At 47.5% G+C, this 517,738-nt stretch overlaps 1 protein-coding gene and 2 pseudogenes across 3 annotated transcripts; 2 read left to right on the plus strand and 1 right to left on the minus strand.

Annotated features, from left to right (window-relative positions):
* The first annotated feature begins 172,299 nt into the window (after positions 1–172,299).
* ZDHHC5 (zinc finger DHHC-type palmitoyltransferase 5) lies at positions 172,300–467,607 on the plus strand. 3 transcript variants are annotated; one of them, XM_063958464.1, is made up of 13 exons: positions 172,300–172,645; positions 248,541–249,055; positions 265,046–265,167; positions 265,266–265,423; positions 302,285–302,457; positions 302,603–302,705; positions 302,905–302,996; positions 369,907–370,039; positions 370,384–370,507; positions 390,421–390,521; positions 453,474–453,904; positions 466,022–466,107; positions 466,753–466,841. In XM_063958464.1, exons 2-12 carry the CDS (start codon positions 248,952–248,954, stop codon positions 466,080–466,082), a joined length of 1,602 nt encoding a protein of 533 aa, XP_063814534.1. In that variant the 5' UTR covers positions 172,300–172,645; positions 248,541–248,951; the 3' UTR covers positions 466,083–466,107; positions 466,753–466,841. The 3 variants fall into 3 exon arrangements, with proteins under 3 accessions (XP_063814534.1, XP_063814532.1, XP_063814533.1); XM_063958462.1 differs by lacking the exon at positions 466,022–466,107 and having other exon boundaries at positions 172,305–172,645; positions 466,753–467,607; XM_063958463.1 differs by lacking the exons at positions 172,300–172,645; positions 466,022–466,107 and adding an exon at positions 172,699–172,720 and having other exon boundaries at positions 466,753–467,607.
* LOC134896801 (5S ribosomal RNA) lies at positions 416,392–416,512 on the minus strand (annotated as a pseudogene).
* On the plus strand, positions 418,525–418,645 carry LOC134896802 (5S ribosomal RNA; annotated as a pseudogene).
* Positions 467,608–517,738: the final 50,131 nt, after the last annotated feature.

Below are 517,738 nucleotides of genomic sequence, written 5' to 3' on the forward strand. Positions count from 1 at the left end.
CCTCAGCCAGGGTATCAATTTTGTAGAATTTTACAAACGTATTTGCTCCTGACCAAGTAGCTGCTCGGCAAAGTTGTAAAGCCGAGACCCCTCGGGCAGCCGCCCAAGATGAGCCCACCTTCCTTGTGGAGTGGGCATTTACAGATTTTTGGCTGTGGCAGCCTGCCACAGAATGTGCAAGCTGAATTGTACTACAAATCCAACGAGCAATAGTCTGCTTAGAAGCAGGAGCACCCAGCTTGTTGGGTGCATACAGGATAAACAGCGAGTCAGATTTTCTGACTCCAGCCGTCCTGGAAACATATATTTTCAGGGCCCTGACAACGTCTAGCAACTTGGAGTCCTCCAAGTCCCTAGTAGCCGCAGGCACCACAATAGGTTGGTTCAGGTGAAACGCTGAAACCACCTTAGGGAGAAACTGAGGACGAGTCCTCAATTCCGCCCTGTCCGAATGGAAAATCAGATAAGGGCTTTTACAGGATAAAGCCGCCAATTCTGACACGCGCCTGGCCCAGGCTAGGGCCAAAAGCATGACCACTTTCCATGTGAGATATTTTAACTCCACAGATTTAAGTGGTTCAAACCAATGTGACTTTTGGAACCCAAAAAACTACATTGAGATCCCAAAGTGCCACTGGAGGCACAAAAGGAGGCTGTATATGCAGTACCCCTTTTACAAACGTCTGAACTTCAGGGACTGAAGCTAGTTCTTTTTGGAAGAAAATTGACAGGGCCGAAATTTGAACCTTAATGGACCCCAATTTCAGGCCCATAGACACTCCTGTTTGCAGGAAATGTAGGAATCGACCCAGTTGAATTTCCTCCATCGGGCCTTACTGGCCTCGCACCACGCAACATATTTTCGCCAAATGCGGTGATAATGTTTTGCGGTTACATCCTTCCTGGCTTTGATCAGGATAGGGATGACTTCATCCGGAATGCCTTTTTTCCTTCAGGATCCGGCGTTCAACCGCCATGCCGTCAAACGCAGCCGCGGTAAGTCTTGGAACAGACAGGGTCCTTGTTGGAGCAGGTCCCTTCTTAGAGGTAGAGGCCACGGATCCTCCGTGAGCATCTCTTGAAGTTCCGGTTACCAAGTCCTTCTTGGCCAATCCGGAGCCACGAATATAGTGCTTACTCCTCTCCATCTTATCAATCTCAGTACCTTGGGTATGAGAGGCAGAGGAGGGAACACATACACTGACTGGTACACCCACGGTGTTACCAGAGCGTCTACAGCTATTGCCTGAGGGTCCCTTGACCTGGCGCAATACCTGTCGAGTTTTTCCCAACGGTTTATAATCATGTGGAAGACTTCTGGGTGAAGTCCCCACTCTCCCGGGTGGAGGTCGTGCTGAGGAAGTCTGCTTCCCAGTTGTCCACTCCCGGAATGAATACTGCTGACAGTGCTATCACATGATTTTCTGCCCAGCGAAGAATCCTTGCAGCTTCTGCCATTGCCCTCCTGCTTCTTGTGCCACCCTGTCTGTTTACGTGGGTGACTGCCGTGATGTTGTCCGACTGGATCAACACCGGCTGACCTTGAAGCAGAGGTCTTGCTAAGCTTAGAGCATTGTAAATGGCCCTTAGCTTCAGGATATTTATGTGAAGTGATGTCTCCAGGCTTGACCATAAGCCCTGGATATTCCTTCCCTGTGTGACTGCTCCCCAGCCTCGCAGGCTGGCATCCGTGGTCACCAGGACCCAGTCCTGAATGCCGAATCTGCGGCCCTCTAGAAGATGAGCACTCTGCAACCACCACAGGAGGGACACCCTTGTCCTTGGTGACAGGGTTATCCGCTGATGCATCTGAAGATGCGACCCGGACCATTTGTCCAGCAGGTCCCACTGGAAAGTTCTTGCGTGGAATCTGCCGAATGGGATTGCTTCGTAGGAAGCCACCATTTTACCCAGAACCCTTGTGCATTGATGCACTGAGACTTGGCTCGGTTTTAGGAGGTTCCTGACTAGCTCGGATAACTCCCTGGCTTTCCCCTCCGGGAGAAACACCTTTTTCTGGACTGTGTCCAGGATCATCCCTAGGAACAGAAGACAAGTCGTCGGAACCAGCTGCGATTTTGGAATATTGAGAATCCAATCGTGCTGCCGCAACACTACCTGAGATAGTGCTACACCGACCTCCAACTGTTCCCTGGATCTTACCCTTATCAGGGAATCGTCCAAGTAAGGGATAACTAAAATTCCCTTCCTTCGAAGGAATATCATCATTTCGGCCATTACCTTGGTAAAGACCCGGGGTGCCGTGGACCATCCATACGGCAGCGTCTGAACTGATAGTGACAGTTCTGTACCATAAACCTGAGGTACCCTTGGTGAGAAGGGTAAATTTTGACATGAAGGTAAGCATCCTTGATGTCCCGAGACATCATGTAGTCCCCTTCTTCCAGGTTCGCAATCACTGCTCTGAGTGACTCAATCTTGAATTTGAACCTCTGTATGTAAGTGTTTAAAGATTTTAGATTTAGAATCGGTCTCACCGAGCCGTCCGGCTTCGGTACCACAACAGTGTGGAATAATACCCCGTTCCCTGTTGCAGGAGGGGTACCTTGATTATCACCTGCTGGGAATACAGCTTGTGAATGGCTTCCAAAACTGTCTCCCTGTCAGAAGGAGACATCGGTAAAGCCGACTTTAGGAAAACGGCGAGGGGGAGACGTCTCGAATTCTAATTTGTACCCCTGAGATATCACCTGAAGGATCCAGGGGTCTACTTGCGAGTGAGCCCACTGCGCGCTGAAATTCATTGAGACGGGCCCCCCACCGTGCCTGATTCTGCTTGTAAAGCCCCAGCGTCATACTGAGGGCTTGGCAGAGGCGGGAGAGGATTTCTGTTCCTGGGAACTGGCTGATTTCTGCAGCCTTTTTCCTCTCCCTCTGTCACGGGGCAGAAATGAGGAACATTTTGCCCGCTTGTCCACGAAAAGACTGCGCCTGATAATACGGCGTCTTCTCATGTTGAGAGGCGACCTGGGGTACAAACGTGGATTTCCCAGCTGTTGCCGTGGCCACCAGGTCTGAAAGACCGACCCCAAATAACTCCTCCCCTTATTAAGGCAATACTTCCAAATGCCGTTTGGAATACGCATCACCTGACCACTGACGTGTCCATAACCCTCTACTGGTAGAAATGGACAACGCACTTAGACTTGATGCCAGTCGGCAAATATTCCGCTGTGCATCACGCATATATAGAAATGCATCTTTTAAATGCTCTATAGGCAAAAATATACTGTCCCTATCTAGGGTATCAATATTTTCAGTCAGGGAATCCGACCACGCCAACCCAGCACTGCACATCCAGGCTGAGGCGATTGCTGGTCGCAGTATAACACCAGTATGTGTGTAAATACATTTTAGGATACCCTCCTGCTTTCTATCAGCAGGATCCTTAAGGGCGGCCATCTCAGGAGAGGGTAGAGCCCTTACAAGCGTGTGAGCGCTTTATCCACCCTAGGGGGTGTTTCCCAACGCACCCTAACCTCTGGCGGGAAAGGATATAATGCCAATAACATTTTAGAAATTATCAGTTGTTATCGGGGGAAAACCACGCATCATCACACACCTCATTTAATTTCTCAGATTCAGGAAAACTACAGGTAGTTTTTCCTCACCGAACATAATACCCCTTTTTGGTGGTACTCGTATTATCAGAAATGTGTAAAACATTTTTCATTGCCTCAATCATGTAACGTGTGGCCCTACTGGAAGTCACATTTGTCTCTTCACCATCGACACTGGAGTCAGTATCCGTGTCGGCGTCTATATCTGCCATCTGAGGTAACGGGCGCTTTAGAGCCCCTGACGGCCTATGAGACGTCTGGACAGGCACAAGCTGAGTAGCCGGCTGTCTCATGTCAACCACTGTCTTTTATACAGAGCTGACACTGTCACGTAATTCCTTCCAACAGTTCATCCACTCAGGTGTCGACCCCCTAGGGGGTGACATCACTATTACAGGCAATCTGCTCCGTCTCCACATCATTTTTCTCCTCATACATGTCGACACAAACGTACCGACATACAGCACACACACAGGGAATGCTCTGATAGAGGACAGGATCCCACTAGCCCTTTGGGGAGACAGAGGGAGAGTTTGCCAGCACACACCAAAGCGCTATATATATACAGGGATAACCTTATATAAGTGTTTTTCCCCTTATAGCTGCTGTATTGTTAATACTGCGCCTAATTAGTGCCCCCCTCTCTTTTTTAACCCTTTCTGTAGTGTAGTGACTGCAGGGGAGAGCCAGGGAAGCTTCCCTCCAACGGAGCTGTGAGGGAAAATGGCGCCAGTGTGCGGAGGAGATAGGCTCCGCCCATTTTTTGCTGACTTTTCTCCTGCTTTTTTATGGATTCTGGCAGGGGTTAAAATTCATCCATATAGCCCTGGGGGCTATATGTGATGTATTTTCGCCAGCCAAGGTGTTTTTATTGCTGCTCAGGGCGCCCCCCCCCCTAGCGCCCTGCACCCTCAGTGACCGAAGTGTGAAGTGTGCTGAGGAGCAATGGCGCACAGCTGCAGTGCTGTGCGCTACCTTGGTGAAGACAGGATGTCTTCTGCCGCCGATTTTCCGGACCTCTTCTGTCTTCTGGCTCTGTAAGGGGGCCGGCGGCGCGGCTCTGGGACCCATCCATGGCTGGGCCTGTGATCGTCCCTCTGGAGCTAATGTCCAGTAGCCTAAGAAGCCCAATCCACTCTGCACGCAGGTGAGTTCGCTTCTTCTCCCCTTAGTCCCTCGATGCAGTGAGCCTGTTGCCAGCAGGTCTCACTGAAAATAAAAAACCTAAACTAAAACTTTCACTAAGAAGCTCAGGAGAGCCCCTAGTGTGCACCCTTCTCGTTCGGGCACAAAGATCTAACTGAGGCTTGGAGGAGGGTCATAGGGGGAGGAGCCAGTGCACACCAGATAGTCCTAAAGCTTTCTTTGGATGTGCCCAGTCTCCTGCGGAGCCGCTATTCCCCATGGTCCTTACGGAGTCCCCAGCATCCACTTAGGACGTTAGAGAAATGAGAAATCATATTTTTGATGGAGGATAACCATTCCGTCTCCCTTGCTGGAATCTGTGCTAAATCATTGCAATCCTGATTACATGGAATGGGATCATCTTGAGAGGACAAATCCTCTGCAGCATATGACAGAGTCCCTGGACATTGCTATTGGTGAGCACAAACACTCCACACACACACAGGGGATACAGACAGAGTTTCTCCCCAAGAATGGCAAGAGAGACACCGAGATTGGAGCCAACCCACACACAGAGCTTTTATACATATAAGGTAGACCACTTATGAGCACTGACTGTGTACCTTGATAGGTTACAAAGCTGTTTTGCAGACCCCCCCCCCCCCTCCTCCCCCGCTTTCTACAACTTCCTGGTACCGTGAGATAGCTGTTGATTGCTGTGGAGGGACTTGATCCTTTCCTGGACAGCGTTGTGCAGGCAGGAAAATGGCGCTGAACGTTGCTGGGTCCGCTCTGAGGAGTAGCTCCGCCCCCAAAATGGCGCTGTCTTCCCGCTCTTCGTAGGATTATACTAGCCTGAGGATTGATGCTGGCTGAGATCCGCAGGCGCTGGCTCAGGGCGCCCCTCACAGCACCGCACAGTGTACCGCTGAGCCTCCCGGAGCGCAGTTAATAGTGAACTCCTATCCTGATGCCGCTATCTTCACACCGGCCCCCCGCTTGCTAGAAGGGTCGGTGTCTCACTCGTCACAATCTTCAGCTCTGCAAGGTGGTGTGGCGGCATGCTGCTGGGTTGAGCAATCACCTGTGGTGGGGAACGATCTATCCCCTCTGGAGCTCAGTGTCCAGTCAGCTGAGACAGTGGCTCAGACCCCACAGGGCAGACACTGCTCCCCCCTAAGTCCCTCGCTGCAGGGAGGCTGTTGCCAGCAGCCTCCCTGTAAAACAATAAACTGTAAAAAATAACTTTTACTAAGGAAACTCTGGAGAGCTCCCCCTAGCTGTGACCGGCTCCTTCGGGCACATTTTTAAAACGGAGTCTGGTAGGAGGGGCATAGAGGGAGGATCCAGCCCAAACTCTTAAAGTGCCAGTGGCTTCTGGCGGACCTGTCTATACCCTATGGTACTAATGTGGACCCTAGCATCCTCTAGGACGTAAGAGAAATTTACTTGTGTTTTGGGTCATTGATAAATTTTGTTTCGTATGGGCACATTTGAAAAACAAATTGGACACTTATGCTTATTACATGAGTTTAAAAATGCAATGCGAAGACCAGATGAACTTTAAAGCAGCATTTTGGTGGCATTACATTATATTACAATGTCCATCCTGAAAGCAAAAACCATAACACAGTAATACTGCTGTCACAATACTGGGTTTGCTATTGAGCCTCTGAGCTAAACAATATCGGCTTTCCTCTGCATAAGGATTATCATGTAGGCAAATAACATCAAACATTAACAAAAGCTAGCCAGTCCGTCAGGTTCCCAGTCTGTCCTTAATTTGACTCATTGTTTTATTTCTGCGACCGGTTTACATTTGGACGGTTTTATTACATTGGTTAATGTACACTTAGAAATGCGCATTTCCACTAAAGTGCAACATTTGTCCCATTGACCCAGTCTCTGGAACCTCAATTAAATCCTTTTTCATGAGGCGAAAAGGGCTGGAAAGCATGAAACGCCCTTGTGCATTTACTTTCTCCTTCACTCTTACCAATATAGGCATGCAAAAAAACATCCATAATGCATATAATCCACCATTCTCCCTTGAGACTGTACTCCACCCAGCAGATCTAATACACCTTTTTCCACTGACATCCAAATCCTAAAGAACACTCTTCAACCCAGGATTTTGATCAGTGGCAAATGGTCCACCTGGGTCCAGTGAGCCAGGTATCCAACCCTGGTAGCTAGCAGGGGTTTACCTGGCAAGGAGCTGGGTGAGCAGCAGTGTAAACTGGTAACCCAGGGCAGGTTACAGCATGGTGAGAGCTGCTTTCCTGGTGCAATGAGATGATGTCCTCTCCAAGCACGTGCAGTGTGAACAGCATCGATCTGGGAATAACTTGGATTGGTGCTGCGGTGCAAAGGGGTCTGTCCCGGTTTGGAACTATGTTCAAATACCGGTTCAGATTCGGGACATAGGTGGAAAAGGGGTATAAGGGGCCTATTTATCAAGGCAGTTTTTCATATAATTATGCAGACACTACAGTTTCTGCAGAATTTTAAGTATCGGCACTATGGGGGTTATTCAGAGTTGTTAGCCAACCAACTAAGTTAGCAATTGGGCGAAACCATGTTGCACTGCAGGTGGAGTAGATGTAACGTGCAGAGAGATTTAGATTTGGGTGGGTTATATTGTTTCCGTGCAGTGTAAAATACTTGCCGGTTTATTTTTACATTGCAATTTAGATTTCAGTTTGAACACACCCCACCTAAATCTAACTCTCTCTGCACATGTTCCACCTGCAGTGCTACATGGTTTTGCCCAATTGCTAACTTCTTTGGTTTGCTAACAACTCTGAATAACCCCTCTGTGTACGAACAGCGTAATGCAGGAAATTTCACAGAAATCTGGAAAAGTAAGTAGTGCTGCAGATTGCAGTCCCTATTGGAGACTATGATTTGACCCCTAGGTACCAAACTTTGGCTCCTTTGGTTTATGCCATCACCTGACATAAACCGCTTTATATCTCTGAAGACATTAGCATGAGAAGGATCTTAGTATCCTTATCCTGCCAACTCCTGAATTTGATACTTTTCATACTGTATGTGCAATGTCTGATTTTCTGGAAGAGTCTCACAAATGTGAAATACTACTGCATTGTATCGGAGATGAAACTCTCAGGGGGTGTAGTATGATATGCCGGCGGCTGGGCTTCCAGCGCTAGAATCCCGACCGCCGGCATATCGACAGCTGGGCAAGCGCAAATGAGCCCCTTGCGGGCTCACCACGCTGCGGGCACGGTGGCGTGCCACACTATTTATTCTCCCTCCAGGGGGGTCGCGGACCCCCAAGAGGAAGAATAGGTGTCGGTATGCCGGCGCCGGTATACTGAGCGCCAGGATCCCAACAGCCGGCATGCTGAATACCACCCCTCTCAGGGACAGTGGTTGTTGCTACCACTATCCCTGCAAATTCTCTTTAGTATATTAGTCATTCAAAATTACTAATAATTAATACTGAATGAATTAGTCCCTATTAAACTATAGAAAAATTTGTCATTAAAAACTTTAAAGTAGACTTTCTTCGGATAATCCACACTGGGATTAGTTAGTCATACGCTGAAATACACCCCATTTTTGTGAGTGGAAATTGCACAACTATTACTGCACAATATATTATTTTTAGTATTTATTTTACAATCAATCAAGGAATTCTTTCATTCACTGCATGTAAAAAAACATATAGTTTAAATGAGTCCGAATTAAATGAGTTTACCATATTTGTTACATCGGTAATCCCACCTGTACAGTGTGATCTATCTCTACTCTGTCACAGAGAAATAAACTTTTTACATGCCTAGATTGCTGAGTGCATTACATGTAACCACAATTTGGTTTCACTTGTTTATTAACTACAACATATACTATTGTTTCTCATTTGGGTCCTTCTCTGCCAGAATATTTACAATATTGATTTAATTTGGAGGTTTGCTTTGGCTGTGCATCCAGCCTGGCAGTAACTTCTAGCATTCATACACTTCTCACGGTTTCTTGGAGACTTGTCACTTTCATCATAAATTGGCAATTGTCTTATTTATTTTTATCTAGCTTTTCTTTTTCTGTACCTCCCCTTAGGTTCTTCATCCAACTGAGTTTCATTTGGGATATTTATCCTACTTTCTCTGACGTCCTAGTGGATGCTGGGAACTCCGTAAGGACCATGGGGAATAGCGGCTCCGCAGGAGACTGGGCACAAAAGTAAAGCTTTAGGACTACCTGGTGTGCACTGGCTCCTCCCCCTATGACCCTCCTCCAAGCCTCAGTTAGATTTTTGTGCCCGGTCGAGAAGGGTGCATTCTAGGGGCTCTCCTGAGCTTCTTAGTGAAAGTTTAGTTTTAGTTTTTTTATTTTCAGTGAGACCTGCTGGCAACAGGCTCACTGCATCGAGGGACTAAGGGGAGAAGAAGCGAACCTGCCTGCTTGCAGCCAGCTTGGGCTTCTTAGGCTACTGGACACCATTAGCTCCAGAGGGACCGAACACAGGCCCAGCCTCGGAGTCCGGTCCCAGAGCCGCGCCGCCGGCCCCCTTACAGAGCCAGAAAGAGGTCCGGAAAAATCGGCGGCAGAAGACATCAGTCTTCAACAAGGTAGCGCACAGCACTGCAGCTGTGCGCCATTGCTTCTCAGGCACACTTCACACTCCGGTCACTGAGGGTGCAGGGCGCTAGGGGGGGGCGCCCTGAGCAGCAATGTAAAACACCTTGGCTGGCGAAAATACACCACATATAACCCCCAGGGCTATATGGATGTATTTTAACCCCTGCCAGAATTCACCAAAAAGCGGGAGAAAAGGCTGCCGAGAAGGGGGCGGAGCCTATCTCCTCAGCACACAGGCGCCATTTTCCATCACAGCTCCGCTGGAAGGACGTCTCCCTGACTCTCCCCTGCAGTCCTGCACTACAGAAAAGGGTAAAAAAGAGAGGGGGGGCACTAATTTGGCGCAGTTTTGATAATAACAGCAGCTATAAAGGGAAAAGCACGTTATATAGTGGTATTCCTGTCTATATATAGCGCTCTTTTGTGTGCTGGCATACTCTCCCTCTGTCTCCCCAAAGGGCTAGTGGGGTCCTGTCCTCTAAGCATTCCCTGTGTGTGTGCGGTGTGTCGGTACGATTGTGTCGACATGTTTGAGGAGGAAAATGAGATGGAGGTGGAGCAATTGCCTATAATAGAGTTGTCACCCCCTAGGGAGCCGACACCTGAGTGGATGAGCTTATGGAAAGAATTGCGTGACAATGTCAGCTCTTTACGAAAGACAGTTGACGATATGAGACAGCCGGCTACTCAGCTTGTGCCTGTCCAGGGATCTCAAACGCCATCAGGCGCTCTAAAACGCCCGTTACCTCAGATGGCAGACACGGATACTGACTCCAGTGTCGACGATGATGAGACAAATGTAACTTCCAGTAGGGCCACATGTTACATGATTGAGGCAATGAAAAATGTTTTGCATATTTCTGATAATACAAGTACCACTAAAAAGGGTATTATGTTTGGTGAGAAAAAACTGCCTGTAGTTTTCCTGTATCCGAGGAATTAAATGAAGTGTGTGATGAGGTGTGGGTTTCCCCCGATAAAAAACTATTAATTCCTAAAAGGTTATTGGCATCATACCCTTTCCCGCCAGAGGATAGGGCATGTTGGGAAACACCCCCTAGGGTGGATAAAGCGCTCACACGCTTGTCTAAACAGGTGGCACTACCCTCTCCTGATACGGCCGCCCTAAAGGAACCTGCCGACAGAAAGCAGGAGAATATCCTAAAATGTATATACACTCACACGGGTGTTATACTGCGACCGGCAATCGCCTCAGCCTGGATGTGCAGTGCTGGGGTGGCGTGGTCGGATTCCCTGACTGAAAATATTGATACCCTAGATAGGGACAGTATATTACTGATTATAGAGCATTTAAAAGATGCATTTTTATATATGCGTGATGCGCAGAGGGATATTTGCCGACTGGCATCAAGAGTTAGCGCGCTGTCCATTTCTGCAAGAAGAGGGTTATGGACGCAGCAGTGGTCAGGTGATGCGGATTCCAAAAGGCACATGGAAGTATTGCCTTATAAGGGGGAGGAGTTATTTGGGGTAGGTCTATCAGACCTGGTAGCCACGGCAACTGCTGGAAAATCCACAATTTTACCCCAGGTAGCCTCTCAACATAAGAAGACGCCGTATTATCAGGCGCAGTCCTTTCGGCCCCATAAGGGCAAGCGGGCAAAAGGCTCCTCATTTCTGCCCCGTGGCAGAGGGAGAGGAAAAAGGCTGCAGCACACAGCCAGTTCCCAGGAACAGAAGCCCTCTCCCGCCTCCGCAAAGTCCTCAGCATGACGCTGGGGCTTTACAAGCGGACTCAGGCACGGTGGGGGCCCGTCTCAAGAAGTTCAGCGCGCAGTGGGCCCACTCGCAAGTGGACCCCTGGATCCTTCAGGTGGTATCTTAGGGGTACAAATTGGAATTCGAGACGTCTCCCCCTTGCCGTTTCCTAAAGTCTGCTTTACCGACGTCTCCCTCAGACAGGGAGGCAGTATTGCAAGCCATTCACAAGCTGTATTCCCAGCAGGTGATAATCAAGGTACCCCTCCTGCAACAGGGAAAGGGGTATTATTTCACACTGTTTGTGGTACCGAAGCCGGACGGCTCGGTGAGACCAATTTTAAATCAAAAATCCTTGAACACTTACATACAGAGGTTCAAATTCAAGATGGAGTCACTCAGAGCAGTGATTGCAAACCTGGAAGAAGGGGATTATATGGTGTCTCTGGACATCAAAGATGCTTACCTACATGTCCCAATTTACCCTTCTCACCAAGGGTACCTCAGGTTTGTGGTACAGAATTGTCACTATCAGTTTCAGACGCTGCCGTTTGGCTTGTCCATGGCACCCAGGGTCTTTACCAAGGTAATGGCCGAAATGATGATACTCCTTCGAAGGAAGGGAATTTTAGTTATCCCTTACTTGGACGATCTCCTGATAAGGGCAAGATCCAGGGAACAGTTGGAAGTCGGGGTAGCACTATCTCAGATAGTGTTGCGGCAGCACGGTTGGATTCTCAATATTCCAAAATCGCAGCTGATCCCGACGACACGCCTTCTATTCCTAGGGATGATCCTGGACACAGTCCAGAAAAAGGTTTTCTCCCGGAGGAGAAAGCCAGGGAGTTATCCGAGCTAGTCAGAAATCTCCTAAAACCAGGCCAAGTCTCAGTGCATCAATGCACAAGGGTCCTGGGAAAAATGGTGGCTTCCTACGAAGCAATCCCATTCGGCAGATTCCACGCAAGAACCTTCCAGTGGGATCTGCTAGACAAATGGTCCGGGTCGCATCTTCAGATGCATCAGCGGATAATCTTGTCACCAAAGACAAGGGTGTCTCTCCTGTGGTGGTTGCAGAGTGCTCATCTTCTAGAGGGCCGCAGATTCGGCATTCAGGACTGGGTCCTGGTGACCACGGATGCCAGCCTGAGAGGCTGGGGAGCAGTCACACAGGGAAGAAATTTCCAGGGCTTGTGGTCAAGCCTGGAGACATCACTTCACATAAATATCCTGGAGCTAAGGGCCATCTACAATGCTCTAAGCCTAGCAAGACCTCTGCTTCAAGGTCAGCCGGTGCTGATCCAGTCAGACAACATCACGGCAGTCGCCCACGTAAACAGACAGGGCGGCACAAGAAGCAGGAGGGCAATGGCAGAAGCTGCAAGGATTCTTCGCTGGGCGGAAAATCATGTGATAGCACTGTCAGCAGTGTTCATTCCGGGAGTGGACAACTGGGAAGCAGACTTCCTCAGCAGACACGACCTCCACCCGGGAGAGTGGGGACTTCACCCAGATGTCTTCCACATGATTGTGAACCGTTGGGAAAAACCAAAGGTGGACATGATGGCGTCCCGCCTCAACAAAAAACTGGACAGGTATTGCGCCAGGTCAAGGGACCCTCAAGCAATAGCTGTGGACGCTCTGGTAACACCGTGGGTGTACCAGTCGGTGTATGTGTTCCCTCCTCTGCCTCTCATACCCAAGGTACTGAGAATTATAAGACGGAGAGGAGTAAGAACTATACTCGTGGCTCCGGATTGGCCAAGAAGGACTTGGTACCCGGAACTTCAAGAGATGCTCAACCGCAAAGCATTATCATCGCATTTGGCGTAAATATGTTGCGTGGTGCGAGGCCAGGAAGGCCCCTACAGAGGAATTTCAACTGGGTCGATTCCTGCATTTCCTGCAAACAGGAGTGTCTATGGGCCTAAAATTAGGGTCCATTAAGGTTCAAATTTCGGCCCTGTCGATTTTCTTCCAGAAAGAACTGGCTTCAGTTCCTGAAGTTCAGACGTTTGTCAAGGGGGTACTGCATATACAGCCTCCTTTTGTGCCTCCAGTGGCACCTTGGGATCTCAATGTAGTTTTGGGGTTCCTAAAATCACATTGGTTTGAACCACTCACCACTGTGGACTTAAAATATCTCACATGGAAAATGGTAATGCTGTTGGCCCTGGCTTCGGCCAGGCGTGTGTCAGAATTGGCGGCTTTATCCTATAAAAGCCCTTACCTAATTTTTCATACGGACAGGGCAGAATTGAGGACTCGTCCTCAATTTCTCCCTAAGGTTGTTTCAGCGTTGCACCTGAACCAGCCTATTGTGGTACCTGCGGCTACTAGGGACTTGGAGGACTCCAAGTTGCTGGATGTAGTCAGGGCCCTGAAAATATATGTTTCCAGGACGGCTGGAGTCAGAAAATCTGACTCGCTGTTTATCCTGTATGCACCCAACAACCTGGGTGCTCCTGCTTCTAAGCAGACTATTGCTCGTTGGATTTGTAGTACAATTCAGCTTGCACATTCTGTGGCAGGCCTGCCACAGCCTAAATCTGTAAAAGCCCATTCCACAAGGAAGGTGGGCTCATCTTGGGCGGCTGCCCGAGGGGTCTCGGCTTTACAACTTTGCCGAGCAGCTACTTGGTCAGGGGCAAACACGTTTGCTAAATTCTACAAATTTGATACCCTGGCTGAGGAGGACCTGGAGTTCTCTCATTCGGTGCTGCAGAGTCATCCGCACTCTCCCGCCCGTTTGGGAGCTTTGGTATAATCCCCATGGTCCTTACGGAGTTCCCAGCATCCACTAGGACGTCAGAGAAAATAAGAATTTACTTACCGATAATTCTATTTCTCGTAGTCCGTAGTGGATGCTGGGCGCCCATCCCAAGTGCGGATTGTCTGCAATACTTGTACATAGTTGCTGTTACAAAAATCAGGTTTTTGTTGTTGTGAGCCATCTTTTCAGAGGCTCCGCTGTTATCATGCTGTTAACTGGGTTCAGATCACAGGTTGTACGGTGTGATTGGTGTGGCTGGTATGAGTCTTACCCGGGATTCAAAATCCTTCCTTATTGTGTACGCTCGTCCGGGCACAGTATCCTAACTGAGGCTTGGAGGAGGGTCATAGGGGGAGGAGCCAGTGCACACCAGGTAGTCCTAAAGCTTTACTTTTGTGCCCAGTCTCCTGCGGAGCCGCTATTCCCCATGGTCCTTACGGAGTTCCCAGCATCCACTACGGACTACGAGAAATAGAATTATCGGTAAGTAAATTCTTATTTTCTCTTATGTCCTAGAGGATGCTGGGGTCCACATTAGTACCATGGGATATAGACTGGTCTCTTGGGAGCCATGGGCACTTTAAGAGTTTTTAATAGTGTAGGCTGGCTCCTCCCTCTATGCCCCTCCTACCAGACTCAGTTTAGAAAATGTGCCTGGTGGAGCCGGTCACAGCTAGGGGAGCTCCTAGGAGTTTTTTTTGTTTTTTAAGAGTGTTAGGTACAGGCAGGCTGCTGGCAACAGCCTCCCTTCTTCGTGGGACTTAGGGGGTGGGGGAAATAGGAACCAACTCTTGAAGTTAATGGTTCTCTATCTACGCTGACAGGGCAATGAGCGCCTGAAGGTGCTGTTTGCAAGCCCACGAGGCGACGCTCACTCCCGCAGCACGGCCACCACTCCCTAACAGAGCCAGAAGATAGAAGAGTAGCAAGTATGACACCGGCGACAAGGGTGGGAGCGCAGCTCTGACAGGCTGTGCTCCGGAAGGCTCAGCGGTAGTTGATGTGCGACGCTGTGAGGGGTGCCCTGGGCCAGCGCAAATACCCTACACTGGTCACATGCTAACGGGCTAATCCCACTGTTAGCAGCTAAATCACATCAGGCCAGTATAATCAGTTAAAGCTGGAAGACGCTCCATTATAGGGGGTGGGGCTTCTCAGGACGATCCAGGACTCACCAGCGCCATTTTCTCCCTGCTGATCACAGAAGAGACGCTGACAGGGAGCGCTGCCCTTCACATAACTCCAGCATACCTCTGCGGTGCCAGGGTGTTATAGACGTGGGGCGGGGGGGGGGGGGGGATAGGGTAATTATCTCAGTTTAATCTATTAAGGTTATTCAGTCAGCGACGGCAGTTTAGTGTAATAACTGCCTACTGGAGCGCTGTGTGGCTGGCTCCATATACTCTGTGTCTCTCTGAAGGTACTATGGGGGAAACTGCATTTTCCTGTGTGTGTGTTTGTATAGCTCACATAAACATCTCCAGGAACTCTGTCTTGTGCTGCAGAGTGTGTATCTTCTCCTGAAGAGTCTATTCCATGTATTCAAGACTGTCATATACTGTCTCAGCCTTCCAAATCCGAACCCCCATAAGTGGATTCTATTAGGGGAATGATATCCCAGATTTCCTCTCGTATAGCTCAAAATGAGACTAAAACACAGGTTTAAAAAAAAAAAAAAAAAAGTCTGAGGTTTTGTCGTGTTCAGCTCCCACTACCTCATCTAAGACCCCACTGGTATACCCTAAAAAGCGTGCTTTTGCCCAGAAAATGCAAGTTGACACGAATACCGACTCTGATACAGGGTACGGTGATGGGGATATGTGGGGGAGGGGGGATGCATCCCTTGCTAAAGGGGTGCAACTCATGATTGAGGCTATTAGGGATATTTATCTTATGTCCTAGAGGATGCTGGGGTCCACATTAGTACCATGGGGGTATAGACGGGTCCACCAGGAGCCATTGGCACTTTAAGCATTTGAGAGTGTGGGCTGGCTCCTCACTCTATGCCCTCCTACCAGACTCCGTTTAGAAAATGTGCCCGGAGGAGCTGGTCACAGCTAGGGGAGCTCTCCAGAGTTTCCCTAGAAAAGTTTTATTTAGAGTTTATTATTTTACAGGGAGGCTGTTGGCAACAGCCTCCCTGCATCGTGTCCGCCCTGGGGGGTCTGAGCCACTTACCCCGCTGACAGGACAGTGAGCTCCTGAGGGGTCATCGCTCCCCAACGCAGGGGATCGCTCACCCCAGCAGCATGCCGCCGCCCCCTTACAGAGCTAAAGAATCGATGGAGAGTGAGACACCGACCCCTCTAGCAAGCGGGGGGCCAGTGTGAAGATGGCGGCAGCAGGGTTGAAGCACAGTATTAACTGCGCTCTGGGAGGCTCAGCGGTACATGGTGCGATGCTGTGAGGGGCGCCCTGAGCCATCGCTACACCCTACACTGGAGCTTCTGCTCAGAGCAGACCCAGCATTCTGCGAAAATGGCGTTCTGCGCCATTTTCCTGCCTGCACAGCGCTGATCGGGAGAAACCGGTCCCTCCACAGCAACTCCAACGGTACCAGGGGGTTGTAGAAGGGGGGGAGGCTGTAATAAGACTGTGTCCTATTAAGATGCACAGTCAGCGCTGACAAGGGGTCTCCCTTTGGTTAGAAGCGCTGTGTGTGGGTTGGCTCCAATCTCTGTCTCTTGCCATTCTTGGAGAAACTGTGTCTGCCCTCACCTGTGTGTGTGGTGTTTGGTGGTATCCTTTAGATATGTCCAGGGACACCGTGTCATATGCTGCGGAGGATATGTCCTCCCAGGATGATCCCATTCCATGTAATTAGGATAGCACTGGTTTAGCACAGATTCCAGCAAGGGAACCCGAGTGGTTTTCCTCTATCAAATCTTGGATTTCTCAGATTTCAGACAGGGTTGCAAGTAATGAATCTGCAACCCAGGTATTACAGAACTCTATGGCAGTATGGCCGGTTTCTGGTACCTCAGGACGCTCCGCTATATACCCCCACAAATGTACGCTTGTTCATGTCATGCAAGATGACACTAATACCGATTCTGACACCACAGACTGTAATGGGGATGTGTTGTGGGGGTCGGCCTCTCTTGCAAAGGGGGTGTAATTGATGATAGACTATCAGGGATGTGTTGAATATTAATGATGCCACACCTGAGCAGGTTGAGGAGGCTTTTTTCACTGAAAATAAGAAAGCCTCGCTAATCTTCCCTGCGTCAAAGGAATTAAATGCTATATTTGAGAAAGCATGGGAAAACCCTGAGAAAAAAATTCCAGATCCCTAAAAGGGTCCAGGTGGCGTTTCCTTTCCCTGAGGATAGAAAAAAATGGGAAAACCCGCCAATTGTTGACGCATCTGTGTCCAAACTCTCAAAAAACGTGGTTTTACCTGTTCCGGGATCTACCGCCTTAAAGGAGCCGGCTGATCATAAAATTGATAATACACTTAAATCAATGTACACTGCTTCGGGGGCCATATTACGTCCCACTATCGCTAGTGCATGGATTGCAAAAGCTATAGTAAAGTGTTCAGGCACCTTACTTGAGGATTTGGATACGATGGATAAGGGTGATGTTGAATTGTTTTTGCGTAACATTCACGATTCAGCAGGTTTTATGGTAGAATCCACGAAAGACCTGGGTTCCATGGCTGTGGGAATCTCTTCCATGTCTGTTTCAGCTCGTCGGGGACTGTGGCTGTGCCAGTGGTCAGCCGACGCGGAATCCAGGAAAAGTGTGGAGTCCCTACCCTACACAGGTCAGGCTCTCTTTGGGGAAGCTTTGGATGCGTGGATATCCACGGCTACAGGGGGTAAGTCTCCGTTTCTTTCCTCAGCTGCACCTGCTCCGAAGAAATCCTTCTCTTCATCAGCATCACAGTCCTTTCGGCCTAACAAGCCTAGAAAGGCCAAACTGTCCAATACCTTCTTTAGGGAAGGTCGAGTTAAATCCAAGAAACCTGCTGCTGTAGGTTCCCAGGAACAAAAGCCTGTTTCTGGTACGCCAAAGTCCTCCGCATAACTGTGGACTGCGCGGCCTGGAGGTGGGGCCAGTGGGAGCGAGACTCAGACAGTTCAGTCACGTCTAGGTATCGTCCGGCCTGGATCCCTGGGTGATAGATATTGTATCCCAGGGATACAGGCTGGAATTTAAGAATCTCCCTCCTCACTGATTTTTCAAATCAGGATTTCCAGTTCTACTGGCAGACAGAACTGTCCTACAAGAGGCTGTCCAGACGTTGGTGGAGGCACAGGTCATTGTGCCAGTTCCTCCTCATTTGCAAACCACAGGTTACTATTCGAACCTTTTCGTGGCACCGAAACCGGATAGTTCGGTCAGGCCCATTCTGAACCTAAAATCACTGAACCCCTATCTAAAGGAGTTCCAGATCAAAATGGAGTCTCTCCGGGTGGTGATATTCGGTTTGGAAGAAGGGGAATTCCTGGTATCCCAGGATGCGTACCTCCACATTCCGATTTGACTGCAGCATCAGGCTTATCTCCGTTTCGCATTACTGGACTGTCATTTCCAGTTCCAGGCCCTGCCTTTCGGCCTCTCAACAGCACCGAGGGTGTTCACCAAGGTGATGGCAGAGATGATGATGATTCTCCTCCGCAAACAAGGGGTGAACATCATTCCATATCTGGACGATCTGCTGATAAAGGCATTATCCAAGGAGAAGCTGTTGCAATCCATTGTTCTCACAACCCACCTACTCAGACTCCACGGTTGAATTCTGAACCTTCCAACATCACATTTGGAACCAACCCAGAGGTTGTCTTTTCTGGGGATGATCCTCGACACAGAAGTGCAGAGGGTGTTTCTTACACAGGAAAAGGCGTTGGTCATACTAACAATGGTCCGGGATGTCCTGAAGCCAGCTCGGGTGTCGGTTTATCAATGCATTTGCCTTCTGGGAAAGATGGTGGCCTCTTATGAGGCTCTCCAGTATGGGAGGTTCCATGCTTGGGCCTTCCAACTGGATCTCCAATTGCCTCACCTTCTGGAGGGCCGCAGGTTCGGGATACAGGACTGGGTACTTCTAACCACGGATGCAAGCCTTCAGGACTGGGGTGCAGTCACTCAAGGGGAAACCTTCCAAGGAAGGTGGTCAAGTCTGGAAGTCGGCCTGCCGATCAACATTCTGAAACTAAGAGCCGTCTACAACGGTTGTCTTCAGGCGGCCCATCTTCTAAGAGATCGGGCCATTCAAGTACAGTCGGACAATGTAACGACGGTGGCTTACATAAACCGACTGGGCGGAACGAAGATCAGATCGGCAATGTCAGAGGTGACCAGAATCATCCTCTGGGCAGAAAGACACGCGTTGTCGCTCTCAGCAATCTTCATTCCGGGAGTGGACAACTGGGAAGCAGACTTCCTCAGCAGACATGATCTCCATCCAGGGGAGTAGGGTCTCCATCAGGAGGTGTTCAAGGAAATAACAGACCTTTGGGGGTTACCCCAAATAGATATGATGGCCTCTCATCTCAACAAGAAGCTTCAACACTATTGTTCCAGGTCGAGGGACCCACAAGCAGTGTCAGTGGACGCCCTGTTGTCTCCGTGGGTGTTCCAGACGGTATACGTGTTTCGACCACTTCCACTCATTCCAAGAGTTATAAAGCTCATAAGGAGAACAAGAGTTCAAGCGATCCTCATTGCTCCAGACTGGCCAATGCGGGCTTGGTATGCAGACCTTCTGAATCTCTTGCAGGAAGAACCGAGGCCTCTTCCTCTTCGGGAGGATCTGCTGCAGCAGAGGCCGTTCACCTATCCAGACTTACCGCAGCTACTTTTGACGACATGGAAGTAGAGCGCATGATACTTGCTCGGAAGGGCATTCCGAAGAAGGTCATTCCTACCCTGATACAGGCTAGGAAAGGGGTAACGTCTAAGCATTACCATCGTATTTGGAAGAAATATGTCTCTTGGTGTGATTTGAAAAAGAGTTTCAACTGGGACGTTTTCTCTTCCTGCAAGCAGATGTGGATATGGGCTTGAGGTTGGGCTATGTGAAGGTTCAGATTTCGGCTCTGTCCATTTTCTTCCAGAAACAATTGGCTGCCCTCCCTGAGGTTCAGACCTTTTTGAAGGAAGTTCTGCACATTCAACCTCCCTTTGTACCGTCTACGGCACCTTGGGCCCTTAACGTGGTGTTGCAGTTCCTCTAGTCAGACTGGTTTGAGCCTCTACAGGAGGTTGAGGTCAAATTTCTTACATGGAAGGCTGTCACGTTGTTGGCCTTAGCTTCTGCTAGACGTGTGTCAGAATTGGGGGCTTTGTCTTGTAAAAGCCCTTACTTGATCTTCCACAAAGATAGAGCTGAGCTTCGGACACGTCAGCAGTTTCTTCCAAAGGTTGTGTCGGCATTTCATATCAACCAACCTATTGTGGTGCCAGTGGCTACTGACTCCTCAATTTCGTCAAAGTCTTTGGATGTTGTGAGGGCTTTGAGAGTCTATGTGAAGAGGACTGCTCGTCACAGGAAATTGGACTCTATTTGTTCTGTATGATCCCAAGAAAATTGGATGTCCTGCTTCAAAGCAGACTATCTCTCGCTGGATTAGATTCACTATCCAGCATGCTTATACTACGGCAGGACTGCAGTGTCCAAAATCTGTTAAGGCCCACTCTACTCATAAGGTGGGTTTTTCCTGGGCGGCTGCCCGGGGTGTCTCAGCATTACAACTTTGCAGAGCGGCAACTTGCTCTGGGTCGAACACGTTTGCAAAATTCTACAAGTTCGATACTTTGGCCTCTGATCTGAAGTTCAGTCATTCAGTTCTGCAGGATCCTCTGCGCTCTCCCTTCCGTTCTGGGAGCTTTGGTACATCCCCATGGTACTAATGTGGACCCAGCATCCTCTAGGACGTGAGAGAAAATAGAATTTTAATTACCTACCAGTAAATTCTTTTCTCGTAGTCCGTAGAGGATGCTGGGTGCCCGCCCAGCGCTTCGTTTTCCTGCAACCGTTATTTGGTTCAGTACAACTTGTTTAGTTATGTACTGCATTTTTACTTAGTAAGTAATATTTCAGCAGTTGCTGAGTTTTTTAAGCTAGTTAGCTTGATGTGCCTTGTATGTGTGAGCTAGTATGAATCTCGCCACTATCTGTGTTAATTCCTCTCGAAGATGTCAGTCTCCTCGGGCACAGTGTCTAGACTGAGTCTGGTAGGAGGGGCATAGAGGAAGGAGCCAGCACACACTCTCAAACTCGTAAAGTGCCAATGGCTCCTGGTGGACTCGTCTATACCACCATCGTACTAATGTGGACCCCAGCATCCTCTACGGACTACGAGAAAAGGATTTACCGGTATCAGTATTTTTACACATTACTGATAAGGTACCTGAGCAAGTAGAGGAGGCTTACTTTACTGACAATAAGAAATCCTCCCTTACATTCCCTGTGTCAAAGGAATTAAACGCATTTTTTGAAAAATCCTGGGAAAACCCAGAAAAAAAAATCCAGATCCAAAGAGGGTTCTTATTGCTTTTCCTTTCCCTGAGGAGGACAGGAAAAAGTGTGAAATCCCGCCTGTAGTGGATGCTTCTGTATCTATGTTGTCTAAAAAAAGGTAGTTTTACCTGACCGTAAGATTGAAACTATGCTCAAATCACTATACACAGCTACTGGCGTAGCTTTAAGACCCACTATTGCTTGTGCGTGGATTTCTAAAGCCATAGTAAAGTGGTCAGGCACATTACTAGAGAAATTAGATTCTATGGATAGAAGTGACATTGAACTGTTTTTACAACAGATACAGGATACTGCAGGTTTCATGGTGGAGGCTATGAAGGTCCTTGGCCATCTTAATGCGAGGGCTTCTTCCATGGCTGTCTAGGCACGCAGAGGACTCTGGCTGTGCCAATGGTCAGCGGATGCAGAATCCAAGAAGAGTGTGGAGAACTTACCCTTCACAGGTCAGGCTCTCTTTGGGGAAGTGTTAGATGCACGGATCTCCACGGCAACTGCGGGTAAGTCAACAATTCTTCCCTCAGCAACACCGCCAACTAGGAAATCTTATCCTACGTCTACAATGCAGTCCTTTCGGACCGCGAAAGTTAAGTCCTAACCCCCTTCCACTTTCTTTAGAGGAGGTCGGGGGGAAATCCAGAAAAAGGTTCAAAGGTACAGAAACCTGGTTCTGCTTACTCAAAATCCTCGGCATGAAGGTGGACCTCCCAACCAGTAGATCAGGCAGGTGGGAGCAAGACTAAGAAATTTCAGTCATGTCTGGGCGTCATCAGGTCTGGACCCCTGGGCACAAGATATTGTTACTCAGGGGTACAGACTGGAGTTTCAAGAACTCCCACCTCACAGATTCTTCAAATCAGGCTTACCAGCTTTGCTGACAAAGTGCTATCCTACAGGAAGCCATTAAAAAATTGCTAAAGTCAAATGTCATTGTTCCAGTTCCACCTCACCTAGCAAACATGGGTTATTACTCAAACCTGTTTGTGGTACCGAAATCAGATGGTTCGATCAGGCCAGTATTGACCTAAAGTCATTGAATCCTTAATGGAGGGAATTCAAATTCAAGATGGAGTCTCTAAAAGCGGTGATCTCAGGTCTGGAGGGGGGTGAATTTTCCCTAGATATAAAGGATGCGTACCTTCACATTCTGATCTGGCCGCCTCCCCAGGCTTAGCTAAGATTTGCGCTGCGCTGTCACTATCATTTCCAAGCACTGCCGTTTGGCCTCTCCACGGCACCGAGGGTGTTCACCAAGGTCATGGTGAAGATGATGCTACTCCTCCGCAAGCAGGGTGTGAACAGAATTCCTTATCTGGACGATCTGCTGACAACAGCGTCTTCCAGGGAGAAGCTGTTACAGAGCTTTGCTCTCTCAACTCAACTACTCCAGGATCATGGATGGATGCTGAATCTTCCAAAGTCGCATTTGGAGCTGACAAGGAGACTGTCCTTTTCGGGGATGATCCTCGACACGGAAGTACAGAGGGTGTTTCTGCCAGAGGAGAGAGTGTTTATGATACAAACAATGGTCCGGGATGTCCTGAAGCCAGTCCGGGTATCTGTTCATCAGTGCTTTCGCCTTCTGGGAAAGATGGGTGCTTCCTATGAGGCTCTGCAGTACGTAAGATTTCATGCACGGTCTTACCAACTGGATCTCCTGGACAAATGATCGGGATCTCATCTTCACATGCACCAGAGGACACGTCTGTCACCAAAAGCCAGAATCTCACTCCTCTGGTGGCTGCAAACTTCTCCCCTACTAGAGGGCCGCAGGTGCGGGATTCAGAATTGGATCCTCCTAACCACGGATGCAAGTCTCAGAGGTTGGGTTGCACTCACCCAAGGGGAAAACTTCTAAGGAAGGTGGTCGAGTCTGGAATCCATCCTTCCGATAAATATTCTGGAACTAAGGGCCGTGTACAACAGTCTTCTACAAGCGGCCCATCTTCTGAAAGATCAGGCCATTCAGGTTTAGTCGGATAATGTAATGACAGTGGCCTACATAAACCGACAAGGCGGAACGAAGAGCAGAGCTGCAATGTCAAAGGTAACCAGAATCATCCTCTGGGCGGAAAAGCATGCAGTGATACTGTCGGCAATCTTCATTCTGGGAGTGGACAACTGGGAAGCAGACTTCCTTAACAGACACGATCTCCAGCCAGGAGAATGGGGCCTCCACCCGGAGGTGTTCAGAGGTGAGACGTCTTTGGGGCGTACCTCAAATAGACATGATGGCCTCCCACCTCAACAAGAAGCTTCGGAGGTACTGTTCCAGGTCGAGAGACCCACAGGCAGTGGCGGTGGACGCCCTGGTAACTCCGTGGGTGTTCAAGTCAGTGTATGTGTTCCCTCTACTTCCACTCATCCCAAGGATTCTCAAACTAATAAAAAGAACAAGAGTTTAGGCGATCCTCATTGCTCTGGACTGGCCAAGAAGGGCTTGGTACGCGGATCTTCTGGAGTTACTGCTGGAAGATCCGAGGCCTCTTCCTCTTCGCGAAGACCTTCTGCAACAGGGGCTGATCGCTTATCAATACTTACCACGGCTACATTAGACGGCATGGAGGTTGAACGCCAGATCTTAGCTCGGAAGGGCATTCCGAACAAGGTTATTCCTACCCTGATACAGGCTAGGAAAGGATTAACGTCAAAGCATTACCATCGAATTTGGAGAATGTGTCCTGGTGTGAATCCAAGAAGTTTCCAACGGTGGAGTTTCAACTAGGGCGGATTCTTCTCTTTCTGCAAGCAGGTGTGGATGTGGGCCTGCAGTTGGGCTCCATAAAAGTCCAGATTTCGTCCTTGTCCATTTTCTTCCAGAAACAATTGGCTGTCCTCCCTGAGGTTCAGACTTTCTTGAAAAGGGTTCTGCACATCCAACCTTCCTTTGTGCCTCCTACGGCACCTTGGGATCCTAATGTGGTGCTGCAGTCGGATTGGTTCGAACCTTTACAGGAGGTCGATGTCAAGTTCCTTACTTGGAAGGCGGTCACACTATTGGCATCTGCTAGACATGTGTCGGAATTGGGGGCATTGTTCTGCAAGAACCCCTATTTAATTTCCATGAAGATAGAGCTGAGCTCAGAACTCGTTAGCAATTTCTTCCAAAGGTTGTGTTGGCTTTTCATGTCAACCAACCTATTGTGGTGCCAGTGGCTACTGACTCCTCAGTTACTTCAAAATCCTTGGATGTTGTAAGGGCTTTGAAGATTTATGTGAAGTGAACTTCTCGTCACAGAAAGTCCTTTATGATCCCAACAAGGTTGGGTGTCCTGTTTCTAAGCAGACTATTTGTCGCTGGATCAGATGTACTATCCAGCATATTCTACGGCTGGCTTGCCATGTCCAAGATCTGCTAAGGTCAACTCTACTCGTTAAGTGGGTTTTTCCTGGGCCGCTGCCCGGGCTGTCTCGGCTTTACAACTTTGCCAACCAGCTACAGGATCGAACTCGTTTGCTAAGTTCTACAAGTTCGATACTTTGGCCTCCAAATACCTAAAGTTTGGTCAATCGGTTCTGCAGGAGCCTCCGTGCTCTCCCTCCCATACTGGGAGCTTTGGTACATCTCCATAGTACTAATGTGGACTGCAGTATCCTCTAGGACGTGAGAGAAAATAGGATTTTAATTACCTACCGGTAAATCCTTTTCTCGTAGTCCGTAGAGGATGCTGGGCACCCGCCCAGTGCTTCGTTTTCCTGCATTTGTTACTTAACCAAGTAACAATGCAGTACTGTTGTTCAGCTGTTGCTGAATTGTTTTAAGCTGGTTAGCTTGGCTTTCTGTTATGTGTGAGCTGGTGTGAATCTCACCACTATCTGTGTATTTCCTTCTCACGAAGTATGTCCGTCTCCTCGGGCAGTGTTTCTAGACTGAGTCTGGTAGGAGGGGCAAAGAGGGAAGAGTCAGCCCACACTATTAAGCTCTTAAAGTGCCCATGGCTCCCAAAGGACCCATCTATACCCCATGGTACCAATGTGTACTTCACCATTCTCTACGGACTACGAGAACAGGATTTACCGGTAGGTAATTAAAATCCTATTTTCCATCCTGGTCTTGTCACTGGTTAGGTGATCAGGTGTGTGTGGGTACTACTATGGTTGATTATTATTATTATTATTATTTTGGTTTATTGTATCATTATGTTACATTGTATTGTGCTGGATGTTAGACAATTCATTTATTTTAAATCTCCCAATTTCGTCTTTGTGCTAGTTTTGATACTTCCCCATAAGCTTTCCCTCTACTTTATACTGCTGCATTCACTCTTCTATCTCTGTTTCGCCATCTAGTGTGCGGTCAGCCATCTCTCAGTTGGTACACCTCAATTGCCATGTTGTTCTGATTGTCATTTATTTTTTTATATTTTTATAAACTGCTGCGGCCTCTAAGTATGTATCAACTTCAAGGGAGGGACTGTTGGAGCATAAATTCAGCATTTAGTAAGGAGTATTTGACATTAGACTATACTAGGGAGGTAGTTCTGCGCTTTTATGTTGTGACAGTGTAGTCTGTCTTTGTGATAGTGTAGTTTCTTTGGAAACTTCTTTAATACTTTAAATATGCTGGTTACAATATCAGCACATAATATAAACAAGTTGTGCCACAATCTTGACTGCTTGAACAAAGGTGCAGGTTCTGCAACAGGCCATGAGCTAAGACAGAGCACAAAAGCAGAATAAAATTGGCAGAGTACAGGTGTAGAAGTAGAACTCTGCATTGTTTTTCATGAGCATAAAGCAAAGCAAATGTCTTGCAGCTCAGTAACCTGATTAATGACCATTATCCGTTCTTATAAGTGAAAGATCAAATGCTGCTCTCCCGAGATTATTTTTGGTAGGTTTTTACTCTGTTTAGACCAGTGCTTCTCAAATCCAGTACTCGGGACCAGGGCCGGTGCTAGAGTGTTTGGCGCCCCCCTGCAAATAATACATTTGCACCCTCCCATCCGTTAAAAAGGGATAGCACGCACTGCAAAAAGGGGTATGGTCTCACAAGGAAGGGGTGTGACCACAACGGTATCCACAATTCAAATTACACCACACAGTATTACAATTTTATGCACATTAATACCCCTTTCACATTGCACAAATAAACCGGTATCGACACGGCATATTGCCGTGTTGACACAGGTCAGTGTGCGATGTGAAAGCACTTTGGCCGAATTAGCGGGTCGCCTGACCCTGTAATTCAACCCGGTATAAAAGAAGGATTATACCCATGTTGAATATGGGGTCAGGTGCAGTGTGAATGGGAGCCGTGTCGATGCGACACGGTTCCCATTCACAGCACAGGGAGAGGCGGCGCACCCCCACCCCTGCTGCTATGGCAACCGACCCGGTATATTGCCGGGTCGGAAAGACAACAAAGCAGAGCAAATGCCGGATCCCACCCGGTAAGGACACGTTTCTCTTACCGGGTGGGATCCGGCATTTGCGATCTGAAAGCTGTATCACCCAAACGTAGTGCCCCTGATTCATATTATGCCACATAATTGTGCCCCTTATTCACATTTAAAATCGATGACAGGTCCAGTTCTAGATCTTAAAGAGCTCAGGGCAACAGTTTCCTCTGGCCATACTCAGAACAGGGACAGTGCGCGCCGTAGGCACGCGCCAAAAATATAGGACCTTGAATAGTACCAGTTCACACAACCCCGCACAGTAGCATCCGTTAGTCACATTACACTGCACAGTAGTGTCCTTTAGTCACATTACACTGCACAGTAGCGTCCTTTAGTCACATTACACTGCACAGTAGCGTCCGTTAGTCACATTACACTGCACAGTAGCGTCCGTTAGTCACATTACACTGCACAGTAGCGTCCTTTAGTCACATTACACTGCACAGTAGCATCCGTTAGTCACATTACACTGCACAGTAGCGTCCGTTAGTCACCTTACACTGCGCAGTAGCGTCCGTTAGTCACCTTACACCGCACAGTAGCGTCCGTTAGTCACATTACACCACACATTAGTGTCCGTTAGTCACATTACACCTTACGCCACACGAGAGCCGCTATTACATGTTACGCCAGAGTAGAGCCCATTATACACATTGTGAAGGTCATTGAGACCCCACTGCAATAGCGGCCCTCAGCGCAGTTTGCCAGTGGCAGCAAACTGTGTATGTGCAGTGTGCGTGAAGCAACACACATTGCGGTCGCTTCCCCAATGGATGTGACCATAATGTGATTGATAGGCGACAGCGTAGTGGAGTTAAGGTGTTACAGGGGTGACGTCGGAAAAATGGGGGCAGGCTGGGACGTCACACACAGCCGCTCCCAAAAAATAATGGCTGCTGACCAGGCTGCGCTGCCAGGGGTCAACCTTAGATCAGATGCGTCCTCAATCGAATGGTGGATGCATCGGGAGGCGGCGCCACACATGCTGGGCAGCCTTGCCTTGTGCTGGGCGGCCCTCAGCATGTGCAGAGATGAACGCAGATCTGGCTGCATATGCAGCCATCTGCGTTCATCTCTGAATGACCCCCTATGCTAGGTACAGCCCTCATTCACACGACAGTGGGGCCCCAGTACCTGCAGGAGGTCCCGGCTCGGGCGCTGCTCTTTCTCTCCCTTCTCCGCCTCCGGTTTCTCGCAGGCTCCGTTACTCCAGCAGCAGCTGTAGGATGTCGGCAGTGATGCAGAGGGGTGTGTGGGGGGGAAGCGGGTACTAATTATCCGGGCCTGGGACTTATGAAGTTGCCTAGCTCGGACCCTGGTCTGCCGCATTCCCACGACCATCCCTCTTTACTGGGCAGCAGCATAAGGCTCTCATCCTGGAAGCACAGCACTTTTCGGGTACCCTGTTCAGCCGTAGCTCCTCCCAGGGCCGTAACTACGTGTGTGCCAAGTGGGCTTGGCACACAGCGCAGTTGCCCTGAGGGCGCACGGCCAGCGGCATGTAATGAGTCAAATTGACTCATTACATGCCGCCTCTGAAGTCTGCGCCATGCGCCGCGCTGTGGAGGGAGAAGTCAGCAGCGCCGGGCAGCGGAGAAGGAGGAGGAGGGAGGGGGAGCAGGGAGCCGCAGCAGCGCTTTTTCATTGGTAGTAAGCGCCGCTGCAGCATCCCCCTCTCCTTCCGTATTGGCTGCCCGGCGCTGCTGTGGATGCTGGGATGCGGTTCCTCCTTCCCAGCATCCACAGCAGCGCCGGGCAGCCAATACGGATGGAGAGGGGGATGCTGCAGCGGTGCTTATTACCAATGAAATAGCGCTGCTGCGGCTCCAGTCCCCCTCCCTCCTTCTCGCCTGCCTGCACCGAGGGAGCTGCACGAGGAGCCTGTCAGCGGGGAGATGGTAAGTATGTCTCTCTCTCTCTCTCTCTCTCAGGGACACAGTCTGCCATAATGTGTAAAAAGGGGTCCTGGCTGCCGCAATGTGTAAAAAGGGGGCCTGACTGCCGCAATGTGTAAAAAGGGGGACTGGCTGCCGCAATGTGTAAAAAAGGGGACTGGCTGCCGCAATGTGTAAAAATGGGGACTGGCTGCCGCAATGTGTAAAAATGGGGACTGGCTGCCGCAATGTGTAAAAATGGGGACTGGCTGCTGCAATGTGTAAAAAGGGGGACTGGCTGCTGCAATGTGTATAAAGAGGGACTGGCTGCCGCAATGTGTATAAAGGGGGACACCGTCTGCCGTAATATGTAAAAACGGGGACGCTGTCTGCTGTAATGTGTAAAAAGGGGACGCTGTCTGTCGTAATGTTAAAAAAGGGGACGCTGTCTGCTGTAATGTGTAAAAAAGGGGACGCTGTCTGCCGCAATGTGTAAAAAGGGGGACTGGCTGCCGCAATGTGTTAAAAGGGAGACTGTCTGCTGTAATGTGTAAAAAGGGGGACGCTGTCTGCTGTAATGTATAAAAAGGGCTCTACCTGGTGTAGTGGCGCTACTGTGCAGCGTCATTTGAATAATGTAGACTACTGTGCACCGTAGTATGAATTGCTATTATTTTGTGGCCACGACCCTTCCCCGTGAAGCTATGCCCTTATAAATTTTTCACGCGCCTACGGCGTGCACTGCCCCTGACTTACATGGGGGGGGGGCGCGCCACTGTCGTTTCTTGCACACATCGCTAAAATGCCTAGTTATGGCACTGGCTCCTCCCCCTGGTGATGTGTCTCCTCCCCTAGGTATGTCAGAAGGTCCCTTTTCCCACTCCGATATAGAACCAACCATGCTATGCCTCTGCCTGTTCCTGTACAGGTGTGGGGGGGAAGGGGGAGTCATTACACTGATCAGCTCCCATACTGAATTGACCCTGGCTGAAGGCCGGGGGCACAGGGATCATCAGGCAGTATAAAGATTATTTTTCCCCACTTTTTCCATAACGCGGCGTGGCCACGCCCCCACTACAATTCGGAGTGCGGGATGTTGGCGGCAGCGGAGCTGTGTGAGGGGTGAGTCTGCACAGTGCACACTGCCTGCAGTCTCACTGGGGAGGAGGAGGGGGGGCGCGCTACCCGCTGCCAGCGCCGCTACCTGTCATCCAGTCTGACAGGCACAGCGACAGCAGCAGGGTATCAGAGCAGGGAGAGCGCCTCTTCACCTCAGCGCCTCCCTGCATTGCATACCCTTGCTGAGCAGGTAGCGCCGGCTCTGCTCGGGACACAGTAACAGTCAAGGGCATAGCTATCATAGGTGGAGGGAGTTTCTATGGGACCCAGAGCGGAGAGGGGCCCATTTCACCATTAGATGGTACAGAGGGGCATTTACAATCTTTTTCCCTACAATACATCCAGTTATGCGCCTGTACCTGCTCATTGTGATGTGGTATAAAATGAACTGTAGGGCACTGTACTGTTACATAATATGAACTGGGGCCACTGTTTTCATAATGTTAATTAGGGGTTCTATGTTGCATGATGTGTGCAAACGAACTGGGGGCACTACGATGGGACATAACATTAACAACTGGTACGGAGAGGTGTCCCTAGAAGCATTGGGACAGGGGCCCTGCAAAACATAGGTATGGTGCCCACATAAAGGAGGTCGCTCCCACCCCGATGGGCGTAGCTGTGTTCAGGGGTGGGTGGTTGCTGCACAGGGTGCACTGCCATCAATACGGTGCTAGTGGGGTGCATGAAAAATCCAGATTATGCACCATTTTGTGCTGAAGAAAATAAAAAATAAGGTAAAAGACTTTGATGGAGCATATGAGCAGAATGCTGGAGTCAGTGCAACTCTGGTCAATTGGTAAGAATATAGGGGCTGATTGGGTCGCATGCATAGTGGCTGTAGTTGCTGAAGCCTGATTTACTACCTAATGCCAGTATCCATTCAACTAACGTGAGTGTTTATGTAATTGGAAACACACTGCTCATAGATTTTACACCAGCTATCGTATACGTTCTCTGTAACTACACTTACACCAGTCCCGTGCTAGGTGCAAGAGACCCTTCCCTGTACACATGACTCAATCTCATGGAGCCTTAAGGGCCCTACACACTTGGCGATAACTTTGAAAGACATGAAAGATGTCGTTAAAAATTAACAATATATCGTTCAGGTGTGTATGCAACAACAAGGAGCGATACGCATCCCCGTAACCGTTCATCGTTGATCGATCATCACTTAAACATGCAAGCTAATTTGGACAATATCGATGTATGTAATGTCATATCGTCCATAGACCTCGTTCAGTGTGTATGCATAAAAAAAAGTTCATATTGCACAAATCTATCAGTGTGTAGGGCCCATTAAACTGCGTACACTATACAATTATCTGTCAGATAATCTACCAGATCTGGCTGGTTGGAATGAAAATCTGGTAATGGATGAGATCCAATGACAATCGACCATTTGCTACCAAACACTGGAAAATGGACAAAACCTGTCCATGATTTAACTAATTTGACAGTTTGTATCTGTTTTCCAGTATTTTTTTTTTGGGGGGGAGGGGGGTGTAGGGAGTGGGGGGGGGGGGGGGTTGTTAGGGTCAGAGTCGAGCTTCTGGAGGGGATTTCACTCACTGGGATATTTATAACATCCCTACACATATTATGTGTGGAGTTTGTATATTCTCCCCATCCTTACTTGGGTTTCCTCCAGGTACTAAGATTAAGCATAGTGTGTAATGTGTGCAGGGCCAGCTCGAGGCATGTTTTGGGCTCCACACCATACGTGCTGCGCAGCAGTTCAACTGCCACCACTGGGACCACCGATGGCACTGGGCAGGTACGGAGACAGCGCAAGGAGACCCACAAAATTGCGGCATATTGTCATGAGGGGATGGGGCTCAGATCATCAGAATGCCCTATTTGCATACACCACTGGTAATACTGGGCAGTGATTGGGTACGGGGTATATACAGTTGTGCTCATAAGTTTACATCACCTAGCAGAATTTGTGATTTTCTGACCATTTGTCAGAGAATATGAATGATAACTCACAAACTTTTCTTTCACTCATGGTTATTGGTTGGGTGATGCCATTTATTGTCAAACAACTGTTTTTACTCTTTTTAAATCATAATGACACCAGAAACAACCCAAATGACCCTGATCAAAAGTTTACATACCCTGGAGATTTTGGCCTGATAACATGCACACAAGTTGACACAAACGGGTTTGAATGGCTACTAAAGGTAACCATCCTCACCTGTGATCTGTTTGCTTGTAATCAGTGTGTGTGTGTGTATAAAAGATCAGTGAGTTTCTGGACTCCTCAAAGACCCTTGCATCTTTCATCCATTGCTGCACTGACGTGTCTGAATTCTGAGTCACGGGGAAAGCAAAATAATTGTCAAAGGATCTGCGGGAAAAGGTAATTGAACTGTATAAAACCGGAAAGGGATCTAAAAAGATATCCAAGCAACTGAGAATGCCAATCAGCAGTGTTCAAACTCTAATTAAGAAGTGAAAAGTGAGGGATTCTGTGGAAACCAAATCACGGTCAGGTAGACCAACAAAAATTTCAGCCACAACTGCCAGGAAAATTGTTCAGGATGCAAAGAAAAATCCACAAATAACTTCAGCTGAAATACAGGACTCTCTGGAAAAAAGTGGTGTGGTTGTTTCAAGATGCACAATAAGGAGGCATTTGAAGAAAAATGGGCTGCATGGTCGAGTCGCCAGAAGAAAGCCATTACTACGCAAATGCCACAAAGCATCCCGCTTACAATACTCCAAACAGCACAGAGACAAGCCTCAAAACTTCTGGAACAAAGTCATTTGCAGTGATGAGACCCAAATTTTACTTTTTGGCCACAACCATAAACGTTACATTTGGAGAGGAGTCAACAAGGCTTATGATGAAAGATAGACCATTCCTACTGTGAAACACGGAGGTGGATCGCTGATGTTTTGGGGATGTATGAGCTACAAAGGCACTGGAAACCTGGTCAAAATTGATGGCAAGATAAATGCAGCATGTTATCAGAAAATACTGGAGGAAAATTTACACTCATCAGCCGGTAGCTGCGCATGGGATGTACTTGGACGTTTCAACATGACAGTGATCCAAAACACAAGGCCAAGTGGACCTGTCATTGGCTACAGCAGAATAAAGTGAAGGTTCTGGAGTGGCCATCTCAGTCTCCTGACCTCTATATCATTGAGCCACTCTGGGGAGATCTCAAATGTGCAGTTAATGCAAGACAGCCCAAGAATTTACAGGAACTGGAGGCTTTTTGCCAAGAAGAATGGGCAGCTTTACCATCTGAGAAAATAAAGAGCCCCATCCACAACTACCACAAAAGACTTCAAGCTGTCATTGATGTTAAAGGGGGCAATACACGGTATTAAGAACTGGGGTATGTAAACTTTTGATCAGGGTCATTTGGGTTGTTTCTGTTGTCATTATGATTCAAAAAGAGTAAACACAGTTGTTTGACAATAAATGGCATCACCCAACCACTAACCATGAGTGAAAGAAAAGTTTGTGAGTTATCATCCATATACTCTGACAAATGGCCAGAAAATCACAAATTCTGCTAGGGTATGTAAACTTATGAGCACAACTATAGTTGGGCATGTAAGTATGAGTGTTTAATGTAAAGCATTGACTGTGTATGGGGGTTATGTGTGCTGGACATGGGGGATGTATAAGGTGTGCCCATGTCTGCATGTATAAGAGTGTAATACTGGTCATTAACTATGAGTATATGTGCTGGACATAAGGCTGTATAAAGTGTGCCCTGGTATGTATATAAGGGTGTAATGCTGGGCATTGGGTATGGGTGTTGCTGTATATTAGAATGTATAAGTTTTATGATGATAATAATGTGTCAAAACAAACTAGTTTATGGGTGAAAAAAACGATACATTATTATTTATTAATGGATAGTTAAAAGCCTGTCAAAAGGAAACCAGGGATGGATTATGGGGGGGGGGGGGGGTTTCTGGAAGTTCTGCTGCTGGGAGGTGGGGCTCTGTCATTGTGTGTGTGTGTGTGTGTGTGTGTGTGTGTGTGTGTGTGTATATATATATTTATATTATAATTTTACGTGATGGATATGCATAAAACAGTCTAAGTTGGTAAAGTGGAGTGAGACAAATTTTTATACATAAAAATTTTAAAATTGGCATGTGCATTTGTATTCACCACCTTTGCTATGAAGCCCCTCAGAAGTTCTGGTGCAACCAATTACCTTTAGAAGTCACATAATTAGTGAAAAAAAAGTCCACCTGTGTGCAATCTAAGTGTCACATGATCTGTCAGTATAAACACACCTTTTCTGAAAGGACCCAGAGGCTGCAACACCACTAAGCAAGAGGCATCACACCATGAAGACCAAGGAGCTCTCCAAACAAGTCAGGGACAAAGTTGTTGAGATGTACAAGTCAGGGTTGGGTTATAAAAAAATATACAAATCTTTGATGATCCCCCGGAGCACCATCAAACCCATCATCTTCAAATGGAAAGAACATGGAACCGCAACAAACCTGCCAAGAGAGGACCGGACACCATTAATTAATGCCCTCCTTGCCCGGGGAAGGAGGGCATTAATCAGAGAAGCAGGACAGAGACCAAAGGTAACCCTGAAGTAGCTACAGAGTTCCACAGCAGAGACTGGTGTATCTTCACATGTGACCACGATAAGTCATAGAGCTGGGCTTTATGGAAGAGTGGCCAGAAAAAAGCCATTACTTAGTGTTAAAAATAAGAAGGCATGTTTTGAGTTTGCCAAAAGGCATGTGGATTACTCTCCAAATGTATGGAGGAAGGTGCTCTGGTCAGATGAGACTAAAATTGAACTTTTCGGCCACCAAGGAAAATGCTATGTCTGGCACAAACCCAACACATCCCATCACCCCAAGAACACCATCCCCACAGTGAAACATGGTGGCAGCATCATGTGGGGATGGTTTTTCAGCAGCAGGGGCTGATAAACTGTTTAGAGACGAGGGAAAGATGGATGGTGCTAAATACAAGGATATTCTTGAGCAAAATCTGTTTGTCTGCTTGTGATTTGAGACTGGGATGGAGGTACACCTTCCAACAGAACAATGACCTGAAGCATACTGCTAAAGCAACAGTCAAGTGGTTTAAGGGGAAACATTTAAAGGTGGTGGAATGGCCTAGTCAAAGCCCAGATCGCAATCCAATTGAGAATCTGTGGTCAGACTTGAAGATTGCTGTTCACCAGCGGAAACCATCCAACATGAAAGAGCTGGAGCAGTTTTGCCTTGAATGGGCAAAAATCGCAGTGGCAAGCTCATAGAGACTAACCCAAAGTGACATGCAGCTGTAATTGTCGCAAAAGGTGGCTCTACAAAGTACTGACTTTAGGGGAGTGAATAGTTATGCATGCTGAAGTTTTCTGTTATTTTGTCCTATTTGTTGTTTGCTTCACAAAAAAAAAATCTTCAAAGTTGTAGGCATGTTCTGTAAATGAAAAGATGAAAACCTTCAAACAATCCATTTTAAATCCAGGTTGTGTGGCAACAAAACATGAAAAATGCTAAGGGGGGTGAATACTTTAGCAAGGCACTGTGTGTGTGTGTGTGTGTGTGTGTGTGTGTATATATACACTGCTCAAAAAAATAAAGGGAACACTAAAATAACTCATCCTGGAGCTGAATAAATTAAATGTTCTTCTTAAATACTTTGTTCTTTACATAGTTGAATGTGCTGACAACAAAATCACACAAAAATTATCAATGGAAATAAAATGTATTAACCCATGGAGGTCTGGATTTGGAGTCACCCTCAAAATTAAAGTGGAAAAACACACTACAGGCTGATCCAACTTTGATGTTATGTCCTTAAAACAAGTCAAAATGAGGCTCAGTAGTGTCTGTGGCCTCCTCGTGCCTGTATGACCTCCCTACAATGCCTGGGCATGCTCCTGATGAGGTGGCGGATGGTCTCCTGAGGGATCTCCTCCCAGACCTGGACTAAAGCATCTGCCAACTCCTGGACAGTCTGTGGTGCAACGTGGCATTAGTGGATGGAGCGAGACATGATGTCCCAGATGTGCTCAATTGGATTCAGGTCTGGGGAACGGGCGGGCCAGTCCATAGCATCAATGCCTTCATCTTGCAGGAACTGCTGACACATTCCAGCCACATGAGGTCTAGCATTGTCTTGCATTAGGAGGAACCCAGGTCCAACCGCACCAGCATATGGTCTCACAAGGGGTCTGAGGATCTCATCTCGGTACCTAATGGCAGTCAGGCTACCTCTGGCGAGCACATGGAGGGCTGTGCGGTCCCCCAAAGAAATGCCACCCCACACCATTACTGACCCACTGCCAAACCGGTCATGTTGGAGGATGTTGCAGGCAGCAGAACGTTCTCCTTGGCATCTCCAGACTCTGTCAGGTCTGTCACATGTGCTCAGTGAGAACCTGCTTTCATCTGTGAAGAGCACAGGGCGCCAGTAGCGAATTTGCCAATCTTGGTGTTCTCTGGCAAATGCCAAACGTCCTGCACGGTGTTGGGCTGTAAGCACAACCCCCACCTGTGGGCGTCGGGCCCTCATACCACCCTCATGGAGTCTGTTTCTGATCGTTTGAGTAGACACATGCACATTTGTGGCTTGCTGGAGGTCATTATGCAGGGCTCTGGCAGTGCTCCTCCTGTTCCTCCTTGCACAAAGGCGGAGGTAGCGGTCCTGCTGCTGGGTTGTTGCCCTCCTACGGCCTCCTCCACGTCTCCTGATGTACTGGCCTGTCTCCTGGTAGCGCCTCCATGCTCTGGACACTACGCTGACAGACACAGCAAACCTTGCCACAGCTCGCATTGATGTGCCATCCTGGATGAGCTGCACTACCTGAGCCACTTGTGTGGGTTGTAGGGAGGTCATACAGGCACGTGGAGGCCACACACACTACTGAGCCTCATTTTGACTTGTTTTAAGGACATTACATCAAAGTTGGATCAGCCTGTAGTGTGTTTTTCCACTTTAATTTTGAGGGTGACTCCAAATCCAGACCTCCATGGGTTAATAAATTTATTTCCATTGATAATTTTTGTGTGATTTTGCTGTCAGCACATTCAACTATGTAAAGAACAAAGTATTTCATAAGAATATTTCATTCATTCAGATCTAGGATGTGTTATTTTAGTGTTCCCTTTATTTTTTTGAGCAGTGTATATATGTGTGTGTGTGTGTGTGTGTGTGTATATGTATATATATATATATGTATATATATATATATATATATATATATATATATATATAATCGTCCTGGAACTCTCCTGGCAGAGAGAGTAATACGCGGCACTGGAGGATTTTTAAATAGCAGGAATTTATTTCAACGTTTCGGGACCCAAAGTCCCGTCGTCAGGAAAAAATCATACATACAATCAAATGCAGAGATCTTACCTTATATCCCTAATGTGTCCTAGACTCCCCCTCGTCACTTCTCAAACCGCGCCGAAGCCGGGGCACCGCCAGCGGGACGGAAGGGGCGTGTCGCATGTTAACGACGTCAGACCCACAGATCCCTGCGGTTGCTAGGCAACGCTCTATTGCGTCTTGCGGTTGCTAAGCACCACTCTGGTGCGTCTCCCTGTACACGGCGCGATCTGAAAAAGACACAGGTTAGAAGTAGTAGCACATCATATGTCCACCCAGTGTAAAAGAAACAAAAATAAACCATGTTAAAAGAAGAGAATACCATAAAGCAAAACAAACATGTGAAACCAAAAAGTATTTGACAAGGGAGGATTAGACAAGGAAAAAAATAGCTCTCATATATGAAAGGCACAATTATTCCAATCATAGGAACACTCCCAAGCACCTGCAAGAACTATGGATGACTGGCCGTAATACTACAGAGCTAAACATGCTATTTCAGTATAACATCTCCCCCTATACCAGAGAGTTCCACATAATCCGTTCGTTCAGGCCATTCGGTGCCACAGTGTTCAAACGGAATATCCAAGTGGCTTCCCTCCGTAATAGAGCCTTAGTGCGGTCCACTCCCCTATTGGATGGAGGTATTTGGTCAATAATCATATATGTCAGACTTGAAATAAGGTGATGGTGATCTCTGAAATGCGTTGCAACCGGCTGATCATTAGGCTTGCCATTCACAGCAGCTTTGATGGCAGAGCGGTGCAGAGCCATTCGCTCTTTAAACTTACGTGTAGTCATTCCTACATAGTATAGTTTACATGGACAGATGAGCAAATACACTACGAACCGAGAGTCACAAGACAAGTAGTGCCTAATTTTGTATTCAGAAGTATTGTGCGGATGTTTGAAACTAGAGCCAGTGAGAAGAAATTTACATGTTTCACACTTAGGACACCTATAGCAGCCGTTTTTCCCATAAATGGAACGTTTAGGGGGAGTGGTTATATCAGTATGGACCAAATGGTCCCGCAGATTACGGCCCCTTCGGTAACAAGCCATCGGTCGCACCTCCTTAAGTCCCTTAAGTGTGTGATCTGTAGATATAATTGGCCAAAGAGCTTTGCAAGCCTTTGGGAAAAGAGCACTGGCTGTGTCAAATGTAGTTATCCACGGGAAAATATCTGTTCTTGGTCCCTTCGTAGTAGTCTGTAGTAAATCGGATCTGTTAAGGGCCATTACACGGTTCTTGGTCTGTTGAAGTCTCTTCAGATTATACCCTCTATCATGAAACTTGTGAAGAACTCGGTCTAATTGATGTGAAAGGTCTTGAGTATCGCTACATATCCGTGCAACTCGCAACATCTGTGAGTAGGGAAGCCCGTTTTTTAACGGAGGCGGATGGTGGCTGCTGGCCAGAAGCAGGGTATTACGGTCAGTGTCTTTACTGTAAACTGTGGTGGATATACACTTGTTGTCGATCTTAATTTCTACATCCAGAAAAGAGATGGTTTGTTTACTCCATTTAAATGTAAACTTAATTGGATTGTCCATCCTGTTAATCTCCTGCATCATGGAAGTGAACAACTCAGGACCCCCATCCCACAGCATAAATAGGTCGTCTATGTATCGGCAGAACAACCGAATGTTATTCTTATATTTCCCAGAAAAAAACATCAAATTTTCTTGCTTGAACATATAAATGTTAGCATAGGCCGGAGCGACGGCAGATCCCATGGCGCAGCCTGATTGTTGTAAATAGATATGTCCATCGAACATGAAGTAGTTCCGATTCAAGATGAGTTCCAATAATCTCAGAAGCAGATCATCGTCAATCTCTAGCCCTGTGGTATGATGTACAAGAAAGTCTCTCATTGCCAACAGGCCATCGCCATGGGGAATCGAGGTATACAGGCTCTCCACGTCCATCACACACATAATGGTGTCATCCGAGATGTCATTGATGTCCAGAAGAAGATTCAGAAAGTTCGTAGTGTCTTTCAAATATGTCGGACGCTTGACAATGTGTGGTTGGAGTAGCATGTCCAAGTATTGCGAAATTGGTTGGTATAGACTCCCTCGTGCTGATATAATTGGACGCCCAGGCGGATCCACCAGTCGTTTATGGATCTTCGGAAGTGTATATAGTATTGGAATAATGGGGTCCACTTGTGTCAGGGCTGTCTGTAGAGGTTGATCAATTAATTTCAAATTGACTGCTTCCTGCAAAACAAGGCTAAGCTCCTTTTGGTATTGGACAGTAGGATCAAACGTCAATCTTTTGTATGTAATTTGATCAGTAAGTTGTCGCTGTATTTCTCTACGGTAATCATCTATATTTTGCACGACGATACCCCCTCCCTTATCAGCAGGTCTAATAGTGATGTTTCTGTCTGCTTTCAATGTATTTAAAGCATTCCACTGTGCTTTGCTCAAATTCGAGTGTCTCTGAGATGGAGTGGCAGTATAACGGGTCATAGAGTCATCTAGGAGTCTCGTAAAAGTCTTTATGCTTGAATTCGTGGACACTGGATCAAAGTTGGAACTAGAGCGAGATTGAATGAATTTTGCCGCCGGATAAATTACAGGTGCGGATGCCTTGTCCTGAAAAAATTCTCTCAATCTTAATTTTCTGTTCAGACGATGTATATCCATCTGCCAGTTAAACTCATTGTGGGGAACCGTTGGTACAAAAGAAAGCCCGTGATTTAGTAAGGCCTCCTCATTGTTAGTTAGTGGGCGGTCAGAGAGATTAAAGACAAGATTCACTTTTTTGCTTTTGGCTTTGTAGTTCCTTTCGTTTTGGCCGCCACGGCGGGTTCTGGATCTTTTGGTGTTCCAGCCCGCCGTGTGGCAACCCCTAAAGGGGGCCTGCGATGACTGCCTGGACCGTCGGAATCAAGTCCTGCGAAATCGCTGTCGCTCTGGGATGATTGAGGACCAGATGAATTGCGCTGTTTCCGTGACCGCCAATGCGGTTTGGGATATTGATTATATTGTCTAGACGGTTCAGTCCCTGTTAACCAGCGATATACACTGTTCGTGTCGTAATCCTGTTGAACCACTTGTAATTTATTCTTCTTAAATTTCTGTAGATCCCTTTTGTAGGAATCCAGTACCATCATTTACTGTGGAGGAAGTTGTTGCCACGGGTGATTGCTTGCTCATGGTAATCAAGTAGATAAAAAATACACAGGTGCAAACACCGCACCAAAAAATGTGAAAAAATTAAAAAGATATACACAAAAAGACAGATGCGACAGTTCCTTCAGGATACACAGATACTATCCACTTGTAAAGATGCAGAGGTGCCTTATCCCTAGGATGTCCTTAGCACGGACAGTCCAATTTGTAGGTATGCAGCTGAATCGGCACTCTTCACAATAATAAATGCAGTACCTGCGTGCCTTCGTGATAATCAATAATCATCCTGGAACTCTCCTGGCAGAGAGAGTAATACGCGGCACTGCAGGATTTTTAAATAGCAGGAATTTATTTCAACGTTTCGGGACCCAAAGTCCCGTCGTCAGGAAAAAATCATACATACAATCAAATGCAGAGATCTTACCTTATATCCCTAATGTGTCCTAGACTCCCCCTCGTCACTTCTCAAACCGCGGCCAAAACAAAAGGAACTACAAAGCCAAAAGCAAAAAAGTGAATCTTGTCTTTAATCTCTCTGACCGCCCACTAACTAACAATGAGGAGGCCTTACTAAATCACGGGCTTTCTTTTGTACCAACGGTTCCCCACAATGAGTTTAACTGGCAGATGGATATACATCGTCTGAACAGAAAATTAAGATTGAGAGAATTTTTTCATGACAAGGCATCCGCACCTGTAATTTATCCGGCGGCAAAATTCATTCAATCTCGCTCTAGTTCCAACTTTCATCCAGTGTCCACGAATTCAAGCATAAAGACTTTTACGAGACTCCTAGATGACTCTATGACCCGTTATACTGCCACTCCATCTCAGAGACACTCGAATTTAAGCAAAGCACAGTGGAATGCTTTAAATACATTGAAAGCAGACAGAAACATCACTATTAGACCTGCTGATAAGGGAGGGGGTATCGTCGTGCAAAATATAGATGATTACCGTAGAGAAATACAGCGACAACTTACTGATCAAACTACATACAAAAGATTGACGTTTGATCCTACTGTCCAATACCAAAAGGAGCTTAGCCTTGTTTTGCAGGAAGCAGTCAATTTGAAATTAATTGATCAACCTCTACAGACAGCCCTGACACAAGTGGACCCCATTATTCCAATACTATATACACTTCCGAAGATCCATAAACGACTGGTGGATCCGCCTGGGCGTCCAATTATATCAGCACGAGGGAGTCTATACCAACCAATTTCGCAATACTTGGACATGCTACTCCAACCACACATTGTCAAGCGTCCGACATATTTGAAAGACACTACGAACTTTCTGAATCTTCTTCTGGACATCAATGACATCTCGGATGACACCATTATGTGTGTGATGGACGTGGAGAGCCTGTATACCTCGATTCCCCATGGCGATGGCCTGTTGGCAATGAGAGACTTTCTTGTACATCATACCACAGGGCTAGAGATTGACGTTGATCTGCTTCTGAGATTATTGGAACTCATCTTGAATCGGAACTACTTCATGTTCGATGGACATATCTATTTACAACAATCAGGCTGCGCCATGGGATCTGCCGTCGCTCCGGCCTATGCTAACATTTATATGTTCAAGCAAGAAAATTTGATGTTTTTTTTCTGGGAAATATAAGAATAACATTCGGTTGTTCTGCCGATACATAGACGACCTATTTATGCTGTGGGATGAGGGTCCTGAGTTGTTCACTTCCATGATGCAGGAGATTAACAGGATGGACAATCCAATTAAGTTTACATTTAAATGGAGTAAACAAACCATCTCTTTTCTGGATGTAGAAATTAAGATCGACAACAAGTGTATATCCACCACAGTTTACAGTAAAGACACTGACCGTAATACCCTGCTTCTGGCCAGCAGCCACCATCCGCCTCCGTTAAAAAAAGGGCTTCCCTACTCACAGATGTTGCGAGTTGCACGGATATGTAGCGATACTCAAGACCTTTCACATCAATTAGACCGAGTTCTTCACAAGTTTCATGATAGAGGGTATAATCTGAAGAGACTTCAACAGACCAAGAACCGTGTAATGGCCCTTAACAGATCCGATTTACTACAGACTACTACGAAGGGACCAAGAACAGATATTTTCCCGTGGATAACTACATTTGACACAGCCAGTGCTCTTGTCCCAAAGGCTTGCAAAGCTCTTTGGCCAATTATATCTACAGATCACACACTTAAGGGACTTAAGGAGGTGCGACCGATGGCTTGTTACCGAAGGGGCCGTAATCTGCGGGACCATTTGGTCCATACTGATATAACCACTCCCCCTAAACGTTCCATTTATGGGAAAAACGGCTGCTATAGGTGTCCTAAGTGTGAAACATGTAAATTTCTTCTCACTGGCTCTAGTTTCAAACATCCGCACAATACTTCTGAATACAAAATTAGGCACTACTTGTCTTGTGACTCTCGGTTCGTAGTGTATTTGCTCATCTGTCCATGTAAACTATACTATGTAGGAATGACTACACGTAAGTTTAAAGAGCGAATGGCTCTGCACCGCTCTGCCATCAAAGCTGCTGTGAATGGCAAGCCTAATGATCAGCCGGTTGCAACTCATTTCAGAGATCACCATCACCCTATTTCAAGTCTGACATATATGATTATTGACCAAATACCTCCATCCAATAGGGGAGGGGACCGCACTAAGGCTCTATTACGGAGGGAAGCCACTTGGATATTCCGTTTGAACACTGTGGCACCGAATGGCCTGAACGAACGGATTATGTGGAACTCTCTGGTATAGGGGGAGATGTTATACTGAAATAGCATGTTTAGCTCTGTAGTATTACGGCCAGTCATCCATAGTTCTTGCAGGTGCTTGGGAGTGTTCTTATGATTGGAATAATTGTGCCTTTCATATATGAGAGCTATTTTTTTCCTTGTCTAATCCTCCCTTGTCAAATACTTTTTGGTTTTGGTTTCACATGTTTGTTTTGCTTTATGGTATTCTCTTCTTTTAACATGGTTTATTTTTGTTTCTTTTACACTGGGTGGACATATGATGTGCTACTACTTCTAACCTGTGTCTTTTTCAGATCGCGCCGTGTACAGGGAGACGCACCAGAGTGGTGCTTAGCAACCGCAAGACGCACTAGAGCGTTGCCTAGCAACCGCAGGGATCTGTGGGTCTGACGTCGTTAACATGCGACACGCCCCTTCCGTCCCGCTGGCGGTGCCCCGGCTTCGGCGCGGTTTGAGAAGTGACGAGGGGGAGTCTAGGACACATTAGGGATATAAGGTAAGATCTCTGCATTTGATTGTATGTATGATTTTTTCCTGACGACGGGACTTTGGGTCCCGAAACGTTGAAATAAATTCCTGCTATTTAAAAATCCTCCAGTGCCGCGTATTACTCTCTCTGCCAGGAGAGTTCCAGGACGATTATTGATTATCACGAAGGCATGCGGGTACTGCATTTATTATTGTGAAGAGTGCCGATTCAGCTGCATACATATATATATTCATCCCACACAGGGTCTCACCCCTTCATGCAGGACTGATTTACCCACCCCCTTCCCTGGTAAGTGGCCGACCGTAAGAACTGCTGACGGTAAGGTTTAGAGACTGGAAGGGGGTGGAGGTTAGGGTCAGAATATGGTTAAGTTTAGGCACATCCGAGTTTAGCATCAGGCATTAAGAGGGAGGTTAGAGTTAGGCTGCAAGAACAGATGGTTAGGGGTAGGGGACGGGAATAGCCTCTACTCACACCTGCTAGGATTTCATATATCCGGGATCTCATTGTTCATAATACCGACGCCGGGATCCCACATTACTACAACAATCCATCAGTGGCAGCAGCCTACCCGAGGAATATATAATGTTAACTGGGTAGAGTAGCTAGCCATGGGTGGTAGTAATGTGACCGCCGGTCGCTGACCGACAGTCACATGACCTCCTCCGTGAGCCCGACGGCTCACTATCCCGATGGTCGGCATGCCGACCAACAGGGACTATTTCCACTCGTGGGTGTCCACGACACCCATAGAGTGGGAATAGAACCCGTGGCGACCGCTGGTCGCCACCGAGCCCACAGCGTGGTGAGCGCAGCGAGCCCGCAAGGGGCTTGCTGCACTCGCCCCTCCCCGCCGGGATCCCGGCGTCGGTAAGGTGACCGCCGGTCACCCGTACTACACCCGCTAGCCATACCTTTTAGAAAAAATCCCACTAAGAGCTTTTTGGAGCTATGGTAACTGGAAGTGAGCAACCTGACATATAGGTGTGTAAAATATAGTGAAAACCATTGATTTTCATTATAAAACCAGAGGTGTGCCTGAACAGTTCTTGGTTCACTATACATGAGAGCAGGGCTGCAAGTAGGTGTGTGTGCCAGTGGTGCATATGCACTGTGGGGGGCACCACGGCTGCTATCACTGTAGTTACTCACTGCCTCCTGCTGCAGCAAGGTTGTGCTGCCACCAGCTTCATCTTCTGCGACTGCTAGTGCCAGGATCAGATGGTCCGCCCCCCCCCCCCCCTGCAGTGTCTCTACATCTCTTCCAGCTGACTCATACACTGCCCTGTGTTGTGAGGAGTTGCTTTACTTGGGGGAGGATGAGGAGGCATGCCATCTGACATATTACACTGCAGCAGCAGCCCAGCGCAGGCACAGTGTGTGGTGCTAAAAGGTGCTCAGGTGACAGGCACCACTCCAGTCTAGTAGTCAGACCTCTAGTGACCTTTCCCTCACTTAAGGGTGGTGAGTGGTACGTAAAAAAAAAAAAAGTGTTATGGTAGACTTACTATGGTTAACACACTTTGCGAGGTACAATGGGTTCCACAGGGAAACATTGCGGGTGTAGAGTGGATCTTGATCCAGAGGCACCAACAAGCTAAAGCTTTAGGCCAGGCATGTCCAAACTGTGGCCCTCCAGCTATTGTGAAACGACATAACCCAGCATGCCCTGACACAGTTTTACTGTCAGAGAATGCTAAAGCTCTGTCAGGGCATGCTGGGATATGTAGTTTCTCAACAGCCAGTCAAATGCAGGATCAGGCAAAAGAGAAGGCAGATGTTAGTCACATAGAACCACATTCTCACAACAGGAGAAGGGACCAGTGACTAATGCCATACAGACCCATAGAAGCTAGGTGCATCAGGGTGGGCACCCTGTGGAACCCAATGTACCTAGCAGGGACGTGCAGTCAGGGGAGGCAGTGCCTCCCCTGTGATTAATTATTAAAATCATACAAAGAAGATACTTATGACACATAGTCTGTGTCATAAGTATCTTCTTTATTTAATTCTAATAATTTGATGCATTTTAATGACTTTGGGAGGCACTGATATCAGTGCCTCCCGTGGGTAATGGGAACGGGCCAGAGTGGGGGGCGGGGCCAAGCACTGGGCTGTATAAGCCCATTGAAATAAAGCTGGAAAGCGGCACTGAAACAAGTGCCTCGCTGACAGGGACACCACCCCCATGTCAGCGAGGCACCTGTGATTGGGCAGCGGATCCAGTGCTGGATCCGCTGTCCAATCACCAACACAACGCTGGAGGGGGAAGAGGCGGCGGGACCCGGCGGCTGTGACTGGCGTTGGAGCGACGAGCCTGAAGCAGGAGTGAGGGGTGAGTTCTATGTTTGTGTTGTCTTGTCCCCGTAGAGTGCTCACCTCTCCTCCTGGCCCTCCGCCTCCAGTCGCTGCAGCCTCCTTCCTGCCTGCGGCACTGTGACTTGTGTTGCCAGGCAACGGGCCGGGGAGCTGTCTGTGAGTTGTGAGTGAGGCCGGGACTTCTCTCTCTCTCTCTCTCTCATTTCTATTCTTGTTCCAGGTGCCTGGTTCCTATTGGATTCTACTGGACAAGTGGACGTGACCGGCGTGGGATGTAGGTAAGTAATCTCTCTCTTATTTTTACAGGAACCACCTATTGGATTCTACTGGACAAGTGGACGTGACCGGCATGGGATGTAGGTAAGTATGTGTGAGTGTGTAAGTGTGTTTTTAATAAACTTTTACTGTCACGGTGTGCGAGTTGTGTTTTTATTTGGGTATTTTTTTTGTTGTAGAACTACAGGTACCAGTGGGCCCGTTATTTCCCCGCATGCTGGTACTTGAGGTTCTCCAAGTACCAGCAAGCGGGGGAGGCTTGCTGGGCCTTGTAGTTCCACAACAAAAAACAATACTCTTTTTTTTTTACACACTTATGGCTATCAGCCTGGCACCCACCGCCTAGGGGTGCTGGGGACAGCCTCGGGCTTCGCCCCTGGCCCTTGGGTGCCTGGAGGGGGGGGACCACTTCATTTAAGGGGTCCCCACACCTCCAGGGAACCCCGGCCAGGGGTGACTAGTTGGGGGGATAATGCCACGGCCGCAGGGACCAACGTAAATGTGTCCCCCGGCTGTGGCATTATGTCCCTGGCTAGTGGAGCCCGGTGCTGGTTTCAAAAATATGGGGGACCCCTACGTCTTTTGTCCCCCGTATTTTTTGGAACCAGGACCGGACTAAGAGCCCGGTGCTGGTTGTCTAAATACGGGGGATCCCCTGTCCAATTTTTCCCCAGTATTTAAACAACCAGGACCGGCTCAAAGAGCCCAAGGCTGGTTACACTTAGGAGGGGGGACCTCACGCACTTTTTTTTTTTTAACCCATTCAGACCCTTTTCCATTAAGTTAATGGAAGCCCTGGACAACAAAATTGCATTCATGTCCTCCTCCCACTCCCTTCCCAGTCCCAAACACTATTCTTTTTTCTATAAAAATGTACAATATATCACAAGTATGATCAGCAGGCAGGCAGCGGGCATTGGCGGCATCGGACTGAGATGCAAATTAGTGGCTTAGGGCTGGGTCAGTTGATGGTGGGTGAGTTTGTAAGCCATTGGCGGTGGCACAGGGCATTGACTCAGGGTCAGTAGCGGGCATTTACTCGGCGGCGGTAGGGGTCATCGGCAGATTCGGTGGACATTATGGCTGTAGTGTCTCACCAGCCACTGACCTCACCGCACGCCACTGGTACCTAGCAGAGTGTTAATTATAGTAAGTTTACCATAACAATCCTTTTCTGCAGCAGGGTACATTGGTTTCCACAGGAAAACATCGGGTATGTCCTAAAGCATTTCCTCAAGGGAAGGGATGCGCCTTAGCGGATCTTAGAATCCGGCGTCCAAAGGAAGCGTCCTGGGAGGCGGAAGTATTAAAGGCACAGAACCTAAGAAACGTGTTCACTGAGGATCACCTAGCCACCTTGCACAATTGTTCTGCGGACGCGCCCTGACAGGCCGCCCAAGAAGGTCCAACAGACCAAGTAGAATGGGCTTTAATAGCAGCAGGAGCTGGGAGTCCAGCATGTGCATAAGCTTGTACAATCGCCATTCTAATCTATCTGGCCAAGGTTTGCTTATTCGCAGGCCAGCAACGTTTGTGGAAACCAAACAGGCCAAAAAGGGCATCTGACCTCCTGATAGAAGCAGTCCTCTCCACATAGATACGGAGAGCCCTAACTACATGCAAACACCGTTCTTTGGTAGACAAGTCTGAAGAGATAAAGGCCGGAACCACAATCTCTTGGTTAAAGGTGAAAAGATGACACCACCTTAGGCAAATAAGCTGGTCGAGTTCATAGATCTGGTGAAAAATCAAAAAGGGTGGACGACAGGACAATGCGCCCAAGTCCGACACCCATCTTGCAGAGCCAATAGCCAGCAAGAACAGGACTTTGGCCATGAGCTATTTAAGTTCCACCGACTCAAGAGGTTCAAATGGAGACTCTTTCAGGGCATTCAGGACAACAGAGAGATCCCATAAAGCCACAGGCGGGACATAGGGAGGCTGAATCCGTAAGACACCCTGAGTGAAGGTATGAACATCCGGTATAGACGTAATCTTTCTTTGAAACCATACCGACAAGGCAGATATGTAAACCTTGCGGGAGGCCAGACGAAGACCTAAGTCAAGGCCTTGTTGCAGAAAAGCCAGAATTCTGGAAGTTCTGAACCTAGAGACATCGGGGGTAATTCCAAGTTGATCGCAGCAAGATTTTTGTCAGCAATTGGGCAAAACCATGTGCACTGCAGGGGAGGCAGATATAACATGTGCAGAGAGAGTTAGATTTGGGTGGGGTGTGTTCAATCTGCAATCTAATTTGCAGTGTAAAAATAAAGCAGCCAGTATTTACCCTGCACAGAAATAAAATAACCCACCCAAATCTAACTCTCTCTGCAAATGTTATATCTGCCTCCCCTGCAGTGCACATGGTTTTGCCCAATTGCTATCAAAAATCCTGCTGCGATCAACTTGGAATTACCCCCATCATTCTTATCAGCACACCAGGTGAAGTAAGATTTCCAAACCCTGTAATAGATCTGGGCCGAGGCCGGTTTGTAGGCTTTCAACACAGTCTGCATGACTGCCTCATAAAAACCTTTTGGCCCTCCATACTGAAGCTTCAAGAGCCACGCCATCAAAGCCAGTCTAGATAGAGACACGGGCCCCATACGAGGTCTGGTTGCTGTGGAAGTAGAAGAGGACACTCTGGCGAGAGACCCTGCAGGTGTGAGAACCAATGCCGTCTAGAGTGACTACAAGAAGCATTCCTTCTTCTTGCTTGAACTACCGTAAGACCCTGGGCAGAAGAGACACTGGAAGAAACATACAGGACAGCCGAAAGTTCCAAGGAATTGCTAGTACATCAACGAACGCTGCTTGAGGAGCCCTGGTTTTTAATCTGAAGGCCAGAACCTTATAATTGTGTCGAGACGCCATCAAGTCTACATCTGGTAGGCACCACCTGTCTACTAGGAGTTGAAAGACTTCTTCTGGATGAAGACTCCACTCTCCGGCGTGCTCCGACTGCGGAAGTCCGCTTCCCAGTTTAGGACGCCCAGAAGGAACACTGACGATATTGCTGGCAGATGGCGTTCCGCCCATTGAAGGATTTTTGACACTTCCATCATTGCCATGCGGCTTCGAGTGCTGCCTTGATGATTTATGTATGCCACCGTTGTGGCGTTGTCTGACCGTACTTGAACAAGCCTGTTCTGTACCAGAGGCAGGGCGAGAGAGTGCATTGAACACTGCCCTCAGCTCCAGAATGTTTATTAGGAGGAGTGATTCCTTCTTGGTCCACCGACCCTGAAGAGTGTTGCTCCAACACCGCACCCCATCCCCCTCAGTCTAGCGTTTTGTTGTCAGTAGGACCCAGTCGGGGATCCAGAAGAGATTGTCCCTGCGTAATTGCTGGTCCTGTAGCCACCAGGTCAGCGACAGACGAACCTCCAGAGTCAAAGTGATCATGAAAATCTGATCCACTGAGGTAGGCCGTTCCACTTGGAAAGCATTAACCTTTGTTGCAGTAAAAAATATTACATACACATCACACGCAAACACCAAACAGAGTGGCCTCTGTGCGTGCGCATAGTCGCCGTGCGTGCACATACAAGCAAGCTACATACACTGGTTCACGAGTCTTGCGTATTGGTGCGTGGTATGAGTATATACGGTAGCATACGCATTCGTACAGAAAAGCCACAAAGACATATTCAATATTCTATTTATATAGTGCATAATGTGCACATAGTCTCCATACACATTGCCAGCAACTTACATGCACCTAAAAGGTAGAACAATACGGTTATTCAGCTTCACAGGATGTGAGGGGACAGCAAGGTTAGGACCTAGTGCTCGGTATCCAGATGTGCAGTATTTTGTGATCTACATTTCGGTTTCTATTTGCAGTTGATCGCATGTTTCTGCGTGTAGATATATGCAGAAATACCGAGATTACATTACCGTTGTTAAATCTCTTTCTGCGAGGTACACTGGGCTCCACAAGGATTAACATTGCGTGTAGAGTAGGATCTTTATCCAAGGCACCAACAGGCTCAAAGCTTTGACTGTTACCAAGATGCACAGCACTGCCTCCTCTATAACCCCGTCTCCGTGCACAGGAGCTCCGTTTCGTTAACCAGCCCAATGCAGTAGCAGGTACTAGAGACGACAAGCGCTCGTAGCCAATTACACCACACACTCACCGCAGGAGAGGGTGTCAGCGGCTATGTCACACCAACCCAAAGAAACTAAGTGCATCAGGGTGGGTGCCTTGTGGAGTCCAGTGTACCTCACAGAAAGAAATTTAACAACGGTAAGTTCTTACCATAAATCTTTTTTTCTGCTGCGAGGTACACTGGCTCCACAGGGATTAACATCGGGGATGTCCTAATGCAGTTCCTTATGGGAGGGGATGCACAGTAGCGGGCACAAGAACCCGGCATCCAAAGGAAGCATCCTGGGAGGCGGAAGTATCAAAGGCATAGAACCTTATAAGCGTGTTCCCTGAGGACCACGTAGCCGCCTTGCACAATTGTTCAAAGGTCACACCACGATGGGCCGCCCAAGAAAGTCCAACCGACCGAGTAGAATGGGCTTTGATGGTAGTAGGAGCTGGATGACCAGCCTGTACATAAGCATGTGCAATCAACATTCTAATCCATCTGGCCAGAGTTTGCTTGGAAGCATGCCAGCCACATTTGTGAAAACCAAGCAGTACAAACAAAGAATCAGATTTCCTAATGGAGGATGTTCTCTTCAAATAGATACAGAGAGCCCGTACCACATCCAAAGACCGCTCTTTGGAAGACAACTCAGGAGAATTAAAGGCCGGAACCACAATCTCCTGGTTAAGTTGCAATGAAGACACCACCTTGGGTAAATAACCCGGTTGTGTTCTAAGAATCGCCCAGTCATGATGAAAAATCAAATGGGGGAACTTACAGGATAAGGCACCCAAGTCTGAGACCCTTCTAGCTGAAGCAATAGACAGCAAAAACAGCACCTTAAGGGAAAGCCACTTAAGGTCAGCAGAGGGAAAAAGTTCAAATGGAGACCCTTGCAAGGCCTCCAGTACCACCAACAGATCCCAAGGGGCCACAGGAGGTACATAAGGAGGCTGTATCCGCTACACACCCTGAGTGAATGTAAGAATATCAGGAAGGACAGCAATCTTTCTCTGAAACCAAACCGACAAGGCAGAAATGTGAACCTTGAGGGAGGCCAGACGCAGGCCTAAGTCCAGGCCCTGTTGTAGGAAGGCCAACAGTTTGGCCGTGCTAAACTTGAAAACGTCATGATTGTGAGACGCACACCAAGTAAAGTAAGCATTCCAGACCCTATGGTAAATCCGAGCAGAAGCCGGCTTACGGGCCTTCAACATAGTTTGAATGACCGCCTCAGAAAACCCCTTGGCCCTCAGGACGGAAGCTTCAAGAGCCATGCCGTCAAAGCCAGATGGGCCAAGTCCTGGTAAACACAAGGGCCCTGAATGAGGAGGTCTAGTCGTTGTGGAAGTAGAAGGGGACGATCTAGGAAGAGGCCCTGTAGATTGGAGAACCAGTGCCACCTGGGCCACGCTGGAGCGATCAGAAGTAGGTTTCCTCCTTCTTGCTTGAACTTCCGTATTACTCTGGGCAGGAGTGACACCAGAGGGTACACATACAGCAGCCGAAAGTTCCATGGGATTGACAGAGCATCCACGAACGCTGCTTGAGGATCCCTTGTCCTTGCTCCGAAGACCGGAACCTTGTGATTGTGTCGAGACGCCATCAGGTCCACATCTGGAAGGCCCCACTTGTCCACGAGAAGTTGAAACACCTCTGGATGTAAGCTCCATTCTCCGGCATGTACGTCCTGACGACTGAGAAAGTCCGCTTCCCAGTTTAGGACCCCCGGAATGAATACTGCGGATATGGCCGGCAGATGGCGTTCTGCCCACTGAAGAATCCGTGAAATTTCCCTCATTGCCATGCAGCTTCGAGTGCCACCTTGATGATTGATGTACGCCATTGTGGTGGCGTTGTCTGATTGTACTTGAACAGGTCTGTTCTGTATGAGATGCTGGGCCATTGTCAATGCATTGAACACTGCCCGCAGTTCCAGAATATTTATCGGGAGTAGAGATTCCTCCTTGGTCCACCGACCCTGAAGAGAGTGTTGTTCCAGGCCACCCCACTTGGTGAGAATTAACTTCTGCAGAGAGCGAGAATGGAATTGCGCATACTCCACCATGTTGAAAACCGACACCATGAGACCTAGCACTTGCATTGCCAAATGTATCGACACTTGCGGATGAGATAGGAAGCCTCGAATCCTGTCCTGAAGCTTCAGGAATTTCTACTTAGACAAGAACAACCATTGGATGTGAGTGTCCAATAACGCTCCCAGGTGTACCATGCTCCAAGCAGGAACCAGGGAGGATTTCTTCCAGTTGATCAGCCACCCGTGGGCTTTCATGAACTGGACCGTCAGATCTAGATGACACAGGAGAAGTTCTGGGGATTTTGCCAGGATCAACAAATCGTCCAGTACGGTAGAATCCTGACCCCTTGATGGCGGAGTGTAACCATCATGACCACCATAACTTTGGTGAAAACTCATCCGAAACTTGGAGACCCGCACATATTTGTTCAAGGACTTCAGATTGAGAATGGGCCACGAGGAACCGTTCAGTTTCGGGACTAGAAACAGCGGTGAATAGTACCCCTTGCTTCTCTGAGCCAGAGGCACCTGTTCTACTACTCCTGTGGACTGGAGGGAATGTACCACTGAATGCAGAGTGTTTTTGCCTTTGTCTGTTCCAGAGGAACATCTGTCAGGCAAAATCGATGATGGGGACGACTCTTGAAGGGTACGGCGTAACCCCGAGTGACGACTTCCCTTACCCAGGCATCGGAAGTGGTCTTCAACCATTCCTGGGCTAAACCTAGAAGTCAGCACCCCACCCTGGGATCCCCTAGAGGGAGGCCCGCCCCGTCATGTGGCAGGCTTGTAAGTTTTGGAAGCAGGCTGACGGGTAGCCCAGGCCCGCTTTGGTCTAGGCTTGGCAGGTCTGGAAGCACGAGCTTGCTTTGAGTACGCCTGACCTTTTGCTTTACCTGGAGGATGAAAGGGCAGAGGGAAAGTACTTTTAGCCTTTTGCGTGGAAGGAGCCGTACTAGGTAGGCAAGCTGTTTTAGCAGTAGCCAGATCAGCCACAATCTTATTAAGCTCTTCTCCAAAGAGAACGTCTCCCTTGAAAGGAAGCACCTCCATGGTTTTCTTGGAATCCTTATCCACCGACCAGGAACTCAACCAAAGGATACGTCTGGCCAAGACGGACGTAGTAGCAGCCTTGGCCGCAAGCACCCCGGCATCGGAGGCCGCCTCCTTAAGGTACAGAGAAGCCGTGGCAATATATACGAGAGACATTGTCGAGCATGCTCAGATGCATTAGAAGGCAGCTCCGCCTCTAGCTCCTGAGCCCACGCCTCAACAGCCTAAGTTGCTGCAGTGGTTGGCCTATGCACAGCCCCCGTTAGGGTGTAAATCGCTTTCAGACAACCCTCCACACATCTATCAGTCGGTTCCTTCAGAGAGGTGATGGTAGTTACTGGCATAGCAGAGGAAACTACCATGTGTGCCACATGAGAATCTACAGGCGTAGGAGTTTCCTAATTATTACATAACTCCGCAGAGAGGATAGCGAGCTTAACAGTCTCTTATTCGGTGTGAATTTCTTCCCCGGATTTTACCAGGACTCCTGACGTATGTCAGCCATATGTTGAGAATGAGGTAAAACATGTTTAACCACCTTCTTACATTTAAATCTGTCAGGCTTTTTAGAGACAACCTCAATCAAATCAGCGACATCCACCATTGACTTCCCTTCCCCATCAGAAGCATCTGAGTCAGTTTCTGTGGGGTTAGTATATGCACCATCCTCCTCAGAGGATGTGTCCGGGATAGCAGTGGATTGTGATGAGGTAATGGCCCGTTTAGAAGACGTCTTAGTCTTAGGTGGGCGAGAGAGTGAGATTTAGATTTAGTCAGTGACCGGTTCAATTGCTGTAGCTGAGTGGAGATTTGATCTGCCCATGGTGGATTAATTGTAGGGACCATAAACTGCTGCATTGGCACAGGTGGTCCCATAGGGGGCACCAGTTTAGTTACAAGCGTGTTTAACAGCATGGAAAAGGTAGCCCAAGGTGGATCATTTGTTGGCCCCGGTGCTACGGACCCACTGGGGGGTAAGGAACCCTCTGAACCTGAACTCTCTGTTACCAGATTTTCATCCAAAATGTCTGCGGCATCACCACCACGCAATGTGGGAGAAGCCCCAGCTCCGTTGCCTCGTGTAGTTGACATACCAGTAAGCACAATATTGATCAACCCGGTACAATTCTTAACAGCGATATCCCTAGCAAGAACTCCCAGTGTAGTGTGACTTTCCTGTCAGCACATACCGGGAATCCAAGAGATATAAGGTGACTATAAATCACAAAGAAAAATACACAGCAAGTATATCTTGTGAAATACCTATATTATTTAGAAAACCTGACACGCTTCGCCCCCTCAGGTTACAGAATATAGGAGTAGCTCGCTGAGTGAAATACCCAATATGGCAGCCCGCAGCAACTACATGCGCACACACACACACACACACACATATATAGTCACAAACGTATCATGCAGAAATTATACACCATAAAACTGTACTGGACTAGCAATACAAAGGAATACTCAGTATAGCTATATATGTTAACAATAGATATAACAAAGCACAGTAGATACTGGATGTATATCACAGTGTTTGTACCACACAGCCCTGAATGTATGCACTCTTTCTTAACCAACACTGTCCCTTGACAGGTAGAATACTTAAGTGTCCTGTATAATGCACAGCGCTGGCGAGCAGGCGGCTTTACAGAGGAGGACTTGCTCCAGCAGTCCCAGGAACAGCGCAGCTCCGTGTGATGGCGACTGATAGGGAGTGAGGGAGAGATATGCACCTCCAGGACGGGATCATTCACCGAAATGGTGCCCTGGGGCTGGGGAAGGGGCTACAGGTTAGGCCTTATCCCCCTGCTGGCTTCCCCATCGGGCGCTGTGGGCTTTGATTAAAAATGGGTTTTTATGAGAGAAATCCCCCCCCACCTGTGCCCTGTGTCCCGGTGACTAGTAGAGCGGCTGCCCCACTACAGTGTCCACGCCAGCGCGCGTGGCCCGCCTCCCACGGCGGATTACAGTTAACAGCGGACCAAAGAGACCCCTTACCTCCCCTTGTACCTGTGGCCACGCGATCCTGGAGGACAGCGGCGGGTGTGTGTGACTAACAGAAGGACACCGGAGCCTCCGCTGTAGTTTCCCGGCAACCAGGGCATGGGAGTATACAGCGCCTGGGGGAGTGATGGAGCTGCTGCAAAGGATGTCTTATGTGACATGCATAAAAGCTGCAGCCCTTGAAGTCTTCAAAAGTTCTTTCTTCTGATAAAGCTATAATATGGGCTGCAATGGCAACCCCCTGTTGATTGCCTGCTTACTGCATTGCACCAACTTGCAAACTGAGCTCTGGTGCATGGAGGCAGGGTTATAGAGGAGGCAGCGCTGTGCATCTTGGGAGCAGTCAAAGCTTGTGCCTGTTGGTGCCTCGGATCAAGATCCTACTCTACACCCGTTGTTAATCCTTGTGGAGCCCAGTGTACCCCACAGCAGAAATAATATTAGCAAACTGTTATGATACTTTACTCTGGATATTCGGCGGGAACCCAGTGGCGAATACCTGCAAGCACACCTGGACCAAGCATCGCCCATTCATTCAAACCAACCTATGACCCCTCATACTGTAAATGACCTGCCCCATGATCTATGGAAGAAGAGCTTACATTTCCCATTGTATTGTATTTGGACTCATTGTATAAAAGAGAGGTCTCCTGATCCAGGCTTCAGTCCCTATTCTCTGAAGGTCATCTTGCTAAGACTGACTTAGTCCTGGATCCGGGAGCGCTCGCGAACAAACGTATGTACTATTGGTTATAGCTCTTCTCTGTAATATTGTTGTATCTTTTATTTGTATCTTTTGAGTAAATACTGTTGATGCTTTGGACCACAACATTACATTTAACTACTGGTGTCACATTCCATTCTTGTTTGGGATAAGGGGTATTCAGCCACACGTGTCGCTACATTGTGCGTATAATGTTTCGGCATGTATACACTACTTATACATACTTTAGCGGGTGTACGCATATGTTTAGAGGCCGCAGCGGCTATAACCCTAGAGTAATAAGGTACTGTTTTTCCCTATAAGTTAATAGAACTTGACACCTCTGTAGAGAGTGGGAATGAAATTGAGCGTACCATGTTGAATGCTGACACTATCAGGCCAAGTACATGCATCGCCAAGTGTATCTACACTCTGGGGTGACAAAGGAAGCATATTATCCTTTGCTGAAGCTTCTGGACTTTTTCTTGAGACAGGAACAGTCTTTGGCTGTGTGTGTCCAAGAGTGCCCCTAGGTGCACCATGCTGTGAGCTGGGACCAGCGAGGACTTCTAATTTATAAGCCACCCGTGGGCTTGCAGGAAGGTCGTTGTCCATTGCAGATGACTGGGAAGGACATCGTGGAAATTTGCCAGAATCAGTAAGTCATCCAAATGCGGCAGGATTCTGAATCCCTGGCGACAGAGATGGGCTGTCATAACGGCAATGACCTTTGGTGAAAATCCAAGGAGCCGTAGCCAGTCCAAATGGCAGAGCGTGGAATTGATAGTGAAGGTTTCCAATAGCCAACCGTAGAAACTGCTGATGCAACATGGCAATAGGTATACACAGGTATGCATCCTGTATATCCAGGGATACCATAAAGTCTCTGGTTTCCATAGCCACTACAATTGAGCGCAGTGTTTCCATACAGAGCTTAGACACTCTAACCAACTTGATCAGAGGTTTGAGGTTGAGTATAGGTCGGAAATATACGTTATGGTAAGAACTTACCGTTGATAACTGTATTTCTCCTAAGTCCATAGGATAACAATGGGATATGATGGAGCGACAGTGGATTTGCACCAGTCGGTCAAAGCTTTACAGCCTGCCAGCATCTAATGGTCTTGTTCATATATCCCCGCCCCCTGGCTCAGGCAAATCACTTGTATTTCAAAGCTCAAGGCAGGAGCATCATGTAGAACCCTAATCAGGTGAGAAGAACACACATGCACACCCTTCCGTATAAGACGGAAGAGGTTAGTGAGTAAAAGGATCCTCAAATCAGGTGCGTCAGGGTGGAATCCCTGTGGATCCTGTGGACTTAGGAGAAATACCGTTATCAACAGTAAGTTCTTACCACAACGCATATTTCTCCAGCAGTGTCCACAGGTTATCCACAGGATAACAATGGGATTTCCCAAAGCAGTTTAGTGGTGGGGACGCTCCTGATGCACAGGAGAAGTCTTCGCCCGAATTCAGCATCATGAGAGGCAAAGGTATCCAAGGCATAATGTCTTAATGAATGTGTAAACAGAAGACCATATGGCTGCCTTACATACCTGTTCTGTTTAAGCACCACATTGTGCTGCCCATGAAGGACCTACCTTACGAGTAGAGTGAACAGAGGCATTAGCCGGAACGGGGAGATCAGCTTGAGAATATGCTTCGTCATCTGAAGTCATCTTGCCAGTGTCTGCTTACCAGCAAGCCATCCTCTCTTGTGAAAGCCACAGAGAATGAAGAGAGAATATGCTTTTCTGATGACACTGGTACAATCCACGTAGATCCTTAATGCACGGATCACGTCCAGCGATGCATCTCCCGCTAAAGAGTCGAGACAACATTTTCTTTAAGATGGAACTTAGTCATCACCTTAGGAAGATACCCAGGTCTAGTTCAGAGAACTACTTTATCTAGAGAAACAATCAGAAATGGGGAACAACATGACAATGCCCCTAAGTCTGATATTCTTCTAGCTGACGCCCTAGTCAGTAGAAAAAACACTTTAGCTGTCAACCATTTATGATCCATATTTTTAAGTGGTTGAAATGGGGCACCTTGAAGGGCTTTCAGGACTAAACAAGTCCCACGGCACTGTAGGAGGAACAACCAGAGGTTGAATGTGCAGCATGCACTGTAAAAAAGTACGCACATCCTGTAAGTTGGTCCTTTACTTTTGGAACCCTACAGTCAAAGCTGACCCTTGCTCTCTCAAGGAAGCCATCCATTCCTGCCTGAAGGAATGCGAAGACCCTGAAAACTCTGAAACATTTTAGGGTCCAATTTTCTTTCACTGCAACAATGAATATAGGCTTGCCATATTTGGTGATAAATGCGAGCTAAGGAAGGTTTCCTTGCTCTGAATACTGTTTGAAAATATCTTCTTGACCTTAGGGTAGAGGTTACAAAGGCCATGCTGTCAAAGACAGTCGATCCAGATGTCTGTGATAACCAGGACCCTCCATTAGTAGGTCTGGATGTTGAGGAAGCAGAAGTAGAGCATCCACTGCCATTCTCTGCTGGTCTTCCTGTTTTTTTTTTTTGTATAAACTGTTTTTATTGAACTCGGTTCCCAAAGATTCATACATGTACAATAAAGCGATCAAAATTCTGTATAATAACCGAATTCACGTGTAATTTTTTAAATAATGCAGAACAAAACCAAGAGTGAAGAGAGAAGAATAGGAAAAGGAAAAACTAGAGGAAAATCCACAATACGAATAGAGAAAACAGATAGGGATAGTAAAGAAACAGAGGGGACAGAGAAAGTAGGGGGACCTGGAAACCAGTGAAACACGATCAATAAAGGTAGAATGAATAAGTAGCTCCTGCATCTGGAAAGTGTGGCCCAAGTTGAATGGCTCAGTCTATCAATCTATGGAGGTGGAGGACGAGCATTGTCTAAGTAGTTTCTATATAATTGGGTACCCTTAAATTCCAACCAAGGTGACCATGTTGTAGAGAAACCAGAAATATCATCTGTGGAGAATGATATAATGTCCTCCATCTCCATATAGTAGTCGATCCTCCTAAACCAGTCTCTCACAGATGGAGCCTTTGTCGATTTCCAGAGGGTGGGTATGACTGCCTTAGCAGCATTGTTGAGGTGTCTAAGTATCGAGTGTTTGTATGTTGTAGTGATAGCAGTGGTGACGTTTAGCAACCAGAACCCAGGGTCCCTAGGTACTGCACCCTTTAATATAGATTCAGCACATTTAAATAGATCTGCCCAGAAGGCAGAGAGAGCGGGGCATTCCCACCAAATGTGGAGGAAGCTGCCTAAGTTAGTTCCGCATCTCCAACATTTGGATATAGCAGCGTACATTTTGTGTAATATTACCGGAATCCTATACCAACGGGAAATGACCTTATAAAGGGTCTCAAGCGTTGCCAAACATAGAGAGCTTGCATGAGTATTGCGAAATATTGCCGTCCAATCTAGGTCAGAGACCAATCCCTGTAGTTCTTTTTCCCATGTCCCTACAAATGAGGGTGGGTTCGTAAAAATTTTTTCAATAAGAGTAACATAAAGTTGTGAAATTGTATGTGTAGGGGGTTGGGGATCGACACATAATCAATCAAAGGTTGTAAGATTTCTTGATAGTTTTGTGTTTTTGCCAATTGAAAAGAGGAAATGTCGTACTTGCAAAAATTTCCAAAATTCAGAATGCTGTAAAGGCCATAGTGTTTGAATGTCAAAGAATGATCACAGCCCTCCCGAACCTGTCAATTGACCTACCCTAAAAATCCCTGCCTCAGCCCATAATTTGAAAGAGATAGTGTGAAGACCCGGGGGAAAATCAGGGTTATACAGGAAGGAAGTCAAAGGTGATAGTTTAGAAGAAATGTGTGGAAGTAAGAGTAACTTCTTCCACATGTTAAGTGTGGGAGTAATAGTAGGGTGGTCTATTTTTGGTAGGCAAGGTAGCCACAGGGCAATCTCAATATGGTGAGCAAAGCTTTTTCCTCTAGTGAGACCCAAAGCTTAGTGTCTTTTGCACGGGTCCAGTCTAGGACTCTGTTTAAGAGTATGACTTGATAGTAGCCAGCGATGTGAGGAAGCTGCATGCCACCCATGTGTTTCCGTCTGAAGAGGATATCATGTTTGAATCTGGTGTGAGATCGCCCCCAAACAAATTTGCATATAAGACTGAATTGCATAGAGCCATGTAGTGGGAATATGGATAGGAAGTGTTTGTAGGAAATATAAGATTTTTGGGAGGGAATACACTAAACCCCAGTCAATCACAAAGTTTTTGCTGACTACAGATATTAATCCACTTAAACCATTTACCAAATATATCTTTTAGCAAGAAAGAAAAAGTGGTCAGCACTCTGCTGTAATTACCAAATATATCTTTTAGCAAGAAAGAAAAAGTGGTCCGCACTCTGCTGTAATTACCTGTTGGCGAAAAGGAGAGACAGGAGTCAATTCCAAATATCGGCTGAAGATGCAACCAATGAAACACAGGTATAACACTGCTATTGATATTAGCTGCCACTTAATAACTAGCCACTTCATATACTAGTCACTGCAGCGTCCTAATAGGCCTGGCGTCCTATGCTATACTGACTAAATAAGTCTACAAACACATGTTCTTTGTGATTACAACCCCCTCCCCCACACAGCAACCCTCCACCAAAAGGTGTTAATCAACTACCAAATGTGAGGACACTAAACCCCAGTCAATCACAAAGTTTTTGCTGACTACAGATATTAATCCACTTAAACCATTTACCAAATATATCTTTTAGCAAGAAAGAAAAAGTGGTCAGCACTCTGCTGTAATTACCTGTTGGCGAAAAGGAGAGACAGGAGTCAATTCCAAATATCGGCTGAAGATGCAACCAATGAAACACAGGTATAACACTGCTATTGATATTAGCTGTCACTTAATAACTAGCCACTTCATATACTAGTCACTGCAGCGTCCTAATAGGCCTGGCGTCCTATGCTATACTGAATAAATAAGTCTACAAACACATGTTCTTTGTGATTACAACCCCCTCCCCCACACAGCAACCCTCCACCAAAAGGTGTTAATCAACTACCAAATGTGAGGACACTAAACCCCAGTCAATCACAAAGTTTTTGCTGACTACAGATATTAATCCACTTAAACCATTTACCAAATATATCTTTTAGCAAGAAAGAAAAAGTGGTCAGCACTCTGCTGTAATTACCAAATATATCTTTTAGCAAGAAAGAAAAAGTGGTAGCACTCTGCTGTAATTACCTGTTGGCGAAAAGGAGAGACAGGAGTCAATTCCAAATATCAGCTGAAGATGCAACCAATGAAACACAGGTATAACACTGCTATTGATATTAGCTGCCACTTAATAACTAGGCACTTCATATACTAGTCACTGCAGCGTCCTAATAGGCCTGGCGTCCTATGCTATACTGATACTCCTAACGTTAGGTCATATCAAAGACGCTGCTGCATACGTACTAGAAACCATGAAATATATTGGTCTCTTGGGATCAAGAACCGCTGCCATGGCAGTATCGGCTCGGAGGGCGTTGTGGATTCGCCAGTGGAATGCTGATGCAGATTCCAAAAGAAATATGGAGGCTCTCCCGTATAAAGCAACGGCAATTCAAAAATTATGTCAGGATCACGTCATTGTCCTGGTACCCATGTCACAGCAAGGAGAAGGTTTTTAGTCAAGCCTCTTCGTAACAGCTGGATGGCTCGGTCAGACTGATAAATCTGAATCTCTACCTGAAAAGGTTCAAGTTCAAGATGGAATTCCTGAGGGTACTGATTTCCAGTCTGGAGGAGGGGGACTTCATGGTGTCAGTAGACATAACAGATGCTTACTTGCATGTTCCCATTTATCCTCCTCACCAAGCTTATCTGAGATTCCCAGTACAGGATTGCCATTACCAGTTCCAGACATTGCAGTTCGGACTCTCCACGGCACCAAGGGTATTCACCAAGGTGATGGTGGAGATGATGGTCCTCCTTCGTCAAAAAGGAGTCAATATAATTCCTTATCTGGACAATCTCCTGATAAAAGCGAGATCCAGGGAACAGTTTGTGCAGAACATTGTACTCTCCCTGTCAATACTCCAACAACACAGTTGGATCATGAATTTTCCAAAGTCGCAGTTGGAACCGACGACAAGTTTGTCCTTTTTAGGGATGATTCTGGACACAGAAGTACGGAGAGTATTTCTTCCAGTGGAAAAGGCTCTGGAAATCCAGAAAATGGTCAAACAAATATTGAAACCAACAAGTGTGTCGATCCATCAATGCATTCGGTTGTTGGGGAAAATGGTAGTGGCCTACGAGGCCATACTGTTTGGCCGATTTCATGCCAGAGTATTCCAGTGGGACCTGTTGGACAAGTGGTACAGATCCCACCTACACATGCACTGGAAAATAATCCTGTCCCCCAAAGCCAGGATTTCGCTCCTGTGGTGGCTACACAGTTCTCACCTACTAGAGGGACCCAGGTTTGGGATTCACGACTGGGTCCTACTAACCACAGATGCAAGTCTCCGAGGCTGGGGAGCTGTCAGACCGGGGGAAAGCTTCCAAGGAAGATGGTCAAGTCAGGAAGCCTGCCTTCACATAAACGTTCTGGAATTGAGAGCCATTTACAACGGCCTTCTACAAGCGGTACATCTTCTTCAAGATCATCCCGTGCAGATCCAGTCGGACAATGTAACAGCAGTCACGTACATAAACAGGCAAGGCGGAATGAAAAGCAGAGTGGCAATGGCAGAGGTGACAAGGATTCTCCTCTGGGCAGAAAGACATGCAAGAGCTCTGTCAGCAATTTTCATTTCGGGAGTGGACAACTGGGAAGCAGACTTCTTCAGCAGACATGATCTCCATTCAGGAGAGTGGGGACTCCACCAAGAAGTCTTCGCAGAGGTGACAAGTCTTTGGGGAGTTCCTCAAGTAGACATGATGGCATCTCATCTAAACAAGAAGCTTCAGAGATATTGTTCCAGGTCGAGAGACCCTCAAGCAATAGCAGTGGATGCACTGGTGACCCAGTGGGTGTTCCGGTCGGTATGTTTTCCCTCCACTTCCACCGATTCCAAAAGTTCTCAAAATAATAAGAACAAGAGTTTGAGCAATCATCATTGCCCCGGACTGGCCAAGGAGGGCTTGGTATCCAGATCTTCAGGAGTTGCTCATAGAAGATCCTCTGCCTCTTCCTCCTCGAGAGGATCTAATACAGCAGGGGCCATTTGACGGTATGGCTGTTGAGCGTCGGATCCTAGCCCGAAAGGGTATTCCCAAGGAAATCATCCCCACTCTTATTCAGGCCAGAAAAGGAGTAACGTCTAAACATTACCACCGTATTTGGAGAAAATATGTGTCTTGGTGTGAATCCATGAAGACTCCTACGGAAGAGTTTGAGTTGGGACGTTTTCTACATTTTCTGCAGGCTGGTGTGGATGCGGGCCTTAGATTGGGGTCAATCAAGGTCCAGATTTCGGCCTTATCAGTTTTCTTTCAAAAACAATTGGCCTCCTTTCCAGAAGTTCAGACATTCGTGAAAGGGGTTCTGCACATCCAGCCTCCATTTGTGCCTCCAGTGGCACCATGGGACCTTAAGGTGGTGTTGCAGTTCCTTCAATCAGATTGGTTTGAACCTCTGCAGGAGATAGAATTGAAGTTTCTCACTTGGAAAGGGGTGATGCTTTTGGCCTTGGCATCCGCAAGGCGGGTGTCTGAGTTGGGGGCTTTGTATCACAAAAGCCCTTACCTGGTCTTCCATGAAGATAGGGCAGAGTTAAGAACTCATCAACAATTTCTTCAATTTCTTCCAAAGGTGGTTTCATCCTTCCACATAAACCAACCTATTGTGGTGCCAGTAGCTACTGACACTTTCACTGAGTCACAGTCTCTAGATGTGGTTAGAGCTTTGAAGATTTATGTCGCAAGGACAGCTCGGTTATGGAAAACAGAGGCTCTGTTTGTCCTGTATGCTCCCAGCAAGATAGGGTGTCCTGCTTCTAAGCAGACTATTGCGTGCTGGATCAGAGGGACAATTCAGCACGCTCATTCTATGGAAGGCTTGCTGGTACCAAAGTCTACTAGGAAAGTGGGCTCATCCTGGGCGGCTGCCCGGGGCGTCTCGGCTTTACAACTTTGCCGAGCAGATACTTGGTCAGGGTCAAACACATTTGCTGAATTTTAGAAGTTTGACAATTTGGCCGATGAGAACCTCAAGTTTGGTCAATCGGTGCTGCAGGGTCATCCGCACTCTCCCGCCCGTACTGGAGCTTTGGTATAACCCCATGGTACTGAAGTGGTCCCCAGCATCCTCTAGGATGTATGAGAAAATAGGATTTTAATACCTACCGGTAAATCCTTTTCTCCTAGTCCGTAGAGGATGCTGGGCACCCTACCCAGTGCGTACTTTACCTGCAGTTTGTTCTTTATAGTTACACAAATGGTGTTTCATTTGTTTTCAGCATGTTGCTGTAAATGGTTCATTCCTGTTGGCGTGTGTCATGTTAAATGCCATGTTGTGCGGCATGGTTGAGGTGAGCTGGTATGAATCTCCCCATTAGTATAAAAGTAAATCCTTTCCTCGAAATGTCCGTCTCCCTGGGCACAGTTCCTATAACTGAGGTCTGGAGAAGGGGCATAGAGGGAGGAGCTAGTTCACACCCTTGAAAAGTCTTAAGGTGCCCATGGCTCCTGCGGAACCATCTATACCCCATGGTACTGAAGTGGACCCCAGCATCCTCTACGGACTAGGAGTGAAGGATTTACCGGTAGGTATTAAAATCCTATTTTTTCTCTGTGTATTTTCAGTCACCCTATACCGCTTAAATCCTCTGTATGTGCTCTGTGTTTGCAGTCCCCTTACACAGGGTTTTTTTTTTTTACGGTACTGTGTTTGTCTGGCTATATTGTACTACTACGCCCTAAGGCTGCATTTCCAAATAAAGTCTGCTACACAAAGCGGGAATGCCATGGACACTCCTGAATCATGCAGTGTTGACGCCACGTTTTTACCTGAGGAAAATATTTCAGCTGAGGGTCCAGGTACTGGGTGGTACCTGGACCCTCAGCTGAAATATTTTCTGCACCTCCTAGTCAGCCTGCAGCACCGGTGGCACACCAAGACGCACCTTGGGCTGCTTTCTCTAATATGCTGACTACACTGGTAACAAGACTTATGCCCCCTGTGGGACCTCCTGTGCCATTACAGCCACACATTGTCCCTGTAGTTAATCCGCCAAGGGTGGATACACTGTCAACTCAGTTACAGCAATTAAATCAGTCTTAGGTTAAACAAACACCTAACCAACACCCTCCTAGGACCAAAGGGTCATCAAAGTGGGCCATTTCTTCCTCACAATCCACTCAAGTTTCGGATACTTCATCCGATGAAGATGGGGAATATACTGATCCATCAGACACTGATACAGCTGCTTCTAATGAGGAATTTATAACACAGGTTGATGTACCTGACCTAGTGGAGGCTATCAAACTGATTCTTTAGATTGATGACCCTCCAGATACATCTAAGAAACCTGATGAGTTCAAACATCAGAAGGTTACTAAATTAGTTTTATCACATTCTGACCATTTAAATGACATACGTCAGGAATCCTGGGAGCCTCCAAGAAAGAAATTCTCTCTGTCTAAAAAGATGCTACCTCATTATCCCCTCACTCACCTCTGATGGACTCACATGTCGCATGTCTTGTGGTGTCTTCTACTCTGCCTGTCACTACCGCACCTCTCTGAAAGAACAGACGGATAAGCGTGTGGAGGGTTGTTTGAAGTCTATTTTCACTCTTGCAGGTGCTGTACGTAGACCTACTGTAGCAGCTTCTTGGGCTGCAAAAGCTATTGAAGCCTGGGTTCAAGAAGTTGAGGCGGAGCTACCTCTGAATTTTTCTGATAATGCCAGACAGTGTCTTTCATATATAACCACAGCCTCTCATTACATTCAGGAGGCGGCCTCTGATGCCGGTGTTCTGGCGGCCAAAGCATCTACTACGTCCATTCTGGCTCACCGGATTCCTGTGGTGGCGGTCCTGGTCGGTGGACATGGACTCTAAAAATACTTTGAAGGTGATCCCTTTCAAGGGAAACCTCCTTCTTGTGGAAGATCTGAACAAGGTTGTTGGTGACTTAGCGTCTGCTAAGACTGCATGTCTGCCGAGTACTAATCTTTCGGCTCCGAAGGCTAAGAGTACCACCTTTCGTTCCTTTTGACCTCCAGGTAAAGCAAAGGGTCAGGCGTACCCGAAACCGGCTCGCTCGAAACGTCACCCTCACCAGTTTTGCTCGACAAACTTCCCTTCGGATCCGTTGAAAGCAAGAACTCTACATTTGATGGTACAATCCCTCCTGGATACAGGAGTGATAGTGCCGGTGCCTCTGTTTTAGAGAGGCAGGGGGTACTATTCAATGCTGTTCCTACAGTAGTTCCGAAACCAAATGGATCCTCCCGGCTCATTCTCAAGCTCAAGTCTTTGAACAAATTTGTGAATTCCGTATGGAAACTCTTCGCTCTATTGTTCTGGCATTGGATCCCAAGGATTATATGGTATCCCTGGACATACAGGATGCTTACCTACATATACCTATTGCCATGTCGCATCAGCAATATCTGTGGTTTGCTATTGGAAACCTCCATTATTAATTCCAAGCCTTGCCTTTTGGACTGACCACGGCTCTGAATCTTTACCAAGGTCAATACGGTTATGACAGCTCTTCTCAGCAGTCAGGATATCAGGATCCTGCCATATCTGGACGACTTGTTACATAGTAACATACATAGTATCTAAGGTTGAAAAAAGACAATTGTCCATCGGGTTCAACCTATTTGTGGTCTCCTATGCACGATTATTTTGTATAAAATTTTGACTGAAGTTGCTGACTGCCGTTCCGATTAACCCCTCTTTTTTTATAATAACCATAGTGCGTGACTATGCCCCGTAACCCTGGATATCCTTATCCATTAGGAATTTATCTAACCCATTATTAAAGGTGTTGACTGAGTTGGCCATTACAACTCCCTCAGGCAGGGAATTCCAAACACGTATCGTCCTTACCGTAAAAAAGCCTTTACGCTGTATTGTGTGGAATCTCCTCTCCTCTAACCTGAGCGAATGTCCACGAGTTGTCTGTGATGATCTAACCAAAAACAGGTCCTGCGCAAGATCTGTATATTGTCCTCTTATATATTTGTAAATGTTGATCATGTCCCCTCTTAATCTCCTCTATTCCAGTGTAAACATGCCTAGTCTTGCAAGCCTTTCCTCGTATTCCAGCGTCTCCATACCCTTAATTAGTTTGGTCGCCCGCCTTTGAACCTTTTCTAGCTCCAGGATATCCTTTTTTGTAGTAAGGTGCCCAGAATTGTACACAGTATTCAAGGTGTGGCCTCACAAGTGATTTATATAACGGGAGTATAATACTCTCGTCCCTAGCATCAATTCCTCGTTTTATGCATGCTAATATCTTGTTAGCCTTCTTTGCTGCAGTCCTACTTTGGGTACTACTGCTTAGTTTGCTATCTATGAGGACACCTAAGTCCTTTTTCAGTACAAAATCCCCTAATTTTACCCCACTTAGTAGGTAGGTGTTATTTTTGTTCTTGTTACCACAGTGCATTACCTTACACTTGTCTGTGTTGAAGCGCATTCTCCATTTGGCTGCCCATGCTTCTAATTTAACTAAGTCATTCTGAAGCGACTCAGCATCCCCCTCCGCATTTATAACTTTACACAATTTGGTATCATCTGCAAAAATTGACATCATGCTCTCTAGACCTTCTGTTAGGTCGTTGATGAAAATATTGAACAATAGCAGTCCTAATACTGAACCTTGCGGCACACCACTTAGCACTTCAGTCCAAGTTGAAAAAGATCCATTAACCACAACGCGCTGCTCCCTATTATGTAACCAGTTTTTGACCCAAGTGCATATTGTTGATCCCAGCAAACTCAACAGAGGTTCTCCTCTGTCATCTGGAACCAATTCCTGCAAGCCCACGGGTGGCTCATCAACTGGAAGAAATCCTCGCTGGTCCCTGCTCAGAGCATGGTGCACCTGTGGGTGTTATTAGACACACACAACGAAAGGTTGTTCTTGTCTCCAGAGAAGGTCCTAAAACTTCAGGACAAGATAAGATGCTTCCTCTCTCGCCCACGTGTGTCAATACACTCGGAGATGCAAGTACTGGGCCTCATGGTGTCTGCTTTCGACATGGTAGAGTACGCTCAATTTCATTCTCACCAGCGGTTAATCCTTTCCAAGTGGGACGGCCTGCCGATCCGGATCAGGTCTCACATGATTTCCTTGACTCCGGAAGTTCGTCTGTCTTTGACCTAGTGGCTACAGGACGATTGAGCAGGGGTCGTCCCTTCCGGATCACCAACTAGGTCCTCCTAACGATGGATGCCAGTCTGCGGGATTGGGGCACTGTGTTGGAGCAAAACTCTCTTCAGGGTCGGTGGACCAGGGAGGGCTTTGATGGTAGCAGAAGCTGGAAGACCAGCCTGTACATAAGCATGTGCAATCACCATTCTAATCAATCTGGCCAAGGTCTGCTTATTAGCAGGCCAGCCACGGTTGTGAAAACCAAAAAGGACAAAAGAGGGAATCAGGTCTCCTGAGAGATGTTGTTCTCTTCACATAAATACGGAGAGCCCGTACCACGTCCAAAGACCGCTCTTTGGAGGATAAAGCTGGAGAGGTAAATGCCGGAACCAAAAATTCCTGGTTAAGGTGGAAAGACACCACCACGAGTTCTAAAAACCGCCCGGTCATGGTGAAAAATAAGAAAGGGTGACCGACAGGACAAGGCACCCAAGTCTGAAACCCGTCTAGCAGAGGCAATAGCCAGCAAGAACAAGACCTTAAGAGTAAGCCACTTAAGGTCCACAGACTCAAGAGGTTCAAATGGAGACTCTTGTAAGGCGTCCAGGACAAGCAACAAATCCCAAGGAGCCACAGGCGGGACATAGGGAGGTTGAACATCAGGGAGAGTCGCAATTTTTCTCTGAAACCATATTGACAAGGCAGAAATATGAACCTTGAGGGAGGCCAGACGAAGGCCTAAGTCCAGGCCCTGTTGCAGGAAAGCCAAAAGCAGTACTGAACTTATTTGAAAAACGAGTTTTATGGTAAGAACTTAACTTTGTTAAAATTCTTTCTGCGAGTTACACTGGGCTCCACAAGGAATGGACAATGGGATGTAGAGTAGGATCTTGATCCGAGGCACCAACAGGCACAACGTTTTGACTGTTCCCAGAATGCATAGCGCCGCCTCCTCTATATCCCCGCCTCCCTGCACAGGATCTCTGTTTTTAGTTAACCAGTCCAATGCAGTAGCAAGTAAAAGAGACGACAACTGTCAGTTGCCACAAACACCACACTCTTCTGACAGGAGAAGTGTCAGCGGCTAATGTCATACCAACCCAAAGAAGCTAAGTGCGTCAGGGTGGGCACCTTGTGGAGCCCAGTGTACCTCACAGAAAGAGTTTTAACAAAGGTAAATTCTTACCATAAAACTCATTTTCTGCTGCGGGGTACACTGGGCTCCACAAGGATAGACATTGGGGATGTCCTAAAGCAGTTCCTTATGGGAGGGGACGCACTGAAGCGGGCACAAGAAGCCAGCGTCCAAAGGAAGCATCCTGGGAGCGGCGGTATCGAAGGCATAGAACCTAATGAACGTGTTCACTGAGGACCACGTAGCCGCCTTGCACAATTGGTCAAGGGTCGCAGCCCGTTGGGCTGCCCAAGAAGGTCCAACAGACTGAGTAGAATGGGCCTTAATGTGATCAGGAGCAGAAAGACCAGCCTTCACAGAAGCATGTGCAATCACCATTCTAATCCATGTGGCCAGTTTGCTTGTGAACAAGCCAGCCACGTTTGTGAAACCCAAACACAACAAAAAGAGAATCATATTTCCTAATAGGAGCCGTTCTCTTCACATAGATATGGAGAGACTGTACCACATCCAAACACTGCTCTTTGGGAGACAGATCTGGAGAAACAAGTGCCGGAACTACAATCTCCTGATTAAGGTGGAACGAAGAAACCACCTTAGGTAGATAGCCGGGACGAGTCCTAAGAACCGCCCAGTCACGGTGAAATATCAGATATGGGGAACTACAGGACAAGGCACCCAAATCTGACACTCTTCTAGCTGAAGCAATAGCCAGCAGAAACACCACCTTAAGAGAAACCCACTTAAGGTCAGTTGAACCAAGAGGTTCAAACGAAGACTTTTGTAACGCCTCCAAAACCACTGACAAGTCTCAAGGAGCCACAGGTGGGACATAGGGAGGTTGGATACGCAACACGCCCTGAGTAAAGGTATGCACATCAGGTAAGGTCGCAATTTTTCTCTGAAACCACACCGACAAGGCAGATATTTGAACCTTGAGGGAGGCCAGACGCAGGCCTAAGTCCAGGCCCTGCTGAAGAAAAGCCAACAACTTGGCTATACTAAACTTGGAAGCGTAATTGTCGTTAGATGCGCACCAAACAAAGTAAGAATGCCAGACCCTATAGTAAATCTGAGCAGAAGCCGGTTTCCGGGCCCGCAACATAGTTTGAATGACCGCCTCAGAAAACCCTTTAGCCCTTAAGACGGAAGCTTCAAGAGCCACGCCGTCAAAGACAGCCGGGCTAGGTCCCGGTAGACACAGGGGCCCTGAACGAGGAGGTCTGGGTGTTGTGGAAGTAGAATTGGACGCTCTGACGACAGGCCTTGCAGGTCTGAGAACCAGTGCCGTCTGGGTCACGCTGGAGCTATGAGAAGCAGGATTCCTTTTTCTTGCTTGAACTTCCGAATTACCCTGGGCAGGAGTGACACCGGAGGGAACACGTACGGCAGCCGAAACCTCCACGGCACTGCCAGCGCATCCATGAATGCTGCTTGAGGATCCCTTGTCCTTTTTCCGAAGACCGGAACCTTGTGATTGTGTTGAGACGCCATCAGATCCACATCTGGAAGGCCCCACCTTTCCACTAGGAGTTGAAACACTTCTGGATGGAGGCCCCACTCGCCGGCATGCACGTCCTGACGACTGAGAAAGTCTGCTTCCCAATTCAGGACTCCCGGAATGAATATTGCCGATATGGCCGGTAGATGGCGTTCTGCCCACTGTAGAATCCGTGAGACTTCCTTCATTGCTAGGCGGCTTCGAGTGTCGCCTTGATGATTTATGATTATGTGGTGACCTTGTCCGACTGTACTTGAACAGGACGGTTCTGAATTAAATGCTGGGCTAGGTTCAACGCATTGAAGACCACCCGCAACTCCAGAATATTGATCGAGAGGAGGGACTCCTCCTTGGTCCACCGCCCCTGAAGGGAGTGTTGCTCCAGCACCGTGCCCCAACCTCTTAGACTGGCATCTGTCGTCAACAGGACCCAGTCGGATATCCAGAAGGGACGGCCCCTGCACAGTTGTTGGTCCCGGAGCCACCAGAGCAGCGACAGAAGGACCTCCGGAGTCAATGAGATCATTTGAGACCTGATCCGGTGAGGCAGGCCGTCCCATTTGGCTAGAATTAGCCTCTGGAGAGGGCGAGAGTGAAATTGAGCGTACTTCACCATGTCGAATGCTGATACCATGAGGCCCAGCACCTGCATCGCCGACTGTATCAACACTTGCGGACGAGATAGGAAGCAACGAATCCTGTCCTGAAGTTTCAGGACCTTTCTTCTAAGACAAGAGCAACCGCTGGTTGTGAGTGTCCAATAGTGCTCCCAGATGCACAATGCTTTGAGCAGGACTCAGGGATGAATTCTTCCAGTTGATGAACCACCCGTGGGCTTGCAGAAACCGGACCGTCACATCTAGATGACGCAGGAGAAGTTCTGGGGAATTTGCCAGGATTAACAAGTCGTCCAAATACGGCAGTATCCTGACCCCTTGACGGCGGAGTACCACCGTCATTACCGCCATGACTTTTGTAAAGACTCGCAGAGCCATTGTTAAACCAATAGGTAACGCCCAAAACTGGTAATGGCAGTTGCCAATCGCAAATCTCAGGTATTGATGATGAGACACTGCTATAGGAATATGCAGGTAAGCATCATGTATATCCAGGGAGACTATGAAGTCCCCAGGTTCCAAGGCCAGAACTACAGAGCGAAGCGTTTTCATCTGGAACTTGGAAGTCTTCACAAAACCGTTCAATGCCTTGAGGTTGAGAATGGGCCCGGGAGGACCCATTCGGTTTCGGGACTAGAAACAGCGGAAAATAGTACCCCTTGCCCCTCTGTGCAAGAGGCACCTGTAATACGACTCCTGTATCCAGGAGGGTCTGTACCACCGAATGTAGATTGTTTGTTTGCCTTTGTCTCGTCCAACGGAACATCTGTCTGGCAAAGTCGATGAGGGGTTCGGTTTTTGAAGGCTATGGCATAACCTCGAGTGACGACTTCCTGTACCCAGGCATCTGAAGTGGTCTTCAACCATTCCTGGGTATACCCTAGAAGCCGGCCCCCCACCCTGGGATTCCCCAGGGGGAGGCTCGCCTCATCATGCGGCAGGCTTATCTGTCTTGGAAGCTGGTTGACGGGCCGCCCAGGCTCTTTTGGGCTTCGGCTTACCAGGTTTGGAAGTGCGGGCCTGCTTGTTGTACGCCTAACCTTTTGCTTTACCTGAAGGACGAAAGGGGTGAAAGGAAGTACCTTTAGCCTTCGACACAGAAGGAGCAGTACTTGGCAGACAGGCAGTTTTGGCAGTAGCCAAGTCAGCCACAATCTTACTTAAATTCTCCCCAGACAATCTCCCTTAAAAGGGAGTACCTCCAGGGTTTTTCTAGAGTCCAGATCCACAGACCAGGATCTCAGCCACAATATCTGGCGAGCCAGGACTGACGTAGTAGAGGCCTTGGCTGCCAGGATACCGGCATCAGAAGCCGCCTCTTTAATATAACGAGAAGCTTTGACAATATATGACAAGCATTATCTAGCATGGTCAGAGGGGATTTCAGCATCTAACTCCAAGGCCCATGCTTCAATGGCCTCTGCAGCCCAAGTAGCTGCAATAATGGGCCGTTGTGCAGCACCCGTGAGGGTGTAAATCGCTTTCAGACAACCCTCCACACGTTTATATGTAGGATCTTTTAGAGACGTGACGGTGCTGACCGATAGAGCTGAGGAAACCACCATCCTAGCCATGCCTGAGTCCACTGGAGGAGGCGTTTCCCAATTCTTAGCTCCGGCGTGAGGGGATAGCGAGCCAGCATCTTCTTTTGAGGCACAAACTTCGTACCCGGGTTTTCCCAGGGTTCCTGACATATATCAATTAGCTGGTCAGAGTGAGGTAAAACTTGTTTAATCACCTTCTGACGCTTGAACCTATCTGGTTTCTTAGGAGGAACGGATGGCTCGGGATCATCCGTAATCTGTAAAATTAACTGAATAGCCTCCAAAAGATCAGGAACATCCACATGTGAACCACCATCCCTATCAGCCGTATCTGAGTCAGAACCAGTGGGGTCAGTGTAAGTGCCGTCTTCATCCGACGAGGTGTCAGTGACAGCAGTGGATTGTGAGGAGACAAGCGCTCGCTTAGAGGACACCTTAGACGTAGGCGAGTGACAGTCAGACTTCTTAGTAGTCAGGGACTGGTTCAACTTCTTTATTTGAGCAGTTAAATCGTCCACCCACGGCGGGTTGGCTGCAGGGACCACAAACGGTTGTACCGCATTGGGGGTCCCATAGGGGGTGTTAGTTTATGAACTAGCGTATGCAGAAGCATGGAAAAAGCGGCCCATGGCGGGTCATTATTTGCCCCCGTTGCTACCGTCCCACTGGGGGGCAAGGAGCCCCCAGAACCAGAGCCCAAAGCTGCTATATTCTCCTCATAGATATCTGCGGCTTCAGCAACACCGGCAGTGTGTTCAGCCCCAGAACCGTTACGTTCAGAAGCAGACATGATATAACTTGCAGTATCCGGTAACACAGTACAATTTGTCAGCAGCACAATACCTCTAGCCCAAACCCCTGCACAGTGTTGTCAGCACCAGCAGAGATAAAGGAGAGTGTGACCGGACGCCTTTCGTTCATGTTCCGTCCCCAGTGCACAGAATGGAAGGTTAGGTCACACGCGACCTGACCACATAGGGGATTCCCGCTTACCGTCAGTAACCGCCTGTTACTGGCTCCACCCACTGCGCTGTAGGTGGGTTTGTGCTGCCACCACCAAACTCCTAACCTGCCGTGGCGTTTGGAACCACGGTTCTGCTCTGTATGTGCCGACACACTGCCTTAACACACCTGTGTGGTGTTGACGACTCCCCACTAGCCACTTGCTAGGCCTCTACCGGTAGCTGGTGGAAGGCGGAAGTTGGAGACGTTAGGTGCTTCCCTGGACAGCCGGAGGACGGGGCTATGTTTGGCATAACCCTGTAGGTCACAAGATGAAGCAATCTTCTTGAGGCAGATGATGTTTATTTGCTCAATAATAGTCTTAAAAAAGACTCTTCCCTATTGCTAGGGGCAGCAGCATACAGCAAGATGTTCCAGCAGAATGAAGATGGTACAATAACCTCTGGAGGCATGCAGGCCTCCTTTTTATGTCAATTTTCTAAACAGTACCACAGGGGGTCATGTCCCCCCTGAGTAATTTCCATCCAATCAGGAAAACTATTTCATCTTTCTTGGCACAGACAAAGTTTTGTATAATTTAAACTCCAATTCCTACCACCTGGGAGTTTACACTTCACCATTGATACATTTAACGCATAACTTCAAATATGGTTTGTATTTGATTTACCAAACAAATGTTCTTCCTATGCATCTGCCATTCAGGATTCGTATATCAATGGAATCAGCTACATGAAACATGGTTCCAAGCCCATACTACTTTACATATGGGATAAGGAGATCCCCTGTGATTAGCATCTTTCTCTAAGGAACTTACACATCAAAAGGTATTGTCATTCACACCTCTCTGCTAGGACAGGGCCATTAGCATGCCACTTCCTTCTGACAGGAGATGATTATTCAGACAGCTATAGTAACTGCATTTTTCCTTTAAATACATTTCATTTAAACACGTGTTTCCCTTTAAATATACACTGAGCCTGTGCCCTGCACAGGCTCTACATAAACAGGCACTGTAGTGCCTCATAGCACAATATATATATATATATATATATATATATTACATTTGTAAACATTTTAAACACCTGGCGCCTAGCGCCCTATACATTTAAAATTGGCGCCAAGCGCCCATTGTCCCCATTATGGCGCTGGGCACTAGGGGTTAACCCCTTCAGTGCCATGGCCGCCATTACACATGTGGCCACTAGTGCGGTCCGGCCACAGAGAGATATGGTGACTAAATCACAGAGAAAAATACGTAATACAGGATATCTTTGTGAAAATCCTATATTAGATAAAACCTGACGCACCAAGCCCCCTCAGGTTATAGAATATAGGAATAGCAGGTTGAGTGAAAGACACGAAATGGACACCACTCGGCTATCAAATGCACACACAAATAGTCACAGTTTGTACAATGCAGAGGTTATTACTAACAATAATACTGCACTGGACTAGCTTACACAGCTATATAACAATAGATATAACAGTACACAGTAAGAACTGGATGTATATCACAGGGTAATTGTACTAGGAAACCCTGACTAAGTGCACTCTTTCTTAACTATCACTGACTAAAAAAAGGCAGGTAGAATACTTAAGTGTCTTGTAAAGTCACAGCACTGACAACTAGGCGGCTTTACATAGGAGGATTTGCCCAAGCATTCCCAGGAACAGTGAGCTGAGGGATAATGGCGCCGCAGACACTGCCAGGGAGTGAGGGAGAGACAGATATGCAGCTCCAGGGCGGGAACATTTGCAGAAAATGGCACGCTGGGGGAGGGGCTGCAGGTCCAAGCTCTATCCCCCTGCTGGCAAAACCACCGGGTACTGCGGGCTCTAATAAAATGGTTTATGGAGAAAACCTGACCTGTCCCATGCCCTGGTGATCTAGTGGGACCCACCTCCCACTGACCGCGCCGGATCGCGATAAAGACTGTGTCCCGCAAGCGGGACCCACTTACCACCTCCCGAAGCGCGGCCACGCGATCCCGGAGAGCCCCCATTGTGTGTGCCTGACAAGAAGAAAACCGGAGCTTCCTGCTGTAGTTACCAGGCAACCAGGGCTCGGGAGTGTACAGCGCCGCTGGGGAAAGCCGGAGCGACAGCCGTGAATGTCCACTGACATGTAACACTGCTGCTGCCCTTGAAGTCTTCACTTTTTTTCCTCAGAAAAAAAGCTCTTCTTAGGGCTGCCTGGAGCAGCCCCTCTGTTAAGTGCCTGCTATTGCAGCACCAACTACAAAACTGAGATCCTGTGCAGGGAGGCGGGGTGATATAGGAGGCAGCGCTATGCATTCTGGGAACAGTCAAAGCTTTGAGCCTGTTGGTGCCTCGGATCAAGATCTTACTCTACACACCATTGTCCATTCCTTGTGGAGCCCAGTGTACCCCGCAGCAGAAATAAATATTTGCTGCGCTACAAATATAAGCAGCTCTAATTAAAGAAGGATTAGTGTACATAAAAAATGAGCGCTATTTGTTTAAGTGGCACCTGTAAAAAAATTGGTTAGTAAAATTTGGAGCTCTATTTAGGTAACAGATTAAGTCCAGGAGTGGAACCTAACTTTCCCTACCTTCCTCAGATCCACGGGATTCCTCAGCCTGATGGAGAACTGGCTGTCCGAGGCTTGTTGTTATGTCCACGTCTCACCACCGCTGCGTCCAGCGGGGGAGACGTGATGCAGGGAGGTTTGAGCGGGTGACGTCACTCGGCTCTCGGCAATCATCGGGTCCACTATTCTGTAGTTTGTAAAGTCCTCTATGTTACCACTTGTCCACCAACGCGTTTCATGCTTTTTCTAGCACTTTTTCAAGGTTGGAATTGTTTTCTGCAGCTTCTTCTTAAACTACAAGACCCTCCTCCTCCTCAGAGTCTTCCTACCGACGATTGCCGAAGGATTTTTAACACTTCCATCATTGCCATGCGGCTTTGAGTGCCGCCTTGATGATTTATGTACACCACTGTGGTGGCGTTGTCTGACTGTACTTGAACAGGCCTGTTCTGTACTAGAGGCAACGCATTGAACACTGCCCGCAATTCCAGAATGTTTATCAGAAGGAGAGATTCCTCCCAGGTCCACCGACCCTGGAGAGGGTGTTGCTCCAACACCACGCCCAAGCCCCGCAGACTTGCATCCATCATCAGAAGGACCTAGTTGGAGATCCAGAAGGGATGACCCCTGCTCAGTTGCTGGTCCTGTAGACACCAGCTCAGTGACAAGTGGCCCTCCGGAGTCAAGGAGATCATGTGATTCCTGATACGATGAGGCAGGCCGTCCTACTTGGAGAGTATCAACAGCTGCAGAGGGTGGGAATGAAATTGAGCGTACTCTACCATGTCGAAAGCCGACACCATAAGGCCTAATACTTGCATCGCCGAGTGTACTGACACACGTGGGCGAGAGAGGAAGCATATTGTCTTGTCCTGAAGTTTCAGGACCTTCTCTGGAAACAAAAACAACCGCTGGTTGTGGGTGTCCAATAGCGCTCCCAAGTGCACCATGCTCTGAGCAGGGACCAGGGAAGATTTCTTCTAGTTGATGAGCCACCCATGGGCTTGTAGGAATTGGACCGTCAGTTCCAGATGACAGAGGAGAACCTCTGGAGAGTTTGCTAGGATCAACAAGTCATCCAGATATGGCAGGATCCTGATACCCTGACGGCAGAGTAGAGATGTCATGACCGCCATGACTTTGGTGAAAATTCTTGGAGCCGTGGTCAGACCGAACTGTAAGGCCTGGAATTGAAAATGTAGGTTGCGAATAACAAACCGCAGGTATTGCTGATGTGACACTGCAATATGTTAGTGCAGGTAAGCATCCTGTATGTCCAGGGATACCATATAGTCCTTGGGCTCCAAAGCCAGAATAATAGAGAGAAGCGTTTCCATATGGAATTTGGAAACTTTCACAAAATTGTTCAAAGGCTTTAGGTTGAGAATGGGCCGAGAGGACCCATTCGATTTCAGGACAAGGAACAGCGTGGCATAGTACCCCCCTGCTTCTCTGAGCCAGAGGCACCAGCACAATCACTCTTGTATCCAGGAGAGATTGTACCACCAAATGGAGTTTTAGCTTTTACCTGATCCGAAGGGATGTTTGTTGAGCAAAACTGGCAAGGGGGACGTTTCTTCAGAGAGATGGCATATCCGTGAGTGACTACTTCCCTTTCCCAGGCGATCAAAGTGGTCTGTAACCACGCCTGCCCACCCCATCATGCAGTAGGCTTGTCTGTTTTGGAAGCAAGCTGACGGGCATCCCAGGCACGTTTCGGTTTGGGTTTAGAGGTTTTGGAAGTGCGAGCCTGTTTCGGGTACGCCTGACCCTTTGCTTTACCTGGAGGCTGAAAGGAACAAAAGGAAGTACTCTTAGCCTTCGGAGCCGAAGAATAAGTACTAGGCAGACATGCAGTCTCTGTTGAGATCTTCCCCAAATAGAATGTTTCCCTTAAAAGGGATCACCTACAAGGTCTTTTCAGAGTCCAGATCTACAGACCAGGACCACAACCAGAGAATCTGGCGAGCCAGAATGGACGTAGTAGACACCTTGGCTGCCAGGACACCTGCATCAGATGCCGCCTCCTAATATAATGCGAGGCTGTAATAATGTATGAAAGACATTTTCTAGCATTATCAGGAAAATCCAACGGTAGTTTCGCTTCAACTTCCTGAACCCAGGCTTCAATAGCTTTTGACGCCCAAGAAGCCACAATAGTGGGCCTATGCACAGTTCCTGCAAGAGTGTAAGTGAACTTCAAGCAACCCTCAACACGCTTATCCGTCGGTTCCTTCAGCGAGCTAATGGTAGTGACAGGCAGAGCAGAGCACACCACCAGACGCGCGACTTGTGAATCCACCGGCGGAGGTGTTTCCCAATTTTTACTTAACTCTGCAGCGAGGGGATAACGAGCTAGCATCTTTTTAGACAGGGAAAATTTATTTCCTGGATTTTCCCAGGATTCCTGACGAATGTCAACTAAGTGGTCAGAATGAGGTAAAAAAAAGGATTTTGATACCTACCGGTAAATCATTTTCTCCTAGTCCGTAGAGGATGCTGGCGTCCACTTCATGACCATGGGGTATAGACGGACAGCTCCAGTACGGACGGAAGAGTGCGGATGACCCTGCAGCACCGATTGAGCAAACTTGAGGGCTTCATCAGCCAAGGTAGCTCGGCAAAGTTGCAATGCCGAGACCCGCCGGGCAGCCGCCCAGGATGATCCCACCTTTCTCGTGGAATGGGCCTTCACCGACGTCGGTAACAGCAATCCAGCCATAGTATGAGCGTATATATATACAACTCATGTCAGTCTGGCACTCCCTTCAACGGAGAAATATCACCTGCACCGGTGCCTTCATAGAAGTGGAGATACAATCTTGGAGATGCGGCACTCTGGTTCACTTAAGAAACGACAGCCGGGTGTGGAGTCCCAAATATGTGTCTACGTTTCAATATTTATTTATATTGATGACAATATAAATAAATATTGAAACGTTGACACATATTTGGGACTCCACACCCGCCTGTCGTTTCTTAAGTGAACCAGAGTGCCGCATCTCCAAGATTATATATATATATATATATATATATATATATATATATAAATCGTACTTCCGATCCAACGCGCAATAATCTGCTTGGAAGCATGACACCCAATCTTGTTGGGAGCATACAGGGCAAACAAAGACTCTGTTTTCCGTATTCGAGCTGTTTTAGCGACAGAAATCTTCAAAGCACTAACCACATCTAGAGACTTTGACTCAGTGAACGTGTCAGTAACTACTGGCACCACAATAGATTGGTTTATGTGAAAAGATTAAACCACCTTCGGAAGAAAATGTTGACGAGTCCTCAACTCTGCCCTATCTTCATCGAAGATCAGGTAAGGACTCTTTTGAGACAAGGCCCCCAATTCAGACACCCGCCGCGCGGATGCCAATGCCAAAAGCATCACCACTTTCCAAGTGAGAAACTTCAACTCTATCTCTTATAGAGGCTCAAACCAATCTGATTGAAGGAACTGCAACACCACCTTAAGGTCCCATGGTGCCACTGGAGGCACAAATGGAGGCTGGATGTGCAGAACCCCTTTCACAAAGGTCTGAACCTCTGGCAGAGAGGCCAATTGTTTTTGGAAGAACACTGACGAGGCCGAAATCTGGACCTAGATTGAACCCAATCGTAGGCCCGCCTCCACACCAGCCTGCAGAAAATGGAGAAAACGTCCCAACTCAAACTCTTCCATAGGAGCCTTCTTGGATTTACACCAAGACACATATTTTCTCCAAATACGGTGGTAATGTTTCAACGTTACTCCTTTCCTAGCCTGAATAAGGGTGGGGATGACTTCCTTGGGAACACCCATTCGGGCTAGGATCCAGCGCTCAACAGCCATGCCGTCAAACGTAGCTATGGTAAGTCTTGATACACGCACGGCCCCTGCTGCAGCAGATCCTCGCGAAGAGGATCTTCTATGAGCAACTCCTGGAGATCTGGGTACCAAGCCCTCCTTGGCCAGTCTGGGGCAATGAAGATTGCTGGAACTCTTGTTCTTCTTATGATCCTGAGCATTTTTGGGATCAGCGGAAGTGGAGGGAAGACATACACCGACCGGAACACCCACTGGTCCACCAGCGCATCCACTGCTATTGCTTGAGGGTCTCTCGACCTGGAACAATATTTCTGAAGCTTCTTGTTGAGACGAGATGTCATCATGTCTACTTGAGGAACTCCCCAAAGACTTGTCACCTCTGTGAAGACTTCTTGGTGTAGGCCCCACTCTCCTGGATGGAGATCGTGTCTGCTGAGGAAGTCTGCTTCCCAGTTGTCTACTCCCGGAATGAAAATTGGCAACAGAGCCTTTACATGTCTTTCTGCCCAGAGGAGGATCTTCATCACCTCTGCCACTTCCGCTCTGCTTTTCGTTCCGCCCTGCCTGTTTATGTACGTGACTGCTGTTACATTGTCCGACTGGATCTGCATGGGATGATCTTGAAGAAGATGTACCGCTTGTTGAAGGCCTTTGTAAATGGCTCTCAATTCCAGCACATTTATGTGAAGGCAGGCTTCCTGACTTGACCATTTTCCCTGGAAGCTTTCTCCCTGAGTGACAGCTCCCCAGCCTCGGAGACTTGCATCCGTGGTTACCAGGAGCCAGTCCTGAATCCCAAACCTGCATCCCTCTAGTAGGTGAGAACTGTGTAGCCACCACAGGAGAGAAATCCTAGCTTTTGATGACAGGATTATCTTCCGGTGCATGTGTAGGTGGGATCCTGACCACTTGTCCAACAGGTCCCACTGGAATACCCTGGCATGAAACCTGCCAAACTATATGACCTTGTAGGCCGCCACCATCTTCCCCAACAACCGAATGCACTGATGGATCGACACACTCTATGGTTTCAATATCTGTTTTACCATTTTCTGGATTTCCAGAGTCTTTTCCACTGGAAAAAATACTCTCTAAACTTCTGTGTCCAGAATCATCCCGAGAAAAGACAATCTGGTCGTCTGTTCCAACTGTGACTTTGGATAATTTATGATCCAACCGTGTTGTTGGAGTATTGACAGGGAGAGTGTGATGTTTTGTAACAACTGCTCCCTGGATCTCGGCTTTATCAGGAGATCGTCTAGATAAGGAATTATATTGACTACTTTTTGACGCAGGAGAACCATCATCTCCGCCATCACCTTGGTGAATACCCGTGGAGAGACCGAAAGGTAACGTCTGGAATTGGTAATGGCAATACTGAACCGCGAATCTCAGATAAGCCTGGTGAGGAGGATAAATGGGAACATGCAGGTAAGCATTTTTTTATGTCTACAGACACCATGTAGTCCCCCTCCTCCAGACTGGAAATCACTGCCTTCAGTGATTCCATTTTGAACTTGAATTGTTTCAAGTAGAAATTCAGATTTCTCAGGTTTAGGATCGGTCTGACCGAGCCGTCTGGCTTCCGAACTACAAAAAGGCTTGAATAAAACCCCTCCCTTTCTTGTGACAAAGGTATCAGGACTACGACCTGATCCTGACATAATTTTTGGATTGCCGCTGTTACTGCTTCCCTTTCTGGAAGAGAAGCTGGCAAGGTCAATTTGAAAAATCGGCATGGGGGAACGTCTTGAAACTCCAGCTTGTATCCCTGGGACACTATTTGCAACACACCAGGGATCCAGGCCAGACAGAATCCAACCTTGGCTGAACAGTTTGAGGAGCCCCAGCGTCATGCTGAAGATTTGGAAGAAGTAGGGGTAGACATCTGCTCCTGGGAACCTGAAGCTGCTGTGGACTTCTTTCCCTTTCCCGTAAAGAAGGGGCACCTCTCGCTTTTTTGTATTTATTGGGCCGAAAGGACTGCATGTGCGGGTGATGTTTTTTTTGTCAGTGCAGGCGCAGAGGGCAAAAATTTAGACTTACCTGCATTAGCCGCCGAGACTAACGCAACCAGTCCATCGCCAAATAAGGCCTCACCTTTATATGGGAGAGTCTCCATATTTCTTTTGGAATCTGCATCCGCGTTCCACTGGCAAATCCACCATGCCCACCGAGCCGATACTGCCATGGTAGCGGATTGTGAACTCAAGAGTCCAATATCTTTCGCTTCTAGCATGTATGCGGCAGCGTCTTTGATATTCCCTAACTTAAGGAGTATCTCATCTTTATCAATCGTGTCAATTTCTGATGACACGCTTTCTGGCCATTTTTCAATAGCACGACTCACTCGCAATTGTGGGCCTGAGCAGCGTACCGTTGGCAACATAAATGGATTTCAATGTAGTTTCCATCTTTCGGTCTGCCGGCTCTTTTAGTGAAGCCGTGCCAGGTGCAGGGAGAATTACCTTCTTTGTCAACCTGGACAGTGCACTGTCTAACACAGGGGGTGACTCCCATTTTTTCCTGTCCTCCACCGGGAAAGGATAAGCTATCTTAATTCTCTTGGGAATACAAAATTTATTTTCAGGATTTACCCACATCCCTTCAAATCTCGTGGGAAGGAGGGAAAGTGACCTTAGATATCTTTTCTTTATAGAAATAAGCCTTTTCCTGAGGTACAGGAGTGGCTTCCGTGACTTCCAGAACTTCCCTTATAGCCACAATCATATATTGTATATTTTTTGCCAATTATGCTCTATTTCTCTGGAGTCACTATCGTCGACACAAGAATCAGTGTCCGTGTCGGTATCAGTATTCACAATATTCGCAAATGGTCTCTTCTGTGTCCCACAGGGGTCGCCTGCGGATGGAAGAACAGAGCCCTGAAAAATCACATCCTCCACAGATTTTCTCCAGCACTCAGCATGAGATTCAGACTTATCTAATCTCCTATTGATATGATGCATACTATCACGTATTTCTATCACCCATGCAGGCTCTTGGTGTGCCGACAGCGCCACCACATTACACTTGTGTCCCTAAAATGGTTTCCTCCGGGGAGGAACTCCCTGCCTCTGACATCTTACACATGTGTGCAACACACACACAGACAAACTGGGACTTATAAGGCACAGACCCACAGTAAAATCTGTCAGAGGTACACAGTTTAGGAGCAGCCAGTTCACAACCCCAGCACCAGTATCCAATGCCTGTGAACACAGAATGCCCACTGACATGCAGCACTTTTTACACAGTAAAACACACTTGTAAAGCACCAAATTCGCTTGTGCCCCTCCTGTTTTGCACCCTAATACTTGTAGTCAGAAGTGAAGGAGGACCAGCGATGTCTCTGCAGCCTGAGGAGAGAGAAAATGGCACTGAGCAGTGTGCTGGCTGCCTGAGGAAGAAGCTCCGCCCCTTTTTACCACAGAAACTTTTCATAATATTTATACTGGCGGGGGTAGGGCTGTGCCTGGGCATCTTATGCCCCCTTTTTGCCAGTTTATAGAGGTGGTTTTGCTGCCCAGCCCCCCCCCCCCCCCCCCGTGCACTGTGCCTGTACTTTTTCCTGTGTCAGCTCTAAGCTGAAAACAATTTGAAACAGCTTGTCAGATGTCAAATAAAATGTAGTCTCATGAACAAATATGGCTTCCATCTTTATTAACTTCCCCTCTTTGTTTTTAATTTTTACCTTTAATTTACCCTTTCTTTACCTGGTCATTGATTCTATAGGGACACCTACTTTCACGACTGGTGTACCATAAGGGCACTCCAGGCATGGGCTAGTCCATTCAACATCCCTATGCTCGGGCAGAACCAATGTTCCCTATCCTCTTATTCCTAACCACAAGAGAAAGTTCACAAAGTAGAAGCGTTTTGTCAAGATGAAATTATTATAAGGTTCATTGTCCTTGAACATATTTATAACTTTATATTGTGACAGCAATGTTCCTTTAGATCACGTCATCATAGCAATAGGGACAGCTGGAAGCTTCTGTGTATCTGGTGTGGCAGGTATCATAGTAGAATGAAGTGGAGTTGTATATGGTGGTGTCTCCCAGAAGTTCCAGATAAATCGGTTGCGATTTTCCAGTTTCAGAAACACCTCGGACAGAAAAAGATCTTTGTGTAAGTATCTTTTGTATTATCTACATAATAATCTTTACAACAATATATATTACTAATAGCAAAGCAAGCATCTTGGCAATAATGGACAATATTCCTGCTATCCATCCTCCTATGCCCTGGAACCAATTGTTTGGATTTAACCATGAAAGCCAAGAAAAGTATGAGTCTGGAATTACACTGGTGTAGTTATGGTCAATAGCGAACTGATTTTTCAACTGTATTACTTCATTCATCTTTTCATTAATAATATATTCTGGGTTAGTATCATTAGTTATATAAGTAAAACACTTAACTCCATATACAGTTTGTAACGTGACACAATAGCCTGCAGAAACTGCTGTAAGGTAATCCAAAATCATGCAGTGCTGAATAAGCTCTGTTCGGACCGCTTGGAGCTCATGTCCAATATACCTAAAGGTACTATCATATATCTCAGTGATATTGTCAATTATATCTCCCAAGGCCTGGATCATTTTCTGATTTGCAGTGGATCCCCACGTACCAAATGTAATTATGTTTCCAAAACCCAATCCCAGTTTTTAGCCTGTACTTAAGGTAAAGAGATGCTTATATTTCTTGCTTATTGTCTTGACTTCATGTTTGGTCAATTTCTGGCCTGGGGGTGTTACCTTGGATGTAAATTGTTCTTTCATATTCTCATGATCTAATGTAACTACATCAGGAATGAGTGTACCTATAAAACATATTTCAAAAGCATTGTATGATAACCATTTATAAGCCAGTCTACCACAAATGTAATAGATTCCACTAGGTAAAGTGTATGGCTCATCCCACAATGCATATATTATTGCTTCGTCCAAGAGTTCACAAGGATATTCCTCTCCTGGTTTCCTGTCACGCAATCGTTCCCATGTTTCAGAGACATTTACCCCTACCATTTTTGCTATTATGGCCCAAAAGTGTTTTGGATTATCTATATCTAATATATGTGTACAGCCTGTGGTGGCCCCCAAAAATTTTATTTCAGTAAGATCAGTCCCTTCATCAGGTTCCCATCCTGCCCATCGTTTGGCTGTTTCTTCTCCTACAGATTTATATATACACACTACCTGTTGTTCTTAAGTAACATGATAACTTTTTACTATTAAAGCTGGAGCTTTGGTCATATCATAAGGGGGTGCAGTGTGTTTTCCACAACCATGATTTTTGACCATGTCATATGTGACGGGCACTTGGACAAATCCTACATTTCCTTGTCCTCTTGGGACGTGACTGCAAATCCAACAGTCTGAAAGGTTTGCACCTTTACCCATTAATGTATGGTAGGTATCGAGAGGGTGTGTATGTACCGTGTGCGAGGGGTCACCCTTGCACCACTCTTAGCATGTTGCCTCTGAATTAGACCCACAATACCTACAAATACACTCTTCTACTGCTGTCTTTTGCTTACAGTTTTTCCTTATTGTACCCACTGATCTGCGTCTTCTAGGTTTATACGCATTTACTAGAGTATTTGGTGAAGTCATAACGGTAGACATTTCTGATAAAATAGGGAGGATTACTGATTCATTTATATTTCCCTTTGTGTCATTACAGTTGGTATGGTTACCACTTATGGCCCTGTTACGTGACTCCTCATAATAGTATGGATCGAGTATTAATGACCATATAAGGATAACCATGCCAACAATAAGAACTGAACACATTATACATGCCCACAGATCCATGTCTGGTCTGGGGCTTATGAGATGATATCTGTACATTCTGATTGTGTATCGTGATTGGATAATACTTCCTTTGTCATTTTCTTGCAATGTGATGCATGTACCCATGAATCCCTTCCACACAATTTGACCGACGTGGCTGTCGTCAACAGGACTTGGAATGGACCTTCAAATCTGGGTTCTAGAGACTTTCTTACGTGTTTCTTAGTGACCACCCAATCACCTGGCTTCAGTTCATGCGTTTCCTGTGACTTGTTAGGATTTGGAATAGAACCAAAAACTTTGTCGTGCATTTTGGATAGTTGCTGTTGTATATGTATTACATACTGAGCTAAGTCACCATGCTCAAGTTGCAATTGTTGAGGAAAATAACAGCCTGTCCTAGCTGCAGTACCAAAAAGGATTTTATACGGTGTTAACCCATGCTTTCCACTGGGAGTATTTCTGACTGAGAAAAGAGCTATGGGCAAGCATTCTAACCATGTTTTACTTGTTTTTGCCACTAATTTCAGTATCTTCAATTTTAGGGTATAGTTCGTCCGTTCCACGTGACCACTGCTTTGTGGGTGATAAGCCGTGTGGAAGGCCTGGGTAACCCCTAAATCAGATAAAATTTTGCCCAGTATCTCTCGTGTAAAATGAGTACCTCTGTCACTTTCAATAACTTCAGGTACTCCAAACCTGCATATTACTTCTTGCATTAGCTTCTTTGCAACTGTCTTAGCATTTGCTGCTCTGCAAGGCCAAGCTTCGACCCAATTTGAGAATAGGTCTTTGCACACAAGTACATTATCATACCCAGAACATTTAGGTAACTGGATAAAGTCTATTTGTAATCTCTGAAAGGGGTAGCAAGTTTGTGGAGTACTTTTTGCTGGTACCTTTAAAACCTTTCCTGGGTTATGTAAAACACAAGTTACACACCCTGCAACATAAGCCTGTGCTGCTTGTGTTAAACCTGGTGCTACCCAATGCTGGTTTAAAATCCTCACTATTGCATCTCTGGATTGGTGCGTTTTTCCATGCAATATTTGTGCTAAGACTGGGTAAAGTGAGCGTGGTAAACAGAGACGGTTTTCCACCATCCATCTGTCACCGTGTATTCGCCCACCTAATTTTTCCCAATCCTTTTTCTCCTTGCCTAAGGCTTGTGCTTGTAATTTGCACAATAACTGTAAGTCTAATGACTCTGGTGTGACAGTTACCATCACCTGAATGTCTGGCAGAGGCTGGACTGCTGCAGCTTTTGCAGCCTGATCAGCTAGAGGGTTTCCTCTGACCTCTGCAGTATCCTCTTTAGTGTGCGCTTTGACCTTTATGACTGCTAATTTCTTTGGCAATTGAAAGGCAGCAAATAATGCCCTAATACAGTCTGCATGTTTTATTGGTTTTCCTGAAGAACCTATAAAATCTCTGCTCTTCCAGATAACTGCATAGTCATGGGCAATACCAAAGCAGTACCTTGAGTCTGTATAAACATTAACTGTTTGACCTTCAGCATAAATACAGGCTGCTATCAGTGCCCTAAGTTCTGCCTCCTGAGCTGAACTACCTGATGGCAAGGGTTCCTGTATTAAGATGTCTGTTTCTGTGGTAACTGCAAAACCTGTATGCGGTTCCCCATCCACATAGTACCTGGAGCCATCCACAAATAAATGTAAATCTGCATTTAGTAGAGGATGTTTCTGTATGTCTGGTGTACTTGCGGTTTCAAGATTCATTAATTCTATACAATCATGTTCTTGATCGTGTGTAGAAACTGAAAAATTTAATTGGTTTTCTGTGCCTGTCATTTCATCATCGCTCGCACCATTCCCCTCTTTTGAAACCAGCGGCAATAATGTAGCTGGGTTCAGAGAAGTACAACGTTTGATAGTGACATTGGATGGTGTAAGCAATGCTACTTCATATTTGGTTAGTCTAGCAGCAGATAAATGTTTAGTCTGCGCTTGGTTAAGAATTTTAGTTACTGAGTGAGGCACCTGTACAGTTAAGGGATGACCCAGAACAATATCAGCAGCCTTGTCTAACAGTTACGCTGCTGCTGCTACTGACTTAACACATGTTGGTGCTGCCCGTATGACTGGGTCTAACTGTACTGAGTAATACGCTAGGGGTCGCTGTTTGTTACCATGTACCTGCGTTAATATTTCTTGCGCATGGCCTGAAATTTCACAACAAAACAAATTGAAAGGCATTGCATAATCAGGAAGTCCTAATGCTGGTGCTGATATTATGTCTGTTTTTAACTGACAAAAAGCATCTAGCTGTTCTTGTGTCATGAGTAATGCACCTTGTGCATTTTGTCCCTTTAGGGCATCATATAACACTTGTAGTTTATGTGTCTGAGGAGGTTTAACTGATGAAATTACATTTCTCCTCTCTGTAGTAATGTGTTTAGCATTAGCAGAAATACAATGACCCAAAAATTGTATTTTGTCTTGTGCGTACTGTAACTTGTCTTTGGATACCTTGCAATTCTTTTTGTGTAATAATAATAACAAGGAATATGTATCTTGTTTACATTTTTGTCTGTCATCTGCACACAAAAGTAGGTCATCTACATATTGTATCAGTACTGTGGACGCATTCTCTGGTGCCCATTCCTGAAGGACCAATGCCATAGCCTTGCTAAATCCACTGGGACTTACTGCTCCTCCCTGAGGCAATCTTGTCCAGCAGTACTGTTGTCCCTTAAAGGTACAGGCTAGCAGTAACGGACTATCCTCGGTAATGGGCACACTGAAAAATGCGTTGGCGAGATCGATGACAGTGAATAATGTAGCACTAGTTGGAATTTGGTTGAGAAGAGTGTGCGGGTTGGGAACAATAGGACTATCTATGATCATCCTTTTGTTGACCTCCCGTAGGTTATGTATAAGCCTGTAAGAGGGCTTATTATCTATTTGGGAACGTTTTTTAATGGGAAACAGAGGCTTATTCCAAGGGGACTTGCAGGTCTCAAGGACCCCTGCCTTAACATAATCCCCAATTTGTTTCCCTATCACTTCCACCTGTTTACTATTTAGGGTATACTGTTTCATTTTAACTGGTTATACATTGGGCTTCAATTTGATAGCCACTGGTGTTACTGGGAGTAAACCCACATCTACTTTACTGCTGGGCCACAGGTCCTGTGGTAATGTTTGAAGCAAGTCAGGAAGTGAAGTACTTGAGGAGTTACAGTCCTGAGATGAGACAAACCTGTAAGTATTAAAAGCAATTTTTTGGTTGTCACAAGCATGAGTTGAAATCGACACAGTTCCATCTTTAAATATTATACAGGCTTCTAGGGCAGATAAAAGATCCGCTCCTATTAAGTTTACTGGGCAGTCCTCAGATATGAGAAACTGTGTGACAACTGATTTACCCTTTGGGCCAGAAACTTTTACTGGTTTGGATTGTTGTAGGAACTGTTTGACCATGTAACTCTGTAGCAGGTACTTGATCAACTGAAATTAGATTTTTGGGCACTAAGTATTTCCTTATTACAGATCTATTACAGATTATTACAGATCTGGCTGCCCCGGTGTCCACCAAGCACTTGATGGTTGGACCTCCATCAAGAGTTAGAGGTAAATTACATTGGGGTCCTGCCTTAGATACTCTGCAGGGAAAGGTGGGCACTCGGGGGCCGTGTTCCTAATTTGATTTGTTTGTCTTGGGAATTGTGGCTGCTCTGAAATGGTTTCTGCAAATTGGCTTGCTGATTTTTTTTTATTTCTGACAGTCCCGTTTAAGATTACCCTTTTTATTGCAGGCAAAACACAGACCCAGTCTCATTGCTGTTTCAGTAGTGGATCTGAATCTGTTACCAGAGTTCTGTTTTTGGATATTTTGTTGGAATTTACCCGGTGCTTGTTGTACCAGATAAATAGTCTGTGAAGCTGACTTCTTTTTGTCAGCTTTTTTCTGATTATTATGTTCAATGGCATGCAAGATAGTGAGCATCACATCTGGAGCCAATGTCCCTGCTTCTGGCCTGTTGCGGTACAATTCTTCCTTTAGGGCGGGGGATAGACCATTAAGGAAGGCAGTCTTGAATACTCTAATGTCTCTAGGTGCTGTCATATTAAAGCCTTGATCAGTATGGCGTCTATGCATGATATCATAGTACTGCTGTACTGATTCTGTTTTATTTTTGTCTTTGTTCTTGTGCTGCTGGTGCATTCTCTACCAGGCGATTGCAGAATAGTTCAAATTTTTCTATCCACGTCTGGCCAGAAGCACAAGCTTTGCGCTAGTTTTTAGCAGGTATGGCAAGTGCTTCACCTGGAGGGTCAGGCTGCGTTTGCCCTATTTGACTTGCAATCAGATCTCCTGCAGAGGCTTTTGTTACTTCATCTAGATCTAGCCATGTAGCATTATAAATCGTTCTTAATTTTTTAACCTGCCTAAGAAACCCCGTGGGTTGAAGTTTAATATCTGGTATGTCCTTGACTATTGTTAACAGTTTTGTATTTGTCCATGGCTTGTACCATGTTGTGGTTCTGCGCCGCTCTGCCTGCGCTGCATTACCATCCACAGCTGCTACAGCAGGTGTGATTGAATCTTGTGTACATACCGGATACAATCCATAGGGGACTGATCCCTCGGGTACAGTATATGCTGGAGGTGCAGATGCCAGACTAGAGACCACACATCCAGTTTGTTTAGGATGCACTCCGGGTCTTTTGACATTACATGCTGTGCACTCTTTAGTTTGCCAATGTATAAGTTTAGGGCATCCGCATCTCCAAGTATATTTTGTAGGTTTGTTATTTTTAAGTAATGGCAACCATTCACTGATAGATTTCTTAAACCTAACGGATTTCCTAACATTTGGTCCTTTACAGGGTTTACATTTGTAAGACTGGGGTGTCTGACAAACTGGACATATTGTGTCAGCTGGTGGGTTACAATGTCCACAATTTGGACATGCCCAGTAAGGATACCCTTTGGTTTTCTTGACCTTTACGTTTCATTGTTTCCTGTCTTGATGTGTCTGCATCATCCCAGTCATCCAAATTTATTAGGGACAGTTGTTCCTGAATTTGGTCTACCTCTTCTAACTCTCTCATACTGAAGTAATTCACCGGTGTCAATCCACAACTGAAGCCTACGCTCCAGTTTATTATACTTCACATATCTCCCATAGGTTACTCTAATCTGTTTCAACCTATCCGAGTCCAGAGTGCCATCAATAGACAATCCTGCCCGTTGAAACAACCGCCTCATACCCTTCAAGCATTGCTCACCATGTGCATTCTTCATAATGTCCATGGCACTCCGAGGTGCTTCATCCGAAGGATAAGTATTTGTATTTTCCATACTTATTGGCCAGTAAGTATTCAGAATCCGGGAAATATCAGTAACCTGGATCTAATGGATCCTCTGAGATATAATTGTGAGAAAAATTGCCTGGAACAGAGGTGGTTTGTAACCAATTTTTACCTATGTCACTATCCTTTGGAATGAAATGACATCCCATCAATCTGAACACATCATCTGGGTTTTTTCTATTTTCCCAAAACCCTTCTTCTGCAGAGTACACTACTGCTTTTAAAACAAATGGATGTCCCTCCCCTAACTTATGCATGATAGCTATGCAGACACAATCCTGACAGGACATTTAACTTGCATCCATTGGTCGCACTAGTCTGTGTTTACAGATCACGGAAGAGAGAGAAAAAAAGTTTTAAACGACTTCCGTTCCTGATTATTATTATTTTTTTTAACTCTGTACGCTATAATTTTTAAAGCGACAGGACGTTCTTTACGGTACTAACAAGGTATGCAAGTCAGATGCAATGATATTTTACTGTGATTACAACTTAGACTCTTATATTGTGTACAATATACTGCTCTGAATCTTTTAATTCAGAAAGTATATCTGACCACTTCCTTCCAATGTCTCTTACTGTAGGAATAAAATGGCAACAAATTGGTGCAAAAATGTCAAATCCTTCTTCCCAAGGTTCAGAAAATAGGAGAGATTCTCCTGGACTACAAATATAATGTAAATAAAATGTCTGATCGTGGTGTGCCTTTACTAAGAGTACTACACACTTACTAAGGGGACATGTTTGTTTCATAACTCTGAGTTCTTTTTAAAGTCTTCCTACATTATCTTACACATTTATACTGCAGTAACACTGACTTAACCTACATTCTAATTCTCTTTATAAGACAAACAAGACGGTGTTCCAGCCCTCAAATGCCACATGGGTCACTTGAGTATGCGTATAGGATCGCTACCGCACCGGATCACCTGACCAGACTCATTGGACGTTTTAACTACGCCACTTTAGTCGCCTGTTTATTTGAGGTATACAGACCAAGTACACAGGTCCCAGGAGCCGCTACCACCAGTGAAGGCAGCTGCAGCAACGTCCAGTTTAACAACCCGTCAGTTGATTATGTATACACACTCTAAATACTCAGGATAAATTTACGCTCACATTTATTGATATATACGCCTTTGTAACATATATAAGCACATATAAGCAAGAGAACAGAAGGAAAATGAGAAAATCAACCTGTTTACTGAGTGAACTTTGTGCGCACGATCCCGATCCCTGTCTGGCAGCAGAACAGATTGGACAGTTAACGGGAATGAGAGTCTACAGAGAAATATCTCTACGTACTATGCATGGGTTTTGAGTCTCAGTCCAGGAACCGTCCGCCCAGTCGTCCGCTGTTCAACAGGTGATGTGGGATCTCGGTGGGACCTCCAGATTGATAAAGGTAACCCCTGGAAAGGGCACCCCTTGCTTAACCAAGTTCAAGCACGCATTCAGTCAGTCAGCATTAGGTTCATACACGGCTGCAGCCAGTGACCAGTCAACAAATTAACATTTGTAATAACTAGCCACGTGTGTTCAGTGAGGAATAATAGAGCAGAGCTGCTTTATTTCCTGAAAGCATTACATTATAAAGAGATACATATTTGCATACAGTGGCATAGTTTTCTTACATAAAGCATAATCCTATTGGTTAATGATCTCTTTAATTCTATTGGTTAACATACTTTTTTTATCCTATTGGTTAATAAACTCCTATCTTCTTAGTAAAGGCTATTTCTATTTGCGGTTTTATGTGGGGCAACGGGGTACTTTTGCTAAGCTCGTAACCTACATATGTCTGGTTCTGTTTTCACACCTGCTATACCGCAAACTGACAAATACCTTTTGAAGCCTTCAAATTTAGCTGCTGACATTATATTTCTGCAAGGAAAGTATATCTTAGATAAAGGTCATAACTTCACAATATGGGTTCAAACAAAGTACAGTGCCTGTACTTTTTCCTGTGTCAGCTCTAAGCTGAAAACAATTTGAAACAGCTTGTCAGATGTCAAATAAAATGGAGTCTTATGAACAAATATGGCTTCCATCTTTATTAACCCCTTCTCTTACGCGGGCGAGAATCAGGATTTTGCTTAGCCAGAGACTGATTTAATTGCTGTAACTGAGAGGACAGTGTATCTGCCCATGGCAGATTAACTGCAGGGACAATAATGTGGCTGTAATGGCACAGGGGGTCCCATAGGGGGCGCAAGTCTAGTTACTAGCGTAGTCAGTAAATTAGAGAAAGCAGCCCAAGTTGGGTCTTGATTTGCCCCCGTTGATGTAGACTGACCATGGGGTATAGAACCCCCAGTACCTGAACACTCAGCTGCTATGCTTTCCTCCGAACAATCCGTGGCGTCAGCACTGTGTGGTGCAAAATCAGCCATGGATCTACCACCCTGTTTAGCAGACATTATATGTAAGCGTAACTTTAAGGTGAAATAGTACTAAATAAGCATGCAAATTACCTGACCAAACAAAAAAGATTTTAAACCTACCGGTAAATCTTTTTATCCTAGTCCGTAGAGGATGCTGGGGATTCCGTAAGGACCATGGGGTATAGACGGGCTCCGCAGGAGACATGGGCACTCTAAAGACTTTAGAATGGGTGTGCACGGGCTCCTCCCTCTATGCCCCTCCTCCAGACCTCAGAGACACTGTGTCCAGAGGAGACGGACAGTACGAGGAAAGGATTTTTGTTAATCCAAGGGCAAGATTCATACCAGCCCACACCATCCACACCGTATAACATGGAATATACGAACCAGTTAACAGTATGAAACAAAACAGCATCAGCTCGAGACTGATCAAAACTGCAACATAACCCTTATGTAAGCAAAAACTATATACAAGTCTTGCAGAATTTAGTCCGCACAGGGACGGGCGCACAGCATCCTCTATGGACTAGGAGAAAAAGATTTACCAGTAGGTTTAAAATCTTATTTTCTCTTACGTCCTAGAGGATGCTGGGGATTCCGTAAGGACCATGGGGATTATACCAAAGCTCCAGACCGGGCGGGAGAGTGCGGATGACTCTGCAGCACCGATTGAGCAAACATGAGGTCCTCCTTAATCAAGGTATCAAACTTGTAGAATTTAGCAAAAGTGTTTGAACCCGACCAAGTAGCCGCTCGGCAAAGTTGCAATGGCGAGACACCTCGGGCAGCCGCCCAAGAAGAGCCCACCTTTCTAGTGGAATGGGCCTTTACCGAATTTGGTACCGGCAATCCAGCCGTAGAATGAGTCTGCTGAATCGTGTTACAGATCCAGCGGGCAATAGTCTGCTTAGAAGCAGAGGCGCCAACCTTGTTGGCTGCATACAGGACAAACAGTGCCTCTGTTTTCCTAATCCGAGCCGTCCTGGCGACATAAACTTTAAGGCCCTGACTACATCAAGAGCCTTGGAATCCTCCAAGTCCCCCGTAGCCAAAGGCACCACAATAGGTTGGTTCATATGAAACGATGAAACCACCTTAGGCAGAAATTGAGGACGAGTCATCAACTCTGCTCTATCCACATGGAAAATCAGACAGGGGCTTTTGTGAGACAAAGCCACCAATTCGGACACCTGCCTCGCAGATGCCAAGGCTAACAACATGACCACTTTCCAAGTCAGATATTTCAACTCCACTGTTTGAAGAGGTTCAAACCAGTGTGATTTAAGGAACTGTAACACCACATTAAGGTCCCATGGTGCCACTGGGGGCACAAAAGAAGGCTGGGTGTGCAGCACTCCCTTTACAAAAGTCTGTACTTCTGGGAGAGAAGCCAATTCCTTCTGAAAGAATATAGATAGGGCCGAAATCTGTACCTTAATGGAGCCTAACTTCAGGCCCATATCCACTCCTGTCTGTAAAAAGTGGAGAAAACGGCCCAGGTGGAAATCTTCCGTAGGAGCATTCTTGGCTTCACACCGAGAAACATACTTCCTCCAGATACGGTGAAAATGTTCCGCTGTCACCTCCTTCCTAGCCCTTATCAGAGTAGGGATGCCTTCTTCCGGAATACCTTTTCCAGCTAGAATTCGGTGTTCAACCGCCATGCCGTCAAAGTCTTGGACACGCAGGGCCACTGCTGCAACAGGTCCTCCCTGAGAGGAAGAGGCCATGGATCTTCTGTGAGCATCTCCTGAAGATCTGAATACCAGGCCCTTCGAGGCCAATCTGGAACAATGAGTATTGTCTGCCCTCTTTTTCTTCTTATGATTCTCAAAATTTTGGAGATGAGAGGAAGAGGAGGGAATACATAGACCGACTGAAACACCCATGGTGTCACCAGGGCGTCTACCGCACTGCCTGAGGGTCCCTTGACCTGGCACAATACCTCCGAAGCTTCTTTTTGAGGCGTGATGCCATCATGTCTATTTGAGGAAGTCCCCAACGACTTGTTATCTCTGCAAAAACTTCTTGATGAAGTCCCCACTCTCCTGGATGGAGATCGTGTCTGCTGAGGAAGTCTGCTTCCCAGTTGTCCACTCCCGGAATGAAGACTGCAGACAGAGCGCTTACGTGATTTTCCGCCCAGCGCAGAATCCGTGTGGCTTCCGCCATTGCCACTCTGCTCTTTGCCCCGCATTGGCGGTTTACATGAGCCACGGCTGTGACGTTGTCTGATTGAATCAGAACCGGTAGTTCGCGAAGAAGATTCTCCGCTTGTCGTAGGCCGTTGTATATGGCCCTTAATTCCAGTATGTTGATGTGCAGACGAGCCTCCTGGCTTGACCATGTTCCCTGAAAATTTCTTCCTTGTGTGACTGCTCCCCATCCTCGGAGGCTCGTGTCCGTGGTCACCAGAACCCAGTCTTGAATGCCGAACCTGCGACCCTTTTGAAGATGAGCACTCTGCAGCCACCACAGGAGAGACACCCTGGCCCTGGGGGACAGGCTTATTTTCTGATGAATTTGAAGATGGGACCCGGATCACTTGTCCAGAGGGTCCCACTGAAATGTCCTCGCATGAAACCTGCCGAAGGCGATGACCTCGTAGGTTGCCACCATTTTTCCCAGTACTCGAGTGCATTGATGGACTGACACTCTTTTAGGATTTAACAGTTCTCTGACCATGTTCTGGAGTTCCTGGGCTTTTTCCATTGGGACAAAAACCCTCTTTTGTTCCGTGTCCAGAATCATGCCTAAGAAAGATAGCCGAGTCGTTGGAACTAACTGCGACTTTGGTAGATTTAGAATCCAGCCATGGTGCTGCAGCACTCTCAGGGAGAGCGACACGCTTTTCAGCAACTGATCTCTCGATCTCGCTTTTATCAGGAGACCGTCCAAGTACGGGATAATTGTGAATCCCTGCCTGCTCAGGAGCACCATCATTTCCGCCATTACCTTGGTGAAAATCCTCGGGGCAGTGGAAAGCCCAAACGGCAACGTCTGAAACTGGTAATGACAGTCCTGTACAGCGAATCTCAGGTATGCCTGATGAGGGTAATGCATGAAGGTATGCATCCTTTATGTCTAGTGACATCATAAAATCCCCCCCTTCTAGGCTGGAGATAACTGCCCGGAGCGATTCCATATTGAATTTGAACTTTTTCAAGTACAGGTTTAGGGATTTTAAATTTAAAATGGGTTTGACCGAGCCATCCAGTTTCGGGACCACAAATCGGGTTGAATAGTACCCCTTCCCCTATTGAACTAGGGGAACCTCGACAACCACTTGTTGTTGACAGTTTTTGGATTGCAGCTAAAACTATCTCCCTTTCTTGGGAAGAAGCTGGTAAAGCCGATTTGAAAAACCGGCGAGGAGGCACGTCTTCGAATTCCAGCTTGTAGCCTTGAGATACAATTTCCATTGCCCAAGGATCCACATCTGACAGAACCCAGACGTGGCTGAAGAGTCGAAGACGTGCCCCCACCGGCGCGGACTCCCTCAGAGGAGCCCCAGCGTCATGCGGTGGATTTAGTAGAAGCCGGGGAGGACTTCTGCTCCTGGGAACTAGCCGTAGCAGGCATTCTTTTCCTTCTACCCTTACCTCTGGCGAGGAAGGAAGAGCCCCGACCTCTTCTAGACTTATGCGACCAAAAGGACCGCATCTGATATTGTGGTGTTTTCTTTTGCTGTGGGGGAACATAAGGTAAAAAAGTCGATTTACCCGCGGTAGCTGTGGAAACCAGGTCCGCGAGACCTTCCCCAAATAAAACCTCACCCTTGTAAGGCAAAACTTCCATATGCCTCTTTGAATCGGCATCACACGTCCATTGGCGGGTCCACAGGCCTCGCCTAGCAGAAATCGCCATGGCGTTGGCTCTCGAACCCAGCAGCCCAACGTCTCTCTGAGCGTCTCTCATATATAAGACTGCGTCTCTAATGTGAGCTAAGGTCAATAAAATGGTATCCCTATCTAGGGTATCAATGTCAGCTGACAAGGTATCCACCCAAGCTGCTACAGCGCTACAAACCCAAGCCCACGCTATTGCCTGTCTGAGCAAGGCACCCGTATGTGTATAAATTGATTTTAAGGTAGTCTCCTGCCTGCAATCAGCAGGATCCTTGAGGGCTGCCGTGTCTGGGGATGGTAGCGCCACCTTTTTGGACAAGCGCGTTAAAGCCTTGTCCACCTTGGGTGAGGATTCCCACCGTAACCTGTCCTGTGCCGGGAAAGGATACGCCATAAGAATTCTCTTGGGAATCTGCAGTTTCTTGTCTGGAGTTTCCCAAGCTTTTTCAAATCACTCATTCAGCTCATGAGATGGGGGGAAAAGTTACCTCAGGTTTCTTTTCCTTAAACATGCATACCCTCGTGTCAGGGACAGAGGGGTCCTCTGTGATATGCAAAACATCTTTTATTGCAATAATCATATAATGAATACTTTTGGCCACCCTTGGGTGTAACCTCGCATCATCGTAGTCGACACTGGAGTCAGAATCCGTGTCGGTATCAGGTGTCTGCTACTTGGGACAGTGGACGTTTCTGAGACCCAGAAAGGGCCCTGTGACACAGTCAAAGCCATGGATTGACTCCGTTTTATCCCTGGACTCTGCTTTGTCCAATCTCTTATGTAATAAAGACACATTTGCATTTAAAACATTCCACATATCCAACCAATCAGGTGTCGGCGTTGCCGACAGAGACATCACAATCATCTGCTCCACCTCCTCCCTAGATGAGCCTTCCGCTTCAGACATGCCGACACACGCGTACCGACACTCCCACACACTCAGGGATATATCTATATGGAGACAGTCCCCCAATAAGGCCCTTTGGAGAGACAGAGAGAGAGTATGCCAGCACACACCCAGCGCCACCGGGCACTGGATTAAATCCCAGCTAGTACAGCGCTTTTATAGAAATATATATACAATTACACTCACTGCGCCAATTAATGCCCCCCCCCCCCCCCCCTCTGTTTTGCCCTCTGTAACCATGTTCAGCAGGAGAGAGTCCGGGGAGCCAGCTTCTCTGCCGTGTGCTGTGGAGAAAATGGCGCTGGTGCTGGAGGATCAAGCCCCGCCCCCTCAGTGGCGGTCTTCAGTCTACGTGGGATTTACACAGATAAAAGAAAAAACAGCGCTAACGATAATCTAAAAACAGGTGTTTTCATAAAATAAATCACATTTATTTAATAATACTCAGCATGTAAAAGTAATATAATTTGGCACATATAAAACCATAAAAAGTAGAGCCTCTATAGCCAGTCTCTGACCACCGACAATTGATATATATAGGCACACCTATTAATGATGGTAATGTCCCTGTGACTGGTCACAATTTCAACAGGATCCTTATTAGCAATTTGTAGACGTATCCAATCTTGTGGTATAATTACCAGAATTTCAGTGGATTAGACGGGTATCCCACCTAGCGAAGGTCCAGAGGCTGTCTCCGATCTGACACAGATGTTTGGTGGTTCTCCCTGTATTAATTTTCCACGTCCATAGATAGGAAATGTCCAAAATGACAATGACTGTCCAGGTATCCTGATGGTGGCTTCCAAGAATCAGGGTCAAGGCTGGTCCTCTAACGCGTTTCGCTGGCATTTTGGCAGCTTTATCAAAGGTGCTTATACTGGGCTCATATGGCTCTTATATAGGGATAACAATTATCCATACCTAAAACACCTGTTCACATTTTATTGTATTCATAATCACAAAATGACTTTATATATACATTTATAGCAGCAGTAAGACAAACATCTTTTTTTGTTGTTGTTTTGATGCTGAATAGACATTTTTATTAACAAATATTCACCAAAACTGAGTGTTACTAAGAATACATAAACCTACTCCATTTATTTATAGGGTAATTTTTTCTGAACTGTAATAATACTATTTCAAATATTTATTCATGTATATAAACATTTTTGTATATAGAAGGAAAAGGTGAGGGGTAGAAGATTGTAACGATCGTAGCTTCAATGTCATTCTTGTATTTTAATTATGGTTTAGCAACATTTTGAAGCATATTTCTCATTTCCATGAAATTTGACACTATACGGAAAATTTTCTGAAGTGCATTATAGCTTTTTGCATTTTATTTTTAGCATTTTATATTTATTTTACAATTTGGAAAACAGTGTTTATATTTTCTATTTTGTTGCAAAAGAAATCTGTAATTTATTTAAACTGAAGGGTTGTTTTCTTTTTTGTCCTTTAAATATATTTGTTTTTCTAACTGCAAACATAATTATTATTTTTTATTTAATTTTAATATATTTCAACAATGAAAATTATGGTTAACGATTCTGTAGCCTTCTTTATGTACCTATTTATTCTTTTTTTTATATATATGTTTATTGAGAAGGAACATGCAATAAAATACAAGTCGTATGTCACAATGCTTGTGAGAAAACAGTCAACCACTGCAAGGTACAGAAATTGCCAATAAAAGAGTTGAACAAACACTTTAAATAGTATAAGCAAGGTTATGAGGACAGTCAACCATATAGTTCAAGCAGGAGAATGTAACATCAGTCTATCAAATTTTTAAAAGGGTGGTGAGCCTTTAATGAGGGATTCCGTATTATACCATGTTGTTAATCGAACTACTTTGCCCACATATTCCCTGGTGGCAGTTGGTAGCGTGAGTAGGTAGGGTAACCAGATGGCAAAAATTTTTGGCGAGCGCGACTCTGCGTCTAGGGAACAATCAACCCAATCCATTTGATATACTGTAGGTATGTTAAACGTGGTAACATGAGGGAAAGGGGTATCGGCTCCGAATGTATCCATTGGGATAGAATGGTTTTCTTTGCTGCAGCAGCCACACGAGCCAACAGTAATTTTGTCCCTTTAGAATATGGGGGATCCTGAGTATTTATGAAGTTCCAGAAGGCCCAGACAGTGGCGTAACTACTGCCCCCGCAGCCCTCGCGGTGGCTTGGGGGCGAGGGGCTGTGGGGGCGCCACTGATTTACAGCAGACTGACATGCGGACGAGCGTCCGCATGTCAGTCTGCGGTCTCCTTCCCTCCGCCGCTTGTTGGAGGGACACGGAGGGCACAGCGCGCCTCCCTGTGTCCCTCCTGCATCATCTCCGGCGGCCGTGGGTCTAATAGGGGGAAGTGCCGTTTGTGAGCTCTAATTGGCTCACGAACCAGCACTTCCCCCTATTAGACCTGCGGCCGCCGGAGATGATGCAGGAGGGACACAGGAGAGGCGAGCTGTGCCCTCCGTGTCCCTCCAACAAGCGGCGGGGGGGGGGGGGGGAAAGAAATATCTGGCACTGGGGGCATATATGGCACTGGGGGGGGGATATCTGGCACTGGGGGCATATATGGCACGGGGGGGATATCTGGCACTGGGGGCATATATGGCACTGAGGGGAATATCTGGCACTGGGGGGGGAATATCTGGCACTGGGGAATATCTGGCACTGGGGGGAATATCTGGCACTGGGGGGGAATATCTGGCACTGGGGGCATATATGGCACTGGGGGGGCATATATGGCACTGGGGGCATATATGGCACTGGGGGGAAGAAATATCTGGCACTGGGGGCATATATGGCACTGGGGGGGAATATCTGGCACTGGGGGCATATATGGCACGGGGGGGATATCTGGCACTGGGGGCATATATGGCACTGGGGGGAATATCTGGCACTGGGGGGGCATATATGGCACTGGGGCATATATGGCACTGGGGGGAATATCTGGCACTGGGGGGAATATCTGGCACTGGGGCATATATGGCACTGGGGGGGAATATCTGGCACTGGGGGGGCATATATGGCACTGGGGGCATATATGGCACTGGGGGCATATTTGGCACTGGGGGGGAATATCTGGCACTGGGGGCATATCTGGCACTGGGGGAGAATATCTGGCACTGGGGGCATATGTGGCACTGGGGGCATATATGTGTACCTGGCACATGGGGGGGGGCTATATTTGGCACTGGGGCATGTGAGTACCTGGCACCGTGGGGGAATATCTGGCACTGGGGACATATGTGGCACTGGGAGCACAGCCCTAGCAACAAGGACTACCTCCTAGCAACGAGCATGACACCCAGTGCATGAAACACCTGGCAACGAGCATGACACCCAGTGCATGAAACACCTGGCAACGAGCATGACACCCAGTGCATGAAACCCCTGGCAACGAGCATGACACCCTGAGCATGAAAACCCCTGGCACCGTGCATGGAACCAAGAGCATGAAACCCCTGGCAACGAGCATGACACCCAGTGCATGAAACCCCTGACAACGAGCAGGTAATTGAAAAGTAATTAGAAGCCTTACTGTAGGACTTAATGTGTAATGGGCATTACGGTGTGTGGCATAATGTATCACGGACATTGCGGTGTGTGTCATAATGTGTCACAGGCATTACGGTGTATGGTATACTATATCGCGGGCATTGTGATATGTGGTATAATGTCTCAGGGTCATTGCAGTGTGCGGCATAATGTATCACGGACATTGCGGTGTGTGTCATAATGTGTCAGGCATAACGGTGTGTGGTATACTATATCACGGGCATTGTGATATGTGGTATAATGTCTCAGGGTCATTGCAGTGTGTGGCATAATGTATCACGGACATTGCGGTGTGTGTCATAATGTGTCAGGCATTACGGTGTGTGGTATACTATATCACGGGCATTGTGGTATGTGGTATAATGTCTCAGGGTCATTGCAGTGTGGCATAATACATAACGGGCATTGCGGTGTGTGGCATAGGGTATAACGGGCAGGGCATTGCGGTATGTGTCACAGGCATTACGGTGTATGGTATACTATATCACGGGCATTGTGGTATAATGTCTCAAGGTCATTGCAGTGTGTGGCATAATGTGTCACAGGCATTGTATGTGCTATAATGTATCGGGCATTGCAGTGTGTAGCATAATGTATAACGGGCCTTGCGATTCCTGTCATAATGTGTCACAGGCATTACGGTGTGTGGCATAATGTGTCACAGGCATTACGGTGTGTGGCATAATGTGTCGGGGGCATTACAGTGTGTGCATATTGTGTCATGTGCATTATTGTGTGCAGCATAATGTCTAAGGGCCATTGCAGTATGTGGCATAATGTATACTGGGCATTACTATAAGGAGGCAAAATGACAAATAATGTAAGGGGCATGAATCAGGATTATTTTTCTTTCCTGTGGTGGCCATTGTATGGGCGTGAAGGTTGCAAAACTGGGGTATAAGGTAGTCTTTTCCTGCAATGTCACGCCCTTTTATGTGAAACCACGCCCATTCCAACGAAACCACGCCCATTTTTTGCTCCCAATTATGGAGCATGAACGGGGGGGGGGGGGGGGGGCGCCCAAGAATTTTTTGGCTTGGGGGAGTAGAATATCTAGTTACGCCACTGGGCCCAGACCATAGTAATATTAAAAGAAATGCGAAGTCCTACATTAATATACGTTTGGACTGCCGTCCAGAATGTTTGTACTACTACTGGGCATGCCCAGAGACAATGAATAATATCGGCTTCGGGAGAATTACATTTAAAACATAAAGAGTTGTCAGATACTCCAGTGAGGAACCTAAGTCTGGGGGTGTAGTAGGCTCTGTGTAGTATTTTAAAGTGCATCTCTGCATAAGAAGATGAAACTAGTTGTTTATTTAGCATACCACACCACCGAATCACTGTCAGGAGATCAGTGTCAGGGAGGGTGTCTGTCCATTTGGCCATTCCTGTTGTGAGCTTAGATAGATCCAACCTTCGCCTAGTATGAGAATAGATTAAAGAAGTGTTATATGGGGCTCCTGGAGACTGTCGTACCAGGCCATCAAGGGGAAAGGTGCAGTCAGAGGAGTGCAATCGTGACAATTTGCTAGTAACAAAGCTACGAATTTGGAAATAGGCAAAAAGAGGAAAATGAAGAGTGGGGTATTTTACTTTTAGTTATGCTAAAGTTAATATCGCAGAGCATTCTACATTCAGAAATTGATGTAAGAAGGATAGGCCCTGGAGATGCCAGCCACGAACAATCCCATTATCCTCTCCACCCTGGAATTGTGGATTACACCATAAAGGCTGAAATAAAGAATCCGTTAGGGAGAGGTCTAAACGTTTCCTAAGTTTACGCCAAGCTGTACATGGGGCATGTAATAATGAATTATGGAGTCTGTCATGTTGAGGAGTAATATCAGCAAAATGCAATAAATGTACCAATGTGTGTTGAGGTGAGAAAGCCTGTTCCAAAGCTCTATTAACAAAATTGTCACTATCCCCTATCCAATCCAGAGCGTATCTATAGTTGGCGGCAAGGGAGTAGTCTTCAGGACAGGGGAGATTAATACCACCAAGTGACGGGGGTTGTTTTAATTTAAAAAGTGCAATGCGGGGAAGTTTGTTTGCCAGGATAAATTTAGTAAGGGCTTTATTAATAGAATGGACATCACGTTTGGACAATATAAATGGGAGCATCTGGATTGGATAAAGTAGTCGAGGGAAGGAAACCATCTTATATAAGTGGCACCTACCCAGATAAGAGATCGGGAGATGTTGCCATTTCAAAAAGTCATTCGTCATTTGAGTAATGTGGTAAGAAAAGGTTCACTGTATATAGGTCAGTGAGGAGTGGCGGGATGCGGAGGCCTAGATATTTTAAATATCGGTGGGCCCATCTGAAGGGAAATGAGTCGCCCCAATCCTGTGCCGCCTCTCCTCCCAATGCCAGCGCCTCTGTCTTATCAAAATTAATAAGAAATCCGGAAATTAAATTAAAACCATGCAGTGTGGTTAGTAACGATGGAAATACCTGTTTGGGGACGGTAAAATATAGTAACAGGTCGTCAGCAAAAGCAGACACCTTGACTTTGTTGTTGCCTACCATAACACCTTGCCAAGTGGGATCTAGTATAAAATGACGTATCAAAGGGTCTAGGGCCAGATTGAATAGCAGGGGGGAAAGAGGGCATCCCTGACGGGTCCCTCTACCTAACATGAAAGCAGACGAGTTGAAACCATTTATAGTCAGATGAGCCTGAGGTAGTGTAACATAGTAACATAGTATCTGAGGTTGAAAAAAGACAATTGTCCATCGAGTTCAACCTATTTGTGGTGTCCTATGCATGATGATTTTACTAAAATTTCTGACTGATGCTGCTGTCAGCCATTGCATTTTATCCCTATTTATAGTAACTATAATGCATGACTATGCACCATACCCCTGGATATCCTTATCCAATAGGAATTTATCTAACCCATTTTTAAAGGTGTTGACAGATTCCGCCATTACAACTCCCTCGGGCAGGGAATTCCAAACACGTATTGTCCTTACCGTGAAAAAGCCTTTACGCCGTATTGTGCGGAATCTCCTCTCCTCTAACCTGAGCGAGTGTCCACGAGTCCTCTGTGTATATAACATTCTGAATAGATGAATGAATTCCTCACCAAATTGCTGGACATGAAAAATACGAAGCAAATGAGACCAGGAGACGCGGTCAAACGCCTTATCGGCGTCACAGCTTAGAATAAGAGCGTTTGGGCAGGCAGATTGTTGTGCACTATACATTGCTGCAATCAGCGTACGGATATTATGAACTGAGGTTCTACCTTTGACAAACCCTGTTTGAGCAGGATGCAGGACCCTATTCAGAATTGGTTGAAGTCTTGTTGCAATTAGTTTTGTAAAAAGCTTCATGTCCTGATTCAATAATGAAATAGGTCTATAAGATTGAGTATATCTGGGATCTTTTCCCGGTTTCGTAAACAGCACAATTCTGGCTTCACTAAATCCCATGGGGGGAGGTTTACCCTCCAACAGTGCATTGAAAAGAGATAATAAATGGGGGCCCAGAATTCGGTAATACTCCGCCCCAAATCCGTCCGGGCCAGGAGACTTGCCATTGTGCAGTGATTTAATCAAAGAAAGTAATTCCGGTTCTGTGACCGGTTCTGTTAAGGACTTTCTTTCCTCTTCCGTTAAAACAGGTAATTTTGCCCTTTCAAGGAATTGCATTCCAAGAGTAGGATAATCCAAGGGGGCTTCATAGAGAGTGTTATAATATTGTAAGAAGGCCTCAGAGATTGAGGGAGTATCAAAGATGGCTGCAGACGAATCTGTGAGTAGTTGGGGGAATAAGAGAAGGAGCGGAGTACGACCGAACCAGATTCGCCAACAATCTCCCGGATTTATTTCCCCCTTGGAACAATCTATTCCGTTGTAAATCGTATGAAAATCGCGCCCGCTCAGTATGTAATGAGTCATACAGTTGCTTAGCAGCAAGATAGGCCTGTCGGTTGTCAGGTGAGTCCCTCAACAAGAGTGCGTCATAAGTTTTGGTCAGGTTACAAGCAAGGTCCTGTAATTGGGTAGCGAGCAGCTTGCGTCTCCTAGAAACATACTCCATAATATGTCCTCGAATCACTGGCTTCGAAGCTGACCAAAACAAATTGATGTCCTCCATATGTTTACTATTGTCTGCTACATAATTACGAAACGATTGTTCTAGGTGTGTGCAAAAATCAGAGGATTTTATAAGATAGGCTGGAAATCTCCAATTATATGACTGAGAGATAGGAGAGTGTAAATTAAGGGTAAACCAAACTGGGGCATGGTCGGACAATGATATGGGTTCTATTTTAGTTTCAGCCACACGCTGTAATAGGGTGTCAGTGATTAGCCAATAGTCAAGGCGAGAAGAGGAATGATGTGGATGAGAGTAAAATGTGTACTCTCGGGAGTCAGGGTGTTGGCATCTCCAGAGGTCGCAGAGCCGCAGTGAGTCAGTTAATAAGGACAGGGATTGGGGTGGTGTAGATATATGGGATCTAGCAGAGGTGGATCTATCCAAACCCGGAGACTGGACAGTATTGAAGTCTCCACCTAAAATAATCTCCCCCTCCGCCCATTCTTGTAACTTATTGTAAATATTAGAAAAAAAGAGTAAGTTGGGGCTAGTAGATAGTAGCTATGGTGTAGAGAACACAGAAAATAGTGATTTTTATAAATAAATAGCGGCCTTCAGGGTCACTGAGACTATCATTTATTTGATACGTGAGGCGTCTATTAAAAAGAATCAGTACACCCCTTAGTTTGGCTGAATAAGAGGCCGGTTTGAATTCCCCTATCCAGGAATCTCTCACAACTTTAGGGTCCGCATTTTTCCAATGAGTCTCTTGTAAGAGAACTATGTCAGGCTTTAAACGTTTAAGATAGGAGAGAATTTTTCTCCTTTTGACTGGGGTGTTTAAACCCTCAACATTCCAGGTTACGAATTTAATATGGGACTGTACTCTAGTAGAGGTGGCAGCATTCGAGGACATTTAACCTATACCTACTCTAGGCCAAAATTCCCATTTAACTAGTAATGATAGACCCAACCAGCCCGTCCCAGCAAGCGGGCTAGCGAGCAAAATACCTGTACCAAAGCAGTATAAGGATAAAAGGAACAATGGTGACAATGACATACAATAAAATTGAACAACATCTATATCAAAATCCCAACTCAAAATTATTTTACGTATTATACGAACCAAAGTGTAGAGGTCAATGGAGCGGCCCACCGAGACGACTAATTGATTCCAACCTAAAACATGCGTATAGTGGAGAACTGTGCCAAGAGACCGTACAATAATCAAACATAACAATTACAGATAAGGAAAGGAAAAAAGGGGGGTGGGGTTTAGTCGGAGAAGGGGAGGAAGAAAAAGAGTCAAAGAAAGTAGAGAGTATTTCAAGAAGAATTGAGAACAATAGGATAAGCGGTCACAGAGAGAGACAATACTTTGGGAAATGTAATAGGGTATAGGTGACAATATACCCACATATATAGAGATAAACAAAATATATATCAACCAGTGGTAGAACCCACTCTTAGTAGTTACTAAGACCCTGAATGTGTACTGTTCAAGCAGATGCGAATATACAAGGCCAATGGGTATCAGTCCTCATCGTCCATCCCGGCAGAGGAGTGTGAGGATAGTGAATCTACAAAGTTCTTGGCCGTCTTTGGAGTCTCGAAGAAGTAGGCCTTTCCCTCATGGGTGACTCTCAATTTAGCCGGATAGAGAAGCGCAAAGCGGTGACCCAGTTCAAAAAGTCTCTTGCAGACAGGCGAGAATTCTCTCCGTTTGGAAGCAACCATATAGGAAAAGTCCTGGAAAAGCAGCAATTTAGCATCTTGGTATTTCAAGTCAGCACATTTTCTATAGGCGTCTAATATCATGACCTTGTCAGCGTAGTTGAGGACTCTCAGGATGACGGGCCGGGGTCTATCTCTTGTGGATTGCCGTTCAGGGCCAATACGGTGTACACGTTCCACTACTATGGATACAGAACCCGAAACACAGCCCAGCTCCCTAGGCATCTATTGAGAGACGAGCGTCATGAGGTTTCACCGACTCCGGTAGGCCGATGAGGCACACATTGTTTCTCCTGTTACGGTTTTCAAGGTCCTCAAGCTTATCCTGAATAGATGCAACAATTTTTTCTTGGTCAGAGAAAGCCGTCTTAGCCGTAGTGAGATCATCCTCTAGGTCGGATATTCTCTGTTCTGCCTCGGTGAGTCGCTGAGCATGTTGGTTCAGTTGAGTGAGAGCGGAGTCAAGCGAGTCTTTTAGAGGAGCCAATTTTTGGTCTAATAACTTAGACAGGATATCCGTTATCTCATTCGTCGTGCAGGATTTTGCAGAATCCATTGCGGATACGGACACAGGTTGGCTTCAGGGGCTAGAATGTGAACCCAATGAGGGTGACGGAGGACTGTCGACCGAGGAGTTATCATGGCCACGGCCTCTACCCGACTGATTGCTACGAGTACCCCGCGATGGTTTGGCCGCAAATTTGTCCATCATCAGAATAATGAGATAATAACAGTAGTGAGTGCGGCCGTAGACAGCTTGAGATATATAATATGAGCTGTAATATAATGTTCCTCCAGCAGAGGGAGTTCAATAAGTGCAATGAGATAATAGATGTAATATAGATGAATGATATATCTTCCAGAAATAGAGTGTAAAAGTTGGAGGTATAATAAGAAGAGGGTATGAGATCCCAGGTCCAATTTAGCAGGTTCCAACCTGGCCAGAGAGGACAGCCAGCAAGGATCACGGACCTGCCAGTGACCACAGCTGACTGCCTGTAGCAGGAAGCTTCAGCCTACCAGCTCGCCCCCTCCAAGATGGCCGCCAGGTGCAGGGGGGAGATGTGATGCAGCCTGAGGAGAAGCCTCTTCCCGGCTGCCCAGTGCCTTGGTGCCGCCAGATAGGGATCCAAGAGGTCAGTGGCCGCCCTCCGGGGGGGGGGGTGTATGGTGAGCGGGTGTCTCAGCCGCGGGCGAAGCAGAATCTTCCGCTCCGCCGCCCCGGAAGTCCGCGGTGGGTCGCGGCTGAAATCGAGGTCCCGGCCTGTGGAGGTGGTGCAGGCTGCGGGGCTCCGGAGCTCTGCAAGCGGCCCCCAGCTCCCGGAAAAGCGTCCCCCAATAGCGGGCAGGGAGTATTTGAGTGCACTATGTGTGGGCCAGAGGCAGGGGGAGGCTAATAAATAGCGGACGTCGAGCTGAGAGCTCCAGGGCACGTCGTCCTCCCCTGCTGGCCACCAGGATCCCAGGCAAACATCTTTTAATGGTACCAATCTACCTTAAAAACGAGTTGTATAAAAGTGCTAAAAAGCAATTTTTACTAAGTATCAGGAAAAATCAGATCACATGACCTATGTCACATGGTATAGGTTTTTTCACCTATCGAGTATCCCATTGGTTAGTGATGTAAACTTCTCGGTTACTATGGTAATCACCCCTTTCCCCCTCCCCATCACATGACTTTACAGCCCAATGGCTTAGTTACTCCACTAATATCCCTCTCAATATGACTGGCGCTTGTTACCTAATAAGGGCTTCCGTTTCCGCCATGTCACATTAACATGTGACCTGACGCGGACTTCCGGTTTCGCCATGTCATGTGATCATGACGAGTCCTCACTCCTCCCTTTATAGTAAGGATCTCTGTTTCTGCCACGTCACATTAACATGTGACCTGGCGCGTACTTCCGGTCTCACCGCGTCATCCTGTCATGTAATCATGACGAGTCCTCGCTCCTCCCGCTGTAGTGACGTGCCCCCCTGGCTCGGTTACATGACCCAATAATCTAATGCTCAAGCAATTCATTCTATTTCGGCCCTGTGAGCACGTCACTAGTTCGAGGTCACATGGTTTTGTTTACTTTCTCTTAAACGCACAACACTTTAGGATTAAATAATGAAACCTTTTTCCCTCCCTCCCCTCCAACTATTCCCTTTCATTATCAATCCGTCTACATTCCAAATCTCTAGAAAAAGGTGGATATTTTTATAAGTTAGATTCTAGTTTCTAACATAAAGAGGATTATAATATATAATTGGGAGAAAGGAAAAAAATATTTTTAGGGATGGGGAGTTTATCTGGGGGGCAGAAAAAGATGTTATGAGGGTGAAAAGAGGGGGGGTGGGGGACGAAAAAAAACTCCCATCAACTTATGGATGCATATATGCATATATAGATATACACTCATATGTTTGCTCGTAAGTGTACATATTAACAGACCAAAGAGATGATGCATAAAAAAAGAACATTACGAGGCCAAAGTTCCTTAAATATTCCTAAGACAGTGGAACAACGGGGGGAAAAAGAGAGATGGAAAAGAGGTAAAATGGAGCAGTGGACTTTCAGAAATCATAATATTAAGTTTAGCTCCATAGCCTTGTTAAGACCCTGAGGATGGAGTGAATTTAATCTAAAGGTCCAGAACACCTCTTGTTTACATAGTTTGCTATACCTATCCCCACCTCTCTCAGTTTGCGTAATGTGTTCAAGACCAATTAATTTCAGCGTACTAGGGTCTCCCTGATGATGGTCGAGGAAGTATCTAGGTACGCTATGGTCCATCCTCTTATTTACAATATTACGACGATGTTCCATGAATCTAATCTTCAAGTTACGTGTTGTTCTTCCTATATATCTTAAGTTACATCCACACTGTAATAGATAGATAACCCAACTTGTATCCCAATTAATGAAGCTTTTTATGTTATAGGTATTCCCATCTGTATCTACATCTATATTCAAGATCACCTGCCACTGCACGACGACCGACTGGACAGAGGTTTCACTCTGACCGCCTGTCGCGTCCAGAGGCAGGTGCTAGGGGCAGTCCGAATCGGCTGGAAAGATTCTCCAAACATGCAGTTGAAGCTCAGTTAGGAGCACGACCTAAAATCTCTAACAAATATGAGGATAGAAGAGGAGAGAACAGGGAGGTTTTTTTAGACCAAAGACTAGCCAGACAGAGAGAACGGATCCCCAGCAGAGAAAGGATACCAATTACACCAAAAAGAGGACGCAATTTAAGTGCAGAGGAAAGAGAGGGGGGAAAAAGGAGAAACGTAAGAGATTAAAAACCCTAGCTAAAAGATCAACTAACAATGTAATTTTTAACCTCTCATCAAGATCATTGTCACAAAGCAAACTGTCTCTTCTGAATAAGGGTCTAAAATTTTCTCCTACTACGGATCCAAATATTTTCGATCTGTTTGTGGAGCTTAATAGATACATCAGGTCCCTATGCAGAAAGCGATACTTTGCTAAAAAAACACTAGATAGGAACAATGATCCTGCAACACCTATTCTTCTAGATTCCACAGATGAACCAGCTATACTAATGCTAACAGAGTTGCAGAATGAGAGTACTAATTCCCTGAACATGACAACTAAGAAGGTTTTTGATGTGAACAAATCCCTATTTAAAGGTAGGTCTGAATTCTTTCCAATAAATCACAAAAGTAGTTGCATTGAAAGTTTCTACAAATCTACTTTGGAGGACTTCAAAACAATTTGTGGTAAAAAAGAGAGTAAGATTAAGAGAAATCAAAATCTTAATAAATGGGAGAAAAAAGCCCTAAACAACTTATTGAAAGACACCTCCCTTGTAATAAAACAAGCCGATAAAGGTGGAAGCTTAGTTATACAGAATAGAGACGACTATATAAAAGAAGCCTTACGCCAATTAGAAGACAAGAGTTGTCTAAAGATCCTACGATAGGTTACAAATTAGAGTTACAATCATTATTAGAAAAGGCACAAATAGAGGGTATTATCTCTAAGGAGGAATTTTTGTTTTTATTCCCCCACTATCCGATCACACCCGTGTATTATCATCTTCCAAAAATTCACAAATCCCTCACAGCACCCCCAGGTCGTCCCATCATTTCCCTCACATTCAATTTATCTTTTTATGTTGACAGTCACTTACAACCACGTGTACCTCTGTTGAGGTCCCACATCCGGGACACAACCCATTTTCTGAAACTTATTCAGTCCGTGGTTTGGAAACCGACATATGCTTTCCTCACTCTGGACGTCCAGAGCCTGTACACCAATATTCCACACACATTAGGAACAGAGGCAATTTACCAACAATTAATCAGATATGGGGACCTAACAGAGGCCCACAGGAACTTCATACTAGATTCCATCACTTTCATCCTTAGGCACAATTATTTTTTGTTTTTGGATTGTTATTTACAGGTGATGGGAACGGCCATGGGGACCAGTTTTGCGCCGAGTTATGCCAACCCCTATATGGGCCAGGTCGAGGACCAGCTCATCTGGGGGGGATCTCGGTGCACACCTGGTCCTCTATGGCCGTTATATTGATGATTTGTTTATCATTTGGGATGGGGATTCCCTCACAGCTTCACAATTTGTCACTTCATTGAACACGAACACTTTTAATTTATTTTTCACCCACACTTTTGATAGATATAAAAATAACTATTTGGACCTTACATTGGAGATTGTTGACTAGATTCAAACCACCAATTATATAAAAGAAACTAGTAGTAATGCATATCTACATTTCAGTAGTGCACATCATGTTCCTTGGAAGGAGAATATCCCCAAGGGACAGCTGTTGCGTATTAAACGCAACTGCTCTAAAAAAGAACTATTCTCTGATCAAGCACAGTCCATGATTGAATCATTTCACTCCCGAGGATATCCTAAGAAACTCCTTTTAAGAGCGTATGATGAAGTTACAAAAGAGAGTCCTTAATTAATGAGGAAAGAAAGAAACCCAATATGTTCTCTAGTGATTTGGCATTTATTGCTAAATTTTATAATAAATCAAGAGAAATTAAACTGGCATTCAATCGTAACTATACCATTTTAAAACAAGACCCTCTGTTAAAAAATGAACTCCCTCCTCATCCAAAAGTTATTTTTAAGAACAGATCTCTCAAAACAATATTAGCACCTAGCATGTTGCAAAGCCAATTAAAAACAGATGAGAGAAGATCAGAAGGGGGCTGGTTGTCTACAAAACCTAATGGTTTTTATAAATGTGGGAAAACTCAATGCACAACATGTACACGTGATGAATCGAACAAAAACTATAGATGTAGATACAGATGGGAATACCTATAACATAAAAAGCGTCATTAATTGCAATACAAGTTGGGTTATCTATCTATTACAGTGTGGATGTAAATTAAGATATATAGGGAGAACAACACGTAACTTGAAGATTAGATTCATGGAACATCATCGTAATATTGTAACTAATAGGATGGACCATAGCGTACCTAGACACTTCCTCGACCATCATCAGGGAGACCCTAGTACGCTGAAATTAATTGGTCTTGAACACATTACGCAAACTGAGAGAGGTGGGTATAGGTATAGCAAACTATGTAAACAAGAGGTGTTCTGGACCTTTAGATTAAATTCACTCCATCCTCAGGGTCTTAACGAGGCTATGGAGCTAAACTCAATATTATGATTTATGAAAGTCCACTGATCCATTTTACCTCTTTTCCATCTCTCTCCCCCCCCCCCCCCCCCCCCCGTTGTTCCACTGTTTTAGGAATATTTAAGGAACTTTGGCCTCGTAATGTTCTTTTTCTTTGCATCATCTCTTTGGTCTGTTAATATGTACACTTACAAGCAAATATGTGAGTGTATATCTATATATGCATCCAGAAATTGTTGGGGTTTTGTTTTCACCCCCCATCCCCCACCCCCCCTCTTTTCACCCTTATAACATCTTTATCTGCCCCCCAGATAAACTCCCCATCCCTAAAAATATTTTTTTCCTTTCTCCCAATTATATTTTATAATCCTTTTTTATGTTAGAAACTAGAATCTAACTTATAAAAATATCCACCTTTTTCTAGATATTTGGAATGTAGACGGATTGATAATGAAAGGGAATAGTTGGAGGGGAGGGAGGGAAAAAGGTTTCATTATTTAATCCTAAAGTGTTGTCTCTGTGCGTTTAAGAGAAAGTAAACAAAACCATGTGACCCTGAACTAGTGACGTGCTCACAGGGCCCGAAATAGAATTGCTTGAGCATTAGATTATTGGGCCATTGCGGTCATGTGACCGGGCAGGGGGGACACGTCACTGCAGCGGGAGGAGCGAGGACTCGTCATGATTACATGACAGGATGACGCGGTGAGACCGGAAGTCCGCGCCAGGTCACATGTTAATGTGACGTGGCAGAAACAGAGACCCTTACTATAAAGGGAGGAGTGAGGACTCGTCATGATCACATGACATGATGACGTGGCGAAACCGGAAGTCCGCGCCAGGTCACATGTTAATATGACATGGCGGAAACGGAAGCCCTTATTAGGTAACAAGCGCCAGTCATATTGAGAGGGATATTAGTGGAGTAACTAAGCCATTGGGCTGTAAAGTCATGTGATGGGGAGGGGGGAAAGGGGTGATTACCATAGTAACCAAGAGGTTTATATCACTAACCAATGGGATACTCGATAGGTGAAAAAACCTATACCATGTGACATAGGTCATGTGATCGGATTTTTCCTGATACTTAATAAAAATTGCTTTTTAGCACTTTTATACATCTCGTTTTTAAGGTAGATTGGTACCATTAAAAATGTTTGCCTTACTGCTGCTATAAATGTATATATAAAGTCATTTTGTGATTATGAATACAATAAAATGTGAACAGGTGTTTTAGTGTTATGCACACCAGTGCCTGCAGGAAAGTACTGGTGTCAGGACTGTTATGCACTCCAGTGCCTGCAGGAATGTACTGGTGTTTGAACTGTTATGCAAAACAAATGGACTCACAGACAGACTAGGGAATATGACATAACGTACACAGAAGGTGGTAGGGTAACAAAATACACACAACGTGAACAGAGAAGCCCAGAGGCTAAGGAACTGGGTATCTCCCTTGTATTAGAACTGCTCAGATGTGAAAAGCAAGATGTTGTGTTTTAATACATAGAAAACCCGAAATGCTGTTGCTAAGGGCAACAGCAAAACCCTAAAGGGTTACCAACGGGTGTGGCAGTAAACTCCTTGGTCAGAGATGGAATGATAGACACAAGGAGATTCTCCACAATCCTAATTCTCACTTGCAGTGCACAGGTTCGGTTTACTGCCACTAAACTGACCCCTGACACCTAGCACAGTGAGACAGGATTAGACAGGCAAGTCTTAGAATACAGCCGCAAACTTGCTAAGTTCACAGAGTAGTAACAGAACCCCAGCAAGCTAAACGACTGACTCCAGTCTTACTGCTAGGTCTGGATTGGCAGAGTGTAATACCAAATCCCCAGGCCTATTTGCAGTAGGCAACAAACAAATACAAAGCTACACAGTACTGGCTAACTTTCAGAAACTGACTAACCAACAAAGATTCAGCAGCATCTGCTTACCCTGAAAAGAGGCCTTATAAAGCAGGTGCTGTCCACGCCCCACTCAGACCTCACAGACTGTGAGCACAAAAACCAGCACCGGATCCCCTGCCATGCACAGAGCCTATAACCACTGCACAGCAAAAGACCCGAACCGGAGTATCAGCTGCGCTCAGGTTACTCCGCTAGCACTTGTCTCCCGGTTGCCATGACGACGTGGCAGCACAGGGCAGGAGACCCTAACATTTAGGTATGGATAATTGTTATCCCTATATAAGAGCCATATGAGCCCAGTATAAGCACCTTTGATAAAGCTGCCAAAACGCCAGCGAAACGCGTTAGAGGACCAGCCTTGACCCTGACTCTTGGAAGCCACCATCAGGATACCTGGACAGTCATTGTCATTTTGGACATTTCCTATCTATGGACGTGGAAAATTAATACAGGGAGAACCACCAAACATCTGTGTCGGATCGGAGACAGCCTCTGGACCTTCGCTAGGTGGGATACCCGGCTAATCCACTGAAATTCTGGTAATTATACCACAAGATTGGATACGTCTACAAATTGCTAATAAGGATCCTGTTGATATTGTGACCGGTCACAGGGACATTACCATCATTAATAGGTGTGCCTATATATATCCATTGTCGGTGGTCAGATACTGGCTATAGAGGCTCTACTTTTTATGGTTTTATATGTGCAAAATGATATAATTTTTTTTTTTTTACTTGTGTAATTTTGTTATTGAAGTTTTTCAGAGAAAAACAAAAAAAAACATTAAATACAGAGCAAAACCAGAACATCAAACAAAACAAAGAAAAGGGTACAGGAAGAATACAGTAAATAATACAAAAATTATATTACTTTTACATGCTGAGTATTATTAAATAAATGTGATTTATTTTATGAAAACACCTGTTTTTAGATTATTGTTAGCGCTGTTTTTTCTTTTATCTGTGTAATTCCCAGTTATATGAGAGATTGACTGTCTCTCACCCTGATAGCAGCTTAGAGAACCAGCACAGTCATAGCGCCAGAACCTGTATTAAGCAATTAATACAAATACATTACCTTTTTTAATATACCGCCTCCACAGTATATAATCCAAACGCCAGTGTCCCTTGAGGTTTATATTGCTGCCCAGGGCGCCCCCCCCTGCGCCCTGCACCCTTACAGTGCCCGCTGTGTGTGTATGTGTGGGAGCAATGGCACGCAGCGTTACCTCAGTGAAGATCTGATGTCTTCTGCCGCCTTTGAAGTCTTCTTTTCTTCTAAATACTCACCCGGCTTCTATCTTCTGGCTCTGTGAGGAGGACGGTGGCGCGGCTCCGGGACGAACGGCGAGGGTGAGACCTGCATTCCGACCATCTGGAGCTAATGGTGTCCAGTAGCCTAAGAAGCAGAGCCTATCATTTAAGTAGGTCTGCTTCTCTCCCCTCAATCCCACGATGCAGGGAGCCTGTTGCCAGCAGCGCTCCCTGAAAATAAAAAAAGTAACAAAAAGTATTTTTCAGAGAAACTCAGTAGAGCTCCCCTGCAGTGCACCCAGTCTCCTCTGGGCACAGGATCTGAGGCCTGGAGGAGGGGCATAGAGGGAGGAGCCAGTGCACACCCATTCTAAAGTCTTTAGAGTGCCCATGTCTCCTGCCCGTCTATACACCATGGTACTTACGGAATCCCCAGCATCCTCTAGGACGTAAGAAAAAACCCTGTATAGTGTGACTGCAAAGCAGAGCACAAACAGAGGATTTAAGAGGTATGTGGTGACTGTAAAACAGAGAAAAATACCAAAGTAGTATATCCTGTGAAACACTATATTATATGATAACCGTGACGCACTTAGCCCCCCTCAGGGTACAGCATATAGGGATAGCAATATGTGCGAGATACAGGAAATAGAAATCACACAGCAGCTATTGGCACACACAGTCACATATACAATGCAGAAATTATTACAAACAATAAAACTGCACTGGACTAGCAATACTAAGTACAAACTGTACCACTAAGTAAAGGTATATAGATATAACAATGCACAGTAAAGACTGGATGTATATCACAGGGTACTTGTACTAAATATCCCTGAATGTATGCACTTGTTCTTAACTAACACTGTCCAAATGACATGTAGAATACTTAAGTGTCCTGTAAATGCACAGCGCTGATTATGCAGGTGGCTTTACAGAGGAGACATTGCCCAGCAGTCCCATAATCAGCTCAGCATGTGTGTAATGGTGCCCAAACACTGACAGGGAGTGAGGGAGACAGAGAGAATGCAGCTCCAGGGTGGGAACATTTGCAGTAAATGACGCCTGGGGGAAGGGCTATAGGTCAGAGTCTAATACCCTTGCTAAACTTCACCACCGGGTACTGTGGGGCCTATTAAAGTGGATTATGAGGTAATCTGACTTGTGCCCCTTGCCCTGGTGGTCTAGTGGGGTCCCTGTACGGCCACAGTGTCCACCCCAGGACGCGTGCCCCGTCTCCTAGAGACCGCAGCGGATTGCGGTTTTCAGCGGGTCCCGCCTGGGGGACCCTCTTACCTCCTCCCTGTAATGCGGCCACTCGATTCTGGAGAGCAGCGGGAAGTGTGTGTGCCTGAAGAGAAACCGGAGCCCTCCGCTGTAAGTACCCGGCAACCAGGGCGCGGCCACTAAAATATTCTGTCTTCTAAAAAAGCTCTTTTCAGTGCTGCCTAGAGCAGCCCTCCCTGTTAGCTGCCTGCACTGCAGGCACCAACTTACAAACTGAGCTGTGCACCGAGGCGGGGTTATAGAGGAGGTCTATCTTGGGAACAGTCAAAGCTTTTAGCCTGCTGGTGCCTCGAATCAAGATCCAACTCTACACCCTGATGTTATCCCTGTGGAACCCCAGTGTACCCCTCTGCAGAAAAGCTTTTTCTGACAGAAAATTTCTTCAAAACTGGGCTGTCAGCGCTGTATGTCATTTTGACACGTCAGCGCTGCATCTCCATCACCTCCCAAGCGGCGTCGCATACTCCAGCAGCTCAGTTCCCAGGTACTTGCAACGGAGACACTACGGCTTTAGGTACACTGTCGCAGGCGCTCTCCTGGTTCGCATGGCTGCTACGGGGAGGAGGTAAGAGGGTCCCCCAGGTGGGAACCGGCACTAAATCGTGTTCCTGATCGCAGTCTAGGGAGACTAACTGCGACGCTGGCGTGGACAATTTCACCGAGCAGGGACCCCACTATATCAGCCAGGGCATAGGAGTACAGGTCTGGTGTACTAACGCACCTATTGATAAGGCTCCATAGTACCGGTGGTGATGTCCAGCATAGGGGATCCGGCGCTTGACCTGTAGCCTCTCCCTGGCTCAGGGTGACATCTACTGCAGATTGTCCCGTCCTGGAGCTTACTCACACTCTGCTGCATTCCCTGACTGAGACGCTGGCCGCCACCTTAGGAGACAAAAAGGCTTCCAAAGCCTCCGAGGACCATTTGGCAGGATCGGCTCCTTTCCTAGTTAAAGCGGTTATGGGAGCTATGACAGAAGAATCATTTTGAATGAATCTTCGGTAGAAGTTAGTGAACCCCAGGAAACGCTGAACTCCTTTAAGGGTAGCTGGAAGTGCCCAATCATGAATCGCCTGGACTTTAGCGGGGTCCATCTGTAAACTCTGCCCTGAAAGAATGTAACCGAGGAATGGAATCGTGGGTACTTCGAAGGTGCACTTCTTTAATTTACAGAATAATTGATTCCTTCGTAAACGGGTTAGCACTTCTCTGACTTGTTTCCGATGGGTCTTCAGATCCCTAGAAAAAATGAGGATGTCAACCAGATACACTACCAAGCAGTCATAGAAGAGGTCTCTGAAGATTTTGTTAACGAAGTCTTGAAAGACGGCTGGGGCGTTACATAGGCCAAAAGGCATTACCAGGTATTCGTAATAGCCGTCGCGGGTATTAATTGCCGTCTTCCATTCGTCACCTGGGCGAATACGTATAAGATTGTAGGCCCCCTGTAAGTCCAGCTTAGTAAATACAGTAGCTCCTTTAACACGGTCGAACAGTTCTGGAATCAGGGGTAAGGGATAGCTGTTCTTAATTGTTATGTCATTGAGACCTCTATAGTCAATACAGGGCCGCAAACCCCCATCCTTCTTTTTGACGAAGAAAAACCCCGACCCGGCCGGAGATGTGGAAGACCTGATGAACCCTTTATCCAAGTTCTCCCGGATATACTGCGACATGGCCTGTGTCTCGGGAAGTGAGAGAGAGTAGATTCGACCTCGGGGAGGAGTCTTACCAGGTACTAACTCAATAGGACAATCCCAAGTACGATGCGGGGGCAAAGTGCCCGCCCCATGCTTACTGAAAAAAACTTGAAAGGCTTGGTATTCCACAGGAAGGCTGGAAGGACTGGAAGAACAGAGAGGTCTTACTGAAGGTAAACAGTTCGGGAAGCAGTCTTGTTCCCAAGAGAGAACATCCATAGTTTGCCAGTCTATGTGGGGATTGTGTCTGATTAACCATGGAAACCCTAGGATCAGTTCATGAGAGGCTTTAGGAATTACAAGGAACGAGATTTTTTCTGAATGAAGAACTCCGACCTTCATCTTAAGAGGAATAGTATGAAAGGATATAATACCCTCAGGGATATAACTTCCACCCACCACAGTAACAGAAATGGTACGATCCAAAGGAACCATTTGTATTCCAGATCGTTTGACCAGAACTGATGTAATGAAGCTTTCAGCGGCTCCGGATTTGAGTAGTGCAGGGATGAGAAGAGAAGAAGAAGGGAGCTCCAATTGGGTTAACAAGACAGACTATTTCTTGGTATGTAATTCTGAGAATTCTCCTAACTTGACCTCTCCAGCACAAGCTAGGAGCGGGCGTTTCCCGGACGTAGATTGCAAGTTTTGACAAAGTGATCAGATGCACCACAATACAAGCAGAGGTTCCCTTGTCGCCGTCTCTGACGTTCTTCGTTGGAGAGGCGGGAGCGATTGATCTGCATGGGTTCTTCTGCAGTTGGTGATGGTGTTGATGGAAGAACAACTCTAGGCTTAGGGCGATCTGACCGCGACCTCTCCATACAGCGTTCTCTGTACCTCAGGTCTAATTTATTGCATAAAGAAATTAATTTATCCAATTTATCAGGTATGTCCTGAGTTGCGAGGTCATCTTTGATCTTTTCGGAGAGACCGCTCCAGAAAGCTGCAACGAGTGCCTCCTCGTTCCAGTTCAGTTCTGAGGAGAGTACGAAACTGGATCACGTACTGACTGACCGTGCGCGTGCCCAGGATCTCCAATGAGGTGGCAGAAGTCCTGCCCGGTTCGTCGAAGATTCTTCAAAAGGTGGCCACGAATTCTGAATAGTTAGGATGGGATCCATCCCCTCCCACAAAGGTAAAGCCCATTCCAATGCTTGCCCGGTAAGTAAAGAAATTATATAAGCTACTTTGGTTCGTGCTGATGGGAAGTTGGGCGACTGTAGTTCAAACTGGATTTCGCACTGGTTAAGAAACCTGCGGCATTGTTTTGGATTCCCATCGAACTTACTGGGAGGTGGTAAATGCAACCGTGGAAGTGGTACTGGTACAAGAGGAAGCGGGACCGGAGGTGCTAATGTGGGAGCAGCTGTAGATACTTGAGGGGCCGTCATGGCAGCACAGAGAGAGTCGAGACGTTTGGACATATTCTGAATGGACTGCACAATTTGAGATTGTGTGGCCTCCTGCTTACCTAAGCCAGACCAGATATCTGCAGTTGAATCCCCTCCTGAGGCCTGATCCCCCGTCGAATCCATTGGGCCGGTGCTTACTGTCACATCTAGCAAAGTTTGAGGATCCGGCAGGTGAGACTTGCCCGAGGAGGTAGATGGCTGTGGGTGAACAAGATGAGGGGGTTGGATATAGTTCCTTCGCATGGGACACGGAACAATGAAGAACGTAGGTGGGGTTGAAAGTCAAAGAATAGTATTTATTATGTACAGGGCTGAGGTAGAGAACTGTGGCTGGAGCACGTTGGTTAAAGAACGTAGTTGCAGATAAAGCACTGCAGGTTGAGGCTTGGAAGACAAGGTTGTGAATAATGATCTGCGGAACTGTGGATGGTGGTTAAAAGACGTGGCGGGAGGTAAGAACTGTGGACTGTGATTTGAAAGACGAGACTGTAGATAATGAACTGTGGATGGTAGTTGAAGACGTGGCTCGAGACAAGGACTGTGGACTGTGGTTTGGAGGATGAGGCTGTAGATGATCTGCAGGTTGTGGTCGGTGGTACAAAGACGTGGCTGGTGAAGTAGATCTGTGGAGTGTGGCTTGAAAGACGAGGCAGAAGACCCAGGCCGACTGTGCCCAAAGGGTCTTACTGGACTGGGTTTTCCAGGAGCGCTTCCACAGTCAGTAGCAGGTTAGGAACGGCAGGACTGCAGCAGCAACAGAGAACCGACCAAGCAGGAGCAGGAGTAACCAGAATATGACAAGGATCCTGGGAGCACAGGCCAAAGCACCTACAACAGGGTTGTAACTTGAAGCACTGGCGTCCCTGTCCTAAACCAGCCCCCTTTTATAGGGAGAGCTTCCCCTAGATTGGCTGGAAGAAAAAGGAAACAGGAACTATGCTTAAAACTTGGTCTCCAACATAGCGGCGCCCAGTAATGCAGACCTTTCTGCAAAGCCACATTGCTCACTGCCTCTGGACTCCTAGCAACGGCTCAGCAAGAGCGACCCGCTGTAGCGGCGTCCCGCTGTAGCGGCGTCCCGCCGCCACGAGCGGACCCCCTCACCACCGCCACTGCTGCCCACAGACCCGGCGCAGCAGCCCATCTCCGCCGCTGCCCGCACACCGCCAGAGAAGCCAGCCCCGCGGCCCCAGCGTACCGGTAAGACTCCGGACGCTGACAACTGTACTTGAACAGGCCTTTTCAGTACCAGAGGCAGGGCTAGAGTCAATGCATTGAACACTGCCCACAATTCTAGAATGTTTCTCGGGAGGAGAGATTCCTCCCTGGTCCACCAACCCTGAAGAGAGTGTTGCCCCAAAATTGCGCACCCGGCCCCGCAGACTGGCATCCGTCATCAGAAGGACCCAGTTGGAGATCCAGAAGGGACAACCCCTGCTCAATTGCTGGCCCTGTAGCCACCAGCTCAGTGACAGGCGGATCTCCGGAGTCAAGGAGACCATGTGAGTCCTTATCTGGTAAGGCAGGCCATCCCACTCGGAGCGTATCAATTTCAGCAGGGGGCAGGAATGAAATTAAGTGTACTTTAGCATGTCGAAAGCAGATACCATGATGCCTAGTCTTTTGACACACGTGGGCGAGGGAGGATGCATATTATCTGGTCCTGAAGATTCAGGACCTTCTCCGGGGACAAAAACAATTGCCGATTGTGGGTGTCCAATAGTGCTCCCAGGTGCACCATACTCTGGGCAGGGACCAAGGAAGATTTCTTCCAGTTGATTACCCACCCGTGGACTTGTAGGAATTAGACCGTCAGTTCCAAATGACAGAGGAGAACCTTTGGAGAGTTCGCCAGGATCAACAAGTCATCCAGATATGGCAGGATCCTGATATCCTGACAGCGGAGTAGAGCAGTCATGACTGCCATGATCTTGGTGAAAATTCTTGGAGCCGTGGTCAGACAAAAAGGTAAGGCCTGGAAATGAAAATGGAGGTTGCCAATAGCAAAGCGCAGGTATTGCTGATGCGACACTGCAATAGTTATATGCAGGTAAGTATCTGTATGTCCAGCGATACCATATAGTCCTTGGGCTCCAAAGCCAGAACAATAGAGCAAAGAGTTTCCATACGGAATTTGAAACTTTCACAAACTTGTTCAAAGACTTGAGGTTGAGAATGGGCTGGGAAGAACCATTTGGCTTCGGAACTAGGAACAGCGTTGAATAGTACCCACTGCCTCTCTGAGCCAGGGGCACCGGCGTGTCCAGGAGGGATTGCACCACCAGATGGAGTGTTTGTCAAGCAAAACTGGCGAGGGGGACGTTTCTTGAAAGAGATGGCGTATCCGTGAGCGACGATTTCCCATACCCAGTGTCCAAAGTGGTCTGTGACCATACCTGAGCAAACCGTAGAAGTCAGCCTCCCACCCTGGGATCCCACAGAGGGAGGTCTGCCCCGTCATGCGACAGGTTTGTCTGTTTTGAAAGCAGGCTGGCGGGCAGCCCAGGCACATTTGGATTGGGCTAAGTGGGTTTGGAAGTGCGAGCCTGTTTCGGGTACGCCTGACCCTTTGCTTGACCTGAAGGTCGAAAGGAAGTACTCTTAGCCTTCGGGGTCGAAGGTGTAGTACTAGGTAGACATGTAGTCTTAGCCGATGCTAAGTCAGCAACAAACTTTTTGAGGTCTTCCCCAAAAAGTATGTTTCCCTTAAAAGGGATCACCTCCAAGGTCTTTTTAGAGTCCCGATCTGCAGACCAGGACCGCAACCAGACGATCTGGCAAGCCAAAATAGACTTAGTAGAAGCTTTGGCCGCCAGGATACATGCATCAGATGCCGCCTCCTGAATATAATGCAAGGCTATAATAATGTATGAAAGACACTGTCTAGCATCATCAGGAAAATTAGACGGTAGTACTGTTTCAACTTCCTGAACCCAGGCCTCAATAGCTTTAGCAGCCCAAGAGGCCTGTGCACAGCTCCAGCAAGAGTGTAAATAGACTTCAAGCATAAGTGAGTGAGAGAATTCACTTCCACCACAATTGTGAAGTCACCCCACATATTAATTTGTAGAACCACAAGTCAGAGTTTCTAAACATGATCCTTCTCCAATTAAATCTTCCATGTACCTTTTGAATCCGAGATAACATCTAAAAAGGAGACCGTTTTTGGAAGAAGGATTCATATCATACAGGATAAGTATCCTTTTAGATTCTTCACCTATCCTTCAACGTTAGACACGGCAGCGCCATCTACTTCTTAAATCCCACACTTTTTTGAACTTACTGGGACTATTTGGGGATAAGTTCAATAGAAGTTACGAGGCTGCCACCCAGTCCAGTGAAGCGCCAAGTAAACTCCAAAAAATCCTTTTCAAGACTTCAAGCTACTCTCCACACGCTTATCTGTCGGTTCCTTCAGAGAGGTGACGGTAGTGACAGGCAGAGCAGAGGACACCAGACACGCGACTTGTGAGTCCACCGGCGGCGGTGTTTCCCAATTTTTACTTAACACCGCAGCGAGGGGATAACAAGCTAGCATCTTTTTAGACAGGGAGAATTTCTTTCCTGGAGACTCCCAGGATTCTTGACGTAGATCAACTAAGTAGTCAGAGTGGGTGAAAACTAATTTATTAACCTTATGACGTTTGAACTTATCTGGTTTCTTAGAGGTAGTTGGAGGTTCTTCGTCATCATCAATTTGAAGAATCAGCCAAGAGGTCAGGAACATCCACTTGTGTTATAGATTCCCCATCATAAGCATCTGCATCAGTGTCTGAGGGGTCAGTATATGTGCCATCTTCATCAGATGAAGTATCTGAAAAGAGTGGATTGTGAGGAAATAATGGCCCGCTTAGCTGACCCCTTGGTTTTAGGCGGGCGAGGGTTAGGAGTTTGCTTAGCCAAAGACTGATTTAATTGCGGTAACTGAGAGGACAGAGTATCTGCCCATGGCGGATTAACTGCAGGGACAATATGTAGCTGTAATGGCACAGGAGGTCCCATAGGGGCGCAAGTCTAGTTACCAGCGTAGTCAGTAAATTAGAAAATGTAGCTCACGGCGGGTCATGATTCGCCCCCGTTGCTGTAGAATGACTGAGGGGTATAAAACCCCAGTACCTGAACCCTCAGCTGCAATATTCTCCTCAGAGACATCCATGGCAGTAGCACTGCATGTTGCAGGATCAGCCATAGAATTATCACCTTGTTTAGCTGACATTATATGAAAGCGTAACTGTAGGGCAAAATAACGAGATTTATGGTAAGAACTTACCATTGTTAAATCACTTTCTGCGAAGTACACTGGGCTCCAGAAAGATTCACATCGGGGTGTAGAGTAGGATCTTGATCCGAGGCACCAACAGGCTCAAAGCTTTTGACTGTTCCCAAGATGCACAGCGCCGCCACCTCTACAACCCCGCCTCCATGCCAGTGAGCTCAGTTTCGTTAACCAGCCCAACGCAGTAGCAGGTACTAGAGAAGACAACCGATCGTAGCCAATTACACAACACATTCACTGCAGGAGAGGGTGCCAGTGGCTATGCCAAATACCAACCCAAAGAAGTTAAGTGCGTCAGGGTGGGTGCCTTGTGGAGCCCAGTGTACCTCGCAGAAAGAGATATAACAATGGTAAGTTCTTACCATAAATCTCGTTTTCTGCTGCGGGGTACACTGGGCTCCACAAGGATTCATATCGGGGATGTCCTAAAGCAGTACCTTATGGGAGGGGATGCACTGTAGCGGGCACAAGAACCTGGCGTCCAAAGGAAGCATCCTGGGAAGCGGCGGTATCAAAGGCATAGAACCTAATGAACGTGTTCACTGAGGACCACGTAGCTGCCTTGCACAACTGTTCAAGGGTTGTACCATGGTGGGCCGCAGAAGAAGGTCCAACCGACCGAGTAGAATGGGCTTTGATGGTAGCAGGAACCGGACGACCAGCCTGTACGTAAGCATGTGCAATCACCATTCTAATCCATCTAGCCAGAGTCTGCTTGGAAGCAGGCCAGCCACGTTTGTGAAAACCAAACAACACAAAAAGAGAATCGGATTTCCTAATGGAGGAAGTTCTCTTCACAAAGATACGGAGAGCCCGTACCACATCCAAATATCGCTCTTTGGAAGACAACTCAGGAGAATTAAAGGCCGGAACCACAATCTCCTGGTTAAGGTGGAAGGAAGACACCACCTTGGGTAAATAACCCGGGCGTGTACGAAGCACCGCCCGGTCATGGTGAAAAATCAAATAGGGAGACTTATAGGATAAGGCACCAGAGTCCGAGACCCTTCTAGCTGAAGCAATAGCCAGCAAGAATAATACCTTAAGGGAAGCCACATAAGGTCAGCAGAGGGAAGAGGCTCAAATGGAACATCACCGACAGATCCCAAGGGGCCACAGGTGGCACATAAAGAGGCTGAATACTCAACACACCCTGAGTGAATGTATGGACATCAGGAAAGGGTAGTAATTTTTCTCTGAAACCAAACCGACAAGGCAGAGATGTGAACCTTGAGGGTGGCCAGACGAAGGCCTAAGTCCAGGCCCTGTTGTAGAAAGGCCAACAGTTTGGCCGTACTAAACATGAAAACGTCATGATTGTGAGACGCACACCAAGTAAAGTAAGCATTCCAGACCCTATGGTAGATCTGAGCAGAAGCCGGCTTACGGGCCTTCAACATAGTTTGAACGACCGCCTCAGAAAAACCCTTGGCCCTCAGGACGGTAGCCTCAAGAGCCATGCCATCAAAGCCAGACGGGCCAAATCCTGGTAAAAACAAGGGCCCTGAACGAGGAGGTCTGGTCATTGTGGAAGTAGAAGGGGACGATCCCACGAGAGACACAGTAGATCGGAGAACCAGTGCCGTCTGGGCCACGCTGGAGCGACCAGAAGCAGGTTTCCTCCTTCTTGCTTAAACTTCCGTATTACTCTGGGCAGGAGTGACACTGGAGGGAACACGTACGGTAGCTGAAAGTTCCATTGAATTGCCAGAGCGTCCATGAACGCTGCTTGAGGATCCCTTGTCCTTGTTCCGAAGACCGAAACTTTGTGTATGTGTCGAGACGCCATCAGAACCACATCTGGAAGGCCCCACGTGTCCACGAGAAGTTGAAACATCTCTGGATGGAGGCTCCACTCTCCTGCATGTATGTCCTGACGACTGAGATAGTCCGCTTCCCAGTTCAGGACACCCAGAATGAACACTGCGGATATGGCCGGCAGATGGCGTTCTGCCCACTGAAGAATCCTTGATACTTCCTTCAGTGCCATGCGGCTTCGAGTGCCACCTTGATGATTGATATACGCCACCATGGTAGCGTTGTCCGATTGTACTTGAACAGGTGTGTTCTGTATGAGATGCTGGGCCATTGTCAACGCACTGAACATAGAGACACCACCAAGGTCCACCGACCCTGAAGAGAGTGTTGTTCCAACACCGTGCCCCAACCTCTCAGACTGGCATCCGTTGTCATGAGGACTCAGTCGGATATCCAGAATGGACGGCCCCTGCTCAATTGATGGTCCTGCAGCCACCAGCTCAGTGAGAGGCAGACCTCCGGAGACAATGCGATCAGGTGAGATCTTATCCAGTGAGGCATGCCGTCCCATATGGTCAGAATTAACTTCTGCAGAGGGCGAGAGTGGAACGGAGCATACTCCACCATGTCGAAAGCCGACACCATGAGACCTAGCACTTGCATTGCCGAATGTATCGACACTTGCGGACGATATATGAAGCACTGAATCCTGTCCTGAATCTTCAGGACTTTCTCCTGAGACAGGGACAATCGGTGGTTGTGAGTGTCCAATAACGCTCCCAGGTGTAACATGCCCCAAGCAGGAACCAGGGAGGATTTTTTCCAGTTGATCAGCCACCCGTGGGCTGTCATGCACTGGACCATCAGATCGAGATGACACAGGAGAAGTTCTGGTGAATTTGCCAGGATCAACAAATCGTCCAAATACGGTAGGATCCTGACCCCTTGACGGCAGAGCGTAGCCGTCATGACCGCCATTACTTTGGTAAAAACACGGGGGGCCGTTGTCAAACCAAAGGGTAATGCCCTAAATTGGTAATGAAGGTTGCCCACTGCAAACCGCAGGTACTGTTGATGAGATACCGCAATAGGGATATGCAGGTAGGCATCCTGTATGTCCAGGTAGACCATATAATCCCCAGGCTCCATGGCCAGAACAATAGAGCGCAGAGTTTCTATACGAAACTTGGGAGACCCGCACATGCTTGTTCAAGGACTTCAGATTGAGAATGGGCCGCGAGGACCCGTTCGGTTTCGGGACTAGAAACAGCGGTGAATAGTATCCCTTGCCTCTCTGAGCCAGAGGCACCTGTACCACCACTCCCGTGATCAGGAGTGAATGTACCACCGAGTGCAACTTGTTGTGCGTCTGGATCCAGCAAAAGCAATCTGTCAGGCAAAATCGATGAGGGGGGCGATTCTTGAAGGGTATAGCGTAACTTCGAGCAACGATTTCCCCCACCCAGGTATCTGAAGTGGTCTTCAAACATTCCTGGGCAAAACCTAGAAGTCGGCCACCCACCCTGGGATCCCCCAGAGGGAGGCCCGCTTGTCAGTTTTGGAAGCTGGCTGACTGGCGGCCCAGGCACGCTTCGGTCTGGGCTTGGCAGGTCTGGAAGCACAAGCTTGCTTTGGGTACGCCTGACCTTTTGCATTACCTGGAGTATGAAAGGGCCGAGGGAAAGTACTTTTAGCCTTCTGTGCGGAAGGAGCCGTACTAGGTAGGCAAGCTGTTTTAGCAGTAGCCAGATCAGCCACAATCTTATTGAGGTCTTCTCCAAAGGGAATGTCTCATTTGAAAGGAAGCACCTCCAGGGTTTTCTTGGAATCCAAATCCACCGACCAGGATCTCAACCAAAGGATATGTCTGGCCAAGACAGATGCAGTAGCAGCCTTGGCCGCGAGCACCCCGGCATCAGAGGCCGCCTCCTTAAGGTACAGAGAAGCCGTGGCAATATACGAGACATTGTCGAGCATGCTCAGACGCGTCTGAAGGCAGTTCCGCCTCGAGTTCCTGAGCCCACGCCTCAACAGCTTCAAGTTGCTGCAATAGTTGGCCTTTGTAAGGGTATAAGTCAATTTTAAACAGCCCTTTACACGACGATCCGTTGGTTCCTACAGAGAGGTGACGGTAGTTAGAGGCAGAGCAGAGGAAACAACTATGTGCTCCACATGAGAATCTACAGGCGGTGGGGTTTCCCAATTTTTACACACCTCAGCAGGGAGAGGATAGTGAGCCAACAGTCTCTTATTCGGTGTAAATTTTGTCCCAGGATTTCTGACATATGTCAACCAGGTGTTTAGAGTATGGTAAAACTTGTTTAACCACCTTCTTATGCTTAAACCTATCCGGTGTCTTGGAGACTGTTTCAGGCTCAGAATCATCAGACACTTGAAGAATGAGCAGTATCGCCTCAATAAAATCTAAGACATCCACGGATGATTTCCCTTCCCCATCTGAAACATCAGCTTCAGTGTCAGAGGGGTCAGTATATGCACCGTACTCCTCAGAGGATGTGTCGGTTAAAGCCGTGGACTGGGAGGTGGTAATGGCCCGTTTAGAAGACGACTTAGTCGTAGGTGGAAGAGAGTGACAATTAGATTTAGTCATAGATCGGTTCAAATGCTGTAACTGAGTGGAAAGCTGATCCGCCCATGGCGGGTTCACAGCAGGGACCATGAACTGTTGCAGTGGCACAGGTGGTCCCACAGGGGGCGTCAATTTAGTCACAAGCGTGTTTAACAATGTGGAGAATGTAGGCCAAGGTGGGTCCTGTGATGCCCCAAGCGCTACCGACCCACTGTGGGGTAAGGAACCCCCTGAACCTGAACTCTCAGCTGCTGAATTATCCTCCATTACATCTGCAGCCTCACTACCACGCAGTTTTGGAGAGGCCCCAACGTCGCTGCCATGTGTAGCAGACATAACTATGTGCACAATAATGGGCAACCAGGTACAAGGTGTAGCAGCACCTAGCAAGAACTCTTAGAACAGAAGCCGAAGATGGCACAGACCGGAAGTTCAACAGAATATATGGTGACTATAAATCACAAGTAAAAATACCCTGTCAGTATATCTTGTGATACAATCCTATATTAATTATAGAAAAACTTGAAACACTTGGCCCCCTCAGGTATAGCAATATAGGAATAGCACGTTGAGTGAAAAACCCTGCAATAAGGCAACCACGCAGCAGCTACATGCACACACATATATAGTCACAAGTGTACCATGCAGAGATTATGTACCATAAACTGCACTGGACTAGCAATACAAAGTAATACTCAGTATGGCTATATGTGATAACTATAGATATAACAAACACAGTAAGCACTGGATGTATATCACAGGGTGTTTGTACCACACAACCCTGAATGTATGCACTCTTTCTTAACTAACACAGTCCCAGTGACAGGTAGAATACTCAGGGTGGTCTTCAGTATGCCGGATGTCGGGATCCCGGCGCACAATATACCGGCGCCGGCATGTATGCCGGATGTCGGGATCCCGGCGTAGCGCGCCACCATGCCCACAAGGATCTCATTTGCGCTCGCCACACTGTTGGTAAGCCGGCGGTCGGGCTCCCGGCGCCGGTATGCTGGTCGCCGTTAGCCCGACTGCCGGCATACGATACTACACCCGAATACTCAAGTGTCCTGTAGAAAGCACAGAACTGGCAGTCAGGCGGTTCCACAGAGGATGATTTGCCCCAGCAATCCCAGGAACAGCAAGGCTCTATGGCCCTCATTCCGAGTTGATCGCTAGATGCCGTTGTTCGCAGCGCAGTGATCAGGCTATAAATCGGCACTTCTGCGCATGCGGCTCAATGAGCGATGTACTTTCACATAAGCCGATGCAGTTTTACACAAGCTCTAGCGATGCTTTTCAGTCGCACTGCTGGCCGCAGAGTGATTGAAAGGAAGTGGGTGTTTTTGGGTGGTAACACCGTTTTCGGGGAGTGTGCGTGTCAGATAAAAGTGCAGGAGTGGCTGGGGAAACATAGGCGTGGCTGGGCGAACGCAAGGCGTGTTCGTGACGTCAAAACAGGAACTAAATAGTCTGCAGTGATCGCAAGGTAGGAGTAGGTCTGGAGCTACTCTGAAGCTGCACAAAATTACTTGGTAGCCGCGCTGCGATCCTTCTGATAAGCTAAGATACACTTCCAGAGGGCGGCGGATTAGCGTTTGCACAGCTAGTAAAAGCAGCTAGCGAGCGAACAACTCGGAATGAGGGCCCATGTGTAATGGCTGCTGACCAGTAGTGAGGGAGAAGGAAGCAGCTCCAGGGCGGGAACATTGTATAAATGGTGCCCTGGGGCTGGGGGGAGGGGCCTCAGGTCTGGCCTGCTCCCCCTGCTGGCATCCCCACCGGGTGTGCGGGCAAAAAACAAAACGGGGGGAACTTGGTACAAAATCCCCCTGACCTGTGCCCAAAATGACCCTGGTGGCTAGTGGAGCAGCTGTCCAGGACTCCGTGTCCACGCTAGCGCGCACAGGAGCCCCTTACCTCCCCCTTGTCTGCGGCCCCGCGATCCAGGAGACGGCGGTGTATGTGTGACTCAATTTAGGAAGAAGCCGGCGCCTCCGCTGCAGTGACACGGCAACCCCGGCGCGGGAGTATACAGCGCCGCTGGGGGTGATGGAGCTGCACGCAGGAAAGTCTCTGAGACTTTGCCTGCAGCAGCCCTTGTAGTCTTCGTACAGATTCTTCTGTCAATCTTTGTAAAATGAAGCTCTGAAAAGGCTGCTTAAGGCAGCCTCCTGTAAATTGCCTGCATACTGCAAGGCACCAACTTACAAACTGAGCTCACTGGCATGGAAGCGGGTTTATAGAGAAGTGGAAAGCTGTGCATCTTGGGAACAGTCAAAAGCTTTGAGCCTGTTGGTGCCTCAGATCAAGATCCTACTCTACACCCCGATTTGAATCCTTGTGGAGCCCAGTGTACCCCGCAGCAGAAAGTACAATATAAGCGACAAAGTACCTGGCAGAAATACCCCTGTATAGTGTGATTGCAAGCATAGCACGCACGGAGGATTTAAGAGGTATATGGTGACTGTAATACAGAGAAAAAATAGGATTTTAATTACCTGCGGTAAATCATTTTCTCGTAGTCCGTAGAGGATGCTGGGGTCCATATTAGTACCATGGGGTATAGACTGGTCCACCAGGAGCCATTGGCACTTTAAGAGTTTAATAGTGTGGGCTGGCTCCTCCCTCTATGCCCCTCCTACCAGACTCAGTCTAGAAACTGTGCCCGAGGAGACAACATACTTCGAGAGAAGGAAATACACAGATAGTGGCAAGATTCATACCAGCTCACACAACACACAAATCCGGCCAACATGCCGGAAAACTCAGCAATAGCTGAACAGTACTGAAACAGTAAGGAACGCAGAACTTACCTAGGAAACAAGCAGTACTGAACTATAAAACCAATGCAGGAAAACGCAGAGCTGGGCGGGCACCCAGCATCCTCTACGGACTACGAGAAAAGGATTTACCGCAGGTAATTAAAATCCTATTTTCTCTTACGTCCTAGAGGATGCTGGGGTCCATATTAGTACCATGGGGATGTACCAAAGCTCCCAGTACGGGAGGGAGAGCATGGAGGCTCCTGCAACACTGCTTGACCAAACTTGTATAATCAGAGGCCAAAGTATCGAACTTGTAAAACTTGGCAAACGTGTTCGATCCAGACCAAGTAGCAGCTCGGCAAAGTTGTACAGCCGAGACACCCCGGCCAGCCGCCCAGGAAGAGCCCACTTTACGAGTAGAATAGGCCTATAAAGATTTTGGACACGGCAATCCTGTCGTAGAATATGCATGCTGGATAGTAAACCGAATCCAGCGTGAAATCGACTGCTTAGAAGCAGGACACCCAATTTTCTTGGGATCATAGAGGACAAACAAGGAGTCAGTCTTTCGATGATGAGCCGTCCTCTTCACATAAATCTTCAAAGCGGTCACAACATCCAAGGCCTTTGAAGCAATTGAGGAGTCAGTAGACACTGGCACCACAATAGGCTGGTTGATATGGAAAGCTGATACAACCTTAGGCAGGAACTGCAGACGAGTCCTAAGTTCCGCCCTATCTTCATGAAATATCAGTTAAGGGCTTTTAGAAGATAAAGCCCCCAATTCCGACACGCGTTGGGCAGAAGCCAAGACCAACAAAGTGACCGCCTTCCACGTGAGAAACTTGATGTCAGCCTCCAGTAGAGGCTCAAACCAAGCTGATTGTAGGAACTGCAACACCACATCCAGATCCCAGGGTGCCGTTGGCGCAACAAAGGGAGGTTGGATGTGCAGAACCCCTTTCAAAAAGGTCTGAACCTCAGGGAAGACAGCCAATTGTTTTTGAAAGATGGGCAAGGCAGAGATCTGGACCTTGATGGAGCCCAATCTCAGGCCCATATCCACTCCTGTTTGCAGGAAAAGGAGAAAAACGTCCAAGTTGAAATTCCACCGCAGGAAATTTCCTGGATTCACACCAAGAAACATATTTCTTCCAAGTACGGTGGTAATGTTTAGACGTTACCCACTTCCTAGCCTGAATCAGGGTAGGAATAACCTCACTCGGAATACCTTTCTGAGCTAAGATCTGGCGTTCAACCGCCATGCCGTCAAACACAGCCTTTGTAAGTCTTGATAGGCAAACGGCCCCTGCAGTAGCAGATCCTCCCGAAGATGTAAGGGCCTTGGATCCTCTAGCAGAAGATCCAGCAGATACGCATACCAAGCCCGTCTTGGCCAGACCGGAGCAATGAGGATTGCCAGAACCTTTGTTCTTCTTACCAACTGAAGAAATTTTGGTATCAGAGGAAGTGGAGGGAACACATACACTGACAGGAACACCCACGGTGTTACCAGAGCGTCCACTGCCACTGCCTGAGGGTCACTCGACCTGGAACAGTACCTCACCAACTTCTTGTTGAGGCGGGAAGCCATCTGTCACGAACCGATCTCTCACCTCTGCGGGTTCTGGGGTTCATCCGTTGCCGGTGCGGTTGCTCGCGGTGCTGTGCGGCCGTGTGGGGACGCGGCGTGATCAGTGGCACAGGTGATGCAGGTTCTGGGAGCTGGGAGTGCGTGGACCAAATGGCCAAAGGCACCGCTGTGTGTCTGCAGTGTAGGAGGCGGCCATGTTGGAGACCAAATTAGCAATACAGAGCACTTGTGAAAACACCTGTGGGTAAGTGTAAGCCAATCCCGTGCTTGTGCTGCCTTTAAGTAGGCTGGGATTATGCTACTCTGGGCCAGTGCTTTGTTGTATCTACGCTATGCCCTAGCTCTGTGCTCTCTCCGTGCATTCCTGTGTGATTCCCGTGGTCCAGATATCGCCTCCGCTCCCAGAGGTCCGTCTGCAGCCTTCACTGCTAAAGATCCACGAGCTCCCTGCTGTGCTGTCAGTCAATCACTCTCCCAGTGGCAAACAAGTGAACTCCCAGAGTCTTGTAAGAGGCTACCCTGTCTGCCTGCTTCAACCACACAGACTGTGGAGGATTTCTACTAACATCAGCTGTTCGTTTGTTCTGCTCCAAACTTAACCCATTCATCACCAATGTCGTCTGCTGCAGTTTCACTGTGATCTTCAGAACTCGCAAGTAACCCATTCCAGTATTGTATTTTCTGTGTTGCTACAATCAAGGACAATTCTCCACAGCCTTTCAGTTAAATCTCTAAACTTCATTACAAGTTTCTACAGTTACTCATTTATGTCTGCATTATCCAGATTAACACTCTATACAGTTCTGCATCAAATCTTGTTGCTTTTGGACAATTCATCATTCTTTCAAGCCTGTTTTAAACTCAGTTCTATGAACATTTCCTCAAGGTATCTTTAAGACTGTTCTTGTTTATCATTTTACCACTTCATGCAATACGTCAGTTTATATATGGTGATTTATAATTTGTCATTCAACTTCTTACTGAAATTGTTGCTTTCAATAAATATATGAAACGGAACTTTCTTCGTCCTCCCTGCTTCCATCATACCCCAGCACCTACATCTTTGGTTGGTCCAGGGTTAACGGATTCACAAAAACACCCGGCCCTGACAGTAAGCACTGGCCACATGGATCCGTCAGGTGACCAATTCGCAGGAGGCGATGCTACGACAGACATCCTTTCCCGTTTGGAAAATCAGGAGTCTATACAGACACAAATAGTTCAGTTTATGCAAACTATGGCAGATCGTTTGGAGGTTCTTCATACGGCTATAAAGACATCTCAAGTCCAAGTCCCAACTCCGGTTGTTCCGGCTACCACAACGGTTTCTCCTGTGACGCTGCCTGTGTCCCGTTTGCAGTTACCCTCTCCGAGTAAGTTTGACGGGACTCCAAAGCTTTGCAGGGGATTTCTGAACCAATGCGAGATCCAGTTCGAACTGTTGTCTGCTAGCTTTCCATCAGCCCGTTCTAAAGTCGCATATATTATTGCCCTCCTGTCCGGTCAGGCTTTGGAGTGGGCGTCGCCACTATGGGAGAGGGGAGATTCCATTCTCTCTAATTACAAAGAGTTCGTATCATCCTTACGGAAAATCTTCGATGAACCAGGCAGAACAACCTCAGCATCTTTGGAGATTCTCCGTCTACGTCAAGGTTTACATCCTGTCAGTCAATATATTATTCAGTTTCGCACGTTGTCTTCAGAGTTAAACTGGAATGAGGAGGCCCTGATCGAGGCATTTTGGAATGGACTTTCAGAGAAAACCAAGGATGATTTGACCATTCGGGATGTGCCAACTAAGCTGGATGAATTGATTTCTATCTGTATTAAACTTGACCTACGCTACAGAGAGCGATGTTTAGAGAAATCCAAGGCAGAGCGATCTAGTCCACGCTATCATCCTAGGCCTTGACAAGATTCTTCATCTCAGTCTCCTGTAACGACAGAAGAACCTATGCAGATTGGGCACTCTCGCCTCACAGAGGAGGAACGAATTCATCGTCGACAGGGTAACCTCTGCATGTACTGCGGGTCCTCCGAACATTTAGTTAAGTCTTGAAAACTCCGGCCAGGGAAACTCTCGCTCCTAGCTTATTCAAGAGAGGTTAAGCTAGGAGTTACTTTGGAATCACGTTCTGGGAAAGAGCCGACTTTGCCTATTCATTTTAAAGTTCCAAGTTCTACAGTTAAAGTTTCAGCTCTCCTAGATTCCGGTGCAGCCGAGAACTTCATCACCTCAGCCTTTGTCATATGATCTAAAGTTCAAACTATGCCTCTGGGAGCAGCAGTTGCTGTTACAGCAGTGGATGGAAGTCGAATTCCAGATGGCATAATTACTCATCGAATCGTATGTCTCAAGATGAAAGTAGGTGTGCTCCATTCCGAATATATTTCCTTCTTCGTGATTCCCAAAGCCTCTCATGATGTGATACTTGGATTACCTTGGCTACAGAAACATAATCCACAATTTGATTGGCAAACCATGGAAGTTCTTTCGTGGGGTAAATCCTGTACCAAGGACTGTTTAGCTTCAATTATACCTCTCCGGTCAGTTAGTCTTCCCGACTTACCCTCAGCCTATCAATCTTTTGTGGATGTCTTCATTAAACAAGCGGCAGACTCCTTACCCCCTTATCGCGAATGGGACTGCCCAATCATTTTGATACCGGGCAAAACACCTCCTAGGGGGCGAATTTATCCGCTATCCATCCCAGAGACTCAAGCTATGTCTGACTATATACAAGAGAATTTAACCAAAGGATTTATCAGACCATCTTCTTCACCTGCAGGAGCCGGATTCTTCTTCGTTAAGAAAGATGGTGGGTTACGACCATGCATAGATTACCGTGGACTTAATGAGATCACTGTGAAAAACAAGTATCCATTACCATTAATTCCGGAATTATTTGACCGGGTAAAGGGAGCTACTGTGTTTACAAAATTAGATCTTCGAGGGGCCTACAATTTAATCCGCATCCGTGCAGGGGACGAATGGAAGACTGCCTTTAATACCCGGGATGGGCATTACGAATACCTTGTAATGCCTTTTGGTCTATGTAATGCGCCTGCAGTTTTCCAAAGCTATGTGAACGAACTTTTTCGTGATCTTCTCTACAAGTGTCTAGTAGTGTACTTGGATGATATCTTAATATTCTCCAAGGATCTGAAGTCTCACCGTCACCAAGTTAAAGAGGTACTGACACGTCTGAGGAAGAATCGACTATATTGTAAGTTGGAGAAGTGTACTTTTGAAGTGTCCTTGGTTACATCATTTCCGGATCAGAGCTATGTATGGATCCTGTAAAGGTACAAGCTATCCGAGACTGGTCCACTCCTACAACTCTCAAGGGGATTCAGCGATTCCTTGGCTTTGCTAATTTCTATAGGAGATTCATTAAGAATTATTCTACGTTGGCCGCTCCCATCACAGCCTTGACTCGCAAGGGAGCAAATCCTATGAACTGGTCTTCTGAAGCAATCAAAGCCTTCTCTGATTTAAAACAAGCTTTTGTGTCAGCCCCCATTCTTCGACAGCCAGGTTTGAACCGTCCCTTTCTACTGGAGGTGGACGCATCTACGGAAGCAGTAGGAGCTGTGTTGTCACAAGTCTTTGAAGATAAAAAAAGTCCATCCCTGCGGATATTTCTCCCGTAAGTTCCTACCGGCTGAACGTAATTATGCGATTGGGGAGCAGGAATTACTTGCCATCAAGTTGGCATTTGAGGAGTGGAGATACCTTCCAGAGGGAGCACAACATCCCATTACAGTATATACTGATCATAAGAATCTTCTATATCTGCAGTCAGCTCAGTGTTTGAATCCACGACAAGCTCGATGGGCGCTTTTCTTCACATGATTTAATTTCAAGCTCACCCATCGTCCAGGGTCTCAGAACAAAAAGGCAGATGCCCTTTCTCGATCCTTCAGTTCTTCTGAATTAAATGATGCTACCACGAATCAAGCCATTGTGAGTCATACGTCCTTTTTAATGACTCGAACTTCTCCAGTTCCTCCGCCTGGCAAAACCTTTGTCACCACAAATCTTCAAAAACGACTGCTTACTTGGGCTCACTCTTCATCCTTCATGGGTCATCCTGGGGTTCTAAAGACTCTCAAATTTATTCAACAGTCTTACTGGTGGCCACATCTTAAAACTGATGTTCAAGAGTTTATAGCAGCATGTCCTAAATGTGCCCAACATAAGAGTCCAAGGGGTTCTCCGCCAGGTTTGTTACATCCATTATCTATACCCAAACAACCGTGGACTCATTTACCTCCATCAAAAGGGCGGAATACCATTTGGGTGATAGTGGATCGATTTTCGAAAATGGCGCATTTCATTCCATTAACTGGATTACCATCAGCCCCTTCACTAGCCAGATTATTAATTTCTGAGATCTTCAAATTGCATGGCCTTCCTCGAGAGATCATCTCTGATCGGGGAACACAGTTTGTAGCCAAGTTTTGGAGGTCGCTTTGTTCATCTTTAAACGTTAAGTTGAATTTCTCTTCGGCATATCATCCTCAGACAGATGGACAAACAGAGAGTAAATCAAGATCTTGAGACCTTTCTCCGGCTATACATATCATCCTCACAGGATGATTGGGTTGACTACCTTCCATTGGCAGAATTCGCTCATAATAATCTCTTTCATTCGTCTTCTGAATCTACGCCATTTTATATTAACTTTGGTTTTCATCCTTGTGTGCCAGAGTTCCATCCGTTGCCAGCCCTAGAGGTTCCAGCAGCAGATCAAGAGCTTCAACGTTTATCTAGAATCTGGAGTTGTGTGCGCAAGTCGTTGGTCAAAACTTCTGCTCGTTATAAATCTTTCGCAGATAGAAAACGTAAGGCTGTACCAAACTACAAGGTAGGAGACCAAGTTTGGATTTCTACTCCCAATCTTAAATTCAAAGTTCCTTCTAAGAAGTTTGCTCCTAAGTTTATTGGCCCATTTCCCATTGTAAAAGTACTCAATCCTGTGTCATACAAAGTCAAGTTGCCACCGTCTTTGAAAATTCCTAACGCCTTTCATACATCGTTATTGAAACCTTTGATTCTCAATAAGTTTCGTACTACCCTGTCCAAACCTCCTAAAGTTCACTCTTTGCAGGATGAGGAATTTGAGGTTAAGGAGATTGTGGACTTACGTCGCTGATATGGACGTCTGCAGTTTTTGGTCGACTGGAAGGGTTATGGTTCAGAGGAGAGGTCCTGGGTTTTTGCCGAAGATGTTCATGCTCCAAGACTGGTACAGAAATTCTATTCCAAGAATCCTGATAAAGCTCAAAGGTGTTCGGAGACCACCCTTAAAGGAGAGGGTACTGTCACGAACCGATCTCTCACCTCTGTCATGCACAGTAAAGACTGGATATATATCGCAGGGTTCTTGTACTAAAATGTACTGAATGTATGCACTGTCTAAAGACATGTAGAATACTTAAGTGTCCTGTAAATGCACAGCGCTGATGATGCAGGCGGCTTTACAGAGGAGACATTGCCCAGCAGTCCCAAAGTCAGCTCAGCATGTGTAATGGCACCCAAATGCTGACAGGGATTGAGGGAGACAGAGAGATGCAGCTCCAGGGTGGGAACATTAGTAGTAAATGGCGCCCTGGGGCTGGGGGAGTGGCTACAGGTCATAGCCTTATCCTCTTGCTGGACTTCACCCCCGGGTACTGCAGGCCTTAGCAAAACGGATTATGAGGTAATCCAATCCAATCTGTGCCCCTGTCTTGGTGGTATAGTGGGTTTCCTGTACGGCCACAGTGTCCACGCCAGCGCGTGCGGTCCGTCTCCTAAATACCGTGCCGGATCGCAATTTGCAGCGGGTCCTGCCTGGGGGACCATCTTACCTACTCCCTTGATGCGGTCACGCGATCCCGGAGAGCAGCGGCAAGTGTGTGTGCCCTAGTGGAAAACGGAGCCCTCCGCTGTAAGTACCCGGCAACCAGGGCGCGGGAGTATACAGCGCCGCCGGAAGAAGTGAGGGAGCTGCAGCACGATATGTCAGAATGACATATAGCACTTGTAAGTGAATATGCTGCGGCCTTTGAAGTCTTCTGAAAAGCTCTTTTCAGGGCTGCCCAGCGCAACCCTCCCTGATAGCTGCCTGCACTTCAGGCACCAATTTACAAACTGAGCTCCAGTGCTGGAGGCAGGGATATAGAGCATGCGGCACTAAGCATCCTGGGAACAGTCAAAGCTTTTAGCCTGTTGGTGCCTCGGATCAAGATCCTACTCTACACCCCGATGTTATCCCTGTGGAACCCCAGTGTACCCCGCTGCAGAAGATTTGTTACCACAATCTGACCATTTGGCTGACATCAGGCAGGAACCCTAGTTTAATCCAGGGAAGAAATTCCCTATATCTAAACGGGCCTTAGCTCGCTACCCTCTCCCTGCAGAGTGAGGGTTCTCTCTCCACCTCCGGTGGATTCTCACGTCACCCGCCTAGTGTTGTCATCAACTCTGCCTGTAACCACTCACTCCCTGAAAGAACCGACAGATAGGCGTGTGGAGGGATGCCTGAAATCTATTTACTCCCTGACAGGTGTTGTACATAGACACATTATTGCTGCCTCCTGGGCTGCTAAAGGTATTGAAGCACGTGTTCAGGCATTACAGGAAGAGCTGCCCGAGGATATATCTGACAATGTCAGACAATACCTGCGTCACTTCACCACCGCTTCTTATTATATTCAAGAGGCGTCCTCTGAGGCAGGTGTGTTGGTGGCCAAGGCGTCGACTACGTCTGTCCTGGTTCGCCTTATCCTGTGGTTGAGGTCATGGAAGGTGGACCTGGACTCCAAAAAGACCTTGGAGGTACTCCCTTTTAAAGGGAGACATATTGTTTGGGGAAGACCTAAAAAAAATTGTGTCTGAACTGGTGGCTGCCCAGACTGCCTTTCTCCCAAATACTAATCCTTCTGCACAGAAGGCAAAAGGTACCACTTTTCGTTCCCCATGGTGGGAGGCCGACTTCTGCAGTTCACACAGGTCTGGTTGAAGACCACTTCAGACTCATGGGTGCAATAAGTTGTCTCTCACGGGTACGCAGTCTCTTTTAAGAGACGTCCTTTTCGCCAGTTTTGCACCACAGTCATCTCTTCGGATCCACTAAAGGCGCAAGCTCTGCAGCAGGTTGTGAGTTCTCTCCTGGATACAGGAGTGGTAGTGCTCGTACCTCTATCCCAAAGGGGCAGTGGTTACTACTTGACCCTGTTTCTAGTCCTGAAACCCTATGGGTCCTTCCAGTCTATACTCAACCTCAAATCACTAAACAAGTTTGTGAGAGTGTCCAAGTTCCGTATGGAGACGCTGCACTCAATTGTACTGGCGATGGAACCCGGAGACTATATGGTATCCCTGGATATTCAGGATGCGTACCTGCATATACCTATTGCCAAGTCATATCAGCAGTATCTGCGGTTCGTTATTGGCAACCTACACTAGCATTTTCAGGCTCTGCCATTTGGACTGGCTACGGCTTTTCGGATCTTCACCAAGGTAATGGCCGTAATGACGGCACATCTCCGTCGCCAGGGAGTCGGGATCTTGCTGTATCTGGACGACTTGCTGATCCTGGAAAACTCCCATGACGTCCTCCACAGTCATCTACAACTAACGGTAAGCTTCCTACAAGCCCATGGGTGGTTCATCAATTGGAATAAATCTTTGCTGGTACAAGCTCGGAGCATGGTGCACCTGGGGGCACTCCTGGTCACACACAGTCAACGTCTGTTCCTGTCTCCAGAGAAAGTTCTGGAGCTTCAGGACAGGATAAGATGCTTCTTCTGTCGCCCCTGAGTGTTGATACACTCGGCAATGCAAGTACTTGGCCTGATGGTGCCGGCTTTTGACATGTTGGAGTACGTTTAATTTCATTCACATCCTCTGCAGAGGTTAATTCTTTCCAAGTAGAACGGCCTACCTTATTGGATCAAATCTCACGATTATTTTCACTCCAGAGGTCCGTCAATCGCTGACCTGGTGGCTACAGGACCAGCAATTCAGCAAGGGCCGTCCCTTCTGGATCGCGACTGAGGCCAGTCTGCGGAAATGGAGTGCGGTGTTGGAGCAACACTCTTTCCAGGGTCATTGGACCAAGGAGGAGTCTCTCCTCCCAATAAACATTCTGGAGCTGCGGGCAGTGTTCAATGCGTTAACTCTTCCCATGCCTCTGGTACAGAACAGGGCTGTTCAAGTACGGTCAGACAACACCACCACAGTGGCATGCATCAATCTTCAAGACAGCAATCGAAGCCGCATGACAAGGCTGGAAATGTAAAAAAATGCTTCGATGGGTGGAACACCATCTGCTGACAGTGTTCATTCCTGGTGTCCTAAACTGGGTAGCGGACTTCCTCAGTCTTCGGGACGTACACGCCGGAGAGTGGAGTCTTCATCCGGAAGTCTTTCAACTCGTAGTGGATATGTTGGGCCTACCAGATGTAGACCTGATGGCGTGTCGACACAATTACAAAGTTCCGGTCTTCGGATCAAGTACCAGGGATCCTCAAGAACGCACTAGCCATTCCATGGAACTTTCGGCTGCCTTATGTCTTCCTTCCAGTGTCACTCCTGCCCAGGGTCCTGCAGAAGTTCAAGCGAGGAGGAATACTACTGCTAGTTGCTGCGGCGTGGCCGTCAGCATTGGTTCTTAGATCTGTAGAGTCTCTCGACAGAGCGTCCTCTTCTACTTCCTCAGCAACCCGACCTCCTCGTACAGGGCCCGTGTCTCTATCCAGACCTGGCCAGAATGGCTTTGACGGCGTGGCTCTTGAAGCATCACTCCTGAGGGCCAAAGGATTCTCTGAGGTGGTCATCCAAACTATGTTGAAAGCCTGCAAACCTGCATCTGCCCAGATCTATTATAGAATCTGGAATTCTTACTTCACCTGTTGTGCTGAAAGGAACTATGAAGTGTACAGATTCAAAACATCCAGAATCCTGGCTTTCCTACAACAAGGCCTGGACTTAGACCTACGTCTGGCCTCCCTCAAGGTTCACATGTCTGCCTTGTCGGTGTGGTTTCAGAGAAAAATTGCGTCTCTACTTGACGTTCATACATTCGCTCAGGGTATGTTAAGGATTCAGCCTCCCTATGTCCCTCCGGTGGCTCCATGGGCTCTGTCTGTTGTCCTGAATACCCTGCAAGAGTCTCCATTTGAACCTCTTGAGTCAGTGGACCTTAAATGGCTCACAACCAAGGTCCTGTTTCTGTTGGCTATTGCCTCTGCTAGAAGGGTGTCTGACCTAGGCACTTTGTCCTATCATCCACCCATTCTAATATTACATCATGACCAGGCAATTCTTAGAACTCGCCCAGGTTATTTAGCTAAGGTGGTGTCATCTTTTCACCTTAACCAAGAGGTTGTTGTCCCAGCCTTTATCTCTTCAGACATGTCCCCCAAAGAGCGGTCTTTGGATGTTGTAAGGGGTCTCCGTATATACTGTATGTGGAGAGGACTGCCTCTATCAGTAGGTCAGATACCCTTTTTGTACTGTTTGGTTTCCACAAACGTGGCTAGCCTGCAAATAAGCAAACCGTGGCCAGATGGATTAGAATGGTGATTACACAAGCTTATGCGCAGGCTGGACTCCCAGCTCCTGCCAAAGCCCATTTAATTGGTCTGTTCGACCTTCTTGGGTGGCCCGCTGTGGCGCGTCCGCAGAACAATTGTGCAAGGCGGCTATGTGGACCTCAGTGAACACATCCATTAGGTTCTATGCTTTTGATACTTCCGCCTCCCAAGATGCTTCCTTTGGACACCAGGTTCTCATACCCGCTAAGGCGCGTTCCCTCCCTTGAGGAACTGCTTTAGGACATCCCTGATGTTTCCCTGTGGAATACAGTGTACCCTGTTGCAGAAAAAGAGAGTTATTGTAGACTTACCATTGTTAATTCTCTTTCTGCGAGTTATACTGGGTTCCACAGGGCGCCCACCCTGACGCACCTAGCTTCTATCGGTTTGTATGGCATTAGCCGCTGGTCCCTTCTCCTGTCGTGAGAATGTAGTTCTTTGTGACTAACATCTGCCTTCTGCCCATATGCTCCTGAGGAAGCTGGCACCCATAAGACCAGTGAAACGCATTGAGCTCCTTTTATCTGAAGAACTACAAGTACCAGCAACCCTATCCACATCCTGGCGATATTTGGACTTATATGCATCCATCGGCTCCAATTTTTGCACACAAGGGACTTACAAATCCGGACTTACACCCATCTGCCATCTGGTTTCCTCTGCAAATGGATACCTAGGGAATTTCCATCCGGAAAAAAAGTCTGGTAATCAACCCTGTTCAATTTGAACTTGTGATATAGCTGTTGGCAAATGTCCTAGCCAGGGACTGTGGACGATACATTCTTACTGGGTTTAGCTGCAGTTCAGATACATATTAGCTATTTACATTTTGATTGTATTTTATCATTGAGGAATACTTTCCTTTTATCTTTATGAATGTGTAGAAATTAAATATAAGATTTTTTATCACTTTGGTACAGTCAATTTTCTTTGAACTCCAGCCGGCGCCAGTACTTCCACTTTATTCTTGCCTTCTCTCTTACCTGCTCCTACACTGGACTGGTTAACGAAACTGAGCTCACTGTGCCTGGAGGCGGGGTTACAGAGGAGGCCCCAATGCATCCTGGGACAGCCTAAAGCTTTAGCCAGTTGGTGCCTCTGGATCAATATCCACTCTACATCCCAACGTTTTCCTGTGGAACCCAGTGTAGAAAGAGAGTTAACAATGGTAAGTATACCATTACTCTCCTTTTTGTGTTTAATAAGTATCTAAACAATATATACAGGTAAAACACAAAAGGAAAAAATAGCCTGATACTTTCCAGTGCATTGGTCTCCGCAGATCCCGGTCATCTTCCCTCTATCTTTACATTGTGGAGGAGGATGCTGGAAGATGTAGTTCCCATGCTGCTGACACTGGACACACACACACACACACACATGTTGTCACACACCTGACAGGTGTGTCACACATACCACTGCTGCAGAAGACTGGATCACAACAGGCTGTAGTAAGAAGACGCTGCTTCGGAAGATGAGTAATTAAGCATACCTCCCAACATGACCCTCTCCAGGAGGGACAGAATGCTATGCTTCTGGACTTCTTTCTTAATTTATGATTGCTGGCACCTGTGGTGAAACACCTTTTTTTTTTTTAATCAAGTAACTAGGTCAACACAGGTGAGGGCAATCCTTCATTAAGAGAGAAATCCAGGAAGATTGGGGCAGATTTATTAAGCTTGGTGAAGTGATAAAGCGGAAGGTGATAAAAGACCAGCCAATCAGATCCTAACTGCCATGTCACAGGCTGGGTTTGAAAAAATGTCAGTAAAGGTGTGTACACACGGTGAGATCCCTGCTATTTTCGATTTTGACTATGAGATTTCCCTTGAACTCCCCCAGAGCACAGATAGCACAGATAGTACAGATTTTGACTAAGTGCCAATTTTGACTATACTTTGTACTAGATTGTACACTAGATAGTCAAGATTGACTTGCCTGCACAGTCTATCTAGCCTTACAATACCGACCCCACGGGAGCGCGCATCAGGATTGAATCTGTATTGCAAGCTGCCTAACACCTTGAGATATGCGCTAACTTTTCATAAGATTTTGACTATATAGTCAAAATCTTACAGATTTATCTCACCGTGTTGACTGGCTGGTCCTTTATCACCTTCCAATTTATCACTTCACCAAGCTTGATAAATCTGCCCCAGAGTATTTTGTCCCTCCTGGAGAGGGTCATGTTGGGCGGTATGAATTAAGGACTAGTTATGCTAATTGAAAACTTCCAATTGCTTCATAAGACATTATAGGGTAGGATAGTGCTGAAGGGGTGCCAGAGTAATAGGCCCTACACACTGGGCGATATCAGTCAAAGATATGAACGATCTTGTTCATTAATGAACGAGATATTGTTCATATCTTTAAATGTGGAGGCACACGCGATAAACGATGCACGGCCCCGCACTCGTCAATATTTGCTTGCACTTCTATGGAGCCGGGTGATGGGGTCGCCCGTCGGCCGTATCCGCTGATGAGCAGCTCGGCGGCGGATCGACAAATATGTAGGGCCCTTAAGTCCCGTGGATTTTTTTTTTGAAATAAGGATTTTAGGTAAAATCACACCTGCTCTGGTGGTGCGGAAAAAAAACAACAACACAGTGATTTCTGCAGAAAGCCATTTCTAGATGTAAATAGCTATTTTTACAGAGGCTCATTTTCTGCCCTTCACTTGGAGAAACCTGCACCGTGGGGATTTTTAAAAATTGAGCACACAACTTAATATGCCCCCCTAAAATTGGCTGTGGTGGAAATATTGCAGATTGTTAACCCAAAGAAATATAAAATAGGATTTTTGGTTACCTACCGGTAAATCCTTTTCTCGTAGTCCGTAGAGGATGCTGGGGTCCACTTTAGTACCATGGGGTATAGACTGGTCCACCAGGATCCATTGACACTTTAAGAGTTTGAGGGTGTGGGCTGGCTCCTCCCTCTATGCCCCTCCTACCAGACTCAGTCTAGAAACTGTGCCCGAGGAGACGGACATCTTCGAGAGAAGGATTTAAAACCGATAGTGGCGAGATTCATACCAGCTCACACATACAAGGCACATCAAGCTAACTTAGCTTGAAAACTCAGCAACTGCTGAAACATTACTTACCAAGTAACAATGCAGTACTCAACTAAAACAATGTTTTACTGAACCAAATAACGCTAGCAGGAAGACGAAGCGCTGGCCGGGCGCCCAGCATCTTCTACAGACTACGAGAAAAGAATTTACCGGTAGGTAACCAAAATCCTATTTTCTCTTACGTCCTAGAGGATGCTGGGGTCCACATTAGTACCATTGGGATGTACCAAAGCTCCCAGAACGGGAGGGAGAGTGCGGAGGCTCCTGATTGACTGAACTTCAGATCATCAGAGGCCAAAGTATCGAACTTGTAGAAATTTGCAAACGTGTTCGACCCAGACCAAGTAGCCGCTCGGCAAAGCTGTAAAGCCGAGACACCCCGGCCAGCCGCCCATGGAGAACCCACCTTATGAGTAGAGTGGGCCTTAACAGACGTAGGACATGGCAATCCTGCCATAGAATACGCATGCTGGATAGTGAACCTGATCAAGCGAGAGAGAGTCTGCCTAGAAGCAGGACACCCAAGTTTCTTGGGATCATACATGACAAACAGAGTCAGATTTTCTGTGACGAGCAGTCCTCTTCACATAGATTTTAAGAGCTCTTACAACATCCAAGGACTTTGATGAAACTGAGGAGTCAGTAGCCACTGGCACCACAATAGGTTGGTTGATATGAAATGCCGACACAACCTTCGGAAGGAACTGCTGACGTGTCCGGAGCTCAGCTCTATCTTCATTGAAGATCAAGTATGGGCTTTTACATGACAAGGCCCCAAACTCCGACACACGTCTAACAGAAGCTAAGGCCAACTAAGTGACAGCCTTCCACGTGAGAAACTTGACCTCAACTTCCTGTATAGAGGCTCAAACCAGTCCGACTGGTGGAACTGCAACACCACGATAAGATCCCAGGGTGCCATAGGCGGTACAAAGGGAGGTTGGTTGTGCAGAACTCCCTTCAAAAAAGTCTGAACCTCAGGGAAGGCAGCCAACTGTTTCTGGAAGAGAATGGATAGGGCCGAAATCTGGACCTTTACGTATCCAAACTTGAGGCCCATATCCACACCTGCTTGCAGGAAGAGGAGAAATCGTCCCAGTTGAAACTCCACCGTAGGAAACTTCTTGGACACACACCAAAATAAAAAATTTTTCCAAATACGATGGAAATGTTTAGACGTTACTCCTTTCCTAGCCTGTATCAGGGTAGGAATAACCTTGTTCGGAATGCACTTCCGAGCTAATATCTGGCGTTCAACCTCCATGCCATCAAACATAGCATCGGTAAGTTTTGATAGGCGAACGGCCTCTGCAGCAGGTCCTCCCGAAGAAGAAGAGGCCTCGGCTCTTCTTGCAGTAGATCCAGAAGATCCGCGTACCAAGCCCTTCTTGGCCAGTCTGGAGCAATGAGGATCGCTTGAATCCTTGTTCTCCTTATGAGCTTTAGAACTCTTGGGATGAGTGAAAGTAGAGGAAACATGTACACCGACTGGAACACCCACGGAGTCACTAGGGCGTCCACCGCTACTGCTTGCAGGTCCCTCGACCATGGAACAATACCGCCGAAGCTTCTTGTTGAGACGAGAGGCCATCATGACGATCTGGGGTATGCCCCAAAGATCTATTATCTCCTTGAACACCTCCTGATGGAGACCCCACTCCCCTGGATGGAGATAGTGTTTGCTGAGGAAGTCCGCTTCCCAGTTGTCTACTCCCGGAATGAAGAGTGCTGACAGCGCCAACGCGTGTTTTTCTACCCAGAGGATGATTCTTGTTACCTCTGACATTGTCCGACTGTACTTTAACAGCCCGATTTCCCCCGAAGATGGTCCGCTTGAAGACCGTTGTAGACGGCTTAGTTCCAGAATGTTTATCGGCAGTCAAGGCTTCCAGACTTGACCACCTTCCTTGGAAGGTTTCCCCTTAAGTGACTGCGCCCCAGCCCTGGAGACTTGCTTCCGTGGTTAGAAGGATCCGGTCCTAAATCCCGAACCTGCGGCCCTCCAGAAGGTGAGGCAGTTGCAGCCACCAGGGGAGTGAAATCCTGGCCATTGGAGACAGACGTATTCTCTGGTGCATGTGTAGATGGGATCCCGACCATTTGTTCAGGAGATCCAGTTGGAAAGACCGAGCGTGAAACCTCCCGTACTGCAAGACCTCATAAGAGGCCCCCATCTTTCCCAGAAGGTGAATGCACTGATGAATCGACACCCGGGTTGGCTTCAGGACATCCTGGACTATTGTTTGTATCACCAACGCTTTTTCCTCTGGATGAAACACCCTCTGCATTTTCGTGTTGAGGATCATTCCCAGAAAGGACAACCTCCTGTTTGGTTCCAGATGTGACTTTGAAAGATTTAGGATCCAACCATGTTCCCTGAGAAGCTGGGTCGTGAGGGCTATGGACCGTAACAGCTTCTCCTTGGACGATGCTTTTATCAGCAAATCGTCCAGATATGGAATTATGTTCACCCCGTCTGCGGAGGAGAATCATTATTTCCGCCATCACCTTGGTGAACACCCTCGGTGCTGTGGAGAGGGCGAATGGCAGGACCTGGAACTGAAAATGACAGTCCAACAGTGCAAATCAAAGATAAGCTTGATGCGGTAGCCAAATTGGAATGTGGAGGTATGCATCCTTGATATCGAGGGATACCAGGAATTACCCCTCCTCCAGACCTGTTATCACTGCCCTTAGAGACTCCATTTTGACCTTGAACTCCCTCAGAAAGGGGTTTAGTGATTTTAAGTTCAGAAAGGGCCTGACCGAACCATATGGTTTTGGTACCATAAAAAGGTTTGAATAGTAACCTTGGTTTTGCATATGAGGTGGTACTGGCACAATGACCTGTGCCTCCACCAACTTCTGGACGGCCTCTTGCAGGAAATTTCTGTCTACCAGCAGAGCTGACAAGCCTGATTTTAAAAATCGGTGAGGAGGGAGATTTTGAAATTCCAGCCTGTACTCGAGACACAATATCTTGCACCCAGGGGTCCAGACCGGATGACACCCAGACGTGACTGAAATGCCTGAGTCTCGCACCCACTGGCCCCACCTCCGGGGCGTGCAGTTCACCGTCATGCGGAGGACTTTGGTGTACCTGTAGCAGGTTTCTGTTCCTGGAACCTGCAGACGCGGGTTTCTTGGACTTGGGCCGACCTTCCCGAAAGAAGGTGTTGGATGGTTTGGTCTTTCTGGGCTTGGTAGACCAAAAGGAATGTGATGTAGCTGAAGAAAAGGGTTTCTTCGAATCAGGTGTAGCTGAAGGTGACTTACCAGCCGTAGCTGTGGAGATCCACGTATCTAACGCTTCTCCAAAGACAGCCTGACCTGTGTAGTGTAGGGTCTTCACCCTTCTCCCGGATTAAGCGTCGGCAGACCACTGGCGTTAACCACAATCCTCGACGAGCTGATACAGACATGGAAGAAATTCCTGCAGCCATGGATTCCAGGTCTTTCATGGATTCTACCAGAAATCCTGCCGAATCCTGAATGTTACGTAAAACAAATCAACATCACATCCCTCCATAGTATCCAAGTCTTCAAGTAAAGTGCCTGACCACTTTACTATAGCTTTGGCAATCCAAGCACTGGCAATAGTGGGACGTAGTATTGCCCTAGAAGCCGTGTACATGAATTTGAGCGTATTATCAATTTTACGATCAGCCGACTCCTTCAAGGCAGTAGATCCTGGAACAACTAAAACCACCTTTTTTGAGAGTCTGGATACTGACGCGTCAACAATAGGTGGGTTTTCCCATTTTTTCCTATCCTGTACCGGGAAAGGATAGGTCACCAGAACTCTTTTAGGTATCTGGAATTTTTTTATCCGGGTTTTTCCAAGCCCTTTCAAATATAGAATTTAATTCCTTTGACGCAGGGAATGTTAGCGAGGCTTTCTTATTTTCAGTGAAGTAAACCTCCTCAACCTACTCAGGTGTTGTATCAGCAATATTCAACACATCTCTAATAGTCTCTATCATCAACTGCACCCCTTTAGCAAGAGATGCTGTTCCCCGCAACACATTCCCTTCACCGTCTGCAGTGTCAGAATCGGTATCCGTATCATCCTGCATGATCTGCGCAAGAGCACGTTTATGGGAATATACAGCGGGGGGCCCTGAAGTAACAGAACTGGGCCAGACTGCCAGAGTTCTGTAAAGCCTGAGTTGCAGATTCATTTGTGCAACCCTATTTGAAATCTGAGAAATCATAGATTTGATAGAAGATAACCACTCAGGCTCCCTTGCTGGTATCTGCTAAACCAGTGCTATCCTGATTACATGGAATGGGATCATCCTGAGAGGACATATCCTCTGCAGCATATGACAGAGAGTCCCTGGACATTGCTTAATGGAGACCACAGACACTCCACACACACACACACACACACACACACACACACACACACACACACGGACAGAGTTTCATCCCAAAGAATAGCAAGAGAGACACAGAGATTGGAGCCAACCCACACACACAGCGCTTTCAATAATAAGGGAGACCCCCTATCAGCGCTGACTGTGCACCTTAATAGGTTACACAGTCGTTTTGCAGCCTCCCTCCATCCCTTCTACAACCCCCTGGTACCGTGAGAGATAGCTGGAGTTGCTGTGGAGGGACTTGCTCTTCCTGTTCAGCGCTGTGTAGGCAGTAAAATGGCGCTGAACGCTGCTGGGTCCGCTCTGAGAAGCTCCGCCCCCAAAATGGCGCCGTCTTCCCGCTCTTCATAGGCTTATACTGGCCTGAGGATTTATACTGGCTGAGATCCCGGGACCCTGACGGGCTCTGTGACCAGTGTATGGTGTAGGCGCTGGCTCAGGGCGCCCCTCACTATGTACCTACCAGTGAGCCTCCGGAGCGCAGTTGCCACCGATTCTTCAGCTCTGTAAGGGGGTGGCGGCATGCTGCTGGGGTGAGCGATCCCCTGTGGCAGGGAACGATCTATCCCCTTAGGAGCTCAGTGTCCTGTCAGAGGAGATAGTGGCTCAGACCCCGCAGGGCGGACACTGCTTCCCCCACCCCTTAGTCCCACGAAGCAGTGAGGCTGTTGCCAGCAGCCTCCCTGTAAAATAATAAACTCTTAAAATAAACTTTACTAGAGAAACTCTGGAGAGCTCTCCTAGCTGTGACCGGCTCCTCCAGGCACATTTTTTTAAATTGAGTCTGGTAGGAGGGGCTTAGAGGGACGAGCCAATGGCTCCTGGTGGACCCGTCTATACCCCATGATACTAATGTGGACCCCAGCATCCTCCAGGACGTAAGAGAGATCACTTACACTGTATCTCTATTAGTGTGATGCTCCACAGCACTACAGACACTAGGCCATACGCGCACGCAGGGGGGGTTTCCGAGTACCTGGAAACCCCCCCTGCCAGCCGATCAATTGGCACAGATGACTGATCATTTATTTAACAGCGGATCTTTGTACAAACGAGTGTGCTCCTCACCAAGCTCACACCTGCATCAGCGTCTCTGCCTATACTCCTCCTCCCACGTCTCCTTTTGTCGCCTCCCATGTCGCTGCCTGTCCCGCATCACCTTCTCTGGCCTCCCGCATCTCCTCCTCTCGCCTTCCATGTCTCTGCTTGTCCCGCATCTCCTCCTCTCGTCTCCCGTGTCTCTGCTTGTCCCGCATCTCGGCCTCTACCTCCCGCGTCTCCTCCTCTCGCCTCCCGCGTCTCCTCTCCGTCTGTGCCTCTGCCTGTGCCGCGTCTCTGCCTCTACCTCCCGCGTCTCCTCCCCGCGCGTGCCTCTTGCCTGTGCCATGTCTCTGCCTCTCCCTCCCGCATGCTAATATTCTCTCAAAGCTGTTGCCGGGCTGCGGGAACTGATAGCCCTCTAGAGCACTGCACATCACGGGGGACCAGCTTGTTGGACCACAGGGCTTCCTTCCGACCTGCAGGTAAAATATAACTGTTCCACGGGCACCTCTTCTCATTGTGCTGCTGGCTGCTGCTGAAATCTCTCTTCCCCAAAGACCCTTCACCCTTCTCTCTCCCTCCCTCATGCCTCTCCCCATGCCCCTCCTTCTCCATGCCTCTCTCTGCCCATGCCCCCTCTCACCCGTGTATTTCTCTCCCACCTCTCTCCATGCCCCACACTCTCTCTTCCCATATCCCCTCTCTCTGCCCATATACCTCTTCTTTCCCCATGTCCTTTTTGTTTCACACCTTGGCCACCTGTCTCCCCATGCCTCTCTCTCTCTCCTCCTTCCAGTCCTCTTCCTCTCTTCTCTCTCCCCATGCTCCCCCACTCTCTCTCCCTCCCCAAGCCCCCCTTCTCACTCCATTCCTCTTTCTCTGTCCCTGTCATGTCTCCCTAAGCTCTGTATGTACGTGCACACACACAAATGGGTTTTTATATATATATATATATATATATATATATATATATACAGTATGTCTAGATCCGGCACTCCACCTGTATACCTGGGATACTTTGCCTGGGTGCCTTCTATGAGAGGACAGCACCTCTCCGACATACACACCAACAGTAGCGGCACTCCAGGACAGCAAATAGATTTCAGAATATCTGTGTCGTTTTATTTCATATCATCAACGTTTTGGGGTGTTACCCCCGTCTTCAGGATAATATGACACATTAAACAAGTGAAATTTATACCTTACCGTCCTCGGTCCTGCCCGCTGCGACTCCCGCCCGTCCACCAGGCCGTCATCTTACGCACTTCCGGTCACGTCACCTGCTAGATCCGGAAGTAGCGTCGCTTGTAACCCGTGGCGACAGGAAGTCCAGGGGAGACACAAAGGACGGTTTCCATGCCAACATAATCAACTGTGTGAAAAAACATAAACAAATAAGAGATGTACATTGAAAAACAGATACTTTAACCGTTAATCAAGACATCATGTTAGTGCCAAACAAATCAAACAAAACATGTTTATGTGTAGCCATTTAGACCGTTCCTACATGTCTCTCCTATTTAGTGTTGCTCTGTGCCATGTAAAACATTTTATGTATTCAATTATAGTAATATGTGGATCAATAAAATATCAATAAAATATCGATAAAATATCAGCTTTATGGAGGTGAATACAGTGCTTTGTTTTACTATTTACCAAATTATATCTACATAAAACCTATGTATAAACTTATTATGTAATCCGAGTTTTAAATTGCATCCATCTCATGTACCTTCATCTATTTAGACCCAATTTATACCGTATTTATATATAATTCCGCTCATATATCCAATACATGTCATCCTACTTTATGTCCTACACCTCCTTAGGTTGTTCAATATACTATGTTATTTCTAAATTAGCTTTTCTAAAGAAAACAGGACAACCCCATGGATTCATTGAGACCCCTGGGTACCATCGTATCCAACCTATGGATCCATTGGGCCTCAATTTGTAATAGTTTTCTTTGTCTGTTACCTCCCCTGATAGATACAGGAACATGATCCACCACTATGTATTTCAGTGATGCTACTCCATGCTTCTGCATCGCAAAGTGGCGAGCCGCAGGCTGCTCGCTTTTACATGATTGGATGGCAGCTCTAATGGCCGTGCAATGCTGTGCCATCCTTTCTTTAAACTGCCGTGTGGTGTTACCTACGTATTGTAGGCCACATGGGCAAAACAATACATATACCACAAATCTGCTGGTGCACGTTAGTGGCCATCGAATTTTAAGTTTTTTACCTGTATATGCATGGGTTACATAAGCCCCCACCTGCATATACCCACACGTGGTGCAACCCAGGCAGCGATGGCAGCCATTTTTGTGTCCTAAAAAGGATGTTTCTGGTTTTTTGCATTGAAAATTAGTAATGTCGGTTTTGACCACCATATCCCGTATATTCCGACTACGGGTATGGCTAGGCAACAGCCGCATGCCATGCAATTCTGTTAGGTCAGGGTCTGAAGTTACCATAGGCCACAGTCGCTTCACTCTCGTGACCGTTTTCTTACTCAGAGTGTTATATTCATTAACCCATGGGATAATCCCGCCCATTTGTTTTTTGTCCTTTGACCTCAGTAGCTCATTTCTCTCCATTCCCAGTGCCCTTTGCTTAGCTTTTAGCAGCTCATTAGGCTTATACCCTCTCATGATAAATTTTTCAAACATTATTTGCAATTGTTTTTCTGTCTCCTCTGGGTCATTTGTAATCCGACACACCCTCAGAAACTGGGAGTATGGCAGACCCCTAGTGGTCGCTACAGGGTGAAAGCTGTCCCTTCTAAGGAGGGTATTCCTGTCTGTAGGTTTGCTATAAATGGATGTGTATATACGTTGATCTACAATTTTGATTTTTACATCTAAAAAGTTAATGCATTTTTTATCCATATTATAAGTTAGCTTAACCGGGCTATTCGTGGCATTGTGTGTCTCAATAATCCGACTCAGACTTTCCTGTTCCCCACTCCAGAACACCAATAAATCATCTATATAGCGATGATACACAAAAATGTTGTTAACAATATCCTCATTTTCAAAAAATAACTCGTTCTCCACTTGCCACATATATGTATTGGCAAAGGCCGGGGCCATCGCCGATCCCATGGCGCACCCGGTCCTTTGCCAATAAAATCTACCGTCAAACAGAAAATAATTATGTGACAATGTGTATCTCAGCAATTCTAGAAATATCTCTATCTTAGGTCCTGTGTACAGTGGGTTATACGGTATAAATAGGTAAATACGGTATAAATAGGGTCTAAATAGATGAAGGTACATGAGATGGATGCAATTTAAAACTCGGATTACATAATAAGTTTATACTTAGGTTTTATGTAGATATAATTTGGTAAATAGTAAAACAAAGCACTGTATTCACCTCCATAAAGCTGATATTTTATTGATATTTTATTGATCCACATATTACTATAATTGAATACATAAAATGTTTTACATGGCACAGAGCAACACTAAATAGGAGAGACATGTAGGAACGGTCTAAATGGCTACACATAAACATGTTTTGTTTGATTTGTTTGGCACTAACATGATGTCTTGATTAACGGTTAAAGTATCTGTTTTTCAATGTACATCTCTTATTTGTTTATGTTTTTTCACACAGTTGATTATGTTGGCATGGAAACCGTCCTTTGTGTCTCCCCTGGACTTCCTGTCGCCACGGGTTAAGAGCGACGCTACTTCCGGATCTAGCGGGTGACGTGACCGGAAGTGCATAAGATGACGGCCTGGTGGACGGGCGGGAGTCGCAGCGGGCAGGACCGAGGACGGTAAGGTATAAATTTCACTTGTTTAATGTGTCATATTATCCTGAAGACGGGGGTAACACCCCGAAACGTTGATGATATGAAATAAAACGACACAGATATTCTGAAATCTATTTGCTGTCCTGGAGTGCCGCTACTGTTGGTGTGTGTATATATATATATATATATATATATATATATATATATATATAGCAAAATTTCCACGTCAGAGAAAATAAGATTTTACTCACCGGTAAATCTATTTCTCGTAGTCCGTAGTGGATGCTGGGCGCCCATCCCAAGTGCGGATTGTCTGCAATACTTGTTTATAGTTATTGTTTAACAAAAGGGTTATTGTTGAGCCATCTGTTGAGAGGCTCAGTTATTATTCATACTGTTAACTGGGTATAGTATCACGAGTTATACGGTGTGATTGGTGTGGCTGGTATGAGTCTTACCCGGGATTCAAAATCCTTCCTTATTGTGTCAGCTCTTCCGAGCACAGTATCCTAACTGAGGTCTGGAGTAGGGTCATAAAGGGAGGAGCCAGTGCACACCAGGTAGTCCTAAAGCTTTCTTTAGTTGTGCCCAGTCTCCTGCGGAGCCGCTATTCCCCATGGTCCTTACGGAGTCCCAGCATCCACTACGGACTACGAGAAATAGATTTACCGGTGAGTAAAATCTTATTTATATGGCGCTGCCTGCAGTGGCAAACGCAGGATTTTTAGGGGGGGGGTTTCCAGATGCAAGATAGAGCGGCACTTCACAGACTTGATAACATCAATAACAGGTTTCTTTATTTGCATATAGTTTATATATATGGTACGGCAGTGTGGTGCCCCCGCTGGGATTCCAAAGCCTGTATTGTGACCACCAGGATCCCGATGATCGGTAAGTATATATATATATATATATATATATATATATATATATATATATATATCCACGGTAATCCTGCACTCTCATCCCATAAACTCCAACGTTGCGGGTGCTCCTAATGAACCCTTACAGATCCACTCGAACAGCAAAATTTCCACTAGGTGGAAGGTGCACTCTCGCAGTAATAAATGAAAATCCATGTATAAAAAGACTTTTATTACGAAAGTCCAAAAGCCTTATATGTCGACGTTTCGGTCCGTGTGACGGGCCTTTCTCAAGACTATTAGCTTTTAAATTAACATCTTGCATCAAATTATTGTCATGTGTCTGTGAAAAGAATAAAGTGTAGACAAATTCACATATACAGGGAACTACGCCTCCCAGGCCAAGTATCATCTGACAACTTTCCAATAATATAATCACCGCATTAAAATATTCCATCTCACCAATTACTAATGTATGTGACCATGCAGCTTTTACATGAATCTCACCACCTTCACCTGTGACAGAGCCACCCAAACTCATAGTATCACGTGAAACAGCTCACCTAAGATCAGATCATAGTCATCAACAAATTCATAGCACAAAAGGGATAGCATATCCGGACACAGTCTTAAAAATCATAGATGTAGAGGAACGTACATCTAAAATAAGATGTCAAACATGGATTATACTCATGGAAAAAATCACTAAAATAGTACTTCAGTGAAAACAATTCTCAAACATACTTGATCAAACAGATCCTGCTACCATGATGCAGCTGCAGGGTCACGGTATGCACGACGTGCTGCATGAATAACAACAAAAACTGTATCTATATTGTGCTACAGTCTGCGTTCAGTGAAAGGTCAATGATACAAAGTGAAAAGTAAAAAGTAAGAACTTACAGTGGTTGGGAGGAGAATAACGCGTCCCTGAGCTGCATGCCAAATGACAGCAACAGGACTGCTATTTAAATATCCCGGACCGGAAGTGGCCGGATACATCATGTGCAACTCTCTAAAGCTTCCCGCCAGTAAGTATTCACGGCTAATACTCTGCAGAGTGCTCTATCATCTACAAAGATGCGGCTCCCAGGCCGCACATCGCAACAGCCGTCAAGGGCCCCTTGCACCAATATCCGCAGCACCTACAACGCGCCCCGGCAGGTCACGGAGCTCATGCGTTCCACCTGCTGGAAGTGCGTTCCACCGGACCGGAAATGGCCCGAATGTGCACCGAACAGGCAGTGGGTGAACTCTAAAATGGGTTCCTACCCACTAATACTAAACGAAATCAAATGACAGTGTGCAGTACATCGTGGGGCGTGGCTCACATGCTGCTACCAAAACATTAGCAAAGTGATCACAGTAGAAAAAAATATGTCAATACTTAACAGATGTCTAGGCCTGGGGGGTAGTCCATACATACAAACATCGCACAACTGGACCATTGTACAAAGTACAAAAGCACTAAATAATAACAATTCAGAATTAAAGAATCAAAAAAAATTATAAAAATATAATGCATGAAAAAAAATATAAACATGATGTGAATAAATAATTTCTCTGAAAGGAACCTTTGGAGCCTAATGATATTAGGCTGCCTATGTACACTTTAGATTAATATGTCAATTAACCATTACATAGTGTGATTAGAACAAGTTGCATAAATGACATCATCACCCAGTATAGTGTCTAATAAGGAGAACCACTCCAATCTTCCTCCAAGACACAAATATAAATCAATTCTTTCGATAGTGACAGGTTCCAAGAATAAAGAAAATACAAAAATACAAATAAACAGAAAAACAATTATTAGGTGTAGTTTACAGAAAAACATTAAATGGATTGGACTCATTAAGTCCTCTCGGGGCGACCGTGTCCAACCTGTGTATCCAATAGCTTTCGCGTCTCTTCAACAACAGGGACCGATCGCCACCAGTGGGACATGGTGGGATCCAATCGATTAGTTTACACTTTAAACTAGCAACTTGGTGTTTAGCACTTAAAAAATGCCTGGCTACCGGTTTATCAGTTTTGCCTGTAGTCAATGCAGTATGAATCGAGGACCGATGGTTGGCCATCCGATCTCGAAATGGCCGTGTAGTCAGACCAACATATACAAGTCCACATGGACACTTGAGAATATAGATTACATGGTCTAACCGACAATGTAGATGATATCTTAGCTTGATTACCTTCCCAGAATGTGGATGATAAAACACTGGACCAGTCAACATCGATCTACAGGTGGTACAGCTACCGCAAGAGTAGCTGCCCGGTCTTGACTGCATTACCTGAAATGGAGTCAGGTCTTTTTTGGGGAACATGGTAGGGCGCATCAATAGTTGTCTAAGGTTTGCGCCTCTACGGTAGGCTACCATAGGCGAATTCATTTTAGAGAAAGGAAGATTGACATCTGAGGCTACAATAGGCCAATGCTTCCTTAGCGATTTCCGTATAGTGGTGGTATTATCAAACTGTGTTGGAAAAATCATGCGGTCTATACTTTTATTGGTCTTACTCTGTTGACCCAAAAAGATTTTGGTAGCTTTATTTAGACATTTGGCTAATGTTCTAGGTGTATATCCTCGACTTAAAAATCGAGAAGTAACCTCTGTACACTGTATATTTCTGCGATCTGGTTCAGAGTTAATACGCATGATTCGTAAATACTGAGAAATAGGGAGACTTTCTTTTAGAGCAGGGGGATGAAAACTATCTGCCTGTAACAGCAAGTTACGATCAGTAGTTTTGCGAAAAACAGTCGAGATAAAACCAACATCTGTTTTGATAACGGTGACATCAAGAAAATGAATCTCGGTAGATGAGATAGTATGCGTCAAACGAATAGGGCTGTCTAATGCATTCAATTCATTGACCATGTTTGTAAACTCAAATTCGGTACCTCGCCAGAGTAAAAAAATGTCGTCTATGAATCTTCGATAAAAGACAATCTTTTGGCCATAAATTGGCAATAAGTGTGTGGTCTCATAATCGGCCATATAAAGATTGGCATATGCAGGGGCCAGATTAGACCCCATTGCAGTGCCTGCAATCTGCAAAAAATACTTATCCTTATATAGAAAGTGGTTTTGAGTCAATACTAGTTCAGTGAGTTCTAATATGAAATTGATTGGAAATTCAAGATTCTCAACTTTCAACAAACTTTTCTTAATGGTATCTAGTCCTGCTTGGTGTGGAATTACTGTATATAATGAACATACATCTAAGGATGCCAACATCAGAGTTTCATCGTCTACCTGAATCCCATGTAACTGAGTCAGGAAGTCACCGGTGTCTTTTAGATAGCTTTCAGTTTTTAATACTAGTGGTTGTAAGATACTATCCACTAGAATGGCCAATGGTTGTAATATAGAACCATCGGCAGCTATAACAGGCCTTCCAGGTGGATGGGCCAAAGATTTATGTATTTTTGGAAGTGTATAAAGTATGGGGCATTTGGGATGATCCACTTCCAGAAAGTTTTTTAAATCATCACTTATCCAACCCTGCTCGTAACCAAATTGAATGGTCGAATCGACCTTGTTTTTTATTTTAATCATCGGATTACAGTCTAGTGGTCTATATGTCCTGGCATTAGATAGTTGGCGTGAGATTTCCTGGTCGTAGTCAGCCCAATCCTGAACTACGACCGCTCCACCTTTATCCGCTGGGCGGATAACAATGGAGGTGTTCTCTCTAAGGGCTTTAAGAGCCGAGCGTTCGGGGGGGGGGGGTTAGATTATCAAACACCTTAGATGATTTGTCTGTCTCAATGTCAGATTGTACTAATCTCAAAAACGTTTTGATACTTGGATTTGAAGATGGAGGATCAAAGTGTGATTTACCACAAAATTTACTTTTTCTACCAACGGTAGATTTATCTGAAAAATATTCACGGAGCCTCATGGACCTGCCAAATTTGTATTGGTCAACTAGTTTATTAAATGTTTGTGTTTTACATACTGGCACAAAGGTTAACCCTCTGGATAAAAGTTTTATTTCCGCCTCGTTTAATTCTTTAGAAGACAAGTTAAAGACAGTGTTTACTTGCGTTTCTGACGACCTCTTCGCTTGACCACCACCCCTCCTCGTGTGCGGTCGGTGCCGCTTCTGAGGTATTTGCCGGAACCGGTGATATTCACCGGACCGGTCTCTAAAAAATTAACTGAATCTGAGGGTCCCTCCGTGTATTCAGCGTCGGAGGTAGAAACAGAAGATCCAAATTCCTTGGGAGGTATCTGTGTTCTACGCCTCCGAGGGTAACGCCTATTGTAGTCCTCCGAGCTGCCAAGAAGCCAACGGTATACCGTATGGTTAGAATAATCGTTAGTCACTGTTAGTAATTTTTTCCTTTTAAAGGAAAGTAGTTCTTTTTTATAGTTTTCAACTTGAGTTTGTAATCTATCTGTCCAGTTTTGGGACTTATCATCCCGTAATGTGGGAAGTGCTGTGATGTTCGTGGTTTCAATATCAATCTTAATCTTTTTAAGTTCTAAACCTACCTCCTCTATAACGAGGGCCATAAGATCAAGTGAACATTTATTAAGAACCCCACACCATCTACTGCAGAATGTGGGGTTGTTTCTACCTAGTGTGGGAATATTGGCTATTCGGAATCCTCTAGGTAACTGCTTACGCCTGTGATATTCAGAGAGAAACTGACCGTGTAAAGTCAGGTCAACCTCCCTCTGTCGCAGTTTCAACACTTTGTAGAATACATCAATAGGGGTATCTGAGGGTAGGGCATCAAAATCAAGCTTATCAAATAGGAGTTTTTCAACTTCCTCATCGGTGAAGGAGACAGTGCCACCTTCTGCCTGAGATAATAATCCATCATCGAGTAAGTATACCCCAGTTTGTGACATCATAAATGGGCGAAGGATCAAGTGTCGAAGTATGTACTTTAAACTACAAGGCAAATTGATAATGTGCCAATGTTGAAATCACCCAATAATATAGATCAAAACAAACATAATATTACAGAAATATAGAACAAAAAAATAAAAAAACTCAAATCAAAAGATGGTCCAGTATGCGTTATCCGTCTGCTGGACTAAATAGTCCCTCCACATGCGCAAAATGTCCAACTGTTTTGATGGGTGTCAGGAAATCTGGTCCACTCTCTGTGGGCCCGACTCTATATCCACGGTAATCCTGCACTCTCATCCCATAAACTCCAACGTTGCGGGTGCTCCTAATGAACCCTTACAGATCCACTCGAACAGCAAAATTTCCACTAGGTGGAAGGTGCACTCTCGCAGTAATAAATGAAAATCCATGTATAAAAAGACTTTTATTACGAAAGTCCAAAAGCCTTATATGTCGACGTTTCGGTCCGTGTGACGGGCCTTTCTCAAGACTATTAGCTTTTAAATTATATGGCCGATTATGAGACCACACACTTATTGCCAATTTATGGCCAAAAGATTGTCTTTTATCGAAGATTCATAGACGACATTTTTTTACTCTGGCGAGGTACCGAATTTGAGTTTACAAACATGGTCAATGAATTGAATGCATTAGACAGCCCTATTCGTTTGACGCATACTATCTCATCTACCGAGATTAATTTTCTTGATGTCACCGTTATCAAAACAGATGTTGGTTTTATCTCGACTGTTTTTCGCAAAACTACTGATCGTAACTTGCTGTTACAGGCAGATAGTTTTCATCCCCCTGCTCTAAAAGAAAGTCTCCCTATTTCTCAGTATTTACGAATCATGCGTATTAACTCTGAACCAGATCGCAGAAATATACAGTGTACAGAGGTTACTTCTCGATTTTTAAGTCGAGGATATACACCTAGAACATTAGCCAAATGTCTAAATAAAGCTACCAAAATCTTTTTGGGTCAACAGAGTAAGACCAATAAAAGTATAGACCGCATGATTTTTCCAACACAGTTTGATAATACCACCACTATACGGAAATCGCTAAGGAAGCATTAGCCTATTGTAGCCTCAGATGTCAATCTTCCTTTCTCTAAAATGAATTCGCCTATGGTAGCCTACCGTAGAGGCGCAAACCTTAGACAACTATTGATGCGCCCTACCATGTTCCCAAAAAAAGACCTGACTCCATTTCAGGTAATGCAGTCAAGACCGGGCAGCTACTCTTGCGGTAGCTGTACCACCTGTAGATCGATGTTGACTGGTCCAGTGTTTTATCATCCACATTCTGGGAAGGTAATCAAGCTAAGATATCATCTACATTGTCGGTTAGACCATGTAATCTATATTCTCAAGTGTCCATGTGGACTTGTATATGTTGGTCTGACTACACGGCCATTTCGAGATCGGATGGCCAACCATCGGTCCTCGATTCATACTGCATTGACTACAGGCAAAACTGATAAACCGGTAGCCAGGCATTTTTTAAGTGCTAAACACCAAGTTGCTAGTTTAAAGTGTAAACTAATCGATTGGATCCCACCATGTCCCACTGGTGGCGATCGGTCCCTGTTGTTGAAGAGACGCGAAAGCTATTGGATACACAGGTTGGACACGGTCGCCCCGAGAGGACTTAATGAGTCCAATCCATTTAATGTTTTTCTGTAAACTACACCAAATAATTGTTTTTCTGTTTATTTGTATTTTTGTATTTTCTTTATTCTTGGAACCTGTCACTATCGAAAGAATTGATTTATATTTGTGTCTTGGAGGAAGATTGGAGTGGTTCTCCTTATTAGACACTATACTGGGTGATGATGTCATTTATGCAACTTGTTCTAATCACACTATGTAATGGTTAATTGACATATTAATCTAAAGTGTACATAGGCAGCCTAATATCATTAGGCTCCAAAGGTTCATTTCACCGAAATTATTTATTCACATCATGTTTATATTTTTTTTCATGCATTATATTTTTATAATTTTTTTTGATTCTTTAATTCTGAATTGTTATTATTTAGTGCTTTTGTACTTTGTACAATGGTCCAGTTGTGCGATGTTTGTATGTATGGACTACCCCCCAGGCCTAGACATCTGTTAAGTATTGACATATTTTTTTCTACTGTGATCACTTTGCTAATGTTTTGGTAGCAGCATGTGAGCCACGCCCCACGATGTACTGCACACTGTCATTTGATTTCGTTTAGTATTAGTGGGTAGGAACCCATTTTAGAGTTCACCCACTGCCTGTTCGGTGCACATTCGGGCCATTTCCGGTCCGGTGGAACGCACTTCCGGCAGGTGGAACGCATGAGCTCCGTGACCTGCCGGGGCGCGTTGTAGGTGCTGCGGATATTGGTGCAAGGGGCCCTTGACGGCTGTTGCGATGTGCGGCCTGGGAGCCGCATCTTTGTAGATGATAGAGCACTCTGCAGAGTATTAGCCGTGAATACTTACTGGCGGGAAGCTTTAGAGAGTTGCACATGATGTATCCGGCCACTTCCGGTCCGGGATATTTAAATAGCAGTCCCGTTGCTGTCATTTGGCATGCAGCTCAGGGACGCGTTATTCTCCTCCCAACCACTGTAAGTTCTTACTTTTTACTTTTCACTTTGTATCATTGACCTTTCACTGAACGCAGACTGTAGCACAATATAGATACAGTTTTTGTTGTTATTCATGCAGCACGTCGTGCATACCGTGACCCTGCAGCTGCATCATGGTAGCAGGATCTGTTTGATCAGGTATGTTTGAGAATGGTTTTCACTGAAGTACTATTTTAGTGATTTTTTCCATGAGTATAATCCATGTTTGACATCTTATTTTAGATGTACGTTCCTCTACATCTATGATTTTTAAGACTGTGTCCGGATATGCTATCCCTTTTGTGCTATGAATTTGTTGATGACTATGATCTGATCTTAGGTGAGCAGTTTCACGTGATACTATGAGTTTGGGTGGCTCTGTCACAGGTGAAGGTGGTGAGATTCATGTAAAAGCTGCATGGTCACATACATTAGTAATTGGTGAGATGGAATATTTTAATGCGGTGATTATATTATTGGAAGGTTGTCAGATGATACTTGGCCTGGGAGGCGTAGTTCCCTGTATATGTGAATTTGTCTACACTTTATTCTTTTCACAGACACATGACAATAATTTGATGCAAGATGTTAATTTAAAAGCTAATAGTCTTGAGAAAGGCCCGTCACACGGACCGAAACGTCGACATATAAGGCTTTTGGACTTTCGTAATAAAAGTCTTTTTATACATGGATTTTCATTTATTACTGCGAGAGTGCACCTTCCACCTAGTGGAAATTTTGCTGTTCGAGTGGATCTGTAAGGGTTCATTAGGAGCACCCGCAACGTTGGAGTTTATGGGATGAGAGTGCAGGATTACCGTGGATATATATATATCTTGCGCTATACCTCTAGTCTCAAACCAACAAGAAATACCCTCTGTCAGATAAGGTATTAAAAGTAGATTACAAATAGAAATGGATTCTCGTGGGAGCCAATATGCCTTTTGTATGACAATAATTTAAAGTTTTTATTGTACAGAAACAAACGATATTTATCCTAAGCGTTCGTTATTGACACAACCTTCTAAAAATTCATATAAAACAATATTACAATCTTATACATAAATTACAGTTGGATGTGAGGATTTTACAGCCAGGTGATCACAGTCAGAACTCGAAATGGATGTATCTCCAACCAGATGTTTGTGATAAGGACTTTGTTAACCAGACGTTGCAAAAACCAACGCGTTTCGTCCGTTAGGACTTCATCAGGGGTTTGGAATCAGTTCTTATAGTAGGAGTGATTACCATTGATTAGAAAGGTTTAGAATATCCAATGATTACATCCAATCACATATTCAATTCGATAAATATAATATCTATTTTCAATCAAGAATGGTGGAACCTTATAGTCTACCTCTGTTTATACATGTCACCAAACAGAGAACTTAGGAAAATTTCAAATCCTGAACGAAACTATTCCTTTTTACAGGAACAAGTGCAACCTCACTGAATCCCAACTACAGTATATACTTACCGATCATCGGGATCTTAGTGGTCACAATACAGGCTTTGGAATCCCAGCGGGGGCACCACACTGCCGTACCATATATATATAAACTATATGCAAATAAAGAAACCTGTTATTGATGTTATCAAGTCTGTGAAGTGCCGCTCTATCTTGCATCTGGAAACCCCCCCCCTAAAAATCCTGCGTTTGCCACTGCAGGCAGCGCCATATAAATAAGATTTTACTCACCGGTAAATCTATTTCTCGTAGTCCGTAGTGGATGCTGGGACTCCGTAAGGACCATGGGGAATAGCGGCTCCGCAGGAGACTGGGCACAACTAAAGAAAGCTTTAGGACTACCTGGTGTGCACTGGCTCCTCCCTTTATGACCCTACTCCAGACCTCAGTTAGGATACTGTGCTCGGAAGAGCTGACACAATAAGGAAGGATTTTGAATCCCGGGTAAGACTCATACCAGCCACACCAATCACACCGTATAACTCGTGATACTATACCCAGTTAACAGTATGAATAATAACTGAGCCTCTCAACAGATGGCTCAACAATAACCCTTTTGTTAAACAATAACTATATACAAGTATTGCAGACAATCCGCACTTGGGATGGGCGCCCAGCATCCACTACGGACTACGAGAAATAGATTTACCGGTGAGTAAAATCTTATTTTCTCTGACGTCCTAAGTGGATGCTGGGACTCCGTAAGGACCATGGGGATTATACCAAAGCTCCCAAACGGGCGGAAGAGTGCGGATGACTCTGCAGCACCGAAGGAGCAAACTCAAGGTCCTCCTCAGCCAGGGTATCAAATTTGTAGAATTTTGCAAAAGTGTTAGACCCTGACCAAGTAGCAGCTCGGCAAAGTTGTAAAGCCGAGACCCCTCGGGCAGCCACCCAAGAAGAGCCCACCTTCCTCGTGGAATGGGCTTTTACAGATTTAGGATGCGGCAGTCCAGCCGCAGAATGCGCAAGCTGAATTGTGCTACAGATCCAGCGAGCAATAGTCTGCTTCGAAGCAGGAGCACCCATCTTGTTGGGTGCATACAGGATAAATAGCGAGTCAGTTTTCCTGACTCCAGCCGTCCTGGAAACATATATTTTCAAGGCCCTGACTACGTCCAGTAACTTGGAATCCTCCAAGTCCCTAGTAGCCGCAGGCACCACAATAGGTTGGTTCAAATGAAAAGCCGATACCACCTTAGGGAGAAACTGAGGACGAGTCCTCAATTCTGCCCTGTCCATATGGAAAATCAGATAAGGGCTTTTACATGACAAAGCCGCCAATTCTGACACACACCTGGCCGAAGCCAAAGCTAACAGCATGACCACTTTCCACGTGAGATATTTCAAATCCACGGTTTTAAGTGGCTCAAACCAATGTGACTTTAGGAAATCCAAACCACGTTGAGATCCCAAGGTGCCACTGGAGGCACAAAAGGGGGCTGAATATGCAGCACTTTCTTAACAAATGTCTGAACTTCAGGCAGTGAAGCCAGTTCTTTCTGGAAGAAAATCGACAGAGCCGAAATCTGGACCTTAATGGAACCCAATTTTAGGCCCATAGTCACCCCTGACTGTAGGAAGTGCAGAAATCGACCCAGCTGAAATTCCTCCGTTGGGGCCTTCCTGGCCTCACACCACGCAACATATTTTCGCCATATGCGGTGATAATGATTTGCGGTTACATCCTGGCTTTAATCAGCGTAGGAATGACTTCCTCCGGAATGCCCTTTTCTTTTAGGATCCGGTGTTCAACCGCCATGCCGTCAAACGCAGCCGCGGTAAGTCTTGGAACAGACAGGGCCCCTGCTGCAGCAGGTCCTGTCTGAGCGGCAGAGGCCATGGGTCCTCTGAGATCATTTCTTGAAGTTCTGGGTACCAAGCACTTCTTGGCCAATCCGGAACCACGAGTATAGTTCTTACTCCTCTCCTTCGTATTATTCTCAGTACCTTGGGTATGAGAGGCAGAGGAGGGAACACATAAACCGACTGGTACACCCACGGTGTCACTAGAGCGTCCACAGCTATCGCCTGAGGGTCCCTTGACCTGGCGCAATATCTTTTTAGCTTTTTGTTGAGGCGGGATGCCATCATGTCCACCTGTGGCCTTTCCCAACGGTTTACAATCATTTGGAAGACTTCTGGATGAAGTCCCCACTCCCCCGGGTGGAGGTCGTGCCTGCTGAGGAAGTCTGCTTCCCAGTTGTCCACTCCCGGAATGAACACTGCTGACAGTGCTAACACGTGATTTTCCACCCATCGGAGAATCCTTGTGGCTTCTGCCATCGCCATCCTGCTTCTTGTGCCGCCCTGTCGGTTTACATGGGCGACCGCCGTGATGTTGTCTGACTTAATCAGTACCGGCTGATTTTGAAGCAGGGGTCTTGCTTGACTTAGGGCATTGTAAATGGCCCTCAGTTCCAGAATATTTATGTGTAGGGAAATCTCCTGGTTTGACCATAGTCCCTGGAAGTTTCTTCCCTGTGTGACTGCCCCCCAGCCTCGAAGGCTGGCGTCCGTGGTTACCAGGACCCAGTCCTGTATGCCAAATCTGCGGCCCTCTTGAAGATGAGCACTCTGCAGCCACCACAAAAGAGACACCCTGGTCCTTGGAGACAGGGTTATCAGCCGATGCATCTGAAGATGCGATCCGGACCACTTGTCCAACAGGTCCCACTGAAAGGTTCTTGCATGGAACCTGCCGAATGGAATTGCTTCGTAGGAAGCTACCATCTTTCCCAGGACTCGCGTGCAGTGATGCACCGACACCTGTTTTGGTTTCAGGAGGCCTCTGACTAGAGATGACAGCTCCTTGGCTTTCTCCTCCGGGAGAAACACTTTTTTCTGGTCTGTGTCCAGAACCATCCCCAGGAACAGTAGACGTGTCGTAGGGACCAGCTGTGACTTTGGAATATTTAGAATCCAACCGTGCTGTTGTAGCACCTCCTGAGATAGTGCTACCCCGACCAACAACTGCTCCCTGGACCTCACCTTTATCAGGAGATCGTCCAAGTACGGGATAATTAAAACTCCCTTTTTTCGAAGGAGTATCATCATTTCGGCCATTACCTTGGTAAATACCCTTGGTGCCGTGGAAGGACCGAACGGCAACGTCTGGAATTGGTAATGACAATCCTGTACCACAAATCTGAGGTACTCCTGGTGAGGATGGTAAATGGGGACATGCAGGTAAGCATCCTTGTTGTCCAGTGATACCATGTAATCCCCCTCGTCCAGGCTTGCAATAACCGCTCTGAGCGATTCCATCTTGAACTTGAATTTTTTTATATATGTGTTCAAGGATTTAAAATTTAAAATGGGTCTCACCGAACCGTCCGGTTTCGGTACCACAAACATTGTGGAATAGTAACCCCGTCCTTGTTGAAGGAGGGGCACCTTGACAATCACCTGCTGGGAATACAGCTTGTGTATTGCCTCTAACACTGCCTCCCTGCCTGAGGGAGTTGTTGGCAAGGCAGATTTGAGGAAACGGCGGGGGGGCGGGGGGGGGGGGGGGGGTGGGGAGACGTCTCGAATTCCAGCTTGTACCCCTGAGATACTACTTGAAGGATCCAGGGATCCACCCGTGAGCGAGCCCACTGATTGCTGAAGTTTTTGAGACGGGCCCCCACCGTAACTGGCTCCGCCTGTGGAGCCCCAGCGTCATGCGGCGGACTTGGAGGAAGCGGGGGAGGACTTTTGCTCCTGGGAACTGGCTGTCTGCTGCAGCTTTTTCCCTCTACCTCTGCCTCTGGGCAGAAAGGACGCGCCTTTAACCCGCTTGCCCTTATGGGGCCGAAAGGACTGTACCTGATAATACGGTGCTTTCTTTGGCTGTGAGGGAACATGGGGTAAAAATGCTGACTTCCCAGCTGTTGCTGTGGAAACGAGGTCCGAGAGACCATCCCCGAACAACTCCTCACCCTTATAAGGCAAAACTTCCATGTGCCTTTTAGAATCTGCATCACCTGTCCACTGCCGAGTTCATAACCCTCTCCTGGCAGAAATGGACATTGCACTTATTTTAGATGCCAGCCGGCAAATATCCCTCTGTGCATCTCTCATGTATAAGACTGCGTCTTTTATATGCTCTATGGTTAGCAATATAGTGTCCCTGTCTAGGGTATCAATATTTTCCGACAGGGAATCTGACCACGCAGCTGCAGCACTGCACATCCATGCTGAAGCAATAGCTGGTCTCAGTATAATACCTGTGTGTGTATATACAGACTTCAGGATAGCCTCCTGCTTCCTATCAGCAGGCTCCTTTAGGGCGGCCGTATCCGGAGACGGTAGTGCCACCTTCTTTGACAAGCGTGTGAGCGCTTTATCCACCCTAGGGGATGTTTCCCAACGTGACCTATCCTCTGGCGGGAAAGGGTACGTCATTAGTAACCTTTTAGAAATTACCAGTTTCTTATCGGGGGTAGCCCACGCTTCTTCACACACTTCATTTAATTCCTCAGATGGGGGAAAAACCACTGGTAGATTTTTCTCTCCAAACATAATACCCTTTTTTGTGGTACCTGGGGTAATATCAGAAATGTGCAACACATTTTTCATTGCCTCAATCATGTAACGTGTGGCCCTTTTGGAAGTTACATTAGTCTCATCGTCGTCGACACTGGAGTCAGTATCCGTGTCGACATCTGTGTCTGCCATCTGAGGTAGCGGGCGTTTTAGAGCCCCTGATGGCTTTTGAGATGCCTGGGCAGGCACGGGCTGAGAAGCCGGCTGTCCCATATTTAGTATGTCGTCAAACCTTTTATGTAGGGAGTTGACACTTTCACGTAATTCCTTCCATAAGTCCATCCACTCAGGTGTCGGCCCCGCAGGGGGTGACATCACATTTATCGGCATCTGCTCCGCCTCCACATAAGCCTCCTCATCAAACATGTCGACACAGCCGTACCGACACACCGCACACACACAGGGAATGCTCTGACGGAGGACAGGACCCCACAAAGCCTTTTGGGGAGACAGAGAGAGAGTATGCCAGCACACACCAGAGCGCTATATAACACAGGGATGAACACTATAACTGAGTGATTTTCCCTTATAGCTGCTTATATATATACTACTGCGCCTAAATTTAGTGCCCCCCTCTCTTTTTGACCCTTTGTAGTCTTGAAACTGCAGGGGAGAGCCTGGGAGCGATCCTTCCAGCGGAGCTGTGAGGGAAAAATGGCGCCAGTGTGCTGAGGGAGATAGCCCTGCCCCTTTTTCTGCGGACTTCTCCCGCTTTTTTCTGGATCTCTGGCAGGGGTATTTTTCACATATATAGCCTCTAGGACTATATATTGTGATTTTTTATGCCAGCCAAGGTGTTAATATTGCTGCTCCGGGCGCCCCCCCCCCAGCGCCCTGCACCCATCAGTGACCGGAGTGTGAGGTGTGCATGAGGAGCAATGGCGCACAGCTCCTTGCTTCTGGCTCTGTAAGGTGGACGGCGGCGCGGCTCCGGGACCGGACGATCGAGGTCGGGCCCTGTGTTCGATCCCTCTGGAGCTAATGGTGTCCAGTAGCCTAAGAAGCCCAAGCTAGCTGCAAGCAGGTAGGTTCTCTTCTTCTCCCCTTTGTCCCTCGTAGCAGTGAGTCTGTTGCCAGCAGATCTCACTGAAAATAAAAAACCTAAAATTATACTTTCTTTTCTAGCTCAGGAGAGCCCCTAGTGTGCATCCAGCTCAGCCGGGCACAAGATTCTAACTGAGGTCTGGAGGAGGGTCATAGAGGGAGGAGCCAGTGCACACCAGGTAGTCCTAAAGCTTTATTTATTTGTGCCCAGTCTCCTGCGGAGCCGCTATTCCCCATGGTCCTTACGGAGTCCCAGCATCCACTTTGGACGTCAGAGAAATTAAAAGATGCTGAAAATAGTTATAAATGACAATAATTATTACAATAATAGTATACCTTACACATTATTAGAGTACATGCAGTGTACCACTGTTCCCAGATGACATGTTATTACTGTACAGCATTATATGGCTGATAACGTTTCTATTTCATTCACAAATCCGACACTACTCTGCTGCTTTCTTCCAAAGCCTCGGTTGAAGCTAGATCCAAGTGGCCTAAGGGACCTTTTCCGTCAGGGGGAGGAGCCACGACACAAGGGGAGGAGCTACGCCAGCGGGACAGTTGCTCTAGTATCCTTCGCTCGCCATCGTGCCCGAAGCGTGGCGAACGAAGCGAGCCCGCGAGGGTACTTTTCGGGTACCTTGTTCGGCCGTAGCTCCTCCCCCTGGTGACGGGTCTCCTCTCCCCTAGGTACGTCAGAAGGTCCCTTCTCCCACTCCGATATAGAACCAACCTTCCAGCCTCTAGTGCGCCTAGAACAGCCGCCATTTTTCCGGAGATTAACGAGAACATACAGTCAGCCGTTGCCATAGGGCAACCCGGAAGCGACACTATGGTCACCCTCTAGCAGATAAGCGTGCAGCTGCCGCCAGGCCGCCACCAATGGTGAGGAGGGCGCAGTGTACGCGGAAGGAGCCCGGGCGCCGGACACAGCTAGAGTGGGACGCGGGCGGAGCCTTCGGCCAATGAGCGGCAGGAGGAACGCGCCTGCCGCTGACGTCACTCGGGCAGCAGCCAATCAGACGCGACTAGGCCCAAGTGCTACAGGAGTGAGGTGTACGGGGGTGAGAGAAGTGAGCTGACGGGGGAGACAGCGGATGATCTCGTGCTTTCCCATATCGCAATACAATTCCGACTGCCAGTGGGAGGGGAATGGAGACCTCGAGCCCGCCCCGCAGATAGCCCGGTAAGCGCCGGGATGCACGACATGTCGTGCGATCTACAGTCGTGATGTCTGCCCGGAATTGAACCCAGTGTCACGGTCTCGTCTCCCTTATATATATATATATATGTAGATAAAATCCATATATACACGTTTGTGTGTGTGTATGTATATATATGTATATATATATATATATATATATATATAATGTGTGTGTGTGTGTGTGTGTGTGTATATATGGAGAAGCTAAATGTATATAGTTATACTATAGCTCTAATCTATGCATCTATCTGTATGTATATGTCTATGTGAATGTCTATGTAGGGGGTGATTTAGTGGCTGGTAGTGGGTGCCCATTGGGCACTATTCAGGTGTTTAGGCGTGACTGCATGATTTCTGCTTGCAGCTTCCTGAGGTGGCGAGCAGAAATTGGCTACTTGTCGGTGGACGTGCTAACCAGGACTTTGCACGGGCCATACATCAGCGCTGTGATTCCATGTTCTGCCAATCCGATCTTTGCACGGGCCATACATCAGCGTTGTGATTCCATGTTCTGCCAATCCGATCTTTGCACGGGCCATACATCAGCGCTGTGATTCCATGTTCTGCCAATCCGATCTTTGCACGGGCCATACATCAGCGTTGTGATTCCATGTTCTGCCAATCCGATCGGCGGACATCACTGATTGTCAGTCCATTAGGGAATTGGAGAAATTCAACATGGGAATCGAGATTTTCCAACGTGTTTGATTTCTCCTGATCCTGGCGTCAGCAGAACACGCAATTGGCCTGAAACATGCTAGATGTATGTGTCCCTTAAGTGGAACATGTAGAGAAAAGTGTGCCAAAGCACAGTAGTTAAAGGATCAGCATCAACTGTCAGACACAGCTGGAAAACATTGGGCCCATTTAACAATCCGTCTTAATACCAGAGGCATATTTTGCTTAGTATCACACACAGTGATACTAACAAATTGCTTTTGGTATTCAACATTGCCTACCTCATATGTTCTGCTGCTATCAGACTTAAGGTGTGTACACACGGCGTCATGCGCCGCACAGCCCTACATTAACTGTTCGACAGTGTTGGGCTGCCTGCAGTCTATTATTCCTTGCGATGCCAATCCCGCAGGACCGTACATCGGCATCGCAAGGACTATACACACTGTGCGATATGCACTATATTTTCTCACGATTTTGCCTATATAGTCAAAATCGAAAGAAATATTGCACCGTGTGTACACAGCCTAACGTTGCCAGCAATGGGCTAGTGTACCATGCGGATGTACGATGGCCAGTTTGCGCAAGTGTTTGACTCCTTCAATCTGTGCGGATTTGGCAGTGCCCAGGAGGCTTCACTGAAGCCAAAAAGGCAATGCTGGGTCCCCATTGCTTGCAGTGGGGTCCATATCAATCTCTAGTTCAGTTGCTAAATGAAACCATGATAGAGGGAGCCTAGCGTCTTTACAGCTATACAGTGAAGTGAGCAAGAATCTTGATCAGGGAAAATCAGTGGATGTGGTGTATTTGGATTTTGCAAAAGCATTCGATACAGTGCCTCACAGGAGACTGATCATCAAATTAAGAGAACTTGGTCTAGGATGTACTATTTGTAGATGGATAGGAAATTGGCTGGATAACAGGGTACAATGAGTAGTGGTTAATGGGATGTTCTCCAGCCGGGCACCAGTAGTCAGCGGAATACCACAAGGGCCCGTACTTGACCCGCTACTGTTCAATATATTTATCAACGATCTAGGAATAGGCCTGGAAAGCACAATGTCAATCTTTGCAGATGATATTAAGCTGTGTAAGGTAATTAATTCAGATAGCGATGTGGAGTCTCTACAGAATTACTTATTTAAACTTGAAACCTGGTTGTCTAAATGGGGAATAAGGTTCAATATAGAAAAATGCAAAGTAGCGTCGTACACTGTTAATGGGGAAATTATAGGGTAACTGGTGGAAAAAGATTTGTGGGAGCTCATAGATAATAGGCTTAATAACAGTACACAATGTAAAAATGCTGCAAAAAAGGTAAGTAAAGTGCTCGCATGCATAAAACGGGGAATTGGGACAAGGATGTAATCCTGCCACTGTACAAATCATTGGAACGTCTGCACCTGGAATATTGTGTTAAATTTTGGGTACCATATTATAAAAAAGATATCGGTGAACTATAAAGAGTTCAAAGGTGAGCTACTAAATTTGTTAAAGGGTTAGTCTCTGGAGTACGAGGAAAGCCTTACAAGGTTAAATATGTATACACTAGAAAAGAGGCGTCTAAGAGGAGACATTGAAGATATTAATAAATACGTAAAGGGTCATTACAAGGAGCTAGCAGCGGATTTGCTTATTAAAGGAACTCTGTATAGGACACGTGGGCACTCGCTGAGGCTAGAGGAGAGAAAATTCCGTACACAACGTAGGAAAGGGTTCTTCACGGTAAGGGCAATAAAATGTTGTTGTTGCAATAAAATGTAATAATGGCATACTCTGTAAATACATTTGTAAACCGATTGGCCATATTTCTAATACCACGTTCACACTGCCTTGAAAAATCTGGGTTATTGCACGTGAACGTGCAGTAATCCGGGTTTATGTGCAGTGTGAACGGGGGTCCTGACAAATTCCCGGGTTGTCTGACCCGGTATTTCAACCCGGGAATAAAGAAGGGTTATTCCCGGGTCAATACCGGGTCAGGCGCAAGTGTGAACAGTGTTAAGTGTTCCCGGGTCGATGCGATCCGGGACACTTCAACACTATTGGAGCAGGCGGTGCTTGTAGATCATCTGATCTCCAAGCGCCGCCCCCGCATGTGACCCGGTGACGTCATCGACACGGCAATATGCCGTGTTGGGCCCGCCAGTCTGAACGGGGTCTCAAGTGGGTTGCACCTGGGAAGGTCTCGTGCACGAGTCCCGGGTGCAACCCGCTAAAGGTCAGTGTGAACATGGTATAACTGGAAAAAGTATCCAGGGTTATAGCATTTAACATAGTGACATTAATCTGGGAGTGGTAACAACCATAGTTGTCAATTGGTACTAAACCATTACTTCAGCAGGCGCATTATAATATGAACAGATTAACACAGAATACAGGTTAAACCCGATGGGCATTTTGCCTCTTTTCAACCTCACTAACTATGTAACTATGTAACAATCACAACTACAGCAGGTACCTAAGGACAGTCCTGGTGGTGGGAGCTGTAGAGATGTATTACAGATGGGTGTGGTTCATAGGGTCGACCACACTTAGGTTGGCAGTGTCTAGGTCGACCACTATTGGTCGACAGTAACTAAGTCGACACCTAAAATAGGTCGACATGAGTTTACATTTTTTGGGTGTCGTTTTCTTCGTAGAGTGACCGGGAATCCCAATTAGTGCACTGTGTCCCCTCGCATGGCGAGCGAACTTCGGGCAAGGTGCCTCACTCCGCTACCGCTGCGTTCGTCACAGGTTACCGTTCCTAATTGTAGTCCACATGGATCGTAAAGTATGAAATAGTTCTAAAGTGAAAAAAAGTTGAAAAACTTATGTTGACCTTTTGTCTTGTCGACCTAGAATATGTCAGCCTAGTAACCATGTTGACCTATTGCATGTCGACCAATAGTGGTCAACCTCCTAATACATGTCAACCTAAGTGTGGTCGACCTAGAGACTGGACACCATTACAGATATGGTGAGTAGAAAGACAGTCTGTGGTTTAAAATAAAAAATATCTCCAAGTATGTATGACAATATCTAGCTTTAATAAATGTCTCATTTAGGGGTATATTTACTAAGCTATGTTTACTTCTGTTTTCTGTGGAAAAAGGGTTGCCATTATTTAAACTAGTTTACTAAATGGGTAACTGCTTAAAAATCGTGGATTTTACTGTGATACAACTGCTATCAATAGAGATTTCTTTTCCCAGCATCAGTGTTAAGTATACACTCGCAAGTGCGTATCTGCAAGGCCAATAGAAAAAGGGTCACACAGCCTGTATCTGGAGTATTAATCAGTGGCAACTTTCTTGAGGGTGCCCAGTTACCGCATTAAGGGGATCCTTTTGTCACAATTGCAGTGGTAACGAACGCTTTGTAAAGCGAGTTTAGTTATTGCATGTAAATATACCACTTGGTATGTGTGTAAACAACCACATACCTTGTAGCATGGTGATCAGATTGAATGATTCAATGTTTATGGCCGGCATTAAATTCACATTCTCCTATTTGATATAGGCAGTCATGGTTGTCAGAGTGCAGTAGTAGCAATGTTATTACCTTTGAAACCTTTTGAAGTCTGACAAATGTATTGCTCCTTAGAAGGTTGAGACAATATCTAATGGTACACACCTTCCGACTGTGCCACGCGTCGGGACGATAGATTGTATAGTGTGTACCCAGCTTAACACTAAGGTACTACTTAATGTGGGTTGTCTAAGGATATAAATAGTCTGTAAATTATATTGTAATTGATAAAAGAAAAATGTGTTCTGTTTTTGTAGCTTAATAAATGGTCTGGAGAGCTTTGCTCCTTAAAGTGAAAATATAGTCTATTGCTGCTGTCTTTAGATGGGAGCATAACATTTTATTTATTTCTATAATTTTATGAATCTGTTATTAGCCTAGACTCGAGCTAAAAGCACTGCTTTATTCAATTCACCGAGAGGTTAACACCATAGAAGTCAGATTTCTCCATTGGTAACCTAGTTTTCACGGCTTATTCCTGTAGACCTCTATGGGCCCTCTTCCCTCATGGGTCTATCCTTTTCTTACTCTAATAATATTCAACTGCACCAAATCCAGCAGTCTTCTGCCACCTGATACTTATTCCAGTGTCATCTGCTGATGTAGCTATGTTTATTTACCCTGTACTTGTCCTATATTGTCGTCAACTGTAACTTGCTGTTTTCCTGCTTGCTTATTTGTTTATGTACTCTGTAATTGGGCGCTGCGGAACCCTTGTGGCGCCATATAAATAAAGGATGATGATAATAATGGGTATTGCGGCCATAGTCATATTTTCTCTGACGTCCTAGTGGATGCTGGGACTCCGTAAGGACCATGGGGAACAGCGGCTCCGCAGGAGACAGGGCACAAAATAAAAGCTTAAGGATCAGGTGGTGTGCACTGGCTCCTCCCCCTATGACCCTCCTCCAAGCCTCAGTTAGATTTTTGTGCCCGGCCGAGAAGGGTGCAATCTAGGTGGCTCTCCTGAGCTGCTTAGAATAAAAGTTTAGTTTAGGTTTTTTTATTTTCAGTGAGTCCTGCTGGCAACAGGCTCACTGCATCGTGGGACTAAGGGGAGAAGAAACGGACTCACCTGAGTGCAGAGTGGATCGGGTTTCTTAGGCTACTGGACATTAGCTCCAGAGGGACGATCACAGGTTCAGCCTGGATGGGTCACCGGAGCCGCGCCGCCGTCCCCCTTACAGAGCCAGAAGAGACGAAGAGGTCCGGTGAAATCGGCGGCAGAAGACATCCTGTCTTCAGACTAAGGTAGCGCACAGCACCGCAGCTGTGCGCCATTGCTCTCAGCACACTTCACACTCCGGTCACCGAGGGTGCAGGGCGCTGGGGGGGGAGCGCCCTGAGACGCAATATAACAGTATATACCTTAGGTGGCAAAAAGAATACATCACATATAGCTCCTGGGCTATATGGATGTATTTTAACCCCTGCCATTTTTACACAAAAAAGCGGGAGATAAGGACGTCGTGAAGGGGCGGAGCCTATCTCCTCAGCACACAAGCGCCATTTTCCCTCACAGCTCCGCTGGAAGGACGGCTCCCTGACTCTCCCCTGCAGTCCTGCTTCAGAATCAGGGTAAAAAAGAGAAGGGGGGGCATTTTTGGCAGCAAATAATGATAATAACAGCAGCTATAAGGGAATAACACTTATATAAGGTTATCCCTGTATATATATATAGCGCTGGGTGTGTGCTGGCAGACTCTCCCTCTGTCTCTCCAAAGGGCTAAGTGGGGTCCTGTCCTCTATCAGAGCATTCCCGGTGTGTGTGCTGTGTGTCGGTACGCGTGTGTCGACATGTATGAGGAGGAAAATGATGTGGAGGCGGAGCAGTTGCCTGTGTTGGTGATGTCACCCCCTAGGGAGTCGACACCTGACTGGATGATTGTATTTAAACAATTAAGTGATAATGTCAGCAATTTGCAAAAAACTGTTGACGACATGAGACAGCCGACAAATCAATTAGTGCCTGTCCAGGCGTCTCAGACACCGTCAGGGGCGCTAAAACGCCCGTTACCTCAGTGGGTCGACACAGACCCTGACACAGATACTGAGTCTAGTGTCGACGGTGACGAGACAAACGTAATGTCCAGTAGGGCCACACGTTACATGATCACGGCAATGAAAGAGGCATTGAACCTTTCTGACACTACAAGTACCACAAAGAAGGGTATTATGTGGGGTGTGAAAAAACTACCAATAGTTTTTCCTGAGTCAGAGGAAATAAATGAGGTGTGTGATAAAGCGTGGGTTTCCCCCGATAAAAAACAGCTAATTTCTAAAAAATTATTAGCATTATATCCCTTCCCGCCAGAGGTTAGGGCGCGTTGGGAAACACCCCCTAGGGTAGATAAGGCGCTCACACGTTTATCTAAACAAGTAGCGTTACCGTCTCCTGATACGGCCACCCTCAAAGAACCAGCTGATAGAAGGCTGGAAAATATCCTAAAAAGTATATACACACATACTGGTGTTATACTGCGACCAGCAATCGCCTCAGCCTGGATGTGCAGTGCTGGAGTCGCATGGTCGGATTCCCTGACTGAGAATATTGATACTCTGGATAGGGACAATATTTTGTTAACTATAGAACATTTAAAGGATGCATTACTATATATGCGTGATGCACAGAGGGATATTTGCACCCTGGCATCAAGAGTAAGTGCTATGTCCATCTCTGCCAGAAGAGCGTTATGGACGCGACAGTGGTCAGGGGATGCGGATTCCAAACGGCACATGGAAGTATTGCCGTATAAAGGGGAGGAGTTATTTGGGGCTGGTCTATCGGACCTGGTGGCCACGGCAACGGCTGGAAAATCCACCTTTTTACCCCAGGTCACTTCACATCAGCAGAAAAAGACACCGTCTTTTCAAACTCAGTCCTTTCGTTCCCATAAGTACAAGCGAGCAAAAGGCCACTCCTTTCTGCCCCGGGGCAGAGGAAGAGGAAAAAGACTGCACCATGCAGCCGCTTCCCAGGAGCAGAAGCCCTCCCCTGCTTCTGCCAAGTCTTCAGCATGACGCTGGGGCTTTACAAGCAGACTCAGATATGGTGGGGGCCCGTCTCAAGAATTTCAACGCGCAGTGGGCTCACTCGCAAGTGGATCCCTGGATTCTACAGGTAGTATCGCAGGGGTACAAACTGGAATTCGAGGCGTTTCCCCCTCGTCGGTTCCTGAAGTCTGCTTTACCAAAGTCTCCCTCCGACAGGGAGGCAGTTTTGGAAGCCATTCACAAGCTGTATTCCCAGCAGGTGATAATTAAGGTACCCCTCCTGCAACAAGGAAAGGGGTATTATTCCACGCTGTTTGTGGTACCGAAGCCGGACGGCTCGGTGAGACCAATTTTAAATCTGAAATCCTTGAACACTTACATAAAAAGGTTCAAATTCAAGATGGAGTCACTCAGAGCAGTGATAGCGAACCTGGAAGAAGGGGACTATATGGTGTCTCTGGACATCAAAGATGCTTATCTCCACGTCCCAATATACCCTTCTCACCAAGGGTACCTCAGGTTTGTAGTACAAAACTGTCATTATCAGTTTCAGACGCTGCCGTTTGGATTGTCCACGGCACCTCGGGTCTTTACCAAGGTAATGGCCGAAATGATGATTCTTCTACGAAGAAAAGGCATTTTAATTATCCCTTACTTGGACGATCTCCTGATAAGGGCAAGATCCAGGGAACAGTTAGAAGTCGGAGTAGCACTATCTCAGGTAGTGTTACGTCAGCACGGGTGGATTCTAAATATTCCAAAATCGCAGCTGATTCCAACGACACGTCTACTGTTCCTAGGAATGATTCTGGACACAGTCCAGAAGAAGGTGTTTCTCCCGGAGGAGAAGGCCAGGGAGTTATCCGAGCTAGTCAGGAACCTCCTAAAACCAGGCCAGGTCTCAGTGCATCAGTGCACGAGGGTCCTGGGAAAAATGGTGGCTTCTTACGAAGCGATTCCATTCGGAAGATTCCATGCAAGAACGTTTCAGTGGGATCTACTGGACAAATGGTCCGGATCGCATCTGCAGATGCATCAGCGGATAACCCTGTCGCCAAGGACAAGGGTGTCTCTCCTGTGGTGGCTGCAGAGTGCTCATCTACTAGAGGGCCGCAGATTTGGCATTCAGGATTGGATCCTGGTAACCACGGATGCCAGCCTGAGAGGCTGGGGAGCAGTCACACAGGGAAGGAATTTCCAGGGCTTGTGGTCAAGCATGGAAACATCTCTTCATATAAACATTCTGGAACTAAGGGCCATTTACAATGCCCTAAGTCAAGCAAAACCTCTGCTTCAGGGTCAGGCGGTGTTGATCCAATCGGACAACATCACGTCAGTCGCCCACGTAAACAGACAGGGCGGCACGAGAAGCAGGAGGGCAATGGCAGAAGCTGCAAGGATTCTTCGCTGGGCGGAAAATCATGTGATAGCACTGTCAGCAGTGTTCATTCCGGGAGTGGACAACTGGGAAGCAGACTTCCTCAGCAGACACGACCTTCACCCGGGAGAGTGGGGACTTCACCCAGAAGTCTTCCACCTGATTGTAAACCGTTGGGAAAAACCAAATGTGGACATGATGGCGTCACGTCTAAACAAAAAACTGGACAGATATTGCGCCAGGTCAAGGGACCCTCAGGCAATAGCAGTGGACGCTCTGGTAACGCCGTGGGTGTACCAGTCAGTGTATGTGTTCACTCCTCTGCCTCTCATACCAAAAGTACTGAGAATCATAAGAAGGAGAGGAGTGAGAACTATACTCGTGGTTCCGGATTGGCCAAGAAGGACTTGGTACCCGGAACTTCAAGAGATGCTCACGGACGAACCGTGGCCTCTACCTTTAAGAAAGGACCTGCTACTGCAGGGGCCTTGTCTGTTCCAAGACTTACCGCGGCTGCGTTTGACGGCATGGCGGTTGAACGCCGGATCCTGAGGGAAAAAGGCATTCCAGAAGAAGTCATTCCTACTCTGGTCAAAGCCAGGAAGGACGTAACTGCAAAACATTATCACCGCATTTGGCGTAAATATGTTGCGTGGTGTGAGGCCAAGAAGGCCCCTACAGAGGAATTTCAACTGGGTCGTTTCCTTCATTTCCTGCAAACAGGACTGTCTATGGGCCTAAAATTAGGGTCCATTAAGGTTCAAATTTCGGCCCTGTCGATTTTCTTCCAGAAAGAACTGGCTTCAGTACCTGAAGTTCAGACATTTGTAAAAGGGGTGCTGCACATACAGCCTCCTTTTGTGCCTCCAGTGGCACCTTGGGATCTCAATGTGGTGTTGAGTTTTCTAAAGTCACATTGGTTTGAACCACTTTCCACTGTGGACTTAAAATATCTCACATGGAAGGTGTCAATGCTGTTAGCCTTGGCTTCAGCCAGGCGTGTGTCAGAATTGGCGGCTTTATCATATAAAAGCCCTTACTTAATTTTTCATTCTGACAGGGCGGAATTGAGGACTCGTCCTCAATTTCTACCTAAGGTGGTTTCTGCATTTCACATGAACCAACCTATTGTGGTACCTGCGGCTACCAGGGACTTAGAGGACTCTAAGTTGCTTGACGTTGTCAGGGCCTTGAAAATATATGTTTCAAGGACGGCTGGAGTCAGAAAATCTGACTCGCTGTTTATCCTGTATGCACCCAACAAGCTGGGTGCTCCTGCTTCTAAGCAGACGATTGCTCGTTGGATTTGTAGTACAATTCAGCTTGCACATTCTGTGGCAGGATTGCCACAGCCAAAATCAGTAAAAGCCCATTCCACAAGGAAAGTGGGCTCATCTTGGGCGGCTGCCCGAGGGGTCTCGGCTTTACAACTTTGCCGAGCAGCTACTTGGTCAGGGGCAAACACGTTTGCTAAATTCTACAAATTTGATACCCTGGCTGAGGAGGACCTGGAGTTCTCTCATTCGGTGCTGCAGAGTCATCCGCACTCTCCCGCCCGTTTGGGAGCTTTGGTATAATCCCCATGGTCCTTACGGAGTCCCAGCATCCACTAGGACGTCAGAGAAAATAAGATTTTACTTACCGATAAATCTATTTCTCGTAGTCCGTAGTGGATGCTGGGCGCCCATCCCTAGTGCGGATTGTCTGCAATACTTGTATATAGTTATTGTTACAAAAATTCGGGTTATTATTGTTGTGAGCCATCTTTTCAGAGGCTCCTTTGCGTTTATCATACTGTTAACTGGGTTCAGATCACAAGTTGTACGGTGTGATTGGTGTGGCTGGTATGAGTCTTACCCGGGATTCAATATCCTTCCTTATTATGTACGCTCGTCCGGGCACAGTATCCTAACTGAGGCTTGGAGGAGGGTCATAGGGGGAGGAGCCAGTGCACACCACCTGATCCTTAAGCTTTTATTTTGTGCCCTGTCTCCTGCGGAGCCGCTGTTCCCCATGGTCCTTACGGAGTCCCAGCATCCACTACGGACTACGAGAAATAGATTTATCGGTAAGTAAAATCTTATTTTTTTTTTATAAGAAATGGAAAGCTTAGGTTTTTTGCTGCAAGCTAATGTGATCACAGAGTGACACTGACTTTACCCATAAATGGGGATCAGAGATGCTTTGTCGCCGGATCTTGATCACAGTACTCTATCACCGAATGTGTTAGGGTGATGTTAAGAAAACCTTTGCAGAGCTCCAATGTTTTCAGAGAATTCAAACAGTGGAGCAGTGGTTAGCAGTGCTGCTTCAGACTGGTCATGGGTTCAGTTCTGACTGAGGCCCTTCCTTGAGTTTGAGTGCTGTCCCCATATTTGCATCTGTATCCTCACATGCTCTAAAAACTTTCCGGTGGCTTGATTGGCTTTTAGTAAAATTAACCCTGGTGTCTATGTGGGATGGGTATAGATTGTAAGCTCATTAGGGCAGGGGCTGATGTCAATTAATAAGTTCTTTCTGTAAATATAAAATGTTGGCACTGTATAAATGTTCATAAATAAACCAGAGGAAACTGGTGGCAGAGGCATCCAGGTCATGTTTGCATCCTGTTCCTGAATTTCCTATCACCAGCTCATGTAATTAGGGATTCCGCAGCTCAACCACTCTTACAGCATGCTCCTGATGAGACCCCATTTCTTCCAATCACAATTGCTGATTCCATCTCTTCTGTGTGGTTCTTGCTACAAGTTTCTGAAACAAATCTTTTTATTCATCTTTCTATGTTGGTGTACATATTTGTACCTCTATATAGTTCTATCTAAATATCTATATTTCTCTAACGTCCTAGTGGATGCTGGGGACTCCGTAAGGACCATTGGGAATAGACGGGCTCCGCAGGAGACTGGGCACTCTAAAGAAAGATTTAGTACTACCTGGTGTGCACTGGCTCCTCCCTCTATGCCCCTCCTCCAGACCTCAGTTAGAATCTGTGCCCAGACAGAGCTGGGTGCACCTTAGTGGGCTCTCCTGAGCTTGCTAATAAGAAAGTATTTTGTTAGGTTTTTTATTTTCAGAGAGCTTCTGCTGGCAACAGACTCTCTGCTACGTGGGACTGAGGGGAGAGAAGCAAACCTACTAACTGCGGCTAGGTTGCGCTTCTTAGGCTACTGGACACCATTAGCTCCAGAGCGATCGAACACAGGACCTGACCTTGTCGTCCGTTCCCGGAGCCGCGCCGCCGTCCCCCTCGCAGAGCCAGAAGACAGAAGCCGGCGGGTTGAAGCAAGAAGACGTCAAAATCGGCGGCAGAAGACTCCTGTCTTCATACGAGGTAGCGCACAGCACTGCAGCTGTGCGCCATTGCGCCACACTAACCCACACACTCTGGTCACTGTAGGGTGCAGGGCGCAGAGGGGGGCGCCCTGGGCAGCAATTAAGTACCTCATGGCAAAAGCAGCATATATGCAGTTGGACACTGTTATATGCATGAGCCCCCGCCATTATTTTTACACAAAATCGCGGGACAGAAGCCCGCCGCTGAGGGGGCGGGGCCTTCTTCCTCAGCACTCACCAGCGCCATTTTCTCTCCACAGCTCCGCTGAGAGGAAGCTCCCCAGGCTCTCCCCTGCAGATTCACGGTAGAAAGAGGGTAAAAAAGAGAGGGGGGGCACATACATTTAGGCACATTAATCATATATACAGCAGCTACTGGGTAAACACTAAGTTACTGTGTAATTCCTGGGTTATATAGCGCTGGGGTGTGTGTTGGCATACTCTCTGTCTCCCCAAAAGGCCTTGTGGGGGTCCTGTCCTCATTTAGAGCTTCCCCTGTGTGTGTGGTGTGTCGGTACGCATGTGTCGACATGTTTGACGAAGAGGGCTATGTGGAGGCAGAGCAAGTGCAGATGAATGACGTGTCGCCACCGACGGTGCCGACACCTGATTGGATGGATTTGTGGAGGGTGTTGAATGATAATGTAAACTCCTTACATAAAAGGTTGGCTAAAGCTGATACCTTGGGGCAGTCAGGGTCTCAACCCATGCCTGATCCTACAGCGCAGAGGCCCTCAGGGTCTCAAAAGCGCCCACTATCCAAAATGGTTGACACAGATATCGACACGGATTCTGACTCCAGTGTCGATGACGATGATGCAAAATTGCAACCTAAAATGACTAAAGCCATCCGCTACATGATTATAGCAATGAAGGATGTTTTGCACATTTCAGAGGTAGACCCTGTCCCTGACAAGAGGGTTTATATGTATGGGGAGAAAAAGCAAGAGGTGACTTTTCCCCCTTCACATGAGTTGAATGAATTATGTGAAAGAGCGTGGGATTCTCCCGATAAGAAAGTACTGATTTCCAAAAGGTTACTTATGGCGTACCCCTTCCCGCTAATGGACAGGATGCGCTGGGAATCCTCCCCTAGGGTAGATAAAGCTCTCACACGCTTATCTAAGAAGGTGGCCCTGCCGTCACAGGATACGGCCGCCCTAAAGGAGCCTGCAGATAGAAAGCAGGAAAGTATTCTGAAATCTGTTTATACACATTCCGGTACTTTACTGAGGCCGGCAATTGCGTCGGCTTGGATGTGTAGTGCTGTAGCAGCGTGGACAGATAATCTGTCTGAGGGAATGGATACCTCAGACAGGGATACCATTATGCTGACCCTGGGGCATATAAAAGACACTGTCCTATATATGAGGGATGCCCAGAGGGACATTTGCCTACTGGACTCTAGAATTAATGCAATGTCAATTTCTGCCAGGAGGGTCCTGTGGACTCGGCAGTGGACAGGTGATGCCGACTCCAAGAAACACATGGAGGTGTTACCTTACAAGGGTGAGGAACTGTTTGGGGACGGTCTCTCGGACCTGGTTTCCACAGCTACTGCTGGGAAGTCAAACTTTTTGCCATATATCCCCTCACAACCTAAGAAAGCACCGTATTACCAAATGCAGTCCTTTCACTCACAAAGAAGCAAGAAGGTCAGAGGTGCGTCCTTTCTTGCCAGAGGCAGGGGTAGAGGAAAAAAGCTGCACAATACAGCTAGTTCCCAGGAACAGAGGTCCTCCCCGGCTTCCACTAAATCCACCGCATGACGCTGGGGCTCCACGGGTGGCAGGAGCGGTGGGGGCGCGTCTCCGACATTTCAGCCGCCAGTGGGTTCGCTTACAGGTGGATCCCTGGGCTATACAGATTGTGTCTCAGGGATACAAGCTGGAATTCGAAGTGATGCCCCCTCACCGTTACCTCAAATCGGCCCTGCCAGCTTCCCCCATAGAAAGGGAAGTAGTGTTAGCGGCAATTCACAAGCTATTTCTCCAGCAGGTGGTGGTAAAGGTTCCCCTTCTTCAACAGGGAAAGGGATACTATTCCACAATGTTTGTGGTACCGAAGCCGGACGGTTCGGTCAGACCCATATTGAATTTAAAGTCCCTGAACATTGATCTGAAAAGATTCAAGTTCAAAATGGAATCGCTCAGAGCGGTCATTGCAAGCTCGGAAGAGGGGGATTTTATGGTGTCTCTGGACATCAAGGATGCTTACTTGCATGTCCCCATTTATCCACCTCATCAGGAGTACCTCAGATTTGTGGTACAGGACGGTCATTACCAATTCCAGACGTTGCCGTTTGGGCTCTCCACGGCACCGAGAATATTTACCAAGGTAATGGCAGAAATGATGGTGATCCTGAGAAAGCAAGGAGTCACAGTTATCCCATACTTGGACGATCTCCTCAAAAAGGCGAGGTCCAGAGAGCAGTTGCAGATCAGCGTAGCACACTCTCAGGAAGTGTTGCAGCAGCATGGCTGGATTCTGAATATCCCAAAGTCGCAGCTGATTCCTATGACGCCTCTGCCCTTTCTGGGCATGATTCTGGACACTGACCAGAAGAAGGTGTTTCTCCCGGTGGAGAAGGCTCAGGAGCTAGTGACTCTAGTCAGAGACCTCTTAAAACGCGAGTCCTGGGAAAGATGGTGGCATCGTACGAGGCCATTCCCTTCGGCAGGTTCCATGCGAGGATCTTTCAATGGGATCTGTTGGACAAGTGGTCAGGATCGCATCTTTAGATGCATCGGCTGATCACCCTGTCCCCCAGGGCCAGGGTGTCTCTTCTGTGGTGGCTGCAGAGTGCTCACCTTCTCGAGGGCCGCAGGTTCGGCATACAGGACTGGGTCCTGGTGACCACGGATGCGAGCCTCCGAGGTTGGGGAGCAGTCACTCAGGGAAGAAACTTCCAAGGGTTGTGGTCAAGTCAGGAGGCTTGTCTGCACATAAATATCCTGGAACTAAGGGCCATATACAACGCCCTGAGTCAAGCGGAGCCCCTTCTTCGCAACCAACCGGTGCTGATTCAGTCAGACAACATCACCGCAGTGGCTCATGTAAACCGCCAGGGCGGCACAAGAAGCAGGGTCGCGATGGCGGAAGCCACAAGGATTCTTCGGTGGGCGGAGAATCACGTGCAAGCACTGTCAGCAGTGTTCATTCCGGGAGTGGACAACTGGGAAGCAGACTTCCTCAGCAGACACGACCTCCACCCGGGAGAGTGGGGACTTCATCACGAAGTCTTCACTCATATTACAAATCGATGGGAACTGCCACAGGTAGACATGATGGCGTCCCGTCTCAACAAAAAACTACAAAGGTATTGCGCCAGGTCAAGAGACCCTCAAGCGATAGCTGTGGACGCACTGGTAACACCGTGGGTGTTCCAGTCGGTCTATGTGTTTCCTCCTCTTCCTCTCATACCCAAGGTATTGAGAATCATAAGACGGAGAAGAGTGAGAACAATACTAATTGTTCCAGATTGGCCAAGAAGGACTTGGTACCCGGAACTGCAAGAAATGCTCACAGAGGACCCGTGGCCTCTACCTCTCAGACAGGACCTGTTGCAACAGGGACCCTGTCTTTTTCAAGACTTACCGCGGCTGCATTTGACGGCATGGCGGTTGAACGCAGGATCCTAGCGGAAAAAGGCATTCCGGAGGAAGTTATTCCTACGCTGATAAAAGCTAGGAAGGAAGTGACAGCAAAGCATTATCACCGTATATGGTGAAAATATGTTGCTTGGTGTGAGGCCAGGAAGGCCCCTACAAAGGAATTCCAGCTGGGCCGGTTCCTACACTTCCTACAGTATGGAGTGACTATGGGCCTAAAATTAGGGTCCATAAAGGTCCAGATTTCGGCCCTATCCATTTTCTTTCAAAAAGAACTGGCTTCACTGCCTGAGGTTCAGACGTTTGTTAAGGGAGTGCTGCATATTCAGCCCCCTTTTGTGCCACCAGTGGCACCTTGGGATCTTAACGTGGTGTTGAGTTTCCTGAAATCTCACTGGTTTGAGCTACTTAAGACCGTGGAGCTAAAGTATCTCACGTGGAAAGTGGTCATGCTATTGGCCTTATCTTCGGCTAGGCGTGTGTCAGAATTGGCGGCTTTGTCATGTAAAAGCCCCTATCTGGTTTTCCATATGGACAGGGCAGAATTGCGGACTCGGCCGCAATTTCTGCCGAAGGTGGTGTCATCTTTTCATTTGAACCAACCCATTGTGGTGCCTGCGGCTACTCGTGACTTGGAGGACTCCAAGTTGCTTGATGTAGTCAGGGCTTTGAAGATTTAGGTAACCAGAACGGCTGGAGTCAGGAAGACTGACTCGCTGTTTATCCTGTATGCATCCAACAAGTTGGGTGCTCCTGCTTCAAAGCAAACCATTGCTCGCTGGATCTGTAGCACGATTCAGCAGGCTCATTCTGCTGCGGGATTGCCGCATCCAAAATCTGTAAAAGCCCATTCCACAAGGAAGGTGGGCTCTTCTTGGGCGGCTGCCCGAGGATCTAGGCATTACAGCTTTGCCGAGCGGCTACTTGGTCGGGTTCAAACACATTTGCAAAATTCTACAAGTTTGATACCCTGGCTGAGGAGGACCTTGTATTTGCCCATTCGGTGCTGCAGAGTCATCCGCACTCTCCCGCCCGTTTGGGAGCTTTGGTATAATCCCCATGGTCCTTACGGAGTCCCCAGCATCCACTAGGACGTTAGAGAAAGTAAGATTTTACTCACCGGTAAATCTATTTCTCGTAGTCTGTAGTGGATGCTGGGCACCTGTCCCAAGTGCGGACTTTCTGCAATACGTGTGTATAGTTGTTGCTTAATAAAGGGTTATGTTATGTGGCATCAGTTGAGTGATGCTCGTTTGTTGTTCATACTGTTAACTGGATATGTTATCACAAGTTGTACGGTGTGATTGGTGTGGCTGGTCTGAGTCTTACCCTGGATTCCAAAATCCTTTCCTTATGTCAGCTCTTCTGGGCACAGTTTCCTTAACTGAGGTCTGGAGATGGGTTATAGAGGGAGGAGCCAGTGCACACCAGGTAGTACTAAATATTAATTTAGTGTGCCCAGTCTCCTGCGGAGCCCGTCTATTCACCATGGTCCTTACGGAGTCCCCAGCATCCACTACGGACTACGAGAAATAGATTTACCGATGAGTAAAATCTTATTTTATATCTGATCTGCAATCATCACAATCTGTACAAATTATTTGCCTATGGTCTCACAAGGTATTCACTAAAAGTTGGTGATTTTGCGACCACTGGTTTCCATAAAACATATGGTTCTCACAGCGTTCATCAGTAGGGTGCAAGCCGAAATCTGCTATAAGTACAGCCCCAAGGCTGGTTGCAGGAATTAATTAAATAGCTCCCGGCACATAGCCTGGGAGCTAAATTTTCAGTAACAAGAGAGATCTGTTCTTAAAATGCAAGCAATCTGACCGTGCGCCCCCCCCCCCCCCCCTCGCTCAGCACATCGCGATGTGCTGAGTGAGGGGATAGATGTGTGCTGAGTGGTCTGTGACAGATCGCTCACCGTGTGTACCCCCTTATAGTCTTTGCTAACCTAATTTACAAACCTTGATCAGTTCCATAATCCAGTTTCTCTTACGTCCTAGAGGATGCCGGGGACTCCGTAAGGACCATGGGGATAGACGAGCTCCGCAGGAGACATGGGCACTTTAAGAAAGACTTTAGATCTGGTGTGCACTGGCTCCTCCCTCTATGCCCCTCCTCCAGACCTCAGTTTGATACTGTGCTCAGTGGAGACTGGGTGCTTTTCAGAGACCTCTCCTGAGCTTTCTGACAGAAAGTATATTTGTTAGGTTTTTTTTATTTTCAGGGAGCCTGCTGGCAACAGACTCCCTGCATCGAGGGACTGAGGGGAGAGAAGCAGACCTACTTCTGTGAGTTTCAAGGCTCTGCTTCTTAGGCTACTGGACACCATTAGCTCCAGAGGGAGTCAGAACACAAGTCTCACCCTGGAGTTCGTCCCGGAGCCGCGCCGCCGTCCTCCTCACAGAGCCGGAAGATAGAAGCCGGGTGAGTATGACAAGAAAAGAAGACTTCAGAGGCGGCAGAAGACTTAATGATCTTCATGAGGTAACGCACAGCAGTGCAGCTGTGCACCATTGCTCCCACACACCTCACACACAGCAGTCACTGTAAGGGTGCAGGGCGCCCTGGGCAGCAATATAAACCTCATTTCTGGCAAAAGAGATATATATATACAGCTAGGCACTGTATATATAAAGAGCCCCCGCCAGTTTTTATTATATTTAAGCGGGACAGAAGCCCGTCGCCGAGGGGGCGGGGCTTCTCCCTCAGCACTCACCAGCGCCATTTTCTCCACAGCACAGCTGAGAGGAAGCTCCCCTGACTCTCCCCTGCTTATCCACGACGAAAGGTGGTTTCAGAGAAGAGGGGGGGGGGGCACATGATTGGCAGCAATTAATAGTATTACAGCGCTACTGGGTAAACACATTGTGTGTTTTTTCCTGGGGATTAGCGCTGGGTGTGTGCTGGCATACTATCTCTCTGTCTCTCCAAAGGGCCTTGTGGGGGAACTGTCTTCAGATAAGAGGATTCCCTGAGTGTGTGGTGTGTCGGTACGTGTGTGTCGACATGTCTGAGGTAAAAGGCTCTTCTAAGGAGGAGACGGAGCAAATGTGTGTGTGTGGTGTCTCCGTCGACAACGCCGACACATGACTGGATATGTGGAATTAAGTGCTGAGGTAAATTTATTGCACAAAAGATTAGAGAACAGACAGGAAATCTACCCATGTCTGTCCCTATGTTGCAGGGACCTTCAGAGTCTCAAAACGCCCACTATCCAAAATAATAGACACACCGACACGGAGTCTGACTCCAGTGTCGACTACGATGATGCAAAGTTACAGCTAAAACTGGCAGAAAAGTATTCAATATATGATTATTGTAATAAAAGATGTTTTGCATATCACTGATGACCCATCTGTCCCTGACACGAGGGTACACATGTTTAAGGGGAAGAAAGCTGAGATAACATTTCCCCCCTCTCATGAACCAAATGAATTGTGTGAAAAAGAGAGGGAATCTCCAGACAAGAAACTGCAGTTTCCCAAATGAATTCTCATGGCGTATCCTTTCCCTGCTATGGCCAGGATACGATGGGAATCCTCCCCTAGGGTGGACAAGGTGTTGACACGTTTACCCAAAAGGTAGCGCTGACATACCAAGATACAGCTACCCTCAGGGATCCTGCAGATAGGGTATCCGGACTCCAGGTCGACAACAAAAAGGTCGCCACGCCTTAGGTCGACACACTTTAGGTCGACAGGAACAAGGTCGACACGGACAAAAGGTCGACAGGAGTTTTTCACAAATTTTTTCTTTTTTGGAACTTTTTCATACTTAACGATCCACGTGGACTACGATTGGAACGGTAATCTGTGCGGAGCGGAGCGGAGCGAAGGCACCATGCCCGAAGCATGGCGAGCGAAGCGGTGCACTAATTGGGGTTCCCGGTCACACTACGAAGAAAACGACACCAAAAAAACATAAAAACCTCATGTCGACCCTTTTCCATGTCGACCTTTTGTCCATGTCGACCTTTTTGTCCATGTCGACCTACGGTGTGTTGACCAATTGGCGTCGACCTAAGGTGTGTCGACCTTTTTGTTGTCGACCTGGAGTCCCAGACCCGCAGATAGCATGCAGAAAAGTACTTTGAAGTCCATTTACACACATTCTGGTACACTAGACCGGCGATTGTGTCGGCATGGGTTTATAGCGCTGTAGCAGTGTGGACAGATACCTTATCAGCGGAGATTGAAACCCTAGATAAGGATACCATGTTATTGACCCTAGGATATATAAAAGATGCTGTCTTATATATAAGACATGCTCAAAGAGACATTGGTCTACTGGTTTCTAGAGTCAACGCTATGTCGATTTCTGCTAGACGTGTCCTGTGGAACATGCAATGGACAGGTGATGCCGACTAAAAGGCATATGGAGGTTTTACCTTACAAGGGTGAGGAATTGTGTGGAGAAGGGCTCTCGGACCTGGTCTCCACAGCTATAGCTGGTAAATCTGATCTTTTTACTTATATTCCCTCACAGCCTAAGAAAGTACAACATTATCAAATGCAGTGCTTTCGGTCGCAGAAAAACAAGAAAGTACGAGGGGCGTCCTTTCTTACCAGAGGTAAGGGCGCAGGACACAGCTAGCTCCCAGGGACAGAAGTCCTCCCCGGCCTCTACTAAATCCACCGCATGACGCTGGGGCTCCGCTAAGGGAGTCCGCCCCAGTGGGAGCACGTATTCGACTCTTCAGCCACATCTGAGTTCATTCACAGGTGGATCCCTGGGCAATAGAAATTGTTTCTCAGGGTTACAAGTTGGAATTCGAAAAGGTGCCTACTCGCCGGTTTTCCTTATCGGCCCTACCGGCTTCTCCCCCAGAAAGGGAGATAATATTAAATACAATTCACACATTGTATCTCCAACAGGTGGTGCTCAAGGTTCCCCTCCTTCAACAAGGAAGGGGATATTACTCAACCTTGGCTGTAGTCCCGAAACCGGACGGTTCGGTCAGACCTATTTTAAAATTAAAATCTCTGAACCTATACTTGAAAAAGTTCAAATTCAAGGTGGAATCGCTTAGAGCGATCATCGCCAGCCTGGAAGGGGGGGATTTTATGGTGTATCTAGACATAAAGGCTGTATACCTTCATGTTCCCATTTATCCACCCCATCAAGCGTACCTGAGAATTACGGTACAGTATTATCATTACCAATTTCAGGGTAATTGGCGGAAATGATGGTGCTTACTTGGACGATCTAATAAGGGCGAGATCAAAAGAGCAGTTGTTGAACAGCGTGTCACTTTCGCTGAAGGTGTCACAGCAACTCGGCTGGATTCTCAATATCCCAAAGTCACAGTTGGTTCCTATGACTTGTCTGACCTTCTTGGGTATGATTCTGAATACGGACCAGAAATGGGTTTATCTTCCGATAGAGAAGGCCCAGGAACTAATGACTCTGGTAAAAAACCTATTAAAGCCAAAACAGGTGTCAGTGCATCACTGCACTCGGGTCCTGGGAAAGATGGTGGCATCTTACGGGGCCATTCCCTTCGGCAGGTTCCATGCGAGGACTTTCCAATGGGATCTACGGGACAAGTGGTCCGGATCACATCTACAGATGCATCAGTTAATCACCCTGTCCCCTAGGGCCAGGGTGTCTCTCCTATGGTGGCTGCAGAGTGCTCACCTTCTGCAGGGTCGAAGGTTCGCCATCCAGGACTGGATTCTGGTAGCCACGGACGCGAGCCTCCGAGGTGGGGGAGCAGTCACACAGGGAACAAACTTCCAAGGTCTTTGGGTCAAGTCAAAAAACTTGTATTCAAATCAACATCCTGGAGCTGAGGGCCATATACAACGCCCTTCGGCAAGCGGAAACATTGCTTCGCGACCTACTGGTTCTGATCCAGTCAGACAACATTACCGCAGTGGCTCATGTAAACCGCCAAGGCGGCACAAAGAGCAGAGTGGAATTGGCAGAAGCCACCAGGATTCTCCGCTGGGCGGAAAATCATGTAAGCGCGTTTTCAGCAGTTCATTCCGGGAGTGGACAACTGAGAAGCAGACTTCCTCAGCAAACACGACCTGCATCCAAGAGAGGACTTCTTTAGGAAGCCTTCGCAAAGATTGCAAGTCAGTGGGAACTGCCACAGATAGACATGATGGCGTCCCGCCTCAACAAGAAGCTACAGAGGTATTGCACCAGGTCAAGAGACCCTCAGGCAGTAGCTGTAGATGCCCTAGTGACAACGTGGGTGTTCCAGTCGGTCTATGTATTTCCCCCTCTTCCTCTCATACCCAAGGTGTTGAGAATAGTAAGAAAAAGAGGAGTGAGAACAATCCTCCTTGTTCCAGATTGGCCCGAAGGACCTGGTATCCGGATCTGCAGGAAATGCTCACAGAAGATCCGTGGCCTCTTCCTCTAAGACAGGACCTGTTGCAACAGGGGCCCTGTCTATTCCAACACTTACCGCGGCTGCGTTGGACGGCATGGCGGTTGAACGCCGGATCCTAGCGGATATGGGTATTCCGGATGAGGTCATCCCTACGCTAATAAAGGCTAGGAAGGACATGACATCTAAACATTGTCACCGTATATGGCGAAAATATGTTTCTTTGTGTGAGGCCAGGAAAGATCCTACGGAAGAATTCCATCTTAGCCGTTTCTTTCACTTCCTGCAAACTGGAGTTAATTTCAGCCTAAAATTAGGATCTATTAAGGTTCAGATTTCGGCCTTATCCATTTTCTTTCAAAAGGAATTGGCCTCTCTCCCTGAAGTACAAACTTTTGTGAAGGGAGTACTGCATATTCAGCCTCCTTTTGTACCTCCGGTGACGCCTTGGGACCTTAACGTAGTGTTAAGTTTCATTAAGTCACACTGGTTTGAACCACTTAAAGCGGTTGAGTTGAAAAATCTCTCTTGGAAGGAAGGTGGTCATGTTATTAGCCTTGGCTTCGGCTAGGCGAGTGTTGGAATTAGCGGCTTTATCACATAAAAGCTCCTATCTGGTTTTCCATATGGATAGAGCGGAATTGCGGACCCGTCTTGAATTCCTGCCAAAAGTGGTTTCATCCTTTCATATGAACTATTCTGGTGCCTGTGGCTACGAGTGACTTGGAGGATCCCGAGTCCCTTGATGTGGTCAGGGCTTTGAAAATTTACGTGGCCAGATCGGCTACAGTCAGAAAAAGAGAAGCACTATTTGTCATGTATGCAACCAACAAGATGGGTGCCCCTGCTTCAAAGTAGACTATTGCTCGCTGGATCTGTAACACGATTCAGCAGGCGCATTCTACGGTGGGATTGCCATTACCTAAATCGGTCAAGGCCCATTCCACTAGGAAGGTGGGCTCTTATTGGCTTTGCCGAGCTACTACTTGGTCGGGTTCAAACTCCTTTGCAAAGTTCTATAAGTTTGATACCCTGGCTGAGGAGGACCTCCTGTTTGCTCAATCGGTGCTGCAGAGTCATCCGCACTCTCCCGCCCGTTTGGGAGCTTTGGTATAATCCCCATGGTCCTCACGGAGTCCCCAGCATCCTCTAGGACGTAAGAGAAAATAAGAATTTAAACCTACCGGTAAATCTTTTTCTCCTAGTCCATAGCGGATGCTGGGCGCCCGTCCAAAGTGCGGACTACTTCTGCAAGACTTCTATATAGTTATTGCTTAAATAAGGGTTATGTTATAGTCTCATCTGTCTTGGACTGATGCTATGTCGTTTTCATACTGTTAACTGGATAGTATATCACAAGGGATCGGTATGAAATACCCCCGATCAAAATCCCGACACCAATTGACCGAAGGTCAAAATCCCGACATGGACAAAATACCGACATTTAAAATACCGACAAGGTCAAAATACCGACATGAAAAATGCCGACGGGTCAAAATACCGACATGCAGTTTTTGTTGGTTTTTGTGTGTGTATGTCGACATAAGTCAACATGGACACCATATAAAGTGTACCGTGTCCCCTCGCAAGGCTCGCTGCGCTCGCCAAGCTTCGGGCACGGTGCCTCGCTGCACTCGGCACACTATTATATTCCCCCTCCAGGTCCACTGGGATGGTAAAGTATGAACAAGTCGGTTTCAATGAAAAAACTCATGAAAAACTCATGTTGGTATTTTGACCTGTCGGCATTTTACATGTCGGGATTTTGACCTTGTCGGTATTTTAAATGTCGGTATTTTGTCCATGTCGGGATTTTGTCCTTGTCGGGATTTTGACCATCTGTCAATTGGTGTCGGGATTTTGAACGTCGGGATATTGATTGGAGGTAAACTGACTGCATCCCTATCACAAGTTATACGGTGTGATTGGTGTGGCTGGTATGAATCTTGCCCTTGGATTAACAAAAATCCTTCCTCGTACTGATCGTCTCCTCTGAGCACAGTTTCTCTAACTGAGATCTGGAGGAGGGGCATAGAGGGAGGAGCCAGTGCACACCAGATCTAAAGTCTTAAAGTGCCCATGTCTCCTGCGGAGCCCGTCTATCCCCATGGTCCTTACGGAGTCCCCAGCATCCTCTACGGACTACGAGAAAAAGATTTACCGGTAGGTTTAAAATCGTATTATTTTTTTTTTCTCTGTTTTAAATGATTGTACCCCCACCCCCTTCCCCTTCATTTCCTACATAACTTTTTTGATAATTATATTACAGGTTGAGTCTCCCTTATCCAAAATGCTTGGGACCAGAGGTATTTTGGATATGGGATTTTTCCGTATTTTGGAATAATTGCATACCATAATGAGATATCATGGTGATGGGACCTAAATCTAAGCACAGAATGCATTTATGTTACATATACACCTTATACACACAGCCTGAAGGTCATTTTAGCCAATATTTTAATAAGTTTGTGTATTAAACAAAGTTTGTGTACATTGAGCCATCAAAAAACAAAGGTTTCACTATCTCACTCTCACTCAAAAAAGTCGTATTTCGTAATATTCCGTATTTCGGAATATTTGGATATGGGATACTCAACCTGTAATTGCTTTTCGGTCTTAGAAATGTTTCCGCTATCTAGTATGTACTTACTACAGTTTTTATTATAAACATTTTAAATGTCACTGTAAAGTTTTTTGTTTCTTTTAAACAACAGCACAGATTCCCAGTCTACAGGAGTGAGTGCTTCTCTGGTCTGATCAAACTTGCCCTTCCTAACAATATTTTTAGTAAACTCTTAAGCCAGGAAGTCAAAAGTTAATGTTAATGTTTCCTAACATGCCCATCACCTGTGCGTTACATATAATGCGTATTGGTGTATTTACTTGCAGTTGTTTTTTAGGCTACTGTGTGTCAAAACATTTTATAGGCTTTAAACTTTATGAAGGCATTATTAAGCTATATGAAGGCAGAGTGTTTTGTATAAAAGCACACTCTTACCTGACACCCCTGACCAGAGGGGTAGAGGGATGACAACATATAATTAAATTCCTTGAGCGACTCAGAAAGATCCCCGCCCTCAAGTGCATGGAGGAAATACATGTTTTGCCCAGGCCTCACACTACACTGGGCATGACTTGGAGAGCCCTGTGGCTTAATGTATTAACACTAGTCCCACATTGCATCAGGCAGGCTGTAGTTGGCCACCGAGTACTCAGCTAAAGGCGGTTTTATTAAGCTGTAACCAGCAACTTGGCAGAAAAGTGTTTATGTATTTTTATTATTGCCTCAAATTCTTCAGGGTACCTATACAATTGTGGGATTATACCTACCTCTATAGATATAATGCTGTATTTACATTTGTGCTTTACTGTTTTAACATAGTGTAGTATTGGCTAGAGGTCAAATTGTGAGACTGCAAGGAGCAGTTGTTATTTCTGCAGCGGGGTACACTGGTATTCCACAGGGAATAACATTGGGGTGTAGAGTTGGATTTTGATCCGAGGCACCAACTGGCTAAAGCTTTGACTGTTCCCAGAATGCACTGCACCGCCTCCTCTATAGACCTGCCTGTAGGCACTGGAGCTCAGTTTGTAAGTACAGGTCACTAACAGGTGGGGCTGCGCTAGGCATCCCATAAGAGCTTTTTTAGAAGACTTCAAGGGCCGCAGCACTTTCTATTTCTTTATGACATCCTGTGCTGCGGCTCCATCACCTCTCCCAGCAGCGCTGCATACTCCCGCGGCCTGGTTCCCGGATACTTTCAGCGGAGACACACCGGTTTTCTTCAGGCACACCACCACTGTCATTCTCCAGGATTGCGTGGCTGCACTAAAAGGGGGGAGGTAAGGTAAATTGCGATCCGGTCGAGGTCCCAGGAGATGGACCGCGCCCCTGGCGTGGACACTGTGTCGCACAGGGACCCCACTATATCCACCAGGGCAAGGAGCACAGGTCGGATTCATAAAAATCCATTTGCAAAAGGCTCCACGGTACCCTGTGGTGAAGTCCAGCAGAGGGGATAAGGCGCTGACGTGTATCCCCTCCCTCAGCTCCGGGCGCCATATACTGCAGGTGTTTCCACCATGGAGCTGCATCTCTCTCTCTTTCTCTCTCCCTCACTCCCTGAAGAGAGTTTGGTGCCATTACATAGCTGGGCTGATCTCCGGGACTGCTGGGCACTGTCTCATCTGTAAATCTGCCTGTATCATCAGCACTGCGCATTTACAGACACTTAAGTATTCTACATGTCATTTTAGACAGTGTTAGTTAAGAACAAGTGTACTGCTATCTGAATATGTAGTACAAGTATTCTGTGATATACATCCAGTGTTTACTGTGCATTGTTATATCTGTATACATACATACCTATATGTAATTACTAGTCCAGTGCAGTTTTATTGTTATATGTGATAATACCTACATTGTACCTGTGACTGAGTGTGCCTATAGCTGCTGTGTGGATTCCACTCTTGTGAATCACATGTTTGCTATCACTATATTATGTACCCTGGGGAACTAGGTGTGTCAGGGTCTGATGTAATATATAGTGCTACACGGGGTATACTGTTAGTATTTTTCGCTGTGTTTTAATTCACCCCACACCACTTATAGCCTCTGTTTGTGCTCTGTATTTACTGTCACAAAACACAGGGGATTATTTGCTGTTTTTTTTGTGTTTGTCTAGCTATATTGTACTATTACATCCTAAGCCTACATCCCACATGATGTCTGCTACACAGGGTGGGACATCCGCGGACACACTTGCATCATACAGTGCTGTCGTCACGGATTCACCAGTGGGGAAAGTGTTAGCTGCTAGTTCAGGCGCTGGGCGTCATACATCTCCCAGTCCGTCTGGCACCTGTGGTCAATCAAGACCCACCATGGGCAGCTTTTTCAAATATACTGACTACGCTTGTAACGCATCTCACGTCCCCTGTGGGGCCTCCTGTGCCATTACAGCCACATATTGTCCCTGAAGTTAATCTGCCATAGGCGGATACTTTGTCTACCCAGTTACAGCAATTAAATCAGACTTTGGTTAGACAAAAGTCCACCCCACGTCCCTCTGGAGCCAAGGGGTCATCTAAGCAAGCCATTTCTTCCTCACAATCCACTAATATTTCGGATAATTCTTCTGACGAGGATGGGGAATATACTGATCCGTCAGCCACTGATACAGTTGCTTCTGATGAGGAATCTGCAATCCAGGTTGTTGATCTTGACCTTGTGGAGGTTATCGAGCTGATTCTCCAAATTGATGTCGACATTGAGCCTTCTGTTAAATCTAAGAAACCTGATAACTTTAAACGTCAGAAGGTTGCTAAAGTAGTTTTACCACATTCTGACCCCTTAATTGACATACGTCAGGAATCCTGGTCATCCGGGAAAGACATTTTCCCTGTTTAAAAAGGTGTTAGCTCGTTATCCTATCCCACCACTGGTGGACTCTCATGTCGCCCGTCTTCTGGTGTCATCTACGCTGCCTGTCACCACTGTCACCTCACTGAAGGAAATGACAGATAAGCGTGTGGAGGGATGCCTGAAGTCTATTTACACTCTTACCGGTGCTGTACATAGACCCACTATGGCTGCCTCTTGGGCAGCAAAAGGAATTGAAGCATAGGTTCAGGCAATTGAGGATGAGCTACCTCAGAATTTTTCTGACACTGCCAGACAACATCTGTCGTATATTACCACAGCCTCCTACTATGTTCAGGAGGTGGCATCTGATGCAGGGGTCATGGCGGCCAAGGCTTCTACTACGTCTATCCTGGCTCACCGAATTCTGTGGTTAAGGTCCTGGAAAGTGGACCTAGACTCTAAAAAGACCTTGGAGGTACTCCCTTCCAAGGGAGATATCCTGTTTGGGTAAGATCTGAATAAGATTGTCACTGACTTGGCGATGGCCAAAACTGCGTTTCTCCCAAGTACTAATCCTTCTGCTCAGAAGGCTAAGAGTACCACTTTTTCATTCCTTTCAATCTCCAAGTAAAGCAAAAGGTCAGGTGTACCCGAGACAGGCTCATACTTCCAAAACCACTAAGCCCAAATCTAAACAATTCTGGGCCACCCATCAGCCTGCTTCCAAACAAGACAAGCGTGCTGCATGTTGGGTGCGGGCCTCCCATTGGGGGACCCCAGGCTGGAATGCTGACTTCTGCAGTTCGCCCAGGCCTGGTTAAAGACCACTTCAGACGCCTGGGTATGGGAAGTTGTCTCTCACGGGTATGCAATCTCTTTTAAGAGACGTCCCCCTCGCCAGTTCTGTTAAACGGTTATCCCTTCTAATCCAAAGGGATCTGCAAGCTCTACACTCGGTTGTACAATCCCTCCTGGAAACAGGAGTGGTAGTGCCGGTACCTCTGTCACAGAGAGGCAGGGGATTACTATCCGACCCTGTTTCTACTTCCGAAACCGAATGGGTCCTACCGGCATATCCTCAAATCATTAAACAAGTTTGTGAGAGTGTCCAAATTCCGTATGGAAACTCTGCACTTTATTGTACTGGCCATGAAACCCGAGGATATGGTATCCCAGGATGCTTACCTACACATACCTATTGCCATTTCGCATCAGCAGTATCTGCGGTTTGCTATTGGCAACCTTCATTATCAGTTCCAGGCTCTGCTATTTGGACTGGCCACGGCACCTCAGATTTTCACCAAGGTCATGGCAGTGACGACGGCTTTCCTCCATCGTAAGGGAATCCGGATCCTGCCGGATCTGGAAGACTGACTGATTCTGGCGAACTCAAAAGATGTCCTTCTCAGTCAACTGGAGATGTCGGTCCAATTCCTACATGCCCACGGGTGGTTCATCAACTGGAAGAAGTCCTCGCTGGTCCATGCTCGGAGCATGATGCACCTAGGAGTGTGGCTGGACACACACAGCCAAAGACTTTCTGTCTCCGGAGAAGGTCCTGAAACTTCAGGAAAAGATCAGATGCTTCCTCTCTCGCCAGAGTGTCAATACACTCAACGATACAAGTACTAGGCCTCATGGTGTCAGCTTTCGACATGGTAGAGTACGCTCAATTTAATTCCCGCCCTCTGCAGAGGTTAATACTTTCCAAATGGGACGGCCTGCCTCATCGGATCAGGTCTCAAATGATCTCCTTGACTCCGGAGGTTCATCTGTCACTGAGCTGGTGGCTACAGGACCAAGATTTGAGCAGGGGCCGTCCCTTCTGGACCTCCAACTGGGTCCTCCTAACAACGGACACCAGTCTGCGAGGTTGGGGCTCGGTGTTGGAGCAACACTCTCTCCAGGGTCGGTGGACCATGGAGGAATCTCTCCTCCTGATTAAACATTCTGGAATTGTGGGCAGTGTTCAGTGCGTTGACACTGGCCCTGCCTCTGGTACAGAACAGGCCTGTTCAAGTACAGTCAGACAACGCCACCACGGTGGCATACATAAATCATCAAGGCAGCACTCAAAGACGCATGGCAATGATGGAAGTGTCAAAACCCTCCAATGGGCAAAACGCCATATGCCAGCCACATCGGCAGTGTTCATTCCGGCAGTCCTCAACTGGGAAGCGGACTTCCTAAGTTGTCAGGACGTGCACGCCGGAGAGTGGAGTCTTCATCCCGAAGTCTTTCAACTTCTAGTGGACAAGTGGGGCCTACCAGATGTAGGCCTGATGGCATCGCGACACAATCACAAGGTTCCGGTCTTCGGAGCAAGGACAAGGGATCCTCAAGCAGCATTCGTGGACGCACTGGAAATTCCATGGAACTTTCGGCTGCCATACATTTTCCCTCCCAGTGTCACTCCTGCCCTGGGTAATACGGAAGTTCAAGAAAGACGGAGGAATAATACTTCTAGTCGCTCCAGCGTGGCCCAGACGGCATTTGTTCTCAGACCTGCAGGGTCTCTCGATTGAGCGTCCTTCTACTTCCCCAACGGCCAGACCTCCTCGTTCAGAGCCCTTGTGTCTTCCCGGACCTGGCCAGACTGGCTTTAATTGCGTGGCTCTTGAAGCATCACTACTGAGAGCAAAAGGATTCTCTGAGGCGGTCATTCACACTATGTTGAAAGCCCATTAACCAGTTTCGGCTCGGATTTATTGCAGGGTCTGGAATTCTTAATTCACCCGGTGTGCTGCTAAGAATTATGCATATACTTCAAAACCTCCAGACCGTTAGCTTTTCTACAGCAAGGCCTAGACTTGGGGCTTCGTCTAGCCTCCCTCAAGGTTCATATATCTGCCTTGTCTGTGTGGTTTCAGAGAAAAATTGCATCTCTTCCTGATGTTCACACTTTCACTCAGGGTGTCCTACGGATTCAGCCTCCCTATGTACCTCCTGTGGCTCCATCGGATCTGTCTGTAGTGTTGAATGCCCTGCAAAAGTCTCCGTTTGAACCTCTTGAGTAAATGCCTTACGCTTAAGGTCGTATTTCTGTTGGCTATTGCCTCTGCTAGGAGGGTGTCGGACTTAGGCGCTTTGTCCTGTCGTCCACCCTTTCTGATTTTTCACCGTGACCAGGCTGTTCTTTGAACTCGCCTTGGTTATTTGCCTAAGGTGGTATTATCTTTTCACCTTAACCAGGAGATTGTGGTTCCGGCCTTCAACTCTTCTTGTCTATCTTCCAAAGAAAAATCTTTGGATGTGGTACGGGCTCTCCGTGTTTATGTGGAGAGGATTGCCTCTATCAGGAGGTCAGATTCCATTTTTGTACTTTTTGGTTTTCACAAACGTGGCTAGCCTGCGAATAAGCAAACTTTGGCCAGATGGATTAGAATGGTGATTGCACAAGCTTATGCGCAGGCTGGACTCCCAGCTCCTGCTGCTATCAAGGCCCATTCTACACGGTCAGTTGGACCTTCATGGGCGGCCTGCCATGGCGTGTCCGCTGAACAATTGTGCAAGGCGGCTACGTGGTCCTCTGTGAACACGCTCATCAGGTTCTATGCCTTTGATACTTCCGCCTCCCAGGATGCTTCCTTTGGACGCCGGGTTCTTGTGCCCGCTACGGTCATCCCCTCCCATGAGGAACTTGGGACATCCCCAATGTTATTACCTGTGGAATACCAGTGTACCCCGCTGCAGAAAAGGAGATTTATGGTAGATTTATCAGTGTTAAATCTCTTTCTGCGAGGTACACTGGATTCCACAGGGTGCCCACCCTGACGCACTTAGCTTATTTGGGTTTGTATGGCATGAGAATGTGGTTCTATGTGACTAACATCTATCGTCTCTCTTACCTGCTACAGCATTGGACTGGTTAACAAAACTGAGCTCCAGTTCCTGTAGGCGGGGCTATAGAGGAGGCGGTGCAGTGCATCCTGGGAACGGTCAAAGCTTTAGCCTGTTTGTTCTTTGGATCAAGATCTAACTCTACACCCCGATGTTATTCTCTGTGAAATCCATTGTATTTTGCAGAAAGAGATTTAACAATGGTAAGTCTACCATAAATCTGCTCTTTTTTCTCTTTTACTTAGTGAAAGTATGTATAGCGCTGCATGCTGTTTTGATGTCTTAAGTATATTTATGGGTTATTATATGTGGTGTCAGCTCATGTCTGAAGGCTTTGCTTGTAATAAAGGTCGTACCATAGTAATTAGTTTGTATTTTACTCATTTACAGCATGAGGATTAGATTAGGGATTTGCTGTTTGGATGAGTGTGCGTAGTTTATAGGAGTTATGAGTCTGATTTAAAACATAACACTGTAATCTATGCTGCCATGCATGCTTGCTGTGCATCATATATCCATTAAGTATCTGGCTCTGAGATTACTCATTCACATATATAAGTGAATTGGCACTTTCTGAGCTACAAACTGTAGCAGTGTTTAAGAAAGAGCATGTTGTAAATTGGGTTTCTATCATTAGATGCTGAGTATGGGTATGTACATAGAGGAGGGGTCCCTAAGAAGTATGTGGGCTTGGGGCATTTCCCTGCATTACTGACTTGGTGCAGGCAGCATATTAATCCTGGCACACTTGTATTTAGCGCTTGATCAAAAAAAGCATGAAAAACGGCTGCGCTGTATGTCAGAAATATATCAAGGGAAAAGAGCCAACGTAGCAGTTAATAGATTTTATATTTAGCGCTTGATGTCTGAATTTATCTATCAGGGCTCTGGCTAAAGAAAGTGCCAATGAGATAAGTCAGTGCCATTTGGTCTCTTGTCTAATTTTCATGTGGCCATTAGTCTGATGTTATACCTTAATGCAACGCTTAATTTATATTCAAGCTAATTTATTGGCAAAATACACTCCTTCCTGTCACAGGATGTTAAAATAATAATTAAATGTATTACTTTTCTCTTACGTCCTAGAGGATACTGGGGTCCACATTAGTACCATGGGGTATAGACAGGTCCACTAGGAGTCACTGGCACTTTAAGAGTTTAATAGTGTGGGCTGGCTCCTTCCTCTATACCCCTCCTACCAGACCCAGTTTAGAAAATGTGCCCGGAGGAGCCGGTCACAGCTAGGGGAGCTCCTAGAGCTTCTTTAGTTTTATTATTTTTCTAAGAGTTAAGTTAGGCACAGGGAGGCTGCTGGCAACAGCCTCCCTGCTTCGCGGGACTTAGTGGGGGGAGTAGTGTCCGCCCTAATGGGTTTTGAGCCACTATCTCCGCTGATGGAAAGGAAATTACTCTGCGCTCTAAAACACTTTATATAATAGAAATGTGCGGTCTGTCATGGAGGGTTCAGTATGGTATGCCGGCGGCCGGGCTCCCGGCGACCAGCATACCGGCGTCGGGAGCCGGACCGCCAGTTTACAGACAGTATGGCGAGCGCAAATGAGCCCCTCGCTGCGCTCGCCACGCTACGGGCACGGTGGCGCGCTATTTTATTCTCCCTCTAGGGGGGTCGTGCATTCAGCACCTCTCACAAACCTGTCATTTTCATCTTAAAAACATTTCTAGAATCAGACCTTTTCTCACCCAGGATGCCACTAAGATCATTATTCACTCACTGATTATTTCCAGATTGGACTACTGTAATCTCCTCCTAACTGGCCTCCCTGACAATTACCTCTCTCCACTCCAATCTATCCTCAATGCTGCTGCCCTGCTCATCTTCCTCACCAAACGCACTACGTCTACCTCCCCTCTCCTACAGGCCCTCCACTGGCTTCCCTTCCCTTTCAGAATCCAATTCAAACTTCTCACACTCACTTACAAAGCTCTCACCCACTTCTCTCCCATCTACATCTCTGACCTTCATCTCCCTTTACTCTCCCACCCGTCCTCTTCGCTCTGCTAATGCACGCCGACTCTCCTGTCTTCTGATTACTTCCTCCCACTCCTATCTCCAAGATTTTTCACGTGCTGCTCCCTTTCTCTGGAATTCTTTACCTCTCCCCCTCAGACTCTCCACCTCTCTACAAAACTTCAAACGGGCTCTTAAGACCCATTTCTCTATCGTCCTAAGTGGATGCTGGGGTTCCTGAAAGGACCATGGGGAATAGCGGCTCCGCAGGAGACAGGGCACAAAAAAGTAAAGCTTTTACCAGATCAGGTGGTGTGCACTGGCTCCTCCCCCTATGACCCTCCTCCAGACTCCAGTTAGATTTTGTGCCCGAACGAGAAGGGTGCAATCTAGGTGGCTCTCCTAAAGAGCTGCTTAGAGAAAGTTTAGCTTAGGTTTTTTACTTTACAGTGAGTCCTGCTGGCAACAGGATCACTGCAACGAGGGACTTAGGGGAGAAGTAGTGAACTCACCTGCGTGCAGAGTGGATTTGCTGCTTGGCTACTGGACACTAGCTCCAGAGGGACGATCACAGGTACAGCCTGGATGGTCACCGGAGCCGCGCCGCCGGCCCCCTTGCAGACGCTGAAGAGAGAAGAGGTCCAAAATCGGCGGCTGAAGACTCCTGAGTCTTCATAAAGGTAGCGCACAGCACTGCAGCTGTGCGCCATTTTCCTCTCAGCACACTTCACACAACAGTCACTGAGGGTGCAGAGCGCTGGGGGGGGCGCTCTGAGAGGCAAATAAAAACCTTATTAGAGGCAAAAAATACCTCACATATAGCCCACAGAGGCTATATGGAGATATTTAACCCCTGCCTAACTTCAAAAATAGCGGGAGACGAGCCCGCCGAAAAAGGGGCGGGGCCTATCTCCTCAGCACACAGCGCCATTTTCTCTCACAGAAAAGCTGGAGAGAAGGCTCCCAGGCTCTCCCCTGCACTGCACTACAGAAACAGGGTTAAAACAGAGAGGGGGGGCACTGATTTTGGCGATATTGTATATATATAAAAGATGCTATAAGGGAGAAACACTTATATAAGGTTGTCCCTATATAATTATAGCGTTTTTGGTGTGTGCTGGCAGACTCTCCCTCTGTCTCCCCAAAGGGCTAGTGGGTCCTGTCCTCTGTCAGAGCATTCCCGGTGTGTGTGCTGTGTGTCGGTACGTTTGTGTCGACATGTATGAGGACGATGTTGGTGAGGAGGCGGAGAAATTGCCTGTAATGGTGATGTCACTCTCTAGGGAGTCGACACCGGAATGGATGGCTTATTTAGAGAATTACGTGAGAATGTCAACACGCTGCAAGGTCGGTTGACGACATGAGACGGCCGACAATCTATTAGGACCGGTCCAGGCGTCTCAGAAACACCGTCAGGGGTTTTTAAAAACGCCCATTTACCTCAGTCGGTCGACACAGACACAGACACGGACACTGAATACAGTGTCGACGGTGAATAAACAAACGTATTTCTCATTAGGGCCACACGTTAAGGGCAATGAAGGAGGTGTTACGTGTTTCTGATACTACAAGTACCACAAGAAAGGGTATTATGTGGGAGTGAAAAAACTACCTGTAGTTTTTCCTGAATCAGATAAAATAAAATGAAGTGTGTGATGATGCGTAGGGTTACCCCGATAACAAATATTGGCGTTATACCCTTTCCCGCCAGAAATTAGGGTACGTTGGGAAACACCCCTTAGGGTGATAAGGCGCTCACACGCTTATCAAGTGGCGTTACCGTCTCCAGATACGGCCGCCCTCAAGGAGCCAGCTGATAGGAAGCTGGAAAAATATCCTAAAAAGTATATACACACATACGGTGGTTATACTGCGACCAGCGATCGCCATCAGCCTGGAGATGCAGTGCTGGGTTGGCTTGGTCGGATTCCCTGACTGAAAATATTTTATTCATGTAGAGCATTTAATAGGATGCATTCTATATATATGTATGTGAGATGCACAGAGGGATATTTGCTCTCTGGCATCAAGATAAGTGCGTTGTCCATATCTCCCAGAAGATGTCAGGGACACGACAGTGGTCAGGTGATACAGATCCCATACGGCAGATGGAAGTATTGCTGTATAAAGGGAAGGAGTTATTTGGGGGTCGGTCCATCGGACCTGGGGACCACAGCAACAGCTGGGAAATCCAACCTTTTTTACCCCAAGTTACATCTCAGCTAAAAAAGACACCGTCTTTTCAGCCTCAATCTTTCCTTTCCCATGAGGGCATGCAGGCAAAAGGCCAGTCATATCTGCCCAGACATAGAGGTAAGGGGAAGTAGACTGCAGCAGGCAGCCCTTTCCCAGGAAAAGAAGCCCTCCACCGCGTCTGCCAAGTCCTCAGCATGACGCTGGGGCCGTGCAAGCGGACTCAAGGTGGGGGGGTAGTCTCAAGAGTCTCAGGGCGCAGTGGGATCACTCGCAAGTTGACCCCTAGATCGTACGAGTATTATCCCAGGGGTAAAGATTGGAGAGTCGAGACATCTTCTCCTCGCAGGTTCCTGAAGTCTGCTTTACCAACGGCTCCCTCCGACAGGGAGGCAGCATTGGAAACAATTCACAAGCTGTATATCCAGCAGGTGATAATCAAAGTACCCCTCCTACGACAAGGAAAAGGGTATTATTTTTCCACACTATATTGTGGTACTGAAGCCAGACGGCTTGGTGACACATAGTCTAAATCTAAAATGTTTTGAACACTTACATAAAAGGTTCAAATCGAGATAAAGTCACTCAGAGCAGTGATAGCGAACCGGAAAAAAGGGGACTATATGGTGTCCCTGGACATCAAGGATTACCTCCATGTCCAAATTTTGTCCTTCTCATCAAGGGTACCTCTGGTTCGTGGTACAGAACTGTCAATATCAGTTTCAGACGATGCCGTTTGAATTATCCACGGCACCCCGGGCCTTTTTACCAAGGTAATGGCCGAAAAGATGTTTCTTCAAAGAAAAAAGGCATCTAAATTATCCCTTACTTGCACGACCTAAAAAGGGCAAGTTCCAGAGAACAGTTGGAGGTCGGAAGAGCACTATCTAAAGTAGTTCTTCGACGGCACGACTGGATTCTAAATATTCCAAGAATCGCAGCTGTTTTCCGACGATACGTCTGCTGTTCCTAGGGATGATTCTGGACACGGTTCAGAAAAAGGTTTTTCTTCCCGAGGAAAAAGCCAAGGAGTTATCCGACCTGTCAGGAACCTCCTAAAACCAGGAAAGGTGTCTGTACATCAATGCACAAGAGTCCTGGGAAAAATGGTGGCTTTTTACGAAGCAATTCCATTCGGCAGATTCCATGCAAGAATTTTCCAAAGGGATCTGTTGGACAAATGGTCAGGGTCGCATCCTCAGATGCACCTGCGAATAACCCTGTCGCCAAGGACAAGGGTATATCTTCTGTGGTGGTTGCAAAAGGCTCATCTATTGGAGGGCCGCAGATTCGGCATACAGGATTTGATCCTGGTGACCACGGACGCCAGCCTGAGAGGTTGGGGAGCAGTCACACAAGGAAGAAACTTCCAGGGGGTATGGACGAACCTGGAAAAGTCTCTTCACATAAACATTCTGGTACTAAGAGCAATCTAAAATGCTCTAAGCCAGGCGGAACCACTCCTGCAAGGAAAACCGGTGTTGATTCAGTCGGACAACATCACGGCGGTCGCCCATGTAAACAGACAGGGCGGCACAAGAAGCAGGAGTGCAATGGCAGAAGCTGCCAAGATTCTTCGCTGGGCGGAGAATCACGTAATAGCACTGTCAGCAGTGTTCTTCCCGGGCGTGGACAACTGGGAAGCAGACTTCCTCAGCAGACACGATATTCACCCGGGAGAGGGGGGTCTTCATCCAGAAGTCTTCCACATGCTAATAAACTGTTGGGAAAGACCAATGGTAGACATGATGGCGTCTCGCCTCAACAAGAAACTGGACAAGTATTGCGCCAGGTCAAGAGATCCACAGGCAATAGCTGTGGACGCACTGGTAACACCTTGGGTGTACAAACCAGTATATGTGTTTCCTCCTCTGCCTCTCATACCAAAGGTATTGAAGATTATACGGTGAGGAGGAGTAAGAACAATACTAGTGGCTCCGGATTGGCCAAGAAGGACTTGGTACCCGGAACTTCAAGAGTTGGTCACGGACGACCCGTGCCCTCTACTTCTGAGAAGGGACCTGCTACAACAGGGTCCCTGTCTCTTTCAAGACTTACCGCGGCTGCGTTTGACGGCATGGCGGTTGAACGCCAGATCCTAAAAGGGAAAGGCATTCCAGAAGAAGTCATTCCTACCTTGATTAAGGCAAGGAAGGAAGTCACCGCGAAACATTATCACCGCATTTGGCGAAAATATGTCGCGTGGTGCGAGGATCGGAGTGTTCCGACGGAGGAATTTCAACTGGGTCGTTTCCTACATTTCCTACAATCAGGATTGTCTATGGGTCTCAAATTGAGATCTATTAAGGTTCAAATTTCGGCCCTGTCAATATTCTTCCAAAAAGAATTGGCCTCAGTTCCTGAGGTACAGACTTTTGTTAAAGGAGTACTGCATATACAGCCTCCTGTGGTGCCTCCGGTGGCACCGTGGGATCTAAATGTAGTTTTAGATTTCCTCAAATCCCATTGGTTTGAACCATTGAAAAAGGTGGATTTTAAATATCTCACATGGAAAGTGACTATGTTACTGGCCCTGGCTTCCGCCAGGAGAGTATCTGAATTGGCGGCTTTATCTTATAAAAGCCCTTATCTAATCTTCCATTCGGATAGGGCAGAACTGAGGACTCGTCCGCATTTTCTCCCTAAGGTGGTATCAGCGTTTCACCTGAACCAACCTATTGTGGTGCCTGCGGCCACTGGCGACTTGGAGGACTCCAAGTTGTTGGACGTTGTCAGAGCCTTAAAAATATACATTTCAAGGACGGCTGAAGTCAGAAAATCTGACTCGCTGTTGATACTATATGCACCCAACAAGTTGGGTGCCCCTGCTTCTAAGCAGACGATTGCTCGTTGGATTTGTAACACAATTCAACTTGCTCATTCTGTGGCAGGCCTGCCACAGCCTAAATCTGTTAAGGCCCATTCCACAAGGAAGGTGGGCTCATCTTGGGCGGCTGCCCGAGGGGTCTCGGCATTACAATTCTGCCGAGCAGCTACGTGGTCGGGGGAAAACACGTTTGTAAAATTCTACAAATTTGATACCCTGGCAAAAGAGGACTTGGAATTCTCTCATTCGGTGCTGCAGAGTCGTCCGCACTCTCCCGCCCGTTTGGGAGCTTTGGTATAATCCCCATGGTCCTTTCAGGAACCCCAGCATCCACTTAGGACGATAGAGAAAATAAGAATTTACTTACCGATAATTCTATTTCTCGGAGTCCGTAGTGGATGCTGGGCGCCCATCCCAAGTGCGGATTATCTGCAATACTGTACATAGTTATTGTTAACAAATTCGGGTTATATTGTTAAGGAGCCATCTTTAAGAGGCTCTTTCTGTTATCATACTGTTAACTGGGTTTAGATCACATGTTGTACGGTGTGATTGGTGTGGCTGGTATGAGTCTTACCCGGGATTCAAATTGCCTCCCTTATTGTGTACGCTCGTCCGGGCACAGTACCTAACTGGAGTCTGGAGGAGGGTCATAGGGGGAGGAGCCAGTGCACACCACCTGATCTGGTAAAAGCTTTACTTTTTTGTGCCCTGTCTCCTGCGGAGCCGCTATTCCCCATGGTCCTTTCAGGAACCCCAGCATCCACTACGGACTCCGAGAAATAGAATTATCTGTAAGTAAATTCTTATTTTCTTTACCAAACCTAGCCAAATCTCAACCTAACCCTCTGTTCCATGCTCTCTATGTACCCCATCTGTGTCACCCCTGTCTGTCTACCCCTCCTCTTAGAATGTAAGCTCTCACGAGTAGGGCCCTCTTCCCTCATGTGCTTATACTTTTCTTACTTTAATAATCCTCAACTGCCCAGATCCCGCAGTTTTTTGGCCACCTGGAACTTATCTCTATGTTTACTGGTGTAGTTATGCTTAGTTGCCCTGTACTTGTCCTATATTGTCTTCAACTGTAAGTCACTGTTTTCCTGTTTTGATTATGTGCATATGTACTCTGTAATTGGGCGCTGCGGAACCCTTGTGGCGCCATATAAATAAAGGATAATAATAATAATATGTGAAGATGACTGCTCGTCACAGAAAATCGGACTCTCTGTTTGTTCTGTATGATCCCAAGAAAATTGGGTGTCTTGCTTCTAATTCTCCATTTCACACTGCCAATACCGGATCCCACCCGGGAATTGGAAACGTGTCCTTCCCGGGTGGGATCCGGCATTGGCCGCTGCTACAGGCTTCCCCGACTCGGCAGTGTGCCAGGCGGGTTGCCATAGCAGCGAGGGGAGGAGGTGAAGGCGGCGCTGGGAGATGAGCTCATCTCCGCGCCGCCTCTCCCTGCTGTAGTAATTGGGTCACGGTACGCATCGACCCGGAGCCTGTTTACGCAGCCACTGACCCGGTTTTCAACACTGCTTTATTCCCGGGTTGAATTGCTGGGTCAGGCGACCCGCGATTTCGGCTATGCCCCTTTCACACTGCACGCTGACCCGTGTCGATCCGGCAATATGCTGGGTCGATACCGGGTTATTTGTGCGGTGTAAAAGGGGTATAAGCAGATTATATCTCGCTGGATCTGGTTCACTATCCAGCATGCGTATTATACGGCAGGATTGCCGTGTCCTACGTCTGTTAAGGCCCACTCTACTCGTAGGGTGGGTTCTTCCTGGGTGGCTGCCCGGGGTGTCTCGGATTTGCAGCTTTGCCAAGTGGCTACTTTGTCAGGGTCGAACACGTTTGCTAAGTTTTACAAGTTCGATACTTTGGCCTCTGTGGACCTGAAGTTTGGTCAATCAGTTCTGCAGGAGCCTCCGCGCTCTCCCTCCTGTTCTGGGAGCTTTGGTACATCCCCATGGTACTAATGTATATCCCAGCATCCTCTAGGACGTAAGCGAAAATAGGATTTTAATTACCTACCAGTAAATCCTTTTCTCGTAGTCCGTAGAGGATGCTGGGCGCCCGCCCAGTGCTTCGTGATCCTGCAGTGGTTGTTTAACTCTACTGCTTCGTTCTTGGTTAAGTACTGTCTTGTTCAGCCGTTGCTGATTTTTCAAGCTGGTTAGCTTGATGTGCCTTGTATGTGTGAGCTGGTGTGAATCTCGCCACTATCTGTGTATTATCCTTCTCTTGAAGTTGTCCGTCTCCTCGGGCACAGTTTCTAGACTGAGTCTGGTAGGAGTGGCATAGAGGGAGGAGCCAGCCCACACTCTCTCAAACTCTTAAAGTGCCAATGGCTCCTAGTGGACCCGTCTATACCCCATGCTACTAATGTGGACCCCAGCATCCTCTACGGACTACGAGAAAAGAATTTACCGGTAGGTAATTAAAATCCTATTTCTGCTGCGGGGTACTCTGGGCTCCACAAGGATTAACATCGGGGTGTAGAGTAGGATCTTGATCCGAGGCACCAACAGGCTCAAAGCTTTGACTGTTCCCAAGATGCACAGCGCTGCCTCCTCTATAACCCCGCCTCGGTGCACAGGAGCTCAGTTTGTAAGTTGGTACCTTGCAGTAAGCAGGCAATCAACAGGAGGGCTGCTCTTGCAGCCCATATTATAAGCTAATTTCTGAAGAAAGAAGAAAACTGAAGACTTCAAGGGCTGCAGCATTGCTGGATGTCAGTCAGACATCCCCTGCTGCAGCTCCAGCACTCCCCCAGCGGCGCTGTATACTCCCGCGCCCTGGTTGCCGGGTTACTACAGCAGAGGATCCAATGTATTTCTGGTCATTCACACACACTCGCCGCTGCCCTCCGGGCTCGCGTGGCTGCAGGTACAAGAGGAGGTAAGGGGTCTCTTTGGCCCGCTGTTATCGCTGTCGTGGGAGGCGGGCCGCGCGCGCACGCTGGTGTGGACACTGTAAAGGGCAGCCGCTCCACTAGCATCGTGACACAAGGCACAGGTGGGGGTTTTCTCTCTACATAAACCCCGTTTTTATTTAGCCCGCAGTGCTTGGTGGGGAAGCCAGCAGGGGGATAAGGCATAACCTGTAACCCCTCCCCCAGACCCAGGGCGCCATTTGGGTAAATGTTCCCGCCCTGGAGCTGCATATCTCTCCCTCACGCCCTGTCAGCCGCCATTACACAGAGCTGCCCTGTTCCTGGGACTGCATGGGCAAATCATCCTTTGTAAAGCCGCCTGCTCGCCAGCGCTGTGCATTTTACAAAACACTTAAGTATTCTACCTGTCAAGGGACAGTGTTAGTTAAGAAAGAGTGCATTCATTCAGGGTTCTGGGGTACAAACACTCTGTGATATACATCCAGTACTTACTGTGTTTTGTTATATCTACTGTTTACATATAGCTATACTGCGTATTACTTTGTATTGCTAGTCCAGTGCAGTTTTATTGTTTGGTATAATTTCTGCATTGTCCTATTGTGACTATATGTGAGTGTGCATGAAGCTGCTACGTGGCTGCCTTCTCGTGTATTTCACTGAGCTTGCTACTCCTATATTCTATAACCTGAGGGGGCTAAGTGCATCAGGTTTGTTACATGATGTATTTCACAAGATATACTTGCTGTGTATTTTTCTTTGTGAATTATAGTTACCATATAGCTATGGGATTCCCGGTTTGTGCTGACACACTACACCGGGAGTTCTTGCTAGGTATATCGCTGCTAATATTGTACTAGGTTGCCTGATATTGAGCTTATCATTATCTCAGCTACATGGGGCAATGGAACTGGGGCTTCTCCCACATTGTGTGGTGGTGATGCTGCAGTCACTTTTGAGGAAAACATGGTAGCAGAGAGTTCAGGTTCAGGGGCTTCCTTACCCCCCAGTGGGTCTGTAGCCACGGGGGCCACTAATGACCCACCTTGGCTACCTTCTCCACGTTATTGAATACGCTGGTAACAAAACTTACGCCCCCTGTGGGACCTCCTATGCCAGTGCAGCAGTTTATGGTCCCTACAGTCAGTCCGCCGTGGGCGGATCAAATCTCCTCACAGTTACAGCACTTGAACCGCTCGCTGACTAAAAATAAGTCTCCCTCTCGCCCACCTAAGACTAAGGAGTCTTCTAAGCGGGTTGCTACTTTCTCAAAATCCACTGCTGTTCCGGACACATCCTCTGAGGAGGATGGTGGATATACTGACCCCACAAACACTGACTCTGATGCTTCTGATGGGGAAGGAAAGTCACTGGTGGATGTCCCTGATTTGATTGAGGCTATGTGGCTCATTCTTCAGGTCTTTGATGAACCTGAGTCTGCGGCTGTCTCTAAAAATCCAGACAGATTTAAACGTAAGAAGTTGGTTAAACAAGTTTTACCTCATTCTCAACACCTGGCTGACGTACGTCAGGAATCCTGGGAAAATCCGGGAATAAAATTCACACCGCATAAGAGACTGTTGGCTCGCTATCCTCTCTCTGCGGAACTATGTAAAAATTGGGAAACTACTCCGCCTGTAGGTTCCCATGTGGCCCGCATGGTAGTTTCCTCAGCTCTGCCAGTAACTACCATCACCTCTCTGAAGGAACCGACGGATAGACGCGTGGATGGTTGTTTGAAAGCAATTTACACCCTAACGGGGGCTGTGCGTAGGCCAACCATTGCAGCAATTTGGGCTGCTGAAGCTGTTGATGCATGGGCTCAGGAGCTGGAGGCGGAGCTACCTTCCAACGCTTCTGATCATGCCAGACAATGTCTCTCATATATTGCCACGGCTCCTCTGTACCTTAAGGAGGCGGATTCCGATGCCAGGGTGCTAGTGGCCAAAGCTGCCACTACGTCCATCTTGGCTCGACGTATCCTTTGGTTGAGATCCTGGTCGGTAGATATGGATTCTAAGAAAACCCTGGAGGTGCTTCCTTTTAAGGGAGACATTCTTTTTGGCGAAGACCTCAATAAGATTGTGACTGACCTGGCTTCTGCTAAAACAGCTTGCCTACCTAGTACGGCTCCTTCCACACAGAAGGCTAAAAGTATTTTCCCTTTGCCCTTTCGTCCTCCAGGTAAAGCAAAAGGTCAGGCTTACCCGAAGCAAGCTCGTTATTCCAAACCTGCCAAGCCCAGACCAAAGCGGTCCTGGGCTGCCCGTCGGCCTGCTTCCAAAACTGACAAGCCTGCCGCATGACGGGGCGAGCCTCCCCCTTGGGGTCCCAGGGTGGGGGGCCGGCTTATAGATTTTGCCCAGGAATGATTGAAGACCACTTCCGATGCCTTGATAAGGGAAGTCGTCACTCGAGGTTACGCCGTACCCTTCAAGACATTCCCTCCTGACCGCAGGAGTGGTAGTACAGGATCCTCTGGCTCAGAGAGGCAAGGGGTACTATTCACCGCTGTTTCTAGTCCCAAATCCGAACGGGTCCTTGTGGCCTATTCTCAATCTGAAGTATGGAATCTCTACACTCTATTGTTCTGGCCTTGGAGCCTGGGGACTATATGGTCTCCTTGGACATACAGGATGCCTACCTGCATATTCCTATTGCAGTGTCTCATCAGTAGTACCTGAGGTTTGCGGTGAGCAACCTTCATTACCAATTTCGGGTTTTTACCTTTTGGTTTGACAACTGCTCCGCGAGTTTTCACTAAAGTCATGGCGGTAATGATGGCTGTACTCCGCCGTCAAGGGGTCCGGATCTTACCGTACCTGGACGATTTGTTGATCCTGGCAAATTCCCCAGAAATTCTCCTATGTCATCTAGATCTGACTGTCCAGTTCATGAAAGCCCACAGGTGGCTAGTCAACTGGAAGAAATCTTACTTGGTTCCTGCTCGGAGCATGGTGCACCTGGGAGCGCTATTGGACACTCTCACAACCAGCGGTTGTTCTTGTCTCAGGAGAAAGTCCTGAAGCTTCAGGACAGGATTTGATGCTTCCTAGTGTCGATACATTTGGCATTGAAAGTGCAAGGTCTTATGGTGTCTGCTTTCGACATGAAGTATGCTCAATTCCATTTTCGCCCTCTGCAGAAGTTAATTGTAGCCAAGTGGGACTGCCTGCCTCACCAGATCAGATTTCACATGATCTCCACGTCTCCGGAGATCCGCCTGTCACTGAGCTGGTGGCTTCAGGACCATCGATTTGAGCAGGGGTCATCCCATCTGGATATCCAACTGGGTCCTGCTGACAACGGATGCTAGTCTGAGAGGTTGGGGCGCGGTGTTGGAACAACACTCCCTTCAGGGTCGGTGGACCGAGGAGCAGTCTCTACTCCCGATAAACATTCTGGAACTGCGGGTGGTATTCAATGCACTGAACCTGGCCCAGCATTTGATACAGAACAGACCTGTTCAAGTACAATCCGACAATGCCACCACGGTGGCGTACATCAATCATCAAGGTGGCACTCGGAGCAGCATGGCAATGAGGGAAGTATCACGGATTCTTCAGTGGGCAGAATGCCATCTGCTGACCATATCCGCAGTGTTCATTCCGGGGGTCCTAAACTGGGAAGCTGACTTTTTCAGTCGTCCGGACGTACACACCGGAGAATGGAGCCTCCATCCAGAAGTGTTTTAACTTCTCGTGGACAAGTGGGGCCTCCCAGATGGGGACCTGATGGCGTCTCGACACAATCACAAGGTTTCAGTCTTCGGAGCAAGGACAAGGGATCCTCAAGCAGCGTTCGTGAACGCTCTGGCAATTCCATGGAACTTTCGGCTGCCGTATGTTTTCCCTCCGGTGTCACTCCTGCCCAGAGTAATACGGAAATTCAAGCAAGAAGGAGGAAACCTACTTCTGATCGCTCCAGCAGGGCCCAGACGGCACTGGTTCTCTGATCTACAGGGCCTGTCGCTAGATTGTCCCCCTTCTACTTCCCCAACGACCAGACCTCCTAATTCAGGGCCCTTGTGTTTACCAGTACTTGGCCCGTCTGGCTTTGACGGCGTGGCTCTTGAAGCTCCGTCCTGAGGGCCAAGGGTTTTTCTGAGGCGGTCATTCAAACTATGTTGAAGGCCCGTAAGCCGGCTTCTGCACGGATTTACCATAGGGTCTGGATTGTTTACTTTACTTGGTGCGCGTCTCATAATCATGATGTTTTCAAGTTTAGTACGGCCAAACTGTTGGCCTTCCGATAACAGGGCTTGGACTTAGGCGTTCGTCTAGCCTTCCTCAAGGTTCACATTTCTGCCTTGTCCGTTTTTGTCCGTTTGGTTTCAGAGAAAGATTGCTGCCCTACCTGATGTTCATACCTTCACGCAGGGCGAGTTGCGGATTCAGCCTCCTTATGTACCACCTGTGGCCCCTTGGGATCTGTCGGTGGTTATGGGGGCCTTGCAAGAGTCTCCGTTTGACCTTAATCAGGACATTGTGGTTCCGGCCTTTAATTCTCCTGAGGTGTCATCTAGAGAGCAGTCTCTGGATGTGGTACGGGCTCTCCGTATCTATGTGACGAGAACCTCCTCCATTCGGAAATCTGGTTTTCTTTTTGTCTTGTTTGGTTTTCACAAACGTGGCTGGCCTGCTAACAAGCAAACCTTGTCTAGATGGATTAGAATGGTGATTGCACATGCTTATGTGGAGTCTTCCAGCTCCTGCTACCATCAAAGCCCATTCTACTCGGTCTGTTGGACCTTCTTGGGCGGCCTGCCGTGGTGTGACCCTTGAACAATTGTGCAAGGCAGACAATTGTTCAAGGTGAACAACCTTATGAACGTATTTGCCTTCGATACTTCCGCCTCCCAGGATGCTTCCTTTGGACGCCGGGTTCTTGTGCCCGCTACAGTGCGTCCCCTCCCATAAGGAACTGCTTTAAGACATCCCCGATGTTAATCCTTGTGGAGCCCAGTGTACCCCGCAGCAGAAAACAAGATTTTATGTTGAGATACGAGCATATCTCCAGATCGTTATTCCCCCACCTTTTAGTTTAACAGTTGTAATACCACAGAAGAAGCAAACATTCAAAATAGGTCAGCACGGATGGTGTAATGGTTAGCATTACTGCATCACAGAACTGAGGTCATGGATCGATTCTCACTATGGCCCTAACTGTGTTGAGTTTGTATATTCTCCCCATGACTGCGTGGGTTTCCCTGGGTACTCCGTTTTCCTACCACAATCCAAAAATACACTGGTAGGTTAATTGGCTCACAACAAAATTAGCCCTAGTGTATAAAAGGAATATAGATTGTAAACTCCACTGGGGCAGGGACTCGTGTAAGTAGCCAGATATTCTCTGTAAAGCGTTGCGGAATATGTGTGCGCTATAGAAATAACTGGTAATAATAAGTGAAGTACCTTGTTACTGCAAAATGTTGTATAAATAGAGCTCTTGGGCTCCAGACACGGCAGAGGTGTTTTTGTTTTATTACCCTTCTTTCCAGCAAGTTGCCGAGCTAAGGGAACAGGGTGGTGCAACAATGCCATGGCAGGGAGAGGTTATAGCTACTTCTAGTATCTGCTGTATAGTCATTCATTACTAAACACAATACAGATTTCAGCGTGAGGGTACCAGTCCTGGCATGACTGACACACATGACTGTAAGTGGATGGAATGTGAGATGAGATTATAGTGCAGGAGCCAGGAAAGAAATATTGATGGGACTCGTACCTCTTATTGCATTACTGTTGGTAAGTCCTGATATATTTAATCTGCTACATCTGCAGGTATCTCAATGATAGATCTACATTGTCTAGGTAGACAGTCAATAGGTCGACATGCATTAGGTCGGCAGGTTGACATGACAATGGTCTACACATGTTTTTAGGTTTTCCATGGGGACAGCTATTGGGAATTGTAACGTGTGGCAGAACGAGCCACCGTGCCTGATGTGTGGGGAGAGAAACAAGCCCACAAGGGTACACGTTTGGCGCGATGGTGGTCACATAACTTGGTATATACAAAATGTGACCTAAAAAACTTGTCTGTCATTTTTGGGTCCACCATTGTCATGTTGACATTTTGACCCTGTCAACCTTTTATATCTGTCGACCTAATGCATGTCCACCACATGTTGTCAACCTATTGATTGTCTGCCTAGACATTGTAGATGTATTATAGCACACCCCATCTGCAAACATCCGTTCTTTTAATGGGACGCATAATACCTGAGCCTCCGAATACCCTTCACTTGCCCCAAAGTTCCACCACATACCACTAAGCATTTACACTGTCATTTATAAAGCTTCTCTCCCTTATCCTGCTTGCTGGAATGTAATAGAGCAAGTCTGTAAAACATGTGGGTGTTTTTTCTCTTGATTTTGTAGCAATATTTAAAGCAACAATTGGTTTTGCCTGTGAGAATATGTCCACTTGAAATCCAGTGGCACTTTTACAAACTCGTACCCTAATACATTCCAGTTTATTCCTCCTTGTGTCTCGTTGCCCATTTTCTCCAGAATCCAATCTTTAAATAGAAATCTATTTGTAAACCACACCAGCCACAAGTGGTTAGTCAGTCTCACTATTATATAAATAGGGATTTACTTGTATCCTTTGTCAATTCCATTATCATTGTGCACAGGCTCCATATTAGCTAATCTTCCTGACCTAATCGGTGGCTGAAGTAGAGCTGCCCTCTGCCTGTGTATACTAGCAGAACATTGCATTTTTATAGTCCCAATTTACCACGATCCTGTGATGTGACACCTCGCCCTGACATTTTATGTCGCCACAGGTTTCTTGTATGAATAACACTGACAGAGGGGTATTTGGGAGAAGGTAGGGGGTACAGAAACAAACAGTGGCAGCCGGTGACTGGTTAGCTCTGTCAGCAGGTTTAAGCAAGCAGAGACCTTCAATACCAACCTTAGTATACATTCACCTCAACCAAACTCTTGCTATCCGATAAATGTGAAGCTCATAGCAAATTGTGAGTGTCTGTAGTTTTTAGGACACAGCCACTGCCCTCTGCACACTTAGAAAATGGGACTGACATGTCCCTGTTTTCTAGTGCGCTGGTCGTTGCCACTGCTTTCCTGCCTCCAAACAGCCGTCGAATATTAATCATGCTGCAGTTTAGGCGGCACTGTGACCGTCGTCTCAGACGTGCAGTACATATACTCTGCATGCGCTGATCTAAAATAACATCGGATATGTACGCAGACCATACAGTTTGCATGCATCTCTTATTCTGGCGCTTTGTCAGTAAGTGTGGACTCTGCAGAATGGATCCAATGGGGGTTTGTTAGTTATTTCTGTACTTTATAACAAATCCAAAACGCTCCTGCTGCTCCTACCTGTATGGTGGGAATTCAAGTGTTTTGCACACTGGCAGCCACTAGATGACGGAGCAGTTAAAGTTACTCCGTTCGGGTGCGCATAGCCACCAGTGCTGACATTACTGTTATGTTGTTCCTCATTTCTCTTACGTCCTAGAGGATGCTGGGGACTCCGTAAGGACCATGGGGATAGACGGGCTCTGCAGGAGACATGGGCACTTTAAGAAAGACTTTAGGTATTGGTGTGCACTGGCTCCTCCCTCTATGCCCCTCCTCCAGAACTCAGTTTACTACTGTGCCCAGAGGAGACTGGGTGCATTACAGGGAGCTCTCCTGAGTTTCCTTTCAGAAAGTATATTTGTTAGGTTTTTTATTTTCAGGGAGCCTGCTGGCAACAGACTCCCTACATCGAGGGACTGAGGGGAGAGAAACAGACTTACTTTAATGCTAGGCTCTGTTTCTTAGGCTACTGGACACCATTAGCTCCAGAGGGATCGGTACGCAGGTCTCACCCTCGCCGTCCGTCCCAGAGCTGCGCCGCCGTCCTCCTCGCAGAGTCGGAAGATAGAAGCCGGGTGAGTATGAAAAGAAAAGACGACTTCAGAGGCGGCAGAAGACTTCATGATCTTCACTGAGGTAACGCACAGCAGTAAAGCTGTGCGCCATTGCTCCCATACACCTCACACACGGCAGTCACTGTAAGGGTGCAGGGCGCAGGGGGGGCGCCCTGGGCAGCATATGAACCTCTTTGGCAAAAAAATAATAAAATATATATATATATATATCACACACACACACACACACACACACACACACACACACACACACACACACACACACACACACACACACACACACACACACACACACACACACACACACACACACCTGGGCACTGTATATATAAAGAGACCCCGCCAGTTTTTAGTGTATTTGAGCGGGACAGAAGCCCGCCGCCGAGGGGGCGGGGCTTCTCCCTCTGCACTCACCAGCGCCATTTTCTCCACAGCACAGCACTGAGAGGAATCTCCCCGGACTCTCCCCTGCTTATTCCACGGTGAAAGAGGGTTTTAAAGAAGGGGGGGGGGGGGGGGGGCACATCATTTGGTGCATATATGTGTATATGTATGCATGTGTGTGTGTGTGTGTGTGTGTGTGTATATATATATATATATTTAACAGCGCTACTGGGTAGACATATATTTATTGTGTTTTATCCTGGGTCATATAGCGCTGGGTGTGTGCTGGCATACTCTCTCTCTCTGTCTCTCCAAAGGGCCTTGTGGGGGAACTGTCTTCAGATAAGAGGATTCCCTGAGTGTGTGGTGTGTCGGTACGTGTGTGTTGACATGTCTGAGGTAGAAGGCTCTCCTAGGGAGGAGGGGGAGCAAATTAATGTGTTGTCTCCGTCGACAACACCGACACCTGACTGGATGGATATGTGGAATGTTTTAAGTGCTAATGTAAATTAATTGCACAAAAGATTAGACAAAGCTGAAGCTAGGGAACAGCCAGGGAGTCAACACATGTCTGTCCCTATGTTGCAGGGACCTTCGGGGTCTCAAAAGCGCCCACTATCCCAAATAATAGACACAGATACTGACACAGATTCTGACTCCAGTGTCGAGTACGATGATGCAAAGTTACAGCCAAAATTGGCTAAATGTATTCGATATATGATTATTGCAATAAAAGATGTTTTGCATATCACAGAGGAACCACCTGTCCCTGACACGAGGGTACACATGTATAAGGGAAAGAAACCTGAGGTAACCTTTCCCCCCTCACATGAGTTGAACGAATTATGTGAAAAAGCTTGGGAATCTCCAGACAAAGAACTGCAGATTCCCAAAAGGATTCTTATGGCGTATCCTTTCTCCCGCCAACGGACAGGATATGGTGGGAATCCTCCCCTAGGGTGGACAAAGCATCGACACGCTTAACCAAAAAGGTAGCGCTGCCATCCCAAGATACGGCTAACCTCAGGGATCCTGCTGACCGCAAGCAGGAGGATACCTTGAAGTCCATTTACACACATTATGGTACCTTACTCAGACCGGCGATTGCGTCGGCCTGGGTTTGTAGCGCTGTAGCAGCATGGACAGATACCTTATCAGCGGAAATTGAGACCCTAGATAAGGATACCATTTTATTGACCCTAGGGCATATAAAAGATGCTGTCTTATATATGAGAGATGCTCAAAGAGACATTAGTCTGCTGGGTTCTAGAAACAACGCTATGTCGATTTCTGCTAGACGAGTACTATGGACCCGGCAATGGACAGGTGATGCTGACTCAAAGAGGCATATGGAGGTTTTACCTTACAAGGTTGAGGAATTGTTTGGGGAAGGTCTCTCGGACCTGGTCTCCACAGCTACAGCTGGTAAATCAAATTTTTTGCCTTATATTCCCTCACAGCCTAAGAAAGCGCCACATTATCAAATGCAGTCCTTTCGATCACAAAGAAACAAGAAGGTACGAGGTGCGGCCTTTCTTGCCAGAGGTAAGGGCAGAGGGAAAAAGCTGCACAACACAGCTAGTTCCCAGGAACAGAAGTCCTCCCCGGCCTCTACAAAATTCACCGCATGACGCTGGTGCTCCGCTAAAGGAGTCCGCCTCAGTGGGGGCACGTCTTCGAGTTTTCAGCCACATCTGGGTTCACTCACAGGTGGATCCCTGGGCAATAGAAATTGTTTCTCAGGGTTACAAGCTGGAATTCGAAGAGGTGCCTCCTCGCCGGTTTTTCAAATCGGCCCTACCAGCTTCTTCCCCGGAAAGGGAGATAGTGTTAAATGCAATTCACAAATTGTATCTTCAACAGGTGGTGGTCAAGGTTCCCCTGCTTCAACAAGGGAGGGGATATTACTCAACCCTGTTTGTAGTCCCGAAACCGGACGGTTCGGTCAGACCCATTTTAAATTTAAAATCCCTTAACCTATACTTGAAAAGGTTCAAGATGGAATCGCTAAGAGCAGTCATCGCCAGCCTGTAAGGGGGGGATTTTATGGTATCTCTGGACATAAAGGATGCATACCTTCATGTTCCCATTTATCCACCTCATCAGGCGTACCTAAGATTTGCGGTACAGGATTGTCATTACCAATTTCAGACGTTGCCGTTTGGGCTTTCCACAGCCCCGAGGATTTTCACCAAGGTAATGGCGGAAATGATGGTGCTCCTGCGCAAGCAAGTTGTCACAATTATCCCGTACTTGGACGATCTCCTCATAAAAGTGAGATCAAGAGAGCAGTTGCTGAACAGCGTCTCACTTTCACTGAAGGTGTTACAGCAACACGGCTGGATTCTCAATATCCCGAAGTCGCAGTTGGTTCCTACCAACCTGAGAAGGCTTACTTGGTGGCGCACTCTTTTTTATATATGAATCTGAGATATTATAAAATTAAAACTTAGCATTTATTACGATTAATTAAGATAAAGGTCAAATAAATATTCAATCAAAACAGGTTAGTCCAGATTGACTTTTAACGACACTGAGTCATAGCACGGCTTTTACGCGGTATGTACTTATCATATCATGTGAGTAAATAGGATCTCACAGTAGATAGATTCATGATATAACCACGTATCTGCTAATGTGACATTAGTAGAATAAAAAATTACAAAATTACAGACGTTTCTTATGATAATTTCGTAATATAGACAATTAATCATTAACTGTATAGCAAGAGCAGCCCATCCAAGGTTACTGCTAGCATATAATAGTTGTGGAAATGTGAAACAAAAAGTGAAAAATGTTGATTTAATGATTAATACGGGTAGCCAAAAGGTATCAGAAGATTTCTCTCAGTAAATATTGGAATCTCATTCTGAAGGCTTATACCCGATAAGCGGTAACTGTTAAATCTACTGTCGTGCATCCCCTTTAGTGGGAGGCGATAGTAGTCCTCCAAGAGGGCAGGAATGGTACGGATGCACACTTCAAAATTCTATAGTATTTAGAATAACATATTAGTGCATCAAAGAATGGTCAATTTATAAACCGTATCCCAATTGATTGAGTAGTCTGATAAGTCGCACCTAATGTGTCAGATATTCATCAGTGGAAAGCAACATTGGCCTCTTCCCTTCATACAAGAAGACAGCTCTTATTCTTATACGTGTTCCTTTTCAGGCATACGACAATTGATATAGCAGAGGACAGAAATTGTTCTTCATATAATGCAATAATATCCCATGACAACATGCACATACAAATTAATTCATTATATATATGGCATAATGATCACAGTCCCATAGTAATTTCATCAACCATAGTAACATGATATACAGGAAAGGATCATCAGGCCGATAGCTGTCTAATATTCAGTACCCACATGTAGCAGTATTAAGCATGAAACAACAATAAATATTATGTCTGACGATGACAACAATGTATCATAGTGTGGTGTACCTTGTTACAAAGCAGTAGGCTGCTAAATCATGTGGGTGATTTATAGCGTGAAAGAAAAAGCACTTCCCGGTAATGACAGACTGGTTCCCCTTTCTGCTGTCGTCTCATGTGCAAATGAATGCAGTGAATGAGGCCGATGAGAGTTCGGGGTACATCTGATACCGGGATGGAAAAAAGAAGTGCGAGTAGCTTCTGCTGTCCCGAAAGGGGCCCCTACTTCCCTGTTATGCCGCCACAGTGCAGGGACCGCAGGGGGACTATTCTGGATGAGAGAGCTGCTCTGAAATGAAGAGGCATGTATAAGCTACCATTCCTGTGTGCACAGACAGAAGCAGAGAGCCGCTCACGTGACCAGACGCCGGGTCGGGCTGAGGATTCCACGCCCCCGGAAACTGTATACGTCTGGTATGCCGATGACGTACGTTTCACTAAGGCTTGTTCACATCGGTGTTGTATAGACCTGTGAGCCAGGTCTATATATATAGCAGTCTCAGTGCTTTGGGCGTAACTAATCAATTAAACACAATTATTACAGTTCCTAGAGCAGTTTACGGACCAAAAGATAATGATTACATATATCAAATATAGTTATACTGAAAGAAACTTTCCCAGCTGGAGGTAAAATATTCATTCTCCTGTTATCCCTTAAGTAGTTTGCAGACAAATAATTGAAAACATGATTTAGATTGATAAACTCTGTTCACCATTAAAAGATAACGAGTTAAGTGCATTCAGTGCTTCAATTCAATCTGAGACCATTGCTCAAAAAAGCTGGTATCAATAGTACATATTAATAAATATATTAATGAAGTCTCTGACAGCATTGCATTTCAGTTGAATAAAATTATTGCTATCCCTCGAACGGTTTGTGGACCAAGGGTGAGGGTTGAAAAAATATATATATATTGGGAAAATATATATATAACATCGGCCTCATTCACTGCATTCATTTGCACATGAGACGACAGCAGAAAGGGGAACCAGTCTGTCATTACCGGGAAGTGCTTTTTCTTTCACGCTATAAATCACCCACATGATTTAGCAGCCTACTGCTTTGTAACAAGGTACACCACACTATGATACATTGTTGTCATCGTCAGACATAATATTTATTGTTGTTTCATGCTTAATACTGCTACATGTGGGTACTGAATATTAGACAGCTATCGGCCTGATGATCCTTTCCTGTATATCATGTTACTATGGTTGATGAAATTACTATGGGACTGTGATCATTATGCCATATATATAATGAATTAATTTGTATGTGCATGTTGTCATGGGATATTATTGCATTATATGAAGAACAATTTCTGTCCTCTGCTATATCAATTGTCGTATGCCTGAAAAGGAACACGTATAAGAATAAGAGCTGTCTTCTTGTATGAAGGGAAGAGGCCAATGTTGCTTTCCACTGATGAATATCTGACACATTAGGTGCGACTTATCAGACTACTCAATCAATTGGGATACGGTTTATAAATTGACCATTCTTTGATGCACTAATATGTTATTCTAAATACTATAGAATTTTGAAGTGTGCATCCGTACCATTCCTGCCCTCTTGGAGGACTACTATCGCCTCCCACTAAAGGGGATGCACGACAGTAGATTTAACAGTTACCGCTTATCGGGTATAAGCCTTCAGAATGAGATTCCAATATTTACTGAGAGAAATCTCCTGATACCTTTTGGCTACCCGTATTAATCATTAAATCAACATTTTTCACTTTTTGTTTCACATTTCCACAACTATTATATGCTAGCAGTAACCTTGGATGGGCTGCTCTTGCTATACAGTTAATGATTAATTGTCTATATTACGAAATTATCATAAGAAACGTCTGTAATTTTGTAATTTTTTATTCTACTAATGTCACATTAGCAGATACGTGGTTATATCATGAATCTATCTACTGTGAGATCCTATTTACTCACATGATATGATAAGTACATACCGCGTAAAAGCCGTGCTATGACTCAGTGTCGTTAAAAGTCAATCTGGACTAACCTGTTTTGATTGAATATTTATTTGACCTTTATCTTAATTAATCGTAATAAATGCTAAGTTTTAATTTTATAATATCTCAGATTCATATATAAAAAAGAGTGCGCCACCAAGTAAGCCTTCTCTGGGTGACGACCCTCCTATGGTCGCTCTCCCTTTTGTGTCCTCTCAAGATTGTACTTTGCTTACTGGTGCACCTCCAGCCCCTTTCAATTGTATATAGGGTATTTTTCCTATTTAAATGATTTTCTTTAAAATAGGCTGGTTCTTACATCTTTTCACTAATATTGCTGAATAAAAGCCTGTGCGTGGCCCCTTGAGACTATATGTCTCTTTTTTCTTTCTGAAGGTTCCTACCAACCTACCTGTCCTTCTTGGGCATGATTCTGGATACAGACCAGAAAAGGGTTTATCTTCCGATAGAAAAAGCTCAGGAACTCATGACTCTGGTCAGGAACCTATTGAAGCCAAAACAGGCGTCAGTGCATCACTGCACTCGAGTCCTGGGAAAGATGGTGGCAGCATACGAAGCCATTCCCTTCGGCAGATTCCATGTGAGGACTTTCCAATGGGACCTACTGGACAAGAGGTCCGGGTCACATCTACAAATTCATCAGTTGATCACCCTGTCCCCCAGTGCCAGGGTATCTCTCCTGTGGTGGCTGCAGAGTACTCACCTTCTAGAAGGCCGCAGGTTCGGCATTCAGGACTGGATCCTGGTGACCACGGACGCGAGCCTCCGAGGTTGGGGAGCAGTCACACAGGGAAGAAACTTCCAAGGTCTTTGGCCAAGTCAAGAGACTTGTCTTCACATCAACATCCTGGAACTGAGGGCCACATACAATGCCCTGCGTCAAGCGGAGACCTTACTTCGCGACCAACCAGTTCTTATCCAGTCAGACAACATCACCTCAGTGGCTCATGTAAACCGCCAAGGCGGCATAAGGAGCAGAGTGGCAATGGTGGAAGCCACCAGGGTTCTTCGCTGGGCGGAAAATCACGTAAGCGCACTGTCAGCAGTGTTCATTCCGGGAGTGGACAACTGGGAAGCAGACTTCCTCAGCAGACACGACTTGCATCCAGGAGAGTGGGGACTTCATCAGGAAGTCTTCGCACAGATTGCAAGTCAGTGGGGACTGCCCCAGATATACATGATGGCGTCCCGCCTCAACAAAAAGCTACAGAGGTATTGCGCCAGAGCAAAAGACCCTCAGGCGGTAGCTGTGGACGCCCTAGTGACACCGTGGGTGTTCCAGTCGGTCTATGTGTTTCCTCCTCTTCCTCTCATACCCAAGGTGTTGAGGATAATAAGAAAAAGAGGAGTGAGAACAATTCTCATTGTTCCGGATTAGCCAAGAAGGACATGGTTTCCGGATCTGCAAGAAATGCTCACAGAAGATCCGTGGCCTCTTCCTCTAATGGAGGACCTGTTACAACAAGGTCCCTGTCTGTTCCAAGACTTACCGCGGCTGCGTTTGACGGCATGGCGGTTGAACGCCGGATCCTAGCGGAAAAAGGTATTCCGGAGGAGGTCATTCCTACGCTAATAAAGGCTAGGAAGGACGTGACGTCAAAACATTATCACCGTATATGGCAAAAATATGTTTCTTGGCATGAGGCCAGGAATGCTCCTACGGAAGAATTCCATCTAGGCCGTTTTCTTCACTTCCTACAAACTGGAGTGAATTTTGGCCTAAAATTAGGCTCCATTAAAGTTCAGGTTTCGGCCTTATCCATTTTCTTTCAAAAGGAATTGGCCTCTTTACCTGAAGTACAGACTTTTGTGAAGGGAGTACTGCATATTCAGCCTCCTTTTGTACCTCCGATAGCGCCTTGGGACCTTAACGTGGTGTTAAGTTTCCTTAAATCACATTGGTTTGAACCACTTAAAACAGTGGAGTTGAAATATCTTACTTGTAAGGTGGTCATGTTGTTAGCCTTGGCTTCGGCTAGGCGAGTTTCGGAATTGGTGGCTTTATCACACAAAAGCCCCCATCTGGTTTTCCATATGGATAGAGCGGAGTTGCGGACTCGTCCTCAATTCCTACCTAAGGTGGTCTCATCCTTTCATATGAACCAACCTATTGTCGTGCCTGTGGCTACACGTGACTTGGAGGATCCAGAGTCCCTTGATGTGGTCAGGGCTTTGAAAATTACGTGGCCAGAACGGCTAGGATCAGAAAAACAGAAGCACTGTTTGTCCTGTATGCAACCAACAAGGTTAGCGGCCCTGCTTCAAAGCAGACTATTGCTCGCTGGATCTGTAACACGATTCAGCAGGCGCATTCTACGACAGGCTTGCCGTTACCAAAATCGGTTAAGGCCCATTCCACTAGGAAGGTGGGCTCGTCTTGGGCGGCTGCCCGAGGGGTCTCGGCACTACAGCTGTGCCGAGCTGCTACTTAGTCGGGGTCAAACACCTTTGCAAAGTTCTATAAGTTTGATACCCTGGCTGAGGAGGACCTCCTGTTTGCTCAATCGGTGCTGCAGAGTCATCCGCACTCTCCCGCCCGTTTGGGAGCTTTGGTATAATCCCCATGGTCCTTACGGAGTCCCCAGCATCCTCTAGGACGTTAGAAAATAAATCTTATTTCTCTGACGTCCTAGTGGATGCTGGGAACTCCGTAAGGACCATGAGGAATAGTGGCTCCGCAGGAGACTGGGCACAACTAAAGAAAGCTTTAGGACTACCTGGTGTGCACTGGCTCCTCCCTCTGACCCTCCTCCAGACCTCAGTTAGAATTTTGTGCCCGGCCGAGCTGGATGCACACTAGGGGCTCTCCTGAGCTCCTAGAAAAGAAAGTATATTTTAGGTTTTTTATTTTCAGTGAGATCTGCTGGCAACAGACTCACTGCTACGAGGGACTTAGGGGAGAGAAGCGAACCTACCTGCTTGCAGCTAGCTTGGGCTTCTTAGGCTACTGGACACCATTAGCTCCAGAGGGATCGAACACAGGCCCAGCCTCGGTCGTCCGTTCCCGGAGCCGCGCCGCTGTCCCCCTTGCAGAGCCAGAAGCAAGAAGAACGTCCAGGAAATCGGCGGCAATTAGAGTACCTTAAAAGTGGCAAATCACACATAATATAGCCTAATAAGCTATATATGTGTAAAATACACCTGCCACATTATTATTATAAGAGCGGGAGAAGTCAGCCGAAAAAGGGGCGGGGCTATCTCCCTCAGCACACTGGCGCCATTTTCTCTTCACAGTGCAGCTGGAAGACAGCTCCCCAGGCTCTCCCCTGTAGTTTTCAGGCTCAAAGGGTTAAAAAGAGAGGGGGGCACTAAATTTAGGCGCAAAATTGTGTATTATAGCTGCTATAAGGGAAAAATCACTGTGGGTAGTGTGAATCCCTGTATTATATAGCGCTTTGGTGTGTGCTGGCATACTCTCTCTCTGTCTCCCTAAAGGACTTTGTGGGGTCCTGTCCTCAGTCAGAGCATTCCCTGTGTGTGTGTGCGGTGTGTCGGTACGGCTGTGTCGACATGTTTGATGAGGAAGGTTACGTGGAAGGCGGAGCAGATGCCGATAAATGTGATGTCGCCCCCTGTGGGGCCGACACCAGAATGGATGGATAGGTGGAAGGTATTAACTGACAGTGTCAACTCCTTACATAAAAGGCTGGATGACGTAACAGCTGTGGGACAGCCGGCTTCTCAGCCCGCGCCTGCCCAGGCGTCTCAAAGGCCATTAGGGGCTCAAAAACGCCCGCTACCTCAGATGGCAGACACAGATGTCGACATGGAGTCTGACTCCAGTGTTGACGAGGTTGAGACATATACACAATCCACTAGGAACATCCGTTGCATGATCTCGGCAATGAAAAATGTGTTACACATTTCTGACATTAACCCAAGTACCACAAAAAAAAAGGGGTTTTATGTTTGGGGAGAAAAAGCAGCCAGTGTTTTGTTCCCCCATCAGATGAGTGAATGAAGTGTGTGAAGAAGCGTGGGTTCCCCCGATAAGAAACTGGTAATTTCTAAGAAGTTACTGATGGCGTACCCTTTCCCGCCAGAGGATCGGTCACGTTGGGAGATATCCCCTAGGGTGGATAAGGCGCTCACACGTTTGTCAAAAAAGGTGGCACTGCCGTCTTAGTATACGGCCACTTTGAAGGAGCCTGCTGATAAAAAGCAGGAGGCTATCCTGAAGTCTGTATATACACACTCAGGTACTATACTGAGACCTGCAATTGCCTCAGCATGGATAGTGCTGCTGCAGCGTGGTCTGTTACCCTGTCAGGACAGGGATACCATTTTGCTAACCATAGAGCATATTAAAGACGTCGTCTTATATATGAGGGATGCACAGAGGGATATTTGCCGGCTGGCATCCAAAAGTTAATGCAATGTCCATTCTGCCAGGAGGGTATTAGGGACCCGGCAGTGGACAGGTGATGCTGTCTTTAAAAGGCACATGGAGATTCTGCCTTATGAGGGTGAGGAATTGTTTGGGGATGGTCTCTGGGACCTCGTATCCACAGCAACAGCTGGGAAGAATTTTTTTTACCTCAGGTTCCTCACAGCCTAAGAAGGGTGGTCTTCTGTTTGCCGGCGGTCGGGCTCCCGGCGCTCAGTATACCGGCGCCGGGAGCCCGACAGCCGGCATACCGACACTTATTTTCCCTCGTGGGGGTCCACGACCCCCATAGAGGGAGAATAAAATAGTGTGGCGCGCGTAGCGCGCCACCGTGCCCGTAGCGTGGCGAGCGCAGCGAGCCCGCAAGGGGCTCATTTGCGCTCGCCAAGCTGTCGGTAAGCCGGCGGTCGGGCTCCCGGCGCCGGGATGCTGGTCGCCGGGAGCCCGACCGCCGGCCAGCCGTAGTGAACCCCCTAAGAAAGCACCGTATTATCAGGTACAGTACTTTCGGCTTCAGAAAAGCGAGCGGGTCAAAGGCGCTTCCTTTCTGCACAGAGACAAGGGAAGAGGGAAAAAGCTGCACCAGACAGCCAGTTCCCAGGATCAAAAATCTTCCCCCGCTTCATCTGAGTCCACCGCATGACGCTGGGGCTCCACAGGTGGAGCCAGGTGCAGTGGGGGCGCGTCTCGGGAACTTCAGCGACCAGTGGGCTCGCTCACAAGTGGATCCCTGGGTTCTGCAAGTAGTATCACAGGGATATAAGCTGGAGTTCGAGGCGACTCCCCCTCGTCGTTACCTCAAATCAGCCTTGCCTGCTGCCCTCGAGGAGAGGTAGTACTGGCGGCAATTCACAAGCTGTACTTCCAGCAGGTGATAATCAAGGTACCCCTCCTTCAACAAGGCCGGGGTTACTATTCCACAATGTTTGTGGTACCGAAACCAGGCGGTTCGGTGAGACCCATTCTAAAATTGAAATCCTTGAACACTTATATACGAAGGTTCAAGTTCAAAATGGAATCGCTCAGGGCGGTTATTACAAGCCTGGACGAAGGGGATTACATGGTATCACTGGACATCAAGGATGCTTACCTGCATGTCCCCATTTACCCTCCTCACCAGGAGTACCTCAAAATTGTGGTAAAGGACTGTCATTAAAAATTCCAGACGTTGCCGTTGGTCTGTCCACGGCACCGAGGGTATTTACCAAGGTAATGGCCGAAATGATGATACTCCTTCGAAAAAAGGGAGTTTTAATTATCCCGTACTTGGACGATCTCCTTATAAAGGCGAGGTCCAGGGAGCAGTTGTTCGTCGGAGTAGCACTATCTCGGGAAGTGCTACAACAGCACGGCTGGATTCTGAATAGTCCAAAGTCGCAGCTGGTTCCTACGACGCGTCTACTGTTCCTGGGTATGGTTCTGGACACAGAACAAGAAAAAAGGGTTTCTCCCGGAGGAGAAGGCCAAGGAGTTGTCATCTCTAGTCAGAGACCTCCTAATACAAATACAGGTGTCGGTGCATCAATGCACGTGAGTCCTGGGAAAGATGGTAGCTTCTTACGAAAAAATTACATTCGGCAGGTTCCAGTCAAGGATCTTCCAGTGGGATCTGTTGGACAAGAGGTCCGGGTCGCATCTTCAGATGCATCGGCTGATAACCCTGTCTCCAAGGGCCTGGGTGTCGCTGTTGTGGTGGCTGCAGAGTACTCATCTTCTAGAGGGCCGCAGATTCGGCATACAGGACTGGGTCCTGGTGACCACGGATGCCAGCCTTCGAGGCTGGGGGGCAGTCACACAGTGAAGAAACTTCCAAGGACTATGGTCAAGTCAGGAGACTTCCCTACACATAAATATGCTGGGACTAAGGGCCATTCACAATGCCCTAAGTCAGGCTAGACCCCTGCTTCAACACCAGCCGGTGCTGATCCAGTCAGACAACATCACGGCGGTCGCCCATGTAAACCAGCAGGGCGGCACAAGAAGCAGGATGGTGATGGCAGAAGCCACAAGGATTTTCCGATGGGCGGAAAATCATGTGTTAGCACTGTTAGCAGTGTTCATTCCCGGAGTGGACAACTGGGAAGCAGACTTTCTCAGCAGGCACGACCTCCACCCGGGAGAGTGGGGACTTCATCCAGAAGTCTTCAAAATGATTGTACACCGTTGAGAAAGGCCACAGGTGACGTGATGGCATCACGCCTCATCAAAAAGCTAAAAAGATATTGCGCCAGGTCAAGGGACCCTCAGGCGATAGCTGTGGACACTCTGGTAACACCATGGGTGTACCAGTCGGTGTATGTGTTCCTTCCTTTGCCTCTCATACCCAAGGTATTGAGAATACTAAGAAGGAGAAGAGTAAGAACTATACTCGTGGTTCCGGATTGGCCAAGAAGAGCCTGGTACCCAGAACTTCAAGAAATTATCTCAGAGGACCCATGGCCTCTGCCGCTCAGACAGGACCTGCTGCAGCAGGGGCCCTGCCTGTTCCAAGACTTATCACGGCTGTGTTTGACGGCATGGCGGTTGAACACCGGATCCTAAAGGAAAAAGGCATTCCGGAGGAAGTCATTCCTACGCTGATTAAGGCTAGGAAAGATGTGATCGCAAAATATTATCACCGCATATGGCAAAAATATGTTGCTTGGTGTGAGGCCAGGAAGGCCCCAACGGAGGAATTTCAACTGGGTCGATTTCTGCACTTCCTACAGTCAGGAGTGACTACGGGCCTAAAATTGGGTTACGTTAAGGTCCAGATTTCGGCTCTGTACATTTTTCTTCCAAAAAGAACTGGCTTCACTGCCTGAAGTTCAGACTTTTGTTAAGGGAGTGCTGCATATTCAGCCCCTGTTTGTGCCTTTAGTGGCACCGTGGGATCTCAACGTGGTGTTGGATTTCCTGAAGTCACATTGGGTTGAGCCACTTAAACCCGTAGAGCTAAAATACCTCACGTGGAAAGTGGTCATGCGGTTGGCCTTGGCGTCGGCCAGGCGTTTATCAGAATTGGCGGTTTTGTCATGCAAAAGCCCTTATCTGATTTTCATATGGATAGGGCGGAATTGAGGACTCGTTCCCAATTCCTTCCTAAGGTGGTATCAGCTTTTCATGTGAACCAACCTATTGTGGTGCCTGCGGCTACGTGGGACTTGGAGGACTCCAAGTTACTGGACGTAGTCAGGGCCCTGAAAATAGATGTTTCCAGGACGGCTGGAGTCAGGAAAACTGACTCGCTATTTATCCTGTATGCCCCCAACAAGCTGGGTGCCCCTGCTTCTAAGCAGACTATTGCTCGCTGGATCTGTAGCAAGATTCAACTTGCACATTCTGCAGCTGGACTGCCGCACCCTAAATCTGTAAAAGCCCATTCCACGAGGAAAGTGGGCTCTTCTTGGGCGGCTGCCCGAGGGGTCTCTGCTTTACAACTTTGCCGAGCTGTTACTTGGTCGGGTTCAAACAATTTTGAAAAAGTCTGCAAGTTGATACCCTGGCTGAGGAGTACCTAGAGTTTGCTCATTCGGTGCTGCAGAGTCATCCGCACTCTCCCGCCCGTTTGGGAGCTTTGGTATAATCCCCATGGTCCTTACGGAGTTCCAGCATCCACTAGGACGTCAGAGAAAATAAGATTTTACTCACCGGTAAATCTATTTCTCGTAGTCCGTAGTGGATGCTGGGCACCCATCCCAAGTGCGGATTGTCTGCAATACTTGTATATAGTTATTGCCTAACTAAAGGGTTATTGTTATGAGCCATCTGTTAGTGAGGCTCGGTTATATTTCATACTGTTAACTGGGTATAATATCACGAGTTATACGGTATGATTGGTGTGGCTGGTATGAGTCTTACCCGGGATTCCAAATCCTTCCTTATTGTGTCAGCTCTTCCGGGCACAGTATCCTAACTGAGGTCTGGAGGAGGGTCATAGTGGAAGGAGCCAGTGCACACCAGGTAGTCCTAAAGCTTTCTTTAGTTGTGCCCAGTCTCCTGCGGAGCCGCTATTCCCCATGGTCCTTACGGAGTTCCCAGCATCCACTACGGACTACGAGAAATAGATTTACAGGTGAGTGCTGCTAACTAGTAGTGTAAATATAACGTGTGTGTATGTATGTATGTATGTGCATGTATGTGTGTATATATATATATATATATATATAGATATAGATATAGATATAGATATATATAGATATAAAATTTATCTTGCATCCTAGAGTCCCATATCCTCCCTGCCAGCAACAGTGTGCCCTCATCTCCCCTGCCAGTGTGACCCCTTATCTCCCCCTGCCAGTGTCAGCTTGCCCCCCTATCTCCCCCTGCCAGCACCAGAGCAGCAGCAGTGTGTCCCCTCATCCCTCCCCCTGGCATGCAGCAGTGTGCCCCCTCATCCCTCCCCCTGGCAGCAGTGTGCCCCCTCATCCCTCCAGCAGCATCATTGTGCCTCCTCATCCCTCCCCCTGGCAGCAGTGTGCCCCCTCATCCCTCCAGCAGCATCATTGTGCCTCCTCATCCCTCCCCCTGGCTCTGAGTGGTTGACACCCTTTACCTGGCTGGTTGGCACCCATTCCCTCTCTGCCCCAGGTGGATGATTCTAGTCTGTCTTAGTCCTGCTATAGACCAGATCACATCAAGCTTGGTACTGCATAATACTGTAGCAGGTCTTTAGGTGTGTAATGACGCTGACTTTTTTTTTTCGGGTTGTTTAATGTATGTCTATGTGCTTTGCCTGGCGCAAAGTGTATAACGTGCTCTACCTGGTGCAATGTGTATAATGTGCTTTACCCGATGCAATGTGTATAATGTGCTCTGCCTGGCACAATGTGTATAGGAGATTCTACCTGGTGCAATGTGTATAACGTGCTCTACGTGGTGCAATGTGTATAACGTGCTTTACAAGGTACAACGTGTATAGGAGATTCTACCTGGTGCAATGTGTATAACGTGCTCTACGTGGTGCAATGTGTATAACGTGCTTTACAAGGTACAATGTGTATAATGTGCTCTGCCTGGCGCAAAGTGTATAACGTGTTCTACCTGGCACAGAGTGTATAGGAGGTTCTACCTGGTGCAGTGTGTATAAGCGACACTACTGTGTGGTGTAACGTGAATTGGCACTATTATGTGACCATGCCCCTTCCCCACAAAGCCACTCCCCTAAATTTTTGCTGTGCACCTTCGGCGCGCACTGTCCCTTCTTTTGGGTATACTGTAGGAGGGGGAGCACCAATTTGCTATCTGCCAAAGGGATCCAAAATGCCTACTTACATCTCTGGTGCCGGGTGTCCTGTATGCTACACAGCCCAGCAGCATTGTTCCCCCCCCCCCCCCCCCTCCCTTGCAACACTTTTGTAGTGACCAAATCAACTGTGTTTTTATTTTTGAATCATTAATAAGATTTAATAAGAACCTTCATTCCGATGGGACCCAGAAAAGGACAGGTAGGACCCCAATTTTTAAAAGTGAGGTTTCCCTGGGACCCACTTTCTTTTTCTGCTCAGCACGATCACTGGGTTGTGAGGTGTAATATTGGGGGTCGTTCCGAGTTCGCTCGCAAGCTGTTTTTAGCAGATTTACTCACGCTAAGCCGCCGCCTACTGGGAGTGAATCTTAGCATCCTAAAATTGCGAACGACGTATTCGCAATATTGCGATTACACCTCTCTTAGCAGTTTCTGAGTAGCTCCAGACTTACTCGGCATCTGCGATCAGTTCTGTGCTTGTCGTTCCTGGTTTGACGTCACAAACACACCCAGCGTTCGCCCAGACACTCCTCCGTTTCTCCAGCCACTCCCGCGTTTTTCCCAGAAACGGTAGCGTTATTCCGCACACACCCATAAAACGGCCAGTTTCCGCCCAGAAACACCCACTTCCTGTCAATCACATTACGATCGCCTGAACGATGAAAAAGCCGTGAGTAAAATTCCTAACTTCATAGCAAATTTACTTGGCGCAATCGCAGTGCGAACATTGCGCATGCTCACTAAGCGGAAAATCGCTGCGATGCGAAGAAATTTACCGAGCGAACAACTCGGAATGACCCCCATTATTTTGAAGTATTAATCTCGCCTACTTTGGTATTGGCTCCGCCTACAGTTGGTTTGGTGCCACCCACATGAGGCCACTTTTAGAAATTTTTCCAGGGCCACTTTTGTTTCCCAATCCGCCCCTGAGCGCAGCGCTGACATGCAGGCTGTGCTCCAGGGGTCAGGATGACATGCGGTGAGTGTGTCCCGCTGTGAGGGGCGCGCTGAGCCACTAATGAATACCCACACTGGCCAAATAGCTTCACAGGGGTTCTAACCCACTGTTCAGCAAAACACATACCTCAGGCGGTAAAAAGAGCGGGAAGCCGCATGCCATTATGGGGGCGGGGCTTCACTATGAGCGGATCCAGCAGCTCACCAGAACCATTTTCCCTCTGCAGCTTACACTGACAGGCATCACAGGGAAGCGCAGCTCCTCCACACGGACTCCACCTCTCCTCAAAGTTACAAGGGGGTCTTAGAAGGGGATATGGGGGGGGGGGGGGGGGGGGGGGCGTTATAAGAATACTAAGCCCTCTTAAGGGACTTAGCTTGGCGACCCAGCTGGGTTTACTTAGCTAATAGGGCACAGTGTGGCTGGCTCCATTTTCTGTGTCTCCCTGCGGGCTCTGTGTGTGTGTTAAACTGTGTTTTCACCTTCTGTGTATGGGTGTCTCTGTCCCTTCGCGTTACCATGTCGCGGGACTGTGTTTCTTATACAGCAGTATGTCTGTCCTCGCCGGGAGACTTGATACCGTGTACCCAAGGTAGTACACATTCTCAGGCCAGTGGGTCATAACCCCCATGGTTAGATTCCATTAAAGGAATCTTATTTCTGTTATTTCTAATAAATTGTCCCATACTGAGAAAGAGACGCAATACTAACACAGCCTATGGATAAACTGATGAATAGAGATTCTGTTCCCATACCAGCGTCTCAAACCCCCGCAATTTGCCCACAAAAGCATACTCTGGCCCAGCTCATGCAGGCTGATACTGATGACGATGAATCAGACACAGAAGAGGGTAGAGTGGACGTGAGTGTGGGGGGGAATGCGGTCCTGTCACAGGGAATACAGGCCCTGATAGAAGCTACTAGAGATGTCCTGCACATTCCTGACAAGATGGCGGAGGTAGATGAGGAATCTTATTTTAATGTAAAAAAGAAATCCTCAGCTACTTTTCCAGCATCAAAGGAATTTAATTCCCTGTTTGAGGAAACTTGGGCTAATCCTGACGAGAAGTTTCAGATCCCTAAAAGGTTAATTACATACTTTCCCTTTCCTCTGGTGGATAGAAAGAAATGGGAAAACCCGCCGATTGTGGACGCATCGGTATCTAGGTTGTCACGTAAGATAGTCTTACCTGTTCCTGGGGCAGCATCCTTAAAGGACATGGCTGACCACAAGATTGAGACCACTCTCAAATCCCTATACACGGCTGCTGGGGTGGCTCAGAGACCCACTATTGCTTGTGAATGGATCACTAGGGCAATTGCTAAATGGTCAGGTATTCTAATTGACGGGTTAGATTCCTTACCCAGGGGGGAGATCATTTTACTCCTAGAGCATATTCAGGACTCTGCTAACTTTTTGGTGGAGGCCATAAAGAAAATTGGCTTGGTCAACGCACGCACCACTGCCATGGCAGTGTCAGCTCGCAGGGGCTTGTGCATACGCCAGTAGACTGCGGATGCGGATTCCAGGAAATGTGTGGAAAGCCTTCCATTCACAGGTGAGGCTCTTTTTGGAGGTTAACTGGATACGTGGATATCCAAGGCTACGGCGGTTAAGTCTACGTACATTTCTTCCGCAGCACCCCCAGCTAGGAAAACCTACTCTGCTCCAACTCTGCAACCCTTTCAGACAGCTAAATTTAAAGGTAAATCCAAAGGTTCTTCTACAGCCTTCAAAGGCAATAGAGGTAAACCCAGAAAACTAGCAGAACTCCGGTTCTGCTTCCTCAAAGCCTTCAGCATGATAGTGGACCACACTGCCTGGAAGACAGGCAGTTGGGAGCCCAGTTACGTTATTTCAGTCACATTTGGGTAACATCATGCCAGGATCCCTGGGTCAAAGATCTTATCACCCAGGGTTACAGACTGGAGTTTCAGGAACTCCCACCTCACAGATTCTTCAAATCAGGCTTACCAGCTTCTCCAGAAGCAAGTATGACTTTACAGGCAGCAATTCAGAAACTGGTACAAACTCAGGTCATTGTCCCAGTTCCACTTCAACTACAAAACCAGGGTTATTACTCCAACCTATTTGTGGTACCTAAACTGGACGGTCCGGTAAGGGCTATTTTAAACCTCAAGTCACTGAACCCGTACTTAAGGGTGTTCAAGTTCAAGATGGAGTCTCTGAGAGCGGTGATCTCAGGTCTGCAGGAGGGGGATTTTCTGGTGTCCCTGGACATCAAGGATGCGTACCTTCATATTCCGATTTGGCCGCCTCATCAGGCTTATCTATGGTTTGCACTACAGGACTGTCACTACCAGTTCCAGGTTCTGCCATTTGGCCTCTCCATGGCACCGAGGGTATTCACCAAGGTAATGGCAGAGATGATGTTTCTACTCCGCAAGCAAGGAGTGAACATAATACCGTACCTGGACGACCTGCTGATAAAAGCACCATACAGGGAGAGGTTGTTGGACAACATTGTCCTCTCAACCAGACTACTTCGGGATCACGGGTGGATTCTGAACCTACCAAAATTCCACCTGGAACCGTGTTGGTGGAGGCTTCCGTTCCTGGGGATGATTTTTCCGTTGGAAAAAGGCATTTGTACTCCAGTCGATGGTGCAGGATGTTCTAAAATCAACCCGGATATCGGTGTATCTATGCATTTGCCTTCTGGAAAAGATGGTAGCCTCTTACGAGGTTCTGACGTACGGAAGGTTTCATGCAAGGCCCTTTCAGCTGGATCTGTTGGACAAATGGTCTGGATTGCATCTTCACATGCACCAGATTATACGTCTGTCACCAAAAGCTAGGATTTCTCTTCTGTGGTGGCTTCAGACTTCTCACCTGACCGAAAGTCGATGATTCGGGTTTCAAAATTGGATTCTGCTAATCACAGATGGAAGTCTCAAAGGTTGGGGAGCAGTCACCCAGGGGTAATAGTTCCAAGGAAAATAGTCATGTCAGGAAACCATTCTTCCAATCAACATTCTGGAGCTAAGGGCCATATACAATGCCCTTCTACAGGCGTCACATCTTCTTTAAGATCACGCCATTCAAGTTCAGTCAGACAATGTGTCAGCAGTAACGTACATAAATCGACAGGGCGGAACGAAGAGCAGAGCAGCAATGTCGGAGGTAACAAAGATTCTCCTCTGGGCAGAAAGGCACATGGTGGCGCTGTCTGCAATCTTCATTCCGGGAGTAGACAACTGGGAAGCAGACTTCCTCAGCAGACACGATCTCCACCCAGGAGAGTGGGACCTTCACCCCCGCAGGGGCCGATCGTCTATCAAGACTTACCATGGCTTCGTTTGACGGCATGGAGGTTGAGTGTCAAATTCAAGCCTGGAAAGGGATCCCGGACAGGGTTATTCCAACCTTGATCCAGGCCAGAAAAGGGGTAACGTCTATACATTATCACCATATTTGGAAAAAATGCGTCTCTTGGTGTGAAAACAGGATATTCCCTGCAGTGGAATTTCAAGTGGGACTTTTTCTCCTTTTTCTGCAGTCAGGTGTGGATGTGGGCCTACGTTTGAGCTCCTTAAAAGTCCAGATTTCGGCTTTATACATTTTCTTCCAGAAACAATTGGCTTCCCTCCCTCAGGTTCAGACATTTTTGAAGGGTGTTCTACACATCGAACTGCTCTTTGTGCCTTCTACGGCACCATGGGATCTCAACGTGGTGTTGCAGTTCCTACAGTTGGAATGATTTGAACCTTTACAGGACGTGGACGTAAAGTTTCTTATTTTTCTCTGACGTCCTAAGTGGATGCTGGGACTCCGTAAGGACCATGGGGATTAGCGGCTCCGCAGGAGACTGGGCACAACTAAAGAAAGCTTTAGGACTACCTGGTGTGCACTGGCTCCTCCCACTAAGACCCTCCTCCAGACCTCAGTTAGATTCTTGTGCCCGGCTGAGCTGGATGCACACTAGGGGCTCTCCTGAGCTCCTAGAAAGAAAGTATATTTTAGGTTTTTTATTTTACAGTGAGATCTGCTGGCAACAGACTCAATGCAGCGAGGGACTAAGGGGAGAAGAAGCGAACCTACCTAACTGGTGGTAGCTTGGGCTTCTTAGGCTACTGGACACCATTAGCTCCAGAGGGATCGACCGCATGGAACCGGCCATTGATGTTCGGTCCCGGAGCCGCGCCGCCGGCCCCCTTACAGAGCCAGAAGCAAGAAGAGTCCGGAAAATCGGCGGCAGAAGACATCAGTCTTCACCAAGGTAGCGCACAGCACTGCAGCTGTGCGCCATTGCTCCTCATACACATTTCACACTCCGGTCACTGAGGGTGCAGGGCGCTGGGGGGGGGGGGGGGGGGGGCGCCTTGAGCAGCAATAAAACACCTTGGCTGGCAAATATATCACAATATATAGCCCCAGAGGCTATATATGTGATAAATACCCCTGCCAGAATCCATAAAAAAGCGGGAGAAATGTCTGCGAAAAAGGGGCGGAGCTATCTCCCTCAGCACACTGGCGCCATTTTCTCTTCACAGTGCAGCTGGAAGACAGCTCCCCAGGCTCTCCCCTGTAGTTTTCAGGCTCAAAGGGTTAAAAAGAGAGGGGGGGCCACTAAATTTAGGCGTAATTTTGTTTATACAAGCAGCTATTGGGGGAAAAATCACTCAGTTATAGTGTTAATCCCTGCATTATATAGCGCTCTGGTGTGTGCTGGCATACTCTCTCTCTGTCTCCCCAAAGGACTTTGTGGGGTCCTGTCCTCAGTCAGAGCATTCCCTGTGTGTGTGCTGTGTGTCGGTATGGCTGTGTCGACATGTGGGATGAGGAAGGTTACGTGGAGGTGGAGCAGAGGCCGATAAATGGGATGTCGCCCCCTGTGGGGCCGACACCAGAATGGATGGATAGGTGGAAGGTATTAACCGACAATGTCAACTCCTTTACATAGAAGGCTGGATGATGTAAAACAGCTGTGGGACAGCCGGCTTCTCAGCCCGCGCCTGCCCAGGCGTCTCAAAGGCCATCAGGGGCTCAAAAAAGCGCCCGTTACCTCAGATGGCAGACACAGATGTCGACATGGAGTCTGACTCCAGTGTCGACGAGGTTGAGACATATACACAATCCACTAGGAACATCCGTTACATGATCTCGGCAATGAAAAATGTGTTACGCATTTCTGACATGAACCCAAGTACCACATAAAAGGGGTTTTATTTTTGGGGAGAAAAAGCAGCCAGTGTTTTGTTCCCCCATCAAATGAATGAAGTGTGTAAAGTAGCGTGGGTTCCCCCGATAAGAAACTGGTAATTTCTAAAAAGTTACTGATGGCGTACCCTTTCCCGCCAGAGGATAGGTCACGTTGGGAGATATCCCTTAGGGTGGATAAGGCGCTCACACGTTTGTCAAAAAAGATGGCACTGCCGTCTTAGGATACGGCCACCTTGAAGGAGCCTGCTGATAAAAAGCAGGAGGCTATCCTGAAGTCTGTATTTACACACTCGGGTTATATACTGAGACCTGCAATTGCCTCAGCATAAATAGTGCTGCTGCAGCGTGGTCTGATACCCAGTCAGATAATATTAATACTCTAAGACAGGGATAATAGTTTGCTAACATAGAGCATATTAAAGACGTCGTCTTAGATATAAAGGAAGCACAGAGGGATATTTGCCGGCTGGCATCCAGAATTAATGCAATGTCCATTCTGCCAGGAGGGTATTAGAAACCCGACAGTGGACAGGTGATGCTGCCTATAAAAGGCACATGGAGATTCTGCCTTATAAGGGTGAGGAATTGTTTGGGGATGGTCTCTGGGACCTCGTATCCACAGCAACAGCTGGGAAGAAATTTTTTTACCTCAGGTTTCCTCACAGCCTAAGAAAGCACTGCATTTTCAGGTACAGTCCTTTCGGCTTCAGAAAAGCAAGCGGGTCAAAGGCGCTTCCTTTCTGCACAGAGACAAGGGAAGAGGGAAAAAGCTGCACCAGCAGCCAGTTCCCAGGATCATAAATCTTCCCCCGCTTCCTCTGAGTCCACCGCATGACGTTGGGGCTCCACAGGTGGAGACAGGTGCGGTAGGGGCGCGTCTCGGGAACTTCAGGAACCAGTGGGCTTGCCCACAGGTGGATCCCTAGGTTCTGCAAATAGTATCACATGGATACAGGCTGGAGTTCGAGGCGACTCCCCCTCGCCGTTACCTCACATCAGCCTTGCCTGCTGCCCTCGGAGAAAGGTAGTACTGGCGGCAATTCACAAGCTGTACTTCCAGCAGGTGAAATCAAGGTACCCCTCCTTCAACAAGGCCGGGGTTACTATTCCAAAATGTTGTGGTACCGAAACCAGACGGTTCGGTGAGACCCATTCTAAAATTGAAAGCCTTGAACACTTATATACGAAGGTTCAAGTTCAAAATGGAATTGCTCAGGCCGATTATTGCAAGCCTGGAGAATTTCATGGTATCACTGGACATCCAGGATGCTTACCTGCATGTCCCTATTTACCCTCCTCACCAGGAGTACCTCAAAATTGTGGTACAGGATTGTCATTACCAATTCCAGACGTTGCCGTTGGTCTGTCCCCGGCACAGAGGTATTTACCAAGGTAATGGCCGAAATAATTATCCCGTACTTGGACGATCTCCTTATAAAGGCGAGGTCCAGGGAGCAGTTGTTCGCGGAGTAGCACTATCTCGGGAAGTGCTACATCAGCACGGCTGGATTCTGAATATTCCAAAGTCGCAGCTGGTTCCTACGACGCATCTACTGTTCCTGGGTATGGTTCTGGACACACAACAGGATAAAAAGGGTTTCTCCCGGAGGAGAAGTCCAAGGAGTTGTCGTCTCTAGACAGAGACCTCCTAATACGTATACAGGTGTCGGTGCATCAATGCACGCGAGCCCTGGGAAGGATGGTAGCTTCTTACGAAGAAATTCCATTCGCCAGGTCCCATGCTAGGATTTTCCAGTGGGATCTGTTGGACAAGTGGTCCGGGTCGCATCTTTAGATGCATCGGCGGATAACCCTGTCTCCAAGGGCCAGGGTGTCGCTGTTGTGGTGGCTGCAGAGTGCTCATCTTCTAGGGGGCCGCAGATTCGGTATACAGGACTGGGTCCTGGTGACCACGGATGCCAGCCTTCGAGGCTGGGGGGCAGTCACACAGGGAAGAAACTTCCAAGGCTATGGAAAAGTCAGGAGACTTCCCTACACATAAATATTCTGGAACTAAGGGCCATTTACAATGCCCTAAGTCAGGCTAGACCCCTGCTTCAACACCGGCCGGTGCTGATGCAGTCAGACAACATCACGGCGGTCGCTCATGTAAACCGACTGGGCGGCACAAGAAGCAGGATGGCGATGGCAGAAGCCACAAGGATTCTCCGATGGGCGGAAAATCATGTGTTAGCACTGTCAGCAGTGTTCATTCCCGGAGTGGACAACTGAGAAGCAGACTTTCTCAGAAGACACGACCTCCACCCGGGAGAGTGGGGACTTCATCCAGAAGTTTTCCAAATGATTGTACACCGTTGGGAAAGGCCACAGCTGGACATGATGGCGTACCGCCTCAACAAAAAGCTACAAAGATATTGCGCCAGGTCAAGGGACCCTCAGGCGATAGGTGTGGACGCTCTGGTAACACCGTGGGTGTACCAGTCGGTGTATGTGTTCCCTTCTCTGCCTCTCTTACCCAGGGTAATGAGAATAATAAGAAGGAGAGGAGTAAGAACTATACTCATTGTTCCGGGTTGGCCAAGAAGAGCTTGGTAACCAGAACTCCAAGAAATGATCTCAGAGGACCCATGGCCTCTGCCGCTCAGACAGGACCTGCTGCAGCAGGGGGCCTGTCTTTTCCAAGACGTACCGCGGCTGCGTTTGACGGCATGGCGGTTGAACATTCTGGAAGAAGTTATCCCTACGCTATTTAAAGCTAGGAAAGAAGTGAACGCAAACCATTATCACCGCATATGGTGGAAATATGTTGCGTGCTGTGAGGCCAGGAAGGCCCCAAATGAGAAATTTCAGCTAGGTCGATTTCTGCACTTCCTACAGTCAGAGGTGACTATGGGCCTAAAATTGGGTTCCATGAAGGTCCAGATTTCGGCTCTATCGATTTTCTTCCAAAATAGAACTGGCTTCACTGCCTGAAGTTCGGACTTTTGTTAAGGGAGTGCTGCATAGTCAGCCCCCGTTTGTGCCTCAAGTGGCACCGTGCGATCTCAACGTGGTGTTGTATTTCCTGAAGTCGCTTTGGGCTGAGCCACTTAAATTTGTGGAGCTACAATACCTCACGTGGAAAGTGGTCATGCTGTGGGCCGTGGCGTCGGCCAGGCGTGTGTCAGAATTGGCGGCTTTGTCATACAAAAGCCCTTATCTGTATTTTATATGGATAAGGCGGAATTGAGGACTCGTTCCCAATTCCTTCCTAAGGTGGTATCAGTTTTTCATGTGAACCAACCTATTGTGGTGCCTGCGGCTACTTGGGACTTGGAGGATTCCAAGTTACTGGACGTAGTCAGGGCCCTGAAAAGTATATGTTTCCAGGACGGCTGGAGTCAGGAAAACTGACTCGCTATTTATCCTGTATGCACCCAACAAGCTGGGTGCTCCTGCTTCTAAGCAGACTATTGCTCGCTGGATCTGTAGCACGATTCAACTTGCACATGCTGCGGCTGGACTGCCGCACCCTAAATCTGTAAAAGCCCATTCCACGAGGAAAGTGGGCTCTTCTTGGGCGGCTGCCCGAGGGGTCTCGGCTTTACAACTTTGCCGAGCTGTTACTTGGTCGGGTTCAAACATTTTTGCAACAGTCTACAAGTTTGATACCCTGGCTGAGGAGGACCTAGAGTTTGCTCATTCGGTGCTGCAGAGTCATCCGCACTCTCCCGCCCGTTTGGGAGCTTTGGTATAATCCCCATGGTCCTTACGGAGTCCCAGCATCCACTTAGGACGTCAGAGAAAATAAGATTTTACTCACCGGTAAATCTATTTCTCGTAGTCCGTAGTGGATGCTGGGCGCCCATCCCAAGTGCGGATTGTCTGCAATACTTGTTTATAGTTATTGCCTAACTAAAGGGTTATTGTTGAGCCATCTGTTGAGAGGCTCAGTTATATTTCATACTGTTAACTGGGTATAATATCACGAGTTATACGGTGTGATTGGTGTGGCTGGTATGAGTCTTACCCGGGATTCAAAATCCTTCCTATTTGTGTCAGCTCTTCCGGGCACAGTATCCTAACTGAGGTCTGGAGGAGGGTCTTAGTGGGAGGAGCCAGTGCACACCAGGTAGTCCTAAAGCTTTCTTTAGTTGTGCCCAGTCTCCTGCGGAGCCGCTAATCCCCATGGTCCTTACGGAGTCCCAGCATCCACTACGGACTACGAGAAATAGATTTACCGGTGAGTAAAATCTTATTTTTAGACGGTCACACTGTTGGCCTTGGCTTCAGCAAGGCATGTATCGGAGCTGGCGGAGCTGTCTTAAAAGAGCCCCTATTTGATTTTTCATGAAGATAGAGCTGAACTCAGAACTCGTCAGCAATTTCTTCCTAAGGTGGTGTCTTCGTTTCATATCAAACAACCTATTGTACCGGTGCTTACTGACACCTCTGCTACCTCAAAGTCCTTGGATGTTGTGAGGGCTTTGAAGCTGTATGTGAAGCGGACAGCTCGTCACAGAAAGTCTGACACGCTGTTTGTTCTTTATGATCCCAAGAAAATGGTGTGTCCTGCTTCAAAGCAGTCTACTGTTCGCTGGATCAGACATACTATCCAGCATGCTTATTCTACGGCAGGATTGCCGGTTCCTAAAGTACAGGCCACCTCTACTAGGTCGGTGGGTTCTTCTTGGCGGCTGCCCGGGGTGTGTCTGCTTTACAGCTCTGCCGAGTGGCTACTTGGACAGGTTCGAACACGTTTGCTAAGTTCTACAAGTTCGATACTTTGGCCGCTGAGGACCTTCAGTTTGGTCAATCAGTTCTGCAGGAACCTCAGCACTCTCCCACCCTGTTTGGTAGCTTTGGTACATCCCCATGGTACTAATGTGGACTCCAGTATCCTCTAGGACGTAAGAGAAAATAGGATTTTAATAACCTACCGGTAAATCCTTTTCTCGTAGTCTGTAGAGGATACTGGGCGCACACCCAGTGCTTCATTTCTTCTTGCACTGTTACTTGGTTAAGTATTCTTGGTTCAGCGGTTGCTGTTCTTGGTTGAATCTTTGGTTAGCTTGGCTTTCCTCTAGTTGTGTGTGCTGGTTCGGAATCTCACCACTATCCTTTTTATATCTCTCAAAGTATGTCAGTCTCCTCGGGCACAGTTTCCTAGACTGAGTCTGGTAGGAGGGGCATATAGGGAGCAGCCAGTGCACAGTGCACAGTATTGATTTCTTAAAGTGTCCAAGGCTCCTAGTGGACCCGTCAATACCCCATGGTACTAATGTGGACCCCAGTATCCTTTACGGACTACGAGAAAAGGATTTACCGGTATGTAATTAAAATCCCCTGTCAAATATGCAGTGATTGAATACAAGGACCATTTATTTTGCGGTGTGCTGTTACACATGGAAAACATAAAATGTAATGTCTGTGGATAATGGTTTATGATATTCACTGCTTGTTTATTTACTATGCTGCTATTTTATTCTCTTTACAGGTTGTGGATTAATCCAGGAGTGAAGCTCCAGAGAGAACAGACTGAGCACCCACCCCCAGTGTCATCAGCCACATGGATTACCAAGGGATTACTGCAAGGAGGGAGACAGACTAATAGCGGGAGGGGGCACAGAGCTGCAAAACATTGTCTGCTCCCCTCACTCTGGAGATTTGGAGGAGGGGAGGCTTTCACTATAAACAGCCCCCAAATTATTAAGAGCTGATTTTCAGCCCTACGATTTCTATTTACCATGTGGAGAAATATTTAATAGGATTGGTACAGTTCCCTGGCTCCAAAATTTTGTTTCATCCCTAACTCATTTCAGTCCTTCCTGTGTATATTTCTCCCATCGCCTACTAGTGCTGCGTGGGGATATGCTGTACCCCTTAGTGCCATCCTTCCATCTTCACGATGCCTGCAGGAACTGTCAAGTCATTCAAACCCAGCAAGTACATCCCTGTGGCTGCAGCAACCATATTCCTAGTGGGATCTACAACACTTTTCTTCACCTTTACGTAAGTCAGACATCATACAAGGCTATCCTATACTCCAACTATATACTGCCTTCTCATGGTGGATTTGCATAAACAGGCGGTCGTTACATTCTTTGTGGCATCTTTCGATATCCTATTCTTCAGCTCACATGGTGATCAACATGTATTAATGTCACAACCTGTCCCTGCAGCCTGTTGTTACTGAATAGCAACTAGATTCCCCGTTCTGTGTGCCACCATCTACCAGGCCAGCAGTTTCCTCCACGTGGATGTATTCATTGGTTGCTTCCTGATAATGTATATTAGTTTTTATGCCGTGTAGAATTTCTTTGTGTGTCTCTCCTCCTGCCTTCCATTTTTATATCTGTTTGACACCCCATCTGTCCTTTTTAATTCTGCCCCAGTTTGTGGGATTACTTGGTAAATACAAACTGTCTAAAGAGATTACACCAGTCTAAACCTCATGATATATCCGTCTAGTCTACTAGTCTAGTGCCTGACGACTTCAATATAAAAAAAATAAAATACATTATATATATATATATATATATATATATATATATATATATATATATATATATAATTAGTAAACATGCAAAATACAGCTGCGTCTCCGTGACTGCCCTTACATACTAAGTGGAAGTAATAAGGCTGAGCACTCTATTCTTAGTTGCAAGAGCTAAATCTCATGCATGTATCTGCTGTGTTTTAACCACACAAGTAATTGAACCATTACCGAACCGTCCTTCTTTTACCCCTCCCAGGATACTATATTTTTATGTATAAATGAAAGGAAATTCAGCAGCAACTGTTTTTTATTATAATTGGTAAGAATATCTTATTATGATTAGTCCCTTCCCCCCCATGACCATGCACTCTGACCGTACACCGTATTCCTTTTTTCTCTTGAGTCCTAGAGGATGCTGGGGTCCATATTAGTACCATGGGGTATAGACGGGTCCACCAGGAGCCATTGGCATTTTAAGAGTGTGGGTTGGCTCCTCCCTCTATGCCCCTCCTACCAGACTCAGTTTAGAAAATGTGCTCGGAGGAGCCGGTCACAGCTAGGGAAGCTCTACAGAGCTTTCTTAGAAAAAGTATATTTTTTTTACAGGAGGCTGTTGGCAACAGCCTGCCTGCAACGAGGGACTGAGGGGAGGAGCAGTGTCCGCCCTGCGGGGTCTGAGCCACTGTCTCCGCTGACTGGACATTGAGCTCCAGTGGGGAAAGATCGCGCCCCGCCACAGGGGAACGCTCACCCCGGCAGCCAACCGCCACCCCCTTGCAGATCTGAAGTGTGGCGAGTGAGTCACTGTCCCCCCTTACAAGCGGGGGGTCAGTGTGAAGATGGCGGCTTAAGGGTAGGCTGCGCTCCCGGACGGCTCAGCAGTACTTTGGTGCGGCGCTGTGAGGGGCTCCCTGAGCCAGCACCTGACCCTACACTGACCAAATCAAGCCTGTCGGGGTCTGTGGATCTCAGCCAGCACAAAATCCTCAGGCCAGTATAATCTCAGAAGAGCGGGAAGACAGTGCCATTAAGGGGGCGGAGCTACTCCTCAGAGCGGACCCAGCAGCGTTCAGCGCCATTTTCCTGCCAGTGGAAGAACAGTCCCTCCAGACCACCTCCAGCTATCTACGGTACCAGGGAGTTGTAGATGGGAGGGGAGGCTGTATAAAGGCTGCATCACCTATTAAGCGACTCAGTCAGCGCTGGTTTGGGGTCTCCCTATACCTATAATAGCGCTGTGTGTGTGTTGGCTCCAATCTCTGTGTGTCTCTGCCATTCTTGGTGGGGGGAACTCTGTCTGCCCAGTACCCTGTGTGTATGTGGGGTGATTGGAGTGATATTGAAAACATGTCTAGAGACTGTTTCATATGCAGCAGAGCATTTATCTTCCCAGGAAGATCCCATCCCATGTAATCAGGATTGCACCATTGTAGCGCAGATCCCAGCTAGAGAGCCAGAATGGTTAGCCTCTCTTAGGGGGACTATTTCTCAGATTTCACATAGGGTTGCTAGAAATGAGCATGCCACTCAGGTACTGCAATCCTCTATGGTTGTGTGTTTTGATACTGCTTCCTCGGGGTCCCCTGCGGTACATTCCCACAAACGTGCTCTTGCCTAAATCATGCAGGATGACATGGACACCGATTCTTGCCCTGCAGACGGTGATGGGGATGTGTCGAGGGGGAGGGCATCACTTGCTAAGGGGGCGCAGTTGATTGAGGCCGTGAGAGATGTGTTACACATTAATGACACAACTCCTGAGCAGGTTGAGGAGGCCTTTTTTACAGACAGTAAAAATCCCCCCCTCACTTTCCCAGCATCTAAGGAATTAAATGCTATGTTTGAAAAAGCCTGGGAAAATCCGGAGCAAAAATTCCAGATCCCTAAAAGTGTCTTGTTTGCTTTTCCCTTCCCAGAAGATGATAGAAAAAAGTGGGAGTCTCTGCCGATAGTCGACGCCTCTGTCTCTAGGCTGTCCAAACAGGTGGTATTACCAGTCCCGGGATCTACCGCGTTGAAGGACCCGGCAGATCGCAAGGTGGATGCTACGCTTAAATCCATTTACACGGCTTCAGGGGCTATACTGCGGCCAAATATAGCCTGTGCTTGGATTTCTAAGGCTATTGCCAGGTGGTCAATCACTCTGCAGGAGGAATCGACTACGATGGATAAAGGTGACGTAGATTTATTTTTACGTAATATTCAGGATTCTGCAGGGTTCCTGGTAGACTCCATGAAGGACCTGGGTTCCATAGCTGCGGGTATCTCCTCCATGTCCGTCTCGGCTTGCAGGGGTCTCTGGCTGCACCAATGGTCTGCGGATACGAAATCCAGGAAGAGTGTGGAGAGCCTACCATATACAGGTCAGGCTCTCTTTGGGGAGGCGCTGGATGCGTGAATTGCCACGCCTTCAGGGTGTAAGTCTCCTTTTGTCCCCTCGGCTGCACCGGCTACGAAGAAGCCTTTTGCACCGGCTACGTCACAGCCCTTTCGGTCCGCGAGGCCTAGAAAGAACAAGCCTTCGAACACCTTCTTCAGAGGTGGTCGAGCTAAAGGAAAGAAGCCTGCTCCCGCTGGCTCCCAGAACCAGAAGCCTGCTTCTGATACCCCAAAGTCCTCCGCATGACAGTGGACAGCTAGGCCTGTAGGAAGGTCAGGTGGGGGCAAGACTCCGGCATTTCAGCCACGTCTGGCTGTCGTCTGGCCTGGACCCCTTGGTACTGGATATAGTGTCCAGAGGGTACAGGCTGGAGTTTCAAGATCTCCCGCCTCACCGTTTCTTCAAGTCATGCTTCCCAGCTCTGCCGGCAGACAGAACAATTCTTCTGGAAGCTATACAAAAATTGGTGGTATCCAGGGTCATTGTTCCAGTTCCACCTCATCAGTGGAACAAAGGTTACTATTCGAACCTTTTCGTGGTACCGAAGCCGGATGTTTCGGTACGGCTAATTCTGAACTTAAAATCTCTGAACCCCTACCTCGGGGAGTTCAAACTCAAGATGTAGTCTCTGAGAACTGTCATCTCAATCTGACGGAGGGGAGTTCCTGGTGTCCTTGGACATCAAGGATGCGTACCTCCACATTCCCATCTGGTCACCGCATCAGGCATACCTCAGGTTTGCACTGTTGGACGATCAGTTTCAGGTGCTGCTGTTTGGCCTCTCCACAGCACCAAGGGTCTTCACCAAGGTGATGGCGGAAATGATAGTTCTCCGCAAGCAAGGGGTGAACATAATTCCGTATCTGGACGATCTCCTGATCAAGGCGTCGTCCAGGGAGAAGTTGTTGCGATCCATTGCTCTCACGACACATCTGCTCAAGGAGCACGGTTGGATCCTGAACCTTCCAAAGTCTCATCTGGAGCCGACAAGGAGGCTGTCTTTCCTGGGAATGATCCTAGACACGGAAGTGAAGAGGATGTTTCTGCTGGTGGAGAAAGCATTGGTGATTCAATCAGTGGTCCGGGATGTCTTAAAGCCTACCCGGGCATCGGTTCATCAGTGCATCCTCCTGGGGAAGATGGTTGCCTCCTACGAGACTCTACAGGACGGAAGGTTTCATGCTCGATCCTTTCAGCTGGATCTATTGGACCAGTGGTCGGGATCTCACCTACACATGTACCAGAGAATACGTCTGTCACCGAAAGCCAGGATTTCGCTCCTCTGGTGTCTACAACTACCACACCCTCTGGAGGGTCGAAGGTTCGGAGTTCAGGACTGGATCCTTCTAACCACAGATGCAAGTCTAAGAGGTTGGGGAGCAGTCGATCAGGGGAAAACCTTCCAAGGAAGGTGGTCGGATGAAGAATCCCTTCTCCCGATAAACATTCTGGAGCCAAGAGCAGTGTACAATGGCCTTCTGCAAGCAGCACACCTTCTACAGGATCGGTGTGTTCAGGTGCAATCGGACAACGTGACCACAGTGGCCTACATAAACCGTCAAGGCGGAACGAAGAGCAGGGCTGCCATGTCAGAGCTGTCAAGAATCCTCCTGGCACGCGGTGGCGATGTCAGCAATCTTCATTCTGGGAGTAGACAACTGGGAAGCAGACTTCCTCAGCAGACATGATCTCCATCCGGACATGTTCGAGGAGGTAACCGGTTGGTGGGGTGTTCCTCACATAGACATGAAGGCCTCTCGCCTCAACAAGAAGCTGCGGAGGTACTGTTCCAGGTCGAGAGACCCACAGGCAGTGGCGGTGGACGCACTGGTAACACCGTGGGTGCTCACTACAGTGTATGTGTTCCCTCCACTTCCTCTGATACTAAAGGTTCTTCAACTGGTAACTATACACAGCTACAGGCGTGGCTTTAAGGCCCACTATTTCTTGTGTGTGGATTTCTAAAGCCATAGTAAAGTGGTCAGGCACATTACTAGAGAACTTAGATACTATGGATAGGAGTGACATTGATTTGTTTTTGCGTCACATACAGGATTCTACTGGGTTCTTCGTAGAGGCTATGAAAGACCTTGGAATGCTGAATGCAAGGGCTACTTCCATGGCAGTCTCGGCACGCAGAGGACTCTGGCTACGCCAATGGACTGCGGATGCAGAATCTAAGAAAATTGTGGAGAACCTACCCTTCACAGGTCAGGCTCTGTTTGGGGACGCATTGGATGCGTGGATTTCCACGGCAACTGCGGGTAAGTCAACTTTTCTTCCCTCAGCAGCTCCACCGACTAGGAAATCCTATCCTACGTCCACACTCTAGTCCTTTCGGACCGCAAAAGTTTAAAAATCCAAATCCCCTTCCACCTTCTTTAGGGGTGGTCGGGGATAATCCAAAAAACCTGCACCAATAGGTTCTCGGGAACAGAAAGCAGGTTCTGTTTCCTCAAAACCTTCAGCATGACGGTGGACCTCCCAGCCTGGAGATCAGGCAGGTGGGAGCGAGACTAAAAAATTTCAGTCACATCTGGGCGTCATCAGGCCTAGACCCCTGGGTAACAGACATTGTTACCCAGGGCTACAGACTGGAGTTTCAGAAACTCCCACCTCACAGATTCTTCAAATCTGGCTTACCCGTTTCGCTGACAGAAAGTGCTATCCTACATGAAGCCATTCAAAAATTGGTCAAAACAGATGCTGTTGTTCCAGTTTCACCTCACCTACACCACAAGGGTTATTACTCAAACCTGTTTGTGGTGCCTAAACCGGATAGTTCGGTAAGGCCGATTTTAAACCTAATCTCATTGAAACCCTACTTAAGGGAATTCAAATTCATGATGCAAACTCTGAGAGCGGTGATCTCAGGTCTGGAGGAGGGGGAATTCCTAGTATCCCTGGGTATCAAGGATGTGTACCTTCACATTCCGATCTGGCCGCCTCACCAGGATTATTTCAGATTTGCGCTGCTGGATTGTCACTATCAGTTCCAGGCACTGCCGTTTGGCTTGTCCACAGCACCGAGAGTGTTCACCAAAGTCCTGACAGAGATGATGCTACTCCTCCGCAGGCAAGGAGTGACCATAATTCCATATCTGGACGATCTCCTGATAAAAGCATCTTCCAGGGAGAGGTTATTGCAGAGTATTGCGCTCTCAACTCGACTACTCCAGGATCATGCGTGGATCCTGAACCTCCCAAAGTCACATTTGGCTGCAAATTTCTCACCTACTTGAGGGCTGCAGGTTGGATCCTTCTAACCACGGAAGCAAGTCTCAAGGGTTGGTGAGCAGTCACCCAAGGGGAAAATTTCCAAGGAAAGTGGTCAAGTCTGGAATCCATCCTTCCGATAAACATTCTGGAACTAAGGGCCATATACAACGGCCTTCTACAAGCGGCACATCTTCTGCAAGATCAGGCCATTCAGGTTCAGTCGGACAATGTAACGGCAGTGTCCTATATAAACCGACAGGGCGGAACAAAGAGCAGAGCGGCAATGTCAGAAGTAACAAGAATCCTCCTCTGGGCAGAAAAGCACGCGGTGGCGCTATCGGCAATCTTCATTCCGGGAGTGGACAACTGGAAAGCCGACTTCCTCAGCAGACACGATCTCCATCCAGGAGAAAGGGGCCTCCACCCGGAGGTGTTCGCAGAGGTGACAAGCCGATGGGGCGTTCCTCAGGTAGACATGATGGTCTCTCTCGTCAACAAGAAGCTTCGCAGGTACTGCTCCAGTTCGAGAGAACCACAGGCAGTAGCGGTGGACGCACTGGTAACTCCGTGGGTGTTCCAGTCAGTGTATGTGTTCCCTCCACTTCCACTCATCCCAAGCTAATAAAAAGATCAAGAATTCAGGCGATCCTTATTACTCCGGACTGGCCAAGGAGGCCTTGGTCCGCGGATCTTCTGGAGTTGCTTCTGGAGGATCCAAGGCCTTTTCCTCTTCGCGAGGACCTTCTTCAACAGGGGCCGTTTGCTTATCAAGACTTACCGCGGCTACGTTTGACGGCATGGAGGTTGAACGCCAGATCTTTGCTCGGAAGGGAATTCCGAAAAAGGTCATTCCTACCCTAATTCAGGCTTGGAAGGGAGTTGCGTCTAAACATTACCATCGAATTTGGAAAAAGTATGTGTCTTGGTGTGAATCCAAGAAGTTTCCAACGGTGGAGTTTCAACTGGGACGGTTTCTCCTTTTTCTGCAGGCTGGTGTGGAGGTGGGCCTACGCTTGGGCTCCATAAAATTCCAGATTTCGGCCTTGTCCATTTTCTTCCAGAAACAATTGGCTGCCCTCCCTGAGGTTCATACGTTCTTGAAAGGGGTTCTGCACATCCAACCACCCTGTGTGCCTCCTACGGCACCTTGGGATCTTAATGTGGTGCTGCAGTTCCTGCAATCGGATTGGTTCGAACCTTTGTAGGAGGTGGACCTCAAGTTTCTTATTTGGATGGCGGTCACACTGTTGGCATTGGCATCTGCTGTACGTGTGTCAGAATTGGGGACATTGTCATGCAAGAGTCCCCATTTGATTTTCCATGAAGATGGGGCTGAGCTCAGAACGCGTCAGCAGTTTCTTCCAAAGGTTGTGTCAGCTTTTCATATCAACCAACCTATATTGGTGCCAGTGGCTACTGACTCCTCAATTACCTCAAGGTCCTTGGATGTTGTGAGGGCTTTGAAAATTTATGTGAAGAGAACTTCTCGTCACAGGAAGTCGGACACTTTATTTGTCCTTTTATGATCCCAACACGGTTGGGTGTTCTGCTTCTAAGCAGTCGATTTCTCGTTGGATTAGATTTACTATCCAGCATGCTTATTCTACGGCAGGCTTGCCGTGTCCAAAATCTGTTAAGGCCCACTCTACTTGTAAAGCGGATTCTTCCTGGGTGGCTGCCCGGGGTGTCTCGGCTTTACAACTTTGCCGAGCAGCTACTTGGTCTGGGTCAAACACGTTTGCTAAGTTCTACAAGTTCGATAGTTTGGCCTCTAAGTACCTAAAGTTTGGTCAATCTGTTCTGCAGGAACCTCAGCACGCTCACTCCTGTACTGGGAGCTTTGGTACATCCCCATGGTACTAAATGAACCTCAGCATCCTCTAGGACGTAAGAGAAAATAGGATTTAAATTACATACCGGTAAATCCTTTTCTCGTAGTCCGTAGAGGATGCTGGGTGCCCGCCCAATGCTTCGTATTCCTGCATTGTTACTTAGTTTCAGTATTGTTGTTTCAGCCGTTGGTTAGCTTGGCTTTCCTTTTTTGTTGTGTGTGAGCTGGTGTGAATCTCACCACTGTCTGGGTCTGGTAGGAGGGGCATAGAGGGATGAGCAAGCCCACACTATTAAACTCTTAAAGTGCCAATGTCTCCCAAAGGACCCGTCTATACCCCATGGTACTAAATGGACCCCAGCACCCTCTACGGACTACAAGAAAAGGATTTACCAGTAGGTAATTAAAATCCTATTTTTTCTTTTTTTTTCTCTTTCCGCTGTTTATTTATTCTGTGCAATTTTCTGTAATATACTTTTATTTGGTACTGTATATCTGCCTAAATTCATGTTATACTTTTTATCTAATATGTCAGCCATAATTTTATAGAAATTGAGAAATTTGAAGGTCGCTTTTATACCCTATCCTTTGTTTCATACTTTTTAAAATAATGCGCATCACCACCGCCTGAACCTTTTAGGGTTGAGCTGACACACAGTTATCTGAATACTTATTACTTAAGAAAGCTACAGCCCCACTGGGAGTGACCCACATGAAGACAATTGCGCTGTGGCGCTGTTTACAACCCCCATATAAAGAGAGAGATAGCAGGGATGTGCAGGCACACCCCCTGACATATCATAAAAATGATAATATAGAGAAGATATTTATAATTTCTCTTACGTCCTAGAGGATGCTGGGGACTCCAAAAGGACCATGGGGTATAGACGGGATCTGCAGGAGCTTGGGCACACTGAAAAGACTTTATCTGGGTTTGAACTGGCTCCTCCCTCTATGCCCCTCCTCCAGACCTCAGTTAGACTTTGTGCCCAGGACTGACTGGACACTCACAGCTCTCCTGAGTTTCTCTGGAATAGACTTTTGGTTAGGTTTTTTTATTTTCAAGGAGACCTGCTGGCTACAGGCTCCCTGCAGCGTGGGAGTGAGGGGGGAGAAGCAGGACCTACTTCTGTGAGTTTCAAGGCTCTGCTTCTCTGCTACTGGACACCATTAGCTCCAGAGGGTTCGATCACTTGGTGCGCCTAGCTGCTTGTTCCCGGAGCCACGCCGTCACCCCCTCACAGAAGACAGAAGTCGGGTGAGTATGAGAAGATCAGAAGACTTCAGTGACTGAAGGTACAGCACAGCAGTAACGCTGTGCTCCATGCTCCCACACACTTCACCAACGCTAGTTACAGGGTGCAGGGCGCTGGGGGGGGGGGGCCCTGGGCAGCATGTTACTGAAGTTGGGCGACCGGCAGAAGGCTTTCGGTGCCTCGGCACCGTTTTTAAACCCCCGCCGGCATCTTTTACTTTTCAAATTTGGCGGGCCGAAGCGCCCCGGGAAGGGGGGCGGAGCTTCGTCCCGCAGCTCACAGGCGCCATTTCTCCTCCAACGCGCGGCTGAAGGAGAAGCTGCCGGGACCTCCACAACTTCTCTACCAAGTAACGGGGACATATTCAGGGGGGGCCGCAGTGTGGTGCTTATTGTCATTATAGCAGCAGCGCTGGGTACATATATCTTTTGTCAGGATATATGGGCGCTGGGGTGTGAGCTGGCATACTCCCTCTGTGTCCTCTATCTGGGCTTCATTATAGGCCTGTCACTTAGCTGGGACGTTTGGTGTGTATCTGAGTGTCGGTACTACTTGTCGGCATGTCTGAGGCTGATTGTTATTCACCAGAGGAGGTTATTGGGGGAGCGGATACGGGGCTAGATTTGGGACTGTCGACGCAGCCGACACCTGATTTACTCGCATTGCTCAGTACGATAAATACAAATGTAGCGTCTTTATCAAAGAGGTTAGATAAGTCTGAGTCACAGACACAGCTGTGGAAAAAGTCCATGGAAGAGGCTTTGTCTCAGGTACAGACCCCATCTGGGTCGCAAAAGCGGCCATTTACTCAAATAGTAGATACGGATACCGACACGGACTCTGATTCCGAAGTCGATTTCATTGAGGCAGCGTTACATCCACGGTTAGTTAAGAGTATTCAGTACATGATTGTGGCTATAAAAGATGTTTTACACATTTCTGATGAACCTGCGGTACAGGAAACACGGATTTGCTTGTTTAAGGGCAAAAAACCTGAGGTGAAGTTTCCCCCCCTCTCATGAAATGAATACTCTTTGTGAAAAGGCTTGGGAGTCGCCGGATAAGAGGTGGCAGATTCCCAAGAGGATTTACATGGCGTATCCTTTCCCCTCTGATGACAGGGAAAAATGGGAGGTGTCTCCAAATGTTGATAAAGCTCTATCTCGCTTGTCTAAGAAAGTGGCGCTTCCGTCTCCTGACACGGCAGCTCTCAAAGATCCGGCGGATCGCAAACGGGAGACGTCTCTGAAGTCCATTTTCACTAATACAGGTGCATTGCTCAGACCTGCTGTGGCGTCGGTAATGGTGAGTAGTGCTATTGCTAAATGGGCTGAGAATTTAGCTAATGATATGGATACCCTTGATAAAGATAATGTTCTTTTGACTCTTGGTTATATCAAGGACGCTGCAGATTACCTGTAGGATGCGGCGAGGGATGTCTGTCTCTTGGGATCAAGAGCCAATGCCATGTCGATAGCCAGGAGGGCGTTGTGGATCCATCAATGGAATGCTGATGCCGACTCCAAGAGGGTGATGGAAGCGCTACCCTTCAATGGTACTGTCTTGTTTGGGGACGGCTTGGCTGACTTGGTCTCGACCGCGATTGCGGGTAAGTCCTCTTTTCTTCCTTATGTTCCCACACAACAGAAAAGGGCACCACATCAGCAGATGCAGTCCTTTCGTCACAATAAATACAGGCGTGGAAAAGGTTCGTCCTTCCTCGCTTCAAAAGGTAGAGGAAGGGGAAGAAAACCACCTGCAGTGTCAGGCGCCCAGGACCAAAAGTCCTCCCCTGCTTCTACCAAGTCCACCGCATGACGCTGGGGCTTCCCTGGGGGAGTCCGGACCGGTGGGGGGCAATCTACAAATATTCAGTCAGGTTTAGATTCAATCAGACCTGGATCCTTGGGTCCTAGAGATTTGTGTCTCAGGGATACAAGCTGGAGTTTCGGGAGATACCGGTTCTTCATTTCGGCGTTACCAGTAGCTCTTCCGGACAGGGAGGTGGTGCTGGCAGCGATACAAAAATTGTGTCTACAGAGGGTCATTGTTCCTGTTCCCTCGTCCCAACGGGGGGAGGGGTTCTACTCGAGCCTCTTTGTTGTGCCGAAACCGGACGTTTCGGTCAGACCAATTCTAAATCTAAAATCCCTCAATCCATACTTGAAAGTTTTCAAGTTCAAGATGGAATCTCTTCGAGCGGTAATTGCCAGCCTGGAAGGGGGGGATTTTCTGGCATCAGTCGACAAAAAGGATGCCTACTTACATGTCCCGATATGTCCTTCACATCAGGCCTTCCTCAGGTTTGCGATACAGGATTCTCATTACCAATTTCAGACGTTGCCGTTTGGGCTTTCCACGGCTCCGAGGATTTTCACCAAAGTCATTGCGGAAATGATGGTTCTCCTTCGCAAACAAGGGGTTACAATTATCCCGTACTTGGACGATCTCCTGATAAAGGCGAGGTCCAAGGAACGGTTACTGAGAAGTGTAAATTTGTCACTGTCGGTTCTGCGACAGCACGGTTGGGTACTCAGTTTGACAAAATCTCAGTTGATTCCGACCACTCGGCTGCCTTTTCTGGGCATGATTCTGGACATGGAGTTACAGAAAGTGTTTCTTCTAGAAGAAAAAGCTCTGGAACTGCAGACGATGGTCAGGGAACTTCTGAGGCCGACAAGGGGGTCGATCCATCACTGTACTCGGGTTCTGGGGAAAATGGTTGCGGCGTACGAAACCATTCCGTTTGGCAGGTTTCATGCCCGGGTGTTTCAGTGGGACTTGCTGAGCAAATGGTCCGGGTCTCACCTGCACATGCACCGGGAAGATAAGTCTATCTCCCAGAGCCAGAATTTCTCTCCTGTGGTGGCTATAAAGTCCTCACCTCCCCAGGGGGACGCCGGTTCGGTATCCAGGATTGGGTGCTTCTGACAACATATGCAAGTCTCCGGGGCTGGTGCGCACTTAGCCAAGGAAGGAACTTCCAGGGGAAATGGTCGCTCCAGGAAGCTTGTCTCCACATAAATGTTCTCGAGTTAAGAGCCATTTACAACGGCCTGCTGCAAGCAAGAGGCCTTCTTCAGGGTCGACCTGTCCTGATACAGTCAGACAACATCACAGCGGTGGCACACATAAACCGTCAAGGCGGAACAAGGAGCAGAGCGGCAATGGCGGAGGCCACAAGAATCCGTCGCTGGGCGGAACAACACGTGAGCGCCCTGTCAGCAGTCTTCCTACCGGGAGTGGACAATTGGGAAGCAGATTTCCTCATCAGACACTATCTCCATCCGGGAGAGTGGGCTCTTCACCAAGAGGTATTTGCAGAGGTGACAAAACGTTGGGGAATTCCGTTGATAGACATGATGGCGTCTCGTCTCAACAAGAAGCTCCCGAGGTATTGTTCCAGGTCAAGGGACCCCCAAGCCAGTGCAGTGGACGCCCTGGTGTCGCCGTGGGTATTCCAGTCGGTGTATGTGTTCCCTCCACTTCCTCTCATTCCAAAGGTACTGAGGATCATTCAACGAGCAAGGGTTCAGGCGATTCTCGTCGGCCAAGAAGGGCCTAGTACCCGAATCTTCAGGAGTTACTGGTGGAAGATCCTTGGCCGCTTCCTCTAAGAGAGGACCTGTTGTTGCAGGGTCCATGCGTGTTTCCAGACTTACCGCGGCTGCGTTTGACGGCATGGAGGTTGAGCGCCAGATCTTAGCTCGTAAGGGTATCCCCAGGGAGGTCATTCCAACTCTCATTAAGGCTAGGAAGGAGGTTACGGCGAAACATTATCACCGTATTTGGAGGAAGTATGTTTCCTGGTGTGAGTCTAAAATAGCTCCTGCGGAAGATTTTCACTTGGGGCGCTTTCTCCACTTTTTACAGGCGGGAGTAAATGCAGGCCTGAAATTAGGTTCCATCAAAGTGCAGATTTCGGCTTTGTCTATTTTCTTTCAAAAAAAATTAGCTGTCCTCCCAGAGGTTCAGACTTTTGTGAAAGGAGTAATGCATATCAATCCTCCGTTTGTGCCTCCTGTAGCTCCATGGGAGCTGGATGTGGTCTTACGGTTTCTCATATCTTCCTGGTTTGAACCTTTGCGTAAGGTTGAATTTAAATTTCTCACTTGGAAGGTAGTTATGCTGTTGGCGCTGGCGTCTGCCAGGCGGGTGTCAGAGTTGGCGGCCTTGTCTCATAAGAGCCCGTACTTGATTTTTCATTCGGATAGGGCGGAATTGAGGACTCGTCAACAATTTCTGCCGAAGGTGGTTTTTTCATTTCACATTAACCAACCTATTGTGGTCCCGGTGGCTACGGAGGCTGTGGAGATTACAAAATCTCTGGATGTTGTAAGAGCGTTGAAGATCTACGTCACTAGGACAGCTGTTGCCGGAAAAACTGAGGCGCTTTTTGTCTTGTATGCGTCCAACAAAATTGGCCATCCTGCTTCAAAACAGACTATTGCACGCTGAATTTGTAGTACGATTCAGCAGGCTCATTCTTCGGCCGGCTACCGGTGCCGAAGTCCGTAAAAGCCCATTCTACCAGAAAAGTGGGCTCATCTTGGGCGGCTGCCCGAGGCGTCTCGGCGTTACAGCTTTGCCGAGCAGCTACTTGGTCGGGTTCAAACACTTTTGCTAAGTTCTATAAGTTTGATACCTTGGCTGATGAGGACCTTGCGTTTGCTCAGTCGGTGCTGCAGAGTCGTCCGCACTCTCCCGCCCGTTCTGGAGCTTTGGTATAAACCCCATGGTCCTTTTGGAGTCCCCAGCATCCTCTAGGACGTAAGAGAAAATAGGATTTTGGTACTCACCGATAAATCCTTTTCTCCTAGTCCGTAGAGGATACTGGGCGCCCATTCCAGTGCGGACTGTTACTTGCAGTTTTTTCTTGCTAGTTTAACTAGTTTATACACGGGTTGTGTATTTCTTGTTTCAGCTTGTTGCTGTTGTTAATTCATACTGTTATCGGGTTTAAGGTCTACTCTGGTTGTACGGTATGTTTGTGGTGTGGGCTGGTATGTTGGTAGCCCTTAGTTTAAACAAAAATCTTTCCTCAAAATGTCCATCTCTCCTGGGCACAGTTCCTATAACTGAGGTCTGGGGGAGGGGCATAGAGGGAGGAGCCAGTTCACACCCAGATTAAGTCTTTTCAGTGTGCCCAAGCTCCTGCGGATCCCGTCTATACCACATGGTCCTTTTGGAGTCCCCAGCATCCTCTACGGACTAGGAGAAAAGGATTTATCGGTGAGTACCAAAATCCTATTTTATAAGCATCTTCTTTTTATTATTGCAAACCAGAGGTGAGGAATCGAGAGTTCAGCCTCTCCTAGTTAGGTGGGGCCAATAAAACAGCAAAGAATTTGATTCAGTGGAGGCATGCCTCACTCACTGTAGGGCGGCGTGCTTGAACTCTGATGGACAATTTGGAGTGGTCCTGTGGCCAATCTAGGAAGTGTAGTAAGAAACCGGAGCTCAGTAGCTCCTCAGGCGAGGACGGATCCAAAATGCGAGCAGCAGCTGCCCGAGTACAGTGAGTGGAGTGAGTAGCAGTCAGTACCTGGCTTCCTGCTATAGCCTCTCAGTCTGTATATAAGCGACAGCAGCAGCCGGACTAGGCTGCAGTAATGAGCCTATATTAGTGTACAAATATGTTCCTGCTGTCAGACCCACTCCCATGTGTGCCATCTCTAGCCACTGACCTCGCTGCATGTCACCATATACTGTATATAATATATTTACAGGTTGAGTATCCCAGAAGTATTTTGGATATCGGATTTTTCCGTATTTTGGAATAATTGCATACCATAATTGGATATCATGGTAATGGGATACAAGTCTAAGCACAGAATGCATTTATGTTTCAGATACACCTTATACACACAGCCTGAAGGTCATTTAATGCAATCTTTTTACTATTTTTGTGTATTAAACAAAGTTTGTGTACATTGAGCCATCAAAAAACAAAGGTTTCACTATCTCACTTAAAAAATTCCGTATTTCGGAATATTCTGTATTTTGGATTATTTGGCTATGGGATACTCAACCTGTATACACATAATATATACAAATGTTTTGATTGTATTTAGTAATTAATTAATGAATCAATGAAGGAAATTGAATTCCAAAGCACTTAGATGCTTTATTTTCTCTCATTATCCTGATGAGTCATTGGCAAATTCAGTTTATAACATGAGACACATGGGTGTTTTGTTTTGAAAATAATGTTAATATACATTGCCAACTATTTTATTGCAACATCAAAAATGTCCATACCTTAACAGAACTGGAGGTGTTTATTATTGTTTTCCATTTCCAATGCTAAGTTCTAGCTATTGTCCCAAATCCGAGCCTTGCAGAACTGTCCTTCCATAGGCTTGCAGGCAGGAAGGGAATACTTTCAATTTGCCAGCAGTTGGGGTCCCGGCGGTCAGGATACAGATGCTGGAATCCCGGCTTGGCGGGCTATTCCCATTTGTGGGATTCCGTGACACCCATAGAGTGGGAATAGAACATGTGGTGAGCGCAGCAAGCCACCGAGCCCGCAGCGTGCCTGCAAGGGGATTCCGCGCTCGCCCCGCTGCTAGCATACTGGCGGCTGGAATCCTGACTGTCAGTAAATCATAATGAACCCGCAGGAAGTTTTGTTTGCGTAGGGGGAAAAAAACCCTCACAATTTATATACGTGTAACTTTTGCTTATGTTTATTAATGTTACAAGAACTATTTAGCTTAAGGGTACTTGCAGTTTGGGTTTATCATCTCTTTATCAGTATATTTATTTTTTTAATTATGCTCTACTTAGTTGCCTTGTTCACAACTTGTCTACACAGATGCCCTTGGCTCATTGTGGAGGTGTCCCCTGCTCTTCCTGCTTATAACGCTGTCATGTTTCTGTTTGTTTTGGCCAATTTCAGCATGGCCACATTCATGGACCCTGGGATATTCCCACGAGGTAAGAACTGGTTATTCATATCTAGAGCTCTCCTGCGAACTCTGTTCCAGCCAGTACTGTCTTACAGGATCTTTGTGCTCACCATCTATTTCTCCCAGCGGAAGAGGATGAAGATAAAGAGGATGATTTCCGGGCCCCCCTGTATAAGACGGTTGAAGTGAGAGGAGTACAGGTCCGCATGAAGTGGTGTTCAACGTGCCGGTTTTACAGGCCTCCTCGCTGCTCTCACTGCAGTGTGTGTGACAACTGTGTGGAGGTGAGTTACACATGTTCTGGTGGCAATACTGTATAATGTTTTTTGTTTTTTTAGTTCTGTTATTGTTTTAAGAATGGACAGTTTACTTGGTGAACATGTGATGGGTAGGTCTGTCACATGACTTAAAATACAGATAGAACAACATGTGTCACCCCTACTATCTTGTGCCATTCAGAGGCTACAAGTTGAGTATAAAATGCCGACTGTCGGGAAACACAGCGTCATCCCCAGCAGTCAAAATCCCATCAAGGGGTGGTAAGTAGTCTGGCCCTACCCTACCCTAACCATCCCTATTAGGTGCCTAACCCTACCCCCCCTTTCCTGGGTGGCATCTGAATTCCCACCCATGTCTACATAACCTTTCTCCTTATAGTTTCCCTTACTTTTATGTACACCAATGTACAATTAGCTTGGTCATTTAAAATTCAACACGGTGATAAGTGTGGCTTGTCTGTTGCTAAGAATATGCAGTTGTTCCTTTACTATCATTTATCGTGTTCACAAGACCGTAAGTTATTGCATGAAGGTCCTACAGATGTGTCCTCTTACATCTTTGCTCCGTGCACTACAAGTCGCGTTACATGTAATGAGTGAGTGCTGTGCGACTGTGTAGCCCCAAGCTTCTTTTTTTTGCGTTTTTCCCAAAGTAATGCAATAGGATGCACAAGCAGCCTCTGTTGATTAAAATGATATGCAGCGTGCCTATATTTTGTCTGTGGCTGAAACTGTATTTGCGTACAAAATGCTATACTACAGTGTTGTCCTGGAAAACACACTAACGTGGCATTTCGGGTCCAGATACAGCTACAATTACACACACAGAATATAGGCATGCTGCATTGCATTAGTTTGCAACTAAGATGCATTTTCGTGGGAAAAACTCAACAAAAAGACACTCAGTGCTACTGAGTACCGCCACGGCATGGTGCGACTTCACGGGCTGTTTAGCGTGAATGCAGCAGGGATGTAAGAGGACACATCTGTATATTCTTCGGCTGTCAGCTGTTCTTCCTGGTTTGTGCTTTTGTTCCTGATGCATGTTTAAACTAGCAAAAGTTACTCTGGCATTGGTTGTGACTTTGCTATAGAAAGAGGACTTCGGAGTGTGTTAGGAGCTGTCTGTTTGTGTAAGCTTGTCTTTACTGTTTATTTATGCACGTATGTTCAGTCAAGGCTGACTTACCCAGTGCATCCTAGGCTCTCAGCTAACACACACTAAGGAGTCGATTCAGTTAGCCGCAAGGTGGCTCACTTAGTAAGTGCGAACATATTCTGCACTTATGGTTGCTCTGGAGATTGGTCCATGGGTTGATGGTCAGTTGCTGGCGTTTCCAAGCTGTTGCAATGGCAATTTGCTCCCCTCACATATAACTGAAGTGACCCTTAAGTGAGGCAGTGCTCAGGACAGAGCTATTCTTTACAGAAGAAGAACTTTGTCTGAGTAAGTCTTATTTAATGTGAGAATAAGGTTCTGGTCAAAAAATCACTTTAATGTATGTGCAGGCATCTGACAGTCAGTCTCTTGTCTTTCAACGCACAATTGGCAGATTCTGTTAGCTGCAAGGTTCTGAGTGCATTTTCAGTAATTGTAGTAGCATGCAACAGGAGGAGAAAACCAAGACAAGCAATGTACATTTTGTTTTCTATGTATAACTACCTTTACATAGAAGTAATGGGGAAAAAAAGGGACTATAAATGTAACCCAGGACACACACACACACACACACACACACACACACACACACACACACACACACATATAATTTTTGTAAAATTTAACTTTCTCTAACGTCCTAGTGGATGCTGGGGACTCCGTAAGGACCATGGGGAATAGACGGGCTCCGCAGGAGACAGGGCACTCTTAAGAAAGAATTAGGACTACTGGTGTGCACTGGCTCCTCCCTCTATGTCCCTCCTCCAGACCTCAGTTTGAATCTGCCCGGACGAGCTGGGTGCACCTTAGTGGGCTCTCCTGAGCTTGCTAGAAAGAAAGTATTTTGTTAGGTTTTTTATTTTCAGAGAGCTTTTGCTGGCAACAGACTCTCTGCTACATGGGACTGAGGGGAGAGAAGCAGCCCTACTCACTGTGGATAGGTCATGCTTCTTAGGCTACCGGACACCATTAGCTCCAGAGGGATCGAACACAGGAACGCACCCTTGGTCGTCCGTTCCCAGAGCCGCGCCGCTGTCCCCCTCGCAGAGCCAGAAGCCGGCGTGAGAAGCAAGAAGACTTCAAAAGCGGCGGCAGAAGACTCCAGTCTTCATATGAGGTAGCGCACAGCACTGCAGTTGTGCGCCATTGCTCCCACATTAAACCCACACACTCCGGTCACTGTAGGGTGCAGGGCGCAGGGGGGGGGGCGCCCTGTGCAGCAATTAGAGACCTCTTGGCAAAGTGGGCATACTAGGCACTGTTTATATGCATGAGCCCCCGCTATTATTTTACACAAAATCGCGAGACAGAAGCCTGCCGCTGAGGGGGCGGGGCTTCTTCCTCAGCACTTACCAGCGCCATTTTCTCTCCACAGCTCCGCTGAGAGGAAGCTCCCCAGGCTCTCCCCTGCAGATTCATGGTAGAAAGAGGGTAAAAAGAGAGGGGGGGCACATTAATTTAGCGCAAAATCAGTGTATATAGCAGCTACTGGGTAAACACTAAGTTACTGTGTAATTCCTGGGTCTTATAGCGCTGGGGTGTGTGCTGGCATAATCTCTCTCTGTCTCTCCAAAGGGCCTTGTGGGGGAACGGTCTTCAAAAAGAGCATCCCCTGTGTGTGTGGTGTGTCGGTACGTGTGTGTCGACATGTTTGACGGGGAAGGCTATGTGGAAGCAGAGCGGGAGCAAATGAATGAGGTGTCGACGGCGCCGACACCTGATTGGATGGATATGTGGAAGGTTTTAAATGATATTAATTCCTTGCATAAAAGGTTGGATAAAGCTGAAGCCTTGGGACAGTCAGAGTCTCAACCCATGCCTGATCCTACAGCGCAGAGGCCGTCAGGGTCTCAGAAGCGCCCACTATCCCAAATTGTTGACACAGATATCGACACGGATTCTGACTCCAGTGTCGATGGCGATGATGCAAAGTTGCAGCCTAAAATGGCTTAAGCCATCCGCTACATGATTATAGCAATGAAGGATGTATTGCACATCTCAGAGGAAAACCCAGTCCCTGACAAGAGGGTTTATATGTTTGGGGAAAAAAGGCATGAGGTGACCTTTCCCCCTTCACATGAGTTAATTGAGTTATGTGAAAAAGCTTGGGAATCTCCAGATTGGAAATCTGCATTTTTCTAACGGATGCTTATGGCGTATCCTTTCCCGCCAACGGACAGGTTATGCTGGGAATCCTCCCCTAGGGTAGACAAAGCTTTGACACGCTTATCTAAGAAGGTAGCCCTGCCGTCACAGGATACGGCCACCCTAAAAGATCCTGCGGATAGAAAGCAGGAAGGTATCCTGAAGTCCGTTTATACACATTCAGGTACCCTGCTAAGGCCGGCAATTGCGTCAGCCTGGATGTGTAGTGCTGCAGCAGCATGGACAGATACGTTATCTGAGGAAATTGATACCTTGGACAAGGATACTATATTACTGGCCCTGGGTCATATAAAAGACGCTGTCCTATATATGAGAGATGCCCAGAGAGACATTACCCTGCTGGGCTATGGAATAAATGCATTGTCGATTTCTGCCAGAAGGGTCCTGTGGACTCTGCAATGGACAGGTGATGCAGACTCAAAAAGGCACATGGTGGTTTTACCTTAAAAGGGTGAGGAATTGTTTGAGGACGGTCTCTCAGACCTAGTGGCCACAGCTACGGCTGGGAAGTCAAACTTTTTGCCATATAATTCCCCTCACAACCTAAGAAAGCACCGTATTACCAAATGCAGTCCTTTCGCTCACAAAGAAGCAAGAAGGTCAGAGGTGCGTCCTTTCTTGCCAGAGGCAGGGGTAGAGGAAAAAAGCTGCACCATACAGCTAGTTCCCAGGAACAGAGGTCCTCCCCGGCTTCCACTAAATCCACCGCATGACGCTGGGGCTCCACGGGTGGAGCCAGGAGCGGTGGGGGCGCGTCTCCGACATTTCAGCCGCCAGTGGGTTCGCTCACAGGTGGATCCCTGGGCTATACAGATTGTGTCTCAGGGATACAAGCTGGATTTCGAAGAGATGCCCCCTCACCATTACCTCAAATCGGCCCTGCCAGCTTCCCCCTTAGAGAGGGAGATAGTGTTAGCGGCAATTCACAAATTATTTCTCCAGCAGGTGGTAAAGGTTCCCCTCCTTCAACAGGGAAGGGGTTACTATTCCACAATGTTTATGGTACCGAAACCGGACTGTTCGGTCAGACCCATATTGAATTTAAAATCCCTGAACATTTACCTGAAAAGGTTCAAGTTCAAGATGGAATCGCTCAGAGCGGTCATTGCAAGCTTGGAAGAGGGGGATTTTATGGTGTCTCTGGACATAAAGGATGCTTACCTGCATGTCCCCATTTATCCACCTCATCAGGAGTACCTCAGATTTGTCGTACAGGACTGTCATTACCAATTCCAGACGTTGCCGTTTGGTCTGTCCACAGCACCGAGAATTTTTTCCAAGGTAATGGCAGAAATGATGGTGCTTCTGCGAAAGCAAGGAGTCACAGTTATCCTGTACTTGGACGATCTCCTCATAAAGGCGAGGTCCAGGGAGCAGTTGCTGATCAGCATAGCACGCTCTCGGGAAGTGTTGCAACAGCACGGCTAGATTCTGAATATTCCAAAGACGCAGCTGATTCCTACGACGCGTCTGCCCTTCCTGGGCATGATTCTGGACACAGACCAGAAGAAAGTTTTTATCCCGGCGGAGAAGGCTCAGGAGCTCGTGACCCTGGTCAGAGACCTCTTAAAACCAAGACAGGTGTCAGTGCATCACTGCACGCGAGTCCTGGGAAAGATGGTGGCGTCATATGAGGTCATTCCCTTCGGCAGGTTCCATGCGAGGACCTTTCAGTGTGATCTGTTGGACAAGTGGTCTGGCTCGCATTTTCAGATGCAGCGGCTGATCACCCTATCCCCCAGAGCCAGGGTGTCTCTTCTGTGGTGGCTGCAGAGTGCTCACCTTCTCGATGGGCCCAGGTTCGGCATTCAGGACTGGGTTCTGGTGACCACGGATGCAAGCCTCCGAGGGTGGGGGGACAGTCACACAGGGAAGATATTTCCAGGGTCTGTGGTCAAGTCAGGAAACTTGTCTGCACATCAATATCCTGGAACTAAGGGCCATATACAACGCCCTAAGTCAAGCGGAGCCTCTGCTTCGCAACCAACCGGTACTGATTCAGTCAGACAACATCACCGCAGTGGCTCATGTAAACCGCCAAGGCGGCACAAGGAGCAGGGTGGCAATGGCGGAAGCCACCAGAATTCTTCGCTGGGCGGAGAATCACGTAAAAGCACTGTCAGCAGTGTTCATTCTGGGAGTGGACAACTGGGAAGCAGACTTCCTCAGCAGGCACGACCTCCACCCGGGAGAGTGGGGACTTCATCAAGAAGTCTTCACGCAGATTACAAGTCGTTGGGAACTGCTACAGGTGGACGTGATGGCATCCCGCCTCAACAAAAAGCTACAAATGTATTGCGCCAGGTCAAGAGACCCTCAGGCGATAGCTGTGGACGCACTAGTGACACCGTGGGTGTTCCAGTCTGTTTGTGTTTCCTCCTCTTCCTCTCGTACCCAAGGTGCTGAGAATCGTAAGAAAAAATGAGTGGGAACAATACTCATTGTTCCGGATTGGCCAAGAAGGACCCATGGCCTCTGCCTCTCAGACAGGACCTGTTGCAACCCTGTCTGTTCCAAGACTTACCGCGGCTGCGTTTGACGGCATGGCGGTTGAACGCCGGATCCTAGCAGAAAAGAGCATTCCGGATGAAGTTATTCCTACGCTGATAAAGGCTAGGAAGGACGTGACAGCAAAACATTATCACCATATATGGCGAAAATATGTTGCTTGGTGTGAGGCCAGGAATGCCCCTACAGAGGAATTCCAGCTGTGTCGATTCCTGCACTTCCTACAGTCAGGTGTGACTATGGGCCTAAAATTAGGATCCATAAAGGTCCAGATTTCGGCCCTATCCATTTTCTTCCAAAAAGAACTGGCTTCACTACCTGAGGTTCAGACGTTTGTAAAGGGAGTGCTGCATATTCAGCCCCCTTTTGTGCCACCAGTGGCACCTTGGGACCTTAACGTGGTGTTGGATTTCCTAAAATCCCACTGGTTTGAGCCACTTAAGACTGTGGAGCTAAAGTTTCTCACGTGGAAAGTGGTCATGCTGTTGGCCTTAGCTTCGGCTAGACGGGTGTCAGAATTGGCGGCTTTGTCATGTAAAAGCCCCTATCTGGTTTTCCATATGGACAGGGCAGAATTGCGGACTCGTCCGCAATTTCTGCCAAAGGTGGTGTCATCCTTTCATTTGAACCAACCTATTGTGGTGCCTGCGGCTACTTGTGACTTGGAGGACTCCAAGTTGCTGGACGTAGTCCGGGCTTTGAAGATTTATGTAAACAGAACGGCTGGAGTCAGGAAGACTGACTCGCTGTTTATTCTGTATGCACCCAATAAGTTGGGTGCTCCTGCGTCAAAGCAAACTATTGCTCGCTGGATCTGTAGCACGATTCAGCAGGCTCATTCTGTGGCTGGGTTGCCACATCCAAAATCAATAAAAGCCCATTCCACAAGGAAGGTGGGCTCTTCTTGGGCGGCTGCCCGAGGGGTCTCGGCTTTACATCTTTGCCGAGCTGCTACTTGGTCGGGTTCAAACACCTTTGCTAAGTTCTACAAGTTTGATACCCTGGCTGAGGAGGACCTTGTGTTTGCCCATTCGGTGCTGCAGAGTCATCCGCACTCTCCCGCCCGTTTGGGAGCCTTGGTATAATCCCCATGGTCCTTACGGAGTCCCCAGCATCCACTAGGACGTTAGAGAAAATAAGAATTTACTCACCGGTAATTCTATTTCTCGTAGTCCATAGTGGATGCTGGGCACCCGTCCCAAGTGCGGACTTTCTGCTATTCATGTATATAGTTATTGCTTAATAAAGGGTTATTGTTATGAGCCATCTGTTGAGTGAGGCTCAGTTGGTTTTTCATACTGTGGACTGGGTAAATTTATCACAAGTTGTACGGTGTGATTGGTGTGGCTGGTATGAGTCTTACCCGGGATTCCAAAATCCTTTCCTTGTACTGTCAGCTCTTCCGGGCACAGTTTCCCTAACTGAGGTCTGGAGGAGGGGCATAGAGGGAGGAGCCAGTGCACACCAGATAGTACCTAATCTTTCTTTTAGAGTGCCCAGTCTCCTGCGGAGCCCGTCTATTCCCCATGGTCCTTACGGAGTCCCCAGCATCCACTACGGACTACGAGAAATAGAATTACCGGTGAGTAAATTCTTATTATATATGATAGTCTGTGCTTGCAGTGGTAAATAAGTGGTAAATCTGTTTAAATATGAGCCACTGCCTCCCATTTATTGGTGTAAATTTGGGCAGCTGTGCAGGGTCTTTTTTTATGTATGAATCATTTTAGATTTATTTCCTTCTATTTCTCTAACGTCCTAGTGGATGCTGGGGACTCCGTAAGGACCATGGGGAATAGACGGGCTCCGCAGGAGACTGGGCACTCTAAGAAAGATTTAGTACTACTGGTGTGCACTGGCTCCTCCCTCTGCCCCTCCTCCAGACCTCAGTTAGAATCTGTGCCCGGCCAGAGCTGGGTGCTTTTAGTGGGCTCTCCTGAGCTTGCTAATAAGAAAGTATTTTAGTTAGGTTTTTTATTTTCAGAGAGCTTCTGCTGGCAACAGACTCTCTGCTACGAGGGACTGAGGGGAGAGAAGCAAACCTACTAACTGCGGCTAGGGTTGCGCTTCTTAGGCTACTGGACACCATTAGCTCCAGAGGGTTCGAACACAGGATCTTAACCTTGGTCGTCCGTTCCCGGAGCCGCGCCGCCGTCCCCCTCGCGGAGCCAGAAGAAAGAAGCCGGGAGAAGCAAGAAGACATCGAAATCGGCGGCAGAAGACTCCTGTCTTCACATGAGGTAGCGCACAGCACTGCAGCTGTGCGCCATTGCTCCCACTCTAACCCACACACTCCGGTCACTGTAGGGCGCAGGGGGGGGCGCCCTGGGCAACAATTAAGTACCTCCTGGCAAAAGCAGCATATATACAGTTGGACACTGTTATATGCATGAGCCCCCGCCATTAAGTTTACATAAAATCGCGGGAGAAGCCTGCCGCTGAGGGGGCGGGGCCTTCTTCCTCAGCACTCACCAGCGCCATTTTCTCTACACAGCTCCGCTGAGAGGAAGCTCCCCAGGCTCTCCCCTGCACGATAGAGAGGGTGAAAAAGAGAGGGGGGGCACATAAATTTGCGTAAAAACAATATATACAGCAGCTACTGGGTTAACACTAACCAGTGTGATTCCTGGCTCATATAACGCTGGGGTGTGTGCTGGCATACTCTCTCTCTGTCTCTCCAAAGGGCCTTGTGGGGGAACTGTCTTCAAATAGAGCATCCCCTGTGTGTGTGGTGCGTCGGTACGTGTGTGTCGACATGTCTGAGGTAAAAGGCTCCCCTAAGGAGGAGATGGAGCAAATATGTGTGAGAGGGTGTCTCCGTCGACAACGCCGACACCTGTTTGGATATGTGTAAGTGCTGAGGTGAATTTATTGCACAAAAGATTAGAGAACAGACAGGAAATCGACCCATGTCTGTCCCTATGTCACAGAGACCTTCAGAGTCTCACAATGCTCACTATCCAAAATAATAAACACTGATATCGACACGGAGTTTGACTCCAGTGTTGACTACGATAATGCAAAGTTACAGCCAAAATGGCTGAAAGGTATTCAATATATGATTATTGTAATAAAAGATGATTTGCATATCACTGATTACTCATTTGTCCCTGACACAAGGGTACACATGTTAAGGGGAAGAAAGCTGAGGTAAATTTCCCTCCTCTCATGAGGAAAAAGAGCGGGAATCTCCAGACAAGAGACTGCAGCTTCCCACAAAAAATTCTCAGGCAGTATCCTTTCCCCACTAGGGCCAGGATGTGTTGGGAATCTTCCCCTAGGGTGTCCTGTTTGCACAGAAGGTAGCACTAGCTATTCTCAGGGATCCTGCAGATAGCGTGCACATTCTAGTATACTACTCAGACCGGCGATTGTGTCGGCATGGGTTTATAGCGCTGTGGCAGCGTGGATAGGTACCTTATCAGCAGAGATTGAGACCCTAGTATGCATATAGATATAGATATATATATATATATATATATTAAAGATACTGTCTTAAGTGATAGGTATATATATATATATATATATATATCTACCTAACATGCCCAAAGAGACATGAGTATACTGGGTCCTAGAGTAAAAGCTATGTCGATTTCTGCTTGACGTGTCCTGTAGAATATGCAATGGACAGATGATGCCGACTTAAGAGGCATGTAGAAGGCTGAGGATTGTGTGGAGAAGGGTTCTCGGACCTGGTCTACACAGCTATAGCTGGTAATTCTGATATTTTGCCTTAGATTCCTACACAGCCTAGGAAAGCATTATCAAATGCAGCCTTTCGAATAAAGAAACAAGAAAGTCCGAGGTGCGTCCTTTCTTGCCATAGGCGGGGGCAGAGGAAAGAAGCTGCACAACACAGCTAGTTCCCAGGAACAGAAGTCCTCCCCGGCCTCTACAAAAATCCACCGCATGTCGTTGGGGCTCCACAGGCGGAGCTAGGCCCGGTGGGGGCACGCCTTCGTCAGTTCAGCCACAGGTGGGTTCACTCCCTGTTAGATCCCTGGGCAATAGATATTGTGTCTCAGGGATACAAGCTGGACTTTGAGAAGATGCCCCCTCACCGACGGCCCTGCTGGCTTCCCCCACGAGAGGGAAACCGTGTTAACTACAATTCATAAATTGTATCTTCAACAGGTGGTGGTCAAGGTTTCCCTCCTCCAACAAGGAGGGGGTTATTATTCGACCATGTTGTAGTCCCGAAACCAGACGGTTCGGTCGGACCCATATTGAATTTAAAATCCCTAAACATATACCTGAAAGGGTTCAAGTTCAAGATGGAATCGCTAAGAGTGGTTATTGCAAGCCTGAAAGGGGGAGATTTTATGGTGACTCGGGACATAAGGGATGCATACCTTCATGTCCCCATTTATCCACCTCATCAGGCGTACTTTAGAATTGCGGTACGGGATGGTCATTACCAATTTCAGACGGTGCCGTTTGGTCTCTCCACGGCCTTGAGAATATTCACCAAGGTAATGGCGGAAATGATGGTGCTCCTGCGGAAGCAAGGTGTCACTATTATCACGTACTTGGACGATCTCCTCATAAAAGCGAGATCAAGAGAGCAGTTGCTGAACAGCGTATCACTGTCTCGGGAAGTGAAACGGCAACACGGCTGGATTCTATATATTCCAAAGTCGAAGTTGGTTCTTACAGCTCATCTGCCTCTTCTAGGCATGATCCTAGACACAGACCAGAAAAGGGTTGATCTCCCGATAGAGCTCAGAAGCTCGTGACACTGGTCAGGAATCTATTAAAACCAAAACAGGTGTCAGTGCATCACTGCACTCGAGTCCTGGGAAGGAGGGTGGCATCATTCGAGGCCATTCCCTTCGGCAGGTTCCATACGAGGACCTTCCAATGGGACTTACTGGACAAGTGGTCCGGATCACATCTTCGGATGCATCGGTTAATCACCCTATCCCCCAGAGCCAGGGTGTCTCTCCTGTGATGACTGCAGAGTGCTCACCTTCTCGAAGGTCGCAGATTCGGCATTCAGGACTGGGTCCTGGTGACCACGGATGCAAGCCTCCGAGGGTGGGGGGCAGTCACACAGGGAAGAAATTTCCAAGGGCTGTGGTCAAGGCAGGAGACTTGCCTTCACATCAATATCCTGGAACTAAGGGTCATATACAACGCCCTAAGTCAAGCGGAGACCCTGCTTCGCGACCACCCGGTTCTGATCCAGTCAGACTGCAGTGGCTCATGTAAACCGCCAAGGCGGCACAAGGAGCAGGGTGGCGATGGTAGAAGCCACCAGAATTCTTCGCTGGGCGGAGAATTACGTAAGCGCACGGTCAGCAGTGTTCATTCCGGGAGTGGACAACTGGGAAGCAGACTTCCACAGCAGGCACGACCTCCACCCGGGAGAGTGGGGACTTCATCAAGAAGTCTTCACGCAGATTGCAAATCGATGGGAACTGCCACAGGTGGACATGATGGCGTCCCGCCTCAACAAAAAGCTAAAAAGGTATTGCGCCAGGTCAAGGGACCCTCAGGCGATAGCTGTGGACGCACTAGTAACACCGTGGGTGTTCCAATCGGTCTATGTGTTTCCTCCTCTTCCTCTCATACCAAAGGTGCTGAGAATTGTAAGAAAAAGAGAAGTGAGAACAATACTCATTGTTCCGGATTGGCCAAGAAGGACTTGGTACCCGGAACTGCAAGAAATGCTCACAGAGGACCCATGGCCTCTGCCTCTAAGACAGGACCTGTTGCAACAAGGGCCCTGTCTGTTTCAAGACTTACCGCGGCTGCGTTTGACGGCAGGGCGGTTGAACGCCGGATCCTAGCGGAAAAAAGCATTCCGGATGAAGTTATTCCTACGCTGATAAAGGCTAGGAAGGACGTGACAGCAAAGCATTATCACTGTATATGGCGAAAATATGTTGCTTGGTGTGAGGCCAGGAAGGCCCCTACAGAGGAATTCCAGCTGGGTCGATTCCTGCACTTCCTACAGTCAGGAGTGACTATGGGCCTAAAATTAGGGTCCATAAAGGTCCAGATTTCGGCCCTATCCATTTTCTTTCAAAAAGAACTGGCTTCACTGCCTGAGGTTCAGACGTTTGTTAAGGGAGTGCTGCATATTCAGCCCCCTTTTGTGCCACCGGTGGCACCTTGGGATCTTAACGTGGTGTTGGGTTTCCTGAAATCCCACTGGTTTGAGCCACTTAAGACTGTGGAGCTAAAGTTTCTCACTTGGAAAGTGGTCATGCTGTTGGCCTTAGCTTCGGCTAGGCGTGTGTCAGAATTGGCGGCTTTGTCATGTAAAAGCCCCTGTCTGGTTTTACATATGCACAGGGCAGAATTGCGGACTTGGCGGCAATTTCTGCCAAAGGTGGTGTCATCTTTTCATTTGAACCAACCTATTGTGGTGCCTGCGGCTACTTGTGACTTGGAGGATTCCAAGTTGTTTGACGTAGTCCGGGCTTTGAAGATTTAGGAAACCAGAACGGCTGGAGTCAGGAAGACTGACTCGCTGTTTATCCTGTATGCATCCAACAAGCTGGGTGCTCCTGCTTCAAAGCAAACTATTGCTCGCTGGATCTGTAACACGATTCAGCAGGCTCATTCTGCGGCTGGATTGCCGCATCCAAAATCAGTGAAAGCCCATTCCACAAGCAAGGTAGGCTCTTCTTGGGCGGCTGCCCGAGGGTTCTCGGCATTACAGCTTTGCCGCGCTGCTACTTTGTCGGGTTCAAACACATTTGCAAAATTCTACAAGTTTGATACCCTGGCTGAGGAGGACCTTGAGTTTGCTCATTCGGTGCTGCAGAGTCATCCGCACTCTCCCGCCCGTTTGGGAGCTTTGGTATAATCCCCATGGTCCTTACGGAGTCCCCAGCATCCACTAGGACGTTAGAAAAAATAAGATTTTACTCACAGGTAAATCTATTTCTCGTAGTCCGTAGTGGATGCTGGGCGCCCGTCCCAAGTGCGGACTTTCTGCAATACGTGTATATAGTTATTGCTTAATAAAGGGTTATGTTATGTTGGCATCCATTGGTTGATGCTCTGTTGTTTGTTCATACTGTTAACTGGGTAAGTTTATCACAAGTTATACGGTGTGATTGGTGTGGCTGGTATGAGTCTTACCCTGGCTTCCAAAATCCTTTCCTTGTAATGTCAGCTCTTCCCGGCACAGTTTCCTTAACTGAGGTCTGGAGGAGGGGCATAGAGGGAGGAGCCAGTGCACACCAGTAGTACTAAATCTTTCTTAGAGTGCCCAGTCTCCTGCGGAGCCAGTCTATTCCCCAAGGTCCTTACGGAGTCCCCAGCATCCACTACGGACTACGAGAAATAGATTTACCGGTGAGTAAAATCTTATTTTTACCTTGTGGCACACTGTGTGCTGTCCTATACATACATACATACATACATACATACATACATACATACATACATACATACATACATACATACATATATATATATATATATATATATATATATATATATATATATATATATATATATATATATATAGCCTGTCGGGGTCTGCGGCTCTCAGCCTGCACAAATTCCTCATGCCAGTATAATCTTGGAAGAACAGTCCCTCCAGAGCACCTCCAGCTATCTGTACGGTACCAGGGGGTTGTAGAAGGGAGGGGAGGCTGTATAAAGGCTGTGTCACCTATTAAGAGACACAGTCAGCGCTGGTTTAGGGTCTCCCTATACCTATAATAGCGCTGTGTGTGGGTTGGCTCCAATCTCTGTGTCTCTCTGCCATTCTTGGGGGGGGGGACTGCCCAGTACCCTGTGTGTATGTGGGGTGATTGGTGTGTGTTTGCAAACATGTCTAGAGACTGTTTCATATGCTGCAGAGGATTTATCTTCCCAGGAAGATCACATCCCATGTAATCAGGATTGCACTATTGTAGCGCAGATCCCAGCTAGAGAGCCGGAATGGTTAGCCTCTTTTAGGGGGACTATTTCTCAGATTTCAGATAGGGTTGCTAGAACTGAGCATGCCACTCAGGTACTGCAAGCCTGGTTACTGCAATATGGTTGTGTGGTCTGATACTGCGTCCTCGGGGTCCCCTGTGGTACATTCTTACAAACGTGCACTTGCGAAGATTTTGCAGGATGACACCGATTCTGACACTGCAGACGGTGATGGAGATGTGTCGAGGGGGGCGGCATCACTTGCTATGGGGTGCAGTTGATGATTGAAGCCTTGAGGGATGTGTTACACATTTCTGACACAACTCCTGAGCAGGTTGAGTAGGCCTTTTTCACGGACAGTAAAAAAGCGCCCCCCCCCCCTCACTTTCCCAGCATCTAAGGAATTAAATGCTATCTTTGAAAAAGCCTGGGAAAATCCGGACAAAAAATTCCAGATCCCTAAGAAGGTCTTGGTTGCTTTTCCCTTCCCAGAAGATGATAGAAAAAAGTGGGAGTCTCTGCCGATAGTTGACTCCTCTGTCTCTAGGCTGTCCAAACAGGTGGTATTGCCAGTCCCGGGATCTACCGCGTTGAAGGAACCGGCAGATCGAAAGGTGGATTCTACGCTAAAATCCATTTACACGGCTTCAGGGGCTATACTGCAGCCAACTATAGCCTGTGCTTGTATTTCTAAAGCCAGATGGTCAATCACTCTGCAGGAGGAATCGACTACGATGGATAAAGGTGACGTTGATTTATTTTTACGTAATATTCAGGATTCTGCAGTGTTACTGGTAGATTCAATGAAGGACCTGGGTTCCATGGCTGCTGGGATCTTCTCCATGTCCGTCTCGGCTCGCAGGGGTCTCTGGCTGCGCCAATGGTCTGCGGACGCGGAATCCAGGAAGAGTGTGGAGGGCCTACCATATACAGGTCAGGCTCTCTTTGGGGAGGCGCTGGATGCGTGGATTGCACGGCTACCACGGATATGTCTCCTTTTCTCCCCTCAGCTGCACCAGCTACGAAGAAGCCTTTTACACCAGCCACGTCACAGCCCTTTCGGCCCATGAGGCCTATAAAGAACAAACCTTCGAACACCTTCAGAGGTGGTCGTGCTAAAGGAAAGAAGCCTGCTCCCGCTGGCTCCCAGAACCAGAAGCCTGCTTCTGATACCCCAAAGTCCTCCGCATGATGATGGACAGCTAGGCCTGAAGGAAGGTCAGGTGGGGGCAAGACTTCGGCATTTCAGCCACGTCTGGATGTCGTCTGGCCTGGACTCCTGGGTAGTGTGGCTGCGCCAGTGGTCGGCCGACGCGGAATCCAGAAAGAGTCATGGTTGGATTCTGAACCTTCCAAAGTCACATTTGTAACCAACCCAGAGGTTGTACTTTCTTGGAATGATCCTGGACACAGAAGTGCAGAAGATGTTCCCTCCGCAGGAAAAGGCGTTGGTGATACAAACTATGGTCCAGGATGTACTGAAGCCAGCCCAGTTGTCGGTTCATCAATGCATTCGCCTGTTGGTAAATATGGTGGCCTCTTACGAGGCTCTCCAGTACGGAAGGTTCCACGCTCGGACCTTCCAACTGGATCTTCTGGACTAGTGGTCGGGATCTCCTCTCCACATGCACTAGAGAATTCGTCTGTCGCCGAAAGCAAGGATTTAGCTCCTCTGGTGGTTACAATTACCTCACCTTCTGGAAGGCCGCAGGTTCGGGATTCAGGAATGGGTCCTTCTAACCACGGATGCGAGCCTTCGGGGCTGGGGAGCAGTCACTCAAGGAGTAACTTTCCAAGGATGGTGGTCAAGCCTGGAAGCTGGCCTGCCCATCAACATCCTCGAACTAAGAGCTGTCTACAACGGTCTCCTTCAGGCGGCCCCTCTTCTAAGAAATCGGGCCATTCAAGTGCAGTCGGACAACGTAACAACAGTGGCTTACATAAACCGACAGGGCGGAATAAAGAGCAGAGCGGCACTGTCAGAGGTGACAAGAATACTCCTCTGGACAGAAAAAGACGCGTTGGGGCTGCCAGCCATCTTCATTCCGGGAGTAGACAACTGTGAAGCAGACTTCCTCAGCAGACACGATCTCCAACCAGGGAAGTGGGGTCTCCATCCGGAGGTGTTCAGGGAAATAACAGACCTTTGGGGATTACCCCAAATAGACATAATGGCCTCTCGTTGCAACAAGAAGCTTTGGCGTTATTGTTCCAGGTCGAGGGACCCACAAGCAGTGGCAGTGGACGCCCTGGTGTCTCCGTGGGTGTTCCAGTCAGTGTACGTGTTTCCACCACTCCCACTCATCCCAAGAATCCTAAAGCTCATAAGGAGAACAAGGGTTCAAGCAATCCTCATTGCTCCAGACTGGCCGAGTAGGGCTTGGTACGCGGACCTTCTGAATCTACTGCAAGAAGAACTGAGGCCTCTTCCTCTTCGGGAGGACCTGCTGCAGCAGGGACCGTTCGCCTATCAAGTCTTACAACTGCTACGTTTGACGGCATGAAAGTTGAGCTCCTGATACTTGCTCGGAAGGGCATTCCGAAGAAGGTCATTCCTACCCTGATACAGGCTAGGAAAGTAGTGACGTCTAAACATTACCATCGTATTTGGAAGAAATAGGTCTCTTGGTGTGAATCCAAGAAGTTTCCTACGGTGGGGTTTCAACTCGGATGTTTTCTCCTCTCGCTGCAAACAGGTGTGTTTCTTGCTGCAAGCTGTGCCTGAGTTTGGGTTCTGTGATGGTCCAGATTTCGGCCCTATCCATTTTCTTCCAGAAACAATTGACTGCCCTCCCTGAGGTTCAAACTTTTTTGAAGGGAGTTCTACACATCCAACCTCCTTTTGTACCACCTACGTCGCCTTTGAAACTTAACGTGGTGTTGCAGTTCCTCCAGTCAGATTGGTTTGAGCCTCTACAGGAGGTTGTGGTCACATTTCTTACATGGAAGGCGGTCACGTTGTTGGCCTTAGCTTCTGATAGACACGTGTCCGAATTGGGTGCTTTATCCTGTAAAAGCCCTTACTTGATCTTCCACGAAGATAGAGCTGAGCTCCGAACACGTCGGCAGTTTCTTCGGAGGGTTGTGTCAGCATTTTATATCAACCAACCTATTGTGGTGCCAGTGGCTACTTGACTCCTCAATTACATCAAAGTCCTTGGATGTTGTAAGGGCTCTAAAGATATATGTGAAGAGAACTTCTCGTCACAGAATGTCGGACTCTCTGTTTGTCCTATATGATCCCAAGAAAATTGTGTGTCCTGCTTCTAAGAAGACTATTTCTCGCTGGATTCGGTTCACTATCCAGCACGCTTATTCTACGGCAGGACTGCCGTGTCCAAAATCTGTTAAAGCCCACACTACTCGTAAGGTGGTGTGTCTCGGCATTGCATCTTTGCCGAACTGCAACTTGTTCTGGGTCGAACACGTTTGCAAAGTTTTACAAGTTCGATACTTTGGCCTCTGATGTCAATCAGTTCTGCAGGAGCCTCCGCTCTCTCCCTCCCGTTCTGAGAGCTTTTGTACATCCCCATGGTACTAATGTGGACCCCAGCATCCTCTAGGACGTAAGAGAAAATAGGATTTTGGTTACCTACCGGTAAATACTTTTCTCGTAGTCCGTAGATGATGCTGGGTGCCCGCCCAGCGCTTCGTTTTCCTGCAAATGTTATTTGGTTCGGTACTACTTTGTTTAGTTATGTACTGCATTGTTATGTGGTAAGTAATGTTTTAGTAGTTGCTGAATGTTTCAAGCTAATTAGCTTTATGTGCCTTGTATGTGTGAGCTAGTTCGAATCTCGCCACTATCTGTGTTAAATCCTTGTCTCGAAGATGCCCGTCTTCTCGGGCACAGTTTGTAGACTGAGTCTGGTAGGAGGGGTATAGAGGGAGGAGCCAGCCCATACTCTCAAACTCTTAAAGTGCAAATGGCTCCTGGTGCACCCGTCTATACCCATGGTACTAATGTGGACCCCAGCATCCTCTAAAGACTACGAGAAAAGTATTTACCGGTAGGTAACCAAAATCCTATTTTTTACTGCTGTGTTCTGTGTGCTTGTGTAAGCTCCTCAGTGTCACTCCAGGGGCTCTCTAGGGTCTGTGTGGGGTGTTGGTCAGTGGGCTGCGCTGTAAACAGTTGTGTAAGATGTCCGTTGACATGGTTTTGTGTGCTGTTTGTAACTCAACCCCGTCTTCAGCAGAGGACACTCGTGTGAACAGTGTTCCTCATCTCCACAGGGACACAGTTCACAGGCACCTGACTGGCTGGATAGTTTTAAAAGCATGATTCAGAATGTAAATTCAGAATTAGCTGCAGCTAAAAAAGAGAGACAGGTGTTAAAACACTCTATTGATTGTGTGGCTAAAGCAGCAGATACCAGAAAGGCTTCTCAGCACCCTCTAGTGGTTTCACTTCCTCAGGTGCCCTGTCTGATTCTGATTCTGATCAGCCTGGTGTGGATAATGATGATATGGATGAGGACAGCTCTCTGTCCCCTGGGGTGGAGGCTCTCTTTTTTGCTGTAATACCGGATCAGGAGGCAGAGCCAGATGAGGAGTTGTACTTTAATGTTAAACCAAAAGGACCTTAGCAACTTTTCCTGTGTCTAAAGAATTAAACTCCCTGGCCAGGGAGGCTTGGTGAAACCCTGATAAAAGAAAAAAAAAATTCCTCAGAGGTTTTTAACTACTTTTCCCCTTCCAGCTGAGGATAGAAAGGTATGGGAACACCCCCCCCCCCACCCCTCCCCCCCGATACGTCTGTATCCAGACTGTCTAAGAAATTGGTGCTGCCTGTACCAGGGGCTATATCCCTTAAAGAGCCAGCTGACTGTAAAATTGAGACTACACACAAGGCAATTTATACGACAGGGGGCGCAGCACAATGCCCCACAATTGCTTGTGGGTGTATTTCCAGGGCGATAGTTAAGTGGTTTGATATTGTTATTAACGGTTTAGACCCTTTGCTGCAACATATACAGGCTATTAAGGAGTTGTGCAAGATAAATGGCCGCTCTCCTGCTATGGCTGTTTCGTAACCACAGAGCTCGGCAGCTGAAAGTGGTCGGCAGACGCTGATTCCAAAAAGGGTGTAGAAAATCTTCCCTTTACAGGTGATGCCCTATTTGGAGACCAATTAAATAAATGGATCTCTCAAGCTACGGCGGGTAAGTCTACCTATCTGCTGTGGGCAGCGCCACCTGCTAGACGTTCTTACACAGGACCCTCCTTGCAGTCCTTTCGTGTGGCAAGGTTCAGAGGCAGGGGCCAAGGGGTCTCCATCACTTCCAGAGGATCTTGTGGTATGTCTTGCAAGCCTGTCACTGCTGTCTCCCTGGACCAGACCACTGTATCCCCTGCTGCTAAGCCTTCCGCATGACTGTTGGCCCCAGCAGCAAGGCGACATTCAGGTAGGTGCTCGCCTTCAACACTTCGCCCATGTGTGGGCGGAGTCCTGCCGTGACCCTTGGTGAGGGACCTCATTTCTCAAGGATACCGGATGGAATTTCAAACACTCCCTCCTCACAGATTTTTCAAGTCGGGCTTACCAGCTTTACCCGCCTCTTGCAAGAGTTTACTTGCAAGAGGCTGTTCAAAAGTTTTTGCAAACAGGGGTGGTGGTTCCAGTACCACCTCCGTTACGCAACATTGGTTTTTACTCCAGTTTTTTTGTCGTTCCCAAACCAGACGGTTCGGTACGCCCCATCTTGAACTTGAAGTAGCTAAACCCGTAACTGCTGGTGTTCAAATTCAAGAGGAAATCCCCGCGGGTGGTGGTGTCCGTTCTGGAGCAGGGGAAGTTCCTGGTGTCTCTGGATGATGGGTGCCAATCCCTACGATCTCCTAATAAAGGCTGTGTCCAGGGAGCGTCTACTGCAAAGCATCGATTTGCAGATTTATGGGTGGATCCTAAATTTTCAGAAATCACACCTGGTTCCGACCCAACGTTTTCAGTTCCTGGGAATGATCTTGGATACAGTGTCTCAAAAGGTGTTTCTCCCAATGGACATGGCCTTGTCTATCCAGGCTATGGTTCGCTCGGTGCTCATTCCTCGCAAAGTATCCATACATAAAGATGTTACTGGGCAAGATGGTGGCTGTTTACTGGGCAAGATGGTGGCTGTTTATGAGGCAATCCAATACGTCAGATTTCATGCCCGACCACCTGGATCTGCTGGATAAATGGTCGAGGTCTCACCTCCACATGCATCAGAAAGTGACATTATCTCAGAGAGCCCGTATTTCTCTGTTATGGTGGCTACAAGTTCCTCACCTGGTGGAAGGCAGGAGTTTTAATATCCACTCGTGGATTCTACTGACAACGGATGCCAGCCTCCGGTGTTGGGTGGCTGGGATTAAATGGGCCCAGTTCCAGGGGATATGGTCAAGACAGGAATCTGCTCTACCAATAAACATCCTGGAACACAGGGCAATCTACGATGCTCTTCTGCAGGCTTCTCATCTCCTGAGGTATCAGGCGATCCATGTTTAATCGGACAACGCCATGGCGGTGGAGTACATAAACCGACGAGGGCGAACAAGAAGCAGAGCAGCGATGTGGTAAGTGTCGAAAATCCTCCTCTGGAGAGAGGCCAACGCAAGAGCCATCTCAGCCATATTCATTCCAGGAGTGGACAACTGGGAAGCGGACTTCCTCAGTAGAGACGACCTCCATCCAGGGGAATATGGTCTACATCATCAGGTGTTTCAACACTTAATTCACCGGTGGGGCTGTACACAGATAGACCTGATGGCTTCTCGTCTCAACAAGAAGCTATGCCACTACTGTTCCAGAACGAGGGATCCCCAGGCTGTAGCAGTGGACGTGCTGACGACGCCTTGGCCGTACCAGTTTGTGTATCTTTTCCCTCCTCTACCTCTCATCCGAAGTTTTCTCAAAAGACTATGAAGGGAAAGCGTTCTAGCAATTCTAATTGCCCCGGATTGGCCTCGACAGGCGTGGTACTCGGACCTCCTCATCATGGCTCTGGAAGATTCCTGGTCTCTATCGCTCCAAAAGGATCTTCAACAAGATCCATTCGTCTATCCAGCGGCTACGTTTGACGGCTTGGAAGTTGAGAGGGAAATTCTAGCAAGAAAAGGTCTTCCCTCCCGGGTCATTTCCATGATGATCCAAGCAAGGAAGATAACGTCCAAACATTATCATCGTATCTGGAAGAAGTGTGTTTCCTGGTGTGAAAGTAGAAAGGTATCTCCCGTGGAGTTTAGAATCGGTCGTTTTCTACTTTTCCTGCAGGCGGGAGTGGATCTGGGCCTACATTTAGGCTCTATCAAAGTACAGATTTCTGCACTTTCTATTTTCTTCCAGAAGCAACTCGCCTTATTGCCGGAAGTACAAACTTTCCTTAAAGGTGTTCTTCATATGCAACCACCCATTGTACCTCCCACAGCTCCATAGGATCTCAATGTGGTTCTATCCTTTCTTTAATCGGACTGGTCTGAACCCTTACGTAGGGTTGAGTTAAAATTTCTCACCTGGAAGACTGTGATTTATTGACATTGGCCAGACGTGTCTCTGAATTAGGGGCCTTATCCTGTAAGAGCCCTTATTTGATTTTTCATGAAGACAGGACGACCCCTCCTCAATTTTTGCCTAAAGTGGTATCAGCTTTTCATGTGAATCAACCTATTGTCATTCCAGTGTTGTCTGACGCTTCTGTTGGTCCTGAGTCCTTGGATGTGGTCAGCGCTCTGAAAATTAATGTCAAAAGGACGGCCCGTCATTGGAAATCTGATTTGCTATTTGTCCTTTATGACGCCTCCCAAGATTGGTCGGCCGGCTCCTAAGCAACCTATTGCTCGCTGGCTCCGGTTGACTATTCAACAGGCCTATACTTCGGCGGCTCTGCCTTTGCCAACGTCTATTCAGGCCCACTCGACGAGTTCTGCGGGTTCTTCGTGGGCTGCTTCCCAGGGTGTCTCGACATTGCAGTTATTCTGAGCCGCAACTTGGTCGGGGTCGAACACGTTTGTTAAATTCTATAGGTTCGACACCTTGGCCAAGGATGACCTTCAATTTAGTCCGGCAGTTTTACAGGGATCTCCGCACTCAACCACCCGTTTGGGAGCTTTGGGACTTCCGCATAGTACCAAAGTACAGAACCCCAGTATCCACTAGGACGTTAGAGAAAATAGGAATTTCTGCTGCTGGGTACACTGGGGTTCCACAGGGAATAACATTGGGGTGCAGAGTAGGATCTTGATCCGAGGCACCAACACGCTAAAAGCTTTGACTGTTCCCAGAATGCATAGCAATGCCTCCTCTATAACTCCGCCGCCGTGCACAGAGCTCAGTTTTGTAGTTGGTGCCTGCAGTGAAGGCAGACAACGGGCAGGGCTGCTCCTGCAGCCCTCAGAGGAGCTTTTTTAAGTGAATTTTGAAGACTTCAAGGGCTGCAGCAGAGACACTGTTAGTGTTAGATGTCAGTCAGTGGTGCTGTATACTCCCGCGCCCTGGTTGCCGTTTACTTGCAGCAGAGGCTCCGGTTTTCTTCAGTCAGGCGCACACACACGACCGCTGCTCTCCAGGATCGCGTGGCCGCACTTTGGGAGGAGGTAAGTGGGTCCCCCAGGCGCGACCCGCTAGAAATCTCGATCCGGCGCAGCCGCGCGCTGGCATGGACACTGTGGCAGTACAGGGACCCCACTAGACCAGCAGGGCAAGGGCACAGGTCGGTTTTACTAAAAACTGTTTGTCTATGGCCCACAGTACCCGGTGGTGAAGTCCAGCAAGGGGATAAGGTTCTGACCTGTAGCCCCATCCGCCAGCCACAGGGCACCCCTGGAGCTGCATCTCTCTCCCCGTTTGTGCGCCATCTTCACATGCTGAGCTGATCCTGGGACTGATCCTCCTCTGTAAAGCCGCCTGCATGTCAGTGCTGTGCATTTTACAGTACACTTAAGTATTCTACATGTATGTTGACAGTGTTAGTTAAGAAACCGTGCATTTATTCATGGTAATGTAGTAATTCTTCAAATTACTGATGACCCAGAGCCTTATGCTACCTCCAAGATACCGGACAGGTTTAAACGTCAGAAGGTTGTTAAACAAGTTTTACCTCACTCTGACAATTTAGTTGACATACGTCAGGAATCCTGGGAAAATCCAGGAAAGAAATTCACACCTAACAAGAAGATGCTGGCTCGCTATCCCCTCGCTGCGGAGTGAAATAAAAATTTGGAAACACCCCCGCCAGTGAATTCGCAAGTGGCGCGGCTGTTGGTATCCTCAGCTCTGCATGTAACTACCGTCACTTCTCTGAAAGAACCAACGGCATGTGGAGGATTGCTTAAAGGCGATTTACACCCTCGCAGGAGATGTGCATCGGCCCACTATTGCAGCTACATGGGCTGCAGAGGCTATTGAAGTATGGGCTCAGGAGGTGCAAGTGGAGCTGCCTTACAACTTTTCTCATAATGCTAGACAGTGGGGTATATGCAATTGCTGTCGAATTCCCGAAAGTGTCGAAAAACGGGACATTTTCGCCCAGAAAATATATTCGACAATGCAATTCAGTACTTTTCGGCAAAAAAACGGACTTTCCAAATTCGACTTTTTGAAATTCGACATTTGTCAAATTCGACATTTCTGCAATGGTACAAATGCGGCAATTCGACAAAAGTATATTCAATTGAAGATTGTAAAGTCGACAACAGTGCTTTTAGACAGTAAATTCGTAATTTTCAATCCGCCACACTTTGCTGGCGGAATGTAATAAAAAATGTAAAAACATGTTTTTTTGTGTGTTTTTTTTATTGGTAATAACATATCTATTTATATTAGAAGGGATTAGGTACATGGTTTGTCTATTTAGGAGGCACAAGTATTATTTATATATTTTAAAAAATATATATATATATATATATATTTTTTTTTTTTAAATGGAATGGGGTAAAAATCAGGAAAAAAAATGTGCGGGGTCCCCCCTCCAAAGCATAACCAGCCTCGGGCTCTTTGAGCCGGTCTGGTTCTAAAAATCCGGGGGGAAATCTGACAGGGGATCCCCCGTATTTTTAAAACCAGCACCGGGGGACACTTTTATACTGGTCCCTGCGGCCGTGGCACTAAATACGCAACTAGTCACCCCTGGCCGGGGTACCCTGGAGGAGTGGGGACCCCTTCAATCAAGGCCCCCCTCCTCCAGCCACCCAAGGGCCAGGGTCGAAGCCCGAGGCTGCCCCCCCCATCCAAGGGCAGATATGAAATAAACTTTTACTTTCACAGTGTCTGTCTCCTGTTTTTATTTGGGTATTTTTTTTTCAGTAGAACTACAGGTACCAGCGGGCCAGTTTTTTCACCCGCATGCTGGTACTTGTGGTTCTCCAAGTACCAGCTTGCGGGGGAGGCTTGCTGGGACTTGTAGTTCTTCTGGAAAAAAACAATATTCTTTCATTTTTCAAAAGGCTATCAGCCCCCCATCCGCAGCCCTTGGATGGGGGGGACAGCCTCGGTCTTCACCTCTGGCCCTTGGGTGGCTGGGGGGGTACCCCTTGATTGAAGGGGTCCCCACTCCTCCAGGGTACCCCGGCCAGGGGTGACTAGTTGGATATTTAATGCCACGGCCGCAAGGCGCTGTATAAAAGTGACCCCCGGCTGTGGCATTATCTGTCCAGCTAGCGGAGCCCGGTGCTGGTGTAAAAAATACGGGGGACCCCTACTCTTTTTGTCCCCCGTATTTTGTGCACCAGGACCAGGCGCAGAGCCCGGTGCTGGTTGTTAAAATACGGGGGATCCCCTGTCATTTTTCCCCCCGGATTTTGGCAACCAGGACCGGCTCAAAGAGCCTGAGGCTGGTTATGCTTAGGAGGGGGGACCCCACGCAATTTTTTTTTCGTGTTTTTTACCGTTTTTTTTAACATTTTTAAAAATCTAATCAAAATCCGTCAAATCGGCCGTTTTTCGACAGCGGGACTGTCGAATCCGTTTTTTATTGAATATGTTGAATTCTGGCACCCACCTGCCGGAATTCGACGGTCGAATTGTGTCGAATTAAAAAACGGGCGAAAAATTGTCGCGATTCGCCGGCAATTGCATATGCCTAAGTGTCTCTTGTATATTGTCACAGCATCTTGTTACATTAAGGAGGCGGCTTCTGATGCTGGCGTTCTGGCGGCCAAGGCTTCTACTACGTCCATTTTGGCTCACCGGATCCTATGGCTACGGTCCTGGTCTGTGGACCTGGACTCTAATACCCCTTTTCCACTAGCTCAAAAAACACGGGTAAATGCACGGGGGCGCGCATTTACCCGTGTTTTTTGCAAGTGGAAAAGGGTAAACCCGGATCAAGTGACCTGTGAATCCTACCCGGCTATTTACCTGGGTAGGACACGGGACTGATCCGGGTAGGGTTGTAGTGTAAACGGGAGCCGTGTCGATGCGACACGGCTCCCATTTACACTGTATGGAAGGGCGGCGCTGGGAGATCATGTGATCTCCCTGCGCCGCCCCTGCCGCATCACTAGAAGCGTCACCAACCCGGCATATGCCGGGTTGTGACTGCTGATGGGAAAGGGGCCGAGCACGGGTCGCAGTAGGGGGCAGCTCCCGTGTCAGGCTCCCGGCTGCGACCTGTGCTCGTAAGTGGAAAAGGGGTATTAGACAACCCTGGAGGTGCTCCCTTTTAAGGGAGACATTCTTTTTGGAGAGGACCTCAACAAGATAGTGGCTGACTTAGCTTCTGTTAAAACATCATGTCTACCTAGTACTGATCCTTCGGTGCCGAAGGTTAAGAGTAGCTCCATTCATCCTTCAGTTAAAGCCAAAGGTCAGGCGTACCTGAAACAGGCTCGCACTTCCAAAACCGCTAAGCCCAAGCCTAAACGTCCCTGGGCTGCCCGTCAGCCTGCTTCCAAAACTGACAAGCCTGCTGCATGACGGGGCGGGCCTCCCTCTGGGGGATCCCAGAGTGGGAGGCCGACTTCTAGGGTTTACCCAGGAATGGTTGAAGACCACTTCCGACGCCTGGGTACGGGAAGTCGTCACTCGCGGATACGCCGTAACCTTCAAGAATCGTCCCCCTCATCGATTTTGCCTGACAGACGTGCCTTCGGACCAGGTGAAGGCAAAAACTCTTAATTCAGTCCCTGGACACAGGAGTGGTAGTACAGGTGCCTCTGGCTCAGAGAGGCAAGGGGTACTGTTCACCGCTGTTCCTAGTCCTGAAACCAAATGTGTCCTCTCAGCCCATTCTCAACCTCAAGTCCATGAACAGATTTGTGAGAGTCTCCAAGTTTCATATGGAAACTCTTCGCTCTATTGTTCTGGCCTTGGAGCCTGGGGATTATATGTTCTCCCTTGACATACAGGATGCTTACCTGCATTTTCCTATTGCAATGTCACATCAGCAGTACCTGAGGTTTGCTGTGGGCAACCTCCATTATCAATTTCGGGCTTTACCTTTTGGTTTGACCATGGCCCCGCGTGTCTTTACAAAGGTCATGGCGGTAATGACACCTGTAGTTCGCCGTCAAGGGGTCAGGATACTCCCGTATCTGGACAACTTGTTGATCCTGGCAAATTCCCCAGAGATTCTCCTACGTCATCTGGATCTGACACTCCAGTTTCTGTAAGCCCACAGGTGGCTCATCAACTTTAAAAAGTCTTCCCTGGTCCCTGCTCAGAGCATGAGGCACCTGGGGGCATTTTTGGACACTTACAACCAGAGGTGGTTATTGTCTCAGGAGAAGGTCCTGAAACTTCAGGACAGGATTTGATGCTTCCGATCTCGTTCGCAAGTGTCACTACACTCGGCGATGCAAGTGCTAGGTCTCATGGTGTCTGCTTTCGACATGGTGGAGTACGCTCAATTCCATTCCCGCCCTCTACAGAAACTGATTCTAGCCAAGTGGGACGGCCTGCCTCACTGGATCAGGTCTCACATGATCTCCTTGTCTCGAGGTCCGTCTGTCACTGAGCTGGTGGCTGCAGGACCATCGATTGAGCAGGCGTCGTCCCTTCTGGATCTCCAGCTGGGTCCTCCTGGCGACGGATGCCAGTCTGAGAGGTTGGGGCGTGGTGTTGTAGCAACATTTTCTTCAGGGTCGGTGGACCAAGGAGGAGTCTCTCTCCCAGATAAACATTCTGAAACTGTGGGTGGTTTTCAATGCTCTGAACCTGGCCCAGCATTTAATACAGAACAGGCCTGTTCAGGTACAGTCGGACAACGCCACCACAGTGGCGTACATAAATCATCAAGGCGGCACTCGAAGCCGCATGGCAATGAGGGAAGTATCGAGGATTCTTCAGTGGGCGGAACGCCATCTGCCGGCCATATCGGCAGTGTTCATTCCGAGGGGCCTAAAATGGGAAGTGGACTTCCTCAGTCGTCAGGACGTACATGCCGGAGAGTGGAGCCTCCATCCAGAAGTGTTTCAAGTCCTAGTGGACAAGTGGGGTCTCCCAGATGTAGACCTGATGGCGTCTCTACACATTCACAAGGTTCCGGTCTTCGGAACAAGGACAAGGGATCCTCAAGCAGTGTTCGTGGATGCACTGGCAGTTCCATGGAACATTCGGCTGCCATTCGTGCTCCCTCCGGTGTCACTTCTGCCCAGGGTAAAAAGGAATTTCAAGCAAGAAGGAGGACTCCTGCTTCTGATTGCCCCAGCGTGGCTCAGGTGGCATTGGTTCTCAGACCTTCAGTGACTATCAATAGAGCGTCCCCTTCTACTTCCACAGCGCTCAGACCTCCTCGTTCAGGGCCCCTGTGTATATCAGTATTTGGTCCGATTGGCTTTGACGGTGTGGCACTTGAAGCTTCGGTTCTAAGGGCTAAATGATTTTCTGAGGCGGTCATTCAAACCATGTTGAAGGCCCGGAAACCAGCTTCGGCTCGGATTTACCATAGTGTCTGGAATTCCTACTTTGCTTGGTGCGCGGATAACAATCATGACGTTTACAAGTTTAGTACGGCCAAACTTTTGGCCTTTCTACAACAGGGTCTGGACTTAGGCCTTCGTCTGGCCTCCCTCAAGGTTCATATTTCTGCCTTGTCGGTTTGGTTCAGAGAAAAATTGTGACTCTGCCTGATGTTCATACATTCACTCAATGTGTGTTACGGATTCAACCTCTTTACGTCCCGCCTGTGGCTCCTTGGGATTTGTCGGTGGTTCTGGAGGCATTGCAAGAGTTTCCGTTTGAGCCTCTTGAATCTGCAGACCTTAAGTGTTGTTTCTGCTGGCTATTGCCTCTGCTAGACTGGTATCTGATTTGGGCGACTTGTCGTGTAGGCCCCCCTATCTGATTTTTCACCGTAACCGGGTGGTTCTTAGAACACGTCCCGGGTATCTACCTACGGTGGTGTCGTCTTTCCACCTTAATCAGAAGATTGTGGTTCCTGCCTTTGTCTCTCCTGAATTGTCTTCCAAAGAGCGGTCTTTGGATGTGGTACGGGCTCTCCGTATCTATGTGACGAGGACAGCTTCTGTTAGAAAGTCTGATTCTCTCTTTGTACTGTTTGGTTTTCACAAACGTGGTTGGCCTGCTCACAAGCAGACCCTGGCCAGATGGATTAGAATGGTGATTGCACATGTTTATGTACAGGCTGGTCGTCCAGCTCCTGCTACTATCAAGGCCCATTCTACTCGGTCAGTTGGACCTTCTTGGCCGCCCGCTGTGGTGCGACCCTTGAACAGTTGTGCAAGGCGGCGATGTGGTCCTCAGTGAACACGTTCATAAGGTTCTATGCCTTCGATACTTCCACCTCCCAGGATGCTTCCCCTCCCATGAGGAACTGCTTTTGGACAACCCTGATGTTATTCCCTGTGGAACCCCAGTATACTCCGCAGCAGAAAAGGAGACTTATGGTAAGTACTTACATTTGTTAAATCTTTCTGCGAGGTACACTGGGTTCCACAGGGCGCCCTCCCTGACGCACTTGGCTTCTTTGGGTTTGTATTGCATTAGCCGCTGATACCTTTTCCTGTCGTGAGAATGTGGTGAACGTGGCTACTAACGGTTGTCGTCTCTTTTACCTGCTACTGCATTGGACCGGTTAACAAAACTGAGCTCCTGTGCACGGAGGCGGGGTTATAGAGGAGGCGGCGCTATGCATTCTGGGAACAGTCAAAGCTTTTAGCCTTTTGGTGCCTCAGATCAAGATCCTACTCTACACCCCAATGTTATTCCCTGTGGAACCCAGTGTACTTTGCAGAAAGATTTAACAAAGGTAAGTTCTTACCATAAATCTCCTTTTAATACCTACCGGTAATTCCTTTTCACGTAGTCTGTAGTAGATAATGGATGCCCGCCTCAGTGCTTTAATCCTGCTTGCCTGTATTTGGTTGGGATTCCGATGTCAGGATCCTAACGTTTGGCATCCCGGGCGTCGGTATATCATACCGAACCCGTTCAATCCCTGTCTGTCTCTAAACTGGGCAAAAGAGCAATGAAAGATGCTGTGACCTTGATGAACTCAATGGGGGTATAATTAATTGCAATGTGCTGCAGAGATGTGACTATGCACATGACTGCTTAATACAGTAACCAAATGTAGCACCTTTTCCTGCAAATTTCTATAGACAGCAGGGGAACATTAGCATAGTTTAAATGGTGGTGCAAGAAAAAATGTGTGATTTCGGACACAGATAGATGCTGTATTTCTGGTTTGTCAGGATACCAGGCCGCCAGGCTGACCATACATCTTATAGCTTCTTCTCTCTTCCCCATATGTAGTGCTAAGGTGCATGTGATTGTTACCAAAGTATCTCTTACTAGTGTTCCAGGTATCCCCAGACATTAACAGGAAGCAAAAGGCTTTCCATGCAAACACGGGAAAGCGCTAACGTGTGCCATAATCCCTTTACTAGAAGGGATTTAATGTGACTGTAGAAAATTTGAAGATGAATGAAGTAACTGAAGCCGTGGAATGTGTTAGTCATGTAGACATGTAAACACTACACTTGGTATTAAGCTCTGTCTGCTCTACACCATCCCATTCATCCTCCATTGTTAAATGTTGTCAAACATTTGAAAAGCACAAAAATGCAATAATTCTGTGAGGGGAGTTGGAGGAATAAGAAAGAGACTAGAGCAGTGGTTTCCAAACTTTTTTGAATCACTGCACCCTAGAATATCAGAATTTTTTAACGGCACCCCTAGGCCAAAAATTTCTTATTGAGAAATTTAGAAAGAAATATTACATTAAAGTAGATTGCGTTTATATGTCATCTTTAGGGTCAGTTGTGTGGTGAGGGACAAGATTTGCTTCAGTTTGGCCACATATTTTATGACTGGCAGCCACCAGCACTGGTTTTGCCTATTATATTGACCATGAATAATTTGAGTTGGTCCTGGACCACCAACACAGGGCACTCCTCAAGTGTCCCGAGGCACCCCAGGGAGCCACGGCACACAGTTTGGGAACCTCTGGACTAGAGGGTATGATAGCTGAGGGTATGAACTATAATCTGTTATATATGCCTTGCATCAAAGTCCTTACGCCACTGTGTGTTCTGTGACTACGTCTTGTACAGTGTAGGGGGCATTTCCTCAACATGTCAGTGAGCAGGCGGTCAGACCTGTACCTTGTGCTCCTAGAAAAACAATCTGACCCAGAGCTGGCAGCTACATTTCTCTGACGTCCTAGTGGATGCTGGGTACTCCGTAAGGACCATGGGGTATAGACGGGCTCCGCAGTAGACTGGGCACTCTTAAAAGAAAGATTAGGTACTATATCTGGTGTGCACTGGCTCCTCCCTCTATGCCCCTCCTCCAGACCTCAGTTAGTATCTGTGCCCGGCCAGAGCTGGATGCACTCTAGGGGCTCTCCTGAGCTTCCTAGAAAGAAAGTATTTGTTAGGTTTTTTTATTTTCAGTGAGATCTGCTGGCAACAGACTCACTGCTACGTGGGACTGAGGGGAGAGAAGCGAACCTACCTGCTTGCAGCTAGCTTGGGCTTCTTAGGCTACTGGACACCATTAGCTCCAGAGGGATCGAACACAGGCTCAGTCCTCGATCGTCCGGTCCCGGAGCCGCGCCGCCGTCCCCCTTGCAGAGCCAGAAGAACCGTAGAGAAGTTGAAAATCGGTGGCTGAAGACTCCGGTCTTCATTAAGGTAGCGCACAGCACTGCAGCTGTGCGCCATTGCTCCCTCTGCACACCACACACTACGGTCACTGATGGGTGCAGGGCGCTGGGGGGGGGGGGGGCGCGCCCTGGGCAGCAATTAGAGTACCTTACATGGCTAAATAGCACATAATACAGCTAATAAACTGTATATGTGCATAATCCCCCGCCATAAAGCATATAAAAAAGCTGGAGAAGTCCCCCGAGAAAGGGGCTGGGCTATCTTCCTCGGCACACCGGCGCCATTTCTCTTCACAGCTCCGCTGGAAGGCAGCTCCCCAGGTTCTCCCCTGCAGTTTCCAGGCTTCAAGGGTAAAAAAGAGAGGGGGGGGGCACTAAATTTAGGCGCAAAGTGTGTATAATAAGCTGCTATAGGGAAAAATCACTCACTTTAGTGTAAATCCCTGGTTATATAGCGCTGTGGTGTGTGCTGGCATACTCTCTCTCTGTCTCCCCAAAGGACTTTGTGGGGTCCTGTCCTCAGTCAGAGCATTCCCTGTGTGTGTGCGGTGTGTTGGTACGGCTGTGTCGACATGTTTGATGAGGAAGCTTATGTGGAGGCGGAGCAGGTGCCGATAAGTGTGATGTCACCCCCTGCGGGGCCGACAACAGAGTGGGTGGATATGTGGAAGGTATTAACCGACAGTGTCAACTCCTTACATAAAAGGTTAGATGACGTAACAGCAGTGGGACAGCCGGCATCTCAGCCTGTGCCTGCCCAGGCGTCTCAAAGGCCATCAGGGGCTCAAAAACGTCCGCTACCTCAAATGGCAGACACAGATGTCGACACGGAGTCTGACTCCAGTGTAGACGACGATGAGACAAATGTACAATCCACAAGGGACATCCGTTGCATGATTACGGCAATGAAAAATGTGTTGCACATTTCTGATATTAACTCGGCTACCACTAAAAAGGGTATTATGTTTGGGGAGAAAAAGCAACCAGTGGTTTTTCCCCCATCGGATGAGTTGAATGAAGTGTGTGAAGAAACGTGGGGTTCCCCCGATAAGAAACTAGTGATTTCTAAGAGGTTACTGATGGCGTACCCTTTCCCGCCAGAGGACAGGTTACGTTGGGAGACTTCCCCTAGGGTGGATAAGGCGCTCACACGCTTGTCAAAAAAGGTGGCACTGCCATCTCCGGATACGGCCGCCTTAAAGGAGCCTGCTGATAGAAAGCAGGAAGCTATCCTAAAGTCTGTATATACACACTCGGGTACTATACTGAGACCTGCAATTGCTTCAGCATGGATGTGTAGTGCTGCAGCAGCTTGGTCCGATACCCTGTCAGATAATATTGATACCCTCGACAGGGATACTATTTTGCTAACCATAGAGCATATTAAAGACGTTGTCTTATATATGAGGGATATTTGCCGGCTGGCATCTAGAATTAACGCAATGTCCATTTCTGCCAGGAGAGTATTATGGACTCGGCAGTGGACAGGTGAGGAATTGTTTGGGGATGGTCTCTCGGACCTCGTATCCACAGCAACAGCTGGGAAGTCGACATTTTTACCTCAGGTTTCCTCACAGACAAAGAAAGCACCGTATTATCAGGTACAGTCCTTTCGGCCCCAAAAAGGCAAGCGGGTTAGAGGCGCTTCCTTTCTGCCCAGAGGCAAGGGAAGAGTGAAAAAGCTGCACCAGACAGCCAGTTCCCAGGAACAAAAATCCTCCCCCGCTTCCTCTAAGTCCACCGCATGACGCTGGGGCTCCACAGGCGGAGCCAGGTGCGGTGAGGGCGCGTCTCCGGAACTTCAGCGACCAGTGGGTTCGCTCACAGGTGGATCTCTGGGTTCTGCAAGTGGTATCTCAGGGATACAAGCTGGAGTTCGAGGCCACTCCCCCTCGCCGTTACCTCAAATCAGCCTTGCCAGCTGCTCCCAAAGAAAGGGAGGTAGTACTAGCAGCTATTCACAAGCTGTACCTCCAGCAGGTGATAATCAAGGTACCCCCCCTTCAACAGGGACGGGGTTACTATTCCACAATGTTTGTGGTTCCGAAACCGGACGGTTCGGTGAGACCCATCCTAAATTTAAAGTCCTTGAACACTTATATAAGGAAGTTCAAGTTCAAGATGGAATCGCTCAGGGCGGTTATTGCAAGCCTGGAAGAGGGGGATTTTATGGTGTCATTGGACGTCAAGGATGCGTACCTGCATGTCCCCATTTACCCACCTCACCAGGAGTACCTCAGGTTTGTGGTACAGGACTGTCATTACCAATTCCAGACGTTGCCGTTTGGTCTGTCCACGGCACCGAGGGTATTTACCAAGGTAATGGCCGAAATGATGATACTCCTCCGAAAGGAGGGTGTTATAATTATCCCGTACTTGGACGATCTCCTGATAAAGGCGAGGTCCAAAGAGCAGTTGCTAGTCAGCGTAGCACTATCTCAGGAAGTGCTGCATCAGCACGGCTGGATTCTGAATATCCCAAAGTCACAGCTGATTCCTGCGACGTGTCTGCTGTTCCTGGGCATGATTCTGGACACAGAACAGAAGAAGGTGTTTCTCCCGGAGGAGAAGGCCCAGGATTTATCTCTGGTCAGGAACCTCCTAAAACCAAAACAGGTGTCGGTGCATCACTGCACGCGAATCCTGGGAAAGATGGTAGCTTCTTACGAAGCGATTCCCTTCGGCAGGTTCCATGCAAGGATCTTCCAGTGGGATCTATCGGACAAGTGGTCCGGATCGCATCTTCAGATGCATCGGTTGATCACCCTGTCCCCGAGGGCCAGGGTGTCTCTGCTGTGGTGGCTGCAGAGTGCTCATCTTCTCGAAGGCCGCAGATTCGGCATACAGGACTGGGTCCTGGTGACCACGGATGCAAGCCTCCGAGGTTGGGGGGCAGTCACTCGGGGAAGAAACTTCCAAGGACAATGGTCGAGTCAGGAAACTTCCCTACACATAAATATTCTGGAACTAAGGGCCATTTACAGTGCCCTGAGTCAAGCAGAATCCCTGCTTCAAAACCAACCGGTGCTGATTCAGTCAGACAACAGCACGGCGGTCGCCCATGTAAAATGACAGGGCGGCACAAGAAGCAGGATGGCAATGGCAGAAGCCACAAGGATTCTTCGATGGGCGGAGAATCACGTGCTAGCACTGTCAGCAGTGTTCATTCCGGGAGTGGACAACTGGGAAGCAAACTTCCTCAGCAGACACGACCTCCACCCGGGAGAGTGGGGACTTCATCCAGAAGTCTTCAAGCTGATTGTAAACCGTTGGGAACGACCACAGGTGGACATGATGGCGTCCCGCCTCAACAAAAAGCTAAAAAGATATTGCGCCAGGTCAAGGGACCCTCAGACGATAGCTGTGGATGCTCTAGTGACACTGTGGGTGTTCCAGTCGGTTTATGTGTTCCCTCCTCTTCCTCTCATACCCAAGGTACTGAGGATAATAAGAAAGAGAGGAATAAGAACTATACTCAACGTTCCGTACTGGCCAAGAAGAACTTGGTACCCGGAACTTCAAGAAATGATCTCAGAGGACCCATGGCCTCTGCCGCTCCGACAGGACCTGCTGCAGCAGGGGCCCTGTCTGTTCCAAGACTTACCGCGGCTGCGTTTGACGGCATGGCGGTTGAACGCCGGATCCTAATGGAAAAGGGCATTCCGGATGAAGTCATTCCTACGCTGATAAAAGCTAGGAAGGATGTGACAGCACAACATTATCACCGCATATGGCGAAAATATGTTGCTTGGTGTGAGGCCAGGAAGGCCCCAACAGAGGAATTTCAGCTGGGTCATTTTCTGCACTTCCTACAGTCAGGAGTGACTATGGGCCTAAAATTGGGATCCATAAAAGTCCAGATTTCGGCCCTGTCTATTTTCTTTCAAAAAGAACTGGCTTCATTGCCTGAAGTTCAGACGTTTGTTAAGGGAGTGCTGCATATTCAGCCCCCTTTTGTGCCTCCAGTGGCACCTTGGGATCTCAACGTTGTGTTGGATTTCCTAAAATCACATTGGTTTGAGCCACTTAAGACCGTGGAGTTAAAATATCTCACGTGGAAGGTGGTCATGCTGTTGGCCTTGGCTTCGGCCAGGCGGGTGTCAGAATTGGCGGCTTTGTCGTGTAAAAGCCCATATCTGATTTTCCATATGGACAGGGCAGAATTGAGGACTCGTCCCCAATTTCTTCCTAAGGTGGTATCAGCGTTTCATTTGAACCAACCTATTGTGGTGCCTGCGGCTACTCGGGACTTGGAGGATTCCAAGTTGCTGGACGTAGTCCGGGCCCTGAAAATATATGTTTCCAGGACGGCTGGAGTCAGAAAAACTGACTCGCTATTTATCCTGCATGCACCCAACAAGCTGGGTGCTCCTGCTTCAAAGCAGACTATTGCTCGCTGGATCTGTAGCACGATTCAACTTGCACATTCTGCGGCTGGACTGCCGCATCCTAAATCGGTAAGAGCCCATTCCACGAGAAAGGTGGGCTCTTCTTGGGCGGCTGCCCGAGGGGTCTCAGCTTTACAACTTTGCCGAGCTTCTACTTGGTCGGGTTCAAACACGTTTGCAAAATTCTACAAGTTTGATACCCTGGCTGAGGAGGACCTTGAGTTTGCTCATTCGGTGCTGCAGAGTCATCCGCACTCTCCCGCCCGTTTGGGAGCTTTGGTATAATCCCCATGGTCCTTACAAAGTACCCAGCATCCACTAGGACGTCAGAGAAAATAAGAATTTACTCACCGGTAATTCTATATCTCGTAGTCCGTAGTGGATGCTGGGAGCCCGTCCCAAGTGCGGACTCTCTGCAATACATGTATATAGTTATTGCGTAACTAAAGGGTTATTGTTATGAGCCATCTGTTAATGAGGCTCATTATTGTTTTCATACTGTTAACTGGGTATAGTTATCACAAGTTGTACGGTGTGGCTGGTATGAGTCTTACCCTGGATTCCAAATCCTTTCCTAGTAATGTCAGCTCTTCCGGGCACAGTTTCCCTAACTGAGGTCTGGAGGAGGGGCATAGAGGGAGGAGCCAGTGCACACCAGATATAGTACCTAATCTTTCTTTTAAGAGTGCCCAGTCTCCTGCGGAGCCCGTCTATTCCCCATGGTCCTTACGGAGTACCCAGCATCCACTACGGACTACGAGAAATAGAATTACCGGTGAGTAAATTCTTATTTTCAGTGACTTTCCTGGACGTTTGCAGAGCTGTTTATATCATTGATTTCTGTACATGTTTGTGTTTTTATTTTTGCTTGGTCTGTTTTTTCTTTATAGAATGATTGTTAGTCATACTGTAACCCTAATAGAGCTCCACACAGGTGATGATTATATTAGACCTAGTTTTGTTATGCCTTTGTGCAGGCTATGAGCTAACCTGTGAACTTTTATCTGCTACCTCTTTCTGAGTCATGGTGTCGTCATATCCTTATCCAGTAATGTTATGTACATTTTGCCACTTGGCCTGTTCCTTCTCCTCAAGCTATTGCGTTGTTAGATGAGTCACAGGAAAACTATTGGAAGTGATGAAAGACTGGTGGAGAAGAGACACAATGCCAGCTGTATACAATAGTTAACTCTATAAATGAACATACATCATTCCTCATCATGCCCTCTTCCCTCATGTGCTGTTATGTCTCTTACTTAACCTATCTTCTTTTCAATACTCCCTTTGGCATCAAATCCCTAGGTTTTCTGTCGCCCTGATACTTACTGTATTTCAGTGCTGTTTACTGACGCAGCTATGTTTATATACCCTGTACTTGTCCTATATTGTATTGAATTGTAAGTCACTGTCTTCATGTTTTACTTATTTGTTTACTCTGTAATTGGGCACTGCGGATCCCATGTGGTGCCATATAAATAAAGGATGATGATAATAATAGAAATTAGGTCTTGTCTTAAGTATACTGAATAGTTATATCCCTTAATATTTACATTACTTTACTGTTAATGGGAAAATAATACATACAGGGGCACGGTGCATGAACCATAGTACAAACTATGAAGGTATTTTGCTCAGTGCATCCTGCTATTTTCATTTGCTACATTTTTGAATACCCATTTTTTTTAATTAATTCATTAATTGTATATTTTGCTTGCAGGAGTTTGATCATCACTGTCCATGGGTAAATAACTGTATTGGACGCAGGAACTACCGTTACTTCTTCCTCTTCCTGGTGTCTCTTACTTTGCACATAATGAGCGTGTTCATCTGTGGCCTTTTCTACACATTAGGGCACCCTGACCAGCTCCGAGACATCCCAGCAATTGTCACGTATCCTTTTATAGTGATCTAGCTGTAACTTCTGTTCTCATGATGGTGGTGTGCTCCTGTTTACAGTTACTTCCACCTTTACTTAGTGAAACACAGTCTGTCAGCCTCCCATTATTGTCACTTGTATACCTTAACTCAATCTCAGTATTTCAGTGATGTGCGTGGCTGGCCTATTTTTCTTTCCTGTCGCTGGTCTCACAGGATTTCATATTGTCCTGGTTTCCCGAGGTCGCACTACCAATGAGCAGGTCAGAAATTGTGTTATATATAGCAAATATGCTGTATAATATATATTTGCTGCTTTGTCTTGCATTTTCTATCGTCTTTTATTCTCTATTATTCTCCATAATACCTTTTATGCCACGTAGTATATCTTTCCCCATTTTACCCACTATGATAACTTCTTCATTATTTAAAAAAAAAAATCATTTCACCTATCTCTCTTAGGTTACTGGAAAGTTCCGTGGAGGAGTTAATCCTTTTAGCAATGGATGCTGTCGAAATGTGAGCCATGTGCTGTGTAGCTCTCCTCCACCCAGGTATAATCATATAATTTAGATAATATTTCTACATTACAGCCCCCCCCCCCTCTCTGTTATCCTGGGATAAAATCAGTAGTTCCCCCTTTCTCTCTTTTTTCTCCCCCCCCTCCCCCGCTCACTCCCACTCTTACTGCTCCACCTCACTCTCCATCATCTTTTTCTCTGCCCCCACTCCTCTCTCTCTCTCTCCATTTATTTTTATTTATAGTAATGTATGAAATTAGGTAGCCTTGTGTAACCCTGATAAGAACGGTTAAAGTGAAGTGTATACGGACACGTGTATCCCTGAATATAGGGTTAAGAAAAAAGTTATTACAAATGTCCTAGACTCATATATTTACATGGAAAATGCCATTTGTGAGGTAAAACTCTTATTTATTTGGTACATATACTAACTACTGACCAGCAGTGTGTAAACTGCTAGATGCTGGATAAGAAAGGGATTATTACTGCGCCACGTGGTATAAATCAGATATGTTGTGTTAAAATAGCAAGATAATAAGACACTCTCCTGTGCCCTGTGATGAAGTCTAATTGACGAAACGCGTTGGAAGACCTGTACTTGCCTCATACCCAGATAAGAAAAAAATCTTTTCTCATACGTCCTAGAGGATGCTGGAGACACCATTAGAACCATGGGGTATAGACGGAATCTGCAGGAGACATGGGCACTTTAAGACTTTGAAAGGGGTTTGAACTGGCTCCTCCCTCTATGCCCCTCCTCCAGACTCCAGTTTTAGAATTGTGCCCAGTGAGACTGGACGCACTAAAGGGAGCGCTACTGAGTTTCTCTGTAAAGACTTTTTGTTAGGTTTTTTATTTTCAGGGAAGCTGCTGGCAACAGTCTCCCTGCTTCGTGGGACTTAGGGGAGAGAAGTATGACCCACTTCCAGTGAGTTCAAGGGCTCTGCTTCTGGCTACAGGACACCATTAGCTCCTGAGGGTTTGATCGCTGGGTACGCTCGGATACTCGCTCCCACAGCCTGCCGTCACCCCCTTTCAGAGCAAGTAGTCAGAAGACAGGTGAGTAACCGAAGAAAAGAAGACTTCTGTTCAGTGACTGCATTTGCAGAGGTACCGCGCAGCGGCCCGATGCTGCGCGCCAAGCTCCCACTCAGACAGCACTGCAGGGTGCGGGAGGAGGGAGGGAGGCGGGCCAGGGCAGCTGAAAACAATCCTCATAAGCACACTGGCAAGAGAGGGGACATTAGTGCCGCGGCACTGTCCCAACACCCGCCAGTATAAATATTGAAAAAAGCGGGCCAGAAGCGCGCCATTACGGGTGTGGAGCTTCTTCCTCACAGCGCCATTTCCTCTCCACAAGCTGCAGAGACGCTGGTCCTCCACACACACTGACAAGTACCAGGCGTGCAAAACGGAGGGGGGAGGCATATATATGATAAAAGCGCTATAGGTCTGAGGCATTGTCTTGGCAATTTCAAACCCGTTTTTTTCAGCGCAGGGTTGTGAGCTGTCAAATCCCCTCTGTGTCTCTCTAACATACTTTTACTGTGGGTCTGTCCCCTATATGCCCAGTGTGTCTGTGGGTGTTTGGTGCACGAGTGTTGACATGTCTGAGGCTGAATGCTCTTCCCAGGAGGAGGCTGTATTAGGGACGCAGACAGTTGCGGGGGTGGGTAAATGTGTTGAACGCCTTGAATGCTAATGTGGCTCTAATTAGTAAGAGGTTAGACAAGTCTGAGTCGCAGACCCAGGCATGGAAGAAATCTGTGGAAGATATGTTATTCCAAAGTCAGGTCCCATCAGGGTCACAAAAACGTACGTTGGCCCAATTGGCAGACACTGATACCGACACGGACACTGATTCCAGTGTCGACTATAGCGATTCCAGGTTAGACCCACAATTGGCAAAGAGCATTCAGTACATGATTATGGCGGTTAAACATGTGTTACTGAGGACCCAGCTATTCCTGATAAAAGGGTCTGTATGTATAAAGAAAGGAAACCTGAGATAACGTTTCCTACCGCTCATGAACTGAACACGCTATTTGAAAAAGTTTGGGAAGGTCCTGACAGAAAGTTTCAGATTCCCAAAAGAATTATGGCAGCTTATCCGTTTCCCTCGACGGATAGGGAAAAGTGAGAGTCACCCCCCACTGTGGACAAGGCCTTGTCTCGTTTGTCTAAGAAGGTGGCTCTCCCGTCACCTAACACGGCGGCCCTTAAGGATCCTGCGGATCGTAAACAAGAAACTACGTTGAAGTCCATTTATGTGACCACGGGTACACTACTCCAACCTGTCATTGCGTCTGCGTGGGTAAGTAGTGCTATCGAAAAGTGGGCAGATAACTTGTCATCTGATATAGATACCCTAGATAGGGATAGCATCCTCTTGATGCTGGGTTATAGCAAGGACGCTGCAGCATACCTTAAGGAAGCTGCGAGAGATATTGGTCATTTGGGATCAAAGGCCAATGCCGTGGCTGTCTCAGCTAGGCGTGCATTGTGGATTCACCAATGGAAGGCTGATGCTGACTCCAAGAAAAGTATGGAATCTCTACCATATAAAGGTAAGGCCTTCTTTGGATACAGCCTTGATGATTTGGTGTCTACGGCTACCGCGGGTAAGTCATCCTTTTTACCTTGTGTTCCTCCACAACAAAAGAAAACGCAGCATTATCAGATGCAGTCCTTTTGGCTAAATAAATTCAGAAAGGGCCGGGGTTCGTCCTTCCTTGCTACTAGAGGAAGGGGAAGAGGTAAACGATCTCCAGCCTTGTCAGGCTTCCAGGAGCAGAAGTCCTCCCAGGCTTCTACCAATTCCACCGCATGACGTTGGGGCTCCTATGCGGGAGTCCGCACTGGTGGGGGCCCGTCTAAAACTATTCAGTCAGTTTTGGGTTCGTTCGAACCTAGACCCTTGGATTTTACAAACAGTACCCCAAGGGGTACAAGCTGGAGTTTCAAGACGTCCCCCCTCGCCGTTTTTTCAAATCGACCGTACCAGCTTCTCTTCTCGACAGGCAGGTAGTTTGCGACGCAATACAAAAATTGTGTCAAAATCAAGTTATCAAGGTTCCCCAGTCACAACAGGGAGAAGGTTTTTATTCGAGCCTGTTTGGGGTCCCGAAGCCGGACGGCTCGTTTAGACCAATCCTAAACCTGAAGTCCCTGAATTTCTACCTAAAGAGATTCAAATTCAAGATGGAGTCTCTCCGAGCAGTGATCTCCAGTCTGGGATTTTATGGTGTCGGTGGACATAAAAGATGCCTACTTACATGTTCCCATTTATCCTCCGCATCAGGCTTACCTGAGATTTGCAATTCAGGATTGTCATTACCAATTTCAAACTTTGCCGTTTGGTCTATCCACGGCTCTGAGGATTTTCACCAAAGTAATGGCGGAGATGATGGTTCTCCTTCGCAAGCAAGGAGTCACAATTATCCCATACTTGGACGATCTCCTGATAAAGGCGAGATCCAGGGGCCAGTTGGTCCAAAACGTTGCACACTCCATGACAGTTCTTCAACAACATGGTTGGCTCCTAAACTTGCCAAAATCACAGTTGATTCCGACGACGCGGTTGTCGTTTTTGGGAGTGATAATGGACACAGAACTACAGAGAGTCTTTCTTCCTGTGGAAAAAGCTCTGGAACTTCAATGTCTGGTCAAACAAATTCTTAAACCAGCAAGAGTGTCAATCCATCAATGCATTCGGTTGCTGGGAAAGATGCTTGCGGCCTACGAGGCCATTCAGTTTGGCAGGTTCCATGCCAGAGTGTTTCAGTGGGACCTGTTGGACAAGTGGTCCGGGTCCCATCTACACATGCACCAGAGGATAATTCTGTCTTCCAAGACCAGTGTATCACTCCTATGGTGTCTGCACAGCTCTCACCTCCTAGAGGGGCGCAGGTTCGAGATACAGGACTGGATCCTAATGACCACAGATGCAAGCCTCTGAGGCTGGGGGGCAGTCACAATGGGAGAAAACTTCCAAGGAAGATGGTCAAGTCAGGAAACTTGTCTCCACATAAATGTTCTGGAGCTAAGGGCCATTTACAACGGCTTACTACAAGGGGGACATCTTCGAGATCTGCCTGTACTGATCCAGTCGGCCAATGTAACAGCGGTAGCGTACATAAACCGTCAGGGCAGAACGAAAAGCAGAGCGGTGATGGCAGAAGCCACAAGGATTTTCTGCTGGGCGGAAAAGTATACAAGCGCTCTGTCAGCAATCTTCATTCCAGCAGTGGACAACTGGGAAGCAGACTTCCTCAGCAGACACGATCTCCATCCAGGAGAGTGGGGCCTCCACCAAGAAGTCTTCGCAGCGGTGACAGGTCGTTGGGGAATTCCTCGAGTAGACATGATGGCTTCTCGTCTCAACAAGAAGCTCTCGGAGATATTGTTCCAGGTCAAGGGACCCTTAAGCGATTGCAGTGGATGCTATCGTGACACTGTGGGTGTTGCAGTCGGTGTATGTATTCCCTCCACTTCCTCTCATTCCAAAAGTTCTAAAGATCATAAGAAGAACAAAGATCAGAGCGATCCTCATTGTTCCAGACTGGCCAAGGAGGGCTTTAGTACCCAGATCTTCAAGAATTACTCATAGGAGATCCCTGGCCTCTTCCTCTGCGCGAGGTCCTGTTACAACAGGGGCCGTGCGTGTATCAGGACTTACCATGGCTACGTTTCACGGCGTGGAAGTTGAAAGCAAAATCCTAGCCCATAAGGGTATTCCCAGTGAAGTCATTCCCACACTTATTCAGGCTTGAAAAGAGGTAACGTCTATACATTACCACCGTATTTGGAGAAAATATGTGTCTTGGTGTGAATCCAAGAAGGCTCCTACGGAAGAGTTTCACCTAGGACGGTTTCTCCATTTTCTACAAGCAGGTGTGGATGCGGGCCTAAAATTGGGCTCAGTCAAGGTTCAGATTTCAGCCTTATCAATTTTCTTTCAGAAACCATTAGCCTCCCTTCCAGAAGTTCAGACTTTCGTGAAAGGCGTGTTGCACATCCAACCTCCATTTGTGCCTCCAGTGGCACTATGGGATCTTAATGTGGTGTTGCAATTCCTTCAATAACATTGGTTTGAACCTTTTACGGAAGGTGGAGTTGAAATTCCTCACTTGGAAAGTGGTCATCCTGTTGGCCTTGGCATCTGCAAGGCGGGTGTCTCAGTTGGCGGCCTTGTCTCACAAGAGCCCTTATTTGATCTTCCATGAAGATAGAGCTGAATTGAGGACACGTCAGCAATTTTTACCGAAGGAGGTTTCCTCTTTCCACATAAACCAACCTATCGTGGTACCTGTGGCTTCTGACGCCTTCATTGAGTAAAAATCTCTGGATGTCGTCAGAGCTTTGAAGATTTATGTCGCCAGAACGGCTCAAATTAGGAAAACAATCTCTGTTTGTCCTGTATGCTCCCAACAAGGTTGGGTGTCCTGCTTCTAAGCAGACCATTGCGCGCTGGATCTGTAACACGATTCAGCAGGCCCATTCCACGGCTGAATTGCCATTACCGGAATCAGTGAAGGCCCATTCCACTAGGAAGGTGGGCTCATCCTGGGTGGCTGCCCGGGGTGTCTCGGCATTGAAACTTTGCCGAACAGCTACTTGGTCGGGGTCAAACACTTTTGCAAAGTTCTACAAGTTTGACACCTTGGCCGATGAAGACCTTAAGTTCGGTCAATCGGTGCTGCAGAGTCGTCCGCACTCTCCCGCCCGTTCTAGAGCTTTGGTATAACCCCATGGTTCTAATGGTGTCCCCAGCATCCTCTAGAACGTGTGAGAAAATAGGATTTTAATACCTACCGGTAAATCCTTTTCTCTTAGTCCGTAGAGGATGCTGGGCGCCCGTCCCGGTGCGTACTGTATCTGCAGTTAATAGTTATGGTTACACATATGTTGTGTTACGTTTATTGTCAGCCTGTTGCTGCAATTGTTCATGCCGTTGGCCTGTGTTCTGTTGAATGCCATGTTCTGCGGCATGGTTGAGGTGTGAGCTAGTATGAATCTCACCTTCGTTTAACAATAAATCCTTTCCTCGAAATGTCCGTCTCCCTGGGCACAGTTCCTATAACTGGAGTCTGTTGCCAGCAGCCTCCCTGAAAATAAAAAACCTAACAAAAAGTCTTTACAGAGAAACTCAGTAGCGCTCCCCTTAGTGCGTCCAGTCTCACTGGGCACAATTCTAAAACTGGAGTCTGGAGGAGGGGCATAGAGGAGGGAGCCAGTTCACACCCCTTTCAAAATCTTGAAGTGCCCATGTCTCCTGCGGATCCCTTCTATACCCCATGGTTCTAATGGTGTCCCCAGCATCCTCTACGGACTAAGGGAAAAGGATTTACCGGTAGTTATTAAAATCCTATTTTTACTTGATCTTTTTGTAGTTTTATATATCTATATTTTAAGTGTTTTAGTTCAGCTGTGATTGTATTGTTGTCCCATTTATGTCTCGTTTTTATGGTAATAAATTGTTTTATTATATTTATCATTGGCAATTTTACCTCATTGACACCGGTGGTCGCTATATATCCCTCATCCCCCCATCTCTCTCACATATATATATATATATATATATATATATATATATATATATATATATATATATATACATACATATATATATATATACATACATATATATATATATATATATATATATATATATATATATATATATACATATATATATATATATATACATATATATATATATATACATATATATACATATATATATATCTATATACAAGAATGGTATCAAGTTGCGCTCGGGATATGAAAAAGCAGCACCTCTAGAAGAATCCCTCGTCAGCAAGGATTCACAAATGATAAATACATACAGAATCTGAGGGCGCTAGTGACTTATTGCAGACTATCAATATAGTTTAAAATTTATTCTTAAAATACAATGTATGTCTCTACTTCATCTTTTCAAATAACATTGTTATCATACAGGATGGATACAACATCAACAGATTTCAATATACACCAATCAAGTTTTGGCTCAATTACAATACCCAATTCAAATATATACCAATCAGGTTTTAATCAGATGTAGAACCCAACGCGTTTCGTCCCTTAGGACTTCTTCAGGGGTATTAGATCTGAATAAACAGAAAAAGTACAATGACTTAAAATCACAATACATAAATAAATAGAACCATCCAGACCCATTGGTTAGATACAAAAAATTAAACAATTTTGAATAAATTAATATAATTTCCTTTACATTAGTACCCATATATAGTGAATATAATAACATAATTCAGACTATAATACAGTAGCCATTTTATTAGTGCCAGTAAATAGTGGAGATAGAGCAGGTGTCGTGAAATAAGTGATGAATAAATGTACATACCAACATAAGTCTGAAACTAATAACTCCAGACGGTATCCATAATAGTGAGATCAAAAAACGCCTATGGTAAAAATGATTTTTCATTGTATGTGGGTATTTTTAGGATTAATCACCCATGTGACAAAAATTTTACACCATATACATACCTAATGGACTCATAGATTGAAACCAGAGAGACAATTCCTTTGACTATTATTTATAAAAAGTCAAATATTGGTGAAGTAGGTCTATAAAATTAAAACAGACCTACAATAGAGAAAATTGTATTCAAAAAGAGAACCTACTTAGTATTTGGACCACCACTGTGAAAATAAATATTTTAATACATACCCATATAATAGGTGTTTTGTACACCACTGGATAGATAAAAGATTTTAGTTGGCCTCAAATCATGTGGTTTGAGTGCCTAGAAACATTATAAATTCATAATCAAAATTCTGAATTCATAATATATTACAAGTGTATCAAAAAACCAATAGGTTGGATTCACAAAACATACACAAATAAAATCCATTAACAAATAAAATCCATTCTAACCACTTTAATTCCCCTAATTATATAGAAATATTGAACCCCTAAAGTGGTAAGACTTACTTCAATACTGCCACCTCTCACAAAGTCCAGTGCATAACTGGAAGTGGTGGTGCTCTGCTTATTTATACCTCCTACACTGTGACCTCATTTCCTCTTAATTCTGATTGGTAGACATTATACTACCTAAACACCCATATTAAAGTGTCCGAATCTGGGACCTCATTCCCCAATATGTACTAGAAATAAGGCATATGTTAACTGATGTAATCTCAAATAAAGAGTAAGCGTGGAAACGCATGTATTTAACATGCGTTCCACGGTCGGGTATCTACTTCCGGTGTCTGCGTTCCACCGCCGTCACTTCCTGACTGGCGGGGAAACACATCTAACGAGGCAAGCGTCCACGGCAGCAGGATGTGAACATATTTAAGCGCGTCGCGGAGGTTATCATTGTGCCGCGACCGCCGGACATTCACTTCCGGTGTTTGCGTTCCAACTCCGTCTCATCCTGAGTAGCAGGAACTGGCCAGAAAGGGGCAGGTGTCCACTAATAAGGAATGTGGACATAAACTGTTGCGTACCAAATGTTGCCATGGTGCCGCAGAAGGGAGGGGAAAAACACGTGTCCCATCCTTATATAAAGGTAACCATAGTACCTAATGATGTAATTATAACGGTTGCCATATATAAAGGTAGCCATAGTACCTAATGATGTAATTATAACGGTTGCCATGACAACCTTAAAACAAATAGCTAATATTCCTTATAGTGACGATCAGTTCTACATCTGATTAAAACCTGATTGGTATATATTTGAATTGGGTATTGTAATTGAGCCAAAACTTGATTGGTGTATATTGAAATCTGTTGATGTTGTATCCATCCTGTATGATAACAATGTTATTTGAAAAGATGAAGTAGAGACATACATTGTATTTTAAGAATAAATTTTAAACTATATTGATTGTCTGCAATAAGTCACTAGCGCCCTCAGATTCTGTATGTATATATATATATATATATATATATATATATATATATATATATATATATATATATATACTTGCAAAACTCCCGGCACTCGTCTGGAACTGATTATAATGCTGCGGTGCCTTCCCAGGGGAACAAATCCTCCATAGAGTATGTAGAATGAAGGCGGCACTCAGACAGGCTATGTTAGTGAAGAAAAGTCAGCTTTATTCGACCATTGAGGCCCTGAGGAAGGGGTTGAGCCCCGAAACATGTCGGTCGAATAAAGCTGACTTTTCTTCACTAACATAGCCTGTCTGAGTGCCGCCTTCATTCTACATACTATATATATATATATATATATATATATATATATATAATTATTATTATTTTTTTCATATTTCTGCTGCGGGGTGCACTGGGCTCCACAAGGAATTACATTGGGGTGTAGAGTAGGATCTTGATCCGAGACACCAACAGGCTCAAAGCTTTTGACTGTTCCCGAGATGCACAGCGCTGCCTCCGTTCCAGTGAGCTCAGTTTGTAAGTTGGCGCCTTGCAGTTAGGCAGCGTTTTTCAAAGTAATTATAATAGACTGAACAGTGGATTCTGGTTGAAGACTTCAAGGGCTGCTGCTGGTAAAGTCTTAGAGACTTTTCAGCGTGCAGCTCCATCACCCCTTCAGCGCTGTATACTCCCACGCCGGAGTTGCGGGTCACTGCAGTGGAGACAGAGGCTTCTTCTTCTAACTGTGAGTCACACACACGCCGCCGTCTCCGTGATATCAGGGCCGCAGACAAAGGGGCAGGTAAGGGGCTCCTGTGCCGCACTTTTCCGCGATCCAGCGCGGCCTTAGGAGGCGGGCCGCGAATGCTGGTGTGGGCACTGATTACTGGGCAGCTTGCTCCACTAGCCACCAGGGTATTATTCAGGGCACAGATCAGGGGGATTTAGTATAATTCCCCCGTTTTATATTCTACCCGCACCCCAGTGGGTATGTCAACAGGGGGAGCTGGTCGGACCTGGGGCCCCTCCCCCCCACCCCCAGGGTGCCATTTCTACAATGTTTCCGCCCGGGAGCTGCCTCCATCTCCTTCACTCCTGGTCAACGGCCATTTCAGCTTGAGTCTTGCTGTTCCTGGGATTGCTGGGGCAAATCCTCCTCTGTGGAACCGCCTGACTGCCAGTGCTGTGCTTCCTACAGGACACTTGAGTATTCTACCTGTCACTGGGACTGTGTTAGTTAAGAAAGAGTGCATACATTCTGGGTTGTGTGGTACAAACACCCTGTGATATACATCCAGTGCTTACTGTGTTTGTTATATCTATAGTTATCACATATAGCCATACTGAGTATTACTTTGTATTGCTAGTCCAGTGCAGTTTATGGTACATAATTTCTGCATGGTACATTTGTGACTATATATATGTGTGTGCATGTAGCTGCTGCGTGGTTGCCTTATTGCAGGGTTTTTCACTCGGCATGCTATTCCTATATTGCTATACCTGAGGGGGCCAAGTGTTTTAGGTTTTTGCTATTTTCAATGTAGGATTATATCACAAAATATACTGTCGGGGTATTTTTGCTTGTGATTTATATTCACCATATATTCTATATTTATTGAACCTCCGGTCTGTGCCGTCTGAGTGTTCTTGCTAGATATAGTGCTGCTACACCTTGTACCGGATGGCCCATTATTGTGCACATAGTTATATCTGCTACACGTGGCAATGACGTTGGGGCCTCTTCCCACACCACGTGGTAGTGAGGCCGCTGACGCAACGGAGGATAATTTAGCAGCTGAGAGTTCAGGTTCAGGGGGTTCATTACCCCCTTCCCCCAGTGGATCAGTAGTGCTTGGGGCATCGCAGGATCCGCCTTGGGCTACATTCTCCACATTGGTAAACACGTTGGTGTCTAAATTGACTCGCCCTGTGGGACCACCTGTGCCACTGCAGCAGTTTATGGTCCCTGCTGTGATCCCGCCATGGGCGGATCAGCTTTCCACTCAGCTGCAGCATTTGAACCGATCTATGACTAAATCGAAGTCTCACTCTTGCCCACCTAAGACTAAGTCGTCTTCTAAACGGACTATTAACTCCTCCCAATCCACGGCTTTAACCGACACGTCCTCGGAGGAGGAAGGTGCATATACTGACCCCGATGACACTTACGCTGACGTTTCAGATTGGGAAGGAAAGTCATCTGTGGATGTCCCGATTTGATTGAGGCGATTCGGCTCATTCTTCAAGTGTCTGATGATTCTGAGCCTGAAACTATCTCCAAGACACCGGATAGGTTTAAACGTAAGAAGGTGGTTAAACAGGTTTTACACTTCTCTAAACACCTGGTTGACATACGTCAGGAATCCTGGGAAAATCCGGGGACAAAGTTTACACCGAATAAGAGACTGTTGGCTCGCTATCCTCTCTCTACAGAGGTGTGTAAAAATTGGGAAACCCCTCCGCCTGTTGATTCTCATGTGGCGCGTATGGTTGTTTCCTCTGCTCTGCGGGTAACTACCATCACCTCTCTGAAGGAACCGACGGATAGACGTGTGGAGGGCTTTTTAAAAGCGATTTATACCCTAACGGGGGCTGTGCATATGCCAACGATTGCAGCGACTTAGGCTGCTGAAGCTGTTGAGGCGTGTGCTCAGGAACTGGAGGCGGAACTGTCTGCCGACGCGTCTGAGTATGCTCGACAATGTGTCTCATATATTGCCACGGCTTCTCTGTACCTTAAGGAGGCGGCCTCAGATGCCGGGGTGCTCGCGTCCGTCTTGGCCAGACGTATCCTTTGGTTGAGATCCTGGTTGGTGGATTTGGATTCCAAGAAAACCCTGGAGGTGCTTCCTTTCAAATGAGACATTCTCTTTGGAGAAGACCTAAATAAGATTGTGGCTGATCTGGCTACGGCTAAAACAGCTTGCCTACCTAGTATGGCTCCTTCCGCACAGAAGGTTAAAAGTACTTTCCCTCGGCCCTTTCGTACTCCAGGTAAAGCAAAAGGTCAGGTGTACCCAAAGCAAGCTCGTGCTTCCAGGCCTGCCAAGCCCAGACCAAAGAGTGCCTGGTCTGCCCGTCATCCAGCTTCCAAAACTGAAAAGCCTGCCTCATGACTGGGCGGGCGTCCCCCTGGGGGATCCCAGGGTAGGGGGCCGACTTCTAGGTTTTGCCCAAGAATGGTTGAAGACACTTCAGATGCCTGCCTGGGTGAGGGAAGTCGTCACTCGAGGTTACGCTATACCTTTCAAGAATAGTCTCCCGCACCAGTTTTGCCTGACAGATGTGCCTTTGGATCCGGCAAAAGCAAACACGTTGCACTCAGTGGTACATTCCCTCCTGGTCACAGGAGTGGTGGTACAGGTGCCTCTGGCTCAGAGAGGCAAGGGGTACTATTCCACACTGTTTCTAGTCCTCAAAACGAACGGGTCCTCGCGGCCCATCCTCAATCTGAAGTCCTTGAACAAGCATGTGCGGTTCTCCAAGTTTCGTATGGAAACTTTGCGCTCTATTGTTCTGGCCATGGAGCCTGGGGACTATATGGTCTCCCTGGACATACAGGATACTTACCTGCAAGGTCCGTTCTATTATGGATTATAATATACTTGTTTTAATTTAGTGCATGAAATGACCGTGTTATCATAGGTCCAGGCGGTCATGTGATATTTAAATTAACCCAGTGACGGAGACCACGAATGTTACACCATGTTATGATGAGTGACCGGAGTAGGTTCCTTCGCGCGGCCCGTCACCTAGCAACAGGACGCGGGGCCGACCGGAGGTGCGGCCTTGTGCCGGTCACGTGACCGGGCGCCAACCAATAGGAACGAATTTGCGTTCCACACATAGGAAGTGAGAGCGGTTTAGCGCTCCAAACATAGGAAATTAACTGGTGATCACGTGATCGGAAACCGGAGTCCAACTACACTAATATTATTGTTTACATAAGAAACGGACTTTGCATTTAGCAAAATAAGATGCTTTATTGTTTTTTTAGTCTCTAAGTCTGTCACTTTATTTGGAAACTGGATAGAATTTTAATTTATACATTGTTTATAATGTTGTAATCTGACACATGGGCTATTAGCACTGCTATATAAAGGGCATTCAGTCACTGCAATTTATCACCTTGAGAAAGCTGTGCTAAACAGCGAAATGCGTCGGTGGATTGGCTGGACTCCCATTCCTTATACCCCCACAAACGCCTAGAAGTCGGATATAGGAACTCTGCCATCAGCGAATTGAACTTCTGCAAAAATTGGGACCTGAGCGATCAATTGGACCAAGTAGCATCTTGAACCAAGCTAACAAGGTCATCTCTAACTGCAGTTGGTAATACTATCATTCGCTTACAATTGTTCCTGGACTGTGGCATTTACCTTGGGGATTAATTGGCTCATTTGAGTACCGGCCAACAGTATTCTATCCATATTAAATATATGGGACTTTTCTCTATCGTCCTAGTGGATGCTGGGGTTCCTGAAAGGACCATGGGGAATAGCGGCTCCGCAGGAGACAGGGCACAAAAAGTAAAGCTTTAGGATCAGGTGGTGTGCACTGGCTCCTCCCCCTATGACCCTCCTCCAAGCCTCAGTTAGATTTTTGTGCCCGGCCGAGAAGGGTGCAATCTAGGTGGCTCTCCTAAAGAGCTGCTTAGAAAAGTTTAGCTTAGGTTTTTTATTTTACAGTGAGTCCTGCTGGCAACAGGATCACTGCAACGAGGGACTTAGGGGAGAAGAAGTGAACTCACCTGCGTGCAGGATGGATTGGCTTCTTTGGCTACTGGACATTAGCTCCAGAGGGACGATCACAGGTACAGCCTGGATGGTCACCGGAGCCTCGCCGCCGGCCCCCTTGCAGATGCTGAAACGAGAAGAGGTCCAGAATCGGCGGCAGAAGACTCCTCAGTCTTCTTAAGGTAGCGCACAGCACTGCAGCTGTGCGCCATTTCCTCTCAGCACACTTCACATGGCAGTCACTGAGGGTGCAGGGCGCTGGGAGGGGGGCGCCCTGGGAGGCAAATGAAAACCTTTTTTGGCTAAAAATACCTCACATATAGCCTCCGGGGGCTATATGGAGATATTTAACCCCTGCCAGAATCCATTAAAGAGCGGGAGACGAGCCCGCCGAAAAAGGGGCGGGGCCTATCTCCTCAGCACACAGCGCCATTTTCCCTCACAGAAAGGCTGGAGGGAAGGCTCCCAGGCTCTCCCCTGCACTGCACTACAGAAACAGGGTTAAAACAGAGAGGGGGGGCACTAATTTGGCGTTAGAAATATATAAAAGATGCTATAAGGGAAAACACTTATATAAGGTTGTCCCTATATAATTATAGCGTTTTTGGTGTGTGCTGGCAAACTCTCCCTCTGTCTCCCCAAAGGGCTAGTGGGTCCTGTCCTCTATCAGAGCATTCCCTGTGTGTGTGCTGTGTGTCGGTACGTGTGTGTCGACATGTATGAGCACGATGTTGGTGAGGAGGCGGAGCAATTGCCTGTAATGGTGATGTCACTCTCTAGGGAGTCGACACCGGAATGGATGGCTTATTTAGGGAATTACGTGATAATGTCAACACGCTGCAAGGTCGGTTGACGACATGAGACGGCCGACAAACAATTAGTACCGGTCCAGACGTCTCAGAAACACCGTCAGGGGTTTTAAAACGCCCGTTTACTTTAGTCGGTCGACACAGACACAGACACGGACACTGAATCCAGTGTCGACGGTGAATAAACAAACGTATTCCTTATTAGGGCCACACGTTAAGGGCAATGAAGGAGGTGTTACATATTTCTGATACTACAAGTACCACAAAAGAGGGTATTATGTGGGATGTGAAAAAACTACCGTAGTTTTTCCTGAATCAGATAAATTAAATAAAGTGTGTGATGATGCGTGGGTTCCCCCCGATAGAAAATTATGGGCGGTATACCCTTTCCCGCCAGAAGTTAGGGCGCGTTGGGAAACACCCCTTAGGGTGGATAAGGCGCTCACACGCTTATCAAAACAAGTGGCGGTACCGTCTATAGATAGGGCCGTCCTCAAGGAGCCAGCTGACAGGAGGCTGGAAAATATCATAAAAAAGTATATACACACATACTGGTGTTATACTGCGACCAGCGATCGCCTCAGCCTGGATGTGCAGAGCTGGGGTGGCTTGGTCGGATTCCCTGACTAAAAATATTGATACCCTTGACAGGGACAGTATTTTATTGACTATAGAGCATTTAAAGGATGCATTTTCTATATATGCGAGATGCACAGAGGGATATTTGCACTCTGGCATCAAGAGTAAGTGCGATGTCCATATCTGCCAGAAGATGTTTATGGACACGACAGTGGTCAGGTGATGCAGATTCCAAACGGCACAAAGGTGTATTGCCGTATAAAGGAAGAGGAGTTATTTGGGGTCGGTCAATCGGACCTGGTGGCCACGGCAACTGCTGGAAAATCCACCGTTTTTACCCTAAGTCACATCTCTGCAGAAAAAGACACCGTCTTTTCAGCCTCAGTCCTTTCGTCCCTATAAGAGTCATATCTGCCCAGGGATAGAGGAAAGGGAAGAAGACTGCAGCAGGCAGCCCATTCCCAGGAACAGAAGCGTTCCACCGCTTCTGCCAAGCTCTCAGCATGACGCTGGGACCGTACAGGACCCCTGGATCCTACATGTAGTATCCCAGGGGTACAGATTGGAATGTCGAGACGTTTCCCCTTCGCAGGCTCCTGAAGTCTGGTTTACCAAGGTCTCCCTCCGACAAGGAGGCAGTATGGGAAACAATTCACAAGCTGTATTCCCAGCAGGTGATAATCAAATTACCCCTCCTACAACAAGAAAAGGGGTATTATTCCACATTATATTGTGGTACTGAAGCCAGAAGGCTAGGTGAGACCTATTCTAAATCTAAAAAATTTGAACACTTACAAAGGTTCAAATCAAGATGGAGTCACTCAGAGCAGTGATAACGAACCAGGAAGAAGGGGACTATATAGTGTCCCGAGACATCAGGGATGCTTACCTCCATGTCCAAAATTTGCCCTTCTCACTAAGGGTACCTCAGGTTCGTGGTACAGAACTGTCACTATCAGTTTCAGACGCTGCCGTTTGGATTGTCCACGGCACCCCGGGTCTTTACCAAGGTAATGGCCGAAATGATGATTCTTCTTCGAAGAAAAGGCGTCTTAATTATCCCTTACTTGGACGATCTCCTGATAAGGGCAAAGTCCAGGGAACAGTTGGAGGTCGGAGTAGCACTATCTCGGATACTGCTACAACAGCACGGGTGGATTCTAAATACTCCAAAATCGCAGCTGATCCCGACGACAAGTCTGCTGTGCCTAGGGATGATTCTGGACACAGTCCAGAAAAAGGTGTTTCTCCCGGAAGAGAAAGCCAGGGAGTTATCCGAGCTAGTCAGGAACCTCCTAAAATCAGTGCATCATTGCACAAGGGTCCTGGTAAAGATGGTGACTTCCTACGAAGCAATTCCATTCGGCAGATTTCACGCAAGAATTTTTCAGTGGGATCTGCTGGACAAATGGTCCGGATCGCATCTTCAGATGCATCAGCGGATAACCCTATATCCAAGGACAAGGGTGTCTCTCCTGTGGTGGTTACAGAGTGCTCATCTTCTAGAGGGCCGCAGATTCGGCATTCAGGATTGGATGCTGGTGACCACGGAGGCCAGCCCGAGAGGCTGGGGAGCAGTCACACAAGGAAAAAATTTCCAGGGAGTGTGATCAAGTCTGGAGACTTTTCTCCACATAAATATACTGGAGCTAAGGGTAAATTTATAATACTCTAAGCTTAGCAAGACCTCTGCTTCAAGGTCAACCGGTATTGATCCAGTGGGAAAAACATCACGGCAGTCGCCCACGTAAATAGACAGGGCGACACAAGAAGCAGGAGGGCAATGGCAAAAACTGCAAGGACTTTTCGCTGGGCGGAAAATCATGTGATAGCACTGTCAGCAGTGTTTCATTCCGGGAATGGAAACTGGGAAGCAGACTTCCTCAGCAGGCACGACCTCCACCCGGCAGAGTGGAAACTTCATCGGGAAGTTTTCCACATGATTGTAAACCGTTGGGAAATACCAAAGGTGGACATGATGGCGTCCCGTCTGAACAAAAAACGGGACAGGTATTGCGCCAGGTTAAGAGACCCTCAGGCAATAGCTGTGGACGTTCTGGTAACACCATGGATGTACCAGTCGGTGTATGTGTTCCATCCTCTGCTTCTCATACCTAAGGTGCTGAGAATTATAAGACATAGAGGAGTAAGAACTATACTCATGGCTCCGGATTGGCCAAGAAGGACTTGGTACCCGGAACTTCAAGAGATGCTCACAGAGGACTTATGGCCTCTGCCGCTAAGAAGGGACTTGTTTCAGCAAGTACCATGTCTGTTCCAAGACTTACCGCAGCTGCGTTTGACGGCATGGCGGTGGAACGCCGGATCCTAAGGGAAAAAGGCATTCCGGTAGAGGTCATTCCTACCCTGGTCAAAGCCAGAAAGGAGGTGACCGCACAACATTATCACCACATGTGGCAAAAATATGTTGCGTGGTGTGAGGCCAGAAAGGCCCCACGAAGAAATTTCAACTCGGTCGATTCCTGCATTTCCTGCAAACAGGAGTGTCTATGGGCCTCAAATTGGGGTCCATTAAGGTTCAAATTTCGGCCCTGTCGATTTTCTTCCAGAAAGAAGTGGCTTCAGTTCCTGAAGTCCAGAAGTTTGTCAAGGGAGTATTGCATATACAACCCCCTTTTGTGCCTCCAGTGGCACTGTGGGATCTCAACGTAGTTCTGGGATTCCTCAAATCACATTGGTTTAAAACCAGTCAAATCTGTGGATTTGAAGCATCTCACATGAAAAGTGACCATGCTCTTGGCCCTGGCCTGGACCAGGCGAGTGTCAAATTGGTGGTTTTTTTCTCAAAAAAGCCCATATCTGGTTGTCCATTTGGACAGGGCAGAGCTGCGGACTCGTCCCCAGTTCTCTCCCTAAGGTGGTGTCAGTGTTTCACCTGAACCAGCTTATTTTGGTGCCTTGCGCCTACTAGGGACTTGGAGGACTCAAGGTTGCTAGATGTTGTCAGGGCCCTGTAAATATAGGTTCCAGGACGGCTGGAGTCAGGAAAACTGACTTGCTGTTATCCTGTATGCACCCAACAAACTGGGTGCTCTTGCTTCTAAGCAGACTATTGCTAGTTGGATGTGTAATACAATTCAGCTTGCACATTCTGTGGCAGGCCTGCCACAGCCAAAATACGTAAATGCCCATTCCACAAGGAAGGTGGGCTTATCTTGGGCGGCTGCCCGAGGGGTCTCGGCTTTACAACTTTGCCGAGCGGCTATTTAGTCAGGGGCAAATACGTTGGTAAAATCCTACAAATTTGATACCCTGGCTAAGGAGGACCTGGAGTTCTCTCATTCGGTGCTGCAGAGTCATCCGCACTCTCCCGCCCGTTTGGGAGCTTTGGTATTATCCCCATGGTCCTTTCAGGAACCCCAGCATCCACTAGGACGATAGAGAAAATAAGAATTTACTTACCGATAATTCTATTTCTCGGAGTCCGTAGTGGATGCTGGGCGCCCATCCCAAGTGCGGATTATCTGCAATACTTGTACATAGTTACAAAAATCGGGTTATTATTGTCGTGAGCCATCTTTTCAGAGGCTCCGCTGTTATCATACTGTTAACTGGGTTCAGATCACAGGTTGTACAGTGTGATTGGTGTGGCTGGTATGAGTCTTACCCGGGATTCAAAATCCTTCCTTATTGTGTACGCTCGTCCGGGCACAGTATCCTAACTGAGGCTTGGAGGAGGGTCATAGGGGGAGGAGCCAGTGCACACCACCTGATCCTAAAGCTTTACTTTTTGTGCCCTGTCTCCTGCGGAGCCGCTATTCCCCATGGTCCTTTCAGGAACCCCAGCATCCACTACGGACTCCGAGAAATAGAATTATCGGTAAGTAAATTCTTATTTTTAAATTCTATGCAGTGCTATACTATGCCCTAAATTTCAACCATATATACGGCTGTTTTTTATTATCTGTTGCAACAGTATACATGAATTTTTAATTCTTGATTAAATTGTTAGTCTATTTTATCCAGTTTCCCAGCGCTTTTTCTTGTTTACTGGTATACTTACCTGCATATTCCTATTGCGATATCTCATCAACAGTACCTGCGGTTTGCGGTGGGCAACCTGCATTACCAATTTCGGGCGTTACCCTTTGGTTTGACAACGGCTCCGCGATTCTTCACTAAATTAATGGCGATCATGACGGCTACTCTCCGCCGTCAAGGGGTCAGGATCCTACCGTACTTTGACGATTTGTTGATCCTGGCAAATTCCCCAGAACTACTCCTGTGTCATCTCAATCTGACGGTCCAGTGCATGAAAGCCCACGGGTGGCTGATCAACTGGAAGAAATCCTCCCTGGTTCCTGCTCGGAGCATGGTACACATGGGAGCGTTATTGGACACTCACAACCAACGGATGTCCCTGTCTCAGGAGAAAGTCCTGAAGCTTCAGGACAGGATTCTATGCTTCCTATCTCGTCCGCAAGTGTCGATACATTCGGCAATGCAAGTGCTAGGTCTCATGGTGTCGTCTTTCGACATGGTGGAGTATGCTCAGTTCCACTCTCGCCCTCTCATTAAACAACGTGTTTGTTGCAAAGAGGCAACAAAGAGAATAGATTGCTTTTTGGAGCACTCTTTTATAACAAAATTTAATATGCAAATCGATATGATATGATATGATTGTGATAATTTAAAAAGTAACCTTTAATTATTACTCCTAAAATAAAAAGGGGTATTTTGAGTGGCATAAACTTATATGTAAATGTCACTCTGTGAATGCATTAGTTCAATTGCATCCCCTATAGCAAAAAATAAATAAATATATATATATATATATATTTCTCTGACGTCCTAGTGGATGCTGGGAACTCCGTAAGGACCATGGGGGATTAGCGGCTCCGCAGGAGACTGGGCACAACTAAAGAAAGCTTTAGGTCACCTGGTGTGCACTGGCTCCTCCCACTATGACCCTCCTCCAAGCCTCAGTTAGATTTTGTGCCCGGCCGAGGTTGGATGCACACTAGGGGCTCTCCTGAGCTTCTAGAAAGAAAGTATAGAATTAGGTTTTTTATTTTCAGTGAGACCTGCTGGCAACAGGCTCACTGCAGCGAGGGACTAAGGGGAGAAGAAGCGAACCTGCCTGCTTGCAGCCAGCTTGGGCTTCTTAGGCTACTGGACACCATTAGCTCCAGAGGGATCGACCGCAGGCCCAGCCTTGGCGTTCGGTCCCGGAGCCGCGCCGCCGTCCCCCTTACAGAGCCAGAAGCAAGAAGAGGTCCGGAAAATCGGCGGCAGAAGACATCAGTCTTCACCAAGGTAGCGCACAGCACTGCAGCTGTGCGCCATTGCTCCTCATACACACTTCACACTCCGGTCACTGAGGGTGCAGGGCGCTTGGGGGGGGGCGCCCTGAGCAGCAATAAAAACACCTTGGCTGGCAAAAATACCACAATATATAGCCCCAGAGGCTATATATGTGGTAAATACCCCTGCCAGAATCCAGAAAAAAGCGGGAGAAAAGTCTGCGAAAAAGGGGCGGAGCTATCTCCCTCAGACACACTGGTGCCATTTTCTCTTCACAGTGCAGCTGGAAGAAAGCTCCCCAGGCTCTCCCCTGTAGTTTTCAGGCTCAAAGGGTTAAAAAGAGAGGGGGGGCACTAAATTTAGGCGCAATATTATATATACAAGCAGCTATTGGGGAAATTTCACTCAGCTATAGTGTTAATCCCCACATTATATAGCGCTCTGGTGTGTGCTGGCATACTCTCTCTCTGTCTACCCAAAGGGCTTTGTGGGGTCCTGTCCTCAGAGCATTCCCTGTGTGTGTGCGGTGTGTCGGTACGGCTGTGTCGACATGTTTAATGAGGAGGCTTATATGGTGACGGTGCAGATGCCGATAAATGTGATGTCGCCCCCTGTGGGGCCGACACCAGAGTGGATGGTTAGGTGAAAGGTATTAACCGACAGTGTCAACTCCTTACATAAAAGGGTGGATGACGTAACAGCTGTGGGACAGCCGGCTTCGCAGTCCGCGCCTGCCCAGGCGTCTCAAAGGCCATCAGGGGCTCAAAAACGCCCGCTCACTCAGATGGCAGACACAGATGTCGACACGGAGTCTGACTCCAGTGTCGACAAGGTTGAGACATATACACAATCCACTAGGAACATCCGTGACTTGATCCCGGCAATAAAAAAAAAATGTGTTACACAATTCTGACATTAACCCTCTAAAAATGGGTTTTTATGTTGGGGAGAAAAAGCAGGCAGTGTTTTGTTCCCCCATCAGATGAATGATTGAAGTGTGTGAAAAGCGTGGGTTCCCCCCGATAAGAAACTGGTAATTTCTAAAAAGTTACTGATGGCGTACCCTTTCCCGCCAGAGGATAAGTTACGCTGGGAGATATCCCCTAGGGTGGATAAGGCGCTCACACGGTTGTCAAAAAAGGTGGCACTGCCGTTTTAGGAACGGCCACTTTGAAGGTACCTGTTGATAAAAAGCAGGAGGCTATCCTGAAGTCTGTATTTACACACTCAGGTACTAGACTGAAACCTGCAGCGCGTGCTGCTGCAGCGTGGTCGGTGACCCTGTCAAACATGAGAACATATTAAAGACGTCGTCTTATATATGAGGGATGCACAGAGGGATATTTTGCCGGCTGGCATCCAAAATGAATGTAATGTCCATTCTGTCAGGAGGGTATTAGAGACCTGTCACTGGACAGGTGATGCTGACTTTAAAAGGCGCATAGAGATTCTGCCTTATAAGGGTGAGGAATTATTTGGGGATGGTCTCTGGGACCTCCTATCCACAGCAACAGCTGGGAAGAAATATTTTTACCTCAGGTTTCCTCACAGACTAAGAAAGCACTGTATTATTAGGTACAGTCCTTTCGGCTTCAGAAAAGCAAGCGGGTCAAAGGCGCTTCCTTTCTGTACAGAGACATGGGAAGAGGGAAAAAGCTGCACCAGTCAGCCTGTTCCCAGAATCAAAATTCTTCCCCCGCTTCCTCTGAGTCCACCGCATGACGCGGGGGCTCCACAGGTGTAGCCAGGTACGGTGGGGGGCCGTCTCAAAAATTTCAGCGATCAGTGGGCTCGCTCACAGGTGGATCCCTGTTTCATTCAAGTAGTATTTCAGGGGTACAAGCTGGAATTCGAGATGTCTCCCCCCCCCGCCGTTTTCTCAAATATGCCTTGCTGACAACTCCCTCAGGCAGGGAGGCTGCGCTAGAGGCAATTAATAAGCTGTATTCCCAGCAGGTAATACTCAAGGTGCCCCAACTTCAACAAGGACGGGGTTACTATTCCACACGGTTTGGGGTACCGAAACCGCATGGTTCGGTGTGACCCATTTTATATTTAAAATCCTTGAACACATACATAAAAAAATTCAAGTTCAAGATGGAATCGCTCAGGGCGGTTATTGCAAGCCTGGACGAGGGGGATTACATGGGATCCCGGGACATCAAGGATGCTTACCTGCATGTCCCTATTTACCATCCTCGCCAGGAGTACCTCAGATTTGTGGTACAGGATTACCATTACCAAGTCCAGACACTGCCGTTTGGACTGTACATGGCACCGAGGGTGTTTACCAAGGTAATGGCCGAAATGATGATACTCCTTCGAAAAAAGGGAGTTTTAATTATCCCGTACTTGGACAATCTCCTTATAAGGGCAAGGTCCAAGGAGCAGTTGCTAGTCGGGGTAGCACTATTTTGGAAAGTGCTACAACAGCACGGTTGGATTCTAAACAGTCCAAAGTCACAGCTGGTTCCTACGACACGTCTACTGTTCCTGGGGATGGTTCTGGACACAGAACAGAAATAAGTGTTTCTCCTGGAGGAGAAAGCCAAGGAGCTGTCATCTCTAGTCAGAGACCTCCTGAAGCCAAAACAGGTATCGGTGCATCATTGCACGCGAGTCCTGGGAAAACTGGTAGCTTCCTACGAAGCAATCCCATTCGGCAGGTTCCATGCAAGAACTTTTCAGTGGGACCTGTTGGGACAAGTGGTCCGGATCACATCTTCAGATGCATCGGCTGATAACCCTGTCTCCAAGGACCAGGGTATCTCTACTGTGGTGGCTGCAGAGTGCCCATCTTCAAGAGGGCCGCAGGTTCAGCATACAGGACTAGGTCCTAATGACCATGGATGCCAGCCTTTGAGGCTGGGGGGCAGTCACACAGGGAAGAAACTTCCAGGGACTTTGGTCAAGTCAGGTGACTTCCCTACACATAAAAATTCTGGAACTGAGGGCCATTTACAATGCCCTGAGTCAGGCAAGGCCTCTGCTTCAAAACCAGCCGGTACTGATCCAATCAGACAACATCACGGCAGTCGCCCATGTAAACCAACGGGGCGGCACAAGAAGCAGGATGGCTATGGCAGAAGCCACAAGGATTCTCCGATGGGCGGAAAATCATGTGTTAGCACTGTCAGCAGTGTTCATTCCCGGAGTGGACGACTGGGAAGCAGATCTTCTCAGCAGACACGACCTCCACCCGGGAGAGTGGGGATTTCATCCAGAAGTCTTCCAAAGGACTGTACACCATTGGGAAAGGCCACAGGTGGACATGATGGCGTCCCGCCTCAACAAAAAGCTATAAAAGATATTGCGCCAGGTCAAGGGACCCTCAGGCGATAGCTGTGGACGCTCTGGTTACACCGTGGGTGTACCAGTCTGTTTATGTGTTCCCCCCTCTGCCTCTCATACAAAAGGTACTGAGAATAATAGGAAGGCGAGGAGTAAGAACGATACTCGTGGTTCCGGATTGGCCAAGAAGAGCTTGATACCCAGAACTTCAATAAATTATATCATAGGACCCATGGCCTCTGCCGCTCAGACAGGACCTGCGGCAGCAGGGGCCCGGTCTGTTCCAAGACTTACCGCGGCTACGTTTTGACGGCATGGCGGTTGAACGCCGGATCCTAAAGGAAAAGGGCATTCCGGAGGAAGTCATTCCTACGCTGATTCAAGCCAGGAAAGATGTAACTGCAAAACATTATCACCGCATATGGCGGAAATATGTTGCTTGGTGTGAGGCCAAAAAAGGCCCCAACAGAGGACTTTCAACTAGGTCGATTTCTGCATTTCCTACAAGCAGGAGTGTCTATGGGCCTAAAATTAGGCTCCATTAAGATACAGATCTCGGCTCTGTCGATTTTCTTCCAGAAAGAACTAGCTTCAGTACCTGAAGTTCAGACATTGTAAAAGGAGTGCTGCATATACAGCCCCCGGTTGTGCCTCCAGTGGCACCTTGGGTTCTCAACGTGGTGTTGAGTTTTCTTAAAATCACATTGGTGTGAGCCACTAAAAACCGTGGATCTAAAATATCTCACGCGGAAAGCGGTCATGTTATTCGCCTTGGCTTCGGCCAGGCGTTTATCAGAATTGGCGGCTTTGTCATGTAAAAGTCCTTATCTGATTTTCCATATGGATAGGGCAGAATTGAGGACTCGTCCCCAGTTTCTCCCTAAGGTGGTATCAGCTTTTCACTTGAACCAACCTATTGTAGTGCCTGCGGCTACTAGGGACTTGGAGGATTCCAAGTTACTGGACGTAGTCAGGGCCTTGAAAAATTATGTTTCCAGGACGGCTGGAGTCAGGAGAACTGACTCGCTGTTTATCCTGTATGCACCCAACAAACTGGGTGCTCCTGCTTCTAAGCAGACTATTGCTCGCTGGATTTGTAGCACAATTCAGCTGGCGCATTCTGCGGCTGGACTACCGCAGCCAAAATCTGTAAAAGCCCATTCCACAAGGAAGGTGGGCTCATCTTGGGCAGCTGCCCGAGGGGTCTCGGCTTTCCAACTTTGCCGAGCTGCAACTTGGTCAGGGGCAAACACGTTTGCTAAATTCTACAAAATTGATACCCTGGCTGAGGAGGACCTGGAGTTCTCTCATTCGGTGCTGCAGAGTCATCCGCACTCTCCCGCCCGTTTGGGAGCTTTGGTATAATCCCCATGGTCCTTACGGAGTTCCCAGCATCCACTAGGACGGCAGAGAAAATAAGATTTTACTCACCGGTAAATCTATTTCTCGTAGTCCGTAGTGGATGCTGGGCGCCCATCCCAAGTGCAGATTGTCTGCAATACTTGTATATAGTTATTGCCTAACTAAAGGGTTATTGTTGAGCCATCTGTTGAGAGGCTCAGTTATATTCATACTGTTAACTGGGTATAGTATCACGAGTTATACGGTGTGATTGGTGTGGCTGGTATGAGTCTTACCCGGGATTCAAAATCCTTCCTTATTATGTCAGCTCGTCCGGGCACAGTGTCCTAACTGAGGCTTGGAGGAGGGTCATAGTGGGAGGAGCCAGTGCACACCAGGTGACCTAAAGCTTTCTTTAGTTGTGCCCAGTCTCCTGCGGAGCCGCTAATCCCCCATGGTCCTTACGGAGTTCCCAGCATCCACTACGGACTACGAGAAATAGATTTACCGGTGAGTAAAATCTTATTATATCTTAAATTAGAACAATCTTTCGTATGTGGTAAAAATATTAGTCAATATAGTCAGGATATACCCATCTATGGCTCAAATATAGACCAATAATTCATATTTAGTAACCCACAATTGGATAAATATATTCATAAATCTCAATATATATGAGTCGCAGCCAATAAAAAGCGTTTGGTATTATCATCAGCAAACAGATCAAAATTTATTTTTTCTCTCTAGATCTGTATCTGAAGCAATCATTCAATTCCAGCTATATTTTCAGCTCTGTGCACCTGTGACATAAAGCCTGTGTCTGAAATGTATCACATTCCTAATCTGTATCATTCTCTACCAAGTTCCTAGATACATGTGTCAAATATATTACATTTCTAGCTTGTATCATTTTCCCACAGATTTCTGAGCCAGTGTGTCAAGATGATTTCATTCTGCTTCCAATAAATAGGATTTTACTCACCGGTAAATCTATTTCTCGTAGTCCGTAGTGGATGCTGGGACTCCGTAAGGACCATGGGGAATAGCGGCTCCGCAGGAGACTGGGCACAACTAAAGAAAGCTTTAGGACTACCTGGTGTGCACTGGCTCCTCCCTCTATGACCCTCCTCCAGACCTCAGTTAGGATACTGTGCCCGGAAGAGCTGACACAATAAGGAAGGATTTTGAATCCCGGGTAAGACTCATACCAGCCACACCAATCACACCGTATAACTCGTGATACTATACCCAGTTAACAGTGTGAAATATAACTGAGCCTCTCAACAGATGGCTCAACAATAACCCTTTAGTTAAACAATAACTATATACAAGTATTGCAGACAATCCGCACTTGGGATGGGCGCCCAGCATCCACTACGGACTACGAGAAATAGATTTACCGGTGAGTAAAATCCTATTTTCTCTGACGTCCTAAGTGGATGCTGGGACTCCGTAAGGACCATGGGGATTATACCAAAGCTTCCAAACGGGCGGGAGAGTGCGGATGACTCTGCAGCACCGAATGAACAAACTCTAGGTCCTCCTCAGCCAGGGTATCAAACTTGTAGAATTTAGCAAATGTGTTTGACCCCGACCAAGTAGCTGCTCGGCAAAGTTGTAAAGCCGAGACCCCTCGGGCAGCCGCCCAAGAAGAGCCCACCTTCCTCGTGGAATGGGCTTTCACTGATCTAGGATGCGGCAGTCCAGCCGTAGAATGTGCAAGCTGAATCGTACTACAGATCCAGCGAGCAATAGTCTGCTTTGAAGCAGGAGCACCCAGCTTGTTGGGTGCATACAGGATAAATAGCTAGTCAGTTTTCCTGACACCAGCTGTCCTGGAAACATAAATTTTCAGGGCCCTGACTACGTCCAACAACTTGGAATCCTCCAAGTCTTTAGTAGCCGCAGGCACCACAATAGGTTGGTTCAAATGAAAGGCTGATACCACCTTAGGGAGAAACTGGGGACGAGTCCTCAATTCTGCCCTATCCATATGGAAAATCAGATAAGGGCTTTTACATGACAAAGCCGCCAATTCTGACACACGCCTGGCCGAAGCCAAGGCCAACAGCATGACCACTTTCCACGTGAGATATTTTAATTCCACGGTTTTAAGTGGCTCAAACCAATGAGACTTTAGGAAATTCAACACCACGTTGAGATCCCAAGGTGCCACTGGAGGCACAAAAGGGGGCTGAATATGCAGCACTCCCTTAACAAATGTCTGAACTTCAGGTAGGGAAGCCAGTTCTTTCTGGAAGAAAATCGATAGAGCCGAAATCTGGACCTTAATGGAACCCAATTTTAGGCCCATAGTCACCCCTGACTGTAGGAAGTGCAGAAAACGGCCCAGCTGAAATTCCTCCGTTGGGGCCTTCCTGGCCTCACACCACGCAACATATTTTCGCCATATGCGGTGATAATGGTTTGCGGTCACTTCTTTCCTAGCTTTAATCAGCGTAGGGATGACTTCCTCCGGAATGCCCTTTTCCTTCAGGATCCGGCGTTCAACCGCCATGCCGTCAAACGCAGCCGCGGTAAGTCTTGGAACAGACAGGGCCCCTGCTGCAGCAGGTCCTGTCTGAGCGGCAGAGGCCATGGGTCCTCTGAGATCATTTCTTGAAGTTCCGGGTACTTCTTGGCCAATCCGGAACACTGAGTATAGTTCTAACTCCTCTTTTCCTTATTATCCTCAGTACCTTGGGTATGAGAGGAAGAGGAGGGAACACATAAACAGGATACGGCCACCCTAAAAGATGCTGCGGATAGAAAGCAGGAGGGTATCCTGAAGTCCGTTTATACACATTCAGGTACCTTACTAAGGCCGGCGATTGCGTCGGCCTGGATGTGTAGTGCTGTAGCAGCATGGACAGATACCTTATCTGAGGAACTTGATACCTTGGACAAGGATACTATATTACTGACCCTGGGGCATATAAAAGACGCTGTCCTTTATATGAGAGATGCTCAAAGAGACATTAGCCTACTGGGCTCTAGAATAAATGCAATGTCGATTTCTGCCAGAAGGGTCCTGTGGACTCGGCAATGGACAGGAGATGCCGACTCACAAAGGCACATGGAGGTTTTACCTTACAAGGGTGAGGAGTTGTTTAAGGAGGGTCTCTCAGACCTGGTCTCCACGGCTGGAAAGTCAAATTTTTTGCCATATGTTCTCTCTCAACCTAAGAAGGCACCGTATTACCAAATGCAGTCCTTTCGATCACAAAAAAGGCAAGAAAGTCTGAGGTGCGTCCTTTCTTGCCAGAGGCAGGGGTAGAGGAAAGAAGCTGCACAATACAGCTAGTTCCCAGGAACAGAAGTCCTCCCCGGCTTCCACTAAATCCACCGCATGACGCTGGGGCTCCACAGGCGGAGCTAGGTCCGGTGGGGGCGCGTCTCGAAATTTCAGCCACAAGTGGGTTCACTCCCAGGTGGATCCCTGGGCTATAGAGATTTTGTCTCAGGGATACAAGCTGGAATTTGAAGAGATGCCCCCTCACCGTTACCTCAAATCGGCCCTGCCAGCTTCCCCTTTAGAGAGGAAAATAGTGTTAGCTGCAATTCACAAATTGTATCTTCAGCAGGTGGTGGTAAAGGTTCCCCTCCTTCAACAGGGAAGGGGTTACTATTTGACCATGTTTGTGGTACCGAAACCGGACGGTTCGGTCAGACCCATATTGAATTTAAAATCCCTGAACATATACCTGAAAAGGTTCAAGTTCAAAATGGAATCGCTCAGAGCGGTCATCGCAATCCTGGAAGGGGGGGATTTTATGGTGTCTCTGGACATAAAGGATGCATACCTTCATGTCCCCATTTATCCACCTCATCAGGAGTACCTCAGATTTGTGGTACAAGATTGTCATTACCAATTCCAGACGTTGCCGTTTGTTCTCTCCACGGCACCGAGAATATTTACCAAGGTAATGGCGGAAATGATGGTGCTCCTGCGACGGCAAAGTGTCACAATTATCCCATACTTGGATGATCTCCTCATAAAGGCGAGGTCCAGAGAGCAGTTGCTGATCAGCGTGGCACACTCTCGGCAAGTGTTACAACAGCACGGCTGGATTCTAAATATTCCAAAGTCGCAGTTGATTCCTACGACTCGTCTGCCCTTCCTGGGCATGATTCTGGACACAGGCCAGAAGAGGGTTTATCTCCCGATGGAGAAGGCTCAGGAGCTCATGACACTGGTCAGAGACCTATTAAAGCCAAAACAGGTGTCGGTGCATCACTGCACGCGAGTCCTGGGAAAGATGGTGGCATCATACGAGGCCATTCCCTTCGGCAGGTTCCATGCGAGAACCTTTCAATGGGATCTGTTGGACAAGTGGTCCGGATCACATCTACAAATGCATCGGCTGATCACCCTATCCCCCAGGGCAAGGGTGTCTCTCCTGTGGTGGCTGCAGAGTGCTCACCTTTTCGAAGGCCACAGATTCGGCATTCAGGACTGGGTCCTGGTGACCACGGACGCAAGCCTCCGAGGGTGGGGAGCAGTCACACAGGGAAGAAATTTCCAAGGTCTGTGGTAAAGTCAGGAGACTTGCCTTCACATTAACATCCTGGAACTAAGGGCAATATACAACGCCCTACGTCAAGCGGAGCCCCTGCTTCATGACCGATCGGTGCTGATTCAGTCAGACAACATCACCGCAGTGGCTCATGTAAACCGCCAATGCGGCACAAGGAGCAGGGTGGCGATGGCGGAAGCCACCAGAATTCTTTGCTGGGCGGAGAATCACGTAAGTGCACTGTCCGCAGTGTTCATTCCGGGAGTGGACAACTGGGAAGCAGACTTCCTCAGCAGGCACGAACTCCACCCGGGAGAGTGGGGACTTCATCAAGAAGTCTTCACGCAGATTGCAAGTCGGTGGGAACTGCCACAAGTAGACATGATGGCATCCCGCCTCAACAAAAAGCTACAGAGGTATTGCGCTTGTGGAGCCCCAGCGTCATGCGGTGGACTTAGTGGAAGCCGTGGAGGACTTCTGTTCCTGGGAACTGGCTGCATGGTGCAGTTTCTTTCCTCTACCCCTGCCTCTGGCAAGAAAGGATGCACCTCTGACCTTCTTGCTTCTCTGAGAACGAAAGGACTGCGTTTGATAATACGGTGCTTTCTTAGGTTGTGAGGAAACCTGAGGCAAGAAAGTCGACTTTCCAGCTGTCGCTGTGGATACTAGGTGCGAGAGACCGTCCCCAAACAATTCCTCACCCTTATAAGGCAAAACCTCAATGTGTTTTTTAGAGTCGGCATCCCCTGTCCATTGCCGAGTCCATAAGACCCTCCTGGCAGAAATGGACATTGCATTAATTCTAGAGCCCAGCAGACAAATGTCCCTCTGGGCATCCCGCATATATAAGACGACGTCTTTAATATGGCCCAGGGTAAGCAAGATGGTATCCCTGTCCAGGGTATCCATTTCCTCCGACAGAGTATCTGTCCATGCTGCTACAGCACTACACATCCAGGCTGAAGCAATAGCTGGCCTCAGTAGAGTACCAGAGTGTGTATACACTGACTTCAAAATAGCTTCCTGCTTCCTATCCGCAGGCTCCTTCAGGGCGGCCGTGTCCTGAGACGGCAGGGCCACCTTCTTAGATAAGCGTGTCAGGGCCTTGTCTACCCTAGGGGAGGATTCCCAACGTAACCTATCCGTTGGCGGGAAAGGGTACGCCAGCAGCAATCTTTTGGGAATTACTACCTTCTTATCAGGGGAGCTCCACGCTTCTTCACATAACTCATTTAATTCATGTGATGGGGGAAAAGTCACTGCCTGCTTTTTCTCCCCAAACATATGTACCCTCTTGTCAGGGACAGGGTTAACCTCTGAAATGTGTAATACATCTTTCATTGCAATTATCATGTAGCGGATGACCTTGGTCATTTTAGGCTGTAATTGTGCCTCATCATCATCGACACTGGAGTCGGACTCCGTGTCGGTATCTGTGTCAACCAACTGCGATAGTGGGCGTTTTTGAGACCCTGATGGTCTCTGATTCGCCTGGGCAGGCCCGGGTTGAGAGCCCGGCTGTCCCCCGGCTGCAACGTCCTCAAACCTCTTATGTAATGAGTTTACATTGTCATTTAAGACCTTCCACATATCCATCCAATCAGGTGTCGGCACCGACGGCGGCGACACCACATTTATCTGCACTTGCTCCGCCTCCACGTAAGCCTCCTCATCCAACATGTCGACACAGCCGTACCGACACACAGCCCACACACAGGGAATGCTCTGACTGAGGACAGGACCCCACAAAGGCTTTTGGGGAGACAGAGAGAGAGTATGCCAGCACACACCACATCGCTATGTAACTCAGGGATACACACTACAACAAGTGATTACCCAATAGCTGCCGAATATATAACTTTTGCGCCTAAATTTATGTGCCCCCCCTCTCTTTTTACCCTTCTGGTACCGGGATACTGCAGGGGAGAGCCTGGGGAGCGTCCTTCCAGCGGAGCTGTGAAGAAAAAATGGCGCTGGTGTGCTGAGGAAGAAGGCCCCGCCCCCTCAGCGGCGGGCTTCTGTCCCGCTTTCAGTGGTAAAAAATGGCGGGGGATTTTACATATAGATAGTGCCTGACTGTATATATGTAGTTTCTGCCAAAAGGTACATCAATTGCTGCCCAGGGCGCCCCCCCCCCTGCGCCCTACAGTGACCGGAGTGTGTGGTGTGCTGTGGGAGCAATGGCGCACAGCTGCGGTGCTGTGCGCTACCTTAAATGAAGACAGAAGTCTTCAGCCGCCGATTTCTCTTCAAGCTTCTGTTCTTCTGGCTCTGCGATGGGGGACGGCGGCGTGGCTCCGGGAACGCACGATCGAGGACAGCTGCCTGTGTTCGAACCCTCTGGAGCTAATGGTGTCCAGTAGCCTAAGAAGCGCAACCTAGCTGTGAACAGGTACGTTTGCTTCTCTCCCCTCGGTCCCACGTAGCAGTGAGTCTGTTGCCAGCAGAAGCTCACTGAAAATAAAAAACCTAACAAATACTTTCTTTAACTAGCAGGCTCAGGAGAGCCCACTAGGAGCACCCAGCTCTGGCCGGGCACAGATTCTAACTGAGGTCTGGAGGAGGGACATAGAGGGAGGAGCCAGTGCACACCAGATAGTACCTAATCTTTTCTTTAGAGTGCCCAGTCTTCTGGGGAGCCCGTCTATTCCCCATGGTCCTTACAGAGTTCCCAGCATCCACTAGGACGTCAGAGAAAGAGGGAAATCCCTGCTTTCAAACAAAAAGGCTCCCCCATCATTGTAGGTGCTAGACGTAGGGAAATAGAGGGACTAAGGGTCATATTCAGTTGTCCTTGTTAAATAAATCTTTCTCTAACGTCCTAGTGGATGCTGGGGACTCCGTAAGGACCATGGGGAATAGACGGGCTCCGCAGGAGACAGGGCACTTTAAGAAAGAATTTGGATACTGGTGTGCTCTGGCTCCTCCCTCTATGTCCCTCCTCCAGACCTCAGTTTGAATCTGTGCCCGGACGAGCTGGGTGCTGTTTAGTGAGCTCTCCTGAGCTTGCTATAAGAAAGTATTTTGTTAGGTTTTTTATTTTCAGAGAGATCTGCTGGCAACAGACTCTCTGCATCGTGGGACTGAGGGGAGAGAAGCAGCCCTACTCTCTGCAGATAGGTCCTGCTTCTTAGGCTACTGGACACCATTAGCTCCAGAGGGATCGTACACAGGATCTCACCCTTTGTCGTCCGATCCCGGAGCCGCGCCGCCGTCCCCCTCGCAGAGCCTGAAGACAGAAGCCGGGTGAAAGAAGCAAGAAGACTTAGAAATCGGCGGCAGAAGACGCCAGTCTTCAAACTGAGGTAGCGCACACCACTGCAGCTGTGCGCCATTGCTCCCACACTACACCCACATACTCCGGTCACTGTAGGGTGCAGGGGGGGGGGGGGGGGTGTGTGCCCTGGGCAGCAATTAGAACCTCTTGGCAAAAGTTGGGCATATATACAGTTGGGCACTGTATATATGCATGAGCCCCCGCTATAATTTTGTACAGAAATGCGGGACAGAAGCCCGCCGCTGAGTGGGCGGGGCTTCTTTCTCAGCACTCACCAGCGCCATGTTTTTTCTCCACAGCACCGCTGAGAGGAAGCTCCCCAGCCTCTCCCCTGCAGTTACACGGTAGAAGAGGGTAAAAAGAGAGGCGTGGCACATAATTAGGCGCAAAAATCAATATAAACAGCAGCTACTGGGTTAACATTAAGTTACTGTGTTATTCCTGGGTTAATAGCGCTGGGGTGTGTGCTGGCATACTCTCTCTCTGTCTCTCCAAAGGGCCTTATGGGGGAATTGTCTTCAGATGAGCATTCCCTGAGTGTGTGGTGTGTCGGTACGTGTGTGTCGACATGTTTGAGGTAAAAGGCTCCCCTAAGGAGGAGATGGAGCAAATGTGTGTGAGAGGGTGTCTCCGTCGACAACACCGACACCTGTTTGGATATGTGTAATTAAGTGCTAAGGTGAATTTGTTGCACAAAAGATTAGAGAACAGACAGGGAATCTACCCATGTCTGTCCCTATGTCGCAGAGACCTTCAGAGTCTCTCAGTGATCACTATCCAAAATAATAGACACTGATATCGACACAGAGTCTGTTTTTTGTTTACTTTGCCAAACACACTCCCCTGATTATCCCCTATGCCAGTGGTCTCCAACCTTAATTGGGGTGTGACCTACTTTCTGGGAGTAAAACTCTCCCCTTCCCCCCAATGCACGCGCATTCCTGTGAAAGTTGGTGTGGGCTCACAAAAGTGGGCATGGCCTCGCAACAGTAATGCCCCCCTGCGTAGTGCCAGATACACAAGTAATGCACCTTAGCAGTGCCAGATACACAAATCATGCCTCCTAGCAGTGCCAGATACACACTAATGCCCCTCAGCAGTGCCAGATACACAGTTAATGCCCCCCCAGCAGTGCCAGATACACAGTTAATGCCACTAGCAGTGCCAGATACAAAATTAGTGCCCCCCCAGCAGAGACGGATACACAATTAATGCCCCGCAGCAGTGCCATATACACAAATAATGCCCCCCTAGTAGTGCCAGATACACAAATAGTGCCCCTCAGCAGTGCCAGATACACAAATAGTGCTCCCCAGCAGTGCCAGATACACAAATCATGCCTCCCAGCAGTGCCAGATACAGTTAATGCACCCCAGCAGTGCCACATATACAATTAGTGCCCCCCAGCAGTGCCACATATACAAATAATGCCCCCCAGCAGTGCCACATATACAATTAGTGCCTCCCAGCAGTGCCAGATACACAAATAATGCCCCCCCCAGCAGTGCCAGATACACAAATAATGCCCCCCCCCTTCCCCCTGCAGTGCCAGATACACAAATAATGGCCCCCCCCCCAGCAGTGCCAGATACACAAATAATGCCCCCCAGCAGTGCCAGATAGTTAATGCCCCCCAGCAGTGCCAGATACACAATTAGTGCCCCCCAACAGTGCCAGATACACATTTAATGCCCCCCCCAGCAATGCCAGATACACAAATAATGCCCACCAGCAGTGCCAGATACGCAAATAATGCCCCCCATCTGTGCCAGATATGCAAATAATGCCCCCCCCCCCCCCAGCAGTGCCAGATACGCAAATAATGCCCCCCCAGCAGTGCCAGATATGCAAATAATGCCCCTCAGCAGTGCCAGATACGCAAATAATGCCTCCCCAGCAGTGCCAGATATGCAAATAATGCCCCTCAGCAGTGCCAGATACGCAAATGAGGCCCCTATCAGTGTCAGATACGCAAATAAGGCCCCTATCAGTGTCAGATACGCAATTAGTGCCCCCCAGCAGTGCCACATATACAATTAGTGCCCCCCAGCAGTGCCACATATACAATTAGTGCCCCCCAGCAGTGCCACATATACAATTAGTGCCCCCCAGCAGTGCCAGATACACAAATAATGCCCCCCCCCCCCCCCCCCCAGCAGTGCCAGATACACAAATAATGCCCCACGGCAGTGCCAGATACACAAATCATGCCCCTCAGCAGTGCCAGATACACAAATCATGCCCCACAGCAGTGCCAGATACACAAATCATGCCCCTCAGCAATGCCAGATACACAAATCATGCCCCTCAGCAGTGCCAGATACACAAATCATGCCCCTCGGTAGTGCCAGATACACAAATCATGCCCCTCGGTAGTGCCAGAGACTGGCAGTGCCAGATACACAAATCATGCCCCCCAGCAGTGCCAGATACACAAATCATGCCACCCAGCAGTGCCAGATACACAAATCATGATTCCCAGCAGTGCCAGATACACAATTAGTGCCTCCCAGCAGTGCCAGATACACAAATAGTGCCCCTCAGCAGTGCCAGATACACAGAGTGCCCCCCAGCAGTGCCAGATACACAATTAGTGCCCCTCAGCAGTGCCACATATACAATTAGTGCCCCCCAGAAGTGCCACATATACAATTAGTGCCTCCCAGCAGTGCCACATACACAAATAACCCTTTAGCAGTGCCAGATACACAAATAATGCCCCCCCAGCAGTGCCAGATACACAATCAGTGCCCCCCCAGCAGTGCCAGATACACAATCAGTGCCCCCCAGCAGTGCCAGATACACAATCAGTGCCCCCCAGCAGTGCCAGATACACAATTAGTGCCCCCCAGCAGTGCCAGATACACAATTAGTGCCACATATACAATTCGTACCCCCCAGCAGTGCCAGATATACAATAAGTGCCCGCCAGCAGTGCCAGATATACAAATAATGCCTGCCCCCCCTTCCCCCCCCCCTCCCCCCCAGCGGGTCTCCTCGCTCTGAAGTACCCGCGGCAGCGCTGCTGACATCTGACCGCGTGTCGTGCGGCCATTTGAAATAAAGTGCGGACCACCTTGCAATCAGGAGCCGTTAGCTCTGATTGGCTGACGGTCCGCACTATATTTCAAATGGGCGCGCGGCGGGCAGTCGGAGATGTCGGCTGCACCGCCACGGGTACTTGCTTCAGAGTGAGGAGACGCGCTGTGGCTGCCTGCCAGTGGACTCTCCTCCTCGCCGCTGAGAGCTACCTAGGAAGCGGTGCCGAGCTACCCGTCGCTCGCTTCCCTATGCAATCAAAAACGGTTTTAATTTTTTATAACCCTTACAGACAAATCCAGGTCGGAAAGCAGGATACACAAAATTGTTTCAACTCTTGTAGGACCCAGGATAAACAACCCCGGTTGTGTGTCTGTGTGAATGCGTTTGACTCGGGTTATGTGACCCAGATACGCTGCAGTCTAAAACAGTGTTTTCTCATACGTCCTAGAGGATGCTGGGCCCACTTCAAGACCATGGGGTATAGACTGTTCCGCAGGAGCCATGGGCACTCTTAAACTTTTCAATGGGTGTGAACTGGCTCCTCCCTCTATGCCCCTCCTCCAGACCTCAGTTTTAGAAATGTGCCCAGGCAGACTGGATGCACTCTGAGGAGCTCTACTGAGTTTCTCTGAAGAGACTTATGTTAGGTTTTTTATTTTCAGGGAGAACTGCTGGCAACAGACTCCCTGCTTCGTGGGACTGAGGGAGCAGAAGTAGGAACCAACTTCCTGAATAGTTTCATGGCTCTGCTTCTGGCTGACAGGACACCATTAGCTCCTGAAGGGTACTGAATGCTAGCCGTGTCTAGATGCTCACTCCCACAGTACGCCGTCACCCCCCCTCGCAGAGCCAGAAGTCAGAAGACAGGTGACTATGAGAAGATAGATCTTCTAGCAACTAAAGTGATGGCTGAGGTACGGCGCAAAGGTGGCATAAGATGCCGCTGGCACAGGCCTACCCCGCCTGTATAAATATTACAACATACTGCTGAGTGAAAAACGCGCCATTGCGGAGCGGAGCTTCTCCCTCAGGCAGCCAGCACACTGCTCAGCGCCATTTCCTCTCTCTCCTCAGGCTGCAGAGACAACGCTGGTCCTTTCCTCCACCTCTGACTACAAGTACAGGGTGCAAATAAGGGGGGGCACAAAGCGTTTGTGGTGCATTACAAGTGTGAATTACTGTGTAAAAGCGCTGTTTGTCTGTTGTCTGTGGGCATTCTGTGTTCTCATGCATTACATACTGGTGCTGGGGTTGTGAACTGGCTGCTACTAAACTGTGTCCCTCTGACAGATTTTATTGTGGGTTTGTCCCCTATAAGTCCCAGCGTGTCTGTGTGGGTGTTGTACACGTGTGTGACTTGTCTGAGGCAGGGAGTTCCTCCCTGGAGGAAACCATGTTAGGGACACAGAGTTGTAATGTGGTGATGCTGCCGGCACACCAAGAGCCTGCATGGGTGAATGAAATAAGTGATAGTATGCATCATATCAATAGGAGATTAGATAAATCGGAGTGCTGGAGAAAATCTGTGGAAGATGTGATTTTTCAGGGCTCTGTTCTTCCATCCGCATGTGACCCCTCTGGGTCACATAAGAGACCATTTGCGAATATTGTGAATACTGATTCTTGTGTCGACGATAGTAACTCCAGAGAAATAGATCATGAATTGGCAAAAAAATATACAATATATGATTATAGCTATAAGGGAGGTTTTGGAAGTCACGGAAGCCACTCCTGTACCTCAGGAGAAGGCGTATTTCTATATAGAAAAGAAATCCAAAGTCACTTTCCCTCCTTCCCACGAGCTTAATACTCTCTTTGAAGGGATGTGGGTGAATCCTGAAAAGAAATTTCGTATTCCCAAAAGGATTCAAATAGCTTACCCTTTCCCATCAGAGGACAGGAAAAAATGGGAGTCACCCGCTGTGTTAGACAGTGCACTGTCTAGGTTGACAAAGTAGGTAATTCTCCCTGCACCTGGTACGGCTTCGCTGAAGGAGCCGGCAGACCAAAAGATGGAAACTACATTAAAACCCATTTATGTTGCCAATGGTACGCTGCTCAGGCCCACTTTTGCATGCTCGTGAGTGAGTTGCGCTATTGAAAAATGGTCGGAAAGTGTGTCATCAGAAATTGACACGATTGATAAAGATGAGATACTACCATGGCAGTATCAGCTCGGCGGGCGTTGTGGATTCGCCAGTGGAACGCGGATGCAGATTCCAAAAGAAAAATGGAGGCTCTCCCATATAAAGGTGAGGCCTTATTTGGCGAGGGACTGGATGCGTTAGTTTCAGCGGCTACCCGCAGGTAAGTCAACATTTTTGCCCTCTGCTCCTGCACCCGCAAAAAAGTCTTATCACCCACACATGCAGTCCTTTCGGCCCAATAAATACAAAAAAGCGAGAGGTTCCCCCTTCTTTGCAGGTAGGGGAAGGTTAAAGGGAAAGAAGTCCACAGCTTCAAGTTCCCAGGAGCAGAAGTCTACCCCTACTTCTGCCAAGTCTTCAGCATGACGCTGGGGCTCCCTTGCGGGAGGCCGCTCGGGTGGGGGCACGTCTCAAAATGTTCAGCCAAGGATGGATTCTGTCTGGCCTGGATCCCTGGGTGTTACAAATCGTATCCCAGGGATACAAGCTGGAGTTTCAAGACGTACCCCCATGCCGATTTTTCAAATCGACCTTGCCAGCTTCTCCCTTAGACAGAGAAGCAGTAACAGCGGCAATCCAAAAATTGTCAGGATCGGGTCATAGTCCTGGTACCTGTGTCACAACAGGGGAAGGGATTTTATTCAAGCCTCTTTGTGGTTCCGAAGCCGGACGGCTCGGTCAGACCAATCCTAAACCTGAAACATTTGAATTTCTACTTGAAACGTTTCAAGTTCAAGATGGAATCACTGAGAGCCGTGATTTCCAGTCTGGAGGAGGGGGACTACATGGTGTCTGTAGACATAAAGGATGCTTACCTGAATGTTCCCATTTACCCGCCTCACCAGGCCTATCTGAGAATCGTGGTTCAGGATTTCCACTACCATTCCAGACGTTACCTTTCGGTCTCTCCACAGTGCCGAGGGTATTCACCAAGGTGATGGCGGAGATGATGGTTCTCCTGCGTCAAAAAGGAGTCCATATAATTCCTTATCTGGACGATCTCCTGATCAAGGCGAGATCCAGGGAGCAGTTGTTACAAAACATCACACTCTCCCTGTCAATACTCCAACAACACGGTTGGATCATAAATTATCCAAAGTCACAGTTGGAACCGACGACAAGATTGTCTTTTCTCGGGATGATCCTGGACACAGAAGTTCAGAGAGTATTTCTTCCTGTGGAAAAGGCTTTGGAAATCCAGAAAATAGTAAAACAGTTGTTGAAGCCATCCAGGGTGTCGATCCATCAGTGCATTCGGTTGTTGGGGAAGATGGTGGAGGTCTATGAGGACATACAGTTTGGCAGGTTCCATGCCACAGTATTCCAGTGGGACCTGTTGGACAAGTGGTTGGGATCCCACCTACACATGCACCAAAAGATAATCCTGTTGACAAAAACCAGGATTTCTCTGGCTGGGTCCACAGGATTATCCGCAGGATAACATTAGGATATTGTCGGCGACAGCTAAAATGGCACCAACACGGTCACGAGCTTTCTGGCCTCCCAGGATGCATTGGGGCCTCCACTATATAGTCCCACCCACTGACTCAGTCAGATCAGTTTTTTGCTTGGTGCGACAGGAAGCCACATGGTCACAAAAGGGCTGCTGTGAGAGCAGCCTCAAGCTTTTATTATTTTATTTTTATAGACTTACTATATTGTTTTTTTGAGCGACTTTTCTTAACAGCATCTTAAACGCATACTAGAAAGAGTCGCTCCCAACAACTCCCCACCGGGTCGCAACAACGATTACCCTCGGGTATCAGTGCTGTCTCGACGGGCGTCTGTGTCGGATGATCTAGCAGGTCCAGCAGACGTAACCAGGTTGTGGCCGGAGCATGGGGAGACGGTGAGTCTATGGACTTCCTCTTACTAGAGGGGTCAGGACACAGCTACACTGATTTTGGTGGAGACTACAAACAGTGTGTTGATGCGCCGAACATCAAGAGTGCGACAGCGCTACGCTCCGGGGATCATAGGCGCCAGGACTAGGTAGAGGCCGCGATCCTGGGAGTTTAAGTCAACAGGGGGATTCAGACGCTCTCCTAGCCGTCCCTCCTCCGAGTTCATGGCCAGTTCCCGTGGGTGTCTCGTTTCATGAACTGAATGACCTCACTTCCGGCTCAGACGCTACCACGAGGATACTCGGTCGCAACTTAGATGCTGCGGTTGTGTACACTGGAGATAAACCCGCCAGACCTTAGCGTCTGTATACACGTGGAAGTCGCTCAGCGTCCATGTCCGTTATCAGTTATCAAGAGTGGCAGTGTACACCAGTAGCGTCTGAATCCACTCAGCGTCTTATGAGCGTATTTGCTTGGATATGGAAGTGTGGTGAGTCTCCCTGTATCCCGCTCTACGGAGGCAGGGTATACAGTACTAAAAATTCTCTCTACTTCTTAGTATGCATTGTTAATTTTTAGTACCTATTGCATATGAGACCTGTATATTACTGTGTTTTCTGCATGCTATGTTGAAAAAAGAACCAGTTTAAAACAGAAGTACAATTTTCCTACTTATGTATAAGTTGTTATGGAGGTTGTATTCTCATATGGCAATGTCTAATGCTTTAACATGTGAATGACTGCTAGTATGTGTGCTGACTTTTCTGTGTAATGTCAGTCCTGTTCTGACCCTCAAATCAGGTGCACTGTGGTCAGATTGATCTCGCCTCTATATACTGACATTATACTGACATTATAGGGTGATTTTCAGTCACAAATTGTGTAGTCAATAACAGGTTAATACCATGTCTTTGAGCGGCAAAAGTGATGAGGAGAATTTATCAAGCACTCCTACAGCCCTAACATGCTTGTCTTGTAAGTCAGGGGTAATTGATATGAATCAATTGGTCACTTATGAGTGTTTGTGTGCAAACTGTTTCGCTTTTAAGCAAAGTAAAAAAACAGGAGTTGGTTCAACCACCAACAGAGCCACCATGGAATATGTTCGCAAAGACTATCTTCAATAGCGGACAGGTTAACTCCGGTAGCACCACCTCAAGGGTTAGGTTACACCATGAACCCATATATGCAGCTCCCTTCATATGATTTGGTTCCAGTAGCCTCTAAAAGCAACCAAGGGACAGGTAAGAATAAGGCAGATATGTCTGTGTGGCAGACTACACAAGAGGATACATCGGATGATGATACAATAGATTAAACTCCGTATGATGATCAGTCGCAGAGCTTTAGTTCAGAAGATGTAGCTGAACTTATTAATGCTGTGATGGCTGTTCTCTCGTTGGAAGAGCCAGTCAAGACAGTGTTAAAAGCTAAAGCACCTGTATTTAAACGAACAAAATCAGTGAAAGCTGAATTCCCAGCATCAGATGAGCTGACGGAAATGATGGATGAGTCTTAGGCAGCGCCCAGTAAAAAGTATAAGATTCCTAAGAGATGGGATTCTTATTATCCATTTCCTGCTGTGGATTGTTCGAAGAGAGAAGTTCCTCCAAAAGTAGATGCACATGTTCTGCGACTCATGCATAAATCTGCTTTACCACTGTCATCTACCTCATTGAATGATGTCACAGACAGAAGGGTAGAGAGCCTGTTGAAAAATATTTTTTCTCTAGTAGGAGCAGTGGTAAGACCTGCTATGGCTTCGGCCTGGGTAGAAAAGGCAATGGGCGAATGGATAGAGGAACTAGAGAATGACATCCCCTCTCCTACTAGGGAGCAAGAGGATCGTTTTTGCCGTTTAAGACAATCTGCCCAGTATTTGGAAAAAGCAGCAATTGATGTAGGTACAGTTGCTTCTACAGGTTCAGCCTTGACAGTAGTCGCTCGAAGAGCAGTTTGGCTACGTACCTGGAAGGCAGATGTGGAATCAAGAAAGAATTGGAAGCATTGCCTTTTGTTGGTAATATATTATTTGGAAAACCTTTATCGGATATCCTAGAATCAGAGGCTGAATCGAAAAAGGTCAGATTTCCGGCTGCTTATAACCCTAAGTCCAAGGGTTTAAAATTTTGCTCATTTCATTGGCAAAGCGAAAGCTAAAGAGGAGCCTAAGCAACCCCAGTTTAAATCCAGGGGTAGGAAGCAGTGGGCTAGCAAAAAGCCAGCTTCCAAACCTGAACAGAAACAGTCAGCCTGAAGAGACTGGCCTCCGCCTGGAGGATTCCAGGGTTGGGGTCCGACTCCTTCTTTTTGCACACATATAGCAACAGTCAACCGCAGATGCTTGGGTGCAGAAGGTAGTATCTCAGGGGTATGTGTTCCCATTCAGGAGGCAGCCTCCTCAAAGATTTTTTTGCACCAGCCCGTCTCGTATAGAGTCGAAGGCAAATGCAGTCCAAAAACTACTGCAGTCTGGTGTGATTGTCCCAGTACCTCCATCACAAAGGGGACAGGGGTTTTACTTCAATCTATTTCTAATCCAGAAGCCAAATGGGTCATATCGAGCAATTCTAAATCTGAAAATGTTGAACAGATACATATGGATCCCGAAGTTCCACATGGAGACGTTACGCTCCATAATGTTGGCTATGGAACCGGGAGATTACATGGTATCTCTGGATGTACGGGATGCTTACCTGCATGTGCCTATAGGACTGTCGCATCAGGGTTACCTCAGGTTTGCCATCCTCCAGGAACATTTCCAGTTCCAAGCTCTGCCTTTCGGGCTAGCTACAGCACCCACGGTGTTTACCAAGATCATGGTGGTTATGGCAGCTTGGCTGCGCAAACAGGGGATAAGAATATTCCCATACCTAGATGACCTGTTAATCTTAGCACAGTCGCAAGATTTACTGTTGAGCCATCTTCAACATACGATAGTTTGTTTACAGAGACACGGGTAGCTCATAAATTGGGAAAAGTCGTCCCTGAATCCGTCACAGCGGATGGTTCATTTGGGAGCCATATTGGATTCAAACCTACAGAAGGTTCTCTTACCAGAGAAAAAGATAGTCAAGGTGCAGGTCATGGCTCAGGAAGCGTTGCAAGCCCAGGCAATGTCAGTCCATGCAGCAATGCGACTGTTGGGTCTGATGGTATCAACCTTCGACATGGTGCAATATGCGCAATTCCACTCCAGACCGTTGCAGCACCTTATTCTGACCAAATGGAACGGAAATCATCAGATGATAGTTTCCAGTAAACGTAAAAAGGTCTCTAGCGTGGTGGCTACAGACAGACCATTTAAACAAGGGGAGACCCTTTTGGATAAAAGAGTGGGAAGTCCTGACAACAGATGCCAGCCTGCAGGGCTGGGGGGGCGGTACTCGGAAACCTATGGTTCCAAGGAAAATGGACTGCAAGGGAAAGTCGCCTGCCGATAAATCTGTTGGAGATGAGGGCTGTTTACTTGGCTCTAGTTCAGGCAAAGGACAATCTACAAGGAAGACCAGTCCAGATCCGCTCAGACAATGCAACGGCAGTAGCATACCTCAATCATCAAGGAGGAACTCACAGCAAGAGTCTGATGGAGGAAGTAACTCCCATTCTAAAATGGGCAGAGCTCCATCTCCCGGCATTGTCAGCAGTATTTGTCCCGGGTGTACTAAATTGGGAAGCGGATTTTCTCAGTCGGCACACCATTCAGGAAACCGAATGGGCACTACACCCAGAAGTGTTTCAGACACTGGTCAACAGATGGGGTCTACCGGAGATAGACCTTATGGCGTCTCATCTAAACAACAAAGTTCCGAGGTACGGATCAAGAACAAGGGACCCAGGAGCGGTCCTGGTAGACGGACTGTCAGTAGAATGGAGGTTTCAGCTGGCATATCTGTTCCCACCAATATCTCTGTTACCCAGAGTAGTGAGAAAGATAAAACAGGCAAAAGGAGCAATCATTCTAATAGCTCCAGCTTGGCCAAGAAGGCATTGGTACACAGATCTGTTGAGAATGTCCGTGGAAGCACCGATACTGCTCCTTCAACGTCCAGATCTGCTAATGCAGGGTCCTTGTTGTCACAGTCATCTGGATCGCCTATCTTTGACGGCGTGGCTGTTGAAACCTCTATCTTAGAGGCTTAGGGGTTTTCAAAGCAAGTAATCCAAACTGCTTTGAGCAAGAAAGCCTTCTTTGGCCCGTGTGTATCATAGAATATGGCATGCCTATATTCATTGGTGTACTGGAAAAATTTTCAATCCGAGATCTTTTAGAGTAGCTAGGATTTTGGATTTCCTTCAGGCAGGATTGGATAAAGGGTTGAAAGTTGCTTCCTTGAGGGTTCAAGTTTCAGCGTGAACTGTATGGTTTCAGCAGAAGATTGCTGATTTACAGGATGTACGTACATTTTTCCAAGGGGTAGTACATATTCAACCTCCATTTGTTCCTCCTGCAGCTCCCTGGGATTTGAATTTAGTTCTTAAATTTCTCCAGGGTCCTCTGTTTGAACCACTTGAGAGAGCAGATCTTAAGTGGTTAACGGTTAAAGTTCTTTCTCTGACGTCCTAAGTGGATGCTGGGACTCCGTAAGGACCATGGGGAATAGTGGCTCCGCAGGAGACTGGGCACAACTAAAAGAAAGCTTTAGTCTAACTGGTGTGCACTGGCTCCTCCCACTATGACCCTCCTCCAGACTTCAGTTAGAATCTTGTGCCCGGCTGAGCTGGATGCACACTAGGGGCTCTCCTGAGCTCCTAGAAAGAAAGTATATTTTAGTTTTTTTATTTTCAGTCACATCTGCTGGCAACAGACTCACTGCGACGAGGGACTAAGGGGAGAAGAAGCGAACCTACCTGACTGGAGATAGTTTGGGCTTCTTAGGCTACTGGACACCATTAGCTCCAGAGGGATCGAACACAGGACCCGACCTCGATCGTTCGGTCCCAGAGCCGCGCCGCCGTCCCCCTTACAGACCCAGAAGCATGAAGATGGTCCTGGAAATCGGCGGCAGAAGACTTCTGTCTTCAACAAGGTAGCGCACAGCACTGCAGCTGTGCGCCATTGCTCCTCATGCACACCTCACACTCCGGTCACTGATGGGTGCAGGGCGCTGGGGGGGGGGCGCCCTGAGCAGCAATATATATACCTTGGCTGGCTAAAAATCACAATATATAGTCCCAGAGGCTATATATGTGATAAATACCCCTGCCAGAATCCATAAAAATAGCGGGAGAAAAGTCAGCCGAAAAAGGGGCGGGGCTATCTCCCTCAGCACACTGGCGCCATTTTTCCCTCACAGCTCCGCAGGAAGGATCGCTCCCTGGCTCTCCCCTGCAGTTTCAAGCTACAGAAGGGTAAAAAAGAGAGAGGGGGGGGGGGGGGGCACTAAATTTAGACGCAGTATAACTTATATAGCAGCTATAAGGGGAAATAATTCAGTTAATCCCTGTATTATTATAGCGCTCTGTTGTGTGCTGGCATACTCTCTCTCTGTCTCCCCAAAGGGCTTTGTGGGGTCCTGTCCTCTGTCAGAGCATTCCCTGTGTGTGTGCAGTGTGTCGGTACGGCTGTGTCGACATGTTTGATGAGGAGGCTTATGTGGAGACGGAGCAGATGCCTATAAATGTGATGTCACCCCCTGCGGGGCCAACACCTGAGTGGATGGTTATGTGGAAGGAATGACAGTGTCGACTCCTTACATAAAAGGTTTGACGACATTCCGAATATGGGACAGCCGGCTTCTCAGCCTGTGCCTGCCCAGGCGTCTCAAAAGCCATCAGGGGCTCTAAAACGCCCGCTACCTCAGATGGCAGACACAGATGTCGACACGGATACTGACTCCAGTGTCGACGACGATGAGACTAATGTAACTTCCAATAGGGCCACACGTTACATGATTGAGGCTATGAAAAATGTGTTGCACATTTCTGAGGTTACCCCAGGTACCACAAAAAAGGGTATTATGTTTGGAGAGAAAAAACTACCAGTAGTTTCTCTGACGTCCTAGTGGATGCTGGGGACTCCGTAAGGACCATGGGGAATAGACGGGCTCCGCAGGAGACTGGGCACACTATAAGAAAGATTTGGTACTACCTGGTGTGCACTGGCTCCTCCCTCTATGCCCCTCCTCCAGACCTCAGTTAGATTTCTGTGCCCGGCCGAGCTGGATGCACACTAGGGGCTCTGCTGAGCTCCTAGACCTGCTGGCAACAGGCTCACTGCAACGAGGGACTAAGGGGAGAAGAAGCGAACCTACCTGCTTGCAGCTAGCTTGGGCTTCTTAGGCTACTGGACACCATTAGCTCCAGAGGGATCGACCGCAGGACCCGTCCTTGGTGTTCGATCCCGGAGCCGCGCCGCCGTCCCCCTTACAGAGCCAGAAGCATGAAGATGGTCCGGAAAATCGGCGGCAGAAGACTTCAGTCTTCACCAAGGTAGCGCACAGCACTGCAGCTGTGCGCCACTGCTCCTCACACACACTTCACACTCCGGTCACTGAGGGTGCAGGGCGCTGGGGGGGGGGCGCCCTGAGCAGCAATAAAAACACCTTGGCTGGCAAAATAACCACAATATATAGCCCCAGAGGCTATATATGTGGTAATTACCCCTGCCAGAATACAGAAAAAAGCGGGAGAAAAGTCAGCCGAAAAAGGGGCGGAGCCATCTACCTCAGCACACTGGCGCCATTTCTCCCTCACAGTTCCGCTGGAAGGAAGCTCCCTGACTCTCCCCTGCAGTCTACACTACAGAAAAGGGTAAAAAAGAGAGGGGGGGCACAAAATTGAGGCGCAGTAAATATTATAGCAGCTATAGGGGACATAATTCAGTTAGTCCCTGCATTATATAGCGCTCTGGTGTGTGCTGGCATACTCTCTCTCTGTCTCCCCAAAGGTCCTGTCTCCTTTAAGAGCATTCCCTGTGTGTGTGTGCGGTGTGTCGGTACGGCTGTCGACATGTTTGATGAGGAGACTTATGTGGAGGCGGAGCAGATGCCTATAAATGTGATGTCACCCCCTGCGGGGCAGACACCTGAGTGGATGGACTTATGGAAGGAATTACGTGCAAGTGTCGACTCCTTACATAAAAAATTTGACGACATGCCAAATGCGGGACAGCCGGCTTCTCAGCTCGTGCCTGCCCAGGCAATTCAAAGGCCATCAGGGGCTCTAAAACGCCCACTACCTCAGATGGCAGACACAGATGTCGACACGGATACTGATACCAGTGTCGACGAGGAGGAGTCAAATTTAATGTCCACTAGGGCCATTCGTTGCATGATTGAGGCAATGAAAGAGGTTTTACACATTACTGATATGAATCCAGGTACCTCAAAAAAGGGTATTATGTTTGGGGAGATAAACTACCAATAGTTTTTCCCCCATCTGAAGAATTAAATGAAGTGTGTGAAGAAGCGTGGGCTTTCCCTGATAAAAAATTGGTGATTTCAAAAAAAATTACTAATGGCGTTCCCTTTCTCGCCAGAGGATAGGTCACGTTGGGAAACTCCCCCTAGGGTGGATAAAGCGCTCACACGTTTGTCTAAAAAGGTGGCACTACCGTCTCCGGATACGGCCGCCCTAAAGGAACCTGCTGATAGAAAGCAGGAGGCTATCCTAAAGTCTATATATACACACACTGGTGTGATACTGAGACCAGCTATTGCTTCAGCGTGGATGTGCAGTGCTGCTGCTGCTGCTGCTTGGTCAGATTCCCTGTCGGAAAATATTGACACCCTAGACAGGGACACGATATTGCTAACCGTAGAGCATATAAAAGACTCAGTCTTGTACATGAGAGATGCACAGAGGGAGATCTGCCGGCTGGCATCTAGAATAAGCGCATTGTCCATTTCTGCTAGGAGAGGCTTATGGACTCGGCAGTGGACAGGAGATGCAGATTCTAAAAGGCACATGGAAGTTTTGCCTTATAAGGGTGAGGAGTTATTCGGGGATGGTCTCTCAGACCTTGTTTCCACAGCAACAGCTGGGAAGTCAGCATTTTTGCCCCATGTCCCCTCACAGCCTAAGAAAGTGCCATATTATCAGGTACAGTCCTCTCGACCCCAGAAAAACAGGCGGGGAAAAGGCGGGTCCTTTCTGTCTAGAGGCAGAGGAAGGGGAAAAAAGCTGCACCACGCAGCAGGTTCCCAGGAACAAAAGTCCTCCCCCGCTTCTTCCAAATCCGCCGCATGACGGTGGGGCTCCACAGGCGGAGCCAGGTACGGTGGGGGGCCGCCTCAAAAATTTCAGCAATCAGTGGGTTCGCTCACGGGTGGATCCCTGGATCCTTCAAGTAGTATCTCAGGGGTACAAGCTGGAATTCGAGGCGCCTCCCCCCCGCCGTTTCCTCAAATCGGCCTTACCGACAACTCCCTCGGGCAGGGAGGCTGTACTAGAGGCAATTCACAAGCTGTATTCCCAGCAGGTGATAGTCAAAGTACCCCTACTTCAACAAGGACGGGGTTACTATTCCACACTGTTTGTGGTACCGAAACCGGACGGTTCGGTGAGACCCATTTTAAATTTGAAATCCTTGAACACATACATAAAAAGATTCAAGTTCAAGATGGAATCGCTCAGGGCGGTTATTGCAAGCCTGGACGAGGGGGATTACATGGTATCCCTGGACATCAAGGATGCTTACCTGCATGTCCCAATTTACCTTCCTCACCAGGAGTACCTCAGATTTGTGGTACAGGATTGCCATTACCAATTCCAGACACTACCGTTTGGACTGTCCACGGCACCGAGGGTGTTTACCAAGGTAATGGCAGAAATGATGATACTCCTTCGAAAAAAGGGAGTTTTAATTATCCCGTACTTGGACGATCTCCTAATAAAGGCGAGGTCCAGGGAGCAGTTACTGGTCGGAGTAGCACTATCTCGGGAAGTGCTACAACAGCATGGCTGGATTCTAAACATTCCAAAGTCACAACTGGTTCCTTCCACACGCTTACTGTTCCTGGGGATGATTCTGGACACAGAACAGAAAAAAGTGTTTCTCCCGCATGAGAAAGCCAAGGAGCTGTCATCTCTAGTCAGAGACCTCCTAAAACCAAAACGGGTATCGGTGCATCACTGCACACGAGTCCTGGGAAAAATGGTGGCTTCATACGAAGCAATTCCGTTCGGCAGGTTCCATGCAAGGACCTTCCAGTGGGACCTCTTGGACAAGTGGTCGGGAACGCATCTTCAGATGCATCAACTGATAACCCTGTCTCCAAGGACCAGGGTGTCTCTACTGTGGTGGCTGCAGAGTGCTCATCTTCTAGAGGGCCGCAGATTCGGCATACAGGACTGGGTCCTGGTGACCACGGATGCCAGCCTTCGGGGCTGGGGTGCAGTCACACAGGGAAGAAATTTCCTGGGACTTTGGTCAAGTCAGGAGTCGTCCCTACACATAAACATTCTGGAAATGAGGGCCATTTACAATGCCCTAAGTCAGGCAAGGCCCCTGCTTCAAAACCAACCGGTTCTGATCCAATCAGACAACATCACGGCAGTCGCCCATGTAAACAGACAGGGCGGCACAAGAAGCAGGGTGGCGATGGCAGAAGCCACAAGGATTCTCCGATGGGCGGAAAATCACGTACTAGCACGGTCAGCAGTGTTCATTCCGGGAGTGGACACCTGGGAAGCAGACTTCCTCAGCAGACACGACCTACACCCGGGAGAGTGGGGACTTCATCCAGAAGTCTTCCTACTGTTGGTAAACCGTTGGGAAAGGCCACAGGTGGACATGATGGCGTCCCGCCTCAACAAAAAGCTAAAGAGATATTGCGCCAGGTCAAGGGACCCTCAGGCGATAGCTGTGGACGCTCTAGTGACACCGTGGGTCTACCAGTCGGTTTATGTGTTCCCTCCTCTGCCTCTCATACCAAGGGTTCTGAGAATAATAAGAAGGCGAGGAGTAAGAACGATACTCGTGGTTCCGGATTGGCCAAGAAGAGCTTGGTACCCGGATCTTCAAGAAATGTTATCCGAGGACCCATGGCCTCTGCCGCTCAGACAGGATCTGCTACAGCAGGGGCCCTGTCTGTTCCAAGACTTACCGCGGCTGCGTTTGACGGCATGGCGGTTGAATTCCGGATCCTAAAGGAAAAGGGCATTCCGGAGGAAGTCATTCCTACGCTGATAAAAGCCAGGAAAGAAGTAACTGCAAATCATTATCACCGCATTTGGCGAAAATATGTTGCGTGGTGTGAGGCCAGGAAGGCCCCTACAGAGGAATTTCAGCTGGGTCGTTTTCTGCACTTCCTACAGTCAGGAGTGACTATGGGCCTAAAATTGGGTTCCATTAAGGTCCAGATTTCGGCTCTGTCGATTTTCTTCCAGAAAGAACTGGCTTCACTGCCTGAAGTTCAGACTTTTGTAAAGGGAGTGCTTCATATTCAGCCCCCTTTTGTGCCTCCTGTGGCACCTTGGGATCTCAATGTGGTGTTAAGTTTCCTAAAATCACATTGGTTTGAACCACTTAAAACCGTGGATCTGAAATATCTCACGTGGAAAGTGGTCATGTTATTGGCCTTGGCTTCGGCCAGGCGTGTGTCAGAATTGGCGGCTTTGTCATGTAAAAGCCCTTATCTGATTTTCCATATGGATAGGGCAGAATTGAGGACTCGTCCCCAGTTTCTCCCTAAGATGGTATCAGCTTTTCACTTGAACCAACCTATTGTGGTGCCTGCGGCTACTAGGGACTTGGAGGATTCCAAGTTACTGGACGTAGTCAGGGCCTTGAAAATTTATGTTTCCAGGATGGCTGGAGTCAGAAAAACTGACTCGCTTTTTATCCTGTATGCACCCAACAAAATAGGTGCTCCTGCTTCTAAGCAGACTATTGCTCGTTGGATTTGTAGCACAATTCAGCTGGCGCATTCTGCGGCTGGATTGCCGCATCCTAAATCAGTGAAAGCCCATTCCACGAGGAAGGTGGGCTCATCTTGGGCGGCTGCCCGAGGGGTCTCGGCTTTACAACTTTGCCGAGCTGCAACTTGGTCAGGGGCAAACACGTTTGCTAAATTCTACAAATTTGATACCCTGGCTGAGGAGGACCTTGAGTTCTCTCATTCGGTGCTGCAGAGTCATCCGCACTCTCCCGCCCGTTTGGGAGCTTTGGTATAATCCCCATGGTCCTTACGGAGTCCCCAGCATCCACTAGGACGTCAGAGAAAATAAGAATTTACTCACCGGTAATTCTATTTCTCGTAGTCCGTAGTGGATGCTGGGCGCCCATCCCAAGTGCGGATTGTCTGCAATACTTGTATATAGTTATTGCCTAACTAAAGGGTTATTGTTGAGCCATCTGTTGAGAGGCTCAGTTATATTTCATACTGTTAACTGGGTTTAATATCACGAGTTATACGGTGTGGCTGGTATGAGTCTTACCCGGGATTCAAAATCCTTCCTTAGTGTCAGCTCTTCCGGGCACAGTATCCTAACTGAGGTCTGGAGGAGGGGCATAGAGGGAGGAGCCAGTGCACACCAGGTAGTACCAAATCTTTCTTATAGTGTGCCCAGTCTCCTGCGGAGCCCGTCTATTCCCCATGGTCCTTACGGAGTCCCCAGCATCCACTACGGACTACGAGAAATAGAATTACCGGTGAGTAAATTCTTATTTTTTCCTCCATCAGAGGAGTTAAACGAAGTGTGTGTAGAAGCGTGGGCTTCCCCCGATAAGAAACTAGTAATTTCTAAAAGGTTACTAATGACGTACCCTTTCCCGCCAGAGGATAGGTCACGTTGGGAAACATCCCCTAGGGTGGATAAAGCGCTCACACGCTTGTCAAAGAAGGTGGCACTACCGTCTCCGGATACGGCCGCCCTAAAGGAACCTGCTGATAGAAAGCAGGAGGCTATCCTGAAGTCTGTATATACACACACAGGTATTATACTGAGACCAGCTATTGCTTCAGCATGGATGTGCAGTGCTGCAGCTGCGTGGTCAGATTCCCTGTCGGAAAATATTGATACCCTAGACAGGGACACTATATTGCTAACCGTAGAGCATATTAAAGACGCAGTCTTATATATGAGAGATGCACAGAGGGATATTTGCCGGCTGGCATCTAAAATAAGTGCAATGTCCATTTCTGCCAGGAGAGGGTTATGGACTCGGCAGTGGACAGGTGATGCAGACTCTAAAAGGCACATGGAAGTTTTGCCTTATAAAGGTGAGGAGTTGTTCGGGGATGGTCTCTCGGACCTAGTTTCCACAGCAACAGCTGGGAAGTCTGCATTTTTACCCCATGTTCCCTCACAGCCAAAGAAAGCACCGTATTATCAGGTACAGTCCTTTCGGCCCCATAAGGGCAAGCAGGTTAAAGGCGCGTCCTTTCTGCCCAGAGGTAGAGGGAAAAAGCTGCAGCATACATCCAGTTCCCAGGAGCAAAAGTCCTCCCCCGCTTCCTCTAAGTCCACCGCATGAAGCTGGGGCTCCACAGGCGGAGCCGGGTACGGTGGGGGCCCGTCTCAAAAATTTCAGCAATCAGTGGGCTCGCTCACGGGTGGATCCCTGGATCTTTCAAGTAGTATCTCAGGGGTACAAGCTGGAATTCGAGACGTCTCCCCCCCGCCGTTTCCTCAAATCTGCCTTGCCAACAACTCCCTCAGACAGGGAGGCAGTGCTAGCAATTCACAAGCTGTATTCCCAGCAGGTGATAGTCAAGGTGCCCCTACTTCAACAAGGACGGGGTTACTATTCCACAATGTTTGTGGTACCGAAACCGGACGGTTCGGTGACACCCATTTTAAATTTGAAATCCTTGAACACATATATAAAAAAAATTCAAGTTCAAGATGGAATCGCTCAGGGCGGTTATTGCAAGCCTGGACGAGGGGGATTACATGGTATCACTGGACATCAAGGATGCTTACCTGCATGTCCCCATTTACCATCCTCACCAGGAGTACCTCAGATTTGTGGTACAGGATTGTCATTACCAATTCCAAACGTTGCCGTTCGGTCTATCCACGTCTCCGAGGGTCTTTACCAAGGTAATGGCCGAAATGATGATACTCCTTCGAAAGAAGGGAGTTTTAATTATCCCGTACTTGGACGATCTCCTGATAAAGGCGAGGTCCGGGGAGCAGTTGTTAGTCGGGGTAGCACTATCGCGGGAGGTGCTACAACAGCACGGCTGGATTCTAAATATTCCAAAGTCACAGCTGGTCCCTACGACACGTCTACTGTTCCTGGGGATGGTTCTGGACACAGAACAGAAAAAAGTGTTTCTCCCGGAGGAGAAGGCCAAGGAGCTGTCATCTCTAGTCAGAGGCCTCCTAAAACCAAAACAGGTGTTGGTGCATCACTGCACGCGGATCCTGGGAAAGATGGTAGCTTCCTACAAAGCAATTCCATTCGGCGGGTTCCATGCAAGAACCTTTCAGTGGGACCTGTTGGACAAGTGGTCCGGATCGCATCTTCAGATGCATCGGCTGATAACCCTGTCTCCAAGGACCAGGGTGTCTCTGCTGTGGTGGCTGCAAAGTGCTCATCTTCAAGAGGGCTGCAGATTCGGCATACAGGACTGGGTCCTGGTGACCACGGATGCCAGCCTTCGAGGCTGGGGGGCAGTCACACAGGGAAGAAACTTCCAAGGGCTATGGTCAAGTCAGGAGACTTCCCTACACATAAATATTCTGGAACTGAGGGCCATTTTCAATGCCCTCAGTCAGGCAAAACCCCTGCTTGAAAACCAGCCGGTACTGATCCAGTCAGACAACATCACGGCAGTCGCCCATGTAAACCGATCGGGCGGCACAAGAAGCAGGACGGCGATGGCAGAAGCCACAAGGATTCTCCGATGGGTGGAAAATCACGTGTTAGCACTGTCAGCAGTGTTCATTCCGGGAGTGGACAACTGGGAAGCAGACTTCCTCAGCAGGCACGACCTCCACCCGGGAGAGTGGGGACTTCATCCAGAAGTCTTCCAACTGATTGTAAACCGTTGGGAAAGGCCACAGGTGGACATGATGGCGTCCCGCCTAAACAAAAAGCTAGAAAGATATTGCGCCAGGTCAAGAGACCCTCAGGTGATAGCTGTGGACGCTCTAGTGACACCATGGGTGTACCGGTCGGTTTATGTGTTCCCTCCTCTTCCTCTCATACCAAAGGTACTGAGGATAATAAGGAGAAGAGGAGTAAGAACTATACTCATTGTTCCGGATTGGCCAAGAAGAGCTTGGTACCCGGAACTTCAGGAAATGATCTCAGAGGACCCATATCCTCTGCCGCTCAGACAGGACCTGCTGCAGCAGGGGCCCTGTCTGTTCCAAGACTTACCGCGGCTGCGTTTGACGGCATGGCGGTTGAACGCCGGATCCTGAAGGAAAGGGGCATTCCGGAGGAAGTCATTCCTACGCTGATTAAAGCTAGGAAAGAAGTGACCGCGAACCATTATCACCGCATTTGGCGAAAATATGTTGCGTGGTGTGAGGCCAGGAAGGCCCCAACGGAAGAATTTCAGCTGGGCCGTTTCCTGCACTTCCTACAGTCAGGGGTGACTATGGGCCTAAAATTGGGTTCCATTAAAGTCCAGATTTTGGCTCTATCGATTTTCTTTCAGAGAGAACTGGCTTCACTGCCTGAAGTTCAGACTTTTGTTAAGGGAGTGCTGCATATTCAGCCCTCTTTTGTGCCTCCAGTGGCACCCTGGGATCTCAACGTGGTGTTGGATTTCCTAAAGTCTCAATGGTTTGAGCCACTTAAAACCGTGGAATTGAAATATCTCACGTGGAAAGTGGTCATGTTGTTGGCCTTGGCTTTGGCCAGGCGTGTGTCAGAATTGGCGGCTTTGTCATGTAAAAGCCCTTATCTGATTTTTCATATGGATAGGGCAGAATTGAGGACTCGTCCCCAGTTTCTCCCTAAGGTGGTATCAGCTTTTCATTTGAACCAACCTATTGTGGTGCCTGCGGCTACTAAAGACTTGGAGGCTTCCAAGTTGTTGGACGTAGTCAGGGCCCTAAAAATTTATGTTTCCAGGACAGCTGGCGTCAGAAAGACTGACTCGCTATTTATCCTGCATGCGCCCAACAAGTTGGGTGCACCTGCTTCAAAGCAGACTATTGCTCGCTGGATCTGTAGTACGATTCAGCTTGCACATTCTGCGGCTGGACTGCCGCATCCTAAATCAGTGAAAGCCCATTCCACGAGGAAGGTGGGCTCTTCTTGGGCGGCTGCCCGAGGGGTCTCGGCTTTACAACTTTGCCGAGCAGCTACTTGGTCGGGGTCAAACACATTTGCTAAATTCTACAAGTTGGACACCCTGGCTGAGGAGGACCTAGAGTTTGCCCATTTGGTGCTGCAGAGTCATCCGCACTCTCCCGCCCGTTTGGGAGCTTTGGTATAATCCCCATGGTCCTTACGGAGTCCCAGCATCCACTAGGACGTCAGAGAAAATAAGAATTTACTCACCTGTAATTCTATTTCTCGTAGTCCGTAGTGGATGCTGGGCGCCCATCCCAAGTGCGGATTGTTTGCAATACTTGTATATAGTTATTGTTTAACTAAAGGGTTATTGTTGAGCCATCTGTCGAGAGGCTCAGTTGTTATCATACTGTTAACTGGGTATTGTATCACGAGTTATACGGTGTGATTGGTGTGGCTGGTATGAGTCTTACCCGGGATTCAAAATCCTTCCTTATTGTGTCAGCTCTTCCGGGCACAGTATCCTAACTGAAGTCTGGAGGAGGGTCATAGTGGGAGCTGCCAGTGCACACCAGTTAGACTAAAGCTTTCTTTTAGTTGTGCCCAGTCTCCTGCGGAGCCGCTATTCCCCATGGTCCTTACGGAGTCCCAGCATCCACTACGGACTACGAGAAATAGAATTACCGGTGAGTAAATTCTTATTTTTTTTACTGGCAATGGCGACAGCCAGAAGAGTGTCAGATTTAGGAGCATTATCATGTAAGTCTCCTTTCCTAAGTTTTTTTCCAGACAGAGCAGTTCTCAGAACGAGATCTAGCTATCTACCAAAGGTGGTATCAAAGTTTCACCTGAAAGAAGAGATATTAGTCCCAGCTTTTCAGGTATCGGGACTATCTGCGGGAGAAGCGTCGCTGGACATGGTCTGGGATTTAAGAATCTACATAGATCGTACTAGTGCCATCAGGAAAACAGATTCTCTCTTCATCCTATACGGATTCCATAGAAGAGGATGGCCTGCTAGTAAACAGACGCTGGCGAGATGGCTCCGAATGGTAATATCAGAAGCTTATTCTCATGCAGATCTCCCTATTCCGGCTAATGTCTCTGCACACTCTACACGTAAGGTAAGTCCTTCTTGGGCAGCACATCAGGGTGCTTCAGCAGAACAGATATGTAGGGCAGCCACATGGTCTTCCATAAACACATTCATTAGACATTATGCCTTGGATACTTTTGCCTCTCATGACGCAGACTTCGGGCGAAAAGGTCCTCCTGTGCAATCAGGAGCGTCCCCACCACTAAAATGGCTTTGGGAATCCCAATGTTATCCTGTGGACCCAGCCAGAGAAATATACGTTATGGTAAGAACATACCGTTGATAACGTGATTTCTCTTATGTCCACAGGGATCCCACCTTGACGCATTTGATTTGAGGATCTAGACAATCACTAAAACCTCTTCCTTCTTGTATGGAAGGGTGTGCATGTGTGTTCTTATCGCCTAAACAGGTCTCTGCCTGATGTTCCTGCCTAAAATCGCTGTGGAAAGAACTGATCTGACTGAGTCAGTGGGTGGGACTATATAGTGGAGGCCCCAATGCATCCTGGGAGGCCAGAAAGCTCGTGACCGTGTTGGTGCCATTTTCGCTGTCGCTCGACAATATCCCAATGTTATCCTGTGGACATAAGAGAAATCACATTATCAACGGTAAGTTCTTACCATAACGTATATTTCGCTCCTGTGGTGGCTACACCGCTCTCACCTACTAGAGGGACGCAGGTTCGGGATTCAGGACAGGCTCCTGGTAACCACGGATGCAAGTCTCCGAGGCTGGGGAGCTGTCACCCAAGGAGTAAGCTTCCAAGGACGATGGTCAAGTCAGGAAGCCTGCCTTCACATAAACGTGCTGGAACTGAGAGCCATTTACAACGGCCTTCTACAAGCGGTACATCTTCTTCAAGATCATCCCGTACAGATCAAGTCGGACATTGTAACAGCAGTCGCATACATAAACAGGCAGGGCGGAACGAAAAGCAGAGCGGCAATGGCAGAGGTGTCGAGGGTCCTCCTCTGGGCAGAAAGACCTCTAAAAGCTCTGTCGGCAATATTCATTCCGGGAGTGGACAACTGGGAAGCAGACTTCCTCAGCAGTCACGATCTCCATCCAGGAGAGTGGGGCCTCCACCAAGAAGTTTTCGCAAAGGTGACAAGTCTTTGGGGAGTTCCTCAAGTAGACATGATGGCATCTCGTCTCAACAAGAAGCTTCAGAGATACTGTTCCAGGTTGAGAGATCCTCAAGCGATAGCGGTGGATGCGCTGGTGACCCAGTGGGTTTTCCCATTGGTGTATGTCTTCTCTCCACTTCCGCTGATCCCAAAAGTGCTCAGGATCATAAGAACAAGAGTTCGAGCAATCTTCATTGCCCCAGACTGGCCAAGGAGGGCTTGGTACCCAGATCTTCAGGAGTTGCTCCTGGAAAATCCTCGGCCTCTTCCTCTTCGCGAGGACCTACTACAGCAGGGGCCGTGCATGTATCAAGACTTACTGCAGCTACGTTTGACGGCATGGCTGTTGAGCGCCGGATCCTAACCTGAAAGGGTATTCCCAAAGAAGTCATCCCCACTCTTATTTAGGCCAGGAAGGGAGTAATGTCGAAACATTACCACCGTATTTGGAGAAAGTATGTATCTTGGTGTGAATCCAAGAAGGCTCCAATGGAAGAGTTTCACTTGGGACGTTTTTTCCATTTTCTACAGGCTGGTGTGGAGGCGGGCCTCAGATTGGGATCAATCAAGGTCCAGATTTCGGCTTTGTCTGTGTTCTTCCAGAAACAATTGGCCTCTCTTCCAGAGGTTCAGACCTTCGTGAAAGGGGTTCTGCACATCCAGCCTCCATTTGTGCCTCCGGTGGCACCGTGGGACCTTAATGTGGTGGTGCAGTTCCTTCAATCGGACTGATTTGAGCCTCTACAGGACATAGAGTTTCTGGAAAGTGGTGATGCTTTTGGCTTTGGCATCCGCACGGCGGTTGTCTGAATTGGGGGCCTTGTCTCACAAGAGCCCTTACCTAATTTTCCTTGAGGATAGGGCAGAGTTGCGAACTCGTCAACATTTTCTGCCAAAGGTGGTTTCTTCTTTCCACATAAACCAACCTATTGTGGTGCCAGTAGTTACTGACACGTTCACCGAGTCAAAGTCTCTAGATGTGGTTAGGGCTTTGAAAATGTATGTCGCTAGGACAGCTCGAATACGGAAAGCAGAGTCTTTATTTGGCCTGTATGCTCCCAACAAAATTGGGTGTCCTGCTTCCAAACAGACTTTTGCACGTTGGATCAGAAATACAATTCAGCACGCTCATACTACGGCTGGTTTGCCGTTACCGACGTCGGTGAAGGCCCATTCCACTAGGAAGGTGGACTCATCCTGGGCGGCTGCCCGGGGGATCTCTGCATTGCAACTTTGCCGGGCTGCTACTTGGTCGGGGTCAAACACATTTGCAAAATTCTACAAGTTTGACACCTTGTCCGATGAAGACCTAAAGTTTGGTCAATCGGTGCTGCAGGGTCATCCGCACTCTCCCGCCCGTACTGGAGCTTTGGTATAGACCCCATGGTCTTGAAGTGGACCCCCAGCATCCTCTAGGACGTATGAGAAAACAGGATTTTGATACCTACCGGTAAATCCTTTTCTCCTAGTCCGTAGAGGATGCTGGGCGCCCATCCCAGTGCGTACTTTACCTGCAGTTTAGTTATTAGAGTTACACAAGTTGTGTTATCTTAGTTAGCATGTTGCTGTAATTGGTTCATGCCTGTTGGCGTGTGTTATGTTGAATGCCATGTTGTGCGGCATGGTTGAGGTGTTAGCTGGTATGTATCTCACCACTAGTATTAAAGTAAATCCTTTCTGTCTCCCTTGGAACAGTTCCTAAAACTGAGGTCTGGAGGAGGGGCATAGAGGTAGGAGCCAGTTCACACCCATTGAAAAGTCTTAAGAGTGTCCATGGCTCCTGCGGAACCGTCTATACCCCATGGACTTGAAGTGGACCCCAGCATCCTCTACGGGCTAGGAGAATTTTATATATATATATATATATATATATATATATATATATATATATATATATAAAATTGTATGGTGTTGTGTGTGTGTGTGTGTGTGTGTGTGTGTGTGTGTATATGTATGCATGTATATATATATATAATATATGTTTTATTATTTAGCCACAGATACTGAGTTACTCACCCTGACTAGGTATATACCGAGGTGGTGTGCTCTTAGGGCCTTATTCCCCTATGAGGGATGTGGTTCTTATAGGTAATTGATGAGGGCTACCTATGGTATCTTGTCATCATTTATTTTTTCTCTTCTTTGGGGGGTTTAGGATTGCTATTAGCTATTGGTTAACTATCAATGTCCAATATGGGTGTACTGTGAGGGTTTGAATTTGGGTCCCCAGTATATAAAGAACCTACAGGGAGAAGGGTCAGTGAATAAGCTGAAACCTGGTTATGGTATGTTGGGACTTTATAATGAAACATAGCCAGGTTCCCAATAAATAAATATAGTACGTTCGTCCTTGTGTAATTGTACAATGTGAGTATCTTCCTATGTTCTAAATCCTATGCTGTGGGAAATAGGAAGATAAAAATTTCCACAAAGTACAATTGAGCTGCAAATGATTCATAGTCTGTCTATATTCTAGAACTTTTGATGTCTAATTTTGTATAGCCTGTTTACGATAATATAGGTTGTTGATAGATATAAAACTCAGGATGGTCGATCTAGTGGAAAATATTTATTCCATTGATTTGGTATTTTATTCAATTTATTTTATTTTTTTATGTGATGTAGAGGATGTCTTACAGTGTGTGTGTCAGCTGTAAAAAAGCAGTTCTTATATAGTTTTATATTAGAGATGTTTAATTATTGTGTAGGTTTTTAAGATCATTACTTTAAGGTTGCTATGAGTAACTAGATGTCTAATAATGGATTCCAAAGGTGAAAGGGTTAATGAACATAAGGACCCTATTAAGATGTTGATTGATACCCCACTGAGGATAAAAGCAGTGAATAGGAAGGGGAGTGCATTCTTCTGAGGAAACAGCCATAGACATACGGCTGAGAAACGCGTCAAGAGTGCCCCTTGTGTATGTGGACCTAATCGTTAAAGCAGCATATGGGTCTCCTGTCTGTAAAGCACCTGGATAATCTCGTGAAGTGAGAACAGCGCGCAGTCGCTGACGGATACCGCTGGAGCAAACCAGCCCGACAGGCTACATCACCACAAGCCTTTTGCGGCACTGACATAGGAGAGGCGGGCCGCGAGATCCCTGGTGCAAGTGAAGCAGCTGTGTGCTGCCTATGACACCGACGGACGCCCGGCGGAAGTTTTAGCCGAGGTTAACAGTGGTGAGACTAGCTGTGTATACGGCCTCCAATTATTGAATAAGATAATATGAATGAATTGTGGAGCATGCTCATTATCTAACAGGAGTTCTACTGCATTTATCTAAAATCTCAATATCAGACGGGGACGCTCGTCAGAACGGTCTATATCAATTCAGTTTCAGTAGTCTCCAGTCAAGAGACTGTGTTATGAAAAGTTGGTATTTGTATTTGCTTTAATTCAGATACTGTGTGCTTCAAATCTGTGCTTCTGGATGGATCATTGTCCCAGCGGGAGGATATATAAAAATAATTTGTGAATACAATCCTGGTTTAGTGTGACCTTATCTCTCCAGATATGTCTGGGACTGTGAACATTTAATCTATTCAATTATTTCTATCCGTAGGAGGCTGTTTAAAGGAGATAATTGCCAGAAGTAAATACACTAAGTGGAGTAATATGTATGACACCTTGGAATGATACAATTGTTTCACTTGGAATAGAGTGTGTCAATTTAATGCAAGTGTATCCACTGTGTATAGCTGTTTCACTATTGGGTACCACTGAAAAACAGTTATGGTCCGTAATATGCTTTGATGTCTAATTTTTAGATCAGAAGTATTGATTAATTGATTATATGTGAATTAGTGATTCTATAACCTTTTAATAAAATAAAAAAACTCTTTTATTGTGGACAGCGCTTTCAACTTTTTGTCTTTTGATTTTATATAATAACTAATTGGGATTCAACTACCCATTATTGAAAGCAGCAGTGCACAATTGGGAAGAGGTGTTTTACGTATATCTATTAATATTTGGGAGCTGTACAGCTGACGCACATAATAGCTTAGCGCTTTCTAAGTTTGAGGTTGTTTTTGACTAGGAGAAAAGGATTTACCGGTAGGTATCAAAATCCTGTTTTCTGGGTTATGTTGAAAGGAGCACATTGAGCACTTTTTAACGAAACCTGGGAACACCTTTTCAGCCTGTAATGTATCTGATTTATACACTGGAAAATCCCTGTTCGTAACCTGGGTTGACCCATTCACAGCGACACACAATATGTGTTTTGCCTCGGTGTAGAAGGAAACTTGAATCTGTCTCAAATGAAATTGTCATCCATATTTTGTGTATTAATTTTGACTTTCCCACTCATATTCTGACTGTTGTCTGATATTATTAAGTAGGAATATCAGACTTTCTCGACATGCGTTTAGCATTGCTGTAGCATTATTGGAGCAATCTAGTAATTGGCTTAACTACTCTTTCTGCTGCAGGGTACACTGGGCACAACAGGGAATGACATTGGGGTGTAGAGTAGAATCTTGATCCGAGGCACCAACAGGCTCAAAGCTTTGACCTTCTTCCCAGAATGCATAGCGCCGCCGCCTCTATAACCCCTCCTCCGTGCACAGGAACTCAGTTTATGTAGTTTGTGCCATGCAGTAAGCAGGCAAACAACAGGGGGGCTGCTGGAGCAGCCCCGAGAAGAAGCTTTTAAAAGAAAAATTAAGACTTCAAGGGCTGCAGCAGAGGCACTGTCTGTGTTAGATGTCAGTCAGACATCTTCTGCTGCAGCTCCATCACCTCCCGCAGCGGCGCTGTATACTCCCGCGCCCTGGTTGCCGGGCACTTACAGCGAAGGCTCCAGTTTTCTTTCAGTTAGTCACACACACGACCGCTGTTCTCTTGGATCGCGTGGCCGCACTCAGGGAGGAGGTAAGTGGGTCCCCCCGGCGGTACCCACTGTAAATTGTGTTCACGCGTGAGAGGCGGGCCGCGCGCGCTGTTGTGGACACTCTGGTAGTACAGGGACCCCATTAGACCACCAGGGCAAGGGCACAGGTCGGTTTTCTCTCATAAACCGTTTATATAAGCCCACGGTACCCGTAGCCCTCCCTCCAGCCCCAGGGCGCTATTTAGAGTAAGTGTTCCCACCCTGGAGCTGCATATCTCTCCCTCCCTCACTCCCTGTCAGCGTTTGGGCGCCATTAGGACAAGCTGAGCTGATCCTGGGACTGTTTGGGCAAATCCTCCTCTGTAAAGCCGCCTGCATGTCAGCGCTGTGCATTTTACCGGACACTTAAGTATTCCACATGTCTGCTGACAGTGTTAGTTAATAAAGAGTGCATTTAATCAGAGTTGTATAGTACAAGTACCCTGTGATATACATCCAGTCTTTACTGTGCATTGTTATATCTATTGAGTTTATAGCTATAGATAGTACTACTCTGTATTGCCAGTCCAGTGCAGTTTTATTGCATGTCATAATTTCTGCATTGTACAATGTGACTTTGTGTGTGCATATAGTTGCTGTGTGACCTCCATTGTGTGTATCTCACTCAGATTGCTATCCCTATATTCTATAACCTGAGGGGGCTAAATGCGTCAGGTTTGTCATTTAATATAGGTAGTTCACAGGATATGCTCAGTGTGTATTTTTCTGTGTTTTTTAGTCACCATATACCTCTTGAATTCCCTGTTTGTGCTGATACACTGCCCACGCGGTTCTTGTCAGGTATTGTGCTACTGATATTGTACTGTGTTGCCTTGCATTGAGCTTTCGGATATGTCAGCTACAAAGGGCAATGGTGCTGGGGCTGATCCCACATTGCGTGGTGGTGACGCTGCAGACACATTTGAGGAAAACATAGCAGCTGAGGGTTCAGGTTCTGGGGGATCCTTACCCCCAAGTGGGACTGTAGCACTGGGGGGTCCAAAATGACCCACTTTGGGATACCTTCTCCACGCTATTGAATATGCTGTTGAATCCCTATGGGACCTCCTGTGCCGGTACAACCGCTTATGGTCCCCGTGGTTAACCCGCCATGGGCAGATCAACTGTCCACTCAGTTACAGCAATTGAACCAATCACTCGCTACTCAGAGGTCTAAACCTCGCCCGCCTAAGACCAAGAGGTCCTCTAAGCGGGCCATTACTTCCTCACGATCCACCAAAGTCCCAGACACTTCGTCTGATGAGGATGGCGTTTATACTTACCTCACAGATTCTGATCCCGACGCTTCTGATGGGGAATCTGTTTCACAGGTAGATGTTCCTGACTTGTTAGAGGCTATCAGGACCATTCTTCAAATTACTGATGACCCGGAGCCTGGTGCTGCCCCTAAGAAACCGTACAGGTTTAAACGTCAGAAAGTGGTTAAACAAGGTTTACCTCATTCTGACCATTTAGTTGACATACGTCAGGAGTCCTGGGAAAATCCAGGAAAGAAATTCACGCCTCACAAGAAGATGCTGGCTCGTTACCCCCTCGCAGTGGAACTAAGTAAAATTTGGGAAACACCCCTGCCAGTGGATGCGCAGGTGGCGCGGCTGGAGGTATCCTCAGCTCTGCCTGTAACTGCCGTCATGTCTCTGATCGAACCGACGGATAAGCATGTGGAGGGTTATCTATAGGCAATTTACACCCTAACTGGTGCTGCGCATAAGCCCACCATTGCAGCGACATGGGCTGCAGAGGCTGTTGAAGCGTGGGCTCAGGAGCTGGAGGCGGAGTTGTCTTCAAACGCTTCTGATCATGCTAGACAATGTCTGTCTTATATTGTCACAGCTTGTCGTTACATTAAGGAGGCGGCTTCTGATGCCGGTATGCTGGTGGCCAAGGCTTCTACTACGTCCATTTTGGCTCGCCGGATTCTCTGGTCTCCCTGGACATACAGAATGCTTACCTGCATTTTCCCATTGCAGTGTCGCATCAGCAGTACCTGAGGTTTGTGGTTGGCAACCTCCATTACCAAGTTCGGGAGTTACCTTTTGGTTTGACCACGGCTCCGCGAGTCTTCACCAAGGTCATGGCGGTAATGACGGCTGTACTCCGCCGTCAAGGGGTCAGGATCCTACCGTACCTGGACGACTTGTTGATCCTGGCAAATTCCCCGGAAATTATCTAACGCCATCTGGATCTGACTATCCAGTTTCTGCAAGCCCACGGGTGGCTCATCAACTGGAAGAAATCTTCCCTGGTCCCTGCTCAGAGCATGGTGCACCTGGGAGCGTTGTTGGACACTCACAACCAGCGGTTGTTCTTGTCTCAGGAGAAAGTCCTGAAGCTTCAGAACAGGATTCGATGCTTCCTATCTCGTCCGCAAGTGTTGATACATTCTGCAATGCAAGTGCTAGGTCTCATGGTGTTTGCTTTCGACATGGTGGAGTACGCTCAATTCCATTCCCGCCCTCTGCAGAAGATGATTCTTGCCAGGTGAGACGGCCTGCTTCACCGGATCAGGTCTCAAATGATCTCCTTGTCTCCGGAGGTCCGTCTGTCACTGAGCTGGTGGCTTCGGGACCAACGATTGAGCAGGGGTCGTCCCTTCTGGATCTCCAACTGGGTCCTTCTGACGACGGATGCCAGTCTGAGAGGTTGGGGCGCAGTGTTGGAGCAACACTCCCTTCAGGGTCGGTGGACCAAGGAGGAGTCTCTCATCCCGATAAAGATTCTGGAATTGCGGCCGGTGTTCAACTCATTGAACTTGGCCCAGCATTTAATACAGAACAGACCTGTTCAAGTACTGTCGGACAACGCCACCACGGTGGCGTACATCAATCATCCAGGCGGCACTCAAAGCCGCATGGCAATGAGGGAAGTATCACGTATTCTTCAGTGGGCGGAACGCCATCGGCCAGCCATATCGGCAGTGTTCATTCCGGGGGTCCTAAACTGGGAAACTTACTTTCTCAGTCGTCAGGACGTACACACCGGAGAGTGGAGCCTCCATCCAGAAGTGTTTCAACTCCTCGTGGACAAGTGGGGCCTTCCAGATGTGGACCTGATGGCATCTCGACACAATCACAAGGTTCCGGTCTTCGGAGCAAGGACAAGGGATCCTCAAGCAGCGTTCGTGGACGCACTGGCAATTCCATGGAACTTTCGGCTGCCATACGTGTTCCCTCCGGTGTCACTCCTGCCCAGAGTAATAAGGAAGTTCAAGCAAGAAGGAGGAATCCTACTTCTGATCACTCCAGCGTGACACAGACGGCATTGGTTGTCAGACCTTCAGGGTATCTCGATAGAGCGACTCCTTCAACTTCCGCAGCGCCCATATATCCTCCTTCAGGGCCCCTGTGTATATCAGGATTTAGCCCGATTGGCTTTGACGGCGTGGCTCTTGAAGCTTCCATCTTAAGGGCCACAGGGTTTTCTGAGGCGGTCATTCAAACCATGTTGCAGGCCCGGAAACCGACTACTGCTCGGATTTATCATAGGGTCTGGAATTCGTACTTTGCTTAGTGCGCATCTAACAATCATGACGCTTACAAGTTTAGTATGGCCAAACTTTTGGCCTTTCTACAACAGGGCCTGGACTCGGGCCTTCGTCTGGCCTCCATCAAGGTTCATATTTCTGCCTTGTCGGTTTGGTTCCAGAGAAAATTGCAACTTTACCTGATGTTCATACATTCACTCAGGGTGTGTTGCGGATTCAACCTCCTTACGTCCCGCCTGTGGCTCCTTGGGACTTGTCGTGGTTCTGGAGGCGTTGCAAGGGTCTCCGTTTGAGCCTCTTGAATCAGCAGACCTTAAGTGGCTTTCTTTTAAGGTGTTGTTTCTGCTGGCTATTGCCTCTGTCAGACGGGTGTCGGATTTGGGTGCCTTGTCCTATAAGTCACTATATCTGATTTTTCAGCGTGACCGGGCGGTTCTTAGAATACGTCCCGGGTACCTACCTAAGGTGGTGTCTTCCTTCCACCTTAATCAGGAGATTGTGGTTCCGGCCTTTGCCTCTCCTGAATTGTCTTCCAAAGAGCGGTCTTTGGATGTGGTACGGGCTCTCCGTATCTAGATGAAGAGGACAGCTCCCATCAGGAAGTCTGATTCTCTCTTTGTTCTGTTTGGTTTTCACAAACGTGGCTGGCCTGCTCACGAGCAGACCGTGGCCAGATGGATTAGAATGGTGATTGCAAATGCTTATGTACAGGCTGTTCGTCCAGTTCCTGCTACTACAAAGGCCCATTCTACTCGATCTGTTGGACCTTCTTGGGCGGCCCGCCGTGGTGCGACCCTTGAACAATTGTGCAAGGCGGCTACGTGGTCCTCAGTAAACAAATTCATAAGGTTCTATGCTTTCAATACTTCCGCCTCCCAGGATGCTTCCTTTGGACGCCGGGTTCTTGTGCCCGCTACAGTGCGTCCCCTCCCAAAAGGAACTCCTTTAGGACATCCCTGATGTCATTCCCTATGGAGCCCAGTGTACCCCGCAGCAGAAAACGAGATTTATGGTAAGAACTTACCTTGTTAAATCTCTTTCTGCGAGGTACACTGGGCTCCACAGGGCGCCCACCCTGACGCACTTAGCTTCTTATGGTTGGTATGGCATTAGCCGCTGACACTTTCTCCTGTCGTGAGAATGTGGTGTATATGGCTATTAAGAGTTGTCTCTTTTGCCTGCTTCTGCATTGGACTGTTTAACAAAAACTGAGTTCCTGTGCACGGAGGCGGGGTTATAGAGGAGGCGGCGCTATGCGTTCTGAGAAGGTCAAAGCTTTGAGCCTGTTGGTGCCTCGGATCAAGATCCTACTCTACACCCCAATGTCATTCCCCAGTGTACCTCGCAGAAAGAGATTTAACAACTGTAAGTTCTTACCATGAATCTCATTTTTATCTGACACATTCTGACTGTTGTCCAATTTTATTAACATTGTTGTCTTATTCATGTTTATTCTTTATTTCTCAGATATATAAAGCGCAATCGTAACCAGCCCATTCCCTCTCTGTCACCTCCATTTTTGCGCCCAGAGATATCAGAGAGTCAGATAGGCCTTAAAATATTGGATAATGGTGTACAGAGTCCCCTCCAACACTACCAGGTATATTAAGTATTTATATGACTGTTGTTGTTTCGCGGAACTCCCTCACAGCAGAAGTTGTTACAAAACATTGCAGGGAATCATCAGGAGTCCTTGTCTGTATAATGACCTTATAATGCTTTCTAGTGATAGATTATATGTATTGCAGAAGGTGGTTTTTCTATCAAACGGGAGCTTCAAAATCCATCTTTGTGACCTTGAACCAGTAATTTGTATCTCCCATGCAGCATTGCCTGGACATGAAACATGAGTGTATTGTGGTATACGTTTCCATGTACTAAATGAAAATGTTATAAAATTTTCCAAATACGGCTTTTGTTCTTTACCACATTACTCTCTTCCAGTCTCGGAGCAGTCTGGAACTGACAGAATCTCAGTCAGCAGATACAGAGCCCCCACCTCCACCTAAACCTGATTTAAGTCGTTACACAGGACTGAGGGCCCAGTTAAGCCTGGGAGACAGAGAGGGTAAGATGCATACAAAACATACATACATGTATACAATTAGATATGGTCTATAAGTCAGAATAAAACAATTGGAAATGACTCTGCGCTCAGAAACACTCTATAGATTGTATATGTGTGGTCTGTCATGAAGAATAAATGACTCAGCGAGGCTTAATATATAGGTTAATTGTTTTATCTAAAAATATTTATGATTAACATATAACATGTAACAACACACAAATAGTAACAAGTTAGTAGCTATTAAGCATAAAATAGCGAGTTCCTATTAGATATGCAACTAAATGCTTAGAAATAAGCACTGAAAGTTCTTTAGATAAGAAATATCTGTAGGTATTTGTAAAACATATAATGAAAGTTTAAAATATAGAATATTGCTCTCTTCGTAGGTATTTAAATAATTGCACTGGCGTCCCAGTGTGTTACTGAGATGAATGTCCCACAAATAATTCACAGTAGTAACAGTCTAATTAAAGCAGCATAGACTCGAATATATTTACCCACGTGTTGGTTCCTGAAAGGTTCCGTTGGCAATAATACACGTGGTATAACTGTTATGATGTAATTACTGCTTGATAGTACTGTACACGACAGCCCCGCTGGGAGATGAATTACGTCCCTGCTCTCCCGTGAGCGCTGCCTGCTGATACACTCTACGGCTGTTTGTAAAAAAAACTGCAGTGAAATAAAGACCTTACGGCAGAGGTCAGCCCGGGCTCGACCGGCGTGCAGCATCAAGTCCTTGTAGCGGTATGTGAAAGCGCTATCTGCTGAAGTGCTGAATGATCACCGGTAATGATACTGGGTGGTCTAGACCTCGCAACAGGGGTCAGGCAGAGTTCAGCCAAATTCAGCCGGTGAATAGTCAGGTGTATTTTCAGCGGTGTGCGGGAGCTGTCAGATGAAGTGACCAATTATTTCTCATAAGGTGAGAGGAAGATCAAGCTCTAATTGGCCAATTAATATTCCTATAAAATGGTAAAAACAAAAGATTAACATAGAATTATTATCAAAAAATGAGTTGTAATATGTGGCTATATAATAATAATAATAACCTATTAAGCTTAGATGCTTGATCATTTCTCTCATTTTGTTATTTAATTTTATTGTAAACTATTCATAGATTTACTTTAACTTTCTCTTAAAATGACATCTCATATCTTCACAGAGAAGAAATAGTGTATAAAGCTTCTAGAGTACAGAGCTATATATACAGATGAACAGGTAAATACTTGATCTTTAAATGGAAACCAATCCAAGCTAATTATATTTGAAATATTATTAGGCATCAGATTATAACAGAGAGCACATTACCTAACAAAAGAAAAGAAATCCCACAGACATATAAGGTATACTTCACAGTATACCTATCCTGTATATATATGAACAGGAAAACATTAAACCATAAAAAACATAAATCCCCCCATTTCATACTTATATTTAAAGATTATTGATGTAAATTATAACTAATCTAATGAACAAGATATCTTCAATCTAAGCAGGTATAATCTAAAGCTTTGTTTAAACCCTTCGGGTATAAAGTGTCCAGCTTGAAAATCCATGAGGATTCTCCTATACATAATTTTCGAAATCTGTCTCCTCCCCTCTTTGTGCTTGAAAACTGTTCTATACCCATAACTGTTAAAGATGATGGATCACCGTTATGTATCTTAGAAAAATGTCGAGAGTCACTATGGGCGGGATTTAATTATTTTCACCCCTTTCCACACTCGTTCTGTTTCTGCCCTCAGGGACGTTGTATCATTATTTCAGCTCGCTACCCCCGGAGTAGTGAGGCACCCAACCCTTTACACAGTAAACCTGATTACTATGGGCGCAATATGCGCGATAACGGAGATCACTTTAGAAAGGAAATTGAGATCTGGTGGTTCTGCCTATGTATTGAAGAGAACATGAACACTGTAACAAATAGACACAGTATTCTGAATCACAGTTAATAAACTGTTTAATCTGAAATGTATTCCTATTTGTTGTAGAAGTAACAGTTAAAGATCTATTTTTCATATGTTTACATGTGAGACATATCTGTTTATTACAACAATAATTCCCTACTGGTTTCTTTGATAGCCAAGTAGAATTGGCAATAGGGTTCAATGGTTTAAGATAGCTAAGTGCTATCATTTCTTTCAGATTAGTATTCCTTCTAAAAATAACTACCAGTTTTTCTGATAGACATTTATTGAGGATCGGGTCTTGTTTAATTAAATCGAAATTGTTTTGAATAATTTTCTTGATGGCATTAGATTATTATATTTGGAAATACATTTAACAGAGTCTAACATGGGTGGGTTTTTATGGTTTAATGTTTTCCTGTTCATATATATATATACAGGATAGGTATACTGTGAAGTATACCTTATATGTCTGTGGGATTTCTTTTCTTTTGTTAGGTAATGTGTTCTCTGTTATAATCTGATGCCTAATAATATTTCATATATAATTAGCTTGGATTGGTTTCCATTTAAAGATCAAGTATTTAATACCTACTACCTGTTCATCTGTATATATAGCTCTGTATGTTTTACACTCTAGAAGCTTTATACACTATTTCTTCTCTGTGAAGATATGAGATGTCATTTTAAGAGAAAGTTAAAGTAAATCTATGAATAGTTTACAATAAAATTAAATAACAAAATGAGAGAAATGATCAAGCATCTAAGCTTAATAGGTTGTTGTTATTATTATTATATAGCCACATTTCTCTGACGTCCTTGTGGATGCTGGGAACTCCGTAAGGACCATGGGGAATAGACGGGCTCCGCAGGAGACTGGGCACTCTAAAAGAAAGATTGGGTACTGTCTGGTGTGCACTGGCTCCTCCCTCTATGCCCCTCCTCCAGACCTCAGTTAGAATCTGTGCCCGGCCAGAGCTGGATGCACCTAGTGGGCTCTCCTGAGCTTGCTAGAAAAGAAAGTATTTGTTAGGTTTTTTATTTTCAGTGAGATCTGCTGGCAACAGACTCACTGCTACGTGGGACTGAGGGGAGAGAAGCAAACCTACCTGCTTGCAGCTAGCTTGTGCTTCTTAGGCTACTGGACACCATTAGCTCCAGAGGGTTCGAACACAGGGCCTGACCTCGATCGTCCGTTCCCGGAGCCGCGCCCCCTTCCCCCTTGCAGAGCCAGAAGACAGAAGAGAACGACAAAATCGGCCGCTGAAGACTCCTGTCTTCATTAAGGTAGCGCACAGCACTGCAGCTGTGCGCCATTGCTCCCACAGCACACCACACACTCCGGTCACTGTAGGGTGCAGGGCGCTGGGGGGGGCGCCCTGGGCAGCAATTATAACTACCTTTTGGCAAAAATACACATAATACAGACTCCGGACTGTATATGTGTAAAAACCCCCGCCATTAAAGTACATAAAACGCGGGACAGAAGCCCGCCGCTGAGGTGGCGGGGCCTTCTTCCTCAGCACACCGGCGCCATTTTGTCTTCACTGCTTCGCTGGAAGGAAGCTCCCCAGGCTCTCCCCTGCAGTATCCTGGTACACAAAGGGTGAAAAGAGAGGGGGGGGGCACATAAATTTAGGCGCAAAATTTGTATATACAGCAGCTACTGGGAAAACACTGAGTTGTAGTGTAATCCCGGGGTTATATAGCGCTGGGGTGTGTGCTGGCATACTCTCTCTCTGTCTCTCCAAAGGGCCTTGTGGGGGAACTGTCTTCAAATAGAGCATCCCCTGTGTGTGTGGTGTCGGTACGCGTGTGTCGACATGTCTGAGGTAAAAGGCTCCTCTAAGGAGGTGATAGAGCGGATATGTGTGTGGGAGGGTGTCTCCGTCGACAACGCCGACACCTGTTTGGATATGTGTAAGTGCTAAGGTGAATTTATTGCACAAAAGGTTAGGGAACAGAAAGGAAATCTACCCTTGTCTGTCCCTATGTCACAGAGACCTTCAGAGTCTCTCAATACTCACTATCCAAAATAACAAACACTGATATCGACACGGAGTTTAACTCCACTGTCGACTACAATAATGCAAAGTTACAGCCAAGAGGGCTAAAAGATATTCAATATATGATTATTGGAATAAAAAATGATTTGCGTATCACTGATGACTCATCTGTCCCTGACACAAGAGTATACATGTTAAGGGGAAGAATGCTGAGGTAAATTTCCCTCCTCTCATGAGGAAAAAGAGCGGGAATCTCCAGACAAGAGACGGCAGCTTCCCACAAGAGAATTCTCAGGCTGTATCCTTTCCCCACTAGGGCCAGGATGTGTTGAGAATCTTCCCCTAGGGTGTCCTGTTTGCACAGACGGTAGCACTAGCTATTTTCAGGGATCCTGCAGATAGTGTGCACATTCTAGTATACTACCCAGACCGGTGATTGTGTCGGCATGGGTTTATAGCGCTGTGGCAGCGTGGACAGGTACCTTATCAGCAGGGATTGAGACCCTAGTATGCATATAGATATAAATATATTAAAGATGCTTTCTTAAGTGATAGATATATAATTATAAAGCATGCCCAAAGAGACATGAGTATACTGGGTCCTAGAGTCAAATTTATGTCGATTTCTGCTTGACGTGTCCTGTAGAATATGCATTGGACAGATAATGCCGACTTAAGAGGCATATGGAAGGCTGAGGATTGTGTGGAGAAGGGTTCTCGGGCCTGGTCTCCACAGCTATAGCTGCTAGTTTGCATTATATTCCTGCACAGCCTAGGAAAGCACGACATTATTAAATGCAGCTTTTCGAATAAAGAACCAAGAAAGTCTGAGGTGCGTCCTTTCTTGTCAGAGCCGGGGGCAGAGGAAAGAAGCTGCACAACACAGCTAGTTCCCAGGAACAGAAGTCCGCCCCGGCCTCTACAAAAATCCACCGCATGTCGCTGGGGCTCCACAGGCGGAGCTAGGCCCGGTGGGGACACGCCTTCGTAAGTTCAGCCACAAGTGGGTTCACTCCCTGTTAGATCCCTGGGCAATAGATATTGTGTCTCAGGGATACAAGCTGGACTGTGAGAAGATGCCCCCTCACCGACGGCCCTGCGGGCTTCCCCCCAAGAGAGGGAGCCAGTGTTAGCTGCAATTCACAAATTGTATATTCAACAGGTGGTGGTCAAGGGTCCCCTCCTTGAACAAGAGGGTGTTATTATTCGATCATGTTGTAATCCCGAAACCAGACGGTTTGGTCAGACCCATATTGATTTAAAATCCCTGAACATATACGTGAGAAGGTTCAAGTTCAAGATGGAATCGCTAAGAGCGGTCATTGCAAGCCTGAAAAGGGGGAGACTTTATCGTGAATCGGGACATAAGGGATGCATACCTTCATGTCCCCATTTATCCACCTCATTAGGTGTACCTCAGAATTGCGGGACGGGATTGTCATCACCAATTTCAGACGTTGCCGTTTGGTCTCTCCACGGCCCCGAGAATATTCACCAAGGTAATGGCGGATATGATGGTGCTCCTGCGGAAGCAAGGTGTCACTATTATCACGTACTTGGACGATCTCATCATAAAAGCGAGATCAAGAGAGCAGTTGCTGAACAGCGTATCACTTTCTCTGGAAGTGTAACGGCAACACGGCTGGATTCTATATATTCCAAAGTCGCAGTTGGTTCCTACAGCTCATCTGCCTCTCCTAGGCATGATCCTAGACACAGACCAGAAAAGGGTTTATCTCCCGATAGAAAGAGCTCAGGAGCTCATGACACTGGTCAGGAATCTAATAAAACCAAAACAGGAGTCAGTGCATCAATGCACTCGAGTCCTGGGAAGGATGGTGGCATCATACGAGGCCATCCCCTTAGGCAGGTTCCATGCGAGGACCTTCCAATGGGACTTACTGGACAAGTGGTCCGGATCACATCTTCAGATGCATTGGTTAATCACCCTATCCCCCAGGGCCAGGGTGTCTCCCCTGTGGTGGCTGCAGAATGCTCACCTTCTCGAGGGCCGCAGATTCGGCATTCAGGACTGGGTCCTGGTGACCACGGATGCAAGCCTCCGAGGGTGGGGGGCAGTTACACAGGGAAGAAATTTCCAAGGTCTGTGGTCAAGTCAACAGACTTGCCTTCACATCAATATCCTGGAACTAAGGGCCATATACAACGCCCTAAGTCAAGTGGAGATCCTGCTTCGCGACCAACCAGTTCTGATCCAGTCAGACCACAGGGGCTCATGTAAACCGCCAAGGCGGCACAAGGAGCAGGGTGGTGAGGGTAGAAGCCACCAGAATTCTTCGCTGGGCGGAGAATCAGGTAAGCACACTGTCAGCAGTGTTCATTCCGGGAGTGGACAACTGGGAAGCAGACTTCCTCAGCAGGCACGACCTCCACCCGGGAGAGTGGGGACTTCATCAGGAAGTCTTCACGCAGTTTGCAAATTGATGGGAACTGCCTCAGGTGGACTAGATGGCGTCCTACCTCAAAAAGCTAAAAAAGGTTTTACGCCGGGTCAAGGGACCCTCAGGCGATAGCTGTGGTCGCACTAGTAACACCGTGGGTGTTCCAGTTGGTCTATGTATTCCCTCCTCTTCCTCTCATACCCAAGGGCTGAGAATTGTAATAAAAGGAGGAGTGAGAACAATATTCTTTGCTCCGGATTGGCCAAGAAGGACTCGGTACCCGGAACTGCAAGAAATGCTCTCAGAGGACCCATGGCCTCTGCCTCTCAGACAGGACATGTTGCAACAGGGGCCCTGTCTGTTCCAAGACTTACCGCGGCTGCATTTGACGGCATGGCGGTTGAACGCCGGATCCTATCGGAAAAGGGCATTCCGGATGCAGTTGTTCCTACGCTGATAAAGGCTAGGAAAGACGTGACGGCAAGACTTTTTCACGGTATATGGCGAAAATAGGTTGCTTGGTGTGAGGCCGGGAAGGCCCTACAGAGGAATTCCAGCGGGGTCGATTCCTGCACTTCCTACAGTCAGGAGTGACTATGGGCCTAAAATTAGGATCCATAAAGGTCAAGATTTCGGCCCTATCCATTTTCTTTCAAAAAGAACTGGCTTCACTGCCTGAAGTTCAGACGTTGTTATGGGGGTGCTGCATATTCAGCCTCCTTTTGTGCTACCAGTGGCACCTTGGGATCTTAACGTTGTGTTGGATTCCTGAAATCCCACTGGTTTGAGCCACTTAAGACCGTGGAGCTAAAATATCTCACGTGGAAAGTGGTCATACTTTTGGCCTTAGCTTCGGCTAGGCGTATGTCAGAATTGGCGGCTTTGTCATGTAAAAGCCCCTATCTGATCTTCCATATGAAAAGGGCAGAATTGAGGACTCATCCCCAATTTCTCCCTAAGGTGGTATCATCGTTTCATTTGAACCAACCTATTGTGGTGCCTGCGGCTACTAGGGACTTGGAGGATTCAAAGTTGCTGGACGTAGTCCGGGCTTTGAAAATTTATGTTTACAAAACGGCGGGAGTCAGAAAGTCTGACTCGCTGTTTATTCTGTATGCAGCCAACAAGGTTGGCGCTCCTGCTTCGAAGCAGACTATTGCTCGCTGGATCTGTAGCACGATTCAGCTGGCTCACTCTGCGGCTGGATTGCCACATCCAAAATCAGTAAAAGCCCATTCCACAAGGAAGGTGGGCTCTTCTTGGGCGGCTGCCCGAGGGGTCTCTGCTTCACAGCTTTGCCGAGCTGCTACTTGGTCGGGTTCAAAACACGTTGGCTGAGTTCTACAAGTTTGATTCCCTGGCTGAGGAGGACCTTGAGTTTGCTTATGCGGTGCTGCAGAGTCATCCGCACTCTCCCGCCCGTTTGGGAGCTTTGGTATAATCCCCATGGTCCTTACGGAGTTCCCAGCATCCACTAGGACGTCAGAGAAAATAAGAATTTACTCACCGGTAATTCTATTTCTCGTAGTCCGTAGTGGATGCTGGGCGCCCATCCCAAGTGCGGACTCTCTGCAATACATGGATATAGTTATTGCTTAACTAAAGGGTTATTGTTATGAGCCATCTGTTAAATGAGGCTCAGTTGTTGTTCATACTGTTAACTGGTTTTGGTTATCACAAGTTGTACGGTGTGATTGGTGTGGCTGGTATGAGTCTTACCCTGGATTCCAAATCCTTTCCTTGTTGTGTCAGCTCTTCCGGGCACAGTTTCCCTAACTGAGGTCTGGAGGAGGGGCATAGAGGGAGGAGCCAGTGCACACCAGATAGTACCTAATCTTTCTTTTAGAGTGCCCAGTCTCCTGCGGAGCCCGTCTATTCCCCCTGGTCCTTACGGAGTACCCAGCATCCACTACGGACTACGAGAAATAGAATTACCGGTGAGTAAATTCTTATTATTACAACTCATTTTTTGATAATAATTCTATGTTAATCTTTGTTTTTACCATTCTATAGGAATATTAATTAGCCAATTAGAGCTTGATCTTCCTCTCACCTTATGAGAAATAATTGGTCCAATAACGTCTTTTTCGGTCTTTATATAAATAAATGCTTATATTTATATAGGTTTTGATTTTGACTCAGTGTGTCTTTTAATTATTATTTGTTTTAAAATAACACAAGATGTAGAAGTGTGTTCTAATTAAATAAACAAAGTTGTGTGATTTTAAGATATCAATTGAACACACCAGGATGGACTTAAGTAATTATACAGGTATAAAGTCTGCCGTCGGTAGAAGGGAGTGATCCGTCTTGAGGAAGTCTCCGGTTGCTAGGAGACGAAACGCGTTGACGCCCACTCCTTTGAATTGTGCTCTCCAGTTGGTATTCAGCGCTTCATCTGACAGCTCCCGCACACCACTCAAAATACACCCGGCTATTCACCGGATGAATTCGGATGAACTCTGCCTGACCCCTGTTGCGAGGTCTAGACCACCCAGTATCATTACCGGTGATCATTCAGCACTTCAGCAGATAGCGCTTTCACATACCACTACAAGGACTTGATGCTGCACGCCGGTCGAGCCCGGGCTGACCTCTGCCGTAAAGTCTTTATTTCACTGCACAGTTTTTTTTACAAACAGCCGTAGAGTGTATCAGCAGGCAGCGCTCACGGGAGAGCAGGGACGTAATTCATCTCCCAGCGGGGCTGTCGTGTACAGTACTATCAAGCAGTAATTACATCACAACAGTTATACCACGTGTATTATTGCCAACGGAACCTTTCAGGAACCAACACGTGGGTAAATATATTCGAGTCTATGCTGCTTTCATTAGACTGTAACTACTGTGAATTATTTGTGGGACATTCATCTCAGTAACACACTGGGACGCCAGTGCAATTATTTAAATACCTACGAAGAGGGCAATATTCTATATTTTAAACTTTCATTATATGTTTTACAAATACCTATAGATATTTCTTATCTAAAGAAGAACTTTCAGTGCTTATTTATAGGCATTTAGTTGCATATCTAATACTAACTCGCTACTTTATGCTTAATAGCTACAGGTTGAGTATCCCATATCCAAATATTCCGAAATACGGAATATTCCGAAATACGGACTTTTTTGAGTGAGAGTGAGATAGTGAAACCTTTGTTTTTTGATAGCTCAATGTACACAAACTTTGTTTAATACACAGTTATTAAAAATACAGGTTGAGTATCCCATATCCAAAATGCTTGGGACCAGAGGTATTTTGGATATCGGATTTTTCCGTATTTTGGAATAATTGCATACTATAATGAGATATCATGGTGTTGGGACCTAAGTCTAAGCACAGAATACATTTACGTTACATATACACCTTATACACACAGCCTGAAGATAATTTTAGCCAATATTTTTTATAAGTTTGTGCATTAAACAAAGTGTGTCTACATTCACACAATTCATTTACGTTTCATATACACCTTATACACACAGCCTGAAGGTCATTTAATACAATATTTTTAATAACTTTGTGTATTAAACAAAGTTTGTATACATTGAGCCATCAAAAAACAAAGGTTTCACTATCTCACTCAAAAAAGTCCGTATTTCGGAATATTCCGTATTTCGGAATATTTGGATATGGGATACTCAACCTGTATTGTATTAAATGACCTTCAGGCTGTGTGTTTAAGGTGTACATGAAATATAAATGAATTGTGTGAATGTAGACCCACTTTGTTTAATGCACAAAGTTATAAAAAATATTGGCTAAAATGACCTTCAGGCTGTGTGTATAAGGTGTATATGTAACATAAATGCATTCTGTGCTTAGATTTAGGTCCCATCACCATGATATCTCATTATGGTATGCAATTATTCCAAACTATGGAAAAATCCCATATCCAAAATACCTCTGGTCCCAAGCATTTTGGATAAGGGATACTCAACCTGTACTAACTTGTTACTATTTGTGTGTTGTGTTACATGTTATATGTTAATTATAAATATTTTTAGATAAAACAATTAACCTATATATTAAGCCTCGCTGAGTCATTTATTCTTCATGACAGACCACACATATACAATCTATAGAGTGTTTCTGAGCGCAGAGTCATTTCCAATTGTTCCAAAAGTTTTTTGTTGTGCAGCCTAGCAAGCTGTTTTTACTCAGCAGCTTTAAAGAAACACTGATTTTTAATAAAACAAAACTAATTAGCGCCGGTTTATTTTGTTTGAGACTATTGTCTCTAACCATTTGATTTTTCTACTATAAGTCAGAATGCCTTGGCTAATGCAGGATATACCTCTATCGCCCAATTCCCTGTTCTGCTGATCCGAACAGAGTACATCGATGATCGGCGATCCAATGGGGAATCTGCAAGAAACAGTATGTTAAAAATACCAGACTCGCCAATCCCAACAATTTTTCGGTCGGAAACAGCGAATTGAGTATTTCCAACATGTATTTCCCCGATCCCCTGACCCAGCCATCAGCAGAATGGGGAATTGCTCCAATAGCTGCCTGATGTATGGGCTTTTTAGGTCTTCCAGATAATGTGTTTTTTCTTCATAGTTTGTAGCACCACGCCTAAAATCTACTCAATGAAATTGAAAAAAAAAAAAGAAAGAAAAACCTCTCCTTGCACCTTTTTGTTTTTTCTCTTACGTCCTAGGGGATACTGGGAATCCATTTAGTACCATGGGGTGTAGACTGGCCCACTAGGAGCCATGGGCACTTTAAGAAATTTATAGTGTGTACTGGCTCCTCCCTCTATGCCCCTCCCACCTGACTCAGTTTAGAAAATGTGCCTGGAGGAGCCGGTCACGTTTCTGGAAGCTCCTGAAGAGTTTTCTGCATTTATTTTCTCTGTTTGTTATTTTCAGGCAGGACTGGATGGCACCAACCTGCCTGCTTCGTGGGACTTTGTGGGGGGGGGGCAACCTCCCAAAGGGTTAATGGTCACGTTCCACGCTGACAGGACATAGCTCCTGAGGGAACTATTCGCAAGCCCCACCACTGGAAGCATCCATTCCCGCAGCACGTCGCCCCCCCTAACTGAGCCAGAAAAAAAGGAGAGTGGTGAGTACTAAGCCGGCTTCCCGACTAGCGGGTCGCCAGCCATTATGGCTGCAGGAGGGTACAGAGACGCACGTCTTCTTCATGGGGCGGCTGGGTCTCCAGATTTAGTACACAGTGCGGACTCACGGCTTCGAACGGAGCGCACTGAGTCTCAGTACACTTTGTGTACACAGTACCCAGACTGGCATTACAGACTTAAAATGGGGCCGACTCCATTTTAGGCACAAAAATCACCTCAGCCAGTATAAAAAAGAGCGGGAAGACCGCGCACCATTGCAGGGACGGGGCTTCAATATGAGCGGATCCAGCAGCTCACAGGCGCTATTTTCAGACTGCATCATCACATACGCTGACTGCAGGGAGCAAAGCTCCTCTGGAAAGCCTCCAAGTTTACCTCAGGTGTACCAGGGGGTTATAGCAGGGAGGGAGCGTTATATAGTGTACGGAGTCCCCAATCAGGATACTTAGTCTGCGACCCCGCTAAGCTTACTTTAGTGATAATGGCGCCGTGTGCTGGTTTCTCTACATTTGTGTCTCTCCTGAAGGGCTCTTTGTGGGTTAATTGTACTGTTAACGATTTCCTGTGTATATGCCATTCTGCTGCAAAGATGTCAGAAAGCAAGGAGTCATACATGTAAGACACAGTGTTCCTCCTCTCCTGGGGGTTCACTAATGTGTACTCAGTGTAGTGTCCCTTCTCAGACAAAGGAAGCAGAGCCAGCGTGGCTGGACTCCATTAGGGGGATGATCTCCACCATCTCTACTAAATTATCTTGAAATGAGAAAGAGTCGCAATGCTTAAGAAAGTCTATGACTGAGTTTATGCAAAAGGACTCAGTACTCAGACCAGCATCAGTCCTCTGCCATTTGTTCACAAAAACATACTTTAGCCCAGATCCTGCATTCTGACTCAAGAAGGGTCAGAAATGGAGGAATGTGAGGTGGACATGGCGTAGTGGAGGGTACTCTGTCGCAGGGAGTTGAAACGCTCATAGACGCTATCGGGGAAGTCCTCAATATTCAAGGTGACTGAGGAGAGTGAGGAATCTTACTGTAATGTACAGAGAAAATCCTCAGCTACTTTTCCTGTGTCAAAAGAACTAAATACCCTGTTTGAACAACCGTGGGTTAATCCAGAAAAAAAATGTTCCAGATCCCTAAGCTGTTACTGTCAACTTTTGCCTTTCCCCTTGAGCATAGGAAAAAATAGGAAAATCCACCAATTGTAGATACATCAGTCTCCATGCTCTCACATAAAATTGTTTTACCTGTTCCTGGTGTAGCCTCCCTAAAGGACACAGCTGATCGTAAGATTGAGACGACCCTCAAATCTTTGTATACAGCTGCATGGGTGGTTCAAAGACCCACTATAGCATGTGGAAGGATTTCGAAAAGCCATTGCAAAGTGGTCTGATAATGTCATAGAGGGTTTTGACACCTTACCTCAAGGTGAACTTATTTTACTTCTGCAACATATACAAGATTCTGCAAACTCTATGGTTGAAGCCATAAAGGAGATAGGTTTGCTAAATGCACGCACGACAGCTATGGCAGGGTCAGCACGCAGAGGTTTATGGTTACGTCAGTGGACTGCTGACGCAGACTCCAAGAAAGGTGTGTAAGGCCTGCCCTTCTCAGGTGAGTCCTTATTTGAGGATTAACTGGATAAGTGGATTTCAAAGGCTAATGCCGGTGAATCCACCCATCTGCCTTCTGCAGCTCCTCCTGGTAGGAAGACCTACTCAGTACCTAACTTACAGTTGGACTGCAAAGTTTCGGGGCAGAGCCAAATGTTCCTCTACCACCGCCAGAGGTGCTAGAGGGAAATCATGCAAGCGAACCACTGTTGGTGCTCAGGAACAGCCTTACGCATGACGGGGGGCCCACATGCCTGGAAGAAAGGCAGGTGGGAGCCGGCTATAATTCTTCATTCACGCCTGGGCGAGGTCTTGCCAGGACCCCTGGGTCCTAGACCTTATTTCCCAGGGCTACAGGCTGGAGTTCCAGGATCTCACACCTCACAGATTCTTCAAATCAGGCTTACCATTTTCACAGATAGCAAGAATAACCTTACAAGAAGCTATTCAAAACTGTTACTGTGACTCAGGTCATTGTTCCAGTTCCACCTAATCTACAAAACAGGGGATACTATTCCGGCTTGTTTGTAGTGCCGAAACCGGACACTTAGGTCAGACCGATTCTGAATCTCAAGTCATTGAACCCGTACTTACGGGTATTCAAGTTCAAAATGGAGTCTCTGAGAGCAGTAATCTCAGGTCTGGAAGAGGGGGGAGTTCCTTGTGTGTCTGTATATCAAGGATGCGTACCTTCACATTCCGATCTGGCTGCCTCACGAGGCTTACCTGCGGTTTGCACTGCAGGACTGTCACTACCAGTTTCAGGCCCTGCCTATTGGTCTCTCAACGGCATCGAGGGTGTTCACCAAGGTGATGGCAAAGATGATGATGTTACTCCGAAAACAAGGAGTGAACATTGGGGGGTCATTCCGAGTTGATTGCACGTAGCAACTTTTTGCTGCTCGTGCGATCAACTTGACGCCGACTATGGGGGAGTGTATTTTGGCATAGCAAGGCTGTGATCGCTTGTGCAGCCCTGCTATGCTAAAAAAGTTTCAAGCAAAACAAGAGTAGGCCTGCAGTTACTTACCCTGTGCGACGGATCCAGCGATGAAGGTCATGGCTCTGACGTCAGACATCCGCCCTCCAAACGCCTGGACACGCCTGCGTTCGCTTTACCACGCCCGTAAACAGTGAGTAGACGCCCTGATCCTCCTTCCCGCTGTCAATCTTCTTGCGATCGCGCCTGGCGTTGTTGCATGGAAGAACCGCTGCGTGCGAACGGGTCGGAATGACCCCCATTATTCCTTACCTGGACGATCTTCTGATAAAGACTGCGTCCAGGGAACAGTTGTTAGTGAACATTGGTCTCACAACCACATTGCTCCTGGATCATGGGTGGATTCTGAACCTGCCAAAATCTCACCTAGAACCAACCCAGAAGCTGCATTTCCTGGGAATGATTCTGGACACAGTGGCCCTCATTCCGAGTTGATCGCTAGCTGCTTTCGTTCGCAGCGCAGCGATGAGGCAAAAAACGGCACTTCTGCGCATGCGTATGGGGCGCAATGCGCACGCGCGTCATACTTTCACAAAAGCCATTGCAGTTTCACACAAGGTCTAGCGACGCTTTTCAGTCGCACTGCTGACCGCAGAGTGATTGACAGGAGATGGGTGTTTCTGGGAGGTATCTGACCTTTTTCGGGGAGTGTGTGTAAAAACGCAGGCGTGTCAGATACAAATGCAGTCGTGCCTGAAAAAACGCAGGCATGGCTGGCCGAACGCAGGGCGTGTTCATGACGTCAAAAAAGGAACTAAACAGACTGAAGTGATTGCTAGCTAGGAGTAAAGGCTCAAGCTACTCTAAAACTGCACAATTTTTTTTGTAGCAGCACTGCGATCCTTTCGTTCGCACTTCTGCTAAAATACACTCCCAGAGGGCGGCGGCTTAGCATTTGCATTGCTGCTAAAAGCAGCTAGCAAGCGAACAACTCGGAATGAGGGCCAGTGTCTCAGAAAGTGTTCCTTGGAAAAGGCAATGGTAATCCAGTCTTGAATCCAAACCGAATTTCCAATTGTAAAGCGCAATGGAATTTGCTGTGCTATATAAGAAACTTAATAAATAAATAATCTCAGTACATCAGTGCATCCATCTTCTGGGAAAGATGGTGTCCTCTTACAAGGCAATTCAGTACTGAAGGTTTCATGCAAGGCCCTTCCAGCTGGATCTGTTGGACAGATGGTCTGGATCGCATCTACACATGCATCAGATGATTAGTCTGTCGCCGAAAGCCAGGATTTCCCTCCTGTGGTGGTTACAAACTTATCACCTGGTGAAGGGTCAACGGTTCGGGATTCAAAATTGGATTCGGTTAACCACCGAGCAAGCCTCAGAGTTTGGGGAGGGTACAATTCCAAGTAAGATGGTCCAGTCTGGAAGCCACACTTCCCATAAACATCCTGGAGCTCAGGGCAATCTACAGTGCCCTTCTGCAGGCCTCTTATCTTCAGAATCAGGCCATTCAAGTTCAGTCGGACAATGTGACGGTTGTGACGTACATAAACCGACAAGTAGGAACGAAAAGCAGAGCCGCAATGTCAGAGGTGTCAGGAATTCTCCTCTGGGCAGAAAAACACGCAGTGGCGTTGTCGGCAATCTTCATTCTGGGAGTAGACAACTGGGAAGCAGATTTCCTCAGCAGAAACTACCTGCACCCGGGAGAATAGGGCTTCCACCCGGAGGTGTTCCAGCGCCTAACATATCGGTGCGGTTGTCCAAAAGTCGACATTATGGCCCTTTGTCTCAACAAGAAGCTCAGGCGGTATTGTTCCAGGTTGAGGGACCGACAGGCTGTAGCAGTCAATGCCCTGACAGCCACGTCTGGGTGTCGTCCGGCCTGGATTCCGGGGTGCAGGATATTGTGTCCCGGGGATACAGGCTGGAGTTTCAAACTCTTTGCTGACAGACCGAGCTATTCTACAGGAAGCTGTCCGAAAATTGGAACTGTTGGAAGTCATTGTTCCAGTTCCACCTCATCAACAAAACAAGGGTTACTATTTGAACCTTTTTGTGGTACCGAGGCCGGATGGTTCGGTCAGGCCAATTTTGAACTTGAAATCGTTAAACCCTTATCTAAGGGAGTTCAAATTCAAAATGGAATCTCTGAGGGCGGTGATGTCAGGTCTGGAGGAGGGGTAGTTTCTGGTGACCCTGGACATCAAGGATGCGTACCTCCACATTCCCATTTGGTCGCCGCATTAGGCTTATCTCCAGTTTGCACTGCTAGACGGTCACTTATCAGTTTCAAGCACTGCCATTCGGTCTCTCCATGGCACCAAGGATCTTCACCAAGGTGATGGCAGAGATGATGGTTCTCCTCTGCAAGCAGGGGGTGAACATAATTCCATATCTGGACGACCTGCTGATCAAGGCATCGTCCAGGGAGAAGATGTTACGGTCCATTGCTCTCACAACGCATCTGCTCTGGGAGCACGGTTGGATCCTGAACCTTCCAAAGTCTCATCTGGAGCCGACAAGGAGGCTGTCTTTTTTGGGGATGATCCTCGACATGGAGGTGCAGAGGGTGTTTCTCCCGGTGGAGAAAGCTTCCCCTTTTGGGGAAGATGGTTGCCTCCTACGAGGCTCTGCAGTACGGAAGGTTTCATGCTCGGTCCTTTCAGCTGGATCTCCTGGACCAGTGGTTGGGATCTCACCTACACATGCACCAGAGGATATGTCTGTCGCCGAAAGCAAGGATTTCACTCCTCTGGTGGCTACAACTGCCGCACCTTCTGGAGGGCTGCAGGTTCGGGGTTCAGGACTATATCCTTCTAACCACAGATGCAAGTTTCAGAGGTTGGGGAGCAGTCACTCAAGGGGAAACCTTCCAAGGAAAGTGGTCAAGTCAGGAATCCCTTCCTATAAACATCCTGGAGCTAAGAGCCATGTACAACGATCTTCTTCAAGCAGCACACCTTCTACAGGGTCAGGCTGTTCAGGTGCAGTCGGATAACGTGACCACGGTGGCCTACATAAACCGACAAGGCGCAACGAAGAGCAGAACTGCAATGTCAGAGGTGGCAAGAATCCTCCTCTGGGCGGAAAGGCATGCAGTGGCGATGTCCGCAATCTTCATTTCATGAGTAGACAACTGAGAAGCGGACTTCCTCAGCAGACACAATCTCCATCCAGGAGAGTGGGTCCTCCACCCGGAGGTGTTCGAGGAGGTAACCGGTTGGTGGGGGGTTCCTCACATAGACCTGATGGCCTCCCGCCTCAACAAGAAGCTGCGGAGGTACTGTTCCAGGTCGAGAGACCCACAAGCAGTGGCGGTGGACGCACTGGTGACACCGTTGGTGTTTAAGTCAGTGTATGTATTCCCTCATTCCAAGAGTTCTACAGCTTGTAAAAAGAACAAGGGTTCAGGCAATCCTCATTGCTCCGGACTGGTACGCGGATCTGGGATATCCGCGGCCTCTACCTCTTCGGGAGGATCTTCTACAACAGGGGCCGTTCGCTTATCAAGACTTACCACGGCTATGTTTGACGGCATGGCGGTTGAGCGCCAGATCTTAGCTCGGAAGGGTATTCCGAGCGCGGTTATTCTTACAGGCTAGGAAGGGAGTAACGTCTAAACATTACCATCGAATTTGGAAAAAATGTGTCTTGGTGTGAATCCAAGAAGTTTCCTGCGGTGGAGTTTCAACTTGGACGGTTTCTCCTGTTCCTGCAAGCAGGTGTGGCTATGGGCCTGAGATTGGGATCACTAAAGGTCCAAATTTTGGCATTATCCATTTTTCTTTCAGAAACAATTGGCTGCCCTCCCTGAGGTTCAGACCTTTTTGAAACGGGTTCTGCACATCCAGCCTCCCTTTGTGGCGCCGACGGCTCCCTGGTACCTTGACGTGGTGTTGCATTTCCTGCAATCGGATTGGTTTGAGTCTCTACAGGAGGCTGAGGTAAAGTTTCTCACGTGGAAGGCTGTCACTATGTTGGCCTTGGCTTCTGCACGACGTGTGTCGGAATTGGGGGCTTTGTCCCGTAAAAGTCCCTATTTGGTCTTCCATGACGATAGGGCGGAACTCAGGACGCGTCAACAGTTCCTTCCAAAGGTTGTGTCGGCTTTTCATATCAACCAACCTATTGTGGTGCCAGTGGCTACTGACTCCTCTATTGCTTCAAAGGCCTTGGATGTTGTGAGGGCTTTGAAGATCTATGTGAAGAGAACTGCTCGTCACAGAAAATCGGACTCTGTTTGTCCTCTATGATCCCAAGAAAATTGGGTGTCCTGCTTCTAAGCAGACGATTTCCCGCTGGATCAGGTTCACTATCCAGCACACTTATTCTACGGCAGGATTGCCGTGTCCGAAATCTGTTAAGGCCCACACTACTCGTAAGGTGGGTTCTTCCTGGGTGTCTCTGCTTTACAGCTTTGCCGAATGGCTGCTTGGTCTGGGTCGAACACGTTTTACAAGTTCGATACTTTGGCCTCTGAGGACCTCAAGTTTGGTAAAGCAGTTCTGCAGGAGCCTCCGCGCTCTACCTCCTGTTCTGCGAGCTTTGGTACATCCCCATGGTACTAATTTGGACCCCAGCATCCTCTAGGACGTAAGAGAATATAGGATTTTAATTACCTACCGGTAAATCCTTTTCTCGTAGTCCGTAGAGGATGCTGGGCGCCCGACCAGCGCTTCGTTTTCCTGCAGTGGTTACTTGGTCAGTACTGCTTTGTTTATTAGTTAAGTACTGCGTTAATACTTGGTTCCAGCTTGTTTGCCGGTTTTGCCTTGTTGTGTGAGCTACAATGAATCTTGCCACTATCTGTGTATTTCCTTCTCTCAAAGTATGTCGTCTCCTAGGGCACAGTTTCTAGACTGAGTATGGTAGGAGGGGCATAGAGGGAGGAGCCAGCCCACACTGTTAAACTCTTAAAGTGCCAATGGCTCCTGGTGGACCCGTCTATACCCCATGGTACTAATATGGATCCCTGCATCCTCTACGGAATAAGAGAAAAGGATTTACCGGTAGGTAATTAAAATCCTAATTTTTTTTTACATTTTGTTTTGAGCTGACAAGTACAGAGAAGAAATATTTATCAAGATACCATTAACACGGCCTGGCGCTTTTTTAAAATGTATTGTTGTCACCAGGTTGTAGGGTCAGCCAGGGCAATCAGGGGCTTGTATGATAGTAACAGGCTGATGGTATGTCAGACAAGTTGATTTGGAAGAAAGTGTGACACTTGGTGCACAGATACTAGGTCAACATGGGTTTGTCAAAATGCAACATGTTGGTGACACAGTAACAACTGCACACATGAATCAGGGTTGTGTAGTTACAGACAGTCAGGCACCTTAGAGTGCGGCTAATTTCTTTAAACAAACTGTCCTTAAATTCCTAGACTTATAGTTAAAATGAGTGAATGTGTGTGATTGCTAGCAGTAGCAACCAGAGAGTGACAGAGGAAGTCACTAGGGGACAGGAGAGCACAGTTAATTCCCGTTCATGTAATTGCACACACATACACTTCATAACCATGATTGTCTTAGTAATTCTCCCTGCTTTTAAGAATATAATAACAAATATAGGCTTAATATCACCTTGGAGCTACATTGTATTATAGGTAACTAAGGGGGTAATTCAGAGTTGATTGCAGCAGCAAATTTGTTAGCAGGTGGGCCAGATATAACATGTGCAGAGAGAGTTAGATTTGGGTGGGTTATATTGTTTCTGTGCAGAGTAAATACTGGTTGCTTTATTTTTACACTGTAATTTAGATTTCAGTTTGAACACACCCCACCCAAATCTAACTCTCTGCACATGTTGCTGCTGCGATCAACTGTGAATTAGGCCCTAAATCTTTTTTGTTTTGATTTTCGTTTTATATTTTATGTAATTTTTGTTGGTTTTTTTCTTTGTTTTATTTTCCATGATTCTTGACCAGATAATTCCCTTCTGAGCACAGAGAGCCCTCCTACTCCTACTATGTACAGATATCGTCCGGGCTACAATAGTGGAAGTGGAGCTCCTCCACTCAGTACAAAGGTAAGTGTAGTTGTATGTGGCCTTATTTCCGGTGTTACCAGAACCCAGGCACTGGTCCAGCAGTCCTGACAAACTGAGATGGTAGACGCAATGTGCCGTAGGGATATGAAATGTACGCTGATCCTAATAGAAGGATCCAACCTTCTGATAAGTCCAGACAGGATCACTAGTTATGAATTTTTCGGCCCAGTGTCATTGACTTTTCTTACTGCAGTTGGCATCTGTCTGTACTTTGATAATGGTGGTTTCCCCAACTAGCAGAGGTTGTCCAAGGGTGGGCAGCTGATTAGTGTAATCTATACTGTACATTTATTTCTCTTTCATCCACTAGGGGACACTGGAGATCTTAGACAGCTGGGGTGTGAAGGTTGTAGACCGGAGGTAGCACAATGTAAAATAAAAAAATATGCACAGCTGGCTCCTCCCCCTTCATGACCCCCAACCCTCCAGTTTGAAAACTTCTGCTGGAGGTAGCAGCACAGGAAAGGAGCTCTTGTTCCATGTGAATAATCTTTTCTCTGACGTCCTAGTGGATGCTGGGAACTCCGTAAGGACCATGGGGAATAGCGGCTCCGCAGGAGACTGGGCACAAAAGTAAAGCTTTAGGACTACCTGGTGTGCACTGGCTCCTCCCCCTATGACCCTCCTCCAAGCCTCAGTTAGATTTTTGTGCCCGGCCGAGAAGGGTGCACACTAGGGGCTCTCCTGAGCTTCTTAGTGAAAGTTTAGTTTTAGGTTTTTTATTTTCAGTGAGACCTGCTGGCAACAGGCTCACTGCATCGAGGGACTAAGGGGAGAAGAAGCGAACCTGCCTGCTTGCAGCCAGCTTGGGCTTCTTAGGCTACTGGACACCATTAGCTCCAGAGGGACCGAACACAGGCCCAGCCTCGGAGTCCGGTCCCAGAGCCGCTCCGCCGGCCCCCTTACAGAGCCAGAAGCAAGAAGAGGTCCGGAAAAATCGGCGGCAGAAGACATCAGTCTTCAACAAGGTAGCGCACAGCACTGCAGCTGTGCGCCATTGCTCCTCAGGCACACTTCACACTCCGGTCACTGAGGGTGCAGGGCGCTAGGGGGGGGGGCGCCCTGAGCAGCAATGTAAAACACCTTGGCTGGCGAAAATACACCACATATAACCCCCAGGGCTATATGCATGTATTTTAACCCTTGCCAGAATTCACCAAAAAGCGGGAGAAAAGGCCGCCGAGAAGGGGGCGGAGTCTATCTCCTCAGCACACGGGCGCCATTTTCCATCACAGCTCCGCTGGAAGGACGTCTCCCTGACTCTCCCCTGCAGTCCTGCACTACAGAAAGGGTAAAAAAGAGAGGGGGGGCACTAATTTGGCGCAGTTTTGATAATAGCAGCTATAAAGGGAAAAGCACGTTATATAGTGGTATTCCTGTCTATATATAGCGCTCTGGTGTGTGCTGGCATACTCTCCCTCTGTCTCCCCAAAGGGCTAGTGGGGTCCTGTCCTCTATCAGAGCATTCCCTGTGTGTGTGCGGTGTGTCGATACGATTGTGTCGACATGTTTGAAGAGGAAAATGAGATGGAGGCGGAGCAATTGCCTATAATAGAGTTGTCACCCCCTAGGGAGTCGACACCTGAGTGGATGAGCTTATGGAAGGAATTGCGTGACAATGTCAGCTCTTTACGAAAGACAGTTGACGATATGAGACAGCCGGCTACTCAGCTTGTGCCTGTCCAGGGGTCTCAAACGCCATCAGGGGCTCTAAAACGCCCGTTACCTCAGATGGCAGACACAGACACGGATACTGACTCCAGTGTCGACGATGATGAGACAAATGTAACTTCCAGTAGGGCCACATGTTACATGATTGAGGCAATGAAAAATGTTTTGCATATTTCTGATAATACAAGTACCACTAAAAAGGGTATTATGTTTGGTGAGAAAAAACTGCCTGTAGTTTTTCCTGTATCCGAGGAATTAAATGAAGTGTGTGATGAGGCGTGGGTTTCCCCCGATAAAAAACTGATAATTCCTAAAAGGTTATTGGCATCATACCCTTTCCCGCCAGAGGATAGGGCACGTTGGGAAACACCCCCTAGGGTGGATAAAGCATTCACACGCTTGTCTAAACAGGTGGCACTACCCTCTCCTGATACGGCCGCCCTAAAGGAACCTGCCGACAGAAAGCAGGAGAATATCCTAAAATGTATATACACTCACACGGGTGTTATACTGCGACCGGCAATCGCCTCAGCCTGGATGTGCAGTGCTGGGGTGGCGTGGTCGGATTCCCTGACTGAAAATATTGATACCCTAGATAGGGACAGTATATTACTGACTATAGAGCATTTAAAAGATGCATTTTTATATATGAGTGATGCGCAGAGGGATATTTGCCGACTGGCATCAAGAGTTAGCGCGCTGTCCATTTCTGCAAGAAGAGGGTTATGGACGCAGCAGTGGTCAGGTGATGCGGATTCCAAAAGGCACATGGAAGTATTGCCTTATAAGGGGGAGGAGTTATTTGGGGTAGGTCTATCAGACCTGGTAGCCACGGCAACTGCTGGAAAATCCACATTTTTACCCCAGGTAGCCTCTCAACATAAGAAGACGCCGTATTATCAGGCGCAGTCCTTTCGGCCCCATAAGGGCAAGCGGGCAAAAGGCTCCTCATTTCTGCCCCGTGGCAGAGGGAGAGGAAAAAGGCTGCAGCACACAGCCAGTTCCCAGGAACAGAAGCCTTCTCCCGCCTCCGCAAAGTCCTCAGCATGACGCTGGGGCTTTACAAGCGGACTCAGGCACGGTGGGGGCCCGTCTCAAGAAGTTCAGCGCGCAGTGGGCCCACTCGCGAGTGGACCTCTGGATCCTTCAGGTGGTATCTCAGGGGTACAAATTGGAATTCGAGACGTCTCCCCCTCGCCGTTTCCTAAAGTCTGCTTTACCGACGTCTCCCTCAGACAGGGAGGCAGTATTGCAAGCCATTCACAAGCTGTATTCCCAGCAGGTGATAATCAAGGTACCCCTCCTGCAACAGGGAAAGGGGTATTATTCCACACTGTTTGTGGTACCGAAGCCGGACGGCTCGGTGAGACCAATTATACCTACATGTCCCAATTTACCCTTCTCACCAAGGGTACCTCAGGTTTGTGGTACAGAATTGTCACTATCCGTTTCAGACGCTGCCGTTTGGCTTGTCCACGGCATCCCGGGTCTTTACCAAGGTAATGGCCGAAATGATGATACTCCTTCGAAGGAAGGGAGTTTTAGTTATCCCTTACTTGGACGATCTCCTGATAAGGGCAAGATCCAGGGAACAGTTGGAAGTCGGGGTAGCACTATCTCAGATAGTGTTGCGGCAGCACGGTTGGATTCTCAATATTCCAAAATCGCAGCTGATCCCGACGACACGCCTTCTATTCCTAGGGATGATCCTGGACACAGTCCAGAAAAAGGTTTTTCTCCCGGAGGAGAAAGCCAGGGAGTTATCCGAGCTAGTCAAAAATCTCCTAAAACCAGGCCAAGTCTCAGTGCATCAATGCACAAGGGTCCTGGGAAAAATGGTGGCTTCCTACGAAGCAATCCCATTCGGCAGATTCCACGCAAGAACCTTCCAGTGGGATCTGCTAGACAAATGGTCCAGGTCGCATCTTCAGATGCATCAGCGGATAATCTTGTCACCAAAGACAAGGGTGTCTCTCCTGTGGTGGTTGCAGAGTGCTCATCTTCTAGAGGGCCGCAGATTCGGCATTCAGGACTGGGTCCTGGTGACCACGGATGCCAGCCTGAGAGGCTGGGGAGCAGTCACACAGGGAAGAAATTTCCAGGGCTTGTGGTCAAGCCTGGAGACATCACTTCACATAAATATCCTGGAGCTAAGGGCCATCTACAATGCTCTAAGCCTAGCAAGACCTCTGCTTCAAGGTCAGCCGGTGCTGATCCAGTCAGACAACATCACGGCAGTCGCCCACGTAAACAGACAGGGCGGCACAAGAAGCAGGAGGGCAATGGCAGAAGCTGCAAGGATTCTTCGCTGGGCGGAAAATCATGTGATAGCACTGTCAGCAGTGTTCATTCCGGGAGTGGACAACTGGGAAGCAGACATCCTCAGCAGGCACGACCTCCACCCGGGAGAGTGGGGAATTAATCCAGAAGTCTTCCACATGATTGTGAACCGTTGGGAAAAACCAAAGGTGGACATGATGGCGTCCCGCCTCAACAAAAAACTAGACAGGTATTGCACCAGGTCAAGGGACCCTCAGGCAATAGCTGTGGACGCTCTGGTAACACCATGGGTATACCAGTCAGTGTATGTGTTCCCTCCTCTGCCTCTCATACCCAAGGTACTGAGAATTATAAGACGGAGAGGAGTAAGAACTATACTCGTGGCTCCGGATTGGCCAAGAAGGACTTGGTACCCGGAACTTCAAGAGATGCTCACAGAGGACCCGTGGCCTCTACCTCTAAGAAGGGACCTGCTCCAGCAGGGACCCTGTCTGTTCCAAGACTTACCGCGACTGCGTTTGACGGCATGGCGGTTGAACGCCGGATCCTTAAGGAAAAAGGCATTCCGGATGAAGTCATCCCTACCCTGATCAAAGCCAGGAAGGATGTAACCGCACAACATTATCACCGTATTTGGCGTAAATATGTTGCGTGGTGCGAGGCCAGGAAGGCCCCTACAGAGGAATTTCAACTGGGTCGTTTCCTGCATTTCCTGCAAACAGGACTGTCTATGGGCCTAAAATTAGGGTCCATTAAGGTTCAAATTTCGGCCCTGTCGATTTTCTTCCAGAAAGAACTGGCTTCAGTTCCTGAAGTTCAGACGTTTGTCAAGGGGGTACTGCATATACAGCCTCCTTTTGTGCCTCCAGTGGCACCTTGGGATCTCAATGTAGTTTTGGGGTTCCTAAAATCACATTGGTTTGAACCACTCACCACTGTGGACTTAAAATATCTCACATGGAAAGTGGTAATGCTGTTGGCCCTGGCTTCGGCCAGGCGTGTGTCAGAATTGGCAGCTTTATCCTATAAAAGCCCTTACCTAATTTTTCATACGGACAGGGCAGAATTGAGGACTCGCCCTCAATTTCTCCCTAAGGTTGTTTCAGCGTTTCACCTGAACCAGCCTATTGTGGTACCTGCGGCTACTAGGGACTTGGAGGACTCCAAGTTGCTGGATGTAGTCAGGGCCCTGAAAATATATGTTTCCAGGACGGCTGGAGTCAGAAAATCTGACTCGCTGTTTATCCTGTATGCACCCAACAAGCTGGGTGCTCCTGCTTCTAAGCAGACGATTGCTCGTTGGATTTGTAGTACAATTCAGCTTGCACATTCTGTGGCAGGCCTGCCACAGCCTAAATCTGTAAAAGCCCATTCCACAAGGAAGGTGGGCTCATCTTGGGCGGCTGCCCGAGGGGTCTCTGCTTTACAACTTTGCCGAGCAGCTACTTGGTCAGGGGCAAACACGTTTGCTAAATTCTACAAATTTGATACCCTGGCTGAGGAGGACCTGGAGTTCTCTCATTCGGTGCTGCAGAGTCATCCGCACTCTCCCGCCCGTTTGGGAGCTTTGGTATAATCCCCATGGTCCTTACGGAGTTCCCAGCATCCACTAGGACGTCAGAGAAAATAAGAATTTACTTAACGATAATTCTATTTCTCGTAGTCCGTAGTGGATGCTGGGCACCCATCCCAAGTGCGGATTGTCTGCAATACTTGTACATAGTTGCTGTTACAAAAATCGGGTTTTTGTTGTTGTGAGCCATCTTTTCAGAGGCTCCGCTGTTATCATGCTGTTAACTGGGTTCAGATCACAGGTTGTACGGTGTGATTGGTGTGGCTGGTATGAGTCTTACCCGGGATTCAAAATCCTTCCTTATTGTGTACGCTCGTCCGGGCACAGTATCCTAACTGAGGCTTGGAGGAGGGTCATAGGGGGAGGACCCAGTGCACACCAGGTAGTCCTAAAGCTTTACTTTTGTGCCCAGTCTCCTGCGGAGCCGCTATCCCCCTGGTCCTTACGGAGTTCCCAGCATCCACTACGGACTACGAGAAATAGAATTATCGGTAAGTAAATTCTTATTTTTTTTTACTTAAATTCTCCGCATCTGATCTATCCTGCTGAAAGGAGGGTGAAGGCTTCAAGAACTGTATTTACAGTTCCAGTAAGACAAAGATCCCATTGGAAGGGATCGGCATCTCACGCAGAAGATCTCTGAAGTAGAACAGTGAGTACATGGGGGAGCATAAGGCATAGGCAGGCTTTCCCCTCACGTGTAGCGCTTATTCTCCCTCTGAGTGGGGAGCAGGGGCAGCGTCTATTAGTTGACTGAGAAGCAGGCAGTTGCGTCGAGAGCAGGCACAGCACTGCAAGGAAGCGAGTTAGACCCTGCGGTGGCGCATTCAACCAGGGCTCTGGAGATGCAGTCTGACTGCGGCCAGGTGGGGACCGCATAGTAATGTAGACACGTTGCTGGCAGGGGAGGAGAGTGGGCATGTCAGGAGCTCTCCCAGCAGACACGGAGCCGCTGAGCTATAAGGTAGCGAAATACACCGCAGGTCATGCGGGGGCACGCTGTGTGTTGGAGCTAGGAGGCAGAGGGAGTCAGAAAACTCCACACAGTAAATGGCAGGCCATGCCGATGTGCAAATAAAATTTCATTTGCAGGCATTTTGTTTTTACTAGCTAGGCGCGCATTTTAGAGCGGGCAGCCCTCGCTGAGGGGGAGTGTTTTGTTATGATGTCTGTCAGAGCCCACAAAGGGGATTGCAGCCACAAACAACAGTGGTTAGAATACTGGCTAGGTTTAGAAGAATTTCTAAGTACTTCACATGATCTTTCTGAGATAAGTGAATGTAAAAGCTTTATATTTTTTCTCTTACGTCCTAGAGGATACAGGGGTCCACATTAGTACCATAGGGTATAGACGGGTCCACTAGGAGCCTTGGGCACTTTAAGAAATTAATAGTGTGCACTGGCTCCTCCCTCTATGCCCCTCCTTCCAGACTCAGTTTAGAAAATGTGCCCGGAGGAGCCAGTCACGCTTATGGAAGCTCCTGAAGAGTTTTCTACATTTATTTTCTGTTTATTGTTTTACAGGACATTGCTGGGTGTCACCAGCATACCTGCTTTATGGGACTTAGGGTGGAGAACGGTACAACTTCCTAAAGAGCTAATGGTCCAGTTTCTCTGCTTACAAGACACTGAACTCCTGAGTGAGTCATTCGCAAGCCCCACCACGGCGAGCGTACCCTCCCGCAGCACGCCGCCACCCCTAACAGAGCCTAAGATAGAAGAGTGGTGAGTACAGCGCCGGCGTCCCGGTTAGCGGGTCGCCGGCGGAAATGAGACATGCGGTCTGCGCTCCAGGGGCTCAGGATGACATGCGGCTGCGTGTGTTCCACTGTGAGGGGCGCGCTAAGCCACCAATGATACCCACACTGGCCATTCAGCTTACAGAGGTTTTTAACCCTCAGATTAAACACTCTAAACCTCGGGCCAGTATGAAAAAAGACCGGGAAGCCGTGCGCCATTACGGGGATGGGGCTTCACTATGAGCAGATCCCGCAGCTCACCAGCGCCATTTTCCCTCTGCAGCTCATACTGGCAGGCATCACAGGGACGCGCAGCTCCTCCAAGAAGACTCCACGTCCCCTCTGGTACCAGGGGGTCATAGTAAGGGAGCGGAGGTTGTAGATTTAGTGTGGCGAACAAGCTGTGTTTTTACTCAGCTACAGGGGCGCGGTTTGCCTGGCTCCTATTTCTCTGTCTCCCTACGGGCTCTGTGTAGGTTATACTGTGTTTCACCTTCTGTGTGTGGGTCCCTTCGCATTACCATGTCCAGGGACTCTGTGTACTGCACAGCAGAGTGACTGTCCTCCCCCGGGGCCTCACTACCGTGTACTCAAAACAGAACACATTCTCAGGCTAGTGGGTCAGAACCCCCATGGTTAGATTCCATAAAGGGGATGATATCTAATATTTCTACTAAATTAGCCCATACTGAAAAAGAGACGCAATATTTAAGCCAGTCTGTGGATGACCTGATGAAAAGAGATTCAGTTCCCATTCCAACATCTCACTGCCATTTGCCCACAAAAGCGTACTTTGGCCCAGCTCATGCAGGCTGATACTGATGACGATACATCAGACCCAGAGGAGGGTGAAGTGGATCCGAGCAGGGGGGATGCTGTCCTGTCACAAGGAATACAGGCCCTGATAGACGCTATCAGTAATGTCCTGCACATTCCTGACAAGGTGGCAGAGGAATCTTATTTTAATGTAAAAAAGAAATCCTCAGCTATTTTTCCTGCATGAAAGGAATTGAATTCCCTGTTTGAAGAAACTTGGGCTAATCCTGACAAAAAAATTCAGATCCCTAAAAGGTTAATTATATCCTTTCCCTTTCCTCTGGAGGATAGAAAGAAATGGAAAAACCTGTTGACTGTGGACGCATCGGTGTCTAGGTTGTCACGTAAGATAGTCTTACCTGTTCCTGGGGCAGCATCCTTAAAGGACACGGCCGACCGCAAGATTGAGACCACTCTCAAATCTTTATATACTGCTGCTGGTGTGGCCCAGAGACCCACTATTGCTTGTGCATGGATCACTAGGGCCATTTCTAAGTGGTCAGGTAACCTAATTGATTAATTAGATTCCTTGCCCACGGGGGAGATCATTTTACTACTACAGCATATTCAGGACTCTGCTAACTTTATGGTGGAGGCCATAAAGGAAATTAGTTTGCTCAACGCACGCATCACTGCCATGGCCGTGTCCGCACGCAGGGGCTTGTGGCTGCGCCAGTGGACTGCGGATGCAGATTACAGAAAAGGCATGGAAAGCCTACTGTTCTCAGGCGAGGCCCTTTTTGGAAATTAACTGGATACGTGGATATCCAAGGCTGGGAGCAGGTAAGTCTACGTACCTTCCTTCTGCAGCACACCCAGCTAGGAAAACCTACTCGGCTCCAACTCTACAGTCCTTTCAGACAGCGAAGTTTAAAGGCAAACCAAAAGGTTCTTCTACAGTCTTCGAAGGCAATATTCTTTGCAGGTGGACTACAGGTGCCAGCAGGCCCTTTGTGTCCGGGCATGCTGGCACTTGTGGTTCTCCAAGTGCCAGCATGCTGGGGCAGGCTTATTTTTTTTAGTAGTAGTACTACAGGTACCAGCGGGCCCGGTTTTCCTCCGCATGCTGGTACTTGTGGTTCTCCAAGTACCAGCTTGCGGGGGAGGCTTGCTGGGACTTGTAGTACTGCTACTAAAAACAATATTCATTTCTCTAACGTCCTAGTGGATGCTGGGAACTCCGTAAGGACCATGGGGAATAGCGGGCTCCGAAGGAGGCTGGGCACTCTAGAAAGATCTTAGACTACCTGGTGTGCACTGGCTCCTCCCACTATGACCCTCCTCCAAGCCTCAGTTAGATTTCGTGCCCGGCCGAGGTTGGATGCACACTAGGGGCTCTACTGAGCTCTTAGAAAGTTATAGTCTTAGAATTTGTTATTTTCAGTGAGACCTGCTGGCAACAGGCTCACTGCAGCGAGGGACTAAGGGGAGAAGAAGCGAACTCGCCTGCTTGCAGCCGGATTGGGCTTCTTAGGCTACTGGACACCATTAGCTCCAGAGGGATCGACCGCAGGCCCAGCCTTGATGTTCGGTCCCGGAGCCGCGCCGCCGTCCCCCTTACAGAGCCAGAAGCAAGAAGATGGTCCGGAAAATCGGCGGCATGAAGACTCTGTCTTCACCAAGGTAGCGCACAGCACTGCAGCTGTGCGCCATTGCTCCTCTCACACACTTCACACTCCGGTCACTGAGGGTGCAGGGCGCTGGGGGGGGCGCCCTGAGGCAGCAATAAAAACACCTTGGCTGGCTAAAATACCTCAATATATGGCCCCAGGGGCTATATATGAGGTAAATACCCCTGCCAGAATTCCATAAAAAACGGGAGAATAGGCCGCGAAAAAGGGGCGGAGCCTATCTCCTCAGCACACTGGCGCCATTTTTCCCTCACAGCTCGGCTGGAGGGAAGCTCCCTGGCTCTTCCCTGCAATTCTACAGTACAGTAAGAGGGAAAAGAGAGGGGGGGCATTAAAATTGGCACTGTATACAGTATATTATATAAAAGCTATTAGGGACATAACTCAGTTAGTCCCTGTATATATATAGCGCTCTGGTGTGTGCTGGCATACTCTTACTCTGTCCCCCCAAAGGGCTTTTGTGGGTCCTGTCCTCGTTAGAGCATTCCCTGTGTGTCTGCGGTGTGTCGGTACGGCTGTGTCGACATGTTGAATGAGGAGGCTTATATGGTGACAGAACAGAGGCCGATATATGTGATGTCGCCCCCTGTGGGGCCGACACCAGAGTGGATGGATAGGTGAAAGGTATTAACCGACAGTGTCAACTCCTTACATAAAAGGGTGGATGACGTAACAGCTGTGGGACAGCCGGCTTCGCAGCCCTCAAAGGCCATCAGGGGCTCAAAAACGCCCGCTCTCTCAGATGGCAGACACAGATGTCGACACGGAGTCTGACTCCAGTGTCGACAAGGTGGAGACATATACACAATCCACTAGGAACATCCGTGACGTGATCCCGGCAATAAAAAATGTGTTATACATTTCTGACTTTAACCCAAGTACCTCTAAAAATGGGTTTTAGGTTTGGGGAGAAAAAACAGGCAGTGTTTTGTTCCCCCATCAGATGAATAAATGAAGTGTGTGAAAGCGTGGGTTCCCCCGTTAAGAAACTGGTAATTTATAAAAAGTTACTGATGGCGTACCCTTTCCCGCCAGGTGGATAAGTTACGCTGGGAGATATCCCCTAGGGTGGATAAGGCGCTCACACGTTTGTCAAAAAAGGTGGCACTGCCGTCTTAGGATACGGCCACTTTAATAGGTACCTGTTGATAAAAAACAGGAGGCTATCCTGAAGTCTGTATTTACACACTCAGGTACTAGACTGAGACTGCTGCAGCGTGGTCGGTGACCCTGTCAAACAGGGATACTAGTTGGCAAACATAAAAACATATTAAAGACGTCGTCTTATATATGGGGGATGCACAGAGGGATATTTTGCCGGCTGGCATCCAAAATAAATGTAATGTCCATTCTGTCAGGAGGGTATTAGAGACCTGTCACTGGACAGGTGATGCTGACTTAAAAAGCGCATAGAGAGCCTTATAAGGGTGAGGAATTATTTGGGGATGGTCTCTGGGACCTCGTATCCACAGCAACTGCTGGGAAGAAATAATTTTACCTCAGGTTTCCTCACAGACAAAGGTACAGTCCTTTCGGCTTCAGAAAAGCAAGCGGGTCAAATGGCGCTTCCTTTCTGTACAGAGACAAGGGTAGAGGGAAAAAAGCTGCACCAGTCAGCCTGTTCCCAGAATCAAGATTCTTCCCCCGCCTCCTGTGAGGCCACACCATGACGCGGGTGCTCCACAGGTGTAGCCAGGTACGGTGGGGGGCCGTCTAAAAAATTTCAGCAATTAGTGGGCTCGCTCACAGGTGGATCCCTGTTTCTTTCAAGTAGTATTTCAGGGGTACAAGCTGGAATTCGAGATGTCTCCCCCCAGCCGTTTCCTAAAATATGCCTTGCTGACAACTCCCTCAGGCAGGGAGGCTGTGCTAGAGGCAATTAATAAGCGGTATTCCCAGCAGGTAATACTCAAGGTGCCCCTACTTCAACAAGGACGGGGTTACTATTCCACACGGGTTGGGGTACCGAAACCGCATGGTTCGGTGTGACCCATTTTATATTTAAAATCCTTGAACACAAAAATTCAAGTTCAAGATGGAATCGCTCAGGGCGGTTATTCCAAGCCTGGACGAGGGGGATTACATGGTATCCTGGGACATCAAGGATGCTTACCTGCATGTCCCCATTTACCATCCTCGCCAGGAGTACCTCAGATTTGTGGTACAGGATTACCATTACCAAGTCCAGACACTGCCGTTTGGACTGTACATGGCACCGAGGGTGTTTTATCAAGGTAATGGCCGAAATGTTGATACTCCTTCAAAAAAAGGGAGTTGTAATTATCCCGTACTTGGACAATCTCGTTATAAGGGCGAGGTCCAAGGAGCAGTTGGTAGTCGGGGTAGCACTATTTTGGAAAGTGCTACAACAGCATGGTTGGATTCTAAACAGTCCAAAGTCACAGCTGGTTCCTATGACACGTCTACTGTTCCTGGGGATGGTTCTGGACATAAACCAGAAATAGTGTTTCTCCCGGAGGAGAAAGCCAAGGAGTTGTCATCTCTAGTCAGAGACCTCCTGAAGCCAAATTAGGTAGCGGTGCATCATTGCACGCGAGTCCTGGGAAAAATGGTAGCTTCCTACGAAGCAATCCCATTAGGCAGGTTCCATACAAGAACTTTTCAGAGGGACCTGTTGGACAAGTGGTCCGGATCGCATCTTCCGATGCATAGGCTGATAACCCTGTCTCCAAGGACCAGGGTATCTCTACTGTGGTGGCTGCAGAGTGCCCATCTTCAAGAGGGCCGCAGGTTCGGCATACAGGACTAGGTCCTAGTGACCATGGATTCCAGCCTTTGAGGCTGGGAGGCAGTCACACAGGGAAGAAATTTCCAGGGACTTTGGTCAAGTCAGGTTATTTCCCTACACATAAATATTCTGGACCTGAGGGCCATTTACAATGCCCTGAGGCCGGCAAGGCCTCTGCTTCAAAACCAGCCGGTACTGATCCAATCAGACAACATCACGGCAGTCGCCCATGTAAACCAACAGGGCGGCACAAGAAGCAGGATGGCGATGGCAGAAGCCACAAGGATTCTCCGATAGGCGGAAAATCATGTGTTAGCACTGTCAGCAGTGTTCATTCCCGGAGTGGACAACTGGGAAGCAGATCTTCTCAACAGACACGACCTCCACCTGGGAGAATGGGGACTTCCTCCAGAAGTCTTCCAATAGGATTGTACACCATTGGGAAAGGCCACAGGTGGACATGATGGCGTCCCGCCTCAACAAAAAGCTATAAAAGATATTGCACCGGGTCAAGGGACCCTCAGGCGATAGCTATGGACGCTCTGGTAACACCGTGGGTGTACCAGTCGGTTTATGTGTTCTCCCCTCTGCCTCTCATACCAAAGGTACTGAGAATAATAAGAAGGCGAGGAGTAAGAACGATACTCGTGGATGGCCAAGAAGAGCTTGGTACCCAGAACTTCAAGAATTTATATCAGAGGACCCATGGCCTCTGCCACTCAGACAGGACCTGCGGCAGCAGGGGCCCTGTCTGTTCCAAGACTTACCGCGGCTGCGTTTGTCGGCATGGCGGTTGAACGCCGGATCCTGAAGGAAAAGGGCATTCCGGAGGAAGTCATTCCTACGCTTACTAAAGCCAGGAAAGAGGTTACAGCAACTCATTATCACCGCATATGGCGAAAATATGTTGCATGGTGTGAGGCCGAAAGGGCCCCAACAGAGGAATTTCAACTAGGTCGATTTCTGCATTTCCTGCAAGCAGGAGTGACTATGGGCCTTAAATTGGGTTCCATTAAGGTACAGATCTCGGCTCTGTCGATTTTCTTTCAAAAAGAACTAGCTTCAGTACCTGAAGTTCAGACATTTATAAAAGGAGTGCTGCAGAGTCAGCCCCCGTTTGTGCCTCCTGTGGCACCTTGGGATCTCAACGTGGTGTTGAGTTTCTTAAAATCACATTGGTTTGAACCACTAAAAACCGTGGATCTGAAATATCTCACGTGCAAGGTGGTTATGTTATTGGCCTTGGCTTCTGCCAGGCGAGTATCAAAGTTGGCGGCTTTGTCTTGTAAAAGCCCTTATTTGATTTTCCATATGGATAGGGCAGAATTGAGGACTCGTCCCCAGTTTCTCCCAAAGGTGGTGTCAGCGTTTCACCTGAACCAGCCTATTGTGGTGCCTAGGCTACTAGGGACTTGGAGGACTCCAAGTTGCTAGACGTTGTCAGGGCACTGAAAATATATGTTTCCAGAACGGCTAGAGTCAGAAAATCTGACTCGCTGTTTATCCTATATGCACCTAACAAGCTGGGTGCTCCTGCTTCTAAGCAGACTATTGCTCGTTGGATTTGTAGTACAATTCAGCTTGCACATACTGTGGCAGGCCTGCCACAGCCAAAATCTGTCAATGCCCATTCCACAAGGAAGGTGGGCTCATCTTGGGCGGCTGCCCGAGAGGTCTCGGCTTTACAACTTTGCCGAGCAGCTACTTGGTCAGGGGCAAACACGTTTGCAAAATTCTACAAATTTGATACCCTGGCTGAGGAGGACCTGGAGTTCTCTCATTCAGTGCTGCAGAGTCATCCGCACTCTCCCGCCCGTTTGGGAGCTTTGGTATAATCCCCATGGTCCTTACGGAGTTCCCAGCATCCACTAGGACGTCAGAGAAAATAAGAATTTACTTAACGATAATTCTATTTCTCGTAGTCCGTAGTGGATGCTGGGCACCCATCCCAAGTGCGGATTGTCTGCAATACTTGTACATAGTTGCTGTTACAAAAATCGGGTTTTTGTTGTTGTGAGCCATCTTTTCAGAGGCTCCGCTGTTATCATGCTGTTAACTGGGTTCAGATCACAGGTTGTACGGTGTGATTGGTGTGGCTGGTATGAGTCTTACCCGGGATTCAAAATCCTTCCTTATTGTGTACGCTCGTCCGGGCACAGTATCCTAACTGAGGCTTGGAGGAGGGTCATAGGGGGAGGACCCAGTGCACACCAGGTAGTCCTAAAGCTTTACTTTTGTGCCCAGTCTCCTGCGGAGCCGCTATCCCCCTGGTCCTTACGGAGTTCCCAGCATCCACTACGGACTACGAGAAATAGAATTATCGGTAAGTAAATTCTTATTTTTTTTTACTTAAATTCTCCGCATCTGATCTATCCTGCTGAAAGGAGGGTGAAGGCTTCAAGAACTGTATTTACAGTTCCAGTAAGACAAAGATCCCATTGGAAGGGATCGGCATCTCACGCAGAAGATCTCTGAAGTAGAACAGTGAGTACATGGGGGAGCATAAGGCATAGGCAGGCTTTCCCCTCACGTGTAGCGCTTATTCTCCCTCTGAGTGGGGAGCAGGGGCAGCGTCTATTAGTTGACTGAGAAGCAGGCAGTTGCGTCGAGAGCAGGCACAGCACTGCAAGGAAGCGAGTTAGACCCTGCGGTGGCGCATTCAACCAGGGCTCTGGAGATGCAGTCTGACTGCGGCCAGGTGGGGACCGCATAGTAATGTAGACACGTTGCTGGCAGGGGAGGAGAGTGGGCATGTCAGGAGCTCTCCCAGCAGACACGGAGCCGCTGAGCTATAAGGTAGCGAAATACACCGCAGGTCATGCGGGGGCACGCTGTGTGTTGGAGCTAGGAGGCAGAGGGAGTCAGAAAACTCCACACAGTAAATGGCAGGCCATGCCGATGTGCAAATAAAATTTCATTTGCAGGCATTTTGTTTTTACTAGCTAGGCGCGCATTTTAGAGCGGGCAGCCCTCGCTGAGGGGGAGTGTTTTGTTATGATGTCTGTCAGAGCCCACAAAGGGGATTGCAGCCACAAACAACAGTGGTTAGAATACTGGCTAGGTTTAGAAGAATTTCTAAGTACTTCACATGATCTTTCTGAGATAAGTGAATGTAAAAGCTTTATATTTTTTCTCTTACGTCCTAGAGGATACAGGGGTCCACATTAGTACCATAGGGTATAGACGGGTCCACTAGGAGCCTTGGGCACTTTAAGAAATTAATAGTGTGCACTGGCTCCTCCCTCTATGCCCCTCCTTCCAGACTCAGTTTAGAAAATGTGCCCGGAGGAGCCAGTCACGCTTATGGAAGCTCCTGAAGAGTTTTCTACATTTATTTTCTGTTTATTGTTTTACAGGACATTGCTGGGTGTCACCAGCATACCTGCTTTGTGGGACTTAGGGTGGAGAACGGTACAACTTCCTAAAGAGCTAATGGTCCAGTTTCTCTGCTTACAAGACACTGAACTCCTGAGGGAGTCATTCGCAAGCCCCACCACGGCGAGCGTACCCTCCCGCAGCACGCCGCCACCCCTAACAGAGCCTAAGATAGAAGAGTGGTGAGTACAGCGCCGGCGTCCCGGTTAGCGGGTCGCCGGCGGAAATGAGACATGCGGTCTGCGCTCCAGGGGCTCAGGATGACATGCGGCTGCGTGTGTTCCACTGTGAGGGGCGCGCTAAGCCACCAATGATACCCACACTGGCCATTCAGCTTACAGAGGTTTTTAACCCTCAGATTAAACACTCTAAACCTCGGGCCAGTATGAAAAAAGACCGGGAAGCCGTGCGCCATTACGGGGATGGGGCTTCACTATGAGCAGATCCCGCAGCTCACCAGCGCCATTTTCCCTCTGCAGCTCATACTGGCAGGCATCACAGGGACGCGCAGCTCCTCCAAGAAGACTCCACGTCCCCTCTGGTACCAGGGGGTCATAGTAAGGGAGCGGAGGTTGTAGATTTAGTGTGGCGAACAAGCTGTGTTTTTACTCAGCTACAGGGGCGCGGTTTGCCTGGCTCCTATTTCTCTGTCTCCCTACGGGCTCTGTGTAGGTTATACTGTGTTTCACCTTCTGTGTGTGGGTCCCTTCGCATTACCATGTCCAGGGACTCTGTGTACTGCACAGCAGAGTGACTGTCCTCCCCCGGGGCCTCACTACCGTGTACTCAAAACAGAACACATTCTCAGGCTAGTGGGTCAGAACCCCCATGGTTAGATTCCATAAAGGGGATGATATCTAATATTTCTACTAAATTAGCCCATACTGAAAAAGAGACGCAATATTTAAGCCAGTCTGTGGATGACCTGATGAAAAGAGATTCAGTTCCCATTCCAACATCTCACTGCCATTTGCCCACAAAAGCGTACTTTGGCCCAGCTCATGCAGGCTGATACTGATGACGATACATCAGACCCAGAGGAGGGTGAAGTGGATCCGAGCAGGGGGGATGCTGTCCTGTCACAAGGAATACAGGCCCTGATAGACGCTATCAGTAATGTCCTGCACATTCCTGACAAGGTGGCAGAGGAATCTTATTTTAATGTAAAAAAGAAATCCTCAGCTATTTTTCCTGCATGAAAGGAATTGAATTCCCTGTTTGAAGAAACTTGGGCTAATCCTGACAAAAAAATTCAGATCCCTAAAAGGTTAATTATATCCTTTCCCTTTCCTCTGGAGGATAGAAAGAAATGGAAAAACCTGTTGACTGTGGACGCATCGGTGTCTAGGTTGTCACGTAAGATAGTCTTACCTGTTCCTGGGGCAGCATCCTTAAAGGACACGGCCGACCGCAAGATTGAGACCACTCTCAAATCTTTATATACTGCTGCTGGTGTGGCCCAGAGACCCACTATTGCTTGTGCATGGATCACTAGGGCCATTTCTAAGTGGTCAGGTAACCTAATTGATTAATTAGATTCCTTGCCCACGGGGGAGATCATTTTACTACTACAGCATATTCAGGACTCTGCTAACTTTATGGTGGAGGCCATAAAGGAAATTAGTTTGCTCAACGCACGCATCACTGCCATGGCCGTGTCCGCACGCAGGGGCTTGTGGCTGCGCCAGTGGACTGCGGATGCAGATTACAGAAAAGGCATGGAAAGCCTACTGTTCTCAGGCGAGGCCCTTTTTGGAAATTAACTGGATACGTGGATATCCAAGGCTGGGAGCAGGTAAGTCTACGTACCTTCCTTCTGCAGCACACCCAGCTAGGAAAACCTACTCGGCTCCAACTCTACAGTCCTTTCAGACAGCGAAGTTTAAAGGCAAACCAAAAGGTTCTTCTACAGTCTTCGAAGGCAATATTCTTTGCAGGTGGACTACAGGTGCCAGCAGGCCCTTTGTGTCCGGGCATGCTGGCACTTGTGGTTCTCCAAGTGCCAGCATGCTGGGGCAGGCTTATTTTTTTTAGTAGTAGTACTACAGGTACCAGCGGGCCCGGTTTTCCTCCGCATGCTGGTACTTGTGGTTCTCCAAGTACCAGCTTGCGGGGGAGGCTTGCTGGGACTTGTAGTACTGCTACTAAAAACAATATTCATTTCTCTAACGTCCTAGTGGATGCTGGGAACTCCGTAAGGACCATGGGGAATAGCGGGCTCCGAAGGAGGCTGGGCACTCTAGAAAGATCTTAGACTACCTGGTGTGCACTGGCTCCTCCCACTATGACCCTCCTCCAAGCCTCAGTTAGATTTCGTGCCCGGCCGAGGTTGGATGCACACTAGGGGCTCTACTGAGCTCTTAGAAAGTTATAGTCTTAGAATTTGTTATTTTCAGTGAGACCTGCTGGCAACAGGCTCACTGCAGCGAGGGACTAAGGGGAGAAGAAGCGAACTCGCCTGCTTGCAGCCGGATTGGGCTTCTTAGGCTACTGGACACCATTAGCTCCAGAGGGATCGACCGCAGGCCCAGCCTTGATGTTCGGTCCCGGAGCCGCGCCGCCGTCCCCCTTACAGAGCCAGAAGCAAGAAGATGGTCCGGAAAATCGGCGGCATGAAGACTCTGTCTTCACCAAGGTAGCGCACAGCACTGCAGCTGTGCGCCATTGCTCCTCTCACACACTTCACACTCCGGTCACTGAGGGTGCAGGGCGCTGGGGGGGGCGCCCTGAGGCAGCAATAAAAACACCTTGGCTGGCTAAAATACCTCAATATATGGCCCCAGGGGCTATATATGAGGTAAATACCCCTGCCAGAATTCCATAAAAAACGGGAGAATAGGCCGCGAAAAAGGGGCGGAGCCTATCTCCTCAGCACACTGGCGCCATTTTTCCCTCACAGCTCGGCTGGAGGGAAGCTCCCTGGCTCTTCCCTGCAATTCTACAGTACAGGAAGAGGGAAAGAGAGGGGGGGCATTAAAATTGGCACTGTATACAGTATATTATATAAAAGCTATTAGGGACATAACTCAGTTAGTCCCTGTATATATATAGCGCTCTGGTGTGTGCTGGCATACTCTTACTCTGTCCCCCCAAAGGGCTTTTGTGGGTCCTGTCCTCGTTAGAGCATTCCCTGTGTGTCTGCGGTGTGTCGGTACGGCTGTGTCGACATGTTGAATGAGGAGGCTTATATGGTGACAGAACAGAGGCCGATATATGTGATGTCGCCCCCTGTGGGGCCGACACCAGAGTGGATGGATAGGTGAAAGGTATTAACCGACAGTGTCAACTCCTTACATAAAAGGGTGGATGACGTAACAGCTGTGGGACAGCCGGCTTCGCAGCCCTCAAAGGCCATCAGGGGCTCAAAAACGCCCGCTCTCTCAGATGGCAGACACAGATGTCGACACGGAGTCTGACTCCAGTGTCGACAAGGTGGAGACATATACACAATCCACTAGGAACATCCGTGACGTGATCCCGGCAATAAAAAATGTGTTATACATTTCTGACTTTAACCCAAGTACCTCTAAAAATGGGTTTTAGGTTTGGGGAGAAAAAACAGGCAGTGTTTTGTTCCCCCATCAGATGAATAAATGAAGTGTGTGAAAGCGTGGGTTCCCCCGTTAAGAAACTGGTAATTTATAAAAAGTTACTGATGGCGTACCCTTTCCCGCCAGGTGGATAAGTTACGCTGGGAGATATCCCCTAGGGTGGATAAGGCGCTCACACGTTTGTCAAAAAAGGTGGCACTGCCGTCTTAGGATACGGCCACTTTAATAGGTACCTGTTGATAAAAAACAGGAGGCTATCCTGAAGTCTGTATTTACACACTCAGGTACTAGACTGAGACTGCTGCAGCGTGGTCGGTGACCCTGTCAAACAGGGATACTAGTTGGCAAACATAAAAACATATTAAAGACGTCGTCTTATATATGGGGGATGCACAGAGGGATATTTTGCCGGCTGGCATCCAAAATAAATGTAATGTCCATTCTGTCAGGAGGGTATTAGAGACCTGTCACTGGACAGGTGATGCTGACTTAAAAAGCGCATAGAGAGCCTTATAAGGGTGAGGAATTATTTGGGGATGGTCTCTGGGACCTCGTATCCACAGCAACTGCTGGGAAGAAATAATTTTACCTCAGGTTTCCTCACAGACAAAGGTACAGTCCTTTCGGCTTCAGAAAAGCAAGCGGGTCAAATGGCGCTTCCTTTCTGTACAGAGACAAGGGTAGAGGGAAAAAAGCTGCACCAGTCAGCCTGTTCCCAGAATCAAGATTCTTCCCCCGCCTCCTGTGAGGCCACACCATGACGCGGGTGCTCCACAGGTGTAGCCAGGTACGGTGGGGGGCCGTCTAAAAAATTTCAGCAATTAGTGGGCTCGCTCACAGGTGGATCCCTGTTTCTTTCAAGTAGTATTTCAGGGGTACAAGCTGGAATTCGAGATGTCTCCCCCCAGCCGTTTCCTAAAATATGCCTTGCTGACAACTCCCTCAGGCAGGGAGGCTGTGCTAGAGGCAATTAATAAGCGGTATTCCCAGCAGGTAATACTCAAGGTGCCCCTACTTCAACAAGGACGGGGTTACTATTCCACACGGGTTGGGGTACCGAAACCGCATGGTTCGGTGTGACCCATTTTATATTTAAAATCCTTGAACACAAAAATTCAAGTTCAAGATGGAATCGCTCAGGGCGGTTATTCCAAGCCTGGACGAGGGGGATTACATGGTATCCTGGGACATCAAGGATGCTTACCTGCATGTCCCCATTTACCATCCTCGCCAGGAGTACCTCAGATTTGTGGTACAGGATTACCATTACCAAGTCCAGACACTGCCGTTTGGACTGTACATGGCACCGAGGGTGTTTTATCAAGGTAATGGCCGAAATGTTGATACTCCTTCAAAAAAAGGGAGTTGTAATTATCCCGTACTTGGACAATCTCGTTATAAGGGCGAGGTCCAAGGAGCAGTTGGTAGTCGGGGTAGCACTATTTTGGAAAGTGCTACAACAGCATGGTTGGATTCTAAACAGTCCAAAGTCACAGCTGGTTCCTATGACACGTCTACTGTTCCTGGGGATGGTTCTGGACATAAACCAGAAATAGTGTTTCTCCCGGAGGAGAAAGCCAAGGAGTTGTCATCTCTAGTCAGAGACCTCCTGAAGCCAAATTAGGTAGCGGTGCATCATTGCACGCGAGTCCTGGGAAAAATGGTAGCTTCCTACGAAGCAATCCCATTAGGCAGGTTCCATACAAGAACTTTTCAGAGGGACCTGTTGGACAAGTGGTCCGGATCGCATCTTCCGATGCATAGGCTGATAACCCTGTCTCCAAGGACCAGGGTATCTCTACTGTGGTGGCTGCAGAGTGCCCATCTTCAAGAGGGCCGCAGGTTCGGCATACAGGACTAGGTCCTAGTGACCATGGATTCCAGCCTTTGAGGCTGGGAGGCAGTCACACAGGGAAGAAATTTCCAGGGACTTTGGTCAAGTCAGGTTATTTCCCTACACATAAATATTCTGGACCTGAGGGCCATTTACAATGCCCTGAGGCCGGCAAGGCCTCTGCTTCAAAACCAGCCGGTACTGATCCAATCAGACAACATCACGGCAGTCGCCCATGTAAACCAACAGGGCGGCACAAGAAGCAGGATGGCGATGGCAGAAGCCACAAGGATTCTCCGATAGGCGGAAAATCATGTGTTAGCACTGTCAGCAGTGTTCATTCCCGGAGTGGACAACTGGGAAGCAGATCTTCTCAACAGACACGACCTCCACCTGGGAGAATGGGGACTTCCTCCAGAAGTCTTCCAATAGGATTGTACACCATTGGGAAAGGCCACAGGTGGACATGATGGCGTCCCGCCTCAACAAAAAGCTATAAAAGATATTGCACCGGGTCAAGGGACCCTCAGGCGATAGCTATGGACGCTCTGGTAACACCGTGGGTGTACCAGTCGGTTTATGTGTTCTCCCCTCTGCCTCTCATACCAAAGGTACTGAGAATAATAAGAAGGCGAGGAGTAAGAACGATACTCGTGGATGGCCAAGAAGAGCTTGGTACCCAGAACTTCAAGAATTTATATCAGAGGACCCATGGCCTCTGCCACTCAGACAGGACCTGCGGCAGCAGGGGCCCTGTCTGTTCCAAGACTTACCGCGGCTGCGTTTGTCGGCATGGCGGTTGAACGCCGGATCCTGAAGGAAAAGGGCATTCCGGAGGAAGTCATTCCTACGCTTACTAAAGCCAGGAAAGAGGTTACAGCAACTCATTATCACCGCATATGGCGAAAATATGTTGCATGGTGTGAGGCCGAAAGGGCCCCAACAGAGGAATTTCAACTAGGTCGATTTCTGCATTTCCTGCAAGCAGGAGTGACTATGGGCCTTAAATTGGGTTCCATTAAGGTACAGATCTCGGCTCTGTCGATTTTCTTTCAAAAAGAACTAGCTTCAGTACCTGAAGTTCAGACATTTATAAAAGGAGTGCTGCAGAGTCAGCCCCCGTTTGTGCCTCCTGTGGCACCTTGGGATCTCAACGTGGTGTTGAGTTTCTTAAAATCACATTGGTTTGAACCACTAAAAACCGTGGATCTGAAATATCTCACGTGCAAGGTGGTTATGTTATTGGCCTTGGCTTCTGCCAGGCGAGTATCAAAGTTGGCGGCTTTGTCTTGTAAAAGCCCTTATTTGATTTTCCATATGGATAGGGCAGAATTGAGGACTCGTCCCCAGTTTCTCCCAAAGGTGGTGTCAGCGTTTCACCTGAACCAGCCTATTGTGGTGCCTAGGCTACTAGGGACTTGGAGGACTCCAAGTTGCTAGACGTTGTCAGGGCACTGAAAATATATGTTTCCAGAACGGCTAGAGTCAGAAAATCTGACTCGCTGTTTATCCTATATGCACCTAACAAGCTGGGTGCTCCTGCTTCTAAGCAGACTATTGCTCGTTGGATTTGTAGTACAATTCAGCTTGCACATACTGTGGCAGGCCTGCCACAGCCAAAATCTGTCAATGCCCATTCCACAAGGAAGGTGGGCTCATCTTGGGCGGCTGCCCGAGAGGTCTCGGCTTTACAACTTTGCCGAGCAGCTACTTGGTCAGGGGCAAACACGTTTGCAAAATTCTACAAATTTGATACCCTGGCTGAGGAGGACCTGGAGTTCTCTCATTCAGTGCTGCAGAGTCATCCGCACTCTCCCGCCCGTTTGGGAGCTTTGGTATAATCCCCATGGTCCTTACGGAGTTCCCAGCATCCACTAGGACGTTAGAGAAAATAAGAATTTACTCACCGGTAATTCTGTTTCTCGTAGTCCGTAGTGGATGCTGGGCGCCCATCCCAAGTGCGGTTTATCTGCAATACTTGTACATAGTTATTGTTAACTAAATCGGGTTATTGTTGAGCCATCTGTTGAGAGGCTCTATTGTTTCATACTGTTAACTGTGTTTCATATCACGAGTTGTACGGTGTGATTGGTGTGGCTGGTATGAGTCTTACCCGGGATTCAAAATCCTTCCTTATTGTGTACGCTCGTCCGGGCACAGTACCTAACTGAGGCTTGGAGGAGGGTCATAGTGGGAGGAGCCAGTGCACACCAGGTAGTCTAAGATCTTTCTATAGTGCCCAGCCTCCTTCGGAGCCCGCTATTCCCCATGGTCCTTACGGAGTTCCCAGCATCCACTACGGACTACGAGAAACAGAATTACCGGTGAGTAAATTCTTATTTTTTTAACACAATGGCTATCAGCCCCCCCATCCGCAGCCCTTGGATGGGGGGGGGACAGCCTCGGGCTTCACCCCTGGTCCTTGGGTGGCTGGAGGGGGGGGACCCCTTGATTTAAGGGGTCCCCACTCCTCCAGGGTACCCCGGCCAGGGGTGACTAGTTGGGTATTTAATGCCACGGCCGCAGGGCGCTGTATAAAAGTGACCCCCGGCTGTGGCATTATCTGTCCAGCTAGTGGAGCCCCGTGCTGGTTTCAAAAATACGGGGGACCCCTACTCTTTTTGTCCCCCGTATTTTTGGAACCAGGACCAGGCGCAGAGCCCGGCGCTGGTTGTTTAAATATGGGGGAACCCCTGACAATTTTTTCCCCATATTTTTTCACCCAGGTCCGGCTCAAAGAGCCCGAGGCTGGTTTGGCTTAGGAGGGGGGACCCCACGCATTTTTTTTTTTTTTTAAATTAAAACATTTCCCACCCCTTCCCACTGAAAAACATGCACGGATCTCATGGATCCGTGCATGCCTATCCAATCACGGTAAAAAAAAGCACGTCTGGGTTTTTTTTAGCACTTTTTCACGAATTTTATTTCAGCACGGCAGTGTTTGGCTATTGTCGGCAGTGTTTGTGATTTGCACTTTTTAGTAAATGACCGATTTCTACCAAATTGCAGGCGTATTTGACCGATGGTGTATTGATTCGTGATTTTTTCCTAGGACTTCCAAAATATTACGAATGCCCTCATCACTGCCGAGATTTTTGCTTAGTAAATTACCAAGATGACACTTTGAAGAAAAAACGGCATCTCGGTCAAAATCGGGAGCTTAGTAAATATACCCCGATGTTTCTCCTCCGCAAGCAGGGAGTGAACATAATACCGTACCTGGACGACCTGCTGATAAAAACACCATCCAGGGAGAGTTTGTTGGACCGCATTGCACTCTCAACTGCGACTACTCCAGGATCACGTGTGGATTTTGAACCTACCAAAATCCCACCTGAAACCAACACGGATGCTTCCGTTCCTGGGGATGATACTGAATACGGAGGTACAGAAGGTATTCCTTCCATTGGAAAAGGCATTGGTAATCAAATCAATGGCGCTGGATGTTCTAACACCAACCCGGATAACGGTGCATCTATGGATTCGCCTTCTGGGGAAGATGGTAGCATCTTACGAGGCTCTGCAGTACGGCAGGTTTCATGCAAGGCCCTTTCAACTGGATCTGTTGGACAAATGGTCCGGATCGCATCTTCACATGCACCAGAGTCTGTTGCCAAAAGCCAGGATTTCTCTTCTGTGGTGGCTTCAGACTTCTCACCTGACCGAGGGTCGAAGATTCGGGATTCAGAATTCGATTCTGCTAACCACAGACGCAAGCCTCAGATGTTGGAGAGCACCCAGGGGGAACAGTTCCAAGGAAAATGGTCATGTCAGGAAACCATCCTTCCGATCAATGTTCTGGAGCTAAGGGCTATATACAAGACCTTCTACGGCATCGCATCTTCAGGATTACGCCATTCAAGTTCAGTCGGACAATGTAATGGCAGTAACGTGCATAAACCGACAGGGCGGAGCGAAGAGCAGACAAACCGACAGGGCGGAACGAAGAGCAGACCAGCAATGTCAGAGGAGACAACGATTCTCCTCTGGGCAGAAAGACACGCGGTGGCGCTGTCGGCAATTTTCATACTGGGAGTAGACAACTGGGAAGCGGACTTCCTCAGCAGACATGACCTAAACCCAGGAGAGTGGGGACTTCACCCGCAGGTGTTCGAGTCCTTGACACGTCGGTGGGGGACTCCACAAATAGACATGATGGCCCCTCGTCTCAACAAGAAGCTCAAGCGGTATTGTGCCATGTCGAGGTACCCACAAGCAGTGGCAGTGGACACTCTGGTAACTCCATGGGTCTTTGCCACAATAGCTGACTAAAATTCAATACTTTAATGATTTTCGTTAAAAAATTAATTATTGAGGAGTTCAATACGCGCCAATATCTGTTTAAATAGTGACATTGCGAAAATATGAAAAAAATATTCTTAATCAATAGGGTACAAATACCTAATATAAGCCGAGATGGGTAGCTTTGTGATTTCGTGATTTGAAAGACACCAGCTATGGGACAACCTGTGGTCAAAAATATATTTATTCAATATATATATATATGACCATCATTTGAAGACTGCTGTGTATCCCAAACTGGGAATTGAATCCTAGCAGGTAGTTAAATCATAGGTCATGACCGATAGGCGAATCAATGCTCTATTTCAGTGACAGACAGGGTAGCAAATACTTGCAGTACCAGGGTGTTCCTTGGTGGTCTCCCATCCAAGTACTTAAACCGGCCCTCCACTGCTTGGCTTCCAAGATCAGATGAGATTGGGCATCTCCAGTGGGGTATGACCGCAGACCTTATGCTTACCCTTGTCACACTGTGTCCTTAATTGGGCACAGGTAAGAGCCAATTTGTGATATTGTGTAGACCACAGGTGTCTAAGTAGCTGATGAAAAGGAATACAAAGACACAAATGTCAGATACCCATCTAAATATTCACGGTGGAGGTGGTCGCAAATACAAGTAGAAAAACACACCTATTCTGCACATATAATTAAGAATATCTATAGCGTCTATTTCTAGATTGAGCAGAAAGGGAGGCCTCCAAATTTGGACTCCAAGACCTCAAAAATAGTTGTATCCCACATATACTCTGGATTATGCAGTAAGGTATACCAAATTAGTGATATTCCAGCTCCAGTACCCCACCATAATTAACCTTCAAATAGCGGGGAGACAACACAACAAAATTTATGCCACATAAATCATCAATTGAGTGTTTTTAAAGGAGCACGGAATTCTGCATAACACACATCAGGAATATATTCATGTGTTTGATAAAATCCTAAATTGGATGTATCAACATACACTAATGGATTATGCAGTAGGATATATCTTGAATAGTAATATCTCTGACTCTAATACCCCACCTTAGATCACCTTCAGGTAGCGGGGGAGCAACACGAACAGAAAGTATACCACACATATAATTAATTAGGTGTTTTCAAAGAAAGCATGGATTTGTGAATCAAACGTAGAAAAAACATTTGTGTATTTGATAAGCTCCAAAAAATAATCGATGCCTCTGCATCTAAGATCTTGGTAGCTAATAAGCACTTTTTTTCAACTATTGTTTTTTTATATATGTTGCTCATGCAAGAAATGAGGTATTCTCTGTGCCTTCTGGGTATGAATTTATCATGCACAGAGAAAAAAGGAAAAAATGCTTGAGTCACGATATTACCTTATCCGGTTATGTAATAGTTTTGTGGTGTCCTACTTGTATAGAGAAGAAATGTCAGGGAAAACCTTGTGGAAGGTGCTGGCCGCGTCTGCCCGCGTGTTGCCTGCTGCTGTGCTCCGGCCGCACTGTTCTTCCTGTTAGGCTGGTTCCCGTAGCGACGAACTCCGCCGTGATCGGCTAGTTGCGGTCACGTGTGCGCACCACGTGACCGTGAGGTAAGACCTCTCTTACCTTCTGCCTGACGTACGTTTCGCAATATTGCTTGGTCACAGGGCGCCCTGATAAATTCATACCCAGAAGGCACAGAGAATACCTCATTTCTTGCATGAGCAACATATATAAAAAAACAATAGTTGAAAAAAAGTGCTTATTAGCTACCAAGATCTTAGATGCAGAGGCATCGATTATTTTTTGGAGCTTATCAAATACACAAATGTTTTTTCTACGTTTGATTCACAAATCCATGCTTTCTTTGAAAACACCTAATTAATTATATGTGTGGTATACTTTCTGTTCGTGTTGCTCCCCCGCTACCTGAAGGTGATCTAAGGTGGGGTATTAGAGTCAGAGATATTACTATTCAAGATATATCCTACTGCATAATCCATTAGTGTATGTTGATACATCCAATTTAGGATTTTATCAAACACGTGAATATATTCCTGATGTGTGTTATGCAGAATTCCGTGCTCCTTTAAAAACACTCAATTGATGATTTATGTGGCATAAATTTTGTTGTGTTGTCTCCCCGCTATTTGAAGGTTAATTATGGTGGGGTACTGGAGCTGGAATATCACTAATTTGGTATACCTTACTGCATAATCCAGAGTATATGTGGGATACAACTATTTTTGAGGTCTTGGAGTCCAAATTTGGAGGCCTCCCTTTCTGCTCAATCTAGAAATAGACGCTATAGATATTCTTAATTATATGTGCAGAATAGGTGTGTTTTTCTACTTGTATTTGCGACCACCTCCACCGTGAATATTTAGATGGGTATCTGACATTTGTGTCTTTGTATTCCTTTTCATCAGCTACTTAGACACCTGTGGTCTACACAATATCACAAATTGGCTCTTACCTGTGCCCAATTAAGGACACAGTGTGACAAGGGTAAGCATAAGGTCTGCGGTCATACCCCACTGGAGATGCCCAATCTCATCTGATCTTGGAAGCCAAGCAGTGGAGGGCCGGTTTAAGTACTTGGATGGGAGACCACCAAGGAACACCCTGGTACTGCAAGTATTTGCTACCCTGTCTGTCACTGAAATAGAGCATTGATTCGCCTATCGGTCATGACCTATGATTTAACTACCTGCTAGGATTCAATTCCCAGTTTGGGATACACAGCAGTCTTCAAATGATGGTCATATATATATATATTGAATAAATATATTTTTGACCACAGGTTGTCCCATAGCTGGTGTCTTTCAAATCACGAAATCACAAAGCTACCCATCTCGGCTTATATTAGGTATTTGTACCCTATTGATTAAGAATATTTTTTTCATATTTTCGCAATGTCACTATTTAAACAGATATTGGCGCGTATTGAACTCCTCAATAATTAATTTTTTAACGAAAATCATTAAAGTATTGAATTTTAGTCAGCTATTGTGGCAATCAGCCATACATTACTATCTGTATAAGAGTGCTTCCTAAAAAGAGTCTCCTTTCTTCTCTTGTTGTCGTGTTTACAATATATTTCTGACTCGTGGGAGCACCGCTGATGGGCAGTTTTTTTGACACATAAAAACAAGGAGTGTATTACCTTAAGTGTCTACTTCCCAAAATGAGAATCTATACCTGAATTTTGTTATCAGCTAATTACAGATAGTCTATCATCTCACATATACACCTACTACACCAGTGCGGTTTCCAATTTTCTTTTTTTCAAACTCCATGGGTCTACCAGATGGTTTACGTGTGTCCACCACTTCCATTGATCCCAAGAATTCTTAAAAGAATAAAAAGGCAAAAGGTTCAAGCAGTTCTCATTGCTCTAAACTGGCCAAGAAGGGGCCTGGTACGCGGATCTACTAGAGATGCTCCTATAGGACCCGTGGCCTCCGCCTCTTCGCGAGGATCTTCTACAACAGGGGCAGTTAGTCTATCAAGACTTAACACGGCTACGTTTGACGGCATGGAGGTGGGGCATCAAATTCTAGCCTGGCACGGGATCCCGGGCAGGGTTATTCCAACCCTGATCCAAGCCAGGAAAGGGGTAACGTCTAGACACTACCACCGTATTTGGAAAAAATACGTCTCGTGGTGTGAAAACAGGAAATTTCCTACAGTGGAATTTCAACTGGCCCGTTTCCTCTTTTTTCTTCAGTCAGGTGTGGATGTGGGCCTACGTTTGGGCTCCTTGAAAGTTCAGATTTCCGCCTTATCCATTTTCTTCCAGAAACAATTGGCTTCCCTCCCTGAGGTTCAGACGTTCTTGATGAATGTTCTGCACACGGCACCTTGGGATCTCAATGTGGTGTTGCAGTTTCTATATTCGGAGTGGTTTGAGCCTTTACAGGAGGTTGACGTAAAGTTTCTTACGTGGAAATCCGTTACACTGTTGGCCTTAGCTTCCACAAGGCGTGTGTCGGAACTGGGGGTGTTGTCTCACAAAAGCCCCTATTTGATTTTTCATGAAGATAGCGCTGAACTCGGAACTCGTCAGCAATTTCTTCCTAAGGTGGTGTCTGCGTTTCATATCAACTAACCTATTGTGGTTCCGGTGCTTATGGACACCTCTGTTACCTCAAAGTCCTTGGATCTGGTGAGGGCATTGAAGATCTATGTGAAGCGGACAGCTCGTCACAGAAAATCTGACTCGCAGTTTGTTCTCTATGATCCCAAGAGAATTGGGTGTCCTGCTTCAAAGCAGTGCATTGCTCACTGGATCAGGCTTACTATCCAGCAGGCTTATTAATCGTCAGGATTGCTGGTTCCTAAAGTACAGGCCCACTCTACTAGGTCGTGAGTTCTTCCTGGGCAGCTGCCCGGGTGTCTCGGCTTTACGGCTCTGTCGAGCAGCTACTTGGTCGGATTCGAACACGTTTGCTAAGTTCTACAAGTTCGATACTTTGGTCTCTGAGGACCTTCAGTTTGGTCAATCAGTTCTGCAGGAACCTCAGCACTCTACCACCCGGTTTGGGAGTTTTGGTACATCCCCATGGTACTAATGTGGACCCCAATATCCTCTAGGACGTAAGAGAAAATAGGATTTCTCTTACGTCCTAGAGGATGCTGGGTTCCATATTAGTACATAAAAAATCTAACATAAAGTCTTTCTTTTTCATCCACTAGGGGTCACTGGAGTACTCTTGGGTTATGGACTGGGCGTAGCCGGAAATGGCACATATTTAAATATTTAAATTAGTAAGTGGCCATCCCCTCCATAATCCCATAGAGCCTTCAGTATTTTTCTGTGCCTCTAGCGGAAGGTACTGTGGACTGAATGTCCTGTGATTCTTCAAGCAAGATTATTTTTGGTTTTTCTACCTGATCCCTTCCCAACTTATCAGAGAAGTTCGGGTTAGGGATCATTGGTGCTGCATTAGCAGCAGATGGTCTGCCGGCGCTCATACAAAGGGCCTCGCCATTGACTAAAATCAGCGCAGCTGATTGCAGCCACGGGCTGCACAAGGACGCAGGACGGCGCTTACAGGAAAGTTCCGTCATGGCCTCCGCAGGTGTTGCAGGTACTGAGCGGTAGGCAGCTCTCACTGCCGCCGCTCACTTACTTACTTTTTCGATCTATTGCGGCCGGTCAGCTCACGCTGCCGCCCATTATGTGGGGACTGTGTGTATTTATATACTGTAACTGTAAATGTTCCCCTGCTGCCTGCCACTTGTAAAATCCCTTGCTAATTCATCACTTGCAGGGAGCCAGCGAGCGAACCCCGGCACTGCGCAGGCCGCTCGACGCTTCCTGGGTCACCCGGCACCGCTGGCCGCTTGCAGGGGTAGCTAGCGAGCAGCTCCCGCCACTACCGCCGGAACGCTCGCCGCGCCCCATCTCGCCGATCCGTCCTCCTCCCTACCCTGGTACGGCTCTGATGGGGTGTGCGGCCGAGCTGACCGCGGACAGCTGCTGCCGCGGCCCGCTCTGGCAGCCGCTCGCCAATCTCCGACGTGCAGTCGGTAAGACTTGCACTCCCCGTCTGCTGAACAACGGGGGGGGGGAGCAGTGTGGGGGAAATCGGCAGCCATAATAAAGGCTGCACCTGCAAATAATACTCTTCTGCAGGAGAGAGAGGGGGGGAGGAAGCCCGCAGGGAGGCCCCAATAACTAAGCTGCGTTTAGGCAGCAAAATCATCAGGAATTTTAAGCCTGTGGCCAATATCCGAGTCTCTGTTACATATACAATATAACTGTTGTATATATATGTATATATATATATATATATATGTATGTGTGTGTGTGTATATTTATATATATATATATATATATATATATATATATATATATATATATATATATAGGTGTGTATATGTGTTTGTGTGTTTACACACTGATAGTATACAGTGTCTGTGTATATGCATGTATTAATATATATCTGTGTCTATATTTTATATATATATATATATATATATATATATATATATATATATATATATATGGAACTTGGTGTATCAGCAATCTTGCACTAAGCAAGCACATGGCCGGACACCATTTTAACATTACTTCCTGGTTCTTCCCAGGAAGTTGCTGCCCTACAACACTCGGCCTCTAGAGGAGCCGGGGTGTTGTAAGGAATTTTATTTTCTTGGTTTTGTACAGCACAAGATGAACACGTGTGCTGTAATGTAGATTTATACACACTTTATTTACGTGGTACTAAGTCACGGTACTAGTCTATCCTTCTGTACTTGTTTGTCCGTGTACATTAGGAGTAAGGCTAAGACATAGCAGCTTCGCTGCAGAGTCTGTCGGACAAATAAGACTGCACATACGCACTATTGCCGTTCCTCGTTGGGGGAGGCTGGCGTATATACTGACTGTGAACAATTGTTATTATTGTTTTCTAATTTGACAGTTTCAGAGATACCCATCGCAGTGTGTCCTACAGTATACAGCAGTAGGGCTGTTGTTTAACCTGGTTTGGGCCCGGTTTCGGCTTAACAGGGCAGTGGTTGCATGGCAAAACCGTTCACGTTTGCCCTACAAGAAGCACACCTTACGCTTCTCGCTGATCACACTTGTGGATCTGCTCAATATCTAGGTACAGTTTCTGTGGACGTCAGCCAGTTTAGTTCTCGCTTTTCAGTTTCACTAGTGCGGCACGACGTGTGTGTTTTTTTTCGCTGCGTGCTTAACAGGACGGTGTCCGTTTCTAAACGAGAATAGAAACATTACCTTACGCTGCCCACATGTTTCGTCCTGTCTTGGACAAATTCCTGAATAAATAGATTCAGGATATAGTCGTTACATCTCGGTCCTTTCGGGCCCGTGCTACAGAAACAGCCACAGGCGGGTCAGGTGGTAGTGAACGTGGTTTTAGATAACCTCTACTTGTCTGATTGTCGTCAATATACGGTTAAAGTGCTGCCACCTACTTCCAGGCATCTTTAACCAGGGTTTCAGTGGCGTTTACAGCTAAGCCACTGAAAAGCCAGGGCTAGAATGAGTTTCCACACCATCGCCGATAGCCAGTTGTGGGCATCCACAGTTGGGGGATCCGCAATTTTTGGGTTCGCAGTTTACCAGACAAAGGTTGATTGTTTTCCACCATTGCAATTTGCAAGACGGGTCTGCCTGGGTCATAAGACGCGGTTCTGCACACCGCCATACAAGCTCTAGTAGATTGAGCACTTTGACTGCAGTCAACAACATTATTCCAGTTTGGGGTAGTTCCAAAGCTGGCTGAATCTGTCAGTCCGATACTGACCCTTCAGGTCAATCAGGGCGTCGCTTATACTACACATTCATGAATACCTGCAGTTGGTGACTACAGGTTGAAAATCACAGTGATTCTGGATTTCAACAAGAATAAGTACTTAGACGCATCAGGCCTACTTAAGTTGGCAGTAAAAACCATTCTCGTTTTCAAGCGCTACCGTTTTGGCTTCGTATGGCGCCTAGGGTTGTCACAAGTAATGGCTATCGTGATAGCTCATTCCTGGAAGTGACATCAGTTCAGTGTTTTGCAGATCTGCTCATTAAAGCTCCGTCTCAAAACTTCGTCATGCAACGGCCCTTACTAACGTATAAGGGTGTCGTTCAGCACGGTTAGATTGTTAACCTAGAGATATCAAGCCTCATTCCGTAACAACGGACTCATGCATAGGGATAATTCCGTGATTACACGGATTTACCTGCCTGAACATACCACACAAACTGTTCGTCATCACGTACAGTACGTACGCAAGCCACGGACGGTCTTGATCCGTTTGGCCTTTTGCCTATTGGTAAGGAGAGTGACGTCTTTCGACGCACTCTACTTCGCAAGGAGTCACTCAGGTAATTTTCACCTGGAAGTTCTTGCACGCTCCTACAAGTTCATCAAATAGTACGGTTGTCTCTAAGGGCCAGAGTTTCACTACTCTAGTGGCTCCAAGTACATAATTTTACCGCAGGGACAATGTTCAGCGTCTGGAATTGGATAATTCTAAATATGAACGCGAGTCTCAGAGGTTGGGGACCTGGGGTCCCAAATGATTAACTTCACAAATCACGGAGATTTCAGTCAAACGCGCTGCGGCAAGTGGGCCACATGCTCCGTTCTCAGACTGTCCAAGTGCGGTCAGACAACACAACGGCGATCGCATACATCACCGATCAAGGACGGAATCGAAGTCGCATGACCATGCGGCAAGTTGCTCCATGTTCATTCTGGAAGTGAACAGCTGGAAGGTAGCTTATTCCAGGACACTGAGCATTGAATTCTTTAGTGTTCCAGATGTTGGTCCAGCAGTGGAGTTACCCACTGGGGTATCTATTGGCATCTCGCAAAAACAAAAAAACAAAAAAAAAAAAAAAACATCCAAGTATGTGTCCATCCCAGTATGTGTCCAGTACAAGGGCTCCGAAGGCAGCAGCTGTAGATGCTCTAATGCTCTCACGATCGCGTGGCTGTACAGCGTTGTGAATCTGTTACAACGGTTACGCTGCTTCCTCTGGTACTAAAATGGATCATACAAGACTCCATGACAGTCATACTAGTGGCGCCACATTGGCCTCGGAGGCCATGATTCTTGGATCTCCGCGAACTACTCGCAGCCGATCCTTCACCGCTCTTGCCACGTCCGGACCTGGCCCACTAGGGTCAGTTCTTTTACCCCGATTTAGCGCGGCAGCGTTTGACGGGGTGGCTGTTCAAAGCGCTCTCAAGAACGGGTGGCTTTCCGGAATCTGGTATACAAACCATGTTAGGGGCTGGGAAGCCAGTACGGCAGCTCATTATCACAAGGTTTAGCGTACCTCTATAGGTTGGTGTGACGCTCAGAAGTTTCCAACATCATTTTCAAGTTATCCCGTCTTTTAATATTTTTACAGACTGGGTTTAGTGAAGGATTATATTCTACACTCAAGGTGCAGGTCTCGGCATGTCAATTTACCTGCAAAGGTGTTTGGCTCCTTTGCCGATTGTACACACTTTCCTGCACGGTGTCCTCAGACGACCTCCATTTATACCACCTACAGCGCCATGGGACGTGATCTGGTTTTACCACCCACAGCGCCAGGGGACGTGATCTGGTTTTAGGTTTTTATTTACAGTCTTCATTTGTTGAATTCTTACAACAAGTGGATGTTACGTTTATCAATTGGTAAACACTTTTCTCTTAGCCTTATCATCTCAGCAAGGCATGTTTTAACATAGGGTGGCTTGCATGACAAGGCCCCAAATCTGGTGTTTTATGGTCATAGGGCGGAACTTCGCTCAAATTCCGTGTTCCAGTCAAAGATCGTATAATGTCACGCATCAATTAACTAATGTAGTTCCTCGGTTATCAATATGTTCGAGAACTTAAGTTACTTTGAATGTGCTACGCGCACTACGCGTTTATGTAACCCAAACAATTGTACGTAGAACAGACACATTGTTCTCTATACTGTAGTGAAGATGGCTTTACAAGCTTCCAAGCAGTCCTTATGTCATACGTCAGGCTTAGCTTCATAATAGGCTACAACGCCTACATCAGGGTCAGACCATTCCAAACGTTCTAGTGAACGTCATAAGCGGGCTTCAACCGCCTACATCAGGGTCAGACCATTCCAAACGTTCTAGTGAACGTCATAAGCGGGCTTCAGCCGCCTACATCAGTGTCAGACCATTCCATACGTTCTTTGGGAATGTCAGGAGCAGCAGGTCGTGGAGTTTCTACGAAACAGCGTAGACGAGCTGCTACATGGTCATCAGTGCATGACCATCAGTGCGCATGTTGGTGCGCTTTTACAGATTGGCTACGTTTGCGGCATCAGCATTTAGCTTTGGCCGTCTAGTGTTACAGGTGCCAAACTGCTCTCCCGCCCAAGGGGGAAACTTTGGCACGTCCCAAGAGTACTCCAGTGACCCCTAGTGGATGAAAAAGAAAATAGGATTTTGGTACTTACCAGGTAAATCCTTTTCTTTGAATCCATAGGGGGCACTGGACGCCCACCCAGAGCAGTTTACCTGTCTTGTGGTAAGGTCTGTGGATCTTATGGTAACACTTTATCACCAATGCATTCGATGTTATGGTATCAACTGATTGTTATCAGTTCCGTTATGTGTCAACTTTATGGTTGACCATTATATTATAATGTTATAGGTTCATATAATGTTATATGTAATTCTCTATGGTTCATCCTCTCTATCACTCCTGTTCGGCCCAGTAAAATTACTGAAGGCTCTATGGGATTATGGAGGGGATGGCCACTTACTAATTTAAATATTTAAATATGTGCCATTTCCGGCTACGCCCAGTCCATAACCCAAGAGTACTCCAGTGCCCCCTATGGATTCAAAGAAAAGGATTTACCTGGTAAGTACCAAAATCCTATTTTTTCAGAGAAACTCAGTAGAGCTCCACTGTTTGTGACCAGTCTCCCTGGGCACAGAATCTAACTGGAGTCTGGAGGAGGGGTATAGAGGGAGGAGCCAGTTCACACCCAATCAGAGTTTTATAGTGTGCCCATGTCTCCTGCGGATCCCATCTATACCCCATGGTTCTTGAAGCATCCCCAGCATCCTCTAGGACGTATGAGAAATAGGATTTTTATTACCTGCGGTAAATCCTTTTCTCGTAGTCCGTAGAGGATGCTGGGGTACATATTAGTACCATGGGGTATAGACGGGTCCACCAGGAGCCATTGGCACTTTAAGACTTTAATAGTGTGGGCTGGCTCCTCCCTCTATGCCCCTCCTACCAGACTCAGTTTAGAAAATGTGCCCGGAGAAGCCGGTCACAGCTAGGGGAGCTCTACAGAGCTTTCCTGGAAAAGTTTTATTTTAGAGTTTATTTTTTTACAGGAGGCTGCTGGCACCAGCCTGCCTGCATCGAGGGACTGAGTCCGCCCTGCGGGGTTTTGAGCCACTGACTCCGCTGACTGGACATTGAGCTCCAGAGGGGATAGATCGCTCCCAGCCACAGGGGAACGCTCACCCCGGCAGCCAGCCGCCACCCCCTTGCAGACCTGAAGTGTGGCGAGTGAGTCACTGTCCTCCCTTACAAGCGGGGAGTCAATGTAAAGAGGGCGGCTTATGGGTAGGAGCGCGGATGGCTCAGCGGTACTGCTGTGCGGCGCTGTGAGGGGCGCCCTGAGCCAGCACCTGACCCTACACTGACCAAAACAAGCCTGTCGGGGTCTGTGGATCTCAGCCAGCTCAAAATCCTCAGGCCAGTATAATCTACGAAGAGCGGGAAGACCGCGCCATTGGGGCGGGCGGAGCTTCTCCTCAGAGCGGACCCAGCAGCGTTCAGCGCCATTTTCCTGCCTGAAGACACGATGCAAGTGGATGACAAGTCCCTCCAGAGCAACTACAGCTATCTGTACGGTACAGGGGGTTGTAGAAGGGAGGGGAGGCTGTGTAAAGACTGTGTCGTCTATTAAGGGACATAGTCAGTGCTTGTTTAGGTTTTCCCTATTCTTGATATAGCGCTGCGTGTGGGTTGGCTCCAATATCTGTGTGTCTCTGCCATGCTTGGGGGGAAAGCTGTGTCTGATGTGTATGTGGGTGTTTAATACCTTTCACTGCCATGTCTAGGGACTCGGTGACATATGCTATTGAGATGGTTTCCTCTCAGGAGGAATCCATTTCATTATACACAGAAAAGTAATCACGCTGCTGAACTAGCGTCTGTATACCCTATAATGGTCACAGTCGCTAGCAGGGGACTGAATCCCCAGACTAGCAACGGAATCCTCCGCGCTCAGACGCTGGTCGGGGACTGTGTCCACCGGCTAACGACAGAATCCTCAGGCGGGTGTATAGAAGTTGCGCGGGAAGACGCGCCATCTTCGGTGTGCGGAGCTTCTCGGTAGAGTTCAACTCCGTTTTACATCTGCAGCTCCTATTACTGAAGAACGGCACCCCTTGCAGGGGGTGCAGTTCATGGGGGAGGCCATTAGCTATATAAGTTTATATATTGCTGTGGACCTTACATCACTGATGATATGAGAGCCTCACTGCCCTTCCCTGAGTCTATTGTGTTAGACACTGTTTTGTATTATCCTGGGAGGGGGATGGAATAAATTGGGACCTCTGTGTCCAGACTGTCAATTTTACCAGTCCCGGGCTCTGCCGCATTCAAGGACCCGGCTGATCGCGGGATTGACGATATGCTCAAATCCAGGGGCGGTGACCTACCATTTCCCGTGTATGGATTTCTAAAGCTGTAGTAAAGTTGACACGTTACTTGATTGATTACAATGGATGAAAGTGACGTTGTATGTTCCTATGCAACATACAGGATTCTGCAGGGTGCCTGGTAGAATCCATGAACAATCTGGATTCCATGGCTGCGGAGATCTACTCCAGGTCAATCTCGGCTCGCAGGGGTCTCTGGCTGCGCCAATGGTCTGCTGACACGGAATCCAGGAAGAGTGTGGAGGGCCTACCATACAAGGTCAGGCTCCTTTTTGGGAGTCGCTGGATGCGTGGATTGCCACGGCTACCATGGGTAAGTCTCCTTTTCTCCCCTCAGATGCACTGGAATCTACAAAGAAGCCTTTTACACCAGCCACGTCACTATCCTTTCAGCCCACGAGGCCTAGAAAGAACAAGCCTTCGAACACCTTCAGAGGCGGTCGTGCAAAAGGAAATAAACCTGCTCTCGCAGGTTCCCAAAAGCAGAAGCCTACTCTAGGCCTGGAGGAAGGTCGGATGGGGGTGAGACTCCGGCATTTCAGCCACGTCTGGGTGTCGTCTGGCCTGGACCTCAGGATGCTGGATATTGTGTCCAGGGGGTACAGACTGGAGTTTCAAAATGTCCCACCTCACCGTTTCTTCAAGTCAGGCTTGCCAGCTCGGCTAGTAGACAGAACAATTCTTCTGGGAGCCATCCGAAAATGGCAGTGGCAGAGGTCATTGTTCCAGTTCTGCCTCAGCTGTTATTATTTAAACCTTTTCGTGGTACCGAAACCGGATGATTCGGTACAGCCAATTCTGAACTTAGTCTTTCGAACCCTTATCTCAAGGAGTTCAAATTCAAGATGGAATCTCTGAGAGCTGTCATCTCAGGACTGACGGAGGGTAGTTCCTGGTGTCTCTGTACATCAACATTCCCATTTGGTCGCCGCATCAGGCATAACTCAGGTTTGCACTGTTAGACGATCACTATCAGTTTCAGGCGCTGCTGTTTGGCCTCTCCACGGCACCGAGGATCTTCACCAAGGTGTTGGCGGAGAGGATGGTTCTCCTCCACAAGCAGGGCGTGATCATAATTCCATTTCTGGACTATCGCCTGATCAAGGCATCGTCCAGGGAGAGGTTGTTACGATCCGTCGCGCTCGGGACACAGCTGCTCAAGATGCACGGTTGGATCCTGAACCTTCCAAAGTCTCATATGGAAGAAAGCATTGGTGATTCGATCAATGGTCCGGGATGTCCTAAAGCCTGCCCGGATATTGGTTCATCAGTGTATCCGCCTTCTGGGGAAGATGGTTGCCTCCTATGAGGCTTTGCAGTACGGAAGGATTCATGTTCGTCCCTTTCAGCTGGATCTATTGGACCAGTGGTCGGGGTCTCATCTACACATGCACCAGAGGATACGTCTGTCTCAGGAAGCCAGGTTTTCGCTCCTCTGGTGGCTACAACTTCCACACATTCTGGAATGCCGAAGGTTCGGAGTTCAGGACTGGATCCTTCTAACCACAGATGCAAATCTAAGAGGTTGGGGAGCAGTCGCTCAGGGGGAAACCTTCCAAAGAAGGTGGTTGAATCAGGACTTCTCCCGATGAACTTCCTGTAAATAAGGGCCGTGTACAACGCCCTTCTGCAAGCAGCACACCTTCTACAGGATTCGGCTGTTCAGGTGCAGTCAGACAACGTGACCACAGTGGCCTACATAAACCGACATGGCGGAACGAAGAGCAGGGCTGCCATGTTAGAGGTGTCAAGAATCCTCCTCTGGGCAGAAAGGCACGCTGTAGCGATGTCAGCAATCTTCATTCCGGGAATAGGCAACTGGGAAGTAGACTTCCTCAGCAGACACGATATCCGTCCATTAGAGTGGGGCCTCCACCCAGAGGTGTTCGAGGAGGTAACCGGTTGGTGGGGGGTTCCTCACAGACATGATGGCCTCCCTCCTCAACAAGAAGCTGGGGAGGTACTGTTCCAGGTCAAGAGACCCTCAGGCAGTGGCGGTGGTCGCACTGGTAACACTGTGGGTGTTCACGTCAGTGTATGTGTTCCCTCCACTTCCTCTGATACCAAGGGTTCTTCCGCTGGTAAGAAGAACAGAGGTTCTGGCATTCCTCATCGCTCCAGACGGGCCAAGGAGGACTTGGTATGCAGATCTGCTGGATCTTCTGCTGGAGGGTCCAAGGCCTTAACTCTTCGGGCGGATCTGCTACGGCAGGGGCCGTTCGCCTATCAAGTCTTACCGCAGCTACGTTTGACGGCATGGCGGTTGAACGCCAGATCTTAGCTCGGAAAGGTATTCCGAGTGAGGTTATTCCTACCCTGATTCAGGCTAGGAAGGGGGTAACGTCTAAACATTACCACCATATTTGGAAGAAATATGTTTCTTGGTGTGAATCCAGGAAATTTCCTGCGGTGGAATTTCAACTTGGACGTTTTCTCCTTTTCCTGCAATCAGGAGTGGATATGGGCCTGAGATTGGGCTCCATCAAGGTCCAGATCTCTGCCTTGTCCATCTTCTTTCAAAAACAATTGGCTGTCCTCCCTGAGGTTCAGACCTTTTTCAAAGGGGTTCTGCACATCCAACCTCCCTTTGTGGCGCCAGTGGCTCCCTGGGATCTGGATGTGGTGTTGCAGTTCCTACAATCAGCTTGTTTTGAGCCTCTACTGGAGGCTGACATCAAGTTTCTCACATGGAATGCGGTCATTTTGTTGGCCTTGGCTTCTGCCAGACGCGTGTCGGAATTGGGGGCTTAATTTTGTAAAAGCCCTTCTCTGATCTTTCATGAAGACAGGGCGGAACCTAGGACTCGTCCGCAGTTCCTGCCTAAGGTTGTATCGGCTTTCCATATCAACCAGCCTATTGTGGTGCCAGTGCCTACTGACTCCTCAATTGCTTCAAAGGCCTTGGATGTTGTGAGGACTTTGAAGATTTATGTGAAGAGGACGGCTCGTCATCAAAAGACTGACTCCTTGTTTGTCCTCTAAGATCCCAAGAAAATTGGGTGTCCTGCTTCTAAGCAGTCGATTTCACGCTGGATCCGGTTCACCATCCAGCATGCATATTCTACGGCAGGATTGCCGTGTCCAAAATCTATAAATCCCATTCTACTCGTAAAGTGGGCTCTTCCTGGGCGGCTGCCCGGGGTGTCTCGGCTGTACAACTTTGCCGAGCTGCTACTTGGTCTGGATCGAATATGTTTGCCAAGTTTTTCAAGTTCCATACTTTGGCCTCTGATGACCTCAAGTTTGGTCAAGCAGTCTTGCAGGAGCCTCCGCGCTCTACCTCCCGTACTGGGAGCTTTGGTACATCCCCATGGTACTATTATGGACCCCAGCATCCTCTAGGACGTAAGAGAAAACAGGATTTTAATTACCTGCGGTAAATCCTTTTCTCGTAGTCCGTAGAGGATGCTGGGCGCCCGCCCAGCTCTGCGTTTTCCTGCATTGGTTTTATAGTTCAGTACTGCCTGGTTCCTAGGTAAGTTCTGCGTTATTAACTGTTTCCGTACTGTTTCAGCTTTTGCTGAGTTGTTCCGGCATGTTGGCCGGATTTGCCTGTTGTATGAGCTGGTATGAATCTCGCCACTATCTGTGTAATTCCTTCTCTCGAAGTATGTTGTCTCCTCGGGCACAGTTTCTAGACGGAGTCTGGTAGGAGGGGCATAGAGGGAGGAGCCAGCCCACACTATTAAACTCTTAAAGTGCCAATGGCTCCTGGTGGACCCGTCTATACGCCATGGTACTAATATGTACCCCAACATCCTGTACGGACTACGAGAAAAGGATTTTCCGCAGGTAATTAAAATCCTATTTCTCATACGTCCTAGAGGATGCTGGGGATGCTTCAAGAACCATGGGGTATAGACGGGATCCGCAGGAGACATGGGCACACTATAAGACTCTGATTGGGTGTGAACTAGCTCCTCCCTCTATACCCCTCCTCCAGACTCCAGTTAGATTCTGTGCCCAGGGAGACTGGTCACAAATAGTGGAGCTCTACTGAGTTTCTCTGAAAAAGACTTTGTGTGGTTTTTTATGTTCAGGGAGCACTGCTGGCAACAGGTTCCCTGCATCGTGGGACTGAGGGGAGAGATTTTCACCAAGGTTATGGCGGAAATGATGGTTCTCCTGCGCAAGCAGTGAGTCACAATTATCCCGTACTTGGATGATCTCCTCATAAAGGCGAGATCCAAGGAGCAATTGCTGAAAAATGTTGCGCTCTCATTGACGATTCTGCAACAACATGGTTGGCTCCTAAACTTGCCAAAATCACAGTTGGGTCCGACGACACGCCTGTCGTTCCTGGGTATGATTCTGGCTACAGAATTACAGAGAGTTTTTCTTCCAGTGGAAAAGGCTCTGGAAATACAGTAAATGGTAAAACAGATTCTGAAACCAGCAAAAGTGTCAGTTCTTCAATGCACTCAGCTGCTGGGGAAGATGGTAGCGGCCTACGAGGCCATTCCGTATGGCAGGTTCCATGCCAGGGTCTTTCAGTGGGACCTGTTGGACAAGTGGTCCGGGTCTCACCAGGACATGCACCGGAAAATAATCCTATCTTCCAGGACCAGGATCTCCCTTCTGTGGTGGCTGCACAGTTCTCACCTCCTGGAGGGACGCAGGTTCGGGATTCAGGATTGGATCCTGGTGACCACAGATGCAAGTCTCCGAGGCTGGGGAGCAGTCACACAGGGAGAACTTTTCCGGGAAAACGGTCAAGCCAGGAAGCTTGTCTGCACATAAACATTCTGGAATTAAGGGCCATTTACAACGGCATTCTGCAAGCAGAACATCTTCTTCGCGGTCTGCCAGTCTTGATTCAGTCAGACAACAGAACAGCAGTGGCGTACATAAACCGCAAGGGCGGAATAAATAGCAGAGCGGCAATGGCCGAGGCCACGAAAGTTCTTACATGCAAGCGCGCTGTCAGCAGCCTTCATTCCAGGAGTGGACAACTGGGAAGCAGACTTCCTCAGCAGACACGATCTCCATCCAGGAGAGTGGGGTCTTCATCAAGAGGTCTTTGCAGAAGTGACAAGTCATTGGGGAATTCCTCAAATAGACATGATGGCGTCCCGCCTCAACAAGAAACTTCAGAGATATTGTTCCAGGTCGAGGGACCCTCAAGCAATAGCGGTGGACGCCCTAGTGACACCATGGGTGTTTCCGTCGGTCTATGTGTTCCCTCCACTTCCACTCATTCCAAAGGTGATAAAGATTATAAGAACAACAAGGGTTCAGGCGGTACTCATTGTTCCAGACTGGCCAAGAAGGGCCTGGTATCCAGATCTTCAGGAGTTGCTCATAGAAGATCCCTGGCCTCTTCCTCTATGAGAGGACCTGTTACAACAAGGTTCATGCGTATATCAGGACTTACCGCGGCTGCGTTTGACAGCATGGCGGTTGAACGCCAGATCCTAGCCAGAAAGGATATTCCCAGTGAAGTTATTCCCACTCTGCTTCAGGCTAGAAAGGAAGTAACGGCAAAGCATTACCACCATATTTTTAGAAAATTTGTCTTGGTGTGAATCCAAGAAGGCTCCTACGGAGGAATTTCAGTTGGGGCGTTTGCTCCATTTTTTGCTAGCAGGTGTGGATGCGGGCCTTAAGTTGCGCTCTATTAAAGTACAAATTTCAGCCTTACTTATTTTCTTTCAAAAAGAATTGGCCTCCCTTCCAGAAGTTCAGACCTTCGTGAAAGGTGTGCTGCACATCCAACCTCCTTTTGTGCCCCCAGTAGCACCGTGGGATCTTAATGTGGTATTGCAGTTTCTGCAATCTCATTGGTTTGAACCTTTACGTAAGGTTGAGTTAAAATTCCTTACTTGGAAAGTAGTCATGTTGTTGGCCTTGGCATCCGCAAGGCGGGTATCTGAGTTGGCGGCTTTGTCTCACAAAAGCTTCCATGCTGATAGAGCGGAGTTGAGAACTCGTCAGTAATTTCTGCCAAAAGTGGTTTCATCATTTCATGTAAACCAGCCAATTGTGGTGCCAGTGGCTACTGACGCTTTGGCGGAGTCAGTCTCTCGATTTGGTCAGAGCTTTGAAGATGTCGCCAGGACGGCGCAGCTTAGGAAAACAGAGGCTCTGTATGTCCTGTGGGTTTCCAACAAGACTGGGGCTCCTGCTTCTAAGCAAACTATTGCGCGCTGGATCTGTAATACGATTCAGCAGGCTCATTCTACGGCAGGATTGCTGTTACCGAAATCGATAAAAGCCCTTTCTACCAGAAAGGTGGGCTCATCCTGGGCGGCTGCCCGAGGGTCTCTGCATTACAGCTTTGCCGAGCTGCTACTTGGTCGGGATCAAACACCTTTGCAAAGTTATTCACGTTGGATACCCTGGCTGAGGAGGACCTCTTGTTTGGTCAATCGGTGCTGCAGAGTCATCCGCACTCTCCCGCCCGTTCTAGAGCTTTGGTATAAACCCCATGGTTCTTGAAGCATCCCCAGCATCCTCTAGGACGTATGAGAAAATAGGATTTTAATACCTACCGGTAAATCCTTTTCTCCTAGTCCGTAGAGGATGCTGGGCGCCCATCCCAGTGCGGACTGTTCCTTGCAGTTGAGTTGATACTGGTTATTTTCGGTTACACGTGGTTTGTGTATCAGTTATGTTCAGCTTGTTGCTGTGGTTAGTTCATACTGTTATCTGGTTTCATGCTACTCCAGTTGTACGGTATGTTTGTGGTGTGGGCTGTAATGTTTCTCGCCCTTAGTTTAACAAAATCCTTTCCTCGAAATGTCCGTCTCTCCTGGGCACAGTTCCTATAACTGAGGTCTGGAGGAGGGGCATAGAGGGAGGAGCCAGTTCACACCCAGTCAGTCTTTTTAGTGTGCCCAAGCTCCTGCGGATCCCGTCTATACCCCATGATCCTTTTGGAGTCCCCATCATCCTCTACGGACTAGGAGAAAATGATTTACCGGTAGGTATTAAAATCCTATTTTAATTGCCTACCGGTAAATCCTTTTCTCGTAGTCTGTAGAGGATACTGGGCTCCCGCCCAGTGCTTAGTGTTTCCTGCACTGTTACTTGGTTGAGTATTGTTGTTGGTTCAGCTGTTGCTGTTCCTGTTCATGTTTGGTTAGCATGGCTTTCCTCTTGTTTGTGTGTGCTGGTTCGAATCTTACCACTGATCTGTTACATCCTTCCTTCCTCAGGATATGTCCGTCTCCTCGGGCACAGTTTCTAGACTGAGTCTGGTAGGAGGGGCATAGAGGGAGGAGCCAGTGCACACTATTGATTTCTTAAAGTGCCCAAGGCTCCCAGTGGACCAATCTATACCCCATGGTACTAATGTGGACCCTAGTATTCTCTACGGACTACGAGAAAAGGATTTACCGGTAGGTAATTAAAATCCTATTTTTTCTTCCAAGGGACACTGCTCACAGGTCCTGCGGAGGAGGAGCAACATAATTTCTCAACCCGGACAACTTAAGCTGTTTCAACAGTTGGCGGTGTGGGGGTTGTACATGTCGGGCTAGTAAAAAAATGGTTTATTTATTTTTCTTTAAATTGTAATTCTAGTCCAGCTGTGAAACTGCAAATTCTTCATTGCTCCCCATTGCCCTACGGTCTTTCTCCTCTTAATCTAATAGGGTGAAAGTACTGCTGATTGGTGTGAGTGTGTGGTTTAAACATGTCTAAAGCACCAACCAAGACCACAAAAACTTGCTACTATGTTCAAAATGTGGTAAAAAGAGCACTAATGTGGGCAGCTCCGGGGTGTGCGATACATGTTCGGGAATGGAACCTCAACCTGGTAGCAGCGGTCCGTCAGGGTTATGGGAACATGCCCTGGCAGATATTTCTAAGGAGATGGCGGAATCCCACAAGCAACATTTAGAATGGGCTTTTCCAAAACTATGAAGGAATTCCTAATTAGAATTACGCCACCCGCACAAGTAGAAAATAGCTTGCGTAAAGCGTTGAAAAGACCCCTCCCTCTCCTACAGGAAGTGTCGGAGGAGGAGGCTCTCATAGAGGATTAAGAGGAGTGAGAGTCAGTAGAGGCGATGGTTGATACCGGTCCTCAGGAGGAGGATACTGAGGTTAGGGGGGTTAGAATCCCTTATTGAAGCGGTTAAACAGGTCCTTAACTTCAAGTAAGAAGAGGTTAAGGAACCTGAAGTCTTTGATCTTTCTGAGTCTCAGAAACCGCAAACAACTGTTTTCCCAATTCCTCAGACTCTCCAGGATCAAATGGGGAAAGTATGGAAGAAGCCAGATAGACGCTAATTACCCATTGCCTAAGGGTGTCATATCTTAGTGGGAGGTTCCTCCAATTGTGGATGCCTCCCCTCCTAGACTGTCAAAGAAGACAATCTTACCAATACCAAAGGATGTGTCAGATCGTAAGTTGGATACGGCACTAAAATCTATTTTTCTCTCAGCCCCTAGGGGAGCTGGCACATCATCAAGACCGTGGGGGTTGATGGTGGTTACAGGGAGATGGCACTTTAAATAATCCAAGAAGTGAAACAGACTTCTCCCCCTCTATCCCCCATCATCCCTCAGTTTTGAATTTGTGCCGCGGGAGCCGGTCACTGCTGACTGAGCTCCAGCTTAGTCTATATTTATTTAAAATTAATTCAGTTTATTTAGCTTTTTTTATTCATGGGACTTAGTTCCTTCAGCTTCAGGAACCCTTCGCCACTTATATGAGAGAAGTGGGGTCCGGGTTGCGCACTAGCAGCGTCAAGCTGCACAAGGAGAACAGTGGTTAACTTGAGAAGCACTGTTCCTCCCGAGACAGCAAGGAGAACAGCTCTTAACCTAAGAAGCACTGTTCCTCCCGAGACAGCCGAATCCTGAGGCTCCGGTTGGGTGAGCGAGCCTCCTTGTGTGAGGCACTGTGCGGCACCCGTGTCCAGCGCAGCGGCATCCCCCACATTACCTTCCCTCCTCTCCCCGCTGGCTATGACTGGCAGCGGCGAGGTCTCCACTACACTGCCGTGCTGACAGTACACAGCAGGGAAGTGTGGGTGAGTGAGCCTCCTTATGTGGGGCACAGTGCGCGAGTGGCCGCGGCTTGGTCTCCACTGCGTTGACAGCACACAGTGCGACAGCTGCCCAAGTTGTTCTATCCAAAGTGGTAAAGGTTCAGTCGGACAACGCTACTGCTGTAGCGTACGTAAACAAGCAGGGAGGAAGTCGCCAAGCGATGCGAGAGGTGACATGCATTCTCCAGTGGGCTGAACGCAACGCTGTCGTCCTCTCAGCAGTATTCATTCCAGAAGTAGACAATTGGGAAGCAGACTACCTCAGCCGTCAGGATCTACATCCGGGAGAATGGGCACTTCACCCAGAGGTGTTAGACGCTCTGACACAGTGCTGGCAGTGTCCGAAGGGGAACTCATGGGGTCCTGTCACAATCATCAGCTTCCACAATACATCTCCAGATCATGGGATCCTCAGGCGGAAGCTGTAAACGCTCTGGCTGTGACTTGGCCGTACGCCCTAATATACGTGTTTCCTTCGTTTTCCTCTATTGTCTTGTATTCTCAAGAGAATCAAACGGGAGTCAATCACGGTGATCTTGGTAGCACCAGATTTGCCTCGGAGTGCTTGGTTTTCAGACCTGCGCTTTCTGCTAGAGTACGATCCTTGGCCTCTGCCAACGAATCTACTCCAACAAGGGCCCTTCGTGTGTCCAGATTTCCATGACTATGTTTAACTGGATGACTCTAGAGGCAGACATTCTAAAACGCAAAGGGATTCCGGAATGTGTGATTCCCACGATGTTGCTTGCTCGAAAACCTGTTATGGCAGCCCATTATTATCGCATCTGGCGTTCTTTTATCTCTTGGTGTGACCGAATTGGGTTTCAATCAGATTATTTCTCTTACTTCCTAGAGGATGCTGGGGACTCCCAAAAGGACCACGGGGTATAGATGGGATCCGCAGGAACTTGGGCACACTGAAAAGACTTTTGACTGGGTGTGAACTGGCTCCTCCCTCTATGCCCCTCCTCCAGACCTCAGTTAGACTTTGTGCCCAGGACTGACTGGACACTCACTAGGGGAGCTCTCCTGAGTTTCTCTAGAAAAGACTTTGTTAGGTTTTTTATTTTCAGGGAGACCTGCTGGCTACAGGCTCCCTAAAATCGAGGGACTGAGGAGAGAGAGGTCAGACCTACTTCTACTTAGTTAAGGGCTCTGCTTCTTAGGCTACTGGACACCATTAGCTCCAGAGGGTTCGATCACTTGGTGCGCCTAGCTACTTGTTCCCGGAGCCGCGCCGTCACCCCCCTCACAGAAGCCAGAAGAAAGAAGCCGGGTGAGTATGCAGAAGACAGAAGACTTCACTGACGGCAGAAGACTCCAGTAACAAGGTACAGCGCAGCGGTAGCGCTGCGCTCCATGCTCCCACACACTTCACCAACGGCACTCACAGGGTTGATTCATCAATGGAATGCTGATGCCGACTCCAAGAGAGCTGTGGAAGCTCTCCCCTTCAAAGGTAATGTCTTGTTTGGTGACGGCTTGGCTGATCTGGTGTCTACTGCGACGGCGGGTAAGTCATCTTTTCTTCCTTATGTTCCCACACAACAGAAAAAGACACCACATCAGCAGATGCAGTCCTTTCGTCCCAATAAATACAAGCGTGGAAAGGGTTCGTCCTTCCTCGCTTCAAAGGGTAGAGGAAGGGGAAGAAAGTCGCCTGCAGTATCAGGCGCCCATGACCTAAAGTCCTCCCCTGCCTCTACCAAGTCCATTGCATGACGCTGGGGCTTCCCTGGGGGAGTCCGGACCGGTGGGGGGCCGTCTCCGAATCTTCAGTCAGGTCTGGATTCAATCAGGCCTGGATCCTTGGGTCCTAGATATAGTATCTCAGGGATACAAGCTGGAGTTTCAGGAGGTGCCCCCTCACCGGTTTTTCATTTCGGCCTTACCAGTGTCTCTTCCGGATAGGGAGGTCATTGTTCCCGTTCCCCCGTCCCAACGGTGGGAGGGGTTCTACTCGAGCCTCTTTGTGGTACCGAAACCGGACGGTTCGGTCAGACCGATTCTGAACCTAAAGTCCCTCAATCCATACTTGAAGGTTTTCAAGTTCAAGATGGAATCTCTTCGAGCTGTGATTTCCAGCCTAGAAGGGGGGGACTTTATGGCGTCAGTCGACATAAAGGATGCCTACTTGCACGTCCCAATATATCCTCCGCATCAAGCTTTCTTCAGGTTTGCGTTACAGGATTCTCATTACCAGTTTCAGACGTTGCCGTTTCGGCTTTCCACGGCCCTGAGGATTTTCACCAAAGTCATGGCAGAAATGATGATTTTCCTTCGCAAGCAAGGGGTTACCATTATCCCGTACTTGGACGATCTCTTATAAAGGCGAGGTCCAGGGAACGGTTGCTGAGAAATGTGGATTTGTCTCTGTCCGTTCTGCGACAATACGGTTGGCTGCTAAATCTGCCAAAGTCTCAGTTGATTCCGACCACTCGGTTGCCCTTTCTGGGCATGATTCTGGACACGGGCTTACGGAAGGTGTTTCTTCAGGAAGACAAAGCTCTGGAATTGCAGACGATGGTCAGGGAACTTCTGAGGCCGAAAAGTGTGTCGGTTCATCAATGTAGTCGGGTTCTGGGGTAAATGGTTGCTGCGTATGAAGCCATTCCGTTTGGCAGGTTTCATGCCCGGGTGTTTCAGTAGGATCTGCTGAGCAAGTGGTCCGGGTCTCACCTGCACATGCACCGGAAGATAAGTCTATCTCCCAGGGCCAGGATTTCTCTCCTGTGGTGGCTACAAAGTTCTCACCTCCTAGGAGGGCGACTATTCGGTATTATGGATTGGGTCCTGTTGACAACGGATGCAAGTCTCCGAGGCTGGGGCGCAGTCACCCAGGGAAGAAATTTCCAGGGGAAATGGTCGCTCCAGGAATCTTGTCTCCACATAAATTTTCTCGAGTTAAGAGCCATTTACAACGGCCTGCTACAAGCAAGAAGCCTTCTTCAGGGTCGTCCTGTCCTGATATAGTCGGACAATATAACAGCGGTGGCGTACGTAAACGCCAAGGCGGAACAAGGAGCAGGGCGGCTATGGCGGAGGCCACAAGAATCCTTCGCTGGGCGGAACAGCACGTGAGCGCTCTGTCAGCAGTCTTCCTTCCGGGAGTGGACAACTGGGAAGCAGACTTCCTCAGCAGACACGATCTCCATCCGGGAGAGTGGGCTCTTCACCAAGAGGTATTTGCAGAAGTGACGAAGCGTTGGGGAACTCCGCTGATCGACATGATGGCGTCTCGCCTCAACAAGAAGCTTCCGAGGTTTTGTTCCAGGTCAAGGGACCCCCAAGCCAGTGCAGTGGACGCTCTGGTAACTCCGTGGGTGTTTCAGTCGGTGTATGTGTTCCCTCCGCTTCCTCTCATTCCAAAGGTACTGGGAATCATTCAACGAGTAAGAGTGCAAGCGATTCTTGTCGTTCCAGATTGGCCAAGAAGGGCCTGGTATCCAGATCTTCAGGAATTACTTGTGGAAGATCCTTGGCCGCTTCCTCTAAAAGAGGACCTGTTATTGCAGGGACCATACGTGTTTGTTTCCAGACTTACCGCGGCTGCGTTTGACGGCATGGAAGTTTAGCGCCAAATCTTAGCTTGGAAAGGTATTCCCAGGGAGGTCATTCCCACTCTCCTTAAGGCGAGGAAGGAAGTTACGGCGAAACATTATCACCGTATTTGGAGAAAGTATGTTTCGTGGTGTGAGACTAAAGCTGCTCCTGCGGAAGAATTTCACTTGGGTCGGTTTCTCCATTTTTTGCAGGCAGGAGTCGATGCCGGCCTGAAATTGGGTTCCATCAAGGTGCAGATTTCGGCTTTATCGATCTTCTTTCAGAAGGAGTTGGCTGCTCTCCCTGAGGTTCAGACTTTTGTGAAGGGATTGCTGCATATCCATCCTCCGTTTGTGCCCCCGGTAGCACCATGGGATCTTGACGTAGTCTTACAGTTTCTTATGTCTTCCTGGTTTGAGCCTTTGCGTAAAGTTGAATTAAAGTTTCTCACTTGGAAGGTGGTCATGCTGTTGGCTCTGGCATGTGCCAGGCGGGTGTCAGAGTTGCGGCCTTGTCTCACAAGAGTCCGTACTTGATCTTCCATTCGGATAGAGCGGAATTGAGGACTCATCAACAATTTCTGCCGAAGGTGGTTTCTTCGTTTCACATTAACCAACCTATTGTGGTACCTGTGGCTACAGATGCTGTGGCAGTTCCAAAGTCTCTTGATGTTGTGAGAGCTTTGAAGATCTATGTCGCCAGAACGGCGGGGGCGGGGCGGCGGAGCTTGATCCCACAGCACTAACCAGCGCCATTTTCTTCACAGAGCACTGCAGAGAAGCTGGCTCCCCGGACTCTCCCCGGCTGAACACAGTGACGCAGGGCAGAAAAGAGGGGGGGGGGGTCATTTGTAAGGCGCAGTGAGTGTATTATATACAGATAATTATATACAAAAGCACTATTTATCTGGGAATTTTATTTTCCAGAGTGAGTTGGTGCTTGGTGTGTGCTGGCATACTCTCTCTCTCCAAAGGGCCTTATTGGGGAACTGTCTCCATAAAAATATATCCCTGTGTGTGTGGGGGTGTCGGTACGAGTGTGTCGGCATGTCTGAAGCGGAAGGCTCATCTAAGGAGGAGGTGGAGCAGATGATTGTGGTGTCTCCGTCGGCAACGCCGACACCTGATTGGTTGGACATGTGGAATGTGTTAAATGCAAATGTGACTTTATTACATAAAAGGATGGACAAAGCAGAGTCCAGGGAAAAAGCAGGGAGTCACTCCATGGCTTTAGCTGTGTCACAGGGCTCTTCAGGGTCCCAAAAACGTCCTCTATCCCAAATAGCAGACACTGATACAACCCGGATTCTGACTCCAGTGTCGACTACGATGATGCAAGGGTGGCCAAAAGTATTCATTATATGATTATTGCAATAAAAGATGTTTTGCATATCACAGATGACCCCTCTGTCCCCGACATGAGGGTGCACATGTTTAAGGAAAAGAAACCTGAGGTAACCTTTCCCCCATCTCATGAGCTAAACGAGTTATTCGAAAAAGCTTGGGAAACTCCGGATAAAATCTGCAGATTCCAAAGAGGATTCTTATGGCGTATCCTTTTCCTGCACGGGACAGGGTACGATGGGAGTCCTCGCCCAGGGTGGACAAGCATTTAACGCGTTTGTCCAAAAAGGTGGCGCTACCGTCTCCTGACACTGCAGCCCTCATGGATCCTGCTGATCACAAACAGGAAACTACCTTAAATCTATATATACACATAAGGGTGCTTTACTCAGGCCGGCAATAGCATCGGCATGGGTATGTAGTGCAGTTGCAGCTTGGACAGATACCTTGTCAGCTGACATGGATACCCTAGATAGGGATACCATTTTATTGATCTTAGGTCACATTAAAGATGCAGTCTTATATATGAGAGACGCTCAGAGAGACGTTGGGCTGCTAGGTTCGAGAGCCAACGCCATGGCGATTTCAGCTAGGCGAGCCCTGTGGACCCGCCAATGGACAGGTGATGCCGACTCAAAGAGGCATATGGAGGTTTTACCTTACACGGGTGAGGTTTTATTTGGGGACGGTCTCGCGGACCTGGTTTCCACAGCTAGCGCGGGTAAATCTACCTTTTTGCCTTTTGTTCCCCCTCAGCAAAAGAAAACTCCACAATTTCAGATGCAGTCCGTTCGGTCGCATAAGTCCAGAAGAGGTCGGGGCTCATCCTTCCTCGCCAGAGGTAAGGGTAGAGGGAAAAGAACGTCTGCTACGGCTAGTTCCCAGGAGCAGAAGTCCTCCCCGGCTTCCACTAAATCCACAGCATGACGCTGGGGCTCCACTGAGGGAGTCCGCACCGGTGGGGGCACGGCTTCGAATCTTCAGCCAGGTCTGGGTTCTGTCAGACGTGGATCCTTGGGCGCTGGAAATTGTGTCCCAAGGCTACAAAGTGGAATTCGAAGAGGCACGGTTTGTCCTGTATGCAGCCAACAAACTTGGCGCTCCCACTTCAAAGCAGACTATTGCTCGCTGGATCTGTAACACAATTCAGCAGGCGCATTCTACGGCTGGATTGCCGTTGCCAAATTCGGTAAAGGCCCATTCCACTAGGAAGGTGGGCTCTTCTTGGGCGGCTGCTCGAGGCGTCTCGGCTTTACAGCTTTGCCGAGCAGCTACCTGGTCGGATTCAAACACTTTTGCAAAGTTCTATAAGTTTGATACCCTGGCTGATGAGGACCTTGCGTTTGCTCAGTCGGTGCTGCTGAGTCGTCCGCACTCTCCCGCCCGGTCTGGAGCTTTGGTATAAACCCCATGGTCCTTACGGAGTCCCCAGCATCCTCTAGGACGTACGAGAAAATAAGATTTTAAACCTACCGGTAAATATTTTTCTCCTTGTCCGTAGAGGATGCTGGGCATCCAAGTGCGGACTCTTTTCTGCAAGGCTTGTATATAGTTATTGTTTACATAAGGGTTATGTTACAGTTGAAATCAGTCGTTGACTGATACTGTATGTTCATACTGTTAACTGGTTGCGTATATTCCTGGTTATACGGTGTGGATGGTGTGGGCTGGTATGAATCTTGCCCTTGGGTTAACTAAAATCCTTTCCTCATACTGTACGTCTCCTCTGGGCACAGAGGTCTGGAGGAGGGGCATAGAGGGAGGAGCAAGTGCACACCCATTCTAAAGTTTCTTTATAGTGCCCATGTCTCCTGCAGAGCCCGTCTATACCCCATGGTCCTTACGGATTCCCCAGCATCCTCTACGGACTAGGAGAAAAAGATTTACCGGTAGGTGTAAAATCTTATTTTTAGTACCTACCGGTAAATCCTTTTCTCCTAGTCCGTAGGCGTAGAGGATGCTGGGCGCCCATCCCAGTGCGGACGGTTACTTGCAGTGTATTCTTATTAGTTGCATTGGTTTACACACAGGTTGTGTATTTTTGTTTAGCTTATTGCTGTAGTTAAATTCATACTGTTACCTGGTTTACTGTTACTCCGGTTGTACGGTATGTTGTGGTGTGGGCTGGTATGTTCTAGCCCTTAGTTTGAACAAAAATATTTTCCTCGAAATGTCCCTCTCTCCTGGGCACAGTTCCTATAACTGAGGTCTGGAGGAGGGGCATAGAGGGAGGAGCCAGTTCACACCTAGTCAAAAGTCTTTTCAGTGTGCCCAAGTTCCTGCGGATCCCTCTATACCCCATGGTCCTTTTGGAGTACCCAGCATCCTCTACGGACTAGGAGAAAAGGATTTACCGGTAGGTACTAAAATCCTATTTTACGTCTCTCACGGTTCTTGCTCTTTCATCAGGCAGGTTTAGATTTCGGACTTCATCTAGGATCCCTGAAAGTACAGGTATCTGCCTTATCGATTTTCTTTCAGAGACGCCTGGCGCGCCTACCAGATGTTCAAACTTTCCTACAAGGGGTCCTTCGGGTACAATCCTCATTTCCTACAGCTCCTTGGGACTTGAATCTGGTGCTGGATTATCTGCAGTCACCCTGTTTTGAACCCTTGGAAGACACAGATGTTAACTATCTTACTTGGGTGACTGATTATCTATTAGCCATATCTTCAGCCCGGAGGGTATCTGAATTAAATGCCTTGTCAAGTGTACTTGATTTTTCATCCTTATAGGGCTGAGTTGTGAACACGTTTCCTTTCTTCCCAAGGTCGTGTCTGCTTTTCATATCAATCAGCCGATTGTGGTACCGTCCTTGCAGGAGGACTCTGGGACACCTTCTCCTCTGGATGTAGTGAGAACGTTGAAGATCTATGTGGAATGGACAGCACTGTTCCGAAAGACTGATGCTTTATTCGTGCTTTATGATCTTCCTCAGCGAGGGTGGCCTGCTACTAAGCAGACCTTGGCCCGCTGGATTCGGTTGACTATTCGTCAAGCCTATCTACACCAATCTAGGCGACCTCCATTATCCATTGCGGCCCACTCTACACGCTCAGTAGGGTCTTCCTGGGCCGCTAGTAGGGGGGCTACCACGTCTCAACTCTGTAGAGCAGCCACTTGGTCCAGTATTCATACGTTTGCCAAGTTCTACAAGTTTGATACTTTTGTGGCTTTATCTTAACGGTTTGGCTGTCTTGTTTTGCAAGTTCCTCAGTGATCTCCCGCTCAGGGGGGAAACTTTTGGGATGTCCCCACGGTCTTGAAGTTGTCCCAGTTTCCCCTAGTCGCTGACAGAAAAAGGAGGATTTTGGTACTTACTGATAAATCCCTTTTTCGGAAGCCATAGTGGACACTGGCCTTGCCTTTATTGTTGTTCTGTTCTGTTTGATTGTTATGTGCTCTCTTCCCTTGTACAGTTCTGTTCTTTTGTTCCCATCTCCCCTCAGCTAATTCATAACTGGGGGATAGAGGGGGTGGAGCCTGTTTCACTTCTTGGATTATTTAAAGTGCCAGCTCCCTGTAAGCCACCATCATCAACCCCCATGGTCTTGAAGTTGTGCCAGTGGTCCCCTATGGCTTCCGAAAAAGGGATTTATCGGTAAGTACCAAAATCCTCCTTTTTGTGGCGGCAGGAGCATCACACAGACCTACGATTATCAGTGCTTCGGTAAATAAGGCTATTGTAGCATGGGCTGGTCAAATTAGCATATCCAGGAGGATGCTAGCAGGTTAGCGTCACGCATCTCGGCTTCAGCTATTTCGTACAGAAAAATTTTGTGGCTCAGAGAATGGCAAGTGCACTCAGATTCCAAGAAGGCAGTGGAGGTGATCCCCTTTGAAGGGGAAACCTTATTTGGCCCAGAATTAGACAAATGGATTTCACAGGCAACAGCGGGAAAATGTTAATTTCTGCCTACCACGTATCCCAGAACCACGCCACCAGTCTTCATTCCAGGATTGGACAATTGGGAAACAGACTATCTCAGTCACCAAGATATGCATCCAGGGAGTGGGTGGGGTCTACACCCACAGGTATATGAGGCAGTAATAAGAAGGTGGGGTCTACCGCAGATAGACCTAATGGCCTCTTGGACCAACCATCAGCTGCCAAGATATGCTTCTGATGGGGAATCTGTGACACAAGTGGATGTTCCTGACTTCTTGGAGGCTATCAGGCTGATTCTTCAAATCGATGATGACAAAGAGCCTCCAGCTAACTCTAAGTAACCAGATAAGCTTAAACGTCAGAATCTTACTAAATTAGTTTTACCTCATTCTGACCACTTGGTTGACATTAGTCAGGAATCCTGGGTAAATCCAGGAAATAAATTTTCCCTGTCTAAAAAGGTGCTAGCTCGTTATCCTCTCGCTGCAGAGTTAAGTAAAAATTGGGAAACTCCTCCGCCGGTGGTTTCACAAGTCTCGCGTCTGGTGGTCTCCTCTGCTCTGCCTGTCACTACCGTCTCCTCGCTGAAGGATCCAACGGATAAGCATGTGGAGGGTTGCTTAAAGTCCATTCACACTCTTGCTGGAGCTGTGCATAGGCCCACTATTGCGGCTTCTTGGGTGGCAAAAGCTATTGAAGCCTGGGTTCAGGAAGTTGAAGCCGAATTACCGTCGGATTTTCCTAATAATGCTAGACAATGTCTTTCATATGTTATTACAGCCTCTTATATTCAGGAGGCGGCATCTGATGCAGGTGTCCTGGCGACCAAGGCGTCTACTACATCCATTCTGTCTCGCAGAATTCTCTGGTTGCGGTCCTGGTCTGTAGATCTGGACCCTAAAAAGACCTTGGAGGTGATCCCTTTTAAGGGAAACATTGTTTTTGGGGAAGATCTCAACATGATTGTTGCTGACTTGGCATCAGCTAAGACTGCATGTCTGCCTAGTACTTCTCCTTCGGGTCCGAAGGCTAAGAGTACTTCCTTTCATTCCTTTCGACCTCCAGGTAAAGCAAAGGGTCAGGCGTACATGAAACAGGCTCGCACTTCCAAAACCTCTAAGCTCAAACCTAAACGTGCCTGGGCTACCCGTCAGTCTGCTTCCAAAACAGACAAGTCTGCTGCATGAGGGGGTGGGCCTCCCTCTGGGGGATTCCAGGGTGGGAGGCCGACTTCTACGGTTTGCTCAGGCGTGGTTAGAGACCACTTCGGACGCCTGGGTAAGGGAAGTCGTCGCTCACGGATACACCATCTCTTTCAAGAAACGTCCCTCTGGCTCAGAAAGACAGAGGGTACTACTCCACGCTGTTCCTAGTCCCTCCGGTGTCACTTCTGCCCAGAGTGATAAGGAAGTTCAAGCAAGAAGGAGGAATACTACTTCTAATCGCTCCAGCGTGGCCCAGACGGCATTGGTTCTCAGACCTGCAGGGTCTCTCGATAGAGCACCCTCTTCTACTTCCGCAACGCCCAGACATCCTTGTTCAGGGCCCTTGTGTCTACCAGGATTTGGCCCGGCTGGCTTTGACGGCGTGTCTCTTGAAGCTTCCGTACTGAGGGCCAAAGGTTTTTCTGAGGCGGTCGTTCAAACTATATTGAAGGCCCGTAAACCGGCCTCTGCTCGCATTTATTATAGGGTCTCGAATTCTTACTACGCCTGGTGTGCGACTAACCATTATGACACATACAAGTTCAGTACTGCCAAGCTTTTGACTTTCCTGCAACAGGGCCTGAACTTCGTCTGGCATCCCTCAAGGTTCATATTTCTGTCTTGTCGATATGGTTTCAGGCAAAAAATTGCAACTCTGCCTGATGTTCCTACATTCACTTAGGGTGTTTTACGGATTCAACCTCCCTATGTCCCGCCTGTGGCTCCTTGGGATTTGTCGGTTGTTCTGGACGTCTTACAAGATTCTCCATTTGAACCTCTTGAGTCTGCTCAACTTACTCTTAAGGTGGCTTACTCTTAAGGTGTTGTTCTTGCTGGCTATTGCCTCTGCTAGACGGGTTTCAGCCTTGTCCTGTAGGTCACCCTTTCTGATTTTTCACCGTGACCGAGCAGTTCTTAGAACTCATCCTGGATATTTGCCTAAGGTGGTGTCGTCTTTCCACCTTAACTAGGAAATTGTGGTTCTGGCATTTACCTCTCCAGGTTTATCCTCCAAAGAGCGGTCTTTGGATGTGGTACGGGCTCTCCGTATTTATGTGAAGAGAACAGCTTCTCTTAGGAGATCTGATTCCGTCTTTGTCGTTTTTGGTTTTCACAAACGTGGCTGGCCTGCTAATAAGCAAACCTTGACCAGATGGATTAGAATGGTGATGGCACATGCTTATGTACAGGCTGGTCTTCCAGCTCCTGCTACCATCAAAGCCCATTCTACTCGGTCTGTTGGACCTTCTTGGGCGGCCCACCGTGGTACGACCCTTGAACAATTGTGCAAGGCAACTACGTGGTCCTCAGTGAACACGTTCATAAGGTTCTATGCCTTCGATACCTCCGCCTCCAAGGATGCCTCCTTTGGACGCTGGGTTCTTGTGCCCGCTACAGTGTGTCCCCTCCCATGAGGAACTGTTTTAGGAAGTCCCCGATGTTATCCTTGTGGCTTCCCAGTGTACCCCCTGCAGAAAATGAGATTTATGGTAAGAACTTACCTCGCAGAAAGAGATTTAACAAAGGTAAGTTCTTACCATAAATCTCCTTTTTTCATGTTTCCTCTTTTCCCCGTCAATTTTTCAAACTGGAGGGTTGGGGGGCGTGAAGTGGGAGGAGCCAGCGATGCATAATTTTTTATTTTACATTGTGCTACCTCTGGTCCACAACCTTCACATCCGAGCTGTCTAAGATCTCCAGTGTCCCAGAGTGGATTCAGAGAAATGGATTTATCGGTAAGTACCAGAATCCTCTTTTTGGACTAGAGAATAGTTTTATTATTATTACTTTATAACTTGACTATATAGAGGCCCATTCGAAGGTGGAGTAATAATAAGGCAATGAAAATCCTTGTCAATTTTACATGCTACAAACTGCTGTTGAAATTAATTATCCAAACGATTAGCAGTGAACATACAGATGTAGCCACCTTTATCTTGAGTGGCTGAGGCGTTTGTCCCGATCGAGCATATGCAGCGTACTGGGGCGTAGGGAGGCACGCCTAGTCACAGAGAGGCTATCTAATCGCACGGAGACAGACGTTTGGCGTTACCTTTATGTGTAATACCTGCGATCATCCACCAGATGTCGCTTTTTACAATCCCCACTGCGCATGCGTGTGGGCTCCCGTAAAATACAATACTGAAATACTGTATACTGTATAATAAGGACTACTTTACTAGTGCGTCTCGTTACGCTGAATCCCACAGACAAAGCAACATAAACCCAGTAGTGTACACTGACGCAAATGGACGTGTTAGAAGTTCATTATTGCCTAATGATATTAGGAATATTGTACAGTATGTTAGCGTCCTAATCCCGTAGCCATTACAGCATAATCAAAACCAATGGATTTATTTATCTGTCTGCGGCGAAGTGGTGAAGTGTTCCGCTTCCTATACTCAGAGTCCTGTGTTTGATTCTTAAAGTACGAATGCATGTTAGTTTTTTCCAGACACTTTATAATTTTTTTTATTCACATAAACCAGGGCAAAGCTGCAGGAGCGGTTCTACTGTTAAGTTTCTATGCACCGTACAGTACACATACAATTCTGTAGCAGGGCAGACTCAATAGAAATGGCTACCACCTATGACTCCTTGCCCCACGGAGGCCCTAGGCTACGGAGCTAGTAACAGTCCAGATTTTACAGGCTATGGGGCAATGCTGAAGGAGCGTCACAATCCCCTAGCTAAAATACACAGGGGCGATAGAGATAAGCGAGGTCTGCATATTACGGTACACCGGACTCGATCGCATAGCACACTGGCAAAATGGCCACTACCCCTGAACCCCCACCTTGTGGCAGGCAGCGCTCGGATATGGAGTGAGAGATGGCATAAGTTTTTCAGCGTGGGAGACTTCATCGATAGGTTGTTATGGAAGGGGTGACAATTAGCTACCGGAGGGTACAAACCCCAAGTTTCTGTGACCCCCACAAGGCTCATGGCAAGCGTCCGAACCCATGATGGGTCTGAATTAACGGGCCCACTATAGTCTATGGGAAAATGGGTCCACTTTGCGTACTGATATCTCTGGTTCTGGGTGTCCCAGAGACTCAGGACTGGTACCATACAAAAGAGGAGACTCTTTGCTTTCGGGGCAGACCAACCACTAGTTTGTGACACTGGAAAGGTAAACGGGAAGCAACCGTGTATTGGATTCCCTCCAGTTGTCCGCCTAGCTTGCACATGATGCAGGGTTACTGGCTAGATAGGAAATACTGTACAGAAATGCTAAGCATGGTAATTTGACATCCAGGAACTTAGGGAGGAGTTTTTATCTCTCTCCATTATACTTAAAAAAATTACACTTGCCACTGTACGTTACAAGCTGTTCGTGCTAATTAGTACACTAGTAGAACATACTGTACAGAGATACTAAGTACAGTGATTTGGCATCCAAGAATTTAGGGAGGAGCTTTAATCTCTCTCCATTGTAATCTTTCTAAGTATAATGGAGTGAGATAAAAGCTCCTCCCTAATTTCCTGGATGCCACATAACCGTCCTTAGTTTCTCTGTACTCTATGTTCTACTAGTGTACTAATTAGCACGAACAGCTTGTAACGTACAGTGGCAAGTTTAATCTTTCTATGTATAATGGAGAGAGATAAAAGCTCCCCCCTAAGTTCCTGGATGCCAAATCACCGTCCTTAGTATCTCTGTACAGTATGTTCTTCTAGTGTACTAATTAGCACGAACAGCTTGTAACGTACAGTGGCAAGTTTAATCTTTCTATGTATATTGGAGAGAGATAAAAGCTCCTCCATAAGTTCCTGGTTGCCAAATCACCGTCCTTAGTATCTCTGTATAGTATTTTCTATCAGGGTACTAATTAGCACAAACAGCTAATTAGTACCCTAATAGAAAATACTGTACAGAGATACTAAGGACGGTGGTTTGGCATCCAGGAACTTAGGGAGGAGCTTTTATCTCTCTATATTATGTATAGAAAGATTAAACTTGCCACTGTACGTTACAAGCTGTTCGTGCTAATTAGTACACTAGTAGAACATACTGTACAGAGATGCTAAGAACAGTGATTTGGCATCCAGGAACTTCGGGAGGAGCTTTTATCTCTCTCCGTTATACTTAGAAAGATTGCAATGGAGAGAGATAAAAGCTCCTCCCTAAGTTCCTGGATGCCAAATCACCGTCCTTAGTATCTCTGTACAGTATGTTCTTCTAGTGTACTAATTAGCACGAACAGCTTGTAACGTACAGTGGCAAGTTTAAGCTTTCTATGTATATTGGAGAGAGATAAAAGCTCCTCCATAAGTTCCTGGTTGCCAAATCACCGTCCTTAGTATCTCTGTATAGTATTTTATATTAGGGTACTAATTAGCATGAACAGCTAATTAGTACCCTAATAGAATATACTGTACAGAGTTACTAAGGATGGTGATTTGGCATCCAGGAACTTACAGAAGAGCTTTTATCTCTCTCCAGTATACATAGAAAGATTAAACTTGCCGCTGTACGTTACAAGCTGTTTGTGCTAATTAGTACCCTAATAGAAGTCATTTCTACTCATTACCGCTGTGTAGTTGCATTTAGCATAAAGAATCGCTCCTGGAGATCTACTCTGATTTATGTGAAACTTGTGTGCATCCCTTCCATTGGATGTATTAGAGAGAAAAAAAAAAATATTAAAGTGAATGTCACGGGAACACATAAAAAAAAAAAAAGGTTGGCACTTCCTTCCCATTGGTGTTGGTTTATGCCGTAGGGGACTCGGACGCTCATGTAATTGCATTTCAAAGGCACGGTATTTTCCATAGTCTCCCCCTACCCTTATCACCCTTCCCCCATCACCCTTCCCCCCTGGGAGCCTGCACAGATCATGCAGTAGACAGGGAGGGAACTCAGGTCCTGTGCAATACACAAATGCCGAAGATCTACAGTACCGTTTTGCTCAGTTAGTTGCGTCAGAATACACTCATTTCTACTTATTTAGCGTAAAGAATCGCTCCTGCAGATTTACTCTGATTCATGTGAAACTTGTGTGCACCCTTCCATTGACTGTCTTACAATAAAATTAAAATAATACAGTATGCACACATTACAATAAAAAAAAGGGGGGGAAAAAGGCACATCAGGACACGAACCCTGGACCCCCAGCGTGGGAGGTGGGAGCCTCATGAGAGATTTACAATTTCATGTGTAAAAGTACAGCAAACAGCGCCCGGCACCCTCCCCATTGGTGTTGGTTTATGCCTTAGGGGACTCGGACGCTCGCATTTGTAAAGCACTGTATTTTCCACTGCCTCCCGCTAGCCCACCATTCCCATTATGCCTTAGGGAACTCAGACGCTCATGTACTATACATGTATTTTAAAAGCACGGTGTTTATACATTGTACTGTACATTCTTCCTTTTACACAATTAGTTGCGTCTCCATACACATACAGTAGGTCACCATCTTTTTCCACCGCCTCCCGTTACGCCTACAGTATTAACATTACAGTCATCACTGACCAATTGCCAGAGCTGTAGATCAATCCGCCGCTATACTGTACATTCGAAAGTACTGGATTAGTGGAGCATTAGCCACCCAGTGGTGGAGATGTGTAATGCATGCTGAGTATCTAGAATCGCCTCAATGCGCCTGCCTGTGATTAAACTCCGCTATCGCCTTAGCGTGACTAAATGTCCGTCTAGGCGGAGAATCGGTCAAGATAAAGGTGGCTACATCTGTACAAAAGCCTGTCTGTGATCTTGTTGGTTACATGTAAGGCCAAATGGGGATCAAGTTTCTGCTGCATAGTTCTGCAGTCCTACAGGAGCCTTTGCCAAAGGAAATACAGGGAGAGCTGTATCAAACCTTGGAAAGAGGTAAAGTAGAGAGAGAATACCAACCTGTCAGCTGATTGGTGGTACTTTATCTCTTCCCACTTTACCTCTCTCCAATCTTTGATCAATATCCCATAGTTTGAAAATCCGCTCCAGTTGGTGAATAATAGCGTTCTGGTTAGGTGATGAGATTTCCTACTTGCACATAATGACTTACTCTTGAGATTCATGTCCTGTGTATGGTTTTTGGGCAGCATTTATATTGTCACTCTTTATATCTGTATATATAATTTGCTGGCCAGTGCTTTCAGTGAGTGCTCTCCAATATTATGTATGTTTCTCATTCCGGAACTGCGCTTAAAAAGTAATGACCGATTGTATTAATTTTTTTATGAGCTGCAGAACATTTGCGCACATTGCACTGTTTTGGTAAATAAGCCCCTATGGCTATTTTTTGTACACCTATTATGTCCATAATAGCTTCACGTTTTATGCTTTGTCTTTTGAAACAGCTGCCCCGTGTAGACAGTCTCCAGGACTCTCCCATGCCAACATCTGACCTGTCCCGCCCCCCAAGTTCTCGCTCCGAGCCCAGCCTAGACCCAGATCCCTGCCACGCACCACCGGCTCGCTCATCCAGTTTGCGCTCTGCCACAGGAACTTCTGCACCACTCCCCTCCCTTCCCTCTGAAGGAACAACGTCTACGTCATACAAAAGTCTAAACCAGACACAGAATGGAAGTCTATCATACCAGAGTCTGCTAAGCCCTTCTGATGAGACGGAGCCTGAAACTGCTGGATACTCTTCACCCTATCTCTCAGCTCGGGAACGCCTCCGACCAGCCTGTCCTCCCCCAATTGCTCCTCGCTATGGCAAGCCTCGAATCAGTCATCATCGTGTTGCAGATACAGATGTAGCAGCTCTACCCTTGCTGACACTAAAGTGAGTATGATGAAGAGGGTGGTCTTCAGTTTGCCGGCTGTCGGGATCCCGGAGCACAGTATACCGGCGCCGGGATCCCGACAGCCGGCATACCGACACTTATTTTCCCTCGTGAGGGTCCACGACCCCCCTGGAGGGAGAATAAAATAGTGTGGCGCGCCACCGTGCCCGCAGCGTGGCGAGCGCAGCGAGCCCGCAAGGGGCTCATTTGCGCTTGCCACACTGTCGGTAAGCCGGCGTTCGGGCTCCCGGCGCCGGTATGCTGGTAGCCGGGAGCCCGACCGCCGGCAAACCGTACTACACCCGATGAAGAATATCCAGTGTTTCTTGATGGAACTATCCGTAATATATGTACAGAGGCATGTATTTGTGGTCATATGATCAGTCAGACAGACTGATTTCCCTAAACTGTTGTGGTGTGAAATGATTATCCTATGTGACTGGGGAAGAACATTATTGGCCTGATTCTGGGTGTCGCATAAAATGGTTGCAATTCCAAGAAGATGTCCTTAGTAAGGGTGGATTCTATAGAGGGCAAGGGATGGAGAACAGATTGAAAAGGGTCAAGAAGGGAGTGGGAAGAGAGGAATGAGGTGAACCTGAGAAGAAAGAGAGATTCTGGATTAGGTGCCTAATTCAGTAAGGATTGCAAATTCTGCTAATTAGCAGAATTTGCAATCCTTTTCCTAGCATACTGGGGGCCACCCAGCATGCTGACCGCCGCCTCCCCCCCCCCCCCCCAACCCCCTCTTAATGAAGCAGAAATTGCGATCGCCTCGCAATTTCTTCTTCATTGTAGAAATTGGTAAAGTCTCCAGCGCAACGGCAATTTTCCGCCGAGATCCCCCCCACGGTTTTTCTGCCTCCACCCCCGATCGCTCCGCAGCGCCCCCACAGCGATGTTGCCCACCCCCCGCCCTGCAACGCCTGTGCCTGATTGACAAGCAGAGGCGATTGCATTTTCTACTGCACCCCCGCAGAAAGTGCGGGCGCATACGCACAAACCAACCTGAATTAGCCCCTAAGTGAGGCTGTTTTACGGGTAGATAAAGTTAGTGTGTGTGAGTGAGGAAGGGACGGTGCTGGATGATCAGGACAGGTTGAAAAGATGTGCAAGATGAGAACAGGAGAGAAGGGAATAGGTTCACAGGGGTCAAATAGTGTGTGGTAGTTGAGAGGAGATACAAACTTCATTCTCACTGGTGTGGGAGAAGGAAGACATGGTGGAAGGGATTGATAGGAGGATGGAAGGATGCGATGTCATTGTGGATGTTGTTACCCTTGGAAGTGAAATAGGTGGCAAAATCTATGGCAGAGAGGGAGGAGTGTTTAATGAGGAAGTTGAATATGGCCAAGAGGAGGAGAGGATTTGTAGATTGGGAGGAGATTAGAGACTGCTTAGCGTGGGTAAGGACATATATGTGGAAGGAGAGTATGAATTTGAAATAGAAACATTATGGGTGTGATTATGTATTTCCATTGATTACAGAAGTGTGCAAGTGAGCTACCAATTCCTGTGCAACTCCACTAGTATCGGGCGTCTTTGTCGCAGTGTGATGTGACTCTGATGCACCAGGAGAGACTGGACTGATTCATTTGATATGAAACACTTCTGTATCTGTATGCAACTAAGTGTCTATATGAAGCATAAAAGAAATTGGTGTGGAAAAGAGCCGCGGTCACTGCATCATATCCGCTTGGGTACACCTATATACAAGTGTAAGATAAGACGCCCGACGCTAGCAGGGTCACACGGGACATGGAGCGAGCCGTGAGGGGCTGTTTGGTGTGACTGCAGCAATGGTGTATGAGGACATTTACTCCTTATATATTTGTCAGTAATGATTCTGCTATTGCTACTGACACTGGGGATATTTGTTGTAGCTTTTAATATTTTCTCGCATACGTCCTAGAGGATGCTGGGTTCCACATTAGTACCATGGGGTATAGACGGGTCCTTTGGGAGCCACTGGCACTTTAAGAATTTAATAGGGCTGGCTCCTCCCTCTATGCCCCTCCTACCAGACTCAGTTTAGAAAATGTGCCTGGAGGAGCCGGTCACAGCTAGGGGAACTCCTAGGAGTTTTTCTAGTTTTATTGTTTTTCTAAGAGTTGTTAGGTACAGGAAGGCTGCTGGCAACAGTTTTCCTGCTTCGTGTGACTTAGAGAGGGAGTAGGAACCATCTCTTGAAGTTAATGTTTCTCTATCTCCACTGACAGGACACTGAGCTCCTGAGGGTGCTCATCGCAAGGCGCTCGTTCACTCCCGCAACATGGCCGCCACCCCTTAGCAGAGCCAGAAAAAGGAAGAGTAATGAGTTCAGCGCCGGTGGCCCGGTTAGCGGGTCGCCAGCGGGATTGGCGGCTCAAGGGTGGGAGCGCAGCTCTGTCAGGCTGCGCTCCATGGAGGCTCAGCGACATATTTATGTAGACGCGGTTGAGGGGCGTCCTGGACCAGCGCGATCACCCTGACACTGGTAATGTAGCTAACAGGGGCTAATCCCACTGTTAGCACTGAAGACTTCAAACCAGTATAATCTTAGTATGCGGTAAGCCGCGCGCCATTTCAGGGGGCGGGGCTTCTCAGAGCGGATCCAGCACTCACCAGCGCCATTTTCTCCCTGCAGAACGCCGAGACACGCTGACAGGGAGCGCTGAGTGTCCACATAACTCTAGTTACTGCGGTACCAGGGTGTTATAGACGGGTTCACTACGATATGCCGGCGGTCGGGCTCCCGGCGACCAGCATACCGGCGCCGGGAGCTCGACCGGCTTACCGACAGTGTGGCGAGCGCAAATGAGCCCCTTGCGGGCTCGCCACGCTGCGGGCACGCGCGCCACACTATTTTATTCTCCCTCCAGGGGTGTCGTGGACCCCCACGAGGGAGAATAAGTGTCAGTATGCCGGCTTTCGGGCTCCCGGCGCCGGTATGCTGGTCGCCGGGAGCCCGACCGCCGGCATGCTGAAGACCACCCGTTATAGACAGGAGGGGGGATAGTGTAGTAAGTACTATTTAACCTATTAAGGTTATTTAGTCTGCGCCAGGCTGTTATCATAATAACTGCTCACTGGGGCGCTGTGTGGCTGGCTCCTTATATTCTGTGACTCTCTGAAGGTACTCTGGGGGAAACTGTCTGACATTTTCCTGTGTGTGTGTATATATCCACATTACCATGTCTAAGGGCTCTGTATCATGTGCTGCAGAGTGTGTATCTTCTCCTGAAGAGTCTATCCCATGTACTCAGGACTGCAATGTGCTTTCCCAACCTTCTGAATCTGAACCCCCATGGGTGGATTCTTTAAAGGGAATGATATCCCAGATTTCATCAAGGATGTCATATAATGAGAAAGCGACGCAGTTTTTGAGAAAATCTGTAGTGGGTTTGCAGCATTCAGCTCCTACTCCCTAAAATACCCCACCTACATACCCTAAAAAACGTACACTTGCCCAAATAACGCAAGCTGATACTGACTCGGATACAGGGGACAGTGATGGGGATATGCATGGGAGGGATGCTTCCCTTGCTAGGAGGGTGCAGTTGATGATTGAAGCCATTAGGGATGTTTTGCATATTACTGAGAAGATACCTGAGCAGGAAGAGGAATCTTATTTTACGGAAAATCCCCCCTCACCTTCCCTGCTTCTAAAGAGCTGAGCTCTCTATTTGAAAAATCCTGGGAAAACCTAGAGAAAATTCCAGATCCCTAAAAGAATTCTCATTGCTTTTCCTTTTCCTGAAGAGGATAGAAAGAAATGGGGAAAACCCACCTATAGTAGACGCTTCTGTATCTAGGTTGTCTAAAAAGGTGGTTTTACCTGTTCCTGGTTCAACCAAGGAGTCGGCTGACCACAAGATTGAGACTACGCTCAAATCTCTATACACTGCTACAGGAGTGGCTTTAAGCCCACTATTGCTTGTGCGTGGATTTCTAAAGCCATAGTAAAGTGGTCAGGCACATTACTAGAGGACTTAGATACTATGGATAGGTGTGACATTGATTTGTTTTTGCGTCACATACAGGATTCTGCTGGGTTCATGGTGGAGGTACTTCCATGGCGGTCTCCGCACGCAGAGGACTGTGGCTACGTCAATGGACTGCGGATGCAGAATCTAAGAAAAGTGTGGAGAACCTACCCTTCACAGGTCAGGCTCTGTTTGGGGACGCATTGGATGCGTGGATTTCCACAGCAACTCCACCGACTAGGAAATCTTATCCTACGTCCGCACTGCAGTACTTTTGGACCGCAAAATTTTTAAAAAACAAATCCCCTTCCACCTTGTTTAGGGGTGGTCGGGGAAAATTAAAAAAACCTGCACCAACAGGTTCTCAGGAACAGAAACCAGGTTCTGTTTCCTCAAAATCTTAAGTATCTCCCAGCCTGGAGATCGGGAAGGTGGGAGCGAGACTAAAAAATTTCAGTCACATCTTTGCGTCATCACGCCTAGTCCCCCTGGGTGACAGACATTGTTACCCAGGGCTACAGACTGGAGTTTCAGGAACTCCCAGCTCACATATTCTTTAAATCAGGCTTACTAGTTTCGCTGACAGAAAGTGCTATCCTACAGGAAGCCATTCAAAAATTGGTCCGAACAGATGTTATTGTACCAGTTCCACCTCATCTATACCACAAGGGTTATTACTCAAACCTGTTTGTGGTACCGAAACCGGATGGTTCACTAAGGCCAATTTTAAACCTAAAGTCATTGAACCCATACTTAAAGGAATTAAAATTCAAGATGGAGTCTCTGAGAGCGGAGATCTCAGTTCTGGAGTTGAGGGAATTCCTAGTATCCCTCAATATCAAGGATGCATACCTTCACATTCCGATCTGGCTTATCTCAGATTTGCGCTGCAGGATTGTCACTATCGGTTCCAGGCACTGCCTTTTGGTGTCTCCACAGCACGAGGGTGTTCACCAAGGTCATGGCAGAGATGATGCTACTCCTCCGCAGATAAGGAGTGAACGTACTTCAGCTTTTCATATCAACCAACCTATTGTGGTGCCAGTTGCTACTGACACCTCGATTACCTCAAAGTCCTTGAATGTGGTGAGGGCTTTGAAAATTTATGTGAAGAGAACTTCACGTCACAGGAAGTCAGACGCTTTATTTGTTTTCTATGATCCCAACAAGGTTGGGTGTCCTGCTTCTAAGCAGACGATTTCTCGTTGGATCAGGTTTACTATCCAGCATGCTTATTCTACGGTAGGCTTGCCATGTCCAAAATCTGTTAAGGCCCACTCTACTCGTAAAGTGGGTTCTTCCTGGGCTGCTGACCGGGGTGTTTTTGCTTTACAGCTTTGCTGAGCAGCTACTTGGTCTGGGTCGAACACGTTTGCTAAGTTCTACAAGTTCGATACTTTGGCCTCTGAGAACCTAAAGTTTGGTCAATCTGTTCTGCAGGACCCTCAGCACTCTCTCTCCCGTACAGGGAGCTTTGGTACATCCCCATGGTACTAATGTGGACCCCAGCATCCTCTAGGACGTAAGAGAAAATAGGATTTTAATTACCTACCGGTAAATCCTTTTCTCTGACGTCCTAGTGGATGCTGGGGACTCCGTAAGGACCATGGGGAATAGCGGCTCCGCAGGAGACTGGGCACTCTAAAAGAAAGATTAGGTACTATCTGGTGTGCACTGGCTCCTCCCTCTATGCCCCTCCTCCAGACCTCAGTTAGAATTCTGTGCCCGGCCGAGCTGGTTGCACACTAGGGGGCTCTCCTGAGCTTCTAGAAAAAGAAAGTATTTGTTAGGTTTTGTATTTTCAGTGAGATCTGCTGGCAACAGACTCACTGCTTTGTGGGACAGAGGGGAGAGAAGCGAACCTACCTGCTTGCAGCTAGCTTGGGCTTCTTAGGCTACTGGACACCATTAGCTCCAGAGGGATCGAACACAGGCCCAGCCTCAGTCGTCCGGTCCCAGAGCCGCGCCGCCGTCCCCCTCGTAGAGCCAGAAGAACGAAGAGAAGTGGAAAAATCGGCGGTTGAAGACTCCTGTCTTCATTAAGGTAGCGCACAGCACTGCAGCTGTGCGCCATTGCTCCCTCTGCACACCACACACTCAGGTCACTGATGGGTGCAGGGCGCTGGGGGGGAGGGGGGCGCCCTGGGCAGCAATTAGAGTACCTTACCATGGCTAAAAGCACATAATACAGTGTATAACACTGTATATGTGCATAATCCCCCGCCATACAACACACATAAAAGCGGGAGAAGTCCGCCGAGAAAGGGGCGGGGCTATCTACCTCAGCACACCGGCGCCATTTTCTTCACAGCTCCGCTGGAAGACAGCTCCCCAGGCTCTTCCCTGCAGTTTCCAGGCATCAAGGCTTAAAAAGAGAGGGGGGGCACAAAATTTAGGCGCAAAAAACTGTGTAAAAAAGCTGCTATAGGGAGAAATCACTCAGTACAAAGTGTTACTCCCTGTCATATATAGCGCTGTGGTGTGTGCTGGCATACTCTCTCTCTGTCTCCCCAAAGGACTTTGTGGGGTCCTGTCCTCAGTCAGAGCATTCCCTGTGTGTGTGCGTGTGTCGGTACGGCTGTGTCGACATGATTGATGAGGAAGATTATATGGAGGCGGAGCAGGTGCCGATAAGTGTGATGTCACCCCCTGCGGGGTCGACACCAGAGTGGGTGGATATGTGGAAGGTATTAACAGACAGTGTCAACTCCTTTACATAAAAGGCTAGATGACGTACAGCAGTGGGACAGCCGGCTTCTCAGCCCGTGCCTGCCCAGGTGTCTCAAAAGCCATCAGGGGCTCAAAAACGCCCGCTACCTCAGATGGCAGACACAGATGTCGACACGGATACTGACTCCAGTGTCGACGACGATGAGACTAGTGTACATTCCAATAGAACCACCCGTTACATGATTACGGCAATAAAAAATGTGTTGCACATTTCTGACATTACCCCAGGTACCACAAAAAAGGGTATTCTGTTTGGGGAGAAAAAGCTACCAGTGGTTTTTCCCCAATCTGATGAGTTAAATGAGGTGTGTGAAGAAGCGTGGGCTTCCCCCGATAAGAAACTGGTGGTTTCTAAAAGGTTACTAATGGCGTACCCTTTCCCGCCAGAGGACAGGTTACGTTGGGAGACATCCCCTAGGGTGGATAAAGCGCTCACACGCCTGTCAAAGAAGGTGGCACTACCGTTTCCGGACACGGCCGCCCTAAAGGAGCCTGCTGATAGGAGGCAGGAGGCTATCCTGAAGTCTGTATATACACACTCAGGTATTATACTGAGACCGGCTATTGCTTCAGCATGGATGTGCAGTGCTGCAGCTGCGTGGTCAGATTCCTTGTCTGAAAATATTGATACCCTAGACAGGGACACTATATTGCTAACCATAGAGCATATTAAAGACGCAGTCTTGTACATGAGAGATGCACAGAGGGATATTTGCCGGCTGGCATCTAGAATAAATGCAATGTCCATTTCTGCCAGGAGAGTATTGTGGACTCGGCAGTGGACAGGTGATACAGATTCTAAAAGGCACATGGAGGTTTTGCCTTACAAGGGTGAGGAATTGTTTGGGGACGGTCTCTCGGACCTAGTTTCCACAGCAACAGCTGGGAAGTCGACATTTTTACCCCATATTCCCTCACAGACAAAGAAAGCACCGTATTATCAGGTACAGTCCTTTCGGCCCCAAAAAGGCAAGCGGGTTAGAGGCGCGTCCTTTCTGCCCAGAGGTAGAGGGAAAAAGCTGCAACATACAGCCAGTTCCCAAGAACAAAAGTCCTCCCCCGCTTCCTCTAAGTCCACCGCAGGACGCTGGGGCTCCACAGGCGGAGCCAGGTGCGGTGGGGGCCCGTCTCAGGAACTTCAGCGACCAGTGGGCTCGCTCACGGGTGGATCCCTGGATTCTACAAGTGGTATCTCAGGGGTACAAGCTGGAATTCGAGATGTCTCCCCTTCGCCGTTTCCTCAAATCTGCCTTACCAACAACTCTCCCAGACAGGGAGGCAGTGCTGGAGGCGATTCACAAGCTGTATTCTCAGCAGGTGATAATCAAGGTACCCCTCCTTCAACAAGGACGGGGTTACTATTCCACAATGTTTGTGGTACCGAAACCAGACGGTTCGGTGAGACCCATTTTAAATGTAAAATCCTTGAACACTTATATAAGAAGGTTCAAGTTCAAAATGCAATCGCTCAGGGCGGTTATTGCAAGCCTGGACGAAGGGGATTACATGGTATCACTGGACATCAAGGATGCTTACCTGCATGTCCCCATTTACCCTTCTCACCAGGAGTACCTCAGATTCGTGGTACAGGACTGTCATTACCAATTCCAGACGTTGCCGTTTGGTCGGTCCACGGCACCGAGGGTATTTACCAAGGTAATGGCCGAAATGATGATACTCCTTCGGAAAAAGGGAGTTTTAATTATCCCGTACTTGGACGATCTCCTTATAAAGGCGAGGTCCAGGGAGCAGTTGTTGGTCGGAGTAGCACTATCTCGGGAAGTGCTACAACAGCACGGCTGGATTCTGAGTAATCCAAAGTCGCAGCTGGTTCCTACGACGCGTCTACTGTTCCTGGGGATGGTTCTGGACACAGACCAGAAAAAAGTGTTTCTCCCGGAGGAGAAAGCCAAGGAGCTGTCATCTCTAGTCAGAGACCTCCTAAAACCGAAACAGGTGTCGGTGCATCACTGCACGCGAGTCCTGGGAAAGATGGTGGCTTCTTACGAAGCAATTCCATTCGGCAGGTTCCATGCAAGGATCTTTCAGTGGGATCTGTTGGACAAGTGGTCCGGATCGCATCTTCAGATGCATCGTCTGATAACCCTGTCTCCAAGGACCAGGGTGTCTCTGCTGTGGTGGCTGCAGAGTGCTCATCTTCTAGAGGGCCGCAGATTTGGCATACAGGACTGGGTCCTGGTGACCACGGATGCCAGCCTTCGAGGCTGGGGGGCAGTCACACAGGGAAGAAACTTCCAAGGACTATGGTCAAGCCAGGAGACTTCCCTACACATAAATATTCTGGAACTAAGGGCCATTTACAATGCCCTAAGTCAGGCAAGACCCCTGCTTCAAGACCAGCCGGTACTGATCCAGTCAGACAACATCACGGCGGTCGCCCATGTAAACCGACAGGGCGGTACAAGAAGCAGGATGGTGAGGGCAGAAGCCACAAGGATTCTCCGATGGGCGGAGAATCACGTGTTAGCACTGTCAGCAGTGTTCATTCCGGGAGTGGACAACTGGGAAGCAGACTTCCTCAGCAGGCACGACCTCCACCCGGGAGAGTGGGGACTTCATCCAGAAGTCTTCCAAATGATTGTAAACCGTTGGGAAAGGCCACAGGTGGACATGATGGCGTCCCGCCTCAACAAAAAGCTAAAAAGATATTGCGCCAGGTCAAGGGACCCTCAGGCGATAGCTGTGGACGCTCTAGTGACACCGTGGGTGTACCAGTCGGTTTATGTGTTCCCTCCTCTTCCTCTCATACCCAAGGTACTGAGGATAATAAGAAGGAGAAGAATAAGAATATACTCGTTGTTCCGGATTGGCCAAGAAGAGCTTGGTACCCAGAACTTCAAGAAATGATCTCAGAGGACCCATGGCCTCTGTCGCTCAGACAGGACCTGTTGCAGCAGGGGCCCTGTCTGTTCCAAGACTTACCGCGGCTGCGTTTGACGGCATGGCGGTTGAACACCGGATCCTAAAGGAAAAGGGCATTCCGGAGGAAGTCATTCCTACGCTGACTAAAGCTAGGAAGGATGTGACCGCAAAACATTATCACCGCATATGGCGGAAATATGTTGCTTGGTGTGAGGCCAGGAAGGCCCCAATAGAGGAATTTCAGCTGGGTCGTTTTCTGCACTTCCTACAGTCAGGGGTGACTATGGGCCTCAAATTGGGTTCCATTAAGGTCCAGATTTCGGCTCTGTCGATTTTCTTCCAAAAAGAACTGGCTTCACTGCCTGAAGTTCAGACTTTTGTTAAGGGAGTGCTGCATATTCAGCCCCCTTTTGTGCCTCCAGTGGCACCTTGGGATCTCAACGTGGTGTTGGATTTCCTAAAGTCGCATTGGTTTGAGCCACTTAAAACCGTGGAGCTAAAATATCTCACGTGGAAAGTGGTCATGCTGTTGGCCTTGGCTTCGGCCAGGCGTGTGTCAGAATTGGCGGCTTTGTCTTGTAAAAGCCCTTATCTGATTTTCCATATGGATAGGGCGGAATTGAGGACTCGTCCCCAATTTCTTCCTAAGGTGGTATCAGCGTTTCATTTGAACCAACCTATTGTGGTGCCTGCGGCTACTTGGGACTTGGAGGATTCCAAGTTGCTAGATGTAGTCAGGGCCCTGAAAATCTATGTTTCCAGGATGGCTAGAGTCAGGACGACTGACTCGCTATTTATCCTGTATGCACCCAACAAGCTGGGTGTTCCTGCTTCAAAGCAGACTATTGCTCGCTGGATCTGTAGCACGATTCAACTTGCACATTCTGCGGCTGGACTGCCGCATCCTAAATCTGTAAAAGCCCATTCCACGAGGAAGGTGGGCTCTTCTTGGGCGGCTGCCCGAGGGGTCTCTGCTTTACAACTTTGCCGAGCTGCTACTTGGTCGGGTTCAAACACATTTGCTAAATTCTACAAGTTTGATACCCTGGCTGAGGAGGACCTAGAGTTTGCTCATTCGGTGCTGCAGAGTCATCCGCACTCTCCCGCCCGTTTGGGAGCTTTGGTATAATCCCCATGGTACTTACGGAGTCCCCAGCATCCACTAGGACGTCAGAGAAAATAAGAATTTACTCACCGGTAATTCTATTTCTCGTAGTCCGTAGTGGATGCTGGGCGCCCGTCCCAAGTGCGGATTGTCTGCAATGCTTGTATATAGTTATTGCTTAACTAAAGGGTTATTGTTTGGAGCCATCTGTTGAGAGGCTCAGTTGTTATTCATACTGTTAACTGGGTATAGTATCACGAGTTGTACGGTGTGGCTGGTATGAGTCTTACCCTGGATTCCAAATCCTTTCCTAGTAATGTCAGCTCTTCCGGGCACAGTTTCCTAACTGAGGTCTGGAGGAGGGGCATAGAGGGAGGAGCCAGTGCACACCAGATAGTACCTAATCTTTCTTTTAGAGTGCCCAGTCTCCTGCGGAGCCGCTATTCCCCATGGTCCTTACGGAGTCCCCAGCATCCACTACGGACTACGAGAAATAGAATTACCGGTGAGTAAATTCTTTTTTTCTCGTAGTCCGTAGATGATGCTGGGCGCCCGCCCAGTGCTTCATATTCCTGCATTGTTACTTTGTTCAGTTTGTTAATGCAGCCGTTGCTGATTTGTTCCAAGTTGGTTAGCTTGGCTTTCCTTGTGTTGTACGTGTGAGCTGGTATGAATCTCACCAGTATCTGTGTATTTCCTTCTTTCGAAGTATGTCCGTCTCCTCAGGCACAGTTTCTAGTAGGGAGCCAGCCCAAACTATTAAACTCTTAAAGTGCCAGTGGCTCCCAAAGGACCCGTCTATACCCCATGGTACTAATGTGGACCCCAGCATCCTCTACGGACTATGAGAAAAGGATTTACCGGTAGGTAATTAAAAGCCTTTTTTTTGTTTATATTAATATATATTAATATATATGAGTGCTATTCTTGTAAGAGGTTTTTGTTTTGTTTTTTACTAATATTTAATCAGAAACTACTACATCTGTTAGATTTATTATCATCGTGACCAGTGTATGATTTTTTAGATATTTAAATACAAAGTTTGTTTTCAATTATTGAGATTTATAGCTACAGATGTGTCCTTGCTGATCTTACACTTTTTTCCCACTGCTGCTTGCGTACGTATAGCGGCAGCGGGTATCTGCACACCACCGTGACTAGTCACATTGTGCATACACACCATGTATTCCTATGGAAACGGGTGCATATGCACATGCCCGCACACAGCCACGGGCACACTATTTGCACCAAACGTGCATACATATTGATAAATAGATGCCTACGAAACCCATACCAATAGCCTTGTGTTATGCATTTTTCCACTGCTCCACTTGCTCCTGCTGGCAGCTTCTTGTTGGCGGACTTGTTTCCTGTCTGAAGAAAAGATGGCAGGAGTGAGGCGAGCCCAGTAATCCTGCTCTTCTTTCAAACAGGCACATTGATGTCCAACAACAACAAGCTGCCAGCGGGGCTCTGCATCAGACGAATGTTTAGAGGATGTCTTGACGCCGGACCCATGGTAAATATGTTTATAGGATCTGGTTGTACTTTGGAATTTAACTTTTTGGGTTGAATTGACCTCTCATGTTTGTCATCTGAAAATATGTATGAACATCTTTGTCACAAAAAAATGCCTAATCAGGCCATTTATTGGTTCATAGTAATGGCCATGCAGTTTTAGATGGTAGCATAACTCATTTTTAAATGGTCTGAAAAGTTTTATTACTGTTATTGCTTAGTCCAGTGGTTCTCAAACTGTGTGCCGTGGCACCCTGGGGTGCCTCAGGACACTTGAAGGGGCACCTTGGATTGGTGGTTCAGGACCAATTCAAATTATTTATAGTCAATGTAATAGACAAAACCTGTGCTGGCGGCTGTCAGTCATATAATATGTAGACAAACAGAAGCAAACTTGTTCCTCACCACACAACTGACCCTAAGATGACATATAAACATAAATTACTTAATTTAATATTTCTTTCTAGATTTCTGAATAAGAAACGTTTGGCCTAGGGGGGCCGTGAAAAGAATTCTGATACTCTAGGGTGCCGTGATTCAGAAAAGTTTGGGAACCACTGGCTTAATCTGTACTCTTCATGAGTGATCTGCTTTCCGACAGTCCATGTTATTGTTTTCTGAGACTTTCCTTTATGCCTTTCTGTAGGGATGAGTCTCCGGTGAAGTCAGCGCACTCTCGAAGCAATGGCCAAGCTACTGTCTCTCCTCCAGTCAGCCCTTCACGTCCTGGAGGTGTAAAGACTGTGTCCGGCGTGGGAGGAACTACATATGAGATATCTGTATGAATAGATTTTTGGACACTTTTGGACACACAGGTGGTCAAAGTGACCAAAGTTATCAGTGTGATAATCAACAGTGGCCAATCCTGGACTCCCTCTGTGTGTCCACACGTCATGTTCCCGTGGAGTCACTTGTGGGTTCCTTTTCTTTGTTTTTATTTTGTTTTGTTTTAAAAACTTTCCCCAACCACAGTTTTTGTTTTTTTTTGTTTTCCCCCCCCCCCTTTTTAAAGTTTCACATTTAATTTTAGGGGCAGAATATGGGCTGCAGATTTCTCTGCGAACATCGAATTTCTTGCATTTTTTACTGACACCGTTTGTCTTTTAATTACAACGGTAATTTCTTATTCCACTTTCATCTGGACTCCTCTGCCGCCAGAGTGGCAGGGATGCCATGTACTCTCTGCCCAGGTTACAGGGAGCATGGCGTATAAGTTACACTTGGCGATCTGTTTCTTAACAGAAGGCTTTCTTATTCGTAGGCGTGGAAGTTGGGTTCTTTTCTTTTTAAAATATTTTCTATATATAATTTTTTCTTTTTTTTTCATCTGAGGGGGAACGTGATCTGCACAAGTTTATAAATAGAGATGAATATATGATATTATTTTACAGCTGGGGAGCAGGCAATAAATACCCCTCCACCTCCACAAAATGGAGAAATGAGGGAGGGTGCCTTCATTTTTATTATTTCATTTAAAAATAAATATATAAATGAAACAAAAGACCCAATTCTGAGACATGTAAGACGGGTGCGAAGGTATGTGTATATTGATAGGTAAGAAATACAGTGCTAATCTATCCTCATTCATTTGTACATAGCAGTACTTATTGGCTTCTCTATGCCCTAATTATGCAGAGGTATCCTCTACCACCTACCACAGTTTTTCCCAGGCCTGACTACTCCGTCCTTTGGCTCTCCAGCTGTTGTGAAACTACACATTCCCAACATGCCCTGCCACCGTTTTAGAACTCCCTAATAGCAAAACTTTGGCAAGGAATGTATAACAGCTGCAGAGCAAGAGGTTGGCAAGGCCTGGTCTACACTGTCTTCCACTTGCTTCCTGCTGCCTTCTCTCATCCTCATTTTCTGCACTTTGGCTTAATTTTTGCTATTCATCATACCATTTTTGCTTTGTTTCTTTGCTGCTTAACCTGCAGTATTAAACAGTGAAAGAGAAGAGAGGTGGACCAGAGAAGAGGCTGAACGTAGCAATCAATCAGCTTAGGAAGCATTATAGAGACATTCTATAATATAATATGATAGGAGAAGCATGACTGGTTGCTATGGGCACTCCACTTCTCCACTTTTCACTGCTGGATACATAACTGCCATGGTGATGAAAATACTTCTGAGTGTGGGCTACATTGATGGGCAGGTTACCACGAACTGCACATAACCCGACAGTAAGACGATGCCCAGATCCATACAGTATTTACATTGTGTAACAAGCTTGCTGCATATAAAGCAAAACGTGTGTTTGCTCAACTCGGATTCAGGTCAAATAGATACAAACCGTTAACTCAAAGCTCAACACCAAATGTGGGTAGTGTGCCCAAGTTTCGAACTGCCATGGGTAGAGATTCCTGTACCTTTTATACTTTTCCCTGAATTTTGTTTCACATTCGAATTGTAACTGCACACAAAGATAAATATAGTGTGCTAGACACGCTAGATTAGTGCTTGTGTCTGAAAGGAATTGGTATAGATTTGCAGATTTAGCATAACAATAAGCATGGTGCAGGTCACTCATGTCGGACCTGTGCGTTTACCCAGGTTAGTGACTTTTATAGAGAGATGTACATGAAATGCCAGCGTTCCCTTGCATTGTGTTTTTCTCACATTAGCGATGCGAGAAAGACGTTTATTTTGTGAAAAAGAATCTGGTGGGATACTAGTGTGGCTAAGTCACAAAGTAGGCAGGCATGGAGGGCGCAATGGGTACATCTGTAATGGGCCCTGAGGTTCCAAGGGGCACGGAGTCTGAATGGGCCCAAAGATACTTAGTCTGCAGCTGCTGCTGGGTCTCACAGCCTTGCCGGACCGGATGTGAGACCCAGTTCTCAGAGTCTCCACAGTCCGCACAGCTACCTGGCTCTTGGGAATACTCACCCGGTTAGTCTGCACTTCCTCTGCTGCTCACGTTACAGGTACTACAAGAGAGAGCCTGCCTACCAGGGAAATACTGACAGGCAGTGCACACACTGCTGATATCCGACCTGGCACACTTTGTAGCTCCCAGCGGCTCTCTCTCGGCTGCGCTCCGGTATGCTGCTACAGACTGCTCCCAACTGTACGGGCGAGCTGCTTTCTTAAACCTCTGCTGGTCTCTATGCACATGCAGGCTGCCTAGCCATGTGCCGCTAACTGCTTCCATCTGACTTCTCCCATGTCCTCATCCAGCCAGGGTATTGACAGGTCCCCCTCCATAAACTGTATTACAGGCATAAACTTTATTCCATGCTGCTGCATATGCTCCATAGTATTCAATGACACTGTGCAGACATAACGATGTGAAACACTGCGCCAAACTAGTCCTCTGTCCCTGCCTCCCTGTCTCGACGTGGTTGGTGCACAAGTCAAGTGTGTTGGGGCTAGGGGTACTGGGTTCAAGGGGTGGGGGCCCCAGAGACATCAGCAATGTCCCGTGGGGGTGGGTGTTACTCGCTGCTCTGAGCAGAGCAGCTATGAATAGATGCTATGCACACAGCATCTATTCCATGGCAAATAGGGACAGGGGGCATAGCCAGCAGCTCACTGAGCGCTTGCCGTGAGGCCACGTTCCCTAATTTTGCGCTGAGGGCGTGCAGAGATGTCCTTCCTCTGAGCCCAAAGAAGTTGGGAGGTATGGAATTTGTTGATTTCTTTTTTTAGTTTTGTGTCAGCACAATCCTATAATCCAAACTGTTAAACCAGCATCAGAGAGTAAGAAAATTCTGGGTAAAAGCCACAATTTCCAGGATTCTATTGGAGATGAGAGGATTCAGTGTAGGGCTTCACTTACTAATACCTTTTCTCTGACGTCCTAGTGGATGCTGGGACTCCGTCAGGACCATGGGGATTAGCGGCTCCGCAGGAGACAGGGCACAAAAATAAAAGCTTTAGGACTAGGTGGTGTGCACTGGCTCCTCCCCCTATGACCCTCCTCCAAGCCTCAGTTAGGTTTTTGTGCCCGTCCGAGCAGGGTGCAATCTAGGTGGCTCTCCGAAAGAGCTGCTTAGAAAAAGTTATTAGGTTTTTTATTTTCAGTGAGTCCTGCTGGCAACAGGCTCACTGCAACGAGGGACTTAAAGGAGAAGAAGTGAACTCACCTGCGTGCAGGATGGATTGGCTTCTTAGGCTACTGGACACCATTAGCTCCAGAGGGATCGAACACAGGGCCAGCCATGGAGTCCGGTCCCGGAGCCGCGCCGCCGACCCCCTTGCAGATGCCGAAAAGTGAAGAGGTCCAGAAACCGGCGGCAGAAGACTTTTCAGTCTTCATGAGGTAGCGCACAGCACTGCAGCTGTGCGCCATTGTTGTCAGCACACTTCACACCAGCGGTCACTGAGGGTGCAGGGCGCTGGGGGGGGGCGCCCTGGGCAGCAATGATAATACCTTGTTCTGGCTAAAAATACATCACATATAGCCCCTGGGGCTATATGGATGTATTTAACCCCTGCCAGGTCTCACAAACACCGGGAGAAGAGCCCGCCGAAATAGGGGGCGGGGCCTATCTCCTCAGCACACAGCGCCATTTTCCTGCACAGCTCCGCTGCGAGGAAGGCTCCCAGGACTCTCCCCTGCACTGCACTACAGAAACAGGGTAAAAAAACAGAGAGGGGGGGCACTTTTTTGGCGATATTGATATATTAAGCTGCTATAAAGGAAACAACACTTCTGTAGGGTTGTTCCTATATATTTATAGCGCTTGGGTGTGTGCTGGCAAACTCTCCCTCTGTCTCCCCAAAGGGCTAGTGGGGTCCTGTCTTCGATAAGAGCATTCCCTGTGTGTCTGTTGTGTGTCGGTACGTGTGTGTCGACATGTATGAGGACGATGTTGGTGTGGAGGCGGAGCAATTGCCGGTAATGGTGATGTCACCCCCTAGGGAGTCGACACCGGAATGGATGGCTTTGTTTATGGAATTACGTGATAATGTCAGCACGTTACAAAAATCAGTTGACGACATGAGACGGCCGGCAAACCAGTTAGTACCTGTCCAGGCGTCTCAGACACCGTCAGGGGCTGTAAAACGCCCTTTACCTCAGTCGGTCGACCCAGACACGGACACCGAATCTAGTGTCGACGGTGAAGAAACAAACGTATTTTCCAGTAGGGCCACACGTTATATGATCACGGCAATGAAGGAGGCTTTGCATATCTCTGATACTGCAAGTACCACAAAAAGGGGTATTATGTGGGGTCTGAAAAAACTACCTGTAGTTTTTCCTGAATCAGAGGAATTGAATGAAGTGTGTGATGAAGCGTGGGTTAACCCCGATAGAAAACTGCTAATTTCAAAGAAGTTATTGGCATTATATCCTTTCCCGCCAGAGGTTAGGGTGCGCTGGGAAACACCCCCTAGGGTGGATAAGGCACTCACACGCTTATCAAAACAAGTGGCGTTACCGTCTCCTGAAACGGCCGCCCTCAAGGATCCAGCTGATAGGAGGCTGGAAACTACCCTGAAAAGTATATACACTCATACTGGTGTTATACTGCGACCAGCCATCGCCTCAGCATGGATGTGCAGTGCTGGGGTGGTTTGGTCGGATTCCCTGACTGAAAATATTGATACCCTGGATAGGGACAGTATTTTATTGACTATAGAGCAATTAAAGGATGCTTTTCTTTATATGCGAGATGCTCAGAGGGATATTTGCACTCTGGCATCGAGAGTAAGTGCGATGTCCATATCTGCCAGAAGAAGTTTATGGACGCGACAGTGGTCAGGTGATGCGGATTCCAAACGGCATATGGAAGTATTGCCGTATAAAGGGGAGGAATTATTTGGGGTCGGTCTATCGGATTTGGTGGCCACGGCAACAGCCGGGAAATCCACCTTTTTACCTCAGGTCCCCTCCCAACAGAAAAAGACACCGTCTTTTCAGCCGCAGTCCTTTCGTTCCTATAAGAACAAGCGGGCAAAAGGACAGTCATATCTGCCCCGAGGCAAAGGAAAGGGTAAGAGAGTGCACCAAGCAGCTCCCTCCCAGGAGCAGAAGCCCTCCCCGGCTTCTGCAAAGCCCTCAGCATGACGTTGGGGCTTTACAAGCGGACTCAGGGGCGGTGGGGGGTCGACTCAAGAATTTCAGCGCACAGTGGGCTCACTCACAGGTGGACCCCTGGATCCTGCAGGTAGTATCTCAGGGTTACAGGTTGGAATTCAAGAAGTCTCCCCCTCGCCGGTTCCTAAAGTCTGCTCTGCCAACGTCTCCCTCAGACAGGGCGACGGTATTGGAAGCCATTCAACAAGCTGTATTCTCAGCAGGTGATAGTCAAGGTACCCCTCCTACAACAGGGAAAGGGGTATTATTCCACACTATTTGTGGTACCGAAGCCGGACGGCTCGGTAAGACCTATTCTAAATCTGAAATCTTTGAACCTGTACATACAAAAATTCAAGTTCAAGATGGAGTCACTCAGAGCAGTGATAGCGAATCTGGAAGAAGGGGACTTTATGGTGTCCCTGGACATCAAGGATGCTTACCTGCATGTCCCAATTTGCCCTTCACATCAAGGGTACCTCAGGTTCGTGGTGCAAAACTGTCATTATCAGTTTCAGACGCTGCCGTTTGGATTGTCCACGGCACCTCGGGTCTTTACCAAGGTAATGGCCGAAATGATGTTTCTTCTGCGAAGAAAAGGCGTATTAATTATCCCTTACTTGGACGATCTCCTGATAAGGGCAAGGTCCAGAGAACAGCTGGAGGACGTAGTAGCACTAACCCAAGTAGTGCTGCAACAGCACGGGTGGATTCTGAATTTTCCAAAATCTCAATTGACCCCGACGACACGTCTGCTGTTCCTGGGAATGATTCTGGACACGGTTCAGAAAAAGGTGTTTCTTCCGGAGGAGAAAGCCAGGGAGTTATCCGAACTTGTCAGGAACCTCCTAAAACCAGGAAAAGTGTCTGTGCATCAATGCACAAGAGTCCTGGGAAAAATGGTGGCTTCTTACGAAGCGATTCCATTCGGCAGATTCCACGCACGAACTTTTCAGTGGGATCTGCTGGACAAATGGTCCGGATCGCATCTGCAGATGCATCAGCGGATAACTTTGTCTCCACGGACAAGGGTGTCTCTTCTGTGGTGGTTGCAGAGTGCTCATCTGTTAGAGGGCCGCAGATTCGGCATACAGGACTGGGTCCTGGTGACCACGGATGCCAGTCTGAGAGGCTGGGGAGCGGTCACACAGGGAAGAAACTTCCAGGGAGTGTGGTCAAGCCTGGAGATGTCTCTTCACATAAATATACTGGAGCTAAGAGCGATTTACAATGCTCTAAGCCTGGCAAAACCCCTGCTTCAGGGTCAGCCGGTGTTGATCCAGTCGGACAACATCACGGCAGTCGCCCACGTAAACAGACAGGGCGGCACAAGAAACAGGAGGGCAATGGCAGAAGCTGCAAGGATTCTTCGCTGGGCGGAAGATCATGTGATAGCACTGTCAGCAGTGTTCATTCCGGGAGTGGACAACTGGGAAGCGGACTTCCTCAGCAGACACGATCTACACCCGGGAGAGTGGGGACTTCATCCAGAAGTCTTCCACATGATTGTGAACCGTTGGGAAAAACCAAAGGTGGATATGATGGCGTCCCGCCTCAACAAAAAACTGGACAGGTATTGCGCCAGGTCAAGAGACCCTCAGGCAATAGCTGTGGACGCTCTGGTAACACCGTGGGTGTTCCAGTCAGTGTATGTGTTTCCTCCTCTGCCTCTCATACCAAAAGTACTGAGAATTATACGGCAAAGGGGAGTAAGAACGATACTCGTGGCTCCGGATTGGCCAAGAAGAACTTGGTACCCGGAACTTCAGGAGATGCTCACGGAAGATCCGTGGCCTCTACCTCTAAGACGGGACCTGCTTCAGCAGGGACCGTGTCTATTCCAAGACTTACCGCGGCTGCGTTTGACGGCATGGCGGTTGAACGCCGAATTCTAAGGGAAAAAGGCATTCCGGAAGAGGTCATCCCTACCCTGGTAAAAGCCAGGAAGGAGGTGACTGCACAACATTATCACCGCATTTGGAGAAAATATGTTGCGTGGTGTGAGGCCAGGAAGGCCCCGACGGAGGAATTTCAACTGGGTCGATTCCTACATTTCCTGCAAACAGGATTGTCTATGGGCCTCAAATTAGGGTCCATTAAGGTTCAAATTTCGGCCCTGTCGATTTTCTTCCAGAAAGAATTGGCTTCAGTTCCTGAAGTCCAGACTTTTGTAAAAGGAGTACTACATATACAGCCCCCGGTTGTGCCCCCAGTGGCTCCGTGGGATCTTAATGTAGTTTTGGATTTTCTCAAATCCCATTGGTTTGAGCCACTCAAATCGGTGGATTTGAAATATCTTACATGGAAAGTAACCATGCTACTGGCCCTGGCTTCAGCCAGGAGAGTGTCAGAATTGGCGGCTTTATCGTATAAAAGCCCATATCTGATTTTCCATTCGGACAGGGCAGAACTGCGGACGCGTCCTCAGTTTCTGCCTAAGGTGGTTTCAGCGTTTCACCTGAACCAGCCTATTGTGGTGCCTGCGGCTACTAGCGATTTGGAGGATTCCAAGTTGCTGGACGTTGTCAGGGCATTGAAAATATATATTTCAAGGACGGCTGGAGTCAGAAAATCTGACTCGCTGTTTATACTGTATGCACCCAACAAGCTGGGTGCTCCTGCTTCTAAGCAGACGATTGCTCGTTGGATTTGTAGCACAATTCAACTTGCACATTCTGTGGCAGGCCTGCCACAGCCTAAATCTATCAAGGCCCATTCCACAAGGAAGGTGGGCTCATCTTGGGCGGCTGCCCGAGGGGTCTCGGCATTACAACTCTGCCGAGCAGCTACGTGGTCGGGGGAGAACACGTTTGTAAAATTCTACAAATTTGATACCCTGGCTAAAGAGGACCTGGAGTTCTCTCATTCGGTGCTGCAGAGTCATCCGCACTCTCCCGCCCGTTTGGGAGCTTTGGTATAATCCCCATGGTCCTGACGGAGTCCCAGCATCCACTAGGACGTCAGAGAAAATAAGATTTTACTTACCGATAAATCTATTTCTCGTAGTCCGTAGTGGATGCTGGGCGCCCATCCCAAGTGCGGATTGTCTGCAATACTTGTACATAGTTATTGTTACAAAAAAAATCGGGTTGTTATTGTTGTGAGCCGTCTGTTCAGAGGCTCCTACGTTTGTCATACTGTTAACTGGGTTCAGATCACAGGTTGTACGGTGTGATTGGTGTGGCTGGTATGAGTCTTACCCGGGATTCAAAATCCTTCCTTATTGTGTACGCTCGTCCGGGCACAGTATCCTAACTGAGGCTTGGAGGAGGGTCATAGGGGGAGGAGCCAGTGCACACCACCTAGTCCTAAAGCTTTTATTTTTGTGCCCTGTCTCCTGCGGAGCCGCTAATCCCCATGGTCCTGATGGAGTCCCAGCATCCACTACGGACTACGAGAAATAGATTTATCGGTAAGTAAAATCTTATTTTTTACAGTAAATTGCGGGTTGCCGCTGGGAGCTTGATACAGATCCTACACAGCTGCGACCTGCGTCAGGCCCCTTTCCCACTGTCGTCTCCAATCTGGCATATTGCTGGCTTGGTGACGTCACTGATGATGAGGCGGGGGCGGCACTTGGAGATCACATGATCTCTAAGTGCCGCCCATACACTCACTGTAAACAGGAAGCCCGGCTCCCGTTTACACTGCACAGTTTGCTGTGTTGAACCTGTATTCAACCCTGCAAACTACCCGAGTTGGAATACCGGGTTACTTGACCCGGATTATTCCAACTCTGCTCTTTTGCACCAACCAGCAACACGGGTTATGCACGCTTTATGTGCAATAACCCGTGTTATATGCTGGAGGTGTAAAAGGTGTATAACAGTCACAGATATGCCTTTGTTACGCCTTTTTTATTTTATGTAGTTTGTGCGATGTTTTATAAAAAAAAAAACTTTATTTAAAACACTGCACTACAGTATATTGATATTTATTTGTCTTTACATGTGAGATTTTGAAGAGCTTCGAAAGCCAGCTACAGATAAGCATATCTCCCCTTCCCAGTATATAACTACATGGCAGTTATGACATAAGTTATGAGTATCTCTGTTAAGATCTTGATGGGGTTTTTTTTTTTTTTTACATCTTTATAGAGAGGATAGGTGGAGAAACAGTATCCATTTAGCACAACTAACGTATCAGGATGGGACAGATCATTTATGATTATGAGAGATATTGATTACTGTTCCTTTCTTACCATATTGGCCTTGTGTGTGGCAGATAAATAACACTCTGGTAAAGGCAAAATATCTTTCCAAAACACCTGCACTCTATGTAGAAAAAATGAAAACTTCAATCCAACACACATGCATACATATATAACCCCCTTCTGCTCCCAGAAATCCTAACTTCTTTGTGACATGGGTTGAAGGTAGTGAAAACATTCCTTAGAGCAGGCATGGCCAACCTGTGGCTCTCCAGCTGTTGTGAAACTACAAGCCCCAGCATGCCCTGGCAATGTTTTGCTATTAGGGAATGCTAAAACTGACACGGCATGCTGGGTTGTGTAATTTCATAACCGCTGGAGAGCCGCAGGTTGGCCAGGCCTGCCTTAGATACTCTGGCCCATGTTGTAATGACCGCATCGTGCAGATGTGCTGCATGTTCATTCTGTGAATCTCCTGATCTGGTAGCTGCGGGGCCATTGGAGTACACTGAACTCACTGTCATGTTTATGGGACCAGCCTTGAGATGATGTGCTTTCTGTCTTTGTGCATTATCCTGCTGGAAGCAGCCATTTAACGATGTGTAGGCTGGCAATGCTCAGATGTTTATTTGGGTCCTAATAATGTTTAACCACCCTAAAGTTCTGATGCAAGGCATGATACATTGATCCATGGATAATGTGAACTTAGCAGCAATCCACATCTGTCCATTGTCAGTGAGTCTGTGGTGCCCCCTGTAGCATCAGCTTCCTGTTACCAGCTAAACGAATGGACCAGATATGCTAAGTAAAGAAAACCCAAAGGCAGGTGGGAAGGGTGCTCGTCCAAGCTGAAAAGTCTATATTGTGTACATGTGTGAACATTGAAGACAGACTTTATGAGGGGGGGGCTGGTATGCACATAATTCTAATTCTAGACCTAATAAGCGGTGCTACCATGCTGAGGCTGTAGTGTCACAGTGGAAAAAGAAAATGCATGTCCACACTCTAAACACTTTGAATATTGGTAATCAGAACAATTAACAATAAACTGCAATATGACATGGAGTAAAATTGAGGTTATTAGCATCATTTTTAGCCAAGAATATGGGTTCACCTACCATGGCCAGGTGACCTCATCAGGTGGGTACCTAACTTTCTAAAGGTTCAAGTCCAGAGCAGGGAACCCCCCTGAGCAAGCACCACCAAACTGTCCCAGGGCATCACACGAGTGAGAAGTAGCAGTTAAAGTGTTAGCAGGTGTTACATTAAATAAGAAGCAGCAGCAGCTGTGTGCTAAGTGTTACACAGGTGAGAAGTAATAATTAGTGTGTTTAAAAAGTGTTACATTAGTAAACAACAGTTTGGGAGCGAAAAAGTATTAGATTAATAAGTGTTACAAAAATGATTTTCCGAAGCAGCCCGACCACAGCAACCCAGGGGGACCCACGACCCCAATGCATCCCTAATGCTGACATATATGAATGTATCCAGCACTTACCATTCATAGTGCCTATTCCAATATGTAGTCTACAAATGCAAGGACCCTATGCTGTGACCTTAGAGTGAGATAAAGTACCAACTAATCAGCGTCTTATTCTGGGTACATGCTGAGCGATATATCAGCCAATATATTGCAAGCCCGTTGGCAGGTATGTTTGAATGGCGTTCAAAGACGTATCGCCTTGGCCAGCACAGTTGATGGCTGATACAACTACAGATATATCAGCGCATCTGATTGTCTTAACTAGGTGGGCACATTTAAATGCCCACCCAGTTGCGACATCAGACACGACACATCAGGCTGATGATTGGTAAGTGTGTATGCGCTTACCAAGTGTCATATAATCGGCGGATCAGCCAAATGGCCAGGTGTGTACCCAGCTTAAGCAATTTTCTCTTGCGTCCTAGAGGATGCTGGGGTCCATTTAGTACCATGGGGTATAGATGGGTCCTTTGGGAGCCACTTGCACTTTAAGAGTTTAATAGTGTGGGCTGGCTCCTCCCTCTATGCCCCTCCTACCAGACACAGTTTAGAAAATGTCCCCGGTGGAGCCGGTCACAGCTAGGTGAGCTCCTAGGGGCTTTTCTAGTTTTATTATATTTTAAAAGATGTTAGGTACAGGGAGGCTGCTGGCAACCGCCTCCCTGCTTTGTGGGATGTAGGGGGGGGGGGGTAGGATCCAACCCTAGTGGTTAATGGCTCCTATCTCTGCTGACAGGACACTGGGCTCCTGATGGTGATGATTGCAAGCCCCCGAGGCGACTGCTCGCTCCCGCAGCACTGCCGCCACCCCCTAACAGCCAGAAGATGCAGTGGTGCGTATGACGCCAGCACCCCGGTAAGTGGGGCGCCTGCGGGAATGGCAGCATAAGGGTGGGAGCACAGCTCTGAAGCTGTCTTCCGGAGGGCTCAGAGGTACACGTGTGGCACTGGGAGGGGCGCCCTGGGCCAGCGCAGTACCCTGACACTGGTCAACTAAGTGAACGGGCTAATCCCACTGTTAGCAGCAAGCACACCTCAGACTAGTATAAAATAAATGCAGCAAGATGCGCCATTACAGGGGGATTCTCAGAGCAGATCCAGCGCCATTTTCTCCCTGCAGAGACGCTGACAGGGAGCGCTGCCTTCCACTTAACTCCAGTTATTCTCTGCGGAACCAGAAAGGGGGAGGAGAGTGTTATTATCTGTTTAATCTATTAAGGTTATTTATTATAATAACTACCTACTGGGGCGCTGTGTGTGCTGGCTCCTTATACTCTGTCTCTCTGAAGGTACTTTGGGGGGGAAACTGACATTTTCCTGTGTGTGTATATATCTCACATTACCATGTCTAAGGACTCTGTATTTTGTGCTGCAGAGTGTGTGCCTTCTCCAGAGGAGTCTATTCCATGTACTCAGGAATGCAATGTACTGTCTCAGCCTCCTGAATCTTAACCCCCATTCATGGCTTCTATTAAGGAATGATATCCCAGATTTCATCTAGGATAGCTCATAATGAGACTGAAACACTGTTTGAAAAGATCTGTAGAGGTTTTGTCGTATTCTGCTCCCGCTACCTCAGCCAAGACCTCTGATATATATCCTAAAAAGTGTGCTCTTGCCCAAATCATGCAAGTTGACACGGATACCGACTCTGATACAGGAGACTGAGGGGGATATACTGGGGGGTGAGGCATCCCTTGCTAAGGGGGTGCAACTCATGATTGAAGCCATTAGGAACATTTTACATGTTTTTGAGAAGGTACCTGAGCAGGTTGAGGAGGTTTACTTTACTGACAATAAGAAGTTCTCCGTTACCTTCCCTGCGCCCAAGGAACTAAACTAATTGTTTGGAAAATCCGGTGAAAAAAATTCCAGATTCCTAAAAGGGTTCTCATTGCTTTTCCTTTCCCTGAGGAGGATAGGAAAAAGTGGGAAAGCCCGCCCGTAGTAGACTCTTCTGTTTCTAGGTTATCTAAGAAAGTTATCTAAGAAACCTGTCCCTGGGTCCACCGCTTTAAAAGAGACGGCCGACCGCAAGATTGAGACTACACTCAAATCTTTATACACAGCTACAGGCGTGGCTTTAAGACCCACTATTGCTTGTGCATGGATTTCTAAAGCCATAGTAAAGTGGTCAGGAACTTTACTAGAGGAGTTAGATTCTATGGATAGAAGTGACATTGAATTGTTTTTACATCACATACAGGATTCTGCAGGTTTCATGGTGGAAGCCATGAAAGACCTTCGATATCTCAATTCGAGGGCTTCTTCCATGGCTGTCTCGGCACGCAGAGAACTCTGGCTGTGCCAATGGTCTGCGGATGCGGAATCCAAGAAGAGTGTGGAGAACCTACCCTTCACAGGTCAGGCTCTGTTTGGGGAAGCGCTAGATGCGTGGATCTCCACGGCAACTGCGGGTAAGTCAACAGTTCTTCCCTCTGCTACACCACCGACTAGGAAATCATATCCTACATCTGCGATGCAGTCCTTTCGGATCGCTGAAGTTAAAAAGTCCAAATCCCCCTACACTTTCTTTAGAGTTGGTCGGGGGAAATCCCGAAAACCTGCACCCGCAGGTTCCCAGTAACCTGGTTCTGTTTCCTCAAAATCCTCAGCATGACGATGGGCATCCCAGCCTGGAGATCGGGCAGGTGGGAGCAAGACTAAGAAATTTCAGTCCTGTCTGGGCGTCATCAGGCCTAGACCCCTGGGAGACAGACATTGTTACCCAGGGCTACAGACTGGAGTTTCAGAAACTCCCACCTCACAGATTCTTCAAATCAGTCTCGCCAGCTTCGCTGACAGAAAGTGCTATCCTACAGGAAGCCATTCAAAAATTGCTAAGGTCAAATGTCATTGTTCCAGTTCCACCTCTCCTACAATACAAGGGTTATTACTCAAACCTGTTTGGTGCCGATACAGGATGGTTTGGTAAGACCGATATTAAACCTAAAGTCATTGAACCCCTATTTGAGGGAATTCAAGTTCAAGATGGAAACTCTGAGAGCGGTGATCTAAGGTCCGGAGGAGGGGGAATTGCTGGATATCAAGGATGCGTACCTTCACATCCCGATCTGGTCGCCTCACCAGACTTATCTCAGATTTGCGCTGCTAGACTGTCACCATCAGTTCCAGGCATTGCCGTTTGGCCTCTTCACAGCACCAAGAGTGTTCACCAAGGTAATTGCGGAGATGATGCTACTCCTCCGCAAGCAGGGTGTGAACATAATTCTCATGTGGACGATCTACTAATAAAAGCATCTTCCAGGGAAAAGCTGTTAGAGTATTGCTCTCTCAACTGCTCCAGGATCATGGATGGATCATGAACCTTCCAAAGTCAAATTTGGAGCCGACAAGGAGGCTATCCTTCCTGGGGATGATCTCCGACATGAAGTTCAGAGGGTGTTTCTACCGGAAGAGAAGGCATTGGTGATACAAGCAATGGTTCGGGATGTCTTGAAGCCAACCCCGGGTATTGGTTCATCAGTGCATTCGCCTTCTGGTGAAGATGGTAGCCTCCTACGAGGCTATACAGTATGGGAGATTTCACGCACGGTCTTTTCAACTGAATCTCCTGGACAAATGGTCGGGATCTCATCTTCACATGCACCAGACGATACGTCTGTCGCCGAAGGCCAGAATCTCGCTCCTCTGGTGGCTGCAAACTTCTCACCTACTAGAGGGCTGCAGGTTTGGGATTCACAGTTGGATCCTCCTAACCACAGATGCAAGTCTCAGAGGTTGGGGGGCAGTCACCCAAGGTGAAAACTTCCAAGGAAGATGGTCAAATCTGAAATCCATCCTTCCGATAAACATTCTGGAACTAAGCCGCGTACAGCGGTCTTCTACAAGGGACACATCTTTTGAAAGATCAGGCCATTCAGGTTCAGTCGGACAATGTAATGACAGTGGCCTACATAAACCAACAAGGCGGAACGAAGAGCAGAGCTGCAATGTCAGAGGTAACAAGAATCATCCTCTGTGCGGAAAAGCATGCGGTGGCGCTGTCAACAATCTTCATTCCGGGAGTGGACACAATCTCCATCCGGGAGAGTGGGGCCTCCACCCAGAGGTGTTCGCAGAGGTGACTAGTCTTTGATGATGGCCTCACGCCTCAACAAGAAGCTTTGGAGGTATTGTTCCAGGTCGAGGGATCCACAGACAGTGGACACCCTGGTAACTCCGTGGGTGTTCATGTCAGTGTATGTGTTCCCTCCACTTCCACTCATACCAAGGATTCTCAAAATAATCAAAAGAACAAGAGTTCAGGCGATCCTCATTGCTCCGGATTGGTCAAGAAGGGCTTGCTTTGCAGATCTTGTGGAGTTACTGCTGGAAGATCTGAGGCCTCTTCCTCTTCGAGAGGACCTTCTGCAACAGGGGCCGTTCGCATATCAAGACTTACCATGGCTACATTTGATGGCATGGACGTTGAACGCCAGGTCTTGGCTCAGAAGGGCATTCCGAACAAAGTTATTTCTACCCTGATACAGGCTAGGAAAGGAGTAATGTCAAAAATTACCATTGGTTTAGGAAAAAGTATGTGTCTTGGTGTGAATCCAAGAAGTTTCCTACGGTGGAGTTTCAACTTGGACGATTTCAGGCAGGGGTGGATGTGGGCCTGCGCCTAGGCTCCATAAAAGTCCAGATTTCGGCCTTGTCCATTTTCTTCCAGAAACAATTGTTTGCCCTCCCTGAGATTCAGACTGACTTGAAAGGGGTTCTGCATATCCAACCTCCCTTTGTGCCTCCTACAGCACCTTGGGATCTTAACGTGTAATAATGTCAAATATTACCTTTAAACATAAAGCTATATACTAATACCGTGGAGCGGTTATGGCCGCTAGACCACGTGCACGTGCTAGGCACTTTGCAAGCTATTTGCATACAGAGTACCGTACGTGGTACGCACTTGGCGTACACACGCTGCGCTGAGTGTACGGAATACACACAGCGAGCGCACACACAGTTGATAACCTTTTAAACCTTAAACACAGTGAGAATATGCTTATACTGTAAACCTTAATAACCAAGTACTGTAATGATGTAACGATTAAAAACTTTAACAATGTGTATGCTGTTTGAGCCATTGAGACGCTAAGAAAAGCCCTTTGCAGAAAAGTGAAAACACAAGACATGGTTTGGATTTAAAAACCACAGCAGCTCTAACACCGTTAGAGCACGTTGATGGTTTAGAGAAAAGGGAAAAAACACAATACAAGTTAAACACTACAAACTAACATCAAAATCTAACACAATAACAGAATAACATGAACAATGGCGAACAAAATGGCTACAGAGAAATGTACATACGTGGGGATGATTCGCAGGCGTGACCTGGATCCAGTTCTCAGCTTTCAGGGAGAAAGCCTTCAGAGAGAGTCAGTCTGGCCAGGCAATGGTGGACTTTATATACACAACATACATTCACAATACAATGGTCCCTATAATCTCATTGTTCATTGGACACAGTGTTATGCACACCAGTGCCTGCAGGAAAGTACTGGTGTCAGGACTGTTATGCACTCCAGTGCCTGCAGGAATGTACTGGTGTTTGAACTGTTATGCAAAACAAATGGACTTACAGACAGACTGGGGAATATGACATAACGTACACAGAAGGTGATAGGGTAACAAAATACACACAAAGTGAACAGAGAAGCCCAGAGGCTAAGGAACTGGGTATCTCCCTTGTATTAGAACTGCTCAGATGGGAAAAGCAAGATGTTGTGTTTTAATACGTAGAGAACCCGAAATGCTGTTGCTAAGGGCAACAGCAAAACCCTAAAGGGTTACCAACGGGTGTGGCAGTAAACTCCTTGGTCAGAGATGGAATGATAGACACAAGGAGAGTCTCCACAATCCTAATTCTCACTTGCAGTGCACAGGTTCAGCTTACTGCCACTAAACTGATCCCTGACACCTAGCACAGTGAGACAGGATTAGACAGGCAAGTCTTAGAATACAGCTGCAAACTTGCTAAGTTCACAGAGTAGTAACAGAACCCCAGCAAGCTAAACGACTGACTCCAGTCTTACTGCTAGGTCTGGATTGGCAGAGTGTAATACCAAATCCCCAGGCCTATTTGCAGTAAGCAACAAACAAATACAAAGCTACACAGTACTGGCTAACTTTCAGAAACTGACTAACCAACAAAGATTCAGCAGCATCTGCTTACCCTGAGAAGAGGCCTTATAAAGCAGGTGCTGTCCACGCCCCACTCAGACCTCACAGACTGTGAGCACAAAAACCAGCACCGGATCCCCTGCCATGCACAGAGCCTATAACCACTGCACAGCAAAAGACCCGAACCGGAGTATCAGCTGCGCTCAGGTCACTCCGCTAGCACTTGTCTCCCGGTTGCCATGACGACGTGGCAGCACAGGGCAGGAGACCCTAACAGTACCCCCCCTCTGACGAGGGGTCAAAGAACCCCTACCACCGGGTTTATCGGGGAACTGCGAGAAGAAAGAGTGTATCAGTCTGGGGGCATGAAGATCACAACTGCGCACCCACGACCGCTCCTCCGGGCCATACCCCTTCCAGTGCACCAAAAATGACAGCCGACCCCGAACCACCTTGGAGTCAAGAATCCTTTCAACAACAAACTCCCTCTGGCCACGTATCAGAAGAGGGGAAGGTCTTCCACTGGAAGAAGGATTACTAATCGCCCGTTTTAAAAGGGAACAATGAAATGTTTTATTGATACCCAAAGAACGGGGCAGATCTAACTGAAATGCCACCGGATTGATAACCCTGGTGATCTTATAAGGGCCGATGAACCGGGGGCCTAACTTATGAGATGGCTGTCTCAACTTCAAATTCTTGGTAGACAACCAGACGAAGTCTCCTAATTTGAAGCTGCAGGGTCTTTTCCGCTTATCAAAAACCCTTTTGGTCACTAATGACACAGACACAAGGGCTTTCTTCACTTTCCGCCAAATACCTCTAAGGACCGAAACCACAGAGGAACCACCAGGCGTGGAGTCCAGGGGGTCAAAAGAATTGGCCTTAGGATGATGCCCATACACACAAAGGAAGGGAGAGATCCCTGTAGCAGAGTGAGCCGCGTTGTTATAGGCAAACTCCGCCATGGACAGATGAGCAACCCAGTCAGTCTGACACTTGGAGACATAACACCTGAGGAACTGCTCCAAGGACTGGTTCACCCTTTCAGTCTGCCCATTAGACTGCGGATGGTAGCCCGACGACAAGCTGACAGAAATCTGGAGATCGGAACAAAATGCCCTCCAGAATTTGGCCACAAACTGGGATCCGCGGTCAGAGACCACATCAAGTGGCAACCCGTGGAGACGCACAACATGCAGCATAAATAATTCAGACAGGCGTCTGGCCGATGGCAGCTCAACCAGTGGAACAAAGTGCGCCATCTTCGAAAACCTGTCAACGACAACCCAGATGGCTGTCATCCCCGAGGATTTGGGCAAGTCCACCACAAAATCCATTGAAATGTGGGTCCATGGCTTAGATGGGATAGAGAGTGGATGTAATGGGCCAACAGGAACCCCTCTAGGAGTCTTATTTCGGGCACAGATGTCACATGCCCGAACCCACTGATCCACATCCTTAGCCACCGAGGGCCACCACACCGCCCTAGATAGCAACTCCCGAGTTCTGGCAATACCCGGGTGACCTGCAGACTTCTTGGCATGGAATTCCAGGAACACTCGCTGTCTTAACCTAGGAGACACAAACAAAAGACCTACCGGAAGGTCTGGAGGAGCCTGCTCCTGTGCTCTAAGGACTAATGATAAGAGGTCCTGGGTAATGCCCACTTTAATACATGATGGGGAAACAATGGGCAACGGCCCTCGGTGGTCTCCTGGATTGGAGCAAAACTCCGCGAGAGCGCATCAGCCTTGATGTTTTTTGACCCAGGGCGATATGTTATCAAAAAATTAAAGCGAGCAAAAAACAAAGCCCATCGTGCCTGCCTGGCATTGAGACGCTTCGCTGACTCTAAATATGCCAGATTCTTATGGTCAGTGAGAATTGAGACCACAAACTTAGCCCCCTCAAGCCAGTGTCTCCACTCCTCGAGTGCATCCTTAATAGCCAACAATTCCCGGTTACCCACGTCATAATTCATCTCGGCAGGCGAAAATTTACGGGAAAAGTAAGCACAGGGATGAAGGCGATTATCAGACACTCCCATCTGAGAAAGCACTGCCCCAATACCCATCTCAGAGGCATCCACCTCCACCACAAAAGGACGCTCTGGATCAGGGTGTCGCAGCACCTTGGCCGAAACAAATGCCCTTTTGAGACGGGCAAAAGCCGCTTTAGCCTCACAAGACCAGTGAGCAACATCCGCCCCTTTCTTAGTGAGTGCCACCAAGGGCGCCACTATAGACGAAAATCCAGCGATAAATCGTCTATAAAAATTTGCAAAGCCCAGGAAACGCTGAAGCGCCTTCAAACTAGTGGGCTGCACCCAATCCAGGACTGCCTGTACCTTGGAACCCTCCATTTGGAAACCTTCTGGGGAGATAATATATCCTAGAAATGCGATTTGCTGAACTTCAAATTCGCACTTCTCCAGCTTCGCCCCAAGCCGGTGGTCTCTGAGTTTCTGGAGGACTAAGCGTACATGCTTCCGATGTTCCTCCAGGGAATGGGAGAAGATTAGGATGTCATCTAAGTATACAACTAAGAATCTATCCAAATGTTCCCTGAGCACATCATTCATGAAATCCTGGAAGACTGCCGGGGCATTACAGAGCCCAAAAGGCATCACCAAATATTCATAATGCCCTGAGTGGGTATTAAAGGCAGTCTTCCATTCATCCCCCTCTCTTATTCGGATTAGATTGTACGCACCGCGTAGGTCAATCTTAGAAAAAATGGTGGCAGTACGAAGCTGGTCAAACAAGACCGAAATGAGAGGCAGTGGGTATGAGTTTTTAATCGTGATACGGTTCAATTCCCTGAAGTCGATGCAGGGTCGCAACGAACCGTCCTTTTTACCCACGAAGAAGAACCCCGACCCAACTGGAGACTGTGAAGGTCTGATAAATCCCTTAGCCAAGTTCTCCTGAATGTACTCTGCCTTAGCCTGAGTCTCAGGACGTGACAGGGAGTACAACCTGCTCTTGGGAAGCTTAGCATTTGGCAACAAATCAATGGCACAGTCATAGGGGCGATGGGGAGGTAGTACCTCTGCAACTTTTTTGGAGAACACGTCCGCAAAATCTGCATAACACCCTGGCAATCCTGGCAAACTTAGCTGTGAGAGCCTGACTGGAAGGCTCAAGCAACTCCTGAAACAATCAGTACCCCAACTAAGAATCTCCCCAGAGACCCAGTCAAACTGAGGATTGTGGGCCCTTAACCAGGGTAACCCCAACACCAATGGGGCAAAAGTACAGACAGTCACATAAAAGGACAATTTTTCAGTGTGTGTGGCTCCAATAAACAAAGAAATCTGGCTAGTGCAAGAGGTAATTTTACCTTGGGATAATGGTTCCCCGTTTAACCCACAAATCTCAATTTCCGATGCCAAGGGTACTAAGGGAACAGAGTGTTTCAGGGCGAATTGGCGGTCCATAAAAACCCCGTCGGCCCCACTGTCCACAAAGGCCTCAGTCTTGACAGTTTGACCGAGGATCTTCAAGGTCACCGGAATGATAAAAGTCTTCTTGGGAAATTCTGACTTCTGGCCTGACAGGATATTTCCCATCACCCTCAGGCCCTGAAGTTTTCCGGCTTTTCTGGGCATGATACTACCACATGACCTTTATTCCCACAGTACAAACACAACCCCTGCTGTCTCCTCCGCGTCTTCTCACGCGAGGAGAGGCGGGTAGCCCCAATCTGCATAGGCTCCTCGGAAAATTCCTCAGAGTCTGAGGTTCCCTTGGGAAGGAAGGAAATCTCAGTCTCCCTTTCAAGCCTACGCTCTCTCAGCCGTCTATCCACCCGGATGGATAACTGCATGAGCTGATCCAAGCTATCAGGCAAGGGATATTGTACCAGTTGGTCCTTTATCTGGTTAGAAAGACCTCTTCGGTACTGGTGTCTCAGGGCTGGGTCATTCCACTGGGTATCATGGGCCAACCTCCGAAACTCCGTACAGTAAACCTCAACTGGCCTTCGCCCTTGCTTAAGGATCGAAATCTGAGCCTCGGCTGAGGCCGTCTTGTCAGGGTCATCATACAACATGCCCAGTGCCGTAAAAAAAGCATCAACACTTTTAAGCGACGGACAGTCAGGCTGCAACCCATATGCCCAGACCTGTGGGTCTCCTTGTAGCAAGGAAATCACTATGCCCACCCGCTGAATCTCCGACCCAGAAGACTGAGGCCTAAGCCGGAAGTATAGCTTGCAGCTCTCCTTGAAACAAAAGAACTGCGAGCGATCTCCAGAAAAACGATCCGGGAGATTTACTTTCGGCTCCTTAACCCCTGCAGGTGCTGCTGCTGCGGGAGCTCCGCCAGCAGCCTAGGAGGTGTGCATTTTAATGGACAAATCATTAAATTGTCGAGTCAGGACCTGCACCTGATCGACCACCTGTTGCAACGTATTTTGAGGGGTATGCTCCATATTCCCACAAAATTTCAACAGGAGTATTAGGCTGCTGAATATGTTATGCACACCAGTGCCTGCAGGAAAGTACTGGTGTCAGGACTGTTATGCACTCCAGTGCCTGCAGGAATGTACTGGTGTTTGAACTGTTATGCAAAACAAATGGACTTACAGACAGACTGGGGAATATGACATAACGTACACAGAAGGTGATAGGGTAACAAAATACACACAAAGTGAACAGAGAAGCCCAGAGGCTAAGGAACTGGGTATCTCCCTTGTATTAGAACTGCTCAGATGGGAAAAGCAAGATGTTGTGTTTTAATACGTAGAGAACCCGAAATGCTGTTGCTAAGGGCAACAGCAAAACCCTAAAGGGTTACCAACGGGTGTGGCAGTAAACTCCTTGGTCAGAGATGGAATGATAGACACAAGGACAGTCTCCACAATCCTAATTCTCACTTGCAGTGCACAGGTTCAGCTTACTGCCACTAAACTGATCCCTGACACCTAGCACAGTGAGACAGGATTAGACAGGCAAGTCTTAGAATACAGCCGCAAACTTGCTAAGTTCACAGAGTAGTAACAGAACCCCAGCAAGCTAAACGACTGACTCCAGTCTTACTGCCAGGTCTGGATTGGCAGAGTGTAATACCAAATCCCCAGGCCTATTTGCAGTAAGCAACAAACAAATACAAAGCTACACAGTACCGGCTAACTTTCAGAAACTGACTAACCAACAAAGATTCAGCAGCATCTGCTTACCCTGAGAAGAGGCCTTATAAAGCAGGTGCTGTCCACGCCCCACTCAGACCTCACAGACTGTGAGCACAAAAACCAGCACCGGATCCCCTGCCATGCACAGAGCCTATAACCACTGCACAGCAAAAGACCCGAACCGGAGTATCGGCTGCGCTCAGGTCACTCCGCTAGCACTTGTCTCCCGGTTGCCATGACGACGTCGCAGCACAGGGCAGGAGACCCTAACACACAGGAATGTGTCTCCACATTATAGCAAAGGTCATAGGTGGATTTGAACAGGTGGGCTGTGTCTTTCCCCAACTGCTCTGGTGGGAGGTATCCTCAGGATGTCTCAGAATGTCTGAAAAAGTTCATCAATGGTCTGTATAAAGGGTCATCAAATCTTCAGAGTGGATGTCTTTTTACCTTGGAGAAAAACAAAGGAGAAACGGGTGAAAGAAATGGACCGTGGAATCACGTCTTATCACAGCATTGTCTCGATTGATGGGTCATAAATTAAACCAGTTGTAACAATGCGCTCACTCCTCAAACTCATCAATTTGGTACTGCGCTTGCAATGCATTAAAATCCGAACACATCTAAATATCAAACCAATCATTATGACAACTCCTAGGATACACAAGAGAAATTTCCCTACATTAACGATAACATTTTGAGCCCATTCTCCTAAACCTGAGAACCAATTGCGTGGGTTCAACCATGATACCCAGCTGGTCAGTTCATTACTCACAGAAGTTAGGGTAAGGTTGTGCCTCCTTCGGAACTCCCACTTCAATTGCAAGATATTGTCCATCTTTTGATCTATGACCTCGGTTGGGTCATCAGTGCTGTTTGTGATATATGTACAGCACTTCACACCATACTGAGTTGCTAGGGTGACACAATACCCGCCTGTCACCACTGTGATGTAATTTAGAACCATCCTGTGCTGGATCAGTTCCGTTTTGTAAGCTTGCAATTCCCTCCCAGTATACCTGAAGGTGTCATCATACATCGCGGTGATATTGTCTATCAGGTTCGCTAGCGCAGTTATATACCTAAAATTTATAACTCCTCTGGCGGTACGGGTGATATCTAGCGCGAGTAGGAGTTGAATCCCGGTGGATTCGTGGATCAAACAGGCTGCGTGCTCTGTCCTATCTATAAGTTGTTTCTTAACAATGTGTTCGTAATGAGTGTGAGTGTAAGGAGCTTGAGCATTGCGGTGAACGTCTTTTATTTTATCATGGGTAATGGTCATTACTTCTGGCAACACTCTTCCAATGTAACACAATCCCTCCGAGTTTGGGGCAAGCCACTTATACGCCTTCCTCCCACATATGAAATATGCATCATCGGGGAGGACATATGGGACAGAATATGACATCACCATATTACAAACCTTCCAGGTGAAAAATCCTATCCCTAACTCTCTCATTTGTCTAGTACACGTATCAGGCTGTATGATATGCGCACAGTATCCTGGTGATACTTCTCCAACTCGCATGGTCCTACTTCCTAGAGTGTACCTATATTGAAAATATCTCCCACCGTTGGCTATTTGGCGTATAAGCTCTGAGTCTACGGGCATTCTATCGGCTCTATGTGAAAATGCCATGTTTTGGTTGTTCCATGTCACTTCCCAATTTCCTGGCTTTCGGGGATTGGAAATGTTTAAACATATTAAGGACCTATCCACATGATATTGGTGGAGCTTCAAACTAGGAGGCTTAGAAATATTAAATTTCTTGTCCACCGGTCTCCCACCCCTTAATTCAAGTACCTCATCTATCGTTAAAGCGTATGGCACTAGTCCTTTCTATGACCTTGAGGTACTTGTGAACACACCCAGCATTCCGTTTGGTTTAAAACCTTACCCACTAATGAGTGATAGTCACTCAATGGATGACGGTCCATGTTGATATTAATGCTGGACTGACATCTCTGGATGCACCTGTCCTCAACTATGTTTTCACAATTCCTACAGATACAATTCTCTTCAGCTAACAATCCTTCACAATGTCTCTTAGTGTCATGGCTACCAGATCATTTTCTGATACTCGCCTTTGCTCGGTGATTGTGTTGCTCTCGGAATTCTACGAATCTGTCCTGGTCATCAGAACCCATTCCAGATCCTTTCTCGACCTCACTGGTACTCTCACCGAAACAGACTGCTCTGGTCAACAACAGGGTCAACAGGAAAACACGGAATGCAGTCTCTTGGGGCAAGTCCATGTTGCAGGAGGAGAAAGAAAGTGGTAATGGAGGTAAAGAAAATAATAGAAGGGAAAGAAAATTGTTACGATAACCGTCTCTAGTCTTTTTGTTCTTCTTGCTCAGATGCCGTCTCAACAGTGCTGTCTCTCAGTCTTCCCAAAACGAACACTCCAGTGATACGATATTCTTTCCAAATCCGCGACCTTTTTGTAAGGAGCATAAATCTTGCATTACCATTTGTTTAACTGTTGTGTGACATAGCATCCGTAGAACATGAGAAAACAAAAAGAGAAAATAATAGAAAAAGAGAAAAATTGTCAGATTTCCGTTCATCATCAGGCTGTCACACCAACATGTCTATCGGTATCTCTGCACAGTCTCCCCCACCAGTATTTCCACTCTCCACCCTCTGTGCGTGGCCAGGCACAGTGATGCTGGTAAGATATACTGGTGTTGTGTAGACCTCTGAAAAGACCAAGTAGACATGTGACGTTTGAGCTGTAGTTCTGCTAGTGAACGTCAGAGATGAAGAGGAAACATTTAAGATAAATCAGAGTTTACCTGGCCGCCCCTGTGTCTACAAGGAATGACCTACCAATTTCATCAACTGTGACCTCAGGTTTACTACCTAGGCTAATAATCAACTTCACTGGCTGCAAATTACAGGTGCGGCCCAAAATTTTTCCTATATGATCCCTGATTACAATTACGTGTGTCATAACTTTGCTCGTGTTCTTGTCTAGGAGGTCTGACTTTATGTGTGCTGTTACAGTTGCTGGCATAATGCCCTTCCCTTTTACACAGATAACAAACCCTTGGCTTCCTCCATGTGCCAGGGGCTGGGAGTTTTGGTCGATTTGATGCCTCTTCTAGTGCTTGGATGCTCATCACCATCAACCGCTCTCCCTGTGCTTCCCTGGTTCTTTGGATATTACGGTCATGCTCGATAGCGGACTCCCTTAATGCAGCCACCGAGATACCTCTCCAGTTAGGTTGAGTGGTCTTTACCCTTGTTCTCAACACTTCTTTTAAACCTTCCATTAATACGGACACCGCTACCTCTCTATGATGTACACTTTCCTCAATGTCCGCGAACCCAGTGTATCTAGCCATTTCCTCTAATGCTCGATGGAAATAATCAGAAGCAGTTTCGCCTTCTTTTTGTCTAATGGAGAAAATTTTGTTCCACTTGACAACAGTTGGGAAATATACTCCTAATTGCAGGTTGATCTGTTTAACATTCTCCTGATTGTATTCCTCAGTGAGAGGTACTTCTGCGTCTAATTTACAATCAGTGATGAATTTCGCAGGGTCAATATTGGAGGGTAGACATACAGCAATGTCCGCCAATCTTTATTATGGGGTTCGGCGGCGTTTCCTAGTTCTTTAATAAACCTTTGGCATGCGGCTAGATCTTTCCTGGGATCAGGAAATTCAGACATAATTGTCCTTAATTCTGTCTGGGATCAGGGGCAATGCATTGCAATGTTCCTGACGGGAGTGACTCCCAGAACATCAGTCTTTCCATTTGGGACTGCAATCACCCTGACAGGATTAAGTTTAACTACATCATCTTGTGTTGACTCTACAATGTGAGGTGCAATTGTCTGTGCATAATATACAATACCGTACTTAACTGTGGACACGACCTCACCTGACCCTCCGTTAGGGGGCTTTACTACTGCCTTTACCGATTGGGCCGTGCCCACCTGGGTGTCTTGTATGGTGGCTGCGGGAGAAAGTGCCGACATCGTGCTGGGCTCACTTTCTTGCTTGTAATCCTGAGGGAAGTTTAACATGGGATGCAACTTGCACGGGTTAGAATTTGTACATTTATCAGTTTTACTCCTATCGTCATTAACACATTTATTACGTTTACTCTTATTGTCATTAATACATTTATTAAGTGCACTATTATCATCATATCCCAGTATGCCATTCTCTGTAGCCATTGTCTCTCCAGTTGCCATCAGTTTCCTGCTAGGGTTGGAACCAGCTGTGTAAGCTAATTCCCTCTGTATATCACTCTCTCGTTGCCATAAATGTAAACAGTTTGTGTGTCTGACCCTTTGTTTTTGGGACTTTGAGACAGATCCTAAGCCTTAGATTATGCAATACCTCTTAGTCAAAACTACCTATCCCAGGAAATGGTGCTTTATCCCCCACAGTCATTCGTGTCCATTCATCACAAAAGGTCTCAGTGTGGGGACCATACTTCCCCCACATTACCAACCGGGCAGACCCCCGGGGTCTGAAAGTCTCTGCCTGAACCCTGGCGGAGTAACGTCCCTGTGTTGTGCACTTGGCTTCCATTGTGGACCTTTTTATCACAGAAAAACTTCCTAAAATGCACCAAACACAGAAGTCTACGGTGGAAGTTCTCCAAGCTCTTCCATCAGCTTCTTCTGCTCCGAGTATCCCCGGTCCACCTTCTAGCAGACTCGTGTAGCCGTTACAGGCCCTACCTCTAGGGATTTTCCTGAGAGACCAGCGAAAATTCCCTACCTTTTTACTTTACACAAATCACGCTTGCATGTGCTCACTACAACGCGTATGAGGACAAGATTTATGCACGAATGTGCAACCTCATATCATGTTGCGTCACGGGTTTACACATACAACCGTGCGGTCCAATCGTACCAATTATAGACACTTGTTATCTATAAATGGTAGGATCATTGGAGTCTCCCTACTGTGCTCCATAACAGCCGGAGCGTAATACCACGAAAACTTTTATCACACTCCGTCGCACGTGTTCACCTAAAGTTTAGGTGAACACGTGCGATGGAGTGTGATAAAAGTTTTCGTGGTATTACGCTTGGTGAAGCACGGTCTAGGTGAAAACGTGGTGAGCACGGTTTAGGTCCTAAACCGTGCTCACCACGTTTTCACCTAGACCGTGCTTCACCAAGACCACCAAGCGGAGTTCAATGCACTCATACCTTTTTCAGCCCACACTATCATTCTATAGTTTTCTGATCAAAAAAAATTATTTCCTGTTAACTGATAGCTTCCCCAGAGGTAATACAGAAAAAAAAGGTTGTTGTTTTTTTTTTTTAACGAAATATTGGATACTGATCAATTTGTGCTATTATCGCGTGGCTACCGTACCGCCTAAACTAAAACAATGCTATCGTGTGATTTGTATCTAGTGGGCGTATCTGTACGCACGTTGCGTAAAATACGCCACGTGTGTAGGCCTTTGCGTTGCGCACGCTGTCCGAGACATGTGTACAAAGGCCGGATACTCCCGCAGTAACACAAATAACACGCTTCTATAAATATAAACGATATTTAACTATAATCGCTTACCAAGCACCACACAGTATCTCCTGTATAAACCTTTATAACTGGGTCAGGCTGCGTGTGTGTTTTACAATTACTCCCTTAAATATTACTCTCTACTTTTAACTAAATAGCAACAAATTTTTCAGCACGGGTCAAAATAGATCTAATAATCAATGCTAATGGCAACAAGCGAGTAGATATGCAGAATACACAAAATACAGGTCTAATTGAATCTAGTAATCAATGCTTCCAATAGTATGATTCATATTGGATAGCGATCTTGCAGAACATACATTGATATAAACACACACACACATAATTATAATATTATATCTGTACTATTCACTGGTCTGAGACTCATTTACTAATTAAGTGCTTCTAATTTGCATATGAATGTGCTTTTAACTGTCTGTGAAGGTGGTTTTTCACTGCTAGGAAAAAGCAGTTGAACAGGTTAATTTGCATTTCAATGGCTATCTTACAACAAGCAGAGTTTAACTGAATCCTAGAGGTAAAGAAGAAGAAAAAAAAACTTTGTTTATATCTGTGTGTCGTTCTTACATCAAAAATTCATCTTACTATTAACTTTTATTAAGCCCCATCTGAATCTATTTGTAATTGACTATGGCATGGGTTAAATAAATGCATTGGTAACTCATAAATGGTGATTTCTTTTTGACCAAGGATGGCTGATTATTCCTGAGCAGACTGAAAATCAACCTTTAAGAGAAAAAAATTGACCTTCCCAAAATGGCCGCTGCTCCTCCACCTTCCACATCCATGAGGGTTACACAAAATGGAGGACAGACCATGCGGCTTCCTTTGTCACAAAGAAAAAAAAAATCACCATGCGAGCCCCTGAAGTTATTTTACCTTGCTTTGCAACAATATAATCAGATATGCAGAGTACAGGTGTATGCTTGTATTCAGAAATTCACAGACTTTAAAATAGCTTTGCGTTCTTACCTTCCAGATCCCACCAGCATCCCTACAAACCTTGCAGAGCAGACGCTTATCTAATCAGCATCAATGTATCCCCGACCACAAAACGGCTAACAGGGGATACTACCTTCCCGGCCTTTGCTGATAAAAGTCTGCCTTGTCCTGCTAGGCTGCGGATATGAGGAGAACCGTACGATTTCCCCCAATTGATAATGTAAAATATTACCTTTAAACATAAAGCTATATACTAATACCGTGGAGCCGTTATGGCCGCTAGACCACGTGCACGTGCTACGCACTTTGCACGCTATTTGCTTACAGAGTACCGTACGTGGTACGCACTTGGCGTACACACGCTGCGCTGAGTGTACAGAATACATACAGCGAGCGCACACACAGTTGATAACCTTTTAAACCTTAAACACAGTGAGAATATGCCTATACTGTAAACCTTAATCACCAAGTACTGTAATGATGTAACGATTAAAACCTTTAACAATGTGTATGCTGTTTGAGCGATAGAGACGCTAAGAAAAGCCCTTTGCAGAAAAGTGAAAACACAAGACCTGGTTTAAATTTAAAAACCACAGCAGCTCTAACACCGCCGTGGATGGTTTAGAGAAAAGGGAAAAAACACAATACAAGTTCTACACTACAAACTAACATCAAAATCTAACACAATAACAGAGAATAACATGAACAATGGCGAACAAAATGGCTACAGAGAAATGTACATACGTGGGGATGATTCGCAGGCGCGACCTGGATCCAGTTCTCAGCATTCAGGGAGAAAGCCTTCAGAGAGAGTCAGTCTGGCCAGGCAATGGTGGTCTTTATATACACAACATACATTCACAATACAATGTTCCCTATAATCTCATTGTTCATTGGACACAGGAATGTGTCTCCACATTATAGCAAAGGTCATAGGTGGATTTGAACAGGTGGGCTGTGTCTTTCCCCAACTGCTCTGGTGGGAGGTATCCTCAGGATTCCCGCCGCATGTGTAATTTACAGCAAATACAGTTAATGTTCATAAACTACTTTTGTACATAACTGCGCAGGAGCGAGCGATCCTTTCCTAACTCGCATCGGAATGTTACCCTTAAAATACCCTACAGCTGGATACTAGACACCACCGTTCAACCTTTATCTGACCCTTCCTATCATGTAAAGAGGAATCTGTCTGTCCAGGAACAGTTTAAACTAAACACACTTGCTGACATTGTCTAGGGGAATATTATCTACAATGTACGCTATTTGGGTTAAATATGCTACGATCGAGTCGCACGCTACACGCTCACAAACTCTACCGTAAATACGCATACCACGCGCGTGATCGCCGGAGCGATCTTTACGCAAATTGCGGATATGTGCACGCACGGCAAAGTGTGCGTACGCGCAGCGGGCATGTGCATGAGGGGTTAGTACAAGGCATATGCATCATGATATCTTTTGACTTTGACACGTGTAACTGCAATTGGATTGGTTCGAGCCTTTACAGGAGGTTGAGGTCAAGTTTCTCACTTGGAAGACTGTCACACTGTTGGCATCTGCTAGACGTGTGTCGGAATTGGGGTGATTGTCCTACAAGAGCCCCTACTTGATTTTCCATGAAGATAGACCTGAGCTAAGGACGCGTCAGCAATTTTTTTTCGAAGGTTGTGTCAGCGTTTCATATCAACCAACCTATTGTGGTGCCAGTGGCTACTGACTCCTCAATTACCTCAAAGTCCTTGGCTGTTGTGAGGGCTTTGAAGATTTATGTGAAGAGAACTTTTTGTCACAGAAAGTCAGACGCTCTGTTTGTCCTTTACGATCCCAACAAGGTTGGGTGGCCTGCTTCTAAGCAGATGATTTCTTGCTGGATTAGCTTTACTATCCAGCATGCTTATTCTACGGCAGGATTGCCGTGTCGGAAATCGTTAAGGCCCACTCTACTCGTAAAGTGGGTTCTTCCTGGGCGGCTGCTCGTGGTGTCTCGGCTTTACAGCTTTGCCGAGCAGCTACTTGGTCAGGGTCGAACACGTTTGCTTAGTTCTACAAGTTCGATACTTTGGCCTCTGAGGACCTAAAGTTTGGTCAATCGGTTCTGCAGGAGCCTCTGCTCTCTCCCTCCCATACTGGGAGCTTTGGTACATCCCCATGGTACTAATGTGGACCCAAGCATCCTCTAGGACGTAAGAGAAAATAGGATTTTAATTACCTACCGGTAAATCCTTTTCTCTATCGTCCTAGTGGATGCTGGGGTTCCTGAAAGGACCATGGGGAATAGCGGCTCCGCAGGAGACAGGGCACAAAAGTAAAGCTTTCCGATCAGGTGGTGTGCACTGGCTCCTCCCCCTATGACCCTCCTCCAAGCCAGTTAGATTTTTGTGCCCGGCCGAGAAGGGTGCAATCTAGGTGGCTTTCCTAAAGAGCTGCTTAGAAAAGTTTAGCTTAGGTTTTTTATTTTACAGTGAGTCCTGCTGGCAACAGGATCACTGCAACGAGGGACTTAGGGGAGAAGAAGTGAACTCACCTGCGTGCAGGATGGATTGGCTTCTTGGCTACTGGACATCAGCTCCAGAGGGACGATCACAGGTACAGCCTGGATGGTCACCGGAGCCTTGCCGCCGGCCCCCTTGCAGATGCTGAAGTAAGAAGAGGTCCAGAATCGGCGGCAGAAGACTCCTCAGTCTTCTAAAGGTAGCGCACAGCACTGCAGCTGTGCGCCATTTTCCTCTCAGCACACTTCACACGGCAGTCACTGAGGGTGCAGGGCGCTGGGAGGGGGGCGCCCTGGGAGGCAAATGAATACCTATTTTGGCTAAAAATACCTCACATATAGCCTCCGGAGGCTATATGGAGATATTAAACCCCTGCCAGAATCCGTTAAGAGCGGGAGACGAGGCCGCCGAAAAAGGGGCGGGGCCTATCTCCTCAGCACACAGCGCCATTTTCCCTCACAGAAAGGCTGGAGGGAAGGCTCCCAGGCTCTCCCCTGCACTGCACTACAGAAACAGGGTTAAAACAGAGAGGGGGGGCACTAATTTGGCGTTAGAAATATATAAAAAAGATGCTATAAGGGAAAACACTTATATAAGGTTGTCCCTATATAATTATAGCGTTTTTGGTGTGTGCTGGTAAACTCTCCCTCTGTCTCTCCAAAGGGCTAGTGGGTCCTGTCCTCTATCAGAGCATTCCCTGTGTGTGTGCTGTGTGTCGGTACGTGTGTGTCGACATGTATGAGGACGATGTTGGTGAGGAGGCGGAGCAATTGCCTGTAATGGTGATGTCACTCTCTAGGGAGTCGACACCGGAATGGATGGCTTATTTAGGGAATTACGTGATAATGTCAACACGCTGCAAGGTCGGTTGACGACATGAGACGGCCGACAAACAATTAGTACCGGTCCAGACGTCTCAAAAACACCGTCAGGGGTTTTAAAACGCCCGTTTACTTTAGTCGGTCGACACAGACACAGACAGGGACACTGAATCCAGTGTCGACGGTGAATAAACAAACGTATTCCTTATTAGGGCCACACGTTAAAGGCAATGAAGGAGGTGTTACATATTTCTGATACTACAAGTACCACAAAAGAGGGTATTATGTGGGATGTGAAAAAACTACCGTAGTTTTTCCTGAATCAGATAAATTAAATAAAGTGTGTGATGATGCGTGGGTTCCCCCCGATAGAAAATTATGGGCGGTATACCCTTTCCCGCCAGAAGTTAGGGCGCGTTGGGAAACACCCCTTAGGGTGGATAAGGCGCTCACACGCTTATCAAAACAAGTGGCGGTACCGTCTATAGATAGGGCCGTCCTCAAGGACCAGCTGACAGGAGGCTGGAAAATATCATAAAAAGTATATACACACATACTGGTGTTATACTGCGACCAGCGATCGCCTCAGCCTGGATGTGCAGAGCTGGGGTGGCTTGGTCGGATTCCCTGACTAAAAATATTGATACCCTTGACAGGGACAGTATTTTATTGACTATAGAGCATTTAAAGGATGCATTTCTATATATGCGAGATGCACAGAGGGATATTTGCACTCTGGCATCAAGAGTAAATGCGATGTCCATATCTGCCAGAAGATGTTATGGACACGACAGTGGTCAGGTGATGCAGATTCCAAACGGCACAAAGGTGTATTGCCGTATAAAGGAAGAGGAGTTATTTGGGGTCGGTCCATCGGACCTGGTGGCCACGGCAACTGCTGGAAAATTCGCCGTTTTTACCCTAAGTCACATCTCTGCAGAAAAAGACACCGTCTTTTCAGCCTCAGTCCTTTCGTCCCTATAAGATCATATCTGCCCAGGGATAGAGGAAAGGGAAGAAGACTGCAGCAGGCAGCCCATTCCCAGGAACAGAAGCGTTCCACCGCTTTTGACAAGTTCTCAGCATGGCGCTGAGACCGTACAGGACCCCTGGATCCTACAAGTAGTATCCCAGGGGTACAGATTGGAATGTCGAGACGTTTCCCCTTCGCAGGCTCCTGAAGTCTGCTTTACCAAGGTCTCCCTCCGACAAGGAGGCAGTATGGGAAAAAATTCACAAGCTGTATTCCCAGCAGGTGATAATTAAATTACCCCTCCTACTACAAGAAAAGGGGTATTATTCCACACTATATTGTGGTACTGAAGCCAGAAGGCTAGGTGAGACTTATTCTAAAAAATTTTTTGAACACTTACAAAGGTTCAAATCAAGATGGAGTCACTCAGAGCAGTGATAACGAACCAGGAAGAAGGGGACTATATAGTGTCCCGGGACATCAGGGATGCTTACCTCTATGTCCCAAATTTGCCCTTCTCACTAAGGGTACCTCAGGTTCGTGGTGCAGAACTGTCACTATCAGTTTCAGACGCTGCCGTTTGGATTGTCCACGGCACCCCGGGTCTTTACCAAGGTAATGGCCGAAATGATGATTCTTCTTCGAAGAAAAGGCGTCTTAATTATCCCTTACTTGGACGATCTCCTGATAAGGGCATAGTCCAGGGAACAGTTGGAGGTCGGAGTAGCACTATCTCGGATACTGCTACAACAGCACGGGTGGATTCTAAATATTCCAAAATCGCAGCTGATCCCGACGACACGTCTGCTGTGCCTAGGGATGATTCTGGACACAGTCCAGAAAAAGGTGTTTCTCCCGGAAGAGAAAGCCAGGGAGTTATCCGAGCTAGTCAGGAACCTCCTAAAAACAGTGCATCATTGCACAAGGGTCCTGGTAAAAATGGTGGCTTCCTACGAAGCAATTCCATTCGGCAGATTTCACGCAAGAACTTTTCAGTGGGATCTGCTGGACAAATGGTCCGGATCGCATCTTCAGATGCATCAGCGGATAACCCTATATCCAAGGACAAGGGTGTCTCTCCTGTGGTGGTTATAGAGTGCTCATCTTCTAGAGGGCCGCAGATTCGGCATTCAGGATTGGATGCTGGTGACCACGGAGCCCAGCCCGAGAGGCTGGGGAGCAGTCACACAAGGAAAAAATTTCCAGGGAGTGTGATCAAGTCTGGAGACTTTTCTCCACATAAATATACTGGAGCTAAGGGTAAATTTATAATGCTCTAAGCTTAGCAAGACCTCTGCTTCAAGGTCAGCCGGTATTGATCCAGTGGGAAAAACATCACGGCAGTCGCCCACGTAAACAGACAGGGCGACACAAGAAGCAGGAGGGCAATGGCAAAAACTGCAAGGACTTTTCGCTGGGCGGAAAATCATGTGATAGCACTGTCAGCAGTGTTTCATCCCGGGAATGGAAACTGGGAAGCAGACTTCCTCAGCAGGCACGACCTCCACCCGGGAGAGTGGAAACTTCATCGGGAAGTTTTTTCCACATGATTGTAAACCGTTGGGAAATACCAAAGGTGGACATGATGGCGTCCCGTCTGAACAAAAAAAAACGGGACAGGTATTGCGCCAGGTCAAGAGACCCTCAGGCAATAGCTGTGGACGTTCTGGTAACACCGTGGGTGTACCAGTCGGTGTATGTGTTCCCTCCTCTGCTTCTCATACCTAAGGTGCTGAGAATTATAAGACGTAGAGGAGTAAGAACTATACTCATGGCTCCGGAGTGGCCAAGAAGGACTTGGTACCCGGAACTTCAAGAGATGCTTACAGAGGTCTTATGGCCTCTGCCGCTAAGAAGGGACTTGCTTCAGCAAGTACCATGTCTGTTCCAAGACTTACCGCAGCTGCGTTTGTCGGCATGGCGGTGGAAAGCCGGATCCTAAGGGAAAAAGGCATTCCGGAAGAGGTCATTCCTACCCTGGTCAAAGCCAGAAAGGAGGTGACCGCACAACATTATCACCACATGTGGCGAAAATATGTTGCGTGGTGTGAGGCCAGGAAGGCCCCACAAAGAAATTTCAACTCGGTCGTTTCCTGCATTTCCTGCAAACAGGAGTGTCTATGGGCCTCAAATTGGGGTCCATTAAGGTTCAAATTTCGGCCCTGTCGATTTTCTTCCAGAAAGAATTGGCTTCAGTTCCTGAAGTCCAGAAGTTTGTCAAGGGAGTATTGCATATACAACCCCCTTTTGTGCCTCCAGTGGCACTGTGGGATCTCAACGTAGTTCTGGGATTCCTCAAATCACATTGGTTTAAAACCAGTCAAATCTGTGGATTTGAAGCATCTCACATGAAAAGTGACCATGCTCTTGGCCCTGGCCTGGACCAGGCGAGTGTCAAATTGGTGTTTTTTTCTCAAAAAAGCCCATATCTGTTTGTCCATTCGGACAGGGCAGAGCTGCGGACTCGTCCCCAGTTCTCTCCCTAAGGTGGTGTCAGTGTTTCACCTGAACCAGCTTATTGTGGTGCCTTGCACCTACTAGGGACTTGGAGGACTCCAAGTTGCTAGATGTTGTCAGGGCCCTGAAAATATGTTCCAGGACGGCTGGAGTCAGGAAAACTGACTTGCTGTTATCCTGTATGCACCCAACAAACTGGGTGCTCTTGCTTCTAAGCAGACTATTGCTAGTTGGATGTGTAATACAATTCAGCTTGCACATTCTGTGGCAGGCCTGCCACAGCCAAAATATGTAAATGCCCATTCCACAAGGAAGGTGGGCTCATCTTGGGCGGCTGCCCGAGGGGTCTCGGCTTTACAACTTTGCCGAGCAGCTACTTGGTCAGGGGCAAACACGTTTGCTAAATTCTACAAATTTGATACCCTGGCTAAGGAGGACCTGGAGTTCTCTCATTCGGTGCTGCAGAGTCATCCGCACTCTCCCGCCCGTTTGGGAGCTTTGGTATAATCCCCATGGTCCTTTCAGGAACCCCAGCATCCACTAGGACGATAGAGAAAATAAGAATTTACTTACCGATAATTCTATTTCTCGGAGTCCGTAGTGGATGCTGGGCGCCCATCCCAAGTGCGGATTATCTGCAATACTTGTACATAGTTACAAAAATCGGGTTATTATTGTTGTGAGCCATCTTTTCAGAGGCTCCGCTGTTATCATACTGTTAACTGGGTTTAGATCACAAGTTGTACGGTGTGATTGGTGTGGCTGGTATGAGTCTTACCCGGGATTCAAAATTCCTCCCTTATTGTGTACGCTCGTCCGGGCACAGTACCTAACTGGCTTGGAGGAGGGTCATAGGGGGAGGAGCCAGTGCACACCACCTGATCGGAAAGCTTTACTTTTGTGCCCTGTCTCCTGCGGAGCCGCTACTCCCCATGGTCCTTTCAGGAACCCCAGCATCCACTACGGACTCCGAGAAATAGAATTATCGGTAAGTAAATTCTTATTTTCTCGTAGTCCGTAGAGGATGCTGGGTGCCTGCCTAGCACTTTGTTTTCCTGTAGTTGTTACTTGGTTCAGTACTGCCTTGTTACTTGGTTGAGTACTGCATTGTTACTTGCTTAAGTACTTTTCTCTTACGTCCTAGAGGATGCTGGGGACTCCAAAAGGACCATGGGGTATAGACGGGATCCACAGGAGACATGGGCACACTAAAAGACTTTGACTGGGTGTGAACTGGCTCCTCCCTCTATGCCCCTCATCTAGACCTCAGTTAGATTCTGTGCCCAGGAGTGACTGGACACACACTAGGGGAGCTCTACTGAGTTTCTCTGGAAAGACTTTGTTAGGCTGTTTTATTTTCAGGGAGACCTGCTGGCTACAGGCTCCCTGCTTCGTGGGACTGAGGGGAGAGAAGTCAGACCTACTTCTTCTGAGTCAAGGGCTCTGATTCTTAGGCTACTGGACACCATTAGCTACAGAGGGTTCGATCACTTGGTGCGCCTAGCTGCTTGTTCCCGGAGCAGCGCCGTCACCCCCCTCACAGAAGCCAGAAGTAAGAAGCCGGGTGAGTATTAGAAGAATAGAAGACTTCAGTGACGGCAGAAGACTTCAGTAACGGAGGTACAGTGCAGCGGTCGCGCTGCGTTCCATGCTCCCACACACCAACGGCACTCACAGGGAGCAGGGCGCTGGGGGGGGCGAGTGCCCTGGGCAGCAAGTTACTGGGGGTCATTTCACTGGCAAAAGAGGCATATTCGGTGCCCGGGTAGTATAAACAATTTAAAATTTAAGCGGGACTACAGCGCGCAAGGAAGGGCGGGGCTTAGCCGCACAGCTCACCAGCGCCATTTTATCTCTTCACAGCCGCTGCAGAGACGCTGGCCCAGACCTCCACTCTTTTTACAAGTACTGGGGAGAAAAACGGGTGGGGTGGGGGGGTGGGCACAAGCAATTTGGTGCTTTATATGTATATATAATTACAGCGCAGCCATGATATATTATTTCTTTAGTAGTATATGGGCGCTGGGGTGTGAGTTGGCATACTCCCTCTGTGTTCTCTCTACAGGCTTCCCTGTGGGTCTGTCCCCTTTTGGCCGGTGTGAGTGTGGGTGTGTCGGTACTGTGTGTCGACATGTCTGAGGCTGAGTGTTCCTCCCCGAAGGAAGTTACTGGGGGCGCGGAGAAAGATTTGGGAATGTCTGTCGGCACAGCCGACTGCTGATTGGGTAAATATGTTGAGTACATTGAATGCAATTGCGGCGTTATTGTCTAAGAGGCTGGATAAATCTGATTCTCAGACACATACATGGAGAAAATCCATGGAGGACACTTTGTCTCAGGTACAGACCCCCTCAGGGTCACCCAAACGTTCATTTACCCAGATGGCAGATACAGATACCGACACAGACTCTGATTCCAGTGTCGACTTCAATGAGGCCAGTTTACATCTGAAAGTGGTTAAGAGTATTCAGTACATGATTGTGGCTATTAAAGATGTTTTACATATTTCTGAGGAACCTCCTGTTCCAGATAAGAGGGTTTGTTTATTTAAAGGGAAAAAGCCTGAGGTGAAGTTTCCCCCATCTCATGAACTGAACGCTCTTTGTGAAAAGGCTTAGGAGTCGCCTCACAAAAGGTGGCAGATTCCCAAGAGAATTTTTATGGCATATCCTTTCCCTTCTGACGACGGGGAGAAATGGGAGTCGTCACCCAACGTGGACAAGGCTCTGTCCCAACTGTCCAAGAAGGTGGCGCTTCCGTCTCCTGACACGGCTGCCCTCAAGGATCCGGCGGATTGCAAGCAGGAGACGACATTGAAGGCTATTTTTCGTTACTACTGGTGCGCTACTCAGGCCTGCTGTGGCGTCGGCGTGGGTGAGTAGTGCTATTGCTAAGTGGGCTGATAATTTAGCTTCTGATATGAATACCCTTGATAAGGATAACATTCTTTTGACTCTTGGCTATATCAAGGACGCTGCAGATTACCTGAAGGATGCGGCGAGGGATATTGGCCTCTTGGGATCAAGGGTCAATGCCATGGCGGTCTCGGCCAGGAGGGCGCTGTGGAATCATCAATGGAATGCTGATGTCGACTCAAAGAAAGCTATGGAAGCTGTCCCTTTTAAAGGTAGCGTCTTGTTTGGTGACGGCCTTGCTGACCTGGTGTCTACCGCTACTGCGGCTAAGTCATCTTTCCTTCCTTATGTTCCCACTCAACAGAAAAAGGCACCCCATTATCAGATGCAGTCCTTTCGCCCTAATAAATACAAAAAAGGAAGGGGTTCGTCCTTCCTCGCTTCAAAAGGTAGAGGAAGGGGAAAAAGGTCGCCTGCTGTGTCAGGCGCCTAGGACCAAAAGTCCTCCCCCGCCTCTACCAAGTCCACCGCATGACGCTAGGGCTCCCCTACGGGAGTCCGTGCCGGTGGGGGGCCGTCTCCGAATATTCAGTCAGGTCTGGTTTCAATTGGCCCTGGATCCTTGGGTCTTAGACATAGTGTTCCAAGGGTACAAACTGGACTTTCAGGAGATGCCCCCCGCCGCTTTTTCAAATCGATCTTGCCAGTTTCTCTTCCAGAAAGAAGTAGTAAACGCTGTGATACAAAATGCTGTGTCAACAGAGGGTCATTGTCCCGGTTCCCCCATCCCAACGGGGGGAAGGGTTCTATTCGAGCCTCTTTGTCGTGCCGAAGCCGGACGGCTCGGTCAGACCGATTCTGAACCTAAAATCCCTCAATCCATACTTGAAAACTTTCAAGTTCAAGATGGAATCTTTTCAAGCTGTGATCTCCAGCTTAGAAGGGGGGGATTTTATGGCGTCAGTCGACATAAAGGATGCCTACTTACACGTCCCGATATATCCGCCTCATCAGGCCTTCCTAAGATTTGCGGTGCAGGATTGTCATTACCAATTTCAGACGTTGCCGTTTGGGCTTTCCACGGCCCCAAGGGTCTTTACCAAGGTGATGGCGGAAATGATGGCAAGCAAGGTGTCACAATTATCCTGTACTTGGACGATCTCCTGATAAAGGCGAGATCAAAAGAGCAGTTGCTAAGAAGTGTGGAACTCTCCCTGATGGTTCTGCAACATCATGGTTGCATTCTCAATTTGCCAAAGTCTCAGTTGATTCCGACAACTCGGCTGCCCTTCTTGGGCATGATCCTAGACACGGAACTACGGAGAGTGTTTCTTCCGGCAGAAAAAGCTCTGGAAATCCAGACCATGGTCAAGTAGATTCTGAAATCGGCAAGTGTGTCGATTCATCAATGCACTCGAGTGCTAGGGAAGATGGTTGCGGCTTACGAAGCCATTCCGTTTGGCAGGTTTCATGCCCGTGTGTTTCAGTGGGATCTGCTGAACAAATGGTCCGGGTCTCACCTGCACATGCACTGGAAAATAAGTCTATCTTCCAGGACCAGAATTTCTCTCCTGTGGTGGCTGCAAAGTTCTCACCTTCTAGAGGGACGCAGTTTCGGAATCCAGGATTGGGTCCTGCTGACCACAGATGCAAGTCTCCGAGGCTGGGGTGCAGTCACAAGGAAGAAGTTTCCAGGGAAAATGGTCAAGCCAGGAATCTTGTCTCCACATAAATGTTCTGGAGTTAAGAGCCATTTACAACGGCCTTCTGCAAGCGAAGAACCTTCTTCAAGGTCTACCTGTCCTGATCCAGGACAACATAACAGCAGTGGCGTACGTAAACCGCCAGGGCGGAACAAAGAGCAGGGCGGCAATGGCGGAGGCCACAAGAGTTCTCCGCTGGGCGGAACAGCACGTGAGCGCTCTGTCAGCAGTTTTCCTTCCGGGTGTCGACAACTGGGAAGCAGACTTTCTCAGCAGACACGATCTCCATCCAGGAGAGTGGGCCCTTCATCCAGAGGTGTTTGCAGAAGTGACAAGGCGTTGGGGAATTCCTCAAATAGACATGATGGCATCTCGCCTCAACAAGAGGTTTCCGAGGTATTGTTCCAGGTCAAGGGACCCCCAAGCCAGTGCAGTGGACGCCCTGGTAACTTCGTGGGTGTTTTCAGTCGGTGTATGTGTTCCCCCCGCTTCCTCTCATCCCAAGAGTGCTGAGGATCATAAGACGAACAAGGGTTCAGGCAATACTCGTCGTTCCAGATTGGCCACGGGGGGCCTGGTATCTGGATCTTTGGGAATTGGTCATAGAAGTTCCTTGGCTGCTTCCTCTAAGAGAGGACCTGTTACTGCAGAGGCCATGCGTGTTTCCAGACTTGCCGCGGCTGCGTTTGACGGCGTGGAGGTTGAACGCCAAATCCTAGCTTGTAAAGGTATTCCCGGGGAAGTCATCCCCACTCTCCTTAAGGCTAGAAAGGAGGTCACGGCAAAACATTATCACCGTATTTGGAGAAAATATGTGTGGTGCGAAACCAAAACCGCTCCAGCGGAGGAATTTCAATTGGGTCGTTTCCTACATTTTTTTGCAGGCAGGCATGGATGCAGGCCTGAAATTGGGTTCCATCAAAGTGCAGATTTCGGCTTTATCTATTTTCTTTAAAAAAAAATTGGCCGCCCTTCCTGCGGTTCAGACTTTCGTGAAGGGAGTGCTGCATATCCATCCTTCATTTGTGCCACCCGTGGCACAAATGAAGGATCTTGAAGTGGTGTTACAGTTTCTTATGTCTCACTGGTTTGAACCTTTACGAAAGGTTGAGTTAAAGTTTCTCACCTGGAAAGTGGTCATGCTTTTGGCCTTGGCATCTGCCAGACGAGTGTCCGAATTGGCGGCTATGTCTCACAAGAGCCCATATTTGATTTTTCATGTGGATAGAGCGGAATTGAGGACTCGTCAACAATTTCTGCCGAAGGTGGTTTCTTCGTTTCACATAAATCAACCTATTGTGGTATCTGTGGCCACGGATGCTGTGGCAGTCCCAAAATCTCTTGATATCGTCAGAGCTTTGAAAATTTGTGTCGCCAGAACGGCTCTTGTTAGGAAAACGGAGGCTCTGTTTTTCCTGTATGCTTCCAACAAGATTGGAAATCCTGCTTCCTAGCAGACTATTGCACGCTGGATTTGTAATACAATTCAGCACGCTCATTCTACGGCCGGATTGCCGTTGCCGAAGTCAGTGAAGGCCCATTCTACCAGGAAGGTGGGCTCATCTTGGGCGGCTGCCCGAGGGGTCTCGGCACTTCAGCTTTGCCGAGCAGCTACGTGGTCGGGTTCAAACACTTTTGCTAAGTTCTACAAGTTTGATACCCTGGCTGATGAGGACCTTATGTTTGCTCAATCGGTGCTGCAGAGGCGTCCGCACTCTCCCGCCCAGTCTGGAGCTTTGGTATAGACCCCATAGTTCTTTTGAAGTCCCCAGCATCCTCTAGGACGTAAGAGAAAATAGGATTTTAATACCTACAGGTAAATCCTTTTCTCCTAGTCCGTAGAGGATGCTGGGCGCTTGTCACGATCCGGGTATCTGGACGCCATTACTTACCCTTCAGATGCCTCCTAAGGCTGGCTCAGCGCTCCAGGACCGGATCCCATCTGTTATCCTGATGTTTAAACTTTACATTCCTGCATCCTCTCCTGTCTCTCTGAGACGCGGTCACAGTAAACTCCATATTACATCTGGCATGGCGTCTCCCGCGGCCTCCGCCGCCGTCCCTGAGTTTCTGCATGCAAAGTGTCAGAGTGGCGATTACGTCAGCCGCGGCCTCCGCTGTGCCCGCGTGGTTTGGATGTGCATTCATCAGTCTGGCGTCTCCTGTGGCCGGCGCCGCCATTGCTGCTTCAATTCTCACATGGATTACAAACCAAACTTCCCTCCAAGTGTCTGCATGGGCGCAGCCATCTTGGATTTTGTCATCTGATCATTTCCACCAATCTGCTGTCTGTATTGTTGATTTGCATAATTGCCTAGCCAACCCCTTCCTTGCTGCAGGTATAAGTAAGCTGTGCCTGAGCAAGGAAGGCGTCAGTGCTTTGGTTGTCTAACCTAGTTCCAGTTTGTCTCTCTCCTGTGGTTGTCTTCCAGGTTCCAGCTCCTGTCTCCAGACTTCTGCTATAGAGACCCGCACCAGCATTCCATCTGCGGTGTAGCCTGACTCTCCGATCCATTCTGGACTCACCTGTTTCCAGCTACAACAATCACCTGCTTCCAGCCCAGCTTCCAGCAGTGTACAGCTTCTCTTAAAGGGCCGGTGTCCTTTCTGCAGTTTACCACTCTCCACCGGTATTATTATTTCACCGCTCTCAAACAATCACCTGCTTCCAGCCCAGCTTCCAGCAGTGTACAGCTTCTCTTAAAGGGCCGGTGTCCTTTTCTGCAGTTTACCACTCTCCACCGGTATTATTATTTCACCGCTCTCAAACTCCAAACTTCATTATTATTTCATCGCTCTCAAGTTCGTTTATTATTTAACTGGTTCCAGCCAGTATCCACTCCGTACCAACAACAGTCTGGTTCCAGCCAGTATCCACAGCAGCCGTTTTACCTTCAGCAGCCCAGCCTTTCCTGGAACATCAGCTGGTACGATCCTGGGTTCTCTCCATTGCTACAGTCAGGCCTGGTAAGGACTTTCCAACTAGAAGATTATAAGAACTGTCTCACACTACCAGTGCCTGTGGCCCTTGCCACCCTGTAGTACCCAGGAATTGTATTTATCCTCTGTTGACTTTTATGTTTCCTTTTACTGCTGCTGTGTTACGGAGTTTGTCATAATAAACATCATTGACTTTTATCCTGGTTGTCGTGGTCACGCCTTCGGGCAGTTATTCTACATGTTACTTACATGTCTAGGGGTCTGATACAACCTCCCAGGTTCCGTTACATCTCAGCCCCTACAACTGAGGCTGCCTCCCGTCAGCTCAGGCCCTCAGTTGTGACAGTAAGCACTGACCTAATGAGTCCAGCCGGAGACCAGGATCAAGCGGCCAGGCCGATGCAAGAACTGGCAGCCCGACTTGAACATCAGGAGGCTGCACAGGGCCACATCATCCGCTGTCTCCAGGATCTCTCTACACGGCTGGATGGGATTCAAACGACCCTCCGTGGACCTGGCACGTCCGGTGCGTCCACTACAGTGACACCAGCTGTAACCCCACCCACCTTACCCATTTCCAGTCCACATCTTCATCTTCCAACGCCAGCAAAATTTGATGGATCTCCAAGGTTCTGCAGGGGATTTCTCAATCAATGTGAAATCCACTTTGAGCTTCTACCTGGCAATTTCTTCAGTGACCGTACCAAAATTGCCTATATCATCTCCCTTCTCAGTGGCTCAGCCCTTGACTGGGCATCACCTTTATGGGAGAAGTCTGATCCCCTGCTATCCTCCTATACTGACTTTGTAGCTACATTCAGGCGCATCTTCGACGAGCCAGGCCGGATAACATCTGCTTCATCTGAGATTCTCCGTTTACGCCAGGGAACACGTACTGTGGGACAGTATCTTATACAGTTTAAAATCCTGGCATCCGAACTGGCATGGAACGACGAGGCCCTGTATGCTGCATTCTGGCATGGCTTATCAGAACGCATCAAGGATGAGTTAGCTACCAGAGACTTGCCCTCTAAGTTGGATGAGCTAATTTCTCTTTGCACGAAGGTTGATCTACGTTTCAGAGAGAGAGCAACCGAGCGAGGAAGATCATCTACTCCTAAATCTTCTGCTCCTCCTCCTCGTCAACCATCTCCATCCAAGGATGAGCCTATGCAAATTAGTCGTTCCCGTCTATCTCCCGCTGAGCGCCGAAGACGTCTCTCTGAGTCTCTCTGTCTCTACTGTGCAGCTCCGTCGCACACTATCAATGCCTGTCCCAAACGTCCGGGAAACTCCAGATCCTAGCTCGCCAAGGAGAGGGCCGGCTAGGAGTAATGATCTCCTCTCCATCTCCTCATGACTGTAATCTCCCAGTGTCGCTCCAAATTGCTCAACGTTACAGGAACGTCATTGCCCTCCTTGATTCCGGAGCAGCTGGGAATTTCATAACCGAAGCTTATGTTAAACGGTGGTCCCTACCCACCGAGAGACTGTCCTTGTCCATCTCTTTGACTGCCGTGGATGGCAGCAAGATTTTTGACGCAGTCATTTCCTTAAGGACTCTTCCAGTTCGTCTGAGAGTGGGAGTTCTTCATTCTGAGTATATTTCTTTTTTAGTGATTCCAAGAGCCACACATCCAGTGGTTTTAGGCCTTCCATGGCTCCGTCTCCACAACCCATCAATTGACTGGACGACTACGCAAATACTGGCATGGGGTCCCTCCTGTGCTGAGACTTGTTTAGCCAAAGTTCTTCCTGTTTGTTCTTCCTTCCCCAGGTCATCTGATGTTCCGCCTCCTCCATATCAAGACTTCACGGACGTGTTCAGTAAAGCCTCTGCTGATATCCTTCCTCCTCATAGAGAATGGGACTGCCCAATCGACCTCATTCCAGGGAAGGTTCCACCGCGAGGCCGAACTTATCCGTTGTCTCTGCCTGAGACACACTCCATGGAAGAGTACATCAAAGAGAACCTGGCGAAGGGTTTCATCCGACCATCTTCTTCTCCAGCCGGCGCAGGCTTCTTCTTCGTTAAGAAGAAAGACGGTGGTCTGCGTCCGTGCATCGACTACAGAGGTCTGAACGACATTACCGTCAAGAACCGATACCCTTTACCCCTGATTACCGAGCTGTTTGATAGAGTTAGTGGTGCAACTATTTTCACAAAGCTGGACTTGAGGGGTGCCTACAATCTCATCCGAATCCGTGAGGGTGACGAGTGGAAGACCGCCTTTAACACCCGTGACGGACATTATGAGTACCTCGTCATGCCCTTCGGATTGAGCAACGCTCCAGCAGTCTTCCAGCACTTCGTGAATGAGATTTTCAGGGACATCTTGTACCGCCATGTCGTGGTTTATCTAGACGACATCCTCATCTTTGCTAATAATCTCGAAGATCATCGTTTCTGGGTAAAAGAGGTTCTTTCCCGTCTCCGTGTCAATCACCTCTATTGTAAATTGGAGAAGTGTGTGTTTGAAGTTAAAACCATTCCGTTTCTAGGTTACATTGTGTCCGGTTCCGGACTAGAGATGGATCCTGAGAAACTCCAAGCAATCCAGAATTGGCCTATACCCTTAAGCCTCAAAGGGGTCCAGAGGTTCTTAGGGTTCGCCAATTATTATAGAAAATTTATACGAGACTTTTCCACCATTGTGGCGCCTATCACTGCATTAACCAAGAAAGGTGCTAATCCGTCCAAGTGGTCCGAGGAAGCTACACAGGCCTTTCACCTTCTGAAGCAACGGTTCATCTCTGCACCAGTTCTGAAACAGCCCGACACCGACTCTCCTTTTATCTTAGAGGTAGATGCCTCCTCCGTTGGAGTAGAAGCAGTGTTATCCCAGAGGGCCAAAGATGGACATCTACATCCTTGCAGTTTCTTCTCCCGGAAGTTCTCCCCAGCTGAGCGCAACTATGCCATTGGCGATCAGGAGTTGCTAGCCATCAAGCTCGCTCTGGAGGAGTGGAGATACCTGTTGGAGGGAGCTTCCCACTCAATCACCATACTTACCGACCACAAAAATCTTTTATATCTCAAAGGCGCACAATGTCTGAATCCTCGTCAGGCCAGATGGGCACTTTTCTTTTCTAGGTTTGACTTTAAACTCCAGTTCTGTCCGGGTTCTCAGAATCGTAAGGCCGATGCCCTTTCCCGCTCATGGGAGCAAGAAAATGAGTCCGAGTCTGCAGACAAGCATCCTATTATTAATCCGTTGGCATTCTCCACGGTAGGGATGGACTCTACGCCTCCACCAGGGAAAAGTTTTGTTAAGCCAGTTCTAAGGAAGAAGCTCATGCATTGGGCCCATGCTTCCCGTTTTGCTGGACATACAGGCATTCAGAAAACCCTTGAATTTATTTCTAGGTCCTACTGGTGGCCAACTCTGAAGAAGGACGTTATAGAATTTATTGCCTCCTGCCCAAAGTGTGCCCAACACAAAGTCTCCCGCCAGTCGCCTGCGGGGCAACTGGTTCCATTATCTGTTCCCCGTCGACCTTGGACCCATTTGTCGATGGACTTTGTTTCCGATCTACCTATCTGCAACAAGTTTAATACCATCTGGGTGGTAGTTGACCGGTTCACCAAGATGGCACATTTCATCCCTCTCACCGGTCTTCCGTCAGCTTCCAAGTTGGCTCAAGTGTTTATACAAGAGATCTTCCGACTTCACGGTCTTCCTGAAGAGATCATCTCGGATCGTGGAGTACAATTTGTAGCCAAATTTTGGCGAAGTTTGTGTCAAGCCCTCCAAGTCAAGTTAAAGTTTTCCACGGCTTACCATCCTCAGACCAATGGTCAAACCGAGAGGGTGAATCAGGACTTGGAGGCCTTCCTCCGTATATATGTGTCTTCCTCTCAAGATGACTGGGTTCAACTCCTTCCTTGGGCCGAGTTCAGCCACAACAATCAATACCATTCCTCATCTTCTTCTACACCATTCTTCATTAATTATGGATTCCACCCTAAAGTCCCAGAATTCCAACCGCTTCCCGCAACTTCTGTTCCAGCAGTGGATGTCACCTTGCGTCAGTTTTCAAATAACTGGAGGAACGTCCGCGCAGCCCTGCTTAAAGCCTCATTCAGGTATAAGAAGTTTGCCGATAGGAAGCGTAGAGCGGTTCCTGCTCTCAAGGTGGGTGATCGTGTGTGGCTGTCCACAAAGAATTTGAGGTTGAGAGTTCCCAGCATGAAATTTGCACCTCGCTACATCGGACCCTTCAAGATTGAACAAGTCATCAATCCTGTTGCCTACAGGTTACAGTTACCATCCTTCTTGAAAATACCCAGGACATTTCATGTTTCTTTGTTGAAACCGCTGATCCTGAATCGGTTTCATTCCGCACTTCCTCCAGCTCCCAAAGTTCAGACTCAACGGGGAGTCGAGTACGAGGTGGCCAAGATTTTGGACTCACGTTTCCGTTACGGTCAGTTACAATACCTCATTGACTGGAAGGGCTATGGTCCTGAAGAACGCTCTTGGACCAATGCCTCAGACGTCCATGCTCCTGCCTTGGTCCGAAATTTCCACGCAAAGTTTCCTTTAAAGCCTAAGAAGTGTCCTGGGGCCACTCCTAAAGGGGGGGGTGCTGTCACGATCCGGGTATCTGGACGCCATTACTTACCCTTCAGATGCCTCCTAAGGCTGGCTCAGCGCTCCAGGACCGGATCCCATCTGTTATCCTGATGTTTAAACTTTACATTCCTGCATCCTCTCCTGTCTCTCTGAGACGCGGTCACAGTAAACTCCATATTACATCTGGCATGGCGTCTCCCGCGGCCTCCGCCGCCGTCCCTGAGTTTCTGCATGCAAAGTGTCAGAGTGGCGATTACGTCAGCCGCGGCCTCCGCTGTGCCCGCGTGGTTTGGATGTGCATTCATCAGTCTAGCGTCTCCTGTGGCCGGCGCCGCCATTGCTGCTTCAATTCTCACATGGATTACAAACCAAACTTCCCTCCAAGTGTCTGCATGGGCGCAGCCATCTTGGATTTTGTCATCTGATCATTTCCACCAATCTGCTGTCTGTATTGTTGATTTGCATAATTGCCTAGCCAACCCCTTCCTTGCTGCAGGTATAAGTAAGCTGTGCCTGAGCAAGGAAGGCGTCAGTGCTTTGGTTGTCTAACCTAGTTCCAGTTTGTCTCTCTCCTGTGGTTGTCTTCCAGGTTCCAGCTCCTGTCTCCAGACTTCTGCTATAGAGACCCGCACCAGCATTCCTTCTGCGGTGTAGCCTGACTCTCCGATCCATTCTGGACTCACCTGTTTCCAGCTACAACAATCACCTGCTTCCAGCCCAGCTTCCAGCAGTGTACAGCTTCTCTTAAAGGGCCGGTGTCCTTTCTGCAGTTTACCACTCTCCACCGGTATTATTATTTCACCGCTCTCAAACAATCACCTGCTTCCAGCCCAGCTTCCAGCAGTGTACAGCTTCTCTTAAAGGGCCGGTGTCCTTTTCTGCAGTTTACCACTCTCCACCGGTATTATTATTTCACCGCTCTCAAACTCCAAACTTCATTATTATTTCATCGCTCTCAAGTTCGTTTATTATTTAACTGGTTCCAGCCAGTATCCACTCCGTACCAACAACAGTCTGGTTCCAGCCAGTATCCACAGCAGCCGTTTTACCTTCAGCAGCCCAGCCTTTCCTGGAACATCAGCTGGTACGATCCTGGGTTCTCTCCATTGCTACAGTCAGGCCTGGTAAGGACTTTCCAACTAGAAGATTATAAGAACTGTCTCACACTACCAGTGCCTGTGGCCCTTGCCACCCTGTAGTACCCAGGAATTGTATTTATCCTCTGTTGACTTTTATGTTTCCTTTTACTGCTGCTGTGTTACGGAGTTTGTCATAATAAACATCATTGACTTTTATCCTGGTTGTCGTGGTCACGCCTTCGGGCAGTTATTCTACATGTTACTTACATGTCTAGGGGTCTGATACAACCTCCCAGGTTCCGTTACATCTCAGCCCCTACAACTGAGGCTGCCTCCCGTCAGCTCAGGCCCTCAGTTGTGACAGCGCTCATCCAAGTGCGGACTGTTACTTGCAGTTGTATTGTTACTTGTTGTTTTCGGTTACACGAAGGTTGTGTATCAGTTATATTCAGCTTGTTGCTGTTGTTAGTTCATACTGTTATCTGGTATTCCTGCTAATTCAGTTGTACGGTGTGTTTGTGGTGTGAGCTGGTATGTCTCTCGCCCTTAGTTTAACAAAAATCATTTCCTCGAAATGTCCGTCTGCCCTGGGCACAGTTCCTATAACTGAGGTCTGGAGGAGGGGCATAGAGGGAGGAGCCAGTTCACACCCAGTCAAAGTCTTTTAGTGTGCCCATGTCTCCTGCGGATCCCGTCTATACCCCATGGTCCTTTTGGAGTCCCCAGCATCCTCTACGGACTAGGAGAAAAGGATTTACCGGTAGGTATTAAAATCCTATTTTGTTCAGCTGTTGCTGACTTGTTTCAAGCTGGTTGCTTGATTTTCTGTTATGTTTGAGCTGGTGTGAATCTCACCACTATCTGTGTATTTCCTTCTCTCGAAGTATGTCCGTCTCCTCTGACACAGTTTCTAGACTGAGTCTGGTAGGAGGGGCATAGAGGAAGGAGCCAGCCCACACTATTAAACTCTTAAAGTGCCTATGGCTCCCAAGGGACCCATCTATACCCCATGGTATTAATCAGGACCCCAGCATCCTCTACGGACTACGAGAAAAAGATTTACCGGTAGGTAATTAAAATCCTATTATATCCACATTACCATGTCTAAGGGCTCTCTATCCTGTGCTGCAGTCATAGGCGTGCGCACGGGGGGGTGCCTGGTGCGCACAGGCACCCCCTAATGTCCGGCACCCCCCGCACTCCGCCAATATCAGCCTGCCCTGCTGCACTGACCAACTACGTTGGTCAGTGCAGCAGGGCACACCCCTGCACCCCCCGCACTCCGTTAATCTCAGCCTGCCCTGCTGCACTGACTACGCGAACGCAGGGGGGTCCTCAGGTATTTCCCTTCTTCTCATGGGGCTGGACTGGACAAGTCGGATGCAGCGTCTCCTGTCTGCAAGTATGAGACGCATGTCAGGGGTGCCGGCGGTAGTGGCGGATCCGGTGGGGGGGTTGGTACGCGGGCGGCTTTAAATTAAACATGCTGGCCAGACGGACTCTCACTGACCCGGCAGGGGCTGGCAGCAATTATGGTGGCTGTGTTTTATTTTTTTGTGAAAGAGATGTGTGTGTACAGTATGTATGTGTCTGCTGTGTATCTGTATGCTACTCTGTGTGTCTACTGTATATGCATGTTGTGTACTACTGCTATGTGTGTGTGTGTGTGTGTGTGTGTGTGTGTGTGTGTGTGTGTGTGTGTGTGTGTGTATGTTCGTATACAATAGTGATGTGCACTGGACATTTTTCGGGTTTTGTGTTTTGGTTTTGGATTCGGACGCGTTTTGGCAAAACCTCCCTGAAAAAATTTTGTCGGATTTGGGTGTTATTTTTACAAAAAAAACCTCAAAAACAGCTTAAATCATGGAATTTGGGGGTCATTTTGATCCCATAGTATTATTAACCTCAATAACCATAATTTACCACTCATTTCCAGTCTTTTCTGAACACCTCACAATATTATTTTTAGTCTTAAAATTTGCACCAAGGTCGCTGAATGACTAAGCTAAGCGACCCAAGTGGCCGACACAAACACCTGGCCCATCTAGGAGTGGCACTGCAGTGTCAGGCAGGATGGCACTTAAAAAAAATAGTCCCCAAACAGCACATGATGCAAAGAAAAAAAGAGGTGCACCAAGGTCGCTGTGTGACTAAGCTAAGCGACCCAAGTGGCCGACACAAACACCTGGCCCATCTAGGAGTGGCACTGCAGTTTTCTAGCGAGAGGATGAGTGCTTCCATCCTCATGTGAATCTGAACCACTAGCCATGAACATAGGCCAGGGCCTCAGCCGTTCCTTGCCACTCCGTGTCGTAAATGGCATATTGGCAAGTTTACGCTTCTCCTC

Source organism: Pseudophryne corroboree, chromosome 3, assembly GCF_028390025.1.
Source record: "Pseudophryne corroboree isolate aPseCor3 chromosome 3, aPseCor3.hap2, whole genome shotgun sequence".
In the NCBI taxonomy this organism is placed as follows: domain Eukaryota; kingdom Metazoa; phylum Chordata; class Amphibia; order Anura; family Myobatrachidae; genus Pseudophryne; species Pseudophryne corroboree.

What these genes read in the sequence shown, in the direction of transcription:
- ZDHHC5 (XM_063958462.1), top strand. Translation starts at nt 248,952, where the DNA reads ATGCCTGCAGGAACTGTCAAGTCATTCAAACCCAGCAAGTACATCCCT. An exon ending in TGTGTGACAACTGTGTGGAG is followed by an intron (nt 265,424 to 302,284) that starts GTGAGTTACACA and finishes TTTTGCTTGCAG; the next exon opens with GAGTTTGATCATCACTGTCC. An exon ending in GTCGCACTACCAATGAGCAG is followed by an intron (nt 302,706 to 302,904) that starts GTCAGAAATTGT and finishes TATCTCTCTTAG; the next exon opens with GTTACTGGAAAGTTCCGTGG.